Here is a 576,716-nt window from a genome sequence, read left to right on the forward strand (position 1 = left end):
TTAACATCATGCAGATTTTAAATACATAATTTAAAAAATTAATTGGATCAGGAAACACATGGTACTGATTCTATATAGCACAGAATGTTGCAGTCATTTCCAACAACACAAGGCAAAACCTACCCCATCATCTTTCAAGTTGGAGTCTGTTTCCATCCCTCAGTATCTTGGACTGGGACAGAGCCAACCATGAAATTAATAAATTTACCCAAAGCCTCACATCTGTCAGTTGAGTGGGAGTTGGACACAATTTAAATCACAACAGGTTGCCACACAGGGACTGAGCAACATAGCAGGAGTCTCTTGGTCGCAACTATATGGTAGGATAGGGTCCTGGATTTTGTATAGCTCCAAGGATCCAGACAGAAACTCAATGATGCATCAGCCTGACTCATACATTAATCAATCTTAAAAACTTAATACTGGAAAGGAATCCTGTTTAGTCACCCTCAAAGCTGATGCTCAACAGATAGTTGCCTCTGTCCAATTGAATATCAAAAAATTGCAGTAATTCAGTCAGGATGGGTTGTATTCTCAGCCTCCATTTCTTTTTCCTACAAATTCCTTGAAATTTTGTGCATCACTCCTGCATCTTGTGTCACACCCTCAAGTTAGACTAGTCCAGGACATTCAGGCACCCCAGCCAAAAGGAAGATGTCCCAGTACCAGCAGATCTTGTTACAAATACTATCCCAAAAGATATGGTTTTTTCATCCTTTCCTAAGTAAAACTTTGCAAGTCCTGTAAATCATATGGGCACACTGGGATATCTCTGAACATTCATCATTAATGCAATAAATTAGCATATTATAGTTGTAATGAATAAAGTTACATAGTACACTTGCAGGGAGATGTGTCATCCATGCATTAACTGCATGAAGCAAAGAAAGAACACATAAAGAAAGAATACATAGATGCCAAGAACATAAATCCCATTTACTACATGACATATGTATGTTATTATATCAATGAATAAATGAAAAGGCAGTCATTAATATTAAGCAGTTATTTTATGCCAAGAATTGTACTGAGTGCTAGGGATAAAAATACCTAAAAGAAGACAGTTCTTGTCCTCAAGGAGCTTACTTTCTAATGAAGGAGACAACATCGAAGGGGGAGTGGCAGCTTTGGAGGGCCACTTCCAGAAAGCTACTGGGATGAGGGAGGTCATAGAGAAGTCAACTGATACACCTTATCTAGGATTAATGGTAGAGCTGATTTGTTCATGGTTCTAAAACACACACACATTCTCTCTCTCTCTCTCTCTCTCTCTCTCTCTCTCTCTCTCTCTCTCTCTGTAATAGGGGATCCACTTAGGGACAAGGTAGATGGAAAAGTAATGGAAGAGATAATCAGAAAGTTAGAAGTGAAGTTAAATATGGTTGGGCTTTTCCCCTTTGAAATAGTGGTCTGGGAAAGTCAGTCACCAATCAGGAGAGACCCCAGGGTGAAAGTTCCTCTTGTGTAGAAAGGTGGCTGATGAGAGAGACCATGGAGGAGATGGCTGAAGTCAAGACTGAAAAGACATATTACAGAGTTTAGCAATGACCACACACAGAAGTAACATGTAGAAACAATTGATGTACAGATAACATGAGCATTTGTGGCATCAGCATATTAGCATATATAGCAAAGTATAATAAAAGCAAGGGTGCAGCATGACATTGTTTGCTATGGTGACATACAGACCTGATGTTACATGTACTCCGATGACAGGTATAATCTGAATTCCTGGACAATCCCATTCACCCATCGTGAATATCAAAAGTGAGCCTGGCCAGTGGCCAACTAGTCCTGCTACTTCTACATCCTTGTTATCATCAGACTTTATTTTTCTGCAGTCTTGGTGCTGAATTTGTGATGTCCCAGGCTGATTATCACTATTTGTAGTCATAATGGATGAACTTTATTCTCCAGGGATTTCAACAGGTGAAGTTGTCAGAAGTAAGTAAGGGCAAGTAGCTTCTGGCTTTAGCCATTTTCCCCTTTTTGGGCATCAGGGTAGAATAGACCTGCTGGATTTTCCAAACCTTCTGGTGGATATCAACACACAATTTTATCCTTCATGAATCACTTACTCCCAAGCTATCACCCAAAATCTAATAATCTCTCTGCAGCTGGTTCATGGGATCTAATTCTTGGAACTCACTTGGCTGACTTACCATCACTCTTTTCCTTTTTGGTCACCTAGGAGTCATACCAATTCTTCAATGAGAAAAGGTAGTTGTGAAGGATCATTTTTGTAGGTTGCTAACTATTCTTTTGTAGACTGGCAAGTTGCCCATTCTTTCAAGCACCTGTACTGGGGTAACTTTTATTGATCCATTTTCTTGTGTGTCCTTGCACTCACAGATTTTGTAGCAGAACTTTATTCACTTAATGAAATTCTTGACAGGAAACTTGAGCATCATAAGTTTGCATCTTTCCATCAGAGCATTTCTGAACCAACATTGTACCTAGTCAGTAGGCCTTCTTCAGCTGATCTGTCAGCCAAGAGACAACACCAAAGTACAAACAGATAGGCAAACATGGCTCTCATCTAAGCAGCAGATGTGGAAAACCTGTGGAATCATTCTTGGGAGCATTATATGCATGTGATCCTGCTCAGGCCTCATATTCCCCAACATTTTTAATTGCGAGGGTGCTAAAGTAGTGTTCTAGATTTTTTGATTTCTCTGAGATCAACTCCTCCTTGGGTGGCCTATACTGAAAATCACTCCCTTATTCCTTAATGGTAGGATCTGCCTTCCTTTTTTTTCTTTATATCCTAAAAGGCCAAGGTCTCCCATTCCATACTGGGCTGTCTCTAGTCATCCTGATGAATATCTGGCCACTGGACCCAAATGGCTCAGCAGGAGAAAATGAGGCTGGTGACCTTGCATAGCCCTGCCTCACTCAAATCAAAGTCAACTGCAAGGTATGTCATCATTTCTCTGATGTCATGGTCTTATTTGAAAAAGAAGGACAAACACAACAACCTTATATCCACAGCACTTAGTATGGTACCTGACATATAGGAGATGTTTACTATATGTTTATTGATTGGCTATTTGGTAAAAGTATATCCTTACGGGGAAACCATAAATGGAGAAATACTTTCTCCACAACCCCTCAGTCACTGTAGAAGCTTTCTGGCTCCTGGTTGGTTTGACTGCATACAATGGAAGGAATGATCTGAAGTGTCTTGCTCATATTTTTTCTGTCTCTCTCCAGAGATATCCCAGCTCCAATGGTTTGCTGGTACTCATTTTCTTTAAAACATCATTATGATTGTCTCAATTGACAGTAATTGTTTTGCTTTCATTTTTGGATCCCCAGGACCTAGCACAGTGCCTGGCACATAGCAGGTTTTTAATAAATGCTTGGTGATTAATTAATTGACATGAGCTTGTTTCACTTTCTTCCAAATACATTTCTGTAGGAAAGTCTGGTAGACTCTGGTGTGTCTCCTGGTAATTTAGTTTTGATATTGTAAAATAACGAAGTCCTCAGAGAAGATTTTATATTTAACAAAGGCAGATTTACTTAGTCATGTTCATTAAAGGACATTCATTAAGTACATTCAATGATGACACTGTGTTGGTTCAGTGGAGCACAGCTTCTCTACCTTGATGTTACTCAGGGTGGTCTGTTGGTCAAACATTAGGGAGGAGCTCCTCTTGGATTTTGAGGCTCAGGTGGCCAGGAAAAGATGTCAATGACGGCTGGGTAGCACAATGGATATATAGTACAATGGACCTGGAGTCAGGAAGATCTAAGTTCAAAGCAGGTCTAAGATACTTACTAGCTATGCGACCCTGGATAAATTACTTGTCCTCTGCCTGACTCAGTTTTCTCACTTGTAAAATAGGGATAGTAAAAGCCCCTGCCTCACAGGGTGTTCATGGGGACCAGATGAGATAATATTTATAAAGTGCTTAGTACAATGGCTGACACATAGTAAGTGTTTAATAAATATTTATTCCCTTCCCTTCCTTCTGAAAGACACAAGCCTTTAGTTCCCTGAGGCAATTAAGTCTTAAAGATAATTTCAAAACCTTTTAAAGAAAAGAACCAGCCTGGTCACAAGGTAGGGTATGCTGGTAGATTAACATCTATATTGAGTACAAGTTTCATACTTAGAGAGATATGTTGTCATCTTGGGCCAGTAAAACCTGTTCTGTATCCAAGATTCTCTCGTTTCAAGTGTCCAAGTGGAGTGTTTTCATGGCCATAGAGCAAAGTGTCTTGGAGAGCACCAGTTGTCTTATGCTTTCCAAGAGTGGGATTAATTCCAGTCCAACTCAGAACTCCATTGCATTGTTCTAACTTCTCTTAATAACAAAGTATCCTCAGGGAAATGAAGTTTGAGTCACTGAAGGCCACACCCTTGCTTCTTAGCAAACAAGAGCTTCAGGAGCTGTTTATCACCCAGCCATTCCTGCTGCCAGTCATTCAAGAGTAACTGCGGCTTCCATAGGTTCAGCATGGCCAAGTTCAGCCTTATTGATGTTATGCTTCCTGCTGGATGCTCCAAACCTATGGATGCATTTTCATGTGAGAAGTCTAGCCTTCTCAGGGTGACAAATAATCTTCCCTTCTTTCATGGGTTTTGCTGTAGCTTCAGATTCGTTTCCACCTATGGAAGAGGGCCTTCACTGACTGATAGTACAGGCTGAACTCATAGTTGGCTAATACCATTGTCTTTCCCAGCAGGCAGCATCCAACTTAGCACTGGTCGTAATATGTCAGGGGATCTTTGTCTACACTTGAAACTGGGCTCCATACCCAGGCTCAGAACTTATGAGCAACAGCTCATTTTAAGGCCAAGAACACTTAATTGTGTTTGGGATGATAGTAATAATTGATACCTATACAGAACTTTAATGTTTGAAAATAACTTTTATACCTATTATCTCATTTGAATCTCACAAAAAATTCTATGAAAGAATGGTATTCATGACTCCCATTTTATAGACATAGAAACTGAGGCTCAAAGAAAGTTAAGTGACTTGCCTAGGGACATGTAATCTAAAAGTATCTAAGGTTAAACTTGAAGCTAGGTCTACTTGACCCAATACACTACCTCTTTAGAATAAGCAGATAACAAATTAATAATGTCTCACTGTCGATAGGTGCTCTACTAGAAAACGCAGTAGGTTTTTGGCAGCCATTGCTCCTCTAACATAAGATTTTTTCCCAAGCATTCTATATTAGCATTAATGTGTTAACACAACGGGCTTGCCTGAGTCAGGACTAGCCAACCTGAGGCACTTGACCATGTTTTTCCAAGTCCATTTGCCATCTTCTTCCCAAAGAATTCCAAATGTGCCACACAGGGGTTAGGCCAGATTGCTCTTTCTTGCTTCCCTACTTTCAGTTGTTTTCAGCTTCTAAGTGAGATTATCGAGAAGCTTAGCAATGAAAGTCCTGTTCTTCATAACTCTAGAAAAGTCTAGTTCCTGTAGATTCTTCAGATGTGGCTGGCCAATATATGTTTCTATCTCCTTGGTTACAATATGTAACCCATATCCTTGGCAGGAACTCTCCAGAAGTGTCAACTGACAACCAACAAACATCTTTCTGCTACACTAACCCTTTCATCAATGATTTTTCATTCTCTTCCAATGTCTTTCAAAAGCCCATTCAGGGACATCAATACTTTGAGGTAGTTTATGTCTCTGTTTTCTCCATAAACCCTTGAAAGGCAGCAGGCTTCCCCAGAATCTCTTGGGGGGCATTTATTGAAACTTCTAGAATCCTTCTGGGCATTTGAGTTATTTTTTCTGTCTTCCTCTGCTGTGGGATTTTAAAAGTGTCTGCTGTACATAAAAAAGTGTCTGCAGACATATACTGAAAAACAATAGCTGCCTAGCAAATAATCTGGGGCATCTCAGTTGTCTAGTTCCTTTGTATCTGTCTCCTCTGTCAGTTAACTTCTTTTGAGCCTCAGTTTTTATATCTATAAAATGGGAATCATGAGTACCACTTCTTTCATAGGATTTTTGTGAGATTCCAATGAAATAATAGGTATAAATTTATGCTGCATAGGTATTAGTTATTATCATCATCCCACACACGAATTAAGGTACTTGGTATTAAAATGAACTGTCACTCGTAAGTTCTGAAACTGAGTATGGAGCATAATTTCAAGTGTAGGCAGACAAAAATCCACTGACATATTAAGACCAATGCTAAGTTGGACCCTACCTGCTGGGAAAGGTAGCCAATTATGAGTTCAGCCAGTGTATCTACTACTCCATTTCTCCGCAGATTTTCTGTGAACTTTAACTGATGAATCAGGATTTGATTTCCATGTTCCATCCTCACCAATCCTCTGAATACCAACTTTAGGAGTGGCCATTCCACTCATACCATAAATTCAGAGGTCTTCTCTCTTTCTGGCTGAAAGATATTGATGACCTTGCCATGAGTATGCTGTGCTGTCTCCTCTTTGCCAAATTTCTCTTTTCGAGTATCCAGTACTCTATCTTAGAATTCTCATAGGTAGCACTAATGTAGTGCTTTAAGGTTTGTAATGTACTTGAAATATATCATCCCATGTGATTCTCACAACAAGCCTGAGAAGTAGGTGTTATTATTATTCCCATATTACAGATAAGAAAACTGAGGCTGGGACTTGCACAAGGTCCCACATACTAATGATCTAGTAATTGCAGTTAGTAATGGTCTGAGGCAGGATTGAACTCAGGTGTCCCTGACTGTGCCACTTAGCTGAGGACAAGCCTGGGTCCCTCAAGGTATTACTCCATGTTATGTTCTGTCAAGTACACAGGCAGTTCCTTCGCAGAGACACATGGACTCTCCCCTTGAAAAAGCTCAAAGTATGGCATTGTGGGCTTGCATTTATGGCCTGATTTGCATTTCTACCCAGGCACAATAAACTTAGAGTTGTCTTTCTTGCTAACAGAAGCTTCAGTTTATCCTGAGTCCAATTTTTCTCTTTAAGACTGTGTTATGCCATCTCAACATCTTCTCCTCCTCATCAGGAAATCTAACTAGTTTCTAGACGTTTCCCCTGCCTTTATCTCTGTGGGGATTCTGGAATGTACCACTGATTCAGATCATTTATCTAACAGGCAGTATTTGTTTGCTCCCTTGCACACTTAGAAATTTACCTGGCATCTTCCTGATTGCCCATAGCACTACTTTCAATATATTTTCCCCCATTAAAGCCACCTCTTCAGAACTCTTCCCACATCTGTGGACATCACCATTATCCAACAGCTGTGCCACCACGGTGCCCCTTTAGCCCCAAATGATAATCGCGATGTCGAAAATAGACACAAAAATGCACAATGTTAATATTTAATCACATGACAAAACAACAGGGTCAGCACTTAATCACACAACAATGCAATAATGTTAATAACCCACAACACATAAAACACTGTAACATTATGCACATTAATTTGGCATTTTACCATCATGGGCTTTGAAACTGTGAGGCAATTGCTCACATGCTTAGACACAGGTGCCAGTGGGAAACAGAATGTGAAATTTCCAAGTGGTGAATTACAGGCTAGAGAAAAAAACAAACAAATAAACAATAGAAAAACATCAGCCGAAAAGTAATTTCCTCAGTCTGTCCTGATGCTCAAACAGGAAAAAATAAAAATTTCTTCAGAAAGGGAAAACTATTTTTCCCAGAACTGAGCTCACAGTATAGTAGGTGTTTTAATGTATTTCCCTAATGGCAGGACAGCGGAAGGAGGCAGCTTGGTGGCTCAATGGATAGAGTGCTGGTCCTGGAGTCATAAAGACCTGAGTTCAAATCTGACCTCAGACTCTTACTAGCTGCATAACAAGTCACTTAACCTCTATTTGCCTGAATCTACTGGATAAGGAAATGGCAAACCACTCCAGTATCTTTGCCAAGAAAACCCCATGGATGGTATGGTCCATGGGGTCACGAAGAGTCAGACACGACAAAGGACAATCTACAAAATATAACTAACTTGTGCCTGGTACCTCCTTGATATGTAGGTCCCCAGAAGACTATTTCCAGGTCAGACTAGATTGTAATCTAGACTCTGTATTTAGGTTTACTTTTCAATTATTGGCTTGTTTCAATCTCTATTCACAGACTACTCCCTCTGCTTGATCCAGACTATGAACATTCACTCAGACCTCAAGTTCATAATTAAACAATTTAATTAGATTAGTAAAAGCACAGTAAAATCTAAAAGTGTTAGACACATGTATCATAGAATATAATATTCCAATCACGTCCTATATTCAAGGTAAATATCCCTTAAACCCTTCTTTCAAGATGAAGTTTCTTTTTTCTCTCTGCAGTTTCCTGAACTGTGGGAGAACAAATCTGGTTGATCTGGAGTTGAATACAGGTAACTTACCTCACAATGGATTGCACACAGGGATTGGGGAGTGCTTTAGGAATTTTCCACGATTCTATGTGTTGTGGCTGTATGAATGAATAGATGAGAAAGATTGCTACTTCCTATGTCCTGCAGGTCTAGGGTCCTGCGATCTCTCTGTGTGTTGGTTTGGTTTGGGGAGCTGTCTACCCCAGAAACATCACTATGTAAATGGTTCTCTGCTCACCCTAAACTCAACCCAAAGTAGAAGGTATTTTATAAATCTTTTTTTTTTTTTGTCATGGACCCTTTTGGCAGGCTACTGAAGCCCCTAGTCTCCTTCTCTGAATAACATTTTTAAATACATGCAAAGAAATTCGTAGGAATACAAAGGAAGTCAATTACATCAAAATATGGCTATCAAAATATTAAAATAAACAAGTTCATGGACACCTCTGTCCTAAAAGCCAATGCTTACCTATCACCACCAAATTCTAACACCACCAAATGGCCAAGGTCCATCGTGGCTGTGTGTAGCCCCGGCCCAGTTTCTTTGTTGGCCAATCTCCTTCAATCTCCATGCACTGCTCCTGCATCTAGTATCATGTATATAAGTCAAACTAACCCAAGTTACGTCTTCATGGAAGCCAATGGGGAAATGTCCCAGGTCTTAGAGCCCCTGTGGAAATACTGAGGTTCTGGAACTGTGTACCAACAGACACATTCCTTAAATTACATTTATGATAGTCCTGTATGAGACAATTAATGTTATTGCCATTTTACAGATGGGAAGTCTTGCTCATAGTTATGTGGCTTGTGGATTGCAGGAGCTGGACTCCAGCTGAGGTATTATGACTCTAAGGCTAGTAGTTTTTCCTAAAGGACATGGCTATAGTTATTAAAAGATTCAGGCTGGGATGAACAAGAACTGGTATGTCCCAAGGTAGTGAAGGAGTTGAGCTATCAAGTGAAATATGTATATCTGCCTACTGAGAAGAAAGGGATTTGAAAGCTACTGGTTTCCATAGTGATGGAGATAAATTCTGATACTAATTAGGATGAAAATTCTACATGATTTACAGAAACCAGAGGGGAAGGACACCTAGGGGTTACAGTCACCAAATAAATAGCTGTCAGAAGGAAGGATGGATAAACCCCAAGGCAGGAGGGGGTCAACAGATTCTCTGTTCTCAGGTAGGAGAAAAACCACAAACCTTAGAGTTGAGACCTGGATTGAGGCTACTACTGTTTAGCTAAGGGAAATTGGACAGGTCACTCTGTCTCTCTGGGTCTCAAGTTTCTCATTTAGAAAATGGGAATGTTATTCCTTGTACATGTCACAGAGTGGTAGTGAAGAAAATAGTCAGACTGTCAAAGGCCATAGAAATGTGCAGTATGATAATTGTCCTTAGTCATTTCCATTTCCAAGAGTCCCTGGGGCATCTGACATGAGGAATAGACCTGTCCTTGCCCACGGGTAAATTCTAGACTTTGGCCAATGTGATCTCATTGGTGTTCACGGTCCTCCCTTCTTAGGAGGGAGGAGGCCCTAGTTGGTTTCATCTGCATTTTGCAGTCGATTCATCTTCACATGATCATGAGTCAGGAGAGCTGGCCTTGGTTCTGCCCTGACTTGGCCCAACCTTTCTGGGCCTCGGTTTCCCCAGGTTGTTAAATAGGAAGAGTCATGCTTGTTATCCTCCCTGGGGATGTTGATGGGGTAACTAATAAAATATTGCCAAGCCTTTTGACATTTCAATAGCACCTCATCCTTAGACTGAGGATGCTAACAGCCAATCTTCTCCAATACTCTGGCCTGGGGAGTGGAAAGAGCCCAACTGACAGGCACCTACCCAAAACCCACTTTCCTTTTCGCAGCATCAGTGAGTTTTTATAGAACCAGGCATGTGCAGGTGATTAAGCAGTGAGACTATGTGGGGGAAAGATGGGTCCCATAGGCAGCCCTGATGAGGCTTCCTCAGTTCTCCTGGGCACACTGTATTTCTCCTGGGACCTCCCAGCCTTTTGGGGTGGGTTGGGGTAGGGAAGTACATCAAGCCCCATGTCCACACACACACACATACACACACACACACACACACACACACACACACACACACACACACACACACACACACCCTAAAACCTCAATTCTTGTCCTCAAGTAACAGAACTTTAAAATAACTACATAAAAATAGTTACAGAGTGTATGAAAAATAATCTGAATGGGAAAGACATTACCAGCTTTAGGGACCAGGAAAGATCTCTTGGAGGAAAAGGGCTTTAGGATAATAATAATAATAATAATGTTGTTGTTAAGTCATGTCTGACTCTCTGTGACCCCATCTGGGATCTTCTTGGCAGAGATAATACAGTGATTTGATGTTTCTTTCTCCAGCTCATTTTATAGATGAGGAAAGTGAGGCAAACAGGGTTAAGTGACTTGCCCAGGGTCACACAGCTTGTAAGTGTCTGAGGCTGGATGTGATCTCAGATTCTCCTGATTCCAAGTCTGGTACTCTATCTACTGCTCCACTTAGCTGTACATCATCAATGATCATCATCATATTATTATTATAAGCCAGTTTAATACATAATTACAGCTAATGATAACAATAGCTAATATTTATATAGCACCTACTATATGTCATGCAATGTGCTAAGCACTTTACAAACATTATTTCATTGGATCCTCACAACAATCCTGAGAGGTAGGTGCTATTATTATCTTCAAGGAAAATGAGGCAGAGTTTAGGAGACTTGTATAGGTTCAACACGGATGATAAGTGTCTGAGGCTGGATTTGAACTCAGGTATTTCTGACTCCAGGCCAGCACTCTGTCTCCTGTGCTCAATCTTAAAAGAAGCCAGGGGAAACCAAGAGATGGAAGTGAGGCAGCAGAACATTCAAGGCACAGGGGATAGATAACCAGTGCAAAGAAACACAGAGATGGGAGAGGAAATGTGTGTGTGTGTGTGTGTGTGTGTGTGTGTGTGTGTGTGTGTGTGTGTGTGTGTAGAACTGCAAGTAGACAGTGTGACCAGATCATGGATGATATGTACAGGAGAAATATATGAGAAGACTGGAAAGGTAGAAGTGCTTTAGATTGTGAATTTAATTTAAATGCAAAATAGAGGATTTTATATTAGGTCTTAGAGGAACTAGGGAGCCCTTGGAGCTCTTTGGGCTGTGGGAGGTGGAGTGATATGGTCAGACCTGCCGGTTAGAATAATCACCTTGGCAGATGAGTAGAGAATGAGATGTAGGTGACAGGCTGGAGGGAGGGATACAAGTTGGAAAGCTTGACAGCGGTCCAGAAGAGCACTGAGGAGAGCCTAACCTAGTGTTGTGGCTATGAGGTGCGAAAATAAGAGGTAAAGGTGAAAAATACAGGTAGAAATGAGGGGGTGGCACAGTGGATAGACAGCCAGCCCTAGAGTTTGAATTTGAATTTGAACCTGAGTTAAAATCTGGCTTCAGACACTTACTAGTTGTGTGACTCTGGGCAAGTCACTTAACCCCAATTGCCTCGAAAAAATAAATAAAGGCAGAAATGAAAAGATTTGGTAATGAGTTGGACATGTGACTTATGTAACAATGAGGAATCAAGGTTTGGGAACTTGGTGCCTGAAAAGATGATTGATAGTAAAGGGGAAGGGAGAGCTTCTGGGGGAGAGATGAGTTCTGTTTTGGACAGGTTGAGTTTAACATGTCTATGGGACATCTCTTTCCCCATATCCAAGAGGCAGTTGAAAATGCATAACTGTAACTTAGGGAAGAGACTGGGATCTGGGAATTCTCTGCAGAGAGATAATAAAACACATGGAATCTGATGAGGTCATAGATAACATGGAAGGAGAAGAGACCCCAGGACAGAGCCTTGGAGGATCTCCACAGTTAATTGTGGTTTGTCCTTCATTTTGAAAGAGGACCAGTGGTATCACAGGGTGATGTCTTGACTTGAGAGCAAATTGGATTTAAGTGAAGCAAAGTTATGTCTCACTCTCTTTTCCAGGTCATCAAGGCCCAGTGGCAAGACAAAAGTCAAGATAACTGGATATGGCCTGGGTTTCAGTGGATGACTTTGACATCTTCGATGTCTAACCAAGCTCTAAGTGCTCCACAGTGCCTGCTTCAGCTACAGTTAGTGGGCATAACATGAATGAAGAACCAGCAAAGGAGACTGAGAAAGAATGATGGGATAAATAGGAAGAGAACCAGGAGACAGTAGTGTCATGAAAACTTAGAGAGGAAAGAGTATCCAGGAGGAGAAGGTGATCAACAGTGTCAGATCCTGGAGAGCTCAAGGAGAATTAGAATTGAGAAAAGACCATTAGATTTGGCTATTAAGATGGTACTGGTAACTGATGAGGATAATGTTAATTGAATGATGAAGTTAGAAGTGAGAAGAGGAAGTGTTGGTATCACTTATAGATCAAGGAGTTTAGTCAGAAGGGGAGGAGAAATCTAGGACAATAATTACTGGGGATGGTCAAATAAAGTGAGGGTTTTTTAAAGATGAAGGAGACATAGGCATGTTAGCTGACAGCAGAATAGGAAGCAGTAAATATTAAGAGACTGAACATTAGAGAGGGACATAGAGCAGTCAAGTCTGCTGGAGAAGAGGAAAGTGAATGTAATTAAGGGTACATACTGAGGTGTTTGCCTTGGAAAGGAGATAGACCACTTCTTCATATGAGATAAGGGGAAGGAGGACCTAATGGAAAAAGAAATCTGAGTGATATGAGATGAGGAACAAGATAGAAGGGAGAATTTTCATTGAATACCTTCTTTCTCCCCCAGTATAAGATGAGGTCCTGAGGAATTCCAGGCAAAAGAGTTTAGACTTTTTTTCTGTGGACAATAAGGAATCAGTGGAAGATTTAAAAAATTTTTACATTAATATTTTTGTTAAAAGTGGGATAAGTTTTAAGTGGGGGAGAGATGTGGTACGTTAGAAGATGATTCTACCAATTTGTTCAGGATGGGTTAGAGAGGAAGGACCTAGAGGCAGGATTAGGAGGTCATGATAATGGACCAGGGGCATTTGGGGAAGGAAAGTGAGCCAGAGGATGCCTGTGGGGATGATAAGGAAGGTCTCCCCATTCTTTACTTGACCTGCTTAGACTTCTAAGGCTCACCAAATACACAACAGTTTCTTGTATAAGTGGGCCAGGCAGGACCTTAGCAAAACCTGTCAAATCAGAGGAGTTTGTCTTCCCCTTTTGCAGCCTTCTTTTATCTCTCTTCCTCCACTTGTTTCTTCCATGTGGTCTTGTTCCAAAAGATCTTGTTGTCAGTTGTCTGTCAGTTAACCTTCCCTCTTCATCAAGGTTTCAAATATTCTCCTTCTGGGGACACTTGCATTTTAATAGATTTTGGTACATAGAGAAACTTCTAAGGTAATGTCATTTACTCAATACAGCTATTATTAGGGTTCTAGTTGTTCTGGGATTCCTGCGTTGTCCAGAATTCCTGGCTCTGCTACTACCTTGGTATGACCTTGGGCAAATAACTTTCCCTCTCTGGGCCTCAGTTTCCTCCTCTGTAAAATCAGGTGACTGGACTAGATGAGGTCTCTGAGGTCCCAGTTTTGATGTGTGGTGTTCTAAGGTCTCTTCCTAGTCTGGTAGTTTATGGCTTCATGAACTAAGATCCCACTTTCTGCAATAATTCTATCCCAATCCTCCTTAGTGCTAGTTTCTTCCCTCTATTGGTTATCTCCAATTTATCATGTTTGTTTCTAATCCATCATCTAACTGTCTACCAACTATCTATGTATCTTGTTTGTACATAATGGTCTACATGTGGTCTCCCCCATTAGAATGTGAGCTCCTTGAGAGCAGGCATCGTCTTTTGCCTTTATATAGTCAGCGCCTAAGCTCAGCACCTAAGCTCAGCACCTGGCATACAGTAGGTGCTTAATAAATTTTAGTATGTGTAGAGCTGTGGGTGGGCACAATTTTATGATTGAATTAATGTATTGGAAGTATTAAATTACAATTACATTACATTGCTTTCCAGTTATTGCATTGTGGCCTTGCGATACATTGGATTGGAATTCAAAGCATCTAGGGTAAAACACCAGATTAGTTTCCTATGTGACTTGGGTAAGTCACATCCCTATGCTTTACCTTAGTTTTCTCAGTTGTAAAAGGAGAGAGTTAGACTAAATGGAGACCTCTCTGGTCCCTTCCAGCTCCAATTCTACAATCCTACGAATGCTGATTCTTTTGCTTCCAGACAATTCATACGTATTGGGTCTGTCTACTGCCTTGCAGTCCTGGTTTTCTTCGTAATTTTCTCCATCCCCATCTCTGTGATCCATCTCTATATTGGGTCTTCCTCTCTCAAATCTAGGCACCCCAGGAATTCCTGGTGTATGGTGTGGTCATTTGGGATGGGTGGAGTCTTTCTATATATTTTATAGTTGGCGTCTTGTAGCCCTCACTAATAGGCTGGTACTTGTCATGGGGAACTTCCTCTCAAAAAGCCCTGGAAGCTTTGACAACTATCAATTTCCACAGTGGATTCTATCTAGGCCAGACAAACCCAATTTATAATGCTGGAAGTTCCATAGGGGCTTTAGAATATAGGACATCAGAACTGGAAAGAATATAGGTCTAGAACTAGAAACGACCTCAGAGGCCATCTTCTCCAATGCCACCATTTTATAGATGAAGAAACTGAGTCCCATGGAGGTTAAGTGCCTAGTTCAAATTCCCACAGACAGTAAACTTCAGAGGTAGGAAGGGCCTTCAGACACAGAATGCCAAAACTGGAACATAGACAATAGAATATTAGCAGGACTTGGTCCAACACTTTCATTTTACAAACATGAAAACTGAGAACCATAGAGGGAAAATAATTTGCCCAATTCCACTGGGCATATCTTTGGGATATAGACCTAGTAGCGGTATTGGTGAATCAAAGAGTATACAGTTTTATAGCCCTATGGGCATAGTTCCAAATTGCTCTCCAGAATGATTGGATCCATTCACAACTAAACCAACAATGCATTGATATGGCAAAGTCCACTGGAAATTAGATTATATAGTCTCTGTGGTGGGTGATCACAAGAGATGGCATGTTAGCTCCTTGGGCTCTCATTCTCCTTGACTTCTCCAGAGTCTTTCTCACATTACAGATTGCCTTCTCTTTGATAATCTCTTCTCTGTAGCTTTCTGTGACACTGCTCTCTCTCTCTTGATTCTTTTCCTATCTGGTTGCTCCTTTTCTGTCTTCCTTGCTGGATCTTCATGCAGGTCATTCATGTCCACTAATCATAGGACTCTGTCCAGAGTCCTCTTGTCTTCTCCCTCTAGACTATTTCACTTGGTGATCTCATCATTTCCCACAGATTCAACAATCATCTTTATGTTCATGATTCTCAAAACTTCTTATCCAGCCCTCACTTCTCTGCTTACCTCTAGTCTCATATTTCCAACTGCCTTTTAGACATCTTGAACTGAATGTGCCATAGACATTTTAAACTCAACATATCCAAAAGTAAACTTACTGTATTTGTCTCCCCAAACCCTTCCCCACTTCCAAACTTCCCTTTTGCTATTGAAGGTACTACCCTCCTCCAGACTCAGGCTTACAACCTAGGTATCATCTTCTACTCTCTCTCTCTCTCTCTCTCTCTCTCTCTCTCACACACACACACACACACACACACACACACACACTCCTCCCATATCTAATCAGTGGTCAAGTCCTATAGTTTCTATTTTCTCATATACTCACCCTTCTTTCCTTTGACATTTCTGTCACCCTGGTACAGGTCCTCAACACCCACACCTGAACTACTGAAATAACTTCCTATGACTCTCCCTTCCTCAAATCTTTCCACACTCCTATCCATCCTCTACTCAACTATAAAATTGATTCTCCTAAAATGCATATCTGACCACATCATCCCACTTCCATTCAATAAATTTCAGTGGCTCCCCATTACCTCCAGGACAAAGTATAAAATCATTTGACTTTCAAAGTCCTTTATAAATTCATTCTTTCTTACCTTTCCAGTCTTTTATTTTATTATTTTCCACTTAAAAGTATTTTATTCTTTCCGATTAAATGAAAAGATAGTTTTTAGCATTCATTTTATAAGATTTTGAGTTCCAGATTTTTCTCTCTTCCTCCCTTCCCTCCCCCCTCTCTAGGACAGCAAATAATCTAATATAGGTTATACACATATCATCATGTTAAACTTATTTCCAGAATAAGAACAAAAGGGAAAAACCACAGGAAACAAAAAAAAAAAATGAAAACAGTATACTATGATCTGCGTTAAAACTCCATAGATCTTTCTCTGGACGTGGATAGCATTTTCTATCATGAATCTTTTGGAATTGTCTTTAATCATTGTATTGCTGAGAAGAGCTATCTATTAAAGCTGGTTATAACACAATGTTGTTGTTACTATGTACAATGTTCTCCTGGCTCTGCTCACTTCACTCAGCATCAATTCATGTAAGTCTTTCCGGGATTTTCTAAAACCTACCTACTCATCACAATAGTATTCTATTACATTCATGTAACACAACTTGTTCAGCCATTCCCCAAGGCATCCCCTCAATTTCCAATTCTTTGCCACCACAAAAAGAGTGGCTAAAAACGTTTTTGTCCATGTGGATCCTTTTCCCTTTTTTGTGATCTCTTTGGGATATAGACCTAGTAGTGGTATTGCTTGAGTTCTTTGGGATATACACCTACTAGTGGTATTATGTGGATCAAAGGGTATACACAGTTTTATAGACCTATGGGCATAGTTCCAAATTGCTCTCCAGAATGGTTGGATCCGTTCACAACTAAACCAACAATGCATTAATGTTCCAATTTTCCCACATCTTCTCCAACATTTATAATTTTCCTTTTCTGTTATATCAGCCAATCTGATTGGTATGAGGTGGTACCTCAGAATTGTTTTGATTTGCTTTTCTCTAATCAATAGTGATTTTGAGTATTTTTTTCCTATGACTAAAAGACAGTTTTAATTTCTTCATCTGAAAACTGCCTGTTCATATCTTTTGACCATTTACCAACTGGGGAAATGCTTGTTTTCTTATAAATTTGACTCAGTTCTCTATATATTTGAGAAATGAGGCTTTTATCAGAAGCACTGGCTTTAAAAAATGGTTTTCCAGCTTTCTGCTTCTAATCTTGCTTGCATTGGTTTTTATTTGTGCAAAACCTTTTTTAATTAAATGTAATCAAATTTATCCACTTTGCATTTTATAGTGTTCTCTTTCTCTTGCTTGGACATAAATTCTTCCCTTCTCTATAGATTTGACAGCTAAGTTGTTCCTTGCTCTCCTGATTTGCTTACGGTATCACTCATTATACCTAAATCATGTACCCCTTTTGACTTTATCTTGGTAAACAGTGTGAGATGTTGGTCTGTGCCCAGTTTCTGCCATACTATTTTCCAGTTTTCCCAGCAGTTTTTGTCAGATAATGAGTTCTTATCCCAGAAGCTAGTCTTTGAGTTGATCAAGCAGTAGATTACTGTAATTATTGACTACTGTGTCTTATGTACTTAACCCATTCCTCTGATTCACCACTCTGTTTCTTAACCAGTACCAAATAGTTTTGATGAATGCTGCTTTATAATATAGTTTTAGATCTGGTATGCCTAGGCCACTTTTCTTTGAAATTTTCTTCTCATTAATTACTTGGATATTCTTTACCTTTTGTTCTTCCAGATGAATTTTGTTATTATTTTTTTCTAGCTCTCTAAATTTTTTTGATAGTTTAATTAGTATGGCATTGAATAAGTAAATTAATTTAGGTCAAATTGTCATTTATATTATATTAGCTTGGCCTACCCATGAGCATTTGATATTTTTCCAATTATTTAGATCTGATTTTATTTGTGTGAAGAGTATTTTGTAATTGTGCTCATATTGTTTCTGGGTTTGTCTTGGCGGGCAGACTCCCAAATGTTTTAAATTGTCTACAATTATTTTAAATGAAATTCTCTTTCTATCTCTTGCTGCTGGGCTTTGCTGGCAATATGCAGAAATGCTAATGATTTCTGTGGATTTACTTTATGTCCTGCAAATTCCTGAAATTATTATTTCAAGTAGTTTTTTTAGTTTATCCTCTAAATGTATCATCATATCATCTGCAAATAGTGTTATAGCTTTGTTTCCTCATTGTCTATTCTAATTCCCTCAATTTCTTTTTCTTTTCTTAATGCTAATACTAACATTTCTAGTATAATATTAAACAATAGTGGTGAAAATGGGCATCCTCCTTTCACCCTTGATCTTATTGGAAAAGCTTCTAGCTTATTCCCATTATATATAATGCTTGTTGATGTTTTTAGATAGATACCACTTATCATTTTAAGGAAAACTCCATTTATTCCTATACTATCCAGTGTATTTCATAGGAATGGGTGCTGTATTTTGTAAAAACCTTTTTTTGTATCTATTGAGATAATCATATGATTTCTGTTAGTTTTGTTACTGATATGGTAAATTATGCTGATGGCTTTTCTAACAGTGAACCAGCTCTATACTCCTGATATAAATCCTGCCTGGTCACAGTATATTATACTTGTGATAAATTGCTTTTAATCTCTTTGCTAATATTTTATTTAAAATTTTTGCTTCAGTATTCATTAGGAAAGTTGGTCTGTAATTTTCTTTCTCTGTTTTGGCTCTTCCTGGTTTAGGTATCATTACCATGTTTGTTTCATAAAATGAATTTGGTAGGACTCCTTCATCTATTTTCCAAATAGTTTATATAGTATTAGAATTAAATGCTCTTTAAATGTTTGGTAGAATTCACTTATAAATTCATCTGGCCCTGGAGATGTTTTCTTAAGGAGTTCATTGATAGCTTGTTCAATTTTTATTTCTAAAATGAGCTTAAGTATTTTATTTCTTCTTCTGTTAATCTATTAATATTTTTGTACATTATATTTTCATGTTTTTGTAAATGTTCATCCATTTGACTTAGATTGTCAAATTTATTGGTAAACAGTTGGGCAGAATAGTTCCTAATTATTGTGTTTATTTCCTCTTCATTGGTGGTGAATTCATCCTTTTCATTTTTGATACTGGTACTTTGGTTTTCTTCATTTTTTTCAATCAAATTAACCAAAAGTTATCTATTTTACTGTTTTTTTTTTCATAAAACCAGATCTTAGTTTTATTAGTTCAATAGTTTTCTTGCTTTCAATTTTATAAATCTCTTCTTTAATTTTCAGAATTTCTAATTTGTTATTTAATTGGGGATTTTTAATTTGTTCTTTTTCTAGCTTTTTTAGTTGCATGCCCAAGTCATTGATCTGCTCTTTCTCTATTTAATCATATAAACATTTAGAGATATAAAATTTCCGTTAAGAACTGCTTTGGCTGCATCCCATAAATTTTGGTATGTAGTTCCATTATTGTCATTCTCCCTGATGAAATTATTGATTGTTTCTATGATTTGTTTTTTGATCCACTCATTTTATAGGATTAGATTATTTAGTTTCCAATTAAATTTTAATCTATCTTTCTATGGCTCTTTATTATGTGTAATTTTTATTGTATCATAATCAGAAAAGGATACATTTAATATTTTTGCCTTTCTTCATTTGATTGTGAGGTTTTTATGTCCTAACACATGGTCAGTTTTTGTGTAGTGCCATGTACTGCTGAGAAAAAGGTACATTTCTTTCTGTCCCTAATCAGTTTTCTCCAGAGGTCTATAATATCTAACTTTTCTAAAATTCTATTCACCTCCTTAACTTCTTTCTTGTTTATTTTATGGTTAGATCTATCTAGTTCTGAGAGGAGTAGGTTGATGTCCCTCACAGTTTTGTTGTCTATGTCTTCCTATAACTCATTTAACTTCTCCTCTAAGAATATGGATGCTATACCACTTGGTGCATATACATTTAGTATTGATATTACTTCATTGTCTATGGTACCTTTTAGAAAGATGTAGTTTCATTCCTTATTTCTTTTGATTAGATCTATTTTTGCTTTTGCTTTGTCTGAGAATCAGGATTGCTACCCTGGCTTTTTTAAAAAAAATTTCAGCTGAAGTAGACTATATTCTACTGCAACCTTTTACCATATTTATTTCTGTGATTCAAATGTATTTCTCGTCAATCAAATATTGTAGAATTCTGGCTTTTAATTCACTCTGCTATCCACTTACATTTTATGGGAGAGTTCATCTCATTCACATTCACAGTTATGATTGCTAACTATGTATTTCCTATTTTCTCCCCACTTGCACTCTTCTCTCTCCTTTCACCCTGTTCCTCCTCACTAGTGTTTTGCTTCTGATCATTGTTTCCTTCATTCTGTCTTCCCTTCTATCAGCCTCTCTTCCTTTTCTTTCCCTTTTCCCCTCTTACTTTTGCTCTTCCTTCCATCAGCCCCCTCCCTTTTCTTTACCTTTTATTCTCCTACTTCCCTATAGGGTAAATTTCTGTACCCAACTGAGTGCGTATGTTATTCCCTCTTTGAGCCTAATCCAAGAGAATGAAGTTCAAACAATGCTCACCCCCTCCCTTCTTTCCCTCTACTGTAATAGGTCTTTTGTTCCTCTTCATGCGATATAATTTACCCTATTTTGTCTCCCCCTCTCCTCTTCTCCCAGTACAATCCTTTTAATCACCTCTTAATTTTTTTTATATAACATCACATCAAAGTCAACTTATACCCACACTTTTCTGTCTATGTATACTCCTTCTAATTGTCCTAATAGAGATACAGTTCTCAAGGGTGACAAGTATCATCTTTCTGTGAAGGCATGCAAACATTTTAAACTTATTGAATAACATGTTTTCTTTTCTTGTTTAACTTTTTATGCTTCTCTTGAGTCTTGTATTTGAAAATTGGTTTTTCTGTTCAGCTCTGTTCTTTTCATCAGGAAATCCTAAGTGTGGCTCCTTGATATTCCAATTATTGTTTTCTGACTGCTTGTAGTATTTCTCCTTGACTTAATAATTCTGTGATTTGACTACAATATTCCTGGGAGTTTTTATTTTGGGATCTCTTTCAGGAGGTGAGTGGGGGATTCTTTTAATTACTATTTTACCCTTTGGTTCTAGGATATCAGGTCAGTTTTCCTTGATAATTTCTTTGAAAGATGCTGTCCAGGCTCTTTTTTTATTCATGGCTTTCAGGTAGTCCAATAATTCTTAAATTATCTCTTCTATATCTATTTACCAGATCAGTTGCTTTTCCAATGAAGTACTTTACATTTTCTTCCATTTTTTTATTCTTTTGATTTTGTTTGACTTATTCTTGATGTCTCATAGAGTCATTAGCTTCCAGTTGTCCAATACTAATCTTTAAGGAATTATTTTCTTTAGTTAGTTTTTGTACCTCTTTTTCCATTTGGTTGATTCTATTTTTTAAGATGGTATTATCTTCAGTGGATCCCCCCCCCCAAAAAAAAATTTGACCAATTGTATTTTTAAGGAATTATTTCTTCAGTCAATTTTTGTCCATCTTTTTTCCAAGCTGTGGAATCTCTCTTGTATAACTCATTTCTTTTCCCAATTTTTCTTTGACATAGCTGATTTTTAAAATCTTTTTTGAGTTCTTCCAAAAAGGATTTTTAGTCTTGAGACTAATTCATTTTTCCCTTTGAGCTTTCCTTGTGGGTATTTTGACACTGTTGTCCTCTTCTGAGTTTGTGTTTTGATCTTCCCTGTTGCCATAGTAGATTTCTGTGGTCAGGGTTATTTTTTTGTTTTTTACTCATTTTAGCCTATTGTATGACTTTTAAAATTGAGCTCTGTTCCTGGGGCAGAGGGGGCACTGTTCCAATCTTCTTGTGCTGAGGGCCAGGGGCCTGATCACTCACTTTCTCTGCTGGGACCTCAGATGCTGATGACGTGCCCACTGTGCTGGAGTGATCTGGCCTAGTTACACATGTTGTTCTAGAGGTTACTGGGCTGGCAGTTTGTCTTCTGTGCTGAGGCTGGAGGCCTCACAGTTAGCCTGCTGTTCCACTGGCTTTCTGAGCCAGGATTGAGAGGCCTCGATTACTGATCTTTGCTGTGGTTAAGAGCCTCTTGCTGGATTGCTCTGACACCATCTGTTCTGGGCTGCACTCCCCTTTTACTAAAGCAAGACAGATCTTTACTGAAGTCCTTCTAAGTTATCTTAAACTAGAAAATTATTTCACTTAGTCTTTTCGTCGGTTCTATTGCTCTAGAATCCATTTAGAGGCATGATTTAACTTTGTTTCTAAGGGAAACTGGGGAGAGCTCAGGGAACATCTTGGCTTTTCTCTGCCATCTTGGCTCTGCTTCCTTTTCAGTCTTTTAACACCTCATTCCCCTCCATGTCCTCTGTGATCCAATTGCTCCAGACTCTTTGCTGTCCCTCTTACAAAATGCTGTATCTCCTGACTTTGAGCATTTTCTCTGGCTATCCCTTATGCCTGGAATGTTCTCCTTCCTCACTGATGACTTCTGACTTCCTTCAAATGTTAGCTAAAATCTCACCTTGCAAAAATCCTTTCTCTCTCTTCCTGTCTTTCCTCTGAGATTACTCCTAATTTAGTCCTGTTTGTTCTGTGTTCATCCTTCATTTTCAAAGAAGACCATGACATCAGAGAAATGATGACATGACTTGCACTTGACTTTGTTCTGAGTGAGGGAGAATTGTGCAAGGTCACCAGCCTCACTTTCTCCTCCTGAGCCATCTGGATCCAGAGACCAGATATTCATCAGGATGACTGGAGAAGGCCCAGGATGCAGTGGGAGACCTTGGCCTATTCAGGACCTCACTTAGAGTGCCCATTCAGTGAAAAGGTCTCTTTAAGAAGTAATCAGAGAATGGCCCCCTTAGTGAGCAAAAGAGAAAAAAACAAATAAATCAAGCTGGGAGAAAAAGAGCAACAGTTACTATTGATAATCACTCTGAAGCCAGGAGGGTCCCAAAAAGAGCCATAATATGGAGTTTGGGCAGGGACCTATTATTGTGCAATGTATGGGCTTCAGAGGGCACTGGGTTTAAGATTTTGGGAAAGACAAGAAAGAAAAGAAAGAAAGAAAGAAAGAAAGAAAGAAAGAAAGAAAGAAAGAAAGAAAGAAAGAAAGAAGGAAAGAAAGAAAGAAAGAAAGAAAGAAAGAAAGAAAGAAAGAAAGAAAGAAAGGAAGGAAGGAAGGAAGAAAGGAAGGAAGGAAGGAAGGAAGGGAGGGAGGAAGGGAGGAAGGAAGGAAGGAAGAAGGAAGCAAAGAAAGAAAGAAAGAAAAAAAAGAAAAAAGAAAGAAATCTAACCCATAAACCCCAGATTAATGGGGGTCCTCTGCCCATCCAAATTTACCTTCCTTTGGAGAGGAGAAGGAGGGAGGGATAGAAGAAAGCAATGAGCTTGCTCTACTCATAGTTCTGTGTTCATCCTTTGTTTTTTTTTTATTTCTCTTTCCTGTTTACCTTTTCATGCTTCTCTTGATTCTTGTCTTGGGAAGTCAAATTTTCTATACAGATCTGGCCTTTTCCTCAATATGAATGGTTGAAAGTCCTCTATATCATTGAATGACCATTTATTCCCTTAAAGTATTACACTCAGATTTGCTGGGTAGGTGATTCTTGGTTTCAGTCCCAGTTCCTTTGACCTCTGAAATATTCCATTCCAAGCCCTTCGATCCCTTAAGGTTGAAGCTGCCAGATCCTGTGTTATCCTGATTGTATTTCCACAATACTCAAATTGTTTCTTTCTAGCTGCTTGCAGGATTTTCTCCTTGATCTGGGAACTCTAAAATTTGGTCACAACATTCCTAGGAGTTTCTCTGTTCAGGTCTCTTTTAGGAGGTGATTGGTGGATTCCTTCAATATTTATTTTGCCCTCTGATTCTAGAACATCAGGGCAGCTTTTCTTGATAATTTCATGGAAGATAATGTCTAGGCTCTTTTTCTAATCATGGTTTTCAGGGAGTCCCATAATTTTTAAATTGTTTCTCCTAGATCTATTTTCCAGGTCAGTTGTTTTTCCAACGAGATATTTCTCATTGTCTTCTATTTTTCATTCTTTTGGTTTTGTTTTCTAACTTCTTGGTTTTTCATAAAGTCATTAGCTTCCATTTGCTCCATTCTAATTTTTAAAGAACTATTTTTTTCAGTGAGCTTTTGAACCTCCTTTTCCATTTCTTTGGCAAGTTGTTGGTTCACTTTTCATGATTTTATTGCATTGTTCTCATTTCTCAATTTTTTCTCCACCTCTCTTACTTGATTTTCAAAATCCTTTTTGAGCTCTTCCATGGCCTAAGACCACTGTGTATTTATTTTGGAGGTTTTGGATGCAGAAACCTTGACTTTTAGGTCTTCCTCTGATGGTATACCTTGTTTTTCCTCATCTGAAAGGATGGAAGAAAATACCTGTTCACCCAGAAAGTAGCCTTCTATAGTCTTATTTTTTCCCACTTTTTTGGGCATTTCCCAGCCAGTTGCTTGACTTTTGAGTTCTTTGTCAAGAGTAGGGTATACTTTGGGGACCTGTAAGTTCTCAGTTCCTCCAAGGTGGCACAATCAAGGGAAAGGAGTTTACTCCTCTCCTGGCCTGTGCTCTGGTCTGTGAGAAATCACAAGCTTTTCTGCTCAGGATCTGCGAGTAGAATTCTGTCTTCAGAACCTCCACCAACTCCAACATCAGCACTCTTCCTCACCCCAGGTCTGCCACTCAGGGTTGAGATCAGAGCACTCAATTCCCCCAGGGTCTTTAAGCTGAGGGCTTCAAAAATGGATGCTGCTGGGGGCGGAGCCAAGATGGCAGAGTAGAAAGACACACATACGCTAGCTCCAAACCCACAGCCCATAAAATATCTGTAAAAAAGAACTCCCAACAAATTCTGGAGCAGTAGAAGCCACGCAACAACAGAGCGGAGGAGACTTCTGTTCCAGACAGCCTGAAAACCTCTCGCAAAAGGTCCTTCATGCTGCGGACCCAGAGCCGAGCCGAGCCCAGCCCTGCCTTGGCCGCGCAGCAGCAGAGAGGAGCAGATCTGATCAGGCTTCAGGGACAGAATCTCCAGCGGCCACGCGGGTCCCTCCACCCACAAGTGACAAGGGTCAGTGAGAGAGTCTCTTTGGCGGGTCGAGAGGGGAGTGGGGTGCCCCCATAACTCAGGCCCCCTCAGGAGGCAGTGGAGGCGGGAGCAGACAGGGGCTCCCCAAGCAGGCAGGAGCCTGGATCCATTGTTGAAGGTCTCTGCATAAACCCCTGAGGGAACTGAGCCCGTGAGGTGGCCCTGCCCTGGCCTGAGCACCTGAACTTAATCTCACACTGAATAGCAGCCCCACCCCACCCAAAGCCCTGAGGCTGGGAAGAAGCATTTGAATCTCAGACCCCAAGCACTGGCTGAGAGGATCTGGAGGCCAAGTGGGTGTGAAGAGAATATTCAGAAGTCAAGTCACTGGCTGGGAAAATGCCCAGAAAAGGGAAAAAAATAAGAATATAGAAGGTTACTTTCTTGGTGAACAGGTATTTCCTCCCTTCCTTTCTGATGAGGAAGAACAATGCTTACCATCAGGGAAAGACACAGAAGTCAAGGCTTCTGTATCCCAGCCCACTCAATGGGCTCAGGCCATGGAAGAGCTCAAAAAGGATTTTGAAAATCAAGTTAGAGAGGTGGAGGAAAAACTGGGAAGAGAAATGAGAGACATGCAAGCAAAGCATGAAAAACAAGTAAACATTCTGCTAAAGGAGACCCAAAAAAATGCTGAAGAAAATAACACCTTGAAAAATAGGCTGACTCAATTGGCAAAAGAGGTTCAAAAAGCCAATGAGGAGAAGAATGCTTTCATTTTTTTTTCTTTTTTTATTTTGTAATGTTTAACAATCACTGCCATACAATTGTGATTTTATCCCCCCCACCTACCCCCCACTCCCCCCCTCCCTCCCCACGACTGCATACAATTCTGTATAGATTCTACATATACTTTCCTATTGAGTATATTTTCACTATAGTCATGCTATGTAGTCAGACTAAGATAAATGAAAGAAATCGTATAACAAATCAGAACATGATACACAAACACATACACATACACAAACATGATCTGCTACAATATATGAATGACTTCCATATTTCTCTCTCTGAGTGTGGCAGGCATTTTGCCTTGAGATCCTCCATTGGGATTTTTTTTTTTTTTTTGGTAAGAAGTTCTTGTGTTATTACATAAATCTAAGTCTACCAGAAAAAACTCTCACACACTGTGGTTGTTGCTGTGCATAAAGTTCTCCTGGTTCTGCTCCTTTCACTCAGCATCAGGTCATATAAGTCCTTCCAGGCCTCTCTGAAGTCTTCTTGTTCATCATTTCTTATGGCACAATAGTACTCCATTACATTCATATACCATAATTTATTCAGCCATTCCCCAATTGATGGACATCCCCTTGACTTCCAGTTTTTGGCAACTACATAGAGTGCTGCTATAAATATTTTTGTACATGTGGGACCCTTTCCCATTTTTATGATCTCTTGGGGATATAGTCCTAGTAGCGATATTGCTGGGTCAAAGGGTATGCACATTTTTGTAGCCCTTTGGGCATAGTTCCAAATTGCTCTCCAGAATGGTTGGATGCGCTCACAGCTCCACCAACAATGAATTAGTGTTCCAACTCTCCCACATCCTCTCCAGCATTTATCATTTTCTTGTTCTGTCATGTTTGCCAATCTTATAGGTGTGATGTGGTACCTCAGAGTTGTTTTGATTTGCATCTCTCTAACCAATAGTGATTTAGAGCATTTTTTCATATGATTATAGATAGCCTTAACCTCTTCCTCTGAAAATTGCCTGTTCATATCCTTTGACCATTTATCAATTGGGGAAGAAGAATGCTTTCAAAAGCAGATTTAGCCAAATGGAAAAGGAGGTTCAAAAGCTCACTGAAGAAAATAGTTCTTTCAAAATTAGAATGGAACAGATGGAGGCTAATGACTTTATGAGAAACCAAGAAATCACAAAACAAAACCAAAAGAATGAAAAAATGGAAGATAATGTGAAATATCTCATGGGAAAAACAACTGACCTGGAAAATAGATTCAAGAGAGACAATTTAAAAGTTATGGGACTACCTGAAAGCCATGATCAAAAAAAGAGCCTAGACATCATCTTTCATGAAATTATCAAGGAAAACTGCCCTGAGATTCTAGAACCAGAGGGCAAAATAAGTATTCAAGGAATCCACAGAACACCGCCTGAAAGAGATCCAAAAAGAAAAACTCCTAGGAACTTTGTGGCCAAATTCCAGAGTTCCCAGGTCAAAGAGAAAATATTGCAAGCAGCTAGAAAGAAACAATTCAAGTATTGTGGGAATACAATCAGGATAACACAAGATCTAGCAGCTTCTACATTAAGGGATCAAAGAGTGTGGAATAGGATATTCCAGAAGTCAAAAGAACTAGGACTAAAACCAAAAATCACCTACCCAGCAAAACTGAGTATAATACTTCAGGGGAAAAATTGGTCTTTCAATGAAATAGAGGACTTTCAAGCATTCTTGATGAAAAGACCAGAGCTGAAAAGAAAATCTGACTTTCAAACACAAGAATGAATAGAAGCATGAAAAGGTGAACAGCAAAGAGAAGTCATAAGGGACTTATAAAAATTGAACTGTTTACATTCCTACATGGAAAGACAATATTTGTAACTCTTGAAACTATTCAGTATCTGGGTACTGGGTGGGATTACACACACACACATGCACACACGCACACACACATAGAGACAGAGTGCACAGAGTGAATTGAAGAGGATGGGATCATATCTTAAAAAAATGAAATCAAGCAGTGAGAGAAAAATACATTGGGAGGAGAAAGGGAGAAATGGAATGGGGCAAATTATCTCTCATAAAAGAGGCAAGCAAAAGACTTATTAGTGGAGGGATAAAGAAGGGAGGTGAGAGAAAAACATGAAGTTTACTCTCATCACATTCCACTAAAGGAAGGAATAAAATGCACACTCATTTTGGTATGAAAACCTATGTTACAATACAGGAAAGTGGGGGATATGGGGATAAGCAGGGTGGGGGGGATGATGGAGGGGAGGGCATGGGGAGGAGGGAGCAATTTGAGGTTGACACTCATGGGGAGGGACAGGATCAAAAGAGAGAAGAGAAGTAATGGGCGGTAGGATAGGATGGGGGGAAATATAGTCAGTCTTATACAACACGACTATTATGCAAGTCATTTGCAAAACTACACAGATTTGGCCTATATTTCATTGCTTGCCTTCCAAAGGGAATGGGTGGGGAGGGAGGGAGGAAAAGAAGTTGGAACTCAAAGTTTTAGGAACAACTGTCGAGTACTGTTCTTGCCACTAGGAAATAAGAAATACAGGTAAAGGGGTATAGAAAGTTATTTGGCCCTACAGGACAAAAGAGAAGATGGAGACAAGGGAAGAGAGGGATGATAGAAGAGAGGGCAGATTGGTGATAGGGGCAATTAGAATGCTCGGTGTTTTGGGGCTGAGGGGAGGGGACAAAAGTGGAGAAAATTTGGAACCCAAAATTTTGTTAAAATGAATGTTAAAAGTTAAATTAATTAATTAATTAATTAAAAAAAAATGAATGGTGCTGCTACCTCAGTTGCTGCTGCTGGCAGGGCTAGACCGCATTCCCTTTTCACCCAGGTGAAAGAGTTTTCTCACTGACTTTTGAAGCTGTCTTTGGTGTTTATGGGTTGAGGAATGTGGGAACTTCAGCTGCTACAGGCCTGCTCTGGTCCTGTCTATGCTATGCTGGGTGGCCAAGACTGGGCTGTGGTTCACTCTGTGCATGGTGCAATAGACCTTTCCTGTCAGCCTTTCAGGCTGCCTTCGACTGAAAATCTCTTTCACTCTGTTGTTTTGTGGCTTCTGCTGCTCTAGAATTTGTTTAGAGTCATTTTTTACAGGTATTTTATGGGCTATGAGGGGAGCTTCTACAGGTCCATCCTTTTACTCCACCATCTTGGCTCTGCCCCCCTGTAAAGCTTTTTTGTACATAGATGTTTGCATGTCTCCCCCATTAGACAGTGAACAACTTGAGGCAGGGACTGGTTGTTTTTTTAACCCTTCTTTGTATTTCCTTAGCTTAGCACTGTGCCTGGTACATATTGTTGTTTTTAAGTCATTTTCCAGTCGTGTCCGATTCCCCATGACCCCATTTGGGGTTTTCTTGGCAAAGATACTGCAGTAGTTTGCCATTTCCTTCTCCAGTTCATTTTACAGATGAGGAAACTGAAGCAAACAGGGTTAAGTGACTTACCCAGGGTCACACAGCTAGTTAGTGTCTGAGGTCAGATTTGAACTCATGAATTTGAGGCTTCCTGATTTCAGACCTGGCACTCTGTTCACTACCCCACTGAACTGTCTCTTGATACACAGTAGAGCTTAATAAATGCTTGCAGTCTGAATAGTTGATTACTTTTCTAGGCCTATCTCTATATCCTCTACCTTCCAGTCAAATTGAACTAGTTTCTATCTCCTGATCATAACTTGCAATTTCTATCAGTGGGTCTTTGTATGTGCTATTTTCAAAGCTTAGAATGTTTTCCTTTCCTATCTTTACCCATTGAATTCTTAGCTACCTTTCAAAGTCTAATTCAAATGCTGCTTCCTCCATGAAGCCTTCCCTGATCCTCACTGCCAGTAATGTTTCTCTGTTAGACGTTACACAACACTTTGCTTGTGTCCTTCTAATGTACTTATCATGGAATAGTGTTCATTCTTGTTCTTTGTGCTGGTGTGCCTATGTTCTCCAAGATGGCAGGGAACTTATCTGATCTGACCTCTAATTTCCCCAGAACTGTGCTGGTGCTGAGCACAAAGAAATCTCTTAATAAGTGTTTTTTGATTGGTTGATATGTTCTTTGATGGTCAGATGATTTCTAGCAAGTTGGCCCTCAGAGTGATGTCAAATCCAAGTGATAAACATATCCTGGTCACCTACTATGTACAAGGCTGGTTTTTACCATGCTGGTTACAGTTGAGTCCTTACTTTTAAGAAGTTTCTAGTCTGGACGAGAAGATGTCTTTTAGGTGAGCAGGGATGTTACTGCCCCTTCTCCATAACTTTTCACTCATGCAAACCTGCCATAGAGGAAGTTTCTTAGAACTACAAAATCACTTTCATCCATCCACGCATCCATCCATCCCTCCATCCATCAATCCATCTGTCCCCCAAGAGATTTTTTGTGTGGGTGCAGAGCATTGTCCGAGGAACTGGGGGAGATACAGAGCTTAGATTTATTCATAAACAAGTATTTCATAATGTGCTAGACAGTGTGCTCAGCTCTGAGGAAACACAAAAATACAAAAAAGTAACAAAACAACAGTTCTTGTCTTCAAGGACCTTAAAATCTATGGGGAAACTGTGTGTGTGTGTGTGTGTGTGTGTATGTATGTGAATATAAGAAAGTTCTACATACACACATAAATGTGCAAAGACATGAAAGGGGGAGATGGAATACTGTGTATAAGAACTAACAATTAGACCTTTTTAGCTGAATCATAGTGCATGAAGGGGAATTATATGATGATCTTGGAAAGATAGACTGGGGCCAGATTGTGAGGGGCTCTGAATGACAAGTAGAGTTTAGTTGACTTCCTGACCCAAAGGAATTCACAACATTGTGTTACACCAGACTGTGGCAGCCTGCCTTGTCAGTCCATCATCCTGCCCGAAATTCACCATAGAGTTTCACTCCTTTAGTTGGTTTTGATTTGAATTAAAGCACATTCCCTCCTTGTTAAACTCTTTCCTCCCTCCCCACTGAGGCTCTCATGTCAACCAGTTTGACTGAGCTAATAAGGGTTTTTGTGGGCACAATCTTTTGAATGGAGAGGCTGCCTGAAGGCCTTTGGTGAGGAGAGTCAGAGCAGAGGAGAAAGGAAGGAACCTATCAAGGGATGAAAGGGAATGAGTTGGGGGAGGATCTCCAAATAAGTTTTATCTATTTCCCAGTTTCGTGGCTTCTGTGACCTCTGCCACAAAATCAGATCCATGAGGCCCATGATGCCTAGAAATTCTATGGTGATCTTAGAACAATAGTGGATCAGAGCTGGAAGGGGTCTTAGAAGAGAGTATGCCAGAGCAGGAAGTAAGGGCATACTGGAGCCAGGTAGAACAGACTCATGAGAGCTGATTGTTAAATTTTCAGCATGAGCAAAATTTATAAGGTATACCTTAGAAAACACATACACCAAAAAATTAAGGCTTGATTTGTTTTTTAAATTATCTACACTTAAAGTGACAGAAATGGCTAAGATGAAAATGTTTTGCAGGATTTCACATGGATGGTTGCTATGTTGCTTACCTTTTCAGTGGGTGGGAGAGGCACAGGAGGTAAAGAGAAAATTTGAAACTCAAAATGAAAAAAGTTAAATAGAAATACATAAATAATGTTAAAAAAGAAAATTAGAGGAGAAATAAGCTGGAAACCCAAAAGACTGTAGAAATGATAAATAAAACTACAAGTTGGTTTCTTTAAAATGACAAAATTGATAAATCCTTTTTTAAAAAAAGGGATGGGAAAATGTTAATAATATGGAGTAAGCCTAAGTGTAGTGTGTGTACATTTTTTTCTCAAAAAAACCCCACCTTGGTTGTTAAATATTTACAAGAACACTTCTAGCTGAAGGATCCTTAGAACATAAGGTCAGTCTGAAAGAGACATTAGAAGAGGGAATATAAACTGTTAGCAGAAATTTAGGGACCATTTAACTCCATCCCTTCATTTTTATGAACAAAGAAGCTAGTATCCCATAGGGGAAGGGATTTGGCTGAGGTGGCAATCAGGAACCAGGATCCTGGTGGTCTGGAAGAGAACTTCCCTACTAGGCCAGTGTTCTTCCATCACACCATGGTTGTCTCTCCACTGAGCCCCACCATTAGCTTTCTTCCCTGACTTGGTGGGGGTGGCCCATCTCCCTTCATTATGGAAATTCCTTTGAATCTCTAAAGACTGAGATAGAGACTGCTTTAGGAGGCAGGCAACCAGTTCTTGGGAGCAGACAGAGAAGAAGCTACAAATTGAGTGGACAGAGAAGCAGCTAATATCATATCAGCTCCCTCTGCTGACTGCTTTCCAGCCTGCAGCTGATTGAGCTGAGATGAGGAAGACTTCTTGCTACAATGAGAAACAGAGGGTCTGAATCCCATGTCAGAGGCATATTCCTCTCTCCATCCAGGGATTGTGCTCTCATAAGCATGTTAGCCTGAGGGTCTGACAGTCTGTCCCCAAGTACTGTTTCCACCTCCAACCAGGCACAGCCCTCAAACTTCTTTCATGAAGTCTTCTGGAATCTCTCTCTCCCTCCAATCTGTGACCTTTTTCTTTCACTCTCACCTCCCAACCCCAAGCCAGGATTAGTCTGAGGCTAGTCTGTCTGAACTCCCTTAGGATCTTGTTCCTCGCTGTACCCTAGGTTGACCACTTAAGAGTAAGGTGGGGTGACGGTGATGCCTGACATATAACAGGTATTTAATAAATATATTTTGATGGATAAACTCTTGCTGCTCGCCACTACATGGATGCCTTTAATCCTCCCTTCCACCCATCTGAATCTTACTTCAATGCCTACAGTAAGCCACATATCCCTATAGTTCACATTGACCTTTCTCTCCTCTGAGATCCTATTCATGTTTCAAGGCCCAAATCCAGTGTTACCCCTTTCATTAAAGTCTTCCTTGAACCACCCCAGGAATCTCCCTTCCTTCAAATTCATACCATTTACATTTATCAGGAGGTTGATACATACTATTCATGACTTGGTATTAGCTATTTTTTCATATGTGTGTGAATGAGTGCTGCTTTCTGAATGAGGCAGAGCCAGGACCATACTACATTTGCTATCTTTATTTCTACCTTGATCCCTGACTATCAGGTCTTTTTTTATGTGTTAGAGGCCTCAGCAAATATTTGTTGATTGGTTGAGAAAGAACATATATCTGACAAGCTGTTCAAGAAAAAAAGGTTATTGAAATTCATCTATCCATCCACCTAGAGGGGACTGAGGCCTTCAGCGAAAAAACAAAAACATTTTGATACCTAAATTTCAAAAAATTGGTTTCCTTTGCCATCCTGTGTATTTTATTTTATGCACTTAAAATATGCATAAAATTATGCCTAAAAAACATGATTCTGAAGAAGGATCCATGTCAGAAAAAAAGATGATACAGAAAAAGGGTAAAAACCCCAAGGTACTTGAGCACCTACGTTCTGCCTGAAATGTTGTCTTCTTCTAATATCCTTTCCTCTAAAATGAGATGTTAAAATCCTGCCCACGCTTTGAGATTGCCATCTAAATTCACCTTCCACCTACCATCCTTCTGAATCAGAAAGGCTCTTTGTATCTCCGTGAACCAGCTGATGGTTAAATCTTTGGGAGGAACGTTTACACCTCAGAAATCAGCAAATCCTACAAATCAGAGCTTGATACTGTTTTTTGATTGTCTAGACTTAAGTTATTGGAGAAAATCTTAATGCAAATTAAATTTAAAAGTGGGCTGCATTTCCAGCCCCTTTTTTGGAGAACCAGTTGTTAAAACATTTACCAGCACACCCCTGCCTCTCTCCCGCACTTTTTCTATTGCTCTGTATAGACCTTATCCTCTTTACTAGACTAGGATTTCTGAAAGGGCAGGGATATAGGAGTCTTAATTCTTTTTTTTTTTTTTTTTTTGCCTTTTTAAAAAGTTTGGTATTTTATTTTCCCCAAATTATATGTAAAAACAATTTTCAACATTAGTTTTTAAAACTTTTGAGTTCTAAATTCTCTCCTTCTCTCCTTACCCCCCTCATTGAGAAGGCAAGCAATTTGATATAGATTATACATGTGTAAACATGCAAAATGTATTTCCATATTAGTCATGTTGTAAAAGAAAACATAGACCAAAAAACACCCTCCAAGAAAAATAAAGTAAAAAAAAAAGGTTTTGATCTACATTCAGACTCCATCAGTTCCTTCTTTGGAAATGGATAGCATTTTCATAAGTTCTTGGATTATAAACTGTCTTGGATCATCGTATTGTTGAGAATAGCTATGTCGGTCATAGTTGATCATCTTACAGTACTGCAGTTAATTTTATATAGCATTTCAGGAGTCTTAGTTCTTGTACTGAATGAATGGTTAAATGCATTTTCTGCAGTCTTATGGAGAACCAGAAGCCAGTTTCTGGAAGCTTTAACCTCTAAGCTTTCCCCACCTTTCTCTACTTTTCCCCTCCCTTTTCCCTCCTCCAGTTCTGGAACAATCAATCCGCAAGCATGTTAATAATTGCCTGCTATGATCCAGAAACTGTTTGTTCTAAGCACTGAGGATACAAGTAAAAAGAATGCAGCAATTCCTAATCCCAAAGAGTTCATTTTCTTGCTGTTCAGTTGTGTCAAGTAACTCTTTGTGATCCCGTTTAGGATTTTCTTGACAAAGATACTGGAGTAGTTTGCCGTTTCCTTCTGCAAGTTCTCAGAAGAAGTGAGACAAACACGGTTAAGTGACTGGTCCAGTGTCACACAGTTAGTAAGTGTCTGAGGCTGGATTTGAACTTAAGAAGATGAGTCTTCCTGACTCTGAGCAGGCACCCTATTCATGGTACAACCTAGCTGTGCCACATTCTAACCATGATCAAATCAACCCTGCCATTGTTCCTGGAAGGTGCGTGCCAATCTATTCCAAACACTCACAGAATCTAAGTATTACCTGAATTCTCCCAGCCTGGCCCCTCCTGCTCTGTTTTGTTTCTTCCTTTTAGAATATTTGCTCCTTGAAGGCAGGACCTGCCTCTGCTTTTTCTCTTGATTCTTAACAGTAGAAATATTGACCCTTTGGGATGGAAGAAAGTTCTAAGATAGTCTCATTTGTGGTAGCAAAAAATTTCAAACAAATAGATACCCAGACAAATTGTGGCACACGAATGTAACAAGATATTAAATACCGTGAGAAACAATGAATTTGATGAACACGGAAGACTTACATGAACTGATGCAAAGTGAAGTAATCAGAACCAGGAAAGCTTTATATTCAAAATGACCACAATGATATAAATGGAAAGAACATCACCATAGAAACTGAGTACTGTCATGACCAAGAAGAGACATGAGAAAAGGCACCTCCCTTTCCCTCCCCCCCTTTTTTTGCAGAGATGGAGGACAGTGGGTATGGGATATTGTGTACATTGTGAGACTTCATTGATATATTGGTTATTTTTGTTACATTATTTTTAAAAATTTTCTTTCCTATACTTTGTTGTAATAATAATGATAATAATAATAGCCGACATTACATAGCACATACTATGTTCCAAGGCGCTGTTGCTAAGTACATTAAAATTACCTCATTTGGTTCTCACAACAACTCTGGGAGATAGATCCTATTTGTATCTTCATTTTACAGATGGAGAAACTGAGATAAATGGAGGTTAAGTGACTGACCCAGGGTCACACAACTAGAGATAGTGCACTAGGTGGGGAGTTGGGAAGGATATATTTGGAAATGAAAGTAAGGTAAACACATAAAATAATAAAGATAAAAAAACTTAATAATTTGAAGAAGTTCTTACCTTTTTTTTGTCATGGGCCCCTTTGACAGTATGCTAAAGCCTAATATGACTGTGGTTTGTGGCCTACATTTATAGTGGAAGGAAATGCTGAAGTTCAGCTGGAGGCTAATGAAAAGAGAAATGTAATTTTTCTCCCTATTTAAGTTCATGGATCCCCTAAAATCTATGTATGGATTTTATGCATCCCAGGTTAAGAACCCTTGATTTACATGGATCCTTTTTTCCTTCCCTTATTGCTCTCTTTTTATAGGGGAGGAAAATGAGACCCAGGAAGAAAAAAGACGCCATAAATCATAGAGGTATCTGTTGACAGAGACAGGCCTAGCCCAGGGGTTTTCTGATACCTAGTCTAGTAGTTCCCTCCCACCTCCCACCTATACCCTGATACACTGGGTAGAGATTTGGGGGAGAACCAGACCAGGAAACTGTGCTGGAGGAGACAGCATTTGAAATGTGGGGAAATTGCCCCTTCCTTGTTTGCATACCTGAGGGTTATCAAATAGGCTTGTTTGTTTCAATAGTACCCAGTCACATTCTCCTGGCCAGAGTCATCTGGCTCCTGGTCTGCCTGGTAATTGGTAGCTTTGGGCAATATGGTTTAGCTTGTTTGGGAAATGCCCTATTCTTAAAGCAAAATCATCAGGGTTCAGCCCCATGGGGGTGGGGCAGAGAAGGCAGTGGTGGGTTACAGTCTCCCAGTAAACAAGTAGGAACCAAACACACTACAGAATTAAAATACTAGGTTGTTGGGATGCTATAAGTGGTTTTAATTCCCATACAGGACATAATAATAGGTTATACAAGTGATACAACTGAAAATGACAGGAGAGAACTCAGTAAATCATATTCCAGGATGACATTGTGTCCCCACCTTTGCCAGGACAATGTGTTGGGGACCTGGGAACCCACCCACCTCCAGCCCGAGTATTTAGAACGGAAGGGACCTTAGGAGTCATCCAGTTCAAACCCCTCATTTTATAGATGAGGAAACTGAGGAGGAAGTGACTTACACTAGGCAACACGGTGGATAAACAGCAGGGTCAAGATTTGAACCCGAGGAGTTGAACTTTCAACTCCTAAGTCATTGCCCTTTCTACTTTTCCATGCTGACTTTGGCCATGTCAGGTCCTCTTCAGCATGACCCCCTCTTTCTTCCCCAACTTTACTGCCCACAAGCCCCAGCACGCCCTCTGGTTCAGTCAGATTGTTCGTGCTTTCTGTCCACACATCCAAGGCACCATTTTTCTCCGTGGGCCTTGGTCTCCTCATTTATAAAATAGGGGAGGATGTTAGATTGGATGGTTTTTTAAGGTCCCTTCCTCCCTGTCGTATCTCCTCCTTTGTCTTGAATGCTCTCAATCTCTTTTTCTTTGCCTCTCTGAGTTCTGACTTTCCTTTAAGGCCCAGCGAGGGCACCCCTTCTTCAGAAAGCTTTCCTCTGCACTTGGGTGTTTGGTGATCTCCCTTCTGAACTACTACAACATTCATCATCTGTACCACTCACTGCACAGATAGTCAGGACTGATGAGGCTAATTGTTGATTCACTCATCTAAATGCTGTATTTTAAGAGAGCCCTTATGGGGTTGGGGAAAACCCTGAGATGGGGGGTGGGTGGTCAAAAGAAAACTAGGTCCTGATGCAGTGAAGACTGGTAAGTCTGAGGAACATGAAGAAATCTGGGAGGAGATAGAGTAGAACCTGAAGAGTGGGTTCCTATGAAGAAGAATGCATGAACATGAAAAATCCTGAAAAAGTATAATAATGTTTTATCTTTTGAAATGAATGAATTCAAAGGATTAAATTATTTAAGTGAATTATTACTCAAATGAATAATTTTAATGAATGTTCTAAGGTACCAAATAATTGGTCATCCAGTCTTTACTTGAAGACCTCCACTGATTGGGACTGGGACCTCCCACCCCAGTAGACCCATTTAATATTTGGGTAGCTCTGATGTTATGAAGTTCTTCATTCTATTGAGAAAAAAAAAACCAATCTTTTCACTATGACATGACATTGGTTCTACCCTGTAGGCAAAGCAGAACCTTCTGGACAGGGAAATGGGGCAGTGGTATAATGGTGAAGAGGACTGAGAGGCCTAGACACTGAGAAGGAAGTTAGAGGCAGGTGCGGGGGGGACTGCTGCTTCTCAAAGAAATTTGTTATATGCACAACTCTCCCACCTGTGTACTCCAAACACATGCATGCCTCTATACCACCACATCTTTCTCATAACTCTACAATCTTACATGCAGTCACTCCTATACATAGAGCACCAACTCAACCCACCCCCCGCCCCAACAAACTCCAAAGCAAGGATATACACAAATGAATATATTGCACATCATCTCACGCTCATGTACCTCAATTCTATTTTTTCATTGTTCATTCTGACTGCCTTCTGTCTGGGGATGGTCAATCTGTGGCCTCGAGGCCACATGTAGTACTCTAGGTCCTCAAGTGCAGACTTTTGACTGAATAGAGCCATACTTGAGGACCTAGAGGATCACATGTGGCCTTGAGGTTGTAGGTTCACTACCCCTTGTCCTAGACCCTCTGGCTCTTACTCTTCCCTCCCCCATAGGTAGTCCCTCCATGTCCCTGAGAATACTTCCTCTCCCCCTCCCCCATTGTTTTTCCAGAATCCCTTACCACCTGTGACTGTTTCTCACTCTTCACTCATTATTTTTTTTTAGATAGAAAAAACATTGGCTTTGGAGTCAGAGGACCTGGGTTCAAATTCTACCTCTGATGCTAAATACCTGTGTGACCTTAGGCAAGTCACTTGAACCTTTCTCTGCCTCAGTTTCCTTATCTGTGGAAAGTTGGATTAGATGAGGTCTCTTCTAATTCTAGATCTATGACCCTACACTTCCTCTTTCCACCCAAATCAGGTAATTAAAGGCATAGAAACTTGTTCGGCCTGGAGGCCGGAGGGCTACCCGAGCCTTTCTTACCTGTCCCAGGTCTTCGGAGATCAGCCAGATAAACGTGTTGAGAGAAGAGACTTTCCAGAGTCGAACAAGGGTTAGGCTTTATTCAGGGTCTTGGTTACATGTGCAGGGTGAATTCTTCCTCAGGAGAGAGGAATCCTCCTCTTCCCAAGGGGCAAGGATCCTACAGCAAGAGGAAGGGAGCAGAAGAGGGGGGGGACCCTCTTCTCTCCAAGGGCCCCTCAGCGCGAAGAGCCTCCGGAGGGGACTCTGCATCCAGCAGAGAGCCTTCAGGCTTTCCTGTCCCTACTTAAGCTCTCCCGCCACATAGTTTGCATGTGAATACCGTGCGTGCTCTCAGCCCCTAGCTAGTCAACAACAGATGTGCTCAGACCACGGGCCAATCTCAAGGGTGGGATGCTCTCCCCAGCAAGTTTCCCACTGAGAAGAGGTGGAAATGCACGAGATAGCCCGTGTTTCACGCCTCAATTCCCAGCTGTTCCCTGGGGGGCCTCGTGAGAACTCTGAGGTTTAGAAGTCCTCACCTTTACCTGCCCGAGACTGTCCACGTGAAAACTGAGCTTACACCCCCAACAGAAACTGACTGTGCTAAAGATGTGTGCGTTATGCATACAGGGTCTTGCTCTTGAACTCTTTCACATGGATGAATATTCTTTGGACTAGACTCTATGTGTTTTGAAAGCAGAGACTATTCCATTGTTACCATTAATTCAATCTGACCTTGGGCAAGTCTATCTAAGTCTCAGTTTCTTTCTTTAAAATCAAAGCATTGTTCTAGATACCTAGAATACCATACCTCATGTCTAAGGTCCCTTCTAGTCTTAATATTCAATGTACTATTTTCTTATGTCCTTTCTAATTCTGACATTCTATGATTATTTATTTTAATATTGCATAGTCTAAGGTCCATTTTAGTCCTAGAACTTCAAGTTCTATATTCTAGTATAGGCACACTTTGCAAAAGCTTGTCCAATCCAATATAATTTTATAATAATATTTTTAACATAATATAACCAAACCTTTTATGTAAAGTCATGAAATTCCATAAGAATCTCAGTTAATTGGTCATGTATAACATTGTTCCTATGGGACTTAATGCCCCCAAATATATATATCAAATTAAATAATTCTACAAAGTAGGTGCTATTTACAGGTGAGGAAGCTGAGGCAAAGAGGTTAAATTACTTGCCCAGGGTCCCACAGTTTGTGAGTATCTGAGTCTGGATTTGAACTCAGGTCTTCCTGACTCTAGTTCCCATGTTTTATCCATTATGCCATTGAGCTGTCCATTCATATGAAGAAATTCAGGAATTGCAAGTGAGAAGAAGACAAAAGAATTTTGTCATAAAGGTATACAACAGACCACTTGTTCAGATGGAGGAAATAGATGAACAAATTCAGAAAGCAGGACTATGAGGGCCAGAGAGATTGTGACTTTTCTGAGATAGTACAAGACAGTGGCAGAGCCTGGAATAGGTCTCAGCCTCTCTGACCCCAGACCCAGAGCTTTCCCCACTCCATTGCACCACTCTATTGGGCTTTCACAACACCAGCTCTCCTTCGTGCTTAAAGGAGTAGAGGTCTAAATTCAATGCCACCACTATTAAGCTGAATTTTGCTTCCATCTTCTCTTACCAGATGGGCAAGCAAAATAGCTCTTGGAGGCAACTTTGCTCACAGGAAGTCATTAGAAATAAGGTCCATTCCACCCCAATCCTACCAAATTTTTCCATTTTCCTAAGCTTCCGTTTTTCCTCCTCTACTCCAATCTCATGTAACATGTAACTGTCATTCTTAATAATATTTTTTTAAAAGAAAGGAGTAGATAAAAAGTCTTATAAAGGAGTAGAGCAAAATATAGGGTATCTGTATGTACTTGTCCTCATTTCACAGATTTCTGGTCCTTAAGCCCCTGACCCACTGTCTTTCTTAGGTCTAACATTCACTACTCTGGTCCATTACCCTTACTAGAACTTATCCCCTTAAGGGGAACCATACCTCAGGCACCTGAACCATATCTCCACGGGCAGCTGAGAAACACCCCTGAATCTCAGTTCTGGAGGCTTGGCAAATGGTTCCAGATCTACCACCTGTCCCTTAGCTACATGGCTCAATGCACAGAACAGACTTGGCTATGTGTATTGTTTATGCAGAGCAGAAAGAGCACTTGTATATGTAAGAAAAGTACAAGGGGCATCTGATACTTTTGGGATGTACCTTATTGATAGCCATTTTTTAAAAACTAGGGTAAGTGATTTGGGGGAGCTGGTACCTCATACCTGATTCTGATCAATAAGGATGTGGCTACTAAAGTAGAAATGATAGGAACATTAGGGGAAAGGGACCATTCCATCTTAGAACAGGGAACTCGTGGGCTCGCTTAGATTTTCACTGATTGACTGAAGAAGGTTTTATTGGGGAAAAAATAGAGAGGAAGGGAGGCCCCGAAGAAGGGGGCCATGCTCCAGCTGTTGAAGGGAGCTGGGGACACAGAATCCAGAGCAGGAGGAAGAACAAGCAGGGCCTGGGGATAGCCATGTGATGGCCTGACTTAATGGAGAAGAAGAACATAGGAGGGGGAGGGAGAGAGGCAGAGATAGGGGCCAGACACAGGAGAGGATGGGCAACATGTTGAGAATAGGGACAGACATGTGGTACTCCAATGTGAATAGAGGGATGACAGACACACAGGGACCAGACACACAGGGGTGGAGATGAGGTGGGCAGAGCAGGGCAAAGGTCTCTCTGGTGGTCTCGTCAAGCCCATGACCTGTGGAAGTGGTGGCAGTCTGTGTGCTTCTCGAGTTTGTTCTTCTGCTTTTACTAGGAAGGTGTTTTATTTTTTGAGGGGGTTCTTTTGGTGATGAATGGTAGGTTGGATGAATGGAGGGGCAGGAGGAGAGAGAGAACACACAGTACTGCACAGCCCATAGGTGGTATTGTGGAATGTGAATTTCTTTCAGAATTCTTTATGTAAGGTCAAATGTATATTACACAAATTCACTTAAGGCAAGAACTGTCTATATTATCCCCTGATTACAGTTTAGGAAACAGGCAGACAGAGGTTAAGTGACTTGTCTAGGATTATATAACTAATAAGTATCTAAGACCAGATTTGAACTCAGGTACTTCTAACTCTGGGCCCAGCTCTCTACCCACTGCACCACCTAAGTGCCTAATCTAAGAAGAGCTTCAGGAGTGCTAATATTTGGAACGAGCTGAGGGAGATGGGCAAGAATAACTAGAAATAGCCAAAAAAGGGGACTTCCAACTTGTGCTGTAGACAAGAGGAGGCTCCAAGAAAAGACATGACAGCTACTTGGGAAGGACAGGAAGACAACAGGCAATGGAGGGCAGGTAGGAGAACCTCTTGACTTATAAGGTTCTCAACCCAGTACTGGTTAGCTTCGAGTTAAAACCCAAGCTAAATGAAGTGTGTGTGTGTGTGTGTGTGTGTGTGTGTGTGTGTGTGTGTGTGTGTGTGTGTGTGTGTATTAAACTGCTAGTAGGGATCTTTAAAAGATCATAGAGAATAAGGCAGGTCTCAAATGCCTGCACACAAATGCACAAATAATGGGTAATTAACATGGCCAACCTGGTGATCCTAATGTAAGGAAGCACATTCCACCAGATAGTACAGTAGTGATTATGTGTAATGCTACTTCTGTGATGATTTGGGGTGTAATCACCACAGAACATAATGTGGAATTGGAAAGGTATTTGAATAAATGAAGGACATCCAGAATAAAATAATGCTTTCTGCTGATTGTTAGTTCCTCAAGACTGGAGGTGGCAGCACTGATTGTCCTTTGTGGTCAGAGGACCAAAATGACATCCCTCTGTTGGGTCAAGGTACAGTGTGTCTGACTGTGGCTGATCAGTGAGCTCAGAAGGCTCTACCACAGGTTGGGTACAAATGTTCCTTATGAACATTTGGAAGGGAGATATCTCTAACTTTGCACATCTCATGTTCCTTCTGAGATGATGCAATTCTGCTTTGCTCACAGAGCATAGCACCTTCTTTGATGCGTGCACAACATGCTGGGCAAATGAAGATAATTTTTTTTTTTAAAAAAGGAAGAGGGTAGAGTCTATGAACTATAAACCAGTGAGATTTACTTTAATTAATGACAAAGTTCCACAACGTATTATTAAGGAATGATTTGTGAGCATATAGATAGGGAAGCAATGATTGCTAAGAAGCAGCATACCTTTAACAAGAAGAGGTCTGTCAGATTACATATTTTGAACAGTTTATCAGACTAATTAGAGAGGCCTCATGACATGTTGTTCAGTCATTCGTGTCTGATTGTTCATGGCCCCATGGACCACAGCATGCCAGGCGCTCCTCCACATCCTGCTATCTTCAGAATACTGGACTTGGAATCATGAAGACCTGGGTTCAAATCCTCCTGCTGATACTGACTCTATAACAATGGGCAAGTTTACCCTCTCTGAGCCCTAAGCAACTAAGATTAAAAATTACTATTGAGTTGTGATTTGTATCAGAGGAGGGAATCCCTACCCCAATGAAATCACAGGACCTGGCTATATTGATAAGACTTGCAGATAAGGGTAATATTGTAGATATGGTCTGTCTAGAGTTTAACAAAGCATTTGACAAAGTTTCTCACGCTCTCCTTGTGGACCAGAGGGAGAGATGAGGGTTAGGTTATAGCACAATTGGGCCAAAAAAGTGGTCACTAATGTCAACTCAGAGAGAGGGCTAGAGTGAAATACCCTAGAGATTTGTCCTTGGGCTTATGGTGCTTAACATAAATGGTTTGGATAAAGGCACAGATGGTATCTTAAACCAATCTGTAGATGACACAAAGCTGGGGAAGGTAGTTAACACACTAGAACACAGAATTAGATTCTAGAATTTTTGGCTAGAATAATGGTCTGGATCTACTAAGATTAAATTTAACAGGGATAAATATAAAGTCCTACACTTGGATTTAAAAATCAACTTCACAGATACAATATGGGGGTGGTATAGCTGGATAAAATTTGTGTGAAAAAGATCAGGGGTGGGGGGAGGTTTAGTGGACCACAAGTTCAAGTTTAGTCAACAGTGCAACATGGCAGCCAAGAATGCTGATCTGAAGTTGTTTTTATAGAGGCATCATATCTAGAACAGGGGAGGTGAGAGTCCTGCTACTCTCTGTCCTGGTCATATCACATTGTGTTAAGTTCTAGATTCCACATTTTAAGAGACATTGATGATCTGGAGGTCCTCCAGAGGAGGAAGACTAATGTGTGGAAGGGAATGGAAACCATGCCGTATGGGGATCAATGGAAACAACTGGAAATATTTAACTGGAGAACACTTAGGGAGGATATGACAAATGCCTCCTCCCTCAAGTATTTGAAAGACTATAATGTGGAAGAGGAATTGGACCTACTCTTTTTGGTTCCAGAGGGCAGAACTAGAAGTAACAAGTAGACGTTGCAAAGTGGTTCATTTCAACTCAATGTAAGGGAGAACTTTGAAACAATTAGGACTATGCCAAAGATGAATGGGCTGCTTTAGGAGTGGCAGATTCCTTCCCCCACTAGAGGACTCTGAGGAAAGGCCGGATGACCATTTGCTGCCATGTTGCAGAAGGTATTTCTATAGAGGGATGGGTTGAACCAGCTGGACTTCCAGGTACCTTGCATCTCTTTAGATTCTGTACTCTCCAATTCTGACACTACATCTTTTAAGGTTCCTTCAGACTTTAACAGCTATGTCTGAAAATTTCTTCAAAGTCTGATTTTCTTTCTCCTAAGATATCTTCCACCTCTACTATGCCCCAATGTCTACAGTTGTAGGATTTTTCTTGTTAAATACTTGATTGAGATGAGTGCATGTCACGGGCATGCTCCCAAATGGGGGAAGGGGCATGTCCTGAGTGGTATAACAGAGAAAGCTAGTCCTAGGAAGTGATGATGGCTTTTGGACTAACCTGAACTAATTAGATACTAGTCTGAGTGAAGGTTTCTCTCCACCTGTGTTTATTTCTTGTCTTTTTCTGGTTGGTTTTCTACCTTTCTCACACTGAGCCATGAGGCTGATGGTTCATTTAGGCAGAGACAATAATGCTATCATTTCCATAGCCCTGTGAGTTGGGAAAAACAGAAAGGAAATGTCTACTATAATGTCACTATAATGTCCCAAACACTCTAGACTTGGAGATAACCCATGGCTTCCTCCCATGGATAGAGACAAAATCTCCTCTCCTCCCCTCCTTCTGTATGGGGAGAGCTCCCCATTGGCTTATTCCCTCAGTGGAAAGAGCCTTGGGGTTAAAAGGCTAGAGACTTGGAGTCTATTCTTGGCTCTGCCACAAAAGACACTTCTCTTCCATAGACCTATTTCCCCAAATGGAGAGGTTGGATGAGATCACCTCTAAGGGGTCTTCCAGTCTTATCTTTTTAAGATCTTCTCCAGTTCTGACATTTTGTGTTCTAAGGTCTTCCCCAGTTTTCACTACTTATGTTCTAAGTCCTTCTTCAGCCAGGAGGCTAAAACCCATCAAACAATTTACAGAAATCTGAGAGAGTGGAAATGGAGGTGGAGGGCAGTGGCAACAACCATGGTGCTAGAAAGCCTGGAGTATGGGGGCAGCCAGTGGGGATGATCCCTGAACTTCTTTAACTTTGCCCAAGCTTGGTAATAGAGAAGGTTATGAGAAGCACCTTCCTCGGAAGGCATGAGAGTGGGATGTCCTTCAACATTGATGCTGTATAACATTTTTATTACCATTGTTCAATGTATGGAGTTGTATCTTGTGACAGACTATATTTCTCAAACACTCATGCCTGAGGTAGAAGCAGGAGTAGCATAAACTCTCATCTCAGGTTGGGAAACAGTCCAAACATCCTCGTCTTCCATGACAGGGAGGGGAATGAGCCCTCCACTTGGCATCTGCAGATCTGGGTTTGAATCCTACTTCTGTGACCATAGGCAAGATGCTTAATCTTTCTGACTCTTAATTTCTCTATCTATAAAATGGGGATAAAAACCCCTACCTTGTTACCCTCATGGGGTTGCTGAAAGCATCCAATGAGCCAATGGATGTGAAAGTCCTTTGTAAACGCCAAGACTTATAAGCAGGAATGAGCTTGGGACACTATAAGGCACTGAATCAAAATTAGGGGGACTATTATTATTATTTCTACCCTAAAAATTCAATGATTGAGTACAAATCAAAGATATGAGATGTTTAGAGGAGAAGCAGAGGAGGCAGCCATGGCCTGAGGAAGAATCACCTGCTGGAGAATGTGCAAAAGTGAAGTGGGGGCATCCTTTACAGATACCACCTGAGAAATGAGTGAGTGTGTGCGTGTGAAAGAAACAGAGTATATGAAAAAGAGTGCATATGGCTGTACTAGAGAACATGTGTATGTGTATGTGTATGAGTATGTATATGAGAAAGAATGTCTGTGTGTGTGTCTACTGAGAAAGGAAGATGTGTGAGCAGCCTGGGTCTTGGGTGGGCTTTCCAGGCAGGACAGCCCTGGCTGAGTGACATGGCTACTTCCAGAAGCCCTTGACCCCAGTCTATCCAGGCAGGAGGGGAGCTGGACAGAAGATAGCTCCAGCCTCCTCATTCGGTCACATCGACAGACAGGAAGGCCTTGATTGCTGGGAACTTGCTGCAGGAGAAGTCAATGAGTAGCTGTTTAGTGCCACTCCTGAGAGGAGTGATCTCAAACTTGAAGTTGGAGCGCTCCTTCGGGCGTAGGGATGGCACCCTAAGGGGAAGAGAGAAGCAAGAAGCATGAGCAGAGGTCAGGAAAAAAGAGAACAAGTCCCCCTAAGCTCATGTCACCCTGGTGACACAGCTTTGGCCAAACAGTGCTGTATGAAATGACTTAGAGCTGGAAAGATCTCAGAAGTCACCATGTCCAAACCCTCATTAAGTGCTTGAATTTACTCTGTTTTTGGGAAAATAATTCCAAATCCCTCTAGGGATGATGAACTTGCTCCTTCTCAGGTCCATTCATTTCATTGCTAGAAATGTTAGGAAATCTTTTGTGTGGCAAGCTGAAGTCTCCCTCCACACTGGCCCTTGGTGTGCCCTCTGAGGTGGGCAGAACCAACCTAACTGCTCTGCACTGAAGCCCTGAACCAAGAGGGAGCCTGAAGGACATCTCAAGTGTCCTGTTTATAGTCCCCCTGAAACCAATAACAGTTTGTCCCATGAGGGGCCCGATGGCAATAAAGTCTCTGTTTAGTCACAGAACTTTGGAACTTAAAGGTATGGTGAAGATGGCCATATTAATACATGTATCTTATAGGTCCACATTCTTCAGAGAAAGAAATTGAGAACCAGAAAAAAGAAGTAATCTGCCCAAGTTCACAGGTCACATTGGCAACATAGCCTTAGATCTTGTGAGACCCCGTCCTGTGGAGAACTCTCTGTGCTTGCTCATGTGCCAGAACCTCAGGCTTTTGGGAGTGCCCAGCAGACTGTGCTACCTCCTCACCCTCTCTCTCCCTCCCACCGTTGCCCCACAGGCTACAACCCTTTGGTCCCTGTAGCAACTGGCAAGGATAGGGTGGAAAAGGGAGAAGGGGTGCAGAACATAGGCCCCATTTTGCCACACCACAAGGATGGCACTGTCTCTGAGCCTTGAGCACTACAAGGACCCCCCCCCCCCCAATCACGTTAAATTTAATCAAACCATCTTCTTGAATCATACTAGTCCTAGCTCAGAGTTGAAGCCCCCAAAACTCACCTAATCTTGAGGTTGCCCCGCATGAGACCACTGCCTTCCACTGTGAGCACACAATTATCTACTGGTTCATCCAGGGGGTTGGCGAACAGAACCTGAACATTTACAGGGGTCTTTACTCTGGCCTGATCCAGTAGCTGTGGAGAAAAGAAGTAGATTACATTACGGCATTGTCTCCCTCACCCAACCAGTACCTGTTCCTCTGTGCCTGACCTAGAAGGCAGTGGGGAGTAGATAGTGTAAGATGTAGTTGGAGTGTTGGGGAAATGACAAGGAAACCGGGCTTTTAATTCCAACTCTGCCACTAACTCACAGATTTAGAAACTTGGGATTATTAGAGCAGGAAAGCTCTCAGAGGTCATTTAGACCAGAGACATCCATAGTACTTGGGCACCAGTGTTCGATTCCTATCTCAGTTACTTGTTACTGGGTGACTTTGGGAAAGTCACTTATTTCTCTGTTCCTAAATCTCATTGGTGAAATCAGACTTTAAGCCTGGCAATAACCACTCTGAAACAGACATGCCTCACGAGTGTGTGACAGAGACATTTGTTACCTTATCAGGCTGCTCTTTAAAGCCATATGTGGTTAGAGGGGAGTCCCCAGTAAGTTGTCACAGAACAGACTGGTCAGATCTAGGGAGGAGTTCTCTGGCCATTCAGGAGGCAGCCCTGGCCTGAGACCTGGGGCTGTGCACAGGCTTCTATGCCTGAAGGGAACCAGCTTCTTTTCTCTCCAGTTCTCCTCCCTCCTGGCACATCTTCTTCCCTCATCTGAGCCCAGTGTCCCCTACAGTGGAGCTGGGCCTTCCAGAGCTGCCATGGACAGAACCCTGAACTGCCCATATCCAGGTTGGCCACAAGACTCTACTGGCAGTGGAGGGACTGGTCCCACTTGCCTCTCCTCTGGGAGTTATGCTAACTAGGTTCAAGTCCCACTGCCACTGCCTAAGAAGGAGCCCCACAGAGGATATTGCTGCCTCAGTTCTCTCAGTTCAAGTGTAAAGGGGGAGGGACATGCCTTGCTACCTCATAAGTCAGATCCTTCTGAGGACCCAAGAAGATAATGGAGGCAATTAATCTACACTGATAATGTATTTTAATAGTAATGGATAATGAGCACATTTTATAAGTTGACAAGTCCCACATATATGTTAAGAACTTAGTATTGTTAAGGAATTTGGAGCTAGAAGGTCCTCCAAGGCCATCCATCTAGTCTAACCTCTTCATTTAACAGCTAAAGAAGCAGGTTCAGAGCGTTTCAGACCAGAGGCTAGAAATGGCCTCAGATGCCCTCTCATCAAACCCCCTCATTTTACAGGGGAGGAAACTGAAGCCCTGGGAGGTTATGACTTGCCCAAGGTCACACAAGTCATATGGAGCAGAACTGGATTTCAAACCTGGTCCTGTGACTCTGCTCAGTGCTACCATTTTAATATCTCTTTCTACTGTAAGTAACTGGTGAGATATATGAGTTAGGGAGAACAGGTCAAGTCTTTGGAGAGAAAACCCTGGTTCAAGTTAGAGAACCCTCCATCAAAATGAGGACTCAGCATAGACTGAATGTGGAAAAAGGATGATTTCAGAACCTCTTGTGAGCCACCAGGCTTCCACATGTCCAGCCTCTGAGGGAGATAGGGCATTAGCCTGCCTTGTGCAGGACGATGAGTAGTCAAGAAAGGAGCAAGCTTCTGAAAAACTGGTGGCTGTTTCCCAACCAGCACACTGGTAGCAGATGTCTAAAGACATCCTTCACTGGCTGGGTTGTCCTGGCTTCCTTCATTCTCCCTTTATTGTGTGTCTCCAGTGTGACCTGGGAAGTTCACAGATATGTCTTACACCAAAAAAGGTTGGTAAATGTTGGGACATAAGAAAAGGGGAAGGTAAAAAGGGAGTGTGGCTATTTATCTTCTTGGGTACATGAATATGGCACCACAGAAACAGTCTAGTGTGAACCCTTGGGTTGAGACATGACTAGGTCCTAGGCAGGAGTCACGTCTGCACCAAGTTTCCTGGCTCTGTGCATATTTAGTAAAGATCTTCCTTGAAAGGATTGAGGAGTTGTGGGTACGGCAGTCATTTCAGCATCCTCAGGATGTGGCTGTACTTATTTCACAGTAATGGGTGTGTACGTGTATTGGTGAGGGTCCCCTCACCCTTAACCCTAACTCACAAGGTATCTACCTTTACCACCCCATTTCCCAACCCCATTTCCCAACTCCTTCTACCTCCAGAGTGATGGAAGGATTGTCCAAGATGACATCTCTCTCCACAACAGCCTCAGCTTCATCTGTAACTTGACACACAGCAGTGATGCGGATCATGTTGTCCGCTGTCAAGAAGTTTTCATATTGAGCGTACGTGAGCTTCAATGGGTACTCCATCTCTGGAAGGAGAATTCCAAGAATGAGTGTGGGTTTTCTTGGGAGGGGAACGTAAAGCTGGCCTATCTTGGGGAAATGTTTTCTGGTCAATACTTGGGTGACTTCCCTCCTAGTTAATTGCTCCTTCCCTGTGGATGATGAGGTGGACACACACCTGGTGCTAAAGTTGCCCTGGGATTAGGACAGGACATCCACCATAAAGAAGCTGAGCCAACTCCCAAGAGACCAGACATACAAAAGCTGAGGCCCTGTTGTTCCCTCCCTTTCCTAGAGAAGAATGAAGGACATGTAAGTCCCCAGGGCCTAGGCATGTCTGAGCCATCAGGGCTGCCCAACCTGTGCGTGATACTCTTCTTAAAATCATCACTTGCCAGAATCATAGAAAGTGGCTCGAGCCACAGGCTACATTTGAGTTAAACAGGAAAACTCACATGAGCCAGGATGGCATATCTCAAACTCAAAGCAAACTCTGAGGGTTCCAGGCTAGAGAGATGTATGGAGCCTAGAATAGTTTCTACACTGGTTTCAGACCATCCCACCAGCCTACTGGTCTCACTGAAAAGCTTAGGGTGGATGTGGATCTGCGCTCTTCACCCTCCTCCTTTATAGGGGACTCTGGGGCATTCTATCCACTTGGATGATACCAGTGACGCAGGTTTATGTATTACTTTATGGTTCCAAGATGCCTCACATACATTTGATAGTCACAACAACCTTGTGAAGTAGGCAGTGCAGGGGTTATTATTCCCATTTTATAGACGAGGAAACAGAATCAGAGAAAAATAATTTGCTTGTGGTTGCATTAATGGCAGTCATGCCTCAAACTCAGGTGTACTGGGTCCTAGTTCAGTGCTTTTGGCTTCATGCTTTGCTTCCGTTTCCCCGGAAGAGAACAGGATTCACGTTTCTTCCTTTCCTCTTTCTCCTTCTCCCCACCCTAGCCAGATGGTAAAGATACTGCTGGGCTTCTACCAGAGTCAAAACTTCTCTGGGGACCAGTCTGGCCCATGTCCCTAACTCCAAGTACTCTCTGGAAACAGAACTCCAGGGCCCCATGGCTGCGCTGCATGTCTGACAGGCCCAAGAGGCAGAGACAAATGATGGTCTCTGACCGGCCTCCAAGGCTCATCAGGCCACATCACCATTCCACATCTGTGAAACGACAGAACTGAGTTAGATGATCTCCATTGTTTTTTATAGTTCCAACATTCTAGAATTCTATGGCAATAGCTCCCTACTCAGTCCCCCTTCCTGCCTTCAATCTAGCCTGCCCACATAAACTTCCTAAAGCACTTTCCTCTCCTGCTTGAGAATATTCAGTTACTTCAAAAGCAATATCCCATTGCTTACAGGTGAAGTGCAAAGGCCTAAACCTGGCATTTAAAACTCTTTATAATCTGGTCCCAGTCAGCCTACCTGGGAGGCTGCACAGAGGCTAGGAGAAGAGAGAAAGGGTATGAAAACCAGAATTTAAATCTAGCCCAGGTACTGGCTTTATGACCCTGAGCAAGTCACTTTACTGCTGTTTGCCTCAGTTTTCTCATCTGTAAATTATCTCCCAGGGTTGGGGTGAGGATGAAATGAGATCTCTGAACTTTGGTTTCCCCACTTGTAAAATGAGGATAGTAAGTTTTACTACAACAGCGATAACCACAACGATGTTCTGTCCACCTCAGAGTTGTTGTGGGAGAAAATGTCCTTTTCTTAAACCGTAAAACACTACTTTGGCTATTATTATGATGTTATGCCATTGGGAGAAGGTTTATACCTTCTTCTGTTATTCTAGTTTCTTCCCAATCAGATCCCAGGGAAGAGGGACAGCTGTATTTCTGATTGGGCCGAGGCCCCTGGAGCTCAGGAAATGATCTGTAGTATACAACCCAACTTTGAGAAAATCTTTGATCTGAGAAACCCAGAGCACTTAGGCCACTTCCCAGCCTGCCCCACTCTTCTTGGACCATCTTTACCTGGACTCTGGCCCTGGTCTCTCTGTGCTGATAGGTTAGTTTCTGCCTGATTTTGCCGGGTCCAGATAAGTCCAGATAAGAGTGTGCTGATAAAACTTTAGCAACTAGCAGTTTAATATGCATTATTAACATTTACACCATCACTTTGTTAAATCTAGACAAAAAAAGCAAATAACTGAAGTCCTGGTTTGTAACATTTGGAGATTTGCAAGGTGTAAATGCTCACCCTGAGAATTCAATAAATGGCTCCTGAGAGCTGGCACGCACTGACTCTAGCCCCTGGCCTGCCCACTCCACACCTTGCTGTGTGTGTGCCTTCCCTCCCCCCAGCCCTTTGCGTGTCCTCATGCCCATTAGAACAGAAGTTCCTGCAGGGCAGGCTTTGTCTGGCTTTCTTGTACTTATATCCCTAGAGTTTAGCACAAGGCTTCGCACATAATAAGGGCTTAACAGTTGTTCTGTCTGTGAATGAATTTTGTGAAATGATTGCTAGGTGCAAAGTGCTCTGCTAAGTGCTGGGAATATAAATCAAAAAGTAAGACAACTGCTGATTTTAACATGCTCAGGCTCTAATGGAGGAGACAACATGTTGATCTATCTATCCACCTCTAATCTGTCTCTAATCTACCTATCAATCTATCTTTCTCTCTCTCTCTCTAATTATCTTGTCCTTCAATGCTTGTCCTCCCTCCGTCTTTCCTCATCTGGCCAATCTGGAATCCTTCAGGTCTTCTTGACTTGTATTATGTGCTGCTACAGGCAGCTCTTATTATTTTCTACCCTGCAGTGTGGAATCAATAAGTGTTCAATAAACCTTTACGAAGCACCTACTATGTGCTAGACATAGTTCTAGGTCCAGGGGATACAAGGACAAAAGTGAAGCAGTCCCTGCTCTCAGGGACCTTCCACTTCATTGAGAGGAATAACATTTCTACCTTCTTTATAACAGCATGAACTCGGTGACTTTGGGCAAGTTGCTTGCCTCCTCTGAGCCTCAGGTTTGGTACCTGTGTAGTGGGGTCAATGATCTCTGCAGAGCCTACCTTCTTTGTAAGGCTGGATATAAAACACCTTACATAATGTACATGTGAGAATTCTGTCAACTGGATATTGTGGTAGAAGAGGGAATAACAAAGGAAAGGGTTTGCCAATTACCTTCTTGAGGGTCCAGAGAAGCTGTGAAGGAGTTCTTCCACACCTCATGTACCAGAGTCCCATTGTACACAATGGTCCAGGCTGTCATGTTCACCGAGACAGTCTTCAAGTCCTCACTCTGGTTTTTAAGCTGCAGGGACAGGTTGACTTCTTTCCCCACTTCCAGAACACCACTGACTTTGAACTTCCCAGAGATGCTGGATGGCCTAACTTCTGGGATTGCTTCACTAGCTGCTGTGGAGCTGAAAGCCCCAGAACTGGGCTTCAGTTTCTGCTGAGCCTTCTTGAACACTTCCCTCTCCTCCTTGGAACCTGTGCAAAGGGGGAGGGTGATGGTGTTGGAGGAGGCATTAGAACAAAGCAAAAGCACTAGACTGCAGCATTTGAAGTCTAGTCTTGACTCTGCTATGGATTTGCTGGGTGACTTGGGGCAAGATGCTTCCCTCCCTTAGATCTCAGTATCCTCACCTGTAAAACAGATGAGGTCAGACTCCTGGACGATGTCTGCTTAGGTTCCTTTCAGCTTTAAGATTCTAAGTTTGAAACACTTAGGAAGTATCTGCTCCAAGGCACTGGGCTAGGCACTAGTGATACAAACATCACACAAGACAGATGCTGTTCCCCTCTCAGCACAATTCCAGGCCTGACGTTCCGTGTTCTAAGGGCCACTCCAGCTCTCACAGCCTCTACTTTAGGTTGTGTAACTGTGACTGTGAGCCAGGGTAAAGCTCTGATTCCTTACAGTGCCATACAAAATAAGGCACCTCAAAGGAAAGAAGGAAGATGAAATTATTGGCTCCACCCCTCATCTCCTTCAAGGCTGGCCCGAGGAAGGTTCAACTCTAGCTTTCAAGAGAGAAGAACAGTCAATCAGATTACCAGAGCGGCCAGGTCCTTGCAGTGTTGGCTCCTCTTGGCTTTTTCCCATCCTTTAGCTGAGATGCAGGCTGGACACCTGGAGCCAAGAGCTATGCTGGTAAGTGTACTTTTGTACCCAAGCTATCTGCAGGGAGAAGCTCCCAGTGGAGCTGGGGCTATGTAGGTCAGCAGCTGGGGTGTGCCCAGGGATCTGGACTTCCTACTCTTGTTTTCAGTCTTTAGCATTTTTGTTATGCAAAATGCTTAGCAACCACTTTTATGAGCTACTCCTCGGGGCAAAGTTAGCGTCATTAGGTGAGGAAATCATGGCTGACTGGTCAGAGGACTCTACTCTACGTCATGCAGGGGCTGGGGCTGAGCCCAGAACCCCGGGTTAGGTCACCAGGATGCCACTGGGTCATTCTCCCCCTTAAATGTCCAGTATGAGGATAGAAAAAGACGATCCAAGCTGCATGGGGGCAGTAGTAAATCAACAACCATGTCCTGGATCTGCCAATGACTCTTGTGTGACCCTGAGTAAGTCATTTCACATTTCTGAGTTTTAGTTTTCCCATCTGTTAAATGGGGTTAATAATACCTGCCTTGCTTATATCATAGGGCTGTTGTGGGGCAAAAATACGCTACAGCATATGTAAACTTACATACAAATTCTTCCCTTTGCAACTACACTTTATAAGGGCTTGTTACAATAAGTAGTGGTCTATTTGTTAAAGAGTTCTTTTGTTTCTAATATCACCTTGTATTCTAGACCTTCTGTATTAACATGACATTAACTTGGAATGGGTCACTCTCTCAAGTCTACCTCTTTAGGATTTGCTGAGACCTATTTTCATTCTGCAGTCTTACTCATTCTCTCTTCCAGAGTGAAATTCTTTGTGACTTTGGGTGGGAGACAGTCTCTACCCTTGGTCAGAGAGTCACTTCAGAATGGTTACATAAAGCTGACGTAGCTGGGATTGTTGGTGGGGATGGATTTGCATACAATGTCTGTATGCAAAGGAATCTTCTTCCTGGTACTGATTGTGCCCATGACTATTTCCTACATAAGAACCATAAAACAGAGACTATCAGAGCTGGAAGGGACTTTAGAACAGATGATGCCTGCTCTGAAAGGGACCTAGGTCATCTACTCCAACCCTCTCATTTGGTAGATGAAGAAACTGAGGTCTGGAGAGAAAAGATTTATCTGAAGTCATGCAGCAAGTTGATGGCACAGCCAGGGCGACCTCAGGCCACCTGACTGTCAATCTACTGGTCTTTTCACTACACTCTCTTGTCTATATTTCAAACCCGTATGTGTTAGGAGTGGGGACAATTGTTTGTACAAGGCTGGGGGTGCATCTGGAGCTGAGCAGAAGAGAGGCAGAATGAAAACCACTGTGTTAATCCCCTGAATTGAGGATCACCTAACAGGAAGCTTTGGGCATTACCTATAGGGATAAGTTAGGCTGGCAGGGCTTGTGGATAGGCCCAAAGCTGTCTTAGAAAGGGAAGAGGGAGAGGGAGTAGAAAGGAATGTAAGAGGAAGATAAAATCTGAGAAAGGAAGGAAGAAAGATAAAAAGGGGTTAATAAAGACCATAAGCCTAGGAGTCTAGAGACCTTGATTTTAGTTCTGGCTTTACTACTAATGAGCTGGGTGACCTTAGGCAAGTCACCACCTCTCTGGGCCTCAGTTTTCCAACCTGTGGCATTCAAGAGTTGGACTATATTCCATTTTTAAGGTTCTTTTCAGTCAGAACATCGCATGTTCTATGTTCTCAGGCCTATTTTATGGGGTTTTTTTGGCTCTGACATTCTGTAGTGTATGTCTTCAGTGACACTTTAAGATTCTACAGTCTGAGGAATCTCCCAGCAGTGACATTCTTTGTTCTAGGCTCTCAGGTTCTTTCGATGTTGTGTCTCCATTCTGCACTTTAAAATCCCTTCCTGCTGTGATGCAGATCATAGTCTAGGATTCTACATGTATTATTTCAGGTGCCATTATGTGATGCCAGTACCATAACTTTACCCAGTCAGAAAACATTTACTAAAGTCTGCTGGGGACAGAGCTCTCTACTAGGCACAATGGCAAAGATGACCAAACATGGTCACTGATATCTCGAGGAGTGGTCTTCATTTTTCTCCCCTACTTTTCTTGCTTCCCTTCATAGCACCATTTCTTGGCTTGCTTTTCAGTGATCAGTGCTTGCAGGCATGACTGCCTTCTTTAGAAACAAGCCCCTTTTTTGGAAGTTATTCAGATCACATCACTTCATGGGACATAACCCAAACACAATCCTGGCACTTGAGGGCATCCACCACCTGGCTTCAGTCGGCCCTTTCTGCCCCATCATTACCTTCCAAACTGAAGATTTTTTCTTTTTAAGGTAGCCTGGATGCTTTTGTTTTCATTGATTCATGTGCCAGAGAACCTCATCTTTGCCATTCAAAAGACCACCTCTTCCATGAAGCCTTGCCTGATCTCCCTGATTATTGCCATCTCTGTACTTCTATGATACTTTAGACATTGTTGACACTTACTTCACACTCGCTAAGAGAATCATGTGCAGACATGGCTTCTACCTCCACCAGCCAGCCAGCTTGATGAGAACAGAGACCATGCCTTATTCATCTCTCTATCCCTTAGGACATCAAATACCAGGAGCTATCTGGAGCAGGTGCTTATACATATATATTTGCTAAACGAGTGAATGAGAGACAGTCCTGCCATGTTTGGAATCACAGAGCATGAGATGGATGCCCCTCTTTGGGGGTGTGATTGCCCCTGTTCCCAGACCAGGGCCCTCACCTTCAGGATATTTGTATTTGTCTGTGACATCCATGCGAGAATTGCTGCCCACGGCTTTTGTGCTGATGAATTTGCCCACAGAACTGGTTTTAGATGAGGTTTGCTTTTTGCTGTTATCAGAGCTAATAATCCAGGTGATCTGGTCAGCATTCACTTCCGAAAACACAAAGGGCATATCAAAATCCAGGTTCACGTCACCCTGCCGGACGGCAATGACAGAAGCAGGACCGCACTGGAACACTCCTGGGACATAAAGAGTCAGACAGAGCATGAAGATGCAGCCAGACATCCCTACCCCTGTGCCATTCCTTCTACCCTGAGAAGGCCCTGCAGTTATGACTATGTCCTTCCTTTTTTCTCTTCTGCCTCTCAGATCCTATCTGTCTCTCAAGAACCAAATCAAGTCCTACTCCTCCATGAAATCTTCCTTGAACATCTCATTTCAGAGGACTGCTCCCTCTCCTCACCTTGGATAGATCATACTATCTGTACCACTCCCTGAGTTTTCATCATAGGATTCCCAGGATTGTTAGATTGAGACCGGGAGCTTCTTAGGGACAGGGACCATGGCCTCTCTTCTTATATTTGCTACAGTGTTACAGCAGAGTCAAAGTGAGGCATGGCAGGGCCACCTTTACTCTGCTCTCAGATGAGCATGGGCCCCATTTCATATTAAAGAAGTACCAGAGCTGAGAAGAGTCATTAATTCGGGCTGACCTACAGGACTGCATTAAAGAATGATCAATGACATCAAGATAGGTTATAATATAAAGTTAGAAACATTTTTGTTAAAGTAGTAAAGGTGAGGGCAGGGAGCACATCCTATCTGAATTTTGTATCTTCTTGGGCCCCAGCAAGATGTTCTACATACAACAAACTCTTGGGAAATATTTTCCCAATTGAATCCTTTAATATTAGGAAAAATCAAAGCTGAGACAAGGCATTTATTTTTGGGCGATGTAACTGTAACTGAAACAGCAACAGACTTGCTATTGGAAAAATTTATTCAAATCTTAGATCTCTTATTATCTGTGTAACTTTGATTAACTCATGTCACCTTTCTGCACCTCTGTTTCCTCAAATGTAAAATGAGGGAGTTGGATGACATGATGTCCAAAGTCCCTTCCAATTCGAAGTCTTAGGATCCTAAGAGAAGTGAATGACCTCTATTTTGTGGAATTGTTGAGTGCCTTAGTCCTTCAGAGAATTGTAAAAGAGAAGGCATGACCCCTCACTCATGGAGATCATTGTCAAGGTAGGGACATAAGCCTCACAACAATGAGAAATTATGAGTCACATCAGGCTACGTGTGATCAGGTTAAAAAGTGGTTAAAAAAAATTAAGAGCTATTTGAGTCTATAGAAAGAAGAACTTCTTTACAACCAAAGTTATTAAGACCAAAGAATGGGCTGCTTTGGGAGGCAATGAGCTCTCCACTACTGGAGGTCTTTAAGTTAAGGCTGAATGATGATCATCAAGAATGGCATAGATAGGGATGGACTAGTTAACCAATGAATTCTTTTCTAACGATAACAATTTTATGATCCTCTTGAATCCAAAAATGAGAAGGTGAGATCAATGAGGGCAGTAGCAGTTGGTGTAGGTTTCATGCTAAAGGTGAAACTTTAGTGGGGGCCTTGAAAGATGGATAGAATCTAGATTCACAGAAAGAAAGAGTGGGGGCATTACAAACACTGAGAAAAGATGTGGAAACAGAAGAACTCAAAACATGCTTGTAATTGGGAGGGTACGGTGGCCACTCTGGAACAGGGGAGATAAAGTTGGGATACAGGTAATAAGGCTGGATTATGAAGTTCAGACTTCATCCTGAGAGAAGAAAAGAGCCAGAGAAAGTTTTGGGACAGAAAATGACATATTGAAAGCCATGTTTTAGGAAGTTTCTCTCTGGCAGATGTTAAATTCCAGGATGGCTTCCTGAAATCTGTATTATGGTAAGGGGCAGCTATCTTCCCGCCTTTAAGCATTATGGGGTTAGAGAATATAAACCCATTTTATTATCAGTCAAAACCAAACAGAATAGGGGGCTAAATCTGACAGGGAAAACATAATCTCAAAGACAAATTGAAGTAATGTTGGTGTCATCTTCATCATCCTTCCCATTTCTCTCTATTAGTCCAAGATATAAATACGACCAATTCAAGAACCAAGTGAAGGTCAGACTAACTTCATCTTGCTAGGTTACCTTGACTTCTCTCCTGTGGAGTTGCATCCAACACTTGCCATCCATTATATTGTGCATTCAAGTCAGTTCGAATGAACCAGGCTTCATTCCAGACGTGGAAGTTCCTAAATAACCAAATCATAGTTCACTTGGATCACTAGGGTCAGGTCAGCTAGCCCAATGCTCTTGATTTACAAATAGATATTATTAACACAAATGTTAAATAACTACTCTTATTAGCAGAGATTGTAATAGAGAGACTAGGCATGTACAAAAAATAACTACAATTCAAGAGACTGTATGTTAACTGTCCCCAAGACAATCAGTATCACAGAGAGTCCTCTGGCTTGGGGTGGTCATGAATGGCTCCTTGGAGATTAGACTTGATCACAGGATCACAGATCTGGAAGGGACCTCAGAGATCATCTGGTCCAACTCCCTCATTTTACAAATGAGCAAACTGAGGCCCAATGAAGTTATATCATTTGCTTAGGGTCAAAGAGTTCTGTCCACAATCTGAACCTAGCCACCGCATTCAATCGACCCTCCAAATCTGACATTTCAAATTCCTCCTTCCAGTGGGATTAGCTAGGGCCAGGAAACCTCCATTATATGCTGCAATGTGAATATTCACAAAAGGACTATTTTACCCTGGAGAGATAAAAAACTCTTCTCAGAGCTCCTCCAAATTCTTTTCCACCTTCCCCCACCCCCCAAACCCCATTAGCACCCTCTCCTTCTGAAATTACTTGATATTTATCTGTGCAGGTGTTATAACTCCCTAGTGGAATGCAAGGTCCATGAGGACAGGAATTTTCTTTTCTTTTTGCCTTTGTATACCTATCACATAAAACAGTGTTGTGCACATGGAAGACCCTCATAAATGTTTATTGAATTGAATTAGAGCCTTGCCTTTAAGCTGGGAGTTGGGATCAGGCCCTTGGGACAAAGCTGTTTTTCCAAATGGGTGTTCATCCATAAGGGTTTTCATTCAACAAGCATTTGTTAAGCACTCACTTTGTGCCAGGCACTTTGCTCTGGGTTATAAAACTACAAATAAAACTAGTCTTTGCCCTTCAGGAGCTTACATTTCACTGGGGGAATATATGTTTACAAGTAAGTGAATACAAAGTTGTATGAGAGAACCTTAATGATGAGTGTGAGGATCAGGAAAGGTCTTGTGCAGGAGGCGACATTTGAGCTAAGCCTTAAAAGAAGCCAGGGATTCTACAAGGCAGAAGTGAGGAGGGAGCGCATTTTAGGCATAATAATACTTTATATAGTTTTAAGGTCTTCAAAGGTCTTTGCAAATATTATCTCACTTTATCCTCACAACATTCCTGAGAGGTAGACCATGGGAGTTGGAGGGATGATCACTGAACCAATGGAAACTAACGAGATCACACAAAGGGTAGAGTAAAGTGAAAGAAAAGGGCTCAGATTAGACCCTTGGGGGTCACTCACAATTAGCAGCTGAACTTGGATGATGAATCATCAAAGGAGACTCAGAAGGAACATTCCGATAGATAGGAGGAGACCCAGGAGAAAACTGTCACAGAAAGCTAGGGAGCACCCAGGGGAGAGTAAATAGTACCTAATGCTGCAAAGAGGTCAAGAAAGATGAGGACTGGGAAAAAGTTGGGTTTAATAATTAAGAGTCTTGGCCTGAAAGGGAAATGTTGAGATTGAGCTGATAGGTAGCAATTCCTGCTCTGTTACCTGTGGAGAAGAAGTTAAAAGTAATATGCTGTAAGAACTCAGACTACTCTTGGTGTATTCCTTGCTCCTTTGGACTCAAAGAACTCACAGAAAATAGAGCTGGAAAGGACCTAAGAGTACTATTGGAATACAGAAAGCAAAAGAGAATAGGCAGGAATCTTAGGTCATAAAATGCCAGGGCTGGAAGTGATCCCAGAAGTCATCTAGTCCAGTCAAGACCTAGAGATGTACAGTGACTTGTCCAAGGTCACACAGCTAGTTAGGAGCTTGTTTTTCAGTTCCATATTCCATTACTATACCAGACTGGCTCCAATATGTAAATTTTTATCTCAGGGAGTAGCTCAGAAAGCAATGCTATTTTATAGGTTCTGTAACTGGAAATAGCAACAAGTCAGAGGTGGGCAACATTTGTGGGGAAAGTTTACAGGGAATGTCATAGTAGGCAAATTTCCATCATTCCAGGCTGGAAGGTATAGAACATGCCCATTTCTCTATATTATAGTAAGCAAGTCACTTCATTTCTTTGGGCCTCAGTTTCTTTATCTATACAATGAATGATAGGGAAAGACCACATCATCTAAGGTCCTTTCCAGATCTGCCAGTCAATATCCTCAGGGACTGATGGTCAGTGTTTTGTGGTTGATGACCTTAGAAATGAATTCAAGATCTCATAGGTTATGGACCAATTTTCTAAATTTTTCTTCCTTAAAGGGTATTAGATAGCATTCTTTCCGGGGGGGAAGGGAATTTCTCCTAGGTCTGTAGTCTCTGTTGGATTGACAGACACCCAGGAATGGTTTCTGGGAAACAGGACTTTAAGAAAGTCCAGGGGAGGTGAGTATTCATCTTTGAAGGTATGAAGTTGGGGATAGAAGAGGCTGAAGTAGCTGACTGAAAGTACCTGAGCGAGTCTGAGCTAAGGGATGAGGACACTTGTCCAATCTGCCTAAAGTAGCCTATTCCTACCCCTTCTCTCCTCCCAGTCCTCATAAGCTGTGTGTTTACACACCTGCTCTCTCTCCAACTGGATGGTAAGGGCCTTAAGGGCAGAGTGTGTCTTGCTCATCTTTTAACTTCATCGTACCCAATGTCCTTCCAACTTTTGTCACCCAATACACACAGTAGGTATTCAAAAAATGTTTATTGTTTATGATTGGGTTGGCGTTATCAGGAATAACATTCTGAAAATATTTTACTGTTAGATAGTTGGTCTGGAGGAGATGGGGGAGAAAGATAAAGAGTTAGAATAAATGGCCTTTCAGTCTGAGTTTGACCCTCTATGATCCTATGAGTCTAAGGGGAAAAAAGGATTTTTTTCCTCAGGTACTCAGTGCCAGGGGAAACATTTAAGGGGTACCAGGACAAAATAGAAACAGTGCTGGGTTCAGAGTCAGGGGACCTGCGGTCAAGTCTATGCTCTCTTATATATGACCTCTGAGATCCCTTTCAGCTCTTAAGTTAGGATGTTGCTTCAATGAGCACAGAGCTAGGCTTCCAAATATGCAATCCAGTATGTGGATTTGGAAAACCAAAATAGCTCAGAGTCAAATGAAATGTACACAAAGCCATGTGAACATAACAGAAACATCAAGGTAAAAGTTAACCACAGCCTAAGTCTGTTCCAGCTGATTTGGTTACACTCATTGACTGGGTTGGGCCTGAGGCTTCATTTATGTTAGCAGACAAAGGAGTCACAGAAAAGCCCTGGAGAAACAGATATAGAGCTGAAGACTCTCTCTGCCATCTGGTGTTAAACTATGGGATGAAAGATGTGGGGTAAAAATGAGATTTAACCCTTGAGTTGTTGCTCCGTATTTGAGGACTGCTAAGACTGAAAGGGCCCTGAAGGATCATCCAGTCTAACTGAAACTCATTTTATAAATCGGGAAAATGCAGTGCAGATTAGAGGAGGCATTTGCTCAAGATCATACATGTAGCAAGTGGGCTCTTAACTCTCAGCCAAGCACTTTTTCCACTACTGAGGTCCCTCCTTTGAACAAACACATTTCCTACCTCTTCATGATTAAAAAATGAGCTTTGACTTGAAGATCTTGTTGGGTATGTTGAGGCTGTTGTATTATTTGACTTGGGTGATGGGTGGGGGCAGAGGAACGAAGGTTCAAATTTAAGAAAAGTCCTTTGAGGAATACTGAAGTTTCATCAGAGGGAAGGGCACCTTGTGTTGGCTCAATATTGCTTTCCTTCTGATCTGACCTTTAGGAGGGACACAATAGGTTGCCCTCCCAAGGGAGGTCAGAATGGGGTATTCTGGTCATCTTGGCATCCTGGGATGTGGGCTGTTCTGCCCTATGGTGATCACATTGCTTGGGACACAGTTCAGTAAGCTATCCCAGGAAATTTAGCTAAAGAAGGGGTGATACTCCTTCCCCACCAGTCCTGTGATTAAATGCCACTGATGTCAACTGGGGATAACTGGGAGAAGGTCAGTGATAGACCATGACTACAATTTTACTGTACTTGGGTTTGTAGGTCTTTGAGGTAAAATTAACTGATCAGGGAAGGGGGAATTTTGTGCACCAATGGATCAGAAAAACTTTTTGTGTTTTACTGAATCATAGAATCTTAAGAGGTGAATATGAATTTGGGGCTTCTAACTCCTACCTGATCATGAATTCCTTCTATTATATATATACACCAAGGGTATTATAGTTTACTTAAGTATTATTAGTACACCTAACAAATCAGCTTATTCCCTTGTTAGGTGGTTCTGTTTGTTCTTGGAATAGTGAATTCTTGTTATACTGAGCCAAAATTTGAGATCCTGAAACATTTCCTCTTTGGTCCTAGTTCTGCCTTCTAGAGATGATGGGGTGCTTGGGTGTATGTACTTGGCTCCCAATTCTAAAATCACATATCTCCCTAGCCTAAAAATACTATCTCAGACAGTTTCTCCCTCAAGGACACAGTCTGCCCTAGCAACAACCATTATCTCCCTTCCTGCTATCGTAGCCAGGCTGCACTATACAACTCATTAGTTTGAACCAGCTGTGTACTGAACCGCCAGTGTGTACTGAGTTACCACAACATTTACTACTCACTGACCAATCATATGGATCCTAGACTTGGACATACCTATACTCCCATACATTAACCTTGTCTAACAAGACATTGATGAGAACAACCTGGTTTTTCTGAGCCAGCCCTGATCGCTGGTTGACTTAGTAACATTTCAGGGCTAAAACTACACCTTCAGGTAGGCCCCCCCACCCCAGGGTAAAACACCTGCACAGTAGAAACCAAAAGTGCATGTTCCTTTAAGAACAGACCACTCCTTAACCAATCCCTAATCCCACCCCAAAACACCTAGTTAGCATATTTGGCACAAGTGATACTACAGAATATCCTACATAAACTTTCCCTGTATCCCTTTAGGTTCCCTAAGAACTCTTGCCCACTGAAAAGTGTAATCTTTACCTTGACTTCAACAACACTTGAGTCTGTGAATTTTTCTCCAGATGACCTACCCCTGGCACCCCGGTCTTTGTGGGGGTCTCATACCGCCTTTCCAGCCCTCATCAGAGACATCTGAGAAACAAGCCTGCTTCTTATTCCCATGACAGCGGCAGATAGCTGAAGAAAACAGTTATGTCCCCACCCAAGCCTTCTCTTGTCTAGGCTAAACAGCCCAGATTCCTTCAACTGATCCACACATTTAGGAGCAACCAGGTGGTACAGTGGTTAGAGCACATAGGCCTAGATTTGGGAAGACGAGTTCAAATCCGATTTCATATGATCCTAGGCAAGTTACCTAATCTCTGTTTGCCTCGGTTTCATCATCTGTAAAATGGTGATTATAATAGCCCTACCTCCCTGAGGATCAAAATATGAGACAACAATGGTAAAGCACTTAGCACAGGGTCTGGCACGTAGTAAGTGCTCTGTAAATGGCAGTTACTATGACATGTTATGATTCTGAGGCCCCTCCCCATCCTGGCCACCCTCCTTTCTTTCACCTCTTCCAGCTTGTTGATGAACTTTTTGAAACATGGTACCAGATGGATTCTGATCAAAAATAAAGTTGCAGTAATATAGTTTAGGTTAAAAATTAAGATTATTTATTACCTGCTCTTCACAGGATTTCATTTAAACACGAATAGTATTTGTATTGTGCTATAAATTCTTGCAAAGACTGGTTGTTATTACATACCCCAGCCTAAATGGCTTTAGGCCTTCTTTCCCCAGAGGGTGCACGGATTAAATAAAAGAGGGAGTAGCTTTCCTGGGAGGAACAGCTACTGGGAGAGAAAAGACATCTAGAAAATCAGAATTTTCAAGATGACTTTAGAGATCATTTGATCCATTCCCCCCTACTTACATAAGAGGAAAACGAACCCTAGAGGGGTTCATATGCTGGGGCATGGAGCCAGATAAGGGCACAATTAGGACTAGGACCCACATCTTCTGATCCTTAGTTTCCACTACCCCTGGCAAATAAGAGAATGGTGGTAGGGATCAGATCCCACAACTTTGTGTGTAGCATTCACATAGACTTGGATGGGGGCACTCAGAGACCTTCAGGCTGTTTCTGGAGGAACATCCCGACATAAGCCCTGGCCTCCTACAAGGCTGGTGAAAAGTCAGAGGCCATATGGTTACATGCAGAGCTGCTCTGCTGGCGTATCTGGGTAGGATAGGCAGGTGTGGAGGTTAGGGGAATGATGTGGAATTCTGCACAGATCTATCCACTGCATCCTCTATAAGGCATTTAAAATGACATTAGGTGGCAATGTGGAATTCTGCAAAGAACTCTGGAACCTAGGAGGTCTAAGTTCAAGGTTTAGCTCTGCTACTTTACTAGTTGCATCAGGGGCGAATAACCTCTGAGGGTCTCAGGTTTTTCCTAAGTAGACTGAGAGGTCTGGATTAGATATATCCTATATACCTTCCAGCTTTAACCTTCTCTATTCTGGGCTCCCCTTAAGCTCTGAAATGTTCCAAGGCCCTGCCAATTTAAAAATTGTTGGCTCTGAGGTCCTTTTCAGCTCTGACACTCTATTTTCTAAGTTAGCATCCAGTTTTAAGTTCTAAGAACCCTTCCAACGCAAAGTTTTTATGATTTTATAACTGTCTGCTCTAAGTGAAATTTCCAGAATATATTTTTCTTTTTATTAGGTTTGAATCCAAAAAGTGAGCAATCATTGTGATAGTGAGTTTTTTTAGTAACCTGTTACCAAAACACTACATTGTATGTTCCATTGTATCAGATCACGTGCTGAAATGTCAGAATGGTTTAATTTTAGATATGCCATCAGTCTGTCATAGTGAGTCTGCATTTCTCTTCCTTCCTATCTAACCCCCCCCTCCTCCCCCCCTCCCCGCCCTGCCACCGCCATTTAGAGCTGAATCTCTGAGGAACAATATAAAGGAGATGCCAGAGTTTTGTAGAGTCAGTACAGAGGAAAGGAGAAGTGCTTACCAAATGCTGTCACTCCCTCTGTTTAATGGGTTTCCTAGAGGGTCATAGTAGACATCTATGGTCAAGTTGCGGTCTGTGTCATGGGCTGAGTTAAAGTTGGTGATCACTCGGGCAGGAATCCCCAAACACCGAAGCACTGGAAATCAAAAACCAGGCAGACAGCTTAGATGACAATGATGATGATGATGGTGGTGGTAGCAGTGATGACAATCTCCATTTATATAGTGTTTTATTGTTAACAGAAACATTTCCTCACAATAATCTTATGGGGTAGGTTTGTGGTACAGTGGAGTCAGGAGATCTGAGCTTGAATACAGGGTCTGTATGTATATAACCACTGGCAGCTCAGCTCAGTTCTCTGGACCACAGCTCCCTCATCTATAAAATGGGCCTGACCGTGCTCATGCAACAGGGCTGCTGTGAGCATGGCACTTGGTAAGCCTTAAAGCACCATTTACTTCCAACCTCTGTGCTCTGAGGCTCTGCAATTTCATTCTGAGCTGGCACAGGTCACAACCTCCCTATAATTTAGCAGAGGGTTACTAAGTGTTGCTGTGGTCTGGCCAACCAGGTGATTCTCTCCCCATTTAGTTATTAGTCTTTAGATAAGTCTATTATTTTCCCCCTTTCTACAGGTAAAAAGAGGATGATAACAATAACTTACATTTATAAAGCAGTTTAAGTCATTGAACTCATAGCAGCCCTGATAAGTAGGTGGTACAATATGATTATCCTCACTCTACCAAGTCTCAGTGATGTTAAATTCACAAAGGGAATTTAACAAAGTCAGAACTTTGTCAAGACTCCTAATTTCTAATTCAGGGATGGGAATTTGGGACAAGCTTTTGGGAGTGAGTTGACTATTCTATACTGACCCAGCCAGTTTGCATTTCCCCAAGGTACCTGTATTCAGGGTCCCAGCAAAGACCCAACATTGGCCAAAGCGGACAGGCTGGAAACGATTTTTCTTCCATTCCTTCAGGATCTCCACACTGCCATTCCAGCTCCTAGGGTCCTTGCCACCAGTGTAATCTCCACTCCAGTTCCCAGATAACACACCATTATCATCATTGCCATTGACCTGAAAAATACCCCTTTCCAGTTAGCTCCGCAGGTAGAGAGGAGGAAAGGTGGCAATGTGTGGAAAATGGATAAGGAGAGGAAGATGTCTCAAGTGAGAAGAAGAAGAGCTCAGCATGGTATAGAGCAGAGGTTCCTAAATTTATTTGGTCTACTGCCCCCTTTGCAAAAATAAAAAAAATTACTCAGAGCCCTACTGGAAATCTATTTTCTTTAACCCTTTAATGCTTTTTTAAATTTGCATCATTTAAAAAAAAATATATGATGTATTTTTTTTTAAAAAACACATGTTAAATTTAATAATTTGTGGTAAATTTGTGAGGGTTTTTTCTGCATTGAAATTTTGATGATGCAATTTTGTGTCATGTAGCTGGATAGTATGGTATTGTAAACAAGTTATTACATGCACATATTCAAACTGATGCATGCTGGACTTCCCCATAGTGCATGACATGTTGGCCTGCCAACACTTGCTTGTTAAGACCTGTCAATAGACTTGACCACTGATTGGTTATAATTTGAATTTTATCTGTTTATTTGGAAAATAATGTAATCACTACAACTTTAATTCTGTTACACAACAGATGAAACACGTAGGAATGGTTTTTCAAATTTTTTTTTCTTCATTCCTTATGTTCCCACCATCCCCTTATTTTAACCGCCCCCCACACCCCCACCCCCGCATCATTCTAGTGCCCCATTACACACTTTGGGAGCTTCTGAAAAGCAGTGGTTTGCGAGTCAAGAGATCTAAGTGCTCTTAACTTGCTGCATGACTTTGGGCCATTCACTTTCACTCTGGGCTTCAGTTCCTACCTCTATAAACTTTGACATCTTCAGTATTACCTTGATTCTTTATGAATTAGCAATAGCATGGAAAATTTTACATCAATTTTAAAATTTAAATCTATTAAAACCTTTGTGTATTAAATATATTTCCTATAAACAACCTATTCTTGAATTTTAATATATTTTGTAACCATTTCTTTTTTCAAGCAGTTCATTTATATTTAGCACCATAATTGCTAAATCTATTTTTTCCCCTCTCATTCTTTGTTAAATTATTTTAGATTTGCTAGAAGGGAATATCTTTGTTATTACTGTTATTAAGCAAACTCATCAAAACCATTAAAATGAATTTCCTCTATCTTATACTATTAATTATATTTGTGCAAAAGCCTTTTAATTTCACATAATCCAAATTATATATTTTATCTTTTGTGATCCATTTCCTAGTTTGGTTAAGAATTTTCTCCCTAGCCATAGTTGTAAAATATATCTTATTTCATTTCATTCTAACTTCTTTCTGGTATAACCTTTTATATTTAGGTCATATTTCTATTTTGAGCTTATTTATGAAATATGGTGTAAAATGATGGTTTAAATCTAGTTTCTAGGGCAGCTAGGTGGGGCAGTGGATAGAGTTGAGCCATAAGTCAAGAAAGACTCTTCTTCCTAAGTTCAAATCTAGCTTTAGACACCAGTTGTGTGACCCTGGACAAGTCACTTAACCAGTTTGACTCAGTTTCCTCATCTGTAAATTCAACTGGAGAAAGAAATGGCAAAACCCCAAATGAGATCATGACGCATCAGATATGACTGAACAACAACAAATATAATTTTTGCCAAACTGCTTTCCAGTTCTCCCAGCTGTGCTTGCCAGATACCAAGTTCTTCTATAAATAGTTTATATTCTTGGGTTTACTAGGTTATTGAATTAGATTGCTATTAATTCTAATTTATATATTATGTGCCAGTGATTTTTTTTTTGTTTTATTTGTTACTAATACCAAACAGTTTTGATAATTACCGCTTTACAATATAAAGTCTAAAAGTCTAATTTCCTCTTCATTCTTCTTTTTAAATTTTATTTCCCTTAAGATTCCATGCCTTTTGTTCCTTCAAATGAATTGTTGTTATTTTGTCTGGCTCTATTGAGTACTTCTTTGTTAGTCTGATTAACAGAGTACTAATTTTTAAATTAATTTAGGTAATAGTCATTTTATTATATTCACAAACAGTGAATATCTCTTCAATTACTTCTTATTTTTTATTCTTTTAAAGAGCGCTTTGTGATTGTATATCTATATCTTGAGTGTTTCTTGGTAGACTGACTCCCAGATATTTTGCATATTTTGTAGCTATTTTGAATGGGCTTTCTCTTTCTGTTATTTCCTCTGGATTTTGTTATTCCTGTACTTTAAAAGATATAGATTTCTGAAAACTCTCTATTTCACTTTCTTCAAAGAAGAGACTAATTTTGGAATGTTTTCTCTTCTATGAAATGTCAGGGGTGGACTAATAGGGGGTCCCCTCCCTCTTTGACAGTTAATGTTCCAAGGTCTCTTCCAGTAACTGATGTCTGGTTCTATTTGGAATAAGCAGCCCAGACACTTAGCACTCCATTGTTTGCAGGTGAGCCATGGACCTACAGATCTGTCTTCCCCACTCCTATTTTGATGGGGACATCGTTTGAGATCACAAGATATGTTACAGACAGGCCAAGATGAAAGATTTCGCCATCTGTCCCCATCTGCTGAATCACCAGGGCCCCACCATGGAAAGTAGTAATCAGCTGGGTTACCCGGGTCCTCTGATCCTTTCAAAGGGCTGTGCAGGTGGTAATTAGTGTAGTTCATCCAGTCCAGCCTAGTTGTGAGTTTGGAAGGGATCATCGCCAAGGTGCAGCTCGGGAAACTGGGGAGATAAAGCGGTTTGCCTGAGGGGCTAGGAATGAGTCAGCAGCAGCTGAAGCCAGACTTGGAGAATGTGGACTGAAAGAGGGCTGGGCACTGTGGAGGACTTCCCTGGCGGCTTCACCAGGCTGCAGGCTTCAGCTTTTCTGCACAAATCTCCCCAAATCTTTAGCCTGGCCTTCAGAGCTCACGTTTTTTCTGAAACCTCAGCTTTCAAAGTCTCACCTGTTCTCTGAAGCCTTCTTGACCACTCTAAATGTTTACTAATTTTTAGAATATCAGAGTTATAAAGGAACAGATGGGACATAGTAGGGAAAACAAAGAAATTGGAAAACAAAGAGTTGCACACAACGAAGAAAGGCACTTAATAAACACTATTGCTTCTTACTGTTGAGAGTACAGAATTAAAGACTTCAAGTGGCAGGGCCCTTAGAGGCCATCTGGTCCAATCCCCTCCTTTCACAAGTAAGAAATCTGAGGCCTAAAGCAGTTGAGTGACATGTCCAAGGTCACACTGCTGTGATTCAAACCCAGGTCTTCTCATTCCAAATCCAGAAATCTTTCCACCTTGCCATGATGCCCTGACTTCTAGACCTACCTCTGCCATAGACCAAGCTTTATGATAAGTAAATCCCTTCTTGGTTACAGGCCTTGTTGTGTCCTCTTGTAAAATGAGGAGGCTGGATGAGCTAATTTCTAAGATCCCTAACTTTGGAATAGTCGATTAATTAGAAGCACCTATGTGGCACAACGGATATAGAGCACTAGTCTAGGAGTCAGGACCTGAATTCAAATCTGATCTCAAATACTTACTAGCTGTGTGACCCTGGGCAAGTCACTTAATCCTGATTGAATCCAAAAGTCTCTGAATTATTGGAAGACTTTAGTGACAAATATGGACTTGGAATACAGGGTTTCCGGCTAAGCATTCTGAAGAGAAAGTAATCTCCAGAAAGTGGGAGAGCAAAGTGGAGATTTTGTGGTGATGTTCTAAAGGTTCATCAGTAGAGAGGCTGGCATCCTAGACCAGACAGGCAGGGCTTCTGGCCTGGATCTAAGAAGTTATTTCATTTAAATTGTTAAAATGTCAAAAGTTAAAAAAGTTCAAAGTCAGAGAGATTGCCTTACCTTTTAACCTTTTAGCCAAGTCAATTCACCAGCCAAGTGAGCTAATTAACAAGTTGAAAATTAAAGAGATTTTTAGTTAATTAACCAGGTGACAAGTAACAAGTTAAAGTCATCCCTTTGACTTTGAACTTTTAAATGTTTATAGGGAGCCAAGTGGTACAATAGAAGGAGCCCCACTGAGAGTAAGGAGCCCTGGACTGTAGCTTGGATTGTGCTTGTAATTCTGGGTTTGACCTCAGATGATCTCTTCCTTTCTCTGGGCTGCAGTTTTCCCACACGTAAGAAAAAGGTGATGAACCAGTGAGCTCAGAGATGCCGTCCAGTTCTAACATTCTGTGATGCTCAGGTTCTTTAACTTCAATCACGAAGGCTGAACCAGTTCCAAAATAGGAGGCCACTCTCACAGAAAGAATTTGGTACCTCATGGTGCCTTGAGGAGGCTTCCTGAGGACAAGGACTGTGCCAGGAATGTGATCTTGTAGAGCCCCCACTACAGCATCCTGGGGCAGACTGGCACTGGGAACTATAGCCATCCTTCAAGGCCCATGCCACATCATCCAAGAAAACTCTGAGGGCCCCTCTCACCCCCACATAATGTAATGCTTTCTCCATCAATATTCAGGACAACTGGTCTGTCATCACCACCATCTGTTTTGTAGAATTACTTTTTGTCTACCTGTCATCTCTTTTATTGGACTATAAGCTCAACAGGGATGGCATAGGAGAAAGAATACTGGATTTGGATTTGGAAGACCTGGGTTTGAATCTTAATTTTCTAATTATTATCTATGTAACCTTGGGAAAGTCAATGAACCACTCTGGGGCTCAGTTTCCCCATAGGTAAAGTGAACTCTGTAACATGCGAGGTCCCTTCCTGTCCAACACTCCATCCTATCATGTGTCTTTTATCTTAGTATCTCACCTATAGCCTAGGACAGCACAGAGCAGTTGTTTAGTAAATGCTTGTTTGCCTGCTGAATGAATGAAGGCTTTTCTGTGATGTGGCAGAGTGGGGACCAGGATAGTAATAGTTCACATTTCTAAAGCCTTTTGTGGCTTTAAATGCACTTGCCTTACAATATACCTAAGAAGGAGCTGAGATAAGAATGATCATCCTTATTTTATAGATTAGGAAACTAAAACTCAAAAGGGGAAGTTATTTGCCCCGGGTCACTCAACCAGGGAATATTAGAGCTGGAAATGGAATCCAAGTCTTCTGACTCCAAGAGCCGAGCACTTTCCAGAGACTCCATTTGGAGGCAGCTGGATGGCACAGAAGATAGAGTGCTGAGACTAGCATTAGGAAGCCCTGAGTTCAAATGCAGCCTCAGACACTTCACAGTTGTGTGACCCTGGATGAGTCACTTAACTTCTGTCTGACTCAGTTTCCTCAACTGCAAAATGGGAATAATATTTGTAAAGTGCTTGGCACAATGCTTGGCACATAGTGGGTGCTGTTTAAATGTTTATTCTCTTCCCTTCTCTGTGCCATGTGGAACATTGGGAGGAATGTCCTAATGTCCTCTCTCCTTTTTCCTAGGCTGGGTTCTGGTTCTTGACAGTAATAGACTTTGTAGACTGAACCCTGCTTTGTTTTCTGGGCCTGCTGGGCAGAGGCCCTGGGCACACTGACCATAAAGCCAGAAGAAGAAGAGCTATAAGCCAGGGTCAAAGAGTTGTCCAGGATCTCAGTTACTAGCTGGATGTTACTTTTCTTACCATGCCACTCAGCACTCGGCCAATATATTTAGGGTCATTTCTTCGGGCCACATCAGTGACAGGGTCACGGCGAAAGTTTAGGCTCCTGTCAAGGATCGTGAGGGAAATGTTCAGAATGTCTTCTTCATACTGTTGAGAAAGAGAAGCCTGGGGTTAATACTCAATATCTAACTTGTAATGAGGGAAGGACAGAGGCACTAAGGGAGGGCCACAAGGTAAACTCCAGCCTGTCTTTACTCAAGGGTTTCTAGCACCCATGCAGGAGCAACCAGATGATGTTTTTCTTGCTTTCTCCTTGACCTGGCTCACCCAAACTGTAGGACAAAAGTGTGTTGGGATGGCAGACCTGAGGCCCGGGTTCCAGATCTGTCACTAACTTGTGTGGCTTTACAGAGGTGATTTTCTCTTGGTTACACTAGATAATACTCAAGGTTTCTTCCAGCTCTAAATCCTATGACCCTATTAAAAAAAAATCTGAGATGACTTAGGAGTTCAGGTTGGAGGACGGGTTTGTGCTGCTGTGTAATAATTTGAAAGTCATCTTTCAAACAGCAGCTATCCATACTACCAGAAAGCCAGCCACTATATGAGCTTGACAATGCTGTCATCAAATCTAAGTCACTGAGGCTGTCAGAGAACCACTGAATGTTATAGCTAGAAGTAGCCTTAAAACATAACGCATAAAATATTAGACTTAGAGAGACCCTTAGATTACTCGTAGCTCTAGAGCTAAAAGTGACCAAGGGTCAGCTGATCCAAAGCCCTCCTTTTTTTGATTAGGAATTTGAGACCCAGAAGGAGGGGCCATCTCTACAGGCCTCTATCAGTCTGTGCCACCACGTGGTGCAATTAATTAATTGCACCTAGGTCACCTCCCCCCACCTCAGGGTCCTGTTGTCTTCCCAACCCTGAGTGGACAAGGGTCAGACTGTCTCCTCTCCCTCAGAGACTGTAGTGATGCTGTCCACTGGATCTTCCCAAAAGGTTTTTGTCCTAGCTGAAAATAATCCTAGTCATGGCTCTAAACACCAGCCATAGATTGCCAAAGCTAGAAGGGACCTTCTAAACAGATCATAAATTATAGAGGTGGGAGGACCTTCAGGGCCACCTGGTCCAACCCTTTCATTTTATATAATGGTGAGTTAGAAAGATCCTTATACTACAAAATGTCTGAGATGGAAAGTACCTTAGAAAAGAAAGGGTTTTAAGCTCTTAATGTGTTTTAATAAAAATTAATAAGGTATTTATTAAAAGCTCAGAACTGCACTAAGACTTTTGGGACACCTTGTAGAATATTAAAGCTGGAAGAGACCTTAAAACAAAGAATACTAGAGCTAGAAAGGATCTTAGAATAACCTCCAGACCCTGGAGACACCTATGTAGCACAATGGATAGAGCATGAGGCCCAGAGATGGGAAGACCTGAATCTGGCCTCAGACACTAGCTATGTGACTCTGGGCAAGTGACTTAACTCTTGTTTGCCTCAGTTTCCTCATCTTTAAAATGAGCTGGAGAAGAAAATGGCAAGCCACTCTGGCATCTCTGCCAAGAAAACCCCAAATGGGGTCATGAAGAGTCAGACATGACTGAAATGATTCAACAGCAAAAGTCCAACAAAAGAAAATGACTTGGTCAAAGATGTATACCTGGTGGGCCCAGCTACAAAATGTATCAAGCAAATTTTTCCAGGCTGAGAAAGAAAACCCAGTTGCACTGTATACCTAGGAGTTTGGCGCTTTGAATGAGATGGGGAGCCGAAAAGATTTGGATGTATTTTCCAGTCAAATGACTAACACACAAGTGAGAATCCAACTTATTCTCTGAAGTCAGTCACTTGAGAAATTTGTATGCAACCCTTGGGTGCTTTATTATTAACTTACCTGTCCAAAATTCCAGCCAACCATGCTGATTCGATTGGTGCTCCCTACATATATGATACCAGCATCTTCCTCCACATATTCCTCTCTCTCTGCGTTATTCATCATGAACACACCATCCGCTGGAAATCCCCAAAAAAGAAATGTTTGAGATGGGAAAGAATTAGAAAGGACATTTTCCTTCTTCTACCCCTTTCCAGATAGCCCTCTGTGTAAGGGGACTGGCTGTCTTGGGGAAAGTCCTGCTCTGCCCTCACTGACACAGAATCTCAGAGTTGGAAGGGACCCCAGATATTCTCCAGTCCAAGAATCCTTAACCTGAGGTCCCGTGGGTAGATTCCAGTTGGTCCACGAACTTGTACGGGGAAAAATTACATCTTTATACTCACTAACCTCTTCCTGACATTTAGCATTTCCTTTGATTGATTTTAAAAACCATTAGTATTCTGTGAGGGGGGTTCATTGACTTTACCAGCCTGCCAAAGGAGTCTATGACCCTTTGCATCAATCTATGACCTTTGCTTTAGTTCAACTCATATCTGAATAGGAATCAGCTCTATACCATCCTGACAAATATCCAGGATCTGCGTAAAGACCTCCAGTGAAGCAGTGTGTTACTTTTGGTTAGCTCTCATTGCTGACAAGTTTTTCTTTACATTGAGCTTCAATCTGCTCCTCTGCATCTTCCAACCTTTGTTTCTGCCTCTGCCCTTTACAGCCAATTCACACAGAGCTAATCCCTTCTTCACATGACAGGTCTAGGCTTGATGCTTCTGACTACCTGGTTATGTTCTGGAAACAGTGAATGCAGGTGGGAAGTGTAGCTGGGGAAAGGATCTGCTACCAACCAGCTCTAAATCCTATGACTAAATTAAACTGAGATACTTCAGGGGTTCAGGCTGAAAAGATGAGGTAACTGTGCTGCAGTGTTGAGAATTTGGAAAATGTGCAGCAGGAGCTGTCCACACCACCAGGAAGCTGAGTTTACTAGTTTACTGCAATGCTGTCATCAAATCTAAAGGCACTGATGCCATCAGAGAAGTAATGAATGTTATATCACTCTCTTCTTGACTTACTGGGACAGAAATATTGATGTATAGAGTCCTTGTGCTAGAACTTACCTTAGACAGTCTCTGACTCACTGCCCTGACTCCAGTGAGTATCACTGAACTTTAGAGCTATAACAAGCCTTTGACAGAAAAGATGATATAAAGTTGCAAGAGACATCACAATGTAGAGCAGAGAGTTTCGGAGCTGGAAGGGACCTTAAGGCATGGAAGGCAGAACATTAGAGATGGAAATGACCTCAAAACACACAATGTCAGAACCAGAAAAAATATAGAACACACAGTGTTCAGGCTGAAAGGATATTTGGGATGTAAAATACGACCAGAAGAAGTCTTTGAAATGACTTAGCCCAACCCCCTCATGGAGAAAGTGAGGCCCAGAGACAGGAAGTGAATTGCTCCAGGTTACCCCAAATTAGTGGAAGAAGTAACACTAAGACCTAGCCTTCCTGCCTCCAGGGGCAGGGCTCTTTCTAATACCTCTTCTGTCTTCTGTGAGCAGTGAGATACACCTGGAGTGGGAGCCCAGTGATGGGCCAATGATGTGGGAGGGGGACTTGACTCCTACCTTGCAGCCAAGGATTAAACAGCAGAACCCACGTCCCCAGAGTGGTGGAGGTGCTTCTGCTTTGAGAGGCAATCTGAAGGCTGAGTGTATATCGACCAATCGGGGCACTGGCTGGATTGGAGATGGTAACCATCACTGCACCATTGTTGTTGGATGAAAGTGTTGCACTCCAGGATCCACCACTTGACCCAGTAGACAAAGGAATCACGGCTTTGGTCCGGGCTGATTCAGAGGGATTTGGGCCTTTCCAAAAACAACAGAGAACAACGGAATCTATGTAGCATATCTGAATAAGGCTAGTAGGTGAAAATGAACATGGTCATAGCCAGGGTCAGGCTGGGTCACTGAAGAAGTCACAGATTATCACAGCAAGAAGGGATCTTGGAACAGGGAATGTTCTACCTAATACCTCTCCTTTTCTAGGTGAGGAAACTGAGGCATAGAAAGGGAAAAAAGACTTGTTTTTGGCTAAAAATCAAGTTAGCACACCAGAAATAAGAGCCCAGATTATATAATTCTCAGGAAAATTCTCTGAACTGCTGCTGCCCCCAAAAGTCACCAAATGAGATAATCTTAGAGCCTGAAGGGGCAGCTAGGGGGTGAAGTCAAATCAGGAAAGACCTGAGTTCAAATATGATCTCAGACACATACTAGCTGTGTGATCCTGGGCATTTGCCTCAGTTTCCTCATCTGTCAAATGAGCTGGAGAAGGAAATGGCAAACCACTACAGGATCTCTGCCAAGAAATGATGAATAACAACAATAGAGCTTAAAGGGATCTTAGTCATTATCCAGCGCAGACCCAGAGAAGTTCCACCCACAGAGCCTAGTCCAAGGCTCTCTCTACTATATCCCATATCTTCATGCTAATCACACCATCCTGGAGCAGTACATTTATCACAATTTATTGAGTGTCCACTATATGTAGAGCATTATGTTAGGCCCTGGGAGAGAGAAAAAAAAATAATTGAGTTACCTGTTGAAGCTGTGAAGGTCAACTTGTCCCCGGAAGCGATGGGTCTGTTGAAGGACATACGCAAGTAAAAGGGCTGGCCCCTCCTTGTGATCAGCTCGTTGCTATAGTACTTGTCTGTATGGTGAGCATATTTGTTGGCTTGCATCTGCCAGTCGAAGCTCGAGAGTTGCAAAGCTGCGAAAGGATAAAGGAGAAGGTGGAGACTCTGGGGTCTTTTATAGAACAAAAATCAGGCAATCAGCATTTATTAATTGCCTACTGGCACTGTGCTAAGCCCTGGGGAGACAAAAAGAAGCAAAAAACAGTCCCTGCTCTCAAGGCGCTTACAATCTGATGAAAGAGACAACACGTGAACAATCTACATATGGAATGAAAAGGAAATAATGAGTAGATGGAAGGCACTGGCACTAAGAAGGTTTGGTGAAGGCTTCCTATAGAAGGTGGGTTTTAGTTGGGATTTAAAGGAAACCAATAGGTGGAGCAGAGAGAGAACGTTCTGGGAACAGGGGACAATCAGAGAGACAAGAGTGTCTTGTTCATGGAACACCAGGAGGCCAGGGTCACTGAATCAAAGAGTATGTGTTGGGGAATAGGATATAAGAAGGCTAGAAAGGTAGTACAGGCTAGGTGATGAAGAGCTCTGAATGCCAGACAGAGGCTGTATTTGATTCTGGAGACTAAGGAAGGAGCTGGAGAACCTTGGACTCTCATGCTGGCAGCCACAGGCTAAAGTATGGAGGGGAGGGGGAACTGGGAGCATTCAGTCATGCATGCATTTATTCATTCATCAGACATTACTAAGCATATAACATGGAAAGCTATGTTGCATAGTGGATAGAACCCTGGGCCTGAAGTCAAGAAGACTCATCTTCCTGAGCTCAACTGTGACCTCATGCACTTACTATCTGTGTGACCCTGTACAAGTCACTTAATCCTGTTTGCCTCAGTTTCCTCATCCATCAAATGAGCTGAAGAAGGAAGCGGCAAAGCATTCCAGTACCTTTGCCAAGAAGATCCCAAATGGGGTCACGAAGAGTCAGACACAACCAAAAAATGACTGAATAACAAATAGGCACAGCGGTGGCACACCAATAATATTCCCCCTTTCTCTGGCACTTTTTGGCTTATAAAGCACTGTCCATACAAGATTTCACTGAGGTAGACTGTATCAGTATTGTGATTCCATTCACAGATGAAAAAACCTGGATACAGAGAACTGAAGTGGTTTAGGATGGTAGGAATTAGAACTGGGGCATGGGGGGGAGGGGAGGGTGTCAGACCTTAGGGACTATCTGATCTGTCACATTTTATGGACTTGTCTGTGGTTATGGTCTGGTTCAAGATTTCAAGGAAAAGGGACACAGTCACACTGTCTACAATGAAGGAGTCCCTTACTTCATTTTACTGCCACCCTAGGTCTCAATCTCCACAGGTCACAGAGCTGGGATAGGACCTTAGAAGGCCATCAAGTCTAACTTTTTACAGATGAGGAAACAGGAGCTTAGAGGGGTCAAGTGACTTGCCTTGGGTCATGGAGCTAGTGAAGTCCATTAGGAGGGATTTCCCACCCCCACCCCAAGAAGCCAGCCCTGCCCAAATCTGTAGGATATTACAGAGTAAAGTCCAGTATAGCCTTAGAATTATGCAAACAGAATACACTGGAACGTCCTGGTGAAGGATACCCCCAGGTATCTCTGAATATACATGAGTTACTGAGATAAAGACCAGGACTGAGACGGCACAGCCTCTGAAGTCGCAGTGTCATCAGTTCTGCTTTGTCTCTCCTTCCTTGGCCAGGAAGAGCCTAGTCCAGGGGTGGGGAACCTGAGGCCTGGAGCTCCTCAGGAGCAGCCCTTTGAATGAATTCAAACTTCACAGGACAAATCCCCTTACTGAAAGGATTTGTTCTGAAAAACTTGAAAACTCAGTGAAAAGGAGGCACCCAAAGACTTAGAAGACCATATGTGGCCTCAAGGCTGCAAGCTCCCCACCTGTGGCCCTAGTCTGAACAGATTTAGTCAGTTAGCAGAAGCAGAACAAAGTCTTGGGCCTGGGTATTCTGAGTTCAAGTGCAGTGCCATGATACTATGATTCTCAGCTCTCTCTCTCAAAGATAAAGAAGGCTGGGCTCCTTGCCTTCCTAGGGCTTGCAACTAAGAGGTAGGATGAGCTAGAAATCCAAATAAACGATAGCTTAAATTAAAAATAATAACAACTGCTAACATTTACATAGCATTCACTGTTCCAAGCACTATGCTAAGCACTTTATAATTCTTATCTCATTTGGTCCTCACAGCAATCCTAGGAGATAGGCACTACTGTTACCTCCATCTTACAGAAGAGGAAACTGAGGCATTCAGGGGTTAAGTGACTTGCACTGGGTCACAGAGCTACTGTCTGAGGTTGGACATGGACTCAGGTGTCCTGACTCCAGGTCCGGTACTCTATCCACTCTGCCACTTAGCTGCTAATAATGCTGATAATGATAGCAGCTAACATTTCTACAGTACTTACTGTATGCCAGGCATTGTGCTAAGTGCTTTACAAATATTACCTCATTTGATCTTCACAGCATCCCTGGGATGGTAGGATAGGGTACTGTTATTATTCCACTTTTTAGATGAAAATACTGAGGCAGGGCCAGGGCGAACCTGCAGCCTTGAGGCCACATGTGGCTTTCTAGGTCCTTGGGTGCAGTCTTTTGACTGTGTTTTACAAGTTTTAAGTGACTTGCTCAGGGTCAGAAAGCTAGGAAATGTCAGAGGCCGGACTTGAACTAGGGTTTTCCTGACTCCATCCATCAAGCCATCTGGCTCACATGGTTCCTCTGTGAGCCAAAGGCCATATTTCCAGGGCTGCAACAGAGCCTTTGAATGCTCTGAGGGCAGGGACAATGGTCTATTCTTCAATATGTCCCCAGAAGACTAAGTGTGAAGGGGTGTGACCTGACCTTGAGGAGGATGGGTGACCATCTCCTTGCCTTGATGGGACTCTCCATGCTGCTACCTTGTAGCTGAAACCTTCCAGAGATGTGGCTGCCTCCATTAGAGTTCCAGCTCCTTGATTTTTCTATTTGTATCTCCAGTGCTCTGCACACAGTTATAAGTGCTTATAACTACGTTATTCTTTCACTCATCCAATCAATAACTATTTGTTGAGCTGAGCTGAACAGCAGTAATTTCTCTTTCTCAGGTTGTGCAAAGAAAGAGACAGATGAAAGGTGTGCCTCCTCCCTGCCCCATGGGGCATTCAATTTTATGATTAAATCTCAGGTTTTTCTGGTCCCTTTTTCTTTCATTCTGAAAGCCCAGGTTAGTTGTTGCATGCCTCTGATGAATGAACATGGATTAGGGAAAAGGGTGTCTATGTAACCCCAGCCCCTCCCTGACTCCACCCACCAGGAAGGACCAAGAGCCCTAGGCAGGTAGTACTGTCAGCAGGGAGGAGAAGACTCCAGGTATGGGGAGGACCCCTGTTGCTCAAGGACTATGAGTTCAATGACATTCATTTCAATTCAGGGTTACAGGGCTTTAAGCTTCATGAACTAGGCAGGGCCATCTTTAATAATAATGGTGATGCCAGCGCACATTTATATATCCCTTGAAAATTCACAAAAGGCTTTACTCATTATAATCTTTTGAGGCAGCAGCACATGTTATGATTCTCATTTTATAGATGAGAAAACCAAGGCTAAAGAATGCAAGGTGAAAGGATGTTCAAGGTCACACAGGTGCTAAACGTTGAATCTGGGTCTTCAAACCCAGGTTTCCTAACTACAAGCCCAACGTCCGTTCTGCTACACTGTATGTATAGTAAGTACCCAAGGCCACCCACAGGGAGCAAAGGAAGAAATTTTGTTGTGAACTATTTCTCTCACTCAGTATTATTTGTCTGTTGGTGAAACTAGGTTAAAGTGAAAAACACCAAAGACAGCCTTAGAAAGGAATTAGCAGGAACATTTATTTGCAGTCCATTCTTAGGTGTCTAGGGCTGATGGATCCCAGATTATATCTAAAGTTGCTTTATGTGTTTAAGTTATGAACCCATGACTGGCTTGCTGCCCATCAGGATGAAATGCATCCAGGGAAGAGTGCTCAGGACCCTAGTAGACAGAGTTCTCCTATTTAACCTCTTTAATTTTCCTTCTTTAGCCAAAAAAGAGGTATTTTCACTTCACAGACAATGTCAGAGCTGAAACTGCCATTAGAACATAGAATATCATTGTTGGAAGAGACCTCAAAACACAGAACATGGAGATTCAGAGCTGAAAGGGACTTACAGCATAAAATGTTAACAGATGGAAAGTTTCATTCCATTTAAATACATATTTTTTAACCTACTAAGTACTGGGTACTATGGCTAAAAAAGATAGAAAATGACACACTTTCTGAGGGAGTCTACTGTGGAGCTCTGCCATAAACCCAAATAAATATAATTCAAGGTAGATTTTGATGGTGACAAAGGAGAGATCCAGAGTGCTGTGGGACAATTTAAGGAGGAAGAGGACATTTACAGCACAGAACATACAATGTTAGAAGTGGAGAGGATATGAGAGACCATTTTGTCCAACTCGTTCATTTTATAGTGAGATCCAGAGAAGGTATTGACTTGGTCCCAGTTACACAGCTACTAACAAAGAGGTATTAGGACCTAGGCCTCCTGAACAGTCTAATACCAGCTGCTTCCAGGGAAGATGAAAACATAGAGAGAAAGGCCTTCTTTAAAGGCCTCCAGATTGCAATGGCAAACTAGAAAAAGAGAGAAGGAGGCAAAGAGTATGGATTGACTTCTTTACCTATTTTCTTGGTCCCTCCCAGCAATCAGCTTAGGGTCTTTGCTCCCTTTTTCCTTTGGGGGAAGAGAGCACCAATTCTCATTTCATTTCAGTTCTATAGGATTACCATTTCCCCAGGTGTTGAGGCTCATGCTGGCAGGGTTTGGGAAGGTAAGACACATATACAGATGATCTCTCTGAGACAAATACAGAGAAGCACAGAGGTTAGGAGACTTTTGATGTTCAGCGGGAGGCAAAGCAATCGAGGTTAAGTGACTTGCCCAAGGTCATACAGCTTGTAAGTGTCAAGTGTTTGAGGTCACATTTGAACTCAGGTCCTCCTGACTCCAGGGCCTGTGTTCTATTCACTGTGCCACCTGGATCCCATGACCAGCAGACTTGTAAAGACAGTGGGGTAGGGAGAGAAATAGTGCCCTACTAATGAAAGAGGAATTCTCCAGAAATTTCCCTTGGTATAGGGTATAAGACTTGATCCACTGAGCAAATCTTTTAATAAGCTAAAGTTGGAAGACAGATCCACAACAGATCAATCAGCACCTGGTAGAATGGGAATGATTCCCATTTCAGGTCATATGAGGCGAATCCTGCTCCAGATGGGGGGGAGTGGTTTCTGTTCCAGGTGAAAAGCCTTAGGGGTGAGGGGAGTGGAGGAGGTGCAACTAGATGCATAAGACATTAGCTATCTAGGACTATTTGGCAGATATACTTGACTTAGTAGGCTTAATTCTAGCCTGGGTGGTTGTTCCTGTATGTTCAGGGAAAGTCTAGCAAAGAAACCCTGTTTCCTAAAGGTTTAAAGTGAGATCTAGAGTTCTCCTATTGTTTATGTAGAAGGAAATGTCAAGATGCCCCTTCTCACAGAAAGCCAGAGATAGGAGGGGCCTTAGAACATAGAATGTCAGAGATGGAAGGGGCCCTAGAACACATAAGGCCAGAGGTGGAAGGGACTTTAGAACATAGAATGTCAGAGGTACAAGGCTCTTTGGAGTCCATCTGGTTCAACTCACATGAACCAGTCCTCTCTACAATATGCCCAATATAAGTCAGTCTGTCAACCTTTGCAAGACCCTCAACTCCCACAGCAAACCATTCCAATTCTGATTAACTATAAATGTCAGGAAGTTTACATCAAGGATAAATTTGCCTCTTTGAAATTTCCACCCATAGTTCCTATTTCCTTTCTCAGGGATCAACTGCATTTTATATAGAATGCCAGTGAACACAGAACATAAAGCTGAAAGGCGTATTAGAAGTGTCTCATTTAGTTTAATCTCATTTTGCAAAAAAAGAAAATAAGTCGAGGGAAAAATGCAGGTTCATAAAGCAAGTTAGTGGCAGAGTTAGGGCCTGAACGCAGTTTTCTTGATTCTTTAACTCTAGGAAACATGCTTCTAAGATGAAAGTTGGGATCCCTGGCTGTATCCAGAAGCTGACAACCATTAACTACGGGGACTCCATGAGCCTTGGCCTCTCCTAGGCAAAGATTAGTCAGGCAGGTTAGGAGAGACCCCTGATCAGTCACTGCTCTCTGACTTCTAGGTGGCTTGGGGGACAGCAAATGCTGCCTAAACAGATGATCATGTCCTTTTTTTCTGATGCCAAGGTTGTCTTGTGCCCAACTTCTGACTGGTTCACGGAGGCCAAAGGAGAGGTAGGATCTCAGAGTTATCTCACAAGGAAGCAGCCTGCCCAAACCTCATCCCTCACCCTGACCATTGGAGCAATCCAGAGATCAGTCAGAGAAGTTCCTCTCTTATCCATGAGGCGTTAAGAGATATTAGACCCATACCCTAGGAAAACCAACACTAATTCACATGTCTATAGTACTTGACATTTTACAAAACACCTTCCTCCTAACGACTCTAGGAGGTAAGTCACAGAAGTATTACTACTCCCATTTTACAAATAAGTAAACTAAGGTTGTAAGAGATTGACTTGTCCTAGTTATTAACATAACTGGGATTTCAAATCTAGAGTTCTTTTGACTGCTCTACGCTGCCTAACATCCATGTGCTCAATTAGCTCTCAGTACTAACCAAAGACAGAGCCAGACAAACTTCTGGGCACTTGGTTTCTGCAGATTTAGATGGGCCCAGATGTTAGGCCATATAGAAGATAAAGGAACCTTTTCTCATGTGATTTTCAGTCAGCTTTTAACTGAACAGCCAGGTTTCATCCTTTAGTCTATGCTGAAATTACCTTCAACGACATTACAATTTCCAAGAATTTATTCTGAATTTTTCTCTTTCAAGAAAATGACTGGGATTTCTGGGCCAGTGATATGCCTCTCTCCTCTCTCGTTCTGGTGCAAGCAATTGCTTCTGAAACATCCTTTTGGTCCTAAAGAATGTGATGTGACTGCATAAATCACTTCCCCACCTAAGCTTTCCTTTGTACAGTGAGAATAACCTTCAGATGTGGACTTCACTGCAGAAAACACTTTGTCAAGTGTAAAGTGCCAAAGGAATGACATTATTTTATTATTATTATCATTACTAAGGTCATCGGGGCTTATCGTAGTGCCTAGAACACAGTAAGTGTTTAATAAATCTTTCACTTCTTCCTTCCTTTCTCAGCTGATCTGTAGCACTTACGTGAAATTAAATAGGCTAGTCTATGAACAATATGAATTGCGCACTGGATCAGTGCATGACAGACATCATGCCACCTCAGACCACACCCCACAGACGTCTGCTACAAGTGCTCCAGGCTTTTAGAACTACCTGGTTTTTCTGTATTTCTATGCTGTCGTTCCTAACTGCCTTTCATGGAGAGAGATGAAATCATACACACACACTGACACACACACGTATGTATATCTATGTATTCCAGCTTGGTTCTGAGACAGCATGGTCTAAGGAACAGACCACTGACCTCGGGTCTGAGAATGAGAAGATTGGGATTCTAATCCCAGTCTGGCCATAAAATTGTGTCACTCTGTGCAAATCATTCTGCTCCTCTATAAAATGAGCTAACATTTTATGTCCAAAAGTTGAGAAAATTTGTTCTAAGCTGGACAAAAATGACCTGAGAGTTTAACTAAATGCCCCACCCAGAATCACAGAGCATCAGAGTTGGATGGGACTTTGGTGGCCAATTAGCACAACTAGAACCTGAACAAGTAGTTGTTCAACATTTACTTAAAGACCTCCAGTGATGGGGAACCTACTACTCCTGTGGTAATCTATTCCATTTTTGGATCATTTTAATTATTGGAAGATTTTCCTTACACTGAGCCCAAGTTTTCATCTGAATTAATAAGGGGTCAGGTAAAGGAGATAAAACAAACAAATAAACAAAACAATCCCCCAAAACAACAAAACTGCTTTAAGACTTTGGGGATACCCTGTATCAGTCCCAGAGTCCCAGTACTCTCAGACTTTAGCTTAGGGGAGTTTCTAACAGTGACATTAAAAAAAATTTCCAAAAAACAAAAACAAAAAAAACCCAACTCCCTTCCCACCTACTTCCATCTTCTTTTCTCCCTAGGCAGGCTGTGTGCACTTCAGACAGTGTCTGTAATTGGCATTTGGGTAAAACATGACAACCCCAGCCCTAAAATAAAAATCATATAATAAATAGGACACTAAAATGTTGCAATGAATAAATGCTATGCCCCACCAAACACCCACTGAACCTGCCCTAAGCAGAAGTGTGATGTTGACCCCTCTTCTGGACAAAGAACAATCATTAGGAGAGGATACATAGATTTATCTAATCTGCATACAGTTGTAGGTTTGCCTGTAGTGTTGTTTAGGTGATTTGTTTCCGTGTGCTGAGATGGAAAGCACAGGCATTTTGTTTCACATAAGCCAGAGAAATTCCCATTCCTTGGTCTTACAAAATGACAGAGCTGGAAGGGATATTAGAGGCCTCCTAGTCAATTCAACTTCAACCCCAGCTGGGATGGATCATATAATATCCCAAACAAGCAACCCTTAGGTAAGGAGGAGGAATCCACTTGCTCTTGAGGTGGTTCTAGTTTCAGAATGCTCTAATGTTAAAGAAAATTTTCCTTACATTAAGAGTTCTAACATTCTATGCTTATTTGTTTATTCATTTTATCCATTTGTTGACTCAACAAGCGTTAAGAGCTCACTGACTAACATTGTAGGTAGTGGGGATACAAAGATAACAGTCTTTGAATGAGTCTCTGTCCTCCTGGACATGATATTCCAGGGATGGGGGAGTGAGGACAGAATATACACAGAGAAGCAAACATGAAACAGACATGAAGTTATCCGGGGGGAATTAGAGGATCAGATGGGCCTCCTGTAGGAGGTGACATTTGTGCTGCATGTTGAAGAAATCTGGGGGTTCCAGGAGGCTAAGACAGGAGGAAGGATGTTCCAGGTTTATGAGAGGAAACAGGATATGGAGTGTCATGTGTGGAGCATGGTAAGTGGGTTAGTTATGTACAGCACACATGTGAATGGAGCAATAGAAGTGTAGTCTAGAGGCAGACTGGTGGGTTTTAAAAGCCAAAGAGAGGAATTTTTATTTCATCTTAGAGGCAAAGGGGAGTCAGTGGGGCTTTGTGAGCATAATAAGAAGTAATAATAACACTAGATAATGCCTTCTATGTGCCAGGCACTGTGCTAAGCACTTTACAATTATTATCTCAATTGATTCTCACAAGAACCTTGGGAGGTAGGTGATATTATTATCCCACATTTTTACAGATGAGGAAACTGAGGTAGACAGAGTAAGTGACTTGCCCAGGGTCACAGAGCTAGTAAGTGTCTGAGGTTGGATTCTAATTCCAGTATTCCTGACTCCACTGGGCCCAGGGTCTATCCACTGAGCCACCTAGCTGCCCCCAGGTATGAGAGTGACTCAGTGGCCAGACTTATGCTAAGGTCCCTTTTCTTAAGTTCATTTCTATCAGCCTATGTGATTATAAGTCTCTTCCCTGCAAAGGCCACCATGGCAAAGGCAATGTGTTCCCTGCATAAAACAGCACGAGATCTGTGGAATTTGTAGTCCTCCAGCCCTGTGCTTCACAAACCATGAAGTGACCGGGGCTTGGCTCCCACATCTGGCTTAATGATTTCCCTTGGCAACCTTTCTTGCAGGTTTCACCACCATTCATGAGATTTTTAAGAGTTTGACTCATGCCTTGTTTGGGTTTGGCTTGGCTGTCACCCACCCTGGCTTAGCTGCAGCACACAATAATTAGCCTTGTGGAGAGCAGAAGAGCTAACAAGTGCCTGAATCCTCGACAGCCACTGTTGTGCTGAAGACACTGTCTTCCTTCCCCCTTTTTCTTAATTTCTTTCTCTTCTTTTCTCATTCTTCATTTCTTCTCTCTTTCTGGCTTTATTGCTTCCTCCTCCATTCCCCTCCTTCACCCTTCTCCTTTTCCTCCTCCTCCTCTTTCTTCTCTGTTTCTCTCAGTCTCTCTCTTTATGTCCATCTGTCTGTCTGTCTGTCTGTCTCTGTCTCTCTTCCTTTCTTTCCCTAGCCCAGAAGCTATTTATAAAAACAACGATAGTCTTGTATTACCACCTGCTCTTCCTGCTACTGGGAGTTTTGACATCACCAAATCACTTTCAAGCCAGGCTGCGGAATGCTTCCGGATGTTAGTTTACTTAAGTACATTCCTAAAGTGCAGGTGTTTTCTTTTCAATCAACTTTGTTCCAATAGCTGTTCTCCTAGAAACAGGGACTGTCAGAGCTAGGAAAATCCTTAGAACGTTGAAAAATAATGCCAGAGAAGGAAAGGATCTTAGAGTGGAGAATGTTAAAGCTGAGAGGGGCTGTACAATCTACAATCTAAAACCCTATTTTACAGATGAGGAAACTGAAGTCCAGAGGAGGGAAATAACTTGTTCAAGGTCATTCAGTGAATGTCAGAACAAGAACTAGAACTCAGGTCCTCTAACTCTCAGTCCTTCCACACCATGCTGAATTCAAGGTGGTTGTTTTTAGTGTCTATTTTACAGACACCTAAGCAACATCATCACTAGAAAATGCTAGGAAGCAGGTACTGCTGAGAAAAAGATGACTAGAGTCCAAGATATTCCAATGAAGTAAAGCTGTTCTTTATCAATGGACATGCCTAGTAGATGCTCGACAAATGCCTGCCATTCTCAGATTCATCCCAAACACACACACATCTGCTGCCTTGAAGAGGAGAGCCTGAGAACATGCCTTGCAACACATGTGATAGTGAGCCTTGGTGGACTCTTTCAAAAAACTGATCTTATCCATGAATTGCAAATAACAAACACATTTCTGTGGCACTTTATGGTTTCCAAATACTTTCTTAACAATAGCCCTGAGGTAGACAGTACCACTATTATTGTCCCCATAGGAAACTGAGGCTCAGAAAGGTTAAAGTTAGTGGAAGAGTCTGGTCTTGAGAGCCCAGTTCTTTGGATTTCAAATCCAAGGTTCTTTCCACTTTGCTGTGTTGCCTTTCCAAGATGAATGAATGAATTAGAGCCCCCAAAGAAATTCTCCTGGTTCAGACAGGATGAGGTGGCTGGCTCCCTAGCACTTATCCATTGGAGAAGTTTCCATTGCACTTACCAGCCATGTCTCTCCAGCTTCTGCTTCTCCTCTGTGCTCCTCTTGCAATGGTTGAGGTACTGTGCCAGGAGACAGAGTTGCTCCTGACTGCCTTCCCATTTATAGAAGTCGCTCCTACACACACCAATTAGAATTATAACCAGGTGGGTGAGGCACCAGGTCATTCCTGTAGTGCCTGTAGCTTCACTTACGACATACCTATCACCCACAGGAAGGCCACTATACTTAAGAAAGATACAAAAAGTAACTGGGGGAAAAGAGGAGAGGAGGGGTCACATAGCTGGATTTTTTAAAAAAAGAATGACAAGTGATTTCAAGATCTGAATCCTGGGATTTAGTGTATGACACCCTCTTCTTCTCTATAAAGGTCCTTCTCAGGACTGCTGCAAGGGGCCAGACAGTGAATAAGTAAACCTTGCCAATCGGAAGAGGCAAAAAAGACCTCTTTCTCTTTCCTATAAACTTATGCATGGGAACACAAGATCCCAAGAATGGGAAAGACACTTAGAAATTAGCTTGTTCAGTCACCTCATTGAATAAGTAGGAAAATCAGTTCAAGGAAAGGAAGTGAATGTGCACAATCATATAGGTGGTTGGAAGGGGTCAGAACCAGTCAGATCCCAGGTCTCCAGGACAAGGGCTCTTTCCCATAATCAGGATGGCCTAGTAGAGAGCAATCTTCAAAGTCAGGAAGACTGACCACAGGTCAGTTCAAAACCACAGGTGTTCAAGGTTTACCTCTGACATATACAAACTATGTAACTGGGTGAATCCCTTAACCTCTCAATATCCCTAAAAAACCCTCTAAAACTAAGCTGCAGAACAATCAGAATAATTTCCCTGAGAATTCCCTGAACTGATGAATGTAGTCTAATTGTTTTTTAAAGTTTATTCTTTCAGGATGTTGGATGTCCTTTCTTTTCAGCCTCATAGTATCATTGGCCCCTACCAGAGGGCAGGAAGACTGGAACTGCTCCATGTGGAGAACACACTACCTTGCTAGATCAGAAGTTACATTACAGTTACATTAAAAATATATGTCCTATCATGTTATATTATTGGAAAGGACCTTAAAACATGAATGTCATGGCAGACTAGCAAAAACATTATGACATTGAACATCAGCTGGAAGGGACCTTAATTCATTAAAAATGCCAGACCTAGAAGAGACTTTAAAGAACAGACTGTCAGAATTAGAATGGACTACAGAACATAGAATGTTGGAGCTGGAAGGGAACTCAGAACTTAAGATGTCAGAGGTAGAAGGAATCTCAGAGCAGAGCATGACAGAGATGAATATAGAACGTCAGAGCTGGACAGGTCTTAGAAATAATCTGACCAACCTCAACTGACAGAAGAGGAAAGTGATGCCTGGTGAAGCATGAAAGCTTGTCCTAGTTCACAAAGTTAAGCAGTAACGGCTGAGAATTGAACTTAGATCTCTTTTTCCTAGTTCTCAGATCTAACTGCTGGCTGGTGACTTGGTCCAGTTACAATAGGAAGGCTCTGCATGCACACACAAGGCAGAGCGTGGCCCTGTGTTTGCCCAGGCAGATGGCCAGGGAGATAGTATGGGGGTTGGCATAGGAGCACAGTGTGTCTGGGCCCTATGAAGCATAGTTCACTGGGGTGCCCTATGGAGGCTCTAGGGAAACAACATCTTGAGAAAAAGATCCTGGGGAAGTTGTGGTTCCCTTAGGAAACACATGCTTATTGTACTTATATATTTTGCTGAGAAACCCACAGGTGTTCAGGAAGAAATGCCTTCATACATATAGTACATATAGCACTGTGGTTATTAAGTATTTCATAGGTATTACTCATAGAATGTCAGACTCCTCTTTTGAAAGAGGACGATGTAGCTGTAGGGATAAGTGGACCTGGAGTCACAGTATGATTTAGTGGCACTGTGACCTGGAGTCACAGTATGATTTAGTGGCAGAACCAGGACCCTTTACTGGGGAGGGTTTGCAGTTGAATCCTATAACCTGAGAATGAGCTTTCCTCAATCTTCCCAGATTAAATCTCAGCTCTGATTCTCTGCTCTCCCTGAGCCGTTTACCCTCCTCTGTAATTAAAGAGCATGCAGAGATTCTGGGCCACAGTAAGGGCACACATCTTCTGGGCTCCAGTACCATGAGTCCCTTTACTATCTCTAAGGACTGTCCCACCATAGGGAGCCAGAGACCAGGCCTGCAGGCTGACAACTGTAATTGTCACAGGGTTATGTCACAATTTCAGGGTAAATGATTTTAAATTCATAGGTGAAGTCATCTGTCTGTGAGTCTGATGGATTTCCTGCTTAGCCACACACTAACAGAGACATTAGAAAAGTGGAGGTTAATGCAGGCTTTTTAAAGGAGAGGTCAATTAATCACTTATACTTTTCTCTTTCTAATTGAGAAATTGAGCCTTTGCTATGGCTTCCTCAGCAGGTATAATTACCTGAAAAAAGGGATTTTCAGCTAGAAATCTTTTCCATTTACCCTCTTGCTGAGCTGAGTCCAACATGAAGGGAAGACTTGGGCTACAGCCAGGAAGGAACAGCAGTGGCCTTGTTATTATCCATTATAATAATAACAGTTCATATTTATATACCGTATTAAGATTTATAAAGTTTGTCACAACTGCCCCATGAGGGAGATTGTATGAATGTTATTATCCATTTTACAGATGAGGAAACTGAGGCTGAGAGATTGACTGATTTGCCTGTGATCATTCACTTAGCAGCCATCCTGGCCATGATTTTAACCTAGTTTACTGAATCCAGATCTACTGGTTTTTCTACTACACTAGGTTGCCTTAGTGAAGGGACATCTCCTCTCTCAAAAAACCTCCAATTGCTTCCTGTTAGTTATAGAAGTCCATACTCCAGCTGGGCTTTCAAATCTCTCCACAATTCCAGTCCCTCCAAATATAACATCTATCCATTCATCCACCAAATGTTTATTAAGCATCTACTGTATGTAATCCAGCATCCCTGACCTCCAGGAGCTTAGAGTACGGTAGGAAATCATGCACATATATAAACAGAGGCATGCACATACACATATAATACTCAAATGTTTCAAGAGTCTATGATTTTTTAAGTATGAATACTCCCACCAATGACTGATCAGTAAATAAGTATCAATGAGAACTTGGCACATCAAGCATTGTGCAAAGGGCTGGGGATACAAAGGCAAAGCAACAAGAGTACCTGCCCTTCAAGAAGCCTGCAATTTTAACGTTGCAAATTGTGAACCTGCCATCAGTAAGTGGCCTTTGAAGTTGTTTTGGTCTCCAAATTCATCACTCTGCTGTCAATCCGGTAACAAATTTTTCCAGAATTAGCTAGTTTGATCCACTGACAATAAATATTTATCACTGAGTCTATTGTATTAGTCTAGGAAACATTGTTCTTTGAAGGTCCAAAAAAGATGCTATTTGGTACAAACACCACAGACAAATGATTTAATGGAGAAAATAGATAAAAACAAACAAACAAAGGTATTTGGGCCCCACCAATTATGTAGTCACTTTGCATAATGCAGGTTTGTCTAATCCGGGGGATCCCTGCACCATTTGACCAAACTGGGTCAAGACTGAGTGGCTTGTCTTACCCACTGTGTTGCATAGCCCTATTTTAGCTTTACCGTAGGAAGAACTATCCACAAGGGCAACTATGACTAGTCCAGGTCATTGGTTGAAGTAGTGATTGATCAGTTTCTAAGGCATGGCCCATTGTGAGCTACATGCTCCCATGCTAACTCCATAAAAGGCCTGTGCCAGAATTCTTGTTGTTCAGTTGTTTCAGTCATGTCTGACTCTTTGTGACCCCATTTGGGGGTTTTCTTGGTGAAGAAAATACTAGGGTGTTTTGCCATTTCTTTCTCCAATTCATTTTATAGATGAGGAGCTGAGGCAAACAGGGTTAAATGACATGCCCAGGGTCACACAGCTAGTAAGTATCTGAGGCTGGATTTGAATTCAGGTTCTCCTGACTCCAAACCCAGAGCTCTATCTCTTGCCTGCCATGATTCTTAGATACATGCAATGATCCCAGAACCAGGGAAGAGGAGTGTACTACTTCTGTTCTTTTCTCTAGATAGTCACAAAAATATATGTATAAATCAATACTTTTTACTGGTGCTGAACAAGAGGAAATACATATGTAAAAAGACACAATGTAGCATGGAAGAAAAAACATGAATAAAATATGAGGTAACATTAAAATAAAGATACATTAATTTGCTTTGCTGCTTCCTTCTCAGAACCATATGGTTTTTTTTTTTACTTACATTCTCAGAACTTAGCTCTATATTTTGCCTATGGTAAGTACTTAATAAATACTTTTAAATTCATTCTTGGGGGCTAACTACATGAAATATTCAATTACATAAAAGATATTTGACATATATTTATTTTATATAATGTAATAGAAATGTGATGGAATATAAGAATGAATTACAGAATAGGATATGCGTCCACATAAAAATATATGGAAACCTGATGTAGCAACAAAATAAGAAAAAGAAAAAAGAACAAACATCGATTAATCCCTCCAAAGGTTTACTGATCACTTCTTTAACCAAAAAAATTTTCTCATTTTTTTGTTGCCTTTTGTTTTTATATTACATTCATTTCTGAATATAATCCTTTCCTATATAGAGAGACTTCACTTATAATGAAGATTTTTTAAAAAGTGGGGAAAAATTTCAGCAAAATTAACTGAGAGTATGTGTGATATTCTATACGCATAGTCTCTTTCTTGTATAAAGAAGAGAGGGAGGTGCATTTTTTTCCTCTTGTCCAGGGCCAAGTTTGGTCATTATAATTACACAGAACTCTCCCTAATTATTTGTTGACCAATCACAGGTGCAATAAACGTATGTTTTGTCTAAGTACCTAACTTTGCCTTACCACCACACCCACAAGCAAAGCCTTTCCAGCGTGGTGGGATCTGCCAGAGCTTGCACTTCACAGATATATCCTCTGAGAATACAGGCTCATCTTCCTGACATGATGAGGCATTGAAGGCAACTTATATGAAAATAAATGTAATACAAATTAGAACCTGTTAAGTACATAAAAGGAGTATTAAGTCCTCTGAGGTCAAAAGAAGAAGAAATCACTTCCAATTGGATGGGATCAGGGGAAGCTTTATGAGAACCTGTACAATAGGGCTTCAAAGATGGCAATGTTTTAATAGGTGAAAAGGGAGGGAGCAGCATTGTAGGTGCAGGGAATACTGAGTAATGGCATGAATGAAAAAAAAAGCATGACACATGTTCAGGACATAGCAAGTGGCCCAGTTCAGCAGGAATGTTGACAGGAACATGTATCAGAGGGATTAGGGAGGGATGAAGATAAAACCAGACTATAGAGGGCCTTGAATGCTAGGCTAACCTTTCTAAACTTTTATCTCCCACTACTCCTTTAAAGACAGATAGCTATGTGGTACAGTGGACAGAGTTCTAGTACTGGAGTCGGGAAGACCTAAGTTCAAATCCAACCTCAGACACTTTCTAGCTGTGTGAGCTTGGGTAAATCACTTAACCCCTCTTTGCATCAGTTCCTCAAGTGTGAACTGGGGAAACATCACAGAAGGAACTGGCAAACCATTCCAGTATCTTTGCCAAGAAAACCTGAAGAGTCGGACACAACTGAATGACTGGACAACTCCCTTAAAGAAACTCTGCTTCAGCCAAACTGATCCACTTATCAAAAGACACAGCGTGATCATCTCTGCCTTTGCTCAAGCTGACTCCCTGCCCGCAATGCTCTCTCCACTCTTTCCCACTTAACTAGGATCAGCTCTTCCATGAATCCTTTTCTAACTAGCCTGGCTCACAGGGTTCTTTCTTTCCAATGAGCTCCTTCGCTACTTATTAAAGTATTTGTTGTATGCTGCTTTGAATTGTTAGTTATCTTTTTACTTATTTCTCCTATTTCTTTTTAAAATTTAATTATTTTGTTTTCAGTGTTCTACAATCACTTCCATATATCTTAGATTTTTTCCCCTCCCTCCCCCTTCTTCCCACTCTCTCTCCACTCCCTCCCTGAGACAGTGTGCAGTCTTATATAGATTCTATACATACATTCCTATTAAATATATTTTCACCTTAGTCATGTTGCATAGAAGAATTAAAATGAATGGGAGAAACCGTAAAACAAAACAAAACAATTCAAAAGAGAATGGTCTGCTTCAATCTGTGATCCAATTCCATAGTTCTTTCTCTGGATGTGGAAGGCATTTTGCCTCAAGAGTCTACTGGGAATTTTTTAAGTCCTTGCATTGCAATGAAGTACTAAGTCTACCAGAAAAATTCCTCATGCACTGTGGTGGTTGTTGTGCACAAAGTTCTCCTGGTTCTGCTCCTTTCACTCAGTATCAGTTCATGTAAGTCTTTCCAGGCCTCTCTGAAGTCTTCTTCTTCATCATTTCTTATAGCACAATAGCATTCCATTAAATTCATATACCACAACTTGTTCAGACATTCCCCAATTGATGGGCATCCCCTTGATTTCCAGTTTTTGGCCACCACAAAGAGAGCTGCTATAAATATTTTTATACATGTGGGACCCTTTCCCATTTTTATGATCTCTTTGGGATACAGTCCCAGAAGCGATATTGCTGAGTCAAAGGTATGCACATTTTTGTAGCTCTTTGAGTATAGTTCCAAATTGCTCTCCAGAATGGTTGGATCAGCTTACAGCTCCATCAACAATGAATTAGCGTTCCAACTCTCCCACATCTCTCCTATTTCTTTAGATATAATGTAAGCTATGGGAGGACAAACACTGTATATCTTATATCACTGTAGCCTTCATACTACCTAGCACCAAGAGAAACTTATATACAGAAGGCATTCAATAATTCTTCAGAAGTCTTCACTTCTGAAAACTTTGGGCAAATCTGTGGACCTCAGTTTGTAAAATGACGAAGTTGATGATGTCATCTGAATACAAACTGAAGAATACTATTTTTCTCTTTTTCTTTGTTTTTGTTTGAGTTTTCTTGCACAAAATGACTTATACAGAAATGTTTTACATGACTGCACAGATTGCTTACTATGTCAGGGAGGGATAGAATTTAGAACTCAAAACTTAGAAAGACAACAAATATAAAAAATTGCTTTTGCACGTAACTGGGGGAAAATAAATTATTAAAAAAAAATAAAATGAGCAAGTTGAACTAGTTGGGTGTCTTCAGATTTCAATGTTCTCTATTCTAAAGGTATTTCCAGCTTCTATATTCGAGCACAGAGTCTATGCTATAAGATTCTATGTTTTGTGGATTCCTTTCACTTTATGAATTCGTGAAAAAATAATGACAAAGTATTGGGTGTCCCAAAAGTCTTAGTATAGATTTAAGCATTAACAGTTTAAATTTCCATACAGATTTTTGGGACACCATGTATATGTAAAGCACTATACTAAATGTTGGCTATTATCATGAATATATTGGTGATTCTGGGCTGACTGAAGTCTTTTTTTTTTTTTTTTTTTAGTGTGGCTAAGTTGATTTCTTTCTTTTTTTCATTTTGATGTTTCTTTCTTTCTTTATTTTTAGTTTTCAACATTCATTTCCACAAAATTTTGAGTTCCAAATTTTCTTCCCATCCCTCCTCTCCCCACATGCCAAAACACTGTGCATTCTGATTATCCCTTCCCCCAATCTGCCCTCCCTTCTATCACATCCTTCCCTTCCCTTATCCTCATCTTCTCTCTTTTCTTGAAGGGCAAGATATATTTCTATACTGCACTACCTGTATTTTTTATTTTCCAGTTGTATGCAGAAACAAGTCTCAACATTCCTTCCTAAAACTTTGAGTTCCAATTTTTCTCCCTTCCTCCCTCCCCACCCATCCCCACTGAGAATATAAGCAGTTCAATATAGGCTATATATTGTAGTTTTGCAAATGACTTCCATAATAGTCATGTTGTGTAAGACTAACTATATTTTCCTCCATCCTATCCTGTTCCCCATTTATTCTATTCTCTCTTTTGACTTTGTCCTTCCCCAAAAGTGTTTACTTCTAATTACTCCCTCCTCCCATTTGCCCTCCCTTCTATAATCCCCTCAACCCACTTATCCCCTTCTCCCCTACTTTCCTATAGTGTAAGATAGATTTTCATACCCAACTGAGTGTGCGTTATTCCCTCCTTAAGCCAAATGTGATGAGAGGAAGCTTTACTTTTTCCCTCTCATCTCCCCCCTTTTCCCCTCCCCTAAAAAAACTTTTTCTTGCCTCTTTTATGAGATAATTTGCCCCATTCCATTTCTCCTCCCAATATATTCCTCTCTCATCCCTTAATTTTATTTTTTTAGATATCATCCCTTCCTACTCAATTCACCTTGTGCTCTTTGTCTATATATACATATGTGTGTGTGTGTGTGCGTGCGTGTGTGTGTATAATTCCCCCAACTACCCAAATACTGAGAAAAGTTTCAAGAGTAACAAATATTAGCTTTTCATGTAGGAATGTAAACAGTTCAACTTTAGTAAGTCCCATATGATTTCTCTTTCCTGTTTATGTTTTCAAGCTTCTCTTGATTCTTGAGTCTGAAAGTCAAATTTTCTATTTAGCTCTGGTCTTTTCATCAAGAATGCTTGAAAGTCCTCTATTTCATTGAATGACCATTTTTCCCCCTGAAGTATTATACTCAGTTTTGCTGGGCAGGTAATTCTTGGTTTTAATTCTAGTTCCTTTGACTTCTGGAATATTATATTCCAAGCCCTTCAATCCCTTAATGTAGAAGGTGCTAGATCTTGTGTTATCCTGATTGTATTTCCACAATACTTGAATTGTTTCTTTTTAGCTGCTTGCAGTATTTTCTCCTTGACCTGGGAACTAGGGAATTTGGCTACAATATTCCTAGGAGTTTCTCTCTTCAGATCTCTTTCAGGAGGTGATCAGTGGATTCTTTCAATATTTACTTTACCTTCTGGTTCTAGAATATCAGGGCAGTTTTCCTTGATAATTTCATGAAAGATCATGTCTAGGCTCTTTTTTTGATCATGGCTTTCAGGTAGTCCCATAATTTTAAAATTGTCTCTCCTGGATCTATTTTCCAGGTCAGTGGTTTTTCCAATGAGATATTTCACATTGTCTTCTATTATTTCATTCTTTTGGTTTTGTTTTATAATTTCTTGGTTTCTTATAAAGTCATTAGCTTCCATCTGTTCTATTCTAATTTTTAAAGAACTATTTTCTTCAGTGAGCTTTTGAACCTCCTTTTCCATTTGACTAATTCTGCTTTTTAAAGCATTCTTCTGCTCATTGGCTTTTTGAACCTCTTTTGCCAATTGAGTTAGCCTGTTTTTAAAAGTGTTATTTTCTTCAGCATTTTTTTGGATCTCCTTTAGCAAGCTGTTGATTTGCTTTTCATGGTTTTCTTGCATCACTCTCATTTCTCTTCCCAATTTTTCCTCCACCTCTCTTATTTGGTTTTCAAAATCTTTTTTTGAGCTCTTCCATGGCCTGAGATCACTGCATATTTATTTTGGAGGTTTTGGATGCAGAAGCCTTGATTTTTAGGTCTTCCTCTGATGGTATGCCTTGCTTTTCCTCATTTGAAAGGATTAAAGAAAATACTTGTTCACCAAGAAAGTAAACTTCTATAGTCATATTTTTTCCCCTTCTTTGGGCATTTTCCCAGCCTGTTACTTGACTTTTGAGTCCTTTGTCAAGAGGAGAGTATACTTTAGGGACCTGTAAGTTCTCAGTTCCTCCAAGGTGGCACAATCAAGGGAGAGGAGTTTACTCCTCTCCTGGCCTGCACTGTGGTCTGGGACCTACTGCAAACTTTTCTGCCCAGAATCTGTGAGTAGAATTCCCTTTTCAGAGCCTCCACCAGCTCCACCACACTAGCCAGTACTCCTCACCCCAGGGCCACCAGTCAGGGCTGAGACCCAGATCAGTGGCTTAATTCCCCCAGGGTCTTCAAGCCAAGAGCTCCAAAAATGGATGCTGCCACTGCAGTTGCTGCTGCTGGCAGCGCCAGATTGCATTCTCTTCTCCCTCTGATGAAAGAGTTTTCTCACAGACCTTTGAAGCTGTCTTTGGCATTTGTAGGTTGAGCAATCTGGGAACTGCAGCTGCTACCTGGGATTCTGCACCCCAGCCTGCTCTGGTCCTGTCTGTGCTACACCCTGTGACCCACGCTGGGCTATGCTCCGCTCCACGCCTGGTGTGATTAACCTTTCCTGTCAGCCTACCAGGCTGCCTTGGGCTGGAAATCTCTTTCATTCTGCTGTTTTGTGGCTTCTGCTGCTCTAGAATTTGTTTAGGGTCATTTTTTACAGGTATTTTATGGGCTAGCTTCTACAGGACTGTCCTTTTACTCTGCCATCTTGGCTCCGCCCCATGATTGAAGTCTTAGTGAGAGAGCACAGTTCACCAGAAAGTAGAAATGAAATGTAAAGGCACCTGAGTAGGGGGGCAGAGTAGATAAGTGAAAAGGGTATTCATTTCTTAAGTCTGAGGACCTGGGTTCAAATCTTATCTGTGCCATTTACTTTCTGTGTGACTGTGGGCAAACCACTTTCCTTTCCTGGTCCTCAGTTTCCTCATATGCAAATGAGAGTATTGGACTGGTGGCTGCCAAGGTCCTTTCTAGTTCTGGGTCTAGGATCCTAGGACATTTGGGTCATTCAGAGGACAGGTGACTCTTCCATTTCATACTTTTAATATCTTCCCTTGTAAAAGTTTTTTTTTTGTTAAATCCACACATTCATAACCACCCATCCCTCAGCTGCTCTCTCCACCTAGCTTTCCATTCCTCTACTTAGAAATGCTAAATGTTAGCAAATGTTAAAAAAAAATGATAAACCTTTATCCTCTAAATTGGAAGTTCTTAAACTGGGGTCCACGAACTTATTTTGAAACATTTTGGTAACTGTCTTTCAATATAATTAGTTTGTTTTGTAATATATATATTTTATTATGCATTTAAAAACATGATTCTGAGAGGGGGTCCATAGGTGTCACCACACTCCCTGAAGAGTCTCTGCCACACACATGGTTAAGAGCCCTTGCACCAGAACCTAGGTTACAATCACCCTACTTCAGGACCATCATCGTACCAGCATAGGATGTCTGCTTCTTTGCTGGACATTCCCCTACCCATTAGTTACTTATAAAACTATCTGAAGTACCTTTCAAATATTCAGATGGATCTGTGACCTGATAGGTGTGTTTCTTCCAGTAATACAACCTGTAATGTATCCATGTCTGCCTATCCTATGGAATTCTTGTCTGTATTGTTCCATAAGTTTCCCAAAGTGGGGTCCACCCAATGTGCTGAGCATCCTCCTTCTTTTCTCTTGTCATGGGGAAGGACGATGAGGAATGCGGGCAGTATCTATCAGTTATCTTTTATTTTCACCATATGACAAACCCAGCTGTGTTTCACTAACAGTCCTTTTGGATGACATGCTTTATACTGCTTCTCTTTTGTAATTTCTTCCTTGTAATGTGTTGCAGAGTGCAGCTGGAATGTGGTTTGTCCTGCTTGGACTCAGGTGCACAGCAAGTCTGGGAAAAAAACTTCATGAAATAGGAGACACTTGAGCTGGACCACAAAGAAAGACACTTCATTCAACAGGCAGTATTTGGCCAGGAAAGTGTGGGGAATCTATTCCAAACATAGGGTATGTTATAAGCAAAGACCTAAAGATAAGAGAAGGCATATAAAGTGTGGGATAAGTAGCCCAGTTTGACTGGAATATAAGAGGGCATGAAACCTCTGAAAGAATATGAAATCATACTGAAATCTGACTATAGAGGGTTTTGAATGGTAGAAAAGTTTATATTTTATCCTACAGGCCAATGCCAAAGGCTTCTGATAAAATGTACCTTTGAATATAACATGCTAAGTTCCATGGGATATGTACAAAGTATGTGTGGTGGTGGTGGTGGGGGAAAACAGGGATGGTTGTTGGTGGCAGTAGTGGTGAAAAGTGGTCAGGGTTGGAGAAAAAGCTTTATTTATTTTAGCATTCATTTTTAAATTTTGAATTCATATTCTCTCCCTCCCTCCAGTCCTTCCCCTGCTCATTGAGAAATCAAGCAATACAATACCTATTATACATGTGATGCCATGCAAAACATATTTCCATATTTGCCATGTTGTTAGAAAAAAAGCAAGAAAAATAAGGTAAAAAAATGCTTCAATTTGCACTCAGAATCCATCAGTTTCTCTTTTTGGAGGTGGAAAGCATTTTTTGTCATGGGTCCTTTAGAATTATTTTGGATCTATGAATTGAACAGAGCAGCTAAATCTTTTATAGTTGATCATCATTACAACATTGCTGTTACTGTGCACGGTGTTCTCCGGGTTCTACTCATTTCACTATGTATCAGTTCACATAAGTCTTCCCAGCTTTTTCTAAACCCATCATGCTCATCATTTTTATAGCACAACAGTATTCCATCACAATCATATAGCAGAACTTGTTCAGTCATTCTGCAATTGATGAGCCTCCTCTTGATTTCCAATTCTTTGACTGCCCAAAAAGAAAGCTACTAAAAATGCTTTTTAACACACAGGTCCTTTCTCTTTTAGGAGAGAAAGTTTTACTGAGGTGGTGACATTTGAGTTGGGCTTTGAAGTGTAGATAGGATATTGACAGAGATGGCAGGGAGGGAGTTATTGGTATAGACAACATCATACACAAAAGCACAGAATGATAGAAAAAAATTGGCATATTTTGTGGGGATAGCAAAGAAACCATTCTGACAGAATTTTGACTGTTGAAGATGGGGAGGAGGATGACATTTCAGACAAAGCGAACAGTGTGGGCAAAGGTCTAGGGACCAGAAAATCAGAACATGTTAGGGGAATAGAGAGTAGTCTGATTTGTCTGGGAGCATAGGGTATGTCAAAGGAAGTTGATCACCAACGATTGCTTCATTTCCCATCACCTTAGATGAAGACACCATTCCTGCTACCTTTACTCATAAAGTTTTATAGACATTTCAAATTAAGTGGTTGAGAAATAGAGAACTGATCTGAACTCATTAACTAATTAACATCAACTAATCAGCCATGGATTCAGCATTTGTAGAATTATTTTCATGATCTTTTGCACAATCAGTTAGCTTTTGTTAGACAGAAGACTCATAGGTGACCAGCTCCTATGGGCAGAGTTAGCTGTTCTGTCTCTTCCTCAAATGATAGGACAGGAGTTTCCTCATCACATGATTTATATCTAAGGTTTCAGAATAACCCTAAAGAAGGCTACAAAACTGCAGTGGGAAAGAATCTGTCCCAGTATAACAGGGTCTCCTACAGCAAGGAACTTTCAAACTGGAATGGTGACTTACATGTTACACCAGGATTGCTTCCATCTAGAAATCTGGAGAGTGAGGGAGAGTTATGAGAAATAACTCATCAGTTGGAAGAGCTGACCCTGGTCAAAGGCCCAAAGTTCAAGTGGACCTGGGAATGCCCCAGTTTATAAAGTGGAGGTGATGCTCACTAATTCCTTTGAAATGGTATGAAAAATTATGCTACTATACTAGTAGGTATATGCCCTGAGGACTATTTGTACCTGACCTATGGCAAGAGCCTTCCGAGCTCATACTGGTCTGATCAGCCACAGTCGGATGCACTGTAACTTTACTCCAACACAGTGATATCATTGTGGTCCTCTTCCAGAATGAAGGACAACAACCATATGCCCAGAGAATGTCAAAGATAAGAGAAAAGGCCTCATGTATACAAAAATATTTATAGCAGCATTTTTGTAATAGTACAGAAGTGGAAGGATAGTAAGTGCCTAACATGACAAAGATAGAAATTGTTAATGTGGAGGGGCTGCAAAAAGACAAGAACACCAACACAACATTAGTGGAGTTATGCATTGGCTCAACCATTCTCCAAAACAATTTAAAACTATGCTGTTTTTTTTTTTTTAAGTGATGAAAATGTCTACATCCTTTGATTCGGAGATCTTGTTGCTAGGAATATAGCCCAAGGAAGTCACTGTCATAAAGAAAGGTCTCATGTAGATAAATATGTCCATAATAGCACTTTTGTAGTAGCAATGAACTAGGAAAAAAATAGCTGTCCATTGGTGGGAAATTAGCTAAACAAACTGTGATATATGAATGTAATGCAACATTATTATACTATGAGAAATGATGAATATGAAGATTTCAGAGAAACATGAAAAAACTTCTATGGATGGATGAGTAAAATAAATAGAACCAGGAAAATAATACAAACGACTACAAGAATGCAAGGGCATCTAGGTGGTGCAGGATAGGACAGTGTTGGACCTAGAGTCAGGAAAATCTGAGTTCAAATCTGACCTCAAACACTTACTAGCAGTGTGACCCTGGGCAAGTCACTTCACCCTGTTGGCCTCAGTTTCCTCATCTGTAAAATGAGCTGGAGAAGGAAATGGCAAACCACTCCAGTATCTTGGCCAAGAAAATCCCAAATGGGGTCATGAAGAGTTGGACATGATTGAAATGATGAACAACAACAATGTAAATGGAAAAAACAAACAAGAAAAAAGAAACTGAATACTGTATAATTATAATGACCGAACTTGTCCCCAGAGAAGAGGTGAGAAAAAGTACTTTCTTCTCTTCTTTGCAGAGGTTATGGAAGTGGAACATCTTATATTCTGTCGGACTTTGGCTGACCTGCATCTTTTCTCTTTCTTTTTTATTTTTTTGCTACAAGAGATTGCTTGCTGGGTAGTAGAAGGAAATGAAGTTGATATAAAAACAAAAGACATAGCAAAGCAGATACCTGTTAAGAAATGAAAAAACAAACTGGAATATGAATGTATAAACATTCCAAATATGAAGAATGCAGAGAAGATTTATATGAACTGATGCAGAGAAATGGGAATAGAACCAGGAGAAACAATGATCACAAAACTATAAAAGAAATAAACAGTGGAAAAACTTCAGGACTCTGGTTGATTCAGTGAACAATTGTGACTTGAGAGGATGTGATGGTGGAACATACCTCCCACCTCTTGGCAAAGAGTTAGCGGATAATAGGTGTAGAATGAAACATGTATTTTCATACAGGGTTAATATGTCGATTTGCTTTGCTTGACTGTTCTCCTGGAGGGAAGAGAAGTGAATATGATCTTAAAAAAAAAAAGGAAAAATTCATCAACATTTTAAAATGATGCTACATAGGTCATCTCTGGCAATTTATAGCACAAGAAGAGAATGCATCACTTTTAGGAATTTTCTCTATCTTAATCCTGTTTACTTTGTCTCTTTTCCTATAGACTTTGCCTTTGTGGTAAAACAATGAACTTCCTTTGTTATGCTGAAACCTTGAAACCAGGTAGGATAACTTGACTGGATAGGAGAGGTCAAAGTGCTCCTTCATGGAGGTAAAGAGCTCAGAGGCACCATACTTAGGGAGAGGAGGACTTGGTGTATCCCCAACCATCCTAAGTCTAGGAAAATTCACAATGTTTGGTCCTTGCGTCCCTACTTCTATATTCAGGCAAAATCAGGCTAAAATGAATATTAAGACCATCCTTGAAGAATAAAGAAGTCAACGAAGGACTGTCAGAGAAAAGGGCAAGGATCAGGCCAACCCACTTTGCCTCAGTAATGGCAGAGTGGTTTTGTTGGAGATGGCTGAAACCATCTCCTGGGTCCACCTCTTTGTTGCTGTCTTGAGTCCTGGCCTATCTTCTAAAAACCAAAGCTCACTAAGCCCAGCTCCATTGACTGTTTCTTCTGCTCTATTTGGCATCATGGGCTGTTGTCTTCAGTAGGATTAGCTGGAAAATCAGCTCCTGGTGCAGTTTTCTTTCAGGGAGGGGTCTCTTGCATTAGACTGTATCCTGACACATTTCCAAAAGTTAGTCTCTTGAAAGGATGATTCCGCTGTTCTTAGGATGACCTCTCTGGCTCTGACTCAGAGGTCAGGGAAGGTTCAGTCACCCTATAGCTGGAATACTTCCCCAGATATAGCTTCCCCCAACAGATTAGTGATGAACATCACCTTGAGGATATCTTACTGCAGGCAAACTTTAAAGGGCCATAAACATCATCTTGAGGAAAGATTTTTAAAGACAAGGGTTGGGTTTTATAGGGAAATATTGGCCTCCCAATACCCCTGTCTTAGTTGAGAGTAGTTTCCTAAGCTATGAACCTGATGAGGGCAGTAAAAGAAGTAAGGCGTGTAAGGAAGTTCTCTGAGAACAACAGGTTCTCTCTCCTCTGTCTGTCTTTCTGTCTATCTGAAGACTCTGATAAACTCATTCCTGTTGATTCAGTTTCAGGTGTTCCTCCTCCTGAAGAACGTGTCTTTCTACAGATATTAGAGCTAAGACCAAATGAATGAAACTCTAATGGTGGAACTTCAAGTCTCACTGTGACTGGGCATAGCAGCTATTTTGGGGAGTTTGGGGGTGGGGAACACATAGATCTTTTCTCATGCCCAGAAATCATACCCTGTGACCCCTTTTAAATCTGGACAATATTGTAGTTCATTCTTGGACTGTATTGACAACTCTATATACTATTTTTTTCATCTCTGTGAATACACAGCCATTAGCTCACTGAAGGGTTTCAATTTACCTTGAATACTGGAAAATATTTGAATTAGAAAGGATCTGAAAGGCCATAAAGTACAACCTCTGTTTTACACAGGACTCTTCAATTTAATTCCAGATCCAGAAGAGTTTGATTCAATGCACTGGCCAAAAATGCTACAGACATCAAGTCCCACAGTTCCTACTCATCTTAGCAACTTTAACTTTTTTGTATCAAACTCTACCTCAACCAGTGGTCTATACATAGTAAGCATAAATTAGTATCTGGTGATTGATCTGTTTCAAATGTTCTAGAGCAGAATCCAGTCATGTCTGTCCTAGTACTAAAATTTCTTGCATTAGGAGGGCATCTTGCCTTTTCAGATCCTTCTCCCCTCACATCCTAAGTTTGGACTTGAACTGCATTTGCCATTTCATTTTGGGTATTATGTTCATGTCACTGATTTTTTTTTTTTTTTTGATTATCGTAAGTGATTGTTAGAATTCTTCTTCTCTTTTTTTAACCATCAGCTGACAGCTACATGAGGAGGGGGCATTGTCAGAATGACATTCTCAATCTTGACAAAAGAGGATGTAATTCTGGCATCCTTATCTTCCTTTTAAGGTGGAGGGTGGGGTGGGGTGTGGCCTTTCTCTGAAGTGGTGGGAACGGAGCCAGTCATGCAGTCAGGACCAGGGCTAGTCTTGCCTCCTTGTTACATTTTCCACCCTGCCAATCTGATGGCTCCTGGCTGGCATGGTCAAGACTGCTTTTTCCTTGGCTCTCGCCCAGGAACATTAGCACCTGGAATCTGCCACCCCTTCTTGCCCCACCTGATTTTCCTAGAATCATTCACTAATAGAGCCAGAAGGCACTGTATAGATATTTTGGTCCTACCCTTAAAACAGTGCCTCTAGCACCTATCATATCACCTTGCACATTGCAGCCTGCCTTATTTCACTAGTGTTGATGGTTTCTTCATAGACACAAGATCATGACTGAACCTTAGTAAACAATCTTAGTATCCAGGATCAAAGGATTCAGAATTGGAAGGGACCCAGACACTATCTGATCCAACACCTTCATATTACAGATAAGGAAATAGGGTTCAGAGGTTAAATGATTTATCCAAAGTCACATAGTAGTTAAGTAACAGAACCAGAATTTAAACCCAGGTTTTCTGATTCTGGAGCCAGTTTTCCAAATTGGGAGTCAGTCTTCTAGAGATTTGCTAGGCTGGCATGTGAATAATGGGAACTCAGCCCATTGAGAAGCATGTCCATTCAAAGGATTTCCAGCTTGATAGGATCTGCTAAAGCCTGCATTTCACTGGCAAAGCTTTTGAGAACCTAGGTAGTTCCATGGAATCAGGGAAGATTTTAGAGGAGGACCATCTAGGGAGAAGGTTGTAGGAGGGGAGGTATTCTGGCCAAGGTTATGTAGCTCCTTAGAGGCAGAACCAGGCCTGCAGCACAGGTTGCTGACATAGATCTTTCCACTATACTACACTGCCTAGGGACAGGAAGCAAAGTATATTCAATAATATGTTATCTCAAAAAGCATGGTGTCCCTTTTACTTTATCTCCATTCTCAAAAGTGGTGAGTGATCAGACCTGTAATTGGTATAAATTGGCATCCCTGTCCAACTCTGTTAATAGAGTTGCATTTGGTGCCATGATTCTTGACATAGGAGGGCATCTTGCTATTAACAACACCATCTGCCACCAATAGAAAGGTAAGCCTAAGAGTATCCTCCAAACCACCAGGTTGGTCTCTGAAGCCATCATCCAAGGGAGCAACAGCTGTGGAGAAGGGCCTACCATCCCCCTTAGCCCATCAAGTATGAACCACCCACCACAAACTGGACAGATAAGCCAACCTAGCTGAAGCACTGAGGACACAAAGCAGTGGGGACACATAGAAGTGATGTATATACCAATTAGATCAAACCACTAGTACTACCCTAACCACCACCTCCTCTTACATCCTGGTAGCAATAGCCCAGGACCTTGAGCCTAAGAGTCCCAGGAATAGAAGTGCCCTGTCTGAACCAGATTAAAATGTAATTGGGAAATATCTAACAAAACAAATATGGATGCAATAAAATATACATAATATTAATTTGTGGTTTTCTAAGTCAATATTCAGTCCACAGGGATCCCTTATATATGGTTTAACAACCTTCCTCTCTACATATTGGACACCACTGCTCTAGCCCCCAACCCTGCTCCATTATCAGGGAATAAGCAACTGCCTCTGTAGGTGCTACAGCCCCAACTTTCTCAGTAGCCACCACTACTGAAGACCCAGGGGATAAAAAACTCTCACAACCAAAGGTCTGTCAAAGGGTTTGTCTTCAGAAATGGGTATGACCACTCTTTCTCAGTCTTCTCTGATGGTATATCATTCATCTTTTGCCCCACTGTTATAGCTATCCCCCTGTGTTCTGTCCTGGACTCTCTCTTCTCTCTACACTCTCTTCTTTAGTAATCACATCTGCTCCTACTGGTTCAAGTATTACCTTTATGAATATTATTCCCAAATCTATGTATCTAAATTTAACCAAATCTCCTGAATTCCATTCTCATACTATCAACTGCTAGCTGGAAATCTGCTCCAGGATATCATACAAAGAATGCCCAAATAAATATGTACCAAACCAAACTCATTTTCCTTCCCTAAGCCAACCTCTCCTTCAAAATTCTTCATTTCTTCATTCAAAATTCCTTATAGCAACCTTAATGTGTGACTTTGTCATCAATGAGTCTTTCCCCCACTCCCTGCTACCCACCATATCCATTAAGCTGCCAAATCTCTCAATTTTACCTCCTCATCTTTCATATCCATCTCTTTTCTTCTACTGACACAGCTACTGCTCTAGGTCAGGCTCTCATCTATTTACCCCTGGATTACTAACTGGTCTTCTTGCTTCCAGTTTCTCTCCTCTCTAAAGTATTCTCCATATAGATAACAAAATAATGTTCCTAAAGTACAGGTGTGACTACGTCACTCCTCTATAGTCTATAAAATAGAACACAAACTACTTAGCCTGGTATTTCACACCCTCTGCAATTGATTCCTCCTTTCCTTTCTGGACTTATTTCATAGTATTCCCCTTCACAAACTATATGTTTATCCAAAGTAAACCTGCCATTATACATTTATATAAGCTATCCTCCATGCCTGAAATGTCATCCCTCCTCATCTCTACATCTGAGAATCCTTATCCTCCTTAAAAGCTCTGCTCAGGTGCCTCTCATCTGAGATCCTCCTCAATGTCAGTGCTCCCTCCTTCCTTCATTTTCTTTCCTCTATATTGGCATCCTCCCTTTTAAGCTCCTTGATGGCAGGAACCACTTTTATTTTTTGTATTCCCAGTGGCTAGCTCATAGTAAGTGTTTAATAAATATTTGTTGAATGTGAGTCAAATTGGAACCCATAGAGAGATGCCTAGCCAGCAGGGAAGGGCAGAAGAGAGAGTTATGCCTCTGGGGATCCTCTCCTGGATCACCCATTCCACTGTAGGGACAACATGGAACCAAAAGTTACAGTCTGGAAATCATATCACTGGTGCTCTCAACTGTGCCCACTGATGGTGGTTTTATCAATGCTGTTGACCAAGTGATAGCACTCAGAACATTAGACTCTGGTCCTCAAGGTCCCACAGACTCATAAGCTAATAGAACATTAAAACTGAAAGGAATTTAGTTCAACGTCTTCCTTGTGGAGAGGCAGCATGGTGTAGTGAGGAGCATAGCCTCTAGAGCCAGAAACCCTGGGTTTGAATTATAGCTCTCTAACATGCTACTTGAATGACCCTGGACAATCAACTTCACTTCTATGGGTCTCAGTTTCTTTATTTGTAAAATAAGGGTTTGGACTAGATCTTTAAGGTTCTTTTTAGCTCTGTCTCCTGTGATCTACTTAATGACTTTATGATCCTAAAGGCAAGTGAACATTTTCCTGGTAGAATAAATGGAATTTCTTTATCTTTTTCCCAGGTGAAGGAGAGAGGACATATGGCTCATGGCTTAATGGGAATTTGCTTGATCTGAGCCTCTGCTTCCTGTGATTTCTCAATCCAGGCTAAAATAAAATAATTTTAAGAATTTCTCCAAATGTTTGGGGAAAGTTGGCAGTATTTCCCACACCACATATGTAATTCTTCCTTTACATGTATTTTCCTCCTAACTCTGCTGCTGATATCCCTGCTCTCCTTTTCATTTGGCATTCCTATATCTTTACCAACTCTGATGTCCTACGTTCTAAGGTTCTTTGTTATACAACATTCCATGTTCTGTCCAACTCCTAGGTTGCTGGGAATACCAAACTTTGGGAAAACATTTGTTAAAACTCTGATTTTATTTCTGATAGTATCTGGAGGATGATCAAGCACTCTTTTCTCTCCTGAGGCTCTGGTTCTCAGCCAACAGTTGCAATACCAGGTGTTACTTGGAGGTTTTCAGTGTGTGTGTGCTTTGTTTTCCACTTTCTTTGCCAAGTTAGACTTAATACTGCCATTTATTGGTGTCTCATGGATGAATCCCTCTGCTTTGGTTGTCTTGATTAGATGATTAGAAGTTTGGCTACTGTTTGAGCAACGCAAATTGCAGAGTAATCTCTACTCTGCCTGGGGCTGGTGAGGCAGAATACCAATGTAGGGTTTTTCCTGCTCTTCCAGGGGAGTGAGTTAGAATCTGATTTACAGAATCCTGACTACTAGCCCTGAATTGGAGTGACCTGAAGTCCCCTCTTCTTGTGATAGGAGAGCAGGTCTCTCCTTATAGCTCCTGTAGTAAAATTTCCAAGGTTTTAATCTTGGACCCAGATCTCACAGGAGACATTACTTTGATAGGGAAAAAGTTTGAGAATCTTCTTTACACCAAAACTTTTTTTATCAATTTTAGGTAAATGCTCTCAGCAATGATCCCATTTCTTCATCAGTTGGGAGTTTGGGTTCTTGCTCTATGTTCAGAGGTTAGACATTGAATATTCTATTTCCAAAGTCCTTTTCAGCTCTAACACTATTTTCTTATTTCTTTTTTTTTTTTATTTTGTAATGTTTAACAATCACTGCCATACAATTGCGATTTTATCCCTCCCCACCTACTCCCCACTACCCCCCTCCCTCCCCATGACTGCATACAATTCTGTATAGATTCTACATATACTTTCCTATTGAGTATATTTTCACTATAGTCATGCTATGTAGTCAGACTAAGATAAATGAAAGAAATTGTATAACAAATCAGAACATGATACACAAACACATACACATACACAAACATGATCTGCTACAATATGTCTAACACTATTTTCTAACAGCAAGAGTAGTAGATTTACAATTAGAAGACCTGATAATGAATTTTGGCTTTCTTACTTACCACCAGTATGAACTTGGAAAAGTGACTTAACCTTTGTAAGGCTTCAGTCTCCTCATTTGTGAAATAAGGGGGTTGAACTAGATGGATTCCAAGATCCCTTCCAGCTCAAACTATATATTTCTGACGAAGACTGTTTCCAATTCAAACTCTATGATTTCATCATTCAGATGAAGTTTTTAAAGACTATTAAGGCTAATCACTTTCATTGATCCAAAAAATAAAGGGACGCTCACACTGAGCACTCATCATAGCTTATGACTATCAACAAACCACATAGAGTGTCTCACCCTACAAGTTTTTACTTGAAAAATTAATTTAAACAAACTGGAAAGTATTTGCATTATTGGGAATCTGATTTGTCACTAGCACTGACCATCCTTTTAGGGAGGTTCTGAGAGAAAACTAATAAAAACAGGCTTTAAATTCCTTTGCCACGCCCAGCTGCTTTATAAGAGCTAAATAATCATTATCATTCATCAGTAGATTCAACTATGGGGAGGTACCTAGGAGAAGTTGCAAGGAATAGCTCGAGGACTGGTCTTATCATTAAGACCTAGGAGGAAACTGCATGTTAATTAATTCCATGGATGTCTCTTGGGAAAGATTAGATATTCAAATGTGTGAAGAAAAATGCCATCATAAACCAGGGAACCAGAGAAATTAGATACGCAAAATGAAGGCAAAGTGACATGAATTTTGGACATCTCTGTGTTGGGAGAATGATTGACTCATAGAAAAAAGCAGTGTTCAAATAGTCTCAAAGAGATAATGATCAGAAAATCTGATAGGAGCACTTTTGGTAGTACATAAGCATCACAATTACTAATGTTGAGCAGAGGGCTGACTCTATTTCTCTTCCTTAAACAGTATTCAGCCCCAAAGGTCCCTGACACTTTATAGGAAATTATTTAACTGAAGAGACTTCAAAGGACTAGAACAACATTACTGGGCTATGAAGCCAGAGATTCCTCCCTTGCATCCTTCCATTCTATCAATGGACAGGATAGAAGGAAAAGAAAATGAGAAGGATGTGAATTTTAAATATTCTTTCCTTATCAAATAGATTTCCTGTGGTATTGGCCATAGAATCAAAGTTAGAACTGAAAAGGACATCATAAATCATGAAATCCAATCCCTTCACTATAGGGGAGAAAACTAATATACTTTCCTCTCCCACAAGAAGTTATTTTGTATGTATTATTAATTTACCTGCATGTGTACATGCTGCTTTCACCCAATAAAATACAAGCTTCTGGTGTGTAGGAGCCTGTTTCATTTTGTCACTGTATCTCTAGCATAGCATTGGGCACATATGCGTTCATCCTTCGTTGCTGAAGACCATGCCATCAGAGAAATGATGACATGACTTGCACTTGACTTTGTTTTGAGTGAGGGAGAGCTGTGCAGGTCAGCAGCCTCACGTCTCCTCTAGAGCCATCTGAATCCAGTGACCAGATATTCATCAGGATGACTGGAGATGACCCAGGATGAAGCAATTGGGATTAAGTGACTTGCCCAAGGTCACACAGCTAGTGAGTGTGAAGTGTCTGAGGTGAGATTTGAACTCAGGTCCTCCTGACTCCTGCACTGGTACTCTCTCCACTGCACCACCTAGCTGCCCCTATTTCCTTAATAGGTATGTTGTGAAAGAAGAAACAGACCAAAAGAAAATAAAACACAAAAAGTGAAAAATTATATGCTTTGATCTGCATTCAGATTCCATCAATTATTTCTCTGGATGTGGACAGCATTTTTATCATGTTTCCTATGGAGTCTTGGATCGCTGTAATCCTGAAAACACATAAGTCATTCACAGTTGATCACTGTACAATATTGCTGTTACTGTGTACAATGTTCTCCTAGTTCTGCTCATTTTACTTTGCAACAGTTCATATTAAATCTTTCCAGGTTTTTTCTGAGAGCATCCTAATAGTCATTTCTTATAGTACAAGAGCGCAAATACATTCAAATTCTATAGCTTGTTCAGTTGATGGGCATTTCCTCAATTTCCAATTCTTTGCCACCACAAGAAAAGCTGCTATAAATATTTTTTTATATATAGGTCCTTTCCCTTTTTTTCCTTTAATCTCTTTGGGATATAAACCTAGTAGTGTGATACTGCTGGATCAAAGAGTGTGTACAGTTTGATTGCCTTTTGGGCATAGTTCCAAATTGTTCTCCAGAATGGATAGACCAGTTTACAACTCCATGAACAATGCATTAGTGTTCCAATTTTCCCACATCATCCTGTCCAAAAGTTATCAATTCCCTTTTCTGTCATATCAACCAGTCTGATAGGGGTGAGATGGTACCTCAGAATCGTTTTAATTTGCATTTCTCTAATCAATAGTGATTTAGAGCATTTTTTCATATGACTATAGATAGTTTTGATTTCTTCTTCTGAAAACTACCTGTTCATATCCTTTGATCATTTATCAACTGGAGAATGGTTCATATTCTTGTGATTCAGTTCTCTATATATTTGAGAAATATATATATTGAGATACACACATACACACACACACACATATTTGGGAAATATACCAGAGAAGCTTGTAAAAAATTTTTTTCCCGTTTCCTGCTTTCCTTCTAATCTTGGCTGCATTGGTTTTGTTTCTGCAAAAACTTTTTAATTTAATGTAACCAAAATTATCCATTTTACATTCCATAAGGCTATCTTTTTTAATCATAAATTCTTTTCTTATCCACAGATCTCACATTTAAAATTTTCCATGCTCCCCTAATTTGCTTATGATATTACTCTTTATGTCTAAATCATGTACCCATTTTGACATTATCTTGGGATACAGTGTAAGATGTTGATCTATACCTAGTTTTTGCCATCCTGTTTTCCAGTTTTCCCAGCAGTTTTTGTCAAATAGTGAGTTCTTGTCGCAGAAGCCAGGGGTCTTTGGGTTTATCAAACACTAGATCATTATGATCATTTACTACTGTGTCTTGTGTACCTAATCTGATTAGGTACTGATCAACCATTCTATTTCTTAGTACCAGATAGTTTTGATGATTACACTTTGTAATATAGTTTGATACGTACACTTTATGATATAGTTTATAATATAGTTTGAGATTTGATAAGGCTAGGCCATTTGCGTGGTTTTTTTTCATTAATTCCTTTGTTATTCTTGGCCTTTTGTTCTTCCAAACAAATTTTGTTATTTTTTTCTAGCTCTATGAAATAATTTTTTGGTAATTTGACTGGTATGGCACTGAATAAGTAAATTAATTTAAATTTATGTAGAAGAAACCTGCTATGATCTTGACTGTGACGCTTTATTACTTGAACTCTTTCTTTCCATCTAGTTGCAGTATTTTTTCTTTGACCTGAAAGTTCTAGTTTTGGGCCACATAAAGTTTCCGGGAATTTTAATTTCAAGTTTTCTTTCAAGAGTTGAGCAACAGATTCTTTCTATTTTTATTCTCCCCTCTGGTTCTAAAAGATCTGATTTTTAAGATTTCTTAAAATATGATGTCTTTTATCATGAAAGGTGCTGTCCATCTCCAGGGAAACACCTGGTGCAGCTTGAATGGAGATCAAAGATATTTTTTTCTTTATTTTTCTTGAGTTTCTCAGTGTTTTCTTTCACAGCATGACTGACATGGAAATGTTCTGCCTGAATACACATGTGTAACCTATGTCAAATTGCTTTCCTTCTCAATGGGGGGAAGGAGAAAATTTGGAATTCAAGATTTGAAAAAAGAATGTTGAAATTTTTACATGTAATTGGGAAAAATAAAATATTAAATTAAAAAAATCAATATAGTAAGCACCTAAATGCTTGTTTTATTGAATTAGGAACTGACTTGTTCAAATAGCTAGTAAATGGCAGAGCCAGGACTTGAATGCATGCCTTTTGTCCAGTGCTCTTTCCAGTACACACCATCTCATCTCTAATTATTCATAGATGAATAATTCTCTAGCTATTTGTGAATGTTTGTCCTTTATGTGGGCATCCTTCAATTTTTCCCACCATGGACCTCACACTCACCTTACAGAAGGATCTCTGGTCTCTCTTTCTACTCTCTGGGTTACAGTGATGTTGATGTTTTTAGATGAGATTGGCTGGTTATTTCCTATAAGAACTCCAGAAGCATGATGACATCCAGATGGTGACTGTCCACATCCGAGTCTTCCCTGTAAGAGATAAAGTCTATTTAGCCAGATTGTGCAATCACGGAAAAAGCTTCACATAGAGTGTTAATTTGGATCAGGAAAAAGAAAACAAAACTTGTCTTGATTGAACATTCTCTAATTTCTCTTCTATAAGATGTCATTAGCTTGACACAGGGCCCTGATAGCTATTGCTTTCCCTTGGCTGCTGTATCTCTCCTTTTCTAAACTGCATTCCTAGTATATAGGAGAGCACAGTTAGAGAAAGGGAGAAAAATTAGCAATAGCAATGCTAAGGAAAGAATGGGCAGCTAGATGGTGTAGTGAATAGACCACCAGGCCTGGAGTTAGGAAGACCTGAGTTCAAATCCAGCCTCAGACATTTACTAGCTGTGTGATCGTGGGCAAGACACTTAACCCTATTTGTTTCAGTTTTTTTGTCTGGAAAATGAGTTGAAGAAGGAAATGACAAATCATTCTGGTATCTTTGTCAAGAAAAGCCCAAATGGAGTCATGAAGAGCCAGACAGGACCGAAACTAAAGAACAATAACAAGGAGGGAACAGATGATATCTTAAAGTGAAATTTACATGTCTGTCAATGTGAAATTTACATGTCTATTGCACTCTCCAGCATAACTGGAGGATCTATAAGGTCCTTTCCAGCTCTAAAATTCTGTGTTCTGAGACTTGTTCCCTCCCTCTCCCCCCTCTCATTTTACACAAATACATGTGTGGCTTTTTATACAAACTCAGAACACAGGATGTCAAAACATCCTATGGGCATCAGAATAGAAATTGATAGAAGCAGAAAGGATCTTACAACAGAGAATATTAGCATATAGAACACTGGATCATAGAATGTCAGAGATAAAGGGAAATTTAGAGCTTATCAGTCCAATACACTTATGTATCTTGAATAAAAGGTGATCATAAGTACCTTCATTTAATATGGGTTGGACTTAACAGGAAGATTTAGAAATGCAAATCTGGAGCCTATTAAGTGGCAGTAAATGTAACAAGCCCTTAGGAAAGCCCCAGTAAGTTTAGCGCTATAATTAAAGTTCTTGTTTTCATCACTCTTGTGAAATCCTCTTCTCTATTTTGTATTCTTGGAACTTTTTTTCCCCAAACTAATATCCCAATTTTACAAAAAACTGAGTACGTTTACAATATACAGGGAATACAGTATATTGAAATTTATTTTTTAATCTGGGGACAGCCAAACATTTTTTAATCTGGGGGGAGGGGGTGGTGAATTTTTTTTATCATTCATTTTGCAGCATCTGACTGTATCCTTCTGCTGTTGCTGCCCATTGAAATTTGAAGATGGGTATTATTTTTAAAATCTTGATCTTCCAACTTTAAATTCCAACTCTCCAAAAAATCCTTTCCTCCTCTGAACTCTCCTAGCATTGTGTTTGTACTGCTCTCACACGCTGTGCACCATATTTATCTGTATACGTGATATATTCCGCTGCTGCATTTCAAGTTCCTTAAGGGCAGGTACCTATACTTTAATCCCCTCCTTCAGGACCTAGTAATGCCTTACACATAGCAAGAGCTCAATAAACACTTGCTGACTTGAAAGTGGTTTGTAAACTAAACTGATCCTATTTTCCCTTGCTGATATCTTACCTATTCTTTAAGGTAGGCAAAAACAAAACAAAACAAAACTATTCACTCTATAAAGCCTTTTCTGATGTGTCCTGCATGCATTCACCTCATCTCCCACCCAGCTGAGGTTCCCCTTCTTATCTGATAGAGCATTCTGTACTTTTCCTTTGTTTGTATCATATCCTAATTGTTATGCTTCTCTGTGCATGTCTTATCAACCCTACAAACTATAAGCTTCTTAAAGGCAGGGACTATGTCTTATTTAATTTTTCATCTTTCTCAATATCTAGAACAGTGTGTTTTATATATACAGAGCTGATGCTTAAAAATGCTATTACTTAATGGAAAGGGCACTGGAATTGGAGCCAGAAGTTTAAGAGGCAATGAACTTAACCTTTCTAAGCTGTTACTTCCTGATTATCAAGTAGGGCTGGCTCCCACCTGCCATACCCACATCACAGGATGATGGTAACTATGAGGATGACATGTAATGATAAATGTGAAAGGGCTTTGCAACTGTAAAGTATTATAGACGTATGAGCTCTTACTATTATTGCATGATGATGAGCCCACAAAGTAGTGAAATATATACTTCTGTCTCTAATTACACTATTAACCCTCAGTTCAAGAAAAGTTTTTTTTTTTAACCTTCAGGGTGACAGAAATTCAGTTCAGAAAGGGACCTCTGAGATTAAATTCATACCTGAAGTCTGATCTCTCTTAGTTAAGGTTGAATATTCATTCCTTCTAGTTCTAATGTTCTCCTCTGTGTTCTCTTCTAGCCCTGCCATTCTGTGAATTTTTAAAGAATATTTTTGACTTTCTTTATTCACTGATTCTGCTTATGTTTTTGAAACTTAATCTTCAGTGCTAAATTCTGGTAGCTTACCAACTCTTCCTTACTGGTATGGATCTCTTTCTCATCTAAAGCTTTCTTTGCCACCTTATCAAATTCATAATTTAATCTTGTTGGTGGGTAAGTCACAAGTGAAACTTACAAATCAATTAACTAACAGACTAGTGTCAGAAACTAACCAATACAATCCAACCAGCGTTAAGTATCTGTTATGTGCTAGGACTGTATTGGACCCTGAAAATACAAAGACAAGCCAAAATGGTTCCTACTTTCAATGAGCTTCTATTTTCCTAGGGGAGAGGGAACTCTGTTAAAAAAAAAAAAAACGCAGAAAAGCAGAAAATGGAGGGCAGCCAAGATGGCTCAATCAAGCTTTCCCAAATTCCCCTCCAAACAATTCTAAAATAACACCTCAAATTGAATTATGGAGTGGTAGAACCAACAAAAGTTTGGATGAAAAATTTTCCAGTCCAAGACAACTTAGAAGGTTGGCAGGAAAGTTTGTCCCATTAGAGTGGGCAGACCTGGAGCATAGCACAGACCATGCAAGACAGACCTTGCCATAGTGCTAGCAGTGGACCTTGGAGGTGGCTGTGTTGGCAGCAGCAGCAGCTTTGGGAGTTCTCAGAGCATGTATGGTGGGGGAAGGAAGTTGGACAATTGGTCAGAAGGAGATTTGCTGGTGTTGGGTTCAGGACCCTCTGCCATTGTCATACATAATTTCTGGTCATATTACCAGGGCTAAAAGGAGTAATAGTACTTATGGCAGCAGTGGAGGAGGGACCCTGGTTTAAGCAGAAGAAAAACTGGAAAAGGAAATGAGAATGATGAAAGAAAATTATGAAAATAGAGTCAATAGCTTGGTAAAAGAGGCATAAAAAATACTGGAAAAAAACACTTTAAAGAGCTGAATTGGCAAAATGGAAAAAAGAGAAATGGAAGCACAAAAGTTCACTGAAGAAAATAATCCCTTAAAAATTAGAATTCAGCAAATAGAATCTAATGACTCTCTGGGATACCAAGAAACAATAAAAAAAAATCAAAAGAATGAAAAAATAGAATAAAGTGTGAACTACCTGTAATGTTAAGGGAATCTGAAGATTTTCCCTGCCCCTTAATAGGCCCATATGACCAGCTTTGAGTTTTGACCCAGCGCACAGCTTAAGTCATATGGAGCCTGAGTCACAACACATGGTAGAGAAGCTTACTGAGGGTGGAGCAGGAAGGGAGAGTGAAGCAAAGCTTGGAGAGAGCAAGGCAGAGTTGAGGTAGACCAGCTAGTATGAGTGAGAGAGGGAGAAATTTTGCCTAGGGGATCTTGTTTGTGGGGAGGCTTAACAGAGGGAAGGCTTGGAGATGTTGGTGCTCCCTGAATTGATGGTATGTATGAATTTCTTTGTTACCATGGTGGAATTGCCTTTCTGGTATCTAAATAAATATTTTGGTTTCACCTTTGAGGAAGAGAGTTATTTATATTTTGCAAATTTACCCTGGAAATAAGCATGCATATTCATAGTGGTTGCTATAGGTATCACATTGGTGTTATGCTACCTCATTAAAAAACCGACCTAGAAAATAGATCAAGTGATAATTTAAGAATTATTGGACTATCTGAAAGCCACGATCAAAGAAAAAGCCTAGACATCCTATTTCAAGAAATTATCAAGGCAAACTCTCCTGATATCCCAGAACCAGAGGGTAAAACAGCAATTCAAAGATTCCATCAATTACCTCCTAAAAGAGACCCCCAAAATTAAAACTCCCATAAATACTATAGCCAAATTCCAGAAAATATTGGAGAAAACATCACAAACAGCCAGGAAGAAATAATTCAAAATTGTGGAGCCACAGTCAGGATGGGATAAAATTTAGCAGTTTCCACATTAAAGGATTAAAGAACTTAGAATGTGATATTCCAGAAGGCAAAGGAGCTAGGATTACAACTAAAAATAACCTATTCAACAAAACTGAGTATAATCCTTCAGGGGGAAAAAATGGATATTTAATGAAATAGAGGACTTCCAAGCATTCCTGATGAAAAGAGAAGTGCTGAATAGAAAAACTGTTATTCAAAGAGAAGACTCAAGAGCAGCATTAAAGGTAAACATGAAAGAAAAATCATAAGGGAACAAATAAGTTTTAAGTGTTTATATTCCCATATGAGAGGATAAGAATTTATAATTCCTAAGAACTTTCGCATTATTAGGGCAGTCAGAAGGTGTATACATAGATGCAGAACATGGGTGCGAGTTGACTATGCCAAATGATTTTAAAAAATAAAATTAAGGGGTGAAAAAGAGGAATGTACTGGGAGAAGGAGGAAGAGAGACAGAAAAACAGGAAAAATTATCTCACATAAAAAAAGTACAAAAAGAAAAGCTTTTATAATGGAGGGGAAGATGGGGTAGGGGTGGGAAATGCTTGAACTTCATTCTCACTGGAACTAGCTCAGAAGGAATAACATGGACACTAAGCTGAGTATACAAATCTATATTGCACCATGCAGAAGAAGGAGGGGGAAAGGATAAGAGAAGAAGAGGGGGTCTGGTAGAAGGATGGGCAGATTAAGAGAGGTAGTGGTCAGAAACAAAACACACTTTAGAGGAGGGAGAAGGTAAAAAGAAAGAAATAAAAGGATAGGTAGGAGAAAAAATGGGATGGGAGGTAAAATACAGTTAGTAGTCATAATTATGAATGTGAATGGGATGAACAAATCCATAAAATGGAAGTAGATAGTAGAATGGATTAAAAACCAGAATCCAACAATATGTTGTTTATAAGAACCATACCTGTTTATAAGAAACACACAAAGGAAAAATGAGGGGCTGGAGCTGAATCTATTAAACTTCAGTTGAGGTAGAAAAGCAGGGGTAGGAATCATGATCTCAGACAAAGCAAAAACAAAAATAGACCTAATTAAAAGGAATAAACAGGGTAACTACATTTAGGTAAAAGGTACCATAAACAATGAAGTAATATCAATACTAAACATATATTCACCAAATGGCATCCAGATATGTAAAGGAAAAGTTAAATGAATTACAAGAGGAAATAGACAATAAAACTGTACTAGTGGGGGACCTCAAGTTTTCCCTCTCTGTAGCAGATATATCTAACCATAAAGTAAATAAGAAAGAAATTAGGGAGATAAATAGCATTTTAGAAAAGTTAGATATAATAGATCACTTGAGAAAACTGAATGGGAACAGAAAGGGGTATACCTTTTTTTCAGGTATACATGGTACTTTTACAAAAATTGACCACATATTAGGGCATAAAAACATCACAACTGAATGCAGAAAAGCAGAAATATTAAATTCATCTTTTTCAGACCATAATGCAATAAAAATTATATTCAATAAAAGGCTATGGAAATAAAGACTAAAAATTAATTGAAAACTAAATAATCTAATCCTAAAAAATGAGTGGGCCAAAGAATAAATCATAGAAATAATAATTTCATTAAAGAGGATGACAACAATGAGACAACATACCAAAATTTATGGGATGCATTCAAAGTTGTACTTACGGGGAAATTTATATCTCAACACTTTCACCAATAAGACACTGATGCACTATTGCTAGAGTTGCGAATTGATCCAACCATTCTGGAGAGTAATTTGGAACTATGCCCAAAGGGCTATAAAACTGTGCATACCTTTGATCTAGCAATACCACTACTAGATTTGTACCCCAAAGAGATCAAAGGAAAAGGAAAATAACCTATATGTACAAAAATTTATAGCAGCTCTTTTTGTAGAAGGAAAGAATCGGAAATTGAAAGGATACCCATCAATTGGGGGATGGTTGAACAAGTTGTAGTATATGATTGTGATGGAATATTATGGTGCTTTAAGAAATGATGAGCAGAATGTGCTTTCAGAAAAAGCTGGGAAGACTTATATGAACTGATGCAAAGTGAAATGAGCAGAACCAGGAGAACACTGTACACAGCAACAGCAATATTGTATGATGGTCAACTGTGAATAACTTAGCTATTTGGTCAATAAGTGGTATACTTTTAAAATTTTCTTTATTATTCTTTTTTTGAGTCTGTTTTCTTTTGCAACATGGCTAGTATAGAAATGTTTTACTATACATGAATAATCTATATCAAACTGCTTGCTTTCTCAAGAAGGGGTGATATGAGGCACGAAGTGAGAGAATCTGGAACTCAAAATTTTTTTAAAAATGGATGTTAAGAAGTTTTGTTTACATATAATTGAGAAAAAAATAAAAATTAAATGTAAAAATAATTAAATGCATAAAACAAAACAAATACAAGTAGATACATAATAATTTAAGAAGTGAAAGAAAATTAACAACTATCATGATCAACAAATGCTTCCTGTAAGGGCTAGAGGCACTCAAGAAATCCAAACTGTTTGCTTAAAAACATAACCACCAGGTATTTCCTTCTTGCTGTTTTTTAAAAATTTCTCATAGATTCAGAAATACTATCAGGGATCATCTAGAGACAAATACCTTCACTTTCCATAGGTGAGGCAACCAAAGCCCAGAGACATTAAAGGGGTTTGTCCAAGATCTGTGTTCTGTGTTCTAAGGTCCTTACAGACTCTAAGATGTAAATGGTCTGGAGCTGGTGAAAAAAAGGATAATCTCCTTAAGGCAGCATGAGGGAATGGGCACTAAGATGGATTAAGGGGTGGACATCAGAGGAAGTGACAGTAGGCAAAAGGAGGGCAGGGAGATGAAGAAGGGAAGAGTGCTGGATAGTCATGGAGAGAGGAAAGGAACCATGAAACTTTTTGTGAAAGGTTAAAATAGAGATTTAGTGGAGGGAAGTTTCCTGAGAGGAAAAATCACTTTAATGCAGTGTTGTTTCATTTTCCTTCTATGTCTTTGAGGTTGAGAAACATATTTAGTAACCTAACTGCCCCAAAATTACAGCCAAGCATTGACCACACTCCCCTCTCTGGAATGCCTGACTCTTTCTGGCTTTTGATGATGCTATTCTATCTTAATTCTCCCTTTCTTTCTTCACTGGGAACAGTAACTCAGTTGTTCTCAATGAGGTTGTCCTCAAGTTAATTCCTAGCAACTCCTTACGACAGAACCACAGAATGTTTGAGCTGGAGAAGACCTGAGAACATAGTTCATATTGGTACAGTGATTTAATGTACACATAATAATGCTTTCCTCACAACAGGCCTGAAGTTGGCATTGCAAATATTATTATCCAAATTTTTACAAATGAGAAAACTGAAGCTCAGGGAAGTTAAGTGATTGCAGTATTACAGTGAGGTTCTGAATCCACATCTCTGTTGAATTCCACCACCCTCAACACAGAATATCAAAGGGGCCTTAGAAATCATCTTGTCTGGCACCCACATTTTATACATGAGGAAAACAGTGATAGCAAATTGCCCATGACAGAGCCTGGACCAAAACAAGTTCATGACTCCCAAGGCTAATAGCATTTTCACTGTGTTTCCCCTGGGGGTTTTCTGTGGGTTCTCCCTTATCATCTCAACAGAGCCTCTAGGCCCTGCAGTGACTGGATCTGTCTGACAGGGGGATGGGGCCATTCACGCTTAGAGATTCCTATACCTGGAGCAGGCCTTTTTTTTCCTTTAATGTTTAACAGGTCTGTATTTCTGAGCAACCTTTCTGCTCCCCTGACACCTGAGTCCTTTGCTCAGACTCCTTCAAATTTATTTTGACTGAGGAGATGAGGTTTAGAAGAGATCTGTGCATAGTCACCAGAAAAGCCCTGAACTCCATAACCCGCTCCCCAGAGAGCAGCTACGTTCTCATAGGAGGAAGTGAGGTCTCTTCTTTAAACAAAGCAACTCTGAGAAGAACTGGCAGCTGATTTCTGGAATAAACGGTCTGGGATTATCATGACTTTCAAAAAAGGGAAGAGAATGAAGTCCACACACTATAGGATGATGAGCTTTGATTCCTGGTAACATTTTAGAAGACATTAAAGAATAGTTTAATGAAAAGCTAGAAAAGGAAGATGTGATTATAAAGAACAATTCATCAAGAAAAGGGCATATCAAGCACATTTCATTTCCATTTTGAAAGAATTACTAGACTGGAAGATCAGGGAAATGCTGTATAGTTTACCTGAATTTTAGCAACACATCTGGCAGTCTTTCATTGCTATTCTTGTGGAAGAAATATATGAGCTAAACAATAGTAGCCCTTAGGATTTGGAACTGGTTAAATGGCCAGACCCAGAAAGTAACCATTAGTGATTCAATAACAATAGTGAACAATAACAATGAGATCTCCAGTGGAGTGCCACAGGGATCTGTGCCTAGCTCTGTGTTAACATTTATATCTATTATTTGGATAAAGGCATAGATGGAATGCATATCAAATTTGTAGATGACATGAACCTCTGTGAGAGAGAGCTAAATACTATATGACAAAGTTGGTATTCAAAAAGTTCTTGCCAGGCTAAAATAGTAGGCCAAATCTAATAAAATTAAACTTAATAGGAATAGATTTAAAGTCTTGACTTTAAAAAAATAAATGCCTTAAGTACAAGATGATGAAAGTGTGGCTAAAAAGCAGTTCGTTTGAAAACGATCTGGGGATTTTGTGGGACTATAACTTCAATGAATCAACTGTGTGATATATCAGCCAGGACTTGACAACTACGTCCTCCCCCATTAGATCATACTTGAAGTACTGTATATAGATTTGAGTGACATATTTTAAAAAGACCACTGACAAGCTATTGGATGTCCAGAGGAAGATAACTGGTTGAGTGAAGGGCGTGAAGTTCAGGCCAAATAAGTATTAGGTTTTTACAAATTTCTGTGTAGGCACATTAGATTGTAAACTCTTGAGAGCAGAGGTTGCTTCACTCAGCGCTAAGCACAGTGCTCAGTAGATAGTTGAGTTGTAGAAAATGGTTTGTTTAGCCTGGAGAAGAAACTTATAAAGGACAGGATAGCTGCCTTTAAGTATTTGAACATGGAGGAAGAGCATAATGAGCAGGAATGGGGGAAATTTGCAAAGACACAAATTCAGGCTTTTCAGAGCTGTGCCAAAAGGGAATGGGCTGCCGGGAGAGGTGGAGGGCTCCCCCTCAAGAGGAGTCTTCATGGTGGAGGAGATACTTAGCCAAGTATGGGCTGGCCTCAAGGACCTCTGAGGTCCTTTCCAACATAGAAACTCTGTAGCTCCCAGACTTGGCTTTGTCATTGACTTGCTGTGTAATCTTAGGGAAATCACTTTCCTTTCTGGGTCTTAATCGATGAAAGAAGAGAGCAGTAACACATGATCTTTATAGTCTATTCCACCCCTTAAAAAAAAAAAATTCTATGATGCTAAATCTTAGTATTTCTCCTTTTTCTCTCCTCTCTCCCTCAGCCTGCTATGACAATCCCCAAAACTACTCCACCTTCCCTCCCTCTGGCTAGGAGCCATGACTCATAGCCAAGGATACTTTCTATAGTTTCTCCTTAGATTTTAAAAACTTGTTGCCTGTATTTATAGGCTATTAGAATAGGGTCTCAGTTACACCTATCATCTGTAGTTTAATAAACATCTTATAACTTTGTTTGTACAGTATTTTTGGCTCAGGTCCTAGTCTCCTTCCAGGTCCAGTCACAAAAATCCTGATTCTCTGCTCTTGAAAACACTGGGGAATCAATTCCTGCTTGTTCCCAGAATGGGCCTTGCCTGTAATGACAAGGCAAGGTTTCCCCACACCCTGTGTCTCGCCAACTCACTGTCACCCTGAGCATTAGCAGGGCAGGCCAAAGCAGCCTCTTAGGAGTGTACACACCCACCATATCCATGGTCACTCTGCTAAGGCTCCACTGTGATAAACCCTGGAACAAAAAGTAGGAACAGAGGAGAGAACAAGACTTAAAGAGAGTTGGTCTCCTTTCTCTCACTGCAAAATATGTCCTACTTAGCCTGTCTTACTTTTTACTTATTCTTTCCATATTCTTCCTTAGGCTGTTAGGGACAGTGTTTTATCATCTTGTAAGCAATGGAAATAGCACTGAACCTGAAGTCAAAGGATTAGGCTCAAGTTCCAACTCAGTCACATACTACCTGCGTGACCTTGTGCAAGTCACTTCACCTTTGTGGGCCTCAGTTTCCTTATCTATAAGATTAGGGATTGGATTAGATGTCCTCTAAGGTTCCTTCCTGGTTCTAAAATATATGATCTTGGAAATACCTTATTGCTAAATCATTTATGGCATAAAATGGGGTGTTAAGCAGGGGTAAAGATGCCAGCACTGTGGCATTGGATGCGGCACCTTCCATCTCCAGGCCTTAAGTGATTTTTGTTTGTTTATTTGAATAGAATGAGGGAGTTGGACCAAACAGTCTCTAAGGTTCTTTCCAGCTCTGACATTCTATAATCAACATTATGTTCAAAGATCCCCTCTGGGTTGGTCATTCTATGTGCAGCATCTTCACTTTGGCCTGCCCCAATGGGAGAATGATCTAGTAGACTTCTCCACTGGATTGCTACTCTAGAGGGGAGTCATGTGAGTCATGTGAGCAAGATGGAGGATTATACATTTTCTCTGGTCCTGACTTCTCAAATGTTTTTCAAAACAGAAATTATGTGCACAAGAGAAAGCAACTTCAGAGTTCAAAAGAAGGTTAACACCCCCTCCCCAAAGAAAACAAAACAAAAACAAAAAACAAACTTATTACCTGATGCTCACTAACCTGAGCCTAGTTATCTCTCCCCCACCTTGAACCCTACTGGCAGTGAGGCTACACTAGCAGAACCCAGGACATGACACAGGCTTACAATGAAACCCAACACCATGCCCCAGTCCTCTTTCCTGGGTAGTGGAGACCCCAGCCTGGGCTTCCATAGACAACCAGTGGGGCTATAGTCAGTCAGCAGCAAAAGCCTCATGGGCCACGTAACACCAGCACTGCAAGACTCTGAACTGCCAATGCAGTGGCATCCCTGTGGCATCAGTGCAGCAAAGCTTTGGACTACCAACACCAGGCCAGGGTTACTAAGGAACAGAGGGACAGAGTGCAATATGTGTGTGTGTGTGTGTGTGTGTGTGTGTGTGTGTGTGTGTGTGACTTTAAAACATTCCACTATGTTTGAGGGAGAGAGCATGGCACCTAGTTGAGTCCAGTTATGACAACCCAAAAGAAGTCACTTGAGGCAGAGACCTAGGTGGTAAATTACCAAGTGTGAGACACTTTGAGATCCAGACCCCAAGTATACCACCATCAGAGGGGACTGAGTCAGAAAGTGAATAGTTTTCCAGGGCTATGGAAACCCTAGAGATGGGAGGGGTGGAGAGAGACTGAAATTATCAAAGATCTCAGGAAGAATAAAACTCAAAGACCTTGAACATAAGCAGAAAAATCAACAGGGAAAATACTAAGAGCAGAAGGAAATATGGCCTCCAGATCTAGTTAATGAGATCAGGCACCTATGAATAAATACTGCAAAATGAAGGGAAATGACCCAACACTTGATGAGACAGAGGATCAAGAAGAATATGGAGAGAACATGGAAACACAACATGCTATTCCTCAGTGATTCAAAAGAGAAATGGGAATCATGAAAGAATAACTCATAGGTAGTTAAATAATGGGTAGAATAGAAAGACTGGAATATGTAATGGCAGGCTTCACCAAAAAGAGACAAAAGAGAGAACAATAGATTAGGAATGCAAATGTACACAAGTGAAAGAAAAACTAGAAGGGAAGCAAAAAACCAAAACAAAAACAGTAACTTTAAATAAAATATGCTCACTATGGAAGCAAAACTTCTGATCCTGAAGATGGGACGTGCAGACACAACCTAAGAATCATAGGGCTCCCAGAACATGATAGGAAAAAAACTTTAAAGCCATAGTGCAGAAAATAATATAAGAGATTTGCCCAGAATCTCTGAACATAGGAAATGAAATACCAACTGAGAGAATTCACAGATAATACCCCCCACCAAAAAAAAACCAACCCCAAACCCCAAACTCATGACTACTCTATAGCATCAGGGACTCTAATAACACCCTCACCCCCAATTATATACATTTTGAAAGGAGGTACCCCACTTTTAAAAAAATGAAACTGACTTCCCCTTTAATGAGACACAGTACAGTAGACTAGAAAGGGCACTATACTTGGAGTCTAGAGTTGTTGTTTCTCCTTTCTTCTCTAAGAGGACCGAAGACATCAGGAGGGTGATGTGATATCTTGACTTGCAAATGAATTGGACTTAAGTGAAGAGAGCTGTGCAAAGTCATCATGCTCGCTCTCTACTCCAGGGTCATCTGAGTACAGTGGCAAGACATAGATCAGGATGACTAGAGATAGTCCCAGATGGAGGAGACCTTGGTCTCTTTAAGCTACGGTCTTTCCCAGGTCTCAGTTTGTCTGAGGCAATGGCCTTTCAGTGGTAGTTAAGATATGAGGCAAAAGTTGGCGTGTGTGTGTGTGTGTGTGTGTGTGTGTGTGTGTGTGTGTGCATACATATCAAACTGAGAGGGAAAGAACCTTAGAGTTTCTGGCCAGAACAGAAACAATTGCTATTTACACTTACTCTGAGTCATCAAAACCCAAATGGTGACCAAGTGAAGTGAGGCTTGGGCTGGGACCTATTATTGGTCAATCAGTGAGAGCCAAAGTGATTTGGGTTTTCCAGTGCTCTATTTCAAGAAATCATAAATGAACTCCATGGGTCAAAAGAGGTATGGGTCAAGTCCCAGCTCTGCTGCTTACTATCTCTGTGAGTTGGGCAAGTTGCTTCCTTTTTATGGGCTTTAGGTGCTATAAACTGAATCCAGAGGAGAACAACCAGGGTTCTAGGTTATATGAGGACAAGTGAAGGAGCTGGGGCAGTTTGGCCTGGAGAAAAGAAGGCTTGAGGGATGTGAGGAGCAAGAGAGCAGTCTCCAATGCTCTGAAGGGCTGTCATGTAGAAGGGGGTTTAAGGTTGCTCTGCTTGTCCCCAGGGGGAAGAACTCAGAGTAATGGCGGCATGACACAACAAAGCAAGCTTAGACAATATAAATAAAAGGCTCCCAGTGATGAGAAGTCACCCCAAATAGAACAGGCCACCTTGGAGAGTAGTGGGCTCCTTCTTATTGGATGTCTTCTTGCAGAGGTTGGATGGTGTGGGACAAGAGGGGGTTCTGGTTTAGGTGTGGATTAGACCAGCAAGCACTGAAATTTCTTCTAACTTAGAGCTTCTGCAGGTGGTTTGGGGAGCACCAAAGAGTTTATCAAATGTTTTCCTCATGACAACACTGGCAAAGGCAGGGATTGAAAATAGAATTATCTCCATTTTATTAAGAGGAAACTGATGCTGAGAGACATTTATGAGGCTGGCCTGAGGCTCCATTGTATGCCATTCTGCCTCTCTTTCTGAATTTGCTTTGGGCCTGTATCTACTGTTCAGAAACCAAGCAGTTTTCTCTTTGAAGCTTTTTTCCATTAAAATTACTGACTACGTAGCTACAATAGAATGAAATCAGTTTAAACAATGTACCCAGTGCTACTCTTTCAGTGTGACTTAATTTTCACTTTAAAAATGCACCCAATCTCTCAGCTGTACACATGCTGTTTACTGAAGTAGCTGTCAGCAACCTAAAAACATACACCAACATCACAGGGTACAGGGTATCTCCAGGGGAGCAGGCCCTCAGTCTCTTCCCTACTGATTCATCCTACAAAGAGGCCAAATTTGTAATTCTAAAGACTTCTGCTGCTTCCTTCATTTTGCTTTCCTATTCAAACATAACAGATAAAAGAAAAATGGCCAAGACTGTCATCTTGGCATTCAATGTCCTCTAAAACCTACCTGCATAACCATCTAGCCTACCCAAATTTTTGGAATTTCCTGAGCTAAACCCAATGCAAGTGGCCATGTCCCCTCACCTCCATGTCTTTGTTTTTATTCTTCACTCAATTAACAAATATTTATTAAAAGTACTGATAATGTGGCTAGGTCCTATGCTAAAAAGATACAAATGGAACAATCCCTGCCTTCAAAAAGCATACATTCTACAGAGGGAAATAAGTGTATGCAGATAGGTATAAATAAAATAAATTTTGTTGTTCAGTCATGTTTGACTCTTTGTGACCCCATTTGGGGTTTTCTTGGCAAAGATACCAGAGTAGTTTGCCATTTCCTTCTCCAGTTCATTTTATAGATAAGGAAACTGAGGCAAACAGAGTCAAGCAACTTGCCCAGGTTCACAAAGCTAGTAAGTATCTGAGGCCATATTTGAATTCAGGAAGGTGAGCCAGCACTCTATCCACTGTGGACCTAGTTGTCCCAACAAAATAAATACAAGATTATTATTCTGGGGAGGCACTAGCAGTTAGATGGATTACGAAAGGCCTCAAGTAGGAAGTGACATTTCAATTAAGCTTAAGCAGGGATTCTAAGAGGTGGAGATGAGGGAATGGCCAGTGCAAAGGCACCTAGACAGGAGTAGGAATGTATGCGAGGAACAGCAAGGAGGCCAGTTTGGTGGTTCATAGAGTGTATGATAGGGAATAATGTATAATAAAACAGGAAAGATAGGTTAGAGCCAGGAAACCTTAGGATTAGGGAGGCCAGAGATCAGAAGTCAATGTGGAAGTTTAAAGGGAGCTCATAGGTCACCTAATATAACCCTCATAAAAATCATCATCTTCAGATAGCTTAAAGGTTGTCAGGCATGTGGAAGATGCATTAGAATTATTTTTCTAAAAAAAAAAAATTATTTTTCTTAGCCATGGAAGGCAGAGCTAGGACTAATAGGAGGAAGTTTCAGGAAGGTAGATTATGACTCAATATAAGGAAAAACTTGCTAGCACTCAAAACTGTTCAATATTAGACCAAGTTATCTTGGGAGGAGGAAAATTTCCCATAATTGTCAGTATAGAAGCAAAACTTGGTTTACTTGTTGGAGATGGAGATTCCTGTACTTGGTAACTGGGTGGACCAGATGACCTGTAAGGTGCTGTCCAGATCTGAGCTGTTATTTTTAACAAGAATATATAAATCACAAACTTTTGGGGGACTAATGCAGATATATAAAAGAACCTGATCTGCAGATTCTGTCAAAGTGACTGTGACTTAGAGCTTACTTTTTTGGTTACTGGGCAGAAAGAAAATTAAAGGATTAAGTTACTTACTGGGAAGAAATAGAAGGATAGGAAACCCTTATTAGAGAAACTAGTTTGTCTACATTTTGCCTATTTGGTTTTATGAATAACTATCTGGCAATAAGATTAGGTAGGAAGTAGGGGAAAATTGGGCAAGGACATTTTTCAGTTCCTTCTAAGAATTTAATCCTGTTCTAATCAAACATCTTTGATTTATAAAATCAGGATAAATTGGTTCATAATTAAGAAGAGCTGAGAGGGACCTTAAAACATAAAATGTTAGTACTGGAAAGGTATGTGTGTGTGTTCATCCTTTGTTGCCAAAGAACACCATGCCATCAGAGAAGTAATGACATGACTTGCACTTGACTTTGTTTTTTTGAGTGAGGCAGGTCACCAACCTCACTTCTCCAGAGCCATCTGAATCCAGTGACCAGATATTCATCAGGATGACTGGAGATGACCCAGGATGAGGCAATTGGGGTTAAGTGACTTGTCCAAGGTCACACAGCTAATGAATGTCAAGTGTCTGAGGTGAGATTTGAACTCAGGTCCTCCTGACTCCTGCATTGGTGCTCTATCTACTGCACCACCTAGCTGCCTCATGCTGGAAAGGACCTTTAATTCAAACCCTCATTTTGAAAAGAAAAAAACCAACAAGGGAGTCCCTAAGAGGGGAAGCATATGGCCAGAATGAGATCAAGGGATGGCTGGCCTTAAAAACCCCATAGCCATCATCAGTCTTTCCTATAGTTCATTACTTTCTTTGGGGTCAGGAATTTTAATTTCAGTACTGTAGTCCCATTATAAAAAGTGCCAAACAGATAGCTCAAAAATGACAGGGCACTTTATTTTGCATATGTTTTACATATTTCCAATTTGCAGTCAAAATGCACAGAAGTCCCTCCCCACTCATTTCTCTGACTTCAGGCAGAGTTGGACAGTGGTGTTTGTGTGCTCTAGTAAAGCTTTGCATTTTTATTGTGAAATATGCAACTTGACTTAGTACAACGTAAATCCCTATGGGCCTTGGAGAACAGGATTTTCAGTCATTAAAATTTATGTACATTAATTTTCTTTTAAATAATTTTTCAAAATGCCCCTTGTTGCACCCCCTGCATTTCGTTCCTCAGGCAGCTCCTACCTTGTTGACCCTTAGTCCTCAGGTCTCTTGGGTCTTCCTGTGTTCAGTTAAGCTGTGGAGGCTTATGATTAAGTATTGCTTCATCCACACCCAGCAGTAGCCTGTAGCAGCCTCCTGACTCACAAGGGCCTTCAGATACCACTGAGCCCAAATCCTCATTGTACTGATGAGGAAAAATGAGGTCCAAAGAAGAAGTAGCTTGCCCAAGGCCACAGAATGAGTGAGTGGCAGCTCCAGGAGCAAAGCTCAGGTCTTCTGAAGTCAAAGTCAACGGTGCTGTTGCTGTAAGAAACTGAGAAAAGCAATAGTAAGGCCAGAGGATCTCCTTCCTCCTCCCTCTGCTCCTAAATCTAGAGGGTCAGGCAGCCTGGTACACTGATTCTGGAGTCAGGAGATCTGAGTTTAAATCCTTGATGTGATACTTATTATCTATGTGACCTTAGGCCCATCACTTAATGACCTTGGGCCTCCATTTTCCTCATCTGTAAAATAAAGGGACTGATTTAGATGGCTTTATGAGGTGCCTTACAATCCTAGTTCAGTGATACTATGATAAACCCTTGAATTTGTCAGTGAATTGTTTCTTTAGGCAACAGTAAATAAGACCTGTTGAGAGACTGTCAGAGCTGAAATGGAACGTAAAGACTACCTATTCCAACCCTTTCATTTTAAAGACGAAGAAAGTTATACAAAGTGACTTGCTCAATGAAAGTTAATGGAAGACTCAGGAATGCTTAGAAGGTGGGCAGTTTTGTGTAATTTTTCATTTAACTGAGGCTTAATTCAAAAAACTTCTTGTGCAAACCTTTGTTTACAATATTTCTACTCTGAATTCAATTAAACAAATGATTGTTAAGCTTTTATTCTGTGCAATGTATAGTGCTAGATCCAGGGAGAGAGGGTGACATGAAAAATAAAAATTAACATAGTCCCTTGTTGTTGTTCATGAGATTGAACTGCCAGTGAGTGGTCCTAAAAGTGTGATCCAAGAATCTTCTTTTTTAGAGTATCTGTGAAGTAAAAAATACTTATAAAATACTAAAACTTTTCATTTGTAATTAGTAAATAACAATAAATATAAAACCACCTAAATAAAAATTTGGGGGGGATCCTCAAAAATTTTTAAGAGTATAAAGGGCTCTTGAGACCAAAAAGTTTGAGAACTGGTATAGTAATGAAATAACACTTTTCAGTCTTATTAAGCAAAGTACAGCAAATATGATTTAATTTTGCTTTGCAGTATCTTAGCAGGTCTTAGTTTCCCTGTATGATTCTTTAGCACAATTTCACCATGATAGATGGTGGCTAAAGATGAAAAAGGTATAGAAGGTTGAGCTGAGGGCACAAGGATTCCAGGAATATTATGGATGGTCTTCCGCCATCTCACTAACAAATCCCTGAGATGTACTTAAGTACTAAGACAACTCATATTCATTTTGTTTATGTGGACACGCAAACATATCCATACATATGCACATGTGCACATAGACACATATGTCTACACATATACATATATGTCTATACATACACATATGCATATATATATATATATATATATTGTCTTCCCTGATAGAATATAAGCTCTTAAGGGCAGAAATGGTTTCATTTTTTGTCTTTATATCCCAGCTATACTCCTGATTCTCTCAACTACTTTTCAGCTTTTCTAGCTTCCTTCTCATGCTAGAGATGTATTCCTTTGGCCTATTCCTCCCACTGGTGAGTTTTTGGCCAGAATCTGCATTTCAGGAAAAGCCCAGGCCAGCCACAGTCACTTCTAACCCAGCTTCCTCACTGACTCTTCAGACTTTACATCTCCAATAGGGATTTCTTTCCTTTTCCATGTGCACTCCTCCCCTTTACATTAGAATGTAAGCTTCTTTAGAGAGCAGGGATTATTTTTTTTGGTTCTATTTGTATTCCTATTATCTAGCACAGTGCCTATGACACAGTAAGCTTTTAATAAATGTTCTATCTATCTACCTATCTATCTTTCTTTCTTTTTATCCCTAGAACCTAGCACAGTGCCGGGTACATAGTAGACTACAAATAGATGCCTGTTGATTAACTCTTTTCTGAACTATTTAAACAAGTAATTGGCAAGGAAAATTAAGAATTACTTCCACAATGATTATAATAATTTTATACAGTAGTTTAATCAATGTAAATGTATTATCACAAAGAAGGGACCAAAAGATTCCAGAAAGTGCCTGTCGGCAGACATTTGACTTACTTGACAACCAGAGTGATGGCTGTCAGAGATGCTATAGCTACTCCTTCATAGAATCATATGAGAAAGGATGATGATGATGATGATTAGTATTATCTCATAAAGCAAAGAAAATCAGTGGAAGATAAAACTGATTTAAAGAAATCTTGGCAAGACATCCAACTAAGAAAAGTTATCTCAAGGGCATTTAAAGATTAAAAACAGAAGGGCAAACAGGGAGAACAAAAAATAAAAAGGAAAAGATTTGTAAAATTTACTATAACAGACTATTTTCTTTATAAAGGACAATGGTACTACCAAATTTGGGCCCTAACATCATAGTCCCAGGTGTGCTTATAGGAGATGGAGAAGAGGCACTAAAGAGAACAAAGATGAGAAAAAGTCAGACTGGATGATGCACTTGTCTGAGCATTCAAGTATTGCTACACAAAGTGACTAAGGTAGGAGAAGATACGAAAGGTGTTGGAAAAATCTCATTACTCATTTTATTAATGCCTTAATATCAAAAGAAAACTAGCAGTAGGTGGTGCAGTGGATAGAGAGCTGGGCCTGGAGTCAGAAAGACCTGGGTTCAAATATGACCTCAGATACTAGTTGTGTGACTGAGCAATTCACTTAACCTTGTTTGCCTCAGTTTCCTCATCTGTAAAATGAGCTGGAGAAGGAAATGGAAAATCACTCCAGTATCTCAGCCAAGAAAACCCCAAATGGGGTCACAAAGAGTCAAAGTGACTAATCGACTAAACAACCACCAAAAGAAAAAAAGTCATTGAGGGAATATCAATAATTATAGACCTAGATGCCTGCTCTCTCATGTATACAAAATCTTTATGTGAGTCATTCGCAATCAGGGCATTATTATGGAATATGAAGGCTTCCCTAACTGATATTGAACAATGGACCACATCCTTCTATTTCACAATGGTTAAAAGATATAGAGAATGTAAAATCACCCTGTGATTATTGTTTGCTGATTATGAAGTAAAATGTTTGTTTCTTTTAAGTCTTTTGTTTTTTAAACAAAGTGTCTCCTGCTGTTACAACATTCAAGATTCCCTGAAAGACATAACCACAGAAGCAATGTGTTCAATGACCTTGTAATCATAAACATCAGGTGGGGCATGAAACAGGGATGTATACTCACTAAAGGTACTTACCACTGGGATGGAGGAGATTCAGCACACCATTTAAGGTAAACAGAGAGTCCCTGTGACTGGTAAGAGCCTACAGATGCTTCTGTTTATAGAAGACATTGTATTGACTTCACTGAGCCTCCAAAATTTGCAGAAAGTACTGGAAAAGATCTGTAACCACTCAAAGGAATCTGACCTGACCATCCACAAAAAGAAGGACAAAGGAGATGAAGAATATTTTACCCAAATTGTAAAATGCATTTGGATGGACAATTTATAGAGCTTGTATATTTAGGACACACACAAGGGCAATGAACTGGGTCTGGTGTTTAACAGGAGGAGAAGGGGCTGTATAATCTTTAGGAAGCTGCAGTTACTTTAATGACTGCAAGCTTCTTAGGAAAGCAAAGGTACACTTTTTGAAAAAAAAAAAGTTTTTAATTGTTATCATTTCTTCTTAAATCACCTAGATTTTATGCTATGTTCTTTCCCTGACCTTGTCGCAGAGAACCATCCCTTCAAATAAAGAATTTTTTTTAAAAGGGGGAGGAAAAAATGTTCAGCAAAAGTAACTAATATATCAAAAAAGTCTGAGATCACATGTGGTGTTTCCTACCCACAATCCCCTGCTTCTGCAAAGAAGTGAGGAAAGGTTCTTCTCACACATCTTCTTTAAAGTCAAATTTAGTCCTTATAATTTTGCATTCAGTCCTGATTGTTTTATTGTAGTTGATAGCATGTATATTTTTTCCCTGTCTCTTTCACTTTGCCTTGATTCATGAGTCTTTCTATACTTCTCTGTATTCATCAGATTTATCATTTCTTATAGCATAATGATATTCCATTACATTCATATACCATCATTTGTTTAGTCATTCCCCAACTGACAGAAGACCTACCTTTTTAATACTAATACACTCCCTGTATTGTTGTATGGCAGTGAGACTAAAAGTGAATATCATATAGTGGTCAATGGAAAGATGCATAGTGGGTATGAACAGTCTGAAATATATAACTAACCAATCTGGAACTTCAAAGAACAGAAGTAAAACATACCATTTAGAATACGCACTAGACTGGTTATGTAGGAAGAGTGACAGGTAGATGGCTAGACTGTTCTGTTTGTATCCTCATGAAGTCAAGAGAAGTGAGGAAGACCTTTGAGAATATATGAAAGGACATGACCAAGAGTTAGTTGCCCATGACACACAGGTATGGATAAGTTTCAGTCTGCATCGTTGGAGGGGACTTCCAAATCAGAGATCACAGACCCATCGGAGTAACAGAGTATTTCTGTTATAAGCTTCTTTCTTCTAAAAGTAGATTTGAGAGCTGAGGAGAGTTGGGGTGGTGTTGGGATACGTCAAGGAGAACGATTTCCCTTTAGAGGAGGGTCCTAGTTACTTGGTTTCCAAGTAATCCCAGCTTTATATGACCTTGCACATTGAAATTTATTCAGCAAATGTCTACTGAATTGGAACAAGAACAGGATCTACAGTCAGGAGACCTGGGTTCAAATCCTGTCTCTGATTCTGAGTGACTGATACCTCAGTTTCCTTATCTGTAAAAATGAGGAGGTTGGATTCAATGGTCTCTGAGGTTCATTCCAGCTCTAGATCTATAATTCTGATTTATGAACTAAATTAAAATTTACTTTTTTTTTTACAGAGACCCAGGTAAGTAACTAGTTGTCTTTTAGTATGTTTAAAAAAAAGATATTAGGCTTTCTCATGTATGTCACTAATACAGACGTGGAAGTTAAAAAAAACCAACCAAAAACACCAAAACAAAACCCTTAATAACCTTAGGTTGCATTAGAAGAGTCCAGAACAAGTGAGGTCACAGTATCCTGGCCAGATCACATCTGAGATATTGTGTTCCTCTCTGAGAGCTACAGTTTAGGTAGGAAACTGACAAGGTAGAATTGGTGTAGAGAAAGAGTTCTGACAGTGTTTGTGTCATGGATCCCTCTGGCATTCCAGTCACATTTATGGACCCTGGCTCACAATACTGTTATTATTATTATTATAATTACCATAATCATAATTGAAGGAAATGTTAAATTTCATTTAGAGGTTAGTAAAAATAAAGATGTAACTTTTTCCTATTTAAGTTTATAAATCTCCTAAAATCTATCCAGAGATGCTCAGGGGCCCCCAGTTTGTTCTACCCTACGAGATAGAACGAGGAGTAATGAGTAGAAATTTCAGAGGTATGTTTTGGTTTGGTGTAAGGAAAAATTTTCTAGCTGTTTAAAGTGGAATGGGCTGTTTCCAGAAACTGAGTTTGCCAACACTAACAATCATTAAGCAGAAACTGGAAGGTGACTTCTTATAAATGCTGTAGAGATAATAATGAAGTAACATTCATGGAAATGTCCTTAAAGGACAGATTTAAATATATCAGGTTGGAGGACCAAAACTATATTTACACACAAAAATTTACACACTGTATAAGGGAAGTAGCCATGGTATACCAGAAAATGCCTTGGTTTGGGTCCTGCTCTCTGTCATTAAATTACCATGTGAGTTTGGCCAAGTTATTACCCTCTCTTGAGTCTGTTTCCTCCTCTATCAAATAAAGGTATGGACTAGATGTTCTCTAAGGTCTATAATTCTTTTCTGCTCTAATGTTGTAATATTTTGGTAGATTTCTAATTCTAATTTTGTAATTCTAGCCAGAAATCAGAATATGGTATACCATCTATGATCAGGTAATTTTCAAGTTAAACTCATACTTTGTGTTTTATTATTGTATCTGAGGTTACAACTTGATTTTTCTTCTCCTATTCTTTCTCTTCCATTAGTACTGGCTCAATACCAAGAACAGATAACAACAGAAAAGGGAAACAGAGAAACAGAGTCAGTGAGTGGCTCAGGTCACCTGAAACTTTTGTTGGGCTCCTATTTGGGAAAAACTGATGAAAATTGTCAATTAAAAAATCATTACCTAGAGATATGATCTCTTCTCACCATGAGAGTACAAAAACAGAAGTCCTTGTGTCAGCAACCTCTTCCTTTGAGATCTGGCTCTGAGTAGGACCAATGATCCCTTCTAGGTGTGTGATTGCTTTCCAGCAATAGCTTTACTGTGAGTACACACAAACTGACTCATGGAGTGTGAAAAAAAGAGAATGGAATGCTTTGTCATAACATTACTGTGTTTTCTGGGGAAGGGAGAAGAGACTCTACGAACAAAAGAGATTACTGAGGTGGAAAAGGGCAAATAAAAACTTTAAGAGAATAGGAAATAGGCTAATCTAAACCATACAAGAATATGAAACATTTTGGGTTAAAACACATCATGATAGTGCTTACTATCATGGTTGCTGGTTCTATCTCAGGGTTACAACCAAATCTATGGAAAATGTTGAAAGTTGAACTTCATATTGCATGTTGAATATTCATGTTTCATCATATTTCACAGAAACCCACATCAGAATGTTTAAAGGTTCTGAGATAGCATTATTCCAAATGACTTGTCCATAGTCAAAAAGCTAGGAAGAAAGTAGTAGTCAGGACTTGAACCCAATACTGATACCAAATGCAATATTTTTTCCTACTACAGCAGCCGCCTTAACTAATCCTTCACCCTCCCATCCCAGTAAGCCCAGCCCAGCCCAGCCCAGTATACCACACCCTACCCAACCCTTTGAGTGCTCAGTCAGAAAGATGTAGGTCTCCAATTTCCCCTTACAAAAGGGATTATCTTGGAATGATGAAATTTCTTGTCACAATTCAACTGAATTACTGCTTGCTTTGGGATCAGAAAGTTACCTGGAAGGGAGCTCTAAATGCTACGATAACTGCAAGTTCATTAGTTCTGATCCTATGGAACAGAAAATCCTTATCTCTTCTCTATGCAGAGCTGGAGAAAGCCATCTGGCTTCTTCTGCTGTTGTAGTTCATTTATTTTTCAGTTGTGTCCAATTCTCTGAGACCCCATTTGGGGTTTTCTTGGCAAAGATACTGGGGTGGTTTGCCATTTCATTCTCCAGCTCATTTTACAAATGAAGAAACTGATGCAAAGTTAAGTACGAGAGTAAGTTAAATAAGCCAATAAGTGTCTGAGGCCAGATTTTAACTCAGGAAGATGAGTCTTCCTGGCACTCTATCTATTGCACCACCGACCTGCCCTCATCTGGCCTGTCACCTGTGCTGGTTTGGGCACTGCGCCCACCTGCCCACTTGGCTACCCTCCTAGATCTGGCCTGGGCACATAACTAAAGATGAGATAAATCCACATGCATCAAAATCCCTTTGCTCCTTGTTTAGGCTGCCCTTTGACGATATCTGGACAATATCCACTCTGGTAGACTTATCATTTCACTTCTACAAATGGTCAATTCTTTCTTCTATGACAAGCTCTATTCTAAGTGCTAAAGAAAAGACAAAGAATTATTATTGTAGTGTTTGCCCCGAAGCAGCTTATAATCTAGTGTTGGCATGGCTGCAGACAATTGCAATACAGTCCCAAACTAAGTGCTATAAGAGATACTGTACTTTATATTTGTGTAGAGCTTTAAAACCAACAAAGCTCTTTCCATAGGTCATTTCATTTATCCCTCACTTCAGGCCCTCGAGAGAGATGGAATCACAGGATTTAGGGATAGAAGGGACCTTAGACATTGTTTAGTATATCTTTCATTTTATAAGTGTGGAGACTGAAGCTGAGAAGGGGTAAATGACTTGTTCCGGGTCACATGGTCTGTAGGTCTCCTAACCCCCTCAGCTTCTGGCTCCCTTGACTTTTCTACTTTTGCCTCCATGGCCTTCTCATACTGGAAATCTTTCCCTCTTTGCTGGGGCCTCCACCTAAGAAATGCCCTGGCCAGGCATGCTTACTTCTCACCAAGCTCTGCTTCTGACTTTCCAAGCTTTTACACCTTGCCTTTTACGTGGGTACCTCCCCCCCTACTCTACCTGCTTTTTAGCTCCTTTTTATGTTTCTCCCTGTTATAATGCAACCTTCTTGGGTGCAGGGACTGGCTTTTTTCTTAATATTTGTATTTCCAAAGGTTTAGGATAGTACCTGGTACACATCAAATACTTAACAAATGTCTTATGCAATCTAGTTAAGTTCTAGAATTGCATTTAAACCCAAATTTTTTTATTGAGTCCTGTGCTCTTTTCACTACAGGCCTCTCAAAGTGCTTTGGGAGTGCAAAAAAGGGGAGAGATCATATCTAGCTTAGTGGTTGGTACAGTGAAGAGAAGGTATGATAGAAGAAGAGGTATTTGACATGAACCTTGATGGATGAGCAGAATTTCTAGAGACAAATATAGGCACAGTGTGTGTGTGTGTGTGTGTGTGTGTGTGTGTGTGTGTGTGTGTGTGTGTGTATAAGTGCGTGTGTGCGCATGCGCTCCCATGCACAACCGTATGTGCATGTGTATAAAGATCCTAAGCTGAAAAGGCAGGCCTCTTTCAGTTCTAAGATTCCGTACTCTTTGTTCTAAGGTCCCTTCCAACTCTCAAATCCTATTGATGCTCCTCCTCCCAGGTACAGAGGTATCATAGCTGTTCTTACCATCAACTTGGGAAGACAGGTTAGTAGCAACAGGGAGAACAGTTACTGGGCTCAATCTCATGACCATCCTGTAACACTCCCAGTGCCTAGGATAGGACCCTGAACATAGCAGTTACTATTTGAATTAAAAAAAAAACAACTTTAGCAATCTCTTAATCATTTTCAAGTATTAACCACATTTTACGTATAGGGAAACAATGAAAGGGTAAGTATAACTAGCTCAATATAACACAGTTAAGAAGTATCTGAGGCAGAATTTTAACTCAAGTCTTTCTGACTTTAAGCCCAACACTCTATTTACTGCACCACCTAGCTGCCTGTCTCTAAAGCCAATGGAGAGATACTGGTACTTCAAGAAAAGTTCTAGAGAAGATTGTTTAATCAGGAACAGTAGATTAGGAAAGGCTTCAAAAAGGATGTGGCACCGAAGTGAACATTAAGAAGAAAAGAAAGATTTCAACAGATAGGTATGTAGAGTGAATTGCAGAAACCAAGGATAACCTACATGAATGTACTGAAGTGCAAGAGAACATGATGGAAATGTGGGGCTAATGTCTCATCCTCTTTTCCATTCTTAACTCCTATCCTTTCCTATTTTGTTTAAAACTCCTCTTCCTCCTGCCCTATACATTTCACAGACTTATCCATTCATTTAAATATTTATCAAAGGTTTTTGAATAAAGGAATAATATGGGAAGAGACAGACTTTAGAGAAACAATTGTCTCTCTCTTTGTGATAGCATAGAACCAGAAACAAAACAGGTGTCTATCAACAGGGGAGTGACAGAAATACTGTGGTATATGACTGCATTGTGCAGTATTTGAATAGAAAGGAATGAAAAATAAGAATTCAGAGAAATGGAAAAATTTGCAAACTGATACAGAGTGAAATAACGAGAACCAAAAGAATAATATATACAACGCCTATAAAAACTCTAAATGAAAAGATCCCTACATTAAGAAGTCAAATTGAGTAACTGAAAAATCAGTGAAGATCTTGGAAAAGAGATATTGAAAATAGACCTCTCTTCTTTGCAGAAAGGCAGAGAACTACTAGGGCTTAATTGTACATACGTTATCAGACGGGGTCACCATATTGGAGTTTTGTGCTTGATCTTTTCTTTTTTGGTCACAAGGGAGGGTTCAATCTGGAAAGGGAGAAGGATATATCCCTGAAATGATTATGATGTAAAGACAAAGGTTATCAATAAAATGTATTTTTAAAAACAAAACAGTGAAGGTCCTGAAGAGCATCCTTCCTCCAGGCAGAGAGGTCAAGGACTATGAAGGCAGATTATTGCATACCTTTTGTCATATGTGGTTACTAAATCTAATTTCTTCTTTGTTAAAATGAGGGTTCAGTTTGCAGGAGGCAAGATGGGCTTTTTTTTTTACTGCCAGGAATGACGATGAAGTAAAGACAAAGAACACCAATAAAACATGCATTTTTAAGACAATTGTGCCTTACTACAAATGTTTATCAATTGCCTACTATGTGGAAAACTCTGATTTAGGTGCTGCTCTGGGTACCAGGTGCTCTGTGAACTAAGCAGGTAAACTGCTTTGCTGGATCACTGAGCCTGGGGCAAGACAGGGTGGCCTGTCTCATGTGGTACAAGTATGCCCGTTTACTCAGCATTTACATGAGGCCTTTAGCTCCACAGTACTGTACTCTCAGTGGTATTCCTGAATTACCACTCTTGCCACGGAACCTCCTTCTTGCCAACAATGACCAGACAAAAAAGCCAAATGTAACTGTGCTCAGTCCTTGGGATGACTTCTGCTTTATTTTGATTAGACTAAACTCCAGGCTCAACAATCTCCAAAATTCTTCTCTAAGGATAGTCAGACATAGAATGTGTTTCTCTGAAATGATGAGGGGAAATCTTGAAAAATGAATATTATTTATAGTTGTTACTAAGGAAACCGGAAAAAAGAGCTACCATCCTAATAGTTCTGAACAAATTTCAGAACCCCAAGGCAAGTATAGGACTTGTATCCCTCCCTGGTATCCATTTCGTTGTCTATGTGATTTTCTGATTTGTAGAACCCTAAGTAAAGGAAGGGTTTTGAGTTGAGAGTTCAGAGACTTAACCCCTAGCCTTTGCTCTGCACAAACTTGCTCTGTGATCCTGGGAACTCTCTTTGCACCTCAGTTTCTTTGTCAGTAAATTGAGAAGGCTGGATGAGATAATCTCTAAGGAACCTTCCTCTAACTCTTCAAAATTGTATAAACAGAATTTTTGTAGAATTTTCCTCAATCCCCAAAGCAGAGAGTGTGTATAGAATTCAGTGTAAATTCTGTTCAAAACGAAGCCCTCCCATACAATTCCTCCTACTGTATTTATGTGCATTAAAGTTATCTGTGTATGTTCTGTAGCTTTCTAATGGATTGTAAAAATCATGGTAGCCATAAATTCTCTAAGTTTTGCATCTCCCCCAGGGCTTAACACATGACCCTACCTACGGCACATAAGTACTAATAACTGTTTGTTGAACTGAATTGAACAGGAAAAAAATCCTAGGCAGCAGGGAAAAAATACCATCCCTAGTAGCATCTTCAAATGCAAAAGAAAATTAACTGTGGGGAAGACAAGAATTTTTCAAGGTCCATTTCAAATGCTACCTCTCCCATAAAACCTTAAGCTGCACTCTGAAAATGATTTTCTATAAACTAGCTTAACAACTCAGATTTATCACACTATTTGAACCTCCCAACAGTCCTATGAGTTAGGTCCTACAGGTGTATCAATTATATTCATTTTCCTGATGAGGAAAAAGAAGCTTAGAGTGAAGCTAAGTGACTTGTTCATGTTCACTCAGCTATAACAGGTCCTTAATGGGATTTAAACCTAGGTCTTTCTTATTTCAACTGCAACATTCTATCCATCATGGCACAATTTTCACTGCAATTTTCACATTCTACCATGTATTAGTTACTTGCATACATGTTATTAGACCATAAAGATGCAAGCTCCGTATAAGGACTGTCTTTAATTCTTGCTTGTATCCCCATTATCTATCAGAGTAGTGCATGTTCAATCAATGTTGAATTTTCCTTATAATAGAAAGGGTAAAGACTTGGGGTCAGAGAACCTGGATTCAAATCCTGGCTCTGACACTAATTAGTTGTATGATCCCAGTTAAGTCATACTGTCTTAGCCTCAGTTTGCTCAACTGTAAAATACGGTTAATGACATTTGTACCAGCTACCTCATGTGGTGGTTGTGAGCAAAGTGCTTTGTAAACCTTGTAGCACTAGAAGAAGGTGAACTATTTTACTACTGTTACTGTTTCTGTTATTATTGACATTCTCTTCCAATGCCTCTGCATGGCATGAAGGGTATTCTAATAAAGCACAAACCCTGGTGGATTTGACCAAAATAGAAGGGCTCCAGTGTGGACCCAAGGACCAATTTAGTTAGGCAAATCTGGAGAAGGGCCTCCCCAGATAGCTGGCCACAAGAGATGGCTATTTTTGGTGGCAACAACTGATGAAACATGAAGGGATTTTCCTCTACATCAGTGGAGTGCCCATATAAGGACTTTATATTTTTGTCAAAGTATCAAAATATCATGGAACCATAAAATGTGAGAGTTAGAAGGAACCTCCAAGGCCATCTAGTCCAAGCCTCTCATTTTACAGAGGGCAGCTAGATGGCACAATGGATAGAGGACTAGGTCTGGAGTTGGAAGACCTGAGTTCAAATTCGATCTAACACATTTACTAGTTGTGTGACTCTGGGCAAGTCACTAAAACTGTTTACTTTAATTTCCTTATCTGGACAATGAGCTAGAGAAGGAAATAGCAAACCACTCTAGTATCTTTGCCAAGAAAATTCCTGAAAGGGCTCACAGTTAGATATGACTGAAATGATCAAACAAATAACTAATACTACACAACAGAATGTGAAAATTGCAATAAGAATTGTGTCATAATGCATAGAATGCTTAGTTCAAATCCCACCAATGATCCTTAATAGCTAAGTGAACATGGGCAAATCACTTAGGTCCTATCAGCCTCCTTTCCTTCATCAGTAAAATGGAGATAATCAATACACTTGTAGGACTTACCTCACAGAGTTGCTGTGAGGTTCAAATAGTATAATAAATAATCTACTGGCATAGATTTAGAACTAGAAAGGCCCTTGGAGGTCAGCTAGTTCAATCCTATCATTTTAAAGATAAGGAAAGAGACGAACCCAGAGAGGTTAGTGATGTGCTCAGTGTCACAAAGATAGTAAGGGACCAGGCAGGACTTGAAACTAGGTCCTTTGATTCCAAATCAGTGTTCTTTCCATTGTACCACCCTGCCTCCCAGAAAGGGGAAATAATTTAACTAAGGTCATCTAATGCAAATTAGTTTAACGAACATTTCAGAGCATAGCACTGGACATACAAAGACAAAAATGAAACAGTCCCTGCCCTCAAGTCACTTACATTCTCTGAGGAGTTGGGAGGGAAGATACAAAATGTAACACATATTACTACAAGGGTAAGTGAGGAGAAAGAGAGCATTCACAGCTAGGTGGATCAGGAGAAGATTCATTGAGGAGGTGTCCCCAAACCTTAGTGCTGGAGAAAGACCAGGAAGACACCTTTGAGAGGCGGAGATGAGGACAGAGGGCATTCTAGTCATGGGGGATGACTTGTGTAAATGAACAGAGGCCAAAGATGGTGTGTCAAATTTGGGACAACAGGTTGTTTGTCCAGTTTGGCCAGAACATAGAGTTTGTGAAGGGAAATAACATAAAATAAGTCTGGAAAGGAAGGGAGGGCAGATATTGTCAAGGGTCTGAAAGGCAGTGCTATGGAGCTTGTGTTTTAAATCTACAGGCTGTGGTAACCGAAGGGCGTTAAGCATAGGTGTGATATAGTCAAACCTCTACTTTGCAAACACAGTTTGTAAGCTATATGGAAGACGAATTGGAGAAGGGAGAGACAGGAAGCAGGGAGATAATTAGGAGGTTGTTAACAAGAGTCCAAGCCAGAGGTAGGGTGGTGGCTGTGTAAAAGGAGGGAAGGGGATAGACATGAGGAATGCTGTGATGGTAGAATTGACAAGATTTGACAGTGTATTAGTTATGGGGTGGGATGAGGGACAAGTAAAACTCATGGATGACTATGAGCTTATTAACCTGGGTGATTAGAAGAATAATAGTTCCCTTCAAAGAAATGGAGAAGTTTAGAAAACTTGGGAGTGGGGAGAGAAAAAATTTCATTTTGGACACATTGAGCTTGAGATACTAAAGAAGCCTTAAGGAAATATCAAGAAGTTGACAGTGCATGACTAGAAGGCAGGAGAGAGATCTGGGCTGGATATATAGATCTGGGAATTGTGTGCATAAATATAATACTTGCAATCTACAGGAGTTCATGCAGTTAAGAGGAGAGAGTATAAAGAGAGAAGAAAACTCAGCACACAGCCCCAGAGAATACTTGTGCTAAGGGAAGGTGACAGAATCAGGTGGTAGAATTTTGTAGGTGATAGAATCAGGACTTTCACTCAGTGCCTCCGACTCCCAAGTCCAGTGCTTTTCTATACCTTGGGATCACTACTGATAACATTGTGCTGAGTGGCAACATCATGCCAAGCATTTCCTTTAGAGGAAAAAAGCCTCACAAACTATTTCTGACTCTGTTTTCTTTATTTGCAGCTCTCAATTCACGATATATGTGTGTATAAATATATACATATGTACACATATATATGACATATTATTTTTGTATACACACACACACATATAAATGCCTGCATTGGAGTTTTGCCTAATGGAATCATAACAACCTAAAAGACTGAAAAGGCCCAGAGCTTCTTGGAGAAAAGTCATGATGCAAGCTAGGTGTGGTCAGCACCACCGAGGAGACTCTCGTGACTGGATCAGAGTTGCTTTGCACAGTACTTCATACCGTTCCACTTGCAAACAGCAACTTTAAAGCATGCTTTTAGATGATGATTGTACCATGCAAGGATGGTCTGGGATCCTCCTCTGGTAAATTCAAAAGCTAAGAACAAAAGTAATACTCTCTGATGATGCACAGTTATCAACAACATGTAAAAGGAAAGTGGCTTTAGCCTTGCTCTTGGCAGGGATCCATGCTGGTAGCAGGTAATACGAGGAGTGAAGAGTGATGCACTATGCACTTTTGATCTTTATTTTTCCCAATCTGTCTTGTTCAAGAATCTGCCCATCCTTCCAGCCAGGCCCTTGCTCCAGGTGGCCTCAGTCACTGAGGCAGGTTTCTGGGAGAGGCTGCTGTTTTGACAAGAGACTGCTGTACTCTGGTGCTGCTCCGAGGGCTGCCCAGGTCTAGGAGTATAGGTGGAGTCTAAGAAGAGTGAGGGGTTCTGAGGTGGCATTTTTCCTTTCTAAGTCATAGTTTCTACCTTGTAAAATATCATTGTAGCCAGTGTCTTGGTAGAATATCAGACCTGGATAGCCTTCCTTTACTATTAGGTCAGCCACTGTCCAAGAACTTGGGGGCAGGGATCCTTCCTGGCCTCCAGCTTTGGGAAAATGCCTTTCCCTGTGATTCTCTTTCAGGTTCTTCAGCAATAAAACAGTAGAACAAATATGTGTTAAGTACTTTTTAAACTATAGTAAGATCTGACATATAATGAATCTTCATCATCACAGGTTATAGAATCCCAGAGGTAGAAAGGACTTCAGAGATTATCCAATCCAACTTCTAACTTGAGAACATGAATCCCATCTGTCGCATCTCTGACAATGTCTTTCAGTCTCTGCTTTTGAATATCTCCAGTAGCAGTAAACTTTCTATCTAGAGTCATTGTGGGATGTCTCTGATTAGGAAATTCTTTCTGAGATACCTGCCTCTTTTTAATTTTCATCCACTGATCTTAGTTATGCTTTCTAGGCCCAAATACAAATCTAATCTATTTTGAAGGATATGATCAAGTTTCCCCATTAAGTCTTTTATTTTCTGGGATAAACATCCCTAGGTATCTGTTTCTCTCTGTGTGTCTTTCTCTCCTTCCTCCCTCCTGCCATCTCTCTATTTCTCTCTTTCTTTCTCCCTATCTTCCTCAGGCTGGAAGAGGGAAGCAAAAAGGGGAAAGGGAACAAATATTTATTAAACCTACTATGTTCCAGACACTGTGCTAAGTCCTTTAAAAATACCACTTCATTGATCTTCACAACAACTCAGGAGGCAGATTTTGAGAAACAGTTTCCTCAGTTGAGAAAACTGAGGCAGAGGTTAGGTGACTTGTCCAGGGTCACACAGCTAGCAAACATCTATGACTCGATTTGAATTCTGGTTTTCCTGACTCCAATCCTAGAATTCTATCCATTGTACCATCTACTTACAGGTTAAATTCTACTCTGGACTTGCTCTACTTTCAATTTGGGCAACCTGGTTGCTCCCTACTCCCAGGGATTTACTATATTAATGCCAAACGGTGCAGATACCTGATTGGGTCAAAATTCCAAGCTCAAGAGATCCACCTCCTAGTTCTTTTCAGCAGTCTTCATGCCACATAGTTGTGAGTCCCTTCCCTATTTTGATCATTTTCCTCTGGACAAGTTCTTCCTTGTCAAGCTTGTCCTCCAAATGTGGTACCAGAAATAATCATAATATCCTGGGTATCATAGGATTTCACTGAGCAGAGTGGGGGAACTCTCAGTTTTCTCATTCTGAACACTAACCACCTACAAGAGCTATCTTGGCTGCTTTAGTATATACTACATACAGGAACACTGGGCTCATAGTCCACTAAATTACCTTGTGTTGTTTTTTTCCTCTTTTCATTAACTTCTGTCTCACCTTATCTCACTTATTTGATTTTTTTTGAACCCAAAGGTAGGACTATATATTTTTCCCTATTAAATTTTATCTTAGTTTCTAACATAAAATCTATCATTCCAAATTCTCATCTTTTTAGACCAGATTCTATTGTTACACACATTTGTTATATTTCTCAGCTTCAAGTTATCCATATGTTGAATAAATCAGAATAGCCCCCCTCCCTTCTCCATCTGTGGACAAATTTGCATTAGGTAAATATCGCTTTATGTAGAGGTCTGCAGGACAGTCCACATAAAGTGAGAACCATCTGTATTTCAATCTTAGTTCTTCCCTGCTGCTAAGCCTAGATGATATAATGGTCACTGAAGACAAAGTCCCCTTCTGCTTTAGGTTTCAAATTTCAAAATATAACTCTTGGACCCTAGTTATTCTTACTCTATGAGCCATAAGCATAATATTCATTCCAACTGAGGAGTCCCATGATCCCTGGGTCCCACCATGTCTTTCATCTTTCTTTCATTTGGGCCTTGGCATCCTTTAGTCTAAACACACTCAATCTTTGCTTTTCTTTGATCCATCCACTCTTAACACTTAACTCTTACTCAGCACACAGAAGCATGTAAATTATTTACAGAGGATATACAATAGATGACATCTTAGATCTCCAAGAAGGATATATGAGAAGTTTTCCTCACATGAGCTGTTAGCAGAAAGCAATTATTAAGGGACTTAGAGCAAATGATAGTTCCTTTCCTGCTTCAGTAGTGGGCACAGAGCTGTTAATAGTTTATAAATGCAGATGCTCATCCAGCCAGCCACATTCTCGGAGATGAGCCACAGCTAGAACAGTCTTTTTTCCCAGTGGGTTCTGTCCAAGTTTCATCCCACTCTCTTTCAAGATGACAAGGATTAAGCCTCACAATTTGGAACTCCAGGGAGAATAGAAATGTACATGATGCAGGTAAGGCCACTAAGCATTTTTAGAGCTGGAAGGATACTTGAAACTCCTCTAGTTCATAACCCTTTCCTTTTACTGATGAAAAAACTAGTTTAGGGTAAAACACTTGCCTAAGATTACTTTGGAAATGATGGAGTTGGAAACAGAGCTCATGTCTTCTAACTTCCAGTTTAATAGTCTTTTTACTATAACACTATCCAAGGACAAGCAAAATAAGAAGATTAAATATTATATTCAAGAAGAAACATAAGCTAGTATGTGACCTTATCTTAATAAGAACCAATAATCAAAAGCTAAGTGCATAACTAAAAAGAATCAGGCAAACACTACTATTACTATAATACAAATATGACTGGCTTTAAGAAAACAATGTAAGAAAATTCAAACTTGGAAAACATAACAATTAGGATTGATTATTAGGGAAAGGATTCATTAGATGAATAATAATAATAATTGCTAACATTTACATAGCACTTACTATGTGCCAGGCTCTGTTCTAAGCACTTTACAAATATGATCTCATTTGATCCTCACAACTCTGGGAGGCAGGTGCTATTATTACCCCCATTTTATAGATGAGGAAACCGAGGCAAACAGATTTAAGTCACGTGCCCATGGTCACATAGCTAGTAAGTGTCTGAGGTCAGATTTGTACTTCATAAGCACATTTCAAATTATTTTATTAAAATACAGCTAGTTGTACATCAGAGCTTGAAGTTGTCTATTCTGATGCAGACTTGACCTGGAATTCCCTGTACACAAGATGTCACTTGGCCTAAAGCTTGAAGAGTTCTGGTGATGGCAAACTCATTGCCTGTAAAGGTAGCCCATGCTGCTTCTAGCCACTTCTAATTGTCAGGAATTTTTTCCTCACACAGAGACTAAATTTGCTTCCTTGCTTCCACTTCTCCCAGTTATGCCCATTGGGGCCATGCAGAACCAATTCAGTTTCTCTTCCCTAAGTCAGCCCTTGCAAGTCTGTTTTCCCTCAGTCTTCTCTTCTTCAAACTAAACGTATTCAGTTTCTTCCACCATTCCTTGTTGGGCATAGCTGCAAATCTCAGTATGCCAGTGAGAGCTGGAAAGGACTTAGATAAGATAATATTGTTCAACCTTGTCCCTGTTCAGAGAAACTGGTGCCCAGTGAAAGGAAGGAAGTAGCTCTAGATCACACACACACAAGTTTAGGCAAAGCTGAGACTATCCCAGTCCTCTAGACCACACCGATAAGGATTGTGTAAAGAGTGATGAGGGTGGGGGAAGTATAATAGAAACGAAATCAAATGTTGCTATTTAGCCTGTTATTCTCTTCCCACCACTCTCTGCTGAGTTCTTACTAGAAATAAAAGAAGAAATGCGAGTGTGGAATAAAGTCCTCTAGCTCTTCTAGAGCACTTAGCTACTAATCAAATCCGTTGAAGCTCTGCTTTCTGCCAGGCCCCAGCAAGGCCTTCAGGATGACTGCTAGGAAGGGTGGTGCATTATGGCTGTTTTGGTCATGGGCCACTGGGAGTACATGCCTAAGAGGGAGGAGAAATAGCTACATCTCCATCTCTACTTAGTGCTGGGTGGAACATTCTTAGCATGCAAGTGCTTATTTGTACTTCTGTCATAATGCAAATCAAGTGTGGAATGAGTCTCATCTGGTCTAGAGGGAGAAAAGAGCCACTCCTTGTGATGAGGCTATCAAGGTCTTTTTCCTTGAAAAGGAGAGATAAAGACAGACAGGTATAGACAAATAGCAGAAGACAGACAATCAGTTCTAGCCTAAATTTCAAGAGAAATACTTTGCTGTGGTCCCAGCAAAGGTAGGCTCCAAAGAAAATATCCTAAATGCACTTAATAGGCAACAAAGAATTGGAAATATCTTGAGGCCAGTCAAATCACAAATTTAATTTCCATTAGTATGTCAAAGTCTCTCAAAATGTGGTCAACATTAAATATAAGACCCTGTGCTTGTTCCTGAGGATGAAACTGGAGGTGAAATAAGACGTGGTTCCTGCTCTCCAAGGGGTTCATAACCAAATTATAGAGAGAAGGCATATATACACAGAAAAAGTTAATTCACAAAAGAACTAAATAACAAGATAAGACAAGATAAGAAATGTGACAAGTCTTCATAGGATTATGTGGCATAGCCAATAAAAGTTCAGAGAAGGGAGAGTTTGCTGTGGGAGAGGAGTAGTCTTATAATTTAAAGTGATTGTACAGATATGAGGTATTATTATCATTCAGATTGTCATCTGAGTTTTTGTTTAAAGGAGTAGCATCTGGAGCCAGGAGAGGGTATTCTAGGTAGGAGGAACATTATTTGCATAAGATTTTCTTTAACAACCTTAATCAAAACCATTCCCTTGAAAGCTGATACTTTATAGGTTCAAAAGCCCTTTGTTAGTATCAAAGACCAAAGAAGAAAAATCTGGCCTTTTATTTGGGACACTATACACCAAATTATGATAGCAAAGGGCCAAGATGGTATTTTATAGCTCTATTTTTATCTTTTGAAGAAATAACGAGATGCTTAAAATTGCGAGACATTCTATCATGAAGGGGAGACACTGCTCAGACATCTGCCTGGGTTCTCTGTCAACATATGCATCACTGAGGAAAACCTTTCAAATCTCTTTTTTCTGACTGCTTTGTCCTCATGTGTGAGCGTGTCATTGGCAGGTTTAACTGTATTTGACACTGCTGTCGACCCCACACAGTGTTGCGTGACTTGGCACCTTAACTCAGCAGAGGGGGAGAGAATTCTGGCTGTCTCCCAGGAACAAGAAAAACACGAAGCATGGCACGATGGCTACTGTACTGTTCCCTCAACAAACATTTATCGAGGAGGTACTAGACACTCGCCACAGATGTTCTAAGAGAAGATTTCTGAATTGGACAGTCTATTAAGTTCGATAACTTCTAAAGTCCTTTTTGCCTCTGTCATTCTACTGCTAACAAGGAAGAAAGGGGTGGGGAAAAGATGTCACAAAAGAAGGAGATGATTTATCTCATTTTTCAATTGTTACTGATACAATCAATAAAAAGTCTTGCACTTCAGTAGTTACTCAGTGGTACTGGCTGTCTAAATATATTTATCAAGATTTGAGGGCTAATCCAGAATGTTATAGATTGTGGCAATAAAAGCTGACAGCTTTAAATCTATTGCAGTAAACATTCCAAAAAGCCATGAGATCACTAACACTTATACCTGCCTATAAGATTAGAATCACAGAACAAAAAAGCTGGAGCTCAATCATTTTACAAATGGGAAAACTGAATGAAAGAGAAGGGAAGTGACTTGCCTAAGGTTACGTAGCAAGATACTGGCAAAGTTAGAACTCAAACTCAGTCTCCCCTTTCAGTGTTCTTTGAACTATATCACACTATCTCACAAATCTAGCACACAACCAAAAGTCTATATTGATCACTGCGGGCCCCTCTTAGCATCTAAAACATTCTTAGTTGCCCATTGCCTCTGACTGTCTAACTGCCTAGACTGTCCTTGCTCTAGAGTAAGTAAGCAGTAGTCTAAACACAAAGTGGATCAAGAAAAATGATTACAGTTTCCTGACAGTACTTTCCTATATAATTTTAACTACATCAAATTAAAAAGGCTTTGCACACAAAAAAATCCAATATAGCTAAGATTAAAAGGGAATTAATTAACTAGGAAAAATCTTTGCAGCATTTGTCTGATAAAAGCCCTATTATACACATACACATACACACACACACACACACACACACACACACACACACACACACACGATCCAAATTTGTCAGAACAAAAGCCATTCCCCAAATGACAAGGGATATGAATAGGCAGCTCTCAACAGAAGAAATCCAAGCTATCTATAGCATATGAAAAATGTTCCAAACTACTAATAGAGAAATGAAAATTAAAGCAATTCAGAGGTTCTCTAACCCACTAGATAGGCAAAGACAACAAAAAAGAAAATGACAGATGATGGAGGGGCTAAAGGAAAATAGGTATCAAAGTTGGTAGAGCTATGAATGGTTTGAACCATACTGGAAAACAATTTAGAATTATGCACAAAAAAGTAAACATTGTATGCTTTTGACCAAGGTATACCACTGGTAGGTCTATACCTTACGAGATAAAAGAGAAAAAGTTCTCATATGTATAAAAATATTTATAGCAACTTTTTTGTGGTAGCAAAAGCCTGGAAACTACAAGAATGCTTAGCAGTTGGGGAATGGCTAAACAAAATGTGGTATATGAATGAATGTAATACTATTATACCATTCAGTGAAAGGGATGGTTTCAGAGAAACCTGGGGAACCTTGTCTGAACTGATGCAGAGTCAAATGAAAAAAAAACAACCAGATGCACAATTTGATTTAGAATTTAATTAAGGATACTGATCAACTAAGTGATCAGATGATTTGAAGGGACTGATTAAGAAGAATGATGCCCAACGGAGACGGAGATGATGGACTAATGTGCAGAATAACACATTTTTGGATTCAACTAATGTAGAAATGTTTTGACTTTGTGTTACAGTGTTTCTTTTCTTTCTTTCCTTCCTTCCTCCTTTTCAGTAGGTGGAGAGGGGTCAAAGAGAAAAAAAATGAATGCTTGATAATTGGATTTTTAAAAATTCCTATGAAAAAGCAATGACCTAGTAGTCAGAAATCTAGTTCTAGTCCCAGTTTTACCTCTAACTTGCTGTGTGGTCTCATGAAAGATAACTTCCTCTCTCTCTAAAATGCGGCCTATTTCCTCATCTTTAAAGTGAAGAAGTTAGATCAAATTACCTACTCCTCCACCTCAGCCATTTTATGTCCTGAGATGTTTTTCTAGGTCTGTGCTTTATGTTCTAAGACTGAATCATATAGAATTTGTAATTGATTTTTCCTACTCTTGTACGTCCTAATGTTCCTTTTATTTCTGAAATTCTAGGTTCTAAGGTCTTTTCTATGATTTTCATTCCCCAATGGATGTGGTCAAAATTCTCAAAAGAAATGCAAACAACTTTATGAAAAATTGCTCCAAAAATAAGAAGAAAATGCAAATAAAAACAACTGTGAGTTTTTACTTCATTCTAGGCAAACTGGCAAAGATGACCAAAGATGTGAATAGTCAAGGTTGTAGGGGTTGAGAAAAAAAAGCTGGTAGAGCTATGAATTGGCACAACATTCTAGAAGACAATTTGGAATTATACTAAGAAAATGACTAAAATTACATATCCTTTGATTCAAAGATTCCACTTCTAGGCATATGCCCCAAAGAAGTCAATAATTTAAAAACTGCCACCTGCCTCCCCCAATCAACCAAAATATTTATAGAGGCACTTTTTATAGTAGCAAAGAAATGGAAGCAAAGTAGATGCTCATCAATTGGGGAATGATTAAACAAATTGTAATAGATGAATGTAATTGAATACTACCATACTATACAAAATGATGAATACAGAAATTCATGGTTAGACATATATTAACTGGAGAAAAGTGAAATAAGCGGACTAGGAACAAAAATTACAATGACCACAACAAAATAACTGAAAAAGACAACAAAAATAAAACTGAAACTGAATGTGGCAAAATTATAATGACAAAGCTTAATAAAGAAAAATATGAAAAGTCATTTTTCCTTGCTTCTTTGCAGAGGTAGGGGAATGATGGGTGGAGAACACCACATATAGCATCCAAATTCTTTTGGTATGTTGGTTAGTTTTGCTGTGTTTCATCTCTTTTTAAAATTCTTTGTTATAAAGAACAGCTCTTTAAAGGAAATGAAGGAGGGAAACATTGTGAAATAAGTGATGTAAAGACAAAACAGATCAATAAAAGCTATTTTAAAAAGAAATATGATTATGATGAATAAAGAAAAACTTGAGAAGACTCATATGAACAATACATACAACTACAACAATATAAATAGAAAAAACAACCAAAACAAAAAACAAATGCTTGGAAATAATGATGAAGCTTAGTCCCCAAGAAGAAATATGAAGTCACCTCCCTTTCTTCTTCTCACGCGAGAGGGAGAGACTATGGGTGTATGACATCATATATAATGTCAGCCTTGACATTATGTGTTAGTTTTGATGAACTGTTTTTTTCTTTTAATTCTTTGTTATGAGATGTTTCTCTGAGAATGGGAGGGATATATTAGAAAATACAGGCGATATAAAAACAAGATATTAATAAAAACTAAAAAAAAATGCAATTTCAATTTATACAAATGGAGAGAAAAAATTCTTTGAGTTTATGTTAAAACTGTTGTGAAATGAAAAGGGGAAGCAAAGAAAGGCACCCCTCTCCTTTCTGGGACAGGAGTTTCATTATTCCTTTAGAAACAGCAACAGCTAAACAAATCATGGTACAAGAATGCAAGGGAATAGTTTTACACTATGAGAAATGATGAGGATGAAGAACTTTCTGAGAAGTATGTGAAGTTTTATATGTACTGATGCAATGAAATAAGTAGAACCAGAAAAACAACTTGCTGAATGTTCCTCACATGGCTGCCAAATGATATTCCTAATGTAGAGAGGTCTGACCACATCATTTTCCTGCTCAATAAACTCAAATAGCAACTTTTACTTTGGAGATGACATATATCATTGTTTAGCATTCAAATCCTTTCACAATATGGCTCCAAACTACCTTTCCAGCTTGATTCCTCCTATGTTTCTACAATGTGGACAAACTGGCATTCCTGCTGTTCCTTACACATACTCTTATTTCCTGTCTCTGTGCTTTTGCATCAGCTGTCCCTCAAGCTTGGAAGATCCCCCTCCTCATCTATGTCTCTTGGATCCCTAGCTTCCTTGAATTCAGTTCGTCTTCTCCTCCTACCCAAGGTTCTTTCCTGATCCTCTCAGCTGCTAGTTTTTCTTTCCCCAAATTAATGTGTACTCATTTATTTTCCCCGTATTTTGTGCATACTTATTTCATATAAGTTTATAAAGGTACTGAATCCCCAGTACCTAGTTCAGTTCCTGTCAAACAACAGGTATTTCATGTCTGCTGACTGACAATATAGATGTAGATAACAAGAACCTTCAACTGATCGTGGTGTAATTATAATGACCACATCTGCAAAGCTCCAGAGAAGAGCTGAAAACATTCATCTCCCTCTTTGCACTGAAGAGGCAGGAGACGATGGGTGTGGAATATTCCATACTCCATATGTCAGTCGGTACATTTTTGCTAAACTGATTTTTTTTTCCTTCTTTTTCATTACAAGGGATAGACTACTAGATAGGGGAAAAGATAAATTCAGAAATGAATATAACATAAGAAATGCTAGTATCTTCCTTATGACATCGCCTTCCATTTATCATGTGTGTATACACAGATAAGCAGATGTGTATCTATATATATTACATATAAACAAACAAAAAATTGTACAATTTTTTCTATGTTGTCTGCTCCACTAGAATGTGAGGTCCTTTAGGGCAGAGATCTTGTTTGTTTGGTTGGTTTTTCTGCTCTCCTTTATATTCCTAGCACTTAACAGTTCCCAGAATACAGTAAGTTCTTAATAAACAATTGACTGACAAAAGATATCAATAAAAACTAGAACATTAAAAAAAAAGGAATAGCAATAATGCTCTGGGAGAAAAGAGATAGAAAATGAGCATGACACTGGAGAACATCACTCTCCTCCCCTCTCCATCTCCCATACTGATCAGGGGTCCATTCTAACCATTCTTGTATGCCTCTAAGAGAAACCTGAACTTTCAGAATGCTGATATCTTAGGATTATACTGTCAAGTGACACATTAATAATAGAAAAGGAAATTGCATCAAGAAGCCAGCTCATCCTTTGGGAGATGAGCATATAGAGTCTGTCGTCAGCATGACATGAGGCTCCAGTCTCAGCAGGAAGTCTATAAAAATAATTCTGCTGCTCAGCCTTCTCTGGGGAGATGTGACGTCTTTGCCAGGTTTAAGGCTCTTTCACCTATTAGACTCTATTTCAATGACATCCGTGTTCTGAATGCTGTATAGAGAGATCTGAAGGTCCTTCCCAACTCAAAACAATTTGTGTTTCTGCTAAATTAGGTCACAGGATGGCTGACCACTCAGAGTAAATGAAAATAAACCTGATTACTCCACTTCAGTTCTGTTCAGTTTAACATATGATGAAAGACAAGAAGGGGGTACTTACCATTGTGAGTCAAAGTAGGTCTTCTGCAAACACAGATGAGAAAGTTTCTATAAATATATGTTGCCACCCAAAGCTGAAGGAAGGTAGCAAAGCCCCTAGTCTGATTTCCAGGAGTTAGCTACAGTGTTTAGCAAACAAAGCACTTCTATCTAAACAAAGTAGAGCTAAACAGAACACTGTTCTAGACAAGTATGGAAAGGCAGGGTGGGAATTTTTTTTCCTGAAGGCTTTATTTTTTCTAATAAAGTGTGAATGTGTGGTAGAAGTGTATTCTCCTCTCAGATTCCTCAAATACTATGAACTAAATCTGAGATTCAGCAAGGCTTGGTTTAAGATCAAGCTCTGACACTTGTAACCCTAGGCAAGTTACTTAACTTAGTCATGAGTCGATTTCTTCATCTAGGAAATTGGAACAATAATCTTAGGACTACTTTGAAGTACACTGTGAGAAAAGCACCTTATAAATGTGAACTGCTATTATTATAAAAAAGCCATACTAATGCTCTCTCAAACACCCTAACTTCCTAGTTCCTCAATCTACTCATTTCCCATGACTCCATGCTACCTCACCTACATTATCACTCACAAATGTCCTGCTTCCATGTTCATAAACTTTGAAATATCTGACCATATCGTTTATGATAATCTTTTGACATTACATCTTTCAATGACATCTATGTTCTGTATAGTGCACAGAGAGGACCACATGATTCTGTAGGTCCCTTCTAGCTTGGACATTTCATGCCTCATGCCTCCTAACCCTGTTCTTTGTCCTCACCTTGATGTTCAATCCTTCCACCTTTCAGTTCTTCTGGGAATTGGCTACATTCTCCTCTTCCCTATTCTGACCTGCTGGTGAATCATTTCAACTCCATACTACCCTCTGTGCTTGAAACCACTTGTCCTATTACCAATCCTGATTTGCCAAATTCCATCTTTGGTTATTTCCATCATCTATCTCTTCTGCTTCAATCCACATGCTGTTGAATGGAGGTACAGAAAATAATTTACCTTGCTGACAAGGTATACTACAAACTTATGTCACATCATCTCAAATGGGCCCTCAATGAAGCAAGACAAATATCCTTTTACACCTCCCTAATCAATGCATTACCACTCTCACCATAAAGGCTACTCCAGATCTTTTCATCCCTTGGTAAGACTCCAACAGCAGCACTGCCCCTGCAGCTGAGGCTCTCACATCACAGAACTCTCTCCTCTTCCTTCTATATCTCACATTACTCCCATGTCCTATTTATCCTGTCTCCCATGAAGAGGCCCCTTTCCTTGCAAGGCAAACTCAACACGTACCTCCCTTCTCTTCCACCTGATTGTTCCTTCTATTATCCCCACTCTCTACTCTAAACTCCTCAGCTGCCTATAGACACATCTATTTCTCTTCCATCCTTAAACCTCGACCTGATCTGTCCTTGCTAGTTGTCATACTGTATCTCTCCTCTCTTTCAAGGTATAAATTCCTTGAGGAATCCACCTGGATTGGGGCCTCCACTTCCTCTTCTCTCTCTCTCCCTCTCTTTTAAATGCTCTGTAGTCTGGTTGCAGTTTGTATCATTCAATTGAAACTCCTCTCTCTAAAGATACCAATTATATCTCAAGTGCCAAATCTAATATTTTCTTCAACTTCATCCCTTTCTACCTCTATACAATTTTGGATGATGTCAATTCTTCTCCAGGATACGCTTCTCTCTAGGCCATACTGCTCTCTCCTTCTTCTGCTCCTACCCCTATGTTCTTAGCTGGGTCCTCCTCTCTTCTCTCTAAAGTATCTTGTTTGGTGATCACATTATCAGCTATGGGTTTAATTACAATCTCTGTGCAGATAATTCCCAGATCCATATATTCTCTCTCCTGAGCTTGTCTTGTATTACCAATCTCCCACTGGATGTCCTATAGACATCTCAAACTCAACATGTTCAAAACAGAGTTCATTAACTTACACACACACACACACACACACACACACACACACACTTCTATTCTCTTCCCAACTTTACCATTACTGTTGAGACTACCAACATCTTTCCAATAACCCAAGTATGTGTAAAAGAAAAAAATTAATACTAATAATATACTCTGTGATTTTAGGCTCATCTGCCAGAAATAATTTTATATAGTATATATCATTTCTAGCTACCTCTCAAACTTTTTTCTGGGACCTATTTCTATGCCCTTCAGAGCTCAGGGGTTCCTATTGGCAGGATGAGTACAGGATTTTCTGGTTTCATATACAAAAACAAAAGAGTGAGCTATTTCTGTTAAAGGGGGTATCACTATCTTTGGGTACCACAACCTTGGAGTCATTCCTGACTCCTTAACCTCCCTTACCCCACATACCATACATTCAATCTGTTGTCAATACTTGCTAATTCTACCTCCACATCTCTCAAATCTGTCTCCTTTTTAAATCACATAACTCCAGTTATATGAACTTCAGTTCAAGCCCTAATCACCTCCTGCCTGGACTACTGAAATTTATCTCGTTTAGCTGCCACCAGGTTTCTCTCCCCTCGAGTCCATCCTCCACACAGCTGCCAATGATATTCCTAAAGTATAGGCCTGGCCATTTCACTCTGTCCAATAAACTCCAGTTGTTCCCTGTTAGCTCTTAGATCAAATACAAACTCCTTTGGCATTTAAAGCCCTTCACAGTCTGGCTCCAGTCTACCTTTCTAGATTTATTACATATCATTCTCTTTCACAAACTTTATGATCCAGTCAAAAACACTTTCTTGCTGTTTCTCACATATAACAATCCAACTACCTTCTCTTGAGTCTTTACACGGGCTGTCCCCCATGCCTGAAATGCATTCCCTCATCTTTGCCTCTTAGAACCTTCAAAGTTTCCTTCAAAGCTCAGTTCAAATGCCATCTCTTTTGTAAGCTTTTTCTGAACCAGTTAGTTTTGAATATCAACCCCCATCTTCCCATACCCCGCAAAAAACAACCACCCCACATTGTGTAGATGAATCTATGTATATGTATGCTGTCTTCCCTAATGGAGTGTAAGCTGAGTGCAGAAATGGTTTGATTTTTACCTCCAGTACCTAACACAGTGTCTGGCATAGAACTGGTGTTTATTAAATGTTCATTGCTTGATTGGGCTTTTCAGTTGTGATGTCTTGCTAAGTGAATTAGAACCTGATCCTCAAGTAGCAGTGCTGGTACTAACTCCTCATGTAAAGGGAAGAGAAAAATCACTTTGCTCTTCCCATCTCAAGTCTTTCCCCACTCTTGTACATCCTAAACCCAACTGTCAAAGTGAACTGAAGGTCGGACCATTCCCTCTATTCAATACACTCTAGGGGCTCCTTATCACCTCCAGGAAAAAATAAAAAATTTTGTTTGGCCATGAAAGCCCTTTGTCAAGTGGTCTCGTCCTACGTTTCTAGTCTCTTACAAGATACTACTGTCCCTGCAATCCAGTAACACTGCACTTCCTTGGAATTGCTCCCTGGATACGATTCTATTCTGCATTCAGAATCTCTGGATTCTGTGCATCTTTCTTTCTTTTTAAAATTTCATTTTATTCTATGTTAACAAACACCAAAGAGGACATTTTCATATACAACATAAAGAAAATAACCTATATGTGAAACTGCAAATCTATTGCTTAGCCTGCTCTTAAAAAAAAAAGTATATAACTAATTCAACAAGCTACTTTCAAAGCTATCCTGTTTGTGTTCCCTTTCTGCATTTAGGTTTTCAATTTTATTTTTAAGTACAAATCCTCTCCCTTCCCATTCCCTCACTGAGAAAGAAAAATAAAAACTATTATAAATATGTATAGATATGAAAAACAAATTGCTGCATTAGCCATGTTCCAAAAAAAAAAAAAAGCAAGAAATAAATAGAATAGGTTTCAATCCGCCCTCTGCTGGATTCTGAATTTTCATCGGCTGTCCCCCATGCCTGGAATTCCCTCCTTCCTGATCTGTGTCCTGACTTCTCTGAAACCCCAGTTTTTCCTGTATTTATCCTTTTTCTAAGTGGTTGTTTGCATTACTTGTGAGCCCTTTTGAGAACTGGTACCGTGCCTTTCTTTGTATCCCTGGGAGCACTCAGGGCAGCGTGGGGCACACGTTCAGTCGTCCTTCAGTCGTGACTCTCCACGACCCCACTTGGACTTTTCTTGGCAAGATACTGGAGTGGTTGCCATTTCCTTCTCCAGCTCGTTTTACAGAGGAGGAAACTGGGGCAAACTGGGTGAAGTGACTTGCCCAGGGTCACACAGCTAGCGTCTGAGGCCAGGTCTGAACTCAGGAAGCTTTGTCTTCCTGACTGCAGGCCCAGAGCCACGGTGTCCGGTGTCCGCTGTCCCACCTGGCTAGTGGGTGTGAAAAAATGCCCCAGGGTTAGAGGTGCTAATGTGTCTGGGGTTGTGTCCTCATCTCTACATGAGTGAATTCTAAGAAATTCTATTTCTACGGAATTTAATATTTTACAAAGTTCTCTCTTTGCAGGATGTGCACCTTTATTGTACAAATGAGTAAAAGTGAGGGGCAGAACAATCACGTGACTTGCCCCCCCCCCCCGCCTCTCACGACGCATAGGATAATGGCATCTGGAGCTGGAAAGTACCTGAGGCAGGCCCCCTAATTCCAAGCCCTCCTTGTGCAAAGGAGGAAGCTGACGAGGGGGTCTGGGGTTGTCTGAGGCCACTCTATAGAGCACGGGAGCCGGGATCTGAACTTTTCCTTCCATCGGTCTCTCGGGTAACCTGGGCCCAGGCCCAGCTCCGGCGGCCGGGACGCCTCGACCCCCTGCCAAGCCGCCCGCCTCGGAACGCTCCGCCTCACTGCCCCTTGCTAGGCCTTCGGCTCTCAGGACCACGCAGGCCCCTCAGCCTGGGACGCTGCTGCCCCCTGCCGGACTCCTCTGGACTGGGCCGAGCACGCCCTCCCTGGCCCCGGCACACAGTCGCCGATCCCCCGACCCTCGTCCTCGCTTCACCTCCGGAAGCCGGGAGGACCTCCAACCTCCAACCTCTACCTAACCCTCGATGTGTCCTCACCCCGAGGGCTGCCACCTGACGTTCCATCCTAAACTCCTTCCCCTGTGCCCGTGGCACTTCGGCCATTTTCTGGGATTCCGGTGGCTAAACTTCCGCCCCCGACTCCCACCCCCAACTCTGCGGGGGCTGAACTAGGCCCGACTCCTACTAGGGGGCGCTGGTGCAGTCTCCAGGCTCGAGTTGCCATGGTAACGTTCCACCTGAGGCGGATGGACTGGGAGTCACGCGTCTGGCGCGGCACACGTGCGGAGTAGGGGGAGGAAGTTTCTCAGGAGAACAAGTGGATATGTAGGAATCCGTACGTGGGCAGATGAGGCGGGGGTGGGGTGATGGTGTAAACGGAAGCAGAGGAGAAAAGAAGGCAAAAACAAAGCCAAGCCGGCTCCTCTATGAGGGCAAAGCGCCACATCCCTCCTTTCCTCGGCGACCCCCCCCCCCCACCGCGGCCGTCACCATGGTAACCTCCCCGCGCTGGCGTGGGGTCACGTGGCCAATGCCCGTGGCTAGAGGTGGTGATGCCAGAAGGCGACCGAGAGGAGGCGTGAGGTTGAGCACGTAAGCCTCCTTCCTCCTAGAGGGTCTACCGGAAGTGTCTGGGAGTGAGGAGGGGGAGGGTACCGTTCGGCTTCCGGTCTCCATGGCACTGGCTACCCCCCAGGACCGCAGCCTTCCGTGACGTCATCCCCTATACCAGGATGAAGCCTCCCGAATGTGGGCCTGAGTCCTAAGGGTCCTTGGCGGGGGAGTCGTGGAAATTCTGCCAACACGCGGGGTTACCAGCCCCTGAGGGTGCAGTGTTTGTATCGAACATTGGAATCTGAACACGTTTAAGGAACCTCCTTGTGAAAGGATTTCACTTCACCCAGATGGGGCCCGTGCTAGATCAGAAGCAGAATTTAGAGATCATCTTTCCAGCCCTCACCTTTTACTGATAGGGAAACTGAGGCCCAGAGAGGCGAAGTCACGCAAGCAGTAAGTGCAGAGACAGAGCTAAAAACTGGAGCCCTCCAGCTCCAGACCGTCCCTGATTTTAAGCCATCGTTAAAGGAATGGGAGTTTACAAAGGGCGGGCACGAAATGCCAGGCCAGACTCCAGACTCGCCTGGGTTTGATACGGTTATGAAACCGAGGCTACCCATGTGGTTTAAGACGATAAGCTGAAGCTTACTGGATCAAGTAACCCGTGTTGTTCTTGGAGGAAATGGATACATAGATTACCGGGGATTGTACTGGTGGTTGGATTTGAGAGTGATGGAATCCAGGTGTTGATGGTTCGGTGTCACTTTGGCAGAGGGCCCCAGTGAAGCCCCGAAGGCATTTGTGCTCGGCTCTGTGCCCTTTAAGTTAACAATGAGTGATGTGGATAACGATGACATGCTTATCACATTAGCAGATGACAGAAAGCTGGCAGGGGTAACTCACCAAGTAGGATAAAATAGAACCTCCTGTGCCTTTCTCACTATATAGTAATCCCTTCGCTAAACTCTTAAGATCCAGTCTAACTGGTCTCTCTGAGGTTCTCCACACTACACCTGCTGTCTCCATCCATCCACTGGAATCCAGTCTCTCCTTACTTCTGCCTCATAGAATCTTTTACCTACTTCAAGAGTAATTCTAGTACCACCTTCCAAAGGAAACCTTTCCCAATGCCTGTATTCCTCCTTCTTTAACTGCTTAAACTTATACATCTACATGTTGTGCATACAAGTTCATCAAGAGCTGGAACTCTGCAGAGTCTAGCACATAGTAGGTACTTAATAAATGCTTGGTAATGGAGTCAGGATCCAAAACCAGACCAGAGCATTGGGCTAAATATAAGAAGATGAAATTAAATAGGGATAAATGTAAAGTTTTCCACTTGGGTTCAAAAAAATCCCTTTCACAAATGTAAGATAGTGGGACACATTGTTACACAGTTGTTGATTATTATGTGCCAAGAACTGTGCTAATCTCTGGGGATTAAAAAAAAGACAAAAACAGTCTCTGCCCTGAAGGGCCTTATATGCTAGAGGGGGAGATATGAAGATACAGACATATTAGTTTTATGTGGAGAAGGTAGAAGGTAACCTTAGGAGGCTATAGCAGCTGGGTGGTGTCAGTGAAAGAATTACCATCTCCTTAATCCTGGATGTTAGGCTTTTCTCAGTGTTGTGAAGCATTAACTTTTTTGGCTACCAAACAATTGTTGCCAACTGAACTTGCAGCCCACTGAAAACCCCAGATCTTTTTTCAGACAAACTACTGTTTATCCATGTCTCCCTCTGTCCTTACATTTGGGTTATAAGGGGTTAAAAAAGAGAGAGGGGAGAAAGTAGAGGCATCTATTGTAGATGGCCTTTTCAAGGAGTTTAGCCACAAAGGGTGGATGAGATAGAGGAAGATGGTTATCTGTGAAGGAAGTATGGGGTGAGGGATTTTTGAGGATGGGGGAGACATGGGCATGTTTCTAGGCAGTAGGAAAGGAGCCAGTACAGATTGAAGACATAGAGTGGGGATGAAAAAAGGGGCAATCTGTTGGAGGAGAGGCGATGGAATGGGACCACTTAAACAAGGAGAAGGATTAGCTTTCGTAAGGGAGTAGAGGCTACCTCTTCATGTAAGACAGGAATGAAGAAGGAAAGAGTGGTAGAAGGCATCTGATAGGAAATGGAGAAGAGGGACTTCATGGTGGAGGGCTTCAAATGGGGAGGTGGAGCTATGGGAGATTTGAGGAAGGATGAGAAGATTTGGAAGAGCTGCTGTGGAGAATGGGATAGTGAGATCAATTATCCACTGAGGGAGGTATAGAAGGACGGCCTAGCAGCACTGAGGGCCCAGTTGAGGTATGTAACATAAACACATGTAGTGGACCCAAATGGTTGTGTGATTTTTTCCTACCTTCCTTTAACAGCATGTGTGTGATTGAAAGTGGTGAATAGTGGGAGTGATCCAAGCCTTAGCTGGGTACAATTGGAAAAATAATAAAGGGGGACTCAAGCAAGTGGGGAGTACAGTATAGAATTGAATTGGTTCAGCAAGGGGTCAAGATGGAAAAAAGAGGAGAGAGTAGCTAGAGCAGGGTAGAGAATTGAGGGGTTAAGGCATTAGAGATCATGGTGTTGATGAAGAGTGGGGTTTGGAAAGAGAAGGCAGAGGGAAAGGTGGAAAGCCAATAGATTGTGGCCAGATAAAGGGATTTTGGAATTCTTGAACATAGAGATGGTACATTTGTGGGTGATGGCAAAATCAAGGGTATGACTATCTCTGTATGTGGCTGAGGTAGGGTGGAGCAATAGGTCATGGAAAGTGAGTAGGCCAAGGAATGAGTGAAGAAGGTACAGCCAGTACTAGAAAGGGCAACTAGGGAGGCTATGTCATCATAGGGGAGCTAAATTTCAGTAATAGCTAGAAGATAGAGTGGGAGAGGACAAGATTTAGGCTAAAAGAAAGTGCTGAAGGGAAATCCAGAAGAAGTCACAATTTGTTCAGCCCAACTTGATGTAAGGAGACAGGGTGATCTGTAGACACTGAAATCAAGTTAGGCCAGGAGAATTCCAGCACCCAAGGAGGAGCTGTGCAACAGTGTTAGAAGAGGTCCCAGATCCATATGGGGTACCACCATAAGCCTGCTAGGGTACTATGATGGGGATAGGTATGAGCTGACAGCTTTGTCTCCCACTGCCTTATTTAGGTCACAGATCCAGGGCAAACTGAGAAGGGGACCTGCATAGGAGGGTAGCATTCCTGGCTGTGGAGGCTGTGGGCTATGTATGGAGAAAGGAAGAAGTTCAGAAGCCAGCAAGGGCAGTGGGGTGACTTAGACCAAGGTCTTACTTCCAGCATCCAGCCTAGCCCGAAGAGGAATAACCAGGGCAAGAATCTCATAACAAAGGTAAATCTACAACTCTGCTACTCTGAACTAACAGAGCTTTCTAGCTGACTGACAGGGGTAGAGTGCAGCAGAATTCTACTCTTGAACAGACCCAAACCCAGGTCAGGAATCTACAGAGATCAGACAGACCAGTGGGGCAGCAAGCAGCCTGCCATGGATCAGACCACTTTGGGAGCACTGAAAGTTTGCAGAGCCTCAATAACCTGAGAAAACCCAACAGGACTAGCTTAAACCTTTCCTCTAGAAGTGTGGCAGAGCTGAGCATTACTATCAAGCCTAGAGTTAGGACGTATGCTGGAAGAATGGGAAGATAAAAAAGAACTATAATGAGATATTATGATGTCAGAGACACTTAAGGCACAAACACATTAAGAGAGAATTTTTCCCAAGTATCTACAAACAAAATTCTGGAAAGAGATGAAGCAAGAGTTGTTTTTAAGAAAGAGTTTAAAAATGTTTCTATAAATGGAGTGCTTGAGGAAAAAATGGAAAAGAAATGAGAGCTATGGAAGAAAAATTGGAAGGGGAATTCACAGCTTGGCACAAGAGGTACAAAATGTTATTCTCTGAAAATCTGAACGGACCAAAAAGAAGCCAATGATTCTATGAGGCAACAGATATTAAGACTGAAAAAAATAGATGAAAAGGTAATGTATCTCATAGCAAATACAACTGACTTGGAAAACAGATCAAGGAGAAAAAAATATGACTCATTGAACCACCTGAACACCATGACAAAATAAAGATCCTAGATACAGTTCAAGAAATCTTAAAACTGCTCACTTAGAACCAAAATGTAAAGTGAAAATGGAAAGAATTCACCAGGCACATCCTGGAAGAAACTCCCAGGAACATCATAGCCAAAATCTAGAATTTCAGGTCAAAGAAAATTATTGCTAACAACCCAAAAGAAAGAATCAGAAGGGACTTAAGCAGCTAAACCTCATCATCCTTCAAGATCCAATCAGTTTTGATACTTACACCCCATCACTACCCATCACCACTCCTCTGATTGAAGGGCAGAGCCATGGATTCCAAAGCATCTGTTTAAGGAGGGAGCTCTAGACAGGTCCCTCTTCATTTTCCAGCTGGTTACATTATTTTGAGACTTCTCTGACTTCTCCCCCTTGTCCTTAGTCAGGTACCTTTCCCCCTCCCTCACTTTTATCTTCTTTTTGTGTGTTGTCCTTTTCCATTAGATTGTAATCTCTTTGAGGGCAGGGACTGTCTTTTTGTATTTGTATCCCCAGCACTTAGCACCATGCCTAGCACATAATAGGTGCTTAATAAATGTTTATTAACTGTTGACTATCACTAGATATGCAACCCATACATGAATGAATCCCCACTACAACATACCTGACTAGCCTCTGCTTGAAGACCTCCAAGGAGAGGGAACACCATCTCTGAGGCAAGTCATTGCACTTTCAATAGCTCTAATTGTTAGGAAGCTTTTTGCTTCTTTTGCAATGGCCACTCAGTTCCTAGTTCTGCCCTAAGTTCTGTTCTAGACAGCACAAGTCTGATCCCTCTTCCATTTGACAGCTGTTAGGCTAAAGAAGACTGGGGAGAGGGGGCATGACAGCTGTCAAATTAAGGTTCTGACCACTGATTTAGCTTTCTGGTGGTCTTTGTGCCCAAAGTCCAGGCACTAGCAGTCACCTGTTCCTCCCTTAGACTTCTGACTGCCAGAGCAACAGTGACAACAAAAGGGCATGGAAACTATGCTTGGATGATTCAGTACTGTATTCTTACTGAATATATCCTTTCCTTGCAGTTGCTAAGTAAAACCTTCTTTTGTTAAATATTACATGACCTATGAGTATTTCATTTTTTTTTCCCAGTCTTGAATCTGGCCTACCAGACTGACCTGAGTCAGGCCTGATCTGTTACAGGCCTTTTTCATGATTTATACTTACCAAGAAAGCTTCTGGTGACTGATTTGTTTCTGCAGGTCTCTTGGTGCCAAGGAGTGCCCTAGATAATAGATATCAGTATTCCAGGAATAGCAGGAGGGGAAGAGAACAAGCATTTATTAAGCACCTACTATGTGCTAGGTACTGTGCTAAAAGCTTTGTAAATATGATCTCATTTGATCCTGAGAAGTGCTGTTATTATCCTCATTTTACAGTTGAGGAAACTGAGGCAGAGAAGAGTTTAGTGAATTGCCCGGGGTCATACAGCTAGTGATTATCTAAGGCAGGATCTGAAAGTCTTCCTGACCTCAGACCTAGCACTCTATCCACTGCACCAACTAGCTGCCTAATAAGAAAAACAGCTCCTTTCATTGAGTACATATATTATTTTTTGATTTGCAAATCAGTTTCCAAAGACCAATCACCGTTAGGTGAATGAATAAAATCTAGTTTCTAAGCCTGCTGAATTGATAATTAAATTGTGGAATTTTGAAAAGGGGGCAGGAATGCCCAGTTCTTCAGGTACTTAGTGGAAAAGACCAGAATGGCAGTGGAAAACAGGATGGCAATCTCACTTTAACAGTCCCAGAGGATGTGGGGACAAACAGCATAGAAAGTACAGAGATGAGCGGCAGAAGGGTTACAGAGGCAGGGCAGGGTATGGTAAGTGTAGTATAGCGAAGGGGTAGGGTGAGAGTCAGAGAGTATCACTCATATAACCATGGATTAGCATTGGGAGCATTCAGAAGCATGGACTGGATGGAGATGAGAGCATGCGGGAGGCAGGGGTGGGGGGCAGGAGTTTATGGTCTCATTTTTATAGAGTTTTATATGTTGTTTACCTTAGAATCTTATAATTTTGTACTACCTAGTAGAGTACGGTGGCATTCCTTCCCCTCCATCTGGGAACAGAACAACTCTTATCTGTGCCACTGTGGAGTTAGTCATTAACACATCCAAATCATTTCAAAGTTGTCAGTAAAACTTTAAAGTTAATGTGTCTATATCATCTCACAACTATCAGCACCATTTGGTGCTGGTCTTTATTGTGGAGGTCTGGAATCTGTCTGGCATTTACATGCCATAGGACCAAAAGGCCCTGACAGCAGCGTCTAGATGGCTTCCCCTGATACAGCACCTATTACCAGGGATGTGACTTTTGGTTAATATATGATACGATTTGTAAATTATGCTCCTTTGATCTTTGAGATGGTTTGACTTCCAGGTTCCCCTTTGCAATCTTACTTCCTGCTATCTCCCCTTTGTACTGGCTACTTAAAAACTGGTCTAGAAAAGGGTGGTGATCAGAGGGGCCAGAGCAATATATAAATTTAACATACCTGCAAAACTGAGAATTGGATAGGACAGTGATGACCCCAGCATGGTATTCTCCATTTCATACAGCCCTGGGCAACCAGTAGCCTCCCTTGTTTTACTTCATTGAACACATTTGAATTATATTTCACCTTACCCTGTAATACCCATAAACAAACCGTGTGGATATTAATAGCTTTTTAAATAAGTTATTATGTTTATATCCATTATGATTCAGAAATCGTAGCTATCATGTGACACCACACAACACTGGACCTGGGGACAGAGAAATTATTGCCTGTCACAAAACCTCATGTCTCATGATGATCCAGCTCACTTGTGGCCTATAAGGATATCTCATTGCCACCATTTTCCCCTCTGGAATTGGGTTTCCCTTCCTTCTTCAAGGGTGGATCTTATACATTTCATATTTCTATATTAATTACTAATAAATATGCATAGGGTATGGGGGGGTTATATCAGCATGCTCTCTCCTCCTACTCCAAAGAATCAGGCAGAGCCAAAGCATCACAGCCCCTGTGGAAGATGGCCACACAATTTTCATATAGGACTTTGTGCCCTTTTCTAATGGTCCATTAAAAGCATCTTGATTTATAAAAACTACTATATTAAGACAAATCCCTATCAGAATTCTAACATCCTCCCCTAACTTAACTCCATTCTCATCCTGCCCTCTCTAATTTCTGTACCTTTAGTCACCCTATCTTTCATACCTGGAATACACTCTTACCCTGTCCCTTATCCCCTCTCCCCCCAATCTCTACCTGTTGAGGTCTTTTCTGTAAGGTCTGGCTTAGATGCCACTTTCTCATGAAGCTTTCTCTGACCCCACCAGCTGGAAGTGATTTTTCCCTGTTCAAATTTCTTATCACATTTTGTACAGATGGCTCCTTTGCATTTACCGTATTCTGCTTTGTATTATTTAGGTCATAGGCTGTCAGCTGGAAGAAACATTGGAGATCTAGTCCAACCCCTTCCTTCTATGAGAAAAGAACGTTTGGTCTTAATTATTGGTTAATGTCTATCTCCATTATATTGTAAGTTCTTTACAAGCAAGAATGGTTTTATTTCATCTTTCTATCCTCAGCACTGAGCTGTATCCAAATAATAATAATGATAGTAATAATCATCAATTATTAATAAATGTTAGTGGAACTGAACTGGGTTTAGGAAGCTGCATAGTTGGAGGAACTCTGTGAATGTGGTTAGTGAACTAGGGATGGATTTGGGGGGGAACAGATTTGACTGTTTCCCCAAGGCTCCTGAGCTCCTACAGAAGAGATGATTGAGTCCTTATCTCTTAGGCCATAGGTCATAGAACTTAGAGTTGGAAGGGACTTTAGAGAGAAATGAGTCTATACTCTTCATTTTACAAATGCGGAAAGTGAGGCACAGATTGACTAAGTGATGTTCCCAACACTGCAAAATAGTAAATACTAAAATTTAAACTCAGGTCTTCTGATTCTCAATCCAGTTCTCTCTATGGTGCTTTGTTCCTTGCCTTAGAATCTTATAATGTTGGACTCCCTAACAGAGTGTGGTGGTATTCCTTCTCCTCCATCTTCCCTTCACCCTTCTCCTTTGTCCACAGGCTGTTCAGACCCCATCTGAACTATTTGGTTCCTCCCTTAAATGAGACGGGAGTCAACAATTCTATTTCTTCTAGTCAGAGGACTACCAAACCTTACCATCGATCTGTCCTGTCTCTGTGCCCTCCATATTTCCTGTCATCTGACCTCTTGATGCAACCCAAGAGTCTCTGTCATCATTCCTGCCATATTAACTTTAGGACTTATAAATTCCTAAAATGAAAACTTTCTTTTATATGTTATCTCTCTCAGATAGTGCGAGCTCCTCGAGAGCAAAGACCATCTCGATTTTCCTGTTTGTATCCCTAGCACTTACCCCAGCTTTGGCACATAGTAAGTGTTTAATTAAGGGCAGGTAGGTCTCATTCACTTACTAGCTGTGTGACCCTGGGCAAGTCACTTGACCCTGTTTATCTCAATTTCCTCATCTGTAAAGTGAGCTAGAGAAGGAAGAGGCAAACCACTTCAGTATCTCTGCCAAGAAAACCCCCAAAATGAGGTTACAGTCAGACATAACTGAAATGCCTGCACAACAACATGTTTGATAAATACTGTCATAGATTGATTTGTCTTAGATCTTCCACAAATCTGAGTATAGGATTTTGTACATAATAGGTGCATAATAGACATTTGTTGAATTCATTCATCCTATTTTTGCTATTGCAGCAAGAAATCAGGCCACTGCTGAATTGACAGATGTAGGAGGAAGGGTCCTGCCCTCCTCTTCAGCATATGGCTGTAGTTAAAAGCCCATAAGACAGCCTTGTGTACATGTGATGAGACTTTCCTGCTCATTTTTACCTTTTTATATATACCTCCTGTTTTGTCTGCTGAAATATGTGCTGTGCTATTGTTTAACAATGCAAGTGCTCTTGCCTCTTTATTGGGAACTTGTGTTTTTTTCTATTTTTTTCTTTCTGTGAAAAGGTGACATCTCTGACTGAGAAAAGGCACATAAAAATTGCCAGTCATTGTAATCTAATCAAACGTGCCATATCGGCTTTAGAAAGCTGTTCATCTGACTGTTTGTTGAAATGTTGGATGGGGCTGGATTCTAACGTGATAATATCATCAGCATCAATATGTTCACCTACTCTTGCTGATAGAAATGGATGTTTATTTCAAACACTTCAAAATCAGCACCTGGAGTAAACAACTACTACCTCAGTGTGGGGGAGGGCAGGGGGCAGTTTTTTTCTGAGAGTCCATATTTTATTTTCTCAGTTCAGAATGAAGAGTAATGACCAGATGCAAAATGAAGAGTAATGACCAGATGCAAAATGACCTTGCTCGGTCATAAAACTGTAATAAAGGCTTATAAAATTTGAAGGCAGATGGCGCCAATGATCCAGACTGGTTATATTTCTTTCTTTCTTTTTTGGTAAACTTCCAACACTTTTATTTGTGTAGGATTTAGAGCTGGAAGGGACAGTAGAGGTCATGTAGTTTGATTCCTTCCTTTTACAGAGGACGAAACTGAGGCCCAGAGAGGATAATTTACTAGTTCTGAGTTATAGAGGTTAGGGCCAGAAGACCCTTCAGAGACTTTGGTCCAACTTTCTAATTTTATAGAAAAAACAGGACCACAGTAGGGAAAATATTTACCCAAGGTTACAGAGCAAGTTATTTATATGTTAAAATGTTTACATAAATATAATGTGTCATAGCTCTGACACTTCATTTTGTAGACAGTCCATTTATATACATTTGAGTTGAGAGAAAAACCATGGTATGAAGCATAGATTACAGATTATTTCTTAGCCCCAAAAAACTGTTAGAATTCAGAATGTCATAATTGTAAGGGATCTTAAAAATATACAACATAGCATCAAAGGATCACATGGTAGGTCATGGGTCAACCCTTTCATGTTATAGAGGAGGAAAATAAGTCCCAGATAGGAGAATAAATGAAAATGAATGAAAAAAATTTGTTAAAACACTGACTCTGTGCTAGACTCTAAAGTGCTGGGGATACAAATGTAAAAATGAGGCAGTTGTTTCTCCCAAAGAGCTTACATTCCAATAAGGCAGAGACTTTTAATCTCATTTGTGTCATAGACCCCTTTGACAATCTGGTAAACACCGATGGACTGGTGATTAATGAAAATAAAGATAAAATTTTTTCCCTTTCCTAGTTCATGAACCCCCTCCTCACCTTCCACCCAGGGGTCCATATATTCCTATATAACACTGGAAGATGACACTTATATGGGAGTGGTAGCTAGGGAACAGAGTTATCTAGGAAATCACAAGAATGGTGAAACACTGATCCATAGGGCAGTCCATAACATATCCTTACCAGAATCAATACAGTCTGGGCAGGTATGGTGTCTGCCAGCTGTACTTCCTGCTGCTGAGGAAGCTGAGGCTGGCAGATCACTTGAGGTTGGGAGTGCTGAGTTGAAGTAGGACTAAAGATGATCTGTAGTCTTTACTATCTGGAACCAGTATGGTCCCCCCACTCCCCTTGCCCCCTAGCTCTGCTCTGGCCAAGAATGGTGAGCAATATGCCTCCTCAATAGGGGTAAATGGGCCCAGATTGGAAATAGAGTACAGTCAAAATTTCCATGCTGGTCAGCACCATTGCACTTCCATAGTGGCTAAGAACAGCAGTTTCAAAACACCAAAACAAACAAAAATAATGGGAGTATAGTCATGTTGAATTAAATACCAAGTCAAAATGGAAAGGAGCACTTTATTTATTTTTAGTTTTCAACATTCATTTTCCCAAGATTTTGAGTTCCAAATTTTCTCCCCATCTCTCCCCTCCCCCAACCCCAAAACACCATGCATTCTGATTACCCCTTCCTCCAACCTGCCCTCCCTTCTATCACACCCCTCCCTTCCCTTATCCCCATCTTCTCTCTTTTCTTGTAGGGCAAGATATATTTCTATACCCCAGTACTTGTATTTCTTATTTCCCAGTTGCATGCAAAAACAATTCTCAACATTCGTTCCTAAAACTTTGAGTTCCAATTTTTCTCCCTTCCTCCTTCCTACCTATCCCCACTGAGAAGGCAAGCAATTCAACAGTTTATACATGTGCAGTTATGCAAAAAGACTTCCGTAATAGTCATGTTGTGAAAGACTAACTATATTTCCCTCCATCCTATCCTGTCCCTCATTTATTCTGTTCTCTCTTTTGACCTTATCCCTCCCCAAAAGTGTTTACTTCTAATTACTCCCTCCTCCCATTTGCCTTCTATCATTCCCTCTTCCCATTTATCCCCTTCTTCCCTACTTTCATGAAGTGTAAGATTTTCATACCCAATTGAATGTACATGTTATTCCCTCCTTAAGCCAAATGTGATGACAGTAAGCTTCACTTTTTCCCTCTTACCTCCCCCCTTTTCCCCTCCATTGAAAAAGCTTTTTATTGCCTCTTTTATGAGAGATAATTTGCCCCATTCCATTTTCTCCCTTTCTCCTCCCAATATATTCCTCTCTCACCTCTTAAGTTTATTTTTTTAGATATCATCCCTTCCTATTCAACTCACCCTGTGCCCTCTGTCTATATATATGTATATAATCCCTCCAACTACCCAAATACTGAGAAAAGTCAAGAGTAGTAATGTAAGCAGTTCAGCTTTAGTAAGTCCCTTATGATTTCTCTTTCCTGTTTATTTTTTCATGCTTCTCTTGATTCTTGTGTTTGAAAGTCAAATTTTCTTTTCAGCTCTGGTCTTTTCATCAAGAATGTTGAAATCGTCTATTTCATTGAATTACCATTTTTTCCCCTGAAGTATCTGGGTAGGTGATTCTTGGTCTTAATCCTAGTTCCTTTGACTTCTGGAATGTCATATTCCAAGCCCTTTGATCCTTTAATGTAAAAGGTGCTAGATCTTGTGTTATCCTGATTGTATTTCTATAATACTCGAATTGTTTCTTTCTGGCTGCTTGCAATATTTTCTTCTTGACCTGGGAACTCTGGAATTTGGCTACAATGTTCCTAGAAGTTTTTCTTTTGGGATCTCTTTTAGGAGGTGATGTGTGGATTCTTCCAATATTTATTTTACCCTTTTTATTTATTTATTTATATGTTTATTTATTTATTTTTATATATTTATTTATACCAGGGCAGTTTTCCTTGATAATTTCATGAATGATGATGTCTAGGCTCTTTTTTGATCATGGATTTCAGGTAGTCCCATAATTTTTAAATTGTCTCTCCTGGATGTATTTTCCAGGTCAGTTGTTTTTCCTTTTTTTAGTTTTTTCATGTTATATTATTTTATTTGTTTACAGTGTTCTGCATTCACTTCCATATATCTTAGATTTCTTCCCCTTCCTTTCCCTCCTTCCCCCCTACCTCCCCACTTCCTCCCTGAGGCAGCATACAGTTTTATATAGGTTCTACACATACATTCCTATTAAATACATTTTCACTTTAGTCATGTTGCATAGAAGAATTAAAATGAATGGGAGAAATCATAAAACAAACCAAAACATAATACAAAAGAAAATGATCTGTTTCATTCTGCGATCCAGTTCCATAGTTCTTTCTCTGGATGTGGAAGGCATTTTACCTTAAGAGACCATTGGGAATTTTTTATGTCCTTGCATGGCAATGAAGTACTAAGTCTACCAGAAAAATTCATCACACACTGCGGTTGTTACAGTGTACAAGGTTCTCCTGGTTCTGTTCCTTTCACTCAGCATCAGTTCATATAAGTTTTTCCAGGCTTCTCTAAAGTCTTACTGTTCATAATTTCTTATAGCACAATAGTATTCCATTAAATTCATATACCACAATTTATTCAGCCATTCCCCAATAGATTGGCATCCCTTTGATTTCCAGTTTTTGACCACCACAAAGAGAGCTGCTATACATATTTTTGTACAGGTGGGACCCTTTCCCATTTTTATGATCCTTTGGGGATACAGTCCTAGAAGTGGTATTGCTGGGTCAAAGGGTATGCACATTTTTGTAGCCCTTTGGGCATAGTTCCAAATTGCTCTCCAGAATGGTTGGATCAGCTCACAGCTCCACCAACAATGAATCAGTCTTCCAACTCTCATATCTTCTCCAACATTTATCATCTTCCTGTTTTGTCATGTTAGCCAATCTGTTGGTGTGATGTGGTATCTCAGATTTGCATCTTTTGCATGTTTTGATTTGCATCTCTCTAATCCATAGTGATTTAGAGCATTTTTTCATATGACTATAGATAGCTTTAATTTTTTCCTCTGAAAACTGCCTGTTCATATCCTTTGACCATTTATCAATTGGGGAATGATTTGTATTTTTGTACATTTGATTCAGTTCTTTATATATTTTTAGAAATGAGACCTTTATCACAGACACTAGTTGCAAAAATTCTTGCCTAGTTTTCTCCTTCCCTCCTAATCTTGGTTGCATTAAGTTTGTTTGTGCAAAAACTTTTCAATTTAATGTAATCAAAATTATCCATTTTGTACTTCATAATGTTTTCTATCTCTTGTTTAGTCAAAAATTCTTCCCTTCTCCATAAATCTGATAAGTACACTATTCCTTGCTCCACTAATTTGTTTATAGTATCAATCTTTTTAACCAGATCATGTACCCATTTGGACTTTATTTTTGTGTATGATGTCAGGCATTTTAGTTGTTTTTCCAATGAGATATTTCACATTGTCTTTTATTTTTTCATTCTTTTGATTTTGTTTTGTAATTTTGTAATTTGTAGTTGAAACTCATTGGCTTCCAACTGCTGCATTCTAATTTTTAAAGAACAATTTTCTTCAATAAGCTTTTGAATCTCCTTTTCCATTTGACTAATTCTGCTTTTTAAATCATTCTTCTCCTCATTGGCTTTTTGGACCTCTTTTGCCATTTAGGTTAGTCTATTTTTAAAGGTGTTATTTTCTTCAGTATTTCTTTGGGTGTCCTTTAGCAAGCTATTGACTTGCTTTTCATGTTTTTCTTGCACTGCTCTCATTTCTCTTCCCAATTTTTCCTGTGCTTCTCTAACTTGATTTTCAAAATCCTTTCTGAGCTCTTCCATGGTCTGAGACCATTGCATATTTTTTTGGAGGTTTTGGATGCAGAAGTCTTGACTTTTATGTCTTCCTCTGATGGTATGCCTTGTTCTTCCTCATCTGAAAGGATGGAAGAAAATATCTTTTCACCAAGAAAGTAATCTTCTATAGTCTTATTTTTTCCCTTTTTTGGGCATTTTCCCAGCCTGTTACTTGACTTTTGAGTTCTTTGTCAAGTGGAGGGTATACTTAGGGACCTGTAAGTTCTCAGTTCCTCCAACATGACACAATCAAGGAAGAGGAATTTACTCCTCTCCTGGCCTGTACTCTGGTCTGTGAGCAACCACAAGGTTTTCTGTCCAGAATCTGTGAGTAGGATTCCCTCTCCAGAGCCTCCACCAGCTCCACCACACTAGCACTCCTTCTTACCCCAGGGCTGCCAGTCAGGGCTGAGACCCAGATCAGATGCTCAATTCCCCCAGGGTGTTTAGGCTGAGGGCTCCAAAAATGGATGCTGTGCTGCAGTGGCTGCTGCAACCCTGAACCCAGGGCTAGGGCCAGACCTTGCTCCTGTCTCACCCAGGTGAAAGAGCTTTTTCACTGACCTTTGAAGCTGTCTTTGGCATCTGTGGGTTGAGAAATTTGAAAACTGCAGCTGCTACCCGGGATTCAGCACCTTGAAGCCTGGTCCCTGCTGCACCATGTGGCCAAGGCTGTGCTGTGCTCTGTGGGCTGTGCTCCTCTCTGAGCCCAGTGTGATAGACCTTTTCTATAGGCCTTCCAGGCTGCTTGGGGCTGGAAATCTGTTTCATTCCTTCATTTTGTGACTTCTGCTGCTGTAGAATTTGTTTAGAGTCATTTTTTACAGGTGTTTTATGGGCTATGAAGAGAGAGCTACAGCAGGCCTGTCCTTCTACTCCTCCATCTTGGTTTGAAAGGAGCCCTTTAGGAGGCTATGGTTCCTTCTCATTAGAGGTCTTCAAGCAAAACTAGAAGGCTAAGTGGCCACTGAAGTCTCTTTCCACTCTAAAGTTCTGAAAAAAGAGGAAGGGGGAGGATAGGCAAATTTAGAGCTCTCCAATTCAGAAGAGGATTAAAGGTCAGGGAGGAAAAGGGATGCAGTCAACAGCTACATCAGTTACACTGGGACTTGAGTCATTTTTCAGTTGTGTCTGACTCGTCATGACCCTATTTGGGGTTTTCTTGGCAAAGATACTGGAGTGGTTTGCCATTTCTTTCTCCAGCTCACTTTACAGATGAGGAAACTGAGGAAACAGTTAAGTGACTTGCCCAGCTAGTAGGTATCTGAAGCTGGATTTAAACTCAAGATGATTCTCCCAGACTCTAGAACCAGCATTTCTAGTGCCTCTAACTGTGCACACTGGGACTAGAGGTCTCTTTATAGCTTGAAAGATGCACAGTGGGTAGACTGCCAGGCTCAGTCAGGAAGACCAGAGTTCAAATCCTACTTCAGACATTAACTAGCTGTGTGACCCTGGGCCAGTCACTTAACCTCTATTTGCCTAGTTTTTCCATCTATAAAATGAGAATGATAATATTTACTTCCCAGGAGTGTTATGAGGGTCAAATGAGATCATCTTTGGAAAGTGCTTAGCACAGTGCCTGGCACATGGTAGGTACTATAGAAATGTTAGTTATAATTTATTTATCTATCCATCTATTTGTTCATTCGTTCATTTATTACTCTTAGACCAGGGGGTCTATGAACTTTAAAAAAAAACCATTGAGATAACTGTCTTTCATCATAACTGTTTTTTTCTTTGTAATCCTATATATATATATATATAGGCTTTACCAGGTAGCTGAAAGGGGTCCATGTGAAAAAAAGAGTGAAGAACCTATTTTAGTACAAATTCAAGTCTATCTGTCCTACTTTAAATAGCAGGGAGAAAATGGCCTACTTATGACCCAACAGACCCATTATGAAAATTCAGGTATATTTGAGGGTATGTTTAATGTCCACGTCATGAGGAACCACCATATCTTCCTCAAATGATGACCTGGAAAACCAGAGTCCTGGACCCCAAATAACATTAAAGATTCAGGTGCAGGCTTTGGTTACCCTCCACTCAATCCCATGACAGCTCACCTTCTGCCCCATTCTCTGAACATTCTGTTCCCTGGCACCGCCCAGCCTAGCCAACATTTGCTAAGAAGTAGGTTTGAACCCTATGTTTTACTTATGTAACCACAGACAAGTCCCTTAGCCTCTCTGGGATTCAATATACCCATTTATAAAATGAAGGTAATTGGACAAGAGAAAATAACCCACCCAAAGTTATGCAACTAGTTAGTTGTAGGACCAAGATTAGAATTCAGATTTCCAGCTCCTAATTCAGTCATAGACTAGAGCTAGAAAAGACATTGAATACAACCCTCTTATTTTACAGATGAGGAAACAGAGGTCTAATCAGTTACAGAGAGGTTAACTGACTTGTTATGATTCTACAGCTGGAGTGTCTGAGGTAAGATTTGAATGCAGATCTTCCTGACACCCAGTCCAGTGCCCTTTCCCCTAGGCCATGTAGTCCTTCTACCATGCCTTACTTTGCTTAATTAACAAAGATGCACTTCTCAGACATACAACAACACTGATAGGACTACTACTCATAAATTTCATTTTCCTAATTAGATTTACAAAGATATCTTAGATTAAGATAATAGTTCTGTAAGTCAGCAAAATCATGGAAAAGAAGTTGAAGAATACGTTTCCCCATTTAGTTTGTTTTGCCCATAGCTTGATAATATTCCATCGCCCCAGGACTGACATTTGAAAAGCTTGCTCTTTTGCAAGATTTCAAACCATTTCCCTTTTCCACCTCCTCTCTGTCAGTAGCAATCAAGTCTATCATTTAGTCCTTGGGGAAAATGCCACTTTGTACCTGGGGGACACAATGCTGAAGTTAGACTCTTTTTCTTTGCAATTGCTATGTATGAAATCTAAATGTAGAATGCTTTTTCATTAATGCTGCATTCACTAAGGTGGAAGGGAATTTTGCTGATCACTTCAGGAGGAATCAGGAAGGAGTTACTCCTTGTGGTCTGACCCCTTAGAACAGAGAGGGAAGAAGACAGCTTTCCCATCTTCCTCCTGGAACACTATCCACTCATCTTCCTGGCTTAGGACACTAGTGTTTTTGGGTCCAGGAGGTAATTCTAAGCCTTGCCAAATATAGGAGGAGGCTATTATCTGTTGTCTTCTCTCTGTCGTACCTATTCTGTCAGGACTGAAAGTCCCATCTCCTCCAGGAAACCTTCCATGACTGCTCCCTTAGTTTATCTCTTGTAATGTAATGAGTGGAGCAAGGAAGTCTTGAAACCAATTCCACAAAACCTTCAAAATATCAATGAAGAGTTGGAAGAGTGGCCCCATGGATAAAGTGCCATGCTTTGAGTCAGGAAGAGCTGAGTTCAATCCTGCCTCAAAAACTTACTAGCTATGGGATCTTGGGCAAGTCACTTAACCTCTGTTTGCCTCAATTTCTTCATCTGTAAAATGGGGATAATAATAGCTCCCACCTCTCTGAGTTGCTGTGAGGATCAAATGAGATAATAAATTGTAAAGCACCTAACACAGTACCTGGCACACAGTAAACATTATATAAATGTTGGGTATTATTAAAGGACCTTAAAAACTGCCTAAGTCCATGCCTTCATTTTACAGAGGAGGAAGCTGAGAACCCAGACAGGGTAAGTGATTTGCCCAAAGTCACTGAGGAAGGTTCATTTAACTCTTGCTGAAGTTGAAACTGAACTGAGATAGAGTCAAATGGAGCTTAAATCTTGTAGGTTCACAGACTTGAAAGTTGGGAGGCATCTTAGCTCACTCAACAGTCATTCATTAAACACTTACTATGTTTTTATTATTATGTTTTATTATGTTAAAAACTGTGCTGGGTACTAGAAATTCGAGGAAAGGTAAAAAAGGCAGCTCCTTACTCCCAAGGAGATCATAGTCTAATGAGGGAAACAGTAAACAAGTAACTGGGTCAATAGGAGACATATACAGATTAAATAAAGGCTAATTTCAGAAGGGGCAGCATTAGCAGCTGTGGGGGGACTAGGAAAGGCTGCCTTTAGAAGGTAAAGATGTGAAAGCCGGGAACCTAATAGGAAAAGGGCCAGCATTCCAGGCCTGGGAAACAGCAAAGGTGGAGGAGGAGCTGAAACATTGTGGTCAAGGAAGCAAATAGGGCTGGGCTGAAGATGGTGTGAGGGGAGGAAAATGGAAGAAGACTGAGAAGGTATGAAAGGGCCAGACTGTGAAGGGCTTTTGATGCAAAGTAGAGGACTTTTGTCTTTGTTCCTGCCCATCAAAGAGAGTCCCTGGAGTATATTGAGCAGTGGGGGTGATATGGTCATAACCACTTAGAGATGACTTTGTCCAGCCTCCTACTTTACAGAGGAGGAGACCAAGGCAGTTCAAAATTAGGGTCGGAGTAAGACAAACTTGTCCGTTTATTATTGAAGGTCTGTCCCAACCTGGCTCCAACCTGTCTTTCAGATAGGTTATCCATTATTCCCTTTCACATACTCTGTGGTCTGGCCAAATTGGATCTCCTGATATATCTCACATTTATATATCTTTTGTTTCTGTCAGTTTACACAGGCCTTTAATACACTTACTTGTCCTTGTTATGTTTTAGAACCTTTCATTTCTCTTACAGTTCAGCTCACTCATCATCTTCATCACCATGAACCCTTTCTGACTTTAGCACTTTCTCCCATCAAATTATCTTGTATTTATGTATTTACTTTTTCTATTTGTTTTGTTTTTGGAGGCAATTGGGGTTAAGTGAGTTGCCCAGAGTCACACAGCTAGTCTGTGTCTGAGGTCACATTTGAACTCAGGTTCTCCTGACTCCAGGGCTGGTGCTTTATCCACTGTGCCACCTGGCTGCCCCTGTACATTTGCTTTCCATCTGTTTTTTATGTTCGTAGATGAGCATATCATTTACTAGTAATAGAAAGTAAGCTTGTTGAGATCAGAGAGTTTCTTTTTTGTCTTCTTATGTCTAGCACTTAGCATACAGTTCCTGCCATATACTGAGTACTTAACATTGATTGATTGATTAATGAGTAAACCTCAGGTGACCTTATTCCCAGTAAGGCAATCTTTCAGCCAGATTGTTGAAATTTGTCCTTCCTTGGAGCTACTGGTCCTTCCAGAATAGTGGTCTCTAATCTGGTGACTCAGGATAAGCAGCTGAGCAGGGAGGGAGGCCCCATTAGGTCTTCAGGAGCTGAGGCCCCAAGCTTACCCACTGTATTGGCTGGAAAGTTTGAGTAGTCAGTGTTTTGGAGGAAAAGTAAAGGTCTCCAAGATAATGGAGGCAGAAGTGTCTATAGGACAGCATTGCCTCCCATTTCTGTAGGAGTACAGGTCTAACCATGCTACCACCCCCTTACTCAATAAAGTCTAGTGGCTCCCTAATACCTCTAGGATCAAATGTAAACTCTCTTCCACATTATTTTTGCACTGACCATGCCAGTACCCCATGACACAATGCTCTCTCTCCTCATCTCTGGGGAATGATCTTCCTTGGCTTCCTTCATATCTCAGCTCAAATTCTACCTTCTGCAAAGAATGATGCAGTGGCCCTGGAGTTAGGAGGACTTGAGTTCATATCCAACCAAAGATATTTACCAACTACGTGACCCTGAGCAAGACACTTAACCTGGATTGCTGACAAAAAAAAAAAAGAGAGAGAGAGAGAGAGAAAGGGGGAAAAAAGGAAGAAAAAAAAGAAACCTCTCCTGATGTTGTCCCCACCCATCTTTCACCAATGTCTTCCTGTGGAGATTGGGAGGGGAAGACCTTCAGGGTTTCTATCCGAAACAAACAAAGAGACCATCCTCTGCCTCTTTTCTTAGTTAGCCTAGTAGTGATTAACTGAATGGGCACTGCCTCAGTCAAACTGAGACCTGTTAGAGACCTTAGCTTAAAAAGGCCAAGATCTCCCCCTGAATCCAGGGCCATCTCCAGTCATCCTGATTTATATCTCACCACTGGATGCAGATGGCCCTGGAGAAGAAAGTGAGGCTGGCCCAGCCCTGCCTCACAGGATGGCATCACCTCTCAGATGTCACAGTTTTTTTCCAGAACAAAGGATAAACAACAACTCTCCGACCTTGTCTTCTGTCTGCTTTGTATATGTATTACATGTACATAATTATTTACTTTCAGTCTCCCTCATTAGAATGTCAGTTCCTTGAGAGCAAGTAGAGTGTTTTTGTCTTTCTTTGTGTCTTTACTTGGTAAGTGTTGATTGACATGGGCCTGAGGGGTAATTTCCCTTCCTGGACTGGCTTCCCCCTCCCTTGGTCCTGGGCTGACCTTGCTAAGCAGCCACCTTGTGCGACCCTCTTTCCATGAGGAGTTCTAGGTTTCTGAAAGCATTCCATCTCCCAGGAGAAGCCAGGCCCCATTTCCTGGCCCTCTGTCTTGGACACTTTCATACTGGTCCACATTCCCATTCCCCTATATCCTTCTTAGGAAAATTTGAGCAGTTTGGGAGAATAAAACTATGAGAGAGAAAACTTCCCTGGCATAGGAGAAAAGAGGAATAACTGGGAAGTAATGGGGGGAAAGGGGAAGAGGGCTGGCAGAGAGGAGCTGTCTCTTTTCTTGAGCTTTACCTCATTTGAAGTGTCCCCTCACCCTTCATTGAATGGACCCAGGGGTACTTCTCTAAGTGCCAGTCATCCCAGACTAAAGGTGGTTCCCAAGCTATCTACTCTATCCCACCTTAGTGGCTAAGTGGAGAGAAAGCTGGACCTGGAGTCAGGAAGACCTGAATTCAAATCTGAAATCAAATACTAGCTTTGTGACCCTGACAAGTCACTTAACCTTTGTCTGCCTCAGTTTCCTCAACTATAAAAAGGGGATATTAATAATAGAACTTACCTCTCAGGGTTATTGTGAGGATTGAATGAAATGCTATTTGTAAAGAGCTTAGTGCAGTGCCCAGCACAGAGTAGTCACTTAATAAATGTTTGTTTCCTTCTTTCCTTCCCACTACCCAAAAGAACAAACTTGGGCTACTGGCCCTAAGGGTCTAGCATGCCCAGCCAACCCAGGGTCTTCTCCTGTTTCGAGGCATAAAAAGAGCTTGGGGGCCACCAAGCTGAACAAAGGCAGCTGGGTTTAATTGGTGATATGATAAGGGAAGGGAGCTAGGGATTCAAGAGAGGAGGACAGTGTAGAGTTGAAGTGGTTCACTAAGGAAGGGGTCAAGATGGGAAAAAGAGGAGAGATTGGCTAGTGCAGGGGAAATGGTCTGGGAGAGAAATGAGGGGTCAAGGGATTGGAAGATCACAGTGTGGATGAAGAGTATGGTTATATAAAGGAAGGTAGAGTGAGAGGTAAAAAACCCATAGACTATGGTCAGATAAGGGGAGTTCAGAATTCTAGACCATAGAAGTGGCACATTTGTGGGTAATGGAATGATTGAGGGTATGACCATCTTTGTGTGTAGTTGGGACTGAGTGGCAGAATAGCTCATGAGAGGTGAGAAGGTTTTGAGGGACTGACTGAGTGGTTAGGAAATATAAGAGTGAATCAATACATACATTAAAGTCTCCTAGTATGAGCACAGGAATTGGGGAGGAGAGAAAAATTGAAGCCAGGTATTTAACTCATTGAGGAAGGAAGGGGAGTAACCTAGTGGTCTGTAGACAGTAGCTATCTGGATTTTGATAGGGCAGTAGATACGAATAGCATAAACCTTGAGGGAAGAAAGGTTATTGAGTGATGGAAGAAAGGGGAGAACCTGGAAGTATCAGTGGGGAGCAAGGGGTATTAAAACTACCCCACCTTGACCAATGAGCTGAGGAGACAGAGCCAGTACTGGAGAGGGTGGCCATGGAGGCTGTGTCATAGGGGAAGAGCTAGTAGATGGAAAGAGGGGGAGAGGAAAAGATTTAAGATGAAGGGACCATGTATTCCAAGAGGGCACAATTGAAGGATTGAGTAGGGGTGGATTGACACTTTGGGTTGGAAGGGTTGAGGGAGGATGGTAGTGAGAATTTGGTGGTAGGAAGTGTGGAATGGGGTTTGGAAGATGATCTATAGGAACATTAACCATGTTCCAAAAAGAATAAAGAAAGAGAAAAAAATATCCTTCAACCTACACTCTAAGTCTCCCTGTTGTCTATGTGAATATAGGCAGCATTTTTCATCAGAATCCTTTGGAATTATGGTGGGTCATTGTGTTGATCAGAGTTACTAAGTCTTTTACAGTTGATTATCTCTACAATATTGTTGTTGCTATGTAAATTGTTCTCATGGTTCTGCTCTCCTCACTTTTGGTTCATATAAATTTTTCCATGTTTTTTTGGAAACCATTTCCTTCATAATTTTTTACAGCATAATAGTATTCCATCTCATTCATATACCTTAACTTGTTCAGTAATTGTTGTCTTGTTAAACTGCTCTTGGATCTATCTTTCATTCATGTGCAGGATTCAAATCAGACCATATAGGGGAACAGTGCTCTTCAATAGGTTGTCTTTTTATATATTGATTGTGCTGCCTTGTTAGTGCCTTCCTTCTGTTAGGGATTATCTCTGATTTAACATATCTCTATACAATATACATCATACACACACACACACACACACACACACACACACACACACACACACTTATTAGAGTGTGAGGTCTTGGAGAGCAAGGGCTGGTGGTTTGCCTTTCTTTGTATCTTCAGAACATAGAACAGTGCCTAGCACATAATAGGCACTTAAGAAATGCTTATTTACTTGAATTCTGACTTCATTAGGAGAGCATTTTGATGATTATTTTGGGGGTGTCCAGAGTCAAGTCCAATTAATACTTAGATTAAGGTTTGAATTGTGGATCTTAGCTGGAATGCTGGGTGAAATATTATAATTTATCTGAGCTACAAGTTTTCTTAGCTATAAAACTGGGAATGATGTTTTCACTACCTACTTCACAGGGTTGTTGGAAGAAGTGATTTAGGTTTTTTGTTGTTTTTTTTTCTTTTTTTAAAAATTTATTTATTTAACTTTTAACATTCATTTTCACAAAACTTTGGGTTCCAAATTTTCTCCCCATTTGTCCCCTCCCCCCAGCCCCAAAACACCGAGCATTCTAATTGCCCCTATCACCAATCTGCCCTCTCTTCTATCATCCCTCCCTTCCCTTGTCCCCATCTTCTCTTTTGTCCTGGAGGGCAAGATAACTTTCTATACCCCCTTACCTGTATTTCTTATTTCCTAGTAGCAAGAATAGAACTCGACAGTTGTTCCTAAAACTTTGAGTTCCAACTTCTCTTCATCCCTCCCTCCCCACACATTCCCTTTGGAAGGCAAGCAATTCAACATAGGCCATATCTGTGTAGTTTTGCAAATGACTTCCATAATAGTAGTGTTGTGTAAGACTAACTATATTTCCCTCCATCCTATCCTGCCCCCCATTGCTTCTATTCTCTCTTTTGATCCTGTCTCTCCCTATGAGTGTCGACCTCAGATTGCTCCCTCCTCCCCATGCCCTCCCTTCCATCATCCCCCCCACCCTGCTTATCCCCTTATCCCCCACCTTCCTGTATTGTAGGATAGGTTTTCATACCAAAATGAGTGTGCATTTTATTCCTTCCTTTAGTGGAATGTGATGAGAGTAAACTTCATGTTTTTCTCTCACCTCCCCTCTTTATCCCTCCACTAATAAGTCTTTTGCTTGCCTCTTTTATGAGAGATAATTTGCCCCATTCATTTTCTCCCTTTCTCCTCCCAATATATTTCTCTCTCACTGCTTGATTTCATTTTTTTAAGATAGGATCCCATCCTCTTCAATTCACTCTGTGCACTGTCTCTATGTGTGTGTGCGTGTGTGCATGTGTGTGTGTGTAATCCCACCCAGTACCCAGATACTGAATAGTTTCAAGAGTTACAAATATTTTCTTTCCATGTAGGAATGTAAACAGTTCAACTTTAGTAAGTCCCTTATGACTTCTCTTTGCTGTTTACCTTTTCATGCTTCTCTTCATTCTTGTGTTTGAAAGTCAGATTTTCTTTTCAGCTCTGGTCTTTTCATCAAGAATGCTTGAAAGTCCTCTATTTCATTGAAAGACCAATTTCTCCCCTGAAGTGTTATACTCAGTTTTGCTGGGTAGGTGATTCTTGGTTTTAGTCCTAGTTCCTTTGACTTCTGGAATATCCTATTCCATGCCCTTTGATTCCTTATTGTAGAAGCTGCTAGATCTTGTGTTATCCTCATTGTATTTCCACAATACTTGAATTGTTTCTTTCTAGCTGCTTGCAATATTTTCTCCTTCACCTGGGAACTCTGAAATTTGGCCACAATGTTCCTAGGAGTTTCTCTTTTTGGATCTCTTTCAGGCAGTGATCTGTGGATTCCTTGAATACTTATTTTGCCTTCTGGTTCTAGAATCTCAGGGCAGTTTTCCTTGATAATTTCATGAAAGATGATGTCTAGGCTCTTTTTTTGATCATGTCTTTCAGGTAGGCCCATAATTTTTAAATTGTCTCTCCTGGATCTATTTTCCAGGTCAGTTGTTTTTCCAATGAGATATTTCATATTATCTTCCATTTTTTCATTCTTTTGGTTTTGTTTTGTGATTTCTTGGTTTCTCATAAAGTCATTAGCCTCCATCTGTTCCATTCTAATTTTGAAAGAACTATTTTCTTCAGTGAGCTTTTGAATCTCCTTTTCCATTTGGCTAATTCTGCTTTTTAAAGCATTCTTCTCCTCATTGGCTTTTTGAACCTCTTTTGCCAATTGAGTTAGCCTATTTTTCAAGGTGTTATTTTCTTCAGCATTTTTTTGGGTCTCCTTTAGCAAGGTGTTGACCTGCTTTTCATGCTTTTCTTGCATCTCTCTCATTGCTCTTCCCAGTTTTTCCTCCACCTCTTTAACTTGATTTTCAAAATCCTTTTTGAGCTCTTCCATGGCCTGAGCCCATTGAGTGGGCTGGGATACAGAAGCCTTGACTTTTGTGTCTTTCCCTAATGGTAAGCATTGTTCTTCCTCATCAGAAAGGAAGGGAGGAAATACCTGTTCACCAAGAAAGTAGCCTTCTATAGTCTTATTTTTTCCCCCTTTTCTGGGCATTTTCCCAGCCAGTGACTTGACTTCTGAGTGTCCTCTCCACACCCACCTCACCTCCAGATCCGCCCAACTAGCTCTTGGGGTCTGAGATTCAAATGCTGCTTCCCAGCCTCAGGGCTTTGGGCTGGGTGGGTGGGGCTGCTATTCAGTGTGAGATCAAGTTCAGGTGCTCAGGTCAGGGCAGGGTCGCCTTACGGGCTCAGTTCCCTCAGGGGGTTTATGCAGAGACCTTCAACAATGGATCTGAGCTCCTGCCTGCTCTGGGAGCCCTTGTCTGCTCCCGCCTCAGCTGCTGCCTCCCAAGGGGGCCTGAGTTATGGGGGCACCCCACTCCCCTCTTGACCTGCCAAAGAGACTCTCTCACCGACCCTTGTCACCTGTGGGTGGAGGGACCTGCGTGGCCGCTGGAGATTCTGTCCCTGAAGCCTGCTCGGATCTGCTCCCTGCTTGGATCTGCTCCTCTCAGCGCTGCGTGGCCAAGGCAGGGCTGGGCTCTGGGTCCACAGTGGGAGGACCTTTTGCAAGAGGTTTTCAGGCTCTCTGGAACAGAAATCTCGTCTGCTCCGTTGTTCGGTGGCTTCTGCTGCTCCAGAATTTGTTGGAAGTTCTTTTTTACAGATATTTTATGGGCGGTGGGTTCGGAGCTAGCATATGTGTGTCTATCTACTCCACCATCTTGGCTCTGCCCCTCTCCATTCTAATTTTTAAAGAACTATTTTCTTCAGTGAGCTTTTGAACCTTGTTTTCCATTTGGCTAATTCTGCTTTTTAAAGCCGCCTTCTCCTCATTGGCTTTTTGAATCTCTTTTGCCAATTGAGTTAGCCTATTTTTCAAGGTGTTATTTTCTTCAGCATTTTTTTGGGGTCTCCTTTAGCAAGGTGTTGACCTGCTTTTCATGCTTTTCTTGCATCTCTCTCATTTCTCTTCCCAATTTTTCCTCCACCTCTCTAACTTGATTTTCAAAATGCTTTTTGAGCTCTTCCATGGCCTGAGCCCATTGAATATTTATTTTGGATGTTTGGGATAAAGAAGCCTTGATTTCTATGTCTTTGCCTGATGGTAAGCATTGTTCTTCCTCATTTGAAAGGAAGGGAGGAGGTATCTGTTCACCAAGAAAGTAACCTTCTGTAGTCTTATTTTTTTTCCCTTCTCTGGGCATTTTCCCAGCCAGTGACTTGACTTCTGAGTTTCCTCTCCACACCCACCTCACCTCCAGATCCGCCCAACTAGCTCTTGGGGTCTGAGATTCAAATGCTGCTTCCCAGCCTCAGGGCTTTGGGCTGGGTGGGTGGGGCTGCTATTCAGTGTGAGATTAAGTTCAGGTGCTCAGGTGGGGACAGGGCTGCCTCACAGGGCTCAGTTCCCTCAGGGGTTTTACTCAGAGACCTTCAACAATGGATCAGAGCTCCTGCCTGCTTTGGGAGCCCTTGTCTGCTGCTGCCTCTGCTGCTGCCTCCCGAGGGGGCCTGAGTTATGGGGACACCCCACTCCCCTCTCAGCGAGCTGAAAAGACCCTCTCACTGACCTTTGGCACCTGTGGGTGGAGGGACCTGCGTGGCTGCTGGAGATTCTGTCCCTGAAGCCTGCTCAGATCTGCTCCCCTCGATGAAGCAGGGAAAAGGCATAGCTGGGCTCTGCTCCAGGTCCAGTGCATGACGGACCTTTTGTGTCAGTTTTTCAGGTCTCTCTGGAACAGAAATCTCCTCTGCTCCGTTGTTCTGTGGCTTCTGCTGCTCCAGAATTTGTTGGGAGTTCTTCTTTACAGGTATTTTATGGGCTGTGGGTTCAGAGCTAGCATATGTGTGTCTTTCTACTCTGCCATCTTGGCTGAAAGAAGTGATTTGTAAGCTCTTGGGGGGGTCACATAAGTGTGAGCTGTTGCTATTAATAATCAAAGAATTAATCATGGAATAGTGGTTTTGCCACTGCCTATGAGGTCTTGGGAAAATCACATAACTTCTCTGGCACCCAGTTTCTCCATCTGTAAATCAAGGTGGTTGGACTAGATGGTTTTTGAGGTATCTTCTAGCTCTAAGTCTATGATTCTGTCAGATCCTATCTTGCATAAGCTATCTTAGATCTATTACCTCATTTGATCTTCCTAGCATCCTCTGCAAGACAGGGAGTTTTATTTTATTACTCCCATTTTGCAGATGAAAAAATTGAAGTGTAGAGAGATTCTGTTCCTCCTCTGAACCACAGCTCTTACTCTGCTCATGTTTGAGTCTTGCCATCCCATCTAGGCTATAAGCCTCATGAAGCCAGGGTCTGTGCTTTACTTACCTTTATAATGCCTACAATGTATTGTACTGGGAAGGCTCAATTTCTGGATCCATTTTGTAAATATTTTTGTTTTGATGGGAAATTGGAGACCACTCACATACATTGTTTTAAATAATAAAACTGATTCACTTAAAAAAATATTCAATAAATATCTGATAGATTCAGTCTTAAGTCTAGGGTCCATTATTTCCCTGCTGCCTGGTATCTCTGCTTATTAGTAATAAATGCTAAGGATTTTTTAATTCAAGAAATAGATTCACAGAGCTGATGGGAAGCTTGAGAAGTCCTCAGTCACCATCCCCAATCCCTTCCCTTCACTTCAGGAGGAACTTAAACCATTCTAGGAAGATTAGTATTCATTTGTTCCACAGATATTTATTAAATTATGGGCAACGTCTGGTCCGGGGAAAATAAAAAGTACCTAAGACTTTACTCTTGCCCTTAAGAAATTTACAAAGCTAAATAAATAGGACATAGAGGGTGCTTTTACAGATGAACATAACAAGAGGCAATGCTGTGTCCTGCAGGAAAGGGCAAAGGGCTAATGTATTCAGGTCCAGGTTCTGATTCTTATTGACTGTAATTATGGACAAGTCACTCCATCTTTGTGCTTGCCCTCTCCTCTCTCCCAAATTACCTCTCTGAGGTTTTCTCATCTGTAAAACAGAGATAATAATACCTTCACTCTCTACTTCATACATTTCTTGCAAAGGATATGGTTTTGGCAAACCTTATTGTTCATTCAAAATATAGGTTCTTACAATGGAAATCAGAATAAGACAAGGACATCAGGGTGGTAAAGAGTGCTGTGAAACCAGACAAAGAACAGATCACTTCTCCTTCCTAGGAGTATCATGTGAGATTTCATGGGAGAAATTTGAGTTAGACTTTGAAGGATGGATGGGTGGGCTCTAAATAAATAAAAGTGGGGCTGAGATTGGAGGAAAAAGAATGGCAAGCACAGGGGATGGTATAAGAAAAGGTAGTACTGTGGATAGAGCACTGGATCTGGAGTCAGGAAGATCTGAGTTCAAATCTAGTCTCAGATAATAGTTGTGTGGTCCTCGGCAAATTACTTAACCACTGTCTCCCTCAACTGTAAAATGGAAATGATAATAGCACCTGCCTCCCAGAGTTGCTGTGATCATGTATGTAAAGTAGTTAGCACAATGCCTGGTACATCATAGGCCATTAATAAAAGCTTTTTATTTTTATTTTTTTGGCAGGAAATTATGGGAATTGTTAGGGGAAGGGGGAGTAATTCGTTTTGGTTAGAGCATAGAGTATGAATGAGGGGAATAGACTGACATGAGGTTAGAAGGTTATGGTGATAGAAAGCTTTAAATACCAGGCTAAGGAGCTTATACTTTATGTTGTAGGTCGTGAGGGCTGGGTTACTGGAAGGTTTTGAGCAGAGTATTGAAAGCAATCAGAACAGTGCATTAAAAAACCACCTGGTGGTTTTAGCTAGTATCGATGGCATTGTATTAACTAGCTCTTCAGAAAAGATTTCATAGTCTCCCCTTGCCACTCATTGTAATGGTTTATCACTCCAGCTAACCCAAACACTTCTCATTCTTCTGTATAAGCCTGTTGAGCAATCCTCAGTGGAAATGGTGAATGGGAGTTTTTGCAAAAATGAATAGCTCTTTCGTGACATCCCTCATGCCAACACGTGGATGTGATTGCTCTCCCTTCGTGTGCCAACTGGACAATTCACTTATTAATGTCAGCAAAATGAGACACATGCTTGTCTGGCACAGTCCCACAGCAGATGCCATGGCCAGGAATTAGGGGCCAGTGGGAACGTGGGCCATTTTGACAGATGCAGCAAGTTGGGCCTGGCTTAACCATAGCTTAATGGAGGAATTAGAAATGAAGATTAGCATTCATTCATTCATTCATTCATTCATTCATTCATTCATTCAGAATATCAGATTTGGAAGGAAGGCATCTTAAAAGACAGAATGCAGAATGTCAAAGCCAGAAGTCCCTTAGAGTCCATTCAGTCCAACACTTTCATTTAACAGATGAAGAAGCTAAGGTCCATAGAGGCAAAGGGACTTGCTCAGTTCTATAGAGCTAGAAAAAGGCTATCAGGTATGCTGATGGACTGGTTCTCTAGGGGAAAGAGCACCAGCTCTGGGCAAGAATGAAGACTCTCAGGACATTAGGGTTTGGAATTTGATGAAGAGATTTGGTGAAGAGATTGAAATTGAACTTGGAAAGCTAAAAGGTTCTCTGGCTATCCCTCCTCCAGCTGTTTGCTGCTGTAGAGGTTTATTGATGTAAGATGTTGGACTAGATGATGGACTAGAGAGAGGCAGCATGGTGAAATAGAAAGAGGAAGGAAGGAAACAAGAATTTATTAAGCACCTGCTGTGTGCTAGGCACCATGCTAAATGCTTAGCAAACATCTCATTTAATCCTCGCAACAGCCCTGGGAAGTGGTTGAGGAAAGTGAGACAGACTGAGGGTAAGTTACCAAACTCACACAACTAATAAATGTCTGAGGCTGGATCTGACCTCAGATTCTTCCTAACGCCAGGCCTTGTGCTCTGTCCACTGTACCGCCTACATATATACAACAGGCCTGGGCTTTCATCTTGGTGGTGCCTCTCCGTGATTTTGGGTGAGTTTCTGAGCAATGTTTTTTCCAACTGTAGCATGGGAATTAAAATATTCATTCCTCATGTGGTCTTTATGAGGATCAAACAAGAGGTAACGTGGCTTACTGGAAAGAGCATTGGACTGAAAATTAGAAGGCCTGAGTTTAAGTCTTAGTTCTGGTGCTGTATGACCTTGGGTAAGACATATCTCCTTCTCAGAGCTTGATTTCCTCTCTATAAAATGAGAGGTTGGCTTGGTACAGCATTGGCCCTAGAATGAGAAGACTTGGGTTCGAGTCTTACCTTTGATACAACCAGTATGACCTTGGGCAAGTTCCTTGGCCACCCTGGATCTCAGTTTCCTCATCAGTAAAATGAGGAGGCTAGATGCCTACTGTGGTCTTTTTCATCTGTAGATTTCAGACTATAATCCTCTGATCCAAAGGCTATATGATCCCTAAGTCCTTTTCCAGCTCTACAGATGCCACAGGGACAGGGACCTGACTTGCAATTTAACTGGCACAGAGAATTCCTGAGTCAGAAATTCCCTACACCAATGTGGGTTGGTACTTTCTCTATGACACAGAGGATTACCTAGAGCTACAAGAGGTTAAATGACTTGCCCAGAGTCAGAACCAGTATGTGTAAAAAGCATGACTCAAACCCAGGTCTTTCTGGCTTCAAGAACAGCTCTCTATCCATTCCTTCTACTACCCTGTCTCTCATGGCATAAATGCCATCAAGTTTACAAAAATATGAAGTGCTGTAGAAGTGCATGGAAGTCACGGAGTATTAAAGCTAGAAGGAATCTTAGATGTCATTGAAATCTAGCCTTTGTTTTTTATAGAGGAGAAAACCGAGGTCTAAAGAAGTTAAATGACATGTCCAATGTCATAGTTAGAGCAACGAGGTGATGCCATAGTGCTTAGAGTGCTGAGAGGGAGTCAAGAAGACTCATCTTCCAGAGTTCAAATCCAGGACTCAGACACTTACTAGCTGTGTGACCTTGGGAAAGTCACTTAACTCTTTTTGCCTCAGTTTCCTCATCTATAAAATAAGCTGGAGAAGGAAATGGAAAACTATTCTAGTATCTTTGCCAAGGAAACTCCAAATGGGGTCATGGAGAGTCATACAGACTGTAAATGACTAAATAACAGTAAGGTCATAGTGCAAATTTGTGTGAAGTATCATGACTATTTTACAAAATACTTTGCTTTTGAATAACTTAGGTAGTGCCCACAGTATGGACACCTGGGCACCAAGTGAGGCAAAATAGAATCGCTGCATCGATGCAGATAGGGAAACTAGTAACAGATGTCCCCTGAGAACTCCCAATGCGTCAGAGATGGGATGAGCCCCCATCTGCGGTGCGTCAGTCCTGCTGGGCTTTGTAGCCCTACTTGCTAGAAATGTTCCGTAGTTCCAGGACATAAAGAGGTGGAAATGAAGATGAATTTACTGAAAGCTGACAGGCTTCATGGACTCCTGGTTGCCAGCAACAGTTCTCTATGGAAACTGGCGGCTGGCATCTGAGACATTAGTCACCCACCCCCTCCTTGTACCCTCTGTGTACAGAAAGTGTCACTCTCAGCGTCAAACACCAGAAACAAAAGACCAATGGCTTCTCCTCTTCTCCATCCTCCCCCCTCATCTCCTTATTAGCAGGATCTGGCTCTTCATAAAAGACACATTTCCCTTTCCCAGGGTAAGCATGACTCTGATCTTAGCTGTCAAGAGAAGAATAACCCTAATCTTTTTTTTTTTTTTTTAAATCAATGGTGCTAAGAGAGGCACTGTAAGAACTCAAATAAAAAGTCTTTGGCAATTTGGGGCCTCATTCTTCATGTCCCCAGTGTCTATGAAATGTTCATTTACCAAGGAATAAAATGGTAAGAAAAAAACCCAAATAATATACAGTAATAACACTGGGGAGAAGATATCCACTCTAAGTAGAAGTATCATTAGTGTTTGCTCTGGGTTGGACATAGGAGGAGGTGAGCCCATTCATTCAGCAAAAATCTATTAAAATCTATCCTCTCCTGTTATTGATGGAAATTTGGAGTTGGGGAGGGATGTAGAGACAATCTGATCCAACTCCTTCATTCTATGGAGGAAGAAACTGAGATCTGAAGAGGGAAATTATTTACCCTAGGTCATATATAAAGAGAAAGAGAACAAATCAGGGCTTGAAACCAGGTGGTTTGGTTTTGTTTTTTTAAATTCCAGATCTAGTACTCTATTCTGCCAGGCCTAGAGGCCTGTGGGCTACCCGAGTCTTCCCTTACCTCTATCGGAGGTCTTCGGCTGGCCAAACCGGATGCTCGTATGAGAGAAAGGACGTTCCAGAGTCGAACAAGGGTTGAGCTTTATTTCAGGGTCTAGTTACAAGTGCAGGGGAATTCTTCCTTAGGAGGGAGCGAAGAATCTCCCAAGGAGGCAAAGATCTTACAATAAGAGATTGGAAGTAGAAGTGTAAGTGGGGAGAGAGGGGGAGGGAAGAGCGGAGAGAGGAAAAGCGGAGCCTTCTGTCCTGTCCGCTCTGCGCCCCTCCGCCCAAGAGCGCTTTCAGGCTTTCCTGATCCTACTTAAGCTCTCCAGCCGTATAGTTTGCATCTATGAATACTGTGCTGTTAGACAACAATAGTGTGCCCAGATCCGGGACAATCTCGAGGGCGGGGAGAGCTCTCTCCCATCATGTTTCTCACGGGAAGAGGCGGAAATACACGAGATAGCTCGGTTCACCTCGATTCCCAGTCGTTTCCTGGGGGGGCCTCGTGAGAACTCTAAGATTTAGAAGTTCCCACCTTTACCCGCCCGAGACTGTCCACATGGAATTGAGCTTCCATCCCCAGCACTATTCCATCTTGCTTTCTATGTGCTAGGTGAGAAGCCATATGGCTTAATGGAAAGAACGCTAGCCTAGGAAATCTGAAGGCTTGAGTTTCAGGCTTTACCACTTTGTGTCTTTGGACTAATCACCTGACCATTCTGAATCTCAGTTTCCTCATTTGTAGAACAAAGGGGTTGGAAGGTCTCTTCTAGTGCTAACATTCTATAGTTCTTTGTTTACAGTAAAAGCCAGACCCAGTCCAGTCCTCTGTTTCATGGAGTTTATAGCTTAGTCATGGGACAGCATGACACATCCACAGACATACAACAGTTAGACAGTGACTAATGGGTAGCTTTCTGGAGGAGGTGGCATTTGAGATGGGCACCGAAGAGGGAGCCATATTGCAACAGGCAGAGATGGGAACTGAGGGGCGTGGGATGGTGTAGAGAAGGATCCCTGCTGGATACGTAGTAGTTTACTTTTAAAATGTAATTTTATCTACATTTTATAGTATTTTAATCTATTTATTTAAAGATTTCCCAATTGCATTTTAATCTGGTTTAGCAGCACTGGGGAGTGTTGTGGGTGGGGATATTGGACACCTTTGGTGCAGGGCAAACATTCAAGGCATTGGGAGTGAGGTGAGCCAAAATACAAAAGGGAGAAAGTGCTGAATGGAGGTAGAGGAGGGCTCCTGGTTTGGCTAGATGGAGGGGAGCAGAGCAAGATAAGGCTGGAAAGTAGGGTAAAGGATTGGGGGGGGGCAGCCTATAGGGTTTGGATTTTATTTAGTCGGCACTGAAGAGTGCTGGAAAATGTCAATGCCTCGCTCAGTCTGAGGTAATAAATGGGCATTCGTTAATGACTCATCAATACTAATGCTCATGTGGTCTCTGCTGCCATTTCCCTGCTGTGATATCAACCTGAACAGTCAATAAACATTTATTAATGTGCCAGGCACTGTGCTAAAAACAGGGGATACACAAAGAGGTAAAAGCCAGTCCTTGCCCTGGAGGAACTCACAACAGAGGGGTGATTCCTCTCTAGCTCTGGCCTACCATCCATGAAGAAGAGAAATCTCTAGTTCCATGTAGCAGGGCCTGCACTCCCATGAAATCCTAAATCCTAGGTTAGAACTGGAAAGGGGGGAGGGGGAGATGGGAACCAATGGATAATCTCCAGAGCATGAGGTTGGTTTTTTGAGCCAAATTTGTTAAAGGTGAAAGGTTAGCATTACTCCCAGCTGTGGCAGAGTTGAATAAACACCTGACTTAGACTCAGATACCTCAGTTTTCTGATCTGTAAAATGGAGATAATAATACTTGTGCCATCTGCTTCGTAGGGCTATTGTGAAGATCAAATGAGATAATGTGTGTAAAATACTTTGTAAGCCTTGGTTTGCTATACAAATGTTGGACTTAAAAAAAAAAGATTATCTCTCAAGAAAGGAAAGTATTTAGAAGCTTCTTGGCAATGGAATTGTCCAACCTTGGGGCTTTTAGCAGAGTCATCTCTCTTCTCCCTTGCTTTTGGTCCCTCTCTCTTCCAAGCTCACACCCTCAGGAAGCAGCAGACCTCATCAGCCTTGGCTGGTGGCAGAGACAGCCGTTTAGGGGGAGCCAGACTCTGCAGCCATTTTTTACATATTAAAGTTTTGAGTGGAAAACCCATCTGGAGATGGTGTCTGTATTGTGGGAGAACAGGATCCAATTTCTCCCCCCTTCTTACTGACTTCTCTCCTGAGGCTTCTGCTCCGAGGAGCTCAGCTGGTACATGTATATTTGAGAGAGCTCTGGAAGCACATCTCTGAGAGAAAAAGGAGTACAGCACAGAGACGTACATGTATCTGCCGGTTACATGAGATTTGTCTGGTTGTAAAGTTGTAGGGTAAAGTCAGATCCTTGGCATTAACTGAGCAGACCTTAGTTAATAACAATAAAAATGTGCTTAAATGAGCACTTTTAATGTAATACTTTTTTTTTTCTTCAAGACACTCATTCCCCCTCTTGTTGGATTCTCCCAATAGTCCCAAGACAATTGAGCTCAAAGGGTCCTGGTAGACAGAACATAGAATGGCAGAGCTGGAGGGGACTAGAGGTAGTCTAGTACAAACTTATCATGTTACAGAAGAGGAAATGGAGGACCTGAGAGAGAAAAAGATTTGCTTTAAGTTAGGGGGCTAATGAGGACAAAGAACCTAGATTTCTGATTCCCAGACTGTGGCTTTTTCCTCTCCCGTCTCCAGACTTTTCCTCCTCCTCACCAGCAGGCTGGAGATGCCTCTGCCCTACATATTCTCTTTAGATTGGCAAGTCCTTGCCCAGAACCACTGTTTCATGAGATGCCCCTGCCATGCTAGCTTCATTCTGGATGCCATTCCTTGTTCTCCAGACTTTCCCTTTAGTTCCCCAGCTGCTTTACCCCACCAGGAGCTTTCCTCTCCACTCCCTCTTCCATCTCCCTTTTATGTATTGTCTTCCCCCATTAGAACGTGAGATCCTTGAGGGGAGGCACTGTCTTTTTTGTTGGTATGCATCACCTGGCACACACTAAGTTCTTTATAAATGCCTTTTCCATTATCAACCTTAACCAGGATTTTTCTATTTGGCAGTTGGGGAAATTGAGACCTAGAGCAATGAAGTGACTCCCAAGGGCCAGGGGCTGGAGCATAGAGCCAGGAGAGACCTTAGGGATAATTTAGTCCAGAGCTTCTTAGACTTTTTCCATTTGTGACCCCTTCAGTGCTTTTTAAACTACGGGGTCATGACCCCACAGTTTAAAAAGCACTGATTAGCCCAGTCCTCTCATTTGATAGATTGCAAACAGGCAGAGAGAGGTTATGACTTTTCCAGTATCACTTAGGAGATTCAGATCCATGCCTTCTGATCAACTGAGCCTTTGTTCCACTGCACCACACTGCCTCTAGTAAGTCATAACAAGAACCAGGATGAGCACTCAGGTTGCCTTGAGCTTTCATCTCCCATTTTTATGCTTTGGTAATGGCCTTCCCCCATGCCTGGAATGCACCCCTTCTGCCTCATGGTCTTTGTCTCACTTTAAGACGCAACTCAGGCACCATCTTCTACATGAAGCCTCTCCTGATCATCCCAACTGCTAGAGCCCTCTCTCCCTCCCAAGCTCCCTTATATTCAACTACATTGTACTTGCCTGTATTCCCCTTATATTTATTTTATATCCTCTTATGCATGTACCTGTTGTCTCCTCAGTCAGTATGCAAGCCCCTTGAGGTCAGGGACTGTCTTGCTTTTGTCTTTCTATGTTCACTTAGTAGGCACATAGTAGGCACTTAATAGATGCTTGTTGATTGGTTAATTTTATAGACACAAAACAGTTTCACATCCATGATGGTTATTTGGGCTTCCTAAGACTCCTGAGAGGGTGGTGAGTATGGGGATTGTGACTCATATTTTGTGAAAATAAAAACTGAAGTTGAGTGAATTGTCCAAGTCACAAAGCTGATAAGCACATGGGACCTCCTACCTCCTAGGTCAGCACCCATTACATTTCACCGTGCCTCTCAAACTCAAGTTGGCCACATTTGAAAAGTGGGCCCTTTATATATCATGTCCTGAATATTGGGCTTGAATATAATTGCAGCAGGTTGTCCTAATTCATTTATTCTCAACACCTCTTGAAGCACTTGCTTCTGGTTTGCATGCACAGGCAGAGCAGCATCAAAACAACGGACAAATGCTGCTTCTGGGATAACAGCTCTGGCCTTTCTAAGGCAGGACTGAAGTGCTAGGGTGAACATGTGGAGGGAGGCCAGTCCTCTCCCTCCATGCTGCCTGGACTCACCTCCACTCCGCAGAAAGCTTATCAGAGGCAAGATATCTGTGGCCACAGATTTTAGTGCCTGTCCTTTCTGAAGGAGGGGAAAGCCCAAGACCAGAAGCTGTAACCCTTGTTCTCTCTGAGAAGACCAGGGAAGGTGCCCATAACTGACCAGGTCTCCAGCCTGGGTTTTCTTCTTTGTTCTGTCTTTGGCTCTGGGTCATGACAAAGCTGTCATTGAGGAAACAGGTATGACCAAAAAATGCCAGTTAGAAGGCATCTCAGGAGTCATCTAGTCTAGGGCTTCTTAAACTTTTTCCACTCCAACTCCTTTCTGCATTCATTGGTATTGTGTGGCTTGAGGGCATGCACAGTACAAAGTGGGAATGCTTTGTGTTCAGAACCAAGGCTGCAGTGAAGTTGCGTGATGCTGATTGGGTGCTTGGGTGCATGTGCTTGGGCCCCAATTCTAAATTCACATTTCAACAACTGTTTTCTCCCTTCCTGCTGCAGTAACCAGCTGTACCTATAGAACTTATTAGTCTGAATCAGCTGTGTACTGGCTGAACTGGCTGTTTACTGGGTCATAACGACATTTACTACTCACTGACCAATCATATGTATCCCAGACTTAGACATATACGTGTACATATATATATATATATATATATATATATATATATATATATACTCCCTTACATTTATTTTGTCTAACAAGACATTGATGAGAGCAGCCTGGTATTCCTTAGTTGGTTCTGACTGCTAGTTGACTTAGTGATGTTTCAGGCCTAAAACCATACTTCCAGGTAGCCCCACCTTGGACTATTTCCCAATGAACTCTGGGTAAAATACCTGCACAGTAGATACCAAACTGCATGTTCCTTTAAGACTAACTACACATTAGCCACTCCCTAATCCCTCCTCAATCACCTCGTTAGCATATTTGGCACATATATATTCTATAATATCCTATATAAACTTTTCCTGTACCCCTCTAAGGTTGCAGGTTCCCTAAGACCTCTTGCTCGCTGAAAAGTGTAATAAATCTTTACCTTGACCTCAATAATGCTTGAATCTGTGAATTCTTCTCCAGATGATCCATGCAGGGAATTCCAGTATTGGAGTTCCTGTCCCTCACTCCTCCCAGCCCTCATCAATGCAACATGGGCAGATGCTGCCAGAAACACCTTGGATTCATTATGAGTTTGATTTTTGTTCAGAAACCTTTTAAGGAGCCCTGATCTAGTCCAATAGTAATTCCTTCTAGTTTGATAAGAATGATAACTCACATTCCTATAGTGCTTTAAGGTTTGCAAAGCCTTTGGAGGTAGGTAGTGTGGGTATTAGTGTTCTCATCTGTAAAATGGGGAAAATATTGTAGTCCTCACAGGGCTGTGGTGAGTATCTAGCTTGAGGTAAGAGTCAAGCCCAGGTCTCCAGAATAGGTCCAGCACACTATCCACTATGCCTTGTTTCTCCCTTTGATCCATCCTGCACACATTTCCTTAAAGACTTTCATTGCTTTTATCATGTTATTCCTCTTTTCAGATACTTTTGGTGATTTCTTATAAAAGGATAAGAGCCAAACTCATCATTCTGGTCTGCAAGGGTCTCTACTTCTTCTCTTTCTCTGTCTTTTTTAATGTGGATGCCATTAGCTATGAACTGAGCTTTTAAAAGAATGTGAAAAAATAGATATTTGAAAACTATTAAATATTTAATGGGGTATATTTTGTTTCAAAACAGGTAACAATAACAATAATAAAGTTTACTATAACAGTCAGTTTTCATTTGAAAATTTTTGGCTATCAATTATAAAATTGTGAAAATATATAAGGTAGTTTAAAGATGTAACTTCAATATATTAATGAGTTGACTATAAGGAATTTTCTATATGTCTGAAATCCCAGAATGTGGTGAGTTTCAATTTATAAATAAAGGATAAATGAAATGTTGACTGTTAAGGAAACATAAATAAAGATATTCAAACCCTAAGATGTGGTTAGTGAAATTTTGCTATTTGAAGTAAAAACTCTCAGGACTACAATTTACTATTGTTTTGAGTTTTGATTACAGGTATGGTTGTCTGAATTGCCATGAAGCCAATAGCAGAAAATGGCGTGTACTGCAGTCTAAAAAATGCTAACAATGGATGTCTGTGCCAGGGAAAAGTTTTGGGAATGACCTTGGCGTGACAAAAATAAGAGTCTCTTGACTCAGTTTTTCCCCATTGTGCTATTTCCTTTCCAAGCAGAAAATTTCATAGCAAATTTCTATAATCAGAGCAGATGAGCATTAGATTTTTTTTTAAAGTAGAATACTAAATCTTTTAATTTAAATATATTGATACTGAAATATTTCTGAGTTACTATATTAGGATGCAAGTATGAAAAATCTTGCAAATTTAATCTGTATTTGTAGACAACTTATAACATAGGGATGATATCCTCCTAAAACGGCAATTAGACAAAACAATAAGACAAAGATGTAAAAGCTGTCTAATTAAATGGAATAGTAAATTTTGAGAAAGCAATAGGACTAGATTTTTTTTCCTCTAAGTATTATGTGTACATATGTATGTGATAATCATCCAAATGTGTCTTGTATGAAAATTCAGGCTTTGAGTATGTTTTAGTAATAAGTACTCAAAATTGAATTAAAGATTTTGCATATAAAATTGTATTAATAATTTTAAAGAAATTATATCCCCATTTAAAAAGTATCTATACGATCATTTTAAAAGACAAAAGAGTTTATTTTACAAGTTAGATTCTCATGAATTTTTTTTTAAGATTCTTATATCAGGTTACAGTGTTTAGGTAAAGATAAAAACAGCAAGTAGTATAGAAAAACTGAAATTCTCTAAAGTTTCAGGATTGGAGAGCCAAATTTAAGAGGCTGTACTACATTGTATTAAGTTTTCTTACTGGCAGATTTTAATCTAGGAACCTTTCCAAGCGATTTGGAACTGGAGAAGCAGTTGCCCTGAGAAGGTCCAAGGGATGATATTTCAAAGGACCAGACAACTGCATGGGACATGTGGGACTCAGAATGTGCTGATTAAATGGACATTGGGAGTGGGTTACTAGGATACAAGAAGGTTTGATGTTAGTTAATACTGTTGATCATAATTGTATTGCTTTGGCCTTTTGTTTCATGGTATTTATGTTTAAATTTAAGTTTTCTCTGTTACCTTGGTAACATGTAAATCTCCCTTCTCAAAATTAGTCCATTGTGAGCCCTCTAAGTAGTTTGATATGTAAGCTTATTTATGTAAGCCTGATTATGAATTTATGGAAAACCTTATAAACTGGGTTATAGACAAGTGATCTATCTACTCCCCCATAAATGAAAAGGAAGAAAATTGAGGAAATTGAAAGGATTAGGATAGCAGGTGGTTAATTGTGGGAATGGAGTGAACCATACCGACTCCAATCTTGTGAGTCAATTCTGGGTCTAACTCAGTTCCCTTTCTATTCAATTATGGGTCTATCAGGGGTGGGGAACCTGTTGCCTCTAGGTCACATGTGGCCTTCTAGGTCCTTGAGTGTGGCCTTTTGACCATATTTTACAGAACAAATCCTTTTATTAAGGGAATTTGTTCTGTGAAACTTGGATTCAATCAAAGGACCACACTTGAGGACCTAGAGGGCTACATGTGGCCTCGAGGCTGCAGGTTCCCCACCCCTGGCTCTAGTCTAACTTCCATTTGGTGGGAAAACTTTATTCAGTTGTGGGAATTTGGAGACAATCTTATTGCATCATTTGCACTTAGCCCTGTATGACTGGGAAGCTGCACCTTTCTACCTGCAACTTTGAGACCCTTAACCAAGGACCTAGGTTATGCTGACCAGAAACCTAATCAGAGCTAAAGATTGATGCAAAGTACATCTCAAGTAACCCATATGTTTTATCTGAAAACTGTCCCCGTACTGGTCAGTCAGTTAGTGTTTCCATGTTCCTTTGTTTACAGACATTTTGGGGAGGGGGATATCTCCTTTTCTGATTTCAGGGAATTCCACATATTTGTTCTCTCCTTCTCAACTTGCAAAGCCCTTAATCTTTCATCCAAGTAGAAATCAGATTACCTAATGTTTTGTTCTTTCCTTTTAATTAATTGGCCTTATTTGGTTAATTGTTTTTAATATATAAAAGTCTGTCTCCTGTCTTCAGGGTCCAACCCTAAGTTGGAACATTGCTTAGTAAATCGATATGTTTGGAAGATCAAATCTTTGTTTTTCTCAGTCATTTCATTTTTCATTTTTTACCTGCCACAGTATATTCTCTCTCTCTCTCTCTCTCTCTCTCTCTCTCTCTCTCTCTCTCTCTCTCTCTCTCTCTCCACTCTCTTTCTCCCTCTCCTTCTATCTTTCTCTCCTTCACCCTCTCCTTCAATCTGTTCAGTTCCCCAGTCCTCTCATTGTCTCCCCGCCTCCATACCTTGCCTCATATTCCCTGCCCCCTTTCCCCTCCCCATCCCTGCCCTGGGCTTGGAAGAGGAGACCTGAGAAAGACAAGATCCCTGTCTTCAAAAATCTCACGAGCTATCATAGAAGACAAGACTTAATTTTTGTAGCCTCAGAGGGTAGAACTAGCATTGTGGATGGAAGGCAATGTGGTTTAATGGAAAAAGCACTAGACTGGAAGTCACGAATCCTGGGTATTGGTCTTGGCTCTGCTACTAACATATTGTATATGGGCAGTTAGGTGGTGCAGTGGATAGCGCACCAGTGCAGGAGTCAGGAGGACCTGAGTTCAAATCTCACCTCAGACACTTGACACTCACTAGCTGTGTCACCTTGGGCAAGTCACTTAACCCCAATGGCCTCATCCTGGGTCATCTCCAGTCATCCTGATGAATATCTGGTCACTGGATTCAGATGGCTCTGGAGGAGAAGTGAGGCTGGTGACCTGCTCAGCCCTTCCTCACTCAAAACAAAGTCAAGTGCAAGTCATGATCTGATGGCATGGTCTTCAGCAACGAAGGACGAACACACACACACAAGGTTGTGAGAATAAAAATAATGGACATAAAATATTTTGTAAGCCTGAAAGTACTACATACATGTAGCGAGTCCGCTTTTTATTTCTACAGATGAGAAAATCGAAGCCGAGACAGGAGTGGCTTGCCCAAGGTCACTGAGGTAGTTGATGGCGATACTAGGATCAGAACTGATGTTTTCTTTCCAGTACATCAGGGTGTCTCACGGCTCTCCCTTCTTCTCCTAAGAGAAAATGGCTGTGGTCCTTGCTCTGGACACAGGGAGCTAGCATTTAATTTAGTCCAGCGGGGTACCAGAGTCGAAGAGCAATCAGCCACGAAGTGCTCAGAACCCAGAATTCATTCAGGTGGATCCAGCTTGTAATTACCAAGCTATGCCCACCAGGGGGCAGTATTGGCTCTCATTATAGTCCACTAGTCTTTTGGATTCATTCCCATAACACAGATATTTGTAAAAGCTCCTGTGACAGTGCCTGGCACATAGTAGGCATTTAATAAATGTTTATTGACTGACTATGTCATAGAATCTTAGCATTTTGAGGGACCTCAAAGTCTGTCCAGTTTAACCCACACATGGACAAGAAACCCTGTGTTCTTCCTTTGTTCAAATACCTTCGGGGAGAGATGCTTACTCCAGAGTATCCCATTCCACTTCAGTGTAGCTCTGACATTTGGAAGGTTTTCCTTACAAAATCCAGCCAGAATATTTCTTTCTGCAACTTCCACCCGTTGTTCCCAGTTCTACTTGCTGGAACCAATCCATCTTCTGCAGAAAATGCCCGCTTCATCCAGATCCTTGAAGGGGCTCTCATGGCTTCCCAAGTCTTCTCTAAGACAAATACATAGTATAGTCTCCTTTTCCTCCTTCTCTTCCTCCCCATCTCCTCCTCCTCCACCCCTGGAAGCTCTCTGACTTATCAATGGCCTTCCCATTTTACTAAACACACTATTTGAGTCAGGGCAAAGTAGAATAAGAATATCATTTCCCTAGTCCCAGCCATTATGCCTTTTCAAAAAGTGTAATGTAGCTTTTAGCATTAGCTTTTCCTTTTTTTTTTTTTTTTTGACAATAAGACGGTTGCTGTTCAGTTATGTCTGACTCTTCATGACCCCATTTGAGATTTTCTTGGCAAAGACACTGGAGTGGTTGCCATTTTCTTCTCCAACTCATTTTACAAATGGGGAAACTGAGGCAAATAGAGCTAAGTGACTTGCCCAGAGTCCCCCAGCCAGTATCTGAGGCTCGATTTGAATTAGGGGGTCTTCCTGACTCCAGGCTGGGTGTTCTAGCCACTGTACTACATAGCTGCCTTCCCAATATACAAATAATTATCTACAAACAAAATCACTACAGGATAAACTGGGAAGAAGGGGGGCAGAGAATCTCAGAAGGAAGGCACTGTGGTTATGGTAATGGTAACTGATAATGGCTTCTTACAGAAAGTAGGACTTGATGGAAGCCAGGGAAGTTTAGAGACAGAGATGAGGAGGGAGGGTGTTCCAGGCCTGGGGGAGAGTGGGTAAAAATGGGAGATGGAGTGTCTTGCAAAAGGAACAGCAAGAAAGCCAGAGTTACTGGACCACAGAGTATGTGGAGGGGACTAAGATGCAAGAAGACTAGAAAGGTAGAAAGGGGTCAAGTGAGGAATGGTTTTGAAAGCCAAACAGAGGATTCTATATTTGATCCTGTAGTGGGAGTGGCATGATCAGACCTGCTGTTCAGGAAGATCGCTTTGGCATCTGAGTGGAGAAGCAAGGAGACCGAGCAGCAGGCTATTGCAATAGTCCAGGTGTCAGGCATTGAGGGCCTGTACCAGGTGGTGGCAGTGTTGGAGGAGAGAAAGGAGCATACAAGAAAGATGTTACAAGGGTAAAAACAATAAGATTTGACCCCTGATTGGATCTTGGGAATGACAAAGTGAGGAGTTAAGGATGACTTATGTTGCCTTCCACATCTTGTACCTGCAAAGTTGACTTTTGGAACCTAAGCATGAGACTTGACATTTATTCCTATTATATTTCATTTTATTAGATTCAGTCCAAAGTTTTAACCTGACAAGGTCTTTTTGGTTCCTAACTTATCCAAAGGTAGCTAGGTGGGCCAGTGGATAGAGTGCTGGGTCTGGAGTCAGGAAGACGCATCTTCCTGAGCTCAAATCTGGCCTCAGATACTTACTAGATGTGTGACCTTGGGCAAGTTTCTTAACTTTGTTTGCCTCAGTTTCCTTATCTGCAAAATGAGCTGGAGAAGGTAATGGCAAACCACTTTGCCAAGAAAATTCCAAATGGAATCATGAAGAGTTTGACAAGACTGAAAGGACGGAACAAAGAATGTTCTCCAAAGGGTTAGCTATCTCTTCCAGTTTCCTATTGCTGGCACGTAGACAAGCAGAGATCTATCCCTTTATTCAAGTTTCTTGCTAAAAATGTTAAATAGCACAAGGTCAAACATAGATCTCTAGGGTATTCCACTTGAGACCTCCTTTGAAATTGAACCCCCAAAGACTACTTTTAAGATATAGCCATTCAAACAGCTATGATTCACCTGACTGTACTGAATTCTAGCTCAGATCTCTCACCTTTTCCACAAGAATAGCACAAAAGACTGTTAAGCATTTTGCTAAATTCCGCATAAACTATATTGACAGCCCTCTCTTGACCTGGCAGTTTAGTAACCCTCTTAAAAGAGGAAAGGAGATGAATCTGGTATGGTCTATTCTTGCTGAAACCACTCAGGTTCTTTGTGATCACTGCTTCTTTCCCCTCCATCCTTCTGGGGCCAACTCAAGACTCACCTCCTCTAGGAAGCCTCACCTGGCCATTCCAGCCAACAAGGATCTCTTCCTCTTCTGAATTCCTGAAGCACTGGCTGTACCAGACATGGGTCACTTAGCACCCTTGGTCTGCTCTTGTTTATATTCTGTTCTTCTAGTATTAATTAATTATCACTTAATTAATTAATTAAGGTCATTTAATTAATTAATTATTTATTAGGTTCCTGCTATGTTCCAGGCACTTGATAAATATGCTAAGAGGTAACATAGGAGAATATAAAAACACAAAAGAAACAATCCCTGGCCTCAAGAAGCTTACTTTCTACTGGGAAGAACAAATGTACAGAGATGAGTAAATAAGAAGCAAATGCAAAGTACCCTGGGGGATAGAGAACATTGACATTTTAGAGAATTAGGAAAAGTCTTATGGAAAAAGGAAAGCTACCTGTGGACCTTAACCTTGACTATATCAGTGTTAGGATTCTATTTGGATTCATCCTAGCTTTGGGGAGGATGATTTCTCATGGACTTTTTTGATCATTAATACAATAAACATTAAATGTCTACTATGTGCCGTGCACTTTGCTAAGTTCTGGGGACACAGATAAAAAAAAGAAAGGTTATGTCTTATAATCAAGGAGCTTACAATCTAATGGGAGGAAGACAATACACCAAAGGAAGTGTAAAGCTGGGAGTGGGAGAGGATGCCAGCTTCAGTGACACAATAATGGCAGAATAGAAGCCAATCAGTGCAATTGATGGGGAATGGAGAGTTGGCTGGGCTTTTTTTTTTTTTTTGACTTTGGGAAGACTTTTGGGGGGACTTTTTGCTCTGCCTCTAGTCCTCCTATCAGAGGGGCAGAGACAACTGAGGGTCCTTCTGAGGAGTGAGTACCAAAGCAGATGATATCTCCATGATGATCAGTTTTCTGGTGATGAGCAATCAATAAGGATACATCAACAGGATTGATAGGGAAGAGTATCTCACTTGGATTCAAGAGGACTGGGTTCTAATTCTGAGTCTGCCACTTAATAGCTATGTGACTAATGACAAGTTACTTAGCTTCTCCAAAACTCTCCTTCTTCATCTGTAAAATGGGAATGATGATGCTTCTATTAACCTAACAACCCCCTAGGGTTGTTGTGAGGATAGCATTTTGTTAACTTTAAAGTTCCAGAGAGGCATGAGCTATTATCATAATAATGAACAATAGCAGATTTGAAGGCTGGAACCAGACTAAATCAATGCCATATTTTATATTTTAATATCTTCTGAATGAAGTCACAGTTTGTTTTCCAGCCTTTTGCTCCAGTCTACTGACTTCTAAAAAAAAAAATCAATAGTGTCATTTTCGGGGCACCCATCTTATAATTCTGCTTATGGAAAGAACATTTGGGTAGATTTCTAAAAAAATCACGTTCCCTCTTGAATTCCTAATTAGAATGTAAAACACATTTGTTCAGTGTTTGCAGCAAAATGGAAATATATAATTGATTCTTTAAAAATGTGACCTCTTTGCTCATTTGAAAGTGCTTTTAGGGCAATATCCTGCATTACAGTCTTTCAACATAATTAGCCCAAATAATTGCTCAACTTTTTAGCATAGTACATTTGCAGCTAATTCTGGACAACTGACATTTTTGTATCGGGTTTTCCTTATTATGATAGGAAAAGCTACTTGGCATAGTGGCTACAGGACTGGCCTTAGCTTCAGGAAGACCTCGGTTCAAAAACTTCCTCTGACATAGAGTAGCTGGAGAGACTATGGGCAAATCACTTGACTTCTCAGGGCCCTGAGTCAACTCCTAAGACTAGAGAATGGAGGGGATAAAAAGAGTTTGGATCTGGAGACTGAAACTCTGGGTTTGAATCTTGGTTCCGCTAGTCACTCACTGTGTGACCCTAAAGAACTCACTTAAGGTCACAGAATCTAACTTTTCTTATCTGTATAATGATAGAGTTGGACTAGGTGAACTCTGAGATCCCCTCTAGCTCTGAATCTATGATCCTAGCATCCTCAATTACAGAAGATGAGTAGTTTCATTTCAGTGGAAACTGGAAGTTTTCCATTTAGGTGGAATCAAAGATCTAGTTCTTCCATCCCCCATACCCAACTCAGAAAAAGAAGGAAAAGGAAGAGAAGGAGGAGGAGGACAACCTAGGACTTTGGTAAGAGTACTAGGATCTAGGTTCAAATTAAGGTTTTTCCAACCACTTTGGGAGTCACTTAGATTCTCTGGACCTTAGTTTTATCATCAGTAAAATAAGGAGATTTGACTAAATGACTGACCAAGCTCCCTTTCAATTCTAGATTTATGATCCTATGATTCATAAAAAGAATCTATAGTTCTGCCACCTCTCTGAATAAAGGTTAGGAAAAGAGAAGGGTTCTCATCAACCTCATACCCATAGAAATAACCTGATCTATATTGGAACTTAAGGTACCTCATGAAAACTGTTTCTTAAGAGAACATGGATAGAGCTGCAATCTGATTCAATAGAACGAGCATTGATACCAAGAAGCAGCACACCCAGGGCCAGGATGCCATCTCCATGAGTTGTGGAGAGCTTGGGAAGGGTGGTCCATACCATCAGGCTAGTTGTACCTATTGGGACTGGGACTGAGTAGCTCTGGGGATATGGGCTGGGCAGGGGAATGACTAAGGCCTTAGGGACTTGGGGGTCAAAAGACTGGGTCTAGGCACTAAGAAAGCATATGTACTAGAGATGGGGGTGAGGGAAAAGGGCAATGCTGTCATAATAAAGGCAGAATGTTTTACTCTGACTTCATCTATTCTTATCCATAGGTTGTGAGGCATATCAGGAAGTTCCTTTTGCTCTAAAATATATCCTTCATCTATCACTATGCCTTAAAATCCCCAGTTAGTGCCTTTTCCCTTTAAGTTAATCATTGCCCTTGTCTGACTTCTTTCAAAAATGTAAACCTTCTGGGGAACAGGGAAATACTCAGTTCCTATTATCTCATTGGGAATATATTATATGTGTAATGGGAGGGATTGACCAATGAGAGGCCCAGTCTTTTAGAGCCTACGCAATATGTTCTGCCTACTGCCAACTCTTATGGAGGCTTGGTGAGCCTGCTTTGGGAAATGCATGATGGAAACACCCTTTCCCTCCCTGCTTCAGGACAGACACAAGTACTTTATTACTATTTCCTGTCTACTTACACTGGTGGTAACCAAAAGTCTTTAAATTGGTTGCTAATTTAACTGAATGTATACATAAAAGGCTAGAATGGAGGAACTCTGTTTCTCTCTGTCTCTGTCTGTCTGTCTGTCTGTCTGTCTTTCCCCTGGTGGCAAGGCAAGAATTGCCACAAATGAGTTGCCCAGTAGTGGAGCCCCTTCCTTATGTGGTTGCCATGTGGCCATAAACACATGGGGCTGTTGATATTCCTGTCTGTTTTGTGTTTATGTTTCCTCATTTTTAGGTGAATAAGTATCAGAGTCAGAATGAATCAGATTATGACTGTGAACTCTAAAAGACTTGAAGAGTCACTAGAGTTCCAGCAATTGGTGTCTATAGAAGAGTCTGCTGGCAACTGTGGCAGCCAAACCCAGTGAGGAGCCAGCCTTGGGGGGCATTCTGTTTGACCAAGTATAGCAGTGGATTGACCTGTCGGCTGAGACACCTTGTCTTGTCAAGCAAGGGAGAACTTTGTCCACCAGCTATACCACCACCACCACCACCAGTAGTAACCTGCTTGGAAGAAAGTTTTGTAACCCAGGAACTGAGTGGGTGAGGAAAGTTTTCCTCATATGGGAGGTTTTTGTGGGAGGTCCTTGCTATACTGTTTACAATAATATTCCTGTGTAAAAATTAATTTATGTTATTAATTGATATGGAGAAGATGTTAATTGGCCAATTGATATTTGGGAAAATATATTAGATGGAGGTTCATGAGTAATAGCCTTAGAAAGATACTCTGAGCCCCTCTAGGTCTCATCTAGAATGCTGAGGGGAAACATAGCAGGCCACACTTAGGGGACCTGATTTTATGCTCTCAAATGGAGTTAAGATAGTGAGATCCAGGGATTGTGCTACTACATATGCCTCAAAGAAAGAACAAGGAAGAGAGGTGGGACTTTGAAGCTGCACAACTGTGTGTGGGCCAGGCTTGTTCTGCCTGCCCCTGCTTGGATGATGATTCTTTTATTTGAAATTGTCTTTTAGCTCTATATATTTTAGGATTTTTTTAAAATGTCAAAAGAAAAATAAACCTTCCTGGTTTTATCACTTATTGGCTATGTGTGTGTTTGTCCTTCATTGCCAAAGAAGACCATGCCATCAGAGAAATGATGACATGACTTGCACTTGACTTTGTTTTGAGTAAGGGAGGGCTGTGCAGGTCACCAGCCTCACTTTTCCTCCAGAGCCATCTGAATCCAGTGACCAGATATTCATTAGGATGACTGGAGATGACTCAAGATGAGGCAATTGGAGTTAAGTGACTTGCCCAAGGTCACACAGCTAGTGAGTGTCAAGTGTCTGAGGTAAGATTTGAACTCAGTTCCTCCTGACTCCTGCACTGGTGCTCTATCCACTGCACCATCTAGCTGCTCACTTATTAGGTATATGAGCTTGGAAAAGTCCCTTTTCTCAGTTTTGTCCTCTGAAAGATGAGGCAAATACTCTACCTCTTAGGGGCTGTTAGAAGGGAAATGGGTGTGTGTGTGTGTGTGTGTGTGTGTGTGTGTGTGTGTGTGTGTGTGTGTGTGTGTGTGTGTGTATGTGTGTACTAAAGCATTAGGGTATAATTATTATTCAACAAGGAATTGCAAAACCTTCTTCATGAGGACAATAATCACTCAAGAATGTGGTCTAACTATTCACATGGGAAAAACCAAGTGGATAAAGAAAGTCAATTATTCAGATCTCATTAGGCAGTTAGATGAATAACCCTTACAGCTAGGCAATCAGTACATCTGTCTGGTACAGACTCTGCACGTGGACAATGAGGTGGGCCCAGAATTAAATAGGAGGAGGAGAATGAGTAGGATTGAATTTAGGAAATTGCAGAGTACCTTTAATGACTGCAAACTTCTGTCTGAAAGAAAGGTCCATATTTTTAGCAACAATATTTTTCTGGTGATGTGGGGTGGCTGTGAGTCATGGAATACCAATCTCTGAAGGAATAAAAATGATGATCATCCAAAGGACTATAAAAATGGGTATGAGCAGTGAAGGGGAAAAAAACAAGAAAATATTGTCTCATTTGATCAATGCTGAATTTGACCAAATAAGTAGGTTATAAAATGTCATCACTGAAGAACTGGGTGGAAGAAGCAGAATAGGGTATATGTTCCATTGGTATCCAGGAAAAAGCCAAATATCTAGATGTTGGGCAGCCCAAGGCCTATGAGATTGGTGGTGGTCATGATCATTGTCTTCCTCCTGGCCCACATTCCTTCTTTTATTATAGGCCAGGAGTGTAGACCAGGAGGAATACAATGACCATGGCCTTTATTAGCTTTTGTTCTTGTTTGTATTCATTTTCATGGCAAAAATCAAAGAATTTCAGGAGGCTGAGGAAAACTATGGCATCTTAGATCTAGACAACTCTTTCCATTTTTTTTTGGATAAAGAATCCCTTGAGGGGATGTGATGGGTAACTAGAGGGACAAAAATAATGGGAACCCCTGAAATGATTTGAAGTGAATGCAGACTGGCAATCAGGCATTGATACTCATGAAAGGGAATTGTCTAAGCCCAAGTGTAGAGATGTTGATCCTGCTAGTAAGAGCACATAAATTCAAAGAAAGACTAAATGTCTGAGTGCTCTTGTTAGCTGTCTGGCTCTTTTGTTTGGCCCCTGGAAGTGAACACTCATATATGGAGAGAAAGTCTGGTGACTGGGTATGTGAGGGTCTTGACTTTTTTTTTTTTTTTAAAGAATTGAAGCTTAAGTTCTGAAGAGTTAAGCTAAAAGAAAGGTGGCAGGATCTAGTCTTAAGAAAAAGAGGTAGCGCCTTAGCTGAGGACTCCAGCTGAAGCTCAGGAGAGAGCGAAGTGGGGCTTAGCAAAGATGCAACACTTGATGGGAGAAAGCAGAGATATGACACAGTGCCTACTTTGGAGAGTATTTCTTCCTTGAAGTAGGTTTAGAGGGAGCAGGTCAATGACATCACCAGATGATATCAGAGTCCTTCAGTGTTGGAGGCGTGAAGTATTCCTTTAGGTGTGTGCCCTGGCTACATGTGTGCCTTATGTGTATAACCTCCCATATTTATTCTATGGTCACATATATTCCTGACATGTGTACTCTCCATACATATATGTAAACCCTATGCAGGCCAGTAATATTTGTATTTGTGGGGAGAGTATGCTCCAAGTTTAGGGGGAGAAATTATTCAATGCTATTTTTCTAACTATGCTATTTCATTAAATGCCTTTGCTTTAAACTAATTGGTACCTTTGGCTGACTGGTAGAAGTAAGTAAATCAGTGGGGACTTGTTAGCTGAGTTGGGGCCAATACAGTAACTTAGCAAATGAAAGAACCGTGGAATCACTGAATCCTAGAGTTAAAGATGACCCTGTCCCACCCCTATGTGGTATATGAATGATTGCTCAACATTACCAAAAGTCATCATCCAGAGTCTTCTTGAACTCCTCCAGTGACAGGGAGTTTATTAAGATAGGTTGTTCCATTTTTGGAGAATTCTGATCGTTTAGAAGTTGGGCTTCGTATTGAGCTGATATTGATCATCTTAAAACATCCCCCCATTGATCCAAGATCAATGGCCTCTGGGTCCAAGCAGAACAAGTCTGATTCCTCTTCCCCTTGATATATCTTCAGATATTTGAAGATAGTACTCTCATATGCTCTTTAACTCTGCTTTCCTCCAGAATAAACTTCTCCAATTCTTTCAGTTGCACCTCAGACAGATTAATTGGGAGACCCTCCCCATCCTGCTGCTTTTCCCCTGGCTGTGTTCCATTTTGTCTGGGACTCACCTAGCAACACTGCAAGGCATGATAAGAGATGTCACACAGCAGTATGGGATTAAATGACCAAATGAGGGGTATGGGCAAGAGCTGAGAAAGGTCAGAGGAAGGAGCGCATGTAGGAGGATGGGCCAGAGAGGTGGTTAAGGAAAGCTTCCTGGAGGCAGCAGAATTGGAAAGAGCTGCCAAAAAGCAGAGGGGAAGGTAATGCTCTGTGCAGGGAGATGTTCTTCATCCACAATTATAGACATTCCTGAGAGCTTCCTGTGTGTAGTACAGACCTGTGCTGGAGCTACAGAGCTACTGTTGCTATGGGAACGAGAAGTTAAATGAAATGACATTATTTCACCTTTAGGAATCCAAGAAAAAGGATGAAAACATGAAAATGAGTCATTAAAGAACAGAGAAAGAGGGAGGCCAGAGCCTAGGAGGTGGGCATAGGACAGAGGATCTTAGAGATAGGGAGATGTTTGTGAAATGAGGGATCTTTAGGGTCCCTGTCTGATCTAAATCCTATGCTTCCACCATGATCTTTGGAGACCACTTAATCCAATCCCTTTGTTCTTTAGATGAAGAAACTGAAGGCTATAGAGAAGTGACTTGCCCAAGGTCATGTAGGGAGCGAGTAGCACAAGCTGGAAGGACAACATCGGATCATCTATTGATGCCTCTTCACCAAGAGTTTTCTTTACCACAACCCTGTGAGATGAACATGGTACAAGTCCATTTTCAAGGTCTGACTCAAGTGTTACCTCCAGCAATGATGCCCTCCCTGGTCCTTCCCCCTTAGAGGTGATGGTGCTAATAGAAAGAGAACACTGGCCTGGGGGTCAGAGGATCTAGGTGCAAACCCTGACTTGTTACTAATTGTTCAGTTCAGTTCAGTTACTTCAGTCGTGTCCAACTCGTCATGGCTCCTTTTGGGGTTTCCTTGGCTGAGATACTGGAGTGGTTTGCCATTTCCTTCTCCAACTCATTTTTACAGATGAGGAAACTGAGGCAAACAGGATTAAGTGACTTGTCTAGGGTTGCACAGCTAATAAGTATCTGAGGTCAGATTTGAACTTAGGTCCTCCTGATTTTAGGCTTGGCATTCTACCCGCTGCACCACCTAGCTGCCCTTTGGGCAAATACCTTTCTGCACCTCAGTTTCCTCACTGGTAAAAGGAAAAGGGGTTGGAATAGATGCCCTCTAATCACAGTACCTTCCAGTTCTAAATCTGATACTATGAAACAGAAATCTCTGTCCTCAAATTTTTTTGGAGTACTTTGTCTGAAACTCAACCTTCATCATCCTTATCTATCTATATGTCTTGTCCTTCCCCACTCCCCTTCTTTCCTTCTTTTTTTCCTTCCCCTCCTCCACTTTGAAGCAATGTGAAGGCAAGAACTGGTTCATTTTTCCTCCTATTTTTAGCCTCCAATATAGTGCCTTATATGAAGTGAATGCTTAATAAATATAATCTCAGGAATTGAAGGGGCCTCAGAGACTCCATCTGGTTCAACTTGATCTTGAACAAGAATCCTCTCCACAACAGAGTTAACAAAAAGCTATCTGGTCTTTGAAGACCTTTAATGAGGAGAAAACCATTAGCTCCTGAAGCAGTGCGTTTCTTTTGGGAATAGCTCTAATTGTAAGGACACTTTTCTGCATAGTCCAAATATGCCTTTTTATAACTTCCACCCATTGTTCCTACTTCTGCCTTCTGGACCAAGCAGAATGGTGATGAATTCCATGAGGAATCCCTTCAAATGCTTGAAGAAACAGCTTCCATGTCCCCAGAGTCTTCTCTTCCCCAGGATAAACACCCTCACTTCCTATAACTGATCTTTATGGCAAATTCTCAATGTCCTCTAGCATCCTGGTTGCCTTTCTTTGGAGCTACAATTAATCAATGATTTTTCTAAAATATGGCAACTAGGACTGAACATTTCAGATGTGGTCTGATCAGGGCATTGTAGAACAAAAATTTCTTTTTTCTAGTTTTAGAAACTATACCTTTTAAAATGTAACTAAGGTCATATTTTTTTTTGGAGGGGGTTACCATATCACACTGAGATTTTGGCCCACTAATGCCTCCCAGATCTTTTTCAGGTAAACAGATATCTAGGCAAGCCTTCTTTTATCTTACACTTGTGAAGTCAATTTTTTGAACCTGTTTATCTCTTTTAAATTTCATCATTCATCTCTATTAAAGTTCCAGCTTAATTTTTTTGGATCATGATGGTCATCCAAAGTGTTAGATACCCCTTCTCACTTTATGTCTCCTATAAATCTGATAAGTATAAATCTGTCCCTGGATCCAAAACACTGATAAAAAGATGTTAAAATATACATGGACAAGTGTAGACCCATAGGGGCTTCGCTGAGTATTGAATTGAGCTGAGAATGTGGATCTGGACTTGAAGAATGTTAGAGGTGGATGAGCTCTTAAGTCCAACTCATCCATTTCAAGGACGGGGAATCTGAGACCTAGAGAGAGGAAGTAACTTATCCAAGTCCAGAGAGAAAGTTAGGAGCTCTGCTGGGGCTACAACCCAAGTCTCCTGATTCTTGGTATAATGTTCTTTCCACCACAAGAAGCACAGCCATTAAGCTGGGGTAAGATGTCAAAGAAAGTATCTAAAAATCCTAGAAGAGTTCTTCTGAAATTGACCACTGAGATCTACAAGAAGGAAAAGGAGTTGAAGGAGAAGGGTTTCAGAGGCTGGAGCTGTGAATGATTGACAGTGGCATTGCTGGTGAATTATGGAGTATTTAGAATTAGTTGATCTCCTCCTAGCCAGTCTGACCTCCCTTCCTCCTAATCTGGAAAACCATTTGTAATAAAAATTGGATCATGGGAGTTGCAGGACTCCAAAGAGATGTTTAGTGGTCTTAATGCCACTAAGATGACCTGTTCTGCTTCTGTTTGGTTTTAGTGGGGATGAAACACAAAGAAAAGAAGAGATTGTCTTGGAATGAGTCATAGGGAAAATGAGACAGGGAAGTCTGAGGACCATTGTTCTAGGTCAGGCAGACCCAGAACATCAGTCTTTGAGCAAACTAGCATGTTGATAGGAAATGGAAATCTCAATTTTTCTCTCTCTCCTCTCCCTATCTCAATCTTGAGCTTCTTAAAATTTCTTGGCACCAATGATAAGAGGAGTTTGAAGGGTACATCTGTGGCATGGTGGTACAGGAGTTCTCTAGGCTAGCTGAATGGAATAAACCAAATAGCTCCTTGGAATGACCAGTCATTCAAGTTAATTTCAAATGTTTATTGATTAACTGTGTGACCTTGAGCAAATCACTTTTCTCTCTGCCTCAGTTTACTCTTTTGTAAAATGAGATGGGATTGGAATATATAGTCTCTAAGATTTCCCCCCTTCCTTCCTCCCTTAGTTTTGAAACAGTTCTAAAAGCCTCAACTTTCCTAAATGCCTATGAGTTCAACATGGAAGGCTAGAGAAAAGAGTCATCGACTCAGGCAATTGTCTTGCTTCTTTCCCCTAAGCTTCTTGAAAAAGCTTAGTGGCCTTTCTATCCAGCATCTCATTTGATGTATCCAGTAAGCCGGTGAGGAGGGCAAGAGTATTGAAGTCTGAGTCAGGTGATTCTGGGCAAGGGAAAGTCCCTTTTTCCTCATCTGTAAAATGAGGATAATTCTTGTACTATTTTTCTCAAAGGGTCATTTACTATTTCAGTCACTACAGAAACATGTAGTTTTTTAGCCTTTTTTATGTTATGGAAACTTCTGAAGCCTGTGACCCTCTTCTCAGAATCTTTCTAAATGCATAAAAAAATACGATTGGAAAGGAAATTTATTCTATTGAAAAATAATTATCACAATTTTGAAAAGAGGTTATAGACTAAGAATCCTTTTTAATGGAGGGAGGTAAGGCCAGCCTAAAAGGTTAATTCCTTCTTAAAAAGGTAAACAGGATGAAGCTTTTGCTATTGTATTAATGAGTCTCCTCATAAGGTGTGAACTCACCTTTCCTGACCATTATTTAACACCAGATTTGACTTATTCCTACATTTGAGCTCTGCCTTTGTACTTGGCCTTTTAAAGAAGGGCTGGAAATCAAGAAAAAGATACCAAGAGAGAACTGGAGATAAGATGGCCAAGAGAAAGCCAGTTGTGAGTAAAATAATTTATTATTCACTTATGTTCCAGGTACTGTACTAAGTGATAGGGACAAAAAAAAAAAGATAAGAATATGGTCCTTGCCCTCAGGGATCTTCCATTTTTTGAAGCCTGCTGGACTCAAATTTCCTGGAGAGATTGGTGCACTGCTCCATAGCCCCTCCAGGACTAATGACTCTCTGAGTGGTTGGAAGCAGTAGTGGAGTCTTGAGGGGTCCTGGGACAAGGGAAGGAGGTACAGGAACAAGCCTCAAGGGCATAAAGGAAGAGCTCCTGGATAGTCTGGATAGCTTCTGGATAGGCAATGGATAGGGCCACAATGTAGATGAGCAAACCTGGACTTTGCCCTTTAGTAGAACTGGGCACATAGTAGGTACTTAATCATTATCATAATAATAGCTAATATTTATATAGCTATGTGCCAGGCACTGTGCTGTTTTACAATTATCTCATTTTATCCTTACAAAAACCCTGAGAGGTAGCTGCTATTATTAACCCCATTTTATAGATGAGGAAATTGAGACAGACATCAGTACAGTGACTTGCCTAAGTTAGTGTGTCTGAGGTCATATTTGAACTCAGGATAATTAACATATGCTTGTTGATTGACTGACTATACAGATCCAGGTAAAGTGGGATTGACCTTAAATCCTTTTCTCTCTCTTTCTGGGAAGCCTCAACCCTGGGCTAACACTCAATCATAGAGTAGTCCTGTAAATATAGAGGATTCTATAGGGTGAGAGGGGGAAGAGCGATAGAGCTAGAACTCACTGGAGAGGGAGGCAGAATTGTTTATAGTTCAACTGTTTATAATTCAAATCTTTTGCGTTTTATTGTTGGCTTAAATAAAACCTGCCTAGTATTTGCTGGTTCATTAGCCTAGTGCCTACTGAGAGCTGAGGGTCCCCTTTTCCTTTTACTGGGGAAACAAAGGAGCAAAATTCTGATGTTGTCAAGGGCAAGACATGAGTCAAAGGGAGATTTGTGTAAGAAGCCCTAGAGATTGATTTGGGGACATTTATATGTGAACTATTATTATCTTCAATTTACAAAAGAAGTTCAGAGAAATGAAGAGATTTGCACAAAATCCCGAGGCTTAGAGGCAGAGCCATAACTCTCACCCAGGTCCCTCCTGATTCCAAATCCAGGGTTCTTTCTCCTACCAGCCATCATGGCCCTTCAAAATATGGAGAACTTTTGAAGGAAACCTGTGAGGTGTTTTTTTTTAATCTCTAAGGGAAGATACATTCTCCCATACTCATATAATTCTTTTAGAGAAGGGCAGCTAAGTTGACAGGTCTTTGCAAACCTCAGCCTGGGGAGAAATTGGGCTTAATGATGTGTAAAGTACTGAGGCTGCTGCCAGCTTCCTCCAAGGGTACCTTTTTCCTCAGAAAACCCTTAGGTCAATGGTGAAAGGGAAGAGTTTGTTAGCTGGGGGAAGAGTATGACCACATACTCAGTGCCCTCCATCCCCCTGGTTGGCAAACCCCCACCACGGAAGGTTTTACAATCAGCTTATAAGGCAGCTCTGGCTGGGGGTAGGGGCAAGTAGGGAGCAGGTCAAGGAAGTGATAAATTTCATTCTAACATGGAGGTACCCTGATGGTGGTAGGGTTGTTAGAGCATCCTGGAACTCTCACCCCAACCCCCTTCAGTCCTTGTTACCTCTCCTACCTTCCAGCTAGGTAGGTAAAGGGTATTGATATTCCTTTGGCCCTGAAGACAAAACTGTGGTATTGAGAAATTATGAGGAATCTGAGTCCTGGTTTCACCTCTATTCACCATGTGACCTTGGGCAAATCATTCCCCGATTTGGGGTCTCAATTTCTTCATCTCTAAAATCAGACAATCCCTTTCCTCTCTAATATTGTATAATCTATGAGATCATTTAGTTCTGATATTGTATGGCTTAAGTTTCTTTACAACTTTATGATGAACTTTGTTCCCTAGGAGCCTGAGTACCACCCCGGTTCAGAGCTTGGGGCAGGCTATGGCACTGGGATTTCCTTGATTGGCACTTGTAATGATGCCCAAGACTCCTTGTATATACTGTCTGTGCAGCTAGAAGGCAAGACAGGATCATTTGACTAGGGCTCACTTCCTTCCTGGACTCCTGGTTTACTTGCCTTTCTTATAGCAGCACCTAAAGTTAGGTAACACCAGAATCTAAATGAGGATATTCTGTTCTCTCTGAGGGGATTATGAGGAGCTGGTATTGAGGGATGTTCTTGTTCCCAACATGACCAGATGGCCCTTAGGCGGGCACTGAGAACTAACTGGAGAGAGACTGGCAACAGCTGGTATTCCAGATGTTGCCTCCAGCTAGTCATCTTCCCTTTATCCCTTCCTGTAGGGTCCCACTGGAAAGAATGCTAAGCTGGGAGTCAGGAGAACCAGCTCTGTCAGGAGCTCTGAGTGACCTTGGTAAAATCCTTTTCCCTTTTGGGGTCTCAATTTCCCCACCAGTAAAATGAGGGAGTCAAAATTCTCTTTCAGTACTAACTTTTAGTGATTCTGTTACGTCTCAGGTAAGCCTTGGCTAGGGTTAGAGCTAAGGCAGGGTTGGCAAATTAAGGCCCTCTGGCCAAACTGGGGCGAAATCCAGCCCACTGACACTAATGATTTTTTATATTTTAAAATAAAGTTTTATAGTATTTAAAAATGTAAAAGCCATTCTTAGCCCAAGGGTAAAAAAGCAGGCTGGAGGCTGGATTTGGCCCAAGGAATTCTATAGATTGTCCAGAAAAACCTCAGAGGTTAAAGCTCTTGTCTAAGACCACACAGTAAGTCAGTAACTGGTGACAGGTGACTGGATCATACTGAGACTCAATTTGACATTTATTAAGCATCTCCTGTGTGCCAGGCATTGTGCTAAACTCTGAGGATACAAAAAAGGCAAAAGACAGTCTCTGCCCTTATAGGAATCACAATAACTGATATTTATATGCCACTTTAAGATTCACAAAACCCTTTGCAATACATTAGTTCATTTGGTCCTTACAACAACCCTGTAGGCTGTTATTATTATCCCTAATAATATTATATTATAATCCCCATTTTGCAGACAAGGAAGACAATGCTCAGAGGTTAAGTGACTAGTTACACAGGGTATTAATCACACAGCTGGGGACTATCAGAGGCAGGGCAATATACCAGGCCTTCCTAACTCCAGGTCCAGCATTCTATTTGTAACACCACCCTACCTCTTAGAGCCCCAGCTCTTTATGTCCCCACATGTGTCTGCCAAACCCGACCATCATTACCACCATTAGCATTCCCAGTGTCCAGTAGGATGCACTCCCCCATTATTAAGTGGATTCTGAGGTTAACTGAAGAAAAAACCAAATCCCCCTAAGGAATTTAAGTTCTATAAAGAGGCAGTAATGGTCCGGTGGAAAAAGCCCTGACTTGGGAGTTAAGATATCTGACTTCACTCCACCCTTACTTCACTGTGTGAACTTGAACATGGCATTTGGGCCTCAGGTTCTATCTCTAGAAAATATACAGGTTGGATGAGATGGTCTCTAAGGAATCCAACAGTAAATAAAATTGAATGACACTCCCACCATTTTGCCTTGGCCTTTGGACAGGCCAACAGATTTGGGTCACTCCACTTTTGGGGGCCACTCCTTTGCCTGAGGCCCACACGGTAGCTAGGGACAGGGAGTTGCCTTATGAGGTTGACTGACTTTGGCTGGGACTCTCTCTGCCCACATTGGAGTTGACAGGCTTCATTCAAAGCAAGTGAGGCTGAATGAATCCATTTCACATCATTGTCAGGAGTGATTAGAGAACACAATGCTGATGGGCTCTTCTCTGTCTGGGGTGCTTGGCCCCAAGTCCTGTTGGAGCAAAGAAAGTCCTATCCCTGTTGCTTAGGACAAAGCCTGTCCCTCCCTGGCTTCAGTTGGTGCCAAATTACATAACAGGTTGATGCTGGAAGTTGCCAGCCTTTCTCCTTTGAGGCTTTGAAAACTTCTAACTCTCCTTAAGCAAGGGAATGACCTGGGAAAGGATGGAGGATTGGCTTTCTCCAGCACAAACTATGGAAGTGGCTTGTTCCCCCTCCCTTCTTATCCTAATGCTGAAAAGGACCAGGGAATTATTTATTTCCATTCATCTCACCTCCGTTTCATTTATTCTGATTGAACACCTACTGGGTACTCTATATTGTGTTTGGCACTAGGAAAGGGAATAAGCATTTATATAGGACCTACTATGTGCCAGGGACCATGATAAGTGCTTTCTATAAATACTATCTCATTTTGATCCTCACAGCTCCGTAAGGTAGGTACTATTATGATCCCCATTTTACAGATGAGGAAACTGAGATAGAAGTTGAATGACTTGTTCAGAGTCACACAGCTAGTTAGTGTCTGAGACCAGATTTGAATTCAAGTCTTTCTGACTCCAGGCCCAGGGTTCTATCCACTGTGCTACCCACTGCCTATCAGGGAGACAAGAGAAAGAGAAACAGAGACTGTTCAAGCTGGAAGGCACTTTAGATCACAAGATATCAGAGCTGGGAGGGACCTAAGAATATAGAACATAGAATATTAGAGGTGGGAGGGAGTTTGAAGAACATCTGGTCCAATAACTTTATTTTATCTTATTATTTTTAAAAAAATTTTTTGGAGCCTTCTGTTTCTATATCACAACCATTTCCAGACATTACATCCCTTCTCTCCCTTTTCCATACACATTAAGCATTACCTTCTAACAAAGAAAAACAATTAAACAAAACCAGTTGGTACAGTGAGCATGTTAGGCATCATCTCCACCTTGCTACCAAAACGAGGGAGAATTATTTCATTTTTTATTTTCCAAGATCAAGATAGAGAACCTCATATGACAGAGGAGAAATCTGAGACCCAGACATGTCAAAGGCCAGCTGTAGTAGTAAGTTTAGAGACCTTTGGACCTGGTGGCCCCATATTGCCAACACTGGGGGGCCAGTGTCACTGGTAGCCCAGGTGACAACACTGAGCTATGTGTCTGAATTCAGGGACTTCTCTACTCCATTGTGTTGCCACAAAACACAACCCTTTGACCTAAAGAATCTAATTTTGTTTCTGGTTTCTGAAATATCAGAACAAATATATCTGACATGGGGTTGTTACCTAGCTACCCTGGATGAATTAAAGTTGCTTGGCCTGGACAGAAACTCCAGCTTTGTGTCCTGAAAGAAGAGGAAGATCTGATTCTGAGTCACTGTCAGTGATATGTAAAAATGGGAGAGCACCATGAGATTGGAGAAGAGTAGATGTCCTGATTTTCATAAAAAGGTAAAAAAAAAAAGACTTTGCTAATGATAGGTCAGTGAGCTTGACTTCAATTCCTGGGGAAATTATTGAAAGGATCTTACAGAGATGATAGGCAAATATCTAGAAAGGAAAGTGGTAATAACAGAGAGTCAGCAAGGCTTCATCAAGAGCAAGTCATGCCTAATTAACCTATATTTGCTTTTCTGATAGGGTTACCAACTAGTAGATGAGGGGAATGCTGTAGATGTATTTTACCTAGGTTTTAACAAAGCTTTTGATTAAGTACTGAAAATTGAGGAAATCAAATTGATTCTGTTCTGTAACTGATTTCATTTTGTATCATTACTGACATTTTGTGTAATTACCTAAGTGACATTTCACTTGTTTCTGAGTAAAGTTTGAAAGTGCAGCTTTCTAGTAAACTACTCATTGTCTTTGAGTTAAGTTTAGAAGTTCAGTTTTTATGATAATCTTCTCTCAAGGAAATCTGTTACCCTTGAAGGATGCAGGTAGATGCCAGGAAATCTGGTCTGTTATCTCTACAATACTGGCTGGCCTTCCAAAAAGTCTGGTCTGTTATCACTGTAACACTAACTAGCCATGCAGGTAGATACCATACTTGAGCTTTCCATAGAGACAAGATGGAAGGGGGTGTTGTTGCTAGCCCTGCATTCCAAATGTTCAGTCAATCATATTATTCCCCTACATCTATGATGCTTCTGCCTTTGTAACAATTGTATTATTTTTCTCCATCTATGATGCTGTTTTCTAGTTTTTGGATGCTCCTCCTTTTGCCCATAAAAATAATCTGTCAGATATTCAGGGTATTTTGGCTTGCTTGGCTGAAGACCCCTTTTATCAGCAACTGCTAGCCTTACAAATAAATTAAAAGTGCTTGGAACTATGCTGCCTTAGTTTACCTTAATTTCAAACACAACAATTGTTAAACTTTCAGCCAGGAGTTGAGAAGGGACCCTTGCCCTGGAGGATGTCAGACTCCTTGGTTTCAAATCTGTTTGAGCTAAAGTAAGCCTCAATGTTGGTGGGGAAAAATATCCCTGGGAAGTCCCTTTAATGGAATAGGTGAGCCTCCACACTGCTGGGGAAGTAGCTAGCTAAGGTTATCCTCCATTCTGGTGGGGAAGTACCTCCACAATAATAAGATTATCCTTTATGGGGAAGCCCCTTCAAAGAAATAATGTAATTCTCCACACAAGTGGGGAAAGTATCTATATTGGGGAAATGGGACCCAGTAACATTTTTGTGTGGCATTTTTGATTATTGTGTAAGTTAACAACTTTGAGATTACATTTAGAAAATTGTGCTAAATTAGAAAATTAGAAAAATTTAATTTTTGATTAAAAACTTTTCAGTGTCCAAACAACTCTGAGGTTCCACATCACACCTATCAGATTGGCAAATATGACAGAACAGGAAGATGATAAATGTTGGAGAGGATGTGGGAGAGTTGGATTACTAAAACATTGTTGGTGTTGCTGTGAGCTGATCCAACCTTTCTGAAGAGCAATTTGGAACTATGCCCAAAAGGCTACAAAAATGTGCATACCCTTTGACCCAGCAATATCGCTTCTGGGACTGTATCCCCAAGAGATCATAAAAATGGGAAAGGGTCTCACATGTACAAAAGTATTTATAGCAGCTCTTTTTGTGGTGGCCAAAAACTGGAAATCAAGGGAAGGCCCGTGAAATGGGGAATGGTTGAATAAATTATGGTATATGAATGTAATGGAGTACTATTGTGCCATAAGAAATGATGAACAGGAAGACTTCAGAGAGGCCTGGCAAGACTTATATGATCTGATGCTGAGTGAAAGGAGCAGAATCAGGAGAACTTTGTGCACAGTAATGACCACAGTGTGCAAGAGTTTTTTCTGGTAGACTTGGAACTTCGTAGCAATGCAAGGACTTAAAAAAAATTCCCAGTGGTCTTCTAAGGCAAAATGCCTTCCACATCCAGAGAAAGAACTATGGAATTCAATTGCAGAATGTAGCAGATCATTTTTGTGTGTGTATTATATTTTGGTTTGTTATATTATTTCTCCCATTCAATTTAATTCTTCTACATAGCATGACTATAGTAAAAATGTATTTAATAAGAATGTTTGAGTAGAACCCATATAAAATTGTATGCTATCTCGGGGAGGGAAAAATAATAATCTAAGTTGTATGGTAGTGATTGTAGAACACTGAAAATAACTAAAATTACTTGATTTTTAAAAATTAAAAAAAGTAAAAACAAAACCAAAAATTTTTCAGTGGGAGATTAAAAAAAACATCTGGCAATGCTTCTCTATGTCTGTCTTGTCATGTTATCTGTGTTTGTAATTGAAACTAGCTTTTTCCTGGGGCCTGGTCATCTGAAAAAGAAAAGTGAAAACTTTTTTCTTTAGAATGAAATTCTCTCTGCCTTTCTAAATTCTGGCCAAGTTAAAAGGCAGAGAAGAGACAGATAAGAAGGGATATATGTTCCCAGTCTGCAAAAATTTATGGCTTCATAAACTAGAGACTAAATTTAAGACTGAAATACTGTAATTTCTCTACTGTGAATTTTCAAAATGTGGGTTGAATGTTTTTTATGAATGCTGAAGTATTTTAGTGAGTTTTGGGGTAACAGGAAAAAAAAAACCAAGAAGAAAACTGTGGAAGTTATGATGGAAACAACACTTAGACCTTTTATTACTCTTTCCCTGGAGAGTGACAGACAGATTTATTGTTTTAGTGCTGGTGGAGGAGAGGGAAGTTGAATTCACTATTTAGAGAAAGAAAAAAAAGTTGCAGTTTGCACTTTAAATTTATCTGTTACTTAAGAACTCCCTACTATTATTAAATCTTTCTCTGGCCATGAAAAGAAAAAAGCCTATTTAAATCAGGAAGCAACTTAAAAGTAAGTAAAGTTGAATTTGAGAAAGTATTTTGGTGTTATTGTATTTTCTTCTGTGAATAATAGAACGGAACTAATTGTTTAGCTAAACTAGAAGCAAAGTCACCAATAGACATTGGATAAAAACAAGAATTTGTAAGCTCTCGAGAACTCCAAAGGCAATAGCAGTGTTACAGTGAACTGGGGTTGGGTAAAAAAAAGAATTTCTTGTGCTGAATTACAAAGAAGAAAAAGAAGATGACAAAGATACAAAGATTAGTTCTATAGATAGTCTGAGTTATGATTGGGTAATGAAGACTGGAGAAACTGAGGAAGTAGAAGATGTGTCAGATCAGGATAGGAAAGAACAAGAAAGGTCTTTAATCAAAGTCCACTAAAGGAAGAGAGAAAGATTAAGCAAGTAGGGTTTGAAAGTAAGGTTTGGAGTTTTGGAAAGAGAGGCTTGGGTGTTTGATCTCTTGAGATAAGAAAAATACGAGGAACATTATATGGTTATTCTTCATATTTGGGAAATTAGAGTAATGTATTTACAATATGACATTATTTGCAGATAGTATACTAAAACTCTGTCCTTGAAGGAACAGTGGAAGAGTGCATTTTAGTTCTTATGTGAAAAGTTGAAAATCCTCATGGAACCTAAAGGAGAAGAAGAAAAGGATGGTTTTTTTTTGAAAGGCCTGGAAACTTTTTATTGTTAACTGTTATTGCAACAACATGGAGAAATAATCTAAGTTATGATTAGTGAAACTTACTATTTGAGGTAAAAATCTCTTGGAATTGTAATTTGATAATGTCTTGAGTTTTAAATTCAGGGGTAAATGTCTGAATTATCATTAAGTCAGCAATTTATTATTCAAGGGAAAGACTGTGAGCTGCTCAAAGGAAGTGTGAACTGATATCTGCTACCAGAGGATGTCTATGTCTGGGAAAAGTTTAGGGGACAACTGTGGCATAGCCAATGATAAGATCCTCTTGACTCAGTTTCCCTTTTGTATTATTTTCTTTTTAAACAGCATTATTTCCCACAAGGCTAATCTAGAGTCTTGCTGTAATATCCTGTGAATAATGTGGAATTTGCTACATGATTGGCTGTTCCACAGAGTAATTATGACTCTTACCTTAAATCAAACAGAACTAATGCTGCTTTATCCTATTATATCTATATTGAATCCTTCTGTTCCTTGGCGGACTAGTCTTGATGTTGTTACAACCATGTCTCCACTTCCTTTCACGACAATTCTCTCTAATTATGGCAGGTAAAGTTGTAATTTTTAAAAATATAGTGAATCTTGTTGCTGCAGTACTCCAGTATCTCTGCACTACTATACTAGGATGCAAGTATGAAAGAGCTTGCTGTTTTCAGTCAGAATTGGTGGGCAATTTCATATCCTAAACAACTAAGAAAATGAGTTCTTGGGTTTGCCACTCCCTTGCTAGTAGTTATAATATGAGGTTAACATCTTCCTAAGGGGGGAATTAAGTCAAAGATGCAAAAAATTTCTAATAAGACAAAGATGTAAAAGGGTTTTTAAAAAATTAAGTGGAGTAGTAAACTTTGAGAAAACAGTAGGATAAGAATGTTTTCTCTAAGAACTAGAATATATAAGTGTATATAATTGGCTTCCAAATTTTTAAAAAATTAAATGGTGTAGTAAATTTTGAGAAAATAGCAGGACAAGACTGTTTTCTAGTTGACTTCTAAATGTTTCTAATGGATTTTAAAAATTGGATTAAAGATTTTACATGTAAAATTTCATTTTTCAAATCCATTCAATTGTGATGAGGGTGAAATTATTTTTCTATATGAAATATCTGTTTGATAACATTAAGAGACAGAAGGGCTCATTTTACAAGTCAGGCCCTAATACATTCTTTAAAAAATTTTCCTCAGTCTATCAATGGCAGTTTCCAAAGCAGATATAGAATTTAGGTAAAGATAGAAATGGCAAAGTAGTATTTAACAACTGAAATTCTCTGAAGTTTCAAGTGAATTATGGCTTCTTTTTTTATATTTTTTTTCCTTTTATTTGTTTTCTGTGTTCTGCAATCACTTCCATATAACTTAGATTTTTTCCCCCTCTTCCCCTTCCTCCTTTTCTCCCCCTCCCTCCCCAAGTCAGCATACAATTTTATATAGGTTCTACATATACATTCCTACTAAATACATCTTCACCTTAGTCATGTTGCATAGAAGAATTAAAATGAATAGGAGAAATCATAAAACAAACCAAAACGTAATGCAAAAGAAAATGATCTGCTACATTCTGCGATCAAATTCTATAGTTCTTTCTCTGGATGCAGAAAGCATTTTGCCTTAAGACACCATTGGGAATATTAAATTATGGTTTCTTTAATTTGATGTTCTTATACCTCTATTGTTAAGGAGATCAGAACTATAAGGCTTGAGCCGTTTTTCGCAACATAAGCTAGTTATTATAAAAGCAAATTTAGGAGGTTGTACTAAATTGTTTTGAGTCTTATTACTGGCAGATTTTAGCAATTTACCTAGGTTTACCTAGGATAGCAAGTGACCTGGAACCAGAGAAGAAACTCTCTTTAGGAGGAGCCCCCTTCAGAGATGCCCTGAGAACAAAGCCTATTCCAGAATATCTGAGGGACCAGATGACTACATGGAACATCTGGGATACAAGATAAAATGTGCTGATTAAATAGACATTGGGAGTGGGTTACTAGGATACAAGGAGACTTGATGTTAGTTAATATTGATGATGATTATTGTATTACTTTGGCTTTTCTTCCATGATATTTATGGTGGCTGAATTTTCTTGGTTGCCTTGGTGACATTCAAATCTCTTCTCTCAAATTAGTCCTTTGTGAGTCCTCCAAGTAGTTTGAATATCTCACTTGAAATTCAGAAGTTGACTTAGGCCACAAGTGAAGCTGTCTCCTCCCTCTAGATTGAGATAGGTTCTGTAACTCAAATGACTTTGCAAAATCACATGATTTTGGATGTTCTTACTACAGCTCAGGGAAGGGCTTGTGCTATGATGAATCTATCTTGTTTTTACATTAACCAGTCAGGAGAAATTATGACAAGTTTACATAAGATTCATTTGAGTTATAGTAGAAACACAACTACCTCCCCCAGGTGACTCCTGATGGAATCCCTCCTCTTTGTTCACTTGGCTGCAGGGAAATAGCCTGTTAGCCAACCTGAGCAAATGGGCTCTTATTGCGCTCTGTCTTATTATTCTCTTTAGATTTTGCCTTTGTTGCTATATTAAAGGCGGCTCTAAACTTGCATCAGAAAAGCTTATATTAGCGCCTACTACTGATAAAGAGCATGTGAAAAATCTTATAGAACTAGTTTATCTCCCATTGATCAAAGGGGGAAATTGAAAATTGAGAAAATAAAATTGATCCTATTGTGTAATTGATTTCATTTTGTATCATTACTGACATTTTGTGTAACTCCCTAACTCACATTTCACTTGCCTCTGAATAAAATTTGGAAGTTCAGATTTTCTGCTAATCATTATTTTAGTCTTCTGTTAAAGAAATCTGTTATCCTTGAAGGGTACAGATAGATGCCAGGAAGTCTGATCTGTTATCTCTGCAACACTGGCTGGCCTTCAAGAAAGACTGATCTGTTATTACTGTAGCACTAACTAACCATGTAGGTGGACACCACCAATGAACTCTCCATAGAGACAAAATTGAGGGGGTGGGTTGTTGCTAGTTCTGCATTCCAAATGTCCAGTCAATCATATTGTCCTTCATATCTATGATGCTCCTGTCTTTGTAACAATTGTATTGTTTTCTCCATCTATGATGCTGTCTTCTAGTTTTTGGATACTCCTCCTTGTGTCCATAAAAATAATCTGTCAGATCTCATTCAGGGTCTTCTGGGGAGCTAAAGACCCCTTTTATTGGCAACTGCTAGCCTTACCAATAAAATGAAAGTACTTGGAACTTTGTTGCCTCACTTTACCTTAATTTCAATCATGAAGTATCTTTTTTTAAGCTTAAAACATTCTGAGATAAACATGAGTATTAAAGAAAAAAGTGAGTTATTCAAATTAGCTGGAATGATCTTCTTGGAAGTTAACATTTTTTTGTCACTTGGAAGCTTTTTTTACTTTAGTGGGACAGTGTCTATGAGGTTAATTTAAACATTCAATGCCATTTTTGTGGAGAAGATGCAGAGAAATAGATTAGGCAAAAGAACAATCAGATAGATTTAGAACTAGTTGGATGACTGGATTCAAAGAGTAGTTGTTAATAATTCAGCATCAGCATGGAGGAGACTTCAAATGGGCTACCCTAGAGATCTGTCCTTGGCCCTGCTGTCCAATCCTTTTATCAATGACTTGGATAAGGTTATCAAAGTTATGCTCATCAAATTTGTAGATGACATAAATCTGGAATGGATGACTAATGCAGTAGATTAGATGATAGAGTTAGAATCCAAAAGGATTTTGCCAGGCTAGAGCATTGGGCTAAATCTAACAAGATGAAATGCAATAGAGAGAGCTGTAAAGTCTTGCACTTGGGTTCATAAACTCAATTCCACAAATATAAGAGAGAAGGTCTGGATAGTCATCTTCCCTTCTAATTTTAGTATCTTTTTTTTTTTTTCTGATTTAACTGCTTGTGTTCTAGTTTTCTTTTTAATGAATTTTCTTTTTTTCTGAAGTTGTGGTTTTAGTATTTTCTTCCTTATCTTCCCGTGTTATTCGTTTTCTGACTCCTTCTCTTTTGATATAGATTTACCCCTAGAGTTGGACTTCAAAATTGTTTCAGCCTCTTCCCACACTGCAGAATTCACTTTTCTCTGGCCTCAGTCCATCCCCACAATAACTTCTGTTCTCATTAGCTCTACATGGATTCCAGTCCCCTTTCCTTCCAGACTAGAGCACTCCTGCCCCTATCCTAGTTCCCTCCATTCTTTAGTTCTCTGACTAGGTTGAGTCATCATCTGCTACTTTTGGCATGCTTAGGAGATGGTAGATCATAGGTGTTCCAGGCATAATTCCTGAACCTCTGGGGTCTCTGAATTTAGGGCCTGCTCCAGGCAGAGTATGGTCTTGACCTCTGATAACTCCTCATCCTTCATACATGGTAGGGTAGAGTTGGCCTAGTGCTTATTACAACAGGATGTTGGGGGTAAGAAGAAGGACAACATATGCAGAACTAGAGAACTGCTGTTAGCAGTGCTAATCAAAGATCCAGGGCAGTGAAATGATCTCTAAGGTGACAATCAGGAATTCCAGTAGTGGGGTGGGCCACTAACTTGCAGTAACCTTGGGGAAATCTCTTTAACCCTCTGAGCCTCAGGTTCTCCATCTACAAAATGAGAGGATGGGACTAGATGAGAGGCATTTAGGTGAACTCCAGGGTTTGGATTGAACCAGACTAAAATGTTATCGGGGAAATGTTTAACCAAATAAATAAAATACAGTAAAACATGGATAATGTTAATTTGTGGTTTTCCAAGTCAATATGCAGCAGATGGGAATCCATTTCTATTTGATAGCACTGAACTAGGTGACTTCTAATAATTCTTCTTGCTCTAGAATTTTGTGGCTTAAATTTATAAAAGTTTAGAGGAAGGATGTTGGGATAGTCAGGAAAGGCTTCACAAAGAATATGTTTCAAGTTTGGGGACTAGACCAAAGTACTTAGGAAAGGGTGGGGCACACACTAGATGCTCAGTGAATATATTGATGGTGTTGTTGTTGCTGTTTTCATTTTTAATCCTAACTTTTCCTTTTCTCCTGAGTGGTGGTAGCTGGAGACCAAGTCTCAAGAGAATAGGTCTCAAGATCTCTCAATGTGTGGGTGTGAAGGTGGAAGGGGAACCCGACAGCATGGAGGTGCTCAAAGTTGGAAGGGACCTTTAAACAATGAATACAGACCTCACCTGGTACTTCCTCATGTAAAGCTATGTGCTTCTGTTAGCTCTGGGTATATCCTCACTCCATAACAGACCATGAGCTCAGTGATGGCAGAGACTGGGTCTTACATACGTTTTGTATTTCCCCAGAACCCACCACGATGCATTGCACAAAGAGATGCTTAACAAATGATTATTAAATGAATGATAGCTGTGTCCACATGGAAAAGGTACTAGGCAGAAGACTATATTTTGAATCTTGGCTCTGCTTTGTCCCATGTGACCTTGGGCAAGTGGATTAGCCTCTCTGGATCTGTTTCCTCTGCAAAATGGGGCAGTTGGGGTAGATAATCTCTAAGTCCCTTCTAGATCTAAATCCTATGAAGAAATGTACAAAGACTATAAAAATTGCAAAGGACAATTGTCTAATCCAGCTCATTTTATTAATTTTTTATGCATAAGAAACTGAGGCTTAGCCAGGGGAAGGGACATCCAAAGTCACATGGAGAATGATAGGTTAGTTTTTACAGCAAATTTCTCTGACAAAGGCCTCATTTCTGAATATGTAGAGAATAGAGTCAAATTTATAAGAATATGAGTCACGCCCCCATTGATAGGCAAAGGATCTTAACAGTTTTCAGCTATTGATAGTCATGGGAAAAAATGCTCTAAATCACTATTGATTAGAAAAATGCAAATTAAAACAACTGTGAGGTATGACCTCATACCCATCAGATTGGCTAATGTGACAGAAAAGAAAAATGACAAATGTTGGGATGTGGAAAAATAGGGACACTGATAGACTATTGGTAAAGCTATGAACTAATCTGGCCACTCTACAGAACAATTGGGATCTACACACAAAGGGCTATAAAACTATGCATACCCTTTGACCCAGCAATACCACTATTAGGTGTGTATCTCAAAGAGATCAAAGAAAAAGGAAAAGGACCTATTTGTAGAGAAATATTTGTAACAGCTCTTTTTGTGGTTGCAAATAACTGGAAATTGAAGGGATGCCCATCAATTGGAGAATGGCTAAACAAATTATGGTGTACAAATGTGATGAAATACTACCGTACTATAAGAATTGACAAGCAGGTTAGTTTTAATAAAACCCAAGATGAACTGATGTAAAGTACGGTGAGCAGAACCAGGAGAACATTATATAAGGTAACAGCAATATTCTAGGATGATCAGCTGTGATTGAGAGTTCCTCTGATCAATACAATGATCCAAGACAATTCTGAAGGGCTTAGGATGAAAAATGTTATCCACCTTCAGACAAAGAACTAATGGAGTCTGAATGCAGATGAAAGCATACTTTTTTCACTTTCTTTATTTTTCTTGTTGCTGTTTTTTGTCATTTTGGGAGGAGAAGTGAGGCTGGTGACCTGCACAGCCCTCCCTCACTCAAAACAAAGTCAAGTGCAAGTCATGGCATCATTTCTCTGATGGCATGGTCTTCTTCAGCAACGAAGGACGAACACGATCCTGTGAGTAGATGCAGCTGGCTGAATGGGGACCCAGCTAGCTGGGTAACTCAACTCCTCCTCTCCTGTCTGCCTCCCCCTCCCCTTCCTTCTCCTCTCCAAAGGAAGGTAAATTTGGATGGCCCAAAGATGCCCAGTTGACTTGGGTTTTACTGGTTCCTGTCCTGTTCTGTCCTGTCACCTTAAACCTGTTGCACTCTGAAACTGGCACTCCAGTGAGCCCCTGCCTAAGGGCTCCTAGTTTTAGAGTGATTATCAATAGTAACTGTTGCTGGTTCCTACCCAGCCTGAAGTTTTTCTTTTTCTTGACTTCATTAAAGGGGCCATGCCCTGGCTACTTCTTAAACAGGCCTATTCAATGAATGGGCATTGAGTACCTGCAAAGTGAGTACCTGCAAAGACCTTAGCCTAAGGGGCCCAAGGTCTCCCAGTGCATCCTGGGTCTTCTCCAGTCATCCTGAGGAATATCAGGTCATTGGATTCAGATGGCTCTGGGGAGAAGTGAGACTGGTGACCTGCACAGCCCTCCCTCACTCAAAACGAGTGCGAGTCATGTCATCATTTCTCTGATGGCATGGTCTTCTTCAGCAACAAAGGACGAACACAATTTTTGTCACTTTATTTTTGTTGTTGTTTGGTCTGTATTTTCTTTTGCAACATGGAAATGTGTTTTGCATGACTTCACATATATACTCTATATCAAATCTCTTGCCTTCTTAAAGGCGGGGGGGGGGAGAGAATTTGGAATTCAAAATTTTAAAAAATGAATGGGAAAATATTTTTACTTTGGGAAATTAAAATGAGAGAGAGAAAATGACAGACTAACAAGTTAGATTGGAGCTCTAGGTCAGAGGGGTGTGGGAGAGAGAGAGACAGAGAGAGACAGACAGAGAGACAGAGAGAGAGAAAATGGCAGACTAATAAGTTGGATTAGAGAGAGAGAGAGACAGAGAAAGAGAAAATGGCAGACTAACAAGTTGGATTGGAGCCCTAGGTCAGAGGGGTGTGGGCCAGGGAGACAGAAACCCTGAATGGGTTTTGCCCATATCATGTTACCAAAGCTGACACACACAAGCAAACAAATTGCAGAAAAGTCTGGAGAGCAATAGTAATAGGCTTTTGTTCCCACATTAGTGTGCAGTGGATGACTAGCGAGAAAAGTGAGGTACTTTTCTGGGTTGAGATTTTTTGGCTTCTCTCCCTCTTCCCCTATTTCAGAAGAGAGAGTAGCTGCTTATTTCTGAGCAGTATGGAATCCTACAGGAGGAGGAAGGTGGGACAAGCAGCTGACCTAAACACCAGACTGGATTATTTGAAGATTTGGACAAAAAGGGGGAAAGCTTTTTTTTTTTTTTTAAATCAGAGTTATTTTTATCACAATTTCAACAAGAACTGAATTCAGACTTTTAAGAGTCAATTTCTTTGGCATTCAAGGCTCTTCCCAATCAGGGCACAACCTGTATTTTTCTTCTTTGGGCTTACACTATCTCTGTCTGGGCCCTGCAGTGCTATGGCAGGAGATCTAGAGACAGCTGTTATTAAATTCTTTTCATTCCATCTTGATGAAACAGGTGGGGAGAGAGATAAGGGCCTAAGGCTGTTTGAAGAATGGAGCATGTGGGTCACAGAACTGGAATGAGGAATGGGGTAATCTGAGGCTCCTGAAGGCCTCTTCAGCACTACATCTTAGAACTTGAAGAGAGCTCAGAGATCCCTGAACCCATTTTATAGATTAGGAAACTGAAGCCCAGGGAGATTTTCTAACAGGATGAGACTGGGAGATACTTGTCTTTTGACTTCTAGACTAGGGTTCATTCCACTTTGTCACACCATCTCTCAAACACAAAGGTCTGTTATTGTTGAATATGTCCAGAGTCATAGGAAATGGAAAGAAATTTAGAACACAGAATGTTAGAACAGGAGAGAGTCTTAGAACAAAGAATTCCAGAGCTATATAGGACCTCAGGACTATATATACAGGACTAAAGTATCAAAGCTGGATAGGGCTATAAGAATAGTGAATCAATTAACATTTATTAAGCACTTATTATGCACCAGACACAGAATATAGAATGTTCTAAAGAGAGTTTAGAGAGTACAATATCTGTTGGCCCCCTCAAAGGATATTTTCATTCCAATCATGCTCTTCAATGCTCATGTTCCTAGGGATTGTGGGTCAGAAATACATGCTCCTTCTCCCCATGGCTGCTTGAGGACCCAGCATATGCTACCATCACTGTCCAACTTCTCTCTTGAGGTTCACTCTGTCTGGATCCTTGTTGAGATATAATGACTTCCAGGTTGCTCTTTTTTACTTACTTGAGGAATTCATGACTTGATTCATAGTCTCATACTTGGTGAATTCAATATATGTTTTGCTATCCCCTTGAACACTCCAGCATTCCCAATTCATTCACTTCCAATTCATCAATTCCCATGACATGTAAAACTCTGAAATTCTTCTTTCTGATTAAAATCTCCTCTCTTTTCCTCTCCTCCAGACTCACTCCCACTGAATCAATCTTCATCCTCACTGTGACTTTCAGTACTTTCATCCCTAGGCAGCTAGGTGGTACAGTGGTGGTAAAGGTGCTGAGCCTGGAGTCAGGAAGACCTGAGTTCAAATTTGATCTCAGATAGTTACTAAATGTGTGACCCTGAGAAGGTCCCTTAAACTGTCTAGCCTCATTTCCTCAATTGTAAAGTAGAGATTCTAATAATATCTGCCTCTCAGGATTGTTGTGGGGATCAAATGAGACAATATTTATGAGGCTCCTGGCACATAGTAGGCACTTAATAAATGCTTATTCCCTTCCTCTCCTCTCACCTTCAATCTTCCAGTTTCTGTTGGCTCTTCCCTTGCAGTCTATTAACACCCTCAGTTCTCCCCATCCTTGAAGAGCCTCCACTTGGCCCTGTCATTTCCTCAGGATATTCCCTATTTCCCAACCTTCTAAAAAAGATGTCTCCTTTTGGTGCCTCCACTTTCTCAACACCCACTCACTTAATCCTACCACTGTAATGAAAGTTTTATGTGTGGTTACCAGACAAATGATCTATTAATTGCTATATCCAATAAGTTTTTCTCAAACCTCATTGTCCTTGACCTGTCTGCAGCTTTTAATGCTGCTGACCACTCCCTCTTTCAGTATATTATCTTTCTTTTTGGATTCCATGACATTGCTTTAACTTGGTTCTTTTCCTGCCTTTCTGAATATTCCCTTTTCAGTGTCCTTGTTAGATATTTTCTGCCCTGTAGACTAGAGTATGAACTGAACTGAACTCTCTCTCTCTTCTCTGTATGTTTCTCTCTTTATCTCTTTCTTTACACATATACACACACAAACACGCATATACTCCACACGTGATTCCAATCTACACAGCCCCAATCCTCTCTCCATCCCATATCGGAAAAAAATGCTTTCCGTGTGTCCCATTGGCATCTTAAATTCCACATGTCCAAAAAGAAGGAGAAACTTTTGATCTTTCTCCCTAAATTTGCATCTTCTCCAAACATCCCCACTTCTGCCCAGCCTACTATAATCCTCTTCTCTTGTCTCCATACATTTGCACAAAATGTCTCCCACCTCTGGAAGGCACTTGATGATCATTTCTGCTCCTCTACTCGTGCCATCTTTTCTGTGACACTGCTCCCAATCCCCTGCCCATGCTTAGCCCATGTTCTTCTGAATGCTCTCTTCCTCTTCAGCTTTTCCTGTACTGTACTTCTCTGTGTATATGTCCTCAGGAGGCTGTTTCTTGAGGGATAGGGACTCATGTTTTTGTCCTTGTATCATTCCCTAGCATCTGATGCAGTGCTTTGAACCTTCTTAAGAGTGTAATTAAATGTTTGTTGAATGGTTGAATGCTTGACCACAAAGACAATTTAGCCAAAGAATAAGGAATGACAGCCTGGAAGGAACCTTACTTAGAACATAAAACACAGAATATCAGAAACCCTTAGAATTCTCATATTAATCTGTGTCTTTTCTATGCATTTACTTTCTAGTTTCTATTATTTGTGAATATGTTTTACATTTCCAACTAGAGGTGGCACAGTAGAGAGCCAGGCCTGGAGTCAGGAGACCCTGAGTTCAAATTCAACTTCACACACTTACTAGCTGTGTGACCTTGGCAAGTCCTTCAACCTTTGCCTCAGTTCAAGTCCCTTAACTTTGTTTGCCTCAGTTTTCTCATCTGTTAAAAAGTGGATAATAACTGCACCCACCTCCTAGGCTTGTTGTAAGGATCAAATGAGATAATTATAAAGTATATAAAAGTTGTTTGACTCTTAGCAGCTGTGTTTTATAGAATGTGGAAACTTAAATCTAAGAATGGACCTTAGGGACCATCAAATCCAATTTTTTATTTTATAGATGAAGAAATTTGAGAAGGGAGGTGACCTGCCCAAACATACAAATTAGCTGGTAGAACAGTGTGTTCATCCTTCATTGCCGAAGACCATGCCATCAGAGAAATAATGACATGACTTGCACTTGACTTTGAGTGAGGGAGGGCTGTGCAGGTCACCAGCCTCACTTCTCCTCCAGAGCCATCTGAATCCAGTGACAGATATTCATCAGGATGACTGGAGATGACCCAGGATGAGGCAATTGGGGTTAAATGACTTGCCCAAGGTCATACAGCTAGTGAGTGTCAAGTGTCTCACGTGAGATTTGAACTCAGGTCCTCCTGACCCCTGCCAGCAGAACAATGACTAGATCAAATGAGTTAGGATTTATAAAGCACTTAGCAACACATAGTAGGTGCTTAGTAAATGCTTCTTCTCTCCCTTCCTTCCAGTCTAGGGCTCTTTCCTCCACACCCAACAGGTCCAATCTGTACAGCATACTGTGTGGATGAGACTGTCTTTTCTTTCTTGGAACTCCCTAAGGCTGCTCCCTAAAGAACTTGGGGAAATCCTGCCGGCAACCCCAGGAGTGATTCCTGGAGCCTGAGAGGAGCTCAGGGGTAATTCTATTCTGCCAGCTTCTAAAGGAAAGCAATAAACCCAAGCCACAACACCCCCTACTATACCATATGTATGTATGTGTGTGTATGTATGTATGTATATATCTCCCCCCTACCCCCGGCACCATAATCAATATAAGCCAATATTTAAATGTGACTTGGACCACATTCAGAACATTTGCTCTTATATACAAATTTTTAAATTATATATAACCTTAAGTGTGTAGTTACATATATACAAAAGAAAAACTATACAATATAGATTTATTTTAAACCATTACACTTAAGTCAAATAGTACCATTTCCAATGAGTCAAGTTTTTATCACCCCTTCCAGAAAATTCTTCTCTATCATTTCAATTACTTTGCCTGCCTTTGCTGGAAAGTATTTTGTTATTCTCCACATTAATGTCCTTATTAAGGAAGGACTTAGCACAATGCTTGGCACATAATAGGGGCTTAATAGTGCTTGTTAACTGTTGAATGAATAAATGTATATTTACCACTCCTCCACCTCCTCGTTTAAGAGAAACAGATACCATTGTGCATATGATACCTGATTGTTTTTTACTTATTTTCCTCTCAATTAAAAATAAATAAAATTTGCTTTTTACGTAAGTAGTGCCTTTGATTTTTCTTTTTGGTGAACCCTTTAATGGAAAAAAAGTTTCCTTTTGTCCACCTTAGATCTGCCTGACAGAAGGCACTGGAATCCCTGCCCATATTCATCCTTCTCCTTACTGGTGCGATCTGTGTACCTTTGTTAGTACGAGAGAGTGTGTGTGTGCGCGCGCGCAAGTTTGGGCTTCAGAGGCCAGCTAACCTTACCTATAAGTCCACTTTTAGACATTACATTCTAATTGCTACCAACTTCTTATTTACTTACTTGGAGCCTAAATCTGCTCTTAGAAAAAAGAAAAGAAAGTCAATCTGTTGTTTCCTTCTTCTTATCAGTCTAAGCAGGACAAGCCCCATAATTACTCTTCTTGACAGCTATCAGATCCCAAGTCTTCTTCAGGCTAAACATTCCTAGTTTAATAAGTTTCCAGTTCCCTCAATATTCTGTTCACCCTCCTCTGGAGATGGTCCAGCCTGTCATAATCTTTAATTGGGTTTCCTAAAATGAAGCGCAATGGTGACCAGGTGGCAAGTCTTTTTGGTCACATCAACTACTGAAGCAGAATTCTGAGGCAGGGCAGGGTTTGGATCTCCACCACTCACCTGCCCAGCCTCCTCCATTCTAGAACTGGAATGCCTACACATCTGGCCTGCTCTCCCCACAGATCATAGAGAACTTCCAGATGAAATCTTATCTTTTTCTCCAACTCACATTCCAAAGACTTGAATATTTTTTTTTCCTGCTTCAATTGAATTGTTTCCAGGTCCAGTCAGTCCCAGTTATCTCCCTAAAGCACAGTAATGGGGCCCATCAACCACACCACAGGCCCTGTTGAGGTCTGGGGCTGGGGGTAATTAGTTTCATTTAAAGCCATGGCATCTCCCAGACAGCTTCTCTCCCCAATCCCAATTCAGGAAGGGTGGTAACAAACATATGATTTAGCTCCTTTAACATTCTCTCTGGCTGGCTCATCATTAAGACTGAATACAGTCTAAGCCCCCAATCCTGGCATTTCAGGCTTCGAAAGTCTGACCTCAACCTATCTGCTCCTCCCCTTCAGAAATCCTCCCCTGCATCCAGACTCCGCCAGAGTACTTCGCCATTTATGCCATTTTGAATTTTGAACGTAAGTTTAGATTTCAGTTCTGCAAATTTATACTAAACATGGACATATCACTTCTCTGGACCTGTTTGCTTATCCTCAAATTGTGTGTGTGGTTACACTAGATGACTTCTAAGGTCCTTTCCAGATCTCACTATAATTCCTCAAATGTCTTCTATCATTTTTATCCTCTATCTGAACTCCTCCATTCCCCCTTTTCTATTAAACTATCATCCATTCTTCAAGGCCCAAATATTTCCTTGCCAAGTTTTCCTAGATCTTGTAGTTCAGAACAAGAGACCTACCAGCAGGCAAAAAGGGAAAATAGGGGGTCTTGAATGGATTATCACTGAGGTCTCATCCAACTTTGACATTCTATGTTGTTTTGAGATCCTATTTCAGAGTTGTGGAGAGGAAACCATTTTTGTAAAACCCTGGAATACTATATAGAAATGTGAGTAATTTTTAGTTTTACAGCTTTGAATCTTTTATATTCCAATGTCCCTGCTGACTGAACCATTCTCTTAACGTAAGTTACTAGGAGGTAGTATTATAAATTCAGAGGTTCTAGATTCAAAATATAGCCCTACTTGTAAGACCATTTCACTTTACAGTAGGGGTAGGTATGGTACCCTTACAGCTCAAAGGACTGTACTCCTATGTCCTCAAGAGTTTATTTCTGGAAGAGCATATGGTGGACCTCTTTCTTTAGGTTGAGGAAAAGATCCCTCCCCTCTGTCAAATCCACCTTACATCCAGAAAAGCCCTTGAAACTTAGGACTCCAATATTGAGTTCTGGCGGAGGTCCTGGAACAGGGGCTGACAATCTCCCAGGGGTCACCTTTTAAATTGCTAATCCCTTTTCCTCTGGCTCCACAAGTCTAGATATTCAGCCCCCTTATAAACAGAAGAGCTGAGATACTCGGAAATTGACTTGCTAAATAATTGTGATGTGTAATTTCCCATCTTTGGGCTTTAGTTTCTTCTTCTGCAGGATAAGATTGCCTGATGGTCTCATAGGGTGGCTTCAGGTGTTCTTTTCCAAGGCTGTATCCATTAGGTATGTGCAGGGCTCAGAGTGGATGGGAGCCTCTAACTCCCAGTCTATCCTACCTCCAAAAATTCACAAGTTGCAGGACTCGTTGAAATCACAGACAGCTTCTTTAACCCCATCAAATAGCTTTATTCACACAAACGTCTCTTAATTTACAAAGTGTCTGCCATTCATACACATCAGGGGATCCACAGTGTTCGAGGAACTTAAATACAAGGTTTCAATCCAACCCAAGTAAACTGAGTACAAAAAATATTTATATAAAGTTGTTCACACGTAGGTCCTAGATTACCAGCTTCTGTGCAAAAAAAAAAAAAAAACAAACAAAACAAACCCAGAAAAATAGATTTATTAACTAGTATTTTAAACTAACTTTGAGCCTGGGTTTAAGCCTTTCCCTCACACCTGCCCGCCTGTCCTGTCCACTGTGGAGCCATCGGGTTCTAACTAGTAGCTCTTTAGGAAAGGAGTCTTGAGGGTGAAGATGACTTTTCCTGTGCTCTCCCCTAATTACACGGCCACCTGCTTTTTCCATTTTCTATACAATTCCTCTTGTGGCCTAGGAAGGGGATGCTGCGGGTTCAAAGTGCTGTGGAAGTGCCAGGCCCTGGGCTGCCTATAGGGCAACTTTACAGAGGGTGGGCCAGACTCTTTCTTCCTCCCCTGGCTGGGGCTCTAAGTGTTTGTTTGGAATTGTTTTGGTGGGGAGGAGGGGGCGGTGACTGAGGAGTGGGGAGAAAAATAAATTCATCAGGTAAAACCCAGGGCAGGGATGGGCTATTCTGGAGTCAGAATTCTAAGCGAATCAGCTAAAAGCCTTATTGATATCACACTGAAGCCAATGATATCAAGAGCTACTAGTTTAACGTATGAGGGCTTGCCAGCAAGAACTTTATTGCTTTTGATGTCTGTGCACATGAAGACTTAGCTCATGTTATTCTTCTCAGTATGTGGAAGGCTTGCTATGCCTTCATGCTTGGGACCAGCCTACTGGGGCTATTAAAAGATGAAATCATACATCGAAATCAATCCTTTAATCAAATCCCGGGGCATGGCAAGATCAGAGGCATTATCATTAATTCAGTGCTATGGCTTCCAAGAGCCAATAATCTGTCTACCTTACCAACACTATCCATCCCGATCGTCAATCAGATGCCCAAAGTCTGGGGCTTTCAGGGTTCCCATTTGCAAGATGGTTGAACTTCATTAACATCAGGAAGTATGGGAAAGGAAGGACAAAATCAGGGGTCTGATCTTGGACCAGAGGCCTGGAAAAGGGAAGCTGGGCAAGCAATGGCAAAAGAGACCCCGAGCCAGCCCTGACGCATGGATTTGGGGGATGTATAAGAAATTTGGCCAATGGCAGGCAAGGCACATTCCCCAGGCCAGGCTGGTGAGCTGAGCTGGCAGTGTGCAGTAAGAGGCCCACAAAACAAATCAGCAGTATTCCCTGCTCCCTCAGCCTGGGGATTTGCTCGCCTGGAGGAGGGGCGAGATGGGGTGTTTGTGCCTGTTTCTGGTACTAGGCAGGCTTAAACCCAGACTAGATCCTGCCTACTGAGACTTCAAAAGTTAAACAAAACAGAATTGAGGAAGAGAATCCATAGGGACATTACTTTCCTCCAGTTACTTAAAAAAAAAAACAAAACACACACACCTTATTGCTCCAAGCACTCTGGTTCAAGGAGATATCTGATATGTTAAGGAGCTGAAAATTCAGAAAGGAGGAGGGAGGGGAGAGACAGAAAACAGGCAGGAAGACCTGGGAAGGGGACTATTGGCTTGTTAGTCCTAGCACCTCTGGATTTTGAAAACCAGTGGGGGAAAAAAAAAGAGAGGGACAGGATTACAACACCCCTCCCCAGGGCTAACTGCTGGCTGCATCACAAAGGATACTAGTTGTTCAATAAGGATTTGAAAGTCCCAACCCACAGCCCCTGGAGTTTGGCCCCTCCCTACTGTAAACAGGACATTTCAAAAGTAAACAATTTCACACACACTCCTAGACCCCCTTGGGAATCATATTCCTTTGAGGAGAGACTTTACAAAGTCAGCTCTGGGCATGAGGCAGGGTATGATGGAGAGGAAGACACTTGCTCCATCTATGGGGCTGGGAGAGAGGGGCCAACAGAATGGGGCTTGACCACCAGGTTATCAAGAGCTAGAGCTTTATCTCCAATGCCCCAAAGTGGGTAATTGAGTCTATTTTGAACCAGGTTCATGATTTTTGCCATTAGGTGCCATGTGAACCTGGTTTGATGATTCCTAAACACCAGCCTGTCCTACTGGGCTCATCCCACATTCCTGTGCATTGACATTCTCCCAACTCACATCACTAGTGGGGATGTGCCCTGGTAAGGAATCTTAGCCAGCAGCACTATCAGCAAAGAGAAATGATAGGGAGGAGGCAGAAACAGGAGAACAGCAGGGCCTGATTGGAAAAGAAACTCTTACTACAAATTAAAATCCAAATAGAGGCTGTTCCTGTCCCTGTTCTTCTAGGAGAGCAGCCAATGTCCTCAGGAAGGTATGGAAAAAGATGAGGTGGGTCACAGGGCAAAAGCCTGATCTTCCCACTAATGAGAATTTCATACAATTACTTATGCCCAGGATAAAAGCCTTTTCCTGACAGTTTAGAGAACCAAGAACACAATACCAGAAAAGTCTGCTCCTAAAAGGTGCCCAGAAAAATTAAAAAAAGTCCACAGCCACTGATGGGAAGGAGACAAGGAAGAGAGCTGAGTGGAGCAGAGATAGGAGATGAGAAACAGACAGGGGAGAAAGGAAGACAAAAAAGGTGTGATATACTTTGTGAGGCTGAAGTTTCCAGTATAAGGCACTATGGTCTGTCTCTGGGATTCTCTAGCCTTAAGAGAAACAGATTTAGCCTGAAAGGCTTATCTGCTTCCACAGGGAAGATGCAGGCTTGGGCCTTTGGATGGACTGCCCTTTCTGATTCTCTGTTCTGCAGAGGGTGAAGTCCATTCTATGGACTCTTGGGAATAACCTCTAGATCAGGTCCTTAAACAGCTTGCCTTTTGGTTATGGGCAAAGGAGAGCACAGAAAAGCATTTAGCCTGGCACCTTCTTGATGTGGTTTCTAGATAGAGCTCTGGGATACAGTGGGAGACAAGTGGAAGGCAGATACTTGGAACTCACTAGATGGCTCTTACTGGAGCCAGGGTAAAAGGAGTCCTCGTCCATGTCTGGATCAAAGCCAAGAGGGCAAGGCATCACAGGCCAGGGAGTGAGAAGCTAGCTCAAAACTCTTGGTCATGGGCTGCCCAGCAAACACCAGACATGGCCACCTTTCTCACATATAGACTAGAATGTCAGAGAAGTGAGTTTTGTGACCCGGAAGGAGGGGGGGGGGGGGGTTCTGAGAATAAAGAGTGAGGAGAAGAGGTCTATATCAGGAGAGGTGGATGGTCTATAAGAACATCAAAACAGAATGGAGGAGAGGAGATGATGAGAGGAAAAAAAATCATCCCAAACTCCAACCAATCTTTAAATAAAACAAATTAGCCCTTGAACCCTCATTAGGGATTCCTGTGCAGGGGTTGGGGGACACGGGGGAATTTGTGGCACTGAAATATGGGACTGTTTTCCACCATTCACTAATGAATGAAGAGACAAGTCTGGCCCGAGGGAAAAGAGGTTTGGGGGCTGAGAAGCAGCCTTCATCTTAGTTAGGATTTCTCCCAGATCAGACTTTCAAGAGCTGTGTGTATCCATACTGATATAAGGAGCTGTCTACCTAAGATGAAGAGGGAAACAAAGAGCCACACTTAGAACAAATGAGTTGCCTTATGGAAGATCAAGCAGTGGTCTGGGTCCAGATGACCCCTGCAACTTTGGGGCAGGAGGTTGTTGAACCATGCTGACTGAAGCTAACTGTCCACAACAGGTGTAGAGCATATCTCAGTATTTGAAGGCTAGAGGAATCCCAGCAGCAAACTGGGAAAACAGTTATTTTTTTAATTATACAGGTACAGAAAACAGGGTTCCAAGTTGGGTGTGCTGGCTAGAGGGAACCTGCCAAAGCAAAGGAGATGTAGAAATAGTAAAAACATCTTTTCCTTGTCCCTGTCAGTTCTCTCTCTCCTCATCCTTGGTCAATCTTCTTGGCTTTAGGCAGAAGAAAGGGGAAAAAAAAAGACTTTAACACCAACCATCTTTCAGTCTGGTTATAACTGGGTATAAAGCTTTTGTCACTGAGACAGAGAGGAACCACAAAGATCTATGTTTAAAAATCTGTGTTTAAAAACTTGAACTTAGCACTTGATCATACTGAAAGAAAATGATAAATGCAAGGAGGAAGATTACCCTAGAGGGACAGCAAGTACATTGGAAGGGGAGAGAAAGAGTGAGAAAGTAAGGGTGAAAGTGTAAAGATATACAAAGAGAAATCAAGAATCTGGCAATTTTGAAGGTAATGAATGAGTTGATTACATGAAAGGTTTTGAAGCTGGCAAATGGGCCTCTCCAGTTAAGAAGGGCCTTTTTTTCTGTTAAGAGCAAGTACATTCCTATGGAAAACACCCCCCACTTTGAGACTGGATCCTTAGTGAGGACTTTACTTTCACCACCATCTACTGGGAACAAGGCATAAGAAGATTTCTGTCAGTCAAGCCCCAGGTGTTGCATGTACCCAGCCAAGGAAGTGATGTGTTGGCAAGGCCAGGTGGGTCAGCCTCAGCTTGTCTGTCCCTATTGTCCTATGATAATGCTGCTGGAAGACTCTTTACGACTGGGTCATTTCTAGAAAGGATACTACCTCTCCTGCTGGTTCTAAAAGGGGTACCAGGTAGCCTCGCCCAATAACACCACCACATGGCTGCTTTCCTAGCAAAGATTTGGCACAACTGGTTCTCTTCTGGATTCCCCTGGCAGAAGAAACACATGCATAAAGATGGGCACAGGAAAATCCTTTTACAATCTCCTTTTAGCTCCACTCAGTCTGGAGACAGGAAACTCATTATAGAGTGAGAGACTAAGAGAAAGAGCGACAGAGACAGACAGACAGACAGACAGACAGACAGAGACAGACAGTGTGTATGTATAAAACATTCAACAGTGGGGGGATCCAAATCCTGGCTGTGGCCTGAGGTTTGGATTCCTGGAAACCAAAGAATATTATGGGACTGGGGGCACCGTTCCCCACACCCTTCCCTGGGCTCTGCCATATTTTTCCAGGTCTGACCCTGCACATTCCCTGCCTCTTGTATCTCTTACTCTCTGCCGTGGGATAAGTTAGATGTGGGATAAAATAGATATCACTTAGGACTGAAGACACATAGGAACTTTTTTCCCTCCCTAGTTACCCAACAGGAAGGATCATCCTTGTGCCAGAACAGTTGCTGGCTAACTTAGGGAGAGGATTTAAGAGGAAGGGCCCCTTGCTCCACACAAGCAGAAGAAGCCCTTAGGAAAAGTCCTTCTGGCCTTGAATGGGTTTGATAGTGAAAGGCTGGACAAAGGGATCTTTCTTAAGGAGTTGTTGTTTGAAAAAGCAGGACTGAGACACAGGGGGGAAAAGAAGAAAAAAAGCAAAGATGAACAAAAATCCTTCCCCCACCCCATCTGAAAAAAAAAGTACACATATGCTGTGTCCATATTGAATTGGCTTTAAACAAACTGGTGCCTGTCCATCGGAATAGCTTCCGCTCTTCTGAAGTCTCAATTGGCTTCCCAAAAAAAGGGTAAAGAAAAACTGAAAGAAGGGGGGGAAAATCAAACAGAAAAAACCACAACCACCCCCCAAACAAAAGTTTCACATAGCTGGAGACCCAGCTGTCTGGAGAGCGCCCATCATCCACCCAGCCACTTCTTGATCCTCTGCTTCCCTCTATGCACATACTGAAGAGATTGTGGGTCCCTGCGAAGTCAACCTGAAAGACACCAATAAAGGAGAAACCGAGGTAAGTAGGTTCGGATTCACTCTCCACTGTGGTTGATGACAATCTGAGGAACTGACAGAGGCAGCATACAGCAATGGAAGGATCACTGGGCTCAAAGAATCAGAAGACCTGGGGGCTTCAATTCTATTTCTAAGCCACTCATTTAGACCTTAGGAAATTCACTGGATCTGGAAAGGACCTTAGAGATCACCCAGTCACTTCTTTAATTCTGGAGATGAGAAGACTGAGGCACAGAGAAGGGGAGTGGCCTCAATCTCTCTGAACCACATCTTGGAGATGATGATTTCTGCAACAATTTCAACATGACAACTGTAAAACTCAAATGAGGTAACGTGACAAGATAATCATAATCATTGCAAATATTTCTATCCTATAATGCTTTCAGTTTTATAAAGCATTTTCTATGATAATAAAGGTACTGCTACAGCTCTTTGTATGTGTGGGAGAAGGCAAAGGCACATGTGTTTGGAAGCAGAAATCCAAAAGAATTTATTGAATGGAACTGGAAAATATCTTCTTTTTAAATAGATCAAGTGACTTAGGAATCATTAGAGCCAGAGCTACAGGAGCCCTCAAACACCATCTAATTCAAAAGGTAAGGCCCAGAGAAAGTAAGGGCCTACCTCAGATTACACAGGTGGTCAGGTAGCAGAGTGGGCTTCTACTACATTAGATTGAGTGACAGCTGAAAGTAGGGTCCAGGGCTGCTTCTTTCCATTCTGACTCTTTCTATCATGCCCTGTTGACTCTCAAGGGGGAAGTGTTTTAGTATGGGCATGTCAATTAAATGCATGGAGGTTGGGCTACTTGTGGTGACAGTGCCCTTTTCTCAAAAGGCAAGGGGAGAGAGAATGGGGCAGAGAGTAATCTAGGGGAGGCTGTATGGGGTCCAGGAAGAACATGGAAGTGTTTGTACTGCTGGCTACTGGCTGTCTTTATTTTACCTCTTTCATTCCACAGGATCAACTATTTCTATTATCTTCTGGTAATAAACATAAATAACACAGTAAGCCTAGGAAATGAGTTTGGCAAGGTGGTCTCTGCATGTTAAGATAGCAGAATGCTGGCAAACATCTGCAGCATCATGCAAACCTATTCTACTGTTAACTCCACGTGACATGCCCGGGAGAGCTCTCATCAGTGCCTGGGATCAGCTGGGGGAACATGTGCCTGAGCAAGGGACATGTTGAAGCAGAGGCAGGAAGCTCACAGCAGATTGCTACTGAGGTTGGGATTTGCAGAATGGTCTCTGGGGTGGTGTAGTGCCCATCCAAGTCTGGGGGTGGGGTGGGGCAGAGAGAGAGAAGTGTATAAAGAGATAGTGTGTATGCGGGGTGGGGTGGGGGGGAGAAGAGGGCAGGGAAGGGGGAGAGAAAAGGCAACAGTTTTAGATGAAGTGAAAACCCTATGTCCAAGTGAGGAAGAGGTTAGCATATGAATTTCAAAGGTGTTCATAGACTCCATATCACAAGGATGAAATCTCCTCAACATCCCCACAAGTGGCCATTCATTCCTAGCTTAAACACTTCTTTCTAGTGATGAATTCACCACCGGGTGATAACCCATCTCTTTCCTTGGAATCCATCCTTAGCCCAATGTTCTCCTTCCTCAGGGGCACATTCCTGTATACTGGAACTCTCACAGATGACTTAGCTATTAAGAATAAAGGCTTGGGCAAGTTGTGTGGTTAATGCTTTTAGGTTTCTAAGATCCAAAAAGCTGGGGGCTAGGCTGTGGCTTTCCCAGACCCAACAACATTTACTAATTACCAGTTGACCGGATCTTTTCTTCCACAATTTGGCTTTGCAGGACATTCTTTTAGGATTCCACAGTCTTTTCAAAGAGCTCTCAAATCACCTAGCCTAACTCCTAACTAAAGCAGGAACCTGCCTCTGCAATAACCCTGATCAGTTGTCATGAGGTTGGCCTCTGTCTGAAAACCTCCAGTAAGGAGGAACCAGTACCCTAAAACCAGGGCATCTCATTCCTGGATAGTCTTAATTGGAAGATTTTCCTCCAATGGACCTGAAATCCTTTTCTCTCCTTTTTAACTTCTCTTCTGTAGTCACCTTTGCTCTTCCTTCTCCGTGATTTAAAAACAGTAGTCTTGTCTTCACCTAAATCTCCTGCAGGCAGCTCTTTCTCTCTGGGGATTAAATGATGTCATGGCTTGGACCATCATTTGACTATTCAAATTCTAGGCTCACCATATTAACTTTTTTTTTTAAACTACACACAAGAAAAAATAAACAAACGGTCATAAGGTGAACATACTCAATCAGTGAAGATTATCAGAGCTTCCTGGGGCACTGAGAGGGTAAGGTTCATGGCAGAAGCTAGACTAGAACTCAGGTACTTCTGACTACAGGGCTGGTTCTTTAATTGAGATATAACTTACATTATACTAATTGGATTTGGTGGTGGTAGCCTGTGGCCTCCAGAAAAATAAAGCTGGAGCTACTTAACTACTTATCTGAAAACTCATTCATTTAAAACAATGTGAGGTAATAAGTGGTAAAAACCATAAAGCCTGGGCCAAAGTCTATTTCTGACATTTAATAACCAGGTGACCTCAAGTAATTTTACGAATCCTAAGCAACAATACCATGAACACAGCACTTGGCACAACCTCACGTGCACTCAATTCCCAACCATCAGTGAGGTGAGGAACCTTTGGGTTAGAAAGGTGAAGTGGTCACATAACTAGTAAGTGTTGCGAGACGAATAAAGTCACAGTATTAGTAGTAAAGGCAGGAAGCAAAGTCAGTCATGGAAGTTTAGAGCTGAAAGGAGAGGGCAAGAAATCAGTAGCTTAAGGTCACAAGGACAGTTGGAATTAGGAGCCAGGAGACACTGCTCTGCTCTGCCTGTTTCACTGTCCTGCTACTTCCCAATTCTGCTTGACAAGCCATTCCCACTGTCCTCTCTCCTTCCCTCTTCTAAGTTTTCTCAGATGTAAAATGGAGTTCTTAATACCTTCATTATTTGCTTCACTGGGGGCATTGTGAGGATCAAATATATTATCAGTAAAGTGCAAGATAAACATAAGCTCCTCCTAATACGATTCATTCCCTACTTCCTGAGACACTGAGCAAGAGAAGAAAAGTGAAGTTCAATAACCTCTACCCCTAGGAACTCTATATTCTTGTACAATTAATAGAATTCCTAGAAGTCAAAGAAATCACTACTTCCATTGCCCCAGGGTCTCTTCTATTAGAAAAGAGGGAATGCCAGCTTCTGTATTTGGTCTAGACCCCAAAAATGAATACTTGAGTTCTATTTAGTGGGGCCTGGAATGTCTATGATCCTTTTCCAGCGTTCATTATTTTTCACTGGACCATTTCTTTTCAAATGTGGTTTTAGGGTCCTCCCAATAGGATGGGAATACTATTTAAGCAGATCACTGAAACAAGATTTTAGAGGGGCATAAGAAGGGTATGGTCTGCAGGGTGCCCAAATGGCACCAAGCAGTCTTGTTTGCTTTTAAAAAAGCACAGATGTCACAGAAGCATGGAGGTAGGGGGTCACTTCTCTGCACTGACCGTTTTGTGGTGCCTGTTTGCCACTTGAAAGAAGTTAAGACAATCAATGTCACCCACCTGATTTGACTTAGTAGCGTCAACTATGGTGGGCAAACTTCGTGGTCTTTTCTTCCATCTAGCTCCCATCACAGCTTCAGGCTGTGATGCAGGACAATGCGACTGGTCACACAAGGTTCACTTAGAACCTTAATCACAGTTGAAACAGACATTTCTGCACTACATTACATGAGCTCCCTCACTGAATCTTTAAGTACAACCCAATGAGGCCACTGAGACCATCAGAGGTAGCTAAGGCAGGGGTAGTTTGGTGGTGCTGTGGATAGAGTGCCAGGTCTGAAGTCAGGAAGACTCATCTTCCTGAGTTCAAATCTGGCCTCAGACACTTACTTGCTGCGTGACCCTAGGAAAGTTACTTAACTCTGTCTCAATTTCCTCATCTGTAAAATGAGGTGGAAAACGAAATAGTAAACCACTCCAATATCTTTGCCAAGAAAACCAAAAAAAAACCAAAAAAAAAAACAAACCCCAAAAAACCCCACAAAAAACCAGTCATCAAGAGTTGGACATGAGTGAAATGACCAAACAACATGAAGCCATCAGGAGTACTGTCTTCGTTTTACAGGTTAGGGAACTGACGCCCCAACAAATTCAACGATTTGATCCAAACTATAAAACTAGCAAAGAGGAGGGGCTGAGGCTTGAACCCAGGTTAATGGATCCCCAAATCCAGCACTCTTCTTGCCACACCACAGATCCTTCCCGAAATGCTCAGAATATTTGGGATTGCAGGGTCTAGAGAACCTCCAGCTCACACAAGTTTCAGAGACAGAGAAATTTAGGCCTAGAGAGTAGAAAGGACTAGTCAAAGGTTGGATAGCCACATCAGGTACCAGGTTAGTGTCCTAGGACTGATGATAACACAGGATTGAGTTTGTTTAGGAGAAGGCACAAATACATCAATTTTGATGAGTGTGGTCTGAGCTCAATGAGTAGCCCCCTTCCCTCTTAGTCCATCCTTGCCTTCCCATCCTGAGACTCAGGGGTCTACCCAATGTGCTATGGGACTTTCTCTGGATCTTCTCCAGGTTGCTGATCTCCCAGGACCAGAAAGTACCCTGGGGCCTTTACCCAACAGTAACACACATTTCTACAATGTTGCCTAGTTTGTAGAATGTTTTCCTCACACTATCCTTCTGAGGTAAAGAATAAAATTATTTCTATTTTAGAGATAAGGAAACTGAGCCTCAGAGAGATTGAAAAATAGTATGCGGCATCATCATGCCAAATCCAGGCAGGTTAGTTGGTCTAGACCAGTGGTTCTCAAACTACTTTTGCTCACAAAATAGTATAGTTCTTCCCCATAATGAACCGTGGCGCACTGAATATTTAAGCAGGCAAGCACCAGGAAACTTGGGAGACAGATTCATATGTAGGGTTCCTGGAACACCTGGTAAAACTCGTGGCTTCCCCTTTGAGAAGCACTAGTCTAGAGGACCCCTAAAGGGGAATATTTAATCTAATGCGCCTTGAGGCACTGGATTTTGGACTCCTAACACCTGGGTTCAAATTTCAGTTCTGCTATTTACTACTTCTCTGATCTTACATCTCTCTAGGCCTATTTCTCCCTCTATAAAAGAAAGTTAAAACTGTATGACTTCTGAGATCCTTTTCAGCTCCAAAAGGATGATCTTACACTGCTGATGGCCATGCAGGAAAATCTCAGCATGGATGTGATTCCTAGCTTAGTTCTGGGTTTTCAGTATTTAATAAATATTTGAAAAATGGTTGAAGTGGATGAAATACATGGTCAATGGAGTCCACCAAAGCCTGTACTAGTCTTTGCCATCCCCTTTAGCTACCATCCTCTTATTCTCCCTCCTTTCTCAGCAAAATTCCTTGAAAAAGATGTGGAAAGTCCATACTTGCTACCTCTTCCTACCTCCCTCAACCTTTGACTATCTGGTTTCTAATATCATTCAACTGAAACTGTTATCTCCAAAGACACCAAGAACTCTTAATCCCAAATATTAATTTAATTGCCTTAACTGCCTTTTCTCAACTATCATCCTACTAGCCCTAACACTCTTGACTCCCCCTCCCTTCTCCAGGTTATCCTTTCCTGGGCCTCCCACCTCACCTGGCTGATCCTTCTTAGTCCCCTTTGCTGGTTCATTAATCTACACTATCCCCCTAACTACGGGTATCCTCCAAGGGTCTGTCTTGGGCCCTCTTCTCCTCTTATACTTTCTCTTGGTAGCCCCATGGAAGCTCTCTCATCCGACTTCTTCTCTCCACTCAGCACACACCCTATTTCTGGCCCCTGTCACATAGATTACTGTGACACATCCCTCACTAGTCTCCTTGCCTCAAGTCTCTCTCCACTCCATGTTATTGCCAAAGTCATTTTCCTTAAACACAAATCCAACTACACATTTCCCCTACTCAAGTGACTCCAGTGGCTGGCTCCTTATTTCTTTTAGGGTAAACTATTAGGGTAAACACCTTTGTTTAGTTTTTAAAGCCCTTCACAACCTGACCTCAACCCTTCCAAACCCATTCCTCTTCCACTTCGTATCGTCCCCCTCATCCTTCAAAACACATCTATGTGAGGTTTTTCTGGGTTCCCCAACTCCAAGTGTCCTCCCTCCCTTGTATCTATCATCAATAAACATTTACTAAGCACTTGGTAAGGTAGTATAGTAAGGGTTAGGGATACAATTACAAAAAAGAAAGATTCCTACTCACAAACTTACATTCTAATGAACAGACAAGTAGATACAAACATATATACAACATAAATAAAATATGAATACAAATATATATGAAATTGTTAAATACAAATTAATTTAGGGATGGCACTAGCAATTGGAAGGCTTAGGAGAGGCTTCATGCACAGAGAGGATGCCCAGTTTTAAGGTAAAGCATGCATGTGTAGAGATGCTGGGGTGGACAGAGAGAGGCGAAGATTGAGAGAAAGTAAATCCAGTGCTGGAGAGGTACCATCTGAGAGAAGCCTATTACATCATGCTGCCTTGAACTTCAAAGGTTCAGTTCACAGTGGCTTGATTTATGAACATTTCCCTAAAATGGGACCTTTATAGATAGGAACAAGCTAACAGCATGTTAGGAGGTAGACAACTGAGACAGCATTTTAACTTCCATGGGGGATCCTTGGCCAGTTAATGAATCTCTGTAACCTCTTTCATGCTTCTACAATCTAAAAATGGCCACCCTACTCTGGTTGATGACTGGAATGAGAGCTGCCATGGTGATCTCTGTCTGGCTCAGTCAGTGCAGGCAGTACACACTATACTTTAAAAGGAAACGCTTATTTGTTAAAATAGGCAGCCAGAGAACACTTAACAAAAATAGGACAAATGATAACCATGAAGTGATGAACATCATCAGCTTCTCAAGTTAATTTCTTTCTGAGGGCTGGAGCACTCTGTCCCGCAAAGGAACATGAACATCAACCCACTTCCATTACATAGCTAGAGTGGGTCAGCGTATGGACTCATTTGAAGGGACCTGAGAGTGTCATCTTGGAATGGGGAGAATGGTTGGATACAATATAGTTAAGTAGAAGAAAAGTAACCTCAAGGATCTTGGCTCACACCTGGGAGGCCAAAAGCCAGTGATCCCAATCTGGGATCAGGGAGAATGTACACAAATCAATGTGGCAAAGTGGAGTGGCAGGAGGACTGCTATAGAGATCGGTGTCCTGGGGACTAATCCTGGCTCTACCACTCAATGGACATACTATGATGTCCCTTGGGCAAGCCCCCTGCCTCTCACTTGATCTCAGTTTTCTTATCTGTAAATGACAAGGGTGTACAAGACAACCCCAAAAGTCCTTCCAACACGAAGATTCTATATCACATTCCTAACCTCTTTAGACTAAAATTTCATGATATGGCCAGTAGTAACAGGACTCTCAATGTAGGAATCACTGTGTTTGTAGACAGAAGCTCCAAACATACAGACTCTGCCTCTGATTTACCAGGTCTCTGGTGCTTTGGGACTCCCAGAGACAAGGAGGAGAGAATAGTTGTTTCCATGAATTGATTAGACTGAGTTAACAGATCTTAAGTAGAAATGATGGGAATCTGAGCTTTCATCTAAAGTCAGAAGCCCTGGGTTTGGTTTGAATCTTAGTTCAGCGAACTTATGTGATGGGACAAATCACCTAACTACTTTGGGCTTCAGTCCACACAGTATCTAAAGTCCCTTCAGGTCTAAACCTATGATAAGGACAATGAGCATGCACTTGGTCCTTGTACCAGGTTCTTCATCTGCAAAACAGGAGATGTTCTAAGGAAAGCACTTTATAAATCTAAAAGTGTAACAGACACATGATCCAGTGTCATTATTACTAAACTACTGGAGAAGAGGTCATGGCAATAATTGGTCTTAACTAATTCCCTTTCTCAACTTAGGAAGTGTGCCCATGAAATGAGACCTGCAGACAGTTTCAATTGGCTCCCTCGAGAGACAGAGGGAGATGGGTTCAGCTGCAGCTGCTGTAATTAGCAAAGAATTGGCTCAGGGGAAAGGCTGTGATCTTATTGGAGGTGCCTCGGAGATGAAGGCCTTTGGGGCCTAATGCCACTAGACAGACATCCCAATACTATTCCTAGCTAAGGGGCTAAAGATGACTGAGCTGTTAGGGAAGCTGGGCAGCTTGTGGTCTGTGGGGGAGAAAAACAAACTAACAAACTTGTGCTGAGAGTGAAGAGAGACCAGGGCACAACAGGGCATCAAGCACCCACAGGTATTCTTTGGACTGGAAACAACCAGGCAAACCCCTTTCAACTTGTTGGCTATAATTGCTAAAGGGCTTTGGGATCTCTCTCTGTGCGAAGGAGTTGTAGAATTAAGTTAGTGAGGTTCCATGGGAGAATGATTAGTCTTGGGCTGATCTGGCCAAATAAATGAGAATTAGAAAATGTCTCCCCACTATCCCCTGAAGATTAAGAATGACAGTTCACATTTATAGAGCAATTTATAGTTTGGAAAGCCCTCTCTGTACAAGACCCCAAACAAGGGAAATGGCCTGCCCAGTTATTAAGTTGGTGTTCAACGGAGATAGGACTTGAATTGAGGCCTTCTAACTAAGCTCAGCCAACTCTAGTGCCCCTCAACAACAACAAAACATTTACATAATCTTTCATAGACACAGATCTCCTTTGATCTTCACATTAGTTCTATGAGGGGGAAAAATGCAAGTATATGATCATCTTCCATTTACTGAGGAGACTGCGTACAGAGAGAGCATATGTTCCTCCCTCTGTTAATTCCTATTCATTCTTTGAAATTCAACTCAAATGCCAACTCCTGGAAGTTTGGAGGGGTGAGAGGCTGCAGGGGAGCATAACTTCAGCATCCTCCTCAAGGACAGCCAAAGAAATGCCAAGAAAGAAATGGGCAAAACAAGAGTACCAACATAATGGTGACATTATGCATGAAGAGATACAGAGGTAGAAATGCCAGAAGAAAAGCATACCAAGCCACATCAACAGAAGGCCAAACAGGAAGCTAGAACTTTCCAAAACCCTGTACTGTGGGATAATGATGACCAAACTAAAGGAACTGGAGTAAATGAAACTAAATGGCATCACCTTTGTGAAGTCTTCTCTTATGATCTGGTCAATAATGCCACTTTCTTCTTAAACCTTACTTACGTATTCTCTCATGGAATCTTTTATTGTATGACAGTTAACCTGCTTTTGTCTCATCACATCTCAGCGTGAGATTCAGGAGGGCAGTGACTGTAATCACATATAGCAAATTTTAAGGTCCATGTTCCTTTCATTATACCAAGAGGCCATTCCCAAGATACTTCCCTCTCCCTTCACATTTTCCTCATGTTAATATGGAACTTTTGATTTTTCAATCACCATCACCTTACACCACTCACATTCATTTCTTATTCCATTGCACCTCCCGCTCCCCACACTGGATGTCTGCCTTTCACGTCTTTTGTCCTGTCTGGTCCAGGTTCTTACCCTAGGCTGCCCTACTCTGCTCTATGGACCTCTCCCCATTCACTGGAGAATCTACAGTGGATCTGATCAGTAGGAGACTTAGGACACTAATTCAGACCAGCTCTGTGGAGGCCCAGGGATAAAGTGGGAGGTAGGGGTGGGAGGGTGGCAGCAGTGGCACAGAGAAGGGGTATCAGAAGATCTGTGTCGTGCCAGGTTTGTTAGTACTATGGATCCTGACAATGAATTCTACTGAATAATATTAATTTTCCTAGAACACATCTTTGCATATGTTATTCCATCTGCTCAAAAACTATTAACTATATTCACATATCTATATTGCTTGGTAAAACCTTCAATGCTTTCAATGTTAACTGTGTGTGCTACTAATACTAATCTCTCTGATCCTCAGTTTCTTCATCTGCAAAAGGGGCCAAATAACTTGTCCTTACTCACACTGCTAGTGCCATGCCCAAATCCAAGGCCGATACTCTTGACTCAAAGTCCAGTACCCATTTCTCACTACACCACACTGTTTCAATGGACCAAGTCAATTTCCTAGCATGACATCCAAAACCCTTCATAATCTGGCTCCAATCTACCAATATACACCAATTCCTTATGACTCCACTACATGTAAGTCCCTACTCCAGCCAAACTGGTTACTCTGATCCCAGGCATTCTTACCTTTGTGCCTTTGTTTATACTCTTTAGTTAGAAATATCTTCTTCCTCCTTCAAGATCTAACTCAAATACCACCTCCTCCAGGAAGTCCTCATTGACTTCTACAGTCTGCAAGAATCTTTCCCTTCTCTGATCTCCTATGATCTTGGCTGTACAAAAGGCATATTACCCCGTACTGGTTTTTATTCTGAAGTCTTGTTTTGTCCACTGAAGACAACGGCAGAGACACGTCTTAATTTTGTATAACGAGGAGGTGGCAGGAATCTTTGAAATAATCTAGTTTACTCCTTACATGAAACATGAATTCCCTTCTATTATCTTCCTTACAGGTCAGCACCCAACCCAAATACCCATGCCTGTATCATAACAAACTCACTATCCACAGAAAAAGCTCAATTGTTGAAGAGTACTAGTTATTACATTTCCCCCTTAAACTGACATAAAATAATAGTAGTAAATAGAAAACTTTTATATAATGCTTCAAAAGTTTGCCAAAGTTTATATATTTTATCTCATTTGTTCTTTATCACAACCCTGAAGTAGGTGCTATCATTATCCCTAATTTACAGATGAGGCAAGTGACTTGGCCAGGTTAACACAAGCTACCAAGTATCTGAGAAAGGATTTGAATTTAGGTTTTCCTGATTTCAAGTCAGGCATCTCTCTCTTCTACCACTGCCTAGCTGAAATTTGTCTCCATGGTACTTTTACTCAAAGCTTTTAGTTTATACATAGTAGGTGTTCTGTTAACTGTTTATGGATGTCAAAAACTGGCCTGTACCAGGGGATGTTTCCTGTTTTGCCCCTTGATTTCTTCAAAATGGGATCTAGTAAACCATCAAGGGAGTATCAGGAGAACTGACTTTAACCAACAAAAAAGACCACAGATTTAGGGCTGAAAGGGACCCTGAAGGTCAATCATCTAATCCAAACCCCTGACTTTATAGATTAAAAAACTGAGACTTAGAAGTGACTTGGCCAAAATTATAAAAGTACTAAGTCACAGTGCTGAGATTGGACCTCAGGTCTTAAAATGATCCCTAAAAAATGGATTGGAAACGTGCTGCCAGTAAAGCAATTCCTTCAACCACTAACCTACATTTATATTACACTTCTTACACATTATTACCCTGACCCTTACAATACCCTTGAGAACATTAAGTGTTAATATGTCCTTTTTTCAGATGAGGAAACTGAGACTCCAAAAGCAAAGTGATCTGCTTCAAATCTTAAGCGACAGAAGCAGTGTACTGCATGTGTGCTCCCTACAGAACCATGCTGCTTCACACACACACACACACACACACACACACACACACACACACACACACACTACAAATTCTAAGCATAGGATAAAAAACTTTCCTCTATGATTGGGGGAAAGAATTCATGACCATACAAGGACAGAGGATGATCACAGAAGGTATAATGAACAGTCCTGAATTTTGCATACACAAAATCAATGTAGTTACAATCAGAAGGAAAGTAGGTAACTTAGGGTGAAAAATCTCTGCACTAAGTTTCTCTGATAAAGGGCTCATTTCATATATATATATATATATATATATATATATATATATATATATATATATATATATAGTACATATATGTATATACATATACAAACATATATGTATAAAAATTTAAGCAGAGAAATGCAAATTAAAACAATACTCATCAGACTGGCAAAGTGGATAAAAAAGGAAAATGACAAATGTTCGAGAGGTTATGGGAAAGCAGGTTCATTCAAGAACTGATGATGGAGCTAAGCCCATGTGGAACCACGCCCCCACCAAATTACTAAATCCTTTGATCCAATGATACTACTACTAAGTTTATACTCCAAAGTAATGAAAGAAAGAGCCTATATGTACAAAAATTTATAGCTTTTTTTTTTTTGGTGGTGGCAAAGAAATAAGGAGGTGCTCATTACTGGCATATGAATATTAAAGAATATAACCGTGCTGTAAGAAATCATGAAGGAGATGGTTTTGAGAATCCTGGGAAGAACTATAAGAATTGATACAGTGAACCACATTGTAAAGACAAACAATTCTGAAAGACTTAAGAACTCTGATCAATATAAAGACTAATTTTGATTCCAAAGGACTCACTGTGCTCACCTCCTGACAGAGAGCTGAGGGACTGTATATTGAATGTAACTAATTTGGCCATGGCAAGAATCTGTTTTGCTTGACTATGCAGATGTTACAAAGTTCTGTTTTTTTTTCTCTTCTTTTTCAACTAGGGGTGGGGAGGTGGATGGGTTAAAAGTGAGAAAATGGATATTTGTTTATTGAAAAGTAGTTAAGAGAAAAAACATCCTAAACTAGGGGAGAGGAGAGCTGGGGTCTAGTACTACCTTGGCCTTTGATAAGCTGAGTGACCCTGAGTATGCCAATTCCTATCTTTGGGGCTCATTTCCCCACTTTGGAAAATGAACAAGAGCTGACTAGACAGACTTATCTCTAATGATGACTCCAACAGCCTATATTCTAATGTTTTATGTTTTTGGGTCCTGATCAGCTCTGATATTCTCAAACTATGACCATTAAGAGCATAAAGGCAAATAGGTAGAGGATTTGTTAGCATCCCTTACATACAGGCCTACTATCTTCTATCCTATTTCTCTGGATGGCATGAATTATAAACAGCACCCCACAATTTGCAATAAAAGTGGCTCTTAAGGAGATTTTTCTTTTTTTTACAGCAGGCAATCCTGGCTCCAACTCATTATATAAGGGTATAAAAGATGAGTGACAGAAGTATCATTCTGACAGAACCACAGCCTGTTTCCAAGCCTTGTCCATGTGAAAGGACATCACATTGAGCATTTCCAGCTCATTACCACCCTTACAAGAAGGATAACATACTGTTAAAAAACAAAATTACAGCAGAGTGCACATGCAAATAAACACCAACATGATCATCCATCATTTAAAAGCAAACTGTTTACAAAGAATGGGGACAGCAGACACTCAGTACAAATCCTATTCAGCAAGCACAGGAAATAAAACTCAAATTGGAATCCATCTAAAGGGAGCATAGAGATATATAATGTTGGCCTGAACTTAACCTTGGAGAATGAAGAGACTAATGTGGGGATTTATGAGCTGAGGACTTACTTTCATCTCAGAAGAGCTGTTATGATAGAAAGAATAATGAATTAATGAACTGGGAGTCAAGAAACCTGGGTTTAAACTCTGAATCTTACTTATTAGCTTGGGATGCCACTTCCCCTTTTCTGGTAACAGGTTTCTCATCTGAAATAAGAGATTAGTCATACTTGTACCTACGTCACAAGGATATTAGAATCAAATGCATTTAAACTGCTTTCATAAACTGAAAAGTTTTATATAAATGAACCATTATTTATTATCTTTGAAGGTACTGAACTATATGATCTTCTTGTTTAGTTCTGATATTCCTTCTAGCCCTAATATCTGATGTTCTGAAATCCCTTCCAGCTCTAACAGTCTACACTTTTAGGGTTCTAAAATCCAGAAAACAGTTGCATTCCATCATGAAAGGCTGTTGTTTAAGAAGGCATGGGGATGACGGCTGAAGAAGAAATCCCAACCCCCAAAACACCTGAAGTTGATGCAGCTTTTGGCTCTCCTAGGCCTCTCCACCACAAGCTTCTCAGATTCCTACCTCAGCAACCTAAACAGGAAGAGCAAGAGTTCATGGTTGAAGACCTTTGTATTATTCTAGCTCCTTCACCAGAGAATCTTAAAAAAGTATTATTACTACACAGAAAATAGTCTCCCCAGGGCCAGGGGCACCTGTGGAGAAAAGCCAAATTGTTTTCCCCCCTTTCCTCATCCTCTTTAAGATGCACTAGGGGCAAGAGAGAAGGTTTCAGTGCCTCCAAGGACCATAAGCTGCCTCATCATAGGCAAACACACCTGTTTTGCAGACTTTGGTGATGGCTAATGTACCAAGGGAGAAAATAATGAGAAAGGGCCACTGTTAAGCATGACTTACCCAGCCTGGACTGGGAGTCAGAAGCCCTGGGCTCTAGCCTGGAAAGGTTTATAGGCCTGGGAAGATTTCCTAAGGGAGGTGAAGGGAAGTGGGTTGTAACCTGGCCTTGAAGAATAAATGTTAAGTAGAGTCTAATTGGTGAGGAAGCAGAAAGCAAGGCATAGTAAACAGACCAGGCTGGCCTGGGAAAAGGTTTCATGTTACAAAGCAGGGGGCCACAGACCTTGACTAAGACTGAATCATAGGGCTGGACAAGGCTGGACAGCTGGTCAAGGATCTGGTGCAGTGCACAGAGCTGTAAGATAGTGGTTCTGCCACTAACACTGGGTAAACTCAGCTAAACCACTTCCCCTTCTCTAGGAATTGACAAAGGGAGGGAGCTGCTCCCAACAGTTCCTGATAAATTGGATAGAAAAGCCCATGCAAAGCTTTAGACAAGACTCCTTCACTCCAGTTTTTCTAGCCCAGATCAAGTTATTTAAACCCAACAGCGTGAGTGCTAAGGCTAAGGTCAGGATTAGGCTAACACAGGATCCTGACTGCAGTCATAAGGAACTCCTCCTTCAACATCATCTAGTCCAATTTTCAATCCTATTTTACAAATGAGGAAACCACAGCTCACAAAATATGCCTATGATTTTCAGGGGAGTGGAGTATTTTCAACATGTGCTAGTAGTGGCCACATCTAAATTTCAGTTTATTTTATTTTCAAAGTAAATTTTTTTTTCTTTATTCAGTTCCGAGAGTAGGCCTAGTCCCTGAAGGGGAAAAAAAAAAGGTCAGTGAGTTGCTAGTTTGGGGTGTGGCTTATTCATAGTCCTCTACATTCAGGACTGCTGCCTGCCCCGCATTAGAACTGGTTACTAACAACAAAGAATTCTTCACTTGTGACCACTGGTTCTTTTTCTGCCTTGTGCAAGGTTGGATTTTCCTGGTAAGATGTTGATATGATCTGCCAAAATCTGAAAGTACTACACACCCATTCACAGCCTTGGACTTGCTTCCCAGGACATGTCTTGGACATGTTAAGAACATCTAGATGCAAATGCAGAAACAACTGGAGGCCAGTTTGATTGACCATTTTCCAAACGAATGAGATACAATGAGACAAAGTCAATGTCTTCCCATTTGTGCAGAAAAACAGAAGCTCAAAAAGTCTGAGACAACTCTTGACAAAGCCACTGTCCCTACTTCAAACACATAAAATGATGCTGAAGGATTTTGGAATACCAAGGTACCATTTATGCAACAATTAGCCTTATATCACAGAACTTCCTACCACAGATACTTTTGCTTTGGCACAACTGGGTGACTGTCCATCTTTCATAAACACAATCAGTTAACTGGCTCCATAATTTGGCTTCATCTATTTCCTATATTCAGAACGTAACCTTTTCTCAGTTGAAATTCAATTCATGGCAAGGCTCAGATCAAATTCTATCTTCTCCAAGGAAGGTACTCCTGATTTCCTTTTCTCCTCCACCCCGTTAAGAAATGATCTTCCTTCTTTTGGGATCTAATAACCTTTTGTGTATATATGATATTACCATCTTCTATTCTGTGTTATGATTACTGAGCATTTACCTTCTGTTTTGTATCCCAGTGGCTACGCTGTGAGCCTACTAAGGTCAGGGACTGTGTGGTTCAGCGCTTAAAGTGGTCAGAAGGGTTAGGGTTAAGTTCCAGCTTGGTAACTTACTGTGTGTGACCTTGTCTGAGTCAGTTAATCTCTCTTTGACTCTCAGTTTCCTGATCTATGAAATGGAGCTAACACTTGCACTACCTAATATACCAGACTGTAATGAGGAAAACTCTTTGTTAAATGTTATAGAAAACTGTCAAGTTTCTAATGAAATATTTAATTATTAACATTCTTCCGGTGATGCTGAATGGCTTAGAATCATAATTTACCACAGTTCTTGAAAAACTGAAGTTCTGGTTTATCCACAGGGCAATAGAAAGGTGTATAGTGGGTACAAATAGACTGTTACACATCACCGACAAAGAAATGAGCACAAGTAGGGTAACAGCTGTCACTGGAAAGAAGCACAACTGTAAAAAGAGGTAGGTTGGGAGGTAGCTCCATAGTTATCCATGAAATGGCAAGAGTTTGAGAAGAATTGGACTTCTAAAGTCTCTTTCAGCTCTAGAGCTATACAGAATCCTATGTCTAAAGGTAGACCCCTATCACAATTGGCTGGTTACCCTGTGGAGGATTTATGGTAGGACATGGACAATATTGATGGATGAGTTTTGATCTAAACCCACTGGAAGAATGAGATTAGAGATCTGTGGAAGCATTGCCTTGAGTAGCACATAGTAAACACTTTATATATCGTTATTAAATGAACTTCAATCAACTCATATTGCACAATATCATAAAAGAGATCTTAAAAGAAACTTCTCTATCTTTCTCTGTGGCTTGTAGCTTTTGGGTGGCTCCTTCTCAGCTCTTGTCAGTCTCTGAATAACACTTTCTCTTCCAAAGAAGTAAAATAGAAAACCTGACCTTTGTATAATGCTAGTTGAGTTATAGCTTTCCCCTGGCATCTCTAACTGAAATGGAAATTCCTTTAAAGTCGGGAAATTCATCACAGTAGTTTATGGTATTGATTTATTTTAAACGTCGTTGGCAGTTTTAAGACTTGCCTTGACTGAATGCTAGAAATGATGAAAGGCCCGGTTCCTTTGGTTATGTAATGCTACCAAATAAACCACCAGGGGGCGGAAAGAGAACCTGTGAGTAAGTAGAGAAAGATGCTTGAAATACAGACTCTCTCAAGTTCGTTATCACCAGGACTTGAGGACATCACAAACTTTCACAGACCAAGAGTGCTGAGCTCAACAGGGATACGGCAGGTGAGCGAGTCTGATATAGTGCAGAGAGAACACTTAATGGGGAATCTAGAAATACCCATGCACTAGTCTTTTGTTCTCTCTGTTACTCTGGGAGAAAACTCTCTCCACACATCCCTTTTTTAGGCCTTTGGAGAACAAGGGGTTAGATCAGACGGTCCCTTTCCAGTCCTTCCCAGTACTGAGATCGCAGGATTCTCTGAACTGCTGGTGCCCAGGATCCACTATAAGAATCCAATCCCACAAGCATTTAAGAACAATCTCCAAACCCCCTAACTGCTATGTGGTTAAGGGCTGGTCTCACAGACACAACTTAATGATTTAATTCAAAAGGGATTCTGGTACTTTGGGACCAAATGCCCCAAAATATAAACTCAATGCTTTAAATCTTAACACAAAATGAGACAAAAAGATTAAGAGGTGGGCAAAGAATGCCAGGAAGAAAGGACAGCTGACTGGAGAGGAAGGATGACCCCCACAGGCTTTTATCTATTTCCTCCCACCCTCTAGGGTTACCTGAAAAAAATAATACCAAGGTTATATAGAGCAAAGGGTACAAATTACAGAACAGGGAATATCAGGGTTGGAAGAAACCTTATTATGTTCATCTAATCCTAAGGATCAATCTTAAGAACAGGAAGGGACCTAGGAGATCATCTAACCCCTTAATTTTACACAGGAAGAAAGAGAGGCCTAGAGAAGAAGAGTGATTTGCCCTAGATCCCACAATTAGTGAAAGGTTGGAAAGCACTTGAACCCTGATGTCCAGACTGGGTCTGAGTTCTTTCCACTATAACACACAGTGTACTCAGGAGAAAATATGAAGAGGCAGCTGGAGTTTTAAGTAAATAGCTGCAGGGCGGGACTGTCCCCTCCTGCTTTTGATTGTCCTGCATTTACTATTCCATAGAGCAGCACAGTGTGGATTTTCCCCAGAGGGCACTGCTCCTGTTACATAACTCAGCAGCATCACATTAGCACAGCACGAGTGATCACAGATGGCAACGGTAGAGGCCAAACACAGGCCACTTGGGAGCTCCCTGATGCCAGGCAGGGCCTCTGAAAATAACAATCTTACCCTAGAAAGGAAAAGGGCTCCAAGATACTGGCATATACAATGGCACCTAATGCTTTAAGGGAAAATTTATTGTCTCATTTTCCAGAAGAAAAAAGGTCCATATTCATTAAGAGGTACAGAACCTTGGGTATGACATAACCTGAGGGATCTATTTCTTCATCTGTAAGACAGGGAATGGCAATACTTATTCTATTCTGCCTTACAGGGATGCTATGAAGAAAGTACTTTGTAAACCAGAGTGATGTAAATGTGTTATTAATTTTTTACCCTCCCTTCTCACTTCCCCTGAAGCTCACAAAAGATGTACTCTGCTATTATAGTAATTCATTAATACAAAGAATCTTGGAGCTGTCTTGGATCAGTCTTCTATCATGGGGTATACACATCTCCTTCCTCCTTTGGGCTATTTTCATGGATCATTATCACTTAAGAAAAGAAAAAAAAAGAACTTTATTAGTACTGTTGATATCACCTTCATTTCTAAATATATTTTTCTCCTTTACCTAACCAGCAAGACATTTCATATACAAAGTTTTTAAAAGAAGGAATATAAAAGCAGTTCAGCAAAACTAATACAGCAATCGAATCTAACAGTATATGTCATAACCCCATACCTGTAATCCCCCAAACGTGTAAGGGAGGGAAGGAAGTACATTTACTTGCATTTTCAATAGATCACAGGCAAAAATAATCATAGATTCATCACACTGTACAATCAGCTCCTTTACTTTTTTCTCCAAGTGGCCAGCACAGCCTTTGAATACTTCCAGCAACGGAGCTTACTACCTCACAAGGCAGCCCATTTCACTGCATCAGAGGACTAGAGCTACAAGGGACCTCTGAAGGTCAACTAATACAACCCCATACCTTACGGTGGAAATCTAACAACATCCAATAACTTGCTCAAGTTTTTACAAATAGCAAGTAACAGAGCCAGGACTTGGAAAAAGACCCTTCGACTCCAAATCTAGAGATCTGTCCAGTGTGCCATGCTGCTGCCTTCGATCTTTGCAGAGGTGGAGGACTATGGGTATGGAGTTTTGCATATACTATCAGACACAAATGATAGTTTGGAAAAGTGCTTTTCCCCCTTATTTTATTCTGTTAGAAGGGACAGCTCACGGGGAAGAGATATATTTAAAAATGAAGATGATATTTAAAAAAATTTAAAAAATAATGGGGTTTCAAATCTGTTGATCAGTGAGAATCACAGATACCACTTAGCCGTAATTACTGTAAATTTGTATTTTTGTTGTTCAGTCATGTTCAACCTTCGTGACACCACTTGGGATTTTCTTGGCAAAGATACTGGAGTGATTGGTCATTTCTGTCTCCATCTCATTTGACAGATTTCGAGGAAACTGAGGCAAACAGGATTAAATGACTTGCCCAGTGTCAAACAGTAACTGAGGCTGGATTTGAACTCAGGAAGATGAGCCTTCCTGATTCCAAGCCCAGTGCTCCATTCACTGCATTACTTAGCTGCCCTGTAAATCCGCGACAGATTAAGCAGACACAAAACAATTTAAAAAGGGTTTAAGATACAAAACAGTCCTTGTCAGTTACATTACTAAGAGGTTTGAAATTTATAGATATATCGAAGGTCGATCAATGTAACTTTTCACAAATTATACATTTCATAACCTGTTCCTATTTGCAATTTAATTAAATGCCTACTATGTGTAGCCCCTGGGTGTGGGATTATAAAGGAGATATAAAGATAAAATTCGATATACGCCTTCTCCTTTGGGAACTTTGTAATCTAAGAGTAGATATAAACAGGTGAGTATGATATAAAGTAGTATGTGATTAAGTGCAAAGGAGAAGTCCAGGAAAGGTGTTAAGAGAAATCTGAGGTAGCAGAGATGAGCTAAAGGTGAGGGGCTTCAACAGCCAGAAGAAGAGGCATGTAGGGGTGGTAATTTGCCCAGGTAAACAAAGTGGGTCAGCTGGTTCAATGAATTTAAAGCACAGTGTTTAGGAGGTCAAGGCAGAGAAACCCCCTTCCTCTACATTCATATATACACTGCTTACCTGACCTGCACTCTCACAAATGCCTGCTGCTGGTATGTTTGGTAAAAAGGCATCAGGACCACAGGAAGGACAAGAACAGAGCACAAGACCTGCTAAATGTGGTTTGGCAGCATCGACTTCATAAAAAGGTCTGCGTATTTCTTAGGCTTCTAGTTAATGAACTTGTTGACTGTTATGATCATAAACCACAGCAGAAGAGAAAAGACTTGAAAACACAGTGTGTAAGAGGGACAGAAACCATCTTAGAACCTAATTTTGGAGTTGGAAGTAACTGTAGATCACCTATTCCACTCACTTTTAATTTTACTGATAAGGAAAGTGAGGCCCAGAAAAAAGTGATTTGTCAGGATAGCTATGGCACAGTGGAGCAAGCACTGAATTTGAAATGAAAAGACAGGGGTTCTAGTCACAGTGTTATCACTATCTTGCTGTGACCTCAGATTGGTCTCTTAATCTCACTTAGCCTAAAATGGGGATAATACCTGACCTGAAAAGGCTATTGTGAGGATCTCAGAATTACAGAATTTTCTAACTGGATAACATATAGCCATCAAGTCCAACAACCTTTATTTTACATATAAGAAAAGTGAGACCAAGAGAAGAAAAGGTCTAAAAAGAGCAAAGGCAGAAGAAAGTGGGATATGGTGCAGGGGAAAAAATACAGGACTTGAGGGTAGAAGGGTTGGGTTAAATCTCTAAGTTCATGACTTTGGACAAGTCACATCCCCCTAAATCTTGGATCTTCATCTGTGAAATGGACACAATTCTTTCACTCCATACCTTACATGACTGACTTGAGCAGAGCATCTAGTAATCCTTAAAGCACTTGAAAAGTCTGTGTTTCACTACAACTACTAATATTATGATTATTTGCAGTCCTTCAGTTGTGAAGATCAAATGAGGGATATGTAAAGTGCTCTATATAAAAAGCAAAGTAAAGCATTACAATGCTTTATATATAATTATATGTAATTGTCAACAGCTGTTGCTACCCACTGAACAAGTCAGTAGCAGGGCTTGGTCCCTAAGACCCCTCACTCTGCCACTCTAGCACTTTCCCCACTGTTGCCTGATCCCTTTTGTGGTGGCCTCACTCTTTTAAATGGCAACCATTCAAGTCTAACCTCATTTCCCTTCTGCCCTGGCTGGAGATGTACAGATCTTTTCTTCTTGTCTTGAGACTGCTTGCCAAGGTCCAACTCCTCCTAGGTCTAACTATCTACAGTCCCTATGATCCAAGCATTTCAACCTGGGTCTGCTCTGCTGCTGTCTCCCTACCACTTACAGCAGCACTTGGCTTTGAACGCTCAGGACTCTTTAGGCTCAGTCAGACACGTCACACCAGGGCCTTGGCTCAAGGAGGCCCTAGTTACACTGTTTTGTTTATAGACAGCTGCCTCAGCTGTGAATGCAGACTGCACCCTCCTTTCCTCTCGCCCCCACCCCCCATGCCCTCCTCTCTGTCTCGTTGAGCTGGTGACACCTAGAACATCAGCCTGGTTGGTTTCACATTTGGACTCAAGAAATAGCAGGGCAACTGCAGTAGCCGAGGCAAACAAATAAGAAAGAACAAGGACTCTGCTGCTTAGTACTGAGTAATGTGCAAAAATAGATGTTTTGGAACAGAGTGGTTTGAGACTAGAGCTTTTGTTCTTAAAGGTAAAGTGATTCAGTAATACTCTAACTCAGAAGCAAGGCCTGCTCTTGTTTCAATGGGATGGGGAGGGGCAGCAGAAGCAAAGCAAGGTGTTTCTACTTGAGTTAAGATGAGCTATACCAATACTGGCTTGAGCTTTTACTTTTTAAAAAAGACTATGCTTTCCAGTTCTCTTTTACTAGTAACCAAGCCTTGAAAAACTGTAATCTTAAATCCATCCCAGTTGGATGCCCTGCAGACCCCTTTTATCATGCTGGTGACATATAAGACTAGAACCTATGTTCAGAGCAGGCTCTTACTACTTCCATAATAGTTCTGTAATCAATGCTCTCCTAATGTCACTGCCACCACAAGACTTTAGACCCTCATTGTCACTCTTAGGTCTCCTCAGCTCTTTACATTCTGCCCACTTCAACTCTTCCTACACACAACAGCCCAACTCATCTTCCTTATGCATCAATCTGGTCACATCACTACTGTTTAAATCACTTTAATGGCTCCCCATTGCTCCCCATAGGTTAGGAATCTAGATTTCTTAGCCATACGTTGACTGATTTACCAACCTACCTAACCTTTTCATCCTTCCCCTGACTCTCATTTATTATAAGACTTGGCCAGACTCTACTCTGCAATTCCCATACCCTTGCTTTCTCAATTGTGTACCACCTCCAATGTTTAGAATACCCTCTTTACTGTCCCTCTTCAACTCTTGTACCCTACCCATCTTTTAAGGACAAGATACAAGGTCATTTCATTTCCTCTATGAAATAGCCTGATTCCCTTTGGGAATCTTAGACCATGGAATGGAAACCAATGGATTGAGCAGAGCAGCCTCCAAGGGCAAAATTATCTATTTCACTTTCCTTTATTCAGAACTCAGTAGGGCAGTGGAATGAGTACTGAACTTGGGAAGCATAGCACCCAAACTGGCTGCCACCTACTCCCTATGTGATTCCCTATGTGACCATGGGCAAGTCACCTAACCTCCTCAGTGTCCTCTTCTAGAAAGTGAGAAGGTTCGACCTCAGCTTCCTTAATCTGTGAGATAAGGATAATATGTATTACCTCATAATGAGGTGAATAAGGCACAATGTAACTATGAAGCTCAATGTGGATAAAACATCACAGAATTTAGAGCTAGAAAGAACCTTAACAATTATCTAGTCAAACACCTTCATTTTCCAGGTGAGGAAACTCAGGCTCAATGAGGAACAAATATCACGCCTAAAATCACAGAGCTATTAAATAGCAGAGCCAAGATCTGAAGGCAGGCCCTCTCCTAAATCTAGTGCTCTTTTCTCTGTGTCATGGGAGCTGGTTTCGAGGTGCACATTTTAGGTTAGATACTCCACTGACAGCCCTACAGCATATAGGGATCCTCCTTTAAAGGACAGTTCAAATGGGCCCCAGAGGGTAGAAAGGATGAGAAACTTAAAAAGAGTCCTGGTCAATATGGGAGTCCATTTGGCCTTTTTGTTTCCAGCACCCTATCCCTAAACTCAACCCACGAAAAGGTAGCTGGATAAACTGGGGATAAGCTGTTGGATAAGCAGTTCCTCAATGATTCAGTATGTAAAATAACTGTGCTGAAAACATAACAAAGAGACTGTTGTGCTCTGCTATCCAGGCTAATAAATGGCTCCTTGCAGAGTGCTGGGACAGGAAAAGGCGGGAAGGGGAGAGAAAGAGAACTAGAGAATGGGAGTAAGTTATTCATTGCTAGAGACTATACCATCCCAGAACTGAGCCTGCTTCATTTGAGGACTGAAGATGTTACCTGGCCATCCCCCACTGAGGCAAGAGGGTGTGGGCTGCAGGTTGTCACTAAGGCTTCTTCACAGATTAAAAATAGTACAGTATCCTTCAGACAAGAGACATTTCATGATTTTTTTTTGTATTGTATCAGAATATATTTTAAGAGCTAAATATGGGAAAGAAATCATTGTGCTCTGGTCAATAACTTGACTAGAAGCAGCTCTGATTGGTTCATCACAATTTATTATTCTTGATTAGAGTTTCTGCGCTCTAGACTATATACTCCACTTTCTTGTGGGTTCTGCTGTATCTCTCAGACCAAAGAGTTGCCCACAAATCTCCTGCTCCTTCTTGACTCCAACAGGAAATGGGGTTTGTTTCTTCTCCAGAAGTCCAGAGATGGCTTTGGGATCTGCCCAGCTACCAGAATGCAGGAATAAACCCTCTTCAATCTGTTTTAAAATCCACGTCATGCCTTCAGCCAACCAAGAATGGCTGTGGGTATATACCCGTACTAGAAACTCAGCAAGTACCTTATTATCCTCTATCCTAAGTAGGTACATTTATACTCAAAAAAATCATTAACAGCTCAAGTGGTAGTAGGTCTTAGTAGTAAAAGCACTGATTTAGAGTTGGAGAATTGAGGTTCAAATCCTCACTCTGCTGCTTGCTACCTCTGTCACACCTTGGGCAAGCTACTTCCTCTCTTGGGGAAATAATTCAGTCATTTGTAAAGTTAAGGGATTAGTACATGTGACATCTAAGAATCCCTTGAGACTAAATTTATGACTATGAAAGATGACAAGCAAGACCTGTTCATATAGTTCCTCCTTTCAGTGTACATAATACTTTTTATGCAATTATCTCTTCTGATCTTTCCAAAAGCCTTTTGAGGTAGCAAGTATTACCACTCCCATTTTGGAGATGAGAAAATGGGGGTACAGAGAGATTAAGTGATTTGCTCAAGGTCATACAGTTATTAGTATCAGAGCCTTCTGATTGAAAATCCAGGGCTCCTTCCATTACATTAATAGCTATAAGTTCCTAATATAGAGTCAAAGTTTCTCAGGATATCCCTTGGTTCTTCACAGACTTCTGTGAGGAGAAAAAAACCCAGATCCAACCAAATACTCACCCAGTTATAAAACGCCCGGGATGCTTTGCCCTGAATTTTAAGCAGCACATGTGACTTGGTCCATTCTTGTTTCAAGCTCAAAGGCATCAGGTCGGTCTTGTGGGTTAGCAGCTAACATATCTTTCAAGAGCTGCTTTATCCCCTCAGACATGGAAGTCCTGCGTTTCTGGGGGATGTGCAACTCCATCTTTGGGTTCTCTAGCAGCGCTTCCCCTACGGGTACAATCTCTGTCCCCTGTTTGATGTAGGTCCCCAGCAGTTCCTTCTTGGTCTCGGAGTCAATGAATGTGATCCGCTCTATCATAGCCCAAATAATAATGCCTAGGGCAAAGATGTCCGCCTTGGCAGTGTAGTGCCCCTCCCAGACCTCAGGGGCCATGTAGAAGTCAGAGCCACAGGCTGAGGACAACCAATATTTATTCACATTCACATTTTTGTTGTCCTGACTGCCCTCTTTCCCTCGAGGTGCCAGCCCAGCACAGACTTTGCTGAGTCCAAAGTCAGCAACCTTAAGGACGGGGACCCCAGATTTCTCAGTGATTAGGATGTTGTCCGGCTTGAGGTCCCTGTGCACGATGTGGTTTTTGTGTAGGAAGGCGATGGCACTAGTAAGCTGCAGCATGAAGCTTCGGTTGGTGGCTGGGTCTGGCCGACGGGACAGCACATACTGATTCAGATCTCCCCCTTCACAGAACTCCATGACAAACCAGAGATAGCAGGGCTCCTCTGCATAACCCAGAATCCTTTCACCTGTGTGAAGAGGACAGGAAATAGCTTCAATTGTGTGAGATGGGCTAACTCAGACTTTAGGCAATGGCACTGAAAATTTTGTGGTGAGAAAAGCAACAGATACCCAGGCTCACCACAGAATTTCTAGAGATCTTTGGAATGGGCCTCTGAGATCAATTAGTCCAACTTTTTCATTTTGTAGATAGAAAACTCATGCCCAAAGAGCTAGATGTCTCGCAGAGTCACACAGGTAGTAAGTAGCAGAGATGGATTTGAATTCTGGTATCCTAACTATAAATAAATATGTGTGTATATATGTACATATATATACACACATACACACACATATCCATTAGCTACACTGCCACTCAAATAATAACACATTTATATATACTGCTTTGAAGTTTACAATCTCACAACCCTGTAAGGAAGGGAGTAAAAATATTATCCCCATTTTGCAGAAAAGGTAATAGAGGTTCAAAGACATTAAAGGAATTACATAGTTACAAAACCAATAAGCAATGGAGATGGAATGTCAACCCATATCTCGACTCCAATTCTGGTGTTTTTTCCACTTATCATATAATCTTGGTGTTCTTCTACAACTCTAAAATGTTTAGATGCCTTCCCATTACCTACTTAAGTTTCAACTGCATTTAAGATTCTTCATCACTTTGTTCCAACTTACCTGTCCCACATTTCCATACTGGATTATTTTTCATCCCTTGCTCTTACCCTCTAAGATCACTGTTCCTCTCTTTATTCTGTGAACCATGCTTGGAAGAGCCTTACCTTCATCTCCATTTACAGATGTCTCTACCTTTCTCCTTTAAGGCCCCACTTAGGGGCCATCTCTTCCTTGAAGTCTTCTTTGAACTATTTCCCACCCTCTCTCCCTTCCTGCAACTTTAAGTACTCTATTTTCTTTTTTTAATCATTGTCCATCTCATATCATATTTATTATTTATATTTTCAATTTTCCCCTACCCCTCAAGCTAGTCCCCAACCCTATACTAAGGTTTTAGGGCAAGACTGTATCATTTTTCATCTTTGTATCTTTTGGGTCAAGAATATGAACTTAATAAATGTTTGTTGATTCAAAACACTCCCACTTTCCCTCCCCCCCCCCCTTATCAGGGAATATTAGTGAATGGATCTTTTTTGACTTGATGTCAACCTGAACCTATTGCTATAAAAGTCAAACTTTATTATTTTAAGTACTGTGTTTTCCTATAGGAGAGACTTAAGTACGGTGAGATCTGGAATCAAAGTTAGAGGCATGTTACTCACTAAGAACTAAGACATCTCACTTCTCTGGGCCTCAGTTTTTTCACATACAATTTGGAAATATCACAATCCCTCCAGAAATACATTTTTATGATTCTAATGAGCATTGTTCCATTAACTTCATACTTTTCTTTGTGCAATGTGGATGAAGTTCACCTAACCTACTGAAATTCCTTTTCATGCCCTAATTCAGTAAGCAGTATAGTGGAAAGAGTACTGGATAGGAACCCCAACATTTGGATTCCAGCTTTAGCTCTTCCTCTAACTAAGCCATGGGACTTGGGCAAATCACTTCTCTGATGATTCCCAGTTTCCTCATCTACAAAATGAGAAGGAAGGGGAGGCAAGTGGTGATCTCAAAGACAACCGTAACAAGGGAGAACCTTGTAACTGATCTCCTTGCCTCCCTCGCTGAGTCTCTCCCCTCTCCAATCCCTCCTCCACACAGATGCCAAAGTAACTTCCCCAAAGCACAAGCCTGTCCATGTCAGCCAAATACATGACAATAACTTTTTATTCTTCTAGGGTCAAATACGAACTTCTTCTGTTTGCTATTTAACTCTTCTTAACTCTTTGGGATTTATTAACTCTTCACAACCAAGCCCCAACGTACTTTTTCATTCTCAATAATATTACATTTAGGTATTTCATAGTCCCTGCCAAACTGGTGTCCTTGTTGTCATTCACACATGACACAGTATCTCCAGTCTCTGTGCCGTGCACCCTCCCCCTTGCCAAGCCTGAGATGCTCTTCCCCCTCATCTCTGACCCTTGGAATCCCTACCTCCCTTCAATAATCTGCTTGAATGCCACCTTCTACATAAGGTCTTTGCTGATTTTCTCTTGCCACCTATCCCCAGTTGTGTCTTCCTCACCAATTATATTGTATTTATTTTGTATATCTACCACAGTCACCCAAAAGAAAGTAAGCTCCTTAAAGGCACAGTCTGTCATTTTTGTGGTTTATTTCTATCATTAGTCTGGGACTGTGTCTACTATATAGTAGGTGCTTAATAAATGTTTGATTATCACCAAGCAATAGGCAAATTCCTTTCACTATCTTTGAGTTACTATGTATCCAAAGGAGTCTTCTATTCTAAAAACTCCAAAGGACACTTGTGAGGGAGTTGGAAGGAGAGTGGCTAGGTAAACAAATTAAAAAAAAACCCAACTATACATTTTGAACCTTCTACTCTAATGTGCTTTCCCACCATTAGCTGCTCAACTTGATGTAAAAACAACAACAACAAAACTTTGGATCAGTATTCTGAAGAGTAAGGTACTACACTTTGACTTTGATATTAGCTCTGCGACACTGAACAAGTCAATGGTCTCTGGGCCTCAAATGACTTCTTTGTAATAAAAGGCCTCTAAAGTCTACCCCACACCCAGATGCAGTAGGAACTCACTTGTTATCTGTCTCTACTTTTGGGAATGAGACTCGTGGATTGAGTGAGCTCAAGAGTTCTGAGCTGCAGTGGCCTAAAACACATCAACTGAATGTCCACGGTGCCAATATGGTGAGAGCCCACAAGTGAGGAACCAGGGTAAACCAACCCAGGTAAGAAAAAGGAAGCAGTCAAAGCTTCCATGTCAATTGGCTCATAAGTGGCCACTGCACTTCCAACCTAGGTTAGGTGGTAAAAAACCCTGCTTCAAAATAGGCTTATGATAAATGAATGAAGTCTGTTACATCTCTAAAATTGTTTTATTATCTAAGGTACCATTTTCTTCTACATTTAATATACTACACTCTTAAGGAATCTTGAGTGTTCTTGGTCCTGATGTCCTTTCCAGTTATGTTAATTGTTCTAAGACTCTTCAGTTTTAATGATGTTTGATTCTAAGACTACATTATACACAATCTGGCATTCCAATAATCTACTAACTTAAAACAGGGCACATGACTGGAAAGACAACAGTGGGTTTAGGTTTTAAAATTCTACTAAGAAGACCAGAAGCAAGTTTATCCTCAGGTTTCTGACTGTGGCCCTACACATGACCTTTCTCAAAGCACACATTTCCCTGTAATAGCTCATTTCCCCTGTAATTATATAATTTGTTTATGTTGCTTTGAATCTTGATGTAATACAGGTAGAACCAGTTTAGGGAAGATGGATGTATTTTTAAAAAATCTGTTAGTTCTCTTTATCATAATCCACTTTCTAGGTCATCAACTCTGAAGTACTATAAATACTAAGAAAAAAAATCAAAGCAAAACAGAGATTTCTGAAACCAATCAAATTTTCAAATTATTTCCCTGGGAAAGAAAGCTTGATATTTCCAACTGTAGGTGGAGCCAAAAAGGAAAAGATTAAAAAGTCATCCAATTCTTTTCTCATAGGCCATGTCTGCAAACATCAGTGACATTTTGGGAAATGCTGGTTATTTTATATACAAAGTTGGTAACTATGACTACAGGGGTGGAAAAGCCAGTCTACAAAACAAAATATACCTCACAATTCTGAAGGGTAGGGTGAGAATTGGAGTGGGAGAAAAGCTTGAATTGCTATAAGGGGGAGTGGGTCATTGTTGCTAGACCAGTAGAGATCAAGGGATCCTCGAAGAGTCCTTTGTTCCAAAAGACTCAGTTGGGAAACCAGAGCTGCTGTTTAAGGTATGAGGTAGAAAAGGGGATGAAGGGGCAGAAGTAGAAGGCTGAAGGGGAGAGGAAAAGGGGGTGGGGTTGTTTTTGGAGATGAATACAGGGAACAGGAAGAGACGCTCCCAGTCTGAAGACGCCCATAGTAAGCTAAAGACAAGGCATGACAGAATGGAAAACAGAGAGCTATGCCTTGTTCCAGATACAAAAATGTTTACACAAGTACTGAACAGTGAAGTGTACGGAGTTTGTCATTTCATTAGGGTGGCTCTTCTGAGATGCCCTAGTCTCAAGTTGCCTGCAGGGAGCTTTTTCTTTCATATTTTGTTATGAATGATAAAAGATCAAAGTATGAGAAAAGGAGCGCCAGATTGGGGACCCTAAGCCTATCTCTGGCTCTCCAACACTTGCACTGCAACATAACCCCACTGCCTAGTGTTCAAGGCCCTCCAAAGGGGTCTAGGCTCTAACCTTCTCTCTGTCCTAGCCTTACCTCAAAAAAGCACCCTCCACTTCATGTACCTGCCCCCGGCCAAATGCATCCTGTGGGCTTTCAGTCTTGACAATTTGGCTCACATTGTTCCATCCATCTACAATGTCTTCTAAACCTTCACCTGCTTTTGTGCTCTCCAACCCTCAAACAGCACTTCTCCCATCTCCCCAGCTGGAAAGGATCTTGCCCTTCTTGATGTTCTCAGCAAAAGACTTTAGAAATCATCTATCAGGGGTTTGTTTTGTTTTTTAAAATATTTTAATAACTATTTAAACATCATTGGCTTCCTTTGTAGTCCTATTAAAAAAAACAAACTTAAAAATATTACCCTGGAAAGGGGTCCAGAGGCTTCAGCAGATTGTCAAAGGGCTCCATGACCCCAAAAAAGATGAATATCTCCTGAGACCAAATGAGATATTAAATGTATTATGTAAATAGTAGTTATTCCTGTTATCTAGTATAACCACTTCACTTTATAGAGAAGGAAACTGAGACTTGAAGAAGGTAAATGTTAGGATTACACACAATAACAGTAAGGGAAGAACCAGGATGATTTTTACCTCCTGACTTGGCCACTCAGTCCGGTGCTTTCTCCACTACAGACACTGGCTCCACCTTATTCATGCCTTTCTTATGGACTTCTTTCATTTTAATTTCTATTATAGTTACTAGTTAAATATGTGTTATTTCTCCTACTAAAATGCAGTCCCCTTGAAGATGGGAATTCCTTATTTTTATTTTCTCCCTAGAAGGAACAAAACTGCACACGGTACATATGAAAGGTTTGTTGAAAGAATAAAGGATCTGGACTAGATATCTCTATCTCTTAAGGTCCTTTTTCATCAAATTTATATGATTTGCCTAAATGGTCTCTATCCATTCTGGAATGGGCTCTCATTGATGTCAGCAATAGGTTAGCCTTTCATTCACCTGACTAAAGAAGCAGAATTCTCTTTAGACTCTCCCAGCTCTTTTATTCATAATCATGTTCACATGGGAGATGTATAACATGATGGACAGAACAATGGAAGCCAAGAGATGTGAACTACAGTCCTGGCTTACATTACTCTTATCTTGCAGGGTTTTGTTTGAGGAAAGCATTTGTGTGAAACTAGGTGAATCACACCTCAAGGGCCTTCAGTTTTCCCCATCTCTCAAATGGGGATAATCTTAAGTAAGTGCCTACGCTATCTTACAAGGCTATGACAAAAACCAAATTAGCAAAGTCCTCAGGAAAAGCATAAAGGACTATACAAATGTTTTAAATTATCATTATTACTAAAAAATACTAATGAGCCCACTGACTTTATCTTTGATCCCCAGGTAGTAGATTGCTGCATATAACATTATCAAGTGGAAAGCAGAGAATAAAAAGAATTATAAAACCATCAAAGCCTTTATAAGACCCATGAGAATTTTGAATGTTGTTACTAGATAACATAGTAAGAAAAGCCTTGAATTCATGTGACTGAGTTGTATTCCAGAGCTCTGCCACTAATTTCCTGTGTAAACTTGGACAAGTGTGGTAGGGGCAAGAGTTAGAGGACCTGGGTTCGAATCCAAGCTCTACTACTCACTGCCTTTGAGACTGTGGGCAAATCACTTGACCATTCTGAGCTTCTGTTCATCATTTGTAAAATGAGAGGGCTGGACTAGATGTTCTTCTTCCAGATCTAAATATATAATCTTGAGTGACAGAATCAGAGGCTTGGAAGGACCTCAGAGGTCATCTAGTTCAACACCTTCCCAGAGCATGAGCTGTGCCCAATTACATACCTCCCAGACAAATGACCATCCAAGTTACTGCCATCACTAATGCTTAAATATCCTTATCATTTAAATTAGTTCACCTCTCTGAGCATCAGTTTCCTCATCTGTAAAAGAGATGATCATTTCCACTCTAGATCCTAGAATTCTCATTTATTTAGAAAGCCCTTCATCAAATAAATAACTCTTGTATCCACAGCACTGTGGATACTGTGGATACTACCACTCTAGAGAAGTGTAGACTGCTTCAAGATGTAATGTGTTTCCAGTCCCCAGAGATATTTCAGAAGAGATGGTGTAAATACTTGTCAGGGATGTTATAGGCAGGATTCCGATTTCAAGTTAAATTTGGTCTCAATGTCCCACCATCCTCAAGTTCTAATTCTGAGACTAAAGATGAATCTATGTCATACACCTTGGTTACAACTCATTCCTTTCCCCTAAATTCTAGCATCTCTATGACCATGGGCCAAATTCTGTCCCTAAGTGTCTTCCCCTACCCTACATCACAGAGTGATGTAGAATGAATGAACTCAGAATGAAATAGGGCTCTCTGATATTATTCATGGATCAAAGAGTACTCACGCATCTTCATAAGCTACTGCCTGGCACATTCAGGAATAAGAGATTGATGGGTTCAGTACAAAGACAGAACTGCTTAGTTTAAAGAAACAGCAACTAATGGCAAACACCTCCTTAGAGTGGAGAAATGATACTTGATTTAATCAATTATTATCATATGCTATACTGACTTCTAATCATAAGATTACGTAAAATTAAACTAAGAAACTCAAAGCATATAATGTTGCTGTCCTGTAAATTAAAAAAAAAAACACCAAAAACAAAAACTCAGCTTTCAGATTAGAGTCTCAATGTCACAAAGGTAAGACTAGAACCCAGGTCTTATTTCTATTTGATTGAGAAACAACAAGGGGTAGTGGGAAGGAGACTAAATTCTCTAGTAAGGAGACTAGACTGGAGTTTGATGATCTGGGCTCACATTTTAGTTCTATCACTGACTGATCATGTAGGTCTGTGGACAAGTTGTTTAACCTGGTCTGTTTTCTCACGAGTAAAATTAATATGATAATGTTAAATATTGTCTTTGTGTAATTGGGAAAAAATAAGATCTATTTTAAAAAATTTCTATGATACTTGCACTCACCTGCCTCATAGTTTTTTTTGTGAGAAATATCCTTTATAAAATTAAGATCTACATAAATGTAAGCTGTTATCTGATCTACCACGCCAAACCCAAGCTCAGAAACCCAAGACAGTTTCTGAATTGGCTACCTTCTATTTTATTCAGGGTCAATGGAGATCTGCAACTATTTTGCTCCTTGAGCTCTTGCCTCAGGTCCTTCAGGATTGAGTGACCCGGCTAGGGTGACAAGACCACTGTTAAAATGAAGCCTTGAATCTGAGTTCTCAATTCAAGGCTATTCCTCTCTCTACCAATCTGACTCCGCTTAAATTATTAATCATAATTAAAAACAAGTTTTTCTGCCTAGCTTTCAAGATCCTTTATAAATCTAACCAATTCTACCAATTCAATTTGATCTCCCACTTTTCTTACATGAAGGGTATGTTTGACCCAAGACTTCCTAGCTGTTCCTTGAACAAAACAGGCTCCTTTTCACAGTGTGGTGTAGTAGACAGATCAAGTAGTCTTGTCAGAGGACTTGGTTGAGAAGGGGGGAGGTTTCAGTCCCTGGTCTCCCATTACTAAGCTACTGGCTAAGGTGCCAAACTTTCTCTGCTCTCTTCAAGGATCTGCTCTTTCTAGGATCCCAGGTTCTCAGCCTCCATGTTACCCTGAGCTCCTCACTGTTTCTCACTTCAAGGAACCAATCAATCACCAAATCTAGTCCTTTCTACCTTGACAGTATCTTTCACATCAGTCCTATTCTTACCACTCAAGTCACTGACAACCAGAACAGAAATGCCTCTGTTTCCCTCCAAGTTTTATTCATCCTTCATATAGCTGCCAAAGTGCCTTTCCTAATGTGCAGATCTGAACATGTTGTCACCCTATTCAAATTTCAGTGACTCTGTTGGCCTCCGGGAGAAAAGATCAACTCCTCTGCTTGACTTGAAAGTCCATTTCACAACTTAACCCCAAACTACTTGTCTAGTCTCATTCTATACCACCCCCTTTCCCACACTGATCCAATCAAATTGGTTTTCTGGCTAATCCTTCAGTTCCATTCTCTAGGCCTTTGCACTGGCCATTCTCCAGGCCACCAATACAAGTCTCTCCTTACCGGTTTCAGACAATCTCTTCCTTTAACGTTAAATCCAAGTAACACTTTTTAGAAGACATTCTTCCTGATTCATCTTTACCAACTGCTACTACCCTCCCTAAAAAGTTTTGTATTTATTTTGTAGAGATTGAGAATATGGACATGTCTCTCCAGGTAGAAGGTAAGCTCCTTGAGAGCAGGGGCTGTTTCGAGTTTGTCTTTTTATACCTAGCCCCTAGCATATAATAGGCACTTAATAACAAATGTGTTCATAGGCATTAATTGGGAAAAACCAAATGGCATTTTTAATGGGAGAAAAGAGGGGAGGAAGGTTATCCAGGGGTGGTGATGAAACAAGATGCCAAAAGAGAAGGTTTGATGGGAAAGGGCATATTCCCTTCTATCATATAAAACTATCAAAACTTTTTTTAAAGTTACAACATGTTAAGTCCAGAAGAGAGCACATTTTATCTACTTTGGCTAACAGGGCAGTTAAGAGTCCATGAATCTAAAATTAGAGGTATAAAGATGAAGGGATCAATGAAGATGATCATAGAAGATTAAGAAGACCATTTTTGAATTATAAAATTGAAAAAGTTTTTGCAGGAACAAAATCAAAGCTGCTAGATTTAAATGAGGAGCAGTTAAAAGAAAAAGCTTTTAGCAAATTATGGCATATAGATATAATGGAACATTATTATACCATAACGAATGACAAAAAAACTCAAAAGAACTTAGGAAATTGGGTATGAACTGGTTCATAGCAAAGTAAGCAGAACTAGAATAACTTACATGATCATCACCGATGATGTAAAGGAAAACAGTACTGAAAGACTAACACTTCTGATTAAACAGAAACAAGCCATGATTTCTGAGGACTACACTGTGACACACCTCCTGTCCATCAGCAAAAAAATAGCAGAATAAGCTATGCGTTTTCAGACACGGTCAATGTATTCCTCTGTTTTGCTTGACTCAAGTACTTATTTACCCTAAGGGATGGCTGGTCATTAGAACTGAGAGTCGTAAAGAATAAAAATTTTTAATTTTAAAAGTTGCTTTAAGCCTAAGGAGCATTACAAATACTATGACATATGGACCACTTGGGGAAGGCAGACCATCCCAAAACAGAACCTCAAACAATCCTAGACTTCAGAGCCAGAAAGCAATTCAGAGGTTATTTAGCCCAACAATGAGTATGAGGAAAAAGCCATGATTTTTTTTTTCTAATGAACTTGGGAGTCATGAAACGTGAGTTTAAATATCTGCTCTGCCACTTAATCACCTTGTGTGACCTTAGGCAAGTCATTTAACTTCTCTGGGTCTCAGTTTCCTTACCTGTGATGTCCCTTCCTATTATTCTGAACAGTCATACAGCCTTCTTTAACATATCCAGTGATGGGATTTTCAAGGAAATTCATCCTGGTGTTGCCAAGTTTTGATTGTTAGAAATTCTTCTTTAAATTAAATTGAAACCTGCCTCCCAGTAACTTCTATCCATCTATCATAATTTTAGCCTCTCTGACCAAGTGCATTCTTTTCCTGCACATAAGTCCTTGAGATACATGACATGAGGCTTTCAGCCTTGTCCCCATCTTGGTTAGTGTCCTTTGGTATATACATCAGTTTCCAAAAATCTGGCAACTAGAAGTTGACCAAGAATTTCAGATATGGTTCCAGGACAGAGGGTAGCTAGACAGTAGACTTCTATTAATGATGCTCCTAGCAGAATGACTGCTAGGAGAATATGAGGTAACAATGCTTAAACTATGATCTTTCTAGTTTCTCTTCCTCTTTCAGTCTTATTTTTTTGATCTCACTGTTCTTTTTGCTTTTACTAGTTTGTTTCAAGAGATGGAATATTAGGAACACTAAAGAATTTGTTTCCATATTCTTGGATTCCCATGTGGCAAATTTTAGCGAGAGGCTGTATGTTACCTTAGTTCTGACCACAAAGCCCGTCATTAAGCAAGAGAACTCACCGGCATGAGGGCCTTAGTCCTACCTCTAAACTTGCTACTTACTGATTTAGCAAGAAAAAATCCCTCTTAGCCACACAGTCTCAACTTTGAGGAGGATAATACTTGGTGCCAGATCTAGCTTGCCTGAAGTCTAGTAGACTGCAAAGCTTTCCAGACTAAAGCCTAAACGTCAACCTGTTGTTTGAAGCTACAATCACATTTCAAATCTGTTGAATGATACCCTAGGGGTCATAAGATGTAATGCATAGTGTATTGGACTTGGAATCAGATTTGGGTGTGAGTGCCAGCTTTGACCCTTACTAGTTGTAAAAGGTTGGATAAATAATTTCCCCCTCTTTGAGCTTCAGTTTCAGAAGAAGCAATATAAGGACACTCTCATGGTCTCAAGAACTTTGGAACTGATTGTGTGACATGGGAGACACTGGCACAGGACCGCTCAGCATGGCATGCTCACATCAGAAAAGGTGCTGTGCTCTATAAGCAAAGCAGAACTGAAACAGCTCGAGGGAAATGCAGGACACACAAATTTGGAAAATCCACCCCAAATGTTCACATGGACTATTTTATGCCCAACCTGTGGTAGAGCATTCCAAGCTTGTATTTGTCTGATCAGCCACAGTCAGACATACTGAAACTTGACTTTAACATAGTGATGCCATTTTGGTCCTCTTTGAGAACAAAGGACAACAACCATTCATCTATAAACAAGGAACTTCGATTAAATGATTTTTAAGTTCCTTCAAAATCTGACAATCTCAGATCCTTTTTGGATGTCATTCCACATTAATGATATACTCAAGAGTATTAGATTTGGAGTCAAAGGACTTGGTTTCAAATATTAGTTCCTGAGCAAGTTACTACTTTATATCTCTGGGTATGTTTTCACATTTTTAAAATGAGGGTGTTAGATGATCGAAGACTCCCCTCCTCTGACGTTACAGTCATTTATGATCAGCTAGGGGGTTGGTTCAGGTAATTTCTGAGGTCCCTTTTAAACTCTGAACAGTATTGGCACAGTTCCAGGGTCCTAAGTATCCCCGCATATAATAGGCAGGAAAGGTCATCATCTGAGTGCAACATTTGGTAATCTTAGTCAGTGTTCTGTGGATAGAACCACTCGGAGAAGAGAAGATGACTTCGGCTCACCCCACCCTGGCAAATCTCCCTCAGTAACTAGCACTAGGCTCAGAACTGTATCTTGGCAAACCAAAGGCCAGGCTGTCCCATAATCTTCAAATGGTGGCTACACCACTTATGTGTATCAATGGAAGCTTGCCCAGGAACTGAGTGTTCACCACTTTCACACAACAAGACATCACTTTTCAAGGTCAGCTCCCCACTTTAACACCAGCAGATCACAATGTGGTTAAGAGATTATTTTTTCTTGCCAAACCTGCTATCAGAAGATCACAGCTGGAACATATCTAAGAACTTTTTCACTCAATAAAAAGAAAGAATTTTTCTAACAATCAGAACTATGCAGCAACAGAATGGAATGCCCTGGGAATTAACAAACTGTTCACCAGACAGCTTCAAGCCCCATGATATAAACATGGGAAAAACACTAAACCTACAGTCAGAGAGCCTGGGTTAAAGGTTAACAACTTTTCTGGGCCTCAGTTTCCCCCCTGTAAAATAACGGGTTTGTAACAGGTGAGCTCTGGAGTTTCTCACAGATCTAATCCAATCCTCTCAATTTGACAAGGGAGAAATACAAGGAAGAAACTGCTAAGGTCAGGGATGGGCACTCCTGCATTTACCGGATCACATTCAGTGACACGTATAGGGGCTGAACTTTTTCTGCTACATTGTGCTGCCTCTCCCGTTTACTCTGGGCAAGTAACTTACCTTCAAGTTTTTGAGAATGAGAGAAGTCCAGAGTATCCTTTAGATATATTCCCTCTTATCTCTTCAGGACTATATTTATATCCCACTTTCCCTAACAGGGAGTACATTTCACCAATGAGAATTAGGGAGAGTTCTGTAAAGCACACAGTTCTCACTGGACGAAGGGGTTGGCAATTATTTGTGAAACGCTGCAACAAAAAAACCCACTGTGGTATAGAGATGCTGACTGAGAAGGGAAAGAAAAAAAAATACTCATTATAGCACACAAATAGGTTAGGAGAGCAGACAGAACAGAATTTTTTAAAATACCTCTGGTGGAAAGAGGAGCCCTGTCCTTGGTAGAGGAACTATGGTTCTGATGGCACCTTTAACTACTACTGTATAGGCTAACTATGTAGTCTTGGGCTGCCTCTGGGTTTGTTCCCCCCCCACCCCCCCCACTGAAAAATGAGGATGATACTTAGCAGAATCACAGAATTTTAGAGCTGGAGGGGACCTTAGAAGTCACCTAATTCAACCTTTATTTTATAACTGGGCAAACTGAGCCCCAGAGAAAAGTGATTTGCACAGAAGTCACATACCAAGTTAGTGACAAGATTGAGATTAGAACCCACGGCAATATATTCTACCAAACTTTTACTACTGATTTTACAACATTTCTTTGGGAATCATATATGAAATGATGCAGGTAATAATGCTTGGTAAGCACAAACTATAAATGTCAGTTATTCTAAAGGTTTTTGAGTTAGACAATGAAACGGGTTCTTAGTTGAAGGTTAGAAACCTTTGATTAGCATAGTAAAAAACCACACATACCTAATCTGAGTACTATCTCATGAAAAACACTATTCTCAAATAATTCCCTTCCTAAGATAGCACCTCAATTAATCAAACCTCTTAATTAACTTAAGCTTTCTTCCATCTCCTGGGGTCATACTATGCTCTCCCTAAAGTCCCCAAGCACAGTGCAGAGGGAGGCAGGCAGTCAGCTCAAGTGTCCTTCAGGAGCAAGGGAGATTATATACCCTAAGTGTATGGATGAATGATTAGAAAACAGCCCTTGTGGATGATTCCCTAAATGCTAGGCTATGGTCCCCAATAGCTAGAGGGCAGGGATAAAAAAAGCTTACCCCAGAGGACAACCACAAAACTCAATCCTGACTACCACAAAATGAATTCTAGAAATCCCTTAGGCTGCCCCAACATCATGGTAGTCACCAACAGATGACGCTGGTGACATTAGCTCACATTTTGCAAAAATATCTGCCTCACAACGAGAGTTAAATAGTTCAAGTATCATTATCCCCAATTTAAAGACAAGGAAACAGGTGAATTGTCCTAACAGGATTCACATGTATCTAGCCATGGGACCCTTGCCAAATCAAGGGCTTTGGGATTTTAGGTTCCATGCTCTTTCCATCATACTGATTCCTTCTGAGAGATCCTTAGCTTTCTTCTCCTTTGCTCAAAGCTGGGTGCCCAGAACTAAAGATTTTAACCTTGCAATGTTGTTGCACTTTGCTTTACTAAAACCCTAATGTGCTAGGTGGGTTCAAGTATTTTTATCCCTAATTTAGAGGAGCAAAATGACACTCAAGTGACTTGTTCAGGGTCACAGAGCTACCTTCTTGGGGGTGATAAGCAGCCAGCCCTGGCTCAATATTCTGTGACCTTGGTCAAACTTGGCCCTTCTTCTCCTTCTAGAGAACCTCATCAGCTCCCAAGGGTTTAATTATCATATCTCTATGCAGATGACACCCAGATATATGTATCCAGCTGCAGTCTCCCCCAAGCTTCACCAAATGCCTACTAGATATGCTTTAAACTGGATGTCCTATAGATCTCTTCCACTCAACTTGTCTAAAACTGAACTTCCATCCCTCTCCAATCTTCTGAGGGTCTGCTGAGGGCCCTTCCACAGCCTCAGATTTGTAATCTCACATGATCCTCAACATCTCACTCCATAAAACCAATGAGATGCTAAGTCCTGCTGTTCCACAATCACAACATTTCTTCTGTCTAACCCTTACCTTTCCACTTAGCACATTTACCACTATGGAGTGCTCCAGGCAACTATACTCCAGTTGTGTTATACCCTGATGTCAAATAATTTTCCTTAAAAGCAGGTCTGACTATGTTACTTTTCTTCTCAACCAACCCCAGTGGCTTCCTATTTCCTCTAGAATAATATATGAAGTTCTCTGCTTAGTTTTAAAAGCCCAAAAAGCTGGCTCCCAATCTATTTTTTGAGTCTTATTGGACATCACTCCCCTTCTCATTCTTGGGAATCTAGCCAAACTGGCCCTTTCTCTATTCCTCACACATGACACTCCATTTCCCCTCACTGCGTCTTTGCACTGGCTGTCCCTATGCCTGGAATGTCCTCTCTCCCTATCTGCACCTCAGGCATCATCTTCTATATGAAGACTTTCTTCATTCCAACTCTGAGTAACCCTTTCTCCCATATATAATTAAATGCTTGGTGGGGAGGGGGGAATGGTACATATGTATTTATAATTTTATATTTATGTTGTATAGACTCTTTATATGTACTTGTACCTGTTGGAATGGAAGTTCAAGTAGGTGTCATTTCATTTTTTTGTACTTGTACCTTTGGCTTCTAGAATAGTGTCTAGGCACGCAGTAAACACTTAATAAATACTTGTTGATTGAATAAAGTTACCTGCTTCCTTCTCTCTGGGGCTTCCCTTTTCCCATCTGCAAAATGGCGATAGACACAAGGATCTCTAAGGTCCTTTCCAGATGCAAACTGCTATGCTAATATCATAGAATTATAGAAGAGATTCTAGAAGTTATCAAGTCCTAGCTTCTACTCCATGCAGGAATCTCTGCAATTCTATAGCTATATTTTATGCTAGTGTTCACAGATGTCTGGGGAAGTTTCTATTGGAGCCCTACTCTATGTTCTAAGAAAGATCGGGATTTCACTCGTCTTTCCTTTCATTAGACTTGTCCTAGGAGTGTAAAAACATGTCAAACCCTGTTTGCAAAACTAAAGGATCCAAGTGGGATTTGTCTCAGGAGTCAGCACCAATCAAAAAGTCAGAAGACCTTTCTTACTAGCTGGGTTGCTTTTCCACAGTGCAGTGTAAAAAGCAGTAGATTCGACATCAGGAAATCTGCTGCTGATCCTGCTGTGCAGCCTTGGGAAAGTTGCTTCTCTTCTCGACTGGAAGATGTCTAGATGTCTAGCTAACATTATGTTAGCTAGACATCTAGACATCCCTTACAGATGTTAAAGGTCTAAAAATTGATACAGGAGCATAGATTAAGAGCTGGATTGCAGTGGCCTTAGAAGTTATCTAGTCTAATCCCCTCATTTTACAGATAAGGAAGCCAACCAGGCTTAAGTGACTTGACCAAGGTCACACAGTCCCACTGGCAAAGCTGGGATTTGAACTCTGGTCTTGTGTCTCTAAGTTAGTGGTATTCCTGACTACCCCAGGCTACAGTCAGCTTGTAAAAGGTTTTTTTAAAAACTAGAGGATTTTATTTTATCCTAGACCTAGAGGTAATAAGAAGCCACTGACGCCCTTTTTTTTTTTTTTTAACAAGGAATATGGCATGCTTTATGAAAAGCATTTTAGCAACTGGAAGACAGTTTGGAGAGGAAAGACTGGATGTATGGAGAACAATTGAGAGACTATTGCAAAACAGCCCAGTGAAACAGTGATGAGAAGAGGAGACGGATGGGAGGAATGTTGTGAAGGCAGAATGAACAAGATTGGGAAACTGATTGGACATGTGGTATGAAATAAAAAGAAGAATAAAGAACAAGTCTGAGGTTGTGAAATTGGACAATAGGGAGGATGGTAGTGTCCTGGATAGAAAAGGACGTTCTGAAGAAGGGGAGACTAGGTGGGAAAAAGAAATGAATTGTTTTGGATATGTTTGAGATGCCTGTGGAAACTTTTAATTAAGACTTTTTGGCCTATGGTCACAGTAGGAGGAGGCAAAGATGGGATATAGAAGCAAAAGGATTACAAATGTAATATCCCTTTTTGCCATTCTAAAGTGATTATACCCAGCAAATAAGGCAAACTGATAGGTTCTGAGGATCCCAGCAATAGAGAATGATTTTAGTCAAATAAATTATATAGTAATTACACTATAAATTAATTAAATTTATATATAAATTATATTAGCTCAAACGAGAAATAGGCTCTAACCTTCTCATTTTCAAGGCCCATTCAAATCCTACCTCTACCAAGAAACTTTCCTTAATCACCTCAGGTTCCACAAATCTCTTCCCTCCTCTGACCTCCTTTTGTAACAATTATTGTCTATATCAACTCATTTAGCAATTTGTCAAGTACTACCTTACATTCTCTCTTCTACTTTTGTCTTGGATTAGGATTAAACTTTAACTTCTTACATGTTTATGGCCTACTTAAGTAGCTTCTTAAAGGAGGATGGTGCCTTAAATACTTTTTTCTATTCTTCACAACACCTTAGTATAGGAAGTATAAAATATATGTTTGTTTTGGATCTATTAGGACAAATTCAACACTTAAGAAATACTTATTCACATGAGCAATAAAGTTAGGAGAGTTCTCTACAGTAACTTCTAACTCAGTCTATCTAGATGAAGTCTAAAAAACTGGATTCACTGTTTGCTGGACACGGCTTCTGTCATTGGGACACTCAGCTAGTCAAATCACTTTTTCTCCCAAGCCTCAGTTTCCCCATATGGTAAAACAAAGCTTAACTAGTTGTAAAATTACTGCTGAGACTTCACTGGTCATCCAGACCAAATTCCTTGTTTTGTATTTTTACAATAATGTATTTGTTTTTCTTCTGAAATTAACCACTAAATCAAATGGGCATTTCCACATACACAGAACAGAAAGAGGACTGTACATGAAATTGCAAATCTCTATTATATACAGCTTGCTTTTCTTTTAAATTATATAATAAATTCAACTGGTAATTTTCAAAGTTGTCCTGCTTGTCTGTTCTCTTCTACAGCTCTCATTTTACGGTGGAGGAAAATGACTTAAGTGACTTGCTCAAGATCCCACACCAAGTACAGCACATGCTCAGGACTCAAATTCTGATGATGACTTTAATGCTCTTTCCACTACTCCAGACTACCTAAATTCCTTTTTAATCTACTCAATAGGATGTTACAAACCCAATCGTTTTGGGCAATGGCTTTAAAGAATAAAGAGTCCACACCTGATAAGCACCTGAACCTGCATGTGCACAGACTTAACCCAAAAGAAAGTTCTATCTTGGGAAAAGAGAAAGACCAGGTTCTGGTAGGAAACTGTGGGTGGGCTCTGTGTATATGGCCCACAGACCCATATAGGTACTAGACATAAAGATACACCTACAAGATCCTTCTCCTCATACCCACCCGTACATGGTATATTGATCCTTTTGTAGCTCTGAGCATTTGGGGTTCATACCCCACTGAATGAACATGAGATCATCATGTCTAAAAGTGATGAATAAGCTACCTAAAGAGTTCCTGTTACTGAAGATATTCAAGAAGCGGAATGATCCCTTGTCTGGGATATTAGAAAAAGGGTTTCTGGCTCAGGTTTGATTTGGATTAGCTAAATGGAATTATGATGGGACCTCAGAAACTGACTTTACCAAGTTAAAATTTTCCCATACTCCAACATACAATTTAATGTACAACAGCAGATATGTTCTTCCAGCACAGGCAAGTCAGTAAAATGGGAAAAACTGTAAATCCCAATAGGAGCTCAGGAACAGTAGTTCAAGGGCTAGCTCATCCACTTATTTGTTGTGAATGTGGGCCCTCTCTTGAAATGAAGGAGCCTCATTTTGTGCTTTCCTTAAGTTTCCATTATTTAGCAAAGGTCCTGTTTCTGAGACCTGAAAGTGTATGTGGGGGTCAAGTGGCTAGGGAGAGAAAGAGAAAATGGGCTCAGAGAAGTCAAGTTATATGATTCAGAGGTAAAAAGGATCTTAAAAGTCTAATTCTATTCCCTAGGAAATTAAAGGCCAGAGGAAAATTGTCTAGAAGTTATAAACCCAACTCATTTCATGATTGACAATGAACTTAGAGACAAGGGAATGTGTATTGAACAAAGGCAGTCCTTTAAGCTGCCCTCTCCTACCCCAGCACAATCCAAAAGTGCAGAAACACATCAAAAGTAGATGTAATGGAGGGAAAATGTAGGTGGACTCAGGATAAAAACAAAAACGTGAAGAGTTCAGTGGGAAACAGTCTGTTCAGAAGACAAAAGGGCCTATATGTGTTGAGTGGGCAGAAAGCTAGATGATCTCTAGCTAAAATATATGACAGACAATCTTTGGGATGAGCTCCACATACATGCCAAGTTCACACTTCTATAAGGCTCTGAAAAGTGCTTTCCTCACAACTGCTCTGATAGCTCAAACCTAAAGGTAAGGTAAATATTTCTAATCTCTATCACAGAATGAAGAAACTGAGGGTTCAATAAAACCTTCTGTGCCTAATTAAAATTCAATGCTCGAACCAAGCTGGGGAGATTAAAAATATAGGGCTTTAGATAGTTTATTCACCTTCCTTTGAGAACAGGTGAAACTAGAAAAACAGCCAAAACTGGGAAATAAGAAGCCTCTTTAAATCCTAGTCAGTCTTAACCTATTGGGCTAAGAGTGAGAGCTGGGAGTCAGCGATGTGGGCAAGTTGAAAGAATAGTGATTCTTCCAGTAACACATCCTTGACTCCCAACCCTTCTTCATCCTGTATGTCTTAGTTGTCAACTCTAATCAATTCTGCCTCCACATCTGACGTCCATGCCCTTCTCAACTTTCCCAAGCACTCCTCTACTCCAGGCCCTCATCACCATTTGCCTAGACCACTGCAAAAGCCCTATTTCTCTCCTCCATCCCAAATAGCTGCCAAAGTTATATTCCTATAGCGCAGGGGTCAGCCAATGAGAAGGACCCTGGCACTCTCCTGCTCAAACTGTCTCTAGCATCAAATACAAACTTTTCCATTTGGAATTTAAAAGTCTCTCACAATATGGTTTCATGTACCTTTCCTGGCTTATTTCTCCCTCTACTTTCCTTTTATGCACTCTTAGGGTCCAACCAAACTAGACTACTTCCTGTATATGACCCTCTGTCTCCCATCTCTGCACCTTTGCAAGGCTCTCCCCATACCTTCAATTTACTCCCTCCTGCCTTCTCCTTGGAATTCTTAGTTTCTCAAGTTCTACTCCCTCTACACAAGGCCTTTTACTGATCCCATCCCAGCAGCTAATGACTCCTGCCTCCCAACCTGCATTTATTGTACACCCACTATTTTCACTGATAGAATGTAAACTCCTTGGGGGCTAGCACAAACAGTGCCTGGCAGTCTATATACTCTGACAAACTGCTTGTTGATAAAAGTGCACTGAAAGTCAGAAAACCTAAGTCCCAGCTCGGACTTCTCCAACACAAACATCTACAACCAGGACTAAGCAAACTCACTCCCCACAACTTCAGTCTACCAGGAGGTCCCGAGTTAACAAAACTTGCATTACTGGCTCCAAGTGAATATAAATGTAACCTATTATAGGCTGTTATTCGTATTCTTATTAAGCACCTTGGGGTATAATGGGATGGGGGTGGCGGGTGAGAGGAAGGGGATGGAGCGAGGAGGGGCGGGTGGGCCTACCCAGGGAAGGCAGTAAGCCGTAAAAGAAACAGAGTCAGGATCCCAGGAGGCAGAAAGCGGGGAAGGGTGCGGTACCGGGGGGTCTCCGGGCTACGGCTGGGAGGGAGGAAGTCTAAAGGCCCTGGGGTTACAGCAATGTCAACGGAACAGGTGTGAAGCCCAGAGTGGTGGTTTTAAAAGCCTGCGAGCCGCGAAGGGGCATCTCGAGGGGCCCTCACGGGGCGGCGGGGGGCGCAGGCCGGGACCCCGGGAGGGCCGAGGGGGCTCGGTCAGGGCCTACCTTTGAGCGAGGTCTCCACCAGGCGCAGGTAGAGCTGCGAGCTCTTGTTGCCGTGGCTCATGCGCTGGGCCAGCCCGTTGCGCTGCAGGACGCACTCCTCGAACTGCACCACGTTCTGGTGGCGCCGCTTGAGGCTGGTCAGGGCCCAGAACTCGGCCAGCGCCAGCTCCACGTTCTCGGGCGCGTCGCAGCGGATCTTCTTCACGGCCACCCGGGCCCCGCTGCGCCCGGCCACCGCCTCATACACCACGCCGTAGCTGCCGCGCCCGATCTCCGCCAGCAGGCTGTACCGCGGCCGCGCCGCCGCCTCTCGCCGCCTCAGCGCCGCCGCCAGGTAGGCCTTGCCCGCGGCCGCCTCCTCTTCCGCGGCCGCCTCCATGGCCTGGGCCTGGGCCTGAGCCTGGGCCTGGGCCGCCGCTGCCGGCCTCAGCTTTGCGCTGGGCGCCCGGAGCCCTGGGCTTCGCCTTTTCCGCTCACTGCTTTGTGTCCCTCGGCGAACACCGTCCTCCTCGCCCGTTTCCATGGCTGCGGGCGGCGGGGGGAGCAGCAACGGCGCTGCCGGGGTCCCCCTTTCTTCATCCCTCCGTCCGGCCCCGGGACGCGGCGGAGCGGGACTTCGGGCTGGGACCTGCAAGCAAAAGAATCGTTTAGGCGACGAGGCCGAGTGGAGGAGAGGGGGGAGGCGAGGGGGAGGGCGGGGATCGCAGGCCGTACTGCTTATCCTTACCACTACCACCACCACCACCGCCACCACCACCACCGCCGCCACCACCGCCACCACCACCACCTCCTCCTCCTCCTCCTCCTCCTCCTCCTCCTCCTCCTCCAGCCGCGGCCCCTTTAAGACTGAAGCAGCGGCCGCCGCTTGAATGGGGGGAAAGCGGGAAGGTCGAAACCATTGAACCGCTGTGTGGGGGGAAAAGGGGAATCTAAAAGCACTTGTCTTGTTAATCAATCTGTCTTAACGAATAGGAGAAAACGATGGCGAGAATTCCATAAAACAGAATAAGGACGTCTCATTATCGGTTTGTATCTCGTCTTGCTCTCATCCACCGGACCCTGTCCCTCCAGCTCTTCCCCCACACCTTTAGCCGCGATGGATTCTCCCTAGTGTAAACAGTCCATTGAATTAAGCCGAAGTGGAGCCTAGAGGACCATCCCAACTTCGGGGTGGAGGTGGGTGGGTGCGGGATGTGGCGTCTCACTCCCCCGGGGCCCTAGGGTCCAGGTCGTCCTAGAGGCAGCGCCGACACTCGGCCCGGTATCTCCATCAACGGCCCCTTGGATCTCCTCCTTACCTGGCTCAAGCCCTGCCGTCCCTGGGCTGCCCTCTTCCTCTTCTTCCCCCTCGGGGGGTGATGGTCCGCTCCGTCCTGGGGATGCCCCGGGGACCGGGCTGCCCTAGCCGCCCAGAGCGGCCGCGACGGGGCCGGGGCTGCGGGTACGGCGTCCGTGGTGAAGAGCGGGCACCTGCAGCTGTTGGCCCCGCTGCCTCTTCTGCACCTCCTCTCACTACAGCCCATGTGGCCGCGCCGGCTGAGCCCTTTATATAAGCCCTTTATGTAACTGGCGTGGCCCGCCTCGGGCGCCGGGGGCAGGGTCGGCTCGGGGTGCCCCATCCCCCGGGGTCCTTCGGGCCGGCTCAGCCTTAGCGCCTGCCCAGGGCTCCAGCTGCAGCTGCCGGACCAATGCACTTTCGAGTCTGGCCCGAGCCGAGCAAAACCCGCCTCCTAGCCGAGGACGCGCGAAATCCCAGCGAGCCCCTGGCCGGCCCCGCCCTCCCTCCGCTAGTCGTTTCCCCTCCCACCCCGCAGCCTCGGGATTGCACCGCACAGCCCCCGGCCCGGCCCCCCTCCATCCAATCAGGGTCGCTCCTGTGTTCTCCCCTGTGCTGCGGAGCTCATCCCAGCCCCCCTACCCTGCCGCCGGCACCCCCAGCCTTCCCCATTGGATGGTGAGGCAGGGTTCCGTAGTATAAAAATGCATGGTTTGATGGTTCCGCAGTGACCTTGGGTAAGTCCTTAACCTCTCCCTGGGCCTCAGTTTCCTCCTCTGAACTAAGGGTATATATGTAAGTTATAGAACCTTAGATTTAGAACTATGAGGCACTTTCGAGGCCGTTTAGTCCAACCCCTTCCATTTGCAGATAAGGAATTGAGACCAGAGGTTAAGTGCCTTGTCCAGAGTCACACAGCTAGCAAGAATTTGAATCCACATCTTTCTGGCTCCAGGGCAGTGCTCTGTCCACAGAGTCAGTGCAGGTCTCCTTTTGTGTGTGCTGTGTTCCGTCTTAAAAAGTCCGATGGTCCAGTCAGCTTGACTTTCCATATTTGTGATTATAAAATGGAGTCAGGAAGCCTAGGTTAGGTGCCCAAAGAAGGTGGATCTTGAAATAAAGAACACCTGGGGCCAAGTTTGATCTATCACCCAGGCCCTCCAGAAATGCCAGATTTAATCATGCGGTCAACTAGTATTCATTGACTGTTAAGCATCTGGCACTGTGCTTAGGGCTGAATCTTTAAAAAAAAATGGAAAGAAAGTGTCTCTTCTATGTACTTACATTGTAATGGGGGAGACAGACTCACGAATATATTTCTAAACAATATGTGTGCAAATAAAATATGAGGAAACCTTGAGAGAAACCAGGAGAGGCCTCATGCTAGATGTAGAGGAAGAACGTGCTGTGGAACGGGGACAGCCGCTCTCCAGCGCGGCTTTATGTGTGGCCAGCAAGAACGCCAGTTTAGCTGGACCTCGGAGAACGTGGAGGGGAGTGCTGATTTCAGTGAGAAACGTAGATTGATATTGGATCCTCGAAGTACTAGAGAGCTGCTAGATTGTGTTGAGCAAACAGTGGCGGGGTGAGTCCCGTACTTGATGAAAATCTCTGCCAGCCGAGTGGGAGATGAATCAGAGTGAGAAGGAACTTGAAGCGCGCTTACGCGCTTACAACCTCTCTGTGTGTATATACACATGTACATACATGCATATGTACGTGTAGGTGTGTGTGTTTATATGTACGTGTGTTTATTTATTTATAGCCAAAGGAGGTTAGGAGTTACCCAGAATGACAGTAATCTCCCTGATTTTCCTCACTCCACAAACCCAATCAGTTGCCAAATTTAACATTTCTACCTTCACAGTTTCTTTTCATCTGATGGTCTCTCTACTCAACCAATTACTAATCAATTAGTAAGCATTTATTAAGCACCTGTGCTAATAGCTGGGGATATAAAAAGAGACAAATGACAGTCCCTGCCCTCAAAAAGCTTACAATCTAATGGAAGAGACAAGATGCAAACACATAGATACAAAACAAACTATTTACAGGATAAATAGGAAATAATTAAAAAGGGAAGTGCTAGAGTTGAGGGGTTGGGTAGGCTTCCTGTGAAAGGTGGGATTTTAATTGGGATTTAACAGAAAACATGGAAATGAGTAGTTGAATGGAGGATGGAGAGGGTTCCAGGTTGGGGACAGCCAGAGCAAATGGCCAGAGCAGAGAAATGAGTGTCTTTTTCATGGAACAGCCAGGAGCCCAGGGTCACTGGATTGAAGAGTACTTGTCAGGAAGTAAGATGCTAGAAGATTGGAAAGGTAGGAGGGGGCTAGGCTATAATGGTTTTAAATGCCAAATCCCATTTTGTATTTGTTCCTGTAGACTATGGGTAGGGAACCTGCTGCCTTGAGGCGACATGTGGCCTCTAGGTCCCCTTTGATTGAATCCAAACTTTAGAGAAAAAGGATTCAGTCAAAGGGCCTCACTTGAGGACCTAGGCCTCAAAGCTGAAGGTTCCCCACCCCTGCTGTAGACTATAGGAAGCCAGTGGAATTTATTGATTGGAGGACTGGCTGTGACATGATCATACCTGTGCTTTAGGAAAATCACTTAAGTGGCTGAATAGAAGTGGAGAGAGACTTGAGGCAGGCAGATTCACCAGCAGGCTATTGCAGTAGTCCAGGTGTGAGGTGATGAGGGCTACCCCAGAGTGGGGGCAACGTCAGAGGAGAGAAGGGGGTATATTTGAGAGATGTTACCAAGATGAAATCGACAGACCTTGGTAACAGTTTGGATATAGGGGGTAAAAGGAGTGAGAAATTCAGGTTGTGAGCCTGAGGGACTGGGGGAAATGGTGTTGCCTTCTACAGGAACAACGAAGGTAGAAGTTGGGGAGAGTTTAGATGCAAAGGTAGTGAGTTCAGTTTTGGACATGATGAAATTTAAGATTTCTACTGGACACCCAATTCAAGATGTCTGAAAGGCAGTTGTTGGTGCAAGATTGGAAGTCAGAAATTGAGAATCATCAGCATAAAGGTGGTAATTAAGTCCATGGGAGCTGATGAAATTACCAAGTGAAATAGTATAGAGGGAGAAAAGAAGAGGGTCGGGGACAGAACCCTGAGGGACACCTACAATTAGAAGGTGTGATCTGGAGGAGGATCTAGCAAAGGAGACAGAGGAGCAGTCAGGAGGAGACCAGGAGAGGGTGGGGTCCCAGAAACCTAGAGAAGAAAGTATCGAGGAGAGAATGATCAGCAGTGTCAAAGGCTGCAGAGAGATCTAGAAGGAAGACTGAGAAAAGGCCTTTGTATTTGGCAATTAAGAGATCCTTAACTTTGGAGAGAGAAGTTCCACTGGAATGATAAGTTGGGAAGCTAGATTGTAAAGGATTAGGAAGAGAATGAGAGGAAAGTGCAGACACTATTGTAGAGGGCCTTTTTGAGGAGTTTAGCTACAAAGGACAGAAGAGATACCTTGAAAGTGCTCCCTCCCCAGCTCCCAGGGTAGAATGCTGAGCTTCTCCGAGGCTGTACTTAACTGCCACCTATTCTGCTTTCCCAGTTGCTCATGCCCTTCCCTGAAATTACTTTACATTTAGTTTGTTTGTATTTGGGCAGCTAGGTGGTACAGTAGACAGAGTCCTGGGCTTGAAATCAGGAAGACGTCTTCCTGAGTTCAAATATGACTGCTGATACTAGCTGTGTGACCCTGGGCAAGTCACTTAACCCTGTTCACCTCAGTTTCCTCATCCGTAAAATAAACTGGAGAAATAAATGGTAAACCACTCTAGTATCTTTGCCAAAAAAACCCCAAATGAGGTCACAAAGAGTCAGACATGACTGAACAACAACAACAGAATTTTATATTTACTTATCTGGCCCATGCTTTCTCCTGGATAGAATGCGAGCTCCTTGAGGGCAGTGTCTGTTTCATGTTTGTATGCCCAGCACCTAGCTTAGTACCTATAAAAGGAAGGAAGGAAGAAAGGAAGGAAGGAAGGAAGAATGAATGAGTTCCTATGGGTTGTTGATCTAACTCTCCAAGTCACTTGTGAATAGTTAGACCAGTGCTCTGGAGTTTGATTCATCATTACTATGTTATCCACAACCAAAAGCGCATCTGTAGGAAATCTCTCTTCTATTGCATTATTTCACTAGATACCCTCCATGATACTGGCAAACATCTTTGCCAAACATATGTCTTTTATGTCTCATCTGACATTAATAATCATAGGCTTAGAGCTACAAGGGACCTTTAAAAATCACCTAGTCTAAATCCCTCATTTAAAAAAAAAACAATCACTTCCATAAGTTTTGAATTTTCTCACCCTCCCTCCCTGAGATGGATGCAATCTTATATGGGTTCTACACATAAATTATTAAGCACATTTTCATATTAGTCATTTTGCATCGGTAAATTAAAACAAATGGGAGAAACCATGAGAAAAACCAAACCAAAACAACAAAAGAGAAAATAGTTTGCTTCATTCTGCATTCTGACTCTATAGTTCTTTCTCTGGATGTGGATGGCATTTTGCATCATGAGTCCTTTGAAAATGTTTTAGGTCCTTACATTGCTGTGAAGGGCTAAGTCTATCAAAGTCAGTCCTTGCAAACTGTAGCTGTTACTGTGTATAATGTTCTGGTTCTGCTCACTTAACTCAGCATCAGTCCATATAAGTCTTTCCAGGTTTTTCTGAAGTCTGACTGTTCATCATTTGTTATAGCACAATAATATTCCATTACATTTATATACCATAACTTTGTTTCCCAATGGATGAGCATCCCCTCGATTTCCAGTTCTTGGCCACCAGAAAAAGAGCTGTTATAAATATTTTTGTACATGTGGATTCTTTTCCCATTTTTATGATCTCTTTGGGATACGGTTCTAGAAGTGATATTGCTGGGTCAAAGGGTATGCACATTTTTGTAGCCCTTTGGGCATAGTTCCATATAGCTTTCCAGAATAGTTAGATCAGCTCACACTTCCACCAATAATGAATTAGTGTTCCAGCTCTCTCACATCTTCTCCAACATTTATCATCTTCCTGTTTTGTTATGTTAGCCAATCTGATAGGTGTGATGTGGTACCTCAGAGTTGTTTTGATTTGCATCTCTCCAATTAATAGTGATTTAGAGCATTTTTTCATATGACTATAGATAGCTTTAATTTCTTAGTCTGAAAACTGCTTGTTTGTATCCTTTGATGATTTATCACTTGGGGAATGACTCATATTCTTGTAAATTTGACTCAGTTCTCTATATATTTTAGAAATGAGGCCTTTATCACAGATACTAGTTATAAAATTCTTTCCCAATTTTTTGCTTTCCTCCTATCTTTGGTTGCATTGGGTTTGTTTATGCAAAAACTTTGCAATTTAATGTAATCAAAATTATCCATTTTGTATTTCATAATGTTTTTTGTCTCTTTATTTGGTCATAAATTCCTTCATTCACCATAAATCTGACAAATAAATTATCCCTTGCTCCCCTAATTTGTTTATAGTATCAGCCTTTATACCTAGATCTTGTATCCATTTGGACTTTATTGTGGTATACAGTGTCAGGTGCTGATCAATGCCCAGTTTCCACCACACTATTTTCTAGTTTTCCCAGCACTTTTGTCAAACAGTGAGTTCTTATCCCAGAAGCTGGAGTCTTTGGGTTTATCAAACAGTAGACTGCTATACTCATTGACTACTGTGTCTTGTGTACCTAACCTATTCCACTGATCTACTCCTCTATTTTTTAGCCAGTACCACGTGGTTTGGAGAATTGCTGCTTTATAATACAATTTAAGATTTATATGGCTAGGCCACCTTCCCTAGCATTTCGTTTCATTAATTCCTTTGATATTCTGGAACTTTTGTTCTTCCAGATGAATTTTGATATTATTTTTTCTAGTTTTATAAAATTATTTTTGGTAGTTTGATTGGTATGGCACTGAATAAGTAGATTAGGTAGAATTGTCATTTTTATTGTATTAGCTTGGCCTACCCATGAGCAACTGATATTTTTCCAGTTATTTAGATCTGAATTTATTTGTGAGAGAAGTGTTTTGTAATTGTGTTCACATAGTCCCTGGGTTTGTTTTGGCAGGTAGACTCCCAAATATTTTATAGTGTCTACATTAATTTTAAATGGGATTTATCTTTCTATCTCTTGCTGTTGGGCTTTGTTTGTAATATATAGAAATGCAGGTAATTTATGTGGGTTTATTTTGTATTCTGCAACTTTGCCAAAGTTGTTTATGATTTCAAGTAGTTTGTTACTTGATTCTCTAGTATATCACCATATCATCTACAAAGAGTGATAACTTACTTTCTAATTTGTCTATTCTAATTCCTTCAATTTCTTTATCTTATTGCTAAAGCTAACATTTCTAGTACCATATTGAATAACAGTGGTGATAATGGGCATCCTTGATTCACCCCCAATCTTATTGGAAATGCATCTAGCTTATCCCCATTACATATAATGCTTGCTGATGTTTTTAGGTAGATACTGCTTATTATTTTGAGAAAGGTTCCATTTATTCCTATGCTCTCCAGTGTTTTCAGTAGGAATTTTGTATTTTATCAAAAGCTTTTTCTGCATCTATTGAGATAATCATATGGTTTCTGTTAGTTTTGTTGTTGATGTGATCAATTATGCTGATAGTTTTCCTAATATTGAACAACCCCTGCATTCCTGGTATAAATCCTACCTGATCAAAGTGTATTATTCTCATGATAAATTGCTATAATCTTTTTGCTAAATATTATTTAAAATTTTTGCATCTATATTCATTATAGCAATTGGTCTATAATTTTCTTTCTGTGTTTTGGCTATTCCCAGTTTAGGCATCAGAACCATATTTATATCATAAAAAGAATTTGGTAGGACTCCTTCGCCAGTTTTCCCAAATAGTCTATGTAGTATTGGAATTAACTCTTCTTGAAATGTTTGATAGAATTTGTTTGTAAATCCATCTGGCCCTGGAGATTTTTTTCCTAGTGAGTTCATTGATGGCTTGTTCGATTTCTTTTTCTGAGATGGGGTTAAGTATTTTACTTCCTCTTCTGTTAATCTGGACAATTTATATTTTTGTAAATATTTATCCATTTCACTAAATTGTCCAATATATGGACATACAGTTGGGCAAAGTAATTTCTAGTTATTGTTTTAATTTCCTCTTCATTGGAGGTGAGTTCACCCTTTTCATTTTTGATACTGGTAATTTGGTTTTCTTCTTTCTTTTTTTAAATCAAATTAACCAACAGTTTGTCAATTTTATTGGTTTTTTCATAAAACCAGTTCTTCATTTTATTTATTAGTTCAATAGTTTTCTTAATTTCAATTTTATTAATCACTTCTTAGGTTTTTAGTATTTCCAATTTGGTATTTAATTGGGAATTTTCAATTTGTTATTTTTTTCTAGCTTTTTCAGTTGTATGTCCAGTTCATCGATCTCCTTTTTCTCTATTTTATTCATGTAAGCATTCAGAGATATAAAATTTCCCCTAAGAACTGCTTTCACTGCATCCCATAAATTTTGGTAGGTTGTCTCATTATTGTCATTCTCTTGAATGAAGTTATTGATTGTTTCTATGATTTGTTGCTTGACCCACTCATTCTTTAGGATTAGTTTATTTAGTTTCCAATTAATTTTTGGTCTATCTTTCCATGGCCCTTTATTACATATAATTTTTATTGCATCATGATCTGAAAAGGATGCATTGACCATCTCTACTTTCTGTATTGAATTGTGAGATTTTTATGCCCCTAGTACATGGTCAATTTATGTGTGTGTGTGTGTGTGTGTGTGTGTGTGTGTGTGTGTGTGTGTATGTGTGTATATGTGTATGTGATGTACTGCTGAGAAAAAGGTATATTCCTTTCTATCTCCATTCAGTTTTCTCCAGAGGTCTATAATATCTACCTTTTCCAGAATTCAATTCACCTTCTTAACTTCTTTCTTGTTTATTTTGAGGTTAGATTTATCAAGTTCAGAGGGGGGAGGTTGAGGTCCCCCCACTACTATAGTTTTGCTGTCTATTTCTTCCTGTAACTCCCTTAACTTCTCCTCTAAGAATTTGGATGATACCACTTGGTGCATGTATGTTTAGTAATGATATTATTTCATTGTCTGTGGTGCCTTTTAGCAGGATATAGTTTCCTTCCTTATCTCTTTTGATTAGATCTACTTTTCCTCTTGCTTTGTCTGAGATTAGGATTGCTACCCCTGCTTCTTTTACATCAGCTGAAGCATAATATGTTCTACTCCAGCCTTTTCCTTTTACCCTGTGTATCCCCATTTCAAATGTGTTTCTTGTAAACAGCATATTGTGGATTATGGTTTTTAACCCATTCTGCTATTGGCCTCTGTTTTATGGGAGAATTCATCCTATTCACATTCAGTTATGATTACTATCTGTGTCTTTCTCTCCATCCAGTTTCCCCTACTGTTTGTGCTTTTATTTCTCCCTTCTCCCTTCCCCTCCTTAAAAGAGTTTTACTTTTGGAACACTGCCTCCTTCAATCTTCCCTCCCTTCTATCAGTCCCCCCTTCCCTTTTATTTTCCTTTTCCCTACCTACTTCCCTCCCTTTTAACTATCCCCTCCATTTTCTTTCCCCTTCCCCCTCCAACTGCCTGTGGGGAAAGTTAGATTTCTATACTTAACTGTGTATGTTGTTCCCTCCTTGAACCAAATCCAATAAAAATAAGGCTCAAACAATGCTCATCACACTTCCTTCTTTCCCTCAACTATAATATGTTTTTGTGCTGCTTCATGTGAGGTAATTTACCTTTTTCTGCCTCCTCCTTTCCTCTTCTCCCATTACAATCTCTTAATACCCTTTAATTACATTTTTTATATAATCACATGCATTAATTTATACTCAGTCCCTCTATGTACATTCCTTTTAAATGTCATAATAAATATACATATACGTATTTTAGATTCTCAAGATTAACAAGTATCATCTCCCTGTATAGGGATGTAAACAGTTTGCCCATATTGAATCACAAGGTTTTTTTCTTCTTTTTTTCTCCTATTTACCTTTTTATGCCTCTCTTAAGTCTTGTATTTGAAGATCAGATTTTCTATTGAGCTCTGGCCTTTTTGTCAGGAAGGTCTAGAAATTCCTTATTTCATTGAATGTCCATCTCCTTGCCTGAAAGTTTATGCTCAACTTTGCTGGGTAATTGGTCCTTGGTTGTAGTCCAAGCTCCTTTGCCTTATGGAGTATCATATTCCAATCCTTCTGATCTTTTACTGTAGAAGCTACAAGGTCCTGTGTCATTCTGAGTGTAGTTTCTCAATATTTGAATTGCTTCTTTCTGGCTGCTTACAGTATCATCTCCTTAACCTTGATAGTTCTTGAATTTGGCAGTAGTATTCCTTGGTGTTTTCAATTTAGGATCTCTTTCAGGAAGTGATCAGGAGATTCTTTTGATGACTATTTTGCCCTTTGGATCTAGGACCTCAGGGCAGTTTTCCATTATGATTTCTTGGAAGATAGTGTCCATCATGGCTTTCCATTAGACCAATAATTCTTAAATTTTCTCTCCTAGATCTGTTTTCCAGATCAGTTGTTTTTGCAATGAGATATTTTATATTTTCTTCTATTTTTTCATTCTTTAGATTTTGTTTGACTGATTCTTGATGCCTTATAGAGTCATTAGCTTCTACTTGTGCAATTCTAATTTTTAACAAAGTGTATTCTTCAGTTAGCTTTTGTACCTTCTTTTCCTTTTGTCCAATTTTTCCTTTTAAGGAGTTATTTTCTCCAGTTAGGTTTTGTACCTGCTTATCTGGTTGGTCAGTTTTACTTTTTAAGGAGCTGTTCTCTTTAGTGAATTCTTTTTCACTCCTCCATCTTGGCTCCAGGAAGTTTAAGTAGGTGACTTTCAAACATTTGGTCTGCGGGCGAATCGCCCCAGGAGTGGTTGCTGCTGTTACCAGGGCTCTGTGTTTCTCTCTCACTCAGTTCTGCTGGACTCCTGTCCTGTAGTGAAAGATTTGGCAATCAGCACTGCAGCTTCTGATTCAGTCCACCCCTAGGTCATTCCTGCTCTGCTATGGCTGTGGCCAAGTCTGCAGTAGTGCAGCCTGTGCCCTCTGCGCTCCCCCAGCCCCATGTTATAGATCCTTCCTGTCGACTTTCCGGGCTGTCCTGAGCTAGAAATCTGCCACATTCTGTCTCCTGGTGGATTCTGCCAATCTAAAATATGTTCAGATTCACTTTTTGGAGTTATCTGAAGAAGTTTGTGGAAGAGCTCAGTGAGTCTTTCCTTTCACTCCACCATCTTGGCTCTGTCCCCCTCCCTCATTTTTCTGAAGGAAACTAAGAGTTGGGGAAATTAATTGACTTGCCCAAGGTCACACAACGAGTGACTATCATCAGGACCAGGTTTTGAACCTAGTTACTCAGATTTCAAATCCTTTGCTCTTTTCACTGTATCATGCTGCATCTTACAGGATCACTAAACAAAATTATTGCTGTTACATCTTTCAGGGAATTTGGTAGGATTTTTACTTATCCCCACATGTAGAATTTTAAACTTTAAATCTTGTAGGATTTATAAAATATTGGAGTCACTCTGTGGAGGCCTTTAAAGTAGCATTTTGTTCTGCTAAACCAACATGCTTTCTTATAATACACAAAGAACAGTGAAATCTTATATTCTGTAGATCTTTCAGTCAATTATTTGACTAAAGATGTGGTCTGCTATTGAGTATTACTTGAAAAATCTGCCTGTCCCATTATTATACCTTTATTAAGTATGCCTTCAATATCTGTTGAGAATAGTCTTATAACAATTGTGTAGATAAGACATTTGGATCAATGGTTATTGATATCTTTCTTTGATACTACTAAAAGATATATATGAGTGTCTTATCTGTATTAGTGAAAGGAGTGTTCATACTGAGAATTTACTACACCAGTGAAATAATAAGTCTGGATCAAAAAACAAATGTCCATTATTTTCTGCAAATATTTGGTATCCTCCATGCTTTCAGATATCTTGAAAATTGACCCTTTACTGCTTGCAATAGTATGACTCCTCTAGATGCAGTCTGAGAGCAGAGACTTTTTATTTGTTTGTTTCTTTGTGTGTTTAGGGTTCTTGTTTTTTTTCTCCTTTCTTTGTATCCCCAATGTTTAGCACTGTAACTTGTGTATAGTAGATGCTTGATAAATTTTAATTAATTAACTGGCTAGCAAGGAGATCTTTTGTTGACTGGCAAAGTAGTAACTAGATTATTTCTCCTTGTGGCACTTGATTTATATTGTTTAGATTGTCTTTGGAAATGGTAATCATCTACGTCAGTATCTGTTTTAATTTGGAGTTTTTTTTTAACCCATATCTCATCCTTTTGGTCAAAATGTTTATTTTTTAAAAAATTTATAGATGCCTCTTGCTTTTGTATCAACAAAAACAAAAAAACAGTTCAGCAAAACCAATCAAATAGCTAATTTTTTTCTAGTTTTGCTGTCTACGTTTTAGAAAGGTTTTATTGATGGGTTTTGTTTTTATGTCATGGGAAAGAGAAGAGGGAGAGAGAGAAGAGAGAGAAAAGAGAGGGAAAGAGAAAGGAGAAAGAGGGAGAGAAGAGAGATGGAGAGAGAGAAGAGAGAGGAGAGAAACAACAGGGAAAGAGAAGAATGAGAGAAGAGAGAGACAAGGGAGAGAGAGGAGAAAGAGAAGAGAAAGAAGAAGGAAAAGAGAGAGGAGAAAAAGAACAAGTGTTTATTAAACACACCTAACTGTTCTAGGGTGGCACTGGGCTAAGTGCTAGGGATACCAAGACAAATAAGCAAGACTGTGCCTGCCTGCAAGAAACTTACATTCTATTGGGAGAAGACATATAAACGAGAACTGAAAGTTTGGGGGAGTAGACTGTGCAACATAGGATGGAGATCTCTGAAAGGTAGCAAGAACCTCCTGGTTTGGGGCAAGATTAAGGCAAAAACTTGCCTATATGCAGAGCCAGAAGCACTTGGTTTCCAAGGGAAGAGAAGTGAGACAACTATGGTTTCTGTCCCTATTCCTGTCTACTACAGTTTCTTTAGCTATTGTTTACAGGCTCCTCACATCTTATACATCAATCAAGTATTTATTGAGTGCCTATTATAGTACTAGGCATTGGGAATATAAGTGCAAATAATGAAATAATCCCTACTCTCAAGAAACTTACATTCCAACCAAGGAAACAAGTATATATGAAAATATACAAAGCAGAAATAGATAGTGAATGAATAATATATACGTTCATATATGTATGTACTTATCTCTACACATATATGTAGAAAGTAGTTGATTACAAGGTAGTTTGGGAAGGAGGGCACTATGAGTATCAGGAAAAGTTTCATACACAAGATAATACTGCATCTTAGAGACAGAAGTTCTCTATGAGGAAGAGAAATGAAAGGAGTGCATCCCAGGGATGGAAAATGGCCAGTACAAAGGCATGGAGGTGTGAGGTAGAGTGTCATGTAAAAAGGCCACTTTTGCTGGATTGCAAAGGGCAGGTAGGGGAATTGATAATCACAGAAGGAGGAAAAATAAATTGGGGCCAGGTTGTTAGGATGTTAACAGCTAAACAAAGAAGTTTATATTTTTATCTAGGAGCAATTAGGAAAGCACTGGCATTGGTTGAATAAAGGAGTCATGTGGTGATATCTGTGCTTAAGGAAAATCCTTTTGGCATCGGCATGTGGTTGGTGGTTGTTGTCCTTTGTCTTCGAAGAGGACCAAAATGACACTGGAGTAGGAAAAGAAAAGGCAGGAAGGTCAAGTAGGTTGCTGTGATAACCTAGGCAATAATGCTGATCAGACTACCAAAGGATTACTTTATTGAGCTAGGAAAATAATAATGAAATTCATGTGGAAGAACAAAAAGTCAAGAATCTAAAAAATAATTTTTTTAAAAGTGGAAAGGAAGGGGGGTTCTGGCAGTATCAGATCTAAAACTATATTATAAAGCAGTAATCATTAAAATGATTGGTACTGGTTAAAAATAGAGAGGTTGATCAGTAGAACATATAAAAGCTAACAAACCTTGTACTTTAGTGCTTGACAAATCCAAAGAACTGGGATAAGGACTCAATCTTTGACAAAACCTACTGGAAAAAACTGAAATTCAGTTTCTCAGGACTTAGGTTTAGAACAACGATTCACACTGTATGGCAAGATAAGCTCCAAATAGATACATAGCTTAGATATAAAGGGTCATAACATAAATTAGAGGAGCATAAAGAAATTGCCTTTCAGATCTATGTATAGGGGAATGAGCAAATGGGGTGAGGATCACAGAAGATAAAGTGGACAATTGTGATTACGAATTAAAAAGATTTTTACACACAAAACTAATGGTGTTACAATGAGAAGGGAAGCAGATTACTAGGGAAAAATCTTTTCAGCATGTTTCTCTGAAGAAGGTTTCATTTCCAAGATATTTAAAGGAACTGATACAAACTTATCAGAATAAGAGTCATTGCTCAATTGATTAAATAGTCAAAGAATATGAACAGGCAGTTCTCAAGGGAAGAAATCCAAACTAACAATTGCCATCTGAAAAAAAAATGCTCAAAATCACTAGTAATTAGAGAAATACAAATTAAAGCAACTCTGAGGTTGTACCCCACACCCATTAGATTGATAAAGTTGACAAAAAAAGAAAATGACAAATGTTGGAGGGGCTATGGAAAACAGGCACATTAATATATTATTGGTGAATCTGTAAATTGACCTAGTTATTCTGGAAAGCAATGTGGAACTATGCCCCCAAAGATACTAAATTATAAATGCTTTTTGACCTAGTATATACTATAATTGTACAGTGCCTGGCACATAGTAGGGTTTAATCATAATAAATGTTTGTTCCCTCTCTCCCTATTCCCCCCCAAAAAGAGGAAAATAACTCACATGTACAAAAATACAGTAGCTTTTTTTTTTTTTTTTTATGGTAGCAAAGAACTGGAAACCAAGATAGTTTCCATCATTTGGGAAATGTCTGAAACAAATTATAGTATGTTAATGTAACAGATTCCTACTGGAGTGTAAAAAATGATGAAATGGATAGTTTCTGAGAAACTTAGGTAGACTTGTATGAACTGATGCAGAGTAAAAATGAACAAAACCAGGAAAATATTTTATACTATAACAACAATGCTACTACAACAAATAACTATGATTCTAGAGGACTAATGATGAAAAATGCTGCCTACTTTCCAACAGAGAGGTGATGGACTAAGTGTCCAGAATGAGACACATTTTTGGACATGCATGATGTGGGCATTTGTTTTACTTGACTATATGCACATTTCTTGGGAGTTTTTTTAAAGTGAGGGTAAGAAAATAGAGGAAATAAATGTTTAATTGAAAAAATGAAATTTAGTTAAAAAAAAACCCACTCACACACAACAACCTAGGTCTGAGGTGATGAAGGCCTTAACTAAGGTAGTAGCTTCTATAGGAAGCTTTTCCCAACTCCTCTTAATATTAGTGCCTTCCCTCTGTTATTTCCTGTTTATTCTGTATACAACTTGTTTATACGTATTTGTTTACATGTTGTCTTCCCTATTAGATTGTGAGCTCCTTTAGTTCAGGGCTTGTCTTCTGCCTCTTTTTGTAACCCTAATGCTTATCATAGTGCCTATCACATAGTAGGTGCTTAATACATATTTATTGATTGATTATTAATTGATTAATTGTATGAGTGGAGTGATATCATCAGAAGAAAAAGATATTGTGAAAGTAGAAATGTCTAAATTTGGCACCTGATTGGGTTTGTGGAGTGAGAAAAGGTAAAAAGTTGAAGATAGTATCTCGTTATAAATCTGGGAAACTAGAAGCATGGTAGTCCTTTCAGTAGAAGCAGAGATGTTTAATAGAGGAAAAGGTATGGGGGAAAAGATCATGAGTTCAGTTTTGAACATGTTGAATTAAAGATATTTCTAGAATATCTCATATGAAATGACCAATAGGCAATTGGTGATGCAGAGCTGAAACTCACAGAAGAAAGTGTGGCTGAGTATAAAGGTATCTGCCTAGTGATGATAGTTCAACCCATAGGAGCTGGTGAGTTCACTGAGAGACAGAGACAAGAGAGCATAGAAGGAGAAGAGAAGAAAGGAGGTCAAGGGCAGACTCTTGAGGAACACCCACAGTTAGAAAGTGTGATATGGATAATGATCCAGCAAAGGTGGCTGAGGAGTGGTCAGACAGATAGGAGGAGAACCAGGAGAGAGTAGTGCCACAAAAACCCAGAGAAGAGTGTCCAGGTGGATGGCATAGTCAATAGTGTTACATTCAGCTCACTCAATACCCCTTTGTCTTGACTTGTTTCAGTGTAAGAGAGCCAGTAGCTCTGGGAGAGCTATATAAGCCAATCCATGGGCTCGTAACAGAGCTCAATTCTGTCTTCACCCTATGCCTCTAAAAGCTAAAAGCCTACTTGCTCTGACTGGGTTAGCAGTGCTCTGTGCTGCAGCAGAGCTCAGTCATCAAAAAGAAACAGAGAGACTGGGTACAGGATGTCATCAGGGTTTAGCTCCACCAGGCCTGAATAAAAGGGGACTGGCATCTAGCTGTGGTTACTTGTATCCCCCCAGAAGTCACTGGGAGCATAGATCAAGGCTGATGAAATGTAAATTCACCAGTGTGGGAAGAAGCTGAGATAGCTTTAAAGTATAGCCCACAGGAAAACTATCAATAGAGAATACAAAAGAAAAAAGACCAAAATTATTAAAGATATCAGGAGGAAGAAAACTCAGTTAAAGACCTTGGATACAAGCAGATAGGCCAACAGGGAAGATATTAAGAACAGAAAGGAATATAGTCACTGGGTCATCTAAATCAATCCAGGTATCTATGAATTAACATTGCTATACATAGATGATACATACTTGATAAGGGAGAAGACCCTATGTATTCCCAAGAAGACATGAAACCAAAGCAGAATATTCCCAAATGGTTTAAGAGAGAAATAAGTATTGTGAAAGTAGAATTTATGGTCCTGCAAAGCAGAAATAATTGGGAGAAGAAACAGGAGAACATTATATACAGTAACAGCAACATTGGGCAGTGACCAACTTTGATAGACTTATCTCTTCTCAGCAATGCAAGGATCTATGACAACTCCAAAAGACTCATGATGGAAAATGCTGTCCACATTCAGAAAAAGAACTATACAGTCCGAATTCAGAGCTACGCATACTATTTTCTCTTTTTTAGATTTGTTTTTCTTTCTCATGGTTTTTCTGTTTTGTTCTGATTCTTCTTTTACAACATGACTAAGATGAACATATGTTTAATATGGTTGTACATGTATAGCCTGTATCAGATTACATGTCCTCTTATGGAGGCAGGGGGAGAAGGAGGGGAGAAAATTTGGAACTCAGAATCTTATAAAAGTGAATGTTGAAAACTAAAACTAAATGGATGAATGAATGAATAAATAAATAAATAGCAGAATAGAAAAACTTGAATCTATAGTGGCAAACCTCACCAAAGAAATGAAAGAAAGAACAATTGATTAAGAATTCAAATATAAAAAAGTAAAGGACAATCTTGAGGAAGAGAAGCAAAAAGAAATAATGTTAGAAGAAAACATACTCTTTTAACAAGCAAAATATATTGATTTATAAGATAGGATACATAGAGACAACTTAAGGATTATAGTTCTCTCGGAAGAACATAAAAGATATGAACACCATAATATAAGAAAATGGCCCAGAACGTCTCAACGCAGAAGACAAAATGTCAATTGAAAGAATCCACAGGTACTGTCTAGAAAAAAACAACAACTGTATGTTGCAAACTTCAAGACACATGTTGGGTAAATTTATAATTCTAGTGACAATCAACAAATTCTGCATGAGGCCAGAAGAAAGACCTTAAAATTAGAAGGGAAAAGAAATTTAACTAACCCAAGATTATTCTGCACTCAACAGAAACTGCAAGAGGGAATGGAATAATATGTTCCAAAGAACAAAGGAACTCAAGATACATCACAGAGTGACATGAAACTTGAACCCAATCATCAGTGATAAAAGAAGTTCAATTTTTAAAAAGAGGCATTTGAAGCATTCCAAGCATTCCAACAAAGAAAATCAGTCCTGAGCAGATTACTTGCTTTGCAAATACCCCAGACAACAGAAAAACAAGAAATGCAAATACAGTGACCAAAGAAGGCACAGTTAACAAAATAAGAAGAAAAGTTCTAAAAAGAAGAGGGCACCTATGGGGTCAATAAAAAACAACAACAAAATAACAAGAGAGAACATTAAGTTCTTTCTAAAAATACAGGAGACAAAGATGAAAGTAGAAGTTAAACAGAGGAAATGATTGTGGAAGAATACTCCTGAAACATCATGTATGAAACTTCACAACACTCTGCTTACAGGCAAACAATGTTTTTTTTTGTTTTGTTTTATTTTGTTTTGGGTTTGGTTTTTTGGATACTAAACTGCAGAATGGAAAAGTCAATAAAAGGCAAGAGGTTATGAAGAAGATAGAAGGGGATATGTATTGTACTCTGATTATATCATAAGTTAACACTGAAGGGAATATAAATTGTGTAGTCTTTCAAGAAGAAGACATACCAAATGGTTGAGAAGGCAAAAGGAAGAATTGATACAGGGGTGAAATGGAGAAATTTCATTTCAGTTTTGAGAAAGAGTCCCACCGAAGGAAATTCCCATTGTGGGAGAGATGTAGTCTACAATGGGAGATGGGGATCTCACAATAGAAATAATCTGCAGAGATTTGGTGTTTAGAGAAAACATTTATCCTGCCTCAGGAGAAGGGGAATTAGAGCTCCTGGGGGCAACTGACACCCAAAAGAGTGGGGAGGCATAGATTCAGAGAGATTTTGTGGTAAATAGGAAAAAAAATTGCTATGAGTGAGGGCAAAGTATAATAATGAATTGCACAATCAGTGGCATAGGAAAATATCTACTGTAGGGTAATATTTCTATCCTTGCTGTGACAAAGACATGCACAGAATAAAAATGAAAAGCTTAAAAAAAATGAGGGGCTGTATTTAGCAAATAAAAAAAATAAAAGTTACAATTATGATATTAGGCAAAGTTAAAACAAAAATTCATAACAAAAAAGAGATAAGCAAAGAAACTACATTATGCTGAAAGGAATCATAGACAATCAGTATTAAACTTAACATGCTCCAAATGCTTTATCATTTAAATTCATAAAGAAAAAATTAACTGAATTACAAGAAAACATAATGACAGGAGATATTAGTGATTCTCAGTTTTGGACAGCTCTAACTGAAAGAAAAAAAGAAAAATACCAAATTGAGCAAATTACTGGAAAAACCAGAGTGAAAACACTTTTTGGCATGTTAAATGGAACTGCTAAAGTATCCATGTATTTCTCAGTACCATGAGGAACTTTTTAAAAAAGTTGGCCATGTATTAGGTGACAGAAATATAGAAAATAAATGTCAAAAAGCCCAAATAATAAATACAACCTTTATAGACCATAGAGTGATTAAAAATAGTAATCAGTTTAGGGAGCATGAACAAAAAATAGATTCAAGTGGAGATTTAATGAAATCCTAAATATTAACTGGTAGCAAAGAAAAGCATCGTAGAACTGACAGGACTAAGAAAACTATCACATTTGGCAAGTAAGAGGTTATATACCTTTCCTTACTTATAGTCCTACTTAATGAGCCTTCCTTTGTAATAAAACAGTTAAGCAAAATCAATGAACACTTGACTGCATCTGACAGCATATGCACCATTTTGGTCATCATAATTATATAACGTTCAGTTTCGTTTTTTTTAATACTTTCCTATTACTTCAGTAGCTTGCTTAAATAGGTCAGGTTGCAGTTGTCTTAATTGCATGCCATATATTCTTACTTTTATTCTGCTGGTTGGTATTGATTTCAGTCTTTGCTCTAACAAGTCAATGGTCTGGCTACATAGACAGCTGAATTGGTAATAACTCTACTGTTAAGCCATTTCCTATCTCTTTGAATATTATCTTAAAAAAATTTTTTTAGATTATTGGATTGGTGTTTGTCAGATCCATATTCTAACTCTCTTTTTGAAAAAGGTATGAGAGTTCTATGTAGTCTTCAAACCTTTATCCTCTTTCATTTCTAATTCCTGGTCCATATTTTCCCATGGATTTTTTTTTTTTTTGCCATTCTCCCTTATATACACATGTGATTTTAATTCATTGAGTATTAAAATATATGTTGATTTGATTCAGAACTTTTTATTGAGTTCTTTAAAAAATTTCCCTACTTCCTCATCATCTGCAGCAGATGCTGGCTCATTAAGCTGAAATTATCTTTGCACTGGTTTTTTTGCAAATACTCATCATGAGTACTGCAGTGCAACATGTCCAATTATCCCATGACTTTTTTTTTTTCTGTTGTTGCTGCCTTTGGATGTAAAATAAAACCAATCCCACCTATGCTGTTATCTACATCCTTAAGGAGAATCTGTGAATTCTTTTTCCATTAGGTGCAACTTCCTTTTGTTTCCAGGTTTAATTTGCAAAGAGAATATAAAAATTGACATGACAAGTTTTCCAATAGTAAGCTCGTTCTTTTATCCTTGGACAACTATTTTACATTTACTAGTCACCATTAATGTTGATAGACAACTTAAAAATTTTTATTTTTAGTACCCTTTGCACCTTCTGCCATCACTACAGAAGTAGAAGGGTATCTGCACAGGATCAAGGACCATTTTGTATTTTTTTTTAATGCTTTCTATGCTGTTGTGACCAAAGAAATCATCAGGTGGCCACTCTCTTGGCGATGTCTCTACGATAGGCTAGGCTGGTTTTCAGGCAGCAAACTTATCCTCTTGCAGGGACATTATTCGGAGTCTCTCTGGCTTGGAAGATTCTTTAAGAAAATGTATTCTGCTGGCGTAGCTTTTGAGAACCTAGGATGAGCTCCATATTATAAGATACTGTTGGAGCAGAACTTTGTGCAAATAAATAATAGAGATGAAAATGTTTTATAACTTCTAAAAGATTATATGAATGTTAGCAATTGTGATTAAGGTACTACATATTGGTGGGGAAAATGATACAGAGAAATGTACAATACTTATAATTTATATTATTCATAATCTTTCATTTCCATTAATCAATTCAAACATTTGTTAGGTATCCTCTGTGTTTAGAGCACTGTTCTAGGCACTGGAGATGATACCAAGACTTCACAAGAAGAGGTGACATCTGAAATGATCCATGTAAGGAAGGGAAGTATCCAATAGAACTCCTTGATGACCCAGGGCTTGGAGGGATACCTAACAAACTAGATGACAAAATTGAAAAAAGCTCTTGACAAGCTAAAATATACGGCTAAATCTGGCAAGATGACATTTAATAGGGATGAATGTGAAATCTTACAGTTGGGTTAAAAAGTAAATATAACATGGGGAGTCATGGCTAGATGACATTTTGTCTGGAATAGATTTGAGGATTTCAGTGACTCAGCAAATCAGTGTGAGTCAAGGAAGTGATGTGGAAGCCAAAAAAAGCTAATTAGATCTGGGGTTACATTAAGTGAGACATTATTCCCAATAATGAGGAGGTGACAGTGTGACTATACCATGCCCTGGTCAGGTCACATCTAGAGTATTTTGTTCATTTCTGGAAACCACAATATAGGAAGGACATTTGTAAACTGGAGAGTATCCAGAAGAGGGCATCAAAGATCATGAAGAACCTTGAGATCCTGTGAACATTGCTTGAATGAACAGGAGATGTTTAGTCATAAGAGAGGGCTGGGATGGGGTAGGAATAGGAAGTAGGCACGATGACTATCTTTAAGTATTTGAAGGAGTGTCAATGAGAAGAAAGATTAATTAGACTTCTTTTGTTTGATCCCAGAGGGCGGGATCAGGACAAATGGATGGAATTTGAAGAGACACATTTAGAAAAAAACTACCGAATGATTCCAAGGGTCTTTAAGGCGATGCTGGAAAGCCACTTGTTAGGGATATTGTTGTGGCAGTTCTCCTTCAGGTATGGTCTTGAGGTCATGGATGGCCACTGGGCAGGGGTGGAGAGGACCCACATGGCAGATAAAACTGTACATCAAGCTGTTTGTTTTTTTCACATCTTCCACAATCCAACAAACATATTATTAAATACCTACTAAGGGCCAGATTGGGTGCTGAAGATAATACAGAGATAAGTAAAATGAGGTCCCTGACTTCAAGAAACTGGTGCTATAGTTGGAGAACTAAGACTGGGAAACCAGTGACCATACTACACAGTAGAATTCCATAAGGGCATAATAGAGATATAATAGGCGATGGGAGAAGGCATCCATTCCAGATATGCAGAAGATGATTCATTCTCTGGTTTCTTTATCAATCTTCCCTCTGTTTCCTGAGTATATATCCCTTCTAAGGATAAAGGTAATAGGATTAAGCTATTAAACCTTAAAACTCCATTAAGACTTTTGGGAAACCTTATATAATTAATGGATCATAAAACTAACTTTTAGAGCTAGAATTTAGACCTCAGTGATCATCTAGTCCAACCCCTATCATTTTACAAATGAAGGAACTGAGGTCCCAACAGGTTATATGACTTGCCCAAAGTCACATAGCTAGTAAATGGCAAAGCTTGGATTGGAAATCAGATCTGGCAATTCCAAATACAGCACTATTTTTCCTGCTGCAACTGTTGTTCATCCCTCATACTCAAAGAAGACCAAAGTGACATCTTGATATTGGGAGGCAATGTATGGTGTGTTTGACTGGCCTATCAGACCAATATGAACTCAGAAGGTTCAACCACTGGTCAGGCACAGTCCATTTGTACATTTGGGATGGAGATGGTTCTGGATTTATACATCTTATGTTTCCTTTGTGCTGCTGAGATTCTGCTTTGCTCATAGAGCACAGTACCTTCTTTGATGCAGGCACTCTGTGCTGGGTAGTCTTATACCAGTGTTTCTCCTTTCTCACAATCCATAACCAAAGTTCTTCAGAGAGACCTTGAGAATGTCTTTGTAGTGACTCTTCTGACCTCCATGTGAGCACTTGCCTTGTGTGAGTTCTCTGTAAAAGTCTTTTAGGTAAATGTACTTTTGGCATTCAAACAATATGGCCAACCTACTGAAGTTGCGCTGTCTGTTGTAGAGTTTGAATGCTTGGCAGTTCAGCTCAAGAAAGAACCTCAATGTCTGGTTCCTTATCTTGCCAGGTGATCTTCAGAATCTTCTTAAGGTAATTTCAATGAAAGTGGTTTAGTTTTCTGGCATGGCACTGGTAAACTGTCCAGGCATATAACAATGAGGTCATATGCTCTGAAGCAACACGTCTACGTACGACAGCTCTGTAGACCTTCAGTTTAATACTTCTTCTCTCCCACACTTTCTTTTGGAGTCTCTCAAATGCTGAGCTAGCTCTGGCAATGTCTATGTATATATCCCTGGAAAGTATACTTCCAAGGCAAGTAAACTTATCCACAGCATTCAGAATTCCTCCATTTGCTCTGATCATGGTTCCATGTATGGAGCCTGCACACTCTGGAGCCTCCAAAAACCAAGTGTGAAATGACCTAGATCAAGGCAATTCTTTGACAAAACGTCAATTCCCCTAGTCCTTGTTACTTCACCAATGAAGCCATTGCTCTAACATTGATAGTATGTCTTGTTGTCCTTTACGAGAGGTGAACTTGCGTCTTGGATACTTTTTACACCTGTTTACACCACAATAATGATGTTGGTTGATTGAAGATTCATTCCTCCTTCTCCTCTTGCACAGACACACACACACACACACACACACACACACACACACACACACACACACTTCTGAGTTTTCTTCTTGGCTTAGCATTTAAAAGAGAGCAACATATAGACCCCAGAGACTAGAAAGTTATGGAGGGAGGAAGGGGGAGAGAGAGAGAGAGAAATGGTTGTATGTAGGGTCACTGGATAGAGGAAACCATGTGACCTCTCCAGGGTAATCATAGTTATTAAGGAACTAATGCCAGATGGAGAAGATAAAGCTGAGGAGCTTTTGTCCCAGCACCAATTTTCATGAAAATGGTGGAATTGAGCAGAAAGGGAAAGAGACACAATGTAGTAGAACCAACAAGCCTTTTGTCACTGCTGCTAAAACTGGTGAGTTATAAGGATTGTGCATGTTTGTGGGAATGGAATTGCCTCCCTGTTGGTCCTGAGTGCCTTTCTCTTGTGTGCCTTGGCTTGGTATTTATTTAAAGCCCTCCCCAATATGGTTTCCACCTACTATTTAATATATTACTCTTCTCTATGGTCAGACTTGCCTGTTAGCTGTTGCCAAAATATATTTCCTCTCTTACATCTGTGTGTTTGCTCAGCTGACCCCCCCGGGTCTGGAATGTATTCCCTCCTCATAGGTGACTTGTAGATGAAGATCTAATAGAGGAGGACGGATAATGATCATGTCTGTTTATGGGCTCAGGTGTGAGTCCTTTGTGGTTTTCATTGGGTTAAACAAATGTGGCTTGTGCTGAATGTGTTTTTATCCTGGGTGCTTGCTCAAGGGCTGAAGTCTGTTTTCCATTTTTTTTTTTGTAGAAACTTAAATATGAACCAAATTCTAAAGTTGTCACTGTGCCATGATCAACTGTGATACACTTAGCTCTTCTGAGCAATACAATGATCCAAGACAATTCCAAAAGACTCGTGATGAAAAATTCTGTCACATCCAGAGAAAGAACTATGGTGTCTGAATGCAGTTGAAGCAGACTATTTTCACTTTGTTTTTTGTTTTTTCTTTGTCATGATTTTTTCCCTTTGTTCTAATCCTTTCACAGCAAGACTTATGTGGAAATATATTTACATGTTAACAAATGTTAAGTTAAAGGAAACAATCTTATATATGTATGTGTATATATACATATATATATACACATACATATATATATGTACACATATATGATCATGCTTGCATAACCTATATCAGATTGCTTGCTGTCTTGGGGAGGGAGTGGGGAGGGAGTAAGGGAGAAAAATTTGGAAATCAAAATCTTATAAATAAAAGTGAATGTTAAAAACTATCTTTACATGCAATTGGTAAAAAATACTATTGGAGGAAGAATAAAAAAATTCTGAAGTTGTCAAGTGTAAACCTTGACTGGGAGGGAACACAATCCTGAGAAATTTTAGAGAGAAATCTTTAAGACAAGACCGAAACCTGTTGATGTGAGTCCAGCCTCTGGCCTTCGTGGCATTCATTACTGTAATGATACTAATAGTCTTAGCCAACATTTATGTGCTACTTTGCTCATCATGAAGTGCTTGACATATATGATTCCATTTGGTCCCCACAACAACCCTGGGAGGTGATGCTACATGTGTTTTCTCGAAATCATACACTGAGTAAGTGGCAGAGCTGGGATTAAAGCCTTTGTCTTGTCTGTCCTCTCCAGGCTGCACTGCAGGCTTCCTCTACTACACCCCACTCTTCATCCCAAAGTCTCACTCCAGTCCTGGATTTCACACATTGGAAGTACTGCCACTGCAACTGCTTCTTCTGATTGCATGGTTCCTCCCAGGACCTCCATTTAAGGAGGGCCCCCAGGTCAGCCATGTCTCATTCTCCTGTGATTACCTTTGTCTGTCCCTCCCTTCCCCAATTCCTCACCCTCTCACTTTTCAGCATTCAGTGCTCAGCATGTAGTAAGAGCTTAATAAATACTGCTTCTTGTTAAACCCAGTGTTCATTCCATTATACCATCAGAATGCAGTAAGAAGGAAAAAGGAAGAGAGACACTAAGGCATGGGGTGGGGTGGTCAGACCAGTGGTATGTTTAACAATCAGCTGAGGGGGGAAAGTGTGCCCATAATATGTTTTTAAGTTTAACCTGAATAGTTAACATTTTCTCCCTCAATTTTTTAAGTTTAGAAAATCAACAAAATAATAAACGAAACCCTGATTTGTAGAGTTTGCCTGTTTCTGAGGTAGAAGTGCTCACACTGAACATTTGACAATCAGCTCTGGGAAATCAGTTAAGCTGGCTCTAGCACACTCTTGGGTGGGAATGAACATAGAGAGACTTGGAAGGATGGGAGGAAGAAAAAGGGTAGCAGAGGGTGTGTGTGTGGGGGGGGGGGGGGGAACAGTTAAGAGCAAAGCCCAGAAGTTGAGTGGATTGTCTCAACAGGGAATGTGTTTGTCAAAGAAGGTATTCAAGAGAGGGATTTATGATTGTCAAGAGTTCTGTCGAAGGTATGCCTGCTAGAATATTGAACTGTGGGACCCCTGAGATCTCTTTCACTGGGGAGGTTCTTTGATCTTATTACTGCTCTCATTGGATATGCTACTTGCCTCTAGCCAGTTAGTTCAATGACCTTTAAAAACTCACAGTTCTTTAGGCAGAAGTTGCCAGGGCCTCCTTCCTTTGTATCTGTTTTATTGACAAAGCTGTTGTGAGGAAAGTACTTTGTAAACCTTACAGTGTCATAGAAATAAATATGAATTATGATAACAGGAGGGCCACCAAGCTTAGAGTTCTTATTTCAAAGACCTGCTATGACCTATGTTAACTGCCACCTAGGGATGGCCTTTATAAGTATGTATAAAAGACATACCTACTTGGTGTGATTTCATTAATTATAGCCTTTCCCTACCCCCAAAACCTGCTCCCTGAATGCTCACTGACATCTGATAGTTCACCATTAAAGACTGTTTCCTTTAACTTAAGACTTAACTCTTGTTAACATGGAAACATCTTACTGTTCATTTTCAAATTCGAATGAATGAACTTGTCAGAATTTCATCCTACATACTTGAGTAGGGGAGAGAGGAAGGAACTAAAGGAAGGAGTCACTAGAATGCTGGACTTCAAGAAGAGTAACCCTCTACTGAAATCCTACTACTGACCATTGTGTGTCCACTGGCAAGTCAATTAACATCAAGTCTCTATTTCCTCCTCTGTAAAATAGAGATAACAGGATTGTTAAGAGACTCAAATAAGAGGATGTCTTATTAAGTGTTTTGAAAACATGGAAATGTTATATGAATGCCAGGTTTTTTTATATCAAAGGCAAAGTTTGACAACAGCTGTTTTGTTAATAATGAATATTATGTACACAATTGGGCAATTAGGCAAGTTGCTATTTTCAAAATGATATCAGGGTCACTCCCAAGGTCCTGGTGCCAAGGGAATGGAAAAAGAATCAGGAGACCTAAGTTCTATTCCCATCTCTGCTGTGATGTTATTGTGTGACCCTAGGTAGCCTCACTTTAGAAGAAGGCTTGCACATGGGATTCAGGAGAGAGATATTGGCCAAGAGGATGGATGGTGGAGGGAGAAAATGTTCTCTTTCAGCCTCACCTTCACCTTCTGTAAAAATGAGGAAGTTGATCGTCTTTTTATCCCTTCAAGCCCTAATATTTTATGTCCTAAGATGATATTTCTCCCATTTTGTGTTCTGTAATTCTGTTTTTCTCAGATTCCTTGTTCTAAGGCCTGTTTAGTTCAAACATTCTATACTTTAAAGTCTCTTCCACTTCTGACATTTTATATTGTAGGCTCAAATGATGTAGAGTTGGAAAGGATTTTAGAGATCTTATAATCCAATCCCCCCTAGTTTTGTGGATGAGGAAACTGAAGCCCAGAGAAGATGCATTTGTCCAAGGTCACGCAGGTCATAATTAATAGTTGAGATTCGAACCTAGGTCCTCTGGCTCCAAATTCAGTACTTTTTCCACTACCCCAAAATTACTCATTCAAACACTGAAATGGATCTTCCATCTCATTGATGAGGGTATTTTCTTCAGTCTTGCAGATAGCATTCCACTCATGTCTGCCTGTCTTGTGCAGTTCTTGTCCATATCAACCTCTGGGTTCCACCACAGGATGTGTGTGTGTTGAATATACAGGACTTTTTCCCACTTATCTTGGCATTATAAAGATATCAGTGGAACACATAGGCTGTCCCTTGGCCATCCCCGCTCCTGCCATGTCATCAGTCCGTCTTCTTTTTTGGTCATATATTCCTTTGATGACATTCATTACGCTGCTTCTCCTTTTCACTACTCAGTTTGTAATAGGCAAATGGCAGACTGTTCACTCCCACCATGCATGTCTCCATTACCCTTTGGGTGATTCTCACTGTGATGTGCTACTTATTTGCAATCATGGAAGACAAATTACAGAATCACAGAAATTCTCTCTGTCTCTGTCTCTCTCCTTCCCATTGTCTCTTCCCCCCATATCACACCCCTCCCCCCATACCTTCCCATAGGGAACTCTCAGCTCACTCTGACTTCTTTTGAGTTTTCAAGTGCTTTAGAAAATGCTGGATTGATTTATTCTAGAGTCCTTACACAGCAGAGCTGTCACACCAATTAAAAAATGATGCTCTTAGCTTAATCCTAATATTAGGAAGGACCTTGATTAAAATGGATTACAGATACCTTAAGCCTAGTCAATATTACTGTTTGAACAGAAGTGAAAAAGATTTGGGTTTCTCTAACTCTCGACATCACTATCCAAAGATTGTTCCTGTTATAAGACAAGATATAGATTGCCACAGCACAGAAAGCCATGAGGTTCCTCATTATCCCAAGGCCAGGAGCTGGAAGTCCTAGAACAAACTGAGCAAGCTTCATACTCTCTTGATCTTTGATGTACCTGAGAAATTTCATTGTGTGAACACCAGGGTGTTACAAGAGCTGAAAATTGGAAAGTTTGCTGAATTAGAGGACTACAGAAGAGGCCTCAGGAGATCATACAACCTTAGCCCCCTGCTTCCTCACAGATCTGGTCTGACTCACTGCCCTATGTACTCACTATTCTTTCTTGTTCTTCATTCTTTAGTAGATTTGCCCTTTGGATGTTTGGTTAAGTAACTGTACTCTATGGACCTCAATTTCCTCCTCTGCAAAACAAGGTGGGCGGATTCTGAAAAAATAATTTAGGAGAATTCAAAAAAAGTTACTAAATCACTTATTTCCTATACCTCTGTGAGCCCACTATTGGGATTATACCCCAAGGTAGTCAAGGACAGAGATAGAATGAGAAGACTCATATGTTTAAAATAGTCATCGCATCAGTCTGTGTTATAAGAGCTGGAAATGTAATATGTGACCCATTGGTTTGGGAACAGCCAAACAAACAAACTGAAGTATGTTAGGGAAATGTTATTGTAAGGGAAGGAAGGAAGAAAGAAAAAAAGAAGAGAAAAAAGGGAGGGGAGAAAGTGAGGGAGGGAAGGAAGAAAAAGAGAAAGAAAGAGAAGGGATAGCAAGAAAAGGAAGGAAGGAAGGAAACAAACATTAAGCACTTTCTATGTGCCAGATAGTGCTAAGCACTTTACAAAGAGTAACTCATTCAGTCCTCACAACAGCCTTGGGACATAGGTGCTATTAGTATCCTCATTTAATAGTTGAGGAAAGTGAGGCAGATAGAAGTCAAGTGACTGACTGAGCCAAGATCACACAGCTAGGGAAGGTCTGAGAAGGGATTTGAGCTCAGGTCCTCACTATACTACACAGTATAGCTAGGAATAGCTGGGAATATGCTAGGAATGATGAATTCAATGAAATAGAGGAAGATTCATATGAAGTGATACAGGCTATGAATGAATAAAACAGAAGAACAATGTACAAGTCAATAGGCATTTATTATATGCTTTCTGTGGCATATATTTTATGCCCGGCATTGTGCTAAGTGCTAAGGATTAAAAAAAAGAGCAAAAACAGCCTTTGTTCTCAAGTTGCTCACAAACGAAAGGAGAAGACTATATGCAAACTGTACATGCAAGATATATGCAGGGGAGATTGGAGGCAATGTCAAAGGGAAAGGATGGGAAACCTGTAAAGCCCTTTTGAAGAAGGTGGTATTTTAGTTTAAAGGAAGCTAGGGAAAATGGGAAATAGAGATAAGGCAAGGGACCAGTATGGGGGACAGCCAGGGAAAGACTGTACGAAACAGAGGAACAAGTAAGAAGGCCATGTTGCAGGATACTTGAGTATGTGGAAAGGAGTCAAGTCTAAGAAGCCTGGAGAGATAGGAAAGGGCCAGGTTATGATGGGTTTTAAAAGCTAAACATAGGATAGTATGTTGATCCTCGAGGTACTAGGAAGGCACTGGAATTTACTGAGGAGGGGAATGACATGGTCAGACTTGTGCTTTAGGAAGATCCTCAATTGAAATAGTGAATACTATCCTACTCTCCACCAAAGCTGTTAAACATTCTCATCTCTCCTCAAGCCTCTCAGCATAATCTCTCCCCAGCACCAGCTCAACCAAGGACTTTGCTTCATATTTCGCCAAATGAATTGAGAACATCCATAGAAAGCACTCCCTTCTCCCTTCCTTATAGTCTCATGTCACTCAGACATCTTTCCTGAAAATCTCATCTACTTGTTGTGAACTGATCCAATCATTCTGGAGCACAGTTTGGAACTATGCCCAAAAGGCTATAAAACTGTGCATAGCCTTTGACCCAGCAATAGCAGTACTAGGTCTATCACAAAGAGATTTAAAAAGGGAGTGTAGTGAGGGCAGAAAGGAGAATCTATTTGTACAAAAATACAACAGCTCTTTTTGTGGTGGCAAAAAATTGGAAATTGGAGAATGGCTGAACAAATTGTGCTGTATCATTGTAATGCAATTCTGTTGTGCTATAAGAAAAGACTAGTGAGATGGTTTCAGAAAAACCTGGAAAGACCTATATGAACTGATGCAAAGTGAAGTGAGCAGAACCAGGAGAACATTGTACACAGTAACAGCAACATTTTATGATGATCAACTATGAATGACTTAGCTCTTCTCAGTAATACAATGATCCAAGGCAATTCCAAAGGACTCATGATGAGTCCAGAGAAAGACCTGATGGAGTCTGAATGCAGATTGAAGCATACTATATTTTTCACTTTCTGTATTTTTTCCAGGGTTTGTTTTTTGGCCTGTTTTCTTTCACAGCATAACTAACATGGAAATGTTTAGCATGTATATAACATATATCAAATTGCTTAATGTCTCAGGGAGAGGGGTGGGGAAGGAAGAGGGAGGGAAGGATTTTTAATTCATTTTTTTAAAATGAGTATTAAAAATTGTTTTTAAGTGTAATTGAGAAAAATTAAAATATTAAGAAAGAAAGAAAATATCCTCCATTCAGGTCTCAGATGAAGAGACTCTCCTTACCGAGGAAAACCCCTCTATATTTGCCCTTGATCCTATCCCTTCCCCAGTTCTCCACCAGATTACCCCTATTATCATCCCCACACACTCTCTCTAATTTTTAATTTTTCTGTTTACTTCCTGGTTCATTCCCAGCTTCCTACAAACACATTCATGTCTTTCCCACCCTTAAAAACAACAACCCTCAGTTGATTCAATTATTCCTACTAGCTTTTGTACTATATTTCTCCTTCCCTCACTATCTTGTGTTTGTCCTTCATTGCCAAAGAAGACCATGACATCAGAGAAATGATGACATGACTTGCACTTGACTTTGTTTTGAGTGAGGGAGGGCTGTGCAGATCATCATCCTCACTTCTCCTCCAGAGCTATCTGAATCCAGTGACCTGATATTCATCAAGATGACTGGAGATGATCCAGGATGCAGTGGGAGACCTTGGGCGCTTTAGGCCAAGGTCTTTGCAGGTACTCACTTAGGGTGAGGCAACACCCATTCATGGAATAGGCCTGTTTAAGAAGTAGCCAGGGCATGGCCCCTTTAATGAGGTCAAAGAAAAGAAAGACATTAGGCTGGGTAAGCTGTTGCCTCACCCTAAGTGAGTGCCTGCAAAGACCTTGGCCTAAAGGGCCCAAGGCCTCCCACTGAATCCTGGATCATCTCCAGTCATCTTGAGGAATATCAGGTTACTGGATTCAGATGTCTCTGGAGGAGAAGTGAGGCTGGTGACCTGCACAGCCCTCCCTCACTCAAAACAAAGTCAAGTGCAAATCATGTCATCATTTCTCTGATGGCATGGTCTTCTTCAGCAACGAAGGACGAACACAATCCTGTGAGCAGATGCAGCTGGGGACCTAGCTAGCTGGGTAACTCAACTCCTCCTCTCCTGTCTGCCTCCCCCTCCCCTTCCTTCTCCTCTCCAAAGGAAGGTAAATTTGGATGACCAAAAGTTGCCCAGTTGACTTGGGTTTTACTGGTTCCTTTTCTTTCCTTTCCTCTCCTTTCCTTTTCTGTCCTGTCCTAAAACCTCAAACCTACTGCACTCTGAAACTGGGACTCCAATGGGCCCCTGCCTAGGGCTCCCCTGGACCCTCCTTGCTTTAGAGTGATCATCAATAGTAACTGTTGCTGGTTCCCTCACTATCTAAACTCTTTGAGAAAGCCATTTGCAATAGGTGCCTTTAGTTTCTCTCCTTTTCCCTTGTAAACCCTCTACAATTTGGCTTCTGTCATCATCATTTGACAGAAATTTCCTTCTCCAAATTACCAGTGATCTCTTAATTGCCATATCTAATGACCTTGTCTCAGTCCTGATCCTCCTTGACCTCTCTGCAGCTTTTGACCCAGTTGATAGCCTTCTCCTGTAATTTCTCTCCCCTCTGGATTTTATGTGTCACTCTCTTTACCCTGGTTGTCCTACTACTGACCTAACTGCTCCTCAGTTTCCTTTGCTGGCTCTTTATCCATGCCATGCTCTTTAAACTTGACTATGCCTCAAGGCTCTGTTCTTGGCTATCCTTTTCATGGTATAATATCTCACTTGGTGATCCTATTTTCTTCCACAGATTGATATCCTCTTTAAGCAAATACTTCCGCAATCTACTTATCCAGCCCTAGACTAAGCTATAGTCATGCATCTTCAACTGCCTCTTGGACATCTTAAACTTATGTCCTATAAGCATCTGAAACTCAGCATGTCCAAAATAGAACTCATTGTTAAAATTTTTTTCAATTAAAAAGCATTTATTTCCTTTCTCATTCTTTCCACTCATTTGAACAAAAAAAGAAATATAAAACTCTTATAATGGAGATGTATAGTCAATCAAAAACAAATTCCTGTATTGGCCATGTCTAAAAATAAATGTCATATTCTTCATTTAAGTCCATCACCTCTCTCACAGGAGGGCAGTATAATACTTCATCTTTGGTCTTTTGGAGTGATGATTGATCATTGAATTGATTAGAAGAAGTCATTATCTTTTACCCTAACCTTCTTCCCTTTCAGACTTACCTATCACTATTAAGGCACCACCATCATCACCTAGGCTCAAAACCTCAATATCATTCTCCATTCCCCATCTCCAATACCACCTCCATTCTGGGGTGGTAGCCCTAGAACATGGGATACACACAAAAGTGGAAAGTGATGTACACAGTCAAGTTACTAGGATGACTTTGCTTAACTGTTATCAGGGAATATACAAGGGGAGGGGTTATTTAGATGTTTCTTGGTAAATATATAGTGTATCAAGATGAAACGTATCAATGAAACAAATTAAATGTAGGAGTTGGATTAGGTGATCTCTATAGTCGCTTTTAGCTCTGACATTCTATGATCTTAAAGTCTCTTCCACTTTAAAAAAATTTATTTTCCTTCCATTTCTTCTAGTGTTTGTTTTGTTTTCTGGAGTTCCATCCAGAACTTGGTCCCTTTCAGTTTTGATATTCTCTGCTGTGTGTTCCGGGGTCCCTTCTAGGATTTGCCTTGCTCCATATTCTCCTGCATTTCAAGGGCAGAAGAAAATAGAGTAACTGTGTCAGTTCAGCAACTTTGAGAGTCTCTTGGGGCCCTTTTTATGTGCCTATTAAAATCAAGCATTTAAGCCTTATGTTTATAGATGGTCTTTATCATCCTTTTTTATTAGATGATGGGAGGAGCTATATGACCATAACACAGAAGAATAATTTTCAATTCATCAGTATTAATAACATAATATAAAGGCTATACATTATTATGTGAAGAGAATAGTGCACAGTTTACCCTAATGACTTCATAAGATACCAGCAAGTATAGTCTAATTTATTTGTGGTCAGGGATATATCACATAAAAACACAGTTCACAGACATAGTAATTTGAAAACCTCACTTAGTGAACACAGAGTCATAAAATGTCAGAGTGGAAGGGATCTTAGAATACAGATTATTAAGAGTTAGAACGGACTTTAGAACACAGAATATATTAGAATATACAATGCTGATTCACATATTGAATGGCAGAGCTGGAAGGCACCTTAGAGGGATCTAATTTAACTACCTCATTTCAGAAAAAAAGGGAAGCTATGAAGTAGCCAGGTGGCTCAGTGGATAGAGAGAACCAGACCTAGACTCAGGAATCTTTGTGTGCCACAGATGCTAACTGGGTGACGTTAATCTGTCTCAGCCATTGCCTCACATCTGTAAAAAGGGACTGATAATAGCAACTTCCTCCCAAGGTTGTTGTGAGGATAAAATGCTTTATAAAAATGCTAGTTATTATTATTCTTCCCATATCTTAAAAAAGAAAGAAAAAATGTATCTGGTATTTCTTTGGTCCATATTTTGTATGTATTTCCACATTGTTTCCACCAATAGAATGTAAGCTCCTTGAAGGCAGGAATTACTTAATTTTTATCTTTGTATCCTCAGTACCTAGCACAGTTCCTGGTACGTAGCAAGTGCTTAATAAGCTTGCTGAATGTTTTTGTTTGTTTGTTTACGACTTTTTAATGCATTAGTGATTTCAGGCTCTCCTGCACCAACGTTTTGATCAAAGCCACCAGCAATAATATTTGTACTGCTCTGGCATTTTTGCAGTTTACAAAGTGCTTTACTAATTAGTTATATGAAGTGCACAGTGCTCATATTATCATCCCCATTTTACAGAGGAGGAAATTAAGATTTGCATAGTTATTGAGGAATTAGTATTCTTTCCATGGCTTCGTGATGGAGAAGTGCCCCTTCTCTTTTTCCAGGTCAGGTTTCATTAGCCTCCCCCACAGCTTGGCATTCCAGGATGCTGATGACTCCCAGCACTGGCAGAGCTAATGAGGTTGCCTTGAAAATTCCTTTTATTGAACCAAGTTTGCTGAACCCAGATTGACTTATTGTCTCATCCCCCCAGAAACATAACCTTTCTGTGCTTTGTGAGATGGATGGACATGTTGTTTCATTCCATAGCTGTGTGTGTTCCATGGCTTTGTGCGTAAACTCTTTGGAATAAATGTGATAATCTCATTTTCAGATGTCATTTGCAGCTGAGTTACAGAATTCTTTGCTCCCAGCTGTTATAGCGGTTTATTAAAAGAACTTTTGGCCCTCCACCTGAGAGGCTCAGAGGGCTATAATAATAAATTTTAATGACCCATGTAGGTAAGAAAGGAGGACAATGGAGGGAAGGAAAGGAAGGAAGAAAAGAAGAAAGGAAGGAAGGAGGGAGAGAGAGAGAGAGAGGGAGAGAAAGATGCTTTCTGGGGGACTGCAGTCCAGGGTCCAACTTTCAGTTTTATAGAAAGAAGGTAGATTTTATCTGTTCTTTTTAATTAGTCTGGTGGATAAAGGTTAACTTGGGATCCCCAAACTCACAAGACACTGTTGACTAATCATAGTGGCAGTAGATTAATTTATTCTGAAAAATGCAAATACAAGAGATTCAAAACATGTTTCAGAGTTCATCAATCCACTCTCTTCACAATGGAAAGCAAGAGCAGGTTCCACATGAGACTAATCTCTCTTATCTCCTGCACTCAGGACTCTCTGGTCTCTGTTCCACAGCCTTTGGAGTGAGCTGTCTTAATCTCATCCAACCACCACTACCACCACCCCATTCTTTCCTCTCCCACCTCCAACCCCACTGGTATTGAACCATGAACCATGATAAAATCCACTCTGCCATTGTTCCTGGACAGAATGTGCCAACATACTTCTCCACAAGCTATTTACCATTTCTGGATCAACTTGTCCCTTCTTATTCACCACTCCCCTTCCCTTTGTATTTTGTCTTCCGCTATTAGAATGTAAGCTTCTGAGATGTCCTTGTTTATTTGTGCTGCCACTTAGCATACAGCTTAGAATTAAGTAAATGCTTAAAGCATGTTCTCCACTTATTCAATCATTCATTCTCTTCCACCTAGCAAATGTTGTTGTTCAATCCGTCCCACTCTTCTGTGACCCTGTCCTTGGGGTTTTCTTGGCAAAGATACTGGAGTGGTTTGTCATTTCCTTCACCAATGGATTAAGGCAAACAGGTTAAGTAACTGCTTTCCCAGGGTCACACAGTGTCTGAGGCTGGATTTGAACTCAGCTTTTCCTAACTCCGGGCTCAGCACTCTATCCACTGAACCTCCTAACCATCTCCTACAGAGCAAATAGTAAAGACTTCAATATTTGATGAGTTAAACCTACGTAAGATGAGACATCTGAATTCTAGTCCAGAATTCTGTGTGGCTTTAGGCAAGTCACTTCTTTAGTTCTTGTTGTTGGCAGAGTTGCACCAAGTCATCATCCTCACTCTCTTCCAACATCGTTGAAGTCCATTGGAAGGACAAAAGTCAGAGTGACTGACGGCAGCCTGGTGGATGACCTTAGCATCTTCAATGTCTGGCCAAGCTTTCAGCTTTCCATGGTGCCTGTTTCAGCTGCTGGATCAAATTGTTCTCATCTGCCCATTACATTAGGGGAAGTCTTTACATGCTTGGGGCAGACACTCCCATAGTTCAATGACAAGTTTAAGGCCTGTTGGTTACCCTCAACCCAGTTTAGCCTGTCTGCCAGGATGGTTTTACCAGGGTGTAGTCACTGCCCACAGGTAAGAGTTGGGTTGTAGGTGGACACCAAAGGTAAATGAACAGCTCTGGAAAGGACCCTCACACCAGAGGTATTAGTCCTCCCTGAACACCCCCATACACCCACTTTCTTATACTAAAAGTGATAAAAGCTAGTATTTCTAGGGTTTGCAAAGCACTTTAGATGTGTAATCTCATTTGATCTTAACAGCAATCCTGTGAGGTAGATACTATTATTATCCCCTCCTTATAGATGAGGAAGTAGAGGCAGACAAAGGTTAAATGACTTGCCCAAGGGCACACAGTAAGTGTCTGAGACAGGATTTGAACCCAGGTCTTCCTGACTCTATGCCAAATGCTCTTTCTAGTATATCACCTTGCTGTCTCTACACAAGCATTCTTCAGGCATCAGCTATGTGCCAGAGACCTTTAACTCACCTCTTTAACAAACATGATCTCATTTGATCCTCATGGCAACCATGGAAGGAATTATTATTGTTATTGTTGTCATTATTACATATTATCCCTATTTTGTAGTTGAGAAAACTGAGGTTAAGTGACTTGCCCAGGGTCAAGCAGCTAATAAGTATCTGGTCTGGCGCTCTAGCCTCTGTGCCATGCTAGCTGCCAGAGTGATTAAGAAAGGTATTTCATGTAAGAGATTATATTTGAACTAAGCCTTGAAGGAAACTAGGGGATGTGAATGAAGGGTCGGGATGAACAAGGAGTACATTCCAGTCATGGGGTGGGACTGAGGATCAGACAGGTGGCACCAGAAAGTGAACTAAAAGTCAAAGGCATGCAAACTGTAGCTCATCTCTGTAACCTCAGATGAGTCATGCGGTTCGGTTTCATAGGATCTTTGACTTGGAAGAGGCCTTGGAAAATCTCCTCTTCCATCGCTCTCATCCCATGCATTAAATATAAACTCACACTGTTAAGTGAGAGGGTCATCCTGGCTGCCCTCTGACCCCTTCTTAGCCTTAAGAGTAGGCTTTAACCTTCCACATCTGAATTCTCTTCTAGCTCTGGCTTTCTTAGTTTTGTGCTCCTTTTCCAGTGCCAGCAATTTATTATTAAAGGTGAAATGTCATTGGTTTTATTATCAATGAATAATTATTAGTCACCATTAAGGACATGTCTGAGTCGGTTATAGATGGAGAGTCTAAGTACTGCAAGGAGTCTTCAGAAGAGCCCAGGAAGGTCTGTCCTAAGCTGGATTGAGCCTCCAAGGAGGATTTGTGGAAAGACCTGGACCCAAATCACACGTGTGAGCTGGTGTTTGTGATCTGTGCCAGCAGGGGGAGCACTGACACTGATGAGACCACAGAGCCACGGAAGTCATTCAATTGTTAGTTAAATGATACATTGTTTTTTGTTGATAATAACAATGTACTAGATTGTGGTTGATGAAAATTAAATTCAAGGATTTATTAAACTAAGTATTATGCTATGTATATAATATTTCATATATATGTGTATATACACAAAGACACACATAAAACATGAAACAGTACATGCACTACACAACATTATATACAGACACGTATGTACACATATATAAAACATACAACACGTTAGACACATATAGAAACATACACACAAAATTATATATACTGTATACCACATTATGCACATACATGTTATATGTGTGTGTTTATATGTGTGTATATTAGGCATATAAAAAAGAAAAAACTTGTCTACCAATCTATAAGCATTTATTAAGCTCCCACTATATGCTAGACAGACTGAGACCTGGGAAAGCCCTTAGCTTAAAAAGGCCAAAGACTCCCTCTGCATCCAGGGCCATCTCCAGTCGTCCTGATCTATACCTTGCATTGGACCCAGATGGCTCTGGAGGAGAGAGTGAGGCTGGTGACTTTGCACTGCCCCACCTCACTTAAATCCAGTTTACTGCTTGTCATGATATCACCTCCCCGATGTCTTGGTCCTCTTTGAGAATAAAGGGCAAACAACAAATGATATGCTGGGCATGGTCTTAGGTACTTAGATACCATGGTAAAGATGAAAATAGTGCCTGTCCTCAACGAACTTACATTTTCTCAGAGGAGAAAGCATGGGCATATGTAAATAGATACAGACCATCTACAAAGTAAACACAAGACAATTTCAGGGAATTGGGGCCAGAGAAATGCTGGCAATGGAAAGCTGAAAGGCCTTATGTGGGAGTTGGCACTGGAACTGAGCTTTGAAGAAGGCACGAGGAAGAGCATTCCAGGCAGGAGAGACAGCCTTGGCAAAGATACAGAGGTGGGAGATGCAGTATCTTGTGTGAGAACAGCAGGAAGGATGTTTGGTTGGACTGCAGGGTGGATGAAAGGGACTAAGGTATTATAATCCTGGAAAGGTAGACTGCAGCTGGGTTGTGGGGGTTTTAAATTCCAAACAGAGACTTTATATTTCAAGCTAAAAGTAATAGTGAACCATTAGTATTTATAGCTCTCAAATAGCTTATGTTCTACTAGAACAGGAGTTCTTAATTTTTTAGTATCATAGATCCTTTTGACAGTCTGGAGAAGCCTATGAACTCCTTCTCAGGATAATGTTTTTAAAGGTATAAAATATATTTGGATGATAAAGGAAACCAATTATATTGGGAAATATTTATCAAAACATTTTTATATTTATAGATAGTTTATAGATAGAACCCCTGAAATCTATCCATGAACCCTAGGTTGAGAACCCATATACAGGGGGTTAAATGTATGGACATAGTGAATATGAAATAATATGAGTGGGCAGAGGTGGGGGGCAGGAGAGACAGAGAAAGAGAAAGAGGAGAGGAGGGGGAGAAAGAGAAAAAGAGGAGAGGGAGAAAAAAAGGAGGGGGGAGAGGGAGGGAGAGAGAAAGAAAGAGACAGAGACAGAGAGATGGCAGAGAGACAGAGATGGGGGAGAGAGAGACATGAGGGGAGAAAGAGAGAGACAGAGACAGAGACACACACAGAGAGATGGGAGAGAGAGACAGATCGGGAGAGACACATACGGAGAAACAATTGAGAGGCACAGAACTGAGAGAAAGAGAGGGAGAGAGAAAGAGAGCGCTCGGTAACAACTAGAGGAATCAAGAAAGATTTTCTATAGGAGATAGTTCTACACAGTAAGAAAATGACAATTCGACAATTCCAAGAGGGAGATGGGGAATGTATCCCAGGCATGGTGGATAGCAGATAGGTAGCTGATAGAATGCTGAATTCTGAGATTGCCAGGTAGGCCAGTTTGATTGGAGCATAGAGTTTGTAAAGGGGAAAAGTGTAAAATAAGTCTGGAAAGGTAAGAAAAACCTAGATTGTTGAGGACTTTACATGTCAAGCTGAGGAGTCTATGTTTTATCCTAGAGATAATAGGGAGTCATCGAAGGTTCTTGAAGTTGTTAGATCTGGGCTTTAGGAACTGGAGATTGGCAGCTCTTGTGGAGGGTGGATTGGAGAGACTGCTGATAAGACGTTGCACTCCAGGAGCAGCAGTGTGTGCTGCTTTTAAAAACTCTCCCTGTGAGGAGACTGGGTAACATTTCAAGAGGCACAAATGTTTTCCTGAGTTGGGAAGGCTGGCAAGTCACAGCTTATTTGACTGGGAGGCTCGCAGCTGTTATTCTTTAATGGAATTGATTTTTCTATTTGGGGACAGGTGTCCTACTGTGGCTGATTTGAGGAAAAAGCACAGATTTCAACATCTAGTTTGATATGACCAAAAGTAATAAATTGCCTCCCATTCCAGACCTGATGATGCAGACAAAGGGATTTAGTAAAATAGGATGCACATAATACACAAAAACTCTGGAGGATAATGTTATCCCTGCGGTTCTGGTGGTGGAATCCTTGAGAATTATCAGGAGCTGCCATATTTCTAGTTGGCGTTTGTTTCGATCATTCACATTTCTGTAGTGCTTTTAGGCTCACAAAGCATTTTTGGTCACAACAACTGTGTAGGGCGGGTGGTGCAAGTATCATTATTCTAATTTTCCACATGAGGAAACGGAGACTTAGAGATATTGTCACAGTCAATATCAAAAGTAGGATTTGAACTCATTTCTTCTGATTCTTCATTTATACAATGAGTACAGTCCCACTTCCAAGTCCAAAACTTGCTTCAGGCCGCAGTCTCAGCGGGGCTTCTCATGGCCTTCCTGCCGGGCTGGCTGTACCATGCTGCTTGCCATCCTGCCTCCAAGATACGTAGGGCTCGCACTCCCAGGAATGGTAGGGATGGCTTTGGTCACCTTAAAGTGGTTGATGTCCTTTGTGCTCAAAGAGGACCAAAATGACATCACTAAATCAGGTTCAAGGTACAGCATGTCTGACTATTGTGATTATAGCAATATGAACTCAGAAGGCTCTCCCACAGGTCGGACAAAAATAGTCTATTTGAACATTTGGAGTGGAGATGTCTCTAAATTTCCTTATCTCACATTTCCTTCGTGTTCCTGCAGTTTTGCTTTGCCCACAGAGCATATCACCTTTAATGTGGGCACACCATGCTGAGCTGTCCTGTGCCAGTGTCTCCCACATCTCCCAACTGATTCTAAAGTTCTTCAGAGAGACCTTAAGGGTGTCCTTATAACCTGAAAATAAAAAAGTTACACCAAACAGAACAAGACAAACACCCCAGGCCCAAGGTAAAAGGAGATCAAGGAAAGGAAGGAAGTCCTCCTTTACCTTCCCTGGTTCAGTTCTTGGCCCCCTCGCTGTGGGTGAACTGTGACCTTCATTCTTTGGACAGTCGCAGGAAAGAGAGAGACTGTGCTGTCTGGCCAGTTTTAAAGATGAAGCCTGTTCTAGCTACTTAGACAGTCAGCGGAGTCTACCCCCATTTCTGTGAGTGGGGAGCCCAGGGAAACAGTGTGCTTCCATGTCAGGCGGTTTGGCATGTGCATATCCTTACACTAGAAAACCTTTCCTGGAGCACAAATCTGCCTCTCTAGGACTTCCCCTCACCCACATAGAATGAGTCTCATTCTTATTTCCCTTTAGTTATCTAAGTACAGGAGCAGATATGGATAGGTGTGTATGATGCAGATTTGTCTACTAAAGTACAATAGAATCATAGAATTTTCCAGACCTGGAAGAATTCTTAGATGCCAATCAACCATCTAGCATTATTAAGCACTTACTATGTGCTAAGTGCTGGGGATACAAAAGAGGCAAAAAACAATTCTTGCCCTCAAGGAGCTTACGTTCTAGTGGGGGAAACAATACCCAAACAACTAAGTACAAACAAGGTTTATGCAGGACAAATGGGTGTAATCTCAGAGGGAAGGCATGAGTCTTAAGGGGGGCAGGGAAAGGCTTCTTGTAGAAATATAATTTTGATAAAAGTGTGGTGTAGCTGACAGGGTGCTGGTCTAGGGGCTAGGACATCTGGATTTTAGGTCCAACCCTGCCACTGCCTATAACTGTTTAAATCATTTTCTGGGCCTCATTTTCCACATGTGTAAAGTAAGGTGTTTGGGCCAAGTGATTTCTGAGGTCTCTTCCATCTCTAACAATTTTCATTCTACATCTAAAAATCTCTTCCACCTCTGTCATGGTTTATTTCACATCTACCCCATGTATGTGATATAAAAGAAAAATGTAAAACCCAATGGGTAAAAGAAAGGGGCTCCCATTCTATAATGTGTGGGCCCTTCCAGTCTGTTATTCTGTGAATATATGAGTTGTTGACAGCTCCTAGAAGAGATGCAATCAGTAATTATTCCATGTCAGATTCTTATAAATAGGCTTCCTCCTTTATAGTCTCAGATTCTTGGAGTAAAGGAGCAGCAGAGATCTTTATGTAAATATTTTTGCCACAATACTTCATCCGACTAGAAGAGACCCCCCAAATATCAAGAACAAATAATCTTTTTGTATTAGAAAGAAGAGTCATTAGTTTCAGAGAAACAAAAAAATTAAGCCCAGCCTCACCCATTTATGAATTCAAACATTTATTAAGGACTTACTCTGTGTCAAGCCCTGTGCTGGGCACTGAAGGGGAGGCAAAGATGAATGTGACACATAGTCCTTGCCCTTCCTGAGCTCCCTCTGCTATGTGAGGGGGAAGGAGGTGGGGCTGAATTAAGAGGTGGAAAGGGCCTTAGAGATCATCTAGTCTAACTTCTCCAAAGGACTTTTCCAAGGTTATACAAGGGGAATGAGCATTTATATTATGCTAAACACTTTATAAATATTATCTCCTTTAGTCCTTACAACAACCCTCATGAGGTAGGTGCTGTTATTATGTTTTTAATGTTTGGGATTTTCTTGGCAAAAATACTGGAGTGGTTTGCCATTTCCTTCTCCAGCCCATTTTATTGATAGGGAAACTAAGGCAAACAGGGTTAAGTGACTTGCCCAGGGTCACACAGTAGTAAGTGTCTGAGACTAGATTTGAACTCAATGTCTTGCTGACTAGAAGTCTGCCATCCTATGCACTACAGCGCCACCTACCTGCCACATTTAATTGTATGGAGGAGTTTTTTCCATCCAGCTGCATGATTAAACCTCATGCTATGCATCTGTGCATTACAGAGACAGAAATTACTATAATATAAGGAAGAATGTGATAAGTATATATGAGAGAGAGGTCCAAAGTACTCCAAGATTTCAGAGATCACTTTCATTGTCAAAAGAGTTAACATTTCAACTAGGCCTTGAAGGACAGACCACAGACACACCTACCTTCCTTGCATGACTCCGTGGAGTCCAAGCTGAAAAATGCCACTCTACTATAAGACAAGGTGTTTTATAAAGCTATAGATCACTGATGACAGAAAACAGGCATTTCTGTTTGCAATCTTGTCTGATCAACATGGAGGCTGCTGCGAAGGCTGGCTGCTTCTATAGTACTGGTGTTAGCCCAAAGAGGTAAGACAAAAGGAGAGGTAGTGTGGTGCAGTGGGAAGAGGCCTGGAATCATAGAGGAAGAAAGGAAAAAAGGGAGAGAGAGAGGAAGGACAAATGGAAGGAAAGGAAGGAAGGAGAGAAGGGAAGGAAGAAAGAAGGAAAGAAGGAAGGAAGGAAAGAAGGGTAGGAAGGAAGGAAAGGAGGAGGAAGGAAATAAGCATTTAATAAGTACCTGTTATATGCCAGGCATCATGCTAAATCCTTACAAATATTATGTCATTTGATCCTCACAACCAACCTGGGAAGTAGGTGCTAGTACTGTCTCTATTTTACAGCTGAAAAAAACTGAAGCAGACAGAAGTTAAGAGACTTGCCTAGGGTCACACAGCTAATAAATGTCACAGGCAGGATTTGAATCCAGGACCCCTGACTCCAAGGCCAGTTCTCTTTCCACCGTACCACACTGTTTCCCTCGGAGACCTGCATTTTAATTCAGGTTCTGATGCTGACCTTAAACACATCTTTTCTCCCTATCTGAACTGTAGTCTCCTTATGTCTAAAATGGAATCAATGATGCTTGTCCTACTTGCTCCACCAAATTTTTATAAGGAAAGTGCTTTGAAAGCCCTCTCCCATTCTTTGTGGTTCTTGTCTACCTTTCCCCATAAGTCTTCCACAGAAAATCTACTCATCATACTAACGGCCTTACTTTGGTTCTTTTAATATTTCACACAGTGTAGCAGGGACAAGTGAAAGATAAAAGCCAGGGCTTCTGATTCCCAGCCTGGGGCTCTTTCCATTCCACTAAAAACATTTTTTAAAAATGTCTTAAGATATTTGTATTCTAATGAATTGTTTAAGGTATTAGTATGTATCATTTAGAATGGAGTCTCCGAATGTTCTAATCAGCAGCTCAGGATGCAAGATGTTCTCACCAGAGGGCACTCTGGGGAGGGAAAGAGAAAATCATTAGCAAAGTAATAAAGTCCCTGCTGAATCCAGGGACAATCAAGACTCTACCTAAGAGGAGCAAGAATTATTTCTAACGAAGTTCCATAAATATCCCCAGATTCCAGGCTACTAATGAGCATAGAAAATCTCTAGTATGGCACCTGGCATTCTCTCCTTCTCAGCCTCTTTATTCTTGTATGGGCAGCCTGGTGTAGTGATGAGAGTGCTGTTCCTTGAGTCAGAAGATCTAGATTTGAGTCTAGACTCTGACGCTAACTCTGTGTGCCTGAGCAAAGATTATATACTTTGTCTGATCCTCAGTTTCCTTATTTGTACAATGGGGATAATACTATTTGTACTTCATATCTATGTGATGTATAAAAAGTTTGAGACCTAATTTCTAGATAATTAATCATTTTATTAATTATACCAGCAGATGACTAATAAAGGGGTCAATGACACTAACAAATGCCAAAACCCTTCATGGAACCCACTCAATGCTTACATGCCCTTGGAAGAGTGGGTGTTCCTGAGGATGACAATCAGCTCTGATTGGTTAGCAATTAATGAGAAGAATTAATATTATAATAAAAGGTGGTCCCATTCAAATGAAAGGCTGGTGTTTCTTTGATCACTCTAGCTCCCAGTCTACTCCCAATCTTGGGAAATCTAGACAAAGGATCTACCCCTCCCCCCAAGCCTAAGTAGAACCCAATGGACTTCCCCACTTGGGTGGGATCTGAACAGGATTGAGGAGAAAATTTAATCCAATCTCATTATCAGCAATGCCCTTCAGATGCTGACTTGACCCAGTAGAGAATGAGGAGATAGGAAGGGAAAATACCCTGGATTTCCCCAATAATTGGTTATTTAATAATAATTTCTCTACCTATGAGGATATCCACAGTGGATAAAGCTCTGGGCCTGGAGACAGGAAGACCTGCATTCAGGTCTGGCCTCATACACTTATTAGCTGGGTGACCTTAGGAAAATTGTCTATTCTCTATCTGCCTCGATTACCTTGATGTTAAAATAGAGATAATAATAACACCTATACCCCAGGGTTATTCTGAAGATCAAATGAAATAATATGCTTAACACAGAGTCTGTCACATAGTAGGTCCTTAATAAGTGTTTTTGTCTTCCTATCTCCCTGGGCTATGGTGAGAAAAATGTTTTGCATCATAGAAATCTAAGTTGTATATTTTGTCATTTTCTCATCATCATCCAACCTAAAAACAGAGTCAATAAGGCTTAGGTAAGAATTTTAAAGGACTGCCAAGACTGAGTCAGGAGACCTGAATTCAAGTCACTTTCCCTCCCTTTGGGTCATAGTTTCCTTCTCTCTAGAATGGGGATAATACTTTATTACCTAATGGGGCAATGATGAGAAACATATTTTGTAAACTGTGAAAACCTATAGAAAGATAAATTGTTATCATCATCTTCATCATCATTTTAGAGCAGGTAAGGATTTCAGAGATCATCTAGGTCACCCCACTCATTTTGTTGATAATGACACTAGGACTAATGAGATTAAATTATTTGCTTCAGGTCACACAGGTATTAAGTAGCAGGTACAGGACTTAACACAGAGATCATTATTAAAACCAATAACCCAGAATTATGTTTTAGTTCTCACCCTCAAGCCACAAAGCCAATCTAACTCCCACTTCACCTCAGACAGTTGTTGCCTTAAGGTGGGCCCTTGAGCATACCATATTCCTTCTCTCTATCTCCATTTAGCCATTAAGAAAATGGGGATATCAGGAAGAATGATCACTGAGAAGAATATTTTTCATGGAGAAATATGAAGGACTTTTGAATTCCTAACCACAAATAAGAATCCCCCCACTCCCCCAGCATCTCTGTTCTTCTCCAGGTTGAGGTATCTACACTGAAACATAACAATACTGTAAGTCAAAAGAACACCAGAGTTAGGTTTAAATGAAGGAAACTCATGATCAAGGGAACTCATAGAAGGGAACTAATAAAAGATGTCTTCATGGGTGATTCAGGCACCAGCATCCATGTTGGACTTGTTATTCTCCATCCTAGCTCTCTTCTCTCTCTCTTGGTGTTTATGTACTATTCCTAGGGGGCAGCTAGGTGGTGCAGTGGATAGAGAACCAGTGCAGGAGTCAGGAGGACCTGAGTTCAAATCTCACCTCAGACACTTGACACTCACTAGATGGGTGACCTTGGGCAAGTCACTTAAGCCCAATTGCCTCATCCTGGGTCATCTCCAGTCACTGGATTCAGATGGCTCTGGAGGAGAAGTGAGGCTGGTGACCTGCACAGCCCTCCCTCACTCGAAACAAAGTCAAGTGCAAGTCATGTCATTATTTCTCTGATGTCATGGTCTTCTTCATCAACAAAGGATGAAAACACACATGTGCTGTTCCTGACAACTGAATCAGGCTCTTCTTGTTCTAAGTGGTAAGTATCACAACAGATAATTAAGAAATATATCATGTAGCTGACAGAGAAGACTGTGAAGGAGATGTGCTTGTAGTCTTCAGACACCTAAAAGGCTGTCATGAGGAACAAGGTCTAGACCTATTCTGTGTGACCATAGAGGATAGTACTAAGACTATTGAGATATTTGTAGGGTGTGGGAGGGTGGAGACTAGGGATGAATGAGAGGGTTTAAAATAAAGCAGATTTAAATTCATTTGAAGGAAGTAAGTCTTTAATACTTTGAGCTGTTCAAGAGTTGAAGATAAAACCACAAAGTCATGCACCTTTTTAATTGGTTGTTGTCCTTCTAAGAGGACCAGAATGATGTCACTATGTTGGAGTCAAGCTATAGTGTTTCTGACTGTGGCTGATCAGACCAATATGAGCTTGGAAGGCTCCACCACAGGTTGTACACAAGTCGTCCATGGAATGGAAATGTCTCTAAATTTCTGCATTTCATGTTTCTTTTGAACTACTGCGATTTTGCTTTGCTCATGGAACACAACAGCTTTGATGTGGGCATACCATACTTTGATGCTGGGCAGTCCTGTACCAACACTTCCCCTTGTCTCACAATTGATACTAAAGTTCTTCAGGGAGATCGTGAGAGTATCCTTGTATCACTTCTGACCACTATATGAATGCTTTCCTTTCACCTTCCTTCTTCATTTTCTTTCTTTCTTCCTTCCTTCCTTTCCCAAGGCAATTGGGGGTTAGTGACTTGCCCAAGGTCACACAGTAAGTGTCAAGTGTCTGAGACCAGATTTGAACTGAGGTCCTCCTGACTCCAGGGCCAGTGCTGTATTCACTGCACCACCTCACTGCCCTTCTTTCTGCATTTTCCAAACATTATAATGAAGACCAGGAAAAACTGATAGGAAGGGCAATACTATTTATAATAAAATGCCAAGAAGGTCAGTACAGTGGATAGTTAGCCTTCAAGTCAGAAAGAATAGTACGGTGCTGTTAAAAAAAATATGAAGAATAGAAAAAAATGTGGGGAGACCAATGTAAACTAATGTACAATGAAGTCAGCAGAGCCAGGAAAATAACAGTGACAAAGACTGCAGCAATGCAAATGGAAAGAAGTCAGCAATCATTTATTAAGCACCTGCTGTGTACTAGGCACTGTGCTAAACCCTAGGGATACAAAGAAAAGCAGTAGTCCCTGCTTCCAAGGAGTTTACAGTCTACATTAAGCAACAACATCCAAACTGAAGACCATGTAATCAAACATGAGCAAGGCTGACCCCAAAGAAGTAATATGGGGATGTAAACAATGAGTGGTTTAACACTGCATGTAATGTCAGACTTGACTATTATAAATTTTACTAAATGACTCCCCCTCCCCTTCACTTTATTATTATTATTTGTTATGAGGAATGTCTCTCTTAATAGGAGAGGGAGAAAGAAATGAAGGTGATATAAAAAGGGATATCAATAAATATTTTTTAAAAAAGAACTGAAAATTTTGTATAAGTCAGTAATGAGTTTCCTGTCACTTGGGGTGAGCAAACAGAAATTGAGTGGCCATTCCTTCAGGAGGCTATGGAGGGGATTCTTCTTTCCAAGGGATGGATTAGATGACTGATGAAACTTCTTTCAACTCTAGGATTTGATGTTCTGTGTTCTAAGACTCCATATGGCTCTAACTCTATGTTCAATGTTCTCAGAGTTTTCTAGTTTTGGCATTCTATATTCTGTGTGGGCTCTTTTTTTCTGCTCATATCTTTTGTTTTAAATCACCTACTTTTCCCCATATATCCTACCCCACCTCCACACAGAACCATCCCTTGGAACATAGAAATAAAAAGAGGAAAATCTTAAGGAAAGTCTATGAAGCTGTTACCACATTTAAATAAAGTTTGAATGTTTAGATATATTTTTATTTTAAAATTGCCATCTCCATTCTTTCAAATTGTGAGTATTCAGCTACTGAGGGGCAGCTAGGTGGTACAGTGGATAGAGTACCAGAGCAGAAGTAAGGAGGACCTGAGTTCAAATCTCACCTCAGACACTTGACACTCACTAGATGGGTGACCTTGGGCAAGTCACTTACCCCAATTGCCTCATCCTGGGTCATCTCCAGTTATCCTGATGAATATGTGGTCACTGGATTCAGATGGCTGTAGAATAGAAGTGAGGCTGGTGACCTGTACAGCCCTCCCTCACTCAAAACAAAGTCAAGTGCAAGTCATATCATTGTTTTTCTGATGTCATGATCTTCTTCAGCAACGAAGGATGGACACACACATTCAACTATTGAATAGTAACTGTTTATCTTTTACCCAGGAACCCTGAGGGTCTTCCCCTCCAGTTTGATTTTTTTTTTTTATTAAAGGGGCCAACCATCCCTTGAGTAACTCTTAAAGAGTTCTATTCGTTGAATAGGTGTATCTCATTCAAAGTGAGAATCTGAGAAGACTTTAACCTAAAATGTCCAGGGTCTCCCATTGCATCCTGGGCCATCTCCAGTTGTCCTGATGAATATCTGACCATTGGACCCAGATAGCTCTGGAGGAGAAAGTGAGGTTGGTGACCTTGCACAGCTCTCCCTCTCTCAAATCAAAATCAACTGCAAGTCATGTCATCATCTTGATGTCATGGTCCTCTTTGAGAATAAAGGACAAACACAATTCAACTACTAGTTACTGACTGATTTACTAGTGGACAAAGCAATAGTTCATCTCATCGAATAATCTAACCCTGAATTCTCAAAGTTCACGCCAACAGGACACAAGCTTCACAACATAAGGTTTATCAGTCTAGAAAGACCTCAGAAATGTGTCCAATAGGTAGCCTATTATGTAAGGAATAACCTTTCCCAGTTCATAGAGATTCATCACTAGAAGAATGGCCACAAGTTAATGAATTGGCAACAATAACTCAATCCATACTAAGGCTTGAAAGAACTGGGATCTGCTGGTAGAAGGGATGGTTACACTAATGAAATAACAGCTGTCTTTGAAATTCTGAGGCAACATGTTGTAGTAGATAAAGCAGTAGACTTGGGGATCAGGAAGACTTGGCCTATTTCTTCATCTGTAAAAATGGGGGTTAGACTATGACTTTTCTTCCATCTCTAAATCTATAGTTTTACTGAAGAATAATGCCCTAATCTACTTGAAATAATTAATCTTCTATTTAGGCAGTGTTGAGGGTTGGAGGAAGGTTTGCTGGTATTCTATATATTTCCCATGAGATTCCTTTTTTCATCTATGAAATTTAAAAAAGGAATAAATTTACTAGAGCTTTAAACTCTTAAATTTAGAGTACCCTTCAAATAGATAATCTGAACGATTTCCTACTTCCAAAACGAGACTGGTAAATGTCTTGAGCAGTTTGGTCCCTTGTTTTTACATTTAGATAGAATGTAACTTCATTCAGGCACATCTACAACTAATGAGTAACTTACCGAAGGGTCAAGCCTATCACATTTCAAATAAAAAATACTACACTAATAGAAGCAGAAATAATTTAACAATGTAGTCAATCCTCAGTTATTCATGTAAGTGGAAGTAGAACAATGGTATGAATGATGTGGTGTAAGGTAAAACATTAGATAACTTTCAAATCATGTGCCTTTATCTGATGTTACGGTCTTCGAAAACAAAGGACAAACACAGACTGTGAGAAGACTGAGTAGCCTGAGTGGGGACTCAGCTAGCTGGTTAACCCAGCTCATCCTCTTCAATCCATCTCCCTCTCCCCTTCCTTTGGGAAGATGTCTGGCTAAATGTCTTTCCTTCCTTCCTTCCTTCCTTCCTTCCTTCCTTCCTTCCTTCCTTCCTTCCTTCCTTCCTTCCTTCCTTCCTTCCGAAGCCCATAGGCTGGACAATAGGTCTCCACTCAAGGTCCACTTAATGGCTGACCTGCAGTGATTATCAATAGTGACAGTTTCTGTTTCCCTCCCAGCTTGATTTAGTTATTTTTTTTCTTTTGTTCATTAAAAGGGCCATTTCCTGATTACTTCTTAAAAGAGGCCTTTTCACTCAATGGGCATTACCTCCCTCTAAGTGAGTATCTGAAAAGACCAGCCTAAAAGGGCCATCCCATTGCATCCTGGGCCATCTCCAGTCATCCTGATGAATATCTACTCACTGCACCCAGATGGCTCAGGAAGAGAAAGTGAGGTTGGTGACCTCCCTCATTCCAAACAAAGTCAAGTGCAAGTCATGTCATCATTTCTCTGATGTCATGGTCTTTCTTCAAAAATGAAGGACGAACACAGACAGGGATCTTTCAAGTTCTAAAATTTTGTGTTTTATAACTTTTTTTTTGATTGTTGTGAATTATCTCAGAATTAGGATACGGAAGGAGACCTGATATTAGCTGAGTACGTATAGAAGCAGATGAATGAATGGGGAACTGAATGACTCTTATTCTGAATATACAGAAGGAGGTTTGGATGATGGCAGTCCTATCAATGTACAGTTTGCCACATTTTCAATAATAATTATGGCAGATATTTGCATAGTGTTTTAAATTACAGAACTATAGAATCTCAGATTTGGAAGGGGCCATCTAATTCAACCTGTACCTGAATAAAAATTTCCTTTCTGGCATACCTGATATGCCAGGTTTGAAAGGTTCCACTAGAGAGGAAGCCTATTCCACTTTTGGATAACTCTAATTGTTAGGAAGTTTTTCTTATGTAATACCAACTCTTACCTAGGCAAGGTAGGGGGAGGGACAGCCCTATGCTGCATATTGTTTATATAAAGGGTCTTTAGTTGGGAGTAGGATAAAATCACCATTCAAACAAAGAAGGAGACAACAATTTCATCTAGGGGAATTCCACTCTTGAAAATCTCTAGAACTTCAAGTAGCATAGGTCAAAGGGCATAATGACACCAAATTTCTATCCATGTGTGAAACTCTTAGGGCTCTTAATAACCATTCAAAAGTTGTCTCATCTATCTCTTGACTGCCTCCCCCAAGGTCCTCTTTCAAAGGATGTGAAGTGAGAATGCCTTAACATACCCCATATTCAGCATTTTAGCCAATATGGTGTCACACCTTTTATATATATATACAGTACAAAATTTTCTCTTCCCCATCTCGTCTGGGTGGAAGTGTGTGTTATATTTACATAAAAAGTTCTAACATTCTTATGTTATTTTAATAATTAATTTACTTGTTTTTAGTTTTCAATAATCACTTCCATAAGTTTTAAATTTTCTCCCTCCTCCCTCCCCCCTTCCTACCCAAGATGACATGTAATCTTATATGGGTTCTACACATACATTCTTATTAAACACATTTTCACATTAGTCATGTTGCATAGAAGAATTATAATGAATGGGAGAAACCATGAGAAAAAACAAACCGTAACAAAACGTAACAAAAGAGAAAATAGTCTGCTTCATTCTGTGTTCCGACTCTATAGTTCTTTCTCTGGATGTGGATGGCATTTTGCATCATGAGTCCTTTGGAAATGTTTTAGTACTTGCATTACTGTAAAGTTCTAAGTCTATCAAAATCAGTCCTGGAACACTGTGGCTCTTACTGTGTATAGCATTCTCCTGGTTCTTCTCATTTCACTCAGCATCAATTCATATAAATCTTTCCAGGTTTTTCTGAAGTCCACCTGTTCATCATTTCTTATAGCACAATAGTATTCCATTACATTCATATACCACAACTTGTTCAGAGCATCCCCTCGATTTCCAGTTTTTGGTCACCACGAAAAGAGCTGCTATAAATATTTTTGTACATGTGAATTCTTTTCCCCATTCTTATGTTTTAAGGTGGCATCCAGAACTAGACACAATATTGTAGATGTGTAGAGTCCAGCAGGATCATCACCTCCATAATCTTAGCCACTGTGTTTCCCTTCATGGGGGCAAGACTTCCTTTAGCTCTCTTGGTCGCCATAATCACATTGTTGACTCATGTTGATGTGATCCAATATCTTTTTAAGATGAATTGTCATCTTACCATATCCCCCTCATTTTGTACTTATCAAGTTGATTTTTAAAAATTCGAGGTTCAAATCTTTACATTTATCCTTTAAAATGTTATTGATACCATTTGTTTTTATATCACTTACATTTCACCCTGTTAGCTTCCTTTTCCTCTTCTGAGAGAGTCATCCTTTATAACCAAGAATTTTTTACAAAAGAAAATAAGGAAGAAGAAGAAAAAAACTGAGCAAAAGCAGTCAGCACATTGAAAAGATCTGACATTATATGCAAATTTGATAAGCTTATCATCCATATCTTCATCCATAGCATTGATAAAAATGTTAAAACTGAACAAGGCCAAGTATGCCACCAGATGCTCCCTTCCAAACTGATGTTGATCCATTAATGACTACTTTTTTGGGTCTAGTCAATCAGCTAGTTTCAAATCCACCTAACTCTACTATTCTAAAACCTGTATGTCTCCATTTTTACCTTGAGAATGGCAAGAGAGACTTGTAAAAAATTCATTTTTATTATGATTTAATCAACAAACGTAAAGATTTAATATGCAAGAATAAAACAGATTACCTATAAAATTATAAACTTCTATTATGTTTTTTTAACAAGATAGTTTTAAATTTAATGAGATAGTAAGAAAAGTGGATTGAGTCCACTTCCGAGCTTTTCTTTATGTTTCTTGTATTTCTATCACCACCCACTAAAACCCCATAGAAGTCCTCTTTTGTAACAAATAAAAATAGTCAAACAAAACACAGCAACACATTGGTCATATCTGAAAACATATTTCATTCAGCATGTCTAGTCTATCACCTGTATGCCAAGTAGCAGGAGGTATCAATCTTCTGAAGTTATGATTAATCACTGTATTGACCAGAATGAAAACTGACTTTCTTGACCCTAAATGTCTTCTGCCTTGTCTGAATGTTCAAAAATCATTGCCTTAATGCATTTTAGGTGCCCATATCAGTAATCGTTGCTCAGGGAAGCTAAGGCTAATAGATCCCTTGAGTAGGGAAATTTGGAGCTACAGTAGGACTGTAGTTAAATGGGTATCCACACTAAGTCTGGCACGAATATGGTGGGCCCTCAGGCTGCCCAGGTTGAAAAACAAGAAGGAAGCAAGGAACAGACATTTATTAAGCACCCAAGCACTATATAAATATTGTCTTATTTGACTCTCACAACCACCCTGGGAGGTATAATCTATTATGACCCCCAATTTATAGTTGAGGAAACTGAGGCTTGCCCAGTGTCACACTGCAAGCAAGTGTCACAGACTGGATTTGAACTCAAGTCTTCTTTCTCCAAGTCAGTCACTCTATCCCCTGTGTCAGGTTAAAGCTTATATGCAGGTCAATATTGGGATCAGATCAATGATGAGTGACCACTCCACTTGGGCAAGATAGGGAAACCTAGTCTCAAAAAACAAAACAAACCAAAAAATCAGAACTCTGAGTCAGCCAACTAACATTTATTAAATGCCTACTATGTGTCATACACTGTACTAAATACTAGGGATAGAAAGAAAAAACACAGTTCCTTCTCCCAAAGGTGATTACAGTCTAATAGGAGCCCACAAGTAAACAACTATTGTTTATCTTTCTTTCTCTTAGACCGATCAGGGAAGTGATGCCATGACAAGCAAGTAAACTGAATTTAAACGAGGAAGGGCTGTGCAAAGTCACCAGCCTCACTTTCTCTTCCAGAGCTATCTGGGTCCAGTGGTAGATATAGATTAGGATGGCTAGAGGTGGCCCAGGATGCAGTGGGAGACCTTGGCCTTTTTAAGTTAAAGTCTTTAACATATCTCAGTTTGACTGAGGCAATGCCTGAGGCAAAGTGATTAAGGGTAGGTAAAAAATGGGACAAAGAATGACCTCTTTAACTAGTCCCCCCCAAAAAAAAATCAATCTGGGAGGGAAAAACCTTCAGGGTTTCTGGCCAAAACAGAAACAATTGCTATTTACATTCACTGTGGGCCAATCAGGCCTAAACAACGATCACAAAGTGGGGCTTGACTGCGGACCTATTGTTGGCCAATCAATGAGAGCCAGAGGAAACAAACTCAACTATGTACAAACTAGATAAATACAGGATGAAAGAAGACTGCAAAGGCAGAGAGGGAATAGATTTTTGGTACTTTTGATGAGGTTTAGGGGTGCTGGGGGACACTGAAATACAGACATGCTGGGTCCTGCTCAAATGAATTCGATTCAAGCCTTCTTAAGGCCAAAGAAAAACAAAGTTTATTAAAGATTCGCCACATTGGGTTGACTCTTAAGGAGCCTAAGCATTTGTAATGCTTGTATTCACAAGCGGGCCAGATAAAATCTCAGCTAGACAGAGTCTGAGCTGGATTGAATCTGAGTGCCTTCATGGAGGCAAGAGGGAACTTAAATACAGAAATGACTGTAGGAGGGATCTAGGGGTGGTCTGGTAGTCTCGGGTGATGGGAGGAAGGGTTTAGGGAGAGTCTTGAGGAGAAGTCCAAGGAGGGCCTCAGTGGGACTGGGGTGACTGGTCAAGGGTTGGAAACAGCTGGAGGCAATCAGGAGATATTAGACAATGGAAGGCCTGGACCAGAAGCAGGTATCACCAGGTAGTCTGGGGTTCCAGGGATGGTCTTGATAGATCAAGCCCAGGGAGAATCCTGATGGGAGTGGCTGGTAATAGGATCAAGGGTGGGGAGTGCAACAGAGACCTGGGCACAGGGATAATGAAAAGTCCGTGAGCTTCCTGAGACTGCTGGAACAAATGGGAAGATTAGATTTGAGTAAGAAAGGCCAGATTAAGTGGGAGCTCAAGGAGGCTCCCAGAGTCTGAACCCTATCACGTTGAATGCCAACCAAAGAATTTTTTATTTTACATTTGATTCTGGAAATAATGGGGATCCATTGGAGTTTACTCTGTGTGTGTGTGTGTGTGTGTGTGTGTGTGTGTGTGTGTGTGTGTGTGAGAGAGAGAGAGAGAGAGAGAGACACAGAGAGAGAGACAGAGAGACAGAGAGAGAGGGACAGAGACAGAGAGAGAGAGAGATGATCAGATCCAATAGCCAAGTGCATGAATTAGAGTGGGGAAAGACTTGAGGCATGGAGACCCATCAGAAGATTATTGCAATAGTCTAGGTGTGAGTTGATGAGGATATGCACCAGGCTGGTGGCAGTATCAGAGGAGAGAAAGGAGCTTATATGAGAGAGATTGTGAAGGTAGTAACAACAGGAAAACTGATTGGATATAGATGGTGAGAGAGCATAAGGAGTCCAGGATAACCCCGAGGTTGTGAACTTGGATAACTGGGAGAATAGCGGTACCCTTGAAAGTAACAGGGAAATTAGGATTAGTGGAGAGTTTTGCTTGAAAGATAATGCCTTCAGTTGTTCTGAAGTTGAAGTCAAGCTCATTGGTCCATAGTTTGCAGATTCCATTCTCTTTCTTTTAATAAAAATGGAGACATTTGCCCCCCCTCCGATCCTATGATACCTCTCCCATTCTCTACAGACTTTCATAGATCACTGACTAGCAATCACATCCACCATTCATTTCAGCACAGGAAGATGGAGTTCATCTGGGTCAGACAACTTGAACTCATCAAGGGAGGCTATTTTCCCTTACAGTCTACTTACTAGCCATGTTTGTTCTGTCCTTTCTAATTCAGAGGACATTCTCTTTGTCAGAAAAAAGAGAGGCAAAATAAAAATTGAGTAGCTCTGCCTTATCTCTATCTTTAGATATCATTATCCCAACCAACCTGAGCAGTGAACCTATTCTTTCTTTGATGCTTCTCTTGCCCCCAGTTTTGTTGACTACAAAACACACACACACACACACACGTGTACACACATGTCAAAATTCTTTGTCATCTTTAGCTTTCCTTGCCAATCTTAGCTGATTCTGAATATGACCCCTGCAGATACTATTCTTACAGAATTGTAAATACATTCTCTCATCTGATCCTAACAATAGTATATGAGGTAGAGAGTGCAGGTGTTGCAACTGCTCCTTTATTGGAAAGAGAATTCCCATTCAGATCTGAGTTGATAGAGCTCAGGCAGTGGAGTCAGAAAGACCTTTGTTCAAAGTCAGTCTCAAACACTTGCTAGATATGTGATCTCAGCAAGCTACTTAACTTCTGTCTGCCTCAGTTTCCTCAACTTTAAAATAGGAATAATAATAACACTTACCTCTTAGGGCTACTGAGATCAAAGTGCTTAGCCCAGTGGTTGGCACTTAGCTGGTGCTTAATAGAGCTTTTGCCCTTCCTCTCCTTTTCACCTTTCCTTCCAACTTAGATTTTGTGATTCTGTGACTTGCATGTGTTAAGCACATGCTATATGTTCTAGGTACAGGAAAAAATGTGCAGGGTACTGACAAAAATGATCAGTTCCCTGCTCTTCACTGGGGGAAGTACATACATAAATAAATACAAAATATATTGAAAATAAATATGAAAGTAATTTCTGGGGGCTTATAGGGAATTAGTTTCCATGAGTTCAATTATTATTTCTATCTAGATAATTACCAGATCAAACTATCTGGCTCTTGTCTTTCTGAAGGGTAACAAGTGTGCATTTCCAACTGGTTCTTGAACTTCTCAAACTAAGTGTGCTGTAAGTCTCAAAAACAGAGCTCATTATTATCTTTCCCCAGACAATGACATTCTTCTAACCTTCCCTATTACTGTGAAGGACATCACTATCCTCCAAGTCACCCAGGCTTGAGACCTTGGTTTCTTCTTGAATTCCTCACTCAAACTTACCCCAATACGTTCAATCTATTATTAAATCTTAGTCTACCTTCATAACATCTCTTGCATATATCCCCTTCCCTTTTCTAATATAGCCACAGCACTGGTTTAGGACCTAGTTGCCTCTCACCAGACTACTGAAACAGCCTTCTAATCAGTCTACATCTCTCCAGGCTCTCCCCACATCAATCCATCTTTCACTCAGATGCCAAGGTGATGTTTATAAAGACTATGTCTGACCCAGCCTTTTCTCCCTCCTCCCCCAAATGGGTCCAGTGGCTCCCTATTACCTCGAGGATCAAATATAAAGTTTTCTGTTTGGTATTAAAATTCCTCATAATCATCCTTTTCCTACCTTTCCAGCCTTCTTAGACCTGACCCCCCCCCACCCCCATACTCTATGATCCAGATACACTGGTCTATTTGCTATCTCTTGAACACAACTCCACTTCTCATCTCCATGCCTTTACATTAGCTGTTCCCCCATGTCTGGAATCCTCTGCACTCTCACCTCAGTCTTATAGTTTGCCTGGTTTCCTTCAAGACTCAGTTCAAATTTTACATTTTGTAGAAGGCAAAATTTCAGATTACCTTCATTTTGCTAACTAAAGTTATCACTTCATTTATATAGCTTGATATATAGCTATATATATTATGTAGCTAGATGTAGATATACACACACATATACCCAGACATACACAACAGAATCACACATATATACCTTAAGAAGACTATATTTTTAATTAGGGAGGCAACATACAAATACCTATATGTATATATTATATTTAAATATATTATATTTACATATAAACACATATTATATTTAAATAAATAAATATTAAATAATCATTAATAATAAATATTATATATTTATTATAATATAATATATAATAAATATTATATATAATAATAAATATTAAATAATAATATTAAATAAATATTATCTTTAAATATATTATATTTACATATAAACACATATTATATTTAAATATAAAAACATACTGCATTTAAATATCAATGTATATAATATAGTTAAATATAAACATGTATATTGTTTAAATATATAATATAATTAAATAAAAAATATATTTAAATACAGATATGTAATATATATTTAGGTATAAATATATATAAATAAAAACACTAGGTATATAGGTATATATGTATATATGTTATGTTATATGCATGTTGCCATGTATACATCTATATACAAGCATACATATTTCTCTATATATTCATACCCAGTTATTTGCATGTTGCCTCCCTCACTAGAATATAATCTTCTTGGGATCAAGGACTATTTTTTGTCTTTTTTTGGTTTCCTCAGAGCTTAACACAGTGCCTGGCCCATAGTACTTACTGACTATTAACGGATTGATTGGGAGAATTAGGAAAGGCCTCTTGAAGGTGGCATAAGCTGAGCCTTGAAGTCAGTTTGGAATTCTAAGAGGTAGAGGTGAAGAAGAACACTGAAAACCTGGGGGAACAACTGTGCAAAGGTGTGGGGGCAGGAAGTCAGTATTGTGTACAGGGTAAAACAAGAGGGCCAGTTTGGCTGGAAGACATAGTGATATGATGGGGACTAGCGTATAATCAGAGTGAAAAGATGGGTTGGAGCCAGATTGTGATGGACATTAAATGTCAAGCAAAGGAGTTTTTATTTCATCTGGGGGACAATGGGGAGTCATCCCTATTTGAGTAGTGAAATTGTAGAATTCCACTTGTGCTTTAGGAATATCAATTTGGTAGCTGTATAAAGCATAAATTGTAAAGGAGAAGGACTGGAGGCAAGGAAACCAATTAGTAGGTTGTTATAATAGTCCTGTGGGAGGGGAGGATGTTCTGAACCAGGATGGTGTCCATGGGAGTAGATAGAAGGGGACACATATGGGGGTAGAAAAATGAATTTGACAATTGATTGGATGTGTTTGAGGAAGTTAACAAAAGAGGGATGAGAGACGTTCAAGAATAAAAATAATTATACCAAATCTATCGAAAGATGAGGAAAAGGCCCTATATTAAGAAGCTGATGTGCATGCTTGGGAAACTCCCCAGCCAATTTAGGTTCTTAAAAGACATTGACAGAAGTTGGATACAAGGACAGATAAGAGATGAAAAATAGAAAAGTATGATTTGGTATTGTAATAATAATGTCAGGAGTGCTAAAGCTGGGAATGAACTGAGGTTGGGAGGGAAAGTTAAGAATAAAAAATGGAATAAAAAAGCTATGGGAGGAAAGAGAAGAAGCTTATAATAATTATAATAGCTAGCATTTATATAGCTCTTTAAGATTTGCAAAACACTTTTAAAACATTATCTCGTTTGATCCTTACAACAACTCTGGGAGGTAGGAGTTATTATATCCCCATTTTACAGATGGGAAAACTGAAGCAGACAAAGGTCAAGAGAGTTGCCCAGAGTCACACAGCAAATAAAGTTTGGGGGCCAAATTTGAACTCAGGACTTTGTGACTCCAGGTCTAGCATTCCATTTTCTGAGACCTATAGCTTTGATAAGACTGCTGCTTGGAAGGAGGGGTAATGCTATCAGAAGACAGAGCTGCTCAGCTTATATTTTACTTGTTTTCTCTGCTAAGGAAAACTATTTTTGGACTGGAAAAAACAAAGCAAAAATGGCCAAGAGAGAATTAATATCCAGGAAAAGTAAGGAGATAGAAACGAGTAACTAGCTATATATGTTCATCACCACATACAGATAAACCACATCTTAAGGTTCTGAATGACTAGATGCAAATGCTGAGACACCTTTGGTGAAATAATGTAGAAAATGATAGAATTACCCCAGGATTGGAGCAGGGAAAGTGTCTCCTTTTTCAAAAAGAGAAGAAAGTTGAATCTGGCAACTATATAGGTCAGTAGTCTAACTTCAGTTTCTGGCAAAGTTCTAAAATATGCATGAATATATGCATATGTGTGTCTACATGTATATATTAATTTTAATTGTCAGTTCCAAATTCTCTCCCTTCCCACCTCTCCCCCACCTATTGAGAAGTCAAGAAACAATACCTATTATACATATAAAGTCGTGCAAAACATCTAAAATATGTGTATCATTAAAAGGATGACTAGTGACCATCTAGAAAAGGAAGTAGTGATTATAAAGGACACAGACAACTTCACCAACAACAGGTTATGTATGGCAGGCTCACTTTGTTTCCTTTTCTGACAGAGTTGCTATGTTGGCAGAGCAGAAGGATGAGGTAGATATAATTTACCTAGATTTTAGCAAAGCCTTTGTCAAAAGCATATCCTGCTGTTCTTGTGAAGCTGGAAAGTTGTAGGCTAGACAAATGTGTAGTTGGGTGGATTTGGAAATAGCCAAGCCCAAAGAGTAGTCATTAACAGCTTGTTATCAACTTGGAAGGAGGTCCCCACTGGAGTGCCAGACACTACAGTATTTAAAATTCATATCAGTGACTTAGATAAAAATATATTTGTCATGCTTATTAAATTTGCAGATGATACAAAGCTAGGAGGGGGAGATAACCAACACATGGTATGACAGGGTCAGGATCCAAAAGACCATACTGGATTAGCATTGGGCTGAATCTAATAAGATGAAATGTAATAGGCGTAAAGGTTAAGTCTTGCACAATACAAGTTGGGGGAGCTATGGTTGGTTGTTTTACTGAAAAAAATCTAGCAGTTTTAGTAAACTTCAAGCGAGTAAGAGTCAGCAGTATGATATGGAGGCCAAAAAAGCAAATAGGAACTTAGGTTATATTAGTGGAGGAGGTGATGGTTACCCAACACTTAGCACAATGACTTCTGGTGATTAAAATAATTTAGAGAGACAAAGTTTTGGGGTAAATTGTAATAGTTTATCAATCACAGTCAAGAGATGATTGACAAAGAAGGCTCCTTATCTTCTAGTTCTGTCAAAGAGACTGCATGGCTACTTTTTCTAGGTATGTATTCCTTTGGGGCAGCTAGGTGGTACAGCAGAGAGAGCACTGGGTCTGGAGTCAGAAAGATCAGAGTTCAAATCCAGTCTCAGACATTTATTAGCTATGTGTGACCCTGGGCAATGTGTCTTTGGACAAGAGGTATTGCATCAAACAGTCATCCACTTTAACTGGTTTGATTAGAGATGGACTTTACTAAGAGAAGTGGGCTTACTTCAATAATGGGCTGAGAGTGATATTGTGTCACTTTTGGATAGACACACCATTCTTATACCCAGATCGCCTCGATCTCTCTTCATCTGTCTCCACTCATGCTTGATTGAATGGAATTCTCCTGACTAGTGATTCCTCGTGAGGTTGTGTTGGGTTGGATGAAAGAGAAGTTTATCTGTCTTCCGAGACTGAGGTCTTGAAAACAGAAAAAAGAGGAGGAACTCTGAATCTCCCTAAATCATTAGTTATTAATAAGAATTTCTCTCAGCCTGTACATAATAGGTGCTTAAAATGCTTATTGACTGAGTAGAATTTTGTGTTCAGTTTTAGGAGCCAAAATTTAGAAATAATATTGTCTATATTACAGACTATTCAGAGGAGACAGTGCAGTGGATAGAGTGCTGGCCCCAAAGTCAGAAAGACTCATCTTACTGAGCTCAAATCCAGCCTCAGACACTTATTAGCTGTTACCTTGGGCAAGTCATTCAACTCTGTTAGCCTCAGTTTCCTCATCTTTAAAATGAGTTGGAGAAGGAAATGGCAAACCATTCCAGTATCTTTGCCAAGAAAACCCCAAATGGGTCACCAAGAGTCAGCCATGACTGAGAGAGCTGAACAGCATCCAGAGGAGAAAAACCAGGATGGTGAAGGTTCCTAAGGTTATATCATTATATTATAACGATTAGTTGAAGGAACTGGGAAAGTTTAGGCTGGAGAAGTGACAACTGAGGGAGGACGTAGCATCATTAGGGGTAGATGCCTATGATTTTAGGAAATCATTTGACAAAATCTTACTCCTCTTAGGAAAAAGCCAAATACTTGTACATTAGGAAAAGTTGGGCTCTGAGATTGGTTCAAATGGACAGATCTGAAGAGTAATTATTAATGGTTTGATATTACTTGGATTTAGTTGTCCAGTGGAATGCTATACTCTGTCCTGGTAAGAATACTTCTAGAACATTATGTTCTATTCAGAGTGCTAAAAGTACTAAGAGGCAGTGTGGTGTAGTGGGAAGGGAGTCAATCTGGAAACCAGAAAGACTGGGTTCAAATGCTGCCCCAGACACATACTGGTTGTGTGACCTTGGACAAGTCACTTGCCCATTTCACTGGGCAACTCTCTAACACTATAAGTTGCAGAAATGGTGCCAGCCTGCATTGTTAAATAGAGTTTCCTCAACTGACAGTTCCATATACTAATGTGATTATAGATGCAGTGTTATCTTTATTGATAATCTGGAGAATGTTTAGAGAGAGTACAACCAAGATGGTGAGAAGCCGTATGCTTATGTCATGTGTGGTTTGGTGGAAGGAACTGAGATTTTTATCCTGGAGTAGCAAATATGTAAGAGGGAACATAACTGATATCTTCAAATTTTTCAAAGGCTGTGACATGGCAAGGATTAGATATATTCTACTTAGAACACAAAGGTAGAACTGAGAGCAATGAAGGGAATTTGTAAGGAAACAAATTTAAGCTTGGTGTAAGGAAAAAGGCCCTGGTGATTAGACTATCCAAAAGTAGAGGGGACTATGGCCTATGGTACTCTGGGTTTTCCCTTCAAGCAAATGCTACACTATCACTTGTTGGAGATAGAGCTGTGTCATTCAGCTTTTCAGTCATGACTCCATTTGGAGTTTTCTTGGCAAAGATTCTGGAGTGGCTTTTCATTTCTTTCTCCAACTCATTTTACAGATGAGAAAACTGAGGCAGAAAGGGTTAAGTAGCTTACCCAGGGTCACACAGATAGTACATATATGAAGCCAGATTTGAACTCACGAAGATGAGTCTTCCTGCCGTCAGGCCCAGCACTGTATCCACTGCACCACCTAACTTTCCCATAGAGCTATGACCAGGAAGTTTTACATTTGGAATAGGGTGGGGGGCTCACCTGGAGTGACACCACAGTAGGAAGAAGTATACCTGGGGCACTAGGGAGATGACGGTGATGAGGGGGGTCAGGAATCAGAGGCTGGTGCTAACATCCAAGAGGATGAAGCATACCCCTAGGGAAAAAAATGTATATACGTGTATATGTATAATGTATGTATGTGTATGTATATATCTATATATATAATTGATTGTACTGATTCCCCTCTACATTCAAGTACCATGGTTCAAAGCCCTGGTCTCCCACCTGAGATACAGCTCTATTCAGGGGTATTAAAGAGGAAAGTCTTATTCATGTATAGGCCCTTTCCACTCCTGAGATCCTGGGATTCTGTTATATCTGCATAGATTTATTTTTCAATGAAAAAAATGTTATTCTTTATTTTTATGAACTTGACAAATAATAAGTGAACATTTCTTAATACAAAGAATAGAAAAAGAGGATTGTATACAGAACTGTGGAATTTTATTGTGTACAGCTTTCTTTTCATATATATATACACACACACAAAATGTATATAAAATGTATGTGTATGTATAATTAACATAGTAGTTCCAGTATTTTTTCTTTTGTCTATGACTCCTTCTGAACTTTCTTCTACTTTCTTCTGTGTATTTTAAAAATCTTTCATTGATACTCTTTTTCTTATTTTTACCAGTAACCTCCCCTCCTTTGCTTCTCCTTATAATCCCCCCAATTATAAAATAAAAAGCTTTCCCTTGTGAAAAACAACTCTAGTCAAGCTATAGTCAACCCCAACACATCTGACCCTCTCTGAAAGTGTATGTCTCATTCTGCATCTCTAGTCTGTCACCTCTCTGTGAAGATGTAGAGAGAAGCATGACTCATCATTAGTCTTTTGGAGTTGTGGCTGGTCACTACATTGATCAGAGCTATTCAAGTCTTTCACAGTTTTCCTTTTGTAGTCACTACATAAATTGTAATCATTGTTCTTGTTCTGTTCACGTCAATTTGCATCAATTCATGCATATCTTCCTGGTTTTTTCTTACTCTGATACTTTCTTCATTTCTTATGGTGCAATAATATTACATTACATTCGTATACCATAATTTGTTTAGCCACTCCCAAACTGATGGGTACTAACTTTATTTCTAGTTTTTTGCTACAACAAAAAGTGCTACTATTAATATTTTTGTTCTGATAGGTCTTTTCCCTCTAACCAGCCTCAGATACTAGCTATGTGACCTTCAATAAATCACTTAACCTGTGTTTGCCTCAGTTTCCTTATCTATAAAATTGGGGTAATAATAACACCTACCTCCCAGGGTTGTTGTGAGGGTGAAATGAGATAATATTTGTAAAATGCTTAGCAGAATGGCTGGCACATAGAAAGCCCTCTGTATAGATGGTGATTTGTTCAGGGTCAATCAGTCACTAAGCATTTATTAAGCACGTACTGTGTGCCAGGTACCTGTTTAGCACTGAGGACATAAAGAAAGCCAAAAGACAACTTCTGGTTTCAAGGAGTTCACAGGCTGATAAGGAAGACAACATGCAAGCAAGTGTGTGCATACAAGTCACATAAAGGGTAGATTGGAGATAATCAAGAGGGAGGGTACTAAAATTAAGGGGAATAGGAGGGTTTTCCAGTAGCAGGTAGAATTTTAAATGGGATTTGAAGGAAGCCAGGAGACAGAAATGAGAAGGGAGAGTATCGCAGACATGGAAGATAGCAAGTGAAAATGCCTGAAGTCTGGAGATGGAGTATCCTGTTAGAGGAATAGTCGGGAGGCTGGTGTCAGCAGATTGAAGAATATTTATGGGGGATGAGAGTGAGGGGTAAGGTATAAGATGATTGGAAAAGTAGGGGAGGGGTCCAGCTTACAAAGGGTACCAAACAGAAGCTTTTGAAGCAGTAGGGAACTATTGGAGTTTATTGAACTGAAGAATAACATGGTAAGAGGTAAGACCTATGCTTTTGGAAAGCTGTAGGAAAATGAGTTGACAACTGAGTGGAAAATGGCCTGGAGTGGAGAAAGACAAGGCAGGGAGATCCAGCAGCATGCCAGTGTGCTAGTCTATGATGTTGCATTTTGTTTGCCCCATCAGACATTTGGTGATGATAATTTGCATCAGAGTGCATCCGGTGGCAGCAATGACAAGAGAGAAGGGGATGTATGGGAGAGACGTCAGGAAGGTAAAATTGACAGTCCTTGGCAACAGATTAGATATGGGGGGGGGGGGGAGAGAGAGAGAGAGAGAGAGAGGAGTGAGCCCCAATTCCAGGAAAATATCTTGGGTCTCCTGATGCCCATTTTCACCAGCTGTATGTATGCTCTCTCTAAATGTGCATATTACATAAATATACATGTATATATAGCAGCACTTGCAAAAACTTCCTGGGAAACTGACAGTGTGATTCATGACTAAGGTCAATTTTAACTGTAACCCTTTTGTGAAAGACACACTCACTCCGGGAGCCATTCGTGAGACAATTACCGTGGGAGGCTACCTTCTCCCGAGGGAGAAGCTATTTTGGCATCTGCCTAAGAGCTACTCCAGCTCTACCCAGGCCAAGTGACTCTTGGCTGCCTTCCCAGGAGATCTAGTCTTGTGAACCATAGCCAGAGGGTCCTAAAAATGGATTAAATGAGAGGTCATATCAGTCATGGAGCGAAAAGATTAAAAGTCAGAAGCTTTGGGTCCTAGTTCTGACTTTGCCAACAACCTGTTACATGATATTGGGAAAGTTGCTTCCACTCTCTAAAATTGTTTCCTCACTGGTAAAGTGAGGGGGTTGAGTAATATAAGGTCGATTCCGGCTCTACTCTAGCTGTAATGATGCTAAGTAATCTCACAGAAGTCTCCACCTTTGACTTCACCTCCTTCCTCACCCCACCTATCACCTGACTGAGCTCAGAAAGTTGGATTACTTGGAGTGTAGGAACTGTTCTATACTAGAAGTGTCAAACTCAAATAGAAACAGGGACCACTAAACCATACATAAGGATCCCTGTGGGCTGCTTATTGACTTAGTTTTAAAAATATAATATACGTATGTTTAATTGTATTTTTATTTATTTTATTAAGTATTTCCCAATGACATTTTAATCTGGTGTGGGCCACTCTTGGTAGGCCTGTAATATCTGACATCTTTGTTCTAATCTGAAGCATCCTTTTTTTTTTTTAATAGTATTTTATTTGTTTTCTAATTACGTGTAAAGGAAGTTTTCAACATTCACTTAGAGCATCCCTTTACAAGGGTAATTTTTCCCTGTATGAAAGGACTTGGAACATAGCCAGTAGGTTGGAACTGACCCAGCTAAGGTTGAAAAACAACTTCTGTAAGTTGTCACTCTACCAGTGTACTTGGGCCATTACCCAAATGATTCAGGAGCCCACAGCTTGAAATTATCCTAATTACAAGTTAAGTCAGGATTGGGGCTGAGCTCCTTAATGAAACCCACCTACAGTTGTGGGTTTCCTTCTGTCTGTGAGATTCACTTTTCACAGTCAAGTGGATGGGACTTTGATCAATCACATGAATTCTTGGTTCTCTTCAAGTGTTGGGTTGAGACTTCCCACTTTACTTCCATTTGAATATGGGGGAAAGAACATTCCCCTGGGAGCCCTGGGCTCTGGTCCTGGCAATGCCACCAAACTAAGGAATCTTGGACAACTTTCTTCCCCTTTCTAGGTCCCAGTTTACTCATCTATAACATACAGGATTTAGTCTAGATGATTTCTAAGACCTCTTTCATCTCCTATGTTCTAAGTATACTTCCAGTTCTAACACTGAGTTGTGTACAACTCATAGTGCAGAATATTAGAACCTTTGTAGATACCATTTTTTCCAATTCTCTCATTTTAGAAATCAAGAAAAATGAGACCTTAAAAAGTTAAGTGATTTGCCCAAGCTCCTACAGCAACTGAGAGGAAGAGCTAGGGTCCAAACCTAGGTCTTCTTACTCCAATCCCATATCTCTTCTACAACATGCTGCTTCTAAGCTCCCAGTCAACTTTACCATTCTGTGTTACATTTTCTATGTTAATTGGGACCCAAATAATCTTAGATCCTCAGTTATAGACTATCCTGCCTTCAAAGTCTCAGCCTAAATCTCAGAGACAATTAAATAAAAAAGGATTTCTCCCTCCCATGAGGAGAGGTAAAAGTCAGAAATCCCGAGTGGAGGTTAGGAGAGGCAGATTGATAATTCCCCTCTGTGACTCTGTTTCAGCCTATAGTAATTTGCAAAATGAAATGGTTTGATTTAGACCATCTTCAGGGTGCTTTCTGCACCAGTATTCTATCTTATTATCAACCCTTTCCATCCATAACTTTCTAAAAGTCCCTTCCAGCTCTAACAATTTCTAGCCTAGCATCCCTCACCATTCAAACATTCTCTGTTTTAAAGTCCTTTCTAGCGTTGATATTCTGTGTTCCCAGATCTCTTCTAGCTCTGACATCTGTGTTCTAAGGTCCCTTCCAGGTATGAAATTCTATGTTCTAAAGTCCCTTCTAGCTCTGATGTTGTCTGTTCTACAGATTATTAAGCACTTCCACAGGACTCAGTCCTAGGCTCTCTCTTCTTTCCTCTCTCTCTTTTGGTGATCAGTTCTCATGGATTCAACTATTATCTCCATGCAGATAAATCTCCTAAATCTCCATAGCCAGCTTTCATCTCTCCTGAGCTCCAGTCCCACAGCTTTAAGCTCCCACTAAACAAATCCACTCAGGTATCCGTCCCATGTGCATCTCAAACTCACCATGTCCCAAACTGAACTTTTCATCTTTCCCTCTAAACTTTCCAATTTCTGTTAAAGGCATGTGGGTTCAGAACCTTGAGGTCATACTTAATGCTTCTCTCTCATTCACACCTCATCATTTGCCAAGTCTTGATGCTATACAACTACCCAAGTCCAAGCAACCATTTTCTCTTTAATAGACTATTGTAATTACTTCCTAATTTCTCTCCCTTTCTCCAGTCTCTTCTCCTACCAATCTTGCCTTCACCTAGCTACTGCAATAATTTTTCAGAAGCACATCTGATCATGTCACTTTCCTGCTCAAGAAGCTTTAAGAACTCCTTATTATCTTTAGGAAAAATATTAACTTCTCTACTTGGCACTTAATATGATCATAATATGATTGCAACCTACATTTACAGATTGATTATGTACTACTTCCCGTCATGTATTTGATCCAGCCAAATTAGCCTGTGTGTTATTTCCTATACATGACATTCTACCACTCCTCTCTGTGCCTTAGCATAGTCTGTCTCCTATATTAGGAATTTTTCTCCTTCACCTTTCCCTCTTGGAACCCCTAGCTCACTTTTAAATTCAATGGAAGCATCATTTCCTTCAAGAGATCTTTCCCATTTCCCTCAGTTGTTAGCACCCCCATTATCAAAATCACTATGTGTTTATTTTGTATTTCATTTTGTAGTTTTTTTAACCTCATACATTTATTAATTGGGAACATGTATCACTTGTTCACTAAATGTGGACATGACCTAGTTGCAACAAAGAAACTTTTTTGGATTTGGATATGGACTTGTCCATACCATCTGAAGCCTGTTTAAAACCATCCAGTCAGTTGAAACTGGAGACATGAATATCTGGTGGCAAAGAAGAGTCACCTTTAAGAAGGAATCTTTTGATGGGGGAAGAGAATGCTTTGGCTTGGCTCTATTCCCCATCGGATGGAGAAGGACCCTGTGAGGTTCACAGGGGCTGGCGGATTTTGGATTTCCCATCTTTTTATTGGCAAACTCTAGCAGCATCCCACAAACAGCTGATAGCCGTGTCTTTATTAGTAGTCAAAAACAGACTGGATGAAGATTCAATGATCAACAAAGATCCTAGCAAGAAAACAAAACCTACCTAAAGAGAATATGTCAAGGACTCCAGTGAAAGGATTTCCAGGATCTGGGTTACCCCTTTGCTACACATAGTCCCTGAGCTTGAGCTCACTTTTTCCTGGACTCTGTACTATAAGAGAGTGCCATCAACCTTTTCACTTACCTGCTGTTCTTACTGTGCTAACTTTGTATATACTTCTTTGCAAAGCCCAATGAAATCCTTGGGTTCTAGTCTTAGTTCTGCCAGTGATTCTCTGGGTAACCTGAGAAAGTCATTTCCCCTCCCTGAGGCTCATTTTCTTAATTTGTAAACCAAAGAGGTTGTAATCTGACTTCTTCAAATTCTAATATTTTGTATTCTTTTCCCTAAGATTCCTTCCCACTCTGGCATTCTATGCCCAGAGGTCCTGTTTGTTTTGATTTCTTGTGTTTTAAGCTCCCTTCCAGTTCTAGTTCTTTATTTGAAGTTCTGTATTTCTTTAAAGTTTTAAAATTCCTCATTTGATATTCTAGGTGCCCAATTCGGAGACCTCTCCATGCTGGGATACTTGCTGAAATGAACATATTCCAGATGTGAGTGAGGACACTTATCTTGGATCATTGTATATTTTTTTGTGTTAAATAACTCTAATATTTTGCAGTTTTAAAGAGCTACACTTTCACATTTTTGTTTTGGCTTCTCTACAGAACTATAGATTTTCCTCATTAATATTCAACAGTATGGCTTCTGGGTAACACTCTTCAGTATTTTTGCCAAAGCATGGAAGAGGGTAGTCAAAGGCCCAGGAACTGTCATAATAGGTAAATTGGGTCATGGCATTTGAAGGATGATAGTTTCCTTCTGGAGGAGTGAAACCATGGAGGTTTCCTCGTAGACCCTGAGGTTCCCTTGGAAAGTAAGAACACTTGATTAGAAACCAAAGCAGAATTAATCCACTTTATCACATCCATAACACATGGTCATTTGGTCTCTCCTTGAACAATTTCAGTGATGGAAACTTCATTTCGCATAGCAACTCATTCTCTTGTTGGCCAGTTCTAATCATTAGGAAATTCATCTTTATATTCAGCCCAAACCCCCCTCCCACAATTTCTCAAAACATCTTCCTAACTCAGTCTCCTAGAAGCTTAAGAGGAATTCATGCCTGTTACTTGGGTCCCCAAGGACAGCTCAAAAGCCTAACTTATTTTCTTTCCTGTGAATGTCATAATAAAAAAAATGACTTTTCTTCTTATTTGCAGCCAGGACTAGAACACGAAATGTCTGAATTGGAAAGAACCTTAGAATAGAATGTAGATTCATGGAAAATATCTTAAGAAAATAGGTCATCTATCATTTTAGAGATGAGATGAAGAGACCTGACCAGGGTAATAAAGTGAATTAATGGAAGAGATGGGAGTTGAAAGCTGTCTGACAGTAGGAGGCAGCATGAAATCTGGAATTTGAGACTCTGACTTCAAATTCTGGCTTTACCATTTTGCTAATTGTATGGCCTTTCACATGTTATTGCATTTTTCTGCTTTAATTTCTTCATATTTAAAATGGGGGAAGGTAAGGGATTGGATAACCTCCAAGGCAAGAGTTCTTGATCTTTCTTATGCCATGGGCCCTTTTGGCAATCCAGTGATGCCTATGGACCCTTCCCAGTATAATGTTTTTAAATACATAAAATAAAGCACACAGTTATAAAGGAAACAAATTATATTTAAATACAGTTATAAAAATTTTCCTATCCAAGTTCACGGACCCCCTAAGGTATCCGTGGACTCTAGGTTAAGAGTCCCTACTCCAGGGTTTCTTCTAGTTCTAAAGTCTCTATGATGCAAAATAATTTGCTTATGAAATAGTGAGCTCTCCATTGTTAGTTGTTCAGAGGTTTAAATGACCACTTTTGGTGATGCTAGAGTGGATTCCTGTACAGGGTAGAACACCGGACTTGATGTTGTTCCATTTTACTTCTGATTCATTATTCTGTGATAACTCTTGCTTGCTATCTATTGAAAGGTCAAGTGAGTCATGAAATAGCCAGAAGAAAGGAAGAGGTGGATACTAGGTCTGTGTGAATGCCCAAACTGATGACTGATCAGTCCTTAAATAACCTGGAGTTTATCAGGTTGGAGTATGTGACCTTTGAGTTCTCTTCTAGTTCTAGGCTTCCGTGCATCCAGCCAGCTTTTTTGATTCCCAGTGTAGTACAATACAAAGAGCATAGAGTCAAAACACACAAGTTCAAGCTTTAGCCCTGTCATTTATTAGCCCTATAAAGATAGACAAGTCACTTCTTTCTGAGCCTCAGTTTTCTCCTCTGTAAAATGGGGTTAATGATACTCTAGTGATATCTGCCCAGATATCTTAAGATACTGTTAATTATTTCCTTTGAGCTTTAAGTACAAGAACCTGTTCAAAGTGTCAGCCATGGGAATATACCAAGGGGATAGTCAATACCATTTTAGCTTCTGCATCTCTGTTCTTTTGAATAAAATCTGCATCTGTAATTTTTTTTTTTTTGATTTAGGACTTTCTTTCCTATGCCTATACATCTCACTGGTATGGATTAGCTTCGCTTCCTCTGGGTCTGCCCCTCCTAAACAGATAACTTCCCCCTCCTTCCCCCCAATTAAATCCATATCAGATTGTCAGGAGAGCTGCTTCAACACTCCTTCTGGAGAGCTGGGGAAACTAAACTATATCCATCCTCATTCTGAGCATCTCCTAAGTCCTTGCTGGAGGCTTCCTGCTAACTGCTTACCCAGGACATCAAGCCAATGGAGTGATTTTCTGCTACAGCAGCCATTTAAGTGGTGTCTTTGCTTAAGGCTTTGTCTGAAATTATTCATGCTGGGCATTCTCAGATCATCAGTCACTGAACTTTGTGCCCCAATCTACACATGTCCTGGGGCAGACTCTTTACTTACTTTTCACAAGGGGTTGAGGTTCATTTGTTGCCATCTAAAATGGAGAGGAATTTTCACTCTGCACTGAAACCTTTTGATTCTTTCAAGGGAGTGAAAAAAGACCATCCACACTACTTTAGCATTAATATCTTTCTTATTTTTCTCCCTTCAGAGACTCAGAAAACCTCATCATTTTGTTGCTCCTCCCTGCTACCACCCCCCACCCCTTGTTGGTTTCACCACATTACTACAAGAGAATACATTATGATCAGGAACCACCGAGTTTGAGGGGATCTCAGAACAGAATTTTAGATCTGGAAGGGCTTCAGAACACAGAATGTTTGAGCCAGAAGGACCTTTAGAACAGGATGGCAGAGCTGAAGGTACTTTGTAACCCAGAATGTTAAATCTGAAAACGACCTTAGAGATGATCAAAGGGGGAAGAAGTCCTAACTACTTGTAAAACCTTAGGCAGGCCACTTTACTCCTCTAAACCTCAGTTCCTCTAGTTATAAAGTGATAGGGTATAAACGAAATGGTCAATAAGGTTCCTTCCAACTTAATAGTCTATATTATAGAGTTATAATATATATATAGAGAGAGACATAATATATATCATATTGTAATTATTATATTATAGACTCTATAATATATATTTTCCATCATTAGTGATACACCTGAGTTTTCTGCTTAAATAGTCTCTCCCCTCCTCTATTTCAGTAGACAATTTCGTGGTATCTCATTTCAAGAGATTGCCTTACCTCTGAAAAATGTCAAGAGATAGTGACGTTATTATGGTTTATGCTCCAAGAATTATCCTCATCTCTCTGGGGTGGGCATAGGAGGTTTAGAGATTCATGTTTTTTGTATAATAATTATCTAGCATTTCTGTTTCTTTTGGGTTTGTAAAGTACTTTTCAGATATTTCATTGAATCCTCACAATAGGTAGCTGCTATTGTTATCCTTAGTCTACAAATGAGGAAACAGAAGCTCAGATACAGTCATTGAGGTAAATTCCACCTCAGGTCTTCCTAACTCCAACAGCATTTTGTCTCCTACATTGTAAAAGATTAAAGTCCTTGAAGGAAGTAGAAGCAATTTTTCCTTACTAGACCTCATAGCCCTTTACATTTTTCTTACACTATATATATACACATATATATACATACACACACTATATATATATGTATATATATATATATTTGTTCATATTTAAGTCAGTGTGACATAATGGACAGAATGAAGAAGATCTTTGCCTCTGACACATACTGGTTGTAGGGCCCTGAGAAAGTCACTTACCTTCTTAATGCTTTGGGCCAGCAATTTTTAAACTTTTGGTCTGAGGATCCCTTTGCACTTTTAAAAACTATTGAGAGCTTTAGTTTATGTAAGTTATACAACTAATATTTACCAATATTATAAATTAAAATGTTTTAGTATTTTTATGAAAATAATTTTGACCACAGAGATTCCCTGAAAAAGCCTCAGAGTCACTAGACCACACTTTGAGAAGCACTTTACTTGGCAACTGTATGAGATTATAAATTACAGGAAAAGTACCAACCTTCATTAGTAGAAGGAATTTCCTTACCTGTAAATTTCTTATACCACTGGATTCACAGGCTCAGTCCCTATGCCTAAACTATGAATTGTATTTATGTCTCAGTGCATTTTTCTTCTCAATATCTTCCCCAATGTTAAAAAACAGTACCATTTTAAATAGTAGATACTTAGCAAATGTTCCATGAACTAATAAATGAATGTTTATTGAAGGGGATAGAGAGCGTTTAATATATAATATCGCCTTTACATTCTGCTCTCTTCCCCCATGCTTCTTGCACATAGATTGTTGTGTTTGTCCTTTGTTCTCAAAGAGTACTATGACATAAAGATGATGACATGACTTGCAGTTGACTTTGATTTGAGTGAGGGAGAGCTGTGCAAAGTCACCAACCTCGCTTTCTTCTCCTGAGCCATCTGGGTCCAGTGGCCTGATATTCATCAAGATAACTGGCCCTTTCAGGCTAAGTTCTTATCACATTCTCACTTTGAGTGAGATACTCCCATTCAATGAATAGGCTTCTTTAAGTAGTTACTCAAGGGATGGCCCCTTTAATTAAAAAAACCAAACTGGGAGGGAAAGACCTTCAGGGTTCCTGGGTAAAAGAGAAACAATTACTATTTAGTAATTGCATACACTCTGTGCTAGGTGGGTGGGCACTTGTCCAATATACGGGCTCCAGAGTGAATTGGGTTTAAGACTTGATCTTTGAGCAAGAAATGTAGCCAATAAACCCAGAGGAAAAAAAGGCAGCTTTTGGGCATGGAGTGTACCTTCTTCTGGGTAGAACACCAGAGGAGAGGAGAAGAAGAGGAGTAGGAGGAGGAGAAAGAGAAGGAGGACTGCTTCTCACTCACAGGTTGTGTTTATCCTTTGTTCTCGAAGAGGACTGTAACATCAAGATGATGACAGGACTTGCAGTTGACTTTGATTTGAATGAGGGAGGGCTGTGCAAAGTCACCAACCTTACTTTCTTCTCTCTAGACATCTGGTTACAGTGACCTGATTTTCATCAGAACTCTTGCACATAGATAATGCCCAGTAAATAACTATGCTTTTTTTTCTTGTCCAGATCTGTCATTTATTTATGTGGTGAATTCCTAGTGTGGAAACTCCTTTCATCAATGCATACCAGCTAACTCTCTGTAACTTATAAAATCATTATACTTCTAGAGCTTGAAGGGAGCTCATTCAACCCCTTCATTTTATAGATGAAGAAACTGAGGTCCATAAAGGGGAAATGACTTATCCAGGGTCATACAAGTAGCAGTGCTGGAATTTGAACTCAGCTCTGGTGACACTAAGTTCAGCACTACAAGCTCAGTAATCTTTCCACAGGACCATGCTGCCTCTACTTAAGTCTTAGGAAGTTGCCTGATTCTCTGAGAGGTTAAGTGACTCGTCACACTCTTTCCACTAATCACACAGTCAGTATGTATTGACCTCAGCTCTCTTGGCTCAAAAGCCAGCCCCTATCCACTATGCCATGCTGATTGGTGAGAGTCCCCTTGAACCTACTAGTGCTTAAAACATGCTTAGATCATATTATCTCCCCCAATAGAATGTGAGCTCCTTGAGGACATGAATGGTTTAATTTTTGTGTTAAAAAGTTCAGAGCTTAAAATAGTATCTGGTGCATAGTAGGGACTTCATAAATGCTTATTGATGAATACAAATTTATCAGTGCGCTAGTAACCAGAAACAACTGAAGTGTCTTAAAGCTATCAACTGAACTTCTTCTTTCTTTTGGGTTTCAGTGGTGTGGCCAAATTCCATTGCGCTTTTGCTGGGCTCATGTAAATTCTGCCCCCTCTGTCTGGCTCCTGTCACCTTAAATTATTATCTAATTTTTATTCTCTCAGAGATTTTCTCATAGCAAGGCTTCCACTGTCCCTGGTGCTGAAATGGAAAGGAATGCAGGATATATTACCACAATATATATTAAGGTAGAAAGCGAGGGCCTGGAGAAGAGAGGAGGAAGGAGACATTTAACTTTCGCTGTAACTTATCATCTAAAGTTGTTATTTCTTTCTCCAAATGTCTTCTTTTGGATTTTCTTTTTTCTTTTTCTTTTTTTACTATGGTCAGATATTCTATGTGGAAGTTTTTTCTTTTGCTTTGGAAAGTAGATACAGAAAGAATGAATTCCAGAAGCTTCCTGGGCTTATTGGCAAGCATTCTGTTCAATAACAGAAGCCAGCTGATGCTCGCTAGTTCAGTACAGCATTGCTACTTGGGGTGGTATTGTATTTCCCTGGAGAAGTTTCCAGGGACAGGACTCCTACAGAAATCACATTTAGGCACAAATGATCTTGAGGGAAAGTGCTCAGAAAAGGAGTTAGGGTAGCTTTATTCAGCTACTGTATGGAATCATCACAGAGAGAAGCAATGGAAATGTCTATGATGCAACCCTAGCAATATTATCATATTACTAGGCAGTGTTTTGGGGAAGAGTGGTGAACCTAGAGTCAGGAAAGAATCCTGGCCTCAACACAAGCTGGGCATGTAACTTAATCTTTCTCCTCCTCAGTTTCTTTTTTAGTAAAATGGGAATAGCAATCTTTATATTTCTTTTCTCATAGGATTGTTGTGAAGAAAGTACTCTGTAACTCTTAAAGCACAGAAATGTTGTCATTCCCTCCACATGTGTGCCTCCCCCTCACTTCCCAATCTCTGTCAGGCATACCACTGTCTTCTCAGCCACCTCTGTGCCTAACCTCTGAGTCATCTTGGTCTGTACCCTCCTCCTCACTTCTCCTTCCTTACTCCATCAACATTCAGTCATTTGTCAAGTCCCATTGTTCCTCTCTCCAAAATATCTCTCACATTGATGTACTCTTTACCAGCCTAACTGCATGATATCTCCACACAGCATGATACAGTGTTAAGAGGGCTGGATTTGAAGTGAGAGGCTCTAATTCTGTATCTGCCATTATTAGCTGTAAGTTGCTTTACTTCTCTGGGGCTCAGTATCTTTATCCGTAGCATGAAGGTGTTGGTCTTCCTAAACTTTCAAGTCTCTTCCAAATCTATGATCCTTGCAAGTACTATTATATACATATTTATTTGTATAAGACACCCATTTGGAAAGAAGCAGCATTGGTTCAGTGGAAAATAAAACCACACTAGTTTGGACTCTTGTTACCTCTATTATCTATATTATAGTAACTTTCAAATTGGATTTCTGTAACTAGTTTATCACCTATTCAATCCATCGTTCATAGAGCTGCCCTTTATACTTTTGGAATGAACTGCTCTGATCACTCTTGTGCTCCAATACTTCAGTGCCTCTCTCCAGACTAAAACACAAAGTCCAAACTCATTAGTTTGGTATTTGAGGCTTTCCATAATCGGGCCTCAGCCTACCTTTTCAGATGTTATCTTCCACTTCTTTCCCTGCATTTTTAAAAAATGAACTAAATTACTCACTTATCTCAAAACATGTCTCATGCTCTTCTGCCTCCATGTTTTTACTTATGTCTTTGTTTTTAATGTCCTTTATTTCTGTTTTGCACAAAGCACATAGCAAAGTGCACAAAGCATTTGAAATTTCCCCCATTCTCTCCTCAGTCTATTCTGTGATAAAAATGATGGACCTTATTCTGGTCAAGGTCATTTCCTCTATTGGGACTTTTGATCCCATTCCTTGCAATCATCAGTCCTCAATAATCTTCAATCTTTCCCTATCAACTGCTTCCTTTTTTACAGCCTACAGATATTCCAGTCCTTTAAAAAAACCCTCACTTGACCCTATCATCCTGTATCTCTCCAGCATTTCATTGACAAATTCCTAGAAAAAGCTATCTGTACTCTTTGTCTTTACTCCCTTTCCTCTGGTTCACTTTTGAATCTCTTGCAATCTGGCATCTGACTTTATCATTCAATTGAAAGAGGGTACTCTCTAAGACCAATTAGGAATGTACTGGAATAGTCTAAGCAAGAGGTACTGAAGAAGTAATAAAAGTCTGAACTATGGTAGATTGCTTGGAGAAAGAAAGATGTTGTGGAAAACTGATCAACAGTTTATTGGCATGTGGGTTCAAGGAGAGGAAGGAGTTAAGAATAACTCAAACCTGCAAAGCTGGGAATTGTGAATAACTCCAAGATTGCAAACCTGGCCGACTGGAAGGATAATGGTACTATCAATGGAAGTGAATAAATTTGGGAAAGGGGTGTGTTTTGGGTGGGAGGCACAATAGGAATAATAAAAATAGCTCCTTTAAGTTTAAAAAGTCACAGCTCCCTGAGGTATGTGCTATTGTTACCCCCCATAAGTGTCTGAGAAAGGACTCATTCCAGGTCTTCCTGGATCTAAGCTCAGCCATCCTTGCTTAAAACATGAGTGACCTATGTCCCAAATTTGGTGTCAGAGAGAGTGTTCCTATCAAGGATACTTTAAGTCTCAAAGAGATTTTACCTTTGACTTTGTTAAGTTGCCCAAACTTCTGGGTGGAGCTAAGGGGACTGAACCATTTACACCTATTTGCACTCATTCACACCCATTCACATGATCTACCCAGAGAATATAGACTATTATCTCTGGAAGGGCCCTTAGAACTTAGAATGTTCAAGAGTGAAGAGATCATCTAGTCCACTAGCCCTTCATTTTATGGAGAATGAACTTTAGTTCTTTTAGAGAAAAGTGCTATGTTCAAAGTCACAGGGCCCTTTTTGCAAGGACAGCTCTCTTGATATTGGATACTAAAGATGAACAATGGAGAGTTTTTCTTTTTTTTTTTTTCTTTCTTTTTTTTATGCAGGTTCCTGGCAACTCTGCAAAAGTTCAGTGAGTTTTCAAGTCTGCCAATTTGCCCTAGTGGAGATTAATTTTTACAAGGAGCTACATAGTGCCACATTATCTGAAATCAACTCCCACTTACTTTCCTCAAATCTGGAATTCATGTTAATTCGTTCTCCTTCCCCCAAGCAAAGAATGATTTCACTTTGGGAAACTTTGCTTTTCTATTAGTATTTGGGGAGTATAGCAAACTCTTTCCTTTACCCAGATGTTTAATTGCTATTATCTCAGGGATGTGTGAGGATGAATCAGGAGATGAATTCAAAAGAGCAACTGAATATTAATTTTATCAGAAATAGAAATAGTGAGGATTTTGCTTTATTCTAACAAGACTCTTTGGCCTTTTGACCGAGACTCTTAGACCTTTGCAATGATACAGAAAGATAATTAAAGGAAAGATAGAATCATGGCTTCCCAAACTTTATTCTGCCCAAACATTTTTGACCATTGCTTAATTTGTCACAAAACTTCGGGAGGCGGGGCTCTCTTTATGAGTCTCTCTGGGTGTCGTTTTGGGGGACAAAAAAGGAAGAAAATCTTAGTTCAACTCATGGAAATTGGTGTGTGTGGGTTTTAATAGTGGTAATGATTTCTAGGGTAGGTCTTTGGAAAAATATACTTAACTATGATAATTAAGGAGAAGAGATGAGAGAGAGAGAGAGAGAGAGAGAGAGAGAGAGAGAGAGAGAGAGAGAGAGAGAGAGAGAGAGAGAGTAGTTTGTTTGCACATAAGACCCAGGGAAAAAATGACCCCAGTAGGTTGGGAGACCTTAGATTAGGTTGCATAGCCCTATCAAAGCTAACCAAAATAGAACAGAAGAAAAGTTCAGCTCACCTGGGCAGGAAAAGCAAGAGATTAGGTCTTTACAGAATAGGGGTAAGAACTAGACCTTCAGGCAAGTAATAACAGTACTTTTAACAGTGGCTTACGATCATATAACACTTTATTCTAACAGAATTTTCACTAGCGTCAGGGAGAGGCAGCGTGGTACATTGGAAAGGGCCATGGATTTGGGAATCAGAGGACATGAGTTTGAATCTTGACTCTTCTACTTCATACTTGGGTGAGTCTGTAGTTAAGTCCTTTCCTCCCTTTATATGTTATATGTCTCATATGTTTATATATGTTATGTCTCATGTTTATATGAGAAGACTGAGCTAGATGAACTTTAAGTTCTCTTCCAGCTTTAAATTCTTTGATCTCATCTGACCCTCATCCAATAATGCTGTGAGAGAAGCAGGGCATGTATTGTCCCTATTGTATATGAGGAAACAGACTCAGACAGGTGACACAGCTAGATAGAGAAAGTTATACTAGTTCAATTCTCTTATTTTGCAGATGAGGAAACAGGCTCAGGGATGTTAAATGACTTGTCCAAGGTCACATAGGTAATAAGCTTCAAAGGCAAGATTTGGACACAGGACCTCTTACCCCAGAGTCAGAACTCTTTCTGCTCTACTACCCTGGTCATCTAACTCCTAATCAGCATGCATTTTTTTTCCTAAATACCATTGTTTTCAACTTAGTGGGACTTGCAGTAAAGCCTTTGAGTTATGCTTGGGTGCCTCACAGTGAGTAGGCAGTACTAGCATAGGCCAACCAGAAGGCAAAGAAGAAGGGAAGAGTCTACAAGTATACAGATATACCTGGCATGCCCTCCCAGGCATACTCATGAGTGCTAAATCCAACTGTTCCTCAGGAAAGGGCCCTTTACATTGCCAGGAGGGGATGCTCTGAGTATGGTAGTTGATGAGAAAAAATTAAAGGGAAAATACTGTAGAGTTTAGAAGAAACAATAAGATTCATAGGCTCTGGAGACAAAAGCAATTTAATCTTGCCCTTCAGCAAAGAAGGAAAAAAAAATCCTTCTTATTCAGAAATGTTATTAAGAGTAGCTTAAATTGCTTGGCCTGTGGAACTTATCCAAGGCTACTTCCTGTCGGGTAAACATGGGTTCAGTAGTATGTTTATGGCACATCTGGGAAAATCATCATCAGGGATTGCTCAGTAAATTGTATTCACTCTGATGGCCAAGATGACTACTGAGGAGTTACAAAGATATTCAGGGACAGCATGGCATAGTGGGGAAAAATGATACTTGAAGTCACAAGAGATCCCAACTGTTCCACTTATCTAGGTATATGATCTTGGGCAAGTCTCTCAGTCTATCTGTCAAATGAGAAGAAGAAGACAAATCTATAATGCCTAACTCATAATATGGCAGTGAGGCAAATACTTTAAACATTAAAGCACTATAGAAAAATGAAATATCATTGTTATTATCATCCAGAATTGGGAGTAGGTAGCAACTTCTAAACTGGTTCATCAAATTTGTTTTGCTCCCATAAAATATAGGAAATTGACTGTCAGGGTTAGAAGGGACCTAGAGGACCGAAGACAGTGGACAGGGTTGGAAGAGATCTTAGAACATGGCACATGAGATGTTAGAGAAGAAAGGACCTTAAAACACAACATACCATACCTAGAAAAAGCCACAGAACACAGAATGTTAGAGATAGATGGAACCAGAGAACATGGAATATTGTCAGATAGCCAAAATATGTAGGGAATTGACACAAATATGCAACACTTAAAAACTATTCCCTAATATTGGTGACAGATCAACATAATGACTAAGAGATCTGGGCTTGGAAACAGGAAGATCTGGGTTTAAATCTTACCTCCAACACTTCTTAGCTGCATAACCTAGGCAAATCATTTATCTCAGCCTCAGTTCCCTCATCTGTAAAATGGGAAAAATAATAGTACATACCTCACAGGGTTGTTGTGAGAATCAAATAAGATAGTATATGTAAAGCAATCACAAACCTCAAAGTGCTACATAAATGTTAACTTATTATTGTTATTATAAGTGGTCAAAGTACATGAACAAATAGCTTAATTTAAAAATTTTATGTCATTTTTTTACATTACCTTAATTTCATAAGATAGCTTTCTTCTATCCCATAGACAGCCATCCCAAGTACAGAGAATTCAACTGATAAAAAAGAAAAAAAATACTTAAGTAAAACCAACCGAAACAGTAATCAAGCTCAATAATATCTACTGTGTTCTTTCCCTATAATCTGCCACCTCTCTACCTATCTTCAAATAAATAATTTTCAAAAGAAAAATTACAAACTATAAATGACAACATATACACATGCTCCAAATTTCTGTTAGAGAAATGAAAATCAAAGCATCTCTCAGGGTTTATCTCACATCATGCAGATTGGCAGAGATAATACCAAAAAATTAGAATGGTGAATATTAGAGAGATTATGGGAAGACAGGCACATGGATACCTTACTGGCAAAGTATAATGGTCCAACCATTCTGGGTTTTAATTTGGGATAATGAAAGGAAAGTGATTAGAGCACATATATGTTTAGATCTACCCATCTGACTATGGGCATATGCCTCAAGGAAGTCAAAGATAAAAAACAAAAGTTTCAGATATACCAAAATATTCATAGCAGCTGTCTTGGTGGTAATAAAGAGCTGGAAACATAATGGGTTCCCATCAATTGGGGAATGAATGGAAAAGCAGTGATACATGAATAAAATGGGATATTACTTTGCAGAATGATATGATGAATAGGAAAAATCCAGAGAAACATGGGAAAATCTGACTGAACTGATACACAGAGAAATAAGTGGGACCAAGACTATCAAAAGGTAAGTGGAGGGAAAAAGATCACTAAAAAGCTGTTGAACTCTTAGTAATGAAAAATCAATGAAGATCCCGGAGAAAAGATAATTAATCATACTTCCTTCCTCACAGTAGAAAAATAGGAGGCTACCAGAATAAAATAATGTCACTATATCTACTAGTTTTGCTTAATGTTTATCTTTGTCACCTGAGAGTTTTCAATTGGTAGCAAGGTGTCAAATGGGTAGTGTTGAACTGAAAGTCAAGAAGACGCCTGAGTTTGAATCCTGCCTCTTACACTTACTAGCTGTGTGACCCTGGGTACATCACTCAACCTTTCTCAGTCCTAGTTTCCTCATTTGTAGACTGTGGACAATAGTAGTACCTACCTCACAGTGGGTTTATGGGGTTCAAGCATGAGGACATGTAAAGTGCTTTGCAAACCTTAAAATGCTAACAATTACTATTGGGGTGGAGGAGGTGAGATGACTGATGTAAGGATAAAAGATGTCAATAAATATATCTTTATAAGAAGAAAATAGAATATGGAATTTTAGATTGGGAAGACCCATTAGGAACTGGGGGAGGGATAGGAATTGGGAGGGAACTTGGAGACCATTTAGTCCAATTCCATCATTTTATGGATGAAGTACTTGAGTTCCAGGGAGGAAGCAACTTGTTCATATCCACACATTGAGTTGTTCATTTGGCTCAGTTCTTATTTCTTCACGGGGGTATATTGTTTTGAGATCAGTCTCCACATGTGTTGGCCATTTGCCAGGCAACACAGCTTAGAATGGGATGTTATTCTATAAAATCAACAACTCAAACCCCTCAGGATGATAGTATGGCACCCATTATCAATGAGAACTTACTTGCTTCTGTCTTTTGAAAACTGACATAAACAGATGACTGAGCATCCCAATTCCATCCACTAGGAAGTATTATTTACCCTCAACTTGTTAATGCTCAGAATTTGGAGATAGTCACACAGCATCAGGCTATATCCCATCCTATTTGGCAATGTAAGCAAGCTAACACATTCCCTTTTTCCCAGACTCACGCCTTCTGCAGGGTGTCTTTCTCATCAGGAAATGAAATATCATTATCATTCATTCCCTCCTGGAAATAAACAAGTATTTGTTGCTTTAGAATGAGCCTAAGAGAAGCATCTGGACTCATTGCATAAATTATATGTTTCAAAAGACTGCCTTCAGGGTACTAACTTGTGTGGTTTCTAGTATTCCCAATAGTGAGGGCTGCTACTGCTTTGCTACTTTCAAGATAGGATCTCTTCACCTGGTGTGAAAAAAGTCACCCATACTAAGGTAGAGTCTTTCTTAATGAAAAACACACAGCTCTTCTCTCTCTTTGAAACCAGACTGTAGTAATATGAATCACAAGTGGTTCTCTCTGCACATGTGTGGGGAGTATATGTGATTTACAGAATATTGGAGCTGGAAGGGACCTTGGAGCATGGAATGTTAGAACATAAGACACATAATTGATAGAGCTGGGAGAGACCTTAGAACAGAGAACGTTAGATAACTGTTAGAATGTCAGAACTAGGAAAGGAGCTTGGGGACCAGATTGTAGTCCAATCTCCATTTTACAAAAGAGGAAACTTGGGCTCTCTACAGCATACTTTGGTACTACAGATGAAAATGTGTCTATGTAGTTATAATGAGCTTTCATCGCCCATGTAGGAAGCCCCTTGAATTTTGGCAAGTAGTTATTCTACACAGAAGGGAAGGGAAGATTGCTGGGACACATTCCCCCTAGAGAAAGAAAAGGTAAAAATAGCACCTTCTTCAAATACGAGACTACAAGTAATATGTGAGAGGCATCACTTCTGTTAATAGTTTCAGAATGGCTGCTCATTGTGATGACTATTCAGGGGAATATCTCTCATTGGCGGTCCCATTCAATAAACTTGGCCTAGTATGATAGAGACTACTTGATTTCCAGTCTTCATTTCTTCTGCCACTAATTGGCTAGGGGCCGGTCTCTTCCCTTTTTTGATCTTTAGTTCCGTCTTCCTTAGAATGAGGAAGTAACAAAAATTCACTAAACTGCGTCACTAAACTTTGACCCCAGTGATATCACTACTGGGTGTATACCCAAAAAAGATCAAAGAAAGAGAAAAAAGACCCATAAGTTGTGTGTGTGTGTGTGTGTGTGTGTGTGTGTGTGTGTGTGTGTGTACTTTTTTTGTTATAGTAAAGAGCTAGGTGGCAGAGTGGATAGAGTGCCAGACCTGGACTCAGGAAGACTCATCTTTCTGAGTTCATATCTGTTCTCAGACACTTACTAGTTGTTAAGTGACTGGGCAAATCACTTAACTGTTTGCCTCAGTTCCTCATCTATAAAATGAGCTGAAGAAGGAAATGGCAAACCACTCTACTATCTTTGCCAAGAAAACCTTAAATAAGGTCATAAAACATCAAATGTGACTGAAAAATGGCTTAACACCAACAACAAAGAACCAGAAGGTAAGAGGCTTTCTTCATCAACTGGGGAATAGCTGAACAAATTATGCCATGTGAATGTAATAGAATATTATTATGTCATAATAAATGGCAAAAAGGCAGGTTTTCTGAGAAACCTGAGAGGACTTGTACAAATTGATGCATGGTGAAATGAGAAGAACCAGGAGCACAATTTATGTAGTGACAATGATAAAGAAATTATAAATGATAAAGAATTATAAACAAAAACAATTTTCAAAAACTTGAGAACCCTGATCAATACAGTCACCAACCAAAGCTCCAGAGAACTGATGATAGAGCATGCTACCCACTTCTTAATAAAGAGGAAAGGAATTGAAGGTACCAATGAAATACACATCTCCAGACATGGTCAATATGGGAATTTGTTCTGACTGTGCATAATGTTACAAAGGAGCCCTTTTTCTTTTCTTTCTTTCTGGTCGTTTTCTTGGGGGCAGAGGAGGTTATTGATAAGGCTGCCAAAGAAGAAAAGAAGAGAAAATAAAAAAAGAAAAGATGGTCATTGAAACATTTTTTTAAATGCACAGAAAAGAACAGAAGAAAAACCAGAGGGAAACACAGGTAAGCAGGATAGCTTTGAAAGCTATATGTTGAATTTATTACATACTTAAAATTAAAAGTAAGCTGTATATAAGGGAGTCACATTTCCTATACAATCCCCCCTTTTTCTCTTCTACTTTGTATATGGAAACACTCATTTTATTTGGTGTTCAATAGGTTTAGAATAAAAAAAATTAATAAATAAAATGAAAGTTGGACTAGATGACCTCTGGGATCCCTTCCAACTCTATATTTTGTTCTATGATCCTCTATCTTGTGAGGAGGCATTCATTTCCTTAGCTCTGTAAGCAGCCTATTTGACTCTGATAAAGCTCTATTTCATGTTTTTATTTGGAACTTAACAAACTCTAATAAAATGGAATTTCCACTTGCATAGTAGAACATAAAAATAGAATTGTACATGAAACTGAAGATCTCTGTTATGTACAGCTTTCTTTTCTTCTTAGATATAGAACAGATTTTATCTATAGCTTTCAAAGTTGTCCTGCTTGCCTGTGCTTCTTTCTGGTCATTCTGAACCTCTTCTCTGCTTTAAAAAAATGTCTTCATCAAGATGTCTCGAATGTTTTTTTCTTTTCTATTTTTTTTTTGGCTACTCTCTCTCCATCTCTCCTTGCCCTCTTACCCCTATTTCCAATTGGAAAAAAATGGGAAAAAAAGAACAATACCATCATAACAAATACATATAGCCAAGTAAGACAAATTCCCACATTGGCTGTTTCTGAAAATGTATGCTATAAATCTTGAGTCCATAGCCTTTCTATCAAGTGGAGATATGAGTCTATTTCTTGGTTATATCAGTGAAATCTGCATGTTGGCAGTATACATGAAGGAGGTATCATAGTGTAGAGTACTGAGTTTGGAGGTAGTAGGCTTGGGTTTGAATTCTGGTTCTGCCATTTATTAGTTATGTGATGGGCAAATAATCTCCACTATTTTGATCCCAGTTTCATCAACTGTAAAGTGAAGGAGCTAAACTAAACTCCTTTTCAGATCTATATCTTGTTAGACTTTGAACCATCTGGGTTCACTTGTGACTTGCACTGGCACTGACAGGTTGAATTCTCAGAGAGGCAGTTGCTTTTTCTTCCACAGTTCTTGGGGGGTAATCTTATTGGTGGTGATCCTTTTACCCTAGTTCACAAGCCCCCACCAATGTTCTTCCCCTTAACAATCAACCAGTAGATTCTGTTTTTTAGTAAAGATATTTACTCAAATGGCATAGCAGAAACAGTAATTACAGACTATTTTTCCAAAACCACATTTTCCCACAAATACAGAGCCTTCAGGGGGATGAGTGAGCACTCTATGAAATACGTCACAAAATGTCATGGTGTTAGTCATGGATGAGTTTCTTGCCTGTCCAAGTAGGCTGGCTCTTCATAGGACACCGAATCTCAGATGTATGAGCGTCTTAGCTGGGCTTATTCCTCATAAGGTATAATTTCTTCACTGGGTTGATTCATTAGTCTGCTGCTGTGCTGGTTCTTCACCAAGCTCAGATACTATTAGGTCAGGGATATTTTTTGGCTATTAGGAACCACTGCTGCTTGGTTGAGCCAAGGAGAGTCATTGGATTGCTAGACTGAGCCAGGCAGGTCATTCATTTCTGGACTTTTCTCAGGGCTGGTTGGTACTATGTTCTTTCTAGCTAGAATATTGCAGTGCCTTTTCTAGTTGGAGTGATATCATACTCTTTCAGCTGAGGTAATAAAATTTAGCCTAGGATTATCACAAGTCTCTTCCCTTTGAAGCCTTCAGAGTCAGTGCTAAAGTTTGTTACCTCCAGGCAAGAGGTTCCTAGGTCTGGCCAGTTTGCTCAGGCAGGGGCTCTTCCTTAGCTTATGAGAAGTCCTGATTTAGTCACTTATACTTCCAATGCTCTTTCTGGGGTCTTATGCAGTTAAGTGACTAGGGACAAAGAACTGTACCCTAGAGACAAGTTCATTGTTCTGATGGTCTCTTCCCCAGCAATTAAACTATTCAAACATTAAACCCCTTCTAAATTGTGGGATGCTTCTCTCTTATCCTGAAAAGACTTCCTCTTTATATTTAAATGACTATGCCTTTTCATTCTTCCTAAACTTTAGCTTTGCTGAAGTCTTGTGGGATGCATTATTACATATGATTAGGTCCTCTCTAGCTCTGACATTTTGTGTTGTATGTCCCAAGGTCCCATTAGTTTTAATGTTCTATGCCATGTGCTCTAAATATTTAATGCTTCTATAAAATTGTACCAACTTTTATTAAGTGTACAATGGCAGAGGGCACTGGGAGAGATACACTGATAAACTATGGTTCTTGCTCTCACGGAGTTTACAGTCTAGTGGAGAAGATGGCAAGTATACAAGTAGCTACAATACAAGATGCACTATGTTATTTTTGCAAAAAAAAGATTGCAAGTGAAGTGCAAGGCTTGTAAGATCATAGATTTAGAACAGGAAGGAACCCCAGAGATCGTCCAGCACAATCCTCTTAGCTAAATATAAAAATTAAAGTCTGAGGAAGTAAAGATCATTTTCAAGTGGGAAGATCAGACTTTATGGAGGAGTTGCTATTTGAGTTAAGCTGTGAAGGAGGGGAGGGATTTCAATATTTAGACATGGGAGGGAGGGTCATTCCAGGTTTAGGGGGGCAGCAAAAGCATAAGAACAGGAAAATTTGGGATTTCTTTTGGGGGGTGATGGTGGTTAAATGGTGAATAATCCAGTTTGGCTGAAGAGTATAGTAAGTAAAGGGAAGCAGTGTGAGGTTAGGCTGGATAAGGAGACTGGGATGAGATTGTGGAGGGTTCTTTGGATGTCATGCTAAAGGAATAATGATATTTTGTTGGCAATGGAAAACCACCAGAGGCTTTGAGCAGAGTAGTGAAGTGATGAGAGCAGTGAATAAGATTACCCTGGCATCATCTCTGCTATTGGGATTAGAGCCTCGAGGAGAGACCAGGAGTTCCTATTGAATGCTCTTTGTTGCTGGCCCGTGAGGAGGCAGTCAGTACAGCTGTAGCAGGTTAGCTCAGACCAGGAGGATAGCTCTTGCTTCATGGTTACTATTTAATGGAGGGCTATAGGGAAAGAATGAATGAGAAAAGCCTGGATCAATCAGAAAAGTGAGGTACTATAGGTGTTTTCCATACTTGAGCCAGAGAAAAACAATGGGAATCTTGGGCAATTCTGAGCAAACATGACTGGGTCAGTGTGGTAATGCTGTAAGGAACCCTCATGATACGAAGGGAATAGTGGGAGAAATATTGGACTTGGAGTCAGAGGTCAGTGGTTTGAGTCCTGGCTCTGCTCTTTGCTGTCCATTCTTTACTTCTCTGGGTTTCAGTTTCCTCAATTGTAAAATGATGATTTTGCACTGGAAATTGTCAGAGTCTAAGGTCCCTTCTAGGGCTATGACTCTGTCCTGGTTTTCACACTTTGTTGTGGTTGAGTTGTTTCAGTCATGTCCATCTCTTTGTGACCCCATTTGGGATTTTCTTGGCAAAGAAGTGGTTTGCTATTTCCTTCTCCAGCTCATTTCACAGATGGAGGAACTGAGGTAAACAGAGTTTAAGTAACCTGCCCAGAGTCACACAGCTAGTAAGTGTCTGAGTCCAGATTTGAACTCAGGAAGATGAGTCTTCCTGATTCAAGTCCCAACACTGTCTCCACTCTACTACCTGGCTGCCCTACTTTCATCCTTCTTGGATACATAAACAAGGACAAGTTGTGTCATCTCTCTGAGCCTCAGCTTTTCCATCTGTAAAATGAGAAGCATAATATTTATACAACCTAACTCCCAAGGGACTGGCAGGGAAGTGCTTTAGAAAGGAGCTATCATTAATGATAAAAATTACTCCCTCTTTTCTACAGTTTAAGGAAAGAGAACAGAGAAGAAATTCCTATCAACCTCATGAACCATTCGTTAGTAGCTCTGATTAAAGGTCTGGAGGAGGAAAAGAGTCAAATGAAACAAACTCAGATGAAGATCATCCAAAGATTTATTTTAACCATCATGTTCCCTGCCTTGGTTCTTTGAATAATAGATAAGAGTTGACTGTATGTCCCCATTTCTAAAGCTTCCTGCTCCTGCTGACTCCCAAGGATAGAAGCCATTATATTCTTGTCTCTTTGAGTCTTTGTCTACTCCAAGGTAATTATCAAGAGCTTACAGCATAGGGGAAGAGGAGGAGGCGGAGGAGGGGGATTCTGTGCAGAGAGCAATGAGGCCAAGGGGAACCAGGAGCAAGGACCGAGGCTGAATAGACAGTGAAGACTGAGGCTTTACAATCTGTGAAAAGTCCTTATTTCAGAGAGGCAGCAGAAGGCCAGTATGAAGTGGTGGATAGAGGAAGGGATGTAGAAGAAAGAATACCAAGTAAATGAAGAAAGATCATAGAATGGTATACAGAACATGAAAGCTTGAAGAGATCCTAGAATACAGAATGGTAGAGCTGGGAGAGACCTCAGAACATAGAAAGTGAGAGCTGGGAGAGACCTTAGAACATAGAACGTGGGAGTTGGGAGGGACCTCAGAACACAGAATGTCCAAGCTAGAAGAGATTTTAGAATATTGAATGCAAAATCTAACAGTATAGTATAGAATGTTAGAACAGAAGGATTATTAGGACATAGAATGTCTGAGCTAGAAGAGAACTTGCAGGTCATCTAGCCCAGCAGAGGAAGACATTAAAGCCAAGGGAGACAAAGTGATTTTCCCAAAGTCACATGGCTCCATAGAAGATGGTGGAGTTAGGACCGTAGCCCAGGTCTCCAGACTCCCAGGTCCAGTGACCTTTTCCTTTTATTACTCTTCCTCCCAGGAGGCTGCAATAGCTATTGAATCTTGTGAGTCAGTGGCTAGTGCTGTAGGGTCTTTCTCTTTGTTGCTTTCTGACTGTGCTTGGTCCCCATGCCTAAACAAGGTTCCTTTTGGAAAGAGACATGGGAAGAAAACCATTCTGAAACGCCTGGAGAAATCCAAAGATGTTTAACTCTGAGGAGAGAAAAACTTAGCAGGGACACAAGGGCTGCCTTCAGATATATGAAAGGTTGTCACGTGAAAGAGAGTCCAGATTCGTTTTGTTTGTCCCCAAAAGACAGAACCAGGATCAATGGGTCTAAGTTTCAGAGAGGTAATTTTAGTTTCCCTGTAAGGAAAAACTTCTTAAGAATTATTGTTCAGTCATTTCAGACATTTCATGATCTTTGGGATTTTCTTAGCAAAGACACTGGAGTGATTTGCCATTTCCTTCTGCAATTTGTTTTACAGATGAGGAAACTGAGGCAAACAGCGTCAAGTGACTTGCCCAGGATTATACAGCTAGTAAGTGTCTAAGTGTCTCAGGAAGATGAGTCTTCTTCTCTTGGCACTCTATCCACTGTACCACCTGGCTGCCCTAAAGCTGTAGCTATTCAAAAGTGGAAGGGGACACCTTAGGAGGGAGTAGGGCCTCCTTCTCTAGAGGTCTTCATGCAGAGACTTTAAGACTGTCCGGGATGCCTTATATAGAGGATTCCTGTTCAGGTCCAGATTAGACTAAATAGTCTCAAGTCTCCTTTCCATTCTGAGATTCTGTAATTATGTGGAGATTCAGTTGTAGTGCAATGGAAAGTGATTCTATCATAATTGCTCTCATTTTTATAGCCTGTTACTGTTTATAAAGAACTTTCCTCTTTATATCCCTGTGAGGTAGAAGAATTGTTATTCCTGTTTTACAGATGTGGAAACTGAGAGTCAAGAGAAATGAAAGCACACAGCTACTTGAACTTAAGTCAAGGTTTGGGTTTTGTTCTGTTTTTAGCAGTACCATGCTGACTCTTCTATTTGGATACTTTCAGTAGTTTCTTGAGGGATTTTTTTTGTTCTCACTTTTTATTGCTTTCTTTGCAGATGAGAAGCACATCACTTTCCAAGACTGAAGACCACCTAACAGCAGCTAGAAGGGAGTTTAGGCCCCAAAAGAGCAGTGTCTGAGATAGTACAATGGACAGAGTACTGAACTGGAGTCAAAAGACGTGGGTTCAAGTCCCAATTTCAACAGTAACTAACCTCATGACCAAATAATTTCCCATCTCTAAGCCTCAGTTTCCTCATCTGTAAAATGGAGATGATCCTGTTTACTCTGCCTCTTTCACAGCCTTGTTGTGGGGAAAATATTTCAGAAACCATGAAATACTAGAGTAGCACTCACAGGCAATATGAATTAGTGAGATGGGTATGTCCTTTTAGTCACGGAGTAGGTGCAGAGGCATGTTATTATCAGTCCATATTTTGAGGGGGATTCAAACATTCAGTGTTCCAGGCGGCTTGGAAATCATCATGTTTCTATGAGTGTTGGTGTGCCTGGCACGGTCTCCCAGTCTTGTTCCTTTAGAGCCTGCTAGAAGGGACTGGCAAACACACAGGCACACACATGAATGTGAGCACCTACACATGCAGCTGTGCACGGGCACACAGCCCATTTACCCCCTCTGTATGTAGATATACATGTATGAAGTAGCATATACACATATGTATGCTCTTCGGAAGCTAGAGTGTCTGGATTCCAAGTGGCACATTTATTCTCTGACATGATTGCCTCTATTCCCCTTCCCCCCAAGTTCCTCCTCACTCCCCCACATCCCTGCCCTGAGCAGATGCCTACTGTGAAGTATTCTACGAGGTACCAGTTGAAGGACCTGGGGAATGCTGGAGTTCTGTGCAGGGAGGTGTCGAAAGGTCTGTGTGCATCTGACTATTGTGAGCTGTCTTCCCCTATTGGCTCTGAAGAGCCTATGCTGAGCTGGGTCTGCATGACAGGGGGAGGCTCTATGTCAATAAAAAGAGGGGGAAACAGGCACCAGAACTCCAGTTCTGAGGAGGACCACACTGTCCCTTTGCAGCCCCTGTCGCTGCTGCAGTGAGGAAGGCTGCTCAGGAAGGACAGATCTGTCCCTCTGACCCCAGGGACAAGATCATACAGAACCTGGCAAGAAACCTGCTGGATTGGACCCGCTTGTGTCATCAGAGAGCACCCCTTCTGTGGGAAGGTGAGAAGCTTTTCAGAGACTAAGAGACATACACACACAGGTAAAATTTCAGCATGGACAGGAGGGTGGGGGACATGGAATTTTATTTGTTCTTATTGATTTGTGCCTGGGGAACTCAGTGAGGTTGGAAACCAGTGGGAGTGACCTTCTGAAAATTTCACATTGGGGGCTCTTTAGTAGTTCCAAGGATGATTTATTGAGTGTCTGTTCCCTGGGATTTCCCTGTAGTTCCCATTCTTGTTTGAAAGAAGTGTATTCCTCTATACATGCAGTTGGTAACTCAGCTTTGCTGCCAACAACACTTTGTGGATGGCAAGCCTGGTACTTTTCTCAGCTTTATGGTTCCTGGGATAAGACTAGTACCCCTCAGTTTGGGGATACATTCAGCCAGCTCAATTTCTATCCACCTTGTACCATTCTCAACAAGCTTTACGCTCTCTCCCCTGGCCAAACAGAATGGAATGCTCGGAGCAGATAAGCACAGTTCAATGTCCATGGTACTTTGTCATCTACACAGAGCTTTCCTAGTGATACACTTTGGAAGTAGGGAGTGATAGTATTATTTTCCCCACTTCTGGATTAGAAAACTGAAGCCAGAGAAGAGAACTGACATCCCCAAGATCACCCAGCCAGTCAGTGACAGAACTGAGGCTCAGAGTTTTCTTGACTTCAAGTCAAGGGCTCTCCTTGGAGCTTCAGTGAATTAGGATACTTAAAAGAAAAAGGTTTATGATCTTTCCTGGAGTTCAGAAAACAGGGACTTGGGGAATTAATGAGGTCCGGGAAGTCACCAACTGCTGTGTTTCTAAACCTTTTTACTTGTCCCCCAACCATTGTAAATTACTGACAGTAATATTTGTTTCAATGCCTTGATTCTGGATAATTTGGCAAAGTAGGAAGCCTTTGTCTTTTTCTCAGAGGGGAAGGGAGAATAGATTCTAAAAGCAAGCATATTTGGAAATCATTCCCTTTATCCTCTCTTTAGTGGTGCTTGTTTTGATGAAGACTGTAGAATAAGATGGACGAGTGACAGAGACATGTTGGGGAGAGGGGAGGAAGAGAGTGGCAAAGCCTTCTGCCTGAATGAAGAAAAGAAAAAAGCCAGACTTATATTTTTTTAAGTGTACAGGATTCCAAATTTTTTCTAAGAAGAAAAGTTGCAAGGACTCTGAAGGGAAGGTTATGCCTAGCCACATTATACTGGGCAGCATTGAATATTGGAAAGAAGAGAGGATTAGAAGCTGGGGGAACAAAAGATCCTAGTCCCACCTTTGCTTTAAATTGTGTAATCTGGGGTAGAAACACTAAGAATTAAGAGTACAGTAAAATATGCTTAACTCTAAAATTCTACTGGTGGTGGGAAGAACCTTATCCTAGGAGTCAGGAGGGTATGGTCCCATCTCTGCCACAGACTTACTGTATTACCACTGTGGACAAATCACTTCATTTTCTCCAATTATAAAAGGAGGGAATTGGAGTAGATAATCTTGCAGATTCCTTCCAGCCCTGGTATTTTGTGGTCTTTGTTCCAGCTCTAAAATTCTATGACTATGACTTGTTCGTCTCTGAGCCTCACTTTCCTCATCTGTAAAATAATGTGGGTTGGGCTAGATTAGCTCTCTGGTACCTTTTAAGCTGTGATTCTAAAGGTAAATCCAGCTGCCTTTTACTTTCTATAGTGTCTTTTATCAACAGTCTCCTAGTGCTTTACAAATATTCCTTAATCACATTCCTCTCCTAAAATATGTACAGCAGGGTAACAGATCTGATTTCAACACCCCTCCCACAGACAGAAAGCCTTCATTCCTCAGTATGCCTTTCATAGATTGATAAAACATATGCTTCTTTGTATTCCCAGACTGACAGGGACTCCTGTAAGTGTCATTGTTAAGTGTATCAGAATATCAATTTGCTTCTTTTTTCTCCTCCGTTTCTTCTCTCTCTTGTTTCTTCCTCTCAATTTTCTTCTTGCTTCTCCTCCCCTTGCCTTTTGGTTCTATTTCTGTAGGTCATTTATCTCCAAGCACTCGCGCAGATAAAGCCTGCGTGGGGTAGTCGGTACAGGAGCGGGTGAGTTACGTTTGTGGGGGAGGCTTTTGCCTGCTTGGTGACAGGTGATCTGGAGCCCACTGTTTTGCCCTCTGTGAGCTAGGGGTACGCTAGATGATATTCAAATCCTGTATCTTCTATAGAGGGTGTGGGTGTGAAGGCTTATACTAGTTCCTCAGAATGTTCCACGTAATTGACAATTTTTTAACTGATCGGGGAAATGGAACAGTTGAGTAAATTATTTGACCATCTGTAATCACACAATGCCAGAGCTTGGGGAGACCTCAGAACACAAAATATAGTTGTGAGCTGGAAAAGAATGTAGAGTATATTAGATGAGATAAAACTTAGCTTGTCAGGGCTGAGAGGGATCTAAGAATATGCAACATAGAATATTACAGCTGGAAGGGTGCTTAGAACATAAAATATAGAATTTAAGAGGTGGGAAGAACTTAGATTAGAACCTAAGAGCTTTAAGTGACAGTTTCACAGTTATGAAGTTAAAAGGGATTTTTTTTAACTAGTCCAAACCTTCCCTAAATAGGAACCCCAACTAAAGTGTCCTTAACAACAGATCATCCATCCTCTGCTTCAAGGCCTCTAGTGATGGGCACCCTAGAATGTAAAATGTTATCACTAGGGAGGACCCTTTAGAGACAGACCATACAATCTGGAAAATCTTAGCTTTTTTTTTTTTTTGTCATGATCCTCTTTGGACCCCTCTCAGAATCATATTCATTGCCTACAATGCTAAATTTCGGTTAGAGGTTGGTGAAAAATAAAGATGTAATTTTTTTCTTCATTCAAGTTCACGGATGCTCTAAAATATAACAAAAATAACAATAATTAGAATTTAAATAGTGCTTGTTAGGTACTTAGTACTAAGTGCTTTATAAATATTATCTCATTTGATCCCTACACCAACCCTGGGAGGTAGGTGCTATCATTATCCCCATTTTACAGATGAGCTAACTGAGGCAAATTGAAGCTATGTGATATGCCCAAGCTTCACACAGCTAGTTAAGTCTCTGAGATCAGATTTTAAATCAGGTCTTCCTTATTCCAGGCCCAGCAGTCTCACCACTGTACCATGTAGCTGCCTTGTGGGACCCCTTGGTTAGGACTCAATGACAAAATTGTTGTTGACTCTTTGTGACCCCATTTGGGGTTTTCTTGGTAAAGATGTTGGACTGCTTTGCCATTTACTTCTCTAAATCAAACTGAGGCAAACAGGGTTAAATGATTTGCCCAGGGTCACACAGTCAGTAAGTGTTTGAGGCTGGATTTGAACAGAGGAAAATGAGTCTTCCTGACTTCAGATAGAGCTCTGTATCCATTGTGCCACCAGACCTATCTGTGGACCCCTTTGCTAGGACTTTATTTAACATCTAAAACAATGATGTTTCCAAGTGTGTTATTACCATGTTCAAGGTGATGCAGCTGGTAGGTTTTAAAGCCTAGACTCATTAGCCTATAGGATTTAAAGCTATCAGGGACTTTAAAGTCATCAGCTCCAAACTCCTTCGTTTCACAGGCAACAAAACTGAGGCCCAATGATCTGCTCAGGATTATCCAGGTAGTAAGTGGCAGGGCTGGGCCTTGAACCCAGGTTCTCTGATTCCAAATGCAGAGCTCTTTTAACTACCTGACACTTGGATGAGAAATGTTTTTAACATCTAGCAAATCTGCATGTGCTGTGGCCCCCGACTGCGCCTTCTTTTTTATCTCCACCCTGAAATAAATTCATTTTATCTTTTACCTTCAAAATCTTGGAACTCCTTTTGAATGTTGGTTATTGATTGTTCCAACCTCCAGGTTCTTGGGACTTTCCACCATGGCCATTGTATTTTATTAGATGTCTTAAATCATTTTGATAGAAATCAATATTTGGGAGACGATTTCAAGAAATGTCAGAGAAAATATAGAGAAGTAACCTGTTTCTCTCACCCATTTTCATCAATTTCTGTCACTTTGGGACATAAATGACATGTTCCTCATCGGAACTGACAAAGAGCTAAAAATATTTATTGAAATAGAAATCTCTGCCAGCAAGGCAGGGCACATTAGGCACTAAACATTGACTCAGTGACTTTAGGGAAGTGTGATGCTGAGTCCTGTTAAGCCCAGTGCTGATCAAAGACTCCTAACTTCACACAAATTGATTTACTGGGGAATGGAGTTAAATGGGCAGGTTCTATTTAGGACTCAACGTTTCTGGAAGCTTCTGAATGTGCCCATCTGTTCTCTTCCTTGCACCAGAGTTGTTCTCTAGGTCTCTAAAATCTCTGCTTTGCCTGAAACACAGGTGCTTCCCCTAGTCACTCTATGCAAAGAGATGCTGGGTATTTTTACCTAGGGTCTCCATAGCCCTTTGCATCTCAGCCAGTGAAAACACAAAGCAATTGAGTCCAACATGTGTTTTCTGATTAGGCTGTGGTCCTTTAACTAAGTGGAACTGAACATTAGGAATCCAGGAAAGTAGCAATGGAGAAAATGTTTATTTTTTTTTAATGTGCATTATGGAAATTTAAGCTTCTGAGGCAACATATTTTCTATCTTATCCTTCCTTCTTCTTTCCCCATCTCCACTGACTTTGTCATTTTCTCATCCCTTCCTTCCCCACCTAATATCCCTTTTGATCACTTGTGTATTTCTTTATTCTATTTTGTTTACTTATTTCCTCCCTCTCTTTTACCCTTCCTTCTGCATCATTCTTATTCTACAAGTTTCTTCTCCTGTATTGATTAGCTGTCTTTTTCTCAGTACAGTTTGTTTCTCTATTAGTCAATTCAATTGAACAGACATTTATTAAATATCTATTATAGTATAAAGTACATAGTATATATGTATACGTATATATATATATGTGTGTGTATATATATGTGTGTGTGTATATATATATATATATATACACATACAGACATATACTGCAGTTCTTTATATAGTATATAGAACAGGCAGCTAAGTGGTGCAGTGGATACAGCACCAGGCCTGGAGTCAGGAAGACCTGAGTTCAAATGTGACCTCAGACACTTACTAACTATGTGACCCTGGGCAAGTCACTTAACTCTGCTTGCCTCAGTTTCCTCATCTGTAAATTAAGCTGGAGAAGGAAATGGCAAACCTCTTTGCCAAAAAAACTCCAGATGAGGTCATGAAGAGTCTGAAACAACTGAACAACAAAAATAGTACCTAGAGCATAAGATGCAGCCTGGCATAGCACATAGAGAGTTTGGAAAGATTTGGGTTCAAGTACCACCGTGACACATATTAGTTGTGTCACTGTGCCCAGGCAACTCTCCAAAACTATAAGTTGGAGGTGTCAGTATACATTGGCAGGGTAATTTCCTTGCTTAGAATTTCCTATACTCATGTAATCATCATTTAGCACCATAAAAGACCAAAAAAGATCAATCCAGTTTGACATTTTCATCTTGCAGCTCAAGAAACTAAGGCTCAGAGAGAAAAGGTGACTTGCCTAGATTTACACAGGTAGGAAATCTGTGAACTAGGATTCAAACGTGGGTCCTCCAGTTCCAGATTCTACGATTCTGCCTCTAGCTTCCATGACTCAGCTAGCCCACTCTCCGCTCACCATTTTTTTCTCACCCTCTCTTCACTAACCTAAACCAGAACATGCCCAATTTAGATGCCCACCCCCTTTGGGAAAGCGTTTATTTTTAAACTATTTTCAGTTCATCATGCAGGGATACTGACCTCTGCTCTGTTGTTTCATTGTTTTTTTCTCCAGATATTAGCCTGAGATGAAGTTGTGGCTGACCTATGCCAGACAGGGCCTTAAGCCCTTTGTTTACTGTGTTTCACCCATTATGAAGCTAAGTGAGCTGCACTTTTGCCTCTCAATACAGAGAGCAAATCATACTTCATCAGGTTTTCATGACTACTGAGGGTACTAATAGGTCCATTGTTTCCCATTGACCTCCTTGGCCCACTGTGAACACAGAGAGCTCTGACGCCTGGTCCTGTGAGTGGTATGAAGGATGCTGTATTTGTTTTGTCTTGGTGAAGATGAGCCTGGGAGTAATTAGCATATCATTTAGCATCATTTCATAGGGTAGCATTATTGGAACAGCATCATTTAGTGGAGAGAGTCCTGGGCTGGGATTCGATTTATTTACAACCACTAGCAGCCACTATGTGCCAGGCACTGTGCTGGGTACAGGGAACATGGAGACAAGAACTCAAGGCACCTTTTCTTCAAGGAGCTTACGTGGGTGAGGGCAAGGTTGGGAGGGAACAGCATGTACATAGAGAAATCAATAAGTAAATGAATAAATAAGTGAATATATATGTGTATATATGTATAATATATGTATATATATACATGTATATGATAAATACAGAGTAAGAGAGAACTTAAAACTGGAAAGGCCAAGTAAAGACCTACCTAGGGAACCTTGAAGGCAGCTAGGGCTTCCAAGAGGCCAGGACCCAAAAGCAAGGGGGGAAGCTATATTCTGCCTGTGGCTCACTTGTACATAGTTCTTCACATGTCTTCTCTCCCAATAGACCATGAACTCCTCAAGGGTAAGGACTGTGATTTGCCTTTGTATCCCACCCTTAGCACAGTGCCTTGATATATAGTAGTGTTTATAAATGCCTATTGACTAGCTGACAGAGGGAAATTTCACCCTGATGTCAGGAAAAACTTCCTAATAACTTTCTGAAAGTGGACTAGTCTTCCTTGGGAGGCAGTGGACTCCCCCTTACTGCAATTTTTGTCCTTAAAAAGAGGGTGGATGACTACTTCTCAGGTAGGTTATAATGGGGTTGTGTGTATGTATGCATTGTGGGGGGTAGGTTGGATTAAATGACTGCAAGGTCCCTTCCAGCTCTAAAACTCTGTAATCCTGTAGGCCCAGAACAGAAACATAACCCATCCATGGTGAATGTAATAATGCCTTATCTCACAGGACTGCTATGAGGCTTCAATGAGATAATGTATACATTTTGCAAGTTTCATAGCATTAGAAAAAGTGTAATTTATTATTATCAAGTTAATGATACATTCTTGATAAATCACAGTCATTCTAAAAAGCATTGGGCTTAAAGTCAAGCGACTTGGGTCCCTATCATGGTCATTGATAAAATGGTCATAGATCTAGAGACAGAAAGAATCTTAGAAACTGCCAAGTCCAGTCCCCTTAGGAGGAAACTGAGGCTCAGAGAGGTTGAATATCAAGCCCAGGGTCAAATGTCTGAGGCAGGATTTGAACCCAGGTCTTTCTGACTCTACATGCACTGTCCTACTATACATTCTTCCTCTAAGTCCTTGGAATACTGAACCAAGTAAATGTGAAATATTTCTTCCTTTAGTGACTCCTCCCTTTCCCCCAATTTACCCGGGACTTATTTCAGCCTTAGATGGGGAAAGAAGGGACTCTGGAGCAGGTAGGAGAGACCTCTTCTGTTCTGGAATCCTGGGTTAACCATGCTTCCCTCCAAACTGGCAGAACTTGGTCAAGTGATACTATTAGGGGAACAGTTGTCCTCTGGCCTGTTCTCAGTCTGACATGCCTGGCCTCCAGTTTAACTTCAAGCTATTCCAACTGCTTTCCTGAGTATTGGTGTAGATCTATCTAATAAAAAATAGGAGCATAGATTTAGAGCCAGAAGGGGCCCTGGAGAGATCGCCTAGCTCAGGGATCTGAACATTTTCGATGTCACAGATCCCACTGGAAGTCTTTCTGGTGAAGACCATGGACCATCTCAGAATAATTGTTTTAAACAGATCAAACAGTATATACAGGTTAACCAAGAAAATTAATGATGTTGAAACAGTCACCAAAATGTTGTTTTTTAAAAATGTTCATAGACCCCAGGTTACGAACCCATGACCTAGCCCAATCCTTTCATTTTACAGACAACAAAAGAATGTAGAGTGTAGAGAACTGGAGTGACCTTCCTAAGGTACACATTTGGTTAGTTGCGGAACTGGGATTGGAATCGAGGGCTGCTGACTAATAACGAATTGGTTTTTTTTTTTTTAAAGTTACCTCTTTACAATGAGATTTCTTTGAAAGGGAAATAGATGTATGTGTGACACATGTATGTCTGTTTGTATGTATACACACACGTACACAGGGTACATGCCCATGTATGTGTATACATCTATACACCCCCTGAATATATATACATAGGCATGTGTACACAGGGTATGTGTATATGCATATTTCTATGTATCCTGCATGTGCATGGTATACACATAATGTAATACATGCATGTATATGCACATGTGTGTGTTTTATGTGTAATAGATATGCATATGTGTATATATGTGGGTTGTCCTCAGAACTTAAAACTACATTAAGACTTTTGGGATATCCTATGTTTGTGTGTGTGTTTATAATGTTTGTTAGATTTTGTGAATATATACATATATATACACATGTGTGGGTATATTTGTGTGTATGATGTGTGCACATATGCATGCATACACACATACATTCCTTTCAAAGAAATTTCATTGTAGGGGGACAGCTTCTTTTTAAACTAATTTGGTATTACTCAGAAGTCCTGGATTCAAATCCTGGTCCTGCCACTTACTACTTATATTACCTTAGGAAGGTCACTCCAAGTCTCTATACTTATATTTCCTTTTTTTCATACAACAAAGGGGTTGGACTAGGTCATGGGGCCTTAACTTGGGGTCTATGAACTTTTAAAAAAAATTTTTTTAGGGTATCTCAGAAGTCTTGGTGCAGCCTTAGACTTTAATCAGCTTAAACCCACACTAAGACTTTTGGGACATCCTATATAGGTACATATATGATGAAAAACAAATCTAACTGTTGGTTGCATACAGAATGATGTAAATCATGTTTGGAAGGACAAGGGCAACCTGTATTTGGACGAACACAATAGTTATCCCCTACCTCAGATCTCTTCCCATAACTCACGGTATGGTGTTCTGGGTAACTGTGGACTCTGGAGGCTTGTGTCAGTAAAATGTAATCACTGGCCAGTCTTACCAAGCTAATTAAGTACACACTGAGAAATAGACTGCGTTTTTATTGCCCTGATAAATATAGAGGGGGAGGATCATTAGGAGCTTAGCCCTGGGAAGTGAAATGATTACTTTTTAGCCACTGCAACTCATGAAAGTCATCTCCTAAGGCATGGAGGTGATCCATAGAGGTGATCATCGTGTTTCAGAGCATACCTACTCTGTATTATAATAGATGCTTCATCCAATCCACAGAAAAAGCCTATGGATTGAGGGTGGCTAGTAACTAGACCTTATGTGATCTATCAACCCTCTCCTCCCAGAATGAAATATCCATTTTCCCTTTCCTCTTAACTGTCTGCCCTGAAATAACTGTGCTGACTCTGAATTCCATTAATTCAAGGCCAGAAGGAAGTGAAACTCAGTGATTCTGTTACTTGAACCCTTCAGTGGTACCACAGTAACTATAACTCAGTATTTCATCAAATGAAAATGTGTAAACATATCAGAAAAACACCTTTCGTCTTCAGTCCTGTCTGCTCTCTTTCTCCTATTCTTTCTTCCCGGTCTTTCTCCCCACTCTCTGGCTGAGTTTCAGTTTACCTCCTTTATTCCTTTTTTTTTTTTCTCTCTCCCCTTCTTTCACTTCTCTTTTCCTTCTCTCTTCTTTCCTCCCCTCCCTTCCTAGCTTCTCTCCTCCCTTCTCTCCTTTCCCTCTCTCCTTTCCTGTTTATCTTTCCTCCCCTTCTTTCTCCTATACTTTCTATTTTCTTTTACTTCTTCCTTCCTTCTCTCCCTTCCCTTTTCCTTGATTTATCTTGAAATGAATTTGAAGTAGCAAGTGTTGCCCAGAATTCTGAGTTGTCAATGGAAAAAACCCCATACCCACCTGCTAAAAAATGATCCAAGCTCAGAACTGGGACTCAGTTCATGGTTTAAAGTGAGGTTACAGTCTTTGAGGTGCAACCATGGGATCATTGACCATTGAAACTTGAAGGTACCATAGAAATCATTTAACTGAATACCTTAATTTTATAGAAGAAAAAAACTGAGGCACAGAGAGGAAGTGACTTGCCTAAGGTCATGCAGAGAGTAAGTGACAAAGCAGAATCTAGAGCCCAATACTACTGACTTCTAGGCCATGACTCTTTCCATTGAATCATGTGTGGTTTAATCTTGGGCAAGTCACTCACTCTCTCAGGCTCAGTTTCCCCATCTGTAAAATGAAAGAATCAGACTAGATTCCTTTTTGCTCTGAAAAGTCATGTTTTGTATTATAAAGCCCCTCCCAGACTTAACAGTCTATATTCAAAATTCCCTTCTAGTTCTGACATTCTAAATTTCAATGATTCTAGAGTGGGACCCATGGGAATGAAGAAGAAAGGTGAGTCCCAGAGAGGTTACCAAAGAAGAAAAGGCAGGATTTGCTGGCAGACTGGATATAGGTGAAGGGAGGCAAGAACCAAAACAACACAACGAAGTCCTGGGCATTGTTCCAATTTTCCACAGACCAGAGAATAGCTTTTGGTGCATCTGATGACCTTGTCTCCAGTCCCAATGTTTCTCCTTCTCCCTATGTAGGAGGTGTTTCAAGAACAGAATGGAGTGGCAGGTCTTGATTCTGATTCTTTGCCTTGGCACATTTCCCTCAGTCTCTGCCGATTGCCCAGTTCAGTGCTCCATGTGTGCTGTGCAAACTCAAAACTTGGACAAGCCCATCAACCCACTGGTAGGTCTTGAGTATGCCATTGCTATTCTAGGTATTGCCTGGGACATAGATAATTGAACTGCTCTGAGGAAGAAGACCTGACTCTCAAGTAACCAGATTGCTTTCCTTTTTGAGGGGGAGGGAATGAGGCAGTTAGAGTTAAGTGACTTGCTCAGGGTCACACACCTAGTGTCTGAGGCCAGATTGGAACTCAGTTCCTCCTGTACCACCCAGATGACTTTCCATAGGTTTACTAGAGAATCATGCAATTAGTATATTTGACGTGAACAGGACTTTAGGACATAGACTGTCAGGGTCTTCTAGAAAATGCCATAGAAATCTTAGTCTACTTCTGACAGCAAAGGTCTTCCTTTCAAGAGATTAAGCAAGAAACTAATTTTCCATCCCTGACTCCTTTTCTGCTTCTAGACCTACCATAACTTGAGTTTACCAATTTTGTCTTGGCTCACTCCTCAATAGTATGGCATATGTTAAGATGATTACAAAGGTCCTTTCCATCTGTCAACATGATGATCTTATAGGAGAGCTGAGAGCTAGCATTTGAGTCTTCCCTCTGAGATTATCTCCTTTATCATATGCATGTGTATGTGTGTACACATATCTTGTTTGTATGGAGTTATTTGCATGTTATCTTCCCATTAGACTGGGCTCCTTGAGGACAAGGGCTCTCCCCACCTTTTTTTGTATCTCCAGTGCTTAGTAGGTGCTTAATAAATGGTCTTTTGACTGACTGTTATCTTCTTGCTTGATGTGCTGCAGATGTGTTTCCTGGAGTGTCAGACCATCATGATGTCTAACACGGAATGGGAGAAGTGTAAGAACTTCCTTTCTCTATTCACTCCTTTTATGCTGGGTCTTCGTGGGAAAGGAGAGCTTGGAGGCATGTCCGAGGCCTCTGAAGAGCTCTATGGTGAGCAGGCTAAGCCGTACCCAGGACTCACCAAGACCGTGGAGAAGTTCGCCAATGTCCTGATGCAGGAGAACGCCTACGGCAGGGGCCCGAGCCACAAGTACGTGGGACTCCTCCCCAAGCTCGGTGAACGGGCTGTGTCCGAGATGATGGAAGATTCGCAGCAGTACCACAGAGCCTTGGAGACCGGGGAGCTGGGCTACCCTAGCGAGGACGGGGCCACCGCTTCAGCAGCAAGCCCAAAGGATGAGATGAAACGCTACGGGGGCTTCCTGCGCAAGTATCCCAAGAGGAGCTTCGAGGTGGCCGGGGACGGCCAGGAGCAGGAAGACCTGCATAAGCGCTATGGAGGCTTCATGCGAAGGATCCGTCCCAAGCTCAAGTGGGACAATCAGAAGAGGTACGGAGGCTTCCTTCGCCGGCAGTTCAAAGTGGTGACGCGCTCCGAGGAAGACCCCAATGCCTACTCAGGGGAGCTCTCTGGTCTATAAAGCCTCTCCTCAGCCCTCAGCCGAAAAGAGCTTGGAGCTGATCTACTTCTTGTCTGGACTAATTACATCATACCTATATTCTGTGCTTGGCTGCATATTTTATACAGGAGGAAGATCCAAGCCCACTTCAGTGGTCCCCAGTCCTTCCAGGTCTGGGCAGCGTCTGTGTCTGAGCTTAGCAACAGGGAGAGAGGCATGTTGATTTCAATCTCCCATTCATTCCTGAATCTCACTTCAGTGGAACTGAGATTTCTTATCCCACCAAAACAGACAGACAGACAGACAGACACACACACACACACACACACACACACACACACACACACACACACACACCCCAACCGGAGAACCCCCAAATCAGTGGATTTTTATCTTTTTTCCCCCTTAGGAATACCTTATAGGTAAGGGACCAGTGTGTCTTCCTGCTGTACAAAACCCATTAGCAGACACCTGTGAGTGTAGGTACTCTGTCTCGGAACTACATCTCCTAAATGGTTAGGGTAAAGAGTGTGTACTCCGCTTCATGGGCCCCTGAGAAAAAGTTTTCAGGACCCAGCCCTTGTTACCCCCAAATCCTTCTGGGAAATGTAGTCCAGTGGAAGAGTACTTGTCTACCCAGACACTCTTACCTGAATTCCAGGTAACTAAAATGACTGAGTCTTCTAAAGAATGTACTCTAAATACCCTCTAAAGAATGTGAGGACCTGTGTTGTCCTCCACCATTTATCCATCCCCTCAAAAAACATTTATTTAAGGCATAATGTGCCCAGAGCCTATTATGGGTGCTGGAACAAAGGCATATTTAAGTAAATTAATGTCTCTATCCTCAAGGAGGCCTCACATTTATCAACATATGAATTTCTGCTCTACTCTTTGTTAGAGCTCATCCCAAGGACTTTCCCTTAATTTATTCTCTAATGGGAAAAGAATCTTGACATTTTTGAACCTTGGATGGTTGGTTCTGTTTGGAAACACATCTTTGAATAATGATCTCCTTCTCTCCCCCTTCCCCAACCAATAGGGGAAAAGGACCTTGAAGAAACCACAGTTTTTATTACCAATAATAATATTGATTGAGGGGATACTGAATGAATCAGGAACATGTGAAATATGCTTCCTTAAATATTTATGTAGAGTTGAATATGAATAGGGAATTTATGCTTGGATGAAGACCCATTCTGAGTTCCAAAACTTTAAGGGAAAGATTCAACAAACTTAAAATGCAAACCTGTTCCCTTGGCCCTCGTTAGCCTAATTAAAATGATCAGCATCCTTCTCCTACCCGAGATGAACTGTGGTGGATTCAAACTGATGAGGTGAGGAATGATCAGCCACTTGAGTCACCATATCAGCTGCTGAGAGCCCACACCATATGGTCTACCATATGGGATTGACTTGGACTGAGGCCGTCTAGAAGCAACAGATAGAAAATGAAAGAATGCCTTAATGACCACCCTTTCCAACCAGCATCTCAAAAACAAACAAATCTGGTGATGAAACAATTCAAAAGTCAAATCAGCTCCCTAGGTATCTCAGAATGATGGTAGTCAACCTTCCAAAGCTGTAGCATTGAGAACCATAGGAGGCAGACTAAATCCTAGAATCTCAGGGAAGGAAGGGACAGTGGAAGCTATCTAATTCAGTTCCTTACCTGAAGCTTTATAAACTCTGTCTTAGCATCTTCTTTGAGTGGTCATCCAGCTCTCACTTGAACACCTTTGCTGACAGGAAACTCACTATCTCTCAAAGTAACCCATTTCACCACTGGACAATTCTGAATGCTAGAAAGTTCTTTTTTATTTTAAACCCAAATTTGCCCTCCAATAACTTTCTCTCCTTTTACCCTAAAATTTCCACCTGGGGCCAAAGAGAATGAATCAAATGCCTCTTTTTAATGATAGTCCTTCTGCTATCTGAGAGCCAATGATAAGGGATTTTGATGTATTATATAAATTGCAGCCTGGTACAAATATTCATCCACAGCCATTAAGTCTATTGTGATGTTCCTAACATACAGATTGTTTTGTTTCCTTTTTAAAAAAAAGTTCAGTTTACATGACTAAACTGAAGTTTGATCTGTCTGAAATGGGACAGTATCATTCCCCCCTTTCTTTTCTTCTGTATTATAAATAAAATGAAAATGTTAATGACTCTGTGTCCCACAGGCTCTATTCACAAAGCTTTCTTTACTAATAACAATCTAGATAGTTAGGATTTTACTGTTACAGTAGATAACAGAATTATAATTTTTAGAACTGTGAGAGACCTTAGAGAACATCTGGTCTGATCTCATTCTCACAGATGAGGAAACTGAGACTCGGGGTTAAGTGATTTGCTCACAGTCACACAGCTAGTAAGTGCAAGAGGCAAGATTTGAACCAGGTCTTCTTAACTCCAAGACATTCTTCTATTCATGATTCCATGCTATCCCTCCACTAAGAGAGACCTTAGAACATAGAACATAAAACATTAGAACTAGAAAAGATCTAGGAATGAGGAATGTTAGACCTGGGAGGGACCAAAGAAATGATTGAATTCAAAAACTTTATTTTACAGAGGAAGAAACTGAGGCTGGGATTGGCGGTGGGTGGGGAAGAGATTTGTCCAAGATCATATATCAAGGCAGTGGCAGAGCTAGGGCCTAAAGCCAGATTTCTTCAGTCCCAGATGAGCACTCCTTCTGTTATGCTATCACCTTTTAACTTCAGTTCACAGAAAATGGAAGCTTTGTTCATAAATAGAGTCCCAGAGAAAGAATAAAAACTGGCATTTATATAGTGTGTTAGATTTTGCAAAGCACTTCATATACATTTTCTCTCTTGAGACACACAACAACCCGGTGAGGTGGGTATGACAGGTATTTTTATCCCTGTTTTACAAAGGAGGAAACTGGTGCAGTTAGGTTAAGTGACTTGCCCATGGTTACACAGACAGAAAGTGTCAGAAGCAGAATTCAAAACCAGTTTTGCCTAATGTCAGGCTGAATATACTAATCCATACAGCTTAATCGAAGGTATAACAACTTGGGTAACAATGTTTCCCATTGTATTTAGTGGATGAAAAACATATATGTTGGCTCAGTTTCAGAGCTAAAATTTCATCCATAAGCTGTTAAATAAGGACAGCAGCAGAGAATGAAACCAAGGGGAACTATGAAGGGCAAATGAATAATAATGAAAATAACAATAATAGCTATCAATTATATACCATTTTAAGGTTTGCAGTGTTGTTGTTCAGTCACTTCAGACTCTTTGTGATCCCATTTTGGGTTTCCTTGACAAAGACATGGAAGTCGTTTGCCATATCTTTCTCCAGCTCATTTTATAGATGAGGAAATTGAGGCAAACTGGGTTAAGTGATTTGCCCAGGGTCACACAGCTAATATCTGAGGTCATATTTGAACTCATGTAGTTGGATCTTCCTGACTCCAGGTCTGATGCTTTATCCACTGTGCTGCATAGCTGTCCCTACAATAACTGTCCAAGAGGAACTCAACTTTGGATTCTGACATTCTGAACGACTTTAGACAAAATACATGATTTACAGTGTGGTGGCAAGGATATTAAATTTCAAGTCAGAAGATCTGAGTTCTAGTCTTGGTCCTGTCATCTCTCTGATCTATAAAATGAGGGGCCCAGCCTAGATGATCTCTATGTTCTCCCCCACCTCTAAATCCTATGAAACTAATAATAGATTTGAAGTCAGTCAACAAGTATTGATTGAGTACCTACTATGTGCCAGGTGCTGTGATAAATGCTGAGAATACAAAGAAAGGCAAAAAAAAAAAAAAAAAAAAAAGAAGAAAAGAAAAGAAAAGGAGAAAAGCTGTGTTCTCAAGGAGGATAGAGGCAAGATCCTGGTTGTAGGGGCACAGCATACTAAGGTTTTTATGTTCTGCTCCTGTTTAAGACCCTCGTGCAGAGCCATGGGTCGAAGAGTTATAGGGGAAGAGAGGGAGAGTTCTGATATTGCAGTGTTCCCGTCCTCTACCTCCTTCATCTCTCTGCAGCATCTGATGTTACCCCCCTCCTTCATGCTCTTCCCATCTCCAGGAGCTTTTTCATCTCAGGGGATGGCTGGCTTCTTTGTTTCTTTTTTTTTTTCTGGCTGCTTTTCCTCCTTCCATTCTAAATTAGAAGTTCTTTTTCATGGTTGTGTCAAGGGACCTTTTGACTTGGACAAGAAACTCTGTCTTAGAATCATATTTTTAAATGGATAAAAGAATCTGTACAAGATTATTAATGCAACCACTATATTGAAATCAAAATGTCACTTCCTTTCCTGATGAACTTCCTGAAATCTGCAGACTTCTTGGAAATCCATGGGACTCTGCTCTAAACGTGGATTTTATCAAGGTCCTTTACTTAACTCTTTTTCCCCTCAACTTTCATTCTAGATGAAATCACAGGATTTTATAGCTAGAAGGAACCTAAGAGGCCATCTAATCCTACTCCTTCATTTTATAGTTAAGAAACCTGAGGGATAGAGAGAAGTGATTTTACCCAAGTAAGAATAAGAGATGGGTTTCAGGACTAGATCCTCTGACTCCAAATCTAGTCCTCTTCCCATTACCTTGGAGCCATAATGATGGTGGAACAATTAAGGATATGTCCCAAGTCATTGAATGTAGAGGAGTAGGCAGTGGTGACTCTTATTCCTCAGTAAACTTGGTTAGCAAGAATTTCAGTCCTGTCTGACTTTTTATGACCTCATTTGGGGTTTTGTTGGTAGAGATATTGGAATGATTTACCATTTCTTTATCCAGATGAGAAAACTGAGGTAAACAGAGTTAAGTGACTTGCCCAGGGTCACACCACTTGTAAGCATCTTAGGCCAGATTTGAACTTAGGAAGTTGAGGCTTTCTGACTTCAGGCCTGGCACTCTATCCACCATGCCACCTAGCAAGAATAAATTCATTTAAAAAAGGAAGCTGTTTAGCTTTCAGAGCTTTTGAGACCCACAGTTTAAGAAGCCCTGACTTAGGTGAACTTCTCACCTAATCTACCTTGCCATCTTTCCCAATTCTCATTCTCTTCTTTCTTCCCATAGGGGAGAGTTCAGGTGTTACTTCTTATCTAGAATATTATAGTCACTTGGAGTCATTTTGTGCAGCAGAAATAATGTTGAACTTGGAATCAGAGGACCTAGAAGGGACCTTTGAGTTACCCCTATCCCTTTCTGCCTGTAAGACCCCAGGCAAATCATTCAGCAACTGTGGATTCCAGTTTCCTCATCTGTATAACAGTAGGGATTAGATGACATGACCTTTAGTAACTCTTAATAGCTCTAAATCTGTTTTTCTATGATCTTTATACCTCTAGTCTTTTTCCTTTTGAAAGTCCATTTTATATATCAGACACATCTATCTTCCTAAAACACAGGTCTGATCATATCGCCTCCTACTAAGAAGCCTGCAATGGCTCCCCATTGTCTCCCTAATTAAGTACTAATCAGTCAGGCTGGTATTTAAGGCCCACTACAATTTGGTCACCACCTACCTTTCTAGACTAATCTCTCCCTCTCTTCCCTTGGTATACCTTATACTCACATTGGTCTTTTTGCCTTTCTCTTGTTAAGTGGTTGTCTTAATGTTTATCACAGGGAGGCGAGAATAGATATCTCTGGCATCTCCTCTGGCCACTCTTCTCCAAGGAAGACTATTTCTGTCAGGAGAGAAGCAGGGGGTTGGGGCCAGAGGCTGGCCACTCTGCTCAGAGTGAGGGGGCACTGGACTAGAATTCTATCTATGTGCTCCCTTAAATATTATTAGTTTAAGAATGAAATTTTAAGGTTCAAGCTAAATTCCTCACTGCTAGTCATTAATGGGGAAGGAAGGACCTCAGTAAATCCAAGACTTTATTCTCCTTCCTTGATTTTCCAAATGCCATTTTCACAATGAACACACGTAGCAAGCAATAAGGAAACCCATTAACTCAAGTCAAAAGCAAAACAGAAGTGGTAGAAAGTATACATATAATACACAGAGTAAACGAGATCTCCCTTTGGGAGTGAGATAATCCAACTCAACCGAGAGAGTCCCACATCTCAACCTAAGGGAAATTCTCTGAAGTCTCTAATGTAACAAGCTGGGAATTGTGACATGATCCAAGTTCTAGATGTCTACTTCTTTCCAGAGACCTCCCTCCAACCTGAAGGGAGGTTTGAATGGAACAACTCTCTCAAAGCTAGAAGTCACAAGACACCAACAAGACCAAAGAGAGCAGATCTTTTTCTCCCTTTCTTGCAACTGTGTTCTGCCTGCCACACCAGCTCAGGGCATTGAGTAATCAGTTACCCCAAGAATAGCATGCACATGACCCTTTAAGCCAGTGTTAGACTCTGAAAATACCCCATACTTTACTTTCCCCTTGGGTGCTCTTCCTCTTAAATAGTCCACAGGCCCAATTCCTACTCATGGTTCCAAGGTCCAATTCAAATATTACCTTCTTTATGAAACTTCTCTGATAGCTCCAATAAGAAGTAATCTTCATTCCAATCTCCCTAGACCTTTGCTTCTACATCATTTGTCATATTGTTTTGCCTTATGTAACACTTCCTTACATATGCTTTGTATTCCCTATTGGACTCTAAGCTTTTTAAGGGAAGAGGCTATATCTAAATTATCTCTGTAGCCTTTTTAACATCTAACACATGGACAAGCCCATGGGAGGTACTCAGTAAATATTTACTGAATAAATGAATAAATATAATGGAACTGGGGAGATATTTGAACAGAAATAGAAATAAGTGGGAGGAAGTCCCTACCAAATTAATTTTAATGAACATTTATTAAGCTCCTACTACAGTACAATGTTCTAGGCTATGGGGGACACACAAAGATGAATAGGGTATGAAAATAGAAAATATGGGGCATGTTCAGAAAATGGTGAATAGACCAGCTTGGCTGAAGTAATTTTCCTCATCTGATCTCTTATGACTGTATTTCTCTTTAGGCACTTGTCATGACAATTTGTTTTATCTATCCCTGGACATTTTATCTCTCGCCCTTTAGACCAGAATACATCATAGTAGTGGAAAATACCAGTTCTAATACTTATTAGCAGTGCAGCCTTGGACAAATCACTTAAAAGTCTTTCTGATCCTCAGTTTTCTCATCTAGAGGAAGGAGATAATATTTGTGCTACGTACCTGACAGCAGGGTTGTAAGGAAAATAAACCGTAATGTGCTACGGAAGCGTGAGCTAGTTATTATAGAGTCCATAGTCCTTAGGGTCATCTAATCCAACCCTCTAATTTTACAGATAAAGAGACTGAAACCAAGAGAATAATAGGCACGAAGTTACATAGTTTTTGTCTTTTGTTTTTGAAGGGGACCAATGACATCATGGGTGATGTCTTGACTTGTACGTGAATTGGATTTAAATGAGGCAGAGCTGGATAAAGCCTCTTTCTCTCTTCCTGAGTCATCAAAATGCAGTGGCATGACAAAAGTCAGGCGATGACCCAGGATGCATTGGATGACGTTGGTGTCTTCAAATGTCTGACCAAGCTCTAAGGGTTCCATAGCACCTGCTTCAGCTGCCTTCATGGTCATTGTTCTCATGGTAGAAAAGAGCAGATTTATGTTTTAAACCTATGTCTTATGACTGAATACAGTGCTCTTTTCACTATATTGTACTCCTTCTGTTATTAGAAGTTACCTGAAGGCAGGAACTAGGGTTTCTTTACATCTATATATCTTCCAGCCCTGAGCATAGTTTGCTACATATGGCAGGAAATTAATGCTTGTTTGAAGGAAGAAAGGAAGGAAGGAAAAAGGAAAGATGGAAGGAAAAAGGTAGGAAAGAAAATAGAAAGAAAGGCTAGAGAGAAAAGAAGAAGGAAGGGAGGGAGGAAGAAAGGAAGGAAAGAAAGAAGATGGAAGGATAAGAGGAAGGAAGAGAAAAGAAGGCAGGAAAACTAGGAGGAAAGATAGAAGGAAGCAAGGAAAGATACAAGGAAAAAAATGGAAGTAGGGAGGAAGTGAAGAAAGAAAGGAAAGAAGGAAAGAAGATAGGAAAGAAAGAAAGAAGAAAGGAAGGAGGGAGGAAGGGAAGAAAGGAAAGAGAAAGGGACAAAGGAAGGAAGGTAGGAAGGAAAGAAGGAAGGAAGAAAGGAAGGAGCACATGCCAAAGGGTATTATTGTACCTAGTTGTTGCCCATGTCTTAAACAGGAGCCCATGATTAAGAAGACTCAGAATGGAAGCTGGTTAGGAGATGCCAGCCCCCCAGTAACCTTAAAAGGATGAGTTACTAATAACATTTTGTTTCTATGGCAACGTTCCCACACCATCATCAGTGGGGAAATTCTTGTCATAATAACGATGCAGCTAATAGTCCTACCTTTGAGCTATGCAGGCCTTCCTTCAGAGGTGTTCCAAGCACTCCACGCAAATGAGCTCATTTGCCTTCACAGGGCTTTCTATGAGTTTAAAAGATCATGTGTCACCAAGGTGAGGAGCATCCAAAACAAGAGTCTCCAGCAATTATTCGGTTCTCTAGGAGAGCTAGAGTCTGATTCATTGGCATTTGTGCTGCTGCCAATTAGTTTTCATCACTAACAAAGATTCATAATTACAACTCTGATATATACATTTGAAGACAATATGAACTTTCATCCTATTCATCCTGCTCGTCATCTGGCGCAGACTAAGTTCTGTTTCCTTTTTTCTATAATTCTTTCATGTCCCTCACCTCCACTGACGTGGCATAGTGAAAAAGGCCCTCAACTGGGAGTCAGAAACTTGGGTTCTGCTCTCCTGCCGTGCTAGGCACTAGCTGGGTATTCTTGATCAAATCACTCCTCTCTGTCACCTTCCTTATTGCAAAATGAGGAAAATGACACATGTATCACCTCCTTCTCAAAATTATTGTAAGGAAAGGGCTTTGTAAACTTTAAAGTACTTAGAAATGCCAGCTATCTTGTGCATGCTGCCAAATGAGTCTATCTTGCCTTATTTTTAAACACTATTACATGGACTGAGTTAAAATAATTCTAGCATTGTTCTGAAAAAGAGAGAAGACTGCAGTTGTTTTCCTCAGTCACAGATAATTTTACTAAGACAAACCATGGTGTAGTGGATAGAGCTTGCCAGGAAGTTCTGGGTTCAGATCCTGTCTTTGCCCCTACTGTCCGTGTGCCCCTGGACACTTAAGCTGTTTATCTTCTCAGCATTCGCGGTGACTCTAAGACTATATGTTGCCAAGCAAAGTGTCCACTGTCATGAGAAGAGGGGATCCCTCGCCTGGAGGATTTCTCTGCAATAATGAAATCACAGATTAAGTCCTTATTCCTATCTCTCTAAGCCTCAGTTTCCTTTTCTGGAAAACGGAGATGAGAATACTATAATTAAACTCAGAGTTATTGTGACGTTATAGCTTTGGAGCTGAGGACATGAGCAGTCACCAAGTCCTTTCTCATCACTGATGAGGAAACTGAGGTACAGAGAAGTAGTAGGCATTCAAAGCCAGGTCTACCGACTCCAAATTTAGTGAACTTTCCACTGTACCATGCTAAAGAATGTTAAAGGACACTCTCGTTAAAAAGCACACGAGCAAAGAAAGTTATCATTATTAGGGGGATGACTGCTCACTATATTATTTTTCCTGTTGTAAAGATGCAAGATTTGTCATTTCTCTCTTCTACTCACCACCCTCAAAAATGCCTCTTCTGGGTATGAGGAGAGAAGCAGTAGTTTTCTGTCCTTGAACTCATGGCTTCAATAAGAATGCACTGCCTTAACAGATGAAAATGCTAGCTCTGACCCCCTCTCCAGTGGGCACAAGCTCTGTTTTTTTTTAAGAGTGGTAATAGGTTTGCACTTTAATAATATACTCTCTGAGCAGGAGTTTGAGAGATAATCCTAGACCCACATTAGCCCTTACTTTGGGAATGATGTAGGAAACCCCAGGGTCTCCACTGTTTTTAAGCTCTCAGGAAGAAAGGCATGATAGGTGGCCCTCATTTTCTATAGCAGAATCATAGGACCTTGGCATTGAAAGAGGCTCTTGGAGGGATGACAGAATTGTAGAGCTGGAAGCAGACTTTGAAATTATGTAGTCCAACCTGCTCACTTTATCAATGAGCCCAGAGAGGTAAAGTGATTTGCCATTGGTCACATGGATGGGGCAGTGAATGGCGGAGCCTGGACCATCTCATTTGAAGGCTAATTCTAAGGTCATCTCTCTCTGCCTCCAGGCTCTTTTTCCTGTGGCACTGAATTCCACTGTCAATTCATGCAGAAATGGTTTGAATGGAAGCATCTCAGAGTTGAAAGAATCCCCAGTGGCATCTAAGCCAACACTGAATTGAATCAGTTCTAGACCAACACCTTCATTTTACAGATAGGAAGACTGAGGCTAGAGAAAGGGAAGAGACTTGCTTAAGCTCCTACAGCTGTTAAGTGGCAGGACCTGAATCCAGGTCTTCTGGCTTCAAATTCAGGGTTTGTTCCATGCTACCTTTGACTACAGATTCCTACTAAAGAGGCAGGCCACCCTGGGGATTCTGGGGGAGGAGAGAAAGCTCTAGGTTTGGAGTTAGAACACGTGGGTCTGAAGCCTAGCTTTGCTACTCCCTGCGTGTGTAACCTTGGGAAGTCTGTCTGGTTCCCAATCTGTAAAAGGAAGGTTTGGACTAGAGGGCGAACAAAGTGCCTTCCAATACTAATTCTAGAATCTCATATTGCTTCATCCGTACTTTTGAGTTTTTTCACTTTTCGGGGACAATTAACTGAAGGGGGCTTCCAACAGAGGGAAGATTTGTAGAAAAACATGAACCCTTGACAGCTGCAAGCTGGTGGGACCAGGCGGCCTGTCATCAGTGTCTAATGCTGGGGCTCCCCCTTGTGGCCAGATAGAGCGATGGAGAAGGCTGATTAAGCATAATTAATCTGTAGCTATCCAGTAGCCACAGTTCAGGCCAGGAACTGGGTACTGAAAATCAAGGGATTAAGAAGGAAGCCCCACTGGGATAGTTGACATAAAGGGCAATCATTAGAGCCCTACTCATTGACTTCCCCTTCCTTTTCACCTCAGGATGGAGAAAGGACTGGGCTTCTCAACAAAGTTGAGCAGTCAGGTGGTGTGGTAAATAGACAGAGGGCAGGGCCTGGTGTCTGGAAGGCTCAACTTCCTGAGCTCAGATCGCCTCAGATACTTGCTAGCTGTGTGACCCTGGGGGAGTCACAACTCTGTTTGCCTCAGTTTCCTCATCTGTAAAATGAGCTGGAGAAGGAAATGGCAAACTACTCTAGTATCTTTGCCAAGAAAACCCCAAATGGGTCACAGAGAGCTGGACATGACTGAAAACACTGAACAACAAAAGAGCCCTCTAGGGGCCATCTCTAGGAATGTGGGAAGAGCTGTCTTATGTGCTCTTAGTCAATCACATGGGAGCTTTGGGGTCTTTTGCTGTCTATATTTGACCCAATGATGAAGGCCTTGCACATGAGAGTTCCCTGGTTGCCTGTTGACCCAGGAGAGTTGAGGTCTCCTTGGAAGTTTAAAAAAGAGTGCTTGTTTCCTTTTCTTCCAGCTGAAAATTGTATCCACACCTTTTTGAGCTACTTCCTAAGAGGGGTCAGGAAGGGATGGTTCTTCCCAAAGCACAAGTCCTACTTAGGAAAGTCTGAACCTGGGTTTGAGGCTGCCTTTTCTGTTTCTTCTTTCCTGATTCTAGATGAACAAGGACCACAGAATGGACATATCCATGCTTGAATATGACCTTTGTAGTGCTTTTGGTTAAAGTTGCCCAGGGAGAAGCCCCCGACTACCATTCCAATGTCTTGAAGAAGATGGCTACCAAGATATGGGCCGAATCCTGGCCCTTCTAACAGAAGATATGGATCAGGAGTTGTTTGCTGAGCGCAGTCAGTCCTAGTCAGGCAATAAGCACTTATTAAGCACTTGTTTCTACAATGGAGGAAACCATATGCAAAGAACTACATACAAACAAGACATACACAGGATAAAGCAGAGATACGCGATAGAATGAAGCCCCTGGCTTTAAACAGGATCAGAAAAGGCTTTTTGCAGGTTTTAGCTGAGCCTAAAAGGAAGCCTGGGAGACTAGGAGGCAGAGATGAAGAGTGAGAGAAATCCAGGCATGCGAGACAACCAAGGAACATGAGCATGCTCAGGAGATAGACGGTCTAACTGAGGAACAGCAAGGCCAGTGTCTTTGGATCACAGAGTTCCTGGGGAAGTAAGGTATAAGGAGACTGGAAAGGTAGGAGAGGGTCACATGATGAAGGGTTTTGAATGCTGAATAGAGGATTTAAATTTGTCCTGGAGGGATTAGAAGCCATTGGGGTTTATTGACTGGAGGATGTGACATGTTACTTTAAAGCAGAATTGAAGTGCAAAATATTCAATCAACAATCCACATAGTACTTTACATTCTGAGCATCATCCTCTTGAAAGAATATGATAGTATTTGTAAGTTATGTTGCTGAATCCTCTTTAAATTCTCTGATAGGGCTCAGAATGTTTTGAGTTCATTGGTATTTGAGTGTAGATAGTACCTTCCACATACCTGGTCTATAGTTTTTACTCCTCATTTTGTGGGGAGGGGAAAGGGGTCTAGATATATTAAAATCTATCTCTAAAAATTTGAACCTATGGTCCTAGAGTGCAGATTTAATGAATCGGAGAATATGAAAAAAAAAAGGAGTTTTTGCTTTAGAGGTTAGGATCTGGATGGGTTTGAACCCATTCTGGACTTTGTGCTTAGATCCAAAGCAGATAGGCCCCCTTAAAAGAACAAGGAGTGCATGCAGTGTCCCAGCCCTTTGAGCCTGGTTCTGTGATGTTAGAAAAAAAGCATCTGATTCTGGTGCTGTTTCTGCTACTTTCTACCTATGTGACCATGGCCTGGCTCATACCCCACTCTGGGCCCTCAGTTTCCTTGTCAGTGTAGGGGGTTAGAAATCCACTTGTCAAAGACCAGTAACCACCCTCCAACCTTGTTCTGCCTATATTTGTAAAGTGAGAGGATTAGATTTGATGATCTCCAAGATTCCTTTTAACTAAATCCTGTGATTGATACTGAAAACTACTTTTGGGGTGCCCCCTCCTGATCTGGAGTCCCATCTGGACTTTGGGAAAACAAGGTGAGAAATCACCTTTACAAATCAGTTAGGGAAGCATCTTTCCTTTCCACTAACAGCTCATATATGCAGTGTATGGGATTTGGAGCTAGAAATCCTGGTTTCTTGTCCTAGCTCTCTCCAAGTGACCAGGGGCAAGCCACTTGTCCTCTCTAGGCCTCAGTTTTCCCCTTCTATAAAAAAGCAGGGGCTTGAACTTAATTCTAACAGCCTTTCCAGCTCTGATTCTAAAAAGTAGATGCTTTAATCTCACCCTGTCTTCCCTTGAATCAGGATTCCTTGAGGTAATTTTGAATAATAAAACATACATGTGCTACACAAAAATCTCGTCATAAAACACCAGGGTCAAGAGGGAGCATGATGGAATGGGGTTATGGCTTTGACCTGTAGCAGCCCTTTCACTGTAGAAAGGGGGAGCAATATAGCAGAGGCTTTTTTTTTCTTTTCTCTTTTTTCTCCTTCAGAAAAATCAAGGAGAGAAACAGTTAGAAATAAATGAGAGCCAGGCTGTTCTATACCCAGCTTAACTCTACAATTTGACCTGGGGTAGAGGAACCAGGCCTGGTTCTGGGATCTGTCAGGTGGTTGATTACATTACCAGGTGAGAGGCAGCCTAATGGACCTGTATCTGGGCACAGGGGCACAATTTAGGCTGTAGGAGAGCTTCCCTCCCACCCTCACATAGGATTACCAAAATCAAAACTACAAGAGCCCCACACAGCCACAGCACAACATTCAACAATAAAAGCCACCTTGGCTTCTGGGATAAACAGTGGGACAGGCAAGTCACATGCCAGCCATGCCAGCCCCAAACAAGCTGGTTGGCAGCTCTGCCCTTAGACAAGCCCTGAGAGCCCCAGACCTGACTGTGTAACAAGAAAACGCTGTGCTGTTATGCCACACATGAGGTTGGTTTTCCAGCCTGTGTCCATAGTGACAAATGGTTACATTTCTTGTTAAACCTCAGAAAGCCCAGACTGCCAGCATTACTCATGCCTCTGTCCTGGTGTCTTAGGACCAGTGAGTGATAATTCCATCTGCTATATACCTTCTGTTTCTCGGATACTTATGATGACGGTGATGATGCTGAGGATAAAGCGCTGTGACATAGTGAAAGGAAATCTTGCCTTAAAGTTAGGAAAACCCAGATTCATATCCATCCTCAGACATTTAACAGTTCTGTGACCCTGGGCAAATCACTTAATCGCCCCATGACTCAGTTTCCCTATCTGCAAAATGAAGGACTTAAACTCAAAGATCTCTGAGGCTCCTTCCAGTTCTAAATCTATGATACTATGATCCTCTAAAGACTCGAGTTCAAGTCCTGGCTCTGGCACATGCTGGCAGTGCGACTTGGGCAAACCATTAAACCTCTTAAGGCCCCAGGGAACTCTCTAGGATTCTTCAGTTGTAGAGAAGGCGCCATCCTGTTTTGGTAGAAGAAATTTCTTACCAGGAGCTCCCTATACCAGTGAAATCACAAGCCTAACAACAGCCACAACCACAAGCACAATAATGACATTCTTTTAATAACTAGATCTATTCATGTTAATGATTAGTGATAGATAACAATAATGATAGAGGAATCCGTTGTCTATAATGTTGTAAGGGTTACAAACACTTTCCTAATGACAACTCTGTGAGGCAGGTAGTTTAAGTATTTTATACACACACACACACACACACACACACACACACACACACACACACACACACACAAACGTGAGTGAGGAAAGTGAGGTCCTAACAAATGAAATGACTTGCACAGAGTTGCAGACATAGTAGTTGGCAGAGCCAAGGTTCAGACAGGTCTTTTGACACCAAATCCAGTGGTCATTCTGCATAGCAAGATTGGGTTTTTTAAAATAAATTTTTGTTGATATCCTTTCTTTTTACGTTGTCTAAATTTTGCACCCTATTTTTCCCTTTCCCTTCTTAGATAGCTATCCCATAGAACAAAGTATATATGCACACATATACATACATGCATACGTACGTATACATATATACACATTTATAATAGGAGGAAAATCAGCAAGAACAACAAATATAATGATGAAATCTAAAAAACATATGAAGCATTCCACACTCTGTAAAGAGGCAAGAGGAAGTATCTTCTTTTAGCACTTTTTTGGGGCCATGATCGTTCTTTGTAATTTTTGCAACATTCACTTTTGATTGTTTTGTGGTATGTCTTTCCATTTATACTGTTATAGTCATTGTGCATGTGGGATGGTGAAATGGATAGAGTGCCAGGCCAAGAGTCAGAAAGACTCATCTTCCTGAGTTCAAATCTGGCCTCAGGCACTTACTAGCTGTGTGATCCTGGGCAAGTCACTTAATCCTGTTTGCCTCAGTTTCCTCATCTACAAAATGAGTTAGAGAAAAAAAAATGGGAAACCACTCCAGTATCTTTGACAAGAAAACCTCAAATGGGGTCATGACTGAAAAACAACTGAACACAGTCATTGCATATATTGTTTTCCTGTCTCTGCTTACTTCACTCTGCATCGGTTCATGTAACTCTTCTGATGCTTATCAGTATTCATTATTTCTTGTAGTACAGTCATGCTCCACCAGAGTTTGTCAGGAGTTTGTTCAGCTACTGCTCAATTGAAGGGCGTCTACTTTGTTTCCAGTTCTTTTCCAAAGCAAAAAGTGTTCCCATAAATATTTATTTTTTCAATGACCTTCTCAAGCTGTATGGAGTGCAAAAACCAATCATTACTTCCTTCTTCATCTGTAAAATGGGGATAATCATGCCTCACAGAGTTGTTGTGAGACTCACTTGAAATGGTTTATATATAAAGTGTTTTGCATTTCTCTAAAGTGATAAATAAATGTCAGTTACTTTATATATACCTCAAAAAACTTTTGTACTGCCAAATATTCATTCCCCCAAGATTCCAGAATGGTCTGTGAGAGAAAATTTGATTTTCTTTCCTTATTTTTCCTCCTTTTAGTTTAACAGCTATGTCTTAGAGATAAACTCAATAATCTCTTTCTCTTCCTTTTTTTTAAAAAGATCAGGGCCATGTATCTGATTTGCTGAAGAAATCTGTCTCCAGATGCTTGGATCTATAATAAGCCAATAACTCACACTTGGGTCGCTGGAGTCACGAGTTGGGCCTGGTTATTTATACTGCTAAATGTGAGTTGATTTGTAAGCATTCAGGAGATGTGCCCAAATAACATCCTCAACGGGTGTGAAAACAATCTGCAATGTGGGATTTTTTAATTCAGTTCCCAGAAGATTTAGGCTGATATCAATGTTGTTTTTCTAATATTGACAGCATGATGAGGATAATGAACTTTGAACTAAATACCTACAGGGTTCTTAGGAGGAAAGCTCTTTGTGAACTGGAAATGTGAGATATTATGACTAACAATAATAGTTAGATCACTAAAAATAAGAATAATAATGCTTGTACTACTTGCCTTCATGCTAGAATGGAGGAAGGACTGGAGAGAGTCTTTCCAGCACTATTGTTGACCTCCTTTCCTCTTTGTGCTGCTACCCAGTTTAAAGACCAGAATACTCAGGATTTCAGCAGTTTGCCTGCTTGGCCCCTTTCCTCATTGCCTCAGTTCCCCCATGCTCGTTCTTGCCCCTTGGTGTTTGGTATTAGACCTGACTTGCCTAACTCACAGAGAGAGTCCCTCAGTCAAGGCTACAATGTTCAGGGCTCTTCTTGAGTTCTATTCAAAATCACAGCACGTGAGGCTCCCACCAAATGGGTTCATTTTTTTCTCAAACCAGCCAGAGTATACAATTAATTCAAAACAAAGACATTTAGCATAATGAGAAAAGTTAACAACAGAACATTTTCCCCATAAACCTGGGGTGCACTTTCCCGCAGATGTACGCATCATCAACAGGAAGAAAGCATATATCAGAGAATATACATAGAGAGGCAAACTTCTGGGCATGATTGTATGATTAGGTCCCACTTAGAAACACCTGCATCCAGATCACACACATTGAGGGGTCCTCACACAGGGACCCATGGGGTACATGTCTGGAGGATGGCCAACATCTTCTGTTGCTGTCCTTTCCTTGTTCCTGCCTGACCTGTTTTCTGTTGGTTTCATGTGGTTCTTAGTCTTTGCTCCAGTCTCTGCTGGTCCTAGGGTTGAGGGTGATTGAAGACTCATTCACCTTCTGTCCTGATGGGGAATATTTAACTGGAGGGGGCGGTGCTTTCTGTGTTCATAGGAGGATAAGAGAACTCTTTCTTCCAAGCTGGCAGACTTTTCCTGCTATAGTTCTCTTAGAAAAAAGATGGGGAGGGGGGAGGAGCCAAGATGGCAGAGTAGAAAGATACACATATGCTAGCTCCGAACCCACAGCCCATAAAATACCTGTAAAGAAGAACTCCCAACAAATTCTGGAGCAGCAGAAGTCACAGAACAATGGAGCAGAGGAGATTTCTGTTCCAGAGAGACCTGAAAAACTGACAAGAAAGATCCGTCACGCCCCAGACCTAGAGCAGAGCCCAGCCCTGCCTTGGCCACGGGCTCTGAGGGGAGCAGATCCGAGCAGGCTTCAGGGACAGAATCTCCAGCAACTGCACAGGTCCCTCCACCCACAGATGCCAAAGGTCAGTGAGAGGGTCTTCTCAGCTCCCTGAGAGGGGAGTGGGGTGTCCCCATAACTCAGGCCCCCTTGGGAGGCAGCAGTGGAGGCATCAGCAGACAGGGGCTCCCAAAGCAAGCAGGAGCTTGGCTCCATTGTTGAAGGTCTCTGTGTAAACCCCCTGAGGGAACTGAGCTTATGAGGCAGCCCTGCCCCCACCTGAGCACCTGAACTTAATCTCACACTGAATAGCAGCCCCGCCCCTCCCCAAAGCCCTGAGGCTGGAAAGCAGCATTTGAATCTCAGACCCCAAGCCCTGGCTGGGAGGATCTGGAGGCCAGGTGGGTGTGGAGAGGACACTCAGAAGTCAAGTAACTGGTTGGGAAAATGCCCAGAAAAGGGGGAAAAGAAAATAAGACCACAGAAGGTTACTTTCTTGGTGAACAGATATCTTCTCCCTTCCTTTCAAATGAGGAAGAACAATGCTTACCATCAGGGAAAGACACAGAAGTCAAGGCTTCTATATCCCAAACATCCAAAATAAATATTCAGTGGGCTCAGGTCATGGAAGAGCTCAAAAAGGATTTTGAAAATCAAGTAAGAGAGGTGGAGGAAAAACTGGGAAGAGAAATGAGAGAGATGAAAGAAAAGCATGACACAAAAAAATGCTGAAGAAAATAACACCTTGAAAAATAGGCTAACTCAATTGGCAAAAGAGGTTCAAAAAGCCAATGAGGAGAAGAATGCTTTCAAAAGCAGAATTAGCCAAATGGAAAAGGAGGTTCAAAAGCTCACTGAAGAAAATAGTTCTTTCAAAATTAGAATGGGACAGATGGAGGCTAATGACTTTATGAGAAACCAAGAAATCACAAAAAAACCCCAAAAGAATGAAAAAATGGAAGATAATGTGAAATATCTCATTGGAAAAACAACTGACCTGGAGAATAGATCCAGGAGAGACAATTTAAAAATTATGGGACTACCTGAAAGCCAGGATCAGAAAAAGAGCCTAGATATCATCTTTCATGAAATTATCAAGGAAAACTGCCCTGATATTCTAGAAGCAGAGGGCAAAATAAATATTAAAGGAATCCACCAATCACCTCCTGAAAGAGATCCAAAAAGAGAAACTCCTAGGAACATTGTGGCCAAATTCCAGAGTTCCCTGGTCAAGGAGAAAATATTTCAAGCAGCTAAAAAGAAACAATTCAAGTATTGTGGAAATACAATCAGGATAACACAAGATCTAGCACCTTCTACATTAAGGGATAAAAGGGCATGGAATATGATATTCCAGAAGTCAAAGGAACTAGGACTAAAACCAAGAATCACCTACCCAGCAAAACTGAGTATAATACTTCAGGAGAAAAAATGGTCTTTCAATAAAATAGAGGACTTTCAAGCATTCTTGATGAAAAGACCAGAACTGAAAAGAAAATTTGACTTTCAAACACAAGAATGAAGAGAAGCATGAAAAGGTAAACAGCAAAGAGAAGTCATAAGGGACTTACTAAAGTTGAACTGTTTACATTCCAACATGGAAAGACAATATTTGTAACTCTTGAAACTTTTCAGTATCTGGGTAGTTGGTGGGATTACACACACACACACACACACACACACACACACACACACACACAGCACAGAGTGAGCTGAATAGGATGGGATCATATCTTAAAAAAATGAAATTAAGCAGTGAGAGAGAAATATATTGGGAGGAGAAAGGGAGAAATGGAATGGGGCAAATTATCTCTCATAAAAGAGGCAAGCAAAAGACTTTTTAGTGGAGGGAAGAAGAGGGGAGGTGAGAGAAAAACATGAAGTTTACTCTCATCACATTTCACTAAAGGAAGGAATAAAATGCACACTCATTTTGGTATGAAAACCTATCTTACAATACAGGAAAGTGGGGGAGAAGGAGATAAGCCTGGTGCGGGGGATGATGGAAGGGAGGGCAATGGGAGGAGGGAGCAATTTGAAGTCAACCCTCTTGGAGAGGGACAGGATCAAAAGAGAGAATAGAAGCAATGGGAGCAGGATAGGATGGAGGGAAATATAGTTAGTCTTACACAACATGACTATTATGGAAGTCATTTGCAAAACTACACAGATATGGCCTATGTTGAACTGCTTGCCTTCCAAAGGGAATGGGTGGGGAGGGAGGGATGCAGAGAAGTTGGAACTCAAAGTTTTAGGAACAGCTGTTGAGTACTGTTCTCACTACTAGGAAATAAGAACTACAGGTAATGGGGTATAGAAAGTTATCTGGCCCTACAGGACAAAAGAGAAGATGGGGACAAGGGAAGGGAGGGATGATAGAAGAGAGGGCAGATTGGTGATAGGGGCAATTAGAATGCTCGGTATTTTGGGGTGGGGGAGGGGACAAATGGGGAGAAAATTTGGAACCCAAAATTTTGTGAAAATGAATGTTAAAAGTTAAATAAATTAATTAAAAAAAAGAAAAAGAAAAAAGATGGGGATCCTGACAGACTCAGTCACCAAACTAGAGGAAAAAGAAAATCTTCTTTGGGGGCAAAAGCCCTTTCAACTTTCTTTTCTCCTATAGAATGGCTTATCAGCTTCTTTTGGAGTGCTTATTAGAAGAAGGGACTTTCCTCTCCAGAAGTAGAGTTCTTTTTATGTGTAAGGTGCTATTAGATATTGAAGATAAAATAAAAAATAAAAATGAAACAGCTCCTGACCTCAAAGAGCTTATATTTATAAGGAAGGGAGGAGGGAGGAGGGAATATAACATGTACATATGTAAGTAAATCAAGGTAATTTGAAGAAAGATAGAGCACTAACCTATTGGGGAGGGAGAGATGATAAAGAAAGGTTTTATGTCGGTGGAAGCTCCTGAACTTTGAAGAAAGCCAATAGAGGTTCCAGGAGTTGACACGAGGAAGGAATGTATTCCAGGTATATGTGTGTGCTCTGACCACATGTGTTCCCTGTGGATTCTCCTTTCAAGCATAATACTAAGTGTCTGCTTTTTCCATTGGTGTTTCATATATTTGTAAGACAGTATCCCTTAGATTTATGAGCAGGATGTTCTACTGAGACTTTTCTTATTATACTATTTCCAGAAATACCTTTACTTTGGAGTAATTTTGTTTCCTTTGGTTGAGTATAGAGAAGGTAAAAACATTAGTGAGGACTTGTGAGCTATGATTTTGAATGGATATAGGTGCACAAGGTATCCTGAACTTGGGATAACTTATATGGGAGCCCCATATGTGAGAAGGAGGTAACTCAATGATATGTTGTTGGGGCCCATCCAGGATATTAATCTTGGATGGAGTCAAGAACTGGAGACATCCATCGGATGCAGTGTCTGACAACACAAGACAATACTTTTTTCCCTTCAAAATAAAGGAGAACTTGGGTAACTTTCAGAAACAATGTTGTGATGCTATACAAACAGGAGTAACTGATGTAATTGCTCAGAAAATTGCATCCTTAGGACCAAATGGCCACTGGCTTTATAACATGACTTATCTAGGAATGTTTATTATAACTCCTATCTCTGATCTTGGAATCATGAGTCCCTAGAATGATAATATCTGGGACAACGAATACATACCTCAGCCATATAGTTGGTGAAGCAGAGTGATCCATCCCACACCACTCACTTTATGCTTTGTACATACTTTTACTTGCTCATAGATATACATATTATTTTCCTCCCCAGTAATAGACTTCTTGAGGGTTGGGGTGATTTTGCTTTTGTCTTGGTGTCTGTAATGTCTTGCGTGGTGAATGGAACATAGTAGGTACTTCATAAATTCTGATTGAATCAAACTGAATTGGATACTCCTCAACAGTGCGGAGATCCACTGGGGAAAAAATTCAGGTTATGATGGTGTAACAGAGTTTTCCAACATATTTGTTTTTTCAGGTTATACCAGCTACAGAGAAACAACTATTATTTCATTTATCCATGATGTTGAATTGAGGGCAGGGGGGACATTGTGATCAAGCACTGGATTTAGTTGTTCCCATGGCTATGCAGGTATGAGAAACTTGGTGCTGTTTCATAGGAATCAACCCACACCAAGGACTCCTGGCTGTGAGAGTATCCCCTGACTGTGCTGATAATTTTGTGTAGCCTTTACACCATGCTGAGAAATGATTGGGAAGATTAAATTATGGGTCAAGAAATACAAGGGCAGAGAAGCAGTAATGGTGTTGTGCAAATGGTGAGACAAACATTTTCAAGGAAACCACTGGTGACAGGGTGGTTTGGGAATTAATTAGTAAAACTCCTGGATGATTGATGATGATGATGACAAGGATGACTAGGAATTAGCAAGAAAGTTTGAAGCCTGCATGACAAGAGAAAGAGTGACTGAAGACAAAATAAGGAACATGTTAGAAGGCAGAGAGTGTTACTTTGAGCAATTCATGTTTCATCTTTAGTGTACTCTGGTGCTGGGAGAGAATCAATCTTAGCAGTTCCAGATGCAGGAGATGTAAGTAGTGATGGACTACAGGTGATTAACCTCCCAGCCCTGAAAAAGAGGAGGTGATATGGGACACTGTTCTTTTCAGAGGTGCAACCACAGCCACCAAATGAACTCTCTGACTTCTGGTTAGACATGCATCTAATCACCCAAATATTTAGAACAGCACCTTTTGTTTGTGTGTATGTATGTGTGTGTGTGTGTGTGTGTGTGTGTGTGTGTGTGTGTGTGTGTGTGTGTGTGTGTGTACGGTAGCAAAGAACTAGAAACAAAATAGGTGGTGATCAATTGAGGAATATGTAAACAAATTTTAGTAAATGAATCTGATGGAACACAACTGTGCTACAAGAAGCAACAAGAATGATGAATATGGAGAAGTATGGAGAGACTTCCATGAACTTGTAATTTAGGTGGATCAAACATGAATATGTAATGTCTGGTCCACTCTAGATAACAATTTGGAACTCTACTCCCAAAGTTACTAAAATGGTGCGTACCCTTCAATCCTGCCATACTGCTGCTAGACCTATACCCCAAATAGATCAAAGAAAGAGGAAAAGGCTCATATGTTTAAAAAAAATTACAGTAGCTCTTTTTGTCTTACTGGGGAGTGGTTAAACAGATTGTGGTATATGAATATAGTGGAATATTTTTGTGCCATAAGAAATGGTGAAATGGAAAATTTTAGAGGGAACTGGGAAAACCTTCATGAACTTATTGATGCAGAGTGAAGGGAGCAAAACTAGGTGAACAGCTCGAACAATGACAATAATGTAATAGAGAAAAACAACTTTAAAAGACTTTAGAATTCTGATCAATGCAAGCTTAAACCAGGAGTCCAGAGGACTGAAGATGAAGCATGTCTTCCACTTTCTACCAGAGAGGTGAAGGACTTAAAATACAGAATAAGACAGTTTTCAAATATAGTCCTTGTGAGACTTTGTTTTGCAGAACTCTGCATATTTATGAGGACTTTATTTATTTATAATTGTTCAATGGGGGATGGAAATGAGAGATAATAAATTTTAAAAGTTTTGAAAGCGTACAAAATACATAATGGCTGACCCATACATGGCATTGGATAGCTGATCTGGGATCTGGTCCACCTTTTCTCCAAGGGAGACCATGATTTCCAGCTTTGTGGGGACTAATAGGCAGGCTAGAGCTAGAAGGTCACTTCTTTAGTCTTCTCTCTCCAACATGGGCATTGGGCTAGAAAATTAATATCCATCTACCACATATCAAATATTGGTAGTCTAGGATTACAATGCTATCTTTTCAGAATAAAAGCCACTTTCCTTGGTCAGTTTAAAAAGAAAGGCATCAGTTATTCTCCTCCGTTTTATCTGCTTCCCACCAAATGCAAACAAACACAAACAATCATTTCATACAGTGAGCAAACCCATTTAACCAAGAGAACAATAAACAGAAATCAGGAAAGTTATACAGATTAGAGGAGAGGAAAGAATACAGAAGAGTAAACCAGCTCCTTGGGAGCAAGATAAAATCTTTAATTCAAACAAGAGAATGATCTCACTGGGAAAATCCATTCTTAGCAGCCTGTGAGGTCATAGGCCCTGGGGATCAGGAGACAGTTTAGGGGAGGGGGCTAGCTTCCCCACTTTTCTGCAGCTTCAGGGAAATATCCCATTGATCATTCAAAAATCTATGCCTTGTCTGTCTTCCATCTTTCTTGAATTCGGCTTCCAGTCTCTCTGCCTTTTATAGCTACCAGGCTTGGAGGCCCCTCATTCAATCAAGAGTCACATTTCCCTCTACAGACTGTTCCTGAGGAAATTGCCCCAGGCTTGAGGTAAGCGTGGGTTCGAAGGTTCTAAGGAATGTGCTGGTGATTGTCTAACAACTAGCTCTCCAAACTGCAGGATATATTTCTATTTCATTTTCTCCATCTCTTTCTTAAGTCTAGACTTTGGGAGTGGGGACCTGGGGCCTTAGGTTCCCCACCCCTGGGACAATAAACAAAACAATAAGTCAAGCTCTGATTTGTAGTATTTGCCAATTTCCAAGGTGGAAATGCTCACAAAATAAAAACTTAACAGTTGACTTTCTGGACTCAGAAGGGCTAATTCAAGGACATCTTCTGGTTATAGCCAGTATAAAGTGAAGTGAGCAGAACCAGAAAAACAATATTCTCAAAGATTGCCACAATGTAAAAAGAGAGAACAAACACCACAAAACAATCAAAACAGAATTTTGCAGAATTATAAGAAACAAGTTTGGTCCTAAAGAGGAGATGTAAGAAGCCACTCGCTTCTTAGCAGAGACTTGGCTCCGCAGGTATGGGAAAAGTTTTATAACATTAGATTTGTTTATGTGTATATCCGTTTTGCTGAATTTTTTTCTCTCCCTCTTTTTAAAAAAGAGTTTCTTGTTATTAGATATGAATCTGTAGGATATGGGAGAGAAAAGATTCATGGTGAAATTTAAATGATGTCAAAGCTAAAGCTACTAGTAACAATCCAGTTTTTTTTAAAAAAAAGAATATCATTGAATCAATATTTGATAAATATTGATTCTATTGAATTTTGATTAAATTGAATATAGATTCAATAGTGTTCTTTTTTTTTTTAAAAAAAGTATTGTTATTGATGACATAGGGATGGCATAGAACTGAGACAGAGAAATGTGGTTAGTTAGAGTCTCAGGGGACTTGCTTATGATGTTGTACATATATTGACCACACAACAGACTCTGATACTTGGATGGTTGTGGGTGCTAGATGGCCATATGGTAATAGAGAGTTCCTAATGGCCTTTGTGTGAAGTTCCTAACTACCTCCAAGCAAGAGCAAGGAAAGGTCCCTGTCTTTGTGTTAACAGTTGGAGGAGTTACTATAGGAGGTTTTGGTCAAGGGTACAAGTCTTGTGGAAGGCATGGAACTTGCCAGGCTGACTCAAGTTCCCTGGCAAATAGTACATGATGTCTCCTTCTCTTATTTTTTCCTTCCCTCCCCTAACCCCACCCTAAAGAAGGCTACAATTAAACACAGATACACATATGCATACATAGATCTCTATAAACATACACATATATGTAAGACTGTACTATGCACATTTCCACTTGTCATTTCTTTTTCTGGAGGTAGATAGCATCTTTCTTCACAGATCCAAGTCTTTCCACATTTTCCTAAATCATCCAGCTCATCATTTCTTACACTACAGCAAGTATTCCAAAACAATCACATCCTATCTGAGAGATTGTTCATGGAAATTTTCTCCCAATTTCCTGCATTCTTTCTAATCTTGGCTACATTTATGCAATAAAATTTTAATTTAAAATAATCAAAATTGTCCATTTTCCACTCAACAATGCTCTCACCTAATAATATAGTGTAAGGTCTGATACTGTTGGTTTTCTTTCCTTTATATCATTTCTCCCTGGTTTCTATGAAATTCTTGACCTTTTGTTCTTCTAAATGAACTTTGTTATTTTTTTCTAACTCAGTAAGATAATTTACGTGATGTTCTTCTATGGACCCATCGATGGCAGAGTGAACAAAAGGAATATCATTTCCTTCTAGATATTCAGAATTAGTGAAATCTACTTGACTAAATAGGAAAAGTCTATGAGCTGGGAGAGCATGCTAATTCATAGGCTCTGGGGATCAGGAGACAGTTTAGGGGAGGGGGTTATCTTCCCCACTTCGCAGAGTTCTAAGACATCTCAAGCCATTGAGAGCAAATGAGAGGATCCCCTGAATCCCCAGACTCCACTGAAAAAGATCAAGACAGATCTGATGGGAGGTAGTTTAGTGGACAGAGTCACTCTCCTCAACAAAAAAAAAAAAAGGCTTGGTAGAAGAAGACAAAGAAGACTCATGCAGAAATAGCAATGGTAGAGTATAGTCAAATAGGTCAAGTTTTTCTTGTTGTTATTGTTACAAATGGGGACCAAAGGGAATCAGGTATTAGTATATGAGAAGTTGAATGACTTGGAATTGGGAGACATCAGTGGGGTTGGAGAAGGGCGACCTGAGATTGCAAAGAAGCTAAGCTTTTCTTCATCTGCAGTTACTGGATTTTTCTATTTGGACCTTGTGCAGCAGAGACTATGATAACTGAAAAGGATGTCCTGCGGTGGCGGATAGCAGATCACAAGTGATGATTGGATTACAGTCATTCTATAGAGCTATTTGCAAAAGATGTCTTGAGTGTAGACAGAGTAGGTCTTTTTGGGCTGGGTTAGAAAGTCTAGCCCAAGAGTTGAAAATCTGCAGCATCTAGGCCACATGTGTCCCTTTAGCTCCTCAAGTGCAGCCCTTTGACTCACTTCAAACCCCTGGGCTAGTCACAAATGGAATTTATTGATGTTCTCTAAGGAAGTTGTAGGTGGCTGCAGAAAAGTGGATGCTGGCTCTGGTGCATGCAGAACTAGCAAATATCTCGGGTGTGTCAGCATTGACTGGGCCAACTTCAGGCTTTTCAAAATATTAGCAGGATACTTTGAGGAGTAAGCTGGGGCCCAATACCCAGATACTCTGATAACCAATATTTCCTGCATAGAAACGTAGAGGAAATGAGAAGCCAATAGTGATGAGAACTGTTTAGGAGCACCAACTTCTCCACCTCAATAGTGAGTCCAGAAAAGTTTGCCTTTGGTGATTTTTCTAGAGTCAATTAATTGAAGAATAATTTGAAGAAGGATTTTAATGCAAAAATGTTCTCATTGCATATGTGAGATGTGGTATATGCCTGAAGAGCAATATAAAAAATCCAGCTCCATGATGCCTGATCTTTTCAAAAGCAGTGTCCGAATTTGCCCTCTTGGCTATGGAAGACCTCAGAAATCATCTGAAGAAACCATTGGTCAATGGCATCAACATAGAGTCCAGTACTCACCTGGTGGTAGAGGAGAGAAGAATAGGAGAATCTAGATATTTGTAGACTACTGGGCATTGAAGGAGGGTGCTAAAGTGAGTGTTATATGCCACAAAGTCAACATACTTTGGATTATTTGTTGGGTAGCAGTAGCTTTTAGCACTGGATGAATGCAGTGGATACTACCAAATCCATAGCAGAGGAGGACAAAGTGACTACAGTTCTTATCTCAGTAAGAGTCTAGGAACTTAAGCACATACTTCAAAGATCTGGAAGTATATGTGAATGTGTGTTTATGTATATGTATATGTGTGTGTGTGTGCATGCGCCTGTGTGTATAGGGGGTGGATGAATGGGAAATACTCATATTTCAATGGCTTACAGGAAAGGTGATGGGAAACATGAACTATTTGAAACTTTTGGTATGCTCAGATATCCTCACTGCCTTTGGAAAGACCCACAAAGGGCAAAACTAACAAAGTGTTAGATTAGCTCGAAACTAGTATGAACCCACCCATCAGACACTGTACACGGTAACAGCAATATTGTATGATGATCAGCTGTGAATGTCTTGGCTATTCTCAGCAATACAAAGATTCAAGACAATTCTAAGGGACTTATGGTGAAAAATGCTGTCCCCTTGCAGAGAAAGAGCTGATGACGGCTGAATGAAGACTGAAGCATACTTTTTTAACTTTATTTTTTGGTGGGTTGTTTTGTCTGTTTTCTTTGATAACATGATTAATATGGAAATATGTTTTGCATGACTGCACATGTATAACCTGTATCAAATTGTTTGCCATCTTATGAAGTGAGGGTGGAGGGAGAGAATTTGGAACTCAAAAAAATTTTTTAAATGAATGTCAAAAATTGTTTTTACATGTAACTGGAAAAAAGTAAAATATTAAAAGAAACCTGTCCATTGGCAAGTGATGGTTTTGGAAAGCCTTTGTCAAGTATGCAAATAGCATAATGTCTCACTAGGGAGGGAGCATGGATCTTGAGAAGATAGCAGGGCTCACCAGCTGGCCACATTCAAAGAATATCAGTGAATTGTGTGGTGTGATAGAAAGAGCGTGGGGTTTGTAATCAGACAGATCTGGGTCCCAATCCCATCCCAGACATGTGTGATGCTGAGTAAGTCATTTAATAATAACAATATCTAGTATTTATATAGTATTTTAAGGTCTGCAAAGTGCTTATTGAATTCTATCTCATTTTATTCTGCCTCACAACAGTTTTGGGAGGTAGGTACTATTATAATCTCCATTTTACAGTTGAGGAAATGGAGGCGATCAAAGGTTAAATGACCTTCCCAGGGTCACACAGCTAGTAAGTGTCTAAGGCAAGATTTGAACTTAGGTCTTCATGATTGCAGGTTCAGTGGTCTATTATTCACTGTGCCATCAGCTGCCTCCACTAAACCTCTCTGGGCCTCAGTTTTCTCTTCTGTAAAATGGACTTAATGACCTTTAAGGTCCTTCCTGGTTCTAAATCTATGACTGTATGATTTTTCCAGGATTACAGAAAATTTTAGAAGAGTTATGCTTACATGACTAAGCTTTTCAGCTTTTTGGTATAACGGATAAAAAGCTGAATTTGGGATCAGAAAAACCAAGGTTCAAATCCTGCCTCTGATACTAACCCTGGGCAAATTACTCAACCTCTCTGTGCCTCAGTTTTCTCATCTGTAAAATGAGGAGGTTGGATTAGAGGGCCTCTGTGGTTCCTTCCAATTCTAAAACTATGATGCCGTGATCTGTCCTCTTGCTTATGTATATGGTTAGAAAGAACTGAAACAAGAAACGTCAATCTAGCTTGCCTCCTTTGACACCATTCAGAAACTGCTAGAATTAGAAGTATTAAGAAATTTTTAAGGATTCAGTCAATTACTTTACAAATACAACAGAGTTAGCCTTGAAGAACTGAGCAAGATTTCTTCCCCCCTGCATACTAATGCTAGCTTGATTTGCCTGGGAACAGTCCCAAGCCAGGAGAGAGTTATGGTCACTAGAAACCTATTGCATTTCTCAGCAGAGGACATATTGACTGTAAGGATTTGGTATCCCATTAGCAAACTGCAGTTCTTGGCTTTGAGATGAGCTGTCATTGAGAAATCCAAAGACGATAACTTGGGAATTAAATTTAAAGTAAGGAAAGACACCAATCCACTGACCTATATGTTGACCAGAATCCAAGCTGAATTCTAGCTGCCAGAGATGATTAGCATCATTAGCCAACTATGAGTTCAGTATACATTACTGGCCAGAGAGGACTAATTTGGATCAAAATTTTCTGTCCAAGAGGCTCTCACTATCCAAAGTGATGGTAATAATCCCAGAAAGGGTGAAGGCTATCTGTGATTTTCAAGGAGCTGGACCACAGTCATATGGAAGTGTAACTAAGAATTTGGGGCTCCCACTAGACTGCATAACATCAGTAATCTTTTTTTTGGCATTGAAGCAATCCTCTTTGTCTCATTTTCTTTCGATGATTGGCAGTGGGAACAACTTCATGATAAAAGATTATAAGAAGTGATACAAACCCTGAAGTGAGGGAGTATCCCTTGGGTATTCATTTCTTTCCCTAGAGGGCATCTTACTAGTGAAACAATGGCACATATTGCATCTATGCAATGGAATGTTGTAGAAACCTGTAGTTGATCCCATAGGTAATACCAGAAAGCAGTTGGTAGTACCAAGGCATTCTGTTCTCTGGTTATAACAGCACTATATGATGATTTTGGACACGGATCAAGAGAGGGCAGCAGAACTACTAAGAAGCAGATTTTCCTGGTCTCAGATGGCAGCAGATGTCTATAAGAAGTGTCAGACTTATGCCCCATATGTCCGTAGGAAAGTCCTGCCAAATTGTGCTGAATACTTGTAGGATATAAGCACTAGCAAGCTGTTGGAACTTGTGTGTATGGACTTAAAAAATATCTTTTTTTGGAAGAAGATAGGAAAAATATAAGCAATACCCACACAACGATAGACTACTTCACCCTGTAGTCACAAGCATGAGTGGTGAGGAATCCAAAAGTCTCTACAGTGACTAAGGTGTTGTGGCCATGTATTTCTCTATATTTGACTTCCCTGCTAGACTCTACTCTGACCAAGAAGGTGTTGGTTTTGTCAGGAATAAAATCTAGAACCCTACCTTATTGTCCTTAGGTATACCCAGAGCCTGAGAGTTGCAATGTACACTAGGGGGCATGCTGGGAAAACAGAAGTCTTAGAAGTTTGGGTGGAATCAGCAGATACCATTTTCTGATCTAACCACCAGGGGGAGCTCGTGAGTGGGGACAGGGACATCCCGCAGTCCTGACAGCTTGAGTTGCTTCCTGTACAGTTAAATTATTTAGCCCAAATCATTGGTGCCTGTGTGAAGTCCTTCTCCTCTCTCCATTCCCTACGCCCTTCTTAGAATAGACTATTCTTTTAAGCAGCCCTGCAGGAGGCTTGCTCATCTCCACAGAGGGACTTCTTAGCTCACAGTCATTAAAAAAAAAAGTGAGAAGGAAATAAGCTGATGGTTCAAATTGGGATGTGCACAATCTGAAAGGCTATAAAAATATCCTATTCACTCTCTCCCTTTCTTGTTCCCATCCTGCAATTTTTGCTGAGGGGAAAATGGTTTCTTGCCCTTTTAAGGGGTTTTGTTGGCTTTCTCCAGCTCTTTCTCTCTCAGTCTTACTCTCCACAATTCAAGCAAGCAAACAGCTTGGGTTTGTTGGCCAACAAGTTTTTTTTTTTTAATTTTTTAAATAAGTAATCAGCTAAATAGCAAAGCAAAATTAAACAGGGAAATCAAAACTCTCAAAGCCAACTAAAGCAGCCTGGAAGAGACAAGAAAAACCAGGAAGTAAAAGGATTGATCGGAAAACAGAGCTTGTTCCTGAGAGGGAGGAAGAAAGAGAAAATGTTTTTATTTCTGCTCTTCTAGGTTTGCTTGGCCAGCAACACAGGCCCAGTCTCTTCTTAACTTGTGGTCTGAACATCTCCTCAATTCAGCTACTCCTGCTTGTCATTCCATGCCATATTCAGATATATTCATTCTTATCCTCCCATGGCTCTGTGTGACCTTTCCACTGGAAAAGGCCTGGCTACTATACTACTTGTCCATGTGGCTAAATAAGATGTTTCCTTGTCTCTCCGTGGCCATGCTGATATCCTCTAGTTTAATGTCTTGAGCACTTGAAAACTCTGAGACTCTGTCCCAGGTCAAATTCAAGGGATAGGAACCCTAAAGAATTCTGGGTCATCTTACTTGACCAGCAAATAGGTCCTTAGTTACCTCCCAGGGTTTTTATGGCCATACCTCTATGGATATGACAAAAGATGGGTTGGCATTTGTGTATACATACTATACTCCCAGGAATAATACTTACTGATGTCTGAATGAGAGCAAACTTGCCTATCAACTTGTACTTTTACGTCTCAGAAGATGGGGGAGATATAAAAATTCATAACCCGTATATCTCTTGACTGAAAGAGTAGCTGATAGGGGTCTACGCCTCAGCTATAGCCTCAACTTATTGCCATAGAGACAAATGACAGTCTGATGCTTAAGTTCCTCATCAAAGCCTTTGGCAAGATGATAGAGTTCTTCTAAGAAACCTTAGGGAATGTGCAAGATAGCAGACCAATAGAAAGTCATCCCTTACTAAGTAGCTGGAAGACTGGCAAACTTGCCAGTCTGTAAGATGGTGCTGGAGAATGGTTGAAGCCCTGAAAACATAATACATTGCACCCATTACCTATTGGGGAGTTAGTTGGGTTCCTTCATAGAGGAAAGCTGGAGGAAAAGGAATCATGGAAAATCCGTCAAAAAGACTGAGAAGAAAAGCCCTCTCACCAAGAAGACTTTAAGGACTAGATAATAGCACAGGAGATAATGACTCAGAGGAGAAAGAAACTGGGCAGTGGTATCTGCTAGAAGATCAGAGAAATAACACTAGGACACCTATAGGTGTCCACACCTATAGGTGGCCAGGTAGAAAACCTCACTGTCTCCCTCTGCTGCCTCCATTCCTTCTCCCACCAAAAAAGAATCTGAAGTTCTGATAAGTTATATGTGGTACATATGAAAATCTGTGAACATCATAAACAATATAAGTTGATAAATGGTATCCAACTACACAGTAGACATACTCTAGGACACCTAAAGTACCTGGGAAGAGTGATCAGTGCCCTGACTCATCCATGTACTCAGTCCTGGGACTACAGACCCAGGAGTCTGATTAATGCTGTTCATCCTTTGTTCTCAAAGAGGACTGATGGCATCACGAGATGGTATCTTGAGTTGTGTGCCCAACAATCTCATTATGTTGACTGGCAGAGGCAGCCTTTTTCTTGCCAATACTTCAGTTGTGGAAGCACCTGAGAATTGAGGGTACCCATAGAGCTCAGAGGCAACAATATTTGGGCTGAGCCATTGACAAGTTTGGGGTTGGACCTGCAGGCCAGGAGGTCTGAGGATGATGGCAAGAAGCCTGGGCCATCTAGGAGCTCAGGAGATTGTGGTCTATAAGCCTATTAGACCAGGACCCAAGCTCATGCATGATGTTTAAGATAAATAGGAGTGGTTATCTATATAGTCAGAAAGCAAGGTGATGCCAGAGTGCATAGAATGCTGGGCCTAGAATCAGGAAGACTCATCTTCTTGGGTTCAAATCTGGTCTCAGATACTTTACTAGCTGTGTGATCCTGGGCAAATCATTTAACCCTGTTTGCCTCAGTTTTCTCATCTGTAAAATGAGATGGAAAAGGAAATGGCAAACCACTCTAGTTTCTTTGTCAAGAAAACCTCAAATGAGATCATGAAGAGTCAGACATAACTAAAACAACTAGACAACAACAACCCATGTAATCAAACCATGCCTCCTGATGTAATTCAGCTAACATGTGTTTTGTGTGCCATGGCCACACCATTAATCACATTCGTGTATTGTTTTAAAGTTTGCAAAGTACTTTACAAATATTTATCACTTTATACACACAACAATCCCAAGAGACAGCAGATGCCATTATTAGCCCCATTCCATAGGACAAGAAAACTGAGGCAGACAGAAATTAAATGACTTTCCTCAGGGTCACACAGCTAGTAGGTGTTTGGCTATATATGCTATTATATGTTGACTATGACTTCTGTGTTTGTTGCTGTGTTAAACATCATTGCTATGTATGCCAGTATACAGTGTTCTGCGTGTACTCTTGATATAGTGCATATTCTGTGTTTCTGCTCATGGTCATTGGATATGATCTCGTTATGTGTTTTATATAGCACTGAGGTGTGTATCTTTGGTTTGAAATATGTGTTGTCATGTATGTTATTGATTACACAACAGTATGTATACATACCCATACATATAAATATATATATATACACATATAAAAATATATACAAACATACATTTACATATATACATGTATAATCCCAAATACTAATGATAGTTACATGTAGTTGTACTGTGGGTCATGTCTTAGGGATCTATGTATGAATTCTACTGTGTAGTTGGATACCATTTATCAAGTTATATTGTTTATTATGTTCACAGATTTTCATATGTACCACACATAACTTATCAAAACTTCAGATTCTTTTTTGGTGGGAGAAGGAACGGGGGCAGCAGAGGGAAACAGTGAGGTTTTCCTCCTGGCCAAAATAGTGCACTAAAGTAGCCAAGCTTGACTGTTTGCAGATAGGCATGATAAAGACAGAAGTGTGGGCTAGGTGGGTAGAGTCTAACCCCTATACCGTCTTAGCTAACCTTTTGTTCTTGTTCATGTTCATCCGTGCTAAACCAGGGAGCATTTTGGGAATATCTAACCCTTAGTTAGTTATCTATAACAGAGAGCTTTGAACTCTACTCACAAGTAGGGATCAAAAAGAAAGATTTAATCTTAGCCTGGGGCTATTCTGCCTAGTCTTTGTTAGTTGTCTGCCTGCCCTAATCAAGGAGAAATTATAACTATTATAGCTTAGAGCTGAAATGACCAGCTATTGGCCCTAAAAGAGATGAGCCTGCAGCTTGTAGCAGGGAGCAGTGTTTATCAGAGACCACACACCCACCAGAAACCAGTTCACAAGCCAAGATGGGTACCAGCTGAGCAAAGAGCCCAGCAGAAGCACCACACCCAGTGAGTGGAGAACCAGCCCATCACATATAGCATGATGGCATCTCCAAGGACACCAATGGTCCTGTAGCATCAGAGACATGAATTGCCCTTTCATGAATATGCTTTGGCCACATGTGTTCTGTAGGTGTGTCCCTCTCACGCATGAATTCTGTTTGTGTACACTTGTGCTTAGTATATTTCTGAGAGGTTGTGCCCTGGGGGAATGGGGAGGAATGTTATGTTGCTATTTTGTGATTTTTAAACATTTTTATATTGTGATTTTTCTTACTATGCTATTATAATAAATACCTTTGAATTATGTCCTGTAGCTGACTAGAAAAAATAAGTATCTCTGTGGGAGGTGGCTAGCTGTGGTCCTGACTGCCTGTGAACCAACAGACCCCTTTGAATCTGAGGTACCCAGCTATTTTGATCACTCTCTGGATGAGAAGAGGGAGCTTCCTGAAAACTGCCATGCTCAAGCTCAGGGATTTATAGTACAAGTGCCAGGCCTATAGGACTGGTGGTGACTAAGCTCAAATGTGACCCATTAGGTGTTACATTGCATGGAAACCTTCTTTCTTTCCCCACTCTACTCCCTTAAGTCCCATAGTTGTTAAGGATTGCAGCAATCCTCAAATGAGGGGAATGGGAAAAAAAGGGTGTCATGATGCAGTGGAAAGAATGTCTGAATGAGAAGCAAGAGATCAGGGTTATATACTTCTGGCTTTGCTGTGTGACCCCTGACAACCCATTTCCCTTTTCTGGGCCTTAATTTCCCCATCTGTGAAACAAAGAAGTTGTACTAGGTAATCTCCAAAATCTCTTCCAGCATAGATGTCCTATGCATCTTCTAGAGATGCAGGAGTTAGATGGGGCTTACCTCTTTAATGAATATCCTTCAGATAGGTGGGGTGTAAAAATATGTGTTTTAGGTACTGACAGGAAAGGCATTGTGTTAGAATGGAAAGATTCCCTGCTACTAATTAAATGGGTGACCTTCAGTAAGTTACTTTAGGGTGGGGAGTTAAACTATGTGATAATTATAATAACAATAAAAAGTCAGCATCTTTATAGTGCCTTAGAGTTTATAAAGCACTTTACATGTGTTATCCCATCAAAGCCTCACAACAACCCAATGTGAGGTTTATAAAAGCCCATTTTATAGGTGACAGAGGTTAAGTGACTTACCCAAGGTCACACAGCTAGTGTCTAAGGATTTGAACACAGGTTTTCTTGACTTGAGGTCTATCACTCTTTCTCTAGCTACCTCTAGTCTGATGATCTCTGAAGTCCCCGTAGCTCTCCATCCTGTGAACTTTAGGCATTTGTTCCCATGAGACAGATTCCCTGAGGTCAAGAGATTCATTTGCTAGAAGAGAATGTTTCTCATATAGTCAGGCACTAGAGAGTAGACCTGTGTTGTCGTAGGAAACTACCCAATGAGGTAACTTCCTGTACTGATTTCAGTCAGCATCTTCTCTGTAACCTATCATTTTAGAAGATCACAAAGGCAGTATATAACTGGGAAGGGACCAGAATTCAGGTCTTCCTGCCTCAAAGTAGACTATGGTTGTGGTGGAAAGAGCCCTGTCAGGTTAGAAGACTTTGCCCAAGTAACTCTGGGCAAGTCACTTCTCCTTTGGGGGCTTTAGTGTACTCATGAGAGGGGCTCACTAGATAATCTTGAAGGTCCTTCCACTGCTAAAACTCTTGTTTTTTTAGGTCCTAAAAGAACAGGCTTTCTTTAGGCCTGCCTCCCAAATCTAGCCCAATTCCCAAGGGGACTCCCTTTAGGTGCCTCCCAATTCTAACCTTTTATGAATCTATGGAGAAGTCCTTGCCATGTTTAGAGGAGAAGGGGCCTTGGGAGCCATCTAGCCCACCTCCTGCCTCATTTTATAGAGGAGGAAAAAAATCAAGTAAATTTAACTGATTTCTTAAGAGATAGGATTTGAACCCAGGTACCATGATGTCAGGTCTAACCTCCTTTCCCCTTCACCACACTGCCTTTCTGGCTTGAGGTTGCCTTTACTCTTTCTCCATCTGATGTCATCAGAATCACCTTGTGTTGTTCAAGTCAACAGGTGTACACATGACTGCGGCCACAGAGACAGGTAAAAGGTAACAGATAAGCTTCTTTTCCTCAACAAAGAAGTTTAAAAATGAAGAAATTTCTAAGTTAAGATTCCCATGGTAACATTAACTCACCCACATTGCATGTGTGCTGCATTCTGGATTACAGGTTAGGTAGTAAGCTCTATAATAAATTACACGCTCCCAGTATTTTGCACGGCAGCACTGTATAATAATAAATTATGCAGCTACAAGCCCAGGCCCAAGTTATAACAAATTGTACCACAGTGTATAATTATCTGGCACCATACTATATAATAATAAATTAGACAGTTATGAGGCTCTGTTGTGACTCTAAATAAAATATATGCATGGTGGGAGAGGGGGAAAGAGCACTGGACTTGAAGTCGGGGAGGTTTCCATTCAATTTCTGCTATATAGTCATTTTGTGTGACCTTGGGTAAGTCACTTAAACTTTTGCAGCTTCTCTTTCTTTGCTGATGAAATGAGATGATATGGTATTCATTGCTCCACCTGACTAGAAGGCTATTGTGAGGAAAGCTCTTTGTAAACTATAGTTTATATATGTATATGGATGCATATATATATGTGAGTGAGCTAATAATGATGATAGCGGCGGCGGCGGTGATGATGATGATGATAATAATGATGCCTTAATTTCTAACCTGTCATCCATGTTGGGTGAAGGACAAAATGGCAAAGAAGGGTAGTACCAGCTAGGGTAACATAAAGTGAGAACTTGAGCACCCCTATACCACTATGGCATCTATGAGAGACTGACAGAAACACTGAAATGCTGGCACATTGGCTCTGGCCAATCCCGCTCAGTAGGTCAGCACCCTGGTCAGTGTGATGTAACTATTTCTAAGAGGCAAAGAAATAAACAGAAAGGCAGAAGGCTACAGGCTGGGCCGACTTGAATTATCATAATGATCAGTTTGACACAGAGCCCAAGGGAACGAATGGTACTCCTTTGTGCTCTGCTATAATAAGAAGGCAGCATATACCAGAAGAAGTCAACAATTTCTGCTGGATATGCTTCAGTGCAGATGACACTGACCACTGAAGCAGGGAAACTGGGAGTGCCCATGAAATGGACTGAGGGCATGGATGCTTTAGCAATACAACAATTCTGTCTCATTAAAAAATTTGGAAATGGATCTTATCAATCAGCTCATATCTATGAAACACCAGCTATGAGCCAGGCACTGGCCTATGTGCTGGGGATGCCAGTACAAAAAAATTGTAACAATCTCTGCTTACAAAGAGCTTTCATTCAAACGGTGGAGAGAAGTACCTACACAAATATGTACAGCTCGAGTATAAATGGAATATGTTTATAATAACATATAATAAAAATATTATGTTAATAATTTAACAAAATAAATATTATAATATAAAATAATAAAAACAATATAATGATAATATAAGTTACATAATAAACAAATAAGCACAAAGCAGTTATATTCTAGGCACTTTGGAACGGAGGACACTAGTAGGAGGAGGGAATCTGAAAAGGGCCTGGCACAAAGGCAAAAGATGGTGCTTGAGCAGTCTTTTGAAAAAAAAAATTAATTCTTTAGTTAAACACCAAAAAAAGGAGGATTTCCATACCACAGAAGAACCTCAAAGGAAGACTCTCTATGAAGATGTGAATCTCCATTTCATTCATTTTTGAAGAAAAAAAGAGTATATAATACATCATATGTTACTATCCTGATTGTTTCCTTCTAAACTACTGTTTTCTTTAGTGCCTTTAAAAAATATGTTTCCCTCCTTTTTTTGCATCACTATAGCTAACCTTCCCCACTCTAATTAAAAACAGAGAGAGCAAATGAGAGAAGGGAGGGAAGAGTTGTAGAACCCTTGTAACAAATAAACATGTTGAAAGAGTGAATATGCTCCAGGAATGTGGGATGACTGGTACAAAGCCATGAAGATGGGAGATGGATTGTCATCAGTGAGCAGTAGAGAGGAGGACTGATTTATAGGAATGTATCCAATGAGAATGGAACAATAGATTGCATCCAAGCAGTGTAAAGCTTTAAAAGTTTATTCTAGAAGAAATAGAAAGCCAATGGAGGAATCCTGGAGAGGGAGTCATATAGTCAGAATATAGGCAGCAGTGATGGCATCCTCAAATCTAAGTCATACAACAAAGTATTGCTGAGTAGTGGAGAGCAATTGGAGGGAATAACTTCACCCCTAAGACTAGATTAGATGAAGTAAGAGATCAAATCAAAAATCTACTAAAATCTAAAAAAAGGAAAATTTGAAGAACCTGAGATTACTGAAAATTTTCATTCAATATAAACTCCTGAAATTATGCTTAATAATGAAATGGATGACAAAAGTACTCCAATATCTCAAATGCTATCGTAGCAGAAGCAACTTCAGAGAGCTTTTGAAGATCTATGAATAAGGCATTGGAAGATTACATCTATAACTGGAAATGGCAGATTATGTTCAACTAGTATGGGTGCAGTAAAAGTGTTGGGTGCCATATTGCCGCCCCCCCCCCCCCCCCCCCCGGCCAAAAAACGACAGAAAAGAAACTTGCAGAATAGATTCTGGGAACAAAGAAATGGATATCAGAAATTCCAGATTCCCTTAATCAGCAAAAGCCAAAAGGTTAAGGGGATTTATGAGGTTCAGGCAGCTTACGGGACAAAAGCAAATATCAAGCAGAAACTCCACTGAGCTCTTTACCTTCTCAGTATACATTCCTCTCTTCCACCTACCCTATGTGGAAGGGACAGTGACATTGGCCTTCTTACTATTCCTTGCATAAGATACCCCATCTCCTGATGATGGGCATTCTGATGGCTGTCTCCCATGTCTGGAACATTCTTCTACCTCCTGGCTTCCCTGGCTTCTTTCAAGTCCCAAGCAAAATTTCGCATTTTGTAGGAAGCCTTTCCTGATCCCCCTTAATTTTAGTGTCTTCTCTCTGTTGATTATTTTCAATACGTTATTTGTATATAGTTGTTTGCATGCTGTCTCCCCCATTAGACTGTGAGCTTCTTAAGACCAGGACTTTTTTTCACCTTCCTTTGTCTTTCTAACATTCTTCTCATGTGGTAGTCAGAAGAAATGATACAAGGACACTCTGAGGGTCTCTCTGAAGAACTTTCCAATTGATTGTGTGACATGGAAGATGCCAGCATGGCATACCTACATCAAAGAAGCTACTAGACTCTTTAAGCAAAGCAGAACTGAAGTAGCTCAAAAGAAACATGAGATGGGCAAATTTAGAGAATCCACCCCAAATGTTCACAAAGACTATTTGTATCTGACCTGTGGTAGAGCCTTCTGAGCTCTCCTTGGTCTGATCAGCCACAACTGGACACACTGTAACTTGACTTTAACATAATGGTGTCGTTCTGGTCCTCTGACAACAAAGGACAACAACCAACCAACATTTAGCTCACTGTACAGCACATAGTAGGTGCTTAATAAATGTATATTGATTTAATTTGACTATAGTTATTTGAGGAGGAAAGCAATCAGAGGAGAAAATACCCTTGATGAAGAAGGATATGGAAATTTTGGGGTCATCTAAATGGTTTCAAGAAGTCTGATGAAACAAAAGGATAAATTGGATTGGTTAAGACCTGAAAAATTTGTACACTCTTAACATAATGAAAGAAAGAAGTTACAGTGAGGGAGGTGACTGAAATCCTTACTTCTGCAAAACTGGGAAGCCACGGGGCTGAATAAGATGGGTACTCATTGACTGATTCACTTCACAGTAGGCAGCTTATTAGTGTAATGGAGATCTGGTAGATGCACAGCCCCTCATCAGTTTGATCTTCACCAGAGACTCTAAGAGCTGCTTCCAGGAGAATTGTAATGATGAGCAAGGTAAGTGCCTTGGATAGACTGTTGATCACGCATAGACATGTTTGTCACTAGTTCTGGTCCTGAGCACATAATTGGGAGGAGCCTTTCTCAGTTGGCTACAGAGTTGGAACTGCCTATAACTTCGAAAGGACTGAATTAGCTTCAATTATCTTTGCTTCATTCACCTTTGGTCAGGGAGTCCAATGAGAGACTATGCTGTTAGGGTAAAGGTCTTAAGCATTTTTCACCATCTATGGCCATATGGCCTTGAGAAATAGGCATTGATCCTTAGCTTTTTTGGTTGTTGTCATTTATCTATTTGTCCTTTTCTAGATGAAGAGAGTGGTGTGCTGACTGGGGAATAAGCCACAGGAATCTGGGAATTGGAATCCGGGTCTGCTTTTGCAGCCAGTGCATATTCAAAAAGGCTTCTTTCTCCCAACCATGTGATTAGCCAACTGGAATCAGTTACAGAATGTCTACACATGTTCCACAGTCTCTCCAAGGCATTTCCCTAATAATACATCATGATTCTCTCAAAGGAAGCTACCTAGCATCCTCCACAAGAAGAGGCTGCATTATCAGAGAAAGCTAATGAGGTCTGCACAGATTCTCCCATTATATTTATAAGAAATAGTATATTGGCTGAGGAGCAAAAGGGCTGTGCCAGGAAATCTCAGAGGTATAAAGAGCAACTTAGTATTGATCAAGTGATTGTTGAACAAGTTACTCAAAAACACCATCACATTCACACTGCCTTTGTGATGACAAAGGCTTCAACTCAGTTGTGCACTCATGACTTGTTCTGGTACACAAATATATACAATAGACTCAAATATAGAGAGAATGCTAGAGTAGTTGATATCCATGACGAAAACTGTTCTATTTTTAAAATACCCAATCGACACTATAATATCAAGAATAGTTTATATAACAGGTAGTATTTTTCAGGAAGATAGATTAAGTCTATTATGGTGTACCTAATCTTTAATATTATCTCCCCTAAACAGACCAAAGTATGATGTCGAAGTTAAAAAAGAGTTGAACCAAAACATCCTATTATTCACTGAATATCCATGGATGACTTCAAGCTATGTGACTCCATTGAAAAATGCTTTAAGTGACTCCTTCATATTGTGAAATCTTTCTCTAATTACCCAAAAATGTGATTTGGAACAATAAATATAAAATTCTTAACCTTTCCAGGGAAACATTAAGTCTGAAGGCTTTAAATTGGAATTTTAAGGCCCCAGAGAACTTATGTGTGAAGGTAATACCTACAAAAAGGTCTCCTCCAGGCATGATATATTGAAAGGAGAAAGCTGTAGTGAATATAATGAGACTCGCTAGCACCTTGAAATCAAAACTGAATGGGTAACAATAGTAACTATACATTAATAGTCTTATTGTGCACTTTTGGAACTATAAAATGGATGATAACAGATTTGGAAATTATCTTTTAAAAACATTTAAAATTTACTAAACATAAGGCCTATTTCACTAATGTAGGTATAAAAAGATGAACACTTCCTCATCCAAAAGAAGGCAGATTGATAAAAATTCTTAAGGTGCATGAAAAACCGATTTAAAAAAACCCTAAAGAAATACTTTAGATATCACTTTGCCAAGTAATAGTAAAGGTTGGTAACAATTACATATCACTAGATTTATCAAATATGTATATCAAAGTGCTTTATGTCTGGGTGAAAATGACAAAACAACCAAGAGTGGAGTCAAGAGCCTCTGTATAGGCAACATCTGCATGAGCTCAGTTAACAAAATATCAACAGAAAAGCATCAGAGAGAATGACTGACTTGTGAGGATTTGTTTGTGGAAATAGTAGGGTTTATTATGGCAACCTAATTTTGGACATTCCCCAAGACTCTCTCCTGGGCCCTCTTCTAGTTTGTCTCTACACCTTCTACTTCGTGATCTTATTGGCTCCTATGGGTTTATTTATCATTTCTAATGTGATGGAATATTACTAGACTGTAAGAAATGATGGAGAAGATGGTTTCAGAAAACCAAGGAAGACTTGGATGAAATGATGCAAAGTGAAATAAACAGAACCAGGAGAACAATTTATAGAGTAACAGTAATATAGTAAAGACAGTCAACTTGGAAAGACTTAGTAATTGATCAACACAGTGACCAATTGGCAAGTCACAAAGTATTCACGATGAAACATGTTATCCGCCTCCAGAAAAAGAGCCGATGGAGTCAGAGTGCAGACTGAAGCATATTTTTTTTTCTTTTTCTTTGAGGGTTAGGGTGGAGAGTGGATATGGCTAATGTGGAGATTTGTTTTGTAAGACTATACATTTTTGTGATGGGTTTTGTTTGCCTTGCTTTCTTATGGTTGAGGGAGCAGGAAGATGGAGAGAGAGAATTCAGAACTGAAAATAAAATAAAATTGAATTAAAAAAAAAAGAAATAATGAAAGTGATCTTTCCAGAGAAATCCAGGAAGGCTTTTATGAACTGATGCAAAATAAAGCGAGAACCAGGAGAAAAATTTATGTAATAGCAGCAATATCACAAAGACAAACAATTTTGAAAGACTTGGAAACTCTGATAAATGAAAGGAGTAGAGATCTTGTATTTTCTTCTCTTTTTTAATCATTTAGTTTTGTTCTAATATTTCTCTGCTTCATGAGGCTACTGTATTCTATTTGCTCCATTCTAATTTTCAGCAAGTCAGTTACTTGGGTAAGGTTTTCTATATGCTCTTCTAAGCTATTATTTCTTATTCCAATTGCTTCTCCCAGAACTCATATTTGAATTGTTATTTCTTTTTTTAATCTCTTGCTTCATTTTTTTCCAGATTCTTTCATAGTCCTTGTGGCCAAGAAATCCCTTTTTTTTTCTTTTGAAGCTTTGAAGTAGTTGTAAAGTTAACTCTCTTATTCTGGGCTTGGGCATCTCTTGACTCGATATTTTTTTTCATGGTTTTTCATATCATCTTCTGTACTGTTCTTTTCCCAAATTCATTTCCTGGTTTGGGATTTTATGTCAAACCCAAACTCTTCCTCCCATCCCATCCCACTTCTGGATGCGGTAATAAGGCTTGTCCTTGGTCTTATACCCAGTTTTCTGAGCTCTCAACACTGGTTTCTACTTCCTCTGGTATGTCTGTGCTCAGAGAGCTGGAAAGTTTTATTCCCTCCTGGATTGTTTTGATTCAGAGTATAGCAGCCTTCAGACTCTTCATACCACCTCATTTTAGAGTGTGGTAGATTTCCAGTTCCTCTGGAGCATCCTGGCTAGAGCAATGCCTTGTCTAGGTCCTGCATTCAAAGTCAGAGGAGCCAGAGCGCTTTGGGTTTCCAACAACTGTAGACTGCCCCTGTCTCAGCACTCTAAGCTTTCTGCCTCTTAGGAGCAGAGTGAAACAGTACCTCTTGGAGTATCTCTAGCCAGAGCATTGGTAGGTGTCTGGCTTGTTCACCTGTGATTATGCTGGAAAAGTCCAGCAGGCTGACTTTTTGTGCAGTTCGGGGCTGATTGAGAGAGTTTATAATTGTTTCTCTTTGAATTTCTTAAGAATTATTTGATCTGGTACCTTAAAAATTTTTTTCTGAAATGTTGGAGAACTAGAAGCCTAAATGACCTTTCACATGGCCATCTTAACCAGAAGCATAAAAACAACACTTTTAATAGATTTCCCCATTCCAAATACTCATAATCTCTATATTATATGGAATGAAAAATTATCAAAATATAGAAACCTAGTGGAATTCGAAATCATTTGGGAATGGGATGAGGTACATAGTATTCCTGTCATCGCCTTTCCTGCTGGAATTGTACCAAGGATGCTTTCAATGAACCTACGGAAGGCGAGCTTACATCCTGAGGCTTTTATTCAGCTACAAAAGCAGTGATTTTATCCATCTGTGCCAAAGTCTGTAGAACATTAAATAGAATAATAGTGGGATAGTTACTTGTCCCTGAAACAATGACAAGAACCAGATGGTGACAGAGATAAAAATGATGACCTGGAGATAATACTTATTTGTGCTGTTGTCATTCAGTTATTTCAGGCGTATCCAACCCTTTGTGACCTCATTTAGGATTTTCTTGGCAAAGATTACTGGAGTGGTCTGCCTTTTCCTTCTCTAGCTCATTTTACAAATGAGAAAATTGAGGCAAACACGGTTAAGTGACTTGCTCAGGGTCAAACAGTTAGTGTCTGAGGTCATATTTGAACCCACAAAGATGAGTCTTCCTGACTCTAGATCTGGCACTCTGTCCACTGTGCCACCTACTCTGTAGCTTACCGGGTAGTAAGGACAAATGAATATGTGGGCCTTAAAACTAAACAATATATACATTGCTCTTTACATTATTGTTGTGATATATACACACACATACGTAGAATTTATGTTGAATAATAATTATATAGTCATACAAATATTTCTCTGTATAGCTGTGCCTATATATATATACACATATACATGCATACATATATATATATATATATGTTTAGATCTATGATTTCATTGGTGGGGAAACTACTTCCAATGTAGATAAATAACCTATCTGTAACTTATAGTTTTAAGGCCTTATCTAGAGCACTAAGAGGTTAAATGACTTGCCAGGGTCACACAGCCAATACATGTCACAGATAAAGCTTGAACCCAAGTCTTCCAGATTCTAAGGTCAACTTTCTATTTCCCATGCTACTTTATTATATATATCACCATCATCACTATTATTATTATCTGTGACCTTGGGTTTTATCTCTCTGATACTAATTTTCCCTATCCTCTGTGTTGATAGGCAAAGCCATCCCAGAAGGTACTTGCTAGACATTTTGGAGAGAAACCCTGGCATACCGTTTGGATGTAGGGGATTAGGATCAGTTCACTGAGTGTTCTGGGAAGAAGAGAGTTGTGGAATTCAATAGCAACAGACTTCTACTCCATCTTGAGGGAGAGAAACATGGGAGGGCTTATTTCCTACTCAGCACTTGCATCCAAAAACACTATGAGAACCTTGGATGGCTCTAGGAAGTGGCACCCAATGCCTCAAGGGAGATGGAGAATCTCTGAGGGACTATCTCATCCAAACTGGGGTCTAAGCAAAAGGAACTAATTCCTATGGTCACCTATGGTTCATGTGCAAGTGCTGGGGAGGTCATAGGTTACCTCCCTCCTCCATGTTTCCCTCTCTTAAGATGGAGAACATTCTCTGTTCTCTCTGTCTCTCTCTGTCTCTCTTTCTCCTCTCTCAATTTAATTTAACTTGTGAACCAGTGCTAGTCACCTACACACACAGCTCCCCAGAGTTTCTCTCCAACATCTGGTGCTACGTATTTTCAGATTGCTGTGTCTCACAACTTAGGGATTTCATTCAAAATGTGCATGACAGTTATTGCCCTGCCTACTTCATTCATGGAGATGTTGTAAGGAAAACACTTTGTAAGCTATGAAGTGCTGTATAAATGAGAATATGCAATAAATATAGAGCTGGACTCACCTTCAGGGAGCATTTTCTAGTCCAATCCCCTCATTTTACGAGGAGAAAACTGAAATCCTGAGATATGGTGATTTGCCCAGGGTTTAAGATAATTAATAATAGTTATTAAGATAATTAATTAATAACAGAGCCAGCATTTAAATCTCAGTCTCTTGATGCCAAAGTGAGGGCTATTTCTAGCATAATCCTTTGCTTTTATTTACATACATGCAGTGTGCTAAAGACTGATCTCCCTTAGAAAATATAGATTTGTATTGGCATCCTGGCACTGCCACTTTCTAGATGGGTGATATTGGACAAATGGCTTTTCCAATCCTTTGCTCAGTCTCCCTTTCTATAACTAGAAGTGACTGGATTGGATGATATCTACAGTTCTAAATCCTATGATTCTTGACCCTATGTTACTGACCCATTTCTCTGGGTGAACCTTTCTTTGGCTTCAAACCTGCCTCAAAATAAGAACAATAGGTCATGCAATTCTTGAAGTTCAGTAAAGAAGGAGGGAGGGGGACTTTTTTCAAATGGACCACTCAGTGTTTGTAACTTTAGAGTGGGTTGATGTTAGCATTTCTTCACAGCAACACGGAAAAAGCTCCAATAGGTTGACACATGAGAATTGGAAGGGGAGGTATGTGCACAGAATGGAAGAGTCACAATTCTAAGCCATAGTAACCACAACACTAGCTGGAAATTTTTCTTTTTTTAAAAACCATAGTAAATAAGAAGAATCAGACATGTTCTGCAAAGATCTAGAGGGGAAAACCAGGGCCATGGGGTGGAGATTAGAAGAAGACAAATTTCAGTAGAAAGGAGAACTTTGTAAGAATTGGACAAGGGAATAATAACTCACATTTCTTTGTCATTTCAAGGTTTACAAAGTACTTTCTTCACAATGACCCTGTGAGGTAGGTAGGGCAAGTATTATTATCCCTGTTTTATAGAGGAGGTAACTGAATCTCAAAAAGGGAAAATGATTTACCCAAGCTCATGCCAAATAAATAGTGGATTATGGATGAGAAGCAAGGATCCTGACTCCAAGTCAAAGACCCTCTGCATCAGTGGTGTTGTGGTGGTGGTGGTTTGTCCTTTGTTCTAGAAGAGGACCATGACATCAAGGAAGTGATGCCATGACTTGTAAGTGAATTGGATTTAAGTGAGGCAGGGCTGTGCAAAGTCTCCTCTGGAGCCATCTGGGTCCAGTAGTGAGATATAGATCAGGAGACTGGAGATGGCCCAAGAAGCAGTGGGACACTGTGGCCTTTTTAAGCTAAGGTCTTTCCTAGTTCTCACTTTGACTGAGGAAACACCCATTTGGTGATTAAGGCTGGTTAAGAAATGAGGCAGAAAATGGCCCCTTTTATCTAACCAAAAAAAAGGAAAATCAATATGGGAGGGGAAGACCCTTAGGGTTTCTGGTCCAAACAGAAACAATTATTAATTCATCAGCGGTGTCCAGTTCCCACTGGACCATAAGTAAGATCCCCATGGACTGTAAATTAACCTGGAAAGCCACATGTTAATATTTTCTATGTTCTATTGTATTTTATTTACTTTATTTATTTACTATTGTATTTTATTTACTAAATAATGATAATAATTTAACATTTACATAATACTCTGTCTTTGCCAGGGACTGGGTTAAGCACTTTACAATTAGCATCTCATTTCATCCTCACAACAATCCTGGGAAACAGGTTTCCTTATTATTTCCATTTTACAGATGTGGAAATGGAAACAAGGAAAGGTTAGGTGATTTGCCCAGGGTCACATAATTAGGAAATGTATGAGGCTGGATTTGAACTTAGATTCAAATGATAAGTTTGGATTTGAACTCAGATCTTTATGACTTAGCACTCTACCTGTCCCTAAATATTCCCAATTTTGTTTTAATCTGGCTCCTAATTTACTAGGACATATTGATGGCTCTAGGGATGCTTTTATCACCTCTCAGGTCATAAATGCTGGTGAAAGGACACAAACCTATTATTTCTCGTGCTTGAGGTTAGAAAGTTGCCCGTCACTGCAATTCAGAGTCAGGACTGTCATTTCTCAGAATGATGTGCAAGGGATTCATGGATCCAGCAGAGAGAGTTGGGTTTGAATGCTATGAGAACCCCTTCCCACCCTAAGGTTCTGATTTGACTATAAGGTTCTTTGTCATTTTTTCCATATCACAGACTGCTTTACCAAGGATGATGGCAGAAACTTCCATTTGAAGCTCAAACGGGTGGATTTGTTACAAGAGAAGAGAGGTAGGGGGCCCAGGGAGAAAGCAAACCATCTGATAATGAGATAAAGATTTTTAAAGAATCAGGGAGCAAGAAAGGTTTTTAAGCACTTCAAAGTTTTTCTCCTGGGAGAGCCGATGGTCAATATGAAGCTATGCTGTGAGAGGCAGCCCTCTCTGCCAAAAGCCTCATCTTCCTCCACACAGAATCCCCTGGCCTCTGAGGAGGCAGCTTTTCTAACATAAAACAGCTCCCTTTAGGCCAAAATCCTTCCTTCTTGTCTGATCCCAAGAAAATGATGCTGGGAACATCAGGGGAGATTCTCTTGGATTGTTGTTGAAAGGCCTCAGTTCAAATATAAAACGGAGGGAGCAGACCAGAGAGAAGGCATATTCCAAAAGCTTTGATTGACTTTATTTTTTAAACAAGATACTTTTAGATTCAGTCCAAACTGGCTGAATGTATACTTGGAAGTAAAATCAAATTACAGGCATTGAGCTGAAGAATTTCATGCATGTGAGCAATGGGATAGGGTTGCCATTAAGACACTGAATTTCTAACCAGTGGTATTTGACTGGTTTGACTGGTATTTTCTCCCAGAAGCCCATTGCTTCTTAGTGTAAAGGACTTCATTTTGGTTTTTGTTTTTAAAATTTCAATAACCTTATTACTACACTAAGGATAGAATAAATTCCTTTCTATAACCCCATACATATGTTTAAAGGATAGGACCCAATCTGCCTTTCCCTGTTCTATGCCTTCATAAAACACTCCCTATTCCTTCATTCCTGTTCATCCGAAGGCAATATTTTGGAAGTCACTTAACAATTTATTCCTTTGTAAAATGAGGGTAATAATAATTACCTTTTTGGAATATACTTGTGATTTCTTCAGTATAAGAACTTCCAATGTGGAAGTTCCTTCCATCAATTGGCAGTTCCTCAATCAATCAGTAAGTGTTTATTAAGTACCTGCTATGAGTCAGCCACTGTCCTAGGTGCTGGGGACACAAATACAGTGACTTGTCCATGGTCATGTAACTAATACATATCAGAGGCAAGACTTGAGCCCAAGTCTATCCTAACACTAATGAATGCTGGTTCTCTATCCATTAAGCCATATGACTTTAATTTAGGGAGTTTAAAGGAGAGGAAAGGGAGAGCAATACTAGATAGAGAGTTAGATTCTAAGATAGGAAGACCTGGGCTTAAATACTGCCTCAGATGCTTCTCACCTATGCATCTCTGCGTCTCTGAGTCAAAGCTTCTTTCTCTGTAAAATGGAGCTAATAATAGAAATATCTATTTTCTTAACTTAGAAGGGAGGTAGCAGGGCATGAAGAGAAGAAGGTTGTGTTTGTAGTCAGGAAGAAGTGTTGATTTCCTATAATTTCCATCCAGTGTTGCTCTTGAGCTAAGTGATCCTTCTTTTTGAAAATCTTATTTTGATTGATACCTTTTGTTTTTACATTTTTAAAAATTTCCAAATATTTCCATCTATGGCTACCCACATAGCCATTCCTTATAAGAAGGACTTTAGAAAAAGGAAGGAAAAAAAGCAGTTCAGAAAAACAATCCACACATGAATCATGCCTGGCAATATGTGAAATATTCCCCCACCTCACCAAAGAGGGAAGAGATAGGTCTAGGGCCAAGCTTGATCATCATAATAGCATGGTGTTCAATTTCCATTACTTTTGGTTCTTTCCATTTTCATTGTTGTAATCATTGTGTATATTATTTCTCTTTATTTAATTGACTGACTTCATTTTACATTGGTTCATTTAAGTCTTCTCACTCATCTCTGAATGTTCTATGCATCATTTCTTACAGCATAATAATAGTCCATTACTCCATGTACCACAATTGTTTAATTACTACTCAGTTGATAGACATCTCTTGCTTCTAGTTCTTTGCTATCACAAAAAAGCACTTTTATGAATACTTTGGTGTTTAGGAGAACTTTGACTTTGTTTTTAACTTGCTTGAGGTTTATACTTGCCAGCAGGATCTCTGAGTCATGGTTGTATGATCCATGGTACATATATTCTAATTGTTTTTTCTCAATAATTTCAAATTATTTTTCAGACTGACTGGATCAACACATAGCTCCATCAACAGTGAATTAGTAGCCCTGTCTTTACAAAGTCCCTCCAAAATTGACTCTATCTTTTGCCGTCATTATTAATTTTCTGATGTGAGATAAAATTTTAGAGTTGTTTTGAAATGTGGCTGTTTTTTATTAGAGATTTGTAGCAATCTTTCACATAGTTGTTAATAGTTTGAAGTTCTTCTTTTGAAAATTGTTTATTCATATCCATTAGTGAATAGCTTTTAGTCTGTATTAATGTCCTTTATTTCTTGGATAATAGACCCTTATCAGAATATTTTATGCAAGGATTTTCCCCCCCCAATCCACACTTTCCCTTCTTACCTACATTAGACTACATTGATGTTATTCATTCAAAAACTTTTCATTGATATAATCAAAATTATCTATTTTTTCTTCTTGTGATTTCCTCTGTCTCTTATTTCATTAAGGATATTCCTGTTATTCATAACTATGAGAGGTATTTTTATGTTTTCTTCTAATTTCCAATTTTTTTATATTCAAGTTGCCTATTTATTTTGAGTTTATTGTATGTGATAGAAGATGTTGATCCAAACTTAATTTCTACCAAATTGCTTTCTAGTTTCCCCAGTGGCTCCTGACAAACAGGAAGTTCTTCCCTAACTGTGTTTTTAGATTTATTGGACAATGTGTTATTGAGTTTTAGCTTTTTTCCAATTCTCTCTTATCTGATCTTTCTGCTGATCAATTTTTCTATTTTTAAAAAAATCACCCAATGGTTTTGCTGAATATAACTCTGTTTTATAATTTGTATTATGGAAGTGCTATTCTTCCTTCATCTCTCCTATTTTCCCTAATATTTTTCTCAAGATTGTAGACCTTTCATTCTTCAAAATTAAAAATGTTTTAAGTAAATGTATTATCTTTATAGTACTCCCTTGGTAGTTTGGTTAGCATAAAACAAAATATGTTCATTAATTTAAGTAGTCTTTTCATTTTTATTGTATTGACATGACCCAACCATGAACAATGACTATTCTCCAATTATTTAAATCATTCTTTATTTCTTTAAAGTGTATTTTGTAATTGTATTTATATAAGAATGAATTTGTCTAAGTAGATTGACTCTCAGATATTTTGTGCATTTTTAAAAGCTGTTTTGAATGGAATTTCCCTTTCTACTATTTACTCTGGGCTTTGGTATTGCTATATAGAAATGCCAATGAAGTCTAATCCCTCTTGTTTGCAATAGTTAAAAAAAAAATACCAGACCTTTCACAGTGGTGAGAATAGCATAGTTTTCAAAAGAGACTCAGGCTTCTTCTATTCTCATTGGAGTTTTGCCAGTGTTGCCTTGAAGACAAAGAAAGTTGAAATGCTAGCGTAAACTCACTCTAGTTTATAAACACCAAATAGTTGAATCTGGCTTCAGATACTGATTAGCTATGTGACCCTGGGCAAGTGACAGCTTCTCTGAGCCTCAGTTTCCTCCCCCATTAAATGAAGATAATAATATAGTGTCTGTCTCTCAGGATTGTTATGAGTATCAAATAAGACAGTTTTTACCAAGTATTTGGGAAATCTTAAAGAACTATGTAAATGTCAGCTATTATTTTATAAAAGAGGAAATTGAAGACTAACATCTTGCTCAAAGTCACATCATTGGTGGCAAGCCAGGGACTAGAAATAGATTCCCTGGCTTTTCCATTATACCATATTATATCTCTAATATTTGCCCTCCCAACCTCATAGGGCTGTTCAGACGATTGAGTGCGATAAAATATATAAAGTGCTTCATAACTGCAAATTCTATAGAAATATTGATTGGCATTCTACTTAGTAATTAATCTAATTAACAATAAGTTTATAATAACTAATAATACCTAGCATTATTTTGCCTGCAATTCTCTATCAAAGCCACAAGGCACTAGATTTGAATCTAGGAGACACTGGGTTCAGGTCTCATCTTAGATACTTACTAGCTATGTAATTCTGGGCAAGCAGCTTAGCCTCTCTGGGCCTCAGTTTCCTCATCTATAAAATGATGGTTTCTCAGGTCCCTTGGAGCTTTAAACTTATGATCCTATGAACCACTGAGGAACAGATAGAGACTTAAATCTTGTACTTTCTGGGCATCAATTTCCTGCTTGGAAAATGAATAGATTAGACTAAATGATATCTAAAATTCTATGATCATTTCTTTGTCTTGCTCTCAATCCTATTCTGTCATAAGGAAGGCTAAATTTAAGAACTATACCACCCACAGCTATTTATGAAAATGGCCCAGAAATGGCATCAAGAAACCTAGATCAGACATGAGAGTCTCTGAAAGGGATTGACCCCAAGTTTCTGAGAAATATTATCAATATACATGTAGCTAATTAACATATACCTATCAACATACATTTAGTAAATCAACTAATCAGGAATAATCAACTAGGATAGAATCTTTCTTATAAAGGACCCAGGCTCTTATAAAAAACCTCACACCTTTTACAAAAGGCCCCAAACTGTGTATTGCATAACCAGAAGGTCACTGACCAAGAAGTTTCCTTGCCTAATCATAAGAAGATAGCTAGAGGACCTTCACCCTTTCTTCCTGCTGAGCAGGGGACCAAGCCCAGTATGACAGATGTGACTCAATTACATAGAGAGTACCCCAGCTATCTCATTGCCCCTCCACCCTTCATTATCCTCTTATTGCCCAACATGAGGAGATGCCTATGAGCATTTGGCCAGTGAGGAACCCTAGTTACTATATTTTGACCTGCACTTCTATTGGCCTGTTGGCCCCATGTAGCTGTTTTGACATCCTCTCATCAACCCAACCCCATGAGCCTGCTCATTTGCTTTGGTAGGACCTCCTGGAAGGTCAAGGTAGTTCTATTAAGGTTTGCTTACTAGTCCATTTATCAACCAATGGGATTCTGTATTGTGTGTAAACCTTCCTGGAGGGTCAAGGGCAAAGTCAATCCACCAGTCAGACTCTGTATTTTTTGCTTGTTTCACCTGTATCATCTGGGTACCAAGCACTATAAAACTAAGAGCCTAGAGGAAGGGGGCCATCTTAGATCATGAGGAAGGTCAGAGATCCTATTCATTTAAGGGAGCCAGTTCCCTTTAATAAATGGTTATTGGCTGGGAGTTCTGCCTCAGTGGTTTTTCTTGCAGATTACAGGTTTAGAGCCTATAGAAACATGCACTTTGCCAACAAACACAACAAGAAAGGACTGAAGAAGACATAGGCCAATAACACTAAAGCCAAGGCTCAAGCAGAGTCCATTAAAGTCTTGAGCACCAAGGCCTTCAAGGCCAATGCTTAGTGTGCCAGCCCCAAGCTCTCAGGCCTTATAGTGGCACCAAATACCCAGGTTCTTAGATCGCAAAGCTCAATTCTAAGGCTGCCACAGACAAGGACCACTGACCCCCAAGGGTGCCAAAACCACTGACCCCAACGCTACCAAACCTATTGACCCCAACATCACCAAGTCTGACACCAAGGTTACCAATACTGATCTCAGGGCAGCCGGGTCTGAAGCCCAGGTATCAAGTCTGAGCCTAATGCTACCAAGTCTGATTCTAAGGTCATGAAGCCCAGGGATTCTAAGTGTACTAACCTAGTGACCCCAAACCTGCCTGAGTCCACCCCAAAGATGCTGGGGCTAAAGCTACTAGTCCCAAGCTTTCAAAATCGATGCTTCAGGACCAGACTTGTTTTAAACTCCAAATCACCATTTTTTCCCTCCTCAGCCAGGGTATGATTATTCACTATTTTGTGCAAATAAAGGAAATGGTGAGTTATAATAAAGAAATAAATACATAAATGGATGAATGAGCAAACAGATGATGAATAAATTGAATGAATGAATAAATAAATAAACAAATAAATGAAACCCTATGATCCTAGGTTAAGACACTGCTGAATTGATGGGTAAGATGTCTAAGTAGGAACACGGGATTAGAATTCAGTAGATTTCAGTTCTCTTGTTCCTTCTTTATCTACCTTCTAACTGTGTGACTCATTAATATATCTGTTAGTTAAGTAGCTGCAGGCAGGATTATTCCCATTTTACATTTTACAGGAACTGAGACTCAGAGAGGGGGAAGTAACCTGTGCATTTTCACATCTGTGAAATGGGACTATCCCATATCCTCCTTCTCAAGATGTTGGCTGGATCTAATGAGATAACAATGCAAATGCAATCCAACTTAGGCTTTTGTAATAATTATTATAGTCTGCCTCACAGGGTAGTGGGGAAGAAATGTAAACCATTATTTTGTAAACCAGGTCTTTTTTTTCACCCTTGGTTCCCCCACCTCCCCTTTTTAAGAACAATTAAAATGCAAGATGCGCTTCTTGTAGGAGACCGACTCCAGATTTAATTGCCCCAAGAAAAGAAATTCCAAATGAAAGGTCCTATAGTAATGCCCGTTCATTCCCCTCGTGCAGTAGTTTTATGTCGCTGCACATAATATTAACTTTAATGCTTTAATCTGCATGTGCAAAGTGTCCAATTTATAGGCCGGGAGGGAGACATAACAGAATGCGGCTGACGTGCCCCATCACGGGGGTGATTAAACTCTCACCCTTAATGTGTTTTAGTGACATTTAATGACCGCGTAAGCCAAGATACACATAGGAGCCCTGCCGCAAAGAATGATGTCAGGGAGATGGATGCCCAAACCCAGGTGGCCTGGAGCGGGAATGGAAAGGTTCAGCAAACAGAAGGTCCGGATTGATGAGTTAGGAATCTCGAGTCCCACAGGATCTGGAATAGGGCTCAGCAACTGTCCTTGAGCCACAGCCAGACCCACCTGGGAGGCCTGGAAGGAAGTTTGATTGCCTCCTGCAGATTCCCAGGCCCCTCCATCAACAAGAGTGGGGCAGCGTCCCCGCCCTCTCCTCCCCCTCCCCCCCAAGTCCTTCCTGGTTTCTGAGGCTATCGACTGCTCTGTGTTTTCCTTCTAAGACCTTGTTACCAGGCCCCTCGCTGTCAGAGGACATTTTCTCCCCTGTAGCAGGCCCACATGCTGAGCGAGATCAGTCATCAAACATTTATTGAGAAGATGGAGTGGAAAGAACCCAGAGCGGGAAAGGAGACAGGGCAGAGTCAGAAGTCCTGGACGCCAGGGAAGGCTCTCTGCCTGCAAACATTTACTAAGTGACTACTAGGTGCAAAGTCCTGGAAATGCAAAGATTAAAACAAAACAAACAAAGACAGTCTGTATCAGGCGATAGTCTCCTGGGGGACTGGCAGGCAGAAAGCATTTATGAAGTACTTACTGTGTGCCAAGCACTGGACTGAGCCCTGGGGATATTAATACAAGCAAAAAATAAGACAGCGCCTGCCCACCAGGAGCTTATATTCTAATGGGAGGAGAAGGCCTATAAATTTCTTTAGGGCCCCTCTGACTCTTTGTGACCCCATTTGGGGTTTTCCTAGCAAAGATACTGGAGTGGTTTACCATTTCTTTCTCCAGTTCATTTTACAAGTGAGGAAACTGAGGCAAACAGGGTTGAGTGACTTGTCCAGGATCACACTGTGTCTGAGGTCGTATTTTAGCTCAGGTCTTTTTTGACTCCAGGCCCAGTGCGCTGGGCCACATACCTGCTCTTCAAAGTATAAAAGGCAGCTGAAAAAAAGGAGCGAGGAGAAGTCCCTGGGGGCACCTTGGCAAGTCAGCCTAGTAGGAAGCCCAGAACTAGGAGGGGAATGAATTTGGGGGAGTGGGAGCAGGGGCCATCCTCCCTCCTCCAAGGAACTCACCTGATTGATGGCGCAGAGACCTGAGAGTCAGAAGCTCCAGTAGGAGGAGATGGGACATGCAAAGCAGTGTAACCTAAGGTAGAGTGTGACCCAGGCAGAGCAGTGCTCCTTTCTAGACCTATTTTTACCTTATTCTCCTTCACACATTTTTTTCTCCAGTCAAATCATCCTCTTTGCTGTTTTCTGACCTCACTGTTGCAATCAGCCAGTCTCCTGCCTCTCACACTGCGCAGGCTGCCCAGCATGCTGGAAATGCATTTTCTCCTCTCTGCCACCTCATAGAACCCTTAACTTCCTTCTATTCAGCTGTTGCTTCCTGAGTCTTCCTCATCCTCTAGGCTAGGAATGCTTTCTCCCTCTTCCATTCCAATAGTCTCATTTGCCTTATTCCTTTAAAGGTTGCATCCCTCCCTATATATCTTGACTTGCTCCCCTATCCCAACAGAGCCACGTCATAGTGGGCACTTAATAACCTCTTGTTAAATTGCAGACAAAGTGACGTAAAGCATTTTGAGGAGCTGGGAGAATACGGTTAGCCATGGGGTGGGGCAGGATCATGCAAGACTTCTAGAAAGATGGAGCACCTGGGTTATATACAGGAGCGGAGCTTTAGGGGAGTAGGCAGGTGGAGATAGGAAACAGGAACTTGGTGAATGACCTGATTTAGTTTTACAAGCTGGTGTTAAGGGCCTGTGGTGCTATATGCAAGGAAATGAAGAAACAAAGACAAATAAAAATAGTTTTGTTTTTTAAAAAAAAACTCATTTAAAAATCCACTAATTTAAAATACCTGTGGATCAATTTTTTTCTACTAATTTAAAATAGCTGTTGATTGATTTTTTTCTACCAGTCTTCCTCCAGTGCCTCTCATTATTAATGGTATGGAGGTGACCAGTGGCTCTCCAAGGCTACACCAAGGCAGGCCTTCTCAAGCTGGCATAGATTTGGAGTACAGTAGGGTCTGCCTGCCACCTGGGGTCAACCTAACTAAGTTTGGAGAGGTTGCTTATGTGAAGGTTGGCCACCAGGGAATGACATCTTTTCAGTCACAAGAACTCATGGAGACCCTCTATTTAGGCGTGGATGAGTTTTGTTTTATTTAGTACGTATCGATTTATGCAAATGTTGTCTTCCCTATTAGAATTTAAGGTCTTTGAGGGCAGGGACTGTCTTTGCATTCCCAGCACTTAGCAGAATAAGTGCTTAATACCAACTTACTGATTTATTGTTCGATTGGCTGGTTGCAATCCGCTTCCAGGAGAAGAGCACCCAGATTCTGCAAGGTCACGGAGCAAGAAAAGCATCCAAGATTTGTCTTGGTGCACATTAGAAAAGGAGTCACCGCAGTCTTTAATTCCATACCCCAGCTCCTGGCTAGTCAGGTTGGTATAGTGTCTGCTCGTTTCGCACTCACACCTATTACATGAATTACAAGAAGTTGTTCTCGTCTCTTTGCAGGCAGCATATCCTCATTTCACTTTCTCAAAACTGCTTTAAGCCATTTCTCAAATCATTTGGATCCACTCCCTAAAATGCTCCTTTCTCTGACAAATAGTGCCTGCATTTCATTCCCTCATCTCCTCAAGTGAAGCAAAGGGGCTGAACCCAAAGGGGCTGGGAGCCAGGAATTGTGAGTGCTCTAACTCCAGCCCAGCCACTTGGACGACTCCCTCCCTAGGTCCTGATTTTAGAGCTCAAAAAGAATTCATTTACAACTGGATAGGTTTCTGGGGATTCTCCAATTACCTCTGCCCTCTCTGCTTGTCTTTCAGCCTTCAGAGGGAGCTTCTGGAATACACACCTTCCTATCTGAAGAAGATGCTGACAGTACCAAGGCAGTTAGAGCACAAGTTTCATTTCATTTATTTGGTCAACATTTATTAATCACCTACTGTGTGCAGAGTCTGCTGCTAGATCCTGGGAGGAGATGCAAAGTATGTTTAAGACAAAGTTTCTGCCCACAGAAAGTTTATAATACGGTATCCTAATGACGCCATAGTCTACGGAAAAGTGCATTGGATTTCAAAATAGAAAATATGTTTAGAATCTTGGCTTGTGACTTCCTGTGTGACTTTGGGTGAGTCATTTCCTTTCTGGACTTCAGTTTTCTCATCTGTAAGTGGAGGGGAGGGGGTTGTATGGATCAGACTTAATAAATACCTAAGGCCCCTTCAAGAGCTCTAAGATCTTAGGATCTCATAAAACAAACTCAGGTAACTATAACACACAATATTATCTGATAGGGGCATTAGAGACATGGAAGAAAGCCCAATACTACACAAGGTCTGGGGAGGCCATGAGTGATCGGGCAAGGCTTCTTGGAAGAGGAGGTGTCTGAGTTGAGACCTTAAAAACAGGCCTTCAGCAGGTGAAAGGAAAAGAGTCATTTTAGGCCTAAGAAAAGCATATCTATAACTAGGTATTTTTGTACCTTGGGCAAGTATCAGAAACCTAAGTGTGCCTGGGGGCAAATGGCACAGACTATGCTTTCATTTGAATAGTGTGTGTGTGTGTGTGTGTGTGTGTGTGTGTGTGTTTGCATGGGGGTAGGAAAAGGGGCTACTGGCCTGTGGGGGAGAGAGATACCCAGGGATGAGGGTGAGGGTGAGGAGAACACCATGTGTAGCTGGGAGTAAGAAATCATCATAGTTCTCTGCCTGGTGGCTTCCTAAAGTAACTTATTCTGACCAGTGACTTGCTGTACTAGTTCTATGATGTTGAAGGAAAAGTGGTGTCTATACCTTCTACACTCAGCACTCTTTAAATTCAGTGTCCGGGGACTAAGCCCAGTTGCCTCTCCCTTCCTGTTAAGTTATAAGGCAGAGGCAGAAGAACAAATGAATGAAGGGGAGTGATATGAGATAAGACTGGAAAGGCAAAGAGGCACCAAATTTTGGACGGAGGTGAAGGCCAAGATATCACTGGATTGCACTCATTAGGTATTAGGGAGCCAGTCGGGCTTTTTGAGCTTTGAGAGAGAATGGAACAGATCTATGAGGAACAAAGTTTCTTCCAGCAGGGCTGTGAAGGACAGACTGGAGCAAAGAGAGTTCGTAGGCTGGATCCTCAAATTCTTCTGGATGAATAGTCTGCGTCCCTTGCTTAAGTCAGTTATCTGTCAAATACATTCCTGAGGCCCCAAGGGAGTCAGGGCAAAGTGAGAAAATATGGATGGATTGTAGTTAGACAGATAACTGTTCATAGCTTATTAGAGCTGGAAGGAAATTTAGAGATTATCTAGCCTTACCTTCTTTTTGGGACAGATATTTGGCACAGGGGCAGCTAGGTGGCACAGTGGATAAAGAGCAGGACCTGGAGTCAGGAAAGCTCATCTTCATGAGTTCAAATCTAGGCTCAGATACTTTCTAGCTGTGTGACTCTGGGTAAGTCACTTAACCTCATTTGCCTCAGTTTCTTCATCTGTAAAATGAGCTGCAGAAGGAAATTGTAAACCATTCCAGGATCTCTGTCAAGAAAACCCAAATGGGGTCATAAAGAGTCGAACATGACTGAACAACAATAATCCTCTTATTGTACAGGTGATAAAACAGGCTTAGAGAAGAAAGAAGTACCTGATGACCCAAAGTCACATAGCAAGTCAGTGACAAAACTAAGGTTGGAACTTTGATCTCGTTATTCATAAAATCCTACTCTCTCCACTATGTCACAGGGCCTCTCACGACATCACTGAGACCTGTAATGGACAATTCTTACAAATGGGGCAAGTTAAACAAAATGGTGCCCTCAGTTCAGTTGGGTGGTTGGTGGAGAGGGGGGAAGCTAAAGCCCCAGAATATGGCTGCAGAAAAGGCAGGCCAAAGAGCTCTTTTGAGAGTGCAAGCAAAGGGAGAGGAATCTGCCCATTAGGTAGTTTCTTATTTTAGCTTTCTTATTCCCAACTAGGTACTAAACTCTATTGTTTTTATGCTTTTGAGGACTGCATGTGCTTTCAGTGACTGCTAAATTCAGTGCCCTGGGGAAAAGCTTCAGTCACCCTGCCCTAGTTAAGTCTCTGATACCAGTAGGAATTCATCTTCCCTTCTGGAAAGATAAGTTTGAATATATGCCCTCCTGGTGCTGGATCATTAATGGCAATTTTCATAATATCTCATTATTATCATTATACTCCCACTCTGTGGGAGTGCAACCTTCACAGAAAACCAACAATACTTCTGTGCTGCATGCGCATATGAACCACAGAATCTTGGAGGTGGAAGGACACTTTGAAACTCCCTACTCTAATCCTGTAAAGTAGTAATGAGGAAACTGAGGCTCAGAGATGGGGAAGGACTTACCCAAGGTCATACAACCAGTTAGTGGGATAGTCCAGGCTAGAACCCAGGGTTCCAGAATCCCACCAAACTACACTACCCAGGAATCCTAGAATTTTAGATTTGGAAGAGATATAAGAGTCTATCTATCTTGCTCAATTCTAATCTGAATCAGGAATTTACAGTATTTCCATAAACTGGACAACTAATCTCTGCTTAAATACTTTCAGAAGCAGAAAACTCATTACTTCCTGGAATGGTCCTTCTAGGTTTGGACAACCATAGTATCTAGGAAGTGTTTCTTCACATTGCCTCCTTGTCACCTTCCTGCTTTGCTCAGTTGTGATCCCTGGGGATTACCTCTAAGTTTGTAGCCACGTGGATGTATTGAGCACCTGTCTTTTTTGTCTGTAACTTTGCCCTCTAGGTTTCCACAATGCCCAAGGTCTATCCCTCAACCCAAATAGTTGCAAGGATGATGGCTGAGTGCCAGGATGTCCTTTCTGCTCCAGTGCTTTCCTGACATTTCACTGCTGTGCCTCATCAGCTGAAGACAGAGACATTAGGAAGAGAAACTCTACAAAAACTCAAGGTGAAAGGATGCAAAGAAAATGTTGTTTGTGCCAGGTTTTATTAGAGGTAGACATTGGTAGGAGGTCTAAATCTTAGAAGTCATCCAGTTCCTACTTTGTCTAAAATTGAGAGGTAGGGTTGTGTAATGGATAAGGCACTGTGTGGGGAGTCAGGAAGAGACCTGAGTTCAAATCTTACCTCAGATATTTACTACCTGTAGTCTTGGGCAGTCAGCCTCTCCATGCTCCAATTTTGTCATCCATAAAATGAAGGGGTTGAATTAAATGGCCTCTGATGTCCTTTCCAGCTCTAAATCTAGGATCTTAAAGTCAGTATACCAAGGCGGCAGTAGAGACTGCAAAGAGCACTGGGCTTGGAGTCAGAGCCCTGAGTTCAAATCCTGGATTTAAAACATTCTAGATGTGTGACTGTGGGCAACTCACTTTAGTTTCTTTGAGCCTCAGTTTCATTAGTTGTAAAATGGAGGTTAATTATACCTGTCCTGTTGTATTCATAAGGTTAAGCATTTTTTAAAAGTACTGTGTAAATGTAAGCCATTAGCCTTATTAATAGTATTAACAGGGGATAGCAAGGTCCCCAGGAGCTAGGCTTATGTACCTGTAGTAAGCAAACCTAGTCTGGGAAATGCAGCATGGTACCGTGTAGAGTCCCTCTCTGGGCCAGCTCTGCCTCTGTGAAGTGAGAGGCTGTGGCAATGGTCCCAAAATGGTTCCCACTAGCACTAAAGTCTGTAGTCTTAGGAAGTCATGTAGGCAGGGATTTAGCAGCAGCTCAGATGTGCCCCTTGGGTGATGGGCACAGCTGTGCTTCAGCATTTACATGAGCTCTGGTCACTTTCTAGAATCTGATTTTCTTTCTGGGTGGCTTCTCCCACCAATAATGCAGATCACACCCTTTGAATGAACATCCATTCTCTGGAAGTTATTGTGGCTGAAGAAAATTGACTCAGCCTTCTGGTGCTGAGCTTCTCCCCACCTAGCTAGTCCTCCAAAGACAGACACACTGTCCATCACTGGCTCCCTTCTTTTCAGCTTAGTAGGGACAATCCAGAGTCTGTGCACCCCTTCAGGAACTCAGAATCAGGGCCATGACACAATGAGAGGGCTTTGGCAGGGGATCATTTTGGGAGGGGTCTCATTATAATATAATGAGAGGATTATAAAACGTTATGGGAAACTTTGAAAATGGTAGCATGGAAACTACTTGAGGACAGGGACTTTTCTCCTCTGAACATGGTAGGCAATTAATAAATGCTCCTTCAATGAGGATATAGAGCATTCAATCTGTTCCGTACATGTCTCAGCAACCATTTAGACCATAGCTATTAAGAATAAAAACGCAGATAGTAGACCATTTTTTTTTCAACTTTTCAAATTATTATTTCCCGGAAATCTTTATTACAAAAATATTTTGCAAGCCAAAAAAGTTTAAGAAGCAAGTATATACAAATCGGGGCCTGGCTCCTTCCCGGTTTTCTTCAAAGAAACCTTGGACACTACATTTCTTCTCATGTTTCTATTTCTTCCTCACCTGAGTGCCGTGGTACTGTCTCTACACATATCTCTCTCAAAGCAGCTGAGCTAAAGCTGAAGCTCTCTATTTCCCTTTGGCTTCTTTCCTTCTTCCCCTCCCCCCCATACCACCCCTTACCCCGATAAAAGACACACACACAAAATAATGGCACCAAGAGAAGAAGAGGATTTGAGAATGTTCTCCTCAAAAACTATGGTGTTTCCAGTGAAGGAAGCTGAGTGGGGAGCAGGGAGGCAGTTTGCAAGCCAACATTTTTGGGTTCCGGAAGGACCTACATGAGAAAAGGGAATGATTTCACCAGATGTTCCTGGCTGGTGGTTGTCGAGCCACCTAAAACAAACCCCACCAATGACACTGATTGCGGCAACAATTATGGTCGTGCCGCATGTTTAATCAGATACTTCCTTGATTTCTACACATGCCAGGCAGCATGAGCCTTGGGCTGGGAACTGCCACCTTGCCCCCCAGCCCCCAGCCCCCAAACAGCTTGTTAATGCCAGGAACATAAAATGTTCCAGAGAAAGATCTCACTTGGGGGGCCGAGGTTCTTCTTAGGCCAGTGTCTTTTGTTTTTGACTCACCTAGCCAAGAATTCTGGAGTCATTGAACCCTGGGAGAGTGGGGTTATTTGCATTTAGCTGGAAAAGGCTGAACAGTTAATGTGTCAACACAGTCAAAACAGGTCATGCAACATCTGCCCTCCCTGGATTCCTGGCTCCTTCATCCCCTCACCCCGTCAGCCTTCCATCTAGAAGATCTGTTTCACAGTCTGAATGACAGGATGGTAATTGGTGTCACTGCTGGAAAATCAGGAGAAGCCATTAGCCTATGCCACAGCTTTGGAAATGGGAGGAAGAGGGAGGGGCTGAGACTGGTTTCAATGCCCTCCAGTAACTCTCTGCTTCTCTGTCTGGTCTAGCTTCACTCTGGGAGTTTCAAAGAGTGGAAACTGAAGGGGATGTCCCGGAGAAGACAGGTTTCAGAGCTGTGGCACTGGCTCTTTAGCTGCTTCTGCGAGAAGAATAATTCACCTAATCGGTCCTCTGGATTCCAGAATTATAAAGTGCTTTATAGAAATTGGTAGCAAATCTTCTCAATTCCACTTTACAGGTTGAGAAACTGAGGCATCAGGCTAACTGACTCTTAGGGCCATGTAATGAATGAGTGTTAGAACTGGTTGGGAGCTTGGTTTGGGTATTTTCAGGCAGCCTATCCACTAGCTCACACAACCAAAGCTTCCCCCCAAATTGCTGGAGACATTGTCTCGGCAGCTCTGCTTATGGCAAAGGTTAAAGTTAGCAGAAGTATCGGCCATAGGGCACTTGCTCCATCCCACTAAAGTCATCATTACCAATTTAATCACACTCAGAAAACTAGGTGCCCCCAAGGAATAGCTGGACTGTGTCTATCTGCCCAGTAATCTTCTGGTAACTGTATAGAATTCTGTTTCTGCTTCAAGAAAAACACATCCTGAACAGCAAAGGATAAACCCTCCTACACCCTGTAAGACTCAACCATGTGTAACACAGGACTTCAACACATGACAAAGAGTCAATATAATGCTTTAAAGGAAAAAAAACCACAGATCAAATTTTCTAACACCTTGGTTTCAAGATTGCACATTTCACATTTCTTAATAATTTACAGGAGTAAACAGCAGCGAGGCATTGCTGTGTTAGTGTGGGTTGGAAGCAAAATTCAGGTCTAGAAATAAGAGGCGTGTCTGTATAGAGTTACAGATGGGACAACTGAGTTTGAGGGAGGGTTGTCCTGGGGAGAGTCAAGTCACACACGACCCTTAGGCAAGAGTGAGTTGTGTAAGTAGGTGTTCTGATTTAGTCTGAAGGTCCCTGTCTCCTGACAGACATACCAAGTCTGTCCTGGAACATGAGCAGAAGAGCTGGGAAGCCTGACCATGACCCCCTAGCCAAGTCTCACTGAACAGGTCACAAAGTTGTCTTTCCAGCCTCTCTGCAGACAAGATTCTAGCATCTGGAGAATTCTCTCCTAGAGCAACGTGCAGTCACAGGTGGGTTGGGGGAAGACAGGGTAGGCTTTTCCTTTGTGTTTTGCCCTGGAAGAACATAGCGGGGGGGACACTGAAGTCAGTGACCGTGTTACTGAAAAGCCATGAAGGTGATCTGTCTAAAGAGTGTGTCCCCATTCCAGCAGGGCAGGCTGGGCTGGGGCAGGGATGGGAGCCTGTGCTCCCAGGCCATTGAGATGTCACCACAGGGGGAAGGGCAGCAATTTCCCAGATTTCTGTTCCTTTACTCAACCCTAGTTTTGGAATGTCACCCTCTGCATTTGGGAATGTTTGAAACGTAGCTTGCCCCAAAGCCCTTGGTCCCTTGGTGGAAGTGCACACCAAGCTCATGAGTTAGTGTACAGTGGAGAGCAATGCGGGGCCATCCTCCCTCCTCATCAATGGGTCCCAAAGGACGCAGCTTTCACGGTAAGCAGAGATTGGCGGGCACTTCCACCGCACTTCCAGGGGTATTGTGCCGCCAACTTTGTAGCGCTCCAGCAAGAGCCTTCCTGATCTGCCGCTGCTGCTGCCCCATGAAACCAGCAACCCAGAGGCGGCGTTCACTTCCTTTGGACTTGGACACTGGCGTATTCTGAATACGATTCTTCGGGTCTGGTCGCAGGCTTCTTGGATGACCGATTCAGGTGGACCATGTCCAGGTCTGCGTAGGTCAGGTTATCCTCCCGCTGAGGGGATGGGCCAGTCTGGATGCTGGCGTACTCAGTCTGACTGTTGGTTTCCACAGCTCGAGGGGCACTCTTCTTCCCTCTGGGTAGGTTCAGATCTGCATAGGTGATGTCATTGTTCATATCATTCGCATCCTGGATCTAGATGACAGAGCAACAGAGAATTCAGTCAATGCACTAAGGAGCAGAAGAGACGTTGGAGATATCTAACCCAATCTCCTCATTTACTGAGAAGGAAACGGAGGCCCAGACAGGAAGGGAGTGCTTGAGCTGGGGCTTGAACTCGTATCTTTTGACTTAATGCTATTATTCTTCATTCTCTTGATAGAAAGCATTGAAGTCTAAGAAATGACTGGGGATTAGAAGCCAGTCAACAGTGTCAGAAACAACAAGCATTTAATGGGGCTGACTGGTTGGTCTCTACTATTGCTTCTAGCTTTATATCCACATTAAGTTCCACGGCCCCTCCTGTGTAATGACGACCCTACTCTCCACAAACCCCTTTGTCTTCTGGAACATGCCTATCTAGGATTCCATCTTATTCAGAGATCTCTAGCACTTTGACTTTTCCCCAGTGCACTCAGCTGACTCAATTGCTTATGAGTAACGTATCCTAAAAGCATTCTGATCCTGGAAGCAAACTGATATCTGGGAAGAGGAATCCTTTGGGAATTGAACAGCTGAACATGGTACAGGTAATGAATCTAGTTCACACTTATGCAAGATCTTGGCAACTAGACTCATCACTTCTTGGCAAATAAAGGGAGAAGAAATGAAAGCTGTGTCAGATTTTATGTTCTTAGGTTCAAAGCCATGGACAGTGACTACAGCCATGAAATTAAAAGATGCTTGTTACTTGGAAGAAAACCTATGGCAAATCTGGACAGCATACTAAAAAGCAGAGACATCACCTTGCCAACAAAGGTCTGTATAGTCAAAATTACAGTCTTTCTCGTAGCAATGTATGGCTGTGTGAAATGGGCAATAAGGAGAAGTGAATGCCACACTTTCAAATTGTGGTTCTGGAGAAGACTTTTGAGAGTCCCTTGGACAGCAAGGAGATCAAATCATTCAATACTTAAAGAAATTAATTCAGGCTATTCACTGGAAGGTCAAATACTGAAGCTGAAGTTGAAATACTTTGGCTACATAATGAGAAGATGAGACTCATTAGAAAAGACTCTGATGTTGGGAAAGATTAAAGTCAAAAGGACAAGAGAACAGCAGAGAATGAGATGGACAGTGTCATGGAAACAAGACTTCTAGAGATAGTGGAGGACAGAAGGGCCTGGTGTGCTATAGTCCATGGATACAACTGAACCACAAAGAACTGGAAAGGACCATAGAATACAGACTGTCAAAGCTGTAGGAAATCAAAGAATCTAAAAATTTTAAAGCTGAAAGGGAATGTCAAAGAAGTAGTTTAAGGTGTAGGATAGTGGATAGAGAGCTAGACTTGGAGTCAGGAAGATCTGAAGTGCTGCCAATCACTAAAGTGGGCAAATCACTTACCCTCTCAACCTCAGTTTCCTCATCTGTAGCATGTCTAATGATAGTACCTACCTCACAGTGTGATGAGGCTTTGCAAACCTTAAAGTGCTATATAAATGCTTATTATTAACTATTATTATTAGTGCTATTTAACAATAATTGTGTCCAACTTGCCCAAAGTCATTCCTACTAACATACCCAACCTGTGATCATCTAGTCTATGCTTGGAGACTTCCAGTGAGGGAAACCTCATCCCCTCCTGAGGCAGCCCGTGCCATTTCTGGACAACTCTCATTATTAGAATGCTTTTCTTGACGTTTAGTCTGAATTCAGCTCTTTGCTAGTTCTACCCATGGTTCTGCCCCCTTTAAAGTAAAATAGAACAAGCCTAACCTCTGCTCCAAACAAAAGACCTTCAAAGACCTGAAGACCCTGCCCAAGAATTTTATCTTTAAACAGGATGTTCCCAACTGAACCTCATGACATAGACTCAAGGCCCTCTACTATCTCGGCTGCCTCCTCTGGACACTCTCCAGATTATCCATGGCCTCTTTGTACAGTGGTGCCCAGGAATGAACACACACACTGCAGATGTGAAATGACCAGGGCTGAGGGTAGAAGGACAATCACCTCTGCCCCTTTCTATGTAGCCCAAGATGGCATTAGCTTTTGGGGTTGCCACATTATTCTGCTGACTCCTATGGAGCTTGTGATCCACTAGAAACCCCAGATCTTTTTCAGATAAGCTATTAATTAGCCATGCCTTCTTCCATCAAATGTTTGTGAAGTTGATATCTGATTCCAAGTCTAAGTCTTGACATTTATCCTTTTTGGATTTCATATGATTACATTTTACTCCTAATGCTCTAGCTTGTCAAAATCTTTTGAGACTCTGACTTTGTGATCCAGTATAATGGTGTCAAACTCAAATAAAAAGAGGGGCCCCTTAAGATCCCTGTAGGCCACAATATTGACTTAAACATATTAAAATTGTTGGTTAGTTGTGTCTGTCTCTTCATGACCCCATTTGGGTTTTCTTGACAGAGATCCTGGAATGGTTTACCATTTCCTTCTGCAGCTCATTTTACAGAAGACAAAACTGAGACAAACAGGGTTAAGTGACTTGCCCAGGGTCACAGCTAGTAAGTATCTAAAGTCAATTTGAACTCAGGAAGATGAGCCTTCTTGACCTCAGGCCTGGCACAGCACCACCTAGCTGCCTCAAATTAAAAATTATCTGTGTTCTTTTGTATTTTAATTTTGTCAAATATTTTCCAATTACATTTCAATCTGGTTCAGCCCTCACTCAAGAGTATTATGGGCTTCATGCCACATGTCTGAGATCTCTGGTCTAATCCACCACCCACCATGTTTTCTATAAGAATAGTACATGATATTCTGTCAAATGCTTTGCTAAATCCCAGGTAAACCACATATACGGCATTCCTCTGATCTACTAGCTTAGCAACAGTGTCAAAAAAGGGAATGATGAGGTTAGTCTGGCATGACCGGTCCATGAGCCATGCTAGCTTTTTGTGATGACTGCTCCCTTTGCTAGATGTTCACTGACCATTTCTCTAATGAATTATTAGAGAATTCCTCCCCAGTCAAAAGTCACTGGTTTATAGTTCATAGACATTATTTTCATTCCCTAATTTTTTTTCTGAAAATTGTGACATTTGCCCTTCTCTAGTCCTGCTTCTCCTATTTTCCACCTTCTTTCAAAGATCACTAAGAGTGGTTCAGGGATTGCACCTGTCAGTTCTCTTAGTGGTCAATGAATTCATCAGGGGCAGCTAGGGTGGGGGTGGGGGTGGGTGAGAGGGGGAAAGGGAGGCTCTTTTCCTATCTCTTCACTTATCTTGGACATGAATTTCCTGTTAGCTATTTTTATTCTGTCATTTGGGCATTCTCCATTTTAGAGACAAATAGGAGAGAAATATAAAAATTGAACAGCTCTCTCTGCTTGCTCTCTATATTTGCCCCATCCACTCCAAACAACAGTCGTACCCCTTCTTTGATCTTTTATTTTCCCCCAAATAGATGAAAACCCCCTCTTCTGTTGACTTTTGATTCTTTGCTAGACTCTGCTCCTTCTGAGCTTTGGCACTCCTTGCTAATATTTTTCCAGGGCTGTACCATGCCATCCTCTGTCATCTCTTGTTCCTTCCATTTTCTATACATATCTTTAGTGATAATTGTTTTTATTTTTAACATTTAGTTTTTGAAAATTCTGAATTCCAAATTCTTTCCCTCCAATCCCTCTCCAGCTTATTGAGAAAGTAAGCAATCTGAGATATCAATTATCCATATGAAGTCATGCCAAATACACTTCCACATTAGCCACAAATTGAGGTTGGTGGGTGACTTCTTGTGAATCTTTCCATCCTTCCTGGGCTGGCTTCTCTTGTAGAATTTTAGCCCATGAGATACTACCCATTACTCCTCTGAATGCTGTTTTCTCAAAAGAATCCTAGATTCTCTCATCAGATGGAATCTCAGCAGTCACCCCATCCCACCCAGTCATTTTACAAAGGAGGAAACTGAGGACCAAGGAGGAGAAGTTTTTCATCCTAGGAAACATGGCAAGTTAGCAGTATAGCCAGGACTCTAAGCTGGGTCTCATTATCAGTAGACATGTTCTATCTACAGACCTTCTAATAAAAAGATAATGAGTCTGGGAGAGAGACTCCTTTCCAACACTTAGCAATTGCCCTTGTCAAAGGTGATCCAATGCTATGACTGGTGAGTCACAACCTTTGGTTATTATCTGTGCTGTTTGTGACCAACAGACAAAACATCATGTCCCAGGGATTTCAGTTCTGTGCTGTCACCAGCACCAAATTCATTTCCAAAGATTAAATCTAAAATATAGGTGAGGATGGAGAATGTCAAGCATGACCAGGGCTCTGGGGAGGGCCTAAGAGCCCACGGGTATCAGAGTTGTAATAACCTTAGCAAGTATTACCTTGGTTAAATGATGTCTGTGGTGAAGGAGGGCTAGCCAACAGTAATCAATGAGGGGAAAACCAAGCAGCTGGGGAGAGATTTCTGGAGGGATGGGGCCCTAGACAGGGTAATTATATATAACCTCACCATCAAAGAAGCAAAAAACTCTAGAAATAGCTTGGTTGAATTATTATCAAGAAGAGGAAGGCAGGGTATCACATTGGAGAGGATGTGGGAATCAGGAGGTTTGGGTTCAAGTCCTGGCTTGGACCATTGTTAGGTGGGTGATTCCCAGGAAATAAACATGATCTTTCTGGGTGGGTTTCAATTTCCAAAACTATAAAACAGGCACATAATCCTCACTACCTACCTCACAGTATGGGTATAAGGAATAGGAGGGCAGCTAGGTGGTACAGTGGATAATGGAGCACTGATCCTGGAGCCAGGAAGACCTGAGTTCAAATCTTGCCTCAGACATATATTAAATGTATGACCTTGGTCAAGTCACTTAAGCTCTGTTTACCTCAGTTTTCTCAGTTGTGAAATGGGGATAATAATAGTAGCTATCCCATCAGCTTACTGTGAAGATCAAATGAGATAATATTTGTAAAGCACTTAGCACAGTGCCTGGCACATAGTAAGAGCTATAAAATATGTGTTATTGTTATCTTAAAGTGATAAATTATTATATATTATATATATAATTATATAAGAATTATAAAAGCATTATGTTAAATAGTCATAAATTATATAGATATATATTATTATACAAAGATTATATATTATTATTATGTATACTATATATAAGGATTATATATTATATAAAGAGCAAATTATTATAACTTCCTGCCTATCTAGAGAGTCAAATATAGAGTCCGAAGCAGGGTGCCATTTACTGAACTGAATCTGGATCCCAAAGCAATTACAAGCACAATGTGTGACCCAGATTCCTTTCTGTCATCGTAAGCCATCGAGGATATGGATGACTGGAAAAGAAGGAGGGTCAGCCATGTGCCAAGACTGATGGGTAAAGGAAAACTACCCTGATTTACATGAAATATTAAAAAGCTTCAGAAAGGCTTCACTGGGAGAATCCTCGCGGGAAGATTTCTAGGAGGATGGGGACAAGACTGGTACAAGATGAGGAGGTGTGGCTGGACCTCTGCCTAAGAAGTCTGTCATTCAAGGACACATTGGTCTGAGTGGGAAGACTTCCCAAAGGTTAAGATACAGAAACAGCAGAACCTCCTCTCTTGGCATTTACACTAGCCAGTAACTATCTTCCCTCTGCCCCCAAACCTCCACTGATTCCATTCAGCATTCATTTTTAGCCCATTCCTTTTACAAAACTTTCTATTGCTGAATCCTTCAAGAAGCAAGCCTCGGGAAGCACTGCACGTACCTGGCTTAGGTCTCTGGCATTTTTTTCCGGCTCATGTAATCTAGAAGAAAAGGCCAAGAAGGGATACATCAGATAAATCAGTAAAATAGCTTCACTTTGTAGTTTGAAACCAGTGACACAGTGACACAGCTCACTTTAATGGATGCTACTCAAGGATAGTGACCCCCGTGGGTCTGAACTAAGACATCACCGTGTTCTTGGTTCCCAGGCAATGCAATGTCATGGAAAGAACTGCTGAGGAGTCCCACATACTAGCTGGGTGATTGAGATGAATCCCCTCACCTCATTAAGCCTCAGTTCCCTGAATCTGTAAAATGGAGATAATAATACTTGTACTGCCTAACTCACAGAGCTACTGGGAGAAAAATCACTTAGTAAACTTTAAGGTAAGACAGAAATGCAAGCTATGATCATCCTTATATTTCCCTGAGTAGCACTTTGTAGTAGAAAGAGCACTTGTCTTGGAATACAGGTGAATTAAAATCTCAGCCTCAACTTAATAGCTATGTGAATTTCAGCAAGCCATTTTACTTCCCTAAGCCTCAGCTTCCCCCTCTGTAAAATGGGGATTTTACAGTTGCACTATCTAGGTGAGAAACTGGCAAATACTTTAGAAACAGGCACTGTTATTATTCTGCCTGGGTGTGATTGATTTTCAAGCATGAACCTCGAGGTCCAAGGGACAACAGACTGGATATTATCAATGGTAAGCGACAGGGTCTGTCCACAAAAGTTAATCTTGGCTGTGACAGAACATCAAGCTCAAGGAGCACTCACTGAGCATGACAAATCCCATGTTTCCACAGAAACATTTTCCTCCTGGGGGTGAGTGCACCTGACTAGAGGATCCTGAATCACAGTGTCCAATTAAATTACTGTTATTATGACGAAGCCCAGGTTCAGAAAAATTAGGCGACCTTCCTAAGCTCAGAGAGCTGGCAGACAAAGACCTGCATCTCAAACCTCTGGCTTTTGATTCCAAGGCCAGTGATCTTTCTATGACACCATACTACTTCTCCTGGGTAAGGCTGGAGACTCATCATTTGTCTTTTAACTTTCAGCGATGTGTGTGTTCCTGGCTTTTCTTTCCTGTTAGACTTCAGTCTCCTTTAAGGCAGGGACCATGACTTATTTATCTTGGCATCTCCCAGCATTTCTAGAACAAAGCCTTAGGCAGAGGAGACACTTAATAAATGTTTGTTGAATGAATGTTTATGTTCCTGGGCCCCGATAGATTATAGACAGCATGCTCTGCCTGTATATAGAGGCACTGTGGCTTAGTGGATGGGGTGTTAGACTTAGAGTTGGTAAGACCTGGGTTCAAATCTTGCCTCAGATACTTATTGTGTAATCCTGGGCGAGTCACTTAATTTATCCGTGCCTTGGTTTCCTCATCTGTAAAATGGGCATGGGGTAGGGGCTTTGAACTCAATGGCCTCTAAAGTCTATTTTTTGCTCTAAATCTCTGATCCTATGGTTCTCTGTCCTATAAAGAAGGGGTCTTTAATTTTTTTTAGGTGTCAGGGACTCCTCTGGCAGTCTGGTGGAACCTATAGACCCTTTCTCAGAATAGTAATTTTTAATACATAAAACTACATAAAGATACATTTAAAAAAATACACAGGATTACAAAGGAAACCAATTCTACTGAAATAAAAAAATAAAGTTTTCCCCCATCTAAGATCATGAACTCTTAGGGTGTATGGAATTCAGGTTAACCATCTCTGCCTCTAGAGTGAAAAATCCTATTTCAGTTATAACTTGGAGAGATGCTCTGAGTATGAAGAGGGTGCTTCACCACTTGGCTGCTGAGTTACCTGGCTTTGTACTTAAACACTGATAGACTCTGAAAGCTGACGAACTAGGAACCTCAAGAGAGAGTCGGCCACTTAATGGGAGGTAAATATTAAGCTCTACTCCTAGTAATTCTGGAGGTGGCCATGTGAAAGAGCTCCTGGGGAGGTTTCATTAGAAATCTACTGAAAGGTATGAAACGCAACAACACTGGGTCTACTGTGTCTTCTTTGGGGAGGAAAAAAGGCCAGTCAACAAATGTTGCTGAGCATTTGGTGCAGGATGCTGTGCTCGGTTTCATCCATGTAACGAGATATGATCCCTGTCCTTTAGGAGCTCACTGCAGAATAGAGGAATGAGACACATAAGACATGTATGTGTAAGGATGACTAACTGCATGGTCATCTGCCCTACAGCCAGGCCTTGATTAGTGTGAACAATAAAACCTGTGATGTCACCTGTATTTAAATGTGCACTATTTTAATTTATAATTATATAAAATAGGATAATTTATATAATATACTATATTATATATTATAATAATAGAATATTATATAATTTTATTTATATTTTATTATATTTATATTAAATTATATTATTTATATATTACAAAAATATAATTATATAAAATAGGATAATTGGTTTCATCTAATGGAAATAGGCAGAGTGGATTCAAATAATTCAAACACTTCATTTACACTAACTGGGTCCTAGATGTAAATGCTTTTGATTCAGAAAGTTGGGGAGAGCTGTGGGAGTCATTAAAGAGAATGCTATGAACCAGGCAATCAGGGAAGGCTTCCTGAAGAAAGTGGAATTTGAGCTGGACGTTGAAAGGCAGATTTCTATGGGGGAAAAGGACATTCCAGAGGAGTGAGGAATGCACGGGCAATATTGTGGAAGTGGTAAAAGCCCAAAGCATATTTAGGGGGACAGTATATGGACCAAGTTGACCTGGGGAGTAACGGGAGAAAAGGTTAGAAAGCTAGTAACATTATTACAGAGCTAGAAGCGACCTCAGAATCATCTAATCCAACACCATCATATTACAGATGGGAAAGCTGAGGCCCAGAGAGGTTAAGTCTCTTATCCAAATTCACATAGGGAGAAGTAGCCAAGGCAGAATTTGAACTCAGGTCCCATTTTCATGGTTAAGACAAGCTGAATATGATGGGCCTTAAATGACAAGCTAAGCAGGCCAGGCTATATTAGCAAGCAACGGAGAGTCACTGAAGGTTCTTGAGCAGCGAAGAGACCTGATAAAAATGGTGATTTAGGAAGATGAAATGGTTGGTATGCATAAGATGGATTTTAGAAAGTGGAGAACAGAAGCAGGGTGACTAATTAGAAGGCTAGGTACAGTGGGTACAGTGCTAAGCCTGGAGTCAGGAGAACCTGAGTTCATATGTGTTAAGTTCCCAAAGATTTCATTCCTGCATGAGTTTGTAAACACTGTGTGCTGTGCTTATGTGCTGGGCTGTTGTTGTTCATGCTCAAGATAATTGTGAAGGTTGGTTATTGTGTAAGGGTGGTCCATCATGTAAGTCATGCAAGGACATGTCATCTCAAGAGATTTCTCCCAAGGGCGTCACGACCCTGATAACCCGAGAGTTCCAGACCCCTTACACAAATGCAGCCTCTGACATGACCCTTGTGAGCTGAGTGACTCTGGGCAAGTTACTTAATTTCTTTCAACTATATTCTCATCTGTAAAGTGGGGGAAATAAAACCACCTACCTCCCAGGGCAGTTGTGAAGATCAAACGAGGTAACGCATGTATAATGCTTTGTAAATCTTAAAGTGGTAAATAAATGCTAGCCATTATTAGTACCTTATTATATAAAAATAATATATAATACTTATAAGCACCTAGTATAGGGCAGGCGCTGTGCTAAGCTCTTTATAATTATTAGCTCATTTGTGATCCTCACAAAAAACCTGGGAGACAGGTGCTTTTATTATCCCCATTTTACAGATGGGGAAACTGAGGCAAATAGGGGATAAATGACTTGTCCAGAGACTCACAGCTAGTAAATATCAGAGGCTGAATCTGAATTCAAATCTTCTTGACTCTAGGCCTGGGGCTCCATTCACAGAGCCACTCAGCTGCTCTGCTAGGGACATTTAATAATATAGCAATTATATATTTAATATTAAATCCTCTATTTGGCATTTAAAGCTCTTCACAATTTGGCTTCCCCTACCTATCCAGTCTTATTATACCTTCCCCTCACTCCCGCACCCCACACACATTCAGGGATAAAGGGATGCCAGTCTCCTTGCTGTTCCTAAATGAGACACTCCATATCTCTTGACTCTGGAAATTTTCTCTGGCTTTCCCTCAGGCCTGGAACCCTCTCTTTTCTCATTTCAACCTCTTGGTTCCTGGCATCCCACCTTCTATAGGAAGCCTTTCCCAATCCCTTGTATTTCTAGTTCTTTCCCTCCACTGACAATTTCCAGCTTGTCCTGTAAACAGCTCATTTGTACCTCGTTGTTTGCAGGTTGTCTCCCCTGCTGGATCACAGACCCCTTGAGGGCAGGCACTGTGTTTGCCTTTCTTTGCATCTTTGGTGCTTAGTTTAGCACAGTGCGTGGCACATAGTACATGCTTAATACATGTTTACTGCCTGACAAACAAAAGGTCTGAATTATTGGGACAGCTCTAGGAATAGGGCATTTTAAAGGTTACTCTCTTTAAAACATCTAGCATGAGGTATTGGTGAGGAGACAGTTCTCCACTGTGTTGATTTGGTCAACACTATGCATCGCCATGGTGGCTGACCCTCTGGCAATAAGCCCCTGCTGACGCAGGCCAGTCTTTGGCTAGCAAACTGTGCGACCGTCCCTGGGCCCATACAGGGTGCCTTTCCGGCTTAGTAGCACTTGCCTGGCACACTCTAAGTGCTTAATTATTGCTTGTTGACTGACTGACTCCCTGCTTGGCCCAGCCTTCCAGAACTTTGAGTCACCTTCCTGCTCTGACCAGGCATCAGAGGAGGAAGTCAGAAGTGATTTCATAATAAAACACAAAGAACACAGGGTGGGGATGTAGTGAGTACATGTGAGTACTTGGGTTGCCAAATACTTTTCTTTTTTTCCCCCACGTGTTATTTCATCAGCACAGCAGGGTCTTCCCAGTGAGAAACATAATATGAACACAGACCAGCACGAGAGTGGCTTAAGGGCACTCAGAGGTTAAGCGAGTTGCCCCAGGTTACACAGCCAGGAAGACTCGGAAGAAAACTGAAAGCCAGGTCTTCCTATCTCCTCTAACTACTTCACCACAGTGACTCAGGCTCATTTATTTAAAGAAAACAAAATCAAACCCATTCCTCCCTTCCCACCTTTACCCTGCACTTACCTTGTAGAAGAAGTCGAACCTTTTGCTGAAAGAGAAAAATAAAAAGTCATTCATTTACTATTTTTTAAAAGGTTCCATTCCTACGACCTTCATGCTGGAGGCAGGCAATGACTCTTAGTGATTTCTAGGAAAACTTAGGAAAAAAACAACCACATTCCTTTAAAGCCATACAGAGGTATTTTCTGGGAGTGAGGATGGCAAGGGAGGAAAAGGAAACTGATATAAATAATGTGGAATATGTCTGCTGCCTTATGCTATGGAGGAAGGAGTAGAGGGGAGCTGGGTGAGACCCCCTGCCCTGCTACTTTGCTGCCCACACAACCTTGGGGACATTACTTAGCCCCTCTGAGGTTCAGCTTCCTCTTTGTAAAATGAAGGAGATGGACTTGGATGATGTCCAGAGTCTCTACCAGTTCAAAATCCATGAAATGATGAACTCTTGAGGTTTCCGGAGACTTCCTAGGTTGGCTTTTCTTTCCTTTTAGAATCAAAGAACAGGAGCCTTGCAGGCCATCACATGCAGGCAGCAGCAGCATGGAGGCCTGACTACTGGATTTGGAGATGATGTGCTGAATCTTACACTTCTAGAAAAAGCTCTTTCCTCTTTTGTGAGCCTCAGTTTCCCCATCTGTAAAATGAGTCTAGGAATAAAGGTGCTACTACACAGGATGGGTGGGAGGATGGCAACAATCAAAGGAGGTCATATATATAAAAAGTGTTTTGCAAACAATAAAATGTAATGATTACTACTCGACAGGAAATATTCCTAGTCTAAGCAACTTTACCTTGTGCGTTCAGAAGGCCCAATCTTTTCCTTGTTTTTGAGAAGCAGCCTGGTTCTGTGGGCCTGGGGCAGCTAGGTGCTGCCACATCCCAGGATAGAGCAATGGGCTTGGAATCAGGAACACTCATCTTCATGAGTTCAAATCCTACTTCAGACACTTACTAGCTGTGCGACCCTGGGAAAATCATGTAACCTTGTTTGCCTCAGTTCCTCATCAATAAAATGAGCTGGAGAAGGACATGGCAAACCACTCCACTATCTGTGCCAAGAAAACCCCAGATGGCGTCACAGAGAGGCAGGTATGACTGCAGTGACTCCACAACAACTGGTCCCATGGAAAGAACCCAGGACTGACTGGTTCATTCATCAGACTCAGTTCACATCAAGTGACTTCCTCTCTCTGTGGACTTAGTTTCTCTCCTTCGCAAAATGGGGATCATAACACTCACAGGACTGTTATGAGGAGAGCACTTTGTAGACTATGAAACACTTTGAATTATTATAATAATTACTGTGATAGCAATTATTATTACATATTATAGTTTAATGTGTAATAAGGTATGACATATCAAATATATGATCATATCGTGTAATGATGATTATATTACAAATATTATAAAAATAATAATTATTATTGTCATTACAAACATATTTAGTGTTGTTAAAGCATCAGTGGGAATGCCCAACAGCCACAGAAATCCATTGGGTACTATGATAATAACAACGTTGATAACTAGTCTTTATATAAAACTTTAAGATTTACAAAGCTTTCTACATGCTATCTCATTTGATCCTTACAATAGCCTTGTAAGATAGGGATTATTATAGTATATATAGTATACTATAATATAGTATATATAATAATATATAGCTATTATTATCACCCCCACTTTACAGATGAGAAAACTGAGGTTGAGAAGCATCTGAAGCAAGATTTGAACTCGAGTATCCCTGAGTTCAAAGGTAGCATGGTGCAGCTGGACTAGGTTGGAAATCGGGAGGCCTGGGTTCTAGGTCAGGTTCTTCCACCTGTTTGCTGGGTGACCAAGTCCTCCAGCACTTAGCAGAGTACCTGGCACCTAGGGAGCCCTCAACAAATACTTGACTGACTCATTTTCTCCCTTTGTAAAATGAGGGAATTGGAATAAATGATGAGTAAGGTCCCTTCCAGGTCAACCACTATATAGTTTTACCTACCCCTCTACTGTCTAAAATTCCTTCTACTAACCTTTCACATGATATGTTCTAAGGTCTTTCCTGCCTCTAGCCTTCTGCAATTTCATGAGACCAAGAGGAAAAGGGAACCTGACTCTCTGTGGATACAGGCTGGCAGAATGATATCTGAGGACGCCCTGGGCCTTCTCAGGTACAGAAGTCCCATGTGCCCATTCTGCAGTCAGAGAGTTTGCCCCACAGGTGAGACAAGCTATGCTCCCAGCATCACAGGTCTGCTCTTCCTTTTGGTCTTGTAGCCTCCTGAGGACAAGGCTCTGAAGGGAAGAGGGAAGAAAGGTAAAGGGTTGTTTCTAGGTCTTTGTACCCAAGAAAGTAACACTTCACTAAAGAAAAGAAATAAGCTTCCCTAGAGTTTATAGGGAAAAAGCAAAGGGTCATAATATTTAGAGCTGGAAGGGACAGTAGAGATCTTGTAGTCCAGGGGTAGGGAACCTGCAGCCTCGAGGCCACCTGTGGCCCTCTAGGTCCTTGAGTGTGGTCTTTTGACTGAGTCCAAGTTTTACACAACAAATCTTTTTACTGAGGGGATTTGTTCTGTGAAGTTTGGATTCAGTCAAAAGGTTACCCTTGAGGACCTAGAGGGCTACATGTGGCTTCCAAGACTCAGGTTCCCCACCCCTGTAGTCCAATCCCAGGGTGACTAGGTGTGGCAGTGGATAGAGGGCTGGGCCTGGAGTCAGGAAGACTAATCTTCCTGAACTCAAATCTGGCCTCAGATACTTAGTAGTTGTGTGACCCTGGACAAGTCACTTAATCCTGTTTGCCTCAGTTTCCTCATCTGTTGAGCTGGACAAGGAAATGGGAAACCACTCCAGTTTTCTGCCAAGAAAACTCTAAATGGGGACATGAAGAGTTGGACAAGATTAAAATTACAGAATAACAAAATAACAAAGGATAAGATTTAGAGATCATCTAGTTTAACCCTGACATTTTTCAGACTGGGAAACTGAGGACTAGAGGGGTTAAATGACTTGCCCATGGTCTCACAGATATTAATTGAAAGTGGCAGAATATGAACACAGATCATCTTAACTATAAATTCAGTACTCTCTCTACTGTGCTAATTTGAATGGTTGAGTTTGCCAAGACTATAAATTCAAGAGCTTGTGGGATGTAGGGGGAAAGAGCCTTGAATTTGGAAATAAATAGGCCGGGTCCTAGTTCCAGCTCTGACGCTCACAGGCAAATCACTTTGACTTGTTGGGTCTCAGTTTCCCCTTGAATAAAATGAGGGTAATAATACTTGTCCTCCCACCTGATAGCATTCACTCAAGCTCTTTGTATCCCTCTGAAGTGCGATGTATGTGTGAGTTATCACTGTGATCAGGCTCTGATGCAAAGGCAGACCATCAAGCAGTACAAGCTGCTCTACGGTGAAGGAGACTTTCTGACCAGAGGCTACGTGTTCTATGCCACTGACGCCCGAAACCTGAAGGTCCTCGATGCGCCTGCAGCTGAATTCTCCTCATTTTACAATCCATGTCAGACCAGTCACAGCTTAACTCTATACTGCAGTCTGGGGTTCCAAAACATGCTCTACATGCTTTTTTTTGCTTGTTTGCTCACAGGCCTAGGAGGTAGGTAGCACAAGCTGTGTATGCTCTCCTCCCCTTGTTTGTCAAAGGATTACTGAGCCTCAGAGAACTTTCACAGCTGGTGAAATATCATTGGCCAGGCCTCAGATTCAGATCTTCTGACTCCAACGTGTCCAGGGCTTTCCCCACTATATCTGACAGCCTCCAAGTAGCAAATGAAATGGATTATTAAGGTCAGAATGCCTCCTCAAAAGTTAACATCCAAAAGCTATCTTTGATAGGAATTGAGGAAATTTCAGGGTCACAAGACAAATGCTCAACCACATTGGTGACTATGCAGGCCACCACCTACAATCCAATGAGGGGAGATCTTTTATTCTGGGATGCTGCTGGCTAAACAGCCTGAGGAAAGCTTAGTGACCTTGGACAAACTGTTTCTTCTTCTTGGGCTCCATTTCTACTTCTGCTGAAAAGTGGAAGCTGGATGAGATGACCTCCAAGGTCTTTCTAAACTCTATACAAATTTGACATTATCCATACCAACAGCTGCTGTTCTAAGTTTCCTTTTATTCCCAACATCTCAGATTTGAAGGGAAATAGCTTTGAACGACAATCTAAGTTTTGATATTCCATATTTTATAGCCTCTTTCAATGCTGACATTTTATGATTTTTTTTTTTACTGTACTTGTGATTTTATCAGTATAAGGAACTCCCAGGAGGGTAACTTCCTCTACCAATGCAGACTGACAATCTTTCTGTAATACATAATCTCAGAGAGCTGCCTCTGGCAGGAGAGGCCAAGTTTCAAGACCATAGGTTGCAGAGCAATTGTTTATTCACACTGATTAAGAGCAGAGGGGCTACTCCCCAGGAATGGTCTTCTCTACACCAAGGAAATCATAGGTCCAGATTTAAAAAAGAAAAAAAAAATCTATGCTTTTGAATAGGAAAAATGAAAGGGGAATTCACACTTACCTTTTTTCTGTTTGGCTCGGATGAGGTAGATGGTGGCAATCAGCAGAGCGGCCAGCACAATACACACTATACCCACTGCAATAAAGATGCTCTGGGATCCACGCTCTGAAATGAGAAAGCTTGAAGGAATTACAGGAAGCAGGTGTTCCGTGTATGTAAAAAAAAAAAAAGAAAAAAAAAGGAGATTCTTCTTTATATTAAATAAGAATCATTAACCAGTAGCATCTGGATGTGTGTTTTCAGATGTTCTAAGATGTGTGGGCAGATTCACTGGGCTAAGCACACATTCCCATACAGACAACGAGAGGATGAAGAAGAAATGAAGTCAATCTTTCATGGGAATTTTTTTTTTAAGTCATCACTTTTTAAAAAGAGACAGCATGGTGTAGTGGATAGCGCTAGCCTCAGTATAAGGAAGACCCGAGTTCAAATCTGCCTCGGACACATACTGGCAGTGTGATTCTGGGGTAAACTTCCAGTGCCTCTAGGCAAGTCTTTGCACAATTACAAAGCAGGGGCCAACCTGCACTAATAGAGGGAGTTTCCTAAACCAATGAAATTACAAGTTTGTCTCCAAAAAGAAAAAAAAAGAGTTGCTGCAGAGTGGTCCAGGGCAAGTATTTCATCTCCCCACAAGCCTTAGTTTGTACACTTGACCCCATCACCTCCAGTTTTTTCCAATATACTACAACCTCAGTCATTTTATCCCAATTTCAACCCACCAGTTCTTCCCCTATTGCTTTCCAAATGTCCAATCTGCTCCCAAACTTAAAAAACTGTCACTAAACCTTTTTTGTTGTTGATCAGTCATATCTGACTCTTGGTGACCCCATTTGGGTCAAAGACACTGGAGTGGTTTGCCATTTCCTTCTCCAGTTCATTTGACAGATGCGGAAACTGAAGCAAACAGGGTTAAGTGACTTGCCTAGGTTCACACAGCTAGTAAGTGTCTGAGGCCACATTTGAACTCAGGAAGATGTCCTCCTCACTCCAGGCTTGGTACTCTATCTAGCTAGCTACCTAGCTGCCCCACTAAACCCTACCACTCAAACTATTTTCCTGTATTTCCTTTTCTCAGCAAAACTCCTATAAAAAAGTTTTCTCTACTCACTGCCCCCACTTCCTCTGCTCCTTTCTCATTTACTTCTCAATTCTTCAGCATCTGGCTTCTGCTTTCATCACTCTACTGAAATTGCTTTTTCCAAACTTACCAAAGACCTCTTAATGACTAAATCTGGTGGGTTTTTTTTCATTCTTCCTCCATCTGGATCTATCTGTTGCATCTGACCCCACTGACTTACCCTGTCTTTCTGATAGTCTCTGTTTTCTGGGTTTTTGTAGTACTGCTTTCAGGAATTAAGTTCTCTTCTCTGTCTCTACTTATTCCCTCTCAGTCTCTTTTTCTGGCTTATTATCCATATCATGCATGCCCCTTCACTATGGGTGTTCCTCAAGGTTTTGTCCTGGGTCTTCCTCTCATCCCTCTCCATCCTCTATCAGTAACCTCATTGGTTTCCACAGGTTTAACTACCATCTATGTCAATGACATATATTATCTCTCTCTTTATCTCCATCTCTATATGTTCCTCTCCTTCTAAACTCAGTTTCTTATCTGAGCTTCAGCACAATATCACCAAGTGTCTATTGGACACTTAAACTAGATATCCCAGAGACATTTTTTTTGGAGGGAGGTTAATCTCAGTTGAGTGACTTGCCCAGGATCACACAACTAGTAAGTGTCTGAGGCTGAATTTGAACTCAGGTGCTCCTGACTCCAGGGCTGGTGCTCTATCTACCGTGCCACTTAGCTGCCTCCCCTACCTCCCCAACAAGAGCTATCTTAAATTCAATCTGTCCAAAATTAAACTCATTATTCCTTCAACCCTCCCCACTTTCAAACTTTCTTATATCTGTTGAAGACCGCATCATCCTCCCAGTACTCAGGTCCAGAACCTTGGTGCCATCCTCACCTCCTCACTCTCCCTCACCCCCATGTCCAATATGACCAAATCCCACCTTTTCACCTCCACATCTCTTACGTCTCGATGTATACAATCACCCTTATCCTCTCCTGCCTAGATTACTGCAGCAGTCTCTTGATTTATGTCTCTATCTCAAGGTTCTCCCTACTCTAGTCCACCCCCAACACTGTTTGCAGAGTAATTTTCCTTAAGTACAAATATGACTGTGTCACTTTCCAATTTAATCAATTGCAATGTCTTCCTGTTGCCTCTAGGGTAAAATATAAAGTCCTCAGTTTAGCTCTTAAAGCTCTTCACAGCATAACCCCAACCTATTTCTTCAACCTCATTGGAACTTAGTCCCTTCTCTTCCATTCTTTAATCCAGCCAAACTGGATTCCTCTCTGTCCCTCACACATAATACTCCATGTCCCATCTCCACGCATTTGTGATGGCTATCGGACACACATCAAAGAATCTCTCTCTTCCTTTAGGATGTATCTCGAACACCATTTTTTGTATGAAACCTTTCCTGATTCCCCTTAACTGTCAGTCAATTAGTCAGTCAATAAACATTTATTGAGTACCTACTATGTGCTGGGTCCTGGGCTAAGTGCGGGGACACAAAAAGAGGGAAAAGATGGTCCCTGCCCTCAAGGAGTTCACAACACCATGAAATAATCATAGTTAGAGTTTATATATGGCCTACTATGTGCCAGGCCCTGAGCTAAGTGCTTTACAAATATTATCTCATATGATTCTCACAGCAACTCTGGGAAGTAGGTGCCATCATCACCTCCATTTTATAGTGACTGCTTTCCCTCTCAAACTATCTTGTATTCAACTGCTTTCTGTGCATTTATATTTTTTCACCTGCTGCATAAATTTCTACATGTACTTGCTGCATCCCCCATTAGAATATAAGCTCCGTATGAGTAGGGATCCCCTAGGACAATGACTGGCACACAGTGGGCACTTGCTAAATGCTTGTTGACTGACTGATTGCTTTACTTGTGAAATGGGAATAATAATACTCTTATTCCAGATAATTTGTATAAAGTATAATGTAAGCTTCCCGAGGGTAGGGGCTGAGTTTTTTTTGTTTTTGTATCCCTAGTGTATATTATAGACCTTGCATTTTGTGTGCTAGCTCTTTTCATAGTAGTTCCAAACTGGAAACTAAAAGAATGTCCACCTCCTGAGAAATAGCTAAACGAATTATGGTATATGAATATAATAGAATTAGAGGGGAAACAATTACCTGGGAGGGAAAAATTTGTAGCAAGTTTCTCTGAAAAAGGTTTCAGGATTCCCAACTCTTTCTATTATACCACTGTAAGATGAGACTAAAAATCGGGAGAAGTGTCTCAGTGATGCTACTAACTTCCTATGTTATCTTGGGCAAAACATTTCTCCTAGCTGGGGGTCTCAGTTTCCTATTTGTAAACTAATAGAATTGGATTAGGATGACTAACTTTTAACTTTATATGTTCGAAAGTCCCTTCTCACTCCAAGATTTACAAAATTCTTTTTCTACATATGCATGTGCACTGCACAAAAGATAGAGGATCACAGGAGGTAAAATGGATAATTTCAATTACACAAAATTAAAAAGGGTTTGCACAAACAAAATCAGTGCATTATCATATGCATAATTTATGAGACTCATAAAAATAATAACAACTTATCTGGAAGAATAAAAGGTTAAAAATGTCAAGGGAAACAATGAAAAAAATGTAAATGAAGACAAACTAACCATACCATATTTTATCATTATTATCTGTTATATTATTATCCATTAGAGGTTATAGATTTAAATTAGGGATAGATAACCTGAAACCTTAAGAATATGTGAAAAGCATTACAGTCTAGTAGATAGAGTTCTGAACTTGGAGTTCAAATTCTACCTCTCACACTTAAATACTTAGAAAATGAAAGGGGGTTGGATTTGATGGTCCCTTCCAGCTCTAAATCTATGATCCTATGTTCTTTGTATGTGGTTCTTTTGTTTTTTTTAAACATTCATTTTTAAATTTGAGTTCCAAATTCCCTCTCTCTCTCCAGTCCTTCCTCCACCCATTGAGCAGACACAAAATATGATACCGCTTATCATATTCTGCATGTGAAGTCATGCAGAACATATTTCCATATTAGCTATGTAAAGAAAAAGAAGTAAGAAAAATAAAGTGAAAAATATATGCTTCAATTTGCAATCAGAGTTCATCACTGTAGAGGTGGATAGTATGAGTCTTCTGGAATTGCCCTGGATCATTCTATTGCTAAGAACAGTTAAGTCATTCACAGCTGAACACTGTACAATAACTGCTGTTACTATGTACACTGTTCTGCTTGCTTTGTTTTGAATCAGTTCATATAAGTTTTCCCAGGTTTTTCTGAAATCAGTCTATTTGACATTTCTTATAGTGCAATAGTATTCTATTATAATCATACACCACATCTTGGTCAGTCATTCCCCAATTGATGGGCCTATCCTCAATTTCTAGTTCTTTGCCAGCATAAAAAGAGCTGCTATAAATATTTTTATAAAAATAAGTCTTTTTTCCTTTTTCTTTAATCTCTTTGGGATACAGATGGATATGCACAGTGCTGACCATGCCCTTTGGACATAGTTCCAAATGACTCTCCAGAATGATTGGACCAGTTCATAACTCCACCAACAGTGCATCAGTATCTCTATTTTCCTACATTCCCTCTAGCATTTGTCATTTTTCTTTTCTGACATGTTGGCCAATCAGATAAGTGTGAGAGAGTTGTTTTAATTTGCATTTCTCTAATTATTAGTGATTTAGAGCATTTTTGTGTGCATTGATTGCATTTAATTTCTTTTTCTGAAAACTGTCTGTTCAAATCTTTTGACTTCTCATCAATTAAGTAATGGTTCTAACTTTTATAAATTTGGTCCAGTTCCCTATATATTTGAGAAATGAGGTCTTTATCAGAGAAAGTTGCTGAAATCTGCCCTTCCCCCCAATTTCTTTCTCATTCTGACTGCATTGATTTTGTTTGTGCAAACCCTTTTTAATTTTGTGTAATTGAAATTATCCATTTTACCTCCTGTGATCCTCTATCTTTTGTGTGGTCATAAAAATCTTCCCTTATTCATAGATCTGACAGGTAGATTTTTCCATTCTCACTTAGTTTGCTTATGATATCATCCTTTATGTCTAAATCATGTACCTGTTTTGACTTTATCTTGGTACATAGTGTGAGATACTGTTCTATGTCTAGTTTCTGCCAGATTGCTTTTCAGTTTTCCCAGCAGTTTTTGTCAGATAGTGAGTTCTTGCCCTAATAACTTGAATCTCTGAGTTTATAAAGAACTAAATTATTGTGGTCATTAGGTATATTGGATACCTAATCTATTCCACTGATCAACCACGCTGTTTCTTAGCCAGTACCAGATTATTTTGATAATTAACACTGTACTATGGTTTAAAATATGGTATGGTTAGTTTGTCTTCATTTACATTTTTTTCATTGTTTCCCTTGACATTTTTAACCTTTTATTCTTCCAGATAAGTTGTTATTATTTTTATGAGTCTCATAAAATAATTCTTTGGTAGTTTGACTGGCATGGCACCAAATAAGGAAATTAATTTAGATAGAATTGTCATTTTATTATATTGGCTCAGCCTACCCGTGAGCAATTAATATTTGTTCAGTTGTTTAGATCTATCTTTATTTGTGGGAAAAGTGTTTTGTAATTGTGTTCATTTTGTGTGTGGCTCTTAAAACATATGCAAAGAGAGAATGCTACCCTTATGAATTGTTATGAAGCTGTAATGTTATGCTCTTTCAAAGGTATAGCATATTCATCAAAATAATAATAGCTAATATTTATATAGCACCTACTATGTGCTTTAAAAATATTCTCATTTGATCCTCACAACCACCATGAGAGGTAGCTGATATTATTGTTCTCATTTTACAGATGAAAGAAACAGAGCTTAAATGAATTGCCCAGGGTTACACAACTAATAAGTATCTGAGGCTGAATTTGAACTCAAGTTTTAATAACTATAATACAGAAGCATGCGACATTCTGGTTTAATTCTCTGTAATAAACTAAGTATTAAAATTGTGGTAAAAAAACCAATTATGGTAGACCTTTGACAATGACACTGGTAAATTCTGCTTCCTACTCCCAAAAATGAAGGAAAGAATAAAGCATTTATTAAGTGCCTACCATATGCCAGGCAGGCACTGTGCCAAACACTTAACAATTTTATCTGAGCCTCACAACATTTCTTCGAGTTATAGGTCCAGTGATCTATCCAATGCACCCACTAGCTGACATTCTGGAATAGTGGAATCTCTAGATGAGGGATAAAAGGCCCAGATTTTGGTCCAGGCTCTGTTACTTACTAGCTGTATTACTTTGGGCAAATCATTTCTTGGCCATTGCCTCACCACAGGGCAGGGTGATCATGAGGACCACATGAAACGAAAAGTCTGAAAGAGCTTTGTAAACTAAAAAGTCTTTGTACTCATGTAAAGGATGATACTAATGACAATTTGATCACCATCCTTGGTAAGATTAGCTGAATGGACCCACAGGGCTGAACCTACTCTGATTATTTCCAAATCAAGTAGTAGAGATCTAGAGCCTTCTAATGAAATCAGAGATGAACTCACCTGGCTCTTTTTTCCCCGGAGGCTCCAGATTAGGTGGTCTTGTAACCATTCGACTTTTATTGATTGCAGGCTGGGAATCATGCAACACCTGACAGATGATCTCCTTTTGTTCAGATGTGTTGACCAGGAGTGAGATGTTGAGACTGTAGGTACCATCTTTGTTCTCTGTGAGTTCAGGTATCTTCCCTTTTCCAGTTTCGGTGCCATTTTCTAGCCAGATGACACTCACATTTTTGGGATAGAACTTGTTCACATGACAGGTGATGTTGGTGCCATTTGAGGTAGGTTGTGAAGTAATCTGTACATCGGGTTTAACTAGAAGAAAATGCAAAGTCTTTCGGTTAACCAAGGGAAGATCTGTCTCTCTCCTATCCTTTGTGTCATCACAGAGTTGCAGGGAAGGGAGCATGAATAAACAACGACCAGAAATCTGCCCTGGCAGTAGATGTCCTTAGGTTTAACTGGGGAATCCCCAACATTCAATCCCCAACATAAACTCCTTGAGGACAGGGACTGTTTTTTTCTTTCTGTATCCGCAATACCCAAGCAGAGTGTCCTGCACATCATTTGTTGCAAATGTTTGTTTACTTGAATTCACCAAAAACCAATAAGAATGGAATCTATCCCTTTCCCTCACTTGCCCATTTCCTTCTCAAAGCTCAAACTTTATTTATGTGGGCTTCTTTTCTTGAGTGTACATATAGTATAACACATGTTCCTCAAAGTAGGAAGCAAGGACTGGATTTTCAGAGACACATGACACTAAGTTTCCTGTCCTAGCTCCTATGACCTGCTTTCCTCAACACCAGCAAAAGACATAGAGGTTTGTAGCTAAAGAGAATTTCTCCTTTGGGGATGAAGAGAACCCCCCTTTCTAGGATTATACCAGGATTTTTAGGACTTAAAGAAAACAAACACAGCTCATGCTCATAGGGAACTGATGTAGTTGTGATATGATATCAAAGCAGATGGCTCAGGGAGAACGTGCACCTGTCTGTGACCTGGCCACCCTGTGTCCCCCTTTCTTCCTGTCTTCAGGATATTCCTAAGCACACGTGAAGTCTACCTAGGAGCTGGTCAGCTCTGACAGGGCTGCAGATTGACCTGTGTGGCTCCTGAACATGGAGCTTACACTGTGTATTATACTCAGGAAAGAAACCTTTAGTATATGCATCAACTGAGAGCAAGCAGACCCCAGGCAACCTTAAAGACACTAATCATGGAAAAGCTTAAGGAAGCAGGTGCTCAGCACTTAGAATATTAGATATCAGTCATTTTGTTTCTGTCTACAGAAACTTGACTGTTTGCAAAAGGGGCCAAATATGACCAGATAGTCCTTGGAGGTATTTGGATGTTGAGAGGAGAGTCAGGTTTCTCATAAATGTTAGCCCTTGCCACACCCCTCCTATAGTTAATCAATCAAGCAACAAGCTATAATTAAGCACTTCCTTATTCCCAGCCCTGGGCTAGATGCTTTGATTATAAATATAAAAGTGAGACAGTACCCCCCAACCCCTTCTAGAAGTTTACTTTCTACAAGGGGAATACAATACATTCACAGATAAGTAAATAAAGGCTATCTACAAAATAAATACAGTGATGAAAGAAAGCACTGATGTGGAAGATGGAACATTGGGGATGGAGCAAATAGCCTGGTTTGGCCATAGCAAAGAATGCAAGAGGGAGTGTAACAAGCAATCTGTTAGAAAAGTTTGGCTGAAGTCAGATTGGAAAGAATCTTAAAATGCCAAACGTAGGAGCTGCTATTTCAACCTAAAGGCAATCGAGAGTCATAGAAGCTTCTTATGGCTAGACCTGTGCTATAGGAATATAATATTTGGAGAACAGATTAGAAAATGGGAAAAAAAATAGAGAAAGGGAAGCCAATTAGGAGGCTAGTGCCAAAGACTGGGTAAGGGATATTGGGGGCTTCGTGATATGAGTAGACAGAACGGTTAATCAACACACATGTATTAAGTGTCTACTATGTGCTAGGCCCCATACTAAGTGCTAAAAGAGAGAAGGGGATGAATATGAGATTAGGAGTTCGAATCAATAAGCCTTGGCATAAGGCAGGGCAGTGAGGGAAATGGACTGCATGCTGTAGATGAGGAAAAGTGAAGAGTTAAGGATGACTCCTAGATGCCTGAAGAGAATGTGGTCCCTTCAATAGGAATAGAGAAATTAGGAGGAGAGGCAGGACCAGGAAGAAAGATAAGGAGTTCTATTTTAAACATAGTGAATTTGAGATCCCTATGGGCCCTGCAGGGAGAGATGTTAAGGAGGTAGTTGGAGACTTAGGACTAGAGCCTCAGAGAGAGATGAAGGCTGGATGTGTAGATTTTGGAGGCACTTACGTAGAGATGATAGCTGACTTTATGGGAGCAGATAAGATCACTAAAAGAGAGTATAAGGATAGAAGAGAATAGCCCATTGGTACACCTATGCATAGATGGCCAGACATGGATGAGCCTATGAAGGAGAACGGGAAGTGTGGTGTGACAGGCAGGAAGAGTCACAAAAACCCAGGAAGCAGAGTGTCTAGAAGGGTGGGGCTGATAGTGTTAAATACTGAAGAGAGGTTTAAAAAAAAGGATGAGGACTAAGAAAAGTCTGTCACATCCAGCTATAGAGATCACTGGTGACCTTGGAGAGAACAGTTACAGTCGGGTGGTGAGGCTGGAACAGGGGAGTAGTGCAATAAGTAATGGAGAAGAGCTAATAATGGGAATTCTACTTCTGAGGGTTGAGAAGTGAGAAGGATGAGACAAACTGAAAGCAGTGAGGAGACTTTTTTCCTAAGAGATTGCGAAAGGAAGGAGAGATACAGGATGATAGCTAGAGGGGATGATAAGGTCAAACGAAGGTTTTTATCGATGTGAGCATGTTTGAAGACAGCAAGGAAGGAGCCAGTGGGGAAGAAGAGGCTGAAAATTCGGGAGGGAGAAGGAAGGATCAAAGAGACAAGCACCCAAAGAGGTAGAAGGGGATGGGATCAAGGTTACAAGAAAAAAGTTTGCTGGTGGCAGAGAGAATAGCCAGCTTGTCCTCCAAGAACAGAGGAGAGTCTGGGGATGATGCTAAGGTGAACTGAAGTATGGAACTGGAGATGAGTGCAAGTGTGTGATGGAAGATTTCAATGATAAAAGGTGCTTTGCTGAGTGGGAATAGGGAGGTCAGAGTAGAGGTAAGCTGTAAGAGAAGAGGGAGTCCGATGGAGTCGATCAGGGAACAGGAAAAGAAGTGATAAGTAGTAGTAAGTGCCAAGTGGAGACTGAGTAACACTGAAGGTCCCAGAGAGCACAGTGGTGCCATGTCTTCTAGAGGTGCTCAGTAGCACAGGACAGTAGGAGAGGAGGTGTGTATGTGCTCGTCATTCGTTGCCAAAGAAGACCATGCCATCAGAGAAATGATGACATGACTTGCACTTGACTTTGTTCTGAGTGAGGGAGGGCTGTGCAGGTCACCAGCCTCACTTCTCCTCCAGAGCCATCTGAATCCAGTGACCAGATGCTCTTAGCCTAACTCAATTTTATTACCTTTGAAGGAACCTCCGTATAATATGAAACAAGTAGTTAGATGGCAAAAGGCAGCTAGGTGGTACAATGGGTAGAGTGCTGGACCTGGAGTCAGGAAGACTCCCTGAGTTCAAATCTGGTTTTAGACACTTACGAGCTGTATGGCCTTGAGCAAGTCACTTAACCCTGTTTACCTTAGTTTCCTCATCTATCAAATGAGCTAGAAAAAGAAATGGCAAATTATTCTAATATCTTTGCCAAGAATACCCCAAATGGGGTCAGAGAATTGGACATGATTGAGACAACTGAAAAACAATATAATATGCAACACAGCTGCTAGGCACAGGTAGGAACCCCCTCCGCATTTCTCACCCTCTGTCTCCTTTGTCTCAGTCTCAGGCAGATTTGGTTTCCAAACAGGAATCTTAGGGAAAATTACCTTTATAAGGACAGAGTTCACTCTCTGTATCTCTAAGGTCCTTAAGATTTATCTACCCCGTAAAGCATCAAGGAAGACAATGAGTGTAACTGCTTGCCTGTTGCCTTGATTGATGTATTTCCATTGGAAACTCTGTGTGGCCAATGGAATCTGAGGTCCTCCAATCCTATCACAACACTAAAACTACCATTTCCTCACCCATCGATGGTCATGATTTGAATCTTTTCTTGATATGATAAACCTTTGTGTGGGCATGAGGCACCTAGGAAACATAACGGATAAAGCACTAGTCCTGGAGATAGGAAGACAAGTTCAAATCTAGTCCCAGGTATTTACTGTGTGAGCCTGGGCAAGCCTATTTGCCTCATTTTCCCCAACTGTAAAAGGGGGATAATTAAAACACATACTTCAGAGGTTGTTGTGAGGATTAAATGAGATAATATTTGTAAAGTGGTTAGCACAGTTTCTGACACATAGTAGGATCCTTAGAACTCCTTCCCCTCATTCTCACCAGCTGCCAGGTAGCTATAACTTTCATGCCTGGAACTCCTACCCTGTAGCCACTTCCTTATCAGCTACCATGCAGAGTAGCAGGCATATTGTCCCAAAGTCTTCCTCTTTCTAGTTCAATCAATCAACCAATACACATTTATTAATGTTTATTATAGTAACATAGTAATTATATTATACATAATAATATATTATATAGTATATATTATATAGTAATTATATAGTAATATGTTATAGAGTAACATATATATATAATATATAGTAATATAGTAATAATAGTAATGCCTACTATGTGCCTGGCGATGTGTTCATCTCTGGGGATACAAAAAGAGGCAAAGGGCAGTGTCTGCCCTCAAGGAACTTACAATATAATTGAAACAACAAGCAAACAAATTTGTAGAAAGCAAGCTATATACAGACAAATAAGGGAAGACCCTAGAATTGAGGGGACTTGGGAAAGGCTTCCTGTAGGAGGTGGGATTTTAGCTGGGACTTAAAAGCCAGAGAAGTCAGAAGGTAGAGAGGAGGAGGGCAAGCCCTCCAGGAATGAGGACCAGTCAGTTCTGAAACTTTAAGCAATTCAAGTTGGTGCTCTTGGTGTTCCAAACCAGATTACGCCCCCCATTTAGGCCGTGCCTCCATGGTTATAGCATTGTCTCCTCTTCTTTGAGGGCAAAGGCTGTCTTGGCTTTGGTATTTGTGGACCCCTCCTCCTCCCTAGCTTGCACATATACTTGGCACAGAGTAAAACCTAATAAGTGACTCTTCCTTCATTATTCTAACCCCCAAATAATAATGGCTTGTATTTCCCTAGGGCTTTATGGTTTATACATGATCTTTTTCACCATAGATCTGAGAGATAGGCAGTAAAAGTATTATGCCCCATTTTACAGATGTGGAAATAGCATCAAAAAAGTTAAATGTCTTGCCTAGGGTCAAATAATTGGCCAATAATAGGCTTTGACTCCTCCTTCCCACAATGTCATACTCCTCTTCCTCCATGTCTTCTTCCTTCTTGGCATTCTAGCACACCGGGTGGAGGCCTCGGTGACATATGTCTCACTCTAATGCTGCCAAGAACTCCATCATCCACTGTTGTCAGGGTATCAAGCAAGGATCACTAGTCTTAGGATCAGAAGATCTGGGTTTGAGCTCCACCTCTAACACTTAGGCAGTGTGTGACCTCAAGGAAGTCACTTTCAATTTCTAAACTTTCAGGTTCCTTATCTGTAGAATGGGGATCACTAAAACTTGTACCTTCACAAAGAATGTCCTGTGAGCTCAGTGGGTTGGGAGCTATTATTATCTTCATTATTTAAGGGGTGATCTCAGGAGGCAGAGGCAGGAATGCTGTTAGCAAGGAATAAGGATAAATGGGAAGTCAGTTCCCAGGACTGAACCTCCGAAGATTATATTTAGGCTTCACAATTAATAGCTAAGAGTCAACTTTATGAGGCAACCCTGGGTCAAGTCAGTCAGGGAATGAGCATTTAGTAAATGCCTAAGCTGTGCCAGATACTGTGCTAAAGGCTGGAGATACAAAGTAGAACACAATCCCTGCTCCCAAGGAGCTCATGGTCTAATGAGGTTCAAGCCTTTGCCCCAGAACTCATTCAGGAACATAGAGTAGGAAGCAGAGAACATGCCCAGTGCAAGGGTTCACTTACCTCGGACAACGTCTGACAAATTCTTTGTCCCTCGAAGAGGAAATTGTAACGTGACATGATTCACCTCACAGATGACCATGGAATTGACATCGCTTGCTTCTAGTTTCACCGACACAGCACTGGAGATGTTGTAGGACACACTATCGCCCTCAGGGAAAATCTTGGTCCAATGGGTATGTATCTCATTCCCATTTTTAAACCATTTCAGGGTGATGTTTTTGGGGGAGAAGCCTTGTGAGTTACAGGTGAAATTCTCTGTGTTCTCAGTGTTTACTCTCTCTTGGGGGCCGGATACCACAGGTACAGAAGGTTTGGCTGGACATAGAAACAATTAATAAACACAATGCAATAAAATTCCTAAATAAACAGTTAATAAAAATACCAAATAAACACAAAAGAAAAATTACCAATGCCCAGTCTCTTAGTTGCTACCTTAAATTACTGCTACCTGGCTTCATCTTAACACTCTACAAGTTTCAGGAAAAGATTTATTTTTTTAAAATTATAAATATAGTAGAAAATAGCAAGCATGTGAGTCTGCCAATGCCATAAACTCCTCTTATATAAAACTTTTTTATTGAGAGTGTCAGAGGAAGGAAAATATGCTGAGGTCTCCTTAATCCTAAGAAGGAGCTTCCTCTACCTGATTCAGATAAACACAGTAGAAAGAATGGTGGAGTCAGAAAACCCGGATTCAAATCCTTGGTCACTCATATGACTTTCTGCAAGTCACTCAACACCCTCCACCCCCAGCCTCAGTTTCCTCATCTGTAAGATGAAGGTCTTGGACTAAATAGCTTCTGTGCTCTTCAAAAGACCTAGACTCACAATCCTATGATTTCCTGTCTCTCCTCTCACTAAACTTCTTGGAAAAGCTCTCTAAATCTAGAGACCAATACTCTATAGTGCCTATACTCCAAAGAGACTGAAGGAGGAGGAAAAAGGACCCCAAATGTTTACTGCAGTTGTTTTTGTGGAGGAAAAGGGGATACACATTAATTGGGAATGACTGAACAAGTTGTGGTATATGATAGGATATTACTGTGCTGTAAGAAATGATGAAGCATCAACTGGGGAATGGCTGAATGAGTTGTGGTATAAGGTGTGGAATAAGAAATGATGAGCAGGACGCTTCTGAACACCTAAAAAAACTATGAACTGATGCAAAGTGAAATGAGCAGAACCAGAACATTGTACACAGCAACACCAATATTGTAAGGCTGATCAATTATGAAACACTTAGTTATTTTAATCAAGATAATGATTCAAGACAATTCCAAAGGATCCATGATGAAAAATACTCTCTACCCCCAGAGAGAGAAATGATGAACTCTGAGTACAGATTGAAGCATACTTTTAAAATTTTATTTTGTGTGTGTGTGTGCTTTTTTTGATTTTTGCAATATAGCTAATATGAAAGTGTTTTGCATGACTTCACATGTATAACTGATATCAAATTGTCTGCTTTCTCAAGGAGTGGGGAAGAGGCAGTAAGGAAGATGAGAATTTGGAACCTGAAATTTGAAAAAATGAATGTAAAGGTTTTTTATATGTAATTGGAAAATATTTAATGAAATAAATGAAAATATATTTTAAAAAGAAGTTATGAAGAGGATGGAAAAGGATCAGAATGCGTGCCATGTCAGGATTGGGGGGAAGGGAGAGATGGGGAGAAAATCTGGAACTCAAAATCTTGTGGAAATGAATGTTGAAAACTAAAAAATAAATAAATTATGGAAAAAAAGGAGGGAAAGGGATAAGCATTTACATTTCATCTACTATGTGTCAGGTACTATGTTAAACACTTTTTACAATTATCATCTCGTATAATGTCTCACAACAACCCTGTGAGTTAAGCGCTATTATTATCTTCATTTTATAGATGGGGAAACTGAGACATACAGCAATTAAGTAACTCACCCAGAGTCACAAAGTTAGTAAGTGTCTAAAGCCCAATGGTTTTAGAGAAACCTGAGAAGACTTGTATCAATTGATTCAGAGTGAAGGGAGCAGAACTAGGTGAATGATTTTCCAAATAACTCTGTTATTTGGAAACTTGAGAAATAACTCGGAATAATTTGGTGAACAACCACAATCCTCAAGGACCAATGAGAATGCAGACTACCCATCTCCTAACAGAGAGCTGATGGACTCAAGACACAGAATAAGATATATTCTTTTGGACACTGCTCATATGGGGATTTTTGCAGAATATTTTTGCTTAATGATGCTTGTTTCCCCCTTCACTGCCCTGAGAATGGGAAGTTGGAAATGAGAGGCAGAGAAAAAAAATTGCCTGTTAACTGAAAAAAGTAAAACAAAAGTTACAAAAAAAGAGATAAAAAAAGTCTATCTATGCACAGTCCCTATATTTTCTGGCCACCCACGATGCTCTAACCCTACAGAATCTCAGGGTTTGAAGGAAACTTTAAGATGATTTAGATCAAACCCATATCCAAGAAAGAATCTCTCCTACAAATTTCTTACAAGTGATTATTCAACAGTCCACTTTTGGACATCTCTGTTTAGGATGATTTTCCTTATAATGAGTTGAAATCTACAATTTCTTTGCATTGCTTTTAAATTGAGACCAGGAAGAACATGTCTTATCCCTCTTTCTGAAGACAGCTCTTCAAGGAGGTGGAGCCAAGATGGCAGAGTTTAGGTAGCAACCCAGATGAACATTCCCAAGGTTCCCCTCCAAAAAACTTTAAAATAACTCTTTAAATCAAATGTTGGGGCACCATAGTCAACAGAGAGTCAGTGAAGCACTTTTCTAGCCAAAGAAAACTTAGGAGGTAGGCAGGAGAGGTCTGTGACACTATAGGTGGGGATTGGTCCAGAGCTCAGTACATCCTGTGGTGAGACTTGGAGACCACTACAACAGCAACAACAGCAGTTTTAGCAGCTCTCAGTCAAGACATGGGAAGGGTGTTAGACAACTGGTCAAAAATAAATTACAGGGGGGGCGGAGCCAAGATGGCGGAGTAGAAAGACGCACATACACATAGCTCTGAACCCACAACCCACAGAACATCTGTAAAAAGGAACTTGCGGCGAATTCTGGAGCAGGAGAGGCCACAGAACAGTGGAGTGAAGGAGATTTCTGTTCCAGAGGGACCTGCAAACTTCTCGCAAAAGGTCCTTCATGCCGTGGACTGGGCACGGAGACTGGGAGCCAAGCACAGCCCTGCCGCGCCCACGGCACTGAGAGGAGCAGATCGGAGCGGGCTTCAGGGACGGGATCTCCAGCGGCCACGTGGGTCCCTCCACCCACAGGTGACGGGGGTTGGTGAAAGGGTCTCTTTGGCAGGTTGAGAAGGGAGTGGGGTGCCCCCATAACTCAGGCCCCCTCAGGAGGCAGCAGCTGAGGAAGTGGCAGACCAGGGCTCTCCAAGCAGGCAGGAGCCTGGATCCATTGTTGAAGGTCTCTGCATAAACCCCCTGAGGGAACTGAGCCCGAGAGGCAGCCCTGCCCTCACCTGAGCACCTGAACTTAATCTCACACTGAATAGCAGCCCTGCCCTCGCCCAAAGCCCTGAGGCTGGGAAGCAGCATTTGAATCTCAGACCCCAAGTGCTGGCTGGGAGGATCAGGAGGTGAGGCGGGTGTGAGGAGAATATTCAGAGGTCAAGTCACTGGCTGGGAAAATGCCCAGAAAAGGGAAAAGAAATAAGACTATAGAAGGTTACTTTCTTGGTGAACAGATATCTCCTCCCATCCTTTCAGATGAGGAAGAACAATGCTTACCATCAGGCAAAGACATAAAAGTCAAGACTTCTGTATCCCAATCATCCAAAATAAATATTCAATGGGCTCAGGCCATGGTAGAGCTCAAAAAGAATTTTGAAAATCAAGTTATAGAGGTGGAGGATAAGCTGGGAAGAGAAATGAGAGACATGCAGTCAAAGCATGAACAGCAGGTCAGCACCCTGCTAAAGGAGACCCCAAAAAATGCTGAAGAAAATAACACCTTGAGAAATAGGCTAACTCAATTGGCAAAAGAGGTTCAAAAAGCCAATGAGGAGAAGAATGCTTTCAAAAGCAGAATTAGCCAAATGGAAAAGGAGGTTCAAAAGCTCACTGAAGAAAATAGTTCTTTCAAAATTAGAATGGAACAGATGGAGGCTAATGACTTTATGAGAAACCAAGAAATCACAAAACAAAACCAAAAGAATGAAAAAATGGAAGATAATGTGAAATATCTCATTGGAAAAACAACCGACCTGGAGAATAGATCCAGGAGAGATAATTTAAAAATTATGGGACTACCTGAAAGCCAGGATCAAAAAAAGAGCCTAGACATCATCTTTCATGAAATTATCAAGGAAAACTGCCCTGAGATTCTAGAAGCAGAGGGCAAAATAAATATTCAAGGAATCCACAGAACACTGCCTGAAAGAGATCCAAAAAGAGAAACTCCTAGGAACATTGTGGCCAAATTCCAGAGTTCCCAGGTCCAGGAGAAAATATTGCAAGCAGCTAGAAAGAAACAATTCAAATATTGTGGAGATACAATCAGGATAACACAAGATCTAGCAGCTTCTACATTAAGGAATCAAAGGGCATGGAATAGGATATTCCAGAAGTCAAAGGAACTAGGACTAAAACCAAGAATCACCTACCCAGCAAAACTGAGTATAATACTTCAGGGGAAAAATTGGTCTTTCAATGAAATAGAGGACTTTCAAGCATTCTTGATGAAAAGACCAGAGTTGAAAAGAAAATTTGACTTTCAAACACAAGAATGAAGAGAACCAGGAAAAGGTGAACAGCAAAGAGAAGTCATAAGGGACTTATAAAAATTGAACTGTTTACATTCCTACATGGAAAGACAATATTTGCAACTCTTGAAACTTTTCAGTATCTGGGTACTGGGTGGGATTACACACACACACATGCACACATGCACACACACATAGAGACAGAGTGAATTGAAGAGGATGGGATCATATCTTAAAAAAAATGAAATCAAGCAGTGAGAGAGAAATATATTGGGAGGAGAAAGGGAGAAATGGAATGGGGCAAATTATCTCTCATAGAAGAGGGGAGGTGAGAGAAAAACATGAAGTTACTCTCATCACATTCCACTAAAGGAAAGAATAAAATGCACACTCATTTTGGTATGAAAACCTATCTTACAATACAGGAAAGTGGGGGACAAGGGGATAAGCAGGGTGGGGGGGATGATGGAAGGGAGGGCATGGGGAGGAGGGAGCAATCTGAGGTCGACACTCATAGGGAGAGACAGGATCAAAAGAGAGAATAGAAGTAATGGGGGGCAGGATAGGATGGAGGGAAATATAGTTAGTCTTACAGAACACGACTATTATGGAAGTCATTTGCAAAACTACACAGATTTGGCCTATATTGAATTGCTTGCCTTCCAAAGGGAAGGGGTGGGGAGGGAGGGAGGGAGGTAAAGAGGTTGGAACTCAAAGTTTTAGGAACAACTGTCGAATAATGTTCTTGCCACTAGGAAATAAGAAATACAGGTAAAGGGGTATAGAAAGTTATCTGGCCCTACAGGACAAAAGAGAAGATGGAGACAAGGGCAGAGAGGGATGATTGAAGAGAGAGCAGACTGGTCATAGGGGCAATTAGAATGCTTGGTGTTTGGGGTGGGGGGAGGGGATAAAAGGGGAGAAAATTTGGAACCCAAAATTTTGTTAAAATGAATGTCAAATAAATAAATAAATAAATAATACATTAAAAAAAAATTACAGGGGGCTTTTTGCTGGCACTGGGTAGAGCTAGGGCTGACCAGCATCTCTATTACCCATGAGCAGTTCTTGGTCACAGTTTCAGGTTAGAGAGAAGCACTTGTGATCAGTCACAAGGAAAAAGGGGCAGTTCCAGGGCAAAGAGGAACACTAGCACTTGAGGCTACAGGGGAGCAGGGTCCTTTCCTGGGTAAAGACCACAGCACAGACCAAGACAGCTGTGACCACACCTCTCCCAGGAGCATACCACCTTGGAAGCACCACAAACTTTAAGATCCTCAGCTCTGAAAATAGAAACATGGAAAAAGCCTAAAACTTGGGACAATGCCTCTTCACTCCCTGGTGAGCAGAGCTCAACTTTAACATGGAGTTCAAAGTCAAGAAATAGGCTGGAAAAATAAACAAATAACAAAAAAAAGAACCTGAGTATAAAAAGTTACTATGGTGACAGGGAAGACCAAAACAAACTCAGAAGAATATGAAAACAGCTATCAAAAAAGCCTGAAAGAAAAATGCTAATTGGACCAAAGCCCAATAAGAATTCCTGGAAAATATTAAAGAGATAATAATGGTAGAGGAAAAATTGGGAAAATAAATGAGAGCAATGCAAGAAAATTAAGAAAAGAGAATTAACAGGTTGGTAAAAGAGGCACAAAAAATACTGAAGAAAATAACACCTTAAAAAAATAGAATCAACCTAATGGTATGAGGCACAAATATTCATTGAAGAAAAAAACTCCACAAAAAGCAGAATAGACCAAATTGAAAAGGAGGTTCAGAAATTCACTAAAGAAAAGAATTCCTTAAAAAAGCAGAATTAGGGGGCGGAGCCAAGATGGTGGTGTAGAAAGACGCACATACACATAGCTCCGAACCCACAACCCATAGAACATCTACAAAAATGTAACTCACGGCGAATGCTGCACCCAGAGGCCACAGAACATTGGAGCGAGGGAGATTTCTGTTCCAGAGAGACCTGCAAACCTCTCGCAAAAGGTCCTTCGTGCCGCAGACTGGGCGCCGGAACTGGGAGCTGAGTACAGCCCTGCCACGGCCGCGGCACCAAGAGGAAAAGATTCGAGTGGGCTTCAGGGACGGGATCTCCAGCAGCCACGCGGGTCCCACCACCCACAGGTGACAGGGGTCGGTGAGAGGGTCTCTTTGGCAGTTAGAGAGGGGAGTGGGGTGCCCCCATAACTCAGGCCCCCTTGGGAGGCAACAGCAGAGGCGGGAGCAGACCAGGGCTCCCCAAGCAGGCAGGAGCCCGGATCTATTGTTGAAGGTCTCTGCATAAACCCCCTGAGGGAACGGAGCCCTGCCCCAACCTGAGCACTTGAACTTAATCATACACTGAATAGCAGCCCTGCCCCCGCCCCCACCCAAAGCCCTGAGGCTGGAGAGCAGCATTTGAATCTCAAACCCCAAGCACTGTCTGGGAGGATCCGGAGGCGAAGTGGGTGTGAAGAGAATGTTCAGAAGTCAAATCACTGGCTGGGAAAATGCCCAGAAAAGGGAAAAGAAATAAGACTATAGAAGGTTGCTTTCTTGGTGAACAGGCATCTCCTCCCTTCCCTTCTGATGAGGAAGAACAATGCTTACCATCAGGCAAAGACATAGAAGACAAGGCCTCTGTATCACAAACATCCAGACTAAATATTCTGTGGGCTCAGGCCATGGAAGAACTCATAAAAAATCAAGTTAGAGAGGTGGAAGAAAAGCTGGGAAGAGAAATGAGAGACATGCACTCAAAGCATGAACAGCAGATCAGCTCCCTGCTAAAGGAGACCCAAAAAAATGCTGAAGAAAATAACACCTTGAGAAATAGGCTAACTCAATTGGCAAAAGAGGTTCAAAAAGCCAATGAGGAGAAGAATGCTTTCAAAAGCAGAATTAGCCAAATGGAAAAGGAGATTCAAAAGCTCTCTGAAGAAAATAATTCTTTCAAAATTAGAATGGAACAGATGGAGGCTAATGACTTTATGAGAAACCAAGAAATCACAAAACAAAACCAAAAGAATGAAAAAATGGAAGATAATGTGAAATATCTCATTGGAAAAACAACCGACCTGGAGAATAGATCCAGGAGAGACAATTTAAAAATTATGGGACTACCTGAAAGCCAGGATCAAAAAAAGAGCCTAGATATCATCTTTCATGAAATTATCAAGGAAAACTGCCCTGAGATTCTAGAAGCAGAGGGCAAAATAAATATTCAAGGAATCCACAGAACACTGCCTGAAAGAGATCCAAAAAGAGAAACTCCTAGGAACATTGTGGCCAAATTCCAGAGTTCCCAGATCAAGGAGAAAATATTGCAAGCAGCTAGAAAGAAACAATTCAAATATTGTGGAGATACAATCAGGATAACACAAGATCTAGCAGCTTCCACATTAAGGAATCAAAGGGCATGGAATAGGATATTCCAGAAGTCAAAGGAACTAGGACTAAAACCAAGAATCACCTACCCAGTGAAACTGAATATAATACTTCAGGGGAAAAATTGGTCTTTCAATGAAATAGAGGACTTTCAAGCATTCTTGATGAAAAGACCAGAGCTGAAAAGAAAATATGACTTTCAAACACAAGAATGAAGAGAAGCATGAAAAAGTAAATAGCAAAGAGAAGTCATGAGGGACTTTACAAAAGTTGAACTGTTTACATTCCTACATGGAAAGACAATATTTGTAACTCTTGAAACTATTCAGCATCTGGGTACAGGGTGGGATAACACACACACACATGCACACGCACACGCACACGCACACACACATAGAGACAGAGTGCACAGAGTGAACTGAAGAGGAGGGGATCATATCTTAAAAAAAAAAAAAGAAATCAAGCAGTGAGAGAGAAATATATTGGGAGGAGAAAGGGAGAAATGGAATGGGGCAAATTATCTCTCATAAAAGAGGCAAGCAAAAGACTTTTTAGTGAAGGGAAAAAGAGGGGAGGTGAGAGAAAAACATGAAGTTTACTCTCATCACATTCCACTAAAGGAAGGAATAAAATGCACACTCATTTTGGTATGAAAACCTATCTTACAATACAGGAAAGTGGGGGACAAGGGGATAAGCAGGGTGGGGGGGATGATGGAAGGGAGGGCAATGGGAGGAGGGAGCAATTTGAGGTCAACACTCATGGGGAGGGTCAGGATCAAAAGAGAGAACACAAGTAATGGGGGACAGGATAGGATGGAGGGAAATATAATTAGTTCTTACACAACACTACTATTATGGAAGTCATTTGCAAAACTACACAGATCTGGCCTATATTGAATTGCTTGCCTTCCAAAGGGAAGGGGTGGGGAGGGAGGGAGGGCAGATTGGCAGACAGGGGCAATTAGAACGCTCGGCGTTATGGGGTGGGGGGAGGGGACAAAAGGGGAGAAAATGTGGAAACCAAAATTTTATGAAAATGAATGTTAAAAGTTAAATAAATTAATAAAAATATATATATATATATATATATATATAAAAGCAGAATTATTCAAATGGAAAGAGAGGTACAAAAGCTCACTGAAGAAAATATTTTCTTAAAATTAGTATTGGGCAAGTGGAAGTTAATGACTCCATAAGACTTCAAGAAACAATAATACAAATTCAAAAGAATGAAAAAAATGTTAGAAAATGTGAACTATCTCATCAGAAAAACAGCTCACTTGGAAAATAGATCAAGGAGAGAAAATTTAAGCATTATTGAACTACCTGAAAGCCACAAACAAAAAAAAAGCCTAGATATCAAATTTCAAGAAATTATAAAGGAAAATTGCCCCAGTATCTTAGATTCAGAGGGCAAAATAAAAATGGAAAGAACCTACTGATCATCTCCTAAAAGATCACCAAGTGAAAACTCCCAAGAATATTATAGAGGTATTCCAGAGATCTCAGGTAAATGAGAAAATATTGCAAGCAGCCAGAAACAACTTAAATATTATGAAGTCATAGTCAGGATCACACAAGATTTAGACATTAAAGAATTGGAGGGCTTAGAGCAGGGGTGGGGAACCTGTGGCCTTGAGGCCACATGTGGCCCTCTAGGTCCTCAAATGTAGCCCTTTGACTGAATCCACAAACCCCCTTAATAAAAGGATTTGTTCTATAAAACTTGACTAGCCAAAAGGCTGTACCCAAGGACTTAGAAAGCCACATGTAGCCTTGAGGCTGCACATTCCTCACTCCTGGCTTAGAATATGATAATCCAAAAGGCAAAGGAACTATGATTACAATCAAGAATACCTATGCAGGAAAACTTCAGATGGGAAAAAATGAAATAAAGGACTTTCAAGAATTCCTGAAGAAAAGACCAGAGCTGAGCAGAAAATCTGACATTCAAACACAAGACTCAAGAAAAGCATAAAAAGGTAAACATGAAAGAGAAATCATATTAATAAAGTTAAACTGTTTACATTCCTATATGGGAAGATGATATATGTAATTCCTAAGAACTTTATTATGAGTACAGCAGTGAGAAGGAGTCTACATTGGCAGAGGGCATGAGTGAGTCAATAATGTTGGGATGATCTCAAAAAAAAAGAGGGTGAGAAAGAGAAATGTACTAGGAAAAGAGGGAAGGAAAAGGAAGAATGGGAAAAATTTTTTCACATAAAAGAGGCATGCAAAAAGAATTTTTATAGTGGAGGGAGAAATGAAGGAATGGCAGGCAAAAATTGAAATTCACTCTCATTGGATTTGGTTCAAAAAGGGAAAACTATATATACACACTCAGTTGGGTAAAGAAATCTATGTTTCCCAATAAGGAAATGGGAAAGGATGGGGATAAAAGATATGGGAGTAGGGAGACATGATAAAAGGGAAGGCAGATTAAGGGAGTCAGTGGTCAGAAGCCAAATAGACTTTTGAGAAGGGACAGGATAAAAGAGAGAAGAGGAGAAGAAATAGAAGAAAATAGGATGAAAGGAAACACACAAGCAGTAAGCATAACTGTGAATAAGAATGGGATAAGCTTATCCATAAAATGGAAGTGGATGGCAAAATGGACTAAAAACCAGAATCCAACCATATGTTGTTTATAAGAGACACACTTGAAACAGAAAGATACACACAGAGTTAAAATTAAGGGCTGGAGCAGAATATGTTATGCTTCAACTGAAATGAAAAAGTAAAGGGGTAGCAATCATGACCGCAGACAAAACAAAAGCAAAACCAGACCTAATTAAAAGAGAGTCAGGGAAATTATATTTTGCTAAAAGGTCCCACAGACAATGAAGTAATACCAAAAATTTTTACATTAAGTTTCTTTGGTAAAGGTCTCATTTTCTCAGATATATAGGGAACAAAGTCAAATTTATTAAAATAAGATCCGTCCCCTAATTTTTAAATGGTCAAAGGATATGAACAGGAAGTTTTCAGAAGAAGAAATCAAAGCTACTTGTCATATTAAAAAATGTTCTAAACTTACTAAATTATTGGAGAAACACAAATTAAAATAACTCTGAGGTACCATCTCACACCTACAAGAAATGCCAAATACTAGAAGGGAGGAGAGAAATAGGAACACTAATGCACTGTTGGACTTGTGAACTGGTTCAACCATTCTGGAGAACAATTTGGAAATATGCTCAAAAGGCTATAAAACTGTATATACCCTCTGACTCAGCAATACCACTACTAGATCTGTACCCTAAAGAGATCAAAGAAAAGAGAAAAGGACCCACATGCACAAAAATATTTATAGCAGCTTTTTTTGTGGTGGCAAGGAATTGGAAATTGAGGGAATGTTCATCAATTGGGGAATGGTAGAACAAGTTGTGGTATATGACTGTAATGGAGTATTGTGCTAGAAGAAATGACGAAGGGGATGGTTTCAGAAAAAAACATGGCAAGACCTATATAAATTGATGCAAAGTAAAGCGAGAAGAACTGGAAGATCACTGTACACAGTAAAAGCAAAGATGTAACAATGATCAACTGTGAAAGTGTTGGCTACTCTGAGCAATACAGTCACATAAGACAACTTCAAAGGACTTTTGGAAAGCATGAAGAAAAAATGCTATCCACCGTCAAAGAGAAAACTGATGAACTCTGAGGGTAAACTGAAGTATAATTTTCTCACTTTATTTTTTTTTTGCTTTTTTTGTGATATGGCTAATATGGAAATGTGTCTTATATGATTTCACATGTATAATTGATACAATTTTGCTTGCCTTCTCAGTGGGTGGAAAAGGAGTGGGAGGGAGGGAGAAAATTTGGAACCCAATTGAAAAAAAGAATGCTAAAATAAATAAATAATATTTTTACTTTAAAAAAAGAGAGAGGGTAGATTAAGTACAGATTAATCTTAAACAAAATGAACTCTAAGGACGTACAAAAATATTTATAACAGCTCTTTTGGTGGTGGAAAAGAATTGGAAAGTGAAGAGATGTCTATCAATAGGTGAACTGTTGAAAAAATTACAGTACATGAATGTGATGGAATATTATTGTGCTGTAAGAAATGATGAAGGGAATGGTCTTAAAGAAACCCAGGAAGACATGTATGAAATGATGCAGAGTGAAATGAGCAGAACCAGTGGAATGGTTTATACTATGACATTATTACAAAGACAAACAATTTTGAAAGACTTAGAAACTGATCAATGCAATGACCAACCATGATTCTTGAGGACTCACAAGAAAATATGCTAAAGAAGTGATGGGCTCTGAGTACAGACTGAGATCTATATTTTGGACACAGTCAATGTGAGAATGTTTGCTTGACGATACATATTTGTAATGAGGATTTTGTTTTTCTTTCTCCAGTGGGGGAGGGGAAAGAGACGAGAGAGAGAGAAAGGATTTTCATTGACTGAAACAAAACTTAATTTAAAAAAAAGACAACTCTTCAAATACAAGAAGATAGCTTTGTATGTCACCCCACTCCCCAACTCCCACCTAAGTCTTCCCTTCCTCAAGCTAAACATCTCAAATTCCTTCATCTGTTCTTTTTATGGCATGGACTCCAGGTTCTCTCCATTCTGGCTGCCTTACTCTAAGTTACACTTGGATTCAGCAATGTCCTTCCTAAAATATGTCACCCAGAACAGAAGAACCTAACAACCATATGCGGATGGCCAGGGTAGAGGACATTTGCATTACTCCTCCCTTTTTTTCTGCACACCACCTCTCTCAATGTCAATGCAGACTAAAATCGCATTAGCATTTTCCACTGCCATATCGCACTGCTGAGTTCATTAAGTTTGTAGTGCATTAAAGCCCTCAGAACATTTTCATACATACTGTTTTCTAGTTACCCCTTCCACTTGTAATCAGATTTCCATCGCTTCACTCTACTTAAATTGCTTTCTCAAAGGTTACCAGGTTACCTCCTAACTGCCAAATCTCAGTCTTTTTTCAGTCCCCTTCCTCCTGGACAACCCTGTCTGTGTCATCCCCCATTCTCTTCTCCTTTGCTTTAGTTTCTGATGAAGAGGAAGCTCTTCTTGCCAAAGCCAAATGCCGTAAGTCTGTCCTTGACTCTTATCACCTCCTATCTCTGTCTCTTGCACCCTTAAACAACTTTTGAGTTGACTCTTCTATCTTCTCAAGAATCACATCTCTCATGCAAATCAAAACAACTCTGAGGTACCACATCACACCTATCAGGTTGGCTAATATGACAAAACAGGAAGATGATAAATGTTAGAGATGTGAGAGAGTTGAAACACTAATTCATTGTTGGTAGAGCTGTGAGCTGACCCAACCATGCTGGAGAGCAATTTAGAACTATGCCCAAAGGACTATAAAAATGTGCATACCCTTTGACCGCTTCTAGGGTTGTATCCCAAAGAGATCATAAAAATGGAAGAAGGACCCACATGTACAAAAATATTCATAGGAGCTCTTTTTGTGGTGGCCAAGAACTGGAAACTGAGGGAATGCCCATCAATTGGGGAATAGCTGAACAAGTTGTGATATATGAATGTAATGGAATACTATTGTGCTATAAGAAATGATGAACAGGAGGACTTCAGAAAAACCTGGAAAGACTTACATGAACTGATGCTGAATGAAATGAGCAGAACCAGAAGGACATTATACACAGTAACAGCCACAGTGTACGAGGATTATTTCTGATAGCTTAGCCCTTCATAGCAATGCGAGGACCTAACACAAAACACAATCCACATCCAGAGAAAGAACTATAGTCAGAACGCAGAACGAAGCAGACTATTTTCTCTTTTGTTATGTTTTGTTCTGTTTTTTCTCATGGTTTTTCCCATTCATTTTAATTCTTCCATGCAACATGACTAATGTGAAAATGTGCTTAATAAGAATGTATGTGTAGAGCCCATATAAGATTGCATGCCATCTTAGAAAGGGGGGGGGGAAGGGAGGAGGAGAAAATTTAAGACTTATGGAAGTGATTGTTGAAAACTGAAAACCAAATAAATTAATTAAAAAAAAAGAAACAGAAAAAAAAGAATCACATCTCTCCTGCCTTTCACAATAAAATGCCTATAAAAAGTCTGTCTATACTAGTTATCTTCATTTCCTCACTTATATTCATACTTGCAACTGAACTTCTGATCTTCATCCAAACTGTTCACTCTAAGACTGATAAATTCTTAACTTCTCTGTTTACCTTCCCCTGAAAACTCTCATCCTCATTCTGCTTTCTTCTGGTTCTTGTCCTACACGCCTCACTACCACAGCTGTAACTAGGAACTTTTGTGTCTGAGGCAAGAAACACAAATTGTGTCTAGGACACGGGGCAAAAAATATGTTCTTTGTCATGGCGCGGGGGTGGGATGGGCTGGACACTACTCCTCTGGGAGTGGGAGACAAAGATTCTAGGACACTGGCATGATGTCACTATTAGGTAAGACCAGGGAAAGGTTAGGTAAGACCAGGAACTTCAAACTTCTGTTCAAAGCCCACCTTCTGCAAGAAGCCTTTCCCAATCCCCCTCTACTGTTACTGCTTTACACCTAAGACTGTTTCCCATATAAATTGTGTATATCTTATACGTGTAAGTTTTTGGTATGTGTTGTCTCCCCCACTGGACTGTGGGCTCTTTAAGGGCACAGACTGTCTTTTTGCCTTTCTTTGTATCTTAGTACTCAGTACAATGCCTGGCACATAGTAAGGGCTTAATAAATGACTGCTGATTGACAGACCCATTTTCTGGTAGCATCCTACGTTAACTACTTTTACTAACTAGGTGACAGGCTGTATTATAGTGATACTGTCAAAGGACTACAAATGCTCCCACTGTTCTCTGACTTCTGCACCCTGGGGCAAAACCCCTGAGACACTTCAGTAGATAGTGTTCTGCTGATTGCTTCTTATCAGTCTCCTTGGCTGATCATCATTGTCATCTATGTCCTTTAACTCTGAATGCCCCCTAAGGTTCTGTTCTGTTATCAGTAAGCACCCCAACACACACAGGGGGCCTGCTATCACAGGTTCTAAGATCTGCGTTCATAAAAGGAAAGGCAACTTTTGAGGGGTTAATAATCACTTGAATCAAGCACATGTATCATTCCTTTAACCAAGCACATATATCATTCACCTAGTTCAAGGGAGTCAGCACCCTGAAAATACAGAGAAATCAAAGATCAGCAGACATGGCTTCCTCTGCCTGACCATCAACACACAGGCCCAACTGTCTGACCATAGTTACCAGAGAGGGAAGCAATGACATCTGAGTTTTTCAAGGCGGGGGTGGTGTGGCCTTCCTTAGAGGTTTCCCAGAATCCTCATCTGACCAATCAAATACTTCCAGTAAGTCCCAAAGTAAAACCTCACCTTCAGAGTATTTATACACTTTTTAGAGCCAGAGGGCATAACCTTCTGACCCAGTGCCTCAATAGAAAAAAACAAAAGGTGCTTGGGACCCTCCCACAAAACAACTCCCCTAATCAAACTTCTCACAATGGGCAGGCCCATCAATGGATGGGAAAAATCTTCTTTAATCACATTATTCAATCAGAGGCACTTTTAGTAAAACAAAAACAGCAAAGTATTCTAATTTCATTTCCATCACATGTCCCTGGCCCTCCTCCTTCTCTATATACATGCTAGATGACCTCATTATCTCCCATAAATTCAAGGATCATCTCTTGAAGGATTACCTCTCTGCAAATGACTCCTAAATCTTTATATCTAGCCCCATCTCTCTTCTGAGTTCCAGTCCCGTATCTGATGGGCATCTCCACTTGAACATCTCATTGGGAATTTCAAACTCAACATGTCCAAAATGAAATTCACTATCTAACCCCACCCCACCCCCATCTCCAAACCTCTACTTACCCAAACTTCCCTACTTCAGTTGAAGATACCATCATCCTTCACTCACCTAGGTTTACAACTCTGAAGTCACTCTTGACTCTTCTCTCTTCCTTTCTTCTCTTTTCATGACCAGTTATGAAGTGTTGTCAGCTCTACTTCCACCATATTTCTAACATCCATCCCCTTCTTTCAGTTCACATGGCTACCTCCTGAGTTCAGGCCCTCATCACCTCTCACCTGGACTCTTTCAGTAGCCTCCTAATTAGACTCCCTGTTTCTACTTTTTACCTTCTTCAGTTCATCCTCTGCAATGCTCCGATAGATCTGTGACTTTATTATTCCTTCTAGCAATGCAGATCACAATCTAACCATGCTGGCCCAACCCTATCTATATCTTCCCATAAGTTTGCCAAAGAGTAGCCTATGTATTAGGGGTAATTTGGTAGCATAGTGGATAGAGCACCTGATCTGGAGTCAGGAAGACTTGAGTTCAAATCCACCCTCAGATACTTATTAGCTGTGACAAGTCACTTAACCTGTCTGTTTCTGTTTCATCTGTAAAATGAGGATAATAATAGTATGTACCTCCCAGGACAATTGTGAAACTCAAATAAGAAATGTTCATAAAAGCACTTTGTAAACCTTGAAGTGCTATATAAATACTAGTTATAACTGTTATCATCCCAACATATTGTGAGAACCTTCCTTAAGTTCTCTTAACATCATTGGAGGCATCTTGGAACACACAGGCTGTCCATCAGTTGACTTTCCCTCATTCTCATCACATGACTAGCCCATTTTTTCTGTTCATAAATTTTTTTTTTGGTGACACCCTTTCAACTGCCTCTCCTTAGTAATTCCCTATTTGTAATATATTGCAGCCTCTTCACACCATACACCTCCTCACTGCCCTTTGCATGACCCTCAATTTCAGTTCTTCAGCAACTATACAGTTCCATGCCTCACACCCATATGTCACTGGAAGAATACTGGTATTAAAAAGATGGGCCTTGTTTTAGATAGAAACTTGTGACCATTAAAAGAATTCTGCAATTTCCCAAAGGCGCCCAGACTGCTCTTCTTTTTCTGGTCAATCTGTCTGACTCATTACTCACCTATGGTATTAGTCCAACACGTGTCTCTCTCTCTCTTTCTCTTTCTTTCTCTCTCTCTCTCTCTCTCTCTCTCTCTCTCACACACACACACACACACACACACACACACACACACACACACGCCCTATGGGTTGTCCAAACTGAATATTACAGTCTGGACAATGGGCATTCTTCATTTATTCATTTTTGCCTGGATGGATACTGAATCCAACTTCTATCCTGCTAACAAAATAATCTTCACAAAACAAAGGTCTGACCACACCAAGAATTTTTAGTGGCTCTCTATTGCTTCTAGGATAAAGGAAAAACAAAAACGAAATTAAAAACAAACCCCAAAAAACTCTTCAGCTTGGCATTTAAAGTACTTTGCAAACTGATTCCAAGCTACCTTTCCAGATTTATTTCACATCCCCCTTTATGCATTATTTGTTCCAGACAAATTGGCCTGCTTGATGGTCTTCAAACCTGGCATCCCATCTTTAAGTCTCCATGCTCTTGCATAGATTGTACCACGTGCCTGATAGGCTCTCACTCTTTACCTCCACCTCTCAGAATTAGCTTCTATCAAACTGAAGTTTCATTTATTATAGAAAGCTTCCTAGTTTCTAGCTTCTATCTTCTTCTTCAAACTATGTTGTATGCCCCCAGCAGAATACAAGCTCCTTGGGGGCAGGCATTGGCTTCCATTTTGCCTTTGTACTTCCACTGCCTAGAACAGTATTTTGTACACAGCTGGTATTTGCATGCTTGTTGAACTAAAATCAATTGATTTCATAAATCCTTTGCCTTTCTGAAGCATTTTATGCTGCTGCCCATCCCTTCCTTCTGGATACTCTTTTCTCCACTGGCTATAATAACCAAATGATTCTCCTCAACCTCTCTATTTGTTCTGTTTCCTATGCTGGCTCCTTGATTTCTTCTTGACTCCTGTGAATGTTCTGTAAGGGTCTAACCTTAGGTCTCCTCTCCTCTCCTCTCCTCTTTCTCTCTTTCTACCTCTTCTTCTCCCCCCCATCTCTATCTGTCTCTGTCTCTCTCCTCCCACCCCCATCCTTTATTAGTTTTATTCACTCCCATGGCTTTAATTATTTTTTCTACATAGATGATTCTCACATCTCTTCATGCCATACTAACATGTTGCAAGCTCCACACCTCCAGCTTCTACCACCTACAGAAATTTACCTCTCCCTGGCCCCTGACATGATGGATAGGGTTTACTCTGAGAGTCTCTCTCAATAGTAACCTTTATAATGTATGCCTCAGCCTAATTTCCCCTAGAAACAACAGACAGCTCTCCCGTAAGTATTTAGGCAAAAATGATATGAGATATAGGACAGATGCTATTTGATGTAACCAAAAGCACAAAGCAGACTTAATAGTCAGAGCCCCTCAGCAATCTAAGAAATTCTCTTCTCCTTTCTTAGAGGGCATCAAATAACCCTCCCTCCTCTTTGGTGGATTCTACCTTCCCTATGGGCTCAGTCCATAGGACTCTCAAGAAAGGAAGAAAGGATGGGCTTGTGTTGCTTCACATAGTAATGGTGACCACCATGTGGTGACGGAGGGGGAAAAGATGCCACCTTTGCAAATGGAAACCAAGAAGGTCTAGTATTGAGGAAGCCTCCAATACCAGTCCCTGAGAGTAATCATAGATTAGGTCTCTACTTTCCCAAGTCTAGAGAGGGCAGAGGATGGAACAAATCCCAATGACATTAAATTAAAAAGGTTTTTTGTAGAAATAAGTGTAGCCCAGATCAGAAGGAAAGCAGAAAACTGGGGAAAATTTTTTTATGGACAGTTTCTCAGATAAAGGTCTCATATCTCAAATATATAAAGAACTCTGTCAAATCTATAAGACTACAAATCATTCCCAAATGATAAATAGTCAAAAGATATGACCAGGCAGTTCAATATCAGAAGGGCTTTCTCTCTCCTTCCCCTGCCCTTTCCCCATCGCCCTACCACCTTAGAGACAGCTACCATTAGAAACAAATATGGGTAAACATACATACATACATACATAAATATATACATATATGTAAATAGATGGATGGATGGATGGATGGATAGATAGACAGATAGACAGATGCAAAATCATTCTATATGCAGTTCTATTTATCAGTTCTTTCTCTGGATGCAGATAGTATCTTCCCTCATAGATCCCTAAAAGTCAAAATGACTTATTCGCTCAAAGTTGTTCTTAACACAGTATTGCTGTTAGTGTATACAATGTTGTCATGGTTCTGCTCATTTCTTTCTTCATCATCTTGTGCAAGTCTGTCCATGTTTTTTCTACAATCAATGAGCTCATCATTTCTCATAGAATAGTATTCCATCATGATCATATAGCACAATGTGTTTAGCCATTCCCCAATTGACAGGCATCCCTGCAGTGTCCAGTGTTTTGCTACCACAAAGAGAGTGGCTATAAATATTTTAGAACATATAGGTTCTTTTCTTTTTTTCCCTAATCATCTTTAGAAACAAACCTAATACTGGTATTACTGGGTCAAACAATACAGACAGTTTAATAACTCTTTGGACATAATTCCAGATCATTCTCCAAAATGGTTGGATCAGTTCATAGATCTACCAACAGTGAATTAGTGTCCCAATTTTTCCACATCCTCTCCAACATTGTTGCTTTGCCCTTCAATCATTTCAGCCAGTCCCATATGTGTGAAATGATATCTCCAGGTTATTTTAATTTGCATTTCTCTAATCAATAATAACTTACAGCACTTTTTCATATGACAATAAATTGTCTTGATTTCTTCATTGGAAAACTGCCTGTTCATATCCTTTGACTATTTATCAATTGGGAATGATCTATAGTCTTACAGATTTGACAGAGTTCTTTATATATTTGAGATATGAGATCTTTATCTGAGAAACTGTTCATAAAATTTTCCCCCCAATTTTCTGTTTTCCTTCTGATCTTGGTTACCTTTGTTTTATTTCTACAAAAAACTTTTTAATGCAATATAATTGGAAATTATACACTCTATACTTTACACTGCTCTCTATCTCTTGTTTATTCATAAATTGTTTGCCTATCCATAAGTATCCCTCCTTGATGAAAATGGTCCACTTACTTGGACCCCTGAGGTCTTCACTCAGTTGTCGACTCCTCTGGGAAGCCTTCCCTGATCCCTTACCCCTTCTGCCTCTCCCCACCCTCCCTCATTCAATTACCATTCTTGTTTTCATCTGGAGCACTTTGTCTGGTTTCTCCTTTGCCCCCTTTACTCTTTCCCCTGTATAATATTTATCTGTGCACTCTTCCAGGAAAATGTAAGCTCCCTAGAGGTCGGGAACTTTTAAAAAAATTTCCAGCACTTAATGTTTTCTACATAATAGTGTTATGCATAGGACTCACATATTTAAGAAGTATCTCTTGAATTGAATTATCTAAACTTTCTATCTCCTTCAATGTCACACACACAAAATTGTTTACAGTAGGTGCCTAATAAATGTTATCGTGAATTGCACCAATAATTTTATCTTTTATTTACATAGCAGTTTGGTGGAAGTGTTTTTATACATTATATTGGTTGATCTTTACAACAACTGCACCTTCAAGTTTGTAAGGCAGATATTGTTCCCATCTTACAGATAAGGAAACTGAGGCCTGGGGAGGTTAAGTGAGTCATTCATGGTCATATAGAGTCAATAAGTGGCAACTCTGGGCTGATAGTCAATACACATTTATTAAGTTCACACTATGCGTTAGCGCTATGAATACAAAGAAAGTTAAAAGACATTCACTGCTCTCTCTCTAGAAGCCCGTGATCTAATGGGAGAGACAATATGCAAATACCTACGTACAAATAAGCTACATACAGGATGAATTGGAAATAACAAACAGAGAAGGCACTAGAATAGGGAGGAGTGGAAAATGCTTCCTGTAGATGGGATTTGAAGGAAGCCAGGGAAGCCAGTAGGCAAAGAGGAGGAGAGAGAGCATTCCAAATATGGAGGAGTCAGAGAGAATGCCCAAAGCTGAGAGACTGGGGGCTGGGGAGTAGGAGGGAGGTGTTTCTTCAAGGAACAGTAAGGAGGCCAGTGTTACTGGATTATGGCAGTGAGGTGGTACAGTGGATAGAGGGCCTGGAGTCTAAATGACCTGAGTTCAGATCTGGTCTTGCACACTAACTAGTTGTGTTACTCTGGGCAAGTCACTTAAATTTTGTTTGCATCAGTTTTGTCATCTGTAAATAACACCTACCTCCCAGGGTTGTTATAAGGATCAAATGAGATAATGTTTGTAAAGTGTTTACCATAGCACACAGTAGGTACTAAATAAATAATGGTAATGATGATGATGCAGGGGTGAATTTGGAGTTAGTGTAAGGTGTAAGAAGACTGGAACTGTAAGGATGGGGGCTTTTTACACTGAACAGAGCATTTTATGTTTGATCCTGGATGTGGTAGGGAGCCACTGGAGCTTACTAAGTAGTTTTGTGTCCTGGTCAGATCACTTAGCCAGCTCTTAAGCTGCTCTTTGAATAGCCCACTGTACTTAACATGGGGCTGTATTTTGTTTAAGAGCAATATCCATCTGTAGAACATCAAAAAACAAATTATATAGTATATCACCAGGATATGCAAAGACAATTTAATATCTTAATTATTAAGGGAAAGAGATAGGGCAGGCTTAACAATTAGAAGGATCATTCCAGCAGATTTAGGTGACAGTGTGTTTGAGTTCCTGCTCTGCTGTTTATTCTCAGTGTGACCATGGGCAGGCTGCATTAATTCAATTCAACAAACATGAAAATGTTTAGTGTATAGAAAGCATCATGCTTAAGCACTGGAAATATGAAGAAAGAAAAAAATGAAATCATCCTTGCTTTCAGGGAGCTTACATTCGACTGGAGGGATACAATGTGTACCCATAAGGATGTACAAAGTAACACAGAGCCATTTCAAGAGGGACAGGGCACTCAAAACAAAGGGAATTCGGAAAGGTTTTCACAAAGCTGTGGACCCTGAGCTTTGCTTCAAAGAAAGTCTGAGATTCTCACTGCATAAAAGGTGAGGGAAAGGTTAAATATCTACAAAAGGGTGGACCGTTGGTGCAAAGATATAAGGGCAAGAAATGGAATGTTGTATACAGGGAATAGCTAACAGGTCAGGTTGGCTGCAACAGAGTGTATTATAAGGATAGTGTTAATTAAAAAGACTAGAAAAGTTGGTGGAAATCAGACTGTGGAAGGCCTTAAAAGCCAATCTGACTATTTTTTATTTTATTCTAGAGGCAACAGAGAGGTAATGTAGATTTGTGAGTGTGTGTGGATGGGGAGAGGTGGTGACATGGTTAGATCTGTATTTTAGGATATCATTTTGGCAACTTCGTGCGGAGTGGTTTTAAAGGAGAGATGAGAAGTGGGGAGATCAGTTAGAAGGTTACAGCAATACTCCAGGTGTCAGGTGTTGAGGATGTCACCTAACGCAGAGGTTATGGAAGTTGAAAGGATGGGGATGGAGCCTAGGTTGTGGAGTGCCAGCAGAAAGTATAGCTGAACTCCATCCCACAACTCATCCAAAGAGAGCTAGAAAACATACTAAATCAAATTCTGCTTTGGAAATACAATAAAAGAAATTACAGGGAGTCATTTTCCCAGCTCAGGTCAGCAAAGTGAGACAGATAGGGAGATCTGTGGATACTAGATGCTGCATCAAGCTAGGCAGGAATGGCCTTACTGAACATCTCAGCACAGAGAGAGGCCATGTATCATGGCAAAAAGAGGTTCTAGATGCAGCATAGGTGGGTCTGATTTTGTGCAAGGGGAAGGAATAGGCAGCTCACTACCCAGTTCTAGGTCACAGATCCAGGGTAGATTGAAGAGGAACCTACACCTTGCAGTGGCATTCCAGGATGAGGAGTGGTCGGGGGCTCTAGGCTGCATGCTGATCAAGAAACAAATTCAGAAGAAAGCAACAGCTATGTGGCTCTGACCCCAGAAGTGAAGTGGAGTCATAGTTTTAGCTTTTGGTTCAGTCTGAAGCCTGCAACAGAAAAGCTAGGGCAGGAATACCAGACCAAAAGGGAACCTATAGTTCTTCACTTTGAATCAGCAGTACTTTTTACTTAACTGATGGTGATTGGGTCCAGAAGTAGTCTACTGGAATTTCCACTGGGGCAAGCCAACAGCTGTGTTGCTTAATTCAAACCCAAACTGGAAGAGTGCAGAGTTTAGATCAGGAGCGTATTGAACTTAATCATTTGGGGAGCACTGAAAACTTATAGGTCCCCAGCCTGACCTAAACTTCAGATCCTAGAACAGCATTCAATATCCCAAAAAAGCAGCCACAGAAATCCAAGGGAAACAAAGTCAGCACAGACATTGCTTACAAAGGTGTGAAGAATTTACCCTAAGAAAAAGTCTGAAGTCATAAAGTAGGATGGAAGAATGAGAAAAAAAAATAATCTGACCATTAAAAGCTATTATGATGTTGGGGGCACTCAAGACACAAACCCTAAAGAAAGAATGACTGATACATCAATAAGCAATGTCTCAAAGAAAAATACAACTTAGGCTCAAGGTCAATTAGAATTTCTGGGAAAGATGAAGAGTTACAAAACAGACTCAAAAACATTTTATAAACAAAATGAGAGCACTAAAAGAGAAAAAAAAGTTAAGGAAATGAGAGTTTTGGAAAGGGAACTAACAGTTTGGCACAAGAGATACAAAACTTTGTCCAAACCACAAATTCCTGGAAATTAGAATGGAACACATGGAAGATGATGACCCTGTGAAACAACAAAAAATATTAAAACAGGCAAAAGGCTGGAGAAGAAAAAAATAAAATGTAATGTATTTCATAGCAAAAACAACTGACCTAGAAAAGATACCCAAAAAAGAACCTAGACATCAGATTTCAAGAAATCTGCCTAGATCTTTTAGAATCAGAGAGCAAAAGAGAAATAGAAAAAATCTACCAGTTTCCTTCTAAAAAAAAAAACACATCAAAATGAAAACTCCCAGAAACATCATAGTCAAAATATTTCAAGCATCAATAAAGAAAGCATCTAAGTACTGAAAAACCATAGTCACTATTACATATGATTTAATAGCCAGGCCTATAAGAAGGAGAGAATAGTTTGGAATATAGCATATTCCAGAAGGCAAATGGAACAGGTTTACAGACAAGAATTATTTGCCCAGTAAAACTAAGTATAATCTTACAAGGGTAAAAATGGACTCTTAATATTTCTAAGGGTCTTAGAAATTTTCTAAGATTTCCAGATTTTCTAGGATTCTTGATGAAAAGGCCAGAGATGAGCAGAAACTTGAAAGTACAAACACAAGAGTCAAAACATATAAAAAGCTAAACATCAAAGAATGATCTTAAAGGATTAAACAAGGTTAAACTGTATATTCCAATATGGAGAGATGATACACACGCCTCCTCAAAATCTTGTCATAATCAGAGTTTATAGAGAGAGTGCCTGGGAAGGGTTCTGTTATATATTTCAATGTTAAAAAAAATGAACAGAAAAGGAGGGGAAAAATACACTAGAGCAAGGGGGGAAAGGAGAGGAAGGATGGGGAAACTTATCTCATTCTCAGGGCATACAAATAGAAGTCTGCATAATCGAGGAAGGAGTGGAGGAAATGAGTGATACTTGAACATTTTCATCTGAACTGGTCAAAGGAGGGAAGAATACACACACACACACACACACACACACACACACACACACACACACACACACACACACACACCCTGAATACAGAAATGCATTTCACTCAACAGGGGAAAAAAAAGGGAAAGGGAAGAAGGGGGAATAAGGGAGTAGATTAAGGGACCCTTTAGTAGATTAAGGGATCACTGCCCTGTTATGGCACAGGGGCTTACATAGCTCAATGAAACTAAGAGTTATGCCATGTAGGCTTACCCCAGATGAACATGTTATAGTGGATATTTATGAAAAAAGGTGATCCACTGTCGAAAGAAATGGCAAACCACTCCAGTATCATTGCCAAGAAAACCCTATTGACAGTATTAAAATGATAAAAGACATGCACCAGAAGATGAGCTGGTCAGGGCAGAAGGCGTTCAATTCTGTACTGGAGAAGAGAGGAGGGCAACTACAAGTAGCTCCGGAAAGAATAAAGCAGCAGTCCAAAACCAAAAAGAAGCTCAGTTATGGGTGTGTCTAGTGATGAAAGCAAAGTCTAATGCTGTAAAGAGAAACAGAAATGTCAGATCTATGAACCAAGGTAAGTCGGATGTGATCAAAGAGGAGATGGAAAGATTAAACACTGACATCTTGGGTGTCAGTGAACTTAAATGGATGGCAATGGGTGAATTAAATTTAGGAGATCATTACATATACTACTGTGGGCAGGAATCCCTTAGAAGAAATGGAGAATCCCTCAGAGTCAATAAAAGGGTAAGAAAAGCAGTTCTGGGGTATAATCTCAAACATTACAGAATGATATGCACTTGAATCCAAGGCAAACTGTTCAATATCACAGTAATACAAGTCTCTGCTCCAACCACTGATGCTCAAAAGGCCAAAGTTGATCATGCTATGAAGATCTACAACCTCTTTGCGAAATGACACCAAAAAAAGATGTCACATTCACCATAGGGGACTGGAATGCTAAAGTAAGAATCAAAGGATAATTGTAATAACAGGAAAGCTTGGTCTTGGAATACAAAATGAAGGAGGGCAGAAACTAATAACTGTGTCAAGATAATTAGCTAGTCATAGCAAACGTTCTTTTTCAGTGACCCAAAAGGTGACTCTACACCTAACGTCACTGCTCAATATCAAAATCATTGATTACATACTTTACAGCCAAAGGTAGAAAAGCTCTATTCAGTCAGTTAAAACAAGACATGGAGCTGATTGTGCCTCAGATCATGAGCTTTTATTGCAAAATTCACATTTAAATTGAAGAAAGTAGGGAAAACCATCAGACCATATAACTATAACCTAAATAACATCCCTTAAGAAGATGAAGTGGAGGTGATAAATAGATTTAAAGTATTAGAATTGTAGAGTGCCTGAAGAACTATGGATAGAGGTTCACAATACTGTACCTGAGGAAGCAACAAAAAAATGCTCCAAAGAAAAGAAGAACAACACACCAAAATGGTTGTCAGATAAAGCTTTACAAAGAAGGAAAAGAAAATGGGAAAGGAGAAAGAGAAAGATATACCCAACTGAATGCAGAATTCCAGAGAATGGCAAGGAAAGATAAGAAGACTTTCTTAAATGAACAATGTAAGGAAATAAAAAAAACAATAGAATGGAAAGACAAGATCTCGTCAAGAAAATTAGAGATATCAAGGGACTGTTTCATGCAAAGTGGGCATGATAAAAGACAAAAATGGTAGGGACTAACAGAAACAGAAAAGATTAAGAAGAGGTGGTAAGAACACACAAAAGAACTGTACCAGAAAGATCTTAACATCACTCATAACCAGAATGGTGTATGATTACTCCAAAGAGTCAAACATCCTGGAGAATGAAGTCAAATGGACTTTAGGAAGCATTACCAACAACAAGGCTAGTGGAAGTGACAGAATTTCAATGGAGCTATTTAAAATCCTAAAAGCTGAGGCTGTTAAAGTGCTGTACGCCATATAACAATGCATTTGGAAAAACTCATCAGGGGAAGTGCAATTCCAAAGAATGTTCAAATTGCTGAACAATTTGCACTCATTTCACACTTTAGCAAGGCTATACTTAAGATTCTGCAAGCTAGACTTCAGCAATAGGTGAACTGAGAACTAATAAAAACCAGGATGGTTTTTGAAGAGGCAAAGGAACTAGAAACCAAATTGCCAACATTTGCTGGATTATGGAGAAAACAAGGAAGGAGTTCCAGAAAAACATCTACTTCTGCTTCATTGACTATACTAAAGCCTTTGACTGTGTGGATCACAACAAAATGTGGCAAGTCCTCAAGGAGATGGGAGAACCAGACCTTCTTGCTTGTCTCCTGAGGAATCTACAGGCAGGCCAAGGAGCAACAGTTAGAACCAAAGATGGAACAATTGATTGCTTTAAGATTGGCATAGGAGTATGACAAGGCTATATATTGTCACCTTATTTATCTTATATGAGGAGTACATCATGTAAAATGCTAGGCTGGATAAATCAAAAGTCAGAATTATGGGTGCTAAGAGAAATATTAGCAATCTCAGATACGCAAATGATACTACTCTGATGGCAGAAAGTAAAGAAGAATTAAGAAGTCTCTTGATGAGGATAAAAGAGAGTATAAAAGCTGGCTTGAAGTTTGAAATAAAAAAAACAACCAAGATCTTGGTAACTAGTTCCATCACTTCCTGCTAAATAGAATGAGAAGTAGAAGCAGTGTCAGATTTTATATTCTTGGGCTCCAAGATCACCACAGACGGTGACTACAGCCATGAAATTAAAAGATGCTTGCTCCTTGGAAGGAAAGCTATGGCAAATCCGGACAGAAGAGACATTATCTTGTCAACAGAGGTCCACATCAGTCAAAGTTTTGGCCTTTCCAGTAGCAATGTATGACTGTGAGAGTTGTACTAGCAGGAAAGACGAATGCAGCAGAATTTATGCTTTTAAATTGTGGTGCTGAAGAAGACTTTTGGGAGTCCCTTGGATAGCAATGACATCAAATCAGTCAACATTTAAAGAAATTAATTCAGACTATTCTGAAGGTCAAATACTGAAGCTGAAGCTTAAATACTTTAGCCACATGAGGAAGCAGCACTCGTATGAAAAGACCATGGTGCTAGGAAAGATACATGTTTGTAACAGGAGTTTTGTATTTCTTTTGCTTTTAATTGGAGGTGGATGGGAAGGATAAAAGGTGGATTTTTGTTCACTGGAAAAATAAAATTTAATTTTTTAAAAGGAAGGGGCTGATAAGGAAGTTGCTATAGAGATGGGTCAACAAGACATGACAACTGGAAGGGGAAGGGTAAAGGAAAGGGAAGAATCAAGAACGGTTCTGAGATTGCAAACCGGTGTGATTGGAGGGGTAATGCCTCCCTTAATAGAAATAGGCACATTTGGAAGAGGGACAAATTTGGGTAAAATTATGAGTTTTATTTTTAGACTTGATAAGTTTGAGATGGTGATGGGATACATCCAGGAGAAGAAGCCCAGCTGGCAGTTGGTAAATGCAAGCCTAGAGTTCAGTAGTGAGATCAGAGTTGATTAAATAGATTTGGGAATTGTCTTAACTGAACCAGGGGAGATGATAAGATTACCAAGGGATAGAAGGTAGAGTGCCCAGGACAGAACCTTAAGGATATAAGGGTGGAAAATGGAAAACGGCCCACACAAGGAGAATGAGGAGCAGTCATACCTGCAGGACAAGAACAAAGATGGCAGGATCCCAGAAATCAAGGGAACAGAAAATGATCAGCAGTGTCAGAGAGGTTAAGAAGAATGAGGACTAAGGAAAGGTCATTGGATTTATGTAATTATTTATTGATCTTTTTTTTTCCATTGGACATAGCAATGAAGAAAACATATACAACACTGGAAAAAACAGTTTCATTTGGGGGCAAGGTGGTTGGGTGGAGCCAAGTGGCAAGGAACTGAAAAATGACTGGAAAATAAGAAAGTGGAAGCCCTGAGAAAGGAACCTTTCTAGGATTTTGGCTGTGAAAGGGAGAAAGAGATCTAAGACAACAGCCTCAGTGGATGGCAGGGTTAAGTGAAGGGTTTTTAGGATTTAGGAGGCCTGGGCATGTTTGCAGAAGGCAAGGCCTTAGTTTCTCCATCTCTATGTAACCCATTGTCCCAAATTCTGGACTTATATAAACTGGGATGGATCTTGAGAACTTGTCACAAAATCATGTCTTTGGTTTGTTTTGCCCCTATCCGTAACTTGTCCTGGGGAATCTCAGAACCCTACCTCTTCTACATGTAGGTTAAAAAAAATGCTATCTTCCTTGCAAGCATGTAGCTCAGTGTCTTCTTGGATTCAGGATAGGCTTGATTTCACTCCACAAAAAATGCAAAACCAATTCAAACTGTAGCCCATTAACAAAAAAACAATTCTTGTTGAGTGATGTATATACCTATAATATAGACTATTTGTCCTCGACCTGTGGTAGAGCTTTCTGAGCTCATATTGGTCTGATCAGCCCCAGAGTAGGGATGTCATTTTGGTCCTCTTTGAGAATGAACCAACCAACCAAATGAATCAACCAACCACCAACTAACTAACCAGCTATCAAAGTGGCTGAAGCTGGTGAAGTCTGAGCACAGAGCTATGATGGAGCCAAAGCCAATCAGGTATCCATACTAAAACTGGCATCAGGATGGGTAGCACCCAGAAAGATGGTGCCACTATGTTGCTTACGGAGAGCTAATATCTAGGTCAGATACAGACAAGGTCAAAATTCCAACGCTGATCAGAGGAGAAAAGCAGGGAGAGAGACTGAATCTTAAAAACAAACCTAAAACCCCAATACTCCTTCCCTTCAGTGAGCCCTACATTCCACTCCAATGATCTGTGCAGTCTTCCAGATTCATAGATCCACCCTGCAAATTAGATTCCTCAGGAGGGGAAATGCCTCAGGGGTAGACTGGGAGTCCCTCATCAGATCTGCACAGATTTGAGTAACCCATAGTTGTAGGGGAAGTCACAAGGTTCCTCCTCTTCTCATGAGGAAACTGAGATAGCAATTTGGCACTATCCAAAACTCCCTTCTCCTCTACAAGGCAGGGTCCAGTGCTCTCGGCATTCCCCCACTGTACCCTGGTGGATGCAACCTCCCAGGCCACATGGTTCCCTACATGATTCCCTTCTCCCCTCCCTGGGGTACAGAGGTCCAGAAAATCTGGTCACTTCACCAATCTGGTCACTTCATCAGCTGCTGCTGGATGACTACAAGGCTCCATAGTTCTTATACAGGGATATGTGGCAATGCACAGGATTTACCTCCCCCTACCACATTCTACTCTCTGGAGTCTGCTCTGTCTCAATGTCCTCAAAGCAGATCTGTCTGCTCCTTTTCGTGGGCCTGTGTAGCTCAAAGCTATAATAACCCAATCCAATTAGACCATCAATCACTCAGGGGGATATACTTCCCCTATCTCTGACACATAATCAAAGCCCTCCCCACCTACCATGGAGAAGTAATAAAAATCTCAAACAATGGTCTCATCCTTTAACCTCATTAAGTTGACCAGACTCTCTTGATCCACTTTCTACCAGTAAAATTAGGGGGTTAGAAAAAGGTTCCTACAAAGCTTTAAACACAGTATAGCACATGGTGAAGAAAAAAAAAAAGCATCTGTGAACTTTTAGTCAAAGATCTGAATTTGAGTGACCATTTCCACTCTCTTAGCCTCAATTTCCTCGTCTGTAAAATGGGGACAGTAATATATGCAATACTGACCTCAAAGGATTGTAAGTAAAGTATACAGTAAACCATAGCATGATGCAGAAACATAAACCATTAGAATTGTGAGTTGTAGGGGCAGCTAAGTGGCACAGTAGATAGAGCATTTGCCCAGGAGTCAGGAGGACTTGAGCTGAAATTCAACCTCAGACATTTACTAGTTGTGTGATCACTTAACTCCAATTGCTTCAAAAAAAATTGTGAGCTGTAACAACATATACAAACCACATACAGTATTCTCAGCACCCAGCACAGTGCCTTATTTTTTAAAATATGTCAATGGGATAGGTGGGTGGCACAGTGGATAGAGCACCAGGCTTGGAATTAGGAGGAACTGAGTTCAAATTCGACCTCAGACACCTACTAGCTGAGGGATCCTGGGCAAGTCACTTAATACCAATTACCTCCAAAAAAAAAACCTAATAAAAAAAATGTATGCTAAGTCATCAAACATTTCTTAAGCATCTACTATGTGCCAGGCAGTGTGCTAAGAGATACAGATACAAAGAAAGGCAAAAGATAGTCCTTTCTCTCAAGGAGGTCACAATTTAATGGGAAAAACAAACTGCAAACAACTATGCAAACAAGATATATTCAGAGTAAATTGGAGATAACAGGGGAAGGCACCAACATTTAAAGGGTCCAGGAAAGGCTTCAGGTAGAAGATGAAATGTTAACTGAGATGTGAAGGAAGCCAGAAGTGAAAGTGAAGGAAGGAGAGAGTTGCAGGCATGAGTGACAACCACTGAAAATGCCCAGAGTCAAGAGATAGAGTATCTTTTGCAAGGAGGCCAGCGTCACTGGATTGCAGAGTGCATGATGGACGAATGGAGAGTAGGGTGTAAGGCATAAGATGACTGGAAATGTAGGAAGGAGCCAGGTAATGAAGGGCTTTAAAAGCCAAACAGAGGACTTAAAATTTGATTCTGGAGGCAATAGAGAGTCACTGGAATTTAGTGAAGGGGGATTTCATCATGAGGTTTGCAATTTAGGGAGATCCAGTGGACAGCTGAGTGAAGGACAAACTGGAGTGATGAGAGACTTTAGGCAGGGAGACTCATGGGTAGGCTATTGCAATAGACAAGCTATGAGGTCATGAGGGCCTGCACCAGGGTGGTAGCAGTGTCAGAGAGCAGGGCACATTCCCCAGAGCTGTCATAAAAATCAACAGAACTTGGCATAAAGGATAAAGGGAGTGAGAGAAAGCAAAGGAGTCAAGGATGACACCTGGGTTAAAAGCTTGGATGACTGGGAGAAAGAACAGTAATAAGAAAAGTTAGGAAGGGCAAAGTCTTGGAGTGAAAATAATGTGTTCGGTTTGAGGGATGTTGAGTTTATGGCATTATGGGACATCCAGTTCTGTACATCCAATAAACAGCCAGGAAAGAATTGTTAAGACTGGATATATAAATGATAATTGAATCCATGGGAACTGATGAGATCATCCAGTGAATCAGTATAGAAAGGGAAGAGAGCCCAGGGCAGAATCTTTGGGGACACCCAAGGGTAGCAGGAATGACTTGGATGATGATGCAGCAAAGAAGACTGAGAAAAAGCATTTGGACAGGTGGGAGGAGAACAGGAAAGAGAAACGACACAAAAATCTAGAGAGAAGGGAATAGCTGTGAGAAAAGAGTGATCAGCCGTGTCAAAGGTTGAGATGAAGAAGGATGAGGGCTGAGGAAAACCTAGTCCACTTGGGATGAAATTTAGTGGGTTCATGTGCTTGGTTTATTTCTACCCTCACTGACCCTTGTAAAGACTAACTTAGGATCGCTTGGGTGTTAATTATTGTCTGATTCTTTTTCGATAAGTGACGAGTTTTAGCCAATTTTGTAAATATTTAACATGTTATATATAGCACACTTTTAGTTTCATTTATCTGTGTTCATACTATCCCATTATTTTTTTTTCCAAGAGAGGAATCATTTAAATCAAGTAAATTACTAAAATAATAGGGTGAACATTTGTAACAGGAAGAGACCTAAACTTTCATAAAGGACTAGACTAGTCCAGAAGTCAGGATGTATAGGTTGGGCACCAGCTCTGACACTCACAGTGACTTTGGCTAAGTCACTATTCTCCTCTGGGCTTGTTTCCCCATCTATAAAGGGAGAAGATGGCACTAAATAGTCTCTATAAAGGTTCTCTTGGCTCTACAATTCTATGATCTCCTTTATGATTCCAAGACTTATTTATTATCTATTTTTAATCAAAATACTTAATAAATGAGAATGTAAGGCCAATTGAAAAGTGACAGTCTTAACAGTACAAAAAAAATCTTTTTTTTTTTCTTAATGGCCAAAAGAATAAGTCTACCACCAGTGTTGAGTTGGAATGGTCATTGGAGATCATCCAGTTAGAACATCTTAAGATTTAAAATTGAGACCTTTGAAATCACTTAGTTTAATTCCCTCATTCAACAGATAAGGAAACTGAGGAGAGGGGAAAAATGGTTTCCTGAATTTGTAGTCAAGAACTCAGGTTAAGTTTCCTCGTTTGTCAAATTAGTATAATAAAAGCACCTACCTCCTAGGGTTGTGGTGAAGATCAAATGAGATAATATTTGTAAGGTATTTAATACAGCGTCTAGCACACAGCAGGCACTAAGTAACAGTTAGCTATTATTATTATTTTCCAGGTCCTACACTTCCTTTCTGAAAGGTCCCAGGCCAATCACTTTATTTCACTAAAGCTCAGTTCCCTCATCTGTAAAACGGGGACAATAACACCATGCCTGTACCTCACCATATTACCTTGAGGAGAGCAGTTTCTAAAACTTCAAAACCTATCTATATATGATGTCAGAGTTATTATTACCCATAGTCACAAGGCTGGACAGAAACCCAAGTCTCAACTCCCAATGTAGGTCTCTTTCCATGGACAAAGCAGCCTCCCAGAAGCATCAGGAGCACAAACCATCAGACAGTGACTCCAGGGAGTCACTCTGGGGACTGTGTGAAACAAAGCCCACATCACATGCTCTTCCATTTGGGTCTGCTATATGCAAATGCAGGGAGACTTTTCTAAGCTCCAACAGATTCTGTCAGTGACATTTCTGTGGGTTGATGCAGCCCTGTTTTGATCTGTGTTTGGACAGTGAGAGTTTGTTGTTATGCCGGAGTCTGTCTAGATGGAAACATTTTCAAGACTGGACAAGCTTTTGGGGGATGTTTCTTGAGAGCAGAGAAAAAAGTTTCATCTGGAATGTCCCTACTCTACCATATCTGGCCTGCAGGGCTCGAGCCAGCACCCAGGCACTATGTCTATAGGGGTCTGTTGGTTGTAACATGTAGATTTTGTTTCTGCAAAAAAGACCAACAAAAATGCCCACAATGCTTGCAAGAAAGCACCCTTAGAAAGCAGAATGTCACAGCTAGCAGTGATATTAGAACAAAGAATATTGGAGCTGGGAAGGACCTTAGAACATAGGACAGTAGAGCTGGAAGGGGCCTTAACACATAAGTTCACTGAACTTAGAGATGGAAGGGACCTTAGTCTAAGTTCTTTATTTTCTAGATAAGGAAAATGAGATCCTGAAAGGGGAAATAATTTGGCCAAGGTCGCCAAGGTAGCAAGTAGCTAAGCTAGGATTTGAACTTAGATCTTTTGAAGGCAAATCCAGTTTTCTTTTTATTACATCACAACTGTCTTCAGCAAAATGAGCAAACACATTTGGAAACGGAAAAGAACAGAAAAGATCAGGTGAATGGAGAAGGGCTCTGGTGGAGCTGAGGACACTCCCCTGGGATCCAGGCTCCATAATTAACCCAATATATCGCTTGCATGTATGTAGCTGTTTGCATGTTGTCTCCATTAGAATGTGAGCCCCTTGGGGCAGCCAGGTGGCATGGTGAATAGAGTTCCAGCCCTGGAATCATCAAGCCCTGAGTTCAAATCCAGTTTTAGACACTCACTAGCTGTATGACCCTGGGCAAGTCACTTAAGCCCATTGCCTTCAAGACAACAACCACGTCTTAGGAGATGTTAGCCCTTCTAGGGCAAAGACTGTCTTTTAACTTTCTTTGCATCTTTGGCACTTAGCACAGTGCTCAGCACATAGTAGGGATTTAATAAATATTTATTGACTTGACTTGATATACCTTTATTGAGGTGTTAGGCTGGGTGCTGAGGATTGATTCACTGACAGAGCTGACGGATAGCCCAATGTTACCCCTTCTTAGCTCTATGTGACTATGAACGGCCCACTTAACCCTTTACATCCTAAGTGCTTGGCACTCAGCCTGGCACATAGTTAAAGCTCAATAAATACCTAGTGATTGACTGAATCACTGAAAGATCTACGCTTAAAGTACCCAAAGAAGGACTCATGACTGCTAGTATTGTGCCCTGGAAATGTCATTGGATGTGAAGTTAGAGAGCCAGGGTTCAAATCTTGCCTCTCAGTGCAAGTCCCTTCAGACTCCCCTCCCCTACCCCGGGGCTGCTGAGTTTCCTCCTCTGTTAAATAGAGGTTTGGACCAGATGACCTTTAAGATCTGTTACTACTTTAAAGCCTATACTGTCATATCTTTTGTGGGCTATGGTCTAAAGTTCAGTCTAGTAAAAAGTGTCCTCTCCAGGCAGCAGATTTCCAAGGTGAACAGGTTCTGGAATATTAGAATGATGTAGTTTGGCAAAACAGATCTGGTTTCAAAGGCTGGGCTGGTGGATGGGGTGGGCTAGGGTTCCAAGCAGGTCTGGGGGTGCCCCACCCTGCCTCTTCTGTCTCTTGGGTGAGAAAGCAGTGGGATTTGCTGGAAACAGGACGAGGCATGGGACATGGGGGTGGGGGGAGGGCATGGTGGGTGCCACATTACTGCCCACAATGCAGATTTGTATTTGCCATCTCAGCTCACTCTAGGGCACATGCTCACTAAGTGGAAGGCTCCTCCCCTCCCCACTCTTTCATTTTCTCTATCTTTATTTTTTATTTTTTACCATATAGTTGAGTTCCTCTAAATCAAAGGTGCCTGTAGTACCACTGCCCTGTGTGCTGAGAGGGTAGAGGGGAAGGCCGTACTCACCCGTCACAGAGAGCATGGTGCCCCCTCCGGATTTAAGCTCTGTGTCAGGATTCCCCCTTAAGAACTTTACACAGTAATAGGTGCCTGAGTCCTCAGGAGTGATGTGGCTGATGTTGATGGAGAATTCTGTGTTGCTGGTGAGTAGGGTAGCTTTTTTTATCCGTGGGTAGCTGCCTCCTTTGAAATTGAAAATTTCCTGCCTTTGGGGCCCTTTTCCCTTGAACCATATCACTGGTCCTGGAGGTGGTATCCCAGGAACGGTGCAGTTCAGGGTGACCGTCTCTCCCTCTGCCACTGACACGGGATCTTTAGGTTGCAGCACCTGAAGCTCCTCCTGACCCCGGGCTCCTGTAACAACAACAAAAACTCTTATTATCCAGAGGGAAAAAACCAAAGGTAGGCCTGGGTGACCAGGGCCAGGCCTAGGCAGCTCCGTTTGGGGCAAAGGTGGAGTTGGGGTGGGATAGGGGGGATAGCCCTCCTTCAATGATATTAATTCTCTTGGGCAATGTGGATTCAGAGGCCAGGACTCTCGATCTACAGGGACAGGATGAGGGCTGAGCCGCTCTGCTGATTGCTACTTTCAGACTCATAATGCAGCCCATGAGGATGGTGCTGAGACTACTGTCTCCACCCCTTATCCTCTCAGTGGCCTTGGAGTGCTAGAGAAGAAGGAGGAAAAGACCCCCAGGAGCTAAGAGGATGGTAAGGAATGAATGTAAGTGTCCACAACCAAGAATGACAGCACAGGGTGAGTGAAGAGACCTGAGGCTAGCATGAAGCTAGCCCTGAAAACCAAGGGAATGAGTGCAGAGCACAGAACAATAACCAATAAGAATAGCCCCATGTTTCTGTATCAATTAATATTTACAGAAAAAGCCCCCAAACAAAAGAAACTTCCCCCATTCCTTTGCAGAGGATGGAGGTACGGGGGGAGGGGGGGGAAGGGAGGGTATCACATAGAATGGTGGGGCAGGGAGGGGGGGTGTTTCAACGTCTTGACTAATTTTGTCTCCTTTTTTTTTTTTTAAATAGTATTTGTTATAAGGGGTGGATCTCTGCGACAGGTGGGAAAAAGGGATAAAAGTAGAAATTTAGGAAAATTAAGGAAAAACAAAAGATAGCAATCAAGTTTATTTTTAAAAGTTTACAAATGTTTTCTTCATGTAACTGTGAGGAAGGTAGAACAAAGAGAATGAAATGGACGCTGGATTTGGAATGAAAGGTCCTGTGTTCGAATTCTGACTGCTACGTATTGCTTTGTGCGACCTTCAGAAGACAGCTGTCATACCTGTGAGATGGGGGAGTTGGTGCAAAGGTCATCTCTGAGGTGCTTTCTAGCACTAATGCTCATGGTCCCTATTTCTTACAACAGAAAACCAAAGGGTTCACAAGACAGAAGTGATTTGCCTGCCATGGTCATCCACATGGCTAGTGTTAAGAGTCAGAACTAGAAACCAGCTGACTCCAAGTCCAGTGGACTTCCCATTGTGGTACAAGCACAGCTCCAGAGCTGGAAGGGACCTTAGGTCATGGAATCCAACTCCTTCATTTTATTTTATTTATTTGTTTATTTATTTTTTGGCAAGGCAATTGGGGTTAAGTGACTTGCCCAGGGTCACACAGCTAGTAAGTGTCAAATGTCTCAAGCCAGATTTGAACTCAGGTCCTCCTGACTCCAGGGCTGACTTGAGGCGCTCTCTCCACTACACCACCTGGCTGCCCCCAAGCCCATCCTTTTAGAGATGAGGAAACTGAGGCCCAGGGAGGGTATGGGACTGGCCCAGTAAGTGTCTGAGCTAAGATTTGAACCTAAGTTCCCTGACTTTTAATCCATCATATCATACTGTCTCCCTAACACTTCCTCTCAGATTTTTAAAATGAAGACCACACAGGATTCGATTTCCCCCCAAATATGCCTCCTATTAATAAAGACCTGTTGGATTATACAAAAGACAACACAGGCCCTGGAAACAACCCTGAGCTTGGAGAACTTGAATTTGGAGTCAGAGGACCCAAGATCAAATCCGGCCCCTCCCACCTACTATCTACTATCTGTATAACCTTGGGCAAATCATTTTACATCTCTAAGCTTCAAGTTTCCACATCTGTGAAATGGAAGGATAGGACCAAACCACCTCTAAGATCTTTTCCTGCTCTAGATCTATGAACCTTATGATCAAAGAGAAACACTTGACTGTCCTCTGGCAACTATATGTTCCTTTGCCCTCTTGTTACAAGGCAGGGATGGCCGAGCTTAAACCAGGGGATTCAGCCACAGGGCCACATGAGAGGACCTAGAGGAACACATATGACCTTGAGGCCACAGGTTCCCCACCCCTAGAAATGGACTGAGGTGAAGAGGAGGGCAGACCCAGAACACTGATGGCAACTTTTCTCTATTTCTGAAAATATGTGAAATAAAAGTGTGTGTGTGTGTGTGTGTGTGTGTGTGTGTGTGTGTGTGTGTGAGAGAGAGAGAGAGAGAGAGAGATACAGATAGAGAGAAAAAGAGAGAGGGTGAGACAGACAAAAGGAGGGAGAAAGAAAGACAGACAGAGAAAGAGAAAGAGAGGAAGGCAGGGAGAGAGGAAAGAAGAGAGGGAGGGAGAGATACTGTGTGTATGAGACAGAGAGAGGGAAAAAGTACAAGGAAGAGGCAGTCAGAGGGAGAGAAGGGAAAAGAAAGAGAGGGAAAAGGAAGGAGGAAAAGAGATTATGTATGAGATAGAGAAGGGAAGAGAGAGAGGTAGAGACAGAGGGAAGGGGAAAAGACAGAAAGGAAGAGAGAGAGAGACTGCACATAGATGCCATCACTGCTACTCATTTCATTGCCAGAGTGAGAAGGGAAGAAGGCGGCAGCACATGGAACAGGTTAAGGCACTGGAGTTCCATAGAAGACTGAGATATACCACAGGAAGGAAGCTATCTCCACCATGATCCCCGTGTGGTAGAAGGAACTGGTGGGGTTAAGAGACCAGACTGCCAGCCTCCACTTAGTCACTACTCACCCCCTTGAGTTGTTGTCCTTTCTGGGTTCAGTTTCTTCTTCTACAAAAGGAAGGGGTTGAACAACCCAGATTCTTTCCAGCTCTAACATTCTCCCTTCCCCCACTCCCTGGCTCCTTTTTCTCTTCCAGACTTAGTTTTGTCAGGTTTAGGGACCCAAACTATATTATCCACATGGAAGGAAATGAGTCGCCTACCATCTTTCTTTATATATAGAAACAGTGTAATATTTTCAGATACAGCCAGTGGAGGAATTTGTTTTGCTTGACTGTGCATATTTGCTACAAGGACTTTCTTTTTCTTTTGGTGGGGGGCAGCAGTTAGCAGGGAAAGGGACTGACGATAGGATTGAAAAAAAAGGTAAGGTGGATCATTGAAGCATTTTTTTAATGCTTCAAAGCAGATAGAAAGTCAAAAGGAAACACAGACAAATAGGATAGCTCTGAAAGTTACATGCTGAATTGATGATAAACTGAAGAGGAAAAGTAAGAAGGTATGTAATAGAGAATCATGATTTCATGTATCATTCCTTTTCTGTTCAACCTTGTAAATGGAAATACTAATTTTATTTGGTCTTTACATTAAGAATATAAATTACACAAAAAATTAATAGTATACTTAATATGAGAAACACTTGAATTTTGAAAGTTTAGTGGAGTGCACTTGTTATTATGTATGGTCTTGGTATCTTTTTTTGCAGGGCAGCTTTTAAATGGCTAATTCTCCAAAACTGGCCAATTTAGATGACCCACATCCTATTTTGTTAATTAAGGAATTTTATATTTTGCTAAATATTCACCTGCTTCTTTTGAGTTCTCACATGTATTAGCACAGAACTCTTCCAACTTCCTATGTTCTAAATTCCTTTCCAGTTCTAGCATTCTATATTCTAAGGTCCAATGTTCCTAAGACCCCATGATATGCTAAGCACTCCAGCAACAGAACTGGTGGCTTTCAGAATGCCATGGACCCAAACAGCTCCCCAAATGATCCTCAGATCCCCAATGCCTTATCTGTGAATGAAAAAGAAGAAAGACCAAGTGGGCTAGAAATGTCTTGGAAATACAGCTCCATTCTGTTCCCAACAGCATCTGCCTTGTAACTGGCTCCCTACTTTGTGTTCAGTTATTTTATCTAGGCTTGATGGACAAATCAGACAGGGAACCAATGGTTGGATGGCTGACTCCACTTTCGGCACTAAAATGTACAAACGAAGGCTGTCAGGATCAAGAATCCTGCATGTTGGAACAGGAGAAGTTTCAAGAGGGTGCCTGGAAGGCTCTCACACCACCCAGTTGATGATAAAAGTTGGAGTGTTGTAGGGTTGGTTTTTTTTTTTTTAGCTCCTCTCACACTCTTTCCACCAACTGTAGACAGATTTAGCCAGCTCAATTAATTAGCTAGTGTTTATAAAGTGTTTGAAGGTTTTTTTTTTTAAAAGCGCTACATAAGTGCCAAGTATTATTTTAATCTGTTTACCAAGGAAGGGTGGTTTTTTCCCCCTCCTCCCTCCCTTCTTCTCTCTGCATGTTCTGTTTAGGGAAAGGCTTGTTAAAAATCCTCCATGTGGTGTTCTCAGTCACTGTGCTCTCACTATCAAACCAAACCCCACGATTTCCCATCTCATCCCAGGGTCTTGGCAGGGAGAGCCACTGCTTACAGAGGTCTTCAAATTAGCTGGTGGAAGGACCCAGCAGAGAGCAAGCTTGGCCTTCTGCTCTCATTTCCCATAATCCTCATGGTGTCCCTCTCTCATGGGTCCACAAGCCTCACTGTTAAAAGAATGAAGCTAAAACTTATGTTTCCCGAAAACCAGACTCATACAGGATGGGCATCTCACTGACACTTCTGTTGAGACTGGGAGCCGATCCCGTCTCCATAGAAGCGCCACAGTGTGTGGAGGGGCTCTCAAAGCACCCTATTGAGAGGGACTTCATTGGATGCCTCCAATGGAAGAGATCACACAATGAACACCAAAGGGAAAACGGGGTGAGGGGGGATGGAACACCACCTCGGAGACTAAGTAAACTCAAAGAGCTAAGGGGAAATAGGAGACTGAGGCGGGCATTCTTCCCAACAACTCAGCTGGACTTGGAGAGTTCCCAGTACTTTAAGGCCCATGGAATCCAGAACCAACACGTCCAATGCCTAGTTTCATTCCCACCTCCTCCACAGAATCTTTCCTTACCACTCCTGCCCATAGGAAACTCTTTCTCCTCTGAAGGCATAATATTCATGGAGATAAAAACAGCTGGGTGGCACAGTGGCTAGAACACCAGGCCAAGAGTCAGGGAGACCTGAGTTTAAATTTGGCCTCAGACACTTAGTAGCTGTGTGACCCTGTTTACCTCAATTTCCTCATCTGTAAAATGGGCTAGAGAAGGAAATGGCAGACCACTTTACCAAGAAAATCCCAAATAGAGTCACAAAGAGTCAAACATAACTGAAAAACAACAAAACCAGTTTGGTGTAGTCAAAGGCTATCAGATTTGGAGTCTGAGGACCAAGGTTCAAGCTCTAGCTTGGTTATCATTTAGCTGCATGTGACCTTGAGCAAGTTATTATCCTTCGCTGGGACTCAGTTTTCTCATCTGTAAAATAAAGGGCTTGACTGGAATCCAGAGAGGATACATTTTGATCCTACATATAATACTTACTAGCTGTGTGACCTCAGGTAAGTAATTTCTCCTTTTTGGGCCTCAGTTTCCTTATCTGTAAAACAGTGGAATCTGACCAGGTGATTTCTAAGACCCTTATGTCTAGCTCTGACATTCCATATGCCGATGCTGATTAAAAGAATGAATGAAATCTGTATTTCCCACACCATGCGACCTCTACACTCTGGGGCTCGGGTAGTCCACATTTCTGGTAGCCAGGGTTAACTTGATCTGATGGGAGCAAGCCTGAGGTTCCAAGCCAGATCAATAGTTTAAATAGAGAAGCCTGATGGGTGAGCCTCAGAGGCTTTGGCCAGATGATACAGCTCAGCTTTCCTGTTCCAGCTCTCCCCATGAGGCAACTCATCGTAACGCAGAGCAGGAGAGGACATCATGGAATCATTACAGACTCTCAGAGCCAGAAAGGACTTCAAAGGCCTTCCGGTCCAACCTAAACAAGAATCCCCACTACAACATGGTATTAATAAATGGCATCGATTCAGTGCTTTCTGGTTCCCAGAGCACTTTCTACACATGATCTCATTTGATTCTCACAACCACTATGGGAGCTGCAGGCTTTTTTTTATCCCCATTTAACAGAAAAGGACAATGAGGCTGAGTCATTTGGCCAGTAGCATGCTGTTAGCAAGGGTATGTGGTGGGATTTGAACACAGCTCTTCCTAATTCAAGTTTAGCCCCCCTCTATTAATATATCACAAGTGGTCACTTAACCTTTGAAGACCCCCAGTAACAGGGAGCTCCCTACCTCCTAGGGCACCCATTTCACTAAACTTTAATTATTAGGAAGTTTTTTCCTAAATTTGCCTCTTTGCAACATCCACTCATTAAGCTGTTTCTCTGTCCCCAAGTCTGCTATATGTCATAGGCAGTGTGCACCCACTAACTGACAGGGTCAGCCAGCTGCCTACAGGGTGAGATGATTACAGAGAGATGACCCAGACCTCCATTCCTTTCCACACCTGCTCTTCAGTTATGACTAAAGTTAGCTCAATGGAAAAAGTACAAAATGGAGAGTCAAAAGTCTTGGGTCTTAGTCCTGATGCTAAGACTAACTTACTGAGTGACTGGAGGCAATTCTTTTCTGTCTGGGTCTCATTTTCCACAATGAGGAGTTTGTACTAAGGTCCCTTCCAACTCTGACACTTGGGATTTATAGATGTTGCTTCATTTGGGCACAAAGTCCTTCACTTCCCAATTAAAAACTAGATGAAAAATTCAACTACTCCTGGGAGAAGGAAACTTAAGACTAGAAATCCCATTGGGGTAGACATGACTAGTGGCGGATGTTTTACTGAGGGGATGGAGGTAGGCAGAAAAGGAAGAAGGAAGGGAGTAGGTGAAGTGGTGAAGAGTGATTCTGGCTCATACTGCGAATGGAGTGACAAAGAATTAAACTGACAAAGCCACAGAATGTCAAAGACAGAAGGGCCCCCCTGGACCATGTCATTCAGCTTTCTTATTTTACGGAAGAGGAAACTGAAGCCCAGGCCTCACATTACCGGGAATATTGGTTGGACTAGGACCCAGGTCACCAGATTCTCCTATGTGGCTTTTCTCATTCTATGGCTCATCTTTCATTGGAACAGAGGATCTTGGGAATGTTTGCCTATGCCCCATGCCAGGATACCTGCAGCAGATCAACATGGGAGCTACTCCTCCCATTGGGAAGGTGCTGTGTAGCAACAGTTATGAAAGCCAGCACCAAATGGCTTTCTGTGCTCATTAGCTAACCTGGCCTCATTCCAGCCCCACTGGAGAGTGATTCACAGAAATATACCTCTGAGTGAGATAGTACGAGGAGTTCATGTTTGAATCTGTTCTACCCGAGAACTCTGCCCTGACAGCATCTGGTGGCTGACTGCCCCCTTCCTCTGTGCTATGAGTCTGTGCGGTTCTTTCTGGGATAATGGGGCAAATGAGTCGTTTCTTTTATGTTCCTGGGAAAAGTGGAGTTCCCTTGTGAGAAGGCCCTTCCTCCCTCTGGACCTCAGCTTCTCCATCTGTAAAAGAATCAGGTTAAACTAATGCTAAGGGATCCCCTGAACTTTAGCTAGTATTTATATAGCTCTGTAGGGTTTGCAAAGTGCTTTATATATCTCATTTGATTATCATAATAACCCTATGAGCTAGGGGCTAATATTATCCACATTTTACAGATGAGGAAACTGAGGGTCATCCAGCTAGTAAGTATCTGGGGCAGGATTTGAACTCCCCTACTTTGACATTCTCTATCCTAAGTCTACTTTATCTCTTTATGCCACCTAGCTACCTTCTAGGTGGTCATAGGTGATCTCTGCTTGCTCTAATGTTCTGACGGTCCTACATTAATTAAGTGCTAACATTCCACTAGTTAAAGTCCCTTCTAGGTCTAACAATCTACAAGTGCATGCATATAGGGGGCTGAAGCAGGCCCTGGGCCCTGTGGAGTCACCAAATATTAAGAGCTTCTGATGACAACTTTGACTCAGTTCTAGGATTTCTAGCTAGGGGGGTGGGGAGGTGTTTCTGTGGCCCCTCTGGTAATGCAGCAGCAGAAAAAGCAGCTAAAAAAGATCCTGTTCCCTCTCACTTGCTTAGGACTGCCAGCCAAGGGTCAAAAGTTTCTGACAATGTTCCTACTCTTGGAACTTTTAAAGAAAGGACATAGCATGGTGTTGAGGAAAGGGCCCTGGTACCAAAGTCCAAAGATCTGGTTTTGAGTACTAGCTCTTCTACTTACTAAACTGTATGACCCTGGACAAGTCACTCTTTTTTTTCTGGGCCTTGGGTTCCCTCATCTGTAAAATAAGAACGATAATACTCACACAACCTACTTTACAAAGTTGATGTCAGCAAAGTGTTTTGCAAATTGTAAACTGAAACAGAAATTTAAGCAATGATTAATCAAGCTCACGGAGGGGCCCTTTCTCCAAGCAACCAAAGCACTTCTAACTTAGTACCCTTGGGGAATGAATGGGTGAGTACTCTGGTACAGGAGGAGAGTAACAGCGCCTGGTGGTGGTGATGACAGCTGCCACTCTGCTTTTGAGCTGGCATTAATGGGAAATCACTCAGGGAAATCGACATATAGCACTTTAAAACTGTGAAGTGAACAGACATGCTTATGCTGAATGGTAATGCTGGGGATAGTGCGGGAGCAGGTGCGGGAGGGAAGCTTGTAAAAGAGACACTCTAGCTTTAAATAGTCACACCTGTCCTGGTTTCAGAGAGAGCCTCCTGGTTACCTCCCTGCAACCCCAAAGCTCAGAAGGCAGTCGGCTCAATCATCATTCAAGATCCTGTTCTGACACCTCCTCTGTGAAGCCCTCCCAGAGACTTTGAGCTAAAATTGACATCTCCTTCATGTGGTTTCTCAGTAAAACACCCCACATCCTCCTCTTATGCATGAATCTTAGGTTTGGTTGTTTTTTTTTTTAAATCAGAACTGTGGTTTCATTGTTGTGTGGGGGAGTTTCTGGTGAAAACTTTCTCTAAAATGACAAAGGGCACTTCCTCCAATGAGGACAGTCTCAGAGAGTTGCCTGGAAGCAATGAGAATTTAAGCGAGGGTCACACTAACCAGATAGGTCAGAGCTGATGCCTGAACCCAGGTCTTCCTGACTCAAAGACTCAGCTGTCTCCCCATTATTACACATGCTTCTTGTTCAAATTTATATAATTTTTAAAGGTGCACATGTTTTCATTGGACTGTTAATTCCAAGTCTTAGCCAAGAACTAAGCATTAGTTAAACTTTGCATGTCCTTGCAACGCTGGCCCCAGAACTCATACACAATAAGCATGAGCAGTGTTGGTGGCTTGGATTAACCTGCCCCAAGATGGGGGCAGACCCTCTGTCTTCCACCTGTATTGTATGTGTCACTAGACTTTATGCACCTGACACAGATGTTACATGGGGTATGGTTTGGGGCTCCCTTTTCCTTTGAGGAAAATCTTTCATTTCAGATATCTTAACATTCCATAAAGGAGAAAGATGGCATAGAAGCATGGGGGAGAGAAGGGGAGGAAAGCGCCTAGTCTTATCAGACCTAGAAGATCACTGAGTAACCCACTCATTTTACAAAAGCAGAAATTGAGCCTAGAGAGGGTGACTTGCCCAAGGTCACACAGCTAGTAAGTGGTAGAATCAGAACTGAACCCCAGGTCTCCTGACTAAGGCCAAGGTTTACACCATGCTGCCCCATTCACAGGTAGCCTAAGTAAGTAATAACATCAATAAAAATAGGGATATGATCTGGGCAGCTAGGTGGCACTGCAGTGGATAGGGTGCCAGGCCTGGAGTCACGAAGACTCATCTTCCCCAGTTCAAATCCAGCCTCAGACACCTATTAGCTGTGTGACCCGGGGTAAGTCACTTAACCCAGTCTGCCTCAGTTTCCTCATCTGTAAAATGAGTGGGAGAAAGAAATGACAAACCACTCCAGTATCTTTGCCATGAAAGCCCCAAATGGAGTCATCAAGAGTCAAACGCTAAACAAGAACAATGGTTTGGACCTATGATTTCATTCACCCCCACTCCCAAAGTGCATTGGCGCATTCTCCGTGACTTCCAGTTTTTGCCTGGCACTGAGGGGTTAAGTGACTTAGCCATGGTCACAATGTCAGTATGAGTCAGAGGCAAGCCCTGAACCCAAGGCTTCTGGTCAGCATTCCAACCACAATCCTTTGCTTCTCAAAAAAATAACAATAATTATAGCATTTCTTTAAGACTTACAAAACTCTTCCCTTCCCCAGACTCTCCGAGAGATAGGAATCTAAATATTATCCTCATTTCACAGATGAGAAAACTGAGGTTCAGAGCAATTAAATGATTTGTACCTAGCCAGTAGGTGTCAGAACCAAGTCTTAAAACAGGGTATCTTGACTCTTAAGTTCAGTGCTCTAAAGCACAGAGGTCCAACACATCTGAGTGGGGGCTGACCCAGATTAAAGTGTAATTGGGAAAAACAGCAAAATACATATACAATAAAAATAAAAATACAATAAGAACATAGATAATGTCAATATGTTGTCTTCTAAGTCAACATGTGGTCTGCAGGATACATAGAGCCTGTTTCTATTTGCATTTGACCCCTCTGGCTTAATAATTCTGTACTTAGGAGAATAACACCCATACAATTGTACCCATGTCTCACACACGCAAAATCAATACATGGGTGTCATTCCCATAAGTACAGAACTATTAAGCCAGCCTTACTTTGTGGCATTGGGGAAAAGGCACCAGACCAAAAGACCCATATTTAAATTCTGACCCTGACTCTTACCAACAGGGTGCCCCTTTGCAAATTATTTCATGACCGACATAAGTCAAGAAGATCTGTAAAACTCGTGGAACCCCAGTTTCAACCTCTAGTCCACTCTTCTTCCCAATCCAATCATTCCATAATGAAATATATTCATCCTATAAAGGAAAGAACATTGTTCTTGGAGTTGAGAGAGGGCTGAGTTCAACTCTCACTTCTGTCACTTTCTACCTATATGATCACAGGTAAAATCCTCTTGATGGGAACCTGTTAAGACCTATATGAACTGAATCAGAATGAAGAGAGTAGAACCAATAAAAATATTTATATAATAACAATGACACTGAACAGAAAAATAACTTCGAAAGACTTGGGAAGCCTGATTGACGCAATGGTCAACCATGACTCCGGAGGACCAGATGAAGAATGTGCTACCCACTTCTTGACAAAGAGGCAAGGGACTCCACATGTAGACTTACATTTTCAGACATAATGTGGAGTGGAACTTTTTTTTTTTTGCTTGACCATGGACATCTGTTACAATGATTTTGCTTTTCTCTTTCTTTTTTCCAGTGGTAGGGTACGGGGTAGGTTGGGTTAAGAGGGTGAGGAAGGGAGGAAAAGAGGGTCAATGAGACTTTTTTTAATGTACAGAACATGTGGAAAGCCATAAAGAAGTACAAATAAGCATGACAGCTTTGAAAAGCTGATTTTATATATTTAAAAAATATATTACATATATGTAATATATATAACTATATACATACATATTACATACATAATAGAAATCTGCAGTTTTATGTACAAACCCTCTTTTTCTGTTCTGTGCATATGGAAATGCCTATTTAATTTGGTGTTTGTTAATCCTAAATAAATATAATTTTTAAAAAAGTCACTTGATCTCTCTGGTGCCTCATTTTCCTCATCTGAAAAATGGACACTAACAGAGTTGTGGTGAAGCTCAAATGAGGTGAAAATACATGGTAAACCTTAAAGTGTTCTTTGTTTCAGTTATTATGATTACTGTTGTTTTTGTCAGCTAAGAGAGCAGACTGTCATGTGAAATTGGTATGAGATCATGGAAAGAATACTGGACTAGCTGTCAAGAGACCTGGATTTAATTTAATTCCAGCTCAGTGACTAAGCAGTTGAGAAACATTAAGCAAGTGACTTCTCCTCTTTGGGTCTCAGTTCCCTCCCCTGTAAGACAAGGGGCCTGGATCAGATGGCATTTAAATCTCTTCCATTTTTGCCATTCTCTTTTCTATGGCCCAGCACCTTCTAACTCCAACATGATGATTCTGTGAGTTATAGGAGCTGGTCTCTCCGAACTATGGTCAGTGTCGGTTCGGAGATCACTGCCCACCTTCATCCACCACCTTTCTTGCCTCCAAAGTTCATTGCTCATTGGGAGACTCCAATTTACCTCCCTGATGTGCCCACCTGATCTTATATTATAGCCCAAGGCTGTAAGTGTTGGCCATCTACCATGCCAATTCTCAAAACTGATGCACTAGAAAATTTTACAGACATAAAGAACCAATCCTACATCATTTCCAGCTTCCAGCTCAGCTATTTTGCATCCCTCTAGACTAGGGGCCCAGCAGGGTAAATATATCTTGTAATAGGCTCAGCAAGGATGTTCTGTCCCAGGAACCCTGGAAGTTAACAGGAAAGCAGTTTCGGCTGTGAAAATAAATGTTTCCTTCATAGTTGCATGGATCTGGAACTCGTTTTGGTTCTCTTGTCCTGTGATAGGAACACTTCTCAGAAGAACTCTAGGGGATTACTGTATGCCCCCTGCCCTGTTTCACTGATCAACAGGAACATTTGAGAGAAAAAAGGACAGGAAACAAGACTTCAGCAAGACTTTGGGATCGAGGTTTCCTCAATGGCAAAATGAGGCTGTTAAACTAGATCTCCAAGTTCCCTTCTAAGTCTGAAATTTTATATTCTAAAATTCGGTTTTCCAAGATCCCTTTGATCATAGGACCTAGAGCTAGAAAGAACCTCAGAGGATATCTAGTGCAATGTCCTCATTTTACAGATGAAGAAACTGAGGCCAAGGAATTTAAGTAACTTGCCCCTGGTCATATAGTTTGCGAGGTAAGATCTGAACCTAGGACCTCTGACTCTAGAGCCCTATTTTCCCTTATACCACTCTGTCTGACAGTCTATGTTCCAAGATCCCTTCTAACTGTCCCAAGATCCCTTCTAATTCCAATATTCTAATCTAGAGACAGCTGGTGGCATAGTATATATAGAGCCCTCAGGAAGCTCTGAGTTCAAATCCAGATTCAGATAACTTACTAGCTGTGTGACTCTGGAAAAGTCACTTAACCTCTCTTTGCCTCAGTTTCCTCAACTGTAAAATGGGGATAATAATGGCACCTACCTCACAGATTATTGGGAGAATCCAATGAGATAGTATTTGTAACAACAACAAAAACCAGACACATAGTAGGTGCTATAGAAATACTTATTCTCTCACTTCTCTTCCCTATGTTGTGTGTCCTAATATCTTTGAACTCTAAAGTTGTGTATGTTCTAATGTCTCTTTCAGCTCTAATATTCTACAAACCCATGCCTTGTTAAACCTGACATCTATTTCAAGCTACCACTCTCCAGAAGATACCAGGAGGCAGGGTCTTAGGATCATAGATTTGGAGCCAAGAGGGAGTTAAAGGTCAGCTAGTCCAACCACAGGGCAGCTTGGTGGTGCAATGGAAGACCCGAGTTCAAACTCAGCCTCAGACACTTGCTGTGTGACCCTGGACAAGTCCCTTAAGTCTGTTTGCTTCAGTTTCTCATCTGTAAAATGCACCGGAGAAAGAAATGGCAAAACACTCTAGTATCTTTGCCAACAAGACCTCAGATGGAGTCAAAAAGAGTCAGACATGACTGAAAAATGACTGAACAACGAAAAGTCCAACCACTTCATTTTACAGCTGAGGTTAAGGTCATTCAGAGAGGTTAGGATCACACAAACAGAGAGGTTAAGGTCACAAATAATGAATGGCAGAATCAGGACTTGAATCCTCTGATTCAAAACCCAATATACTTTTCACTTTGTCATGTTACTTCTCACCACATCACACTTTAACAAGTATAATATCTTAGAGTTGGAAGAAACCAGAGGGCATCTAGTCTAACCCTGCTATGATTAGGTATCCTTTCCACAAAAGCTCTGACAAATGGGCACCCCAGTCTCTGCTTAAATACATCCAAGGACAGGGGACTCACTACCTGCCTTATTCTCTTTCTAGGTGGTCCTGGTTATCAGAAAGCCTTCCTCCTAACAAACCAAAATCTCCCTTCATTTCACAGTAACACAGAGCTAAACTACATTTGCCAGGACTCAGCTCGGCTCTGCCACCTCACAAGTAGGAAGGCTGCATTTTTTTTCAAAAAGCCTAGAAGCCTACGGTTTGGGCATGTTTAAAAAAAAAAACAACAACTCAAAACAAAAAAAGACCCTCGGCCCAAGATTCCATATAAGAAAATAACCTGTCGCTCTCAGCAAACCAAAGCAATGAGAACACAAGCTTGTTGAATTCATGTAACACTTTTAGAACTCCCTTCCTCCTCATCCACCTCCTCTCCATCTGCTGGAAAAAAGGCACAGAAAAACTACAGGAGGAAGATTCCAGCTTTGGATTCCCAAATTCCCCACAATGTTAGGACTCCTGGTTAAGAAATCAGCTCTGGCTTGGGCCTGGGGCTCCCTTATCAATGGGCTGGCTACAGTTAAGTCACACTCTATGTATTATTCATGCAGGCCAAGGGTCTGTCACTGTTTCCATGATCAGCTGGGGATTTCAGAGAAACGAACTATAACTTAGTCATAAAATGCTGCTCTGAGCTGAAACCCCTTCTATGAAGCCGCAATCACAGGGATTCCACAAATACCTTCCCCAAGCACCCCAAAGTCTGATGCACTTTCAATTAGAGACATTTGCCAGGGCTGCACCTAGAGGATCTGAGCTTTAGAGCCAAGAATCCCAAACCTTCACCCTACCTCTTTCACTAAAGTAATTCATCTCCACTGCTACCCATGGAAGATGCCACAAATGACAGGCTACCCCTTAGAGACCATCCAGGTCAACTTACTCATTTGACAGAGCAAGAAACTGAGATCCAAGATCATACAGTAAGTCAGGGATGACAGCTCTAGAACCCATGTCTCCCAACTGCCAGTGAAGTCATCTTTCTATCATGCCTCTACATATTTAGAACCCAAAATGTCAGAGCTGCAAGGATCCTTAGAGATCATCTGAACCCACCCCCTTATCTTACAGAAAACCAAACTGAGGTTCGGAAAGTAGAGTCCAAGGTCATATAATGATATCACCAGAAGTTCAAACTCAACAAAGTTCTCCTTAGTCTCACTCCCTAGTCTAGGCTCTTTCCTAGGTTATAGGAATAAGCTTGGACTGAAAAGGCTGAGGTAGTGAATAGCTAATGACCAAAAAGTACTTAGAAAACATCAATGCTCACTACATAATCATAAATGAAAAATACCCCACAAGTGCCTCTGACACTTCAGTGGTAAAATTCTTTCTTCCTATGAAAGAGGAAGTGAAAAAAATCAAGAGGTAACCAAATTAAACTATGTTAGCAAAATATTATGATGCTAAGGAAAGGTCAAGGATCATTGGAAGGCTAAACCACCTCAGCCCCCAATTAGGTCACATAGAATCTTGGCACTGGAATGGACCCTGGAGCACTGGACATGAGACCATCAAGCATGGCAGACCACAAATATTGAAAGGCAGGGTGTTAAAATATAAAAACCAAATGCTGGAAGATCCTTGAGCCCAGGGGTTCTTAAATGACATCTTTTTTTTCATTAGCTTCTAACTGAAATTTAGCATTTCCTTCAGTTATTTGAAAAGATTACTTTGGAATAGGGCTCCAAAAGGCCCTGGGATTGATGATACAAAAAGGTAGAGTCCCCTTCTCTAAATCAACACTCCCATTATCTAGAGGCAGAAACTGAGGCTGAGAGTTTGCCCAATAAGCAAGGAGAGGGCTCACTAAAGAGTTACCAGGTGGGGATTCAAATTTCAGCTCTGAGAACCCAAGGGAAGGGGAAACAGAAATCCTTCTTTTGCGCTACCACATGGGAGCTATTGTTGGTTCTGGACATTTTGGTTCTTTTAGGTTTTAAGAATAAAGTTCATTTTCATCTCAAAACCTCTCTTTCTGCAGTGTAATGAGCCGAATTTATCTCAAAAACACCACCCCCTTTTCCAAATTCATATGTTGAACCCTCAACAAGCTCAGGTCATGTGATACTGGCAGGAACCACATGATCACACTATTTTCAGGCGGTAACGGCAGGTTCTGCATCAGACACCATCAGTCATTCATTTAGAAGGTACCTTCCAAATGAGACATTTTATAGTTTCTCATTTGAACAAATCCAATTTCTAACAAAAACTGTTTGCCTGCTCTATCCCACCTCCTCTGCCCCCTAGTCCAGTCCCTTTCCTTGCCCTCTCATAAATTCATTGAACCAATGAATATCAGGGATGAAAGAGACCTTAGCTAGATCACCAAGCCCAATCCCCTTTGTTTTTTGGAGAACTAAGCCCAGGCTCAGAAAAGGGTTTGGATTTGCCTGATGACTAAGTGGGAGAGCTAAAATTTGAATCCGTTCTTCAAACTCCAATGCTGTTTCTACTACCTCATGTTTTATCACTCCCAGGCTTGGATCAATTGCAAAGAAATGAATCTATGAGTCAGACAAACCAGGTGAATTCTGTGCACCCACCCTGTCAGAAGGGACTCCCTGCATTGCTCAGAGGTTCAGAGTTTGCATCCTGGGCTTAGTGCAGAGAATGGAAGATGGTGACAATGGGAGAGGTGAGTTATAGTGCCTTTGCCTTAGAGGTAAAAATAGACAGTGACCATCCAACCCCCTCAATCCCATTCATCCTCTTCAGCAGAGAAATTTATCCTCTGTGAAAAGAATTAAGGCTCAAAAGATTTATTTATTGTAACATTCATGCAGCCCCCTCCACAGTTTCCACTTTCTCAGCCTATTGATGCTGAATGGATTGGAACGGGAGTTTTATGATTTAATCTTTGCCAGTTTATAGATTGTTTTTATAGGCAAAGAAGGGAAGATTTGCTAGAAGGCTGTCACCGGAGAGGTGTGTTAGTATTCCAAGCGATGGTCACCCAAAATAAACAGACAGCCAGTCTTAACACTTGTTAATCAGTGTCACTGTCTGCTTTGGCAGAACCAGATATATCCAAATAGAGAAAGATCTGGAAGAAGCAACCCATGAAGCCCAGAGCTTAAAAATCTAACCTGGCTGAGATTCCCCACTTAGAAAAATTAACAAGTGGTTGCTGAGGAAGAATCATGTCCTTTCCAGGCTCCAGAAAAGGATGGTCAGAGAGCTAGCTAGATGGTAACTTATGAACTTCTTGGGCACATCTGGCCAGCTTGGGAAAGGTCAGATTTCAGATGTAATTCACCAGGGTGACATGAAATATACAAATGCTTCATGTCTTTCTTCCTCTCAACATTGGCTCCACTACAATCTCTTGAAATGTGTTTGGTGGGGTTTGTGATTTTAATGGCACTAGCCAGACCAAAAGGATGGGAGAGAAAGATACCATCCCTGTAGCACAGTGAAAACAAAGCTGGATTTGGAAGCAAGGGCCCTGGGTTCAGCTCTCCTGCTTATGACAAGTGAGACTTTGGGCAAGTCACAACCTCTCTGGCAGTCAGTTTCTCTACATGTAAAGTGAGTAGGGGTTAGATTAAATGAATTCTAAGATCTCTTCCAGCTCTAAATTTATAATCACAGTATCCCCCTTCTTTTTTAACTAACTCCCTTCTTTATCAATATATGTGTGGAGTAGAAGGGCAAAAGCAGAGGCACATAGGCCTCCTCAATGCAGAAAACTGTGAAGGCACAGCAGAGACGGATTTTAATTTCCCCTCCTTCCTCCATTGCTCAAGGCCTGAGATTGCTGCTTACCACAACATATCACAGCTTCACTGGATTGCAAAAGGTAATGGTGTCACGGAAAGAGCAATAGTTCTAGAGTAGAGGAGACTGGGTTCAAATTCAGCCTATGACTTTGGGTAAGTCACTTGATGTCCTTCAGCCTCAGTTTCCTCATTTGTAAAATTAAGAAGCTGGACCAGATGGCCTCAGCGGTTACTTTCAATTCTATAATTTAATGATTCCTCACCATTACCAAAGGTGCTTCTGTAATTCCCATTTCCTCCTCTGCATAAATCCCTCTTGGGCAGATACCCTTGCTTTAAAAGGCTGGAACTGTAACAAACCTCTTGGCTTGTGACTAAAGAATATACATTATAAGCATTATTAGAATTAGGCCATACTCTTAGATCACATACAAACAACATGTTATAATGTTTGAGCAGATGCATAGAATGTTAAGTCTGAGAGGGATTTTGCTAAATAGAACATTGGAGCTGGAAGAAACCTCAGAACACACAATATAGAATGTGTCAGGGCTGAAAGGGGCCTGAGGGTACAGAATGTTAGAGGTGAAAGCAATCTTAGACAATATAATCCAACCTCCTCGTTTAAAGAGGAGGAAAGAGAGGAAAAGTGACTCATCACACACTGAATAAAATGATATAAAGATCCGATGGCCTTTATGCCCACTAAGGAGCTTAGCACCCTGGTTGCAATACAGTGGCTTCCTAGGAGTGGAGTTTACTGGCATATAGGTTGAGAAGGAAGGCAAAGGGAAGTGACTGAATGAGAAGAAACAAGACAGAAAAATAGGAAGAAATAAGAGGAACAGGAGATGTTACATTTTCATTGACCACAAGAAAAAGTCACAGCATTTGAAAGAAGTGTGGGGTTGTTCTCTCAGGAGCTCTCCCCTCCCATGCAAATTTGCCTACCATGCCCCAGACATTGATGGAATGAAATCAAGGGTTCATCAGCTGAGGTAAAAGAGAACCCCTCTTTCTTACGTGAAAACAGTCACCCTTTCTGGTCATGTGATAGAGGGGAGGGAGATGGAGGGAGGGAAAGAGGGAGGGAGAGAGAGAATGAGAGAGAATGTTTGAGCCCTCCTCCTAGGACCAAAGCAGATCCCACTGCTTTCCTAAGGGGAAGTCCTGGCAAGCGGTTAGCTGTCCTACCAGTTGAGAAGAGAGGTATGCATGTCCTGGGGGAATGGGGGGGGGGGGAGGATAAAGCAAAGGCATAGTCCTTAGGTCAGGTTAGACAGAACCGCAGTAGAAGTCTGACATTAGGGTGCAAGGTGGCCCATCCTCTTACACATATAAGGAGATCAGGAGACTGAGAGCCCTTTGGCATTAAGGTTTTGGGAAGGATCCGGGAGTGCGAAGAATCAGGGGTTAAACCCTTTGCTAGCTCCATGCCAATCTCTCCTCGGAGCCTCTGGCCTTCTCAACCTGTATCCATCCCTCTGCCTATATACAGCACAGAATCATAGAATGTTAGAGCTGGAAGTGCCTTTAGAGACCCTCTAGTCCAAATCGTCTTACAGATGAAGAAATTGAGACTTGGAAGGGGAGAAAACGACTTGCCAAAGATAACCAGAAAGGAAAGTAGCAGATTTGAACCCAGTTCTGACTTCAAGCCCAGTGTTCTTTTCCATATACTCCAATCCTCCTTCGCCCAACACAGCAGAATGCCTGGAAAACATTCCCACTGTGTGTATTGGAAAGGGGGGCTGACTGGGGAGGGAAGAGCAGAAGGGAGGGCAGACTGCAGAGAGAGGAGGAGGAGGAAGAAAGGCAGGAGGGAGGGAGAGGGAAGCTCCCAAACTGCCACCCAAAAATGCACACGTTGGAGACACCTGGCAGCAGGTGAGCCTCGTCACTTACCTGACCAGCTATGGGACGCTGCCAGGAGCAGGAAGATCAGGGACCAGGAGCGGAGCCGGCGAGAGCCGCGGGCAGGCTCCATGGGGCTCTGCTGTGGGGAATCGAGAGGAGAGTGGCAAGTGAGCGAGGAGCTAGCCCGGTGCGGGCAACCAGACAGGCGGATGGAGCAGAAATATGACAATCTTCTACCTTTCCCTCCCTCGCCCCTCCCCCGTCCCTTCTCCTCTCTCCTCCGCCCCTGCCTCCCTCTTTCCTTCCTCCCCCTTCCCCCCAAACCAGAAAAGGGAACCGACCTGGCGCAGCAAGAGAGATGCCACGCCGCGGTTATTTTTGAGAAGCCCTCATGTGCTAGGGGGGTGGGGGGAGGGTTAAGTGAGAAAAGGGGGTAAGGGGAGAGGGAAGGAGAGAAGGGGGAGAGGGAGAGAGAGATGGTGGAGGGGTGAGGATGGGGAGAGAGACAAAAAAGAGAGGAGATGGGGAGGAAGAAGAGAAAGAATGGAGAGGGGGAGAAAGAGGAGGGAGGAAGAGGGAGGAGAGAGGGAGAGACAGACTCAGACGGGCAGACCCAGACCGAGAGAAGGGGGAGGTAACTTGGAGGCAATGGGGGGAAAGACCTAGACGTGAGAGAAGGGAGAGAGAGGCAAAGGAAGAAACGAAGGAGAAAGAGGAGATGAGAAGAAAGAAGACGGAAAGAAGGGAGAGAGGCAGAGAGCGAGCGAGGGAGAGACAGAGAGATGGAAGGGATAGGGAGGAGTGAGTGTGTGTGTGTGTGTGTGTGTGTGTGTGTGTGAGTGTGTGTGTGTGTGTGTGTGTGTGTGTGTGTGTGTGTGTGTGTGTGTGTTGCGTGCGTGTGTGGATCCGCGCGCGCGCGGGAGAGTGCGCCGGCTGCACTGACCTGGTCAATCTTGGCCGTGGTGCCCGTGCGCTGACCAGGAGCCTTTCCCAAACACTCAGGGAAATCGGCCGTCTTTCCCAGGCAATCACATACTCTGTCCGCCCGCCACCCCCACAGCAGCTCAGCCCTAGCGCTCCCGAGTCTGCGCCGGTTTTCCCCCAGCCGCACCTACAATAGCCCGGGATTGGGGCTGCTCCAGCCCCGCGCCCTCCCGGAAGCGCGCAGCTGCCCGCTCCCTTACTCCAAAAGGCTTCCTTTTCCCTCTTGTTCAGTCCTGCTTCCCCCAGCAGGGTCCTCCTCTTCCTCCTCCCCTTCCTCTCTGGCTGCTGCCTTTCCTCTCTCGATTCCTCCGATAACGTCTTCCAGCACCCCCACTCTGCCGTTGCCTAGCATTCGGAACTAGATGGGGCTCGGTTTTCAACAATGTACCAGTTCAGAAAACCTCCCTACACCCCCAACCCCCCTACCACAGTCATCCCGAGAAGGGCTCAGCCCGGGATTGATTTAAGGTAGTTTAAAAGGCAACTGGTAGGAGTAACGGGAGACAGAGGGCACTGCTACACTTAGAGCAAACTTGTTTTTGTAAGGTCATCGCGGTGTGCCTTAAACATTGTTCTCTTAAGGTGGACTGGAGGAGTTGGCCGGCCAGCCTTCTAGGCACTGGGAAATCCCTTGCGGAGACTCAGTACCCTCGACGAATTATTAGTCCTGCTCGGAGCTGAAATTGAACTCATTGAGGTTTCAAAAACCCACCTTTCCCAGGGGAGTCCTCTGCTAACCCACGCACAGCCACCACCCCCTTAGGCCAACCTTCTCATCCCAGTCTGAATTTAGATGTGGAAAGAAGCTTAGAGATCCAGGGCTAAGGACTAATAAGCAATGCCCTCATTTTACAGATAAGAAACTTGAACTAGGCAAATAAAGTGACTTCCCCAAGGTCACACAGGTATGGAACGGTGCTAGGATGGAAACCGAGGTCTTCTGACTCGGAATCTCCAGTGTTCTTTCCTGACTGCCTCTCCTCTTTTCTTCCAGCTAGAACCACGAGAGACCCTTCCTCCTTCCCTTCCCCCTCCCCGCCAAAGCCTGTTTATTTCAAAGCTTTCCTGAGGTGGAAAGAGAGATAGAAGAGCAGGAAGTGTGTATGGGGGGGGGAGGGGAGAGGAAGGGTAGGGTGATGGGGACAAAAATAGTGTGTGTAGGAAGGACTTCAACACCGTTTGGAAAAGAGGCAGAAGGGAAAGGAATGGAAGATGGAGGGAAAGGAGAAGAGGAGGTGGGGTAGTGAAGCAAAGGATGACAAGTTGAAAGAACAAAGAGGGAATCCGAAGAGGATGACTACTTGTAGCTAGAAATGATTTATGTCCTCACCTGGTTGAAGGTCAGCTCATCACAGGTGAGTCATGCTGCAAGGCAGACTCAGAAAGTAGAATCAAGTTCAGACTTTAATCTTGGCCTCCAGGGTTGTAGGCTAGGTTGAAACTCTGGACTTCAGTCCCTTGTGCAAATGTGATGGCCAGTGGGAACAGAGCACTGAAGAGGGCATCTTTGTGATCTTGTGTCCCTTCCCCTTTCTGCATCTCAATTTCTTCACCTGAAAAAAATACGGGAGGGGAAGACTAGATAATTTCTAAGGATATTTCATAGTCTAATGTTTCTTAGTCATGTGACTATGCTCAAGTTACTCCCCTGCCTACCTGGAAAGGTATTGAGGAAAGTGTTTTGTAAAGTTGAAAGTATGTACTCAATGCAATCTATTTTCAATGACAAATCTATGATAATCTGATGAGGAAAGGATAACTGGGAGAGGATGAGAAGAGAATTGAGAAACTTCAACTACCATTAAAATTTTTTTTTTGGGGGGGGAGAAAACTCTATCCTATGTTGATAATGTCAGAAGAAAGCGTTACAACAAGTGGAGGGTAAAAGAAAAGATCTGAAATTTCCCCTCCCCTAAATAGATGAAAGAACTGAATCTAAGAGCAGGGAAGTGATTTACCCAAGGTCATACTGTAAGTTAATGTCTGAGCTGGAACCAAAGACTAGCTTTCCTGATTTTTAGTTCATTTGTTGTTCTGTGCTAATATCTGAATGTCAGTGGGAATTGTGGGACTGGAAAATGGTTGTTGGAAGTGGTTAAGTTTTAAATATAAATTACAAGAAGCTGGGAGGTTTCTGGGTAACATGAATTGAAAAGGAAAACAATATTCCATCTCTAGGAAAAAGTCTTTCTTATCTCTTCTGAGGGCAGTGGATATAGTGGAATAGTGGTATAGTGGAAAGAGACACAGCCCCCCCCCCCCCCCATTCTTTAAATTCAGGTGGAATAGTGGGTAGAGATCTGATCCTGGAGTCAGGAAGACCTGAGTTCAAATCCAGACTCAGGTATTTGCTATCCTGGTCAAGTCATTTAACCTCTTTTTTTCTTCTCTTCCTCCTCCTCGCCTTCTCCTTCTCCTTCTCCTCCTCTTTTTCCTTCTTCTTTTCCTCCTCCTCCTCTTCCTCTTCCTTTTTTCCTCCTCCTTCTTCTCCTTTCTTCTTCTTCTTCTTCTCCTCCTTCTTCTCCTCCTCCTTCTTCTTCTCCTCCTTTTCCTCTTCCTCCTCTTCCTTTTTTCCTCCTCCTCCTTTTTTCTTCTTCTCTTTCTCCTTCTTCTTCTCCTCCTCCTTCTCCTTCTCCTTTTTTTCTCCTCCTTCTTCCTCATCTTCCTCCCTTCTCCTTCTTCTTCCTCTGCCTCTTTTTCTTTGATGGAGCAAGAGCCTTTCTTATTTCTGATCTTAACTTTTCTCCTCTGTAAAATAGAAATCATAATCCTCACAGCATATCTCACAGGGTGTTTGTGAGAAAACCTTCTTAGAAATCAACATTATATCAGAGATGTGAGTCATGATTATTACCTCCTGACACAATGTCACAATGAAAGTGGTCTGATGATTTCACTGGGCTCCCACTTGACCAATACCTGGATGTTTGGATGATTTTATGGGATGGGAGAGATCTTTTCCAACAAGATGAAATTGCTATAGGCTTTTTAGCAGGATTTAGAGTTGGAAGAGTTTTAGAGATCATCTAGTAGGACTTCTTAGCCTAGGGTCCATGAACTTGTTCAAGAATTTTGTTTACTATATTTCCATATAGTTGGTTTTCTTCGTAATCCTACATATTTTATTTTATGCATTTAGGAAGCATTCACAGAAGGGATCTATAAACCTCACTGGGCTGCCAAAGGGATCCACCATACAAAGAAGGTTAAGAACCTCTGATTCTCTACCCCATTGCAAAGACCAGGAAATTGAAACCTAGAGAAAGCCATGTAGATACAGAGATAAGTTTCGAACCCAGATCTTCTGATTCCAAATCCATTGCTCTTTCTATTGTATGACTTCAGAATCAAACCCTCCCAAACTTCCAAAAGATCTACCGTCATCAAGAGACAAAACACACACACACACACACACACACACACACACACACAGAAGGGATTAGGAGGCCTGGGAGATTAGTATGGGATGATAATCACACCACCTGCTATTTATTTATATAAAGCCCCTTTCTCTAGGCAGTTCCCAGTGCACTGCAGAAGGGGCTTCATTCCTTCTTACCAACTCTCTGGACAGTAGGAAACTGACACTTTGGTGCCAATACTCTTGGCTCCAGACCATATTTCCTCTAAATTGTGTGTGATTAGCACTGACTGTGTGCAAATCACCTTTTCTGATAGGTGGAAAGATATGATCTGACGAAACAAGGTCTCTGCCTTCATAGATCTTATTGTTGAATGAGTGAATCAATGACAAAAGAATTTATTCAGTGCTTACCACGTACAAAGCTCTGTGCTAAGCCCGGGGAACACAAATAGAAAAGTCAGTTAGTCCCTGCCCCCAAGAAGCTCCCACTCTAATCGGGGAACAACACTATGTATTTCAGCTACAAGTCAGATGGAAAGGTCCCATGGTTCTTAGACTGCAGTGGCAAAGCAGATGTTAATGTGTCTTTTTGAATGACATTTCCGTTAATGAAATCTTATCGGTCTGTGATGCTGAACCATTTGACAGTGTGAAGGACTTTGACGACAAGAACTTTGCTTTCTGGGTCTTCATTAGCGGTGGCTGTAGCAATTACAGGAGCAGTTCCTGGACTGCATCTCTACAGGGGTTGCTTTCCAGGATGATGGCTGAGGGCAATGGGCTGGCAGTGCTGCTAGTGCCAAGGCTTTTGGGTTCAGGGTCCTGCCTGGACTGCCTTCATCAGGGTCTGAGAGGCAGTGGTGGTCAAGGTGGTGATGATAGTTTGACTTGGCAGGCACGTGCTCCCTGTGGTCTCTCTCTTGGGGTGTGTTGCTGCTTCTGATAGATTTGCCTGCCTGCTTGCCAGGTGAGAAGGGGTATATAATACATACCCCTAAAACTGCAATGCAAAACAATAAGTAATCTGGGGGAAAGTGACTTTCTTTTCCAGGCCAAGGTTTCCCTGATATAAAATGGACCACTTAATCTCCAAGGTTCCTACTGACTCTAAAATTCTGTGATTCTCTATAGGTAACTGATGCAAACTGTAGCCCTGGATAGTAATTTAGAGAGAGTGTTAAGGACCTAACTGGATTATAATATGAATAATGACTTTATACAGTGCTTTTCACTCATTATGGTAGAAAGAGGTGATGGTCCTGGAGCCAAAAAGTCTAGGTTTGAACCTAGGTTCTGAGACTAGCTATGTGGTTGTGGGTAAATCACTTAAACCTCTCTGGGCTTCCATTTCCCTATCTGTAAAACAGGGATAATATTATTTGCCTTGCCAACCTCACAGGGTTATTATTATGAGGGGTCACTTTGGAAGCCTTAAAGCACTGTAGAAATGTGAGATGGGTGTTGTTTTCATGAGTATTCTATGTTAAAAGACTACATGACTTTCTTAGTATGTTAAAAGAATTAGAGAAAAAGGTCTCCCAAGCTATGAGTGGGTATTTGATGGCTTTGTGGGGAGGGCATGAACAAGAATCACGTGAGATGAGAAAGTATGGATGAGTTGCCATCTGGACCAATGGAGAAAGCACTCACATCTATGAGATTACAGATTCATTGAAGTATACACTAGTCTGCTTCCAGCTCTGACTTTCTGTGTTCTAGGGTTGCTCCCAGCTCTGACTTGCCCTGTTCTAAGATCCCTCCCAGCTTTGACATTCCATGCTCTAAGGTCCCTCCCAGCTCTGATATTCTATGGTCTAAGGTTTCTTCCAGTTCTAAATCCTATTAAGGGATGGAGAACGGGGGTAGGGAAGGAAGGAAAAGGATGTTGTTTTCTATATCATAGTAAAAACAAAAGGTAAGCTGACCTACGGGCTGCTGTCTGTCCATGTCCTTCCCACCCTGGATTTCTTGGCTCCCTCACAGCATCACACCATTCAAGCAAATGGCACTTTTTGGAGCTCAGCTCTGGGGAAAGGCATCTGGGTTGTGGCAAGGCTGCCTGTTAAGAGTCATCAGCTGAGATGAAAGTGCCACCTCCCTCTGAAGCCAGGCGCCTGGCTCTGACAGTGCCGCTAGTCCTGAGCTGTTTTAGAGACAGAATGCCATAATTAGTAGTTTCCTTCAGAATGCAACACCCACAGCTCTGCAGACAGCTTGCTGTTCTGTTCATCCACTGGGTGGGAGAAGGGGCTTGGGGGAGTGGGCTGAGGACTTCCAGGTTTGAAATGCAGTTATTGGGCATTGGAGCAGTGCAAAGCTTCCTTGTTCCCTAACTGAACCTGCCCCACCCTCACCCCCAAGGGACTCAAGTATGGGGCTGAGAGCTGATTATCTCTTGACATAGGAAAACAAACAAACCAACCAACTGGAGACCAGAGGGTCAGGAAATCTGGGTTCTGGCTCCTGCTGTGTGACTTTGAGCAAGTTACTGCCCCAGCCTCATTTTCTTTATCATAAGGGACAATATATAAGTTCTGAGTACCTTCCTAAGCTCTAAAATTCTCTGATGCCATTACCTCTGTTAGAGGTAATTTGGTAGAGTGGATAGAGTCTTGGGCTTAGAGTCAAAAAAAGCCTGGTTTTAAATCTAATTTCTGAGATTTACTAGCTATGTGATAACAGGCAAGTTACTGAATCTCAGTCTCCTCATCTCTAAAATGGGGATAATATAACCTGTAGCATGTATCTCATAGGGTCATTATGAGAATTTAATGATAATAATACAGGAAAAACCATTGCACACTTCATAGCACAATGTAAATCCAGCTATTCTGATTGCTTTTGAATTAGACAATCCTATGAGGAAATCAGTGAAAGGACTGCTCTCCTTTTTACAGACAAGCAATAGAGGTTCAGAGAGGTCCAGTTCCTTGCCCAAGGTACAACAGTAAGTTGTGGCTGACCCAGGTGTAGGACCCAGGTCTCTTGACTCATAGGAAAGAAGGGATGGGGTTGGGATCTGCTAATGGATTACTATTTAGAGGCAGGAAATTCATCCTGCACATAGTAGGTGATCCAATCATTTGTTGAAAGGCAGAAAGCTTTTCCTAGGCTGTCTATTTGAGGTTCAATTTGGGGACCTGCAGGTGTCCACAGCCAGCCGGTATTCTTGCCTGTAACTAAGAGCAGGTGTCTAAATGATGTCCCCATGAAGTAAGCCACAGTCTACATTCATAGGTCTGTTTCAGACGCTAAGTCAACGAGTATTTATTCAGCACCTACTGTTCAATTCAACCAAGCAACAATTCAATAAGCGTTTATTAATTATACTGGCATCTGAGATTTCCATAACACTTTAGAATTTAGTAGTAGTAGTAGTAGTAATGGTATAATGGTAACACATATAGCACTTTATGGTTTACAAGTCACTTTTCTCTCAACAGTTCTGTTAGATGGGGAGAATAGAGATTATCCCCAATTTTCAGAAGAGAAAACTGAGGCTCCAAAGGTTAAGAGATCTGACAGTCATGCAGCTAGTAAGTATATTGCAAAGAGCGCTGGATTTCCAGTCAGAGGTCTTGGGTTCAAATTCTATTTCCTGTGTGATTTTGCAAATTGCTTAACTTCTCTGGGCTTTGTTTTCTTCCTCTGCAAAATGAGGGGGTGGGAACCACTTAGCACTTATTATGCTGGCTTTCTTGCCAAAAGGAAAAGATCTTTGGTCTAGAAAGGACCTAACAAAAGCAGTTAATAAGTAGTTGAAACCTGAGATAAGTGAGGAAATTGTAAGAAAGCATCTAACTGCTTTAGCAGCTGAGTTGTCTGTAGACCTAGATAAACTATATCCTTATATCCTGAAAGAACTGACAGGAAGTGATTGCTGAACCATTGTTAATGATCTTTGAAAGATCAGAGAGAATGGAAGAGGTTTCAGAGGACTAGAAAAAGGCAAATGTTTCCCAGTTTTCAAAAAAGGAGAGTAGAATCTTGGCAAGATTCTAGAACTTATTATTAAAGGGATGATTTGTGAATATTTAGAAGAGGTTGCAGTGATTATTCAGAAACAACGTGGCTGCATCAGGAAGGGTTTTTGACCTATTTTGAAGGGTTACTAGACTTAGATCTGGGGGATGTTGTAGACAAGAGTTTATCTGGATTTCAGCAAATTTCATACAAAATTTCTGGTATTATCCAAGTGGATAAGATGGAGAGATGTGAGCTAGATGGATAGTGCATTTTGGTGGACCTCAGTGAACAGCAAGACCTAAGAAGAAGTCATTAATGGGGCCATACCAACTTGGAGGCTGGCCCTAGAAATCTGTCTTTGACTCTGTGTTCCCTTTTCCCACCATAGGTCCAGTTGCCCTCTAGAGAGGAATCTCTCTGAAGAACAGATGGGTGGTCTAACTTAACTCTAAATGGCCTGGCTACAAACTAGTCTCAGTCACTGAGGAGACAAAATATGAGGTCCTGCCCTTCCATGGGAATCTTTGCAGAAACAGACATTCTGTATTTTTTAACAACTGGCACCTCTGTAGTCCCTTACTCTAGACTGTTGTTATGATCAGAGGATTTGCAGGGTTGTATAGGTGATAAGTAGTAGAGATGAAATTTGAATCCACATATTCTGACCCTAAAGTCAGTGTCTATCCTGCTATCCCATTCATTCATTCTGTAAACCTTTATTGAGAGGCTCATATCTACTGTCCCAAGGGCAGCTAGGTGGTGCATGGAGAGTGTGCTAGGTCTGAAGGAAGATTTCTCTTTCTGGGTTCAAATCTGGCCTCAGGCACTTACTAGCTGTGTGACCCTGGGCAAGTCATTTAAGTCTGTTTTCCTCAGTTTCTTCATCTGTAAAATGGGCTGGAGAAGAAAATGACAAACCTCTCCAGTATCTTTGTCAAGAAAAACCCCAAATGGGGTCATGAAGAGTCAGATATGACTAAAGTGACTGAACAACAGCAATCTACTGTTCTGTTGATGGGAACTGGATCCGAACCCCCAAAAGAAAAAGACCTTGTCTTTGGCATATGGACCCCAAAAAGGAAAAACCCCTGGACTTTCCCATTTAGCTCAGGTCCCTGGCATTCAACTGGAGCAATGGCCCTTCCCAGTTGATTAACTGCCCTTTCATTGTCTGCACCTTGCCTCACCTTAGACTTACACTCCCTTAATTCCATTTAGAACCCTTCTATGTTTCCACAATCTTCTCTGCCTCCTTGGAAGAGCTCAGATTCCATATGGCCTGCTTATCAATACATGGATCCACAAATGCTCAGATTCCTTAAGAGTGTGGCCAATATGGTGGGTTTTTCAAACTCACCTTCTATCAGGTTCAATAAACCTTGTCTTTGGCTGAAAGAAAGCTTGGGTTGAATTCATTCAGGTAGGACCCTCCTGTGGCCATCCTGGGGTGCCAGCACTCCTAAACCTCAACACTATCACTATGCCACTGTGTGAGACCCTGAGTTTGGGGTGGGGGGAGGAGGAGGATATAAAGTTTTAGATAAAAACTGCCTCTTGTATGGGTGTAGTAGGAGGTTTCTGACTTCAAATCCAGTTCCCTGTGCTTTCCACCATAGTGGCCTCCTAGTGCCAAAGTGGATTCTGCGTGGGATCCAGGTCTGCGGCAGAGGACAGGGGAAAGGAAAGTAACAAATGTTTTTATTTTCATCTAAAGTACCTTCCTCTTTCCCCTTTCTTCATCTAGATCCTCTGCATCCCTCCAAAATTGTTCTCTCCAAAGTAATTGGTCATCTATTAATTGCCAAATTCATCAGCTTTTTTAGTCCTCTTCTTGACTCCTCTTTGGATGTTTCCCAGTTCTCCTCTTACTGACTTTTCCTTTGGCTTCTGCTTCGAATCATATTCCATATTCCCTCCCCTAACTATGGGTGCTCTCCTTCCTCCTACCAAGGCTATGTCATGGGCCTTCTTCTTTCTCTACTACCCTCCCACTTAGTAATTTCCTTCTCAGTCAAGGGTTCAATTATCATTTCTATAGAGAGAACTCCCAGATTTACACCTCCAAACCATTCTGCAGCTGCCTTCTCTCTCTGTTTCCGGCTCTCCTTCCAATGGTGAGTGCCAACCTGAACCTCCATTGTGAGGATGAGACCAGACCAACCATCCTTCTGTGGATTTCATCACCATGCTCCCATGCAGGTACCTCTCTCTTCCCTGCTTTTCAGTTCATGGATTGTTTTCTTCCATTAAAAAGAAAGCTCCTTGAAGGCAGGGGTTGAGTTTTTTTTATTGGAATTTGCATCTCCAGCACTTAGTACAGTACCACACACACAGTAAGTGCTTAATAAATGCTTGTTGACTTGAGTACCTCTGGAGCAGTTTTTCATCACCAATTCCTTTTGGACATTTCCCAGCGGATACCCCACAGGCATCTCAAATTGAATGTGTCCAAGACAGAACCATTATCTTTTCTTCCAAACCTAGCCTTTTTCAAAACCTTCCTATTTTTGTTAAGGGAATTACCATTTTCCTTGTCACCCAGATTCAAAATCTCAGAGTCATTCTTAACTCCTCAATTTCCCTTATTCTGTCTTTCCCCCATTCCCTGCCCCATATTGAATCAGTTGATCTCTTGTCGATTAGATCTTCTCAACACCTCACCTCTATCTCCTCTCTACATCTGCCACCCTAATTCAGACCCTCATCAACTTTTGTTTGGACTCTTGCTGGAATCTCCTAATTGGTATCCCTGCCTCAAGCCTCCTTCCTCTACAATCTGTCCTCCACACAACTGTCAAAATGATATTCCTAAAACACAAGTCTGACCACATCGCTCAAAAATCTCAAGTGGCTCCTTACTTCCTCAAGGATAAACTACAAACCCCTCTATTTGGCATCCAAAAGTCCTTCTCAGCTCAAGTCCCACTCTCTCCTACATAACACCTCTTCTTATTCTCCCAGCTGCTAGTCCTTCCCCTCCCCCCCTTCATTTGTATTTACTTAAAAGTAACTAGGTTGTGCAATGGGGAAAATGTTGGACGCGGAGTCCCAAAGACCTGAGTTGAGATTTGGCTTCAGACACTCCCTAGCTTTGTGATCCTAAGGAAATCACTTCAGCTTTGTTTGCCTCACTCTCCTCATCTGTAAAATAGGGATCATAATAGCAACTACCTCCCGGGATTGTGGTGAGGATCAGATGAGATAATATTTGTAAAGCACTCTGCAAACCTTAAGGTGTTACATGATATATGTTATGTCATGTATGTTGTTTCTCCTGAGAGAGATGAAATTTGAACCTACATATTCTGACTCCAAAACCAGTGTATGATTCCTTCATTCATTCCATCAATAAATATTTATCAAGTGTCTACTGTGCTAAGTGCTGAGGATGCAAAAAGAAGCAAAAGGCAATCCCTGTTCTCAAGGAGGGCAATCAATCAATCAAGGGGGGGAGACAACAATTCAACAAATGTATTCAAACAAGTCACAACAGGATAGAGAGGAAATAATTAACAAAAGAAAGGCATTGGAATTTAGAGAGGTGAGAAAAGGCTTCCTGTAGAAGGTGGGATTGTAGGTGGGACTTAAATGAAGTCATTCCTTCATTCACTCATTCATTCATTTACTCGTTCATTCATTCATTCATTCGTTCATTCATTCATTCATCAGACATTTATTAAAAGGCCAATATATATTGGCCTATTACTATAAACTCCTTGAGGGAAGGGAAACTATTCTGTTTTCATCTCTGTATCTCCGCACCTAGCACCATACTGGGCACTTAGTAAGCACTTAATAATTGCTTTTGTATTGACAGATTGATTTCAAGACCCTGTTCAAACCACTTCTTCCTGAAAGCCTAGGCAGCCATTCTGGATCTCCCCCCTCAGATCTCTTCTATCAGTTGGAGTCAGTACCACACAATTTAGCACTTAATTATATCCTGTCACGGATCATTCACTGTGGCTTCATGAGTGTTCATCTTGAGAGGCAGCCTGGCATGGGGCAAAGTGTGCTGGATTTGAAATCAGAAGACCTGGGTTTGAGTCTCTGCTTTGCTACATGCTTACACTACCTTTGTGGCTTTGGGCCAATCCTTTCTCTTCTGACCCTCAGTCCTCTTCTCTGTATAATGGGGATGATGGTACCCAACAGAGTCCTCTGAGTTCCCTTCCAGCCCAAGGATTGGCACCCAGTAACTAACTACTATTGGTGAAGAGAATGTTCTCAGGAGAAGACAGACCAGAGAGACAGGGAAGATTTATGTATCTGTGTTGGGCTTGTTCTCATCTTTCAGACTCTGAGGCCTCATGGGCAATTGGGAGTAACCTTATTAGGCTTAAGGAGAGTTGCCTGGCAGGCTGGGAGGAGCTTATGCCTGTCTGTGATAATCACTGGGTTATATGCAGATGGCCAATGTTTGGCTGCCAGACTTGAAGGAAGGAGGGGTGGAGGCACACAGGAATTCCACCGACTCAGGAGGGAGGATACAGTTTAAAGGAAGAGAGGAAAAAAACAAGCAAGCAGTTAAGAGTCAAGGAGTATGTAATTCTCTCAGGAAGTCGGGTGCCTGATCTTTTTTATCTTATCTGTACAATGTGAACTCCTTGAGCTCAAGGATTATCTGACTTTTGTATAGGTTTCCTCATGCCTAAAGATAATGCCTAAAATGTAGTAGGCGCTTAATAAATGCAGATTAGGTGGTTTATTTTATCTTTGTTGTTGTTCATTTGTATCCACCCCTTCCTTGATCCTATTTGGGATTTTCTTGGTGGAGATACTGGACTGCTTTGCCATTTCCTTCTCCAACTCATTTTACCAGTAAAAAAACTGAGGCAAATAAGGTTAAGTGACTTGCCCAGGGTCACACAGCTAGTAAGTGTCTGAGGCCAGTTTGAACTCAGGTCTTCCTGATTCCATGCCCAGCCTCATTCATTACTTTACCATTCCCCAAGGTAGCAGGGTAGAGTGGAAAGGGGGCTGAATTTTGAGAGGACTTAAGTTCAAATTCCAGTTTATCCACTTAACGCTACAACCATACGCAAGTTGCCTAACCTCTCTGGGACCTAGCTTTCTCGATTATAAAATGAGGGCATTGGACTTTATGGTGGCTGAGGTGGTTTCCATTTCTAAATCTGTGATCCTATGACTTTAAGCTAACTTAATAAATTTATCTTACTTTTCAGTCATGGGCTAGAACCAGAGGTGGGTTGGTAAATGTGTTCATAACTGCTTCTCTTATGGGGAAAAAATGTTCCCAAGACACCTTTTTAAGTTTAATCTAAATTATAAACATTTTTCTCTATCATTTTCTTAAATCTAAAAAATCAACAAAACAATAAGTCAAGCCTGGATTTATGAGATGTAAATGAGTGTGCTGAAAACTTAACAATCAACTCAACAATCCCCATTGCTGACTGCAACCTAACTTACTTGAAAGTTCATCCCTTCACCCTTCCTGGTTTCTGCGAGGGCTGGTTGAAGAGAACTCCCCTGGAGAAGGCTGTGTACAAATGCCTTCCCACCCTGAAAAATCAATTTTCTAGTCAACCATCCCCACTTTGCAAATCATGTATTGCTCAGCAGCCCAGGTCTTAAGTTGCCTGCTTTCTAAAGTGACCACAAAAGAAAGTCAACTGTGTTCTTAGCATGTTGCTAGGAAGTTGCATGTATAGGGATGAAAAGGACAGTAAGGACCTCTTAGGAAATTTAAAAAATTTTTAAAAGTTCATATGGAGAGTCAACAACTAGTTCTGGAGCAGGATGTCTATAAAAATGATGGGATCCACCTAGATGGTCTCTAGCTCTGATAGTCTACCTTCCATGTTCTAAGGCCCCTTCTACTCTAGCATTTATTTTCTATAGTCTATATTGTAAGATTCCTTTTTTGGCTCCTATGTTCTAAGGTCTATTCAGTTGTAAGTTCCTTCCAAAGTAGGGACTGTACCCTTTATCATTTTTGTATCTTAAGCATGGTACTGTAGGGGTTTAATAAATGTTCGTTGACTTGAATTAAGGTCTCTTACAACTCTGTCTTTCTGTGTTCTCAAGTTTCCTTCCAGCTCCAACAGGCTGTGGTTCCCCATTGCTTATCAAATGAAGTCCATAGTTATCTGCTTGATATTCAGAATCATCTACAATCAAAGCTCATCCTGCACCTCGAGGCATCTTGAATTGTTTTCCCTCTCCCCAACACATAGCTCTCTCTCTTGCCTTTTGCCTGCTTATGCTATCCCTAGGCCCAAAGTGCCCCCTTTTCTTACTTCCTTTCCTCTCTCTCCAAGACTCCAATTGAAATCCTTTAAGGCCTACTGCCAATGTCAACTGTCCTGGAGACTTAAGAGGACTAAGATGCTCATCCTTGATATAAGTTCCTAGTAACTCAAGGCATAAACTCCCAGCCCAATCTGGGCTTCGAAGATTTGATGGACTTCTCATTGTCCTCGGATGACTCCTACAATGACAAACCCTTCTGAACGCAAATACCATCATCAGAGGCTCAAAGAGCTGTGTCCAAATAAACCAGCACCAGACCTTTGCCAAATATTCTTTTCATGCTGATGTTAAAGAAACTTCCTTTTGTTAAATGATATTTTGTCTACAAGTGTCTCATTTTACTTCAATCCCAAGTCTGAGCCACTGGACAGCCCCGAGTCACACTTGGCCCAGAACACATGGAGAATATTCAACTATTATATTTCCTTTCCATAATTGCTTTCCTCATATCAATTTTCCCTTTGTTAGCTCCTCAGAGAGAACGCCAAATGAACCTGTCCTAGGAGCCACTGTGAAAACCCAGTGGGGTTCCTGGCCATGGCTGGCTGACATAGAGGCTATGTAGCAGTCGCTGAGGGAGGCTACCCCTCTCCATAGCGCTGGTCAGTGAGCCATGATAGCTGAAATTCTCGCGCCAAGCAGCCCAATTGGCCCATTTGCCTATGGTTCTCATTTGCAATTATACGTCTCCATCCTAGTTTAATATTTAATAACTGAGCAACTATCCTTTCCTGGCAGCCACTTAAGCCCCTGATTGCCTCTTGTTTGAACTTGGCCTGGAGTGAGCTGGAAGTGCTCAGAGGTTAAGTAATTATACCGATCACTGTGTTGGTATTCCCCGCCAATCCAGTGAGCCCCCAGAAGGGGGAGGCTCTGATAGCTTGGAATTTGTCGACAATGGAACCAGGGACCCGACATGTTGTGAAATTATTCTGACTTGCTGCAGTGTGCTGGTGCCAGCTCCCATGGGCTCCACTGGCTCATGCCCTTCAGTACCCAGAGGAGGAAAAAGGCAAAGTATCAGTAGTGTTTCTAGGAATGCAAGGATAAAATAGGGGAAAGCACATTGAACTTGGGATCCAGGGACTTTCAAAATTTGCTTTGTGTGGATCAACAAATCATTTAACTTTTCTAAGCCTTGTTCCTTCCTCCACAAAGTGGACATAATGGGATTTTTGATTTGGACAAGACTTCAGAAGTCATCTTGGAGTCTAACCCCCTCATTTTACAATGAAAGAGACTATGTTTCCCCCAAAGTAAAAAGACTTGTTTAAGAGCACAGAATCATAGGACACTGTGCTAGAAGGAAAATTAAAAGCGATTTCAGTCCCAGTCCCTTATTTGACAGAAAATGGAACTTAGGCTCCCATATAAGTAGGCAGATGATTTGTTCTAGACCACATAGTTAAGTAACACAATCAAGATTTAAATCCAGGCAGGTTTCCTGCCTGTAAATATATTGGTAATCCTTATACTGCCTATTCCATATCATTTGACCTCCATGTGCCTCAGTGTCCTTATCTGTAAAATGAGGAGGTTAGACTCTGAGGTCTCCTCTAGGTCTAGGATCTCTGATCCTACAAGCTCTATGATTGTTGTAAGAGAAGTCCTTTACAAACCTTAACCCGCTATTGAAATGTGAGCCATGGAAGGGAGATTCTGGGCTGCATCATTGAAGAAAGGATGATGTTATCCTGAATAACCAAAGCTCTACAGAGCCTTGACTTCCCAGAATGGCTCAGGGCTCTTTGACAGTGGTCTCTGTATTACAGAAGGGATTTGATAAGAAGGTTGACTTTGACTGTCAACAGCTGGGTCATTCAAGACTCTGTGCATATCCTATAACCTGCCACAGGGTTGCAAGAGTCCTTAGGGATCATCTAGTCTGACCCTCTTGTTCTGCAGATGAGAAAACTGAGAGTGAAGAGGACACATTTTCCTTGGTGATGTAGTATGATCCAAGCCACAGGTTTTCCACTGCTGGACTCCAAGGTCTGCTGGATCAAATCTCTACTTTGACATTTACTAGCTGAGAGATTTGGGAAAGTCTTTTAACTTCTCTGGGCTTCAGTTCCCTCATCAATGAAATGAGTAGATAGACTCAGATGGCCTATTAGGTCCCTGCCAGCTCAAAATCTATGACCCTGTGAGGCTATGATAGGGACTGGTTCAAGTCTCCTTCCCAGTCCTGTTTGATCATGGCATAGAAGAAAGAGGCCTTGACTAGGAGACTTAGAGATTTGAGTTTGAACGCTTGATGGCTCTACTATTTACTCTTTGCCTAGTGACCTGTGTGTACAAATGAGAGGCCCTTCCAGCTCTAAATCTTGTGATCTTGATGTGAAAACCAAAGCCCCGATGCCTCAGTTTTCTCATCTATAAAATGAGGAGACTGTCCTCCGTGGCCTCTGAAGTCCCTTCCAGCTACATCCATGACGCCATGATTGTGGACTCTCCCAACATCTGTCTGGGTTCAGGGTGGGGTCGGGTGGGGTGAAGGGGCAGGGCAGGAACCAGGTCCAAACAAGGTCTGGCTCTTTCTACTTCTACATTCTGGAATTCCTCACAACTGCATAGAGTTTTACAGCTTCCCAGGCATTTTCCTCCGCAGTATCTTAGTGGATCCTATCATCAGTCTTGTGAGGTTAGAATCCTAGAACATCAGAATTGGAAGAAACCCTAGAGAAGATTTAGTCTAACTGGAGTCTAACCTCCCCATCTGACAGACTTGTACTAGGTGACACAGCCAGCAATAAGAAGCTCACGCTTCCCAATGTTTTTCAGTTTACAGTGGCTTCCTTCACAACAGTCCTCTGGGGAGGGGGATTTTTCTTTAGTATGACTTGTGATCTCAACTGGTATATCAAACTCTTGGTGTAGAGGAGTTTCTCCTATCATGAAGATCCCTGGGATGTGAAAGATTAAGTTATTTGGTGGTGTCATCGAGCCAGGATGAATCAGGGGCAGGCTTTGAGCCCATGTCTCCCTGACTCAGGAGAGCTCTCTGCCCACTATCATATTGCTCCTCCAGAATAAGTATTATTACTCCCATTTTAAAGATGAGGAAGCTGAGGCTCCCAGAATGGGAGAGGCTTGACCAGTAAGTATCTATGTTGGAAATCAAAGCAAGGTCTTCCAACTTCAAATCGAAGGCTTTCCCTATTACTCCAGGGCTCATGCTCCATTACCTCCTCCTGGGGGAGTCATCAGGGTCTTTTAGCTCTTTGAAAGATCAGTTCTTTCTCCTTCTACTGTTCCATGGCCCCACTGTAGATCTCCAGCCCTTTTCTTCTCAGCTTACAGGCTACATTTGTTAATGAAATAACCAGTCGCTTTATCCATTATCTGATGAAAATGCCTTTTGTTGTCTGCTCCAGTCCTTGTTATTAAGCTCTCCAAGCATAGGAGACCTCCTGTTTTCACACTGGTCTGCTAATTCCTGCCCCTCACCCCCAAGCCAAGTGGAGCTCTTGCCCCAGCAGACCCTGTTGGACCCAAGGACCCAGGAAAGGATGAAGACAATCAATCAACAAGCATTTATTTAAGCACCTACTCTGTGTCATGAGTTGGGCTAGGTCTTGCGGATAAAAAGACAAAAGTGAAATCCTGCTCTCAAGGGGTCCCCTCAAAACAAAGCAGCAAAATTGGCAGGATAAGGGATTAAGATCACTGCTTTTCAGATAGGGAAACTGAGGATCACAGAAAATATGCCTAACGTCTCATAGAGGGTAAGTACTCATATTTACATCTTCTGGGTTCTTTCCTCTGGGCCTTATTGACCATTTTGCCAAGGGCCAGCTCTCCCTCAGATCTAGGAATTATGACCTCACTCTCATACCTATGTGATCTTTAGTAAGTCCTTTCCCTTCTCTGGGCCTTGGTTTTACACAATATAAGCAGAGGAGATTGGACTAGGTGGCACAGTATATAGAGCACTGACCCAGGAATCCAGAAGACATGAGTTCAAATCCAACCTCAGACACTTACTAGCTGTGTGACCCTGGGCAAGTTGTTTAACCCTGTTGGCCTCAGTTTCCTCATCTGTAAAATGAGCTGGAGAAAGAAATGGTAAACTACTCCAATATCTTTGCCAAGAAAACCCCAAATGGGGTCACGAGGAATCAGACACGACTGAAATGACTGAATACCAATGATATCTCTATTAGCCCTAAGATTCTCTGTCCTATTTTCCAAGATCCCTTATCTCCAGGGTCAAATATAAAATCTAATATTGGACTTTCAGAGACCTTCACAACCAGATGCCTTCTCACCTTTGCAGTCTTTTGACACCTTACCACCCTGTAAGTCTTTAGCTGAATAACACTGGTGTCTTTGTTCCTTTAGGAGACACTCCATCTCTTGTCTCAGAGCCTTTTTCCTGGCTGTCTCCCATCCCTGGAATGTTTTCCCTCCTCATCCCCACCTCCTGGCTTCCCTGTTTTCCTTCAGCCCTCAGCTAAAGTCCTGCCTTCTAGAAGTAATCTCTCTGGGCCTTCCCTCTGAGAGGACCCCCAGTTTGTCCTATATGTATTTTGTACAGTTTTTAACGTTGCTTTCCCATTAGACTGTGAGTTCCATGAGAGCAGGGACTATTCTTTGCCTTTTTTTTATGTCCCCAGGGCTTAATACAGTTCATATTATAGGTATTTAATAAATGCTAGTTGGTTGACTGACTGACTGACATTCTACGGTCTATGTTCTAATGTATCTTCTAGCTCTTACATTCTGTGTTCTAAGGGCCCTTTCACTTTTGACGTGGTGTGATTTTGTGACAATCAAACCCGCTGTTGGAATCTTGTTAAAGGGCTGTGATGAGAAGCTTCCCAGCCCTGAGAAAACCTGTTCCTGGGAGGGAGTGCCAAGTGTTTGGGACCCTTTGACCTTAGCAAGGGTTCTGAAGAGGATGGAAATGAATTTCCTCTCATGGCCCCCCTCCACGTGAGGGCTGGCACTGGAAGAAGGCAGCCCAGCCTTGATTTTGGCAGAGGGCTCTGTGGAGGGCTGAGCTTCAGCCAGCCCTCTCTCTCACAAACAGCACCCCATTGTTCGACTTGGCTCCCTGTAGGATCTGAGGAATTTGCTTTGGTAATTCTCTCACAGGGAGCCCGGAAGGCCAGCTTGACTGCTTCCGGCTCAGTGGTGGGACAGAGCAGCCCAGAGCCTACCTGAAAAGAGGAACTCAAAGCGCCGCTAGGGAAAATGTGTGGGCCAAAGCAATGCCTGATCCTGAGACAGGGGATATAATGGACCAATGTGGCAACAAAGAATCTGGGCATGAATCCTAGTTCATACACCCAGGCAAAGTCCTGGCGCTCATTTGGCCTCAGTTTCTCAATCTTTAAAGTGATAGGGGTTGCAGTAGATGATGGCTAAGGTCCTTTTAGTTCCAAATCCCATAATCCTCTTCCTACGTCTGGTATTTTTATCTAGGTAGATCCTAGGCTTTAGATCCGAAAGAGATATTGGAGCAGAGGTTCTTAACCTGGGGTTCATAGAATCCCCAAGGGGTTCATGGATATATTTCCAGCAGTCTATACACTTAGATGAGCAAAAAATACACTTTTATTTTGAATATAACATAAGATATGATATAATATAGTATCATATAATATAACATAACACAATACAACACAATACACCACAATATAATATAATGTATATACCATACCATACCATAATATAATTTCTTTTGTAATCCTGTGTGTTTTACTTTATGTATTTAATAATATTATTCTAAGGGTTCCATAGGCCTTACCAGACTGCCAGAGGAATCTAGCACAAGAGTGTATGGGTAAATGTAGAATTACCAGCTCTCTAGGAAAAAATGTACCTGGGACACACTTTTTAGGTTTAATCTGCATAATTAGCATTTCCTTCATGATTTTTTTAAGTCTATACAATCAACCAAACCATATACAAAGACTTGAGTTGTAGCAATTGCTAATTTCCCAGGTATAAATGCTCACCAAAAAAGATTAAGAACTCATGGCTTTCTAGATCAACCTCCTCATTTTACAGAAGAGGAAACTCAGGCCTCAAAAGAGAAGTGACTTACCCATGGTCACCCCAGGAAGGAAGTAGCAAAGCCAGAATTTAATCCCAGATCCTCTGACTCTAGACTCAGTGTTTTCTCTTATGTCGTGACTGCTTCTGGTGAAATCTGATGTAAAGAAACACCAAAGGTAGCCCTGATCACCATCTCTCAGAGCAGTGGGAAAAAGTGACTAGAAGGCAGCTTTCATCAGGATATAAGGAAAAACTTCCTAGTGATCAGAGTTGTTCAAAAAAGAGGAGTGAGCTTCCCATCCCTGGAGGTCCTCAAGTAGAGGCTGGATGAGCCTAAATTTTAGAATAGTCCTAATTAGACAGAGGCTTTACAGGGAGTGACAGAGAGTAAACAGCCTTAAGGGTCTTGCCAAGGGATGCCACCGAGGGTCAGACAGCTAGTGAATGGACAGCAACTCCCTTTATCTCTAACACCTTGAAGTTTACCAAAGGCTCCCCTTTCAGTGACCCTGGGTGGTACTGTAGTATAAGTATTCTTATTCCCATTTCTACGACAAGAAACTGAGGCACCCAGGGACTGTCAAAGCTGAGATTTGAGCCTAGGTCTTTGGAGTCTACCTTTAGTTCTTTTCATTCCATCCTGCAGTCTTTTGGAACGAGCCAAGTACTTTGCTACTCAGCACCTATGGAGCCTCCAAAAATGCTTATTCACTGAGTAATGGAATTGGTGGCTCATATCTGAGGGTCAGAGGTCAAACCAGCTGAGCAGAGAACCCTATGTCTGATTTGTGATGGGAGGTGGGGGTATAACAGTTGGCAGCTGTCTGCTGAGTTGGCATTGCTATTTGGTTTTGTCACCTTCATCTCTAGACAAATAAGGAAAGGAGAAGGAGCACAGGAAAGGAAGCAGCATTTATATAATGCCTACTATGTGGCCATTTGTACACACAAACACACACATGCACATATGTGTACATGTATATACACATGTAAAAATGCTTTTACAAATAATATATAATCCTCACAACAAACCCGAGAAGTAGGTTTTATTATTATTCCCATTTTATAGTTGAGGAAACTGAGGTAAACAGAGTGACTTGTCCAGGGTCACACAGTTAGTAGTACCGGAGGTCATGTTTGAATCCAGGACTTCTGACTGCAGACCCAGAGCTGTCTACTGTGCACCTAGATGCTAATGATAATAACAAACATTTATATAGCACTTACTATGTGCAAGTACTATGGTGCTTTACAATTATTATCTCATTTAATCCTTGCAACAACTCTGGAAGGTAGGTGCTATTATCACCTCCATCTTACAGTTGAGGAAACAGGCAAAGGTTAAGTGATTTACTCAAGTGCATACAACCAGTAAGTGTCAGAGGTCAGATTTGAACTCAGACTTTCTAATTCGAGGCCCAGTGCTCTATCTGCCACACCGTCTAGCAGCCTCTAATAAGTACATGTGGATGGTCATGAGGGTGGGGTGATTTCCTTCATCTGATTTGCCTACCCTCCCCCATCCAGACCATGAAGCTGGCTCGGCAGTCAGACTACTGGCTGAATGGGACCACTGATTCTTAGTATTTGAGTTCCCTGGACCTCAGTTTTCTCATTCATACATAGGGAGACTGAGGTTTTTCATTGGCCAGAATATAGCACCAAAATAATAAAGCTTCACAGTTGATAGATATGCATAATAGATACAGGAATAGTGAACACAGAAGATGTCTTTTGTCTCTACTCAAATTCATGTGCACCTAAGCCTGAGAGCTTCTTGTATGGGTTAAAGTGGTTGAGTGGGAAAAGGAGTTATCAGTACCACAAGGCTTTGATCTCTTGGTCAGATCTAATCTCCGCCCCAAACACTTGCCTAGTTTTGGTTAGCTGGGTGTGGTGTCTGACTGAACAGCTGTCAGCCTGCCCTAAAAGACATGGTCTAGTCTGTATTGTACCCTTCTGAAGGCCCAGCAAGACAGAAAGACCATGCCCAGTGAAATACAGGCTTGGCAGAGAAGTCACCATGCCCACTGAGGAATGGTGTCTCACCTGGCAAGGACAGGTGCAGTGCAGCAATGTGCCCAAGGAAGATGCCACACTTAGCCAGGAGCAGGCCTGACAGCAGTTGTGAGGACTGCATCCAGAGGGAGTTTCCCCTCCACTTAGGCTCCTGGTGTCCCCTTCAGGTATGATGATCCCTCTGAACAACTCGTTTTTCTCAATGATAGTATGTATAAGTGTGGGGGTGGGGTGCTTTATGTTTATGAGGGTGAAGGAGCCAAGTTCTATTGCAATTTTTTCCCAGTTCCTGGAGAAGTTATCCCACTCACCTTTGAAGCACCTACCCTATGGTCCAGCTAGGTGGCCCAGTGGATACAGTGACAGGCCTGGAGTCAGGAAGACCCATCTCCCTAGGTTCAAATCCAGCCTCAGTCACTTAGTGTGACCCAGGGCAAGTTACTTAATGCTGTTTGCCTCAGTTCCTTTATCTGTAAACTGAACTAGAGAAGAAAATGGCAAACAGCTCCAGTATCTTCTCTAAGAAAACCCCAAATAGGATCATAAAGAGTTGGATACCACTGGAAAAAAAAACCTCAAAAAACCCCAACTGAACAGCAACACCCTAGGACCTAGCCCAGGAGACTGGGAGATTAGTAACTGAGTGAAAACTAGCCAATTATGTTTACTTACTGTCCTCACACCCAAGACTGAGGTAGCCTTCACCTCCCAGGTAGCCAGAAATCCACTCACCTAGGACATCTAGTCTTTTGTCTGCTTTGTCCATGTTCCTTTCTCTCTTACTGCTTTCCATCTCCTGTTCTGGACAAAGTAATCAAATCAACAGTGTCACTTCTAGAAAGTGTGTGTCAGCTGACTTCCTTATATATCAATTTACCATTTCTCTGGCTTTCCAGAGCAAAATTTCCTTTTCTGATCACACACACACACACTCATATATGTTGTTGTTGTTCAGTCATTTCAGTCATGTCTGACTCTTTGTGACCCCATCTGGGGTATTCTTGACAAAGATAGAGGAGTGGTTTGCTGTTTGCTTCTCCAACTCATTTACAGATGAGGAAACTGAGACAAACAGGGTTAAGTGACTTGCCCAGGGTCACACAGCTAGAAAGCGTCTGAGGTCAGATTTGAATTCAGGTCTTTCTGACTTCAGGCCTGGCACTCTATCCACTATACCACCTAGCTGCCCATATGCAGGTATATACATATGTGTATATATTACAAAATACTTTATACATATATATATATATATATATATATATATGCGCAGATATATATACACACCCACATATCCATGTACGTATATATTATAAAATGTTTAAATTAAACAAAATATAGAAATTAAATTATATGTGTGCACTGTGTATTGTCTTTCCTATAAGAATTCAAGCTCATTGAGGACAAGGACTGCCTCTCTGTTATATTTGTCCCTCCGGCTCAGTCAACAATTATTTATTAAGCATTTACTATGTGCCAGAAATTGCACTAGGCTTGGAAATACAAATGCAAACAAAAAGAAAGATAGTCCTTGCCTCAGGGAGCTTCTATTCTAATTAGGGAGAAACCAGTAAATAAAAGGAAGCTGAAAGGGAGGGAGTGAGAACACCTGTATGACCAGTGTGGAGGAGTTGGAAGAGTCAGGACTGGAACCCGAGAGCAACGAAGCAGTGAACTTGGCTGGCCTGATGCTCTCTTAAATATGGCAGTTCTGGGAGGAAGGGACCAATCAGGGGAAGGGGCCACAGGTTCCAAGGTGAGGTTTCTGGAACATTGTGGTTAACTGAGAAAAGGCAGACAGATGAGTGGGGGCTTGTGTTTTATGGGATGTGGACCTGCTACTCAGGGGACTCCATGTATGTGATGGGGGAGGGAGGAGGCAGGTGCCATAAGTGCTATGTGTAATACCATGAAGGGTTGGGCTAGATGGTCTCTGAAGTCCTTCCCAGTTCTAAGTCTGATCTTAGGATTCTACTCTATTGGGAAAAGGCCTGCACTTTATGGACTTCCTAGCCTCTAGGGCACAGACCATGTGGCTATTAGTAAGACATGATTAGAAGCAGATTCATAGAATAAGAGGGAGGAAACTAAAAGGGGCCTTAGAACATCAAAGATCTGAACCTACTTTAGAATTGTAAGAGATCTTAGGGAAAAGCTAGTCCAGCTTCCTCATTTTATAGAAAAAAGAAAATGAGGTCTAAAGAAGGAAGGGAGCTGCTCAAATTGTCCAACCAAGTGGTGGAGCCCTGATTTCCAATTCCGTGTTCCAGATGCCCAACCCTGTGCTCTTTCCCTTGCCTCTTTTCTTGAGGAGTGGTCCCCCTCTTCACATTTTGCAATTGGGCAAACGTTCTCCAACTCTATCAGGCATCACAGGCCAGGTTTGCCCTTACTGGTGGTAGCCTTCTCCTGCCTGTCTGCCCTGATAAGGCAGTGCCACAGCTGCTGTGGGCCCTTCTGCCTGACTGCCGATGTCGATGTCGTAATCACAGCTATGAGATTATCTCCTTATAGCCTGCACCAGCAGCTTCTGCTGAAAAATAGGCTGGGTGTTTGACAGTGCAGGCAAGGGCAAAGCTCTTACTAGGGGTGTGTGTGGGGTATGTGTGTATACGTGTGTGTGTTTGTGTGTGTGTGTGTGTTTATGTGTGTGTTGGCAGGTGGCCCCCCCCAAATCAATCCCAAGCTGCAATAAGAATTTTAACTTCAAGGGAGGAGGGAGGAGGGAGGTTGCTACACAAGATGCTATTAAAATATTTTGCTCTTGTAGCAAAGAAAAAAAAATGAGTTTGATGTTTCTTCTGGCTTTATGCAATCATTCTTAGCCTTCATTACCCACAGCTTCTGCACACAAAGCTGATGAAGAAACTGAGGGCTCACAGAGGTTAAATGACTTTCCCAGGGTCACTCAGGAAATAATGAGGAGGGTAATGATTAAAACACAGTTTTAACTCTTCCCTGGGTGAGGTTGCTCCCCGGAATGGATCATCTCTCTGAACTGTTTTTCTAGCATCCGTTCCCATAGCAGCAAGGTTGTCTGTACCTTCATACTGGTCTTTTCCCCAGATCCTGTCTCTGTTCTCAGGTGGATGGGTGCTCTATGAGAACCAGGGGCTTCAGATCCCAGTAACCTCAGAGCTTGGTAGCTGCCACCTCCAGCAGAGGTGCAGAGGGGATGTCATTTGGGTGGTCCAGGTATCCTCTATGTCCTGAAAACCATCCCTCAGTTCAGTTCCTTCTTCCTTCCATTCTGTTGGGGATACATGGCAAGTAGATATGTGATGTGTCCTGTGGGAAAGAGACCCCCCCCCAAAAGGTAGACAAAAACAGGAGACACACAGAGAGAGCCACAGAGTTGGGGGAGACAGAGACAAAGAGAGGGAGACACATAGATACTGGCACACAGAGGAGATCAACAAGAGAAAGACAGATTGGCGAAGCAGAGACAGAGAAAGGTGAGGGAGAACGTAGGAAATAAGTAGAGAGAAAAATATCAGAGAAAGAATAGTAGTAATTAAGGTAGACAGAAAGAAAATGTTAAAGAGGTAGAGAAATAAAGAAATGAGAGAAAGACAAAACCCATGAATCCAGGTCTCTACTTCCAATCAAATGCCTCAGAGAGGGAGCTAGTCTTTGCCTTCAGAGGGTTTACATTTAGTTAGGGCAACAGGATGAACACATGTAAAAAGATAACAAATGATGCAAGACTTGAGTTAATGAGATGAACAGAGCAACATGTTCCAATAGAAAGATTTCTGGACTAGGAATCAGGGGACCTGGTTCTACTCCCAGCCTTTTTCCTAACTTGTCAGGTTCCCTGGATAAGTCATGTCCACTTTCTGAGGCTCAGCTTTTTCTCTTTCCTGGTTTCCTTATCCCTTCAAACCCCTGCCTATGAGGAAGCTAGTGAAGACATCCCTTGGAGATTTGACATTCTAAAGGATTCTTAGTTAGCCTAATTCAGTTCAACAAACATACATTGTTACTAATATATGTGTGTGACATTACCTTCAGCAACAGGAATACAAAAATGAAACAATCCCTACCCTCAAGGAGCTTGAAGTGCTCCTAGGGATGGGCATGCACATCAATAATAATTTAGAGGAAGAGAACCTATGCCTCCTGATAACTAGGAGTATGGGGCCAGGAAGACCTCATAGAGGAGATAATACTTGAGCTGAGGTTTAAAATGTAAGAACATAAAGATTCTAAGAGGATGACCTGATGGGTCAGAGGAATATCTTGCAGCCCAATATGGCGGTAACAGATACATGAAAAAATATGTGTTGAAAAACAGGTTGGAGCTGGATAATGACTATCTTTTAAGTGCTAAGGCTGAGTTCTGTATTTTATCCTAAAGGCCATAGGGAGCCAGGGCAAATTTTTGAACAACCAGATCAGAGCTTTTGGCTTTGGTCCCTTCCAGTTTCACTGTTCTCTACTTTGAGATGCAGAAATGCAAGCCATGTGACAAGGTGGTGTTACATTGGAGGGGCTTCGAAGAGGCCGAGATCACTGTGTGCACGGGGGTGCTTCCCTCCCAGTGGAGGGCCCGAGGGAGCACACTTCGGGATAAATAAACTTCGTACTATCTCTCCAGAAGGTGCCTTCGGCCAGGTGACGGAGGGCAGGGCTGCAGCAACGATCGCTTTGTGTGTGGCAGGCGGCACAGATCACCTAGAATGGACAGTTCCCCTTACCCCCCACCCCCTCAGCCCCGAGGGGCACTGGCAGAAATGACAGCCGCTGGGCACCCAAGCCGTTCAGGGACACCCACGCTCTGCGGGGAAGGTCACTTTTGGAACGGTGAGCTGCGCCTCTGGGGGTGCAGGAGAGACAGCGGTGGGGGGAGGGAGGGAAGGATGGTGCCCTGGGCTCCCGGCTCAGCCAACGCGCCCAGCGAGCTCCTCGGGCAGCGGCTCAGCCGCCCCCGCGCGCCTCTCCTAGCTCGGAGGAGGCAGCGGGGCGGCAGTCCCTGAATGCAAACGGCCGCATTGGACACGCTCCGCTTCCGGACGGGCGGGCGGCGCGGCGCTCACCGCCGACCCTGTCCTCGGCCTTTGCCAAGGGCCCTCCCCTCCCTCCCCTCCCTCCTCTCCCTCCTCTCCCTCCTCCCCGCGTCCGCACCGCACCGCTGCAGCACAGCCCTCTCCACCCTCCCCGGCCTCGCAGTGCGAGGCTACAGGAGATTCATTAAGGGGACCTGGTGAGGGGGAGGGCTGGGAGCCTCAGAGAGCCGCACGCATGCAGACTGCGTCACTGAGCCTGGTGCAGGGCTCCCCAAAAGACTGCGCAGCTCTGCTCCAGGGACTTAGGACAGCGCCCCAGAACGGGGAGGGCCGGTAGAACGTAGTGCAGGAGCCGCGGTGGGGGTGGGATCTTAGAACGTCTAGGGGGAGGAGGCTCCCCAGAACCGAGAGGGGCGCAGCACAGAAAGCTGGACGCTCCGGCCGGGAAGCAGGGTCTTCCAAAGTCCGTTCTCGGGCATCTCCGTGACGAGCCCCAGCCCCAGCCGGGGTGCGTATCACCGGGGCAGCACCACCGCAACTCTGGATTTACATGATAATAGCTGACATTTGTCTAGCCCTTTGCGTAGCTTCATAGATCTGGCAAGGCGAGGGGCCTCCGAGGCCTTGGTGTCCTGGTAAATGTTTAACAGCCCGCGCTCCAGAGCAACAGTGGGCACTGGAGGCACTTTAAGTTGAATCTGCATTTCTCACATCTTTCTCCCGTCGCTTTCTTAAGTCTTGACAAGCCATAAAACAAAAAATCATGCCCTGGTTTTGGCTCATTTCTGAGTTCACGCTGAAAACTTAACAAAGGGTTCTCCAAGTCACTAGAGTCCATATAGTCCTACTCAAAATCCAATTACCCAACCCCCACGTTTTCTTTTCCTTTTTTTCTCTTTCTTTTCCTTCTTCCTCTTCTTTTCTTCCTTCCTTCTCTTTCCTTCCTTCCTTCCTTCCTTCCTTCCTTCCTTCCTTCCTTCCTTCCTTCCTTCCTTCCTTCCTTCCTTCCTTCCTTCCTTCCTTCCTTCCTCTTTTTCTTTCTTTCTTTGCTTCTTTCTAGATAAATAAACAGATCCAGGGGCAAGACTTAATCCCAGGTTACCTCAGGTAGTAAGCTTCAGAGACCAATTGGAACCCCTATCCTCTGATTCCAGAGTCCATGCTATTTCCATTTACCAACAACCCAGGAAGATGGGTGCTATTATTACTCCCATTTGCAGAAATGGAGAGTGAATCAGCGTTTCCTAATTCTGGTGTTCTCTCCACCAAGCCAGACTGGCTGTCAGCTACCTGTACATGATTCAGTCTTGGTGGCTTCTTAGTTAAGTATCTCTTTGGTTTGCACCTTCATCCAAGATTTCTCCAAGGACTATCAGAATTTGGCTCTCAGCCAGGTCTGCTGCAAAAGTAGGGGATCTCAGATTCCATGCAAGCACCCAGGCTCACAAAACATTGAATATAGGACAGGTTTTATTTAACTGGTCAAAATTCTTGGAAAACATAAAGGACCTCCAACCTGGGCCTATTAACGGCTCTCCTTCTACAGTGGCCCTCCAACTCCTCTAGGGAATCAAAGTAGTTTTCTATACTTACAGATCTACATTGGGTGTGACTCCCCCTCCACATCAAGGGGAAAGATTAAAAAAAACCATTCATCTGATGAGTCTTTCTTCTCGTAGGAACCTATACGGTTCTCTTGACTTAAAGTGCTATCCTGGGGTTGAGGCCTCCCTCTTCTTCTTTTAACCTTTCCTGAACCTGCAAAGAAAATTTACTCAGGGTCATTAGAGAATCACTTAATATCTGCAGACCTAAGGGGTTCACTTCAGAGTGAAGGGCAGAGTCTAGGTTTGCTCCTGCCCTTCATGGTGTAGTTGAGGGAGAATAGGGAGACCAGCCTGGCTGCAAGAGACCGACATTGTAGGTCGTGAGAGATAAGGTTGGAAAGGCAAGTTGGGGCCAGATTGTGGAGGGTCTCTAATGCTGTGCTAAATAAAAGAGACTGGATGTGTAAGAACAATCCATTCGAGGCTAGGTCTGGGTGTGACTGTTGGCCCTCTGTGCCCACTTACTAACTGTTTGACTTTGATCAAGTCAGTTTCCTTCTCTGAGGTTGTAAAAGAAAGCAATTGGATTAGATATCTCTTTAGATATCTAAGGGCTATTAGATATCCCTATCAGTAGCCTATGTCCTATATTCCTAAGAATTCTAACTTTAGGCAATGGGGAAAGTCCTTGAAGGGAAGGAATACTACTAGCTGCTCCCCTTCCCCCAGGTCCCAGGGAAGGGCCACAGGGAGTTCACCTCAGTAGTTAGTCACAGCAGAAAATTCCAACCCAAACATGGCATCATTCCCCACCCCCAACCCCCAACTCTGAGGCAAATCAGGTATTCTGCAGCAGTCTCAACATGGGCTCATCAGGAAGTAGCTTGTTCGTGGGCGAGGGCATAATCACATTCACCCACCAGCAGCCTTCCTTCCTGGTGTCATTCCCCTATTGAACCTCTCCTCCACTGGGGCTCGGGTTCATCACTCACTCACTCACTGACTGGCACAGAGCCACAGCTGGCTCATCCTTTGAGGTGGCTTGGCCTCTAGTCAATTCCCTTGCTTCTTGCTTTCCCATTCTCTGTATGACATACCACAAACTGCTAAGATGTGGACATGAAAGGGCCCAGGATTCTGGGTGTCTCCTCTTCCTGTGTGACTTTAGGTCTCATTTTCCTCCTGTGTAAAATGAGGATCAAAGATTTAGGGCTGGAAAGGGACTCAGAGGTCATCTTGTCCAAATCCCCCATTTTATATAGGATGAAAATCAAGCCTAGTAGGTTGTAAGTTGAGCATATTAAGGGGCAGAGTTGGGCTTTGAGACAGGGTCTTCTGTCTCCCAAACTACACTGTTTAGTCAAGTCATTTATTTTTTAAAATTTTTGTAAATAGTGTTTTATTTTTTCCAATAACATGTAAAGATAGTTTTCAACATTTATTTTTTATAAGATTGAGTTCCAAAAATTTTTCCCTTTCTCTCTTCCCTCTCCAAGATGGCCAACAATCTGATATGTTATACATGCATGATCATGTTAAACATATTTCCACATTAGTCATTC

At 40.9% G+C, this 576,716-nt stretch overlaps 4 protein-coding genes and 1 long non-coding RNA gene across 23 annotated transcripts; 2 read left to right on the forward strand and 3 right to left on the reverse strand.

Moving 5' to 3' along the window:
• Positions 1 to 42,882: 42,882 nt before the first annotated feature.
• TGM3 (transglutaminase 3) lies at positions 42,883 to 161,617 on the reverse strand. 2 transcript variants are annotated; one of them, XM_072632399.1, is made up of 14 exons: positions 161,531 to 161,617; positions 114,366 to 114,511; positions 77,134 to 77,307; positions 76,158 to 76,400; positions 74,526 to 74,644; positions 72,646 to 72,774; positions 66,926 to 67,103; positions 66,023 to 66,158; positions 58,888 to 58,991; positions 56,685 to 56,927; positions 53,016 to 53,327; positions 49,738 to 49,895; positions 47,514 to 47,647; positions 42,883 to 46,526 (listed from the first exon to the last, which is right to left on the reverse strand). In XM_072632399.1, the coding sequence occupies exons 3-14, from the start codon at positions 77,276 to 77,278 to the stop codon at positions 46,379 to 46,381; spliced, it is 2,049 nt and encodes a 682-aa protein (XP_072488500.1). In that variant the 5' UTR covers positions 77,279 to 77,307; positions 114,366 to 114,511; positions 161,531 to 161,617; the 3' UTR covers positions 42,883 to 46,378. The 2 variants fall into 2 exon arrangements, with proteins under 2 accessions (XP_072488500.1, XP_072488499.1); XM_072632398.1 differs by lacking the exons at positions 114,366 to 114,511; positions 161,531 to 161,617 and adding an exon at positions 88,463 to 88,569.
• A 597-nt stretch (positions 161,618 to 162,214) lies between these two features.
• LOC140519440 (uncharacterized) lies at positions 162,215 to 172,021 on the forward strand. The gene is made up of 2 exons (XR_011972208.1): positions 162,215 to 163,709; positions 165,634 to 172,021. It is a non-coding gene; the product is annotated as an uncharacterized lncRNA (long non-coding RNA).
• A 1,504-nt stretch (positions 172,022 to 173,525) lies between these two features.
• Positions 173,526 to 294,626, reverse strand: STK35 (serine/threonine kinase 35). Of its 4 annotated transcripts, none has more exons than XM_072632401.1 (4): positions 294,205 to 294,626; positions 292,907 to 293,534; positions 272,031 to 272,780; positions 173,526 to 177,666 (listed from the first exon to the last, which is right to left on the reverse strand). In XM_072632401.1, the coding sequence occupies exons 1-3, from the start codon at positions 294,523 to 294,525 to the stop codon at positions 272,068 to 272,070; spliced, it is 1,662 nt and encodes a 553-aa protein (XP_072488502.1). In that variant the 5' UTR covers positions 294,526 to 294,626; the 3' UTR covers positions 173,526 to 177,666; positions 272,031 to 272,067. The 4 variants fall into 4 exon arrangements, with proteins under 4 accessions (XP_072488502.1, XP_072488504.1, XP_072488501.1 ...); XM_072632403.1 differs by lacking the exon at positions 173,526 to 177,666 and adding an exon at positions 241,506 to 247,288 and having other exon boundaries at positions 294,205 to 294,625; XM_072632400.1 differs by lacking the exon at positions 173,526 to 177,666 and adding an exon at positions 265,500 to 265,874.
• On the forward strand, positions 293,150 to 399,943 carry PDYN (prodynorphin). Of its 12 annotated transcripts, none has more exons than XM_072632407.1 (12): positions 294,647 to 294,919; positions 318,607 to 318,758; positions 363,166 to 363,225; positions 372,864 to 372,971; positions 375,493 to 375,586; positions 382,489 to 382,768; positions 383,888 to 383,941; positions 384,337 to 384,395; positions 384,509 to 385,336; positions 385,501 to 385,647; positions 396,245 to 396,392; positions 397,152 to 399,943. In XM_072632407.1, the coding sequence occupies exons 11-12, from the start codon at positions 396,264 to 396,266 to the stop codon at positions 397,791 to 397,793; spliced, it is 771 nt and encodes a 256-aa protein (XP_072488508.1). In that variant the 5' UTR covers positions 294,647 to 294,919; positions 318,607 to 318,758; positions 363,166 to 363,225; positions 372,864 to 372,971; positions 375,493 to 375,586; positions 382,489 to 382,768; positions 383,888 to 383,941; positions 384,337 to 384,395; positions 384,509 to 385,336; positions 385,501 to 385,647; positions 396,245 to 396,263; the 3' UTR covers positions 397,794 to 399,943. The 12 variants fall into 12 exon arrangements, with proteins under 12 accessions (XP_072488506.1, XP_072488508.1, XP_072488510.1 ...); XM_072632409.1 differs by having other exon boundaries at positions 384,509 to 384,633; XM_072632405.1 differs by lacking the exon at positions 294,647 to 294,919 and adding an exon at positions 293,150 to 293,240 and having other exon boundaries at positions 384,509 to 385,647.
• A 61,386-nt stretch (positions 399,944 to 461,329) lies between these two features.
• LOC140519441 (tyrosine-protein phosphatase non-receptor type substrate 1-like) lies at positions 461,330 to 547,091 on the reverse strand. Of its 4 annotated transcripts, none has more exons than XM_072632420.1 (9): positions 546,930 to 547,091; positions 546,035 to 546,125; positions 526,249 to 526,596; positions 490,781 to 491,095; positions 484,647 to 484,961; positions 478,030 to 478,134; positions 473,499 to 473,523; positions 468,341 to 468,380; positions 461,330 to 462,639 (listed from the first exon to the last, which is right to left on the reverse strand). In XM_072632420.1, exons 2-9 carry the CDS (start codon positions 546,114 to 546,116, stop codon positions 462,373 to 462,375), a joined length of 1,497 nt encoding a protein of 498 aa, XP_072488521.1. In that variant the 5' UTR covers positions 546,117 to 546,125; positions 546,930 to 547,091; the 3' UTR covers positions 461,330 to 462,372. The 4 variants fall into 4 exon arrangements, with proteins under 4 accessions (XP_072488521.1, XP_072488517.1, XP_072488519.1 ...); XM_072632416.1 differs by having other exon boundaries at positions 546,035 to 546,122; positions 546,930 to 547,012; XM_072632418.1 differs by lacking the exon at positions 546,930 to 547,091 and adding an exon at positions 546,328 to 546,929.
• Between the last annotated feature and the right edge of the window lie 29,625 nt (positions 547,092 to 576,716).

The sequence above is a fragment of the Notamacropus eugenii genome, chromosome 1 (assembly GCF_028372415.1).
Source record: "Notamacropus eugenii isolate mMacEug1 chromosome 1, mMacEug1.pri_v2, whole genome shotgun sequence".
Classification (NCBI taxonomy): domain Eukaryota; kingdom Metazoa; phylum Chordata; class Mammalia; order Diprotodontia; family Macropodidae; genus Notamacropus; species Notamacropus eugenii.

What these genes read in the sequence shown, in the direction of transcription:
- TGM3 (XM_072632398.1), bottom strand. An exon ending in TCCACAGGAGAGAAGTCAAG is followed by an intron (nt 56,928 to 58,887) that starts GTAACCTAGCAA and finishes TTTATGTCCCAG; the next exon opens with GAGTGTTCCAGTGCGGTCCT. An exon ending in CGGGGCAACCTCAAGATTAG is followed by an intron (nt 46,527 to 47,513) that starts GTGAGTTTTGGG and finishes TCTTCCCCTTAG; the next exon opens with GGTGCCATCCCTACGCCCGA.
- STK35 (XM_072632401.1), bottom strand. Translation starts at nt 294,525, where the DNA reads ATGGGGCACCCCGAGCCGACCCTGCCCCCGGCGCCCGAGGCGGGCCAC. An exon ending in GACGGCAGGGCTTGAGCCAG is followed by an intron (nt 293,535 to 294,204) that starts GTAAGGAGGAGA and finishes TTTTGCTTGCAG; the next exon opens with GTCCCAGCCCGAAGTCCCGC. An exon ending in GGTGGAGACCTCGCTCAAAG is followed by an intron (nt 272,781 to 292,906) that starts GTAGGCCCTGAC and finishes CTCTTCACACAG; the next exon opens with GTGAAAGGATTCTGGGTTAT.
- PDYN (XM_072632405.1), top strand. Translation starts at nt 396,264, where the DNA reads ATGGAGTGGCAGGTCTTGATTCTGATTCTTTGCCTTGGCACATTTCCC. An exon ending in ACAAGCCCATCAACCCACTG is followed by an intron (nt 396,393 to 397,151) that starts GTAGGTCTTGAG and finishes GATGTGCTGCAG; the next exon opens with ATGTGTTTCCTGGAGTGTCA.
- LOC140519441 (XM_072632420.1), bottom strand. Translation starts at nt 546,116, where the DNA reads ATGGAGCCTGCCCGCGGCTCTCGCCGGCTCCGCTCCTGGTCCCTGATC. An exon ending in CACCATGCTCTCTGTGACGG is followed by an intron (nt 491,096 to 526,248) that starts GTGAGTACGGCC and finishes TTCTATGTCCAG; the next exon opens with CCAAACCTTCTGTACCTGTG. An exon ending in TCCGGGGAAAAAAGAGCCAG is followed by an intron (nt 478,135 to 484,646) that starts GTGAGTTCATCT and finishes TTCTCATTTCAG; the next exon opens with AGCGTGGATCCCAGAGCATC.